The following is a 505,128-nucleotide window of genomic DNA, read 5'->3' on the forward strand; positions in this document are numbered from 1 at the left end:
AGCCCCGCTAGTAGTCTTATGACCGTTGTTCTAAATTCTTGTTCAGATATATTGTTTATATCTGTTTTGAGCATGTAGAGACTGATTTCTTCCTGGCCTTTCTTTTGGGGAGAATTCCTCTGTCTTGTCGTTTTGTCTGTTTCTGTCTTTTGCGTGTTTTAAAAGCTTGTTATGTGTGCTGCACCTGAGAATACTGCTATATTGAAAAGGGGTCATACATGGTCCAGGTACCTGGTACTTCAGGATGTGTTTCTGGGGTATGCCGTGTGCAGTCTGCTGTTGCATTTTGGCTGCTCTTTCCCACCGCTCAGTCCTCTGCCGAGCTCCTCCTTGCCTGCAGTGGGGAGTGTTTGGGCCTTTCACTAGGTGTGCTTTGGTTTGTTTGTTAAGATAAGGCTTGCACCTGCCATGCTGTCTCCCTCCGACCGTGGAGATCCTTTTGCCAGTCTGCAGATTGATTTCCTGGGTGTTCCAAAGGATCTGACCTCACTACAGCTGTGTTTCTGTATTTATATTTAAAGTGCATTTCTCGCCACTGCCGTATTGTTGGATCTTGCTTTCTTGTTGAGTCTGACAATATCTGAGTTTCATTTGGAGTATTTAAACCATATATACTTAATGTAATTATCAGTGTAGGTGGGTTTAAATCCACCAGCTTTCTATTTATTTTTTATTCCTCTTATTTTCCATCCACCCCCACTTTCCCTGCCTTCTTTTTGATTATTTTTAGTATTCCATTTTATCCAATAAAATGTTTCATTAGACATTCCATTTTATTTAAGCTTTTAGTGGTTGTCCTACAATTTATAGTGTACCTCTTTAATTTTCCACAGGCTATGTTTAAATAATATGTCATGTAAGATATAGTGTAGAAACTGTATGGTAATTATTCTTTCCTTTTCTCTCTCCCTTCCTTTGTGCTATTGTTGGCATATGTTTTACTTCTACATATGTTATAAACCCTACAATACATTGTTACTAATTGTGCACTAAATAGAAACAAATTTTTTAATTAGAAAATAAAATTCCTTATGTTTATCCAAGAATTCGCATTTTTGAAGTTTTTTAATTCCTTTGTGTAGATCAGATTTTCCATCCCTTACCATGTTCTTTCTGCCTGAACAACTTCCTTTAAACCTCTTCTGTTAGGTCAGGATTGTTAGTGATAAACTGTCTCAATTTTTGCCTGAAAATGCGTTACCTTCCCCTTTCATCTTGGAGGATATTTTCATTAGCAATAGAATTCAGATTGACAATATTTTTTCTTCTTTCAGCAAATTTCCTTTTGGCTTCTCTGAGAAGTCAATGGTCATCTTCTATTTGCTTTTCCTTTCTTAAGTTTATAATGTATTTTTTTTAACCTTCTGGCTAATTTTGAGACTTTCCTCCTCATCCTTGATTTTCAGCAAATTTATTATGCTTTGTTTGTTTGTGTGTGTTTAGCCTGCCATGGGTTGGCTATGCTTCTCAGATCATGCTTGGAAAATTTTCCACCTTTATTTCTTCAGTGATTTTTTTTTCTGTTACTTTCTCTATCTGCAATTCTAAAAAATTGCATGTAAAACTGATATTGTCTTACAGGTAATTGCTCTTTTTCAGTTTTTGTTCAGCCTTTTTCTTTGTGTTTCAGTTTGGATAGTTTCTACTGCTGTGTTCAAGTTTATATATATATATATATATATATATACACACACACACACACACACACACACACACATATACACATATATATATACACATATATATAAAATATATATATTTGATTCTGCAGTGTCTAATCTACTAAACTTATTCAATAAAATTTTCATATTGTATATTCTTTTCAGCTCTAGAGGTTTCATGTATTTCTTCATTTATGGTTTTAATTTCTTTCCTCATTGTGTTCATGTGAAGTCCTTAAACATATTTGTAATAGTTATTTTAAAGTTCTTGTCTGTCAATTCCAGTACCTCTGTCAGTTCTGGGACTGCTTCCATTGACTTCTATTTTGGTTACAGATTAGGTTTTCCTGCTTTGAATATCTATTTGAGTATTTTCGACAAGATTTGGACATTGTTACTATTACACTAAAGTGGATCTGTTTTCTGCTGCTGGAGGGTTTGTTTTTCCTTCCAGGCAGCTAAATTAACTATGGATCCCCCTAATGATTTGGATGCTTATTTTTAAGCTTTCCTAAGATAAGCTTTGTTAAAGTAAGATTATGGGTCTATCGTAGTTCTTGCTCTAAGTGCTGGCTTAGCCTTACTATTAAGGTATGGCTCTGGGGTCTTTGTGGAATATCTCAAGTATTCATCAAGCCCTTTCTACCCTATTTGGTTGAATATTGAATCCTGTGGAAGTTGTAGGAATTGTTCAGCTTAAATGTCTCTGGTAGCTGTCTTTGCCATCGTCATTGAGTTCCACTCCACATATATGTAGGTGAGCATCTAGTTATTCACTCTGTGACATCCCTAAAGAAATGTCTACAGCTCTGTGTATAGCTCCTTTCTCAATAGTACTATAACCAGAAAATATCAGCTGCCTCAGCCTCCCCAAATTTTTAGCTTAGTTTCCCCAGTTCACTGAGAGTACTGTGCTTTGCTTGGGTACTACTTTCCTGTACCTTGGTCTGGAAAATGCCTCTAGGAAGAAAGCCTGGGAAATAGTATGGCTTTTAATTCCTTTCTCTTAGGGATTATATCCCTATGCTGCCCTTTGTCCAATGTCTGAAAATATTTTTCTCATATATTTTTCCAATTTTCTAATGGTTTTAAGTAGGAAGGCATGTCTAGTACATTATGATTGGAAATAGAATTACCCTGTATTATTTTTAAAAATAGCTTTATTGAGGTTTAAATCACCAATTCATCCATTTAAATTATAGGATTCAATGGTTTTCCAATATATTCATTTTAATATGGGCAACTATTACTGCAGTCAATTTTAGAACATGCTTGTCACCTCAAAAAGAAACCCTGTACCTTTTTGATATTAACCCTTTCCCCTTCATCTTCCCACCGGCACTAAGCAACTACTAATCTCCTTTATATATCTATAGTTTTGCTCATGAACTTCCCAATGGAATATTATATGTGGCCTTTTCTGATTGGCTTTTGTTTTTTTTACTTAGCATAATTTTTTTTTTTCAGCGTTTATTTTTATTTTTGGGACAGAGAGAGACAGAGCATGAACGGGGGAGGGGCAGAGAGAGAGGGAGACACAGAATCAGAAACAGGCTCCAGGCTCTGAGCCATCAGCCCAGAGCCCAACGCGGGGCTCGAACTCACGGACCGTGAGATCGTGACCTGAGCTGAGGTCGGACGCTTAACTGACTGCGCCACCCAGGCACCCCTAGCATAATGTTTTTAAAGTTTATCCGTGTTATGCATATATTAGTATTTCATTACTTGTTATGGTCAGATAATATTCCGTTGTACGGACATACCACATTTTGTTTATCCATTCATGGATAACTTTTTGAGATATTAATTAGATTTTTCTCCCCATGTTTTTCTTGTTGTCTCCATTCCAACAGTTATCAGGCTTTTTGGATTATTTCCTCAGAGGAGTCCTTTGATAGGATAGAAAATAAAGGTTCCACCTTTAAAAATTCTGGTTTTTGCTTTTAAAAACTCACTAAATAGAATGGGGGTGAGAAAGGGGACTTTGGACTACAGGAGGAATTTGAAAGCTATCTGTTCATTACCTCAACGTGCCCTGGAATGATAATGTGTTCCAGGAGAGGAATGTTTGCTGGTGATGTTAGACCACATGTGCAATATTGTGATTTATAAGAAGTATGTATTTGGTCAAGATGGTCATGTGAATGACCAACATATATTTCTCATATATATTTATTTGGTCTTTGTCCATGGTTCCTGGCCCACAGCAACCAAAACCCTTGGGATTCCCTGAGTGATAAGAGCAATGAGAACGTCTTTTGTTTTATTATGTCATCAGTTCCTGAAAATGCTTTAGACCCTTAGAGGCGAAATGCTGTCTTTTTATTCCTAATAAATCCCTTTCTATCACAATTGGGTTTATGTTAGTGAAGTTACTTTTAGAAAGCACCTAAGGACGGGGCCTGGTTGCCAGGGGAACCAACAATAAATAGAGGGTTGGAACTCTGAGTCTCACCTACCCCTTTCTGAGGAGGGGGAAGGAGTGGAGTTGAATCAGTTACCAATGGCCAGTAATTTAATCAGTCATGCCTTCATGTAATGAAGCCTCCGTATAAACCCAAATGAAAGGTTTTGGAGAACTTCTGGGCTGGTGAACCAGAATGTTTCCATGTGTTAACATGCTGGGCCCAAACTCCACTGAGACAGACAGAAACTGCTTTGTTTGGGACCTTGCCCTGTGTATTTCTTCATCTGGCTGTTGAATCATATTCTTTCATATTATTTAATATCCTTTGTAATAAATTGGTAATCTAATGAGTAGATGGGTATTCTGAGTTCCATGAGCTGCTCTAGCTAATTAATTGAACCCAAGAAGGGTGTCATGGGAACCTTTGATTTATAACCAGTTGGTTAGAAGCACGGGTGATATTCTGGACTTGGGATTGGCATCTGAAGTGTGTATGTGTAGGGAGGGGCAGTCTTGTGGGGCCGAGTCCTTAACTTGTGGGATCTGATGCCATCTTCCAGGTAGATAGTGTCAGAATCGAGTTGAATTGTAGGACACCTGGCTGGTATCTGAGAATTCTTTGGATGTATAGGGAAAAAAGCTCTCCCACATCTCAGAATTAGTGACCCAGAATCATTAACAGGCGTGGGATTTCCAGCCTCCTCAAGGGTTTCAGTTTCCCATACCTGGCTCAAAAGCCTCATAAAGTGACCAAAATAAACCATTTGTTTCAGTGGTGACCTGTGTGGGAAGACGACAGAAGAACAGAGGGGTGTCCCGATGCTGTGCACTGTATGAAACCCTGGAAAGCTGGTAGACGCCTGAGGCACAGTCCCAAGAATGATTGTGGTTGAATTTCCTACTAAGTCCTAATGTAATGGACATTACATTCAGTGTACAGAAAATGGGATATGTTGATTCCTGCCCACTGATTTTGAAGCCTGAGATTAGGGTATTTTCTACCTATTTGAATTCATTGAAATCAAGAGTACCGTGCAGATATTGTACAAGTAAAATATGATTCAAAGTGACAGGACATCCTACTTAGAAAAATATTTTATATTCTGCCTTTATACGCTCTACCTTAGTCTGTGAGTTTTCAAAGTACAGAGTTTGTGGGTGACTCGTTTGCAGTTAAGTAAGGGAGGCTTATTCATCATGACATTCTTTACCTTTTCTCCCAAAACAACTTATACCAGAGCTTAAGTTTTGGTGAAACAGAATGCTTTTAATTTTATACTTCAGACTGAACTGATTATCTCACAACCACAAAAAAGTAAACAAGTTAGGTGAAACATTGAACGCAAATTTTAAAAAAAGCAAATAGGCTTCCCCCATTATTTATATCCAAGGATTGTGACTCCGTCGATACATAAATAACAAATTGGCCAGAGCCACAAGAAATGAGCATTTGGGGGCGTTGGCACGTTCTACGGTCTCGGGGAAGGACATGAGAACACAGGATGTGGTCCAAACCTCACTCGTAGCTGGACTCAGAAGAGATCGGACTATAAGCTCTCACTGGTTTTGATTTTAGTAGCGTCATAAGAACGGATGAGTTCTTCCTGAGTAATCACACCTTGTTCTAGCTGAGAAAATGCGTACCCACCTGAAAGAGTAAAGCACAGAGGAATCTGTTAGGAGAACTAACAGGGAACATTCTGTTGACAGAAAGCAAGACTCCTACCAGACTGGGCCTCATCGGCCACATCAGCCAGGCCCGTGACGGAGGCGGGAAAAGTGGTGAGGTGATGAGGGATGGTAATGGAGCGGCTTGCAAATTTGGCTGTATTAACATACCCACTCCTGGGGCCACAACTGAAAGAAGGAAAGTGATTTATGTCCACGTGGCACTGGATTAACTGAAATTGCTCCCGCGTGGAAGGAAAGACAGATGGTCCCAGCCTTCCCTGCACAGTGTAAGCGCCTGGGAGCTGGTGAAATCCCAGGATCCGGCACCGACACCGGACCAGTGCTTCTCAAGTGTGCACCAGAATTCCCGTGGTGACCACTGGCCCCACGTCCAGAGCGTCTGGTTTCACGAGTCTGCCGAGGGGCTCAAGAACTGATCCTTCTGACAACTGCCCAGCCTAAGTGTCTGCCTCGGGCCTAAGTGCCAGGCATGGAGCATCACCGTTTGGGCCGATTTAACCACAAGCTGTGGGTGGACACTGTTACCAGTAGCTTCCAACCCCTGGGGGTTTCCTTCCTCCTCTTTCCTTCCCGCTCGAACTCCATCACAACCTCAAGGTGGAGTTTGCCCTCTTTTTTTTCTGTTTTCCCCTGTTTTTATTCTTGACTTGAGACTTCCAGAGAGCAGGAGGATCTGAAAAGAATGCTTCAGATTTGGCCTGAAAGTATATTTCTGCTTGCTTCTGACAAGACTCGTATACAGAGAGGACCTTTTGTGAGCTGAAGTGGCCGCATTACCCCATTCAAAGCTCCGGGTGGTGTTTGAGAATTTTCTTTTGTACGCTAGTGATGTGTTGTGATTTTTTTGACTCCTTCTAAACATTTAAACCTAATTTTCCTAAAAAAGGTCCCCCAAACTATATAAAGATCTGGCCTCAGAGAAGCAGGATCTGCTGCTACACCAGAGTCAAATGGTGTCTTTTTGGAACCTGGGCCTGGTTTTCCTTTCAGCAGTGTTCCCAGGGAGGAGTGAGGGCTGAAGAGGGACAGCAGGGACCATGACCCTCCACCTGCCCAGCCCGCACCCCTCAGCTTGACAGAGATGCGCCATCAGGTCAGCAGCTCAGTCTGACGAACCTTTACCTTCTGTTGGCATCCAAATGGGGAGCTCAGAGGAAGCCTCCAGCTCTTGGCGTCTCCCACTTTTGTCCGTCCTGACAGACGGAAAGTAACAACGGGGCCCTGGGGAAAGCCCTGGATGGACCCCACTCCTGAGCTTCCCCTGGCTGGCTTCCCAGTGCACCTGCTTCCTAGATGCTCAGCCACAGCCAGAGTCCAAGCATAGAGGAAGGGATGTAGAGGTGAAGGATGAGGGAATTTTCAAGTCATTTTTTTCTTCACCTGGTAAAACGTTTAGCAGATTTCAGAGTCGACTGTGTCATTTCTCATTATTTTGGCATAATTGTCTTGTTTAATGCACTTCATTAGAAATTGAGGAGTCTGATCAAATCTTAAAGCCAGAATTTTCTGGCTCAAGAAAGAGTTGTTAATTGCAATTAACAAAGAACTTCCCCTTCTATTTCTTATTTGAGGAACTCAGAGCACTTTACAAATTCAAGCTAATATTAATAAATAATATTTTGGTGTACAGCAGAAAAATATACAGGACCCCCAAACCCACAAACTGCCTGAGGGACTTCAAGCAATAAAAGATAATGTTGCAGAAAAAACACCTTAGAAGCTCTTATAATCCTGTAAGATTTCTAACCTTTCAATAACATTCTCTGTTTTAATATTTTTAAAAAGTGGGTCATGAAAATACAGTGTTTTTAAAAGTAACTGAAATATATTTTTCTGTTTCTCATATACATTCAGTCAGTGATATTTTCAGGACATTCATATTGGTTTTGTAGTGGTTTTAGGACAGTGTGATTACTGTGTAAAACACTTACCCATCTATTTGAGTCCAGATACACGTGTCCGTTAACACTCCATACTACCTATCATGACCCCAGTAGCATGAAATGCCAAAAAGGTAGAGACAGTGCAGCTCAGGGACGGTAACTAATATGCCTAGAGTCCCACAGCAAGTCACGAGGCAGAACTGGGATGTAGCTGCCCATCTGTCTGGTTTCTGTGTCTCTTCTCTGGAGCTCAACAATGTGGCACTTTGGAGTGAGACAGACTGAGGCTCCAATCTGGCTTCTACCCATTTCTAGAGATAGAATCTAAGGCAAGGGACAAATTTGCCGAACCATTTCCTTCTCTGCAAAGTGAGGATTCATCCACTTAACCTGCCATTCAACAAGGATTTAATAACTGTCTCCACATGGTGGCTCCAAATATTCAGTGCAGTGAAGCCCGAGTATTTAACAGTGGCCCAAATCACAGTTTTATGTGCTCCATAAATATGGGTTCCATTTTGGCCATATTTATAGTTGACGTCAGACAGATGGAAGAAGGAATGGCTATTTGTTAATTCTGCTTGGAGACTCTTCATTAGTCAATTAGTCCATTCATTCAATGAGATTTGTATAGTGTGTCTACTATGTACATGCATTCTTGGAATGAGTTAGTAAAGCAGAAATCCTTCTTGTTATGGAGCTTACCTTCTAGCAATAGAGATACATAAATAAGTACATAATAAGCACATAACATAAAGTTAATCATATGGTACCCAAGAATGTACTAAAGAGCTGTGGACATCAGCAAAAGTACTTGGACAAAAACTTGAAGGAAGTGAGAGAATGAGTGACACAGATAACATGAGGGATTTGCTTTCTAGGCATAAGTGTTGGCCAGTTCAAAGGCCCTGAGGCGAGAGCATTCCTGATACATTGTGAGAAGAGCACAGAGGATGGAGTGGAATGAAGGAGGAAGAAGATTAGATGACACTAGGAAAGTAACGGGGTCCAGACCGAGTAGGTCTTTTTTGACGTTGAATCTGATAGCCATTGCGGGATTTCAAGCAGAAAACTGATGTGCTTGTGCTGACGTAATTTTACATGCGTCACTTCGGCTACCGTGTAAGAGTCACGGGTAGAAGCAGGAGATGGGTTAAGAGGTTGTTGAGGTAGTGCCGGTGGGTGATGGTGGTCCAGACCCGGGTGCCAACGGGGGTGTGCGTGGCAAGCGGTCGGTCTCTGAGCGCAGTGTGACGGCAGAGCCATCCGCTACGTTAGAGGAATTAAGAACGACTGAAAGGATCGTGGCCCGAGCAGTTGGAAGCACGCGGTTGTCTTCAAGCGAAGGCGGCAGATGGGGCCGGCTGGGAGGGAGAGGAGGCCAGGGGCGGTTTTGGACATCACTGGTGGCCTTGACTGGAGGCGTGTCAGTGGCGTGGTAGGAGTGAAGGCTTACTGGAGCGGGTTCAAGGGAGACTGGGAGGAGGGGATTTGGAGACCCCGGGGACAAACGATTTGATCCGGAGCCATTGCTGCAAAGGAGTGCGACGGAATGAGGCGCACTCTAATGGGTGACGTGGGGCCCAGAGGAGGTTCTGCTTTGTGAGACCACCTTTTGGAGGCTGGTGAGAACGATCTAACAGAGGAGCGTGGGAAAGTGGTGACGGAGAAGGTAAATGAAGGAGCAGCTGGAGCGAGGCGCTTGGGCGTGCAGGAGCAGACGGAGTCAGAGGCAGGCGCACAGGAGGGAGAGCCAGTCTGTGCAAACAAGCGGGAAGGCAGAGCACCTGGCAGGTGAGGCGGTGGCGGGAACCCCCGCAGGTTCATTTCTGGTGCGTTTTTCTCAGGGATGGAGAAGTCAAGGCCATCAGTTGGGAAAGGGGACGGGAGGGATGTCACCCACATTTTTAAGACATCTGCCATCCGTTGTTTTCTTGTCCTCGTTCATTTTTTTCTTTTTCTTTTTTTTACCTTTGGTTCCCTTTCAGCTGCTGTTTCCTAAGTGTCTCTAGGGTGAGGGGAAGGCAAAGTGGTGGGCACAGGACAGGAAGAGGAAGTAAGGCGTGTGTGTGCAAAAGAGAAATAGCAGTCAATCCAGAGACACACAAATCTGTGATATAAAAAACAGACAATAAGGGGCACATGGGTGGCTCGGTCTGATAAGCGTCCAGCTCTTGTTTTCGGCTCAGGTCATGATCTCTCGGTTCGTGGGATCGAGTCCCACATCAGGCTCTGTGCTGATAGTGCAGAGTCTGCTTGGGATTCTCTCTCTCCCTCTCTCTCTGCCCCTACGCTGCTGATGTTCTGTTTCTCTATGTCTCTCTCTCTCTCTCTCTCTCTCTCTCTCTCTCTCTCAAAATAAACAAGCTTAAAAAAATAGACAATAGAATTTTAAAATCCTACAACTTTCAACAAATACGTTGGTCGGAAAGGAGGGACAGTTAGTCTCCACAAACACCACATGTTCCTTTATTGGTATCGCCTTTTTGTTTGACTTGTTCTCAGGATCGTACTCAGCACTCACATTACCAGACATGAGTCACATGGGACCTACACATTTCATCTAGGCACTTCTTGGACACATTTCTTTTTGAAGGAAGGGAAAATGAAATAACTTTTAAAGGTTTTCATGCCCAATGTGGGCTATGTTAACATCACACCCCCAATAAGGGTATGTAAGTTTTCTAAGGGTATAAATTATTTGGAGCCAAGTACTACTTTTCCATTTAAAATGGTAGGCTGGAGGGGCGCCTGGGTGGCGCAGTCGGTTAAGCGTCCGACTTCAGCCAGGTCACGATCTCGCGGTCCATGAGTTCGAGCCCCGCGTCGGGCTCTGGGCTGATGGCTCAGAGCCTGGAGCCTGTTTCCGATTCTGTGTCTCCCTCTCTCTCTGCCCCTCCCCCGTTCATGCTCTGTCTCTCTCTGTCCCAAAAATAAATAAACGTTGAAAAAAAAAATTCTTAAAATGGTAGGCTGGAAATCTGTCAGAAGATCTTGAAAACGTGAGGATGTTAGATTTAAGGATGTTATCATTGAGTGGGAGACCGGGAATTACTCTTTCAGACCACACTTGTTTTAGGCCAAGAACATTAATTTCATGAATCCAATGGAGCCCTCCTTCTGTATGAGAACTACCTTACCTTTTAAAAAATATGTAATACTACAGGTAGTTTCCTTTTTTAAAAAAATTGTAGTAAAATATATGTAACGTAACACTTACCGTCTTCATGAGGTTTAAGTGTACAATCCAGGGGCAGTAAGTACATTCACAGTGCTGTGGAACCATCACCAGCATCTGTCTACGGACCTCTTTCCACCTTCCCAAACTGAAACTGCATACCCATTAAACACTGAGTCCCCATTCTCCCATCCCCGGGCCCCTGTTAACCCCCAGTCTCCTTTCTGTCTCTATGGGTTTGAGGACTCTAAGCACCTCATAGCAGTGGGGCCATACGGTACTTGTCTTTTTGGGTCTGGCTCCTTTTACTTGGCATAATCTCATCGAGAAGCACCTAATGTTGAATTACTCCTCCTCCTCGTGCGTAGGTGGAGTCTCAGCTTTGCGGCCTGCTTTACGGCACCGATACTCACGTGGGGCGCTTCGATCAACAGATTCATCCTGGAAGACCACCTTGTGCAGCTGGCTGGACAGAGGCAGTCGGAGGTGTTCTGTCTTCACGCTGTGAGTAAACCAATCATAACCTGGCTTTAGTTCATCGGAGAGTGAAACAGGACAAAACAAAACAAGTGACGAGGTAAAAGAAAAGAGCCTTCCTCACGTTTCAGAGGGTGTTCATATAGTTCAACTGAAGCTGAAAATTGATACTATCCAGACACTCAACTAGGTGCTTCTTCTAAAATAGGGTTGTGCTTGTGAACGTTTCTTTCTTACATGGCTCTCCTAACTGTCCTTCACCGGTAGTTGAACTGAACGACCAATGTCTGGTCAGTCTTCTGGCCTCCCAGAGCACCTGAGAGATTTTATAATGTGTATTTTAAAAATCTTTGTCTCAACTTCCTGTTCTAATGGCAAAGCCATAACTTACGCTGGGTCAAGACTCTGAACCATGTCTGTCGGGAAGGGTCAACTCTAGCAAAAGAGCTACCTTCTCCAGTTCCCAAGGCTTATTGTGACACTACACCGGAAGCCCAAGTTCAGTACTTTCTAAATTCCACAGAGTGGGTAAGCATAGCGGCATAATTAGAGAAGTCCATGGTTTTTTCTTTTTTTTTTTTTTTTTCCTCTAGAAGCTGAAAGATGGGGTTAAAAAAATACCCAGGCGGCCTAACCTAATCTGCTTTCTCACTCCTAAGATGTCACTAGGCCATACTGGGGCCTTCTGCTGTTTTGGGATTTACCATGTATCCTGACATTTGCAGGGACTTGAGGGGCTCACACCCTGGGTGATAAACTGTAGCTGCTTTCGAAAGCCATAAGGACACTCTGATACCGTGTCCTCCTGCGGGAAGAGGGTCTTCCCTAGAGCCAGCTTCCCCTTTGTGGCTCAGAGGAAGGTTTCGAGGGATGCCTGAAGAAGCAGCTCCTGGAGCGGTGCGGCTCAAAGGTTATTGCACGACAGGGGTGGCCTTTGGAATAGTTGGCTACTGGCTTCCCCCTCTGAATTCCCCTCTAGAAAGAAGGCTACGCACTGATAATGTCCTGAACCAGATTTTTTTTTAACTTAAAAAAAAAAATAGGATTTTACTTTTGCTCATATATTTAGGAGCTGAAGAGCATTTGGCTCTGGGCTTTCCAGAATCCATTTACTCATTTGCATTCCCTCCTCTCCGTCTCTCTCCTCTCTCTCCTCCCCTCCCTTTTCCTTTCCCTCTCTGTCTATGCTAAATTTGACACAAATAAAACATTGACATGGTTAAAAATTGGAAGAGAAAATATGAAAAGTAGAGAATAAACATTGTTTTCCTTTCCCCATCTTCCTGGTTCCTCACTGGTAATCTGTTCTTTACTGGTAATCGCTCGAAGTGCTTTCTTAGCTAATTTTGCAGAGGTGCTTTCTAAGAAAAAGTGCTCATATATTATTATCCCTGCCCTTTGCACTAAAGGTTGAATATTGTACACGGCGTCTGACATTTGACTTTTTCGGCTAATACATCCTGGAATCGTTTGCATCTCAGTACCCAGGGAGCTCCCTAACTCCTTTTCACAGCTAGAGAGTATGTTAGCATGACAATGTGCCACAGGTATGGTTGTTCCTAAGTGTTTGCTGTTCCAAATACTGTGGTGGTCCCTACCACTGGGACCTATGTGAGTATTCTGAGGATGGGAGGGAATGGTATGTTCCCAGAAATGGAATTACCAAGTCAAAGGCCATATGCAATTATATTTCTGATAGATATTGCCAAAGTAACTGCCATAATTCTTTACTTTCCCATACTTTCACTAACCAAGGGTGGCCAACGATGATGGATGAAAAATATCCTTCCTGTGTACTTAGGATTTTCATTTCTTATTATGAGTAAAGTTGAGAATATTTTAATGAGATTAAGAATCTTTAGTGTTTCCTTTTATTTCCTTTTCTGTGAACTGTACTTTGCTTATTTTTCTATTGCTTGGGGGTAGTTGACCTTACTGATTTCTAGAAACAATTTATCTATTGGGGAGGTTAGCCCTATGTTATGTGAGCTTTCTTTTTGCACATTTATATCGTGTTTATCGTTTTGGTTTGGTTTCTTACTGAGATTGATTTTGCATGTGATAAAATACACAGATCTTAAAAGTACAGTGTAATGAATTTTAACAAAGGTATTTGCCTAGGTATCAATCTCCCAGATCTATTTTTTATATCAGTACTATACTGTTTTGATTGCTATAGCAATATATATATTAGCTTTAGAAGAGAATGTAATATAGTGTAATAGCTTTGTAATACAGTTTGAAATCAAAAAGTGTGATGCCTCCAGCTTTGTTCTTTCCCAAGATTGCTTTGGTTATGTGGGGTTTCATGCAAAGTTTAGGATTTTTTTCTATTTATTTTTTTCTATTTATTTTTTATTTTTTTCTATTACAACATCATTAGAATTTTGATAGGGAGTGCATTCAGTCTATAGATGACATTGGGTAGTATGCACATTTTAATGTTAACTCTTCTGATCCATGAATGCAGGATATCTTTCCATTTATTTGTGCCCTCTTTAATTTCTTTCATCAGTGTGTTACAGCTTTTGTTATTTAGGTCTTTCACTTCCTTGGTTAAATTTTTCCTATGTATTTTATTGTTTTTGATGCAGTTGTAAATGGGATTGTCTTCTTTATTTTCAGATAGTTTACTGTTAGTGCATAGAAATGCAGCTGATTTTTGCATGTTGGTTTTATATCCTGCAACTTTCCTGAATTTGTTTATTCTAACAGTATTTTGGTGGATTCTTAAGGATTTTCTGTCTGCAAGCTCATATCATCAGCAAATAGAGATAATTTTACCTCTTCCTTTCCAATTTGCATGCTTTTTTTTTTTTCTTGCCTAATTGCTCTGTCTAGGACTTTCAGTGCAGTATTGAATAGGAGTGGTGAGAGTAGGCACCTTTGCCTTTTTTTGTGATTTTAGAGGAAAAGTTTTCAACCTTTTACGACGGAGTGTGATGTTAAGTGTGGGTTTGTCATATATGGCTTTTATTCTGTTGAGGTGTGTTTCTTCTATACCCAGTCTGTTGAGAGCTTTTATCGTGAGAAAATGTTGAATTTTGTCAAGTACTTTCTCTGCATCTATTGAAACAACCATGATTTTTGTCTTTTATTCTATTACTGTGGTATGTCACACTTATTGATTTGTGGATGTTGAACCATTTTTGCATTCCCAGAATAAATCCCACTTGGTCATGATACGTGGTCATTTTAACGTACTATTGAATTTAGGTTAGCTAGTATGTATTGAAAATTTTTGCATTTGTATTCAACAGGGATATTGGCCTGTAGTTCTCTTGTAGTATCCTTACCTGGCTTTGGTATCAGGGTAATGCTGGCCTGGTAAAAGGAGTTTGGAAGTGCTCCTTCCGCTTCTATTTTTTTGGAAGAGTTTGAAAGGGATTGGTAATTGTTCTGTAGATTTCACCAATGAAGCCATCTAGTCCTGGACTTTTATTTGTGGGAGGTGTGTCATTACTGATTGAATTGCCTTGTTTGGGTCTATTCACATTTTCTCCATTTTTTAAAAGTGAGATATAATTGACTTATAACGTTTCATTTCAAGTGTACAACATAATGATATGTATAATCACCACAAGTCTAGTTAGCATCCATCACCATGCATAGGTACAATTGTTTTTTCTAGTGATGAGGACTTTTAAGCTCTCTCTTAGTATTTTTAAATATACAAGATAGTAATATTAACTGTAGTCACCATGCTTTACATTACATCCCCATGACTTACTTATTTTATAACTGGAAGTTTTCACCAATTGCACTCTTCATCAATTTCACCTTACCCCATCACCACCTCTGGCAACCACCAATCTGTTCTCTATATCTGTGAGTTTGGTGTTTTGTTTTGTTTAGATTCTACATATAAGTAGAATTTTTGTCTTTCTCTATCTGACTTATTTCATTTAACATAATGCCCTCGGGGTCCATCCGTGTTGTCACTAACAGCAGAATTTCCTTGTTTATTATAATGGAATAGTTTTCCATTATATATATATACACACACATACTACATTTTCTTTATTCATCCACTGATGGGCATTTAGGTTGTTTCACTATATTGGCTATTGTAAATAATGCCATAGTGAACATGGAGGGGGGTGTGCAGACATTTCTTTAGCATAGTGATTTTGTTTCCAGAAGTGGAATTTCTGAATCATATGGTATATCTAATTTTAATTTTAACTGTTTTCCATAGTGGCTATACTAATTTTCATTCCCAACAACACTGCATAAGGGTTTCCTTTTTTCCACATTCTGCCAACACTTGTTATTTCTTGCCTTTTTGATAATAGCTGTTCTAATAGCTGTGAGGTGATATATCATTGTAGTTTTGATTTGCATTTCCCTGATGATTACTGATGTTGAGTACCTTTCCATGTCACCTGTATGTCTTTGGGAAAATGTTCATATCTTCTGATAGTTTTTAATTGGATCGATCGGGGTTTTGCTATTGAGTTGTAAGAGTTCTTTATATATTTTGGATATTACTCCTTTATCAGATATGATTTGCAAATATTTTCTCCCATTCTGTAGATTGCCTTTTCATTTTGTTGATGGTTTCCTTTGCTGTACGGAAGCTTTCTCGTTTGATATAGTCCTACTTGTTTATTTTTGTTATTGTTGCCTTTGTTTTTGGGGTCAAATAAAAAAAATCACTAACACCAATCAAGGAGCATACGTTCTGTGTTTTATTCTAAGAGTTTCAGGGTTTTAGGTCTTACATTCAATCTTTAATCCATTTTGAGTTAGTTTTTGTGTATGGTGCAGATAGTGGTCCAGTTTCATTCTTTTGCATGTTATTGTCGTTTTTCCAACACGTTTATTGAAGATAAACTTTGTATATTTTTGGTGCCTATGTTGTAAACTAACTGACCACATACGTACGGGGTATTTCTAGATACAAATTTCTAGATTCAACTTTTTGGATTGTTTGTTCTAATTCTGTAAAAAATGCCATTGGAATTTTGCTAAGGATTGCTTGAATCTGTAGTTTGCTTTAAGTAGTGTGCACATTTTAACAATATTTTTCTAATCCATAACCACAGAATATTTTTCCATTTGCTGGTGTCATCTTCAGTTTCTTTCATCGGTGTCTTAGAGTTTTCAGTTTGTGGTTTCTGTGTCTCCCTCTCTCTCTGCCACTCCCCTGCTCGTGCTCTGTCTCTCTTTCTGTCTCTCAAAAGTAAATAAACACTGAAAAAATTAAAAAAAAAAAAAAAAGAAACACAACTGGTTTTTGTATATTGATTTTTGTATCCTGTGATACAGATTACTGCATTTGCTTATTCCAGCAGGTTTTTTGATGGAGTATTTAAGGTTTTCTGTATATAATATCATGTCATCTGCATATAGTGACAATTTTACTTCTTCCTTTCCAATTTGAATGAACTCCCTCCCCCACTTTTGTTTTGCTTAATTGCTTTGGTTAGGACGTACAATATTATATTGAATAAAAGTGGCAAGAGTGGACTTCCTTATCCTGTTCCTGATCTTGGAGGAAATGGTTTCAGTTTTTCACTGTTGATTATGATGTTAGCTGTGAGCTTGTTATATGTTGAGACCTTGTCATATGTTGTCATAGCTGTGGCCTTTATTATATTAAGGTACATCCCTCCATACCCAGTTTGTTGAGAGTTTTTATCATGAAAGGATGTTGAATTTCATCAAGTGCTTTTTCTATATCTATTAAGGTAATCATGATTTTTATCCTTCATTTTGTTAATGTGGTGTATCTCACTGATTAATTTGTGGATGTTGAACCATTATTGCACCCTTGAAATAAATCCCACTTGATCATGGCATATGATCCTTTTAAGTTATTGTTGAATTTGGTTTGCTAATATTTTGTTGAGGATTTTGTATGTATGTTCATCAGGGATCTTGGCCTATAATTTTTGTTTCTTGTACTGTCCTTCTGTGGTTTGGTATCAGGGTAAGTGCTGATCTTGTAAAATGAGTTTAGAAGTGTTCTCTTTTCTTCTATTTTTTGGATGAGTTTGATAAGGATTAGTATTAATTCTTCTTTAAATGTTGGGTAGAATTTACCAGTGAAACCTGGTCGTGGACTTTTGTTTATTGGGAGGTCTTTGATTACTGATTCAATTTTCTTACTGGTAATTGGTTTGCTCATATTTTCTATTTCTTCATGATTCATCTTGGTAGACTGTGTTTGTTTCTAAGAATTTATCCATTTCTTTCAGGTTGTCCAATTGTTGGTGTATAATTGTTCATAGTAGTGTTTTATGGTCCTCTGTATATCTGTGGGATCAATTGTAATGTCTGTCTTTTCTTTTTTTTTTTAATTTATTTTTTTTTTCAATATGACCTTAACTTTAAAAAGCCTCAGGGTACAAATACAATAAAGTCATTCATTAAAATATTTAAAACTGATGGCAACATAATAACAGTTGTATTCCATACTGTTTTTTCGTCTTGGCAGGACAACTAATAAGACAGGGTTTGGGTTTTTTTTTTTCTTTCTCAAATTTTTATTTAAATTCCAGTTAGTTAACATACAGTGTAATGTTAGTTTCAGGTGTAGGATTTCTGATTTATTTGAGTTTTCTCTCTTTTTCTTATCATGAATCTAACCAAAAGTTTTTCTATTTTTTGAAAAACACAGTAGTTAATTGATCTTTTCTATTGTGTTTTTGCTCTATTTCATTTATATCTGCTCTGCTCTTTGTTATTTCCTTCCTTCTGCTAACTTTAGGCTTACTTCTTCTTTTTCTAGTTCCTTAAAGGGTATCATTAGATTGTTTATTTGAGATGTCTTTTGTATCTTAATGTTGGCATTTATTGCAATGAACTTCCCTCTATAGAGCTGCCTTTGCTGCATCGTATAAGTTTTGGTATGTTGTCTTCCCATTTGCATTTGTTTCCAGACATATTTTGATTTCTTTTTTGACCCTTGGTTGTTCAATAGTATATTGTTTAATCTCTACAAACTGTGAGTTTTCCAGTTTTCTTCTTGTAATTGGTTTCCAGTTTCATAGCATTGTGGCTGGAAAAGGTGCTTGATATGATTTTAGTCTTCTTAAATATCTTAAGACTTGTTTGGGGGCTGAACATATGATCTGTCTTGGACATTGTTCCATGTGCCTTTGAGAAGAATGTATATACTTTTGCTCTGAGATGGAATGTTCTATGTGTATCTGTCACGTCCATCATCTAACAAGACATTTAAGGTCAATGTTTCCTTGTTGATTTTCCGTCTAGGAGATCTATCCATTAATGAAAGTGGGGTATTAGAGTCCCCTGCTATTATTGTATTGCTGTCTATTTCTTCTTTTGGGTTTGTTAATATTTGCTTTATATATTTAGTATTCTTATGCTGGGTGCATAAATATTTACACATATTATATCCTTTTGTTGGATTAACCCTTTTTTCATTGTGTAATGCCTTTCTTTGTCTCTTGTTTTTATTTTAAAGTCTATTTTGTCTGATATAAGTATAGCTACCCTAGATTTCTTTTGGTTTCCATTTGCATAGAATATCATTTTCTATCCCTTTGCCTTCAGTCTCTGTGTGTCTTTACATCTGAAGTGAGTCACCTGTAGACAACATATAGATGAGTCTTGTTTTTTTTAATCCATTAAGCCACTCTATTTCTTTTAATTGGATAATTTAGTCCATTTACATTTAAAGTAATTACTCATAAGTATAGGCATACCTCAGTGGTACTGCAGGTTTGGTTCTAGACTACCATAGTAAAGCTAATATTGCAATAAACCAAGTCAGATGGATTTTTTTGTTTTCCCTGTGCATATAAGAGTCATGGTTATACTATACTGTAGTCTAAGTGTGTCATTGCATTATGCCTTAAAAAATGTACATACCTTAATTAAAAAATAACTTACTGCTGATGACTGCTTACCATCACCTGAACTTTCATCAAGTCATAATCACTGTTGACAGATCACCATAAAAATAATAGTAATGAAAATGTTTGCAGTACTGTGCAAATTACCAAAATGTGACATAGAGACATGAAGTAAGCAAATGCTGTCAGAAAAGTGATGCCGATAGACTTGTGGAAACAGGATTGCCACAAAACTTCAATTTGTAAAGAGAAAAGGTGGGGAAGAAAAGCAGTATCTGTGAAGTGCAATAAAGCAAAGCACAATAAAACAAGATATGCCTGTTTGTAGTTACTGCTTATTTTTGGCTCTTTGTTGTTTTTTGGCTGTTTTGGTTGTGTACTTCTTACCATTTTGTTTGTTGTTTGGAAGGACCGTTGTCCTTCATTTCTTGCTCTCTTTTTTGTGATTTGATGGTTTTTCTGTAGTGGTATGCTTAGATGCTTTTTTCTTTATTATTTTCTTTGTGTATTTACAGTAGTTCTTTGCTCTGTGGTTACCATGAGGCTTACCTAAAATGATTTGTATTTGTAACAGTCTGTTTTAACTTGGTAGCAGTTGAAGTTCAAACGCATTCTAAAAGTCTGAATTTTTACTCTCCCCCCCCCTTTGTTTTGTATGTCAATTTTTTCTTGTGTATTTATTAACAAATGATTGTAATTATAGTTGCTTTTTACTACTTTTGTGTTTTAACCTTCATATTGATTTATCTATCACCTTTTCAACATTAGATTATTTTGAATTTTACTATATATTTACATTTACCAATGAGATTTATACTTTTCATGGTTTTCTGTCGATTAGTGCCCTATTGTTTCAGCCTTAAAGAAGTCCCCCTAACATGTCTTGTAAGGCCAGGCCCGTGGTGATAAACTCCTTTCTCTTTTGTTTGCTTTGAAAACTCTTTGTCTCTCCTTCAGTTCCAGCTTTGTCAGATGCAGTATTCTCGGTTGGTAGCTGTTTTCCCTTCAGCACTTTGAATATAGCATGGTACCCTCTCTCGGACAATAAGTGTTGTGTCGAAAAATCGGTTGATAGCATTACCTTGTGTGTGACAAGCTTCTTTCCTTTTGTTGCTTTCAAGATTCTTTGTCTTTGATTTTTGACGGTTTCATTATAATGTATCTTGGTGAAATCTTCGGGTCATACCTGATGGGGATCTTTCCGCATCATGCACCTGGATGTGTAGACATACACTTTAAAGTCTCTTGGGTAAATACCTAGAAATGGGACTGTTGGGACATGGGATAAGCTTTTCTTTAAATTCATGAGAAATGCCCAGCTTTCCAGACTGTCTTTTTCAACATGTGTACTTGCTCTTTGTCCTTGCCAACGCTTGGGACCATCACTCCTGAGTACTCACCAGGTGCCAAATATGTGGGTCTTGATCAATCACCCCATTCATTTATTTTATATTTGCCCACTTACAATTTTGATTCTCCCTAAATAAAATCAAAAATGTGTTTGGGCCTCTTTATTCAGGTTACATCACCAGTTGCTTTTGACCCTTTCCATCTTGGTTAACAAAGTACTCCAAATATAGCAGCCATTCAGTATAGTTAAAGACTTATTCTTTGCCTTATACTTCCTGTATAAATATTTCAGATGCAGAGAAAGCCCACTTAAAACTCCAGGACACACCAGGCTTCATGGAAGTGCCTTGAATAGAAGAAAAGGAGCATGGCACTTTTACTCAGAAGAACACCCAGGTTATGTCAGACAATTGGAACAGATCTCTCCCTGGAGATAGTTTAGATACAGAGATAAAAAATATTAGTACACTTTGATTCCTAGCATTTGGTCTGTTCTTCTCTCAAGGCCGTCGGGTCAGGACCAGTGGGAAGAAGCAGCAACTGTGGAAGCGAACACTGTAATTTGGTGTCTTCTTCCCAGGCGGTGGGAGGAGGGGAACATTTCTAGAAGCAGCCCTGGTCTTTTTCTCTGGCGGTGCCCTCCCCTGACCTCCTGTATCCCCAGCTTCGTCTAGTGGGAAGGACTCAGAGAGAGGAGCTGCTTCCCCTGCACGTCTAAACCTTTCTGCAAGAATCTGCAGGGGAAAGTGGCAGAGATTAGCAGATTCCTTGGCCCAACACAGGTATCTGGGTGTCTGTCCACCAACCACTAGAAGTTAAAATAAAGTCAGCATGCATAAGCTTGATGCACCATCTGTTAGAATAATAGCAAGGGAGGTTGTGAAAAGGACACACCTTGCTTTGAAAATATGTGTGGTGAAATGGAAATGTGATTTTCCAAAACGAGGCATTAAAAAAAAAAAAAAAAACCTTTTGGTGACCAGACATGAGAAGAGAAAGCCATAAGGAGGTATCTCAAATTGGTTGTGTGTGTGTGTGTGTGTGTGTGTGTGTGTGTGTGTGTGTGTGATGGGACTGTGTGTGATGGGACTGTGTGTAGGGCACTGGAAGCCACTAAAAGGGTCTTGTCTTTGTCTGAGTGAGAGAGTGAGAGGAGAGGTCATAGGAAAGCAGAGAGCAGGGAGTGATATGGTCTGATTTACCCTGCCAAAGCCTCCTCCCTCTGACTGCTATATGGAAGGCCAGAAGCAGAGATACCTGGTAAGAGGCTTCTGCAATGATCCAGGAGAAAGATGATGGAGGCTGGACCTGGTCAAGATGGTGCAGTTGTGAGTAGTGATCAAATTCTCAGCGGTTTTTTTTTGTTTGTTTTTTTGTTTTGAAGTAGGAACAGTAAGATTTTCTGACACGATGGGGGTGGGATAGGAGAAAGAGGATGTGAGAATGACTTCAAGATTTCTGGCCTGAGAAACTGGAAGAATGAAGTTGCCATCCGCTGGAAGGAGGGTCTTACGGGAAGCTGGTGTGGCTGGGGGTGTGAAGTTCAAGAAGCCTGTTGACCTGCACTTAATAAACTTGCGGAATCATGACAAGTATGGAAGTGCCTGGGAGGGGAAAGGTAGAAAAAGAACAAGGAGACCAGGTTTTTAACAAAAGTCAGGATGAAGGGAAGAGCCTCACCTCTTTTCAAACGCTGTTGGAAGATGAAGTTCTTGAACTCTGCCTCTTTCCATCTTACGAACTTCTTCTAGGAACGTTCCGTTGCAGGTATTTCTAATCCTGTATCGTATGGGAAAGATAAAAAGAACACATGAGCTTTACACGGTGTAAGCAACAATTTCTCCCTCTTGGGTAGCTGGACATCCCTTGCCTACAGGCTGTACGATGAGATGCGATGCATTGTGCCCAGCCTCTGAGCGAAACCAGAGTCTTGCTTTCCCAGCAGCTACGAGGCGTTACCAGAGGGGGTGCTGCAGCCGCCCCGAACACTGCCGACTCTCCGTGCAAGTCTGTAGATCTGGGTGTGTGTCTAAGTTGCAGGGGCCGTGACTCTGGACGAGTCAATCTGCATGCATTTTAGCCAGACAGTTGAAGGTTCAGAGGACTGAGACGAGATTCCGTATGACTTTTTCTACCATGGTCACTAGTTGGGAATCTTGATTCTCAAGTTTTCAGCTGTGTGCTGCCTCCAACCCTCACTTCCATCAGAGACACCTAGGACTACCTGTGCCGTTCACAGCAGTCGTAATGGCAGAGTGGATGTGTCCTGTCAGTGCTTGACCACAGGTGTGCATTTCTGACTTGAAACCGACAAGACAGTGCTCCCCCTTTCTGTGGCAACTTGTTTTCATTAGGGTCTCTATCTGTGTTCATGCACTCATCATTCATCCACTCCAGTATTAAGTTTCTTTGAGCCACAATTAGATACCAAAGCCAAAATAGACATTGTTTCTACTTTCTCTTTTTTAAATTTTTTTAACATTTGGTTCTGAGACAGAGAGAGACAGAGCATGAGCGGGGGAGGGGCAGCAGAGAGAGAGGGAGACACAGAATCCGAAGCAGGCTCCAGGCTCTGAGCTGTCAGCACAGAGCCCGACGCGGGGCTCGAAGTCACAAACCGTGAGATCATGACCTGAGCCGAAGTCAGACGCTTAACCGAGTAAGCCACTCAGGAGCCCCGGTTTCTGCTTTTGCAACGCTTCCAACGTATATAGAGAGACAGTCAACAGACAAGTACACGAATGAGCCATGTCAGAGGGAAACAGGTATGATGGAAGGGGCCCCACGTGGCACCATTCCAGTGTGAGGCAGAGGTAGAAGCTTCCAAGGGTGTTAGCAAAGCCTTCTCTGGAGAAGTGGAATTTGAGCTGGGGTGAAGGAGGAGAAGCCGGTTAGTGAAGGAGGGTGTGGGAGAGCATTCTGGACAGAGGAGACCCACTCTGGGAAACCCCTGTGGTGGGAGGGGCACAGTAAGCATGACCTGAGAGAGGCGGGGGAGATGGGCCTGGAGCAGGCCATCTGTGGCCTTGGGAGGGGTCTGGCAGGCGCTAAGAAGTGACACAGAGGACAGCTCACGGACTCCTGGGTAGTCCTAGCCGCTCACATCCCCAGACAAGTACAATTAAAAAGTGCAAGAGTTTAGGCTGGTAGTAAGACTTGGTGGTTTATAAATTTTAGGCTGGCTGAGGCAGAAAATCACGGGAAGAAGGAAGATTGGGTGATTGGGAGAAATTATTAGAGACATCAGTGGTCAAGTTTTGGAACAAAAACCATCAAAGAATGTGATGCCACACACTTCAAAATTGTATTATAAAAGAATTAACAAGCCGGGGTGCCTGGGTGGCTCAGTTGGGTAAGCCTCTGACTTCAGCTCAGGTCATGATCTCGAAGTTCCTGAGTTCCAGCCCTGGGTCTAGGTCTGTGCTGCGGCTCAGAACCTGAAGCCTGCTTTGGATTTTGTCACTCTCTCTTCTGCCCCTTCCCCGCTCACGCTCTGTCTCTCTCAAAAATAAGCATAAAAAAAAAAAAATAAAGAATTAACAAGCCTAAACACTAATGTATACTTGAAGAAAAACACATGTGTCTAACTGATATGCTTCAATTTTAGGAATTTTCTAAGCTGTTCCCTAAACAAAGGAAGCTGCCTTTCTCTCTAGTCAGCAGCTGTTCTGATATTTTAACTTAAAACCTGTGACTGTGACGTCACTGTGTTGGCACTGCATTGAATCTCTTGAAATCCTTTTGGATTAAAGTAAAATTATGAACATGTAACAAGCGAACACTTTACCATGTTCTTCGTATGTTGACTGCAAGGTTTATCTGTCTCCGGTGTATCAGGAAGTTGCTGATGGGAAGTAACTTAACAACAAACGAACAACGAAGGAAATGTAGCTAATAAGATATGGTTTGAATGTTGGAAAAGAAAAGCCATACTTTATTTGACAGGTTCAGAAGTCCGTGATTATTCATTATAAAAAAGCTTTACTTACTGTATGTCTATCTAACGACATATTTGGACATCACAATGTAAGGAAAGGTGAAGAGTGATGGAGGAGAACATTTTGTAAAGCAGTTGAAATAGAGGCACAGGCTATATTTGCTGTTTACTCGAAAGTGAACAGTTTTTGTTTTATGGGAAAGAAAGTTCAAGGTAGAGTATAAACATCTTCTAACTCCTGGGAATGGATTATAAATAGTAAAATATGGTATTTGTCACTTATGATTTTTCTGTAGAATAAACAATAGAACTAAATTATCAAGGAAGTACGCATGAGAGATAAATAAAAAGATCCGTACATAAATACCAGCATGTGGCAGGTAATTTTCTAAACACTTTATATGTATTAGCTGTTCTAATCATAATTCCGTGAGATAAAGTGCTGTCATTTGAAATGTAGATTGGTAAGTTAACATTAGATTGAATTTGAAATCTCACGCATTGTATTTTATTTTTTTTAATTTTTTTTTCAACGTTTTTTATTTATTTTTGGGACAGAGACAGAGCATGAACGGGGGAGGGGCAGAGAGAGAGGGAGACACAGAATCGGAAACAGGCTCCAGGCTCCGAGCCGTCAGCCCAGAGCCTGACGCGGGGCTCAAACTCCCTGACCGCGAGATCGTGACCTGGCTGAAGTCGGACGCTTAACCGACTGCGCCACCCAGGCGCCCCGAAATCTCACACATTTTATATAAAATATATATTAAAAATGACACCTAAAGCACATCAGTTTTCGTTACAGCGTATATTTGGAACTTTCCAAACTCGAAACCATGCTGGCTCTAAAGCAGATAGAGAAACGCTCAGTGTGGCTGTCCAGAAAAGCCCTCCCCAGATAATCAGGGCACCCTTCAAGCCACCACATTTTCTCCTCGCTGCACAGCAGGAAGCCACGCGGCGGGGAGGGGAGGGCAGCAGGGATGCAGTTCACCTGTTAGCTCTGGGATCCTGTCGACGAGGTCCTTTGTAAAGCTCCTGAGGGAGAGCCTTGGGATGGTGGTTCTGGTAGTGGGTCCTAAGGGGCAAGGTCTGAAGTCTTATCTGAAGCAGAAGCAACCACCTCTGGCTCCCTGGTTTCCTCACACCCCCAGTTTCTGCACGTGTACCTGCCTCCTCAGGTCCTCCCCCTCTTACCACCCTCTCCAGCAACTTCTCTTCATTCCTTACCTTCCTAGATTTCAGGCCGGGAAACAACAATTTCAAGCACTTGTGTACCCAGTAAAGTATTTCTCAGGAGCTGAAATACTGCTCATTTCCAGTGACACTGTTTCCCTTTTTCCCCCCACGGAAATGAGTTTCATTTCATCCGTGTTATCAAATAAATAGCCACTTGTGGCCTGAATTAAAAAAAAATACTGCTACTTAACATTTTTTTGAGAAAATGTGCCTTTAGATGCAAATAGATGTGCAGTTGAGTATTTGGAACATAATTTGCTATCGGGACCATCTACGTGCATTTACATGGATTCTTCTGAAAGTCACGGTGAAGACGCATGGGCCACTCCTTTTTCCTGGGAATCTTTGTCTAGTAAATTCCATAGTTATGGAAAGGATCCTAAATATTTCCTTGATAATGTGTAACTGTAGGATGGCTAAAATGTAATACTTAACAGCTCTGAAAATTATTTGGAAAGTGATCCATGGCATCGAGTGTAGGTCTTAACTTGGATCTTTTACAGCCTGTGGCTTCTGTCACTTGATTCCCCAGTGATGTCATCATCTAGCCATAGATCCTAGATTTCCAAAGAGAGAGAAGGGTGCGCTGGATGCTGAGGGGTCCTGTTAGAATCATCCTCTCAGTATGTTAGCATCTTCGTCTGTAACTGAGTATGGCCAAGGTGGTCTGCAAGTTCCCAGCTGCATTTTAAAGGCAAGTAAGAGTAATCCTGAATTTTTCGTTGTCTTTTTAGTTACTTGAGGCCCCCCCCTTTTTTCTTTGAGTAAAGATAAGTTAGCATACCACATTTTTTGTTTTTGTTTTGTTCTGTAATATGGTAAATAGAGGTGGGAAAATCTGCAATTCAAAGGGACTGTGAAATGTTTGAAATTTGTACTTTAGTGTAAGTGTTATGTAACTCAAAGAAAGTATTTTAGTAGTATATACAGTCTTCTAAAATCCAAATCACATGTATATTTGAATTATTTCACGTTTGTACTTAATTTTCATGTAAGTATCTCCCTAGGATTATACCAAGATTTTTTTAAAGATTTTTTTAAATGTTTATTTATTTATTTTTGAGAGAGCGAGCGAGCAAGGGGAGGGGCAGCAGAGAAAGGGAGCAAGAGAATCCCAAGCAGGCTCCACACTGTCGGTGCAGAACCCAGTGCAGGGCTCGATCTCACCGACCATGAGATCCTGACTGGAGCTGAAATCAAGAGTCAGATGCTTAACCAAGTGAGCCACCCAGGCGCCCCATTTGTACCAAGATTTTGAAATCATTCTGGATCATAGAATATTTTATAAGCAGGAAATATAAGTAGAGTAGTAAAGGAGATAGATACGTTGAGGTTAAAAACAAAACAGAGCCAAAAGAACTGCTCCTAAAAGTCCGGTGGCTTTAGTGGCAGCATTTTACAGCAACCTTGACAGATGAACTTCGCTGTGCTGTGAGTATATAGCAGTTCATTTAAAAATGCCATCTCAGGGGTGCTGGGTGGCTCAGTCAGTTGAGCAACCGACTCTTGATTTCAGCTCAGGTTTGTGGGGTGGAGCCCCACTTAGGGCTCCACGCTGAGTGTGGAACCTGCTTAGGATTCCCTCTCTCTTCCCCTCCCCTGCTCACGCGCACGTACACACTCTCTCTCTCAAAAAAATAAACGTTAAAAAAAATACAAATGCCATCTCAGATAAACAATTTGGAAGAATTAATTGAGAAACTAATTCAAGAAAACCAAATTTTTGCTTTTTAAGAAATACATACTATCCATATTATACATGTGCCCAGTGAGGTGTTTTAAGCAAAGTTTGATACAACGTGAAAGTGCAGGTGGTTAAGAGGATAAGAATGGAGTGTTTACAGATCCAAATCTACCCCTTATTGCCTAATAGGAGAGGACCATCCAGGAAGTTTTCAGATGCCGCAGGGCAAAAGATGACTACTTCATTCTGACATTTTTTTACCCGTAAGAGTTTGACTTCTGAAATGGAGAAAAGAATGGTGAGCTAAAAAAGAGCAGAAATAACGCAGCTGATGTGCTGAAGAGCTCATACTGAGATATGTGTAATGCCACGTGCTGGAATTTAACACCTTTAAAAAAGTTTAACACACTTTCAGAAAGATTCAAAAACTCAAGCTCCAAGTTCCGCAGTGACACCAGCACGGAAGACACGCTTGTGCACTGTCAGCGTGTGGCACATTCTTCATCTACGTGACAGCAGTTAATGCCCAGTCGGTTACTTTGTTCCTCAGTAATTATTTCCGAGGTTAAACTGAAAAACTTGTGGATGGGATGTGGATGAGGATGTAGTGAGGAATAATTAGGAGAAATATATTGCACGTTAAAATGTAGTAGTTTAAAATTTCCCTAGATCGAGTACTTTATAGAAAGGCTTTTTTTTTCTTTCCAGAAAGAATCTCATCCAACTTAATAGAAATATTTATACTCAGAGATGGAATAAAGCAATGTGAAGAAAATTGCATTCTGTAAGCAAAAGAAAGTATGGAATGAAACAGGACCAGTACATATTGCACTGGGGAAATCGATACTGTGGTATAGATATGAAATGCTCATTTTAAAGAATGTTTTCATGTTTATTTATTTATTTTGAGAGACCGCAAGGCAGAGAGAGTGTCCCAAGCAGGCTCTGCACTGGTAGCACAGTGCAGATGTGGGGCTCGATCTCACCAACTGTGAGATCATGACCTGAGTCAGAATCAGGAGTCGGATGCTTAACTGACTGAGCCACTCAGGCGCCCCTGAAATGGTTATTTTAGGTTGGGAGTCTTCAACGTATCCTAGTTCGGTTGAGGTTTCTGTCTCCCTACTGGCCACAACTCTGCCAGCAGGAACACTTTGGTACTAAGTAAATAAATGCCTTTGGGGCAGCACATCCTGGAGCACTCAGATTGGAGGTGCCCCCAAGATGGGAAATGGTATGTTTCCAGGGTTTTTTTTTTTTTGTTATAATTAGTTTTTAAAGTCTGAGATCTGTTAATACAAAGGTGGGTGTGTAACTATTAATTACACTAGAATGGTTTCCTCCCCAAATGGCAAAACCTACTGAATGGAAGATAAGATGTACTTGTGGGACTGTGGAGAAGACATTCTGTGCCAGGGCAGAACGTTTATGTTTCAAACTGTGATGAGATCGGAGCCATGGAGATATTCTAGGATTTGTGAGCCCGGAGACACTGGTTTTATCTCACCCCTGCACAACTTTACTCACGTTCCAAAGAGTGGGAACCCGTGATCCTTCTCCTTCTCTTCCCCAGGAGAATTGGCTTCCATTAAGGAGCAAAGCCTCTCTCCTTTCTCAGGAGACAAGAGACGAAAACTGCCCTTCTGCAGAGACTCCCAGGTTCATAGTCTGGGGCTTCCTCCCCTGTGACATACCTTTCGTGCTAGGAGGGCTGTGCATCCAGGTCTCCTGGCATGACCCCAGCAGGGGGGCACCAGAGCGGCTGTGGCCGTGAGTAAGCACTACTGGCTGTCTCTGCCCTGAAGCCTCCTGCTCTCAGGATCGAATGAATAAACATGCATATGACAAACGTATTAAGTACTTTCTCTCCACCTCCCATCGCTAACTTTGGTTGATGAGTTAATAGTGATACAAAGGGTTCTTCAAACAGTTTCTTAAAAGACAGTTCTTGCTGAAGGTGGAATGAATGAAAAGACCCCCTCCCCCACACTTGCGCAAGCGCGCGCGGGCGCGCGCGCGCACACACACACACACACAACACACGGAAAGAGAAAAGGAACCTAATATGTTTGGGGGGGGGGGATTTGAGAAAGATTCACCCCTCTGCTTTGGGGTCTATAAATAATTACATTTGCCCTGATATATAGAGGAATTAAGGAAGAATTGGACATTAAAAAGCAAAATTAGTATTATCACTTCTAGAATATTTCTTTCTCTAACTTCTTAGTTTGAAATTTATGATGTTTATTTACTTTTTAATGTTTATTTTTGAGAGAGACAGAGAGACTGTGAGCAGGGGAGGGGCAGACAGAGAGGGAGACCCAGAATGTGAAGCAGGCTCCAGGCTCTGAGCTGTCAGCACAGAGCCCGATATGGGTCTCAACACCACGGACCGGACCGTGAGATCAGGACCTGAGCCAAAGTCAGGTGCTCAACTGACTGAGCCACTCAGGCTCCCCTATGATGTTGTAAAGCCCTGTTGTTCATGATACACATTATGTACGATGATCGTGTACAAGTTATTTCCGATTTTTAAAGCTTGTAATTTCATGGGTTCTTTATCTGTAACATTAGGGATTTCAGGGATTTCTAACACCTTAGTTAAAAGCTTTTTTTTTCCTGTTGGATTCGGTAAGAAAAAAAAGGGGGAGGGGAGTTTCTGTCCTCTAATACCTAAATATTCTGGGGGAACTATATTTAATAGATTCTTATTTCCCATGTTTTTAAAAAGTGAAGAATGTCTTTCTAATTTGAACATCTTCCTCCTGTTTCTTATTTTGTTATTAGTTTTTAATATGTGATCCTCTGGTATCAGGTTTTGGTTCCTCTAAAATGGATAGAAGTCCCACTTCTAAAGAGTAAGTGGATGACCTTTCAGGAAGGATCATGAACTAGGTAGTTCACTACCAAATTTACCTCTCATGTATTTTGATAACATCTTCCCCCCCCCCCCCCCCCAAATTGGTTGCTGGGAAATCTACGGTGGTGAAAGGCAGAAGACATTTACTTCTAAAAGTCCCATGACTGTTAATATTCATAAAGTGGCAAATTTTCAAATTCAACTTAATTTGAAGACCACATAATTGGAAAAGAAGAATTAACCATGACAGTATATTTTTTTGGTTACTACCTTAATTTTCAACTTACGATGTCCATAGTAGATTTAGAATCAGGCACACAATAGGGACTATGAAGAAACCCAGCCAGAAGTGTGGACAAAGCAGGACCACACTGACCTGCAAATAGATAGAAATAAAGAGTATTTACATAGGAATCTTTTAGTTTGTCAGTATTGAGTACCACGTGTAACTCTCAGTCTCCCCTCTCCTCCACAAAAACCTCGAGATGCAGGTGTGGATGCAGTCATAGGAGTCTAGAACTACTCAATCAGTGTAAGTACGTAAAACCTAAATATAGTATCAGCTAACTTAATTCGATACTATATTCTCTAAACAGTCAACCAAGTAAATATTTTGATCAAATAAGTTTTATCTCAGGAATGCAAGCGTGGTTCAACCTTAGCACGTGGTTCAACCTAGCAATACAACTTTACTTAACTTCTAGACATTGTATGTAAGACAATTGTGCCATTCTAGTCCCCTGCGAAAAATCACTCTTCTCTCTGCCTGATCAGAGAGAATCAGGACTGTACTGGGACTGTACTTACAGGACTGGGTAAGGCTCTGTATCGTATATATTTTTAATTTTCTGTATATGCTGATGTTTCAACATCCAAACAAAAAACCTTTCTGTGTGGAGACTGCCCCTCCCAGAGCTAGTCAGTTCTTACAGATAGTAAGATCTCAGCGGGGAGGATGCCTTTGATCTGCAAACTAATCCACAGCCTCTCTCCTCTATCTGGCCCATATACCCCAGGAGGCATTATTCCTTTGCCATAATCATTCCAGAACCAGGTAACAGGCAACTAGAAACCACCCCTATAGTCCAAAGCCTGCAAAAAATCATTTAAACTAGCCATTCCTGGGCTGTTCACCCTGCTCTGCCTTGCCTTTCCCATGGAAGCCCCAATAAAGGCAAGGCCTAAGCACTCCTCAGCTCCTGTGTTCCTCCTCCTTTCCACCCTGGTCTCTTTCCCATGTGGCATGCTGTGATTTATCTTTAGGACCTGTGGGAATAATACATGTTATTAAAATGGCTATAGTAAGTCCTTACCAGTAAGTAATCACTTTAAATGTAAACGGATTAAATTCTCCAATCAAAAGACATAGAGTGACTGGATAAATAAAAAAGATCCAACAATATGCCGCTGATAGGAGACTCACGTCAGCTTTCAGGCCACATAGGCAAAAGTAAGGGGATTGAAAAAAATATTACAAGTAAATGGTAACCAAAAGAGAGCAGGAGTGGCTATATTAATATTAGATAAAATAAACATTCAGGCCAAATCAGTCATAAGAGACAAAGAAGGTCACTATATAGTATTATGGAGGTCAATTTATTAAGAGGATATGAGAATTATAAGTTTGTTTGCACCTGACATTGGAGCACCTAAATATTTAAACCATAAACAAAACTGAAGGGGGAAATTCACAGCAATATAATAATAAGGAATTCAATTCCCCACTTTCAACAATGGAAAGATCATTTGGACAGAAAATCGATAAGGAAACAGCTGTCCTCAATAACACAATAGACAAAATGGACCTTATAGACATATTCAGAACATTCCATCCAACAGCACCAGAATACACGTTCTTTTCCAGTGCACATGGAACATTCTCCAGGATAGATTACATGTTGGGCCACAAAGCAAGCCTTAACAAATTTAAGAAGATTGAGATAATATCAAGTATTTTTTTCCCTGATCATAATTATATTTAATTAGAAATCAGTACTAGGAGGAAAACTGGATAAAATCAAATAATGTGGAAATTAAACAACACACTACTGAATAATCCAACGGGTCAAAGAAATCAAAAGGGAAACCACTCATGCATCTCTGGAATAAATTCTACTTGATTGTAATGAATGATTTTTTTAATGTATAGTTGCATTTGGTTTGCTAATATTTTGTTGAAGATTTTTGCATCTATGTTTATCAGAGATATTGGCCTGTAGTTATCTTTTTTGTAGTGTCTATCTGATTTTGGCATCAGGGTAATGCTGGCCTTATAGAATGAATTTGGAAGTCTTCCTTCCTTTTTTAGAAGTGTGAGAAGAATACATATTAACTGTTATTTAAATGTTTGGTAGAATTCACTTGTGAAGCTATCTATTCCTGGACTTTTGTTTGTTCGGAGTGTTTTGATTATCAGTTCAGTTTCATTACTTAGTAATTCATCTGTTCAAATTTTCTTTTCCTTTCTTATTCAGTTTTGGAAGATTGTATGTTTCTAGGAATTTATCAGTTTCTTCTAGGTTGTCTGATTCATTGGCCTATAATTTTTATAGTCTCTTATAATCCTTTGTATTCCTGTGGTGTCAGTTGTTATTTCTCATTCTATATTTCTGATTTTATTGACTTGAGTCCTCTCTCTCTCATTTTCTAGATGAATCTGGCTAAAGGTTTATGAATTTTGTTCATCTTTTCAAAGAAACAAACTCCTGATTTCATTGATCTTTTCTATTTTTGGTCTTTATTTCTTTTATTTTTGCTCTAGTCTTTATTACAAACATTACTTTGAATTTTTTATTGGGCATATTGCTTATTTCAGTTTCATTTAGATCTTTTTCTGTAACTTTGTCCTGTTCTTTTATTTGGTACATATTCTTCGGTCTCTTCATTTTGTCTAACTTCCTGTGTTTGTTTCCATGTATTATTAGGGAGGTCAGCTGTGTCTCCTGGTCTTGGAAGTAGTGATCTTGTAGAAGAGAGGCCCTGTGGGGCCCTGCAGCACAGCGTTCCCTGGTCACCAGAACTAGGTGTTCCAGAAGTATCTCCCGTGTGGGCTGCCTGCACCCTACTGTTATGGCTGGGCCACATTTGCCTTTAGCCCCATCAGCTACAGTGACCTCCTTTGCCTGCTGTGGACACACTGGGCAGGGTTTGGTCTCTGCATTGCTGAGGGCCTGTCGATCAGTGTGGTACACCAGATTAACAAGACAAAGGATAAAAAACTAGACAGTCATCTCAGTAGATGCAGAAAAGCACTTGACAAAATCCAACATCCATTTGCAATAAAAACTCTCAACCAAGTGAGTTTAGAGGGAACACAGCTCAACATAATTAAGGCCATATAAGAAAAATCCACAGCTAACATGATATGCAGTGGTGAAAAACTGAGAGCTTTTCCTCTAAGATCAGTAACATGACAAGGATGTTCATTTTTACCACTTTTATTCAATGTAGTACTGGGAGCCCTAGCTGCAGCAGTCAGACAATAAAAAGAAATAAAAGGCATCCAAATTGGTAAGGATGAAGTAAAACCGTCACTGTTTGCAGATGGCATGATAGTATATATAGAAAATTCTAGACTCCGCCAAACAACTATTAGAACTCATGAATGAGTTCACTAAGGTCACAGGATATAAAATCAATGCACAGAGATCTGTTGTATTTCTATACACTAAGAATGAAGTAGCAGAAAGAAATTAAGAAAACCATCCCACTTAAAATTTTATTCAAAAAGAATAAAATACCTAGGAATAAACTTAACCAAAGAAGTGAAACATCTGTACTCTAAAAACTGTAAAACATTGATGAAAGAAATTTTAAATGACACAAATGGAAAGATATTCCATCCTCATGGATTAGAAGAATTAATATTGTTAAAATGTCCATATTACACAAAGCAATCTATAGATTCCATTCAATCTCTATCGAAATACCAATAGGACTTTTTACAGAACTAGAACACGTAATACTAAATTTGAGTGGAACTACAAAAGACACCAAATAGCCGAAGCAATCTTGAGAAAAGAACAAAACTAGAGGTATCACGATCCTAGATTTTGATCACTACAAGCTATAGTAATCAAAACAGTATGGCACAAAATAGACATACAGATCAATGGAAAAGAATAGAGAGTTCAGAAATAAACTCCTGCTTATATGGTCAATTAATCTATGACAAAGGAAGCAAGACCATAAAATGGGGGAAAGACACTCTTTTCAATAAATGATGTTGAGAAACCTGGACAGCTATATACAGAAGAATGAAACTGAACCACTTTCTTATATCATACACAAAAATAAAGTGGATTAAAGTGAGACCTGAAACCATAAAGCTCCTGGAAGAAAACATAGGTGTAATCTTTTTGACATCAGCGCTAGGAACGTTTTTCTAGATATGTTTCCTCAGACAAGGGGGGAAAAAAGCAAAAGTCAACTATTTGGACTACACCCAAATGAAAAGCTTTTGCACAGCAAAGGAAACTGTCAACAAAACAAAAGACATCCTACTGAACAGGAGATAATTTGCAAATCATATATCCAATCAGAACCTAACATCCAAAATATACAAAGAACTTACAGAACTCAGCAACAACAAAACTAAATTGGACCTGAATAGACATTTTTCCAAGGAAGATTTATAGATGGTCAATAGAGGTTTCCTGAGGGAGGGGCCAGGATGCTGGAGCAGCGTGGAAGTTCTCTGCTTCTCTCGTCCCTGAAATCCAACTAGATGAGCACCAAACCATTTTGCACTCCTAGAAAATGGATCTGAGGATGAACACAACAATCTGCATAACTTGAGCCACAGAACTTGGCAGGTACACAGTGCGGAGAGGTAAACTGGGGGAGAGAGGCCATGGAGGGTAGAGAGCTGTTTTTGCAGAGAGAGGACAGTGAAAGGGGGCAGAGTACAGGAAAAGCACTCCCGCTGAAAGTAGCTGGAGGGAAAGAGTGGAAACAGCCACAAGTAACTGGACAAGAAAGGGAGAAAGGAGAAACGAGAGGGTTTCAATACCATTAGGGCTCTATAAACAGGGGAGAGCAGTCAGAAATTCCACAGCTCAATACCTGGCAGTGCTCTGGTGGGAAGGGCGAATCCCCAGGAGCAGGCAGTGAGGTCCGAGGTCTGGGGGCCACGTGGGGAGAAGCAGTTCCCCTGCTAGGAGGGCATTTGGTAGAGGACCTCCCCACAGGCAAAGGTCCCAGCGGACCCCAGGGAACGGCCACGTTTGCTGGCATTGAAACAAAGATGCCAGGATGAGGCCAAACGTGGTGTCGGTTGTGCGTTGTGATTTACCATAACCCCTTAACCTCTTCTGTGCAATTGCACGAATTTCTGCTGGGGCGAGCCAGCACCCAGCCATTGCTCAATGAGACCCTCCCCCAGAGGGTTGGAGCAGGTCCAAGCCACAGGGCCCTCAGAAGTGGGGGGGGGGGGGGGTGTGTGGAAACAGCCCCGTCTGAAATAAAATTCTGGACGGAGGTGCTGCGTGGCAGGATAGCTTAAATGCAGACAGTGTAGAAGCAGGGAGTGGACAGAAAAGAGACATAGGAGGGTTGCTTGACTGCTGGTCAGTGAGAGTGCGGTGTTCCTGTGCCAGACTGGGAAGCTGGGTAATGCCATTTTCCCCTCTCCCACACACATGCATCCGTCCATCCCCGTAAGCTAAGCAGAGCCACCTAGTGGAGAATCGAGCCGTTACACCAAGCCCCATCCAACTGCACCAACCAAGCCCTAGAGGACCACAAGTCTCTCCGCCTCCTAAGTGTGCAGATACACGGTGCTTTATGGTTTGGCTTCCAGGGCAAACTGGACGTAATTTCGTTTCGATTGCATTCTGTTCGCTGGTCCATCTATTTGGGTTTTTTTTTCCTTTTCTTCTCTTAATCTTGAATACAGAATAAGAAAAAATTTATTTTTAATTTCCGTTTTTATAAATTTTTAAAAATTTTTTACTATATTTTTTTATTCTACTTCCTGCAGACCAATAGACACATGAAAGGCTACCTCACATCACTAGTCGTCAGTAATCATCAGGGAAATGCAAATCAAAACCATAGTGAGACATCACCTTGTATCTCAGAATGGCCAGAAATAAATAACAAATGTTGGTGAGGATGTGGAGGAAAAGGAACCCTTGTGCATTGTTGAGAATGTAAATTGATGGAGCCACTATGGAGAACAGCATGGAGGTCCCTCGAATTTAAAAAGCAATAATGTATGATCCAGTAATTCCAGTACTGGGTATTTACCCAAAGAAAAAGAAAACACTACTTCACAAACATATGTGCACCCCTCTATTTATTGCAGCATTATGTACAGTAGCCAAGACATGGATGCAACTTAAGTGTCTATCAGTAGATGAATGGATAAAGAAATGGTGTGTGTGTGTGTGTGTGTGTGTGTGTATTATTTTCATAGTAAAAAATGATATCTTGGTATTTATGACATCACAGGTAGACCTAGAGGGTATTATGCTGAGTGAAACACATCAGACAGAGAAAGACAAATACCCTATGATTTGATTTACATATGGAATCTAAAAACGAATAAACAAACAGAAACAGACCCATAAATACAGAGAACAATCTGGTGGTTGTCAGAGGGTTGGGGATGAGAGGATTGGTGAAATGGGTAAAGAGGAGTGGGAGGTACAGGCTTCCAGTTATTGAATGAATAAGTCTTGGGATTAAAGGTAAAGTGTGGTGAATGAATATAATCAAGGATGTTGTAATAGCGTCGTATGGTGACGGAGGGCAGTTACACTTGAAGTGAGATAGCATAATATATAGAGTTGTTGAATCGCTATCTTGTACACTTGAAATTAAATAACACTGTATGTTAATTATACTTTAAAAAGAAGGTACAACAACGAAACAAGTTCAGAAACAACAAAAGAGGAAACAGGAAAGTATGTCTGGACAAACAAAAATGAAAACACAACATATCAACACTTATGGGCTGTGGCAAAAGCAGTTTTAAGAAGGAAGTTTATAGTAATAAATGTTTACGTCAAGAGAAAAAGATCTCAAATGAGCTAACTTAACAACTTGGGAGCTAGAGAAACAAGAACAACCAAGCCCACAGCTCGCCAAAAGGAAGGAGATAATAAGGAATAGAGCAGAAATAAATAAAACAGGATTCTAGGACAATGGCAGAATAGGAAGCAATGGGGAGCTGTCTGCCCCCCGCCCCCGACAGTAATTGCACTCATGGGATGTGTCTGTTATAATTGTTTTTGAGCTCTGGAATCTGTTGAAGGCTTGCATATTCTAGGGGGTAACTTGCAAAATCAAACCATGTTTAGTTTTGGTCAATTTCAGCTCTTTGCCCAGTAGCAGCTCCCCATCATGTACTCCCAGCCAAGTGGCCCATGTTTCTGAAGCACATCGTGTACAGGTTAGGGGAATTTGGCCGAGGGAGAAGGACCCTGTTCTCACATGTTGGAGGTGTTTGCTCTGATCACAGAGGTGCAAAGAGGCATAGTGGTTTCCACAGTGGCTGCACCAGTTTACATTCCCACCAACGGTGCTCAGCAGTTCCCTTTTCGCCACATCCTCACCAACGCTGGTCATTTGCTGTATTTTTGATAGTAGCCATTCTGACTGTTACGAGGCGATATCTCCTTGTGGTTTTGATTTGTGTTTCACTGATGATTAGTAACGTTGAGTACCTTTTCATGTGTCTGTGGGCCAACTGTATGTGAGACTCTTGACTTTTGTATGTGTAACAGAAGTAATCAAACTAGGTAACTTCAGCACAAATGGAGTTACTTGCAGGAGTTCTGTTCCACAGTTCCAGTATTCTGCCTGATCCCGATACTTTTTCGGTAGGGAGGTTTGTTTTTACCGGTTTGGTAAATAGATTTCCTGCATGCTATGCCAAACTCAGAGTGGAAACCCTTTTCTGTGACGTGTGCGTGACGAAAATCAGTAGATCTGTATGTAAACACTTTGCCTTTGCAGTCTTGGCAGTTTTGCCAAGGGTAAAGAGAGGATTTATGAATAGAAATAAAAATCAAAGGAAAGGAAGAAATTAAATACGTCTTTGCTACAAGCGTCAAGGAGTTTTCACTCTCTAGATTTGAGTGTATTTTAAGAACTGAAACAATACATATCCTTAACACCCTGGACCCAGAAGCAGGTAGCTCAAGCCCAGAGTAACTGGCTTATTATTGTTTGGCTCTCTCAGTGGACAACAGCTTTCTTCTGGACGTATGCATGAAAGGTGTATTGGGGAAATGATTTTTAAAGGAACTGAGGAACAAGTAAGAAAAAAACATTTCATTTAATATCTAAACAACAAACTGCATATTCCTTCACCTTAACACTCAACTTATGCTTAAAACATTCGGAAAAGTACAAGACTTAAAATGATAAATTTTAGTTTGTTTTTGTGTATGATGTAAGAAAGTGGTCCAGTTGCATTCTTTTATATCTAGCTGCCCAGTTTTCTCAACATCATTTGTTGAAGAGAATGTCTTTTTCCTATTGCATATTCTTGAAGATTAATTGGTCGTATAATAATGGGTTTATTTCTGGGTTCTCTATTCTGTTCCTTTGATCTATGTGTCTGTTTTTGTGTCAGCACCACACTGTTTTGTTTACTACAGATTTGTAATATATCTTGAAATATGGGATTGCGCTACCTCTAGTTTCGTTCTTTTTTCTCAAGATTGCTTCGGCTATTTGGTATCTTTTGTAGTCCCACTCAAATTTAAGGATTATTTGTTCTAGTTCTGTGAAAATGCTGTTGGTATTTTGATAGGGATTGCACTAAACGTGTAGATTGCTTTGGGTAGTATAGACATTTTAACGATATTTATTCTCCCAATCGATGAGCATGGAATACCTTCCCATTTGTTTGTCATCTTCAGTTTCTTTCATCAACGTTTTATAGTTTTCAGAGTACAGATCTGTCACCTCCTTGGTTAAGTTTATTCCTAGGTATCTTCTTGGTTTTGGTGTGGTTGTAAATGGATTGTTTTCTTAATTTCTCTTTTTCCTACTTCATTATTAACGTATAGAAATGCAGTGGATTTCTGTATATTGATTTTGTGTCCTGCGACCTTACTGAATTCATTATAAGGTCCAGTAGTTTGTTTGTTTGTTTGTTTGTTTTTTTGGTGGTGTCTTCAGTGTTTTCTACATACGGTATTATGTCATCTGCAAATAGTGACAGTTTTCCTTCTTCCTAACCAATTTGGGTGCCTTTTATCTCTTTTTCTTGTCTGATTGCTGTGGCTAGGACTTCTAGTACTATGTTGAAAAGAAGTGGTGAGAGTAGATATCCTTTTCTTGTTCCTGATCTTAGGGTAAAAGTTCTCAGGTTTTCATTAAAATTCTCAATTTTAATACAGAATTTATGACAATATAAGTATTCTCTTTTAAAATGGGAAAAAAACAGCCTGTCACCATTCCCTTACTACAGTGCTTATTCCACCACATTCATGAATTAAGTCTCATTTAAATATTTTATTATTTTAACAGCTTTATCAAGGCATAGTTTGACTTAAAATACACTGAACATATTTAAAGTGAACAATTTGATATGTTTGGCATACATTATATCCATGAGCTCATTAACACAAGCAAGAATATAACTAGCACCCCCAGAAGTCTCTTTATCCTTCAGTGTAAGCACTCCTTCCTGGCCTCGTGTGCCATTTACCACCCACCACCCATGTCTCCAGTTTACTATTGATCTGCTTTCTGTCACTATAAATTTGTTGGAAATTTCTATAAACAGATCCATACAGTTTGTAAACTTCTTGGCCTGGTTTATTTCTCTCAACATAATTATTTTGAGAGCCATCCAAGTTGTATATGTCAACAGTTTATTCATTTTTATTGCTGATTAATAATTCAGTTGTATGGTGATTTGTCTTTTTATTCACCAGTCAATGCACTTTTGCGCTGTTCCCAGTTTGGGCTGTTGCAAACAAGGCAGCCTTGAACATTTACATTCAAGTCTTTTTGTGGACGTATGCTTTCATTTCTTTTGGGTAAATATCAGGGAGTGGAATGACAGGTTCTTATGGTATATGTATGTTATACTTTTTTTTCCCCTTTTTTTTAACTTAAAGTTTGGTTAATTAACATACAGTGCCATATTGGTTCCAGGAGTAGAATTCAGTGATTTGTCACTTACATACAACACCCAGCACTCATCACAACAAGTGCCCTCCTTAATACTCTTCACCCATGTAGCCCCATCTCCCCTCCACCTCCCTCCATCAACCCATGATTTGTTCTATATCGTTAAGAGTCTCTTGTGGTTTGTTTCCCTCTCTTCTCTTATCCCCTTCTTCCCATATGCTCATCTATATGAAATCATATGGTATTTGTCTTTCTCTGATTGACCTAATTCACTTAGGATAATACATTCTGGCTCCATCAACATCATGGCAAATGGCAAGATTTCATTCTTTTTGATGGCTGAGTAATATTCCATTGTGTACATATACCACATCTTCTTTATCCATTAATTGGTTGATGGACGTTTGGGGTCTCTCCATAGTTTGGCTATTGTTGATAATGCTGCTAAAACATTGGGCATTATAGCATGTTAAATACACGCTATAACACGTACGTTAAGACCTTTATGAAACTGCCAAACTGCTTTCCAAAGCATTTTACATTTTTTTATTAAAAAAAATTTTTTTAAACATTTATTTATTTTTGAAAGGCAGAGAGAGACACAGAACACCAGCGGGGGAGGGGCAGAGAGAGAAGGAGACACGGAATCTGAAGCAGGCTCCAGGTTCTGAGCTGTCAGCACAGAGCCGGAGAAAGCGTTTTACGTTCTTATGCGCAGCATATGAGGGTGGCAGTTGCTTTGCATCCTCAGGGACACTTGGTGTTGACATTTTTATAGTTGCAGCCATTCTCATAGTTGTGTGCTGCTGTCTCAGTTTAATCTGTATTTATCTCATAACTAATGATGTTAAGCATCTTTTCTTTTCCTTTGTTATTCATATGTATTCTTTGGTGAAGTATCTATTTGAATATTTTGACCATTGTATAATTTGGTCATTTGATCTTTATTATTTCCTTTCTTCTCAGTTTGGGTTTCATTTGTCCTTTTTCTAGTTTCTTAACATGGAAGCTAGAGCTGATATTTGAGAACCTTCTTTTTTACAGACATGATTATGGTGCTAAAAATTTCCCTCTAAGTAATGCATCAGCTACATCCTATAAATTTTGATATGTCATGTTTTCATTTTCAGAGTTCATAATGCTCAGTTTCCTCTTTGACATATAAATGAAGTGTGTCTGTTGCCCTTAACTCCTGGATTCACTCTTAAACAGCGAATGTGCGGGGTGAGACTTTCAGAGACCCAGCAGAAAAGAGATGGCAGGTTGAAAAACCAAGCAAAGACGTGGCACCCACCCAGTGCTGGGGAGACAGAGATTGTAGTTTAAGCCTTGCCAAATGGGAATGCCCTTGGTAAACATTCGGGGTCTTCCTGAGATCCCAGAAAAGCCATGGCCTAGATGTAAATGCCTCAAATTAGAAGAAAGTACTACCTACACCATGGAAATAATAACTACCATGGCCTCAAGGGAAAACAAAACTTCAAACAACCCTTGACCGTATCAAAGTGTTTCCCTGATACTGTGCTTCTCACTTCTCTATGGCTGCCTCTTCTTGAGGGTTTTGTCCCTCAAGTCCAGGCATTTCAGCAGCCTAGGACTCTGAATTCTACCTCCCAGTAGAATCACTCCCAGTAAGATCACTGGGAGTGATCCAGTGATCTTCCCAGTAAGATCACTGCATTAACTTTGGGCTTTTTTTCTTGCACTACAAGCTAAGAAATGCTCATAGGGAAGGAGCCAGGGTAAAGAAGGAAAGGATGGAAAAGGCTTCCCTTTTTTTCAAGAATCATTCCCTCGAGTATTATCTCTGTTCATTTCTAGCCAGTGTCTTCAAACAATTCTTATATCTTGTTTAGTTTTCAGAGTTGTTTTTGTCAGGTTCATCCAATCCTGGCCACTTGGTCATGGCTAAAACAAGAAGTCTCTTAAAATTCTTATTTCCTGGGAAGTGGGCTGCCATGATCCAGGGGTACAAGGGTCATCTCCCATTTCCACAGAGAAAGACAGGAGTGTGAAGGATGACTGTGTGGTAGACAGACCACTGGGATTGAACCGGACAACTCTGGACCTGTGTTTCTCCATTTGGCAAGTGAATAACTTTGGACCAAGGCTACCTCTAGTCCTAACATCATAATTCTGTGGTCCATTTTGTAAGCATCATAGGCCTATTCCCCATAATAGGTATAGACAAAGTAGAATTTATAAATATGTAAACAATTGTAAAAGTCTAAAAATTATATCACCTCTGAGGTTTAACATAAGTGAAATAAAAGTTTCTAATATTTAGAAGCTGGAGCTTCTGGAGGTCCAAGGAATGTCCATTCTGGTTAAACATTTCAAATAAAAATAGTTTCTTAGTTGCCATACATACCTTATAAAAAGTACCTAATAATTTAAGCATATAGCACATTAACATGAAAAATATAACTACGATATTAGCTATTTTAGATGATTGTGATTATACCTTTTATCAGTTAGTTACAAAAAAATAACAATTTTGGAAACCATAGCTAAGTAATTTTGAAGTTTGAAGTAATGCGATTTCGATGAAACAATATTATAACTAAAACTTCAACCAGAATTTAGTTGAGTCACCAGCTATTTCTAATTGTATTGATTTCATCTTTTCTTTCCAAATTACTTTGAAAGTAGATAGCAGACTGTTGTTATTTAAAAAAAAAATTGTTTTAATGTTTATTTATTTTTGAGACAGAGACAGAGCATGAATGGGGGAGGGGCAGAGAGAGAGGGAGACACAGAAATGGAAACAGGATCCAGCCTCCGAGCTGTCAGCACAGAGCCCGACGCGGGGCTCGAACTCACGGACCGTGAGATCATGACCTGAGCTGAAGTCGGACGCTTAACCGACCGAGCCACCCAGGCGCCCCACAGACTGTTATTATTAACAAACATAAGTTTTCATGAGGAATGTAAAGCATACTCACCACTGACAGTTAATAGAACTGACCTGTCCTGTCATTTCAGGAGCAACAGGAATGGTGGGCCATAAGAAAGAGTAAATTGCAAAAAACACCAGCCATATAATTATGCTTCCCCAAATTGCCAGATGATTAAACTGCAGAAAGAAAAATATTGCAGAAACCCTTCAGCCTTTTCCATTTAAAGGGAAGAAATTATTTAACTCTATCAACTGTCCGGGCCGTATGTTCTCATGTGAAGAAAATGACAGTCTTTTGATTTCTTGACACTTGAGCTTTCCTTTCTAACATCCTTCTCAGATAAAGTTTGAACAGAAATCATTGAGAGGGGTAAAAATTCGACCTTATCATATCTGTCCTGCATGAATAATTCTGGGAAAATGGCAGAAGTTGTGATTCTTTGACTGAAACTGGAGGGTTTTCTGTGCATATAAAGTCCCTATGTCAGTCAGATCAAGGTAATCTTGGGTGAAGGATCACTGTCTGTGCCTGGGGCTAGAAACTGCCAAATTCTTAATGGTAAATGATAAGAAGGCAGGTCCTTCTGTTGATCTGATCTGTTGCCTTGTATGATTTGTGTTAGCAGAGGAATTGTAATGACAACGAGTAGGAGACCTGTGCTCTAAACCTGGTCGTACTGGGTACCTCAGAGTTATCATCTATGCATACATCAGTGATTCGCTAGATGAGATAATTTCTTTTTTTTCAATATATGAAATTTATTGTCATATTGGTTTCCATACGACACCCAGTGCTCATCCCAAAAGATGCCCTCTTCAATACCCATCACCCACCCTCCCCTCCCTCCCACCCCCCATCAACCCTCAGTTTGTTAGATGAGATAATTTCTTAAGGGTTCAAGTGCTGTCATCCTAGTAGGTACTGCTCATTGCTTAATCCTATCTGAACAAAAAAATATGGAGGGAAAAACCCCAATCTGCTGTTTATTAGAGTATTTATTGTTACTTGTTTATGAGTCACTTTCAAAGGCAGTTTTTTACACTCTTTGGAAATCATCTCTTACTCAAAGGATTTCTCTCTTGTGGTCACGTAGGAGATGATGGAGAAGAGAATCCGCTCAAGAGTGTGAGCTTTAAACTCTTCTAACACTTGAGTGCATTTCCGTGTAACCATTCCCTTAGAGTTGGCATAAACATGAGCTGCAATGTGAGGCATTCTGTGTGGCTTGGATCCCAGGTGGGTTTCTGTCGGGACCATCCCCTGGGGGACAGCAGTAAGCCACCATTGCTGCTCTAAGATATATTCTGTTATCTCTGCCCTGGCTCCTTCTCTGTACCTAAATAGTGGCTTGCAGAATCTTCTTCCCCAGTGAAGAAGCACAAGCTCCCTCCTGGACTCTCCACACAGGGCAGAGCAGCCTGTGACCAAACGGGAGAACTAGTCCCTTTTCTTTGCTGCCCTAATCCCCAGGCTCCTTCCTGGCCAACATGTGAGCTGGAGGGCAGGAGCCTGGGAGCTTGTGGGCCAGAAGAGACCTCTGTGTTTTGTTAAGTCTGCTTTGGCCTTGAAACGATGCCGTATTCATAAATGAGATTCACCGTATGTGGACAGTGTAAGGTCATCGTGGATCTAAGAAACATTCATACTGCAGGGAATTTAATAACAATTAAAAGGAGGAATAGAAAATAATTGCTTGTTTATGTTACATTAATGCAGTATAGTACCACATTTACAAGTGGTGTGCCTTATGAATTGCTAATAAAATAATTTTTGTTCGGCACACTTCAGTCCCACCTTTATGTTGATGTTCAGTTGGGGACAGTAGCAGTGAGAACTGTGTTGATTACACTGGCGCAGAAACTCATGATATGCTACATGATCTTAGCTTTCCAAAAGTGACAGGCCGGTTAAAATTCATTTTCTGTCATAAACTTTTGAGTGCAGCTTGGAAAACAACTTATTTATAGGTGTATATGTACCTACATATAGATTCACTTAAATTACTGATCAGTTTATAAAAACATTCTACGTGTCAGAAGTTCCACTTTTAATAATATCCTAGGGAAATTATTACTCGTGTCTGTAAATACACAAGTACATCTGTGTTCATAACAGTACTGATTATATATCATTTACAGTAACGAAGTTAAAAAACAATTATTCTAAAAATATAAATAATAAGTCTCCAAGTGATAAAATATTATACAGTCATTAAATGAGGTATAAATGTTAAAGATATGGAAAAATGTTAAAGATCTAGTGTCTAGTGAAAAAAAGCAAATCATAAACTGTTAGGTACATTAGAATTCTATTTTTATGAAAAATAAACAAATAAAACAAAGACTGAAAAAATAGAAACCAAAATGTCCATGTCATTGACATTGAAACGTATAAGCAATTTTTATTTCTTTCCTTTTCTGTATTCGCTAAATTTTCTATTATAGTTCTGTACTTGGATAATAATAATTAAGGATCTCAATATCATGATAAATTGAATCTATTTAAGATATAAGGCAGGGAAATGAATTTTTAAAAACATTAGATGGCTAACATGCCATCATCAGCTTAAATCATCATTTCAATATGCAAAACAAAAGAAGGTAAGATATGAAGAACAGAGCAAGATGCTTATTTTCTAAAGTTTAAAAAGTAAATCAACATGCAAACAACTCTACTGGATTGAGGAACTACCCTGAAGAATACTCACTTTATTCCAAGATAGTGTCTCTAAACCAGCTTTCAGACAAACAGTAACAACTACATACTGTGCAAAGAGATGGAAAGGGGAAATAGATTGGGAAAATGTATTAAAATTTCCATTAGGGTCCACATCACCCCACTCCCTCCCTGACTCCCCCGACCCCCCTTCTCCATGTCCAGTGAACTCTGGTGCCATAGTTGCTAATTGCTTTACTAGCTTTTAATTAAGGAGAGAATGTATGGCCTCTCAATAAGTGCTTCATATTTAGAAGCCCTTCAACATATGACAAAAGCCATGCTTCTATCATGAGCTCATATTTACATTCTTTATAAATGGAATGGAAGATTTCTTTCTGATTAGAAATCCAAGTGCCATCGATAAAAAGCACAGTTGAACGAGGGAGATTGAAATCGGCTTATTCTTGGCCTTTTGCATTTGGACATATACATACTTTAGAAATAGCTCATCAGGCATCTGGCGCTTTTGATTGGGATTACAGTAAATCTATAAATCAATTTGAGGACAGCTGACTTCCTTTATAGTATTGAGTATTCCAATTAATGAGCATGGTATATTTCTCCATTTAGACGTTCTTAATGTTTCCAATCAAGTCTTAATAATTTTCCTCAGAAGTCATGGATGTTATTTGTTAGATTTATTCATGTTTTTCCTATTTTTGATACAATGGTAAAATAGTATATAAATTTTTTATTTTCCAAATATTTATTGTTGGTATATTGAAATAGAATTTATTTTTTAAATATTGGCCAATATCCAGCAAGCTGCCAGCCTCTCTTAGTAACTGTAATATTTTATCTGTAGAATTTTTTTGTTTTCTGTGTGCACACTTGTGTCATCTATGGTTGAAAACCAGCTTTTCCCCTTTCAACGTCTTGTGCTCCTCCCCTTATCTTACTCCTCCATGATGGCGAAGAAAGGTGGGAAAACCAAGCAACTTTCTTACTTTTCATCTATTCTTAATCTCAAAAAAAAAAAAAAAAAAGCTTTCAGTGTTCCATTAAGTATGATTTTGTCACAATGTGGGTTCCTGTGCAGCAATAGACGTGTGATACACTCGGTGTTTAAATTCCTGCTTTTGAAGCAGACTTGATGTCCACTCTTCTCGCTCTAGACTCAGCATTGCAGCTAGCCTGCATCGTCCCATCTAAGCTTCTCCAAAACCTTAAAGGTGGCAAGGCACTGGCCCCTACCTACCACTCCAAGTTCGTCTTTGCCATTATCCTGAGCCTCCCTTGCCCGCCACACAGTTTGCACTGTGCTTTAGTCCCACTGGCCTTCTTTCATTCCCTGAGAGCATCAAGGCAGACTCTACTTCCCTGGAGGTTTACTCCATTCCTCCAGCTGCTCTGTTTTGGCTTAGTGCTTCCTCCAACTCACTGGCACTGGGAACAGCATGTCAGGAAAGCTGGATCAGTGATGTCACCATGCTGACCCTGCCAACTCTCCCATTTCTCCCCTGACATCTCATTTTGAGGTTTTTAGCATTGGTGCAGTCCCCTCTACTTCTTTGGTTGCTGTGCTGAGTTGATTTTGCCGTAGTTTGTTGTTGCTGGTTTTACTGTATATATTCATTTTTTATCTTAGGAGGTTGAGATTCCTTTATATCAATTTACTCGGGCATCTTAACAAGGAATATCTTTTATGTTTGTATGCATGCATGTCTATATGTGAGGAGGTCTGAAAAGAAGGAAATTTACTATATGCGTATGTCCAAATAAATAAGAAAATACTACCTAACCTCATTTGATGTTTAGGAAGATATAACACAGAGTTAAAAGCCACGCCCATTATCATGAAGTAATAACGACAACCAGCTAAAGTGAAAAGAGGCAATATGCCAATAAATTGCTTCTTACGTAGAAGAAAACATGAGGAAAAACATGGTTTGTGGTTTTGTTGTTCCAACATGTGTCGTTAAATGAAAAAAAAAAAACCAAACATGCAGAGGAATATGTTTCCACTTGCAGACCAAAAGAATAACATACAACATTGTGAATAAGACACAAAACTCAGAAGCCATAAAGAAAAATATCAATACATTTAACTACATAAAACCAACATGCAGAATACATGCATGACAAAAATGGCATGAAAAATAATACGCAAAACTGGAAATACATTTATGTAACAAATATGGGGGAAAAATTAACATCCTTAACACACAAATATCTACTACTAATAATAAAAAGACCAACAACCCTGTAGGACAATTGGTAAAGTAATTCAACAAACTTTTATACACACACATACAAAAGAAATGAAAGGGTTTTTTTTACTTCATGCAAATATGCTATCCTCAAAGCAAAAACTGCAATAGAATACCATTTTACCTACTAGATCAAAAAGTGTGGTAAGACTACCGCCAGTGGGGGCGGTAAATATGTGGGGTCACCTAGGGAAGTGACAATGAGTCTGGATTGTGTATAGACCTAACTGTGACTCATGTTCTCATGACTGTGTACAACCTTTTTGGGGGATAATTTAGTAATAATTTCCAAGATTCACAGTACTCTCTGATCCAGCCAGTTACACTTCTAGAAATTTATCCTACAGATCTACCTACCCATGGGCATAAAGAATAGACTGCAACACTGTTCATAATGGCAAAGGACCCAGAACAATCTTTCCACTAATAGGAGACTAGTTAAATACCATCACGCAGGTACGCTGTGTAGTGAAGAAACAAGATATAAAAGAGCATCTCCCTACTTGTACAAAAGAAGAGAGGATAATATACATTAGGTACATGTATTTCACATTCCTACAAATTACATATGTGTGTGTATATATACACACACACAACACACATGCATATGCAACCACTGTTCCTCCTTGGAAAAAGTATGGGAGCATGAGGGAGATTTAAAACCTATGGAATTCTTACAATGCTTGAAATTTTCAATTAAAAACTTTCTAGAAAAAGCGATTGAATCATATGGGTAATCTTACCGTATAAATGAAATTTCCAAGAAACAAATAGTCTGTAGTGTAACCCCCTTGTAAGACCATATCTGAAAAATGAAAAAGTCATTTATTTATTTTTATAGAGTTTTAAACATAGATTTGAATTTATTTTTACCAAAGGTACCCATATTGGCCACCAAAAATGTTTCTCAATTATTGGTCATATTTCTAAAGTGACAACGATGCTCGCTTCGCCTGTCGTTGGGACACTTTTCCATTTCTCACTCCAAAGATATATTAAGCAACAAATGAATCAATAAATTGTAAGGAGCACATGAATGTGATTATTAAACCTAGTTTCACATGCAAATAAGCCAAATGGGAAACCGAAAGTCCAATCCAATGAGTGACGCTGGAAAACAAGACTGGGGTCTTAAGGATTTTGAAATAACACCTTTGACACTATTCCTCTTCCAGGATTACTAAAATAATAAGCCTAACAGGTAACTTAAATTTACAATGGAATTTCATAGTCTCTTCAATTATTGCTAGGTCTGCTATAACTTATGAATTTCATTCTGTATAAAGAGTCAAAACTATCTCAAGATTAGGATGATTTTTTTCACTTATTTTCACTTTTTATTTTTTTTAATATTTATTTTTAAGAAAGAGAGAGAGACAGAGCATGAGTGGGGGAGGGGCAGAGAGGAGAAGACACAGAATCAGAAGCAGGCTCCAGGCTCTGAGCTGTCAGCACAGAGCCCGACGCGGGGCTCGAACCCAGGAACCGCGAGATCATCATTACCTGAGCCGAAGTCGGACGCTTAACTGACTGAGTCGCTCAGGTGCCCCTTATTTTCCCTTTTTAAAATTCTCGAATATATACTGGTGCTTCTGGTCCGGTTGATATGGAAATATTGGGGTGCAAATCCCTGATCTTAATACCAATTCAGAAGCTCACTCATTCCATTTTCTCCTGATTAAGAACTCACTAAAAATACACAAGGCTCATACCCTTTCTTAAAATTATCTGCAGTGGAATATTAGGGCATCTCATTGACAGAACCTATAGGTAAATATGAGGGGTCACCTAGGGAAGTGACAATGAGTCTGGATTGTGTATAGACCTAACTTGGTGAGTTTTATTGGGAATGGGGTGACAGTATAGATGAGAACAATCTTTTAACTGCCTAGAAACAGGGAGAAAACTGCAAAAAAAGGGGAAAAAAGGCCATATTGACTTATGTTATCCAACTGCATATTCACAAAGGGAAAAGAGAAAGGGAAGCTTTGTTGGGTCACCAGGGAAACTTCCACTATGCACATGGTGATGTGAAACAGAGATTCTTTTCCTTCTGGATACTGTACAAAATCAATGATGCAAATAGAGAAAACCTCCACAGAATCTTTGTCGGGGTAACTAGGAGACAAAAACAAAATCCACAATCTCAGAAAGCTAATTAGGGTTTCAAAGCAGCTAAGGTGAGCACAGAAGCTGTGCTCGGTAAGTGATAGTAAAAGCTCCAGGGTAGAGCAAATTCCAAGCTGGCTGAGGGCAGCAGACCTCAGAAAATATCGGCAAAAATACTCTCCTTGAAAGAAACTTCTTCCAGTAGCTGGGAAAGAAAAATCTGGTTTCTTGAGGAATAATACAAAAGTAGCAGGCACAGCATCAATGAAAAGAGACTGTAGGGAAAAAGGCAGGATATTCTATTCTACGTGATTTATATGGTTATTATCTACTATACTATACTGTACATCTGTGTAATGTATAAAATATGTTTGAAAATGGTTTGAAAGCAAATAAATAGAAGATCAGCAAAACTTATTAGATGATGTATACTCACCAAGGAATTTTGGAAAAGAAAAAACTATTTTACCCAGCTAACAAAGAAATGATTGGAGAAGCCAGAGCAAAAAAGGCTCCTTGTGAGCATTTGATATGTTAATTGTAGAATTAAAATGAAGAAAGCAAAACCAAAAACAAACATAGTGTTAGAATAATCAATATGATTGTAGTTATTCAGCGCCCAGACAATGTGGAAATGATGATAATTCATACAATATCTGAGGGCATATGTGAATGAGATGGGAAGTAGAGTAAGTTTGCAGATTGTCTCAACTATAATTAGGAGTCAAATAAGAACATTCAAAGCTAACAATCAAGTAATGGAATTATAAGTTCATATAAAGTGTAAAGGAGATAATGGGATGCTAGAGGAAAGGGAAGGGAAATGGAAGGATGGGAAACAAAATTTTTTCATACTTGGAAACAAATGGATTTGTCCAAAGAAAGAGAGCAATGTCTATTAAACTTACAATAAAAATAAGCATAAGAACAAAAATCCAAACCTTCCTGAATACCAGAAGACAATACACAAGGAACTCACAAAGAAATCAACCGCATAATTAAAGATTAGAAAAAATATATTAAAACAGGAAATGTGAAGTCTAATGAGATATTGCAAAGAAAACCTATTTTTTTGAAAAAAAAAAACTACTCTCTGATTATATCTCAAGAACAAAACAGTTCTATACTGTATACAAGCAACAGGCCTTAAAAAAAAAGTAATTCATAAAGTTTGAAAAGCAAATTACAGGAAAGGAAAATACAAATTAAAAGCATAAAACATGGTATTAATATTAATTAAGAAATTGAGGGTGAAGAGAATTAAACAAGCACTTTATAATGCCAAATGGTACAAACTGCAATGAATGTGAAACAACTTGGAGTAGTGGAAGAACAAATAACATTTCTAAACCATAAACTATGAGAAATTAAAAGGGAAACAAATATTTTAGTAGGAGAAGACTTTCACTCACCTTTCTCAGTACATGACAGACCAGTGACAAGAAAATTAGCAAGACCAGGACTCTACCTGCCACCCATAAAGAAGTAACAGTACTTCTCCTCTTGCTATAGTCAATTAGATAACTGGATGGGGGGCACCTGGGTGGCTCATTCGGTTAAGCGTCCAACTCTTGATTTCGGCTCAGGTCATGGTCTCATAGTCATGAGATGGAGCCCTGCTTTGGGCTCTGCACTAAGCATAGAGCCTGCTTGGGATTCTCTCTCTGTCTCTCTCTGTCTCTTTCTCTCTGTCTCTGTCTCTGACTCTCTTTCTCCCTCTGCCCCCTCCCCTGATTATGTATGCGCTCTCTTTCCAAAGAAAGAAAGAAAGAAAGAACGAGAATTGGACGAAACATATGAAATAATTTCTTCATACATTGGGTAAAAAGCAGCACCGGACTGTGATCCCCGAGAGAAGGGTAAAGAGACCCACTACCCTTGCTTCTTACCTGGAGGCAATTTCTGGTCTGTGCAGGGAGGAAGAGCCCAAAGATGGGTCAACACTTTGGCTAAGTTATGAGACAGAGATTGGACCTTAAAGAGGTGGCTGGAATTTGTAGAAATGAACACTGGAAATGAGGGAACTATGCAGAGAATGAGCTCCAGAAATTCTTTGGCTGAATGCCAATCTGTATATGTGTACTGAGAAATTTCACAAGGCCACCAACGAGCAGTTACTGTGGGAAACCAAGTTACCACAGAACTGCGAGTCAAAACTTGCCAGATCTAATATAGAGCTAGAAATTACTCTTATTTCCATGGGTCAAAGTAAAGAGACCTTATTCAATATATGAAGCATTCAGTAGACACCCAAGAAGAGATAACCCTTGTATAGGAACTAAATTACTTAAGTAAAAGATACTCTAGACTCACTTGAAGAAGAAGAAAAACAAATCTTAGAATGATCAAACTATTCATAGGGAATGTAACTTCCTGTAAAACCAAAGTCCAAGTATTTAAATGTATACAACAGAAAACATTCAACAGCATAAAATTCACAATGTCCAGCACCCATTATAAAATTGCAGTCTATGAAGAAGCAAAACTTTGAACCATAGCCAGGAGAAAATCGGCCATAGAATCAATAGAAAAAAAACAGATACTGCAGTGAATTAGCAGAAAAATCTTTAAGATAGCTATTACAATTACACTCAGTCATGTGAAAGAAAGCAATGAGAGAAAGATGTAAAGAAGAACTAATTAATATTTCTAAAGATGAAGAGTATTAACACATGAAGGGAAAATGTCACTGAATTATTATTAACCTCAGAGAGGCGGCTAAATAAAAGACCCAGTGAACTTGGGCACGGCAAAAGAAACCAAAAATGAACCAAAGAGAGAACAAAGATGGTATAAATGAACAGAGATGTGGGAAATATCAAGAGTTCCAATAGATGTGTGGTTGAAGTCCCAGAAAAAAAGGAAAGAGTGAGAGAAAAATATGTATAAAAAGAAATGATCAAATTTTTCCCTATTTGATGGAATCTATAAATCAACAGACCCCAAGAGCAATCTCAAGAAGGATAAATGCAAATAAAACAACACCAAAACATGTCAGTATCAAATTGCTGACAATCAGCAATGAAGAGAAAAATCTATAGACTACACAAAAATAGAAAACATAATACATGAAGAGAAACAAATAGGAAAAATATCAGACTTTCCAATGAAATAGTGCAAATCAGAAGACAGCAAACATTTTTCAAGTGTTGAAGAAAATAAACTTCCAATCTAGAATTCTGTACACAGAAAATTTTTTTCAAAATTGAAGGCAAAAGTATTTTGAGAAATAAAATTTGAAAGAATATCCATTTCCTTTAAATTTAAAAAGAATTTAAATTATCTTTAGATGCTTATGTTAGAAAAGGAGGTTACAAAATCAATGACCTAATCTTCCAACTTCAACAAGTTGGAAAGGAGCAAATTAAATCTCAGTTAAATAGAAGGGAAAGGAATAATAAAAGTAGAAATTAATACAATAGGAAAAAGACAAACAGTATATAAAATCAGTGAGACCAAAGTTGGTCTTTTGAAACTATCTATAAAGTTATCTAGGTGCACTGATCACCACAAAAAAAGAGAATTCAAAATTACCAATGTCAGTAATGAAAGAGAGAATTATCAGTAGTTATCAGTATGGGTATCACACATAATAAGGGAATACTATAAACAAATGTATGTCGATAAAGGTGACAACTTGGATGAAAATTTAAAATTCCTTGAAAGATACAAATTAACAAAATAGATTCAATAAAAAAAAACCCTGACCATCCTTATATTTAATAATAAGATTAACTTCATAATTAAAAACTTTCCCGGGGCTTCATCAGTAAATTCTCTCAAATATTTATGGAAGAAATAATGCTAATCTTAAACTTTTTCAGAAAATAGAGACAAGGGAAACACTGCCCAAATCAAGAAGCAAGAACTACGCTGATTCAAAATCCAGACCAAGAATACTATGGGTTAAGTCAGACAAATATCTCTCATAAACTTAAGTACAAAATCCTTAGCAAATATAAACAAATCAAATCTGAAAATAATCACCTTAAGAGATGCATTTAAAAATAATTTGATCGAATCCAAAATCTGTTCACAATAAACAGCTTCAGCAAACTAGAAATTAAAAGAAACTTCCTAAACATGCTAATGGACATCTATGGAAAAGCTAATATCATAATTAATGGTAAAAGGAATTTTTCTTCTTAATATTAGGGAAAAAAACAAACATGTCCACACCTACCACTTCTGTTTAAAATTGTTTTGAAGGTCATGGAGTGTGCATTAGTGCAAGAAGAAAGGAAAGGAAAAGAAGAAATAAACCTCTCTTTATTCACAATGTGGTATGTATAGAAAATACTAAAAAGGCAAAAAGCAGTTACTAGGAAAATTAGTGAATTTAGCAAGATCACAGGGTGCAAGTTATTATAAGAAATAAAATGTATTTCTATATGGTAACAATGAAAAGTTGGAAAATAAGACATAAAAATACCACTTACAGTAGCATCCAAAACTTGCATAGTGATGGATAAGTTTAACAAAAGATGTGCAAAGACTGTACATTAAAAACTACAACAAATTCCTAGGAGAAATTAAAGACAACTTAAATCATTGGAGAGATATACTATGTTCATGAACTTGAAAACTTGATAATGTTAAGATGTCACTTCTCCTGAAGGTAATCTGTAGACTAAATTGCAATCCAAATCTCAGTATTTTTAATTAGAATTTCAACTGATTTTAACAATTTTTATTGAGATTCAAAGGACTTAGAATAGCCAGAAATTTTTCAGAGAAGTTATATTACCTGGGTCAGGATTTAAATATGAAGTATAATTATCAAGACAATATGGTCTAAGAATAGATTTATGTCAGTGAAACATAGAGATTCCAGATACAGATCCATTCATGCAGCTTCAAAGATGCCAACATAATTCCATGGGAAAAGCACAATCTTTTCAACAAAAGGTGCTGGAACAACTGGCCATCAATAGGCAAAAGATAAATCTCAACTCTTACATCAATCCATAGACAAAAATTAAGATCAGAAAACTGAAAAACAAACTTCTAAAAGAAAACAGTATTAAGTCTTTGTAATCTTGCGGTGGGCAAAGGTTTCTTAGGATAAAAACAAAAAAAAAACACAGACCATAAAAGTGTTTGATAAATTGGACCTAAATTTAAAACTTCTGACTTTAACAATATTAAGAAAATTAATCAAGCCATAGATTAAGGTATAAAATTCCAGTGTATACATGACAAAGGACTCTTACCCAGAAAGAACACTAGCAACTCTGTGGGACAACTACAACAATTCAATTAAAAAATGGGTAAAGTACTTGGAAAAAAAAAACTCCCTCAGAGGAGGTATACAAATGGCAAAGAATCACATGAGGAGATGCTCTATATCATTAGTCATCAGAAAAATGCAAAATAACATCACAAAGAGCTAGTGTATAATATTTTAGTGATGTTGTAAACAGTGAGACATGATAAAATGGGGTGAACTTATGCACATTGGATTTCTAATTTAAGATTATTTGATAGGAAACAGTCAAACATGTAGAATCTGTATGTACATCATCCATGTAGTCCCTGATCTACATGTATCCAAATTGCAAATGGCCTCCCTATAGGATTCGCTTCTATGGCAACAGGACCTTTCCAGGACTTTTCTGTGAGGCTCTCGCGCTCAGGTCTTGATACTTGCAGCCCTCACCACTCCTGCCTTCCTGCCGTAAGAGCCTATAAACCGCAGCTGCTGGAGATACCCACCTGCACCTTGCACCTGACCACCTCGACCCCTGTGAACTCTGAGAGGGTGGAAATAGTGGTATCTGAGCAAGTCAGTGACGCCATTGTAAGTAAGTTAAGGGGAAAATGCATCCCAAATTCTAAATAATTTTTAATGACCTTTTGGAATATAAGATTTTCATCAGCTATAAATCACCAGAAATACAGTTAATACCATAGAATGCAAAGCATATTAAAGCATTAAAAACAGTGCCAACGTTTTTACATATATATAAAATCATTCCTTGCCTATGTCTTTATTTCTTTACGCTTGTACTAGAGCAGTAATTCCCAAACTTGTCCGTACTTTGGAATCTTCTGGTGAGCTTCACAAACCACTGATGCCTGTGGCCGAACCACAGAGATTGTGATTCAGGTCGTTTGGGGTGGTTTAGGCTTCTGGAATTTTTAAAAAGAATCTCTCACTGATTCTGATGTACAGACAAGTTTGGGAACTGCTGCATCTACTAGAAAGTGGTAGGGATGATGATCCTCTCTCTCTACTTACTTTCAAAGTCCTGCATTAATAGATTTCATGTGATACAAGTTAAAACATAGCACTATGTAGATAATGTAAGTTTGGTCAGTTACCTTTAGTATGACACATTTAGGCTGAAGTTACAAAGTAGGAACCTGGAAACACTGGTTGTCGTTTCACGGAACTCCCCAATGGTGAGTGAGAGTTTGTGATTACGTGGTTTGCTTGCCTGTTATGTACAGAACGCCTTTAAATTTGAACATGTATTACACCTATTTGTGTGGTGTTGTGGGCAGTTAAGTAATTCAGTCCCATTAATTTGTAAGGAAATTTGCAAAGATTGTTTTATCTTGGTTACTCCTCTGTCCCACCCAGTAAGCACAAATAATCATAATTGTTTATTTCTTGTAGAGAATGTAAGGGTGGTGTGTGTGTGTGTGTGTGTGTGTGTGTGTGTGCACGCGCGTGCACATGCTGGGGGACATTTTACATGTTATGAGATTGAAAATTTTAGTGAATCTTAGACAAAAATGCTTAAAAATGAATGTTTTAAAAAGAATTACCGTATTTTTAAAAATTGTTTTAAAAGCAAATTTTACTTTTATTTACTTAAAATATTTATTTACTTAAAATATTTTAAATAAATAAATTATTTAAATAAATAAAATATTTAAAATAAATAAATATTTATTTACTTAAAATATTTTATTTTACTTTTGAGAGAGAGAGAGACAGAGACAGAGTGTGAGCAGGGGAGGAGCAGAGAGAGTGAGAGACACAGAATCCGAAGCAGGTTCCAGGCTCTGAGCTGTCAGCCCAGAGCCCAGTGTGGGGCTCGAACTCACAAACCCTGAGATAATGACCCAAGCCGAAGTCGGATGCTTAACCGACTGAGCCACCCAGACGCCCCAAGAATTACTGTATTTAATACTTGACATTTAACAACAGAAATTCCGTAAGATACAAATTTAATAAAACCATAGTATTTCTTGTTCTGGATTTGCATTCATTATTACCACAGTGGTTCAAATTCCTATCTCTCTTTTGCGGATGAGCTAAGATCCCCCAAATATATTCTATTTATTGTATACAATAAGTCTTTACCAGATTTATTGACACATAATTTACATACCATACATCCACACATTTAAAGTGTGCAGCTCAATGGCTTTTAGTATATTAACAGAACCAGGCAACTATCAGCATCATCAGCTTGAGAACACTTTCCTTCCCTCACAGAAGAAACCCCAGACCTCTTGGCTATTACTGCCCCATCCATCCCCCAGCCTTAGGCAAACACTAATCTGTTTTCAGTCTTTATATAATTTGCCTGTTCTGAACATTTCATATAAATAGGCTCATATAATATGTGGTCTTGTGACTAGCTTCTTTCACTTAGTATAATGTTTTCAAGATTCATCACTGTTGTAGCATGATCAATACTTCATTCCTTTTTGTTAATAAACACTATTCCATTCATTGTATGTATATAGCACATACCCATTATATATCCATTCATTGATTAATGAACATTTGGGTTATTATGAATAAAGCTGCTATGTGTACAAATTTTTCTGTGGCATAGACTTTCATTTCTCTTGGGCATATACCTAACAGCGTAATTGCTGAATAATACGGTAACTCAATGCTTAACCATTACAGGAAATGCCAGACCGTTTCCCAAAGGGGCTACACCATGTTACATTCCTGCCAGCGGTGTGTGAGGGTTCCAGTCTCTACATCTTTGCCAACAGTCATTGCTGTCTGTCATTTTGATTATAGCCACCCTAATGGACATGAAGTATTACTCATTGTGGTTTTAATTTGCATTTGTTTAATGATTAATGATGTTGACCATCTTTTCATGTATTAGTTATTTGAATATCCTCTGGGGGGAAAGGTCTATTCAAATCTTTGGCATGTTTTAAAAATTGGGTCTTTTTGTCTTTTTACTGTTGAGTTGTAAGTGTTCCTCATACATCCCAGATAGAAATCCTTGTTATAAATATAATGTGTAAATGCTTTGTTCTATTCTGTGGGTTGTATTTATACTTTTTTATTGAAGTATAATTGACATACAATGTTAAATTAGTTTCAGGTGTACAACATACTGATTAGACAATTCTGTTCATTACTCAGTGCTCACCACAATAAGTGTTAGTCACCATTTGTCACCATAAAAAGTTATTACAGTATTATTGACTCCATTCTCTATGCTGTATTTTTCATCTCCATTTATCTATTTCACCCATTCCCCACCTACCTGCCATCTGGTCACCAACAGTTTATTCTCTGTATTTGTCTAGCATTTTGTTCAATTTTTTTATTCAGTTTGTTTTGTTCATTCGTTTTGTTTTTTAGATTCCACACGTAAGTGAAATCATATGGTATTTGTCTTTCTCTGACTTAACTTCACTTAGCATAATAACCTCTAGGTCTGCCCATGATGTCACAAATGGCAAAAAAAACACAAAAACAAAACTTGTTCTTTTTTATGGCTGAGTAGTATTCCATTGTATGTATATGTATGTGTATGTGTGTGTGTACACACATACCACATCTTGTTTATCCATTTATTCATCTATAGATGGACACTTGGGTTGCTTCTGTATCTTGGCTATTGTAAATAATGCTGCAGTAATCCTAGGGGTGTGTATATCTTTTTGAAATTCTGTTTTTGTTTTCTTTGTGTTAATATCCATTAGTGGGATAGCTGGATCATATGGTGTTTATATGTTTCATTTTTGAGGAGCCTCCATACTGTTTTCCACAGTGGCTGCCCCAGTTTACATTCCCATCGACAGTGCATGAGGGCTCCCTTTTCACCACATCCTCATCAACACTTATTTCTTATCTTTTTGGGATTAGCTATTCTGATTGGTGTGAGGTGATATCTCACTGTAGTTTTGATTTGCATTTCCCTGATGATCAGTCATGTTGAGCATCTTTTTATGTGTCAGTTGGCCATCTGTATGTCTTCTTTGGGAAGACATTCAGGTCCTCTACCCATTTTTAATCAGATGCCTTTTTTTTTTATGTTGAGTTCTTTTTGTATTTTGGATATTAACTCCTTATCAAATATATCATTTGCAAATATCTTCTCCCATTTACTAAGTTGCCTCTTGTTTTGTTGATGGTTGCTTTTGCTGTGCAAAATCTTTTAATTTTGGTGTAGTCCCACTAATTTATTTTTTCTTTTGTTTCCCTTGCCTGATGAGACATGTGGATAAGTGTGTTGCTAAGCCTAATGTCCAAGGATTACTGTTATATATTCTTTTAAATTTTATAATTTCAAGTCTCACATTTAGATTTTTAATCCATTTTGAATTTATTTTTGTGTATGGTGTAAGAAAGAGGTCTAGTTTCATTCTTTTGAATGTAGCTGTCCAGTTTTCCCAACACCAATTATTGAACAGACTGTCTTTCCCCATTGTGTCTTCTTGCCTCCTTTGTTGTAGATTGACTGTATAGGCTTGGGTTTGTTTCTGGAGTCTCTATTCTGTTGATCCATGTGTCAGTTTTTATGCCAGTGCCATATTGTTTTGATTACTGTAGCTGTGTGGTATATCTTGAGTCTGGAATTGTAATACATACCTCCAGATTTGTTCTTTTTCAAAATTGCTGTGGCTCTTCAGGATTTTTTGTGGTTCCATACAAGTTATAGGACTATTTGTTCTAGTTGTGTGAAAAATGCTACTGGTATTTTGATAGGGATCACACTGAATCTTTAAATTGTTTTGGGTCTTATGGACATTTTAACAATATTAATTTTTCCGATCCACAAGCATGATGTATCTTTCCATTTGTTTGTGTCAATTCAGTTTCTTTCACCAGTGTCTTATAGTTTTTGGAGTATAAAGTCTTTTACATCTTGATTAAATTTATTTCTAGGTATTTTATTCTTTTTTGTGTAATTTTAAATGGTTTTTTTTCTTAAATTTCTATTTCATTAGCAGGATATAGAAATGCAATAGACTTCCACAGGGCACCTAGGTGGCTGAGTTGGTTAAGTGACCAACTCTAGACTTTGGCTCGGCTCATGATCTCATGGTCATGAGATCAAGCCCTGCATTGGGCTCCACACTGGGCATGGAGCCTGCTTAAGATTTTCTCTCCCTCTCCCTCTTCCCTTCTTCTTCCTCTCCCCCCCCCCCAAAAAAGAAAAAGTAAAAAGAAATGCAACAGATTTCTTTATATTAATTTTGTATCCTGCCACTTTATTGAATTCATTTATTCATTTGGGAGGTGTTGCGAGCTAAACAGTATTACATCTTTCAATCCACAAATGTTTGATGACTTTATGTTCATTTAAGTCTTCTTTAATTTCTTTCAACAATGTTTTATAATTTTCAAGGTATAAATTTTGAACTTTTGTTAAATTTATTTCTAAGTATTTTCTTCATTTTTATGCAGTGGTAAATAGAATTGTTTTCTTAGTGTCACTTTCTGTTTTCTTATTTCTGTTGTATAGAAATAAAATTGATTCTTTGTGTGTTAATCTTGTACCCTAAACCTTAATTTATCTTTAATAGTATTTTAATTTTATCATTATATAATATATATTATATATATATCATTATATATATATATATATATATATATATATACACACATACATACAGGGTTTTAGCAATATATATCATATGTATATATTATATATATATATATATATATATATATATATATATATATATATATATAAAATCATGTCATATACAAATACAGATCATTTTACTCTTTCCTTTCTACACTGGATGATTTTTATTGCATTTTCTTGACCAACTATACTGCCTAGTATTACCAGAACAATGATGAATAGAAGTACTGTAAATGATATTTTTGTCTCTTTTTTTAAGTATATTTATTTATTTTTCAGAGAGAGAGAGAGAGAGCATGCGTGCAAGAGGGAGAGGGAGAATGAGCGGGGGAGGGGCAGAGAGAGTGGGAGAGAAAGAATATGAAGCATGCTCTGTGTTCTCAGCGTGGAGCCTGATGCTGGGCTCAATCTCACAAACTGAGATTGTGACCTGAGCTGAAATCAAGAGTCAGATGCTTAACCCACCAAGCCACCCAGGTGCCCCTCATTCTTGATTTTAGGGGAAAGCATTCAGTCTTTCACCATTAAACATGTTAACTGTGGGAGTTTTGTAGATGTCTTTTATCAGATTCATAAAGATCAATTCTATTCCTACGTTAGTGAATGTTTTTATCATGAAGATGTATTGACTTATGTCAAATGCTTTTTCTGAATTTATTGAGACAATCATGTAATTTTTGTCCTTTATTTTTATGATGAATGACATTATTTTTGTGTGTTAAACCAACCTTGCATTCCTGAGATAAATCCCATTTGGTGTTTTTGTGTGTAACCTTATATATATTTCTAGATTTAGTATGTTGATATTTTGATAAAGATTTTGCATCTATACTATTTTATGAAATTTATTTTAAAATCATTTATGAAAAGACAGAAGATTGAATAATGCATTTACACTGTCTTATATGATTACATAATTTCCTTTATCAATGCTCTTTGTGAACTGGGTTTACTTATTTTTAATCTGAAGAACCTCCTTTAGTATTTCTTGAAAAGCATGTATTACAGTAACAAATCCTGTCATTTTTCTGTTTATATGAGAATGTCTCTGTTTTGCCTTCATGTTTGAAAAACTATTTTGTTGGGCATAAGATTCTTGGTTGACAGGTTTTTTTCTTTCAGCACTGCCTTCTGACTTCCATTTTTGTGTGTGTGTGATGAGAAGTCATCTGTAAGTCTTAACTGGAGCTCCCTTGTCCATGAGCCACTTTTATTTCTCTGCTTTCAATATTTTCCTGTTGTTTTTGGCTTCCAACATTTTTGCTACATGTGTCTGGGTATGGATCTCTTTGCATTTATCTCACTTAAAGTTCACTGAGCCCCCATGGATGTACAAATTAATGTTGTTCAGCTAATTTGAAGCTCTTTAGCTATCATTTCCTTGAATAGTTTTACTACTTCATTCCTTTTCTCCTCTGGTTCTTATACCCCATTTGCCTATATTGGTGTGTTTAAAGGCTTCTCATATTTCTGAGTCTGTGTTAATTTTCCTTCATTCTGTTTTTGTCTCTGGTTTTCAAATTGCATACTTTCCATTAATGTAGCATAAAGTTTCATAATTCTTTCTTCTTCCAGTTCACATTTACTGTTGAGCCCCTCTAATGAATTTTTCATTTTGGTTATTAAAACTTTTCAGCTCCAGAAGTTTCATTTGGTTCTTTTTTATAATTTCTGTCTCTTTTTTGATAATCTGTTTGATGTGCCTTCATACCCTCATACCTGTAAGGATTTCTTATGGTTCTTTCAACATGTTTGTATTGGCTAATTTGAACTCTTTGTAACTCTGACATGTAGGCCCTCTCACAGGAAGTTTCTGTTGCCTACTTGTTACTGGGTATATGGGTCATGCTGCCCTGTCTCTTTGCATGTCTTGTACTTTTTGGTGTTGCTGAAAACTAGACATCTTACATAATACACTGCAGCTACTCTGGATACTAGTTTCCCTCCCCTGTCTTCAACGCTTATATTTGTTTTGATGTTTATTTGTTCTGTGATTTGGCTGGCTATTTTAGTTGAAGTCTATTTCCCCTGTAATATGAAACCTTGGTATTGCTCTTTGGAAGGTGCAGCCCTGAGCAGGCACACAGTCACCTTGGTTTTATCTGGTCTGTATTGACACTCCTTTTCCCTGATTTTTCCATTAAGCTACCTGACTCACTTGGTATTACACCAGTTGTTAGGCTCCACTAATTACCCACGGGATATTCTATTGTTTTTGACAGTGTGCTAGGGCATTAATTGTACAGCAGTCTGATCTGATTAAATTCAGGCTGGGATAATTTTGAGACAGGTCTTTGAGGTTTGTTCTCACCTCAGGAGGGCTATTTTTATCTGTTTCTGTCCCTGGTTCTTTCTGAACCAGGCCTATGGTTTAGCTTGTTGGTCTCATTTAAGAAGAATTGTTATCTTTGAGAACATCCCTAGACTTGAACTCTTCCCCCAGTATGTTTCAAACAGTCACTTCCTTTGGAAAGAGTTTTGGGGCTGTCTTTTCTTATGTACCACCTGTTACCGTAGGTAAAACCTTATTGCCACTACCTTTGGTGGTAGTGAGGTTGTTGTCACTGGTCTTCTTGGCTTGCCTTCCCAGCAATCTCTTGGAGATTCTCTTCCCTACAAGCAAGCTGTGGTGAGAGTGATCATGGATCCGGTATTCTTAGCCTATTGTGCCTGTTGTAGAGACTTTCTCCTGTGGACATAGGTTGATTGGAAAAGGAGAGCTCTAACCTCTTGGCCACACTCATCAGGAATTTGGCCTCTTCAACTCAAAGTTAGGGGCAGGGGATAAGAAATGCCGGTGGCCTGGCTCTCCTGTGAGATATTGTAACATTGAGTGATCATTGAGAATACTAGTATTCCTACCCTCTTGGCCACACTTGGCTGTAGTGGAGCTTCCATCAAGCTAGGTTGTGATTAAGATAGGGAAGGAGTAGGTCATGGCTACAATGCCATAGACTCTCAATGTTCTTACTGAGTAGTAGGTTTGCTTGAATAAATGTTTCTTCATTTGTCTTTAGGACACTATCCAGAGAAGGTGCAGAGTCATGTTTTTATAATTTTGACCAGTTTTGCTTATCTGGGTGGGAGGCAGGTCCAAGGAGCTCCTCACAACTCCATCCTAAAAGGAACTTTTTGTAAACTTGTGATTTTGCTATATTTGTTACCATTTGAAACTTTTGTCCATTGTTTTTACAGTGAAGGCCTTTAGCTATATTAATGGCAGATCCTTTCTTTTAAATACCAACCAATAACACATACAACTCAAACTCAGTGTTTAAAAAATATGTCCAAGATAAATATTTCTAGTAACACCCAATGAAAATTAAATCTGGTTAAAGAAAAATAATTATATTTCACACCTTAATTTATGGCTGTGAACCCATTACACAACAATAGCACACTTCATAAATATATCTCCTACATTTAGATGTATTGGACCCACGTTAGTCTGTAGGAAAACTTCATACATAATGTTATTTGGAAAATCGTATATCAGGAAAAGGAGACTTGGTCTAATAATAAAGTGTATTAAACTTGTGGTATAGTCCAAATTGTAGCATGAAGTTTGGGAAGTGAAATAAGAAAATAGACATAAATTTCAAACTTACTAATGGAAGGCACCTATGATTAATTAGAATGATTATGCTTTCTATCAGACCTGCCAACTCAAATATTTATTAAAAATGAACAATAAAAGCACTAATTCTCAATTTACTTATGTCAGACACAAAGAAAATGCTTTCTAAAGATCAACTGTTAAGTGTCAGCTGGACTGTAATTTTATACATATTTTTAAATTCCCTTTTTGTTGCCTTCGGGTCTTTCTTTGGAGACAAACACACACGCGTGCGTGCACACACATACACACACAGAAATACTGGCCCCAGTGAGAAAAACATGCTCTTTGTTGAATATATGAAACAATGAAGCCATTACCATGCTCCAGCATTTTCATGGGCAGCCAGAAGAGAATGAAGGAATGGACCAAAGCATTTGTGCATTGAAACCAAAATACCTAAAAGAAAACAAAGCAAGAAAGTTATGATAGTATGTTGGTCTAAATCTAAAAATACGTGACATTAGGAAATATACTTGCAGTTTGAAACACGGTTATAAAGCCAAAATGTTTTCCTAGATATGGAAAAATTCCATTTCTTCTCCTAAAAGAAATGACTATGAAATTAAAGGGTATTATTTGAAAACTCATTAAATATAAATGTGTAGGATTCAAATATAGAATATTTGTTATAAAAACTATAAAAACCTAAATTATCCAATGAAAAAGAACCAGAAGTAGTAATTTGTAAAAGAAATAAAAATATTTTTCAATCCTTAAATTGCAGTGTTTTAAATATAATTTCTTTCATGTAATACAATCTGCACCTTTACATCGACACCCAGATTTTGGTCAAAGTAAATTTTAATAAACCATATACAATTTTCTTAAAGGAAATATTAATAATATAAAATCTCTAGGGTCAAACAAGAGTACATTGGTTAGGAGATGGTAGAACAACAGCAAAAACAAATCTTTGTTCTTTTGGTTCTAAATGTATCAGTTATTTTTATGTTTGCCAGGAAGACTTACAGATAAAGGACTAGAGGAGAAAAATATGTGGAAAAAAACATATCTGTCCTGTGACCTAAATTTCCTGAAGTAAAGCTGTTTTTAGGAAAGAATGTAAGAAACTGGTTTAAAAACACAACTAGTGCCAAACTGGAAAACCTCAAGATTCATGGAACATTGGGCAGAATACATAGAAGTTTCTGTCTCTGTGGAGAAAAATTATCCTTGGACTTAGCACAACTCCTGTCCTTCCTAATATTAAAATGCAGATCCAGAAGGGCTAAATTGTTTCCAGTTAACGTGCTAGTATTCCAGAACAAAACTCAAGAATAGTCATGGTGATACAAAATAAAAAACTTTTGTGCACAGCAAAGGAAGCCATCAGGAAAACAAAAAGGCATCTTACTAAATGGGAGAAGATATTTGCAAATGATTCATCCAATAAGGAGTAAATTTCCAAAATATATTTGTAAAAAAACTTGTACAACACACACACACACACACACACACACAATCTGATTTAAAAATGGGAAGAGAATTTAAATAGACATTTTTCCAAAGAAGACTTACAAATGGCCAACTGACACATGAAAAGATGGTCAACATCACTAATCATCAGAAAAAGGCAAATCAAAACCACAATGAGAGACCACCTTACACCTATCAGAATGGGTAGAATGAAAAAGACAAGAGATAACAAGTGTTGGTGAAGAGATGGAGAAAAAAGAACCCTCGTGCACTATTGGTAGCAATGCAAACTGGTGCAGCCACAGTAGAAAACAGTATGGAGTTTTCTCAAAAAATTACATATAGTAATGCCATATGATCTAGTAATATCACTACTGGGTATTTACCTAAGAAAACCAAAAACACTAATTCATACAGATACATGCACCACTATATTTACCGCAGCATTATTTGCAATAGCCAAGATATGGAAGCAACCCAAGTGTCCATCCGTACATGAAGGGATAAAGAAGATGTGATATGTATATACAATGGAATACTGTTCAGCCGTAAAAAAGTAGGAGATCCCACCATTTGCAACAATATGGATGGGCCTAGAGGGTTCTATGATAAGTGAAATAAATCAGGCAGAGGATGACAAATACCATATGATTTCACTTATATGTGTAATCTAAAAAATAAATGAACAAACAAAAACCATAAGAAATCAATACAGAGAATACACTGGAAGTAGCCAGAGGAATGGGAGAGTGGAGGCATGGGAAAAATGGGTGAGGGGGGTGAGGCTTCCAGTGTGGAATGAGTAAGTCATGGGGATAAAAGGTAAAGCACAGGGAATATAGTTAATGGTATTATAATAGTGTTGTATGGTGACTGATGGTAGCTACACTTGTATAGAATAGATGTAGGTAGAATAATGTATAGGCTTCTTGAATCACTGTTTTACACCTGAAACTAATGTAGCATTGTGTGTCAACTATACTTTAATCAATCAATGTAAAGGGAAAAAATATATTCATGGTTATACAAAAATATCTATCATGTAGGACAAATCCAATTCAGAATTATCAGGCATTAAAAAAAAGGCAGAAAAACACTACCCAAAATGAGGAAGTAAAAATTAATTAAATCCAACTTACAACCAACACACATATTAAAATTTGTAGATAAGAATGTTGAAAGAGTATAACTCTATTCTTTTCCTTTTTTGAAACAGTATTTATTCTTTATGTTCAAAAGCTTAGTAGGGAAATAGAAATTATAAAAAATTTCCAGATAGAAATTTAATAGATTAAAAACTATAAATTTTGAGATAATAAACTTACTAGACGGCAGTAATGCAGATTCAGCATTGCAGAAGAATTAATGGCATAGATATTGCAGAAGTAATTGAAGACAAAATGATAACAAAACACCCAAACAAAAAAAATTTAACAGAGAGGAGGATGTATAAAACAAAGGTATAGGTTCAATGAAGTTTGGGACAACTTCAAGTGATCTAACATATGTATAATTGGAAGCAACAGAAGGAGAGAAGATAGGCCAGAAAAAATATTTGAAAATACAATGGCTGAAAATTTTCCAAATTTGATGTAAACTATAAACCAAGAAACTTTTTTTGTAAAGGACAAGATGGAAAAAAAGTATTTTATTCTTTGGGGGCCACAAGATCTCCATTACAACTACTCAATTCTGCTGTTGTACCTCTACGATAATCATAATCAATTTGCGAATGAATGGTCATGGCTGTTTCCCAATAAAATTTTTTGAAATCAGGCAACGGACTAGATTTGGCCTATAGCCCATAGTTTGCTGATCTTTTTTTTTTTTTTTTAACATTTACTTATTGTTGAGACAGAAAGCATGAGCGGGGGAGGGGCAGAGAGAGAGGGAGACACAGAATCTGAAGCAGGTTCCAGGCTCTGAGCTGTCAGCACGGAGCCCGACACAGGGCTCGAACTCACGAACCGTGAGATCATGACCTGAGCTGAGTCAGACACCTAACCGACTGAGCCCCGAGGGGCCCCCTCATCTTCTTAGTATAAACCTACAGATCCAAATCCTCAGTGCACCCCAAGCACAGGAACCATGAAGAAACAAGTCACCACAATCCAACTGCTCAAATCTGGGGGGGGGGGAATCTTCAAAGCATCCAGATGAAAAAAGACACATGAAAGGTATAAAGTGAGCATGACAGTAATTCCACATCAAAACAATGCAAGTAAGACAATGGAAATTACTGAAAGAAATAAACTGTCAAACCTAGAATTTTATGCCAACCGAAAATAACTTTCAAAAATGAAGGTCAAATGAAGACTTTTTGAGTTCCATAAAAACTAAGAGTTCACTGCCAGCAGATTTGCACTACAAGGAATGTTAAAGGAAGCTCTGTAGGCAGAAGGAAATCAGAACACATATTAATGTGAATCCACACAAAGGGTAGAAGATTACTGGAAATAACAAAAGTATGGGTAAAGATCTAAGTGTTTCTCTTACTATTTAAGTCATTTTGAAAAATAATTGTTCAAACACAAGTATTAATATGGTGTGGGGTTGTTAACATATGTAAAAGTAACATGAATGACAACATTAGTCCAAAGGTCAGAAGGAGAGAAATGGAGGTGTACTATTAAGGTTTTTATACTGTATGTGAATTAGTATATCACTTGAAGTCATACTACACTAAGTTAACAATACATGGTATAAACCCTAAAGCAAATTCTTTAAAGAAAAGAATTATAGCTAAGAAGCCAACAAGGAGATGAAATGGAATTCACAAAAATTAATCCAAAAGAAGTCAGAACAAGAGAAAACAAGGAAACAAATTATAATTAGGAAAAATCAAAAATGTGTAGAAAGATGGTTAAATTTGAAACAGAACACATCAATAAACATACGAAAATGTAAATACTTTAAACACGCAGTATAGAGACGTAATATCAGACTGGATAACAAAGACTACAAACTGCCCACTAGCCCACTAGAAGACTCAAATAAATGAATGAATGAATGAATGAATAAAAATAAGAGGATGGAAAAGATATATCATAAAAACACTAAAAAAAAGCTGGAGTTGTCATATTACTATCAGACAAAATAGACAAGATCAAAGAAGAAAATAATACAGGTAATTTCATAATGAAAAAGGGATCAATCAAGACAATATAAATAAATCCTAAACATTTATACACCTAATAACAGAACTGCAAAATACATGAAGCAAACCTGATAGAACTTCAGAGGGATATAGATGAATCCATACTTTGGGTTGGAGATTTTAGTTCCTCTCCAACTGAGTAATTAGACAGAAAATTAATGTAGAAGAATGTAGAAGTTTGAACACTACGAAGTTGACCTCATTTAACATTCTGTCCAAGTAAAGATGAAATATTTATCAGATAGACCATATTCTGAGCCATGAAGTAAGACTCAATACAGGGGAAAGTGGGTGTTGGGCACTGAGGAGGGCACCTGTTGGGATGAGCACTGAGTGTTGTATGGAAACCAATTTGACAATAAATTATATTATAAATTATATAATTATATTCTAAAATTATAATATATATAATACATATTATAAATTATATATTATAATTATATTATAAATTATATTTAATATATGGGTGCCTGGGTGGCTCAGTGGGTTAAGTGTATGACTTCCCCGCTCATGCTCTGTCTCTGTCTCCCAAAATTGAATAAAAGTTAAAAAAAATTTTTAATTGTATTTAATATAAAAGACCCATGTTTCTTCCAGGCATCTATATATTTTTTTAATTGAAGCACAATTAACATAGTGTTATATTAGTTTCAAGTGTACAATATAATGACTAATAATTCTAAAACACTATTCAGTGCTCATTAGGATAAGTGTACTCTTGATTCTCTATTTTACCCATTCTCTTACCCATCTCTCATCTGGAAACCACCAGTTAGTTCATTCTCTGTATTTAAGAGTCTACTTTTTGACTCTTTTTTCCTTTGTTCACTTGTTTCTTAGATTCCACACATGAATAAAATCATATGGGATTTGTCTTTCTCTGACTGACTTATTTCACTTAGCATTATACCCTGTAGGTTCATCCATGTTCTTGCAAATGGCAAGATTTCATTCTTTTTATAGTTGAGTAATAGTCCATTGCTTATATATACCACATCTTCTTTACCCATTTGTCTACTGATGGACACTTGGGTTGCTTCCATATCTTGGCTATTGCAGATAATGCTGCAATAAATATATGGGTGCATAGGGATTAATATGCAAAACATATAAAGAACAAGTAAGTTTTTTTATGAGCGTAAGTCAACTCAATACCAAGAAAACAAATAATGTGATTTAAAAATGGGCAGAGGATGGGCATGCAAGCTGGTGCAGCCACTCTGGAAAACTCAAAAAACTAAAAATAGAACTACCCTACGACCCAGCAATTGCTGGGATACAGGTGTGCTGTTTCGAAGGGACACATGCACCCCCATTTTATAGAGTACTATCGACAATAGCCAAAGTATGGAAAGAGCCCAAATGTCCATCGATGGATGAATGGATAAAGATGTGGCATATGTATACCATGGAGTATTACTCGGCAAGCAAAAAGAATGAAAGCTTGCCATTTGCAACTACATGGATGGAACTGGAGGGTATTATGCTAAGTGAAGTTAGAGAAGGACAAAAATGATATGACTTCACTCATATGAGGACTTTAAGAGACAAAACAGATAAACATAAGGGACGGGAAGCAAAAATAATATAAAAACAGGGAGGGGGACAAAACAGAAGAGACTCTTAAATAAGGAGAACAAACAGAGGGTTACTGGAGGGGTTGAGGGAGGGGGGGTGGGCTAAATGGGTAAGTAATCTCCTGAAATCATTCTTGCACTACATGCTAACTAATTTGGATGTAAATTAAAAAAAAAAAAAAATGGGCAGAGGGCCTGAATAGACATTTTCCCAAAGAAGACATACAGATGGCTGACACATGAAAAGATGTTCAACATCACCAATCATCACGGAAATGCAAGTCAAAACCACAATGAGATATCAATTTATACCTGTCAAATGGCTGAATGAAAAAAACTCATGAAATAACAAGTGTTGGCGAGAATGCAGAGAAAAAGGAACCTTCATGTACTGTATAAATGCAAATTAGTACACCCATCGTGGAAAACAGTATGACAGTTACTCAAAATACTAAAAATATGATTGTCATGTGGTCTAATAATGGCACTTACTGTGGTATTTACCCAAATGGTACTTACCCAAAGAAAGCAAAAATACTAATTTGAAAAGATACTTGCAGGTGTCTATATATTTTTAAAGCTTCACTAATGACTGGGATGCAGTTAGGTTTACTCCAGATCTCAACTCCGTGGTCCCAGGAGGAAAGCATTCCAGAAGAATCGCTTGTCTCCTCTAAAAATAGGCCTGAGTCCCTCATTTGTATTTTCCAGGATTGCCCCAATGCACAGCATGCCTCCTGAAGCTGCTCTGGGCACAGTTTGTGGGACCACACATGGTGCCTTGCTTCTTTTTCTTTATTTTCCCTCTGCCACATATTATTTAAATCTCAGTTCCCTAGATAAACTAAACCACAAGGTAAATGATTGCACAAGGCTGCATTCCTTGGTTTTTAAATTATTTTTTTTAAGCATCAGAAAAGGAAAAGAGGTACCTTTGGAGTTGAGATGAAAACCTGCATTAAATCTTCTGTTTACCTTTGTGTTGAAAATTTTCCCTGCCTGAGAAATCCTGTAGAGTTGTGGGCACCTAAGCAGGCTCTTCTCACTGCAACACTGTTCAAAGATTCCCAGAGTAAGAGGTGGTAATGAAGTGAAAATCTACATGGAAAACAAGGATTTATTAAAAAGAACTTTTAGTCTGTAACTGAGTTAATAATATTGTAACAATGTCAACTTTCCTGACTTTGATAATGTATTACTACTATTAAGATATCATTATGGGGGAAGCTGGTTGAAGGATACACAGAACTATTTTTGCATCTTCTGGTAAGTCTTAAACTATTTAAAAATAAAAATTACTGGGGTGCCTGGGTGGCTCAGTCGGTTGAGCGTCTGACTTCTGCTTAGGTCATGATCTCGTGGTTCCTGGGTTCAAGCCCCCCACAGGGCTCGGTGCTGACAGCTCAGGGCCTGGAGCCTGCTTCGGATTCTGTCTCCTGCTCTCTTTGCCCCTCCCCCACTTGCACTCTTTCTCTGGCTCTCAAAAGTGAATAAATAATAAACAATTTTAAAAATAAATAAAAATAAAAATTATTTACAAAGAAGATATTAATAAGTCCCACAGATTCAAACACATTACCAAATCACAACTTAATTTTCTGATCCAACCCTTTGGTTTAGGAGGTTATAACTGTGTAAATGTTGCTTTATGAGCATAAAATGAATACGTTTTTTCTTCTGTTTAATGAGGATAAGACAAAGTGACTACCTAGATATTTTAATAATAGGCATAATACTGCCCAATATATCTACCAATAATGACATCCGTATCCCTCATAAGAACCAGTTGTTTAAAATTTTTTTTAATGTTTATTTTTGAGAGAGAGTGAGAGAGCATGAGCAGGGGAGGGGCAGAGAGAGAGGGAGACACAGAACCCGAGGCAGGCTCCAGGCTCCGAGCCATCAGTACAGAGCCCGACACGGGGCTTGAATCCACAAACTGTGAGATCATGACCTGAGCTGAAGTCGGACACTTAACTGACTGAGCCACCTAGGGGCCCCAACAACCAGTTGTTTTCTAAGCTAGTTCACTTGACAGGACTGGCACATAGTAATTACTCAGTAAATACTTTTGTGAATGTTAGATTAAACAAAAAATATATAAAAAAATTCTTTATCTTGATAATAATCAGAAACAAAGAGATGTTTCCCAGTCACTTACTCTTCAAATATTTTGTTAACAATCATTATGCCAGCAACCGTATTAAATGAAAAGTACATGACCCTTTAAAAAGTTCTGGACCTTGTCAGGGAGGGAACGCTGTAACAGCAGATACAATAACATGAGAAAAATGGGGAAGTAGGGGAAAAGTTTAAGAAGGAGAAAGGGGAGAAAAGGAGAGGAGAATAGGAAGACGGAAGTGCATGAGCTATGTCCATTGAGAACTGAGAAGTGCTTTCAAAAAGACTCCTTGGATAAAGGACTCTTGAAGCTCACCAGAATTTACATGTTTCTGCTCCATTTGGTTTCAGTGCCTTTGCCAGTTTAACCAGGGATTCTTCACAAAGAGCAACAAGGCTCACTGAGCAAGTGCTTTTCACACCTCTGGGCCTCTTATGTTTGCTGTTGTCTCATTGGCCAAATCAACTCACATGACCAAACCCAGAGTCGGTGTGGGTGGGTACACCAAAGTTGTGGATACACCAACTGGGGGACATTTACTGTAACAATCTAACACAACATGCGACTCATGTAGATTTTCTAGAATTTTGTACAAAATATTGACAGCAACTAAATAAAGCATTACTTCTTTTTCAGTTCTTTTGTTTTGTTTTGTTTTGTTTTGTTTTTGACTCATTGCACTGGCTAGGACCTACATATGATGTTGAATCGAAGTGGTAAGAATGTCCATTCTTCTTGACCTTAGGGGAACAGGTTTTGCCATTAGGTATGATGTTAGCTGTAGGTTTTTCAGAGAAGCACTTTTCTTAGTGCTTCGCAGAATGAGTGATAAATTCTCTCAAGTGTCTTTACTGCATTTGCTGAGATGGTTATATGGTTCTTCCTTTTATATCTTTTTTTGTTTGTTTGTTTTAGAGACAGCATGTGCCTGTGCAGAGGTGAGGGGCATAGTGGGGGAGAGAGAGAATCTTAAGCTGGCCCTGCGCTCAGCACAGAGGTCATAACCTGAGCAGAAATCAAGAGTCTGCCACTCAACTGACTGAGCCACCCAGGTGCCCCTTCCTTTTAAATCTTATAAAAAGGTGTATTACGCTGAATATTAAATAGTAAACCAAACTGCATTTCTGAGATAAATCCTAATTTGTCAAAAAGTTTTTTATATTGCTGGATTTGATTTGCTAGAATTTTTTGCATCTGCAATCTTGAGGGATATGCGATTGGAATATTCTATTCTATTTTGTCTGGTTTGATATCTGGGTAATACTGCGTCATAAATCAGTTGGGGTATTTCCTCCTCTCTTTTCTGGAAAAATTTGTCTATATTTGTTTTGTTAATACTTCTGAAGGTTTTTAACTAAGAACTTAAAATTTTTTAATAGATATGGGGCTGTTACGGTTATCTATATCTTCTTGGGTGATATTTAGTAGTTTGTGTCTTTCAAGGAATTTGTCAATTTTATTCAAAATGTAAAATAGGTCATAAATATTCTTCATATTTGCTGATAGTCATTTGTTATCTGTAAGACCTATAGACCCCTCTACCATTCATTCCTAATATTGGTTAATTTCTATCTTCTTTTTATAGTGTGCTTGATCAGTCTGAATAGAGATTTATCAACCTCATTTGTCTTGTTTTAAGAACCAGTTTTTACTGCTTGTTTTTTGTTTTTTTGTTTGTTTGTTTGTTTGTTTGTTTGTTTTGCTTTACACTTATTTTAATCATGCTTTTTTTTTTATGTTTATTTTGCTTTGTTTATTCTGGACTTCTCTGAATCTTCCTTTTCTAGTTTCTTCAGGTTGGAGCTTGATGTTAGACCCTAAATTACTGGTATAAACATTTAAAAAATGTAAGTGTTCTCTAAACACTGCTTTAGCTACATCTCACGTAATTTGAAAATTTTTGTTTTATTTTTTCTGTTCAAAATATCTCCTAAATATTCCTGTGATTTCTTCTGTGACCATGATGTATTTAGAAGTGTGTTCGTTAATTATCAAATATGTGGGTATTTTCCTAGGGAATTACTGTTATTCCTTTATTGTTTATTGTTACTGCTATGTGGTTTAAATCCACTGAGATCAAAAGAACATCTTCTATGTGATTTTAATCCTTTTCAATTTACTAAGACTTGCCTTATCACCCAGCATGTAGTCTATTGATGAATGTTTTATATGCAACTTGAAAAGATTGTGTATTTTGCTGTTGTTGAGTAGAATTTTCTATAAATGTCAAAGGGAAGTTCTTTTACTGAGGTATAGTTGACTCCTGATGCTACATTAGTTATACAACATAGCAGTCAACAACTCTGTACATTATTCTGTGCTCACTTCAAGTGTAACCACCCCTTATCACCACACAGCACTATTATCATATCATTGACTGTATTCACTCTGCTGTACCTTTCATCCCGTGACTTATTTATTCGTAACTGGAAGCCTGTATCTTCCACCCACCTTTATGCATTTTGCCCATCCCCCGGCCCTCTGACAACTACCGGATTATGCTTTGTATTCATGGATCTCTTTTGGCTTTGTTGCTGTTGTTGTTAGTTTGTTCACTTGTTTTGTTTTTAGGTTCCACATGTAAGTGAAGTCATGTGGTATTTGTCTTTCTCTGACTTATTTCACTGAGTATAATACCGGCTAGGTCCATCCTTGTTGTCAACAAATGGCAAGATCACAGTCTTTTTTTTTTTTTTTTTTTTTTTTATGACTGAGTAATATCCTTTTGTGTGTATATACATCATCTTTATCCGTTCATCTTGGGTTGCTTCCACGTCTGGGTATTGTAAATAATGCCGCAACAAACATAGGGGTCCACATATCTTTCAGAATTAGTGTTTTCATTTCTTTGGGTAAATAACTAGTAGTAAAATTACTAGATCCTGTGATATTTTTATTTTTAATTTCTTGGGGACACTCTATACTTTTTTCCACAATGCTTGCACCCATTTAAATTCCTACTAATGGGGATTTCCCTATTGGTTCCCTTTTCTCCACATCCTTGCCAACACTTGTTATTCCCTGTCTTTTTGTTATTAGCCATTCTGATATGTGTGAGGTGATATCTCATTGTGGTTTTGATCTGCGTTTTCCTGATAATCACTAATGTTAAACATCTTTTAATGTTGTCTGTTGGCCATCCGTGTGTCTTCTTTGGAAAAATGTCTACTCAGGTCCTCTGCCCATTTTTTAATCAGATTTTTTTTATGTTGAGTTGTATAAATTCTTTACATATTCTGTATATTAATTCCTTATTGCAATGTCTTGCAAATATCTTCTAGGTTACCTTTTTGTTTTGTTAATGGTTTCCTTTGCTCTACATTTTATTTTGGTAGAGTCACAATAGCTTATTTTTCTTTTGTTCCCCTTGCCTGGAGAGATATATCCTTAAATATGTTGCTAAGGATGATGTCCAAGAAATTACTGCCTATGCTTTCTTTTAGGAACTTTATGGTTTCAGTTCTCACTTTTAGATCTTTAATCCACTTTGAGTTTTTGTGTATGGTGTTAAGAAAGTGGTCTAGTTTCATTCTTTTGCATGTAGCTGTCTTGAAAAGACTGTCTTTCTTCATTCTTGCCTCCTTTGTCGTAGATTAATTGGCCGTTTAAATGTGGATTTATTTCTGGGCTTTCTATCCTGTCCCATTGACCTACGTATCTGTTCACATGCCATACTGTCTTGATTACTATAGCTTTTTAGTATATCTTGAAATCTGGAATTTTTATGCCTCCAGCTTTGCTGTTCTTTCTCAATATTGCTTTGGCTGTTCAAGGTCTCTTGTAGGTCCACACAAATTTTAGGATTGTTTGTTCTAGTTCTGTGAAAAATGCTATTGGTATTGATGGGGACTGCCTTGAATCCATAGATTGCTTTGGGTAGTCTGACATTCTAATGATATGAATTTTTCCAATCTATGAGCATGGTATATCTTTCCATTTCTTCGTGTCATCTTCAGTTTCTTTCATCAGTGACTCAGTTTTCAGAGTATGGTTCTTTCATCTCATTAGCTAACTTTATTCTTAGATATTTTATTCCTTTTGGTACAGTGTAAATGGGATTATTTCCTTAATTTCTCTTTCTGCTACTTTATTATTTGTGTATAAAAACATATTTCTGTAGATTAATTTTGTATCCTACAACTCTACTGAATTCATTCATTCTAAAATTTTTTTTGGTGGCTTCTTTAGAGTTTTTATGTATAGTGTTGTCATCTGTAAATAGTAACAGCTTTTCTTTCCATTTTCAATTTCTTATGCCTTTTGTTTCTTTTTCTTATATGATTATGTGGCTAGGACTTCCAGTACTATGTTGAATAAAAGTGGTTAGAGTGAACATCATCGTCATGTTGCTCGTCTTAGAGGAAAAGGTGTTTTTCACCATTGAATATGACATATCAGGTGTGGGTGTGTCATACGTGGCCTTTGTTATGTTGATGTATGTTCCCTCTAAACACACTTGAGAATTTTTATCATGAATGATGTTGAATTTTCTTAAAATTTTTTTCTGTATCTATTGAGATGGTCATATAATTTTATCCTTCGTTTCGTTAATATGATGTATAACATTGATTGATTTGAAAATATTGAAACATCCTTGCATCCCTGGAATTAATCCCACTCAATCATGCTGAATAACTGTTTTAATGTATTGTTGAACATGGTTTGCTAATGTTTTATTAAATATTTTCATCTATGTTTATCAGGTGTATTGGTTTGTAGAGTTCTTTTTATGCAGTGTCTTTGTTTTTGGTATCCAGGTAATGCTGGCTCATAGAATGCATTTGGGAGCTTTCCTTCCTCTTGTTGGGATGGTTGGAGGAGAAAATTGTTTGGTAGAGTCTTTAAATGTTTGGTAGAGTGAATCCATCTAGTCCTAGACTTACTCGTTAGGAATTTTTGATTACTGATTCATTTTTGTTACTAGTACTGTGTTCAGAATTTCTATTTGTTCTTAATTCAGTTTTGAGAAGTTATATATTTCTAGGAATTTATCCATTTCTTGTAGGTGGCCCAATTTGTTGGCATATAATTTCTCATAGTAGTCTCTTATAATCCTTTATATTTCTGTGGTGTTTATTACTTCTAATTTCTGATTTTATTCATTGGAGTCCTCTTTTTTCTTGATGATTCTGGCTAAAGGTTTATCAAATTTGTTTATTTTTTCAAAGAACTAACTCTTGGTTTCCATGATCTTTTTTATGTATATGTATGTATGTATATATATTTATTCTCTGTTTCACTGATTTTTTTTTCTGTTCTTTATTATTTCTTTCCTTCTACTGACTTTGGACTTTGTTATTTTTCTGGGTCCATGACATGTAAGCTTAGATTGTTCATTAGAGATTTTTCTTATTTCTTGAGGTAGGTGTGTATGGTTAGAAATTTCCCTCTTTAGAACTTCTTTGCTGCATCCCAAAGATTTTGGACTATTGTGTTTTCATTTTCATTTGCTCCGTGTATTTTTTAAAAATGTTTTAATGTTTATTCACTTTTGAGAGAGACAGAGCACAAGCAGGGGAGGGGCAGAGAGAGAGGGAGACACAGAATATGAAGCAGACTCCAGACTCCGAGCTGTCAGCACAGAGCCCAGTTGGGGCTCGAAATCACAAACTGCGAGATCATGACCTGAGCCAAAGTTGGATGCTTAAAGAACTGAGCCACCCCGGGCATCCCATGCCTCCATGTATTTTTTAATTTTCCATTTGATTTCTTTCTTGACCTATTGGTTATTTAGTAGCATGTTGTTTAAAATCTATGGTTTGTGCTTTTTCCAAAGAGTTTTTTTCTTATAATTGATTTCTAGTGTCATACTATTATGGTTGGAAAAGATATTTGATATGATTTTAATCTTACTAAAATATTGAGACTTGTTTTGTGGTTTAATATATGATCTACCTAGGAAAATGTTCCATGTGCACTTGAAAAGAATGTGTATTCTGTTGTTTTTGGATGGAATGTTCTGTATGTATCTGTTGAGTCTATCTAGTCAAATGTGTCATTAAAGACCCTGTTTCTTATTGATTTTCTGCCTGTATGATCTATCTATCGATCGATCGATAGTGTCTATCGATCGATCGATCTATCTATTGATAGATAAATGTGGTGTTAAAGTACCTACTATTATTGTGTTGCTGTTAGTTTCTCACTTTATGTATGTTAATATTTGCTTTATGTATTTAGGTGCTCCAATGTTGGGTGCACAGATATTTATAATTGTTATATCTTCTTCTTGGATTGATTCCTTTATCATTATGCAATGCCTCTCTCTGTCTATTGTTACAGTCTTTATTTTAAAGTTTATTTAATCTGGGGCACCTGGGTGGCTCAGTCGGTTGAGCATCTGACTTCGGCTCAGGTCATGATCTCACGGTTCGTGGGTTCGGGCCCCACGTCAGGCTCTGTGCTGACAGCTCAGAGCCTGGAGCCTGCTTCAGATTCTGTGACTCCCTCTCTCTCTGCCCCTCCCCTGCTCACGCTCTGTCACTCTCTCTCTTTCAAAAATAAATAAACATTTAAAAAAAAGACTTTGAAGTTCATTTAATCTAATATAAGTATTATGGCTTTTTTCCTCCCATACCATTTGCATGGTATGTTTTTCCATCTCTTCACTTTCAGTCTGTATGTGTTTAAGTCTGAACTTTCTTACAGGCAGCATATAGATGGGTCTTTTGTTTTGTTTTTATCAATTCCATTGTCTGTCTGTTTATTTATTTATTTTGACTATGAAATTTATTGTCAAATTGGTTTCCATATAAAACCTAGTACTCATCCCAATAGGTGCCCCCCTCAATGCCCATCACCCACTTTCCCCTCCCTCCTACCCCCCATCAACCCTCAGTGTATTCTCAGTTTTTAAGAGTCTCTTATGCTTTGGCTCCCTCCCTCTCTTTTTTTTCCCCCATCCCCTTCCCCATGGTCTTCTGTTAAGTTTCTCAGGATCCACATAAGAGTGAAAACATATGGTATCTTTCTCTGTATGACTTATTTCACTTAGCATAACAATCTCCAGTTCCATCCACGTTGCTACAAAAGGCCATATTTCATTCTTTCTCATTGCCGCGTAGTATTCCATTGTGTTGTATCTAAACCACAATTTCTTTATCCATTCATCAGTTGATGGACATTTAGGCTCTTTCCATAATCTGACTATTGTTGAAAGTGCTGCTATAAACATTGGGGTACAAGTGCTCCTATACATCAGCACTCCTGTATCCCTTGGGTAAATTCCTAGCAGTGCTATTTCTGGGTCATAGGGTAAACTTATTTTTAAAGAATTTTTTTTCAATGTTTATTTATTTTTGGGACAGAGAGAGACAGAGCATGAACGGGGGAGGGGTAGAGAGAGAGGGAGACACAGAATCGGAAACAGGCTCCAGGCTCTGAGCCATCAGCCCAGACGCGGGGCTCGAACTCACGGACCGCGAGATCGTGACCTGGCTGAAGTCGGACGCTTAACCGACTGCGCCACCCAGGCTCCCCAAACCTATTTTTAATTTTTTGAGGAACCTCCACACTGTCTTCCAGAGTGGCTGCACCAGTTTGCATTCCCACCAACCGTGCAAGAGGGTTCCCGTTTCTCCACATCCTCGCCAGCATCTATAGTCTCCTGATTTGTTCATTTCAGCCACTCTGACTGGTGTGAGGTGATATCTCACTGTGGTTTTGATTTGTATTTCCCTGATGAGGAGTGATGTTGAGCATCTTTTCATGTGCCTGTTGGCCATCTGGATGTCTTCTTTAAAGAAGTGTCCATTCATGTCTTCTGCCCATTTCTTCACTGGATTATTTGTTTTTCAGGTGAGGAGTTTGGTGAGTTCTTTAGATTTTGGATACTAGCCCTTTGTCTGATATGTCATTTGCAAATATCTTTTCCCATTCTATCTGTTGCCTTTTAGTTTTGTTGATTGTTTCCTTTGCAGTGCAGAAGCTTTTTATCTTCATGTGGTCCCAGTAGTTCATTTTTGCTTTTAATTCCCTTGCCTTTGGAGATGTGTCGAGTAAGAAATTGCTGCGGCTGAGGTCAGAGAGGTTTTTTTTCCTGCTTTCTCCTCTAGGGATTTGATGGTTTCCTGTCTCACATTCAGGTCCTTCATCCATTTTGAGTTTATTTTTGTGAATGGTGTAAGAAAGTGGTCTAGTTTCATCCTTCTGCATGTCACTGTCCAGTTCTCCCAGCACCATTTGTTAGAGTCTTTTTTCCATTGGATATTTGTTCCTGCTCTGTCAAAGATTAGTTGGCCATACTTTTGTGGGTCCAGTTCTGGAATCTCTATTCCATTGGTCTATGTGTCTGTTGTTGTGCCAATACCGTGCTGTCTTGATGATTACAGCTTTGTAGTAGAGGCTAAAGTCTGGGATTGTGATGCCTCCTGCTTTGGTCTTCTTCTTCTTCAATATTACTTTGGCTATTCGGGGTCTTTTGTGGTTCCATACAAATTTTAGGATTGCTTGTTTCAGCTTCGAGAAGAATGCTGGTGCAATATTGATTGGGATTGCATTGAATGTGTAGATTGCTTTGGGTATTATTGACATTTTAACAATATTTATTCTTCCAATCCATGAGCATGGAATGTTTTTCCATTTCTTTGTATCTTCTTCAATTTCCCTCATAAGCTTTGTATAGTTTTCAGCATACAGATCTTTTAAATCTTTGGTTAGGTTTATTCCTAGGTATTTCATGATTCTTGGTGCAATTGTGAATGGGATCAGTTTCTTTATTTGTCTTTCTGTTGCTTCATTATTAGTGTATAAGAATGCAACTGATTTATGTATATTGATTTTGTATCCTGCAACTTTGCTGAATTCATGTATCAATTCTAGCAGACTTTTGGTGGAGTCTATTGGATTTTCCATGTATAATATCATGTCATCTGCAAAAAGTGAAAGCTTGACTTCCTCTTTGCCAATTTTGATGCCTTTGATTTCCTTTTGTTGTCTGATTGCTGATGCTAGAACTTCCAACACTATGTTAAACAACAGCGGTGAGAGTGGACATCCCTGTCGTGTTCCTGATCTCAGGGGGAAAGCCCTCAGATTTTCCCCATTGAGGATGATATCAGCTGTGGGCTTTTCATAAATGGCTTTTATGATGTTTAAGTATGTTCCTTCTATCCCGACTTTCTCGAGGGCTTTTATTAAGAAAGGATGCTGCATTTTGTCAAATGCTTTTTCTGCATCAATAGACAGGATCATATGGTTCTTTTCATTTCTTTTATTAACGTGATGTATCACATGGATAGATTTGCGAATGTTGAACCAGCCCTGCAGCCTGGGAATGAATCCCACTTGATCATGGTGAATAATTCTTTTTATATGCTGTTGAATTCGATTTGCTAGTATCTTTGAGAATTTTTGCATCCATATTCATCAGGGATACTGGCCTGTAGTTCTCTTTTTTTGCTGGGTGTGTGTCTGGTTTGGGAATCAAAGTAATGCTGGCTTCATAGAATGAGTCTGGAAGTTTTCCTTCCCTTTCTATTTTTTGGAATAGCTTGAGAAGGATAGGTATTATCTCTGCTTTAAATGTCTGGTAGAATTCCCCAAGGAAGCCATCTGGTCCTGGACTCCTATTTCTTGGGAGATTTTTGACAACTGATTGAATTTCTTTGCTGGTTATGGGTCTGTTCAAGTTTTCTATTTCCTCCTGTTTGAGTTTTGGAAGTGTGTGGGTGTTTAGGAATTTGTCCATTTCTTCCAGGTTGTCCAATTTGTTGGCATATAATTTTTCATAGTATTCCCTGATAATTGCTTGTATTTCGGAGGGATTGGTTGTAATAATTCCATTTTCATTCATGATTTTATCTATTTGGGTCATCTCCCTTTTCTTTTTGAGAAGCCTGGCTAGAGGTTTATCAATTTTGTTTATTTTTTCAAAAAACCAACTCTTGGTTTCATTGATCTTCTCTACAGTTTTTTTAGATTCTATATTGTTTATTTCTGCTCTGATCTTTATTATTTCTCTTCTTCTGCTGGGTTTGGGGTGTCTTTGCTGTTCTGCTTCTATTTCCTTTAGATGTGCTGTTAGATTTTGTATTTGGGATTTCTCTTGTTTCTTGAGATAGGCCTGGATTGCAATGTATTTTCCTCTCTGGACTGCTTTCACTGCATCCCAAAGCATTTGGATTGTTGTATTTTCATTTTCATTTGTTTCCATATATTTTTTAATTTCTTCTCTAATTGCGTGGTTGACCCATTCATACTTTAGTAGGGTATTCTTTAACCTCCATGCTTTTGAAGGTTTTCCAAGACTTTTTCCTGTGGTTGATTTCAAGTTTCATAGCATTGTGGTCTGAAAGTATGCATGGTATGATCTCAATTCTTGTATACTTATGAAGGGCTGTTTTGTGACCCAGTATGTGATCTATCTTGGAGAATGTTCTGTGTGTACTCGAAGAAAGTGTATTCTGTTGCTTTGGGATGCAGAGTTCTAAATATATCTGTCAAGTCCATCTGATCCAGTGTATCATTTAGGGCCCTTGTTTCTTTATTGGTCCTGTGTCTAGATGATCTATCCATTGTTGTAAGTGGAGTATTAAAATCCCCTGCAGTTACCATATTCTTATCAACAAGGTTGCTTATGTTTGTGATTAATTGTTTTATATATTTGGGGGCTCCCGTATTCGGCGCATAGATATTTATAATTGTTAGCTCTTCCTGATGGATAGACCCTGTAATTATTATATAATGCCCTTCTTCATCTCTTGTTACAGCCTTTAATTTAAAGTCTAGTTTGTCTGATACAAGTATGGCTACTCCAGCTTTCTTTTGACTTCCAATAGCATGATAGATAGTTCTCCATCCCCTCACTTTCAATCTGAAGGTGTCCTCAGTTCTAAAATGAGTCCCTTGTGGACAGCAGATAGATGGGTCTTATTTTTTTTATCCATTCTGATATCCTATGTCTTTTGGTTGGAGCATTTAGTCTGTTTACATTCGGTGTTGTTATTGAAAGATATGGGTTTAGAGTCATTGTGATGTCTATAGGTTTCATGCTTGTAGTGATGTCTCTGGTACTTTGTGGTCCTTGCAACATTTACTCACAGAATCCCCTTAGGATCTCTTGTAGGGCTGTTTAGTGGTGATGAATTCCTTCAGTTTTTGTTTGGGAAGACCTTTATCTCTCCTTCTATTCTGAATGACAGACTTGCTGGATAAAGGATTCTCAGCTGCATATTTTTTCTGTTGATTTCCTGCCATTGAAGATTTCCTGCCATTCTTTTCTGGCCTGCCAAGTTTCAGTAGATAGGTCTGTCACTAGTCTTATCAGTCTCTCTTTGTATGTTAGAGCATGTTTATCCCTAGCTGCTTTCAGAATTTTCTCCTTTTCCTTGTATTTTTCCAGTTTCGCTATGTCATGCAGAAGATCGATTCAAGTTACGTCTGAAGGGAGTTCTCTGTGCCTCTTGGATTTCAATGCCTTTTTCCTTCCCCAGATCAGGGAAATTCTCAGCTATGGTTTGTTCAAGTACACTTTCAGCCCCTTTCTCTCTCTCTTACTCTTCTGGAATTCCTATTATACAGATATTATTCCATTTGATTGCATCATTTAGGTCTCTAATCCTCCCCTCATACTCATGGATTTTTTTTATCTCTCTTTTTCTCAGCTTCCTCTTTTTGCATAATTTTATCTTCTAATTCACCTATTCTCTCCTCTGCCCGCCTCCATTTTATTTTGCACCTCATTTATAGCATGTTTTAGCTCCTCATGACTATTTCTTAGTCCCTTGATCTCTGTAGCAATAGACTCTCTGGTGTCCTCTATGCTTTTTTCAAGTCCAGCAATTAATTTTACAACTATTATTCTAAATTCCTGTTATGTTATATTGCTTAAATAGTTTTTGATCAATTTGTTAGCTGTCGCTACTTCCTGGAGTTTCTTTTGAGGAGAATTCTTCCCTTTCGTCATTTTGGATGGTCCCTGGGGTGGCGTGGAAGTGCAGGGCTCTTCCCCTGTACTGTTTGGAGTAACTTGCGTTGGTGGGCGGGGCCACAGTCACACCTGATGTCTGCCCCCAGCCCACCACTGGGGCCACAGTCAGACTGGTGTGTGCCTTCTCTTCCCCTCACCCAGGGGCAGGACTCACTGTGGAGTGGTGTGGCCCCTGCCTGGGCTGCTTGCACGCTGCCAGGCTTGTGGTGCCGCTTCGATGGGATCTGGCCAAGGGCATATTAGCCAGGGTGGATCCTCAAGGTGCACAGGGGCGGGAGGGGCAGGCTCAGCTCGCTTTGCCGTGGGTGGTCCCCTGTGGGAGGGGCCCTGCAGCACCGGGAGGGAGGGAGGCAGGCCCGTGGGAGGGATGGATCCACAGAAGCACAGCATTGGGAGTTCGCTCAGCGCAAGCAAGTTCGGTGTCGGGAACTGATTCCCTTTGGGATTCCGGCTGGGGGATGGTCGAGGGAGATGGCGCTTCCCAGCGCCTTTGTTCCCCACCGAGCTGAGCTCTGTCATCCGGGGCTCAACAACTCTCCCTCCCGGTGTCCTCTCACCCTCCCCACTCTCCCAGAGCAGAGCTGTTCACTTTGACCATTCTGGATGTTAAGTCCCGCTGGCTGTCAGAACACGCTCCGTCCGGCCCCTCCGCTTTTGCCAGCCAGACTCGGGGGCTCTGCCTTGCCGGGTGGTCTGGCCGCCCCTCCCCCACCCCGGCTCCCTCCCGCCAGTCCGTGGAGCGCACACCGCCTCTCCACCTTTCCTACCCTCTTCCGTGGGCCTCTGGTCTACGCTTGGCTCCGGAGAGTCCGTTCTGCTAGTCTTCCGGCGGTTTTCTGGGTTATCCAGGCAGATGTGGGTGGAATCTAAGCAATCAGGACGAGGTGAGCCCAGTGGCCTCCTATGCCGCCAACTTCCCTTGAATCTCCCCGTGTCTGTTTTTAGATTTTACTTAAATCCAGGGGTGCCCTGGTGGCTCAGTCGGTTAAGTGTTCAACTTTGGCTCAGGTCATGATCTCACGTTCGTGGGTTCAAGCCCCACACTGGGTTCTGTGCTGACAGCACAGAGCCTGGAGCCTGCTTTGGATTCTGTGTCTCCCTCTCTTTTTGCTCCTCCCTTATTCATGCTCTGTCTCTCTCTCTCAAAAATAAATAAAAGTTAAAAAAAATTAAATTTTGTTTAAGTCCAAGTTAGTGAACATTATTATAATGGTTTCAGGGTAGAATTTAGTGATTCATCACTTACATCTAACACCCAGTGCTCATCCCAACAAGTGCCCTCCTTAATGCCCCTCACTCATTTAGCCCATCTCCTCACCCAACAGCACTCCAGCGGCCCTCAGGTTGTTCTCTGTATTTAAGAGTCTCATGGTTTGTCTCCCTCTCTGTTTTTAATCTTATTTTTCCTTCCGTTTCCCTATGTTCGTCTGTTTTGTTCCTTAAATTCCACATAGGAGTGAAATCATGTGGTATTTATCTTTTCTTATGGGGCACTTAGACCATTTACATTTAAAGTAATTATTGATAGGTATGTACATATTGCCATTTTGCTCACTGTTTTCTGATTTTTTTTTTTGTAGTTCTCTGTTCCTTTCTACTTCCCTTGTTCTGTTTTCTTGTGATTGATGACTTTGTTTAGCATTATATTTGATTTTTTTTTCTCTTTATTTTGTGTGTATGTATTATAGGTTTTTGGTTTGTGGTTACCATGAGGTTTGTATATAACTTCCCTAAGTATATAGGAATCTGTATTAAATGATGGTTACTTACACTTGAACACATTGTAAAGGAATTTCGTTTTTTCTTCCCCCTCCACATTTGATGTGTATGTTATATTTTGCATCTTTTTGTGAGTCCTCTTTTTAGATATAATTAGTTTTATTTCTTTGGTCTTTAACCTCAATACAAGATTTACAAGCGATTGTTCTACTACCTTTACTGAGTGTTTGCTTTTACCTGTGAAATATTTTCTTTTATAATCTTCTTCTAATTATGGCGTTTTCTTTTCCACTCGATTGTAGGTTTTTTCCTTTCAGCGCTTTGAGTTTCTCATGTCACTTTGTGTTACATGCAATTTCTCCTGAAAAATCAGCTGTTAGACTTATGGAATTTCCCTTGTACAAACTAGTTGCTCTCCTCTTACTGCTTTTAAAACTCTGTGTCTTCGGGCACATGGGTGGTTCAGACGGTTAAGTATCTGACTTTGGCTCAGGTCATGATCTCACGGTTTGTGAGTTTGAGCCCCACGTCCGGCTGTGTGCTGACAGCTCAGAGCCTAGATTCTGCCTCAGATTCTGTGTCTCCCTCTCCGCCTCTCCCCTGCTTGCACTCTGTCTCTCTTTCTCAAAAATAAACACACATTAAAAAATTAAAAAAAAGCTCTATGTCTTTAATCTTCGACATTTTAATTATTAGTGTCATGTCGTAGACCTCCCTGGTTTCACTGGAACTCTGTCTGCTTCCTGAACCTAGATGTCTAGTTCCTTTCCCAAGTCAGGGGATTTTTTGCCTCTTATTTCTTCCCATAAGTTTTCTGCCCTTTTCTCTCTTCTCCTTCTGGGACCCCTATAATGTGAATGCTTTTTCACTTGATATTGTCCAAGAGATCCCTGAACCTATCCTCATTTTTAGAAACTCTTTTGTCTTTTTGCTGTTCGGGGTGCTTTCCATTACCCTGCCTTCCAGGTCACTGGTCTGTTATTCTGTCCCTCCAATCTGTTGTTGATTCCCTCTGGTGTATTTTTCAGTTATTGTATTCTTTCAGTTACTGTATTATGAAGAACCTGATTGGTTCTTTTTTATGTTTTCTATCTCTTGATGTTCTCACGGAGTTCAACCGCTCTTCTCTCCAATCTGGTGGGCATGTATTTGAGCATAACTTTGAACCTTTTTTTTTAAATTCTGAGAGAGAGAGACGGACTGTGAGTGGGGAGGAGCAGGGAGAGAGAGAGAGTTCCAAGCAGACTCTGCGCTGTCAGCACAGAGCTCATTGTGGGGCTTGAACTCCCAAACCATGAGATCATGACCTGAGCTGAAATCAAGAGTCAGATGCTTAACTGAGCCACCCAGGTGCCTCTACTTTGAATCCTTTATTGGTTATCTCCCTTTCGTTTAGTTCTTTCTCTGAGGTTTTTGTCTTGTTATTTCATTTGGAGCGTATTCCTCTGCTTCTGTATTTTACTTGACTTTCTGTGTGTGTCTTTGTCAATTAGGTAGAATAGCTATTTCTCCTAAACCTGAAGGGATGGTCTTGTGTCTGGCTGTCCCCCGTGTAGATTGTGTGTGCCTGGTGACTTTGGCTGGCAGGAGCCGTGGCTGGCGCGGGATGGAGTCCCGCATGACTCCACACTGGGGCTGCCCTGATCAAATAGATGAAGCTGAAATGGGATCGGGCTGGAGTGATCCTGGGCTCTTGGCACAGAGGGTGTCCTGGCAGGACGGCTGAAGCTGAGGTGAGTGCAAGGCAGGACCTGAGGCTTTCTGCACTGAGGGTACCATGGCAAGACAGCGAAAGCTGACGTGGGCTTGGGCTGGGGCAGTCCCAGGACTCTTCACGCGGACGGAGGGGCCCCTGGCAGGATGACTGAGGCTGTAGTGTGTGCAGGCCTGGGGCCCAGGGCTCTCCACACAGAAGGAACCCTGGCGGGACAGCTGCAGGTGAGGTGAGTGCAATCTGGGTGTCTCAAAGCGCTCACTGGAAGGGGTGCCCCGTAGGGTGGCTGGCGCTGAGGTGGGCGTGGGCAAGAGGATCCCAGGGCTCTCTGCAGAGTGGACACCGTGGCAGGGCCGCTGGAGCTGAGGCACGATGCAGGCCAGAGGGGCCTACGGACACTGCGCAGGGGGTGCCCGCGAAGTCCTGTGGGCCTCGTGTGTCTCATGGTGCTTGGTGCCTCTGTCACCTTGGTGGGGTGACTGGTGCCAGTGTAGACTGATGTCCCAGGGCTCATGGAGGCGGTCGGCTGGCTTGGGCACCAGACCCTGCTCATTCAGGAGAGGTTAAGCCACTGAAGGCAAGAGTCCATTTACTTAACTTGCCATTTAATTCTATCAAGATCTGCTTCATTTCTCCTTAGTTTCTAATAAGCTGTGTTATTAGATTGTTACATAGTTCGGATTCTTAGGATTTCTAATTATTGGGATAATTACAGTGTAATTATAAATGTGGTTCAGTTGAAATCTACCATGGTCCTGTTTCCTTCTGTTTGGTGCAGTCTTCCGTTTTTTACCTTATATCCTGACTTCTTTTGAAGTAACTGAATATTAAGATTTTATTATATCTCCATTATTGGTTCATTAGCCATAACTTTTGGGGGTTTTAGTTCTTTAAAATTTACAGTATGCATATGCAGTGTATCACAAAATTCAAATAATACACTCCCAAATCCCTCCTCACATTCTTTGTGCTATCTTTATCATATGTTTTAATTCTAAATTAATGACAGTTCCCAGAATACATTATTAATTTTGTTTTAAACAGTTATCTGGCATCATGATTGAAAATGAGGGGAAGAGGGAAAGTGTCTTATAAATTCCCACATAATTAACATTTCTGTTCCTCTTTGGACAGATCCAGACTTCATCCTGATGTACTGTTCCTTTTGTTTGAAGAGCTTTCTTTCACATTTCAGGTATTACAGGTCTTCTGGTGATGAGTTTTCTATTTTCTTGGTTCATTTTCAAAAGACATTTTTACCGCATATAGAATTTGGGGTTAATGGATTTGTTTTCTTTCTTTCAGATCTTTAAAGGTATTCCATTGTCTTCTGCCCTGCATGGTTTTCAACGAGAAATCTGCTTTTATTCGCACGTTTGTGTTCTGTACACAGTATTGGTTTATGTGGTTGATTTAAAGATTATTGTCTTGGCCACTGATTTTCAGCAATTTGGTTATAAAGAACATTTGTGTGTTTTTCTTTAGGTTTCTTCTTCTTGGAATTTGTTGAGGTTCTTAGATTTGTGAGCTTTCATCAGATTTGACATTTTCGATCATTGTTACTTCAAATATTGCTTTCTTTTTTGGTGACAGCCTCCCACTTTATAGTGGTTCTTTCCCTAGCTGCGGGTAGACTTTTCTCATGCAGACACAGAGCAGAAGCAATAGTTCACAGGGGCCAGCTACGGATCTCCGGAGTCACGCTGTCTCTCTCTCTCAGTATAGTTCCCTCTGACATTCTAGCTGCCTTGGTCCTGCAACTCCAACCTCTGTGTCTTCAACTCGCGTAGACACCTGGGCTTTCTTTTGGGTCCATCTTCCTGCATTGTGGCCTGGAAGAGGCCTTCTCTCAAGCATCACAGTCATGAGCAGCCTGTTGTTTAATGTTTGAAATCATTATTTTATATATTTTGTCTGATAGGTTATTTCTGGCAGGAGGTTTCCTATAGCAGTTAGTCATGCGCGGAAGAAGCAGAAATAACATATGACCTCCAGAAATAGTATGACAACCGATTTAAATTTAGCTCTCTCTTATTGCCAGTAACTATGTAAAATGTCTAGGCCTCCTCTTTTTTCCCATCTGCAAAATATATTCATGATAAGATTTAGTAAGTCAATGGCTATTAATAAGTCATCATATATTGTCCTAAAATGTCTATAATTTTAAGTTTCCCACCGTAGCCCTCATTTTAGTGTTTATAAAAAAAAAAGGTTCTGTGCTTTTGTTCATTAAAGAAAAAAATAAGACTCTATTGACTAATATCTGTGGCCATGCATTCATATGAATGTTCTTCTTTTTTTTTAATAATTTTAAAAAATGTTTGGTTTTTTTGTTTGAATGTTTGTTTTGAGAGAAGGAGAGCGAGAATCCCAAGCAAGCTCCTTGCTGTCCGCACAGAGCCCAATGTGGGGCTTGATCTCATGACTGTGAGATTATGACCTGAGACAAAATCAGGAGTCAGACACTTGACCAACTGAGCCCACCAGACACCCCCATAGTGAATTTTCTGACAGAGAGGAGAGACTGTGCCACTCCCTACCGCAGTATGTAACAACACTTCAAAAACAATAAAGAAACACATCGAGTGTTGTCGTCTGTGACCAACAGCCTGGTAGAGCGACTATGTGTATGACCTCAGGTTCATCGGTGTAGTGCACTAGCCAGAAGCGCCTGGAGTTGACTTGTAACTGTTCCTAGCACTAGACATCTTAGTATTATTGGATACTTAATGACTTCTGGCCCGGGACTTGTGTCTGTGCTGTTTCAGAGTTTAAGCTCCTAGAAGACAGAATTTTAGGGATTAAGGCACACAGCATCCAGATGGTAACATGACTATGACAGTGCAGTACAAAAGAAATGTCATGATACGCTCACCGGGAGCGTATTTTTTACGCTAGGTTTCCCTAACTGCTAATCCTTAAAGTGGAATTAATAATACAAGAAAAATAAACCAAAAATTTTAAGATGAACTTAACCATATTGTTTATTCCCAGTGTTTGAATTTAAAATGAGTTAAGTAATGGTATGGGATTGTTTAGTTGTAGAAAATTCCATTTATTTATTACATTTATTCTTAACGTAGGACTCGATATCAAATTCATCATTTCATACAAACACAGGATGATATATTTACAAAAGGACAAATTTTCTTCCAGGTTTAAAAGGCCATGGAGTTACACTATGAACACACACCCACATATACAAAGATAGATAAATATTAATTATATGTATTAAATGGAATTGGTTGAGGTAGAGTTCAATAATAATTACTTGCCTTAAAAGCCTGAAAACATTGTGCAAGCATTCAGTAAGGAGATTTTGGATGTATTATCAAAATACATTGGTACAAATTTAATGCAGTTGCTATAGAATGATCTGCTATGATTGAAACCATGTGTGGAGAGCTTGGGCTTCTGCGGGATGTGTCGCAGCAACAAAGGCTCTAAAGATGTATTTGTGCTGCCCGCTATGTATACAGATGATTGACTTAGATACACTTCCCAGACGTAAACAGTAAAGGAATGTCACTGAAGTTTCGCATGCTATCAGATAGAGACAGGGAATGCTTACCACATTGTACAAGCCGATGCACCAGCGTTCAAATATAATCTGCCCAGAAAATCCATTAACAAAGGCGAACCAAAGCTGAAAGAGAAGAAAGTTCATGAAGTTTTGTATCAATACTGACCTAAATGTTTCCATTCACTGAAGTACTTAAAATACTATGCTTTATCATTCTTATTTTCCCATGTCATCAAATGGAATTTTGCCAGAATGTAAATAAAATCAAGCTTGAGTGTTTGAGCTTAACAGAAAGGCAGTTCATTTATTTTAGAATTTTTATTTCATTCTTTATTTTTTGACAGAAAGAATAACAATTTCAATGAAATGCTTAGATCTGATTGTCCAATAATGCATTGTTTCAGTGAAAAGATCTCTGCCCCTCTGTGTTTACTGCAGCATTATTTACAATGGCAAAAATGTGGAAGCAGCCCAACTATTCGCCAGTAGATGAATGGATAAAGGAGAGGTGGTATATATACAATGGAATATCACCCAACCATGAAATAGTGTGAGATCCCACCATTTGCAATAACATGGATGGACCTGGATTGTATAATGCTAAGTGAAATAAGTCAGAGAAAGACAAATACTATATGATTTCACCCCTGTGTGGAATTTAAGAAACAAAAGCAACCAACCAACCAACAAAAAAACCCAGACCCTCAAATATAGACAACAGACTGGGACTTGCCAGAGGGAAGGTGAATGAGAGGATGGGTGAAATAGGTGAAGGCGATTAAGACTATACTTCTCGTGATGAGCACTGAGTAACGGACGGAATTGTTGAGCCACAATGTTGTACATCTCAAACTAATATAACAATGTATAGTATTTATACTCGAATAGAAAAATTTAAGGCAAAGGACTGGGAATAACTAAGACAATTTAAAAAATATATAGTGAAAAGACTCACTCTACCTGATGTTAAGGCTCATGGTATTGCTACAGAATTCGAGACAGTGTGATGTTGGCAGAGGAACAGACACAGAAATCAAGGAGTTAGAGTAGAGAACCCAGAAACACATAGTATGTATCTACATGAGTATGTCCAACTTACTTTAATTGTGGTAAGAACCATAACCAATTTTAAGTGTACAGTGCAGTAACGTTAAGTATATTCACATTGTTGTGCAACCAATCTCCAGAACTTTTTCATCTTGCAAAACTGAAACTCTACCCCTGAACAATTCCCCATATCCCTCAACCCTCAGCCACTGGTCACCAACACTCTCCTTTGTCTCTCTGAATTTGACTATTTTAGATACCCCATGTAAGTGGAATCATACATTGTTTGGCTCTTTGTGTGTGACTCATAATTAGCCAATGTCCTCAAGGTTCATCCGTATTATAGTATGTGTCAGAATTTACTTTCCTTTTAAGGCTGAATAATATTCCATCGTATTTATATATCACATTTTGGTTATCTCTTCATCTGTCACTGGATGTTTGGGTTGCTTCTGCTTGGGTATTGTAAATAATGGTGCATTAAACATGGTGTGTAAATATCTCTTCCAAGATTCTTGCTTTCAGGGGCACCTGGGTGTCTCAGTCGGTTAAGTGTCCGACTTCGACTCAGGTCATGATCTCGTGGTTTGTGAGTTCAAGCCCCGCTTCGGGTTCTGTGCTGACGGCTCAGAGCCTGGAGCCTGCTTCGGATTCTGTGCCTCCTCCTCTCTCTGCCCCTCCCCTGCTCTCTTCTCTCTCTCTCAATAATAAATAAATGTTAAAAAAATTTAAAAAAAAAGATTCTTGCTTTCAGTATTTTAGATACATACTCAGAAGTGGAATGGCTGAATCATGTAATTCTATTTTTAATGTTTTGAGGAATCACCATACTATTTTCCATACTGGTTGCACCAATTTTTATTCATACCTGCAGTTCACAAGGGTTCACTTTCTCCACATCCTCACCGACATTTGTTATTCTCTACGGGTTTTGTTTTATTTTTTAATAGTAGCCATCCTAATTGATGTAATACGTGATTATGGTTTGGATTTACATTTCTCCAATGATTAGTGGTGTTGAACATTTTTCTCACATATTGTTGGCCATTTATATTCTATCTCTGTAGAAATGTCTGTTCAGGTTCTTTACCCAACTTTATATCAGATTGATTTTTTGTTGTTGAGTTGTAGGAGCTCACTATTCTAGACATTAGCTTATGAGATATGTAATTTGCAAGCATTTTTCTCATATCCTGTAGGTATTTTTACTGTGTTGATTGTCACAATCAACACAGAGGTTTTAACATTTGATGTAGAGCCACTTGTCTGTATTTGCTTCTGTTGCATGTGCTTTCATGTCATGTTCAAGAAAATTATTGTCAAACACAATGTATGAAGATTTTCCATTTTATTTTCTTGTAAGAGCTTTATAGTTTTAGGTATTATTTTTAGGTCCTTAATCAATTTTCAGTTAACTTTTGTAAATGGTTTAAGGTGTTTGATTATTTATTTAATTTGCATATGGATATCCAGCTTTCCCACTAGCATTTGCTAAAGGGGGACTATCCTTTCTCCATTATGTAACCTTGGTGTTTTCAAAGATCATTTGACCATATACACTAGGATTTATTTCTGGGTTCTTTATTTTATTCCATTGGTCTATATACCTGTATGCCAGTAAAACACATTTTAAATACTATAACTTTGTATATGTTCTGAAATTAGGGAGTATGAGACTTCTCAGTTATTTCTCAAGATTGTTTTGGCTATTCAAGATGCTTTAAGACTCTGTATGAATTTTAGGATGCATTTTTCTATTTCTCCGAAACATGGGATTTTTGTAGGGATTGCATACAAGTCTGCAGATCATTTGGGGTAATATTGTCATCTTAACAATATAAACTTTTACAATCCATAACCATGGGATGTCTTTTCCATTTATTTGTATCTTCAAATTATTTCAGCAATATTTTGTAGTTTTTGGTGTACAAGTGTTTTTCCGCCTTGGTTTTCTTAATTTCCCTTTTTGATAGCTTGTTATTAGTGTATATAAATACAACAGTTTTGTATGTTGGTTTGTATCCTGTTGCATTATTGAATTTATTAGTACTGATCATTACTTTCTGACATTTTTAGGATTTTCCACATATAAGATCTTGTCCTCTGTAAACAGAGATACCTATTCCTTTCTGATTTGGATGTTTTTCTTTCTTCCTTCCTTTCTTCTTCTTTTTTTTTTTCTCTTTTGCCCAAGTGCTCTTACTGGGACTTCCAGTACTGTGTTGAATAGAAGTGGTGAGAGCAGGCATCCTTGCCTTTTCCTGATCTCAGAGGAAAGACTTTTAGTCTTTCGCCACTGAGCACGATACCAGCTATGGGATTTTCATATATGGCCTTTATTATGTTGAGGAATTTTTTTTTTCTTTCTAGCCTGTTGAATGCTTTTATCATGTAAGAGTGTTGAATTTCATCAAATGCATTTTCTGCATCGAGATGATGTGTTTTTTTTTCCTTTGTTGACTGATTTTCATATATTGAACCATCTTTGCATTCCAGGATATGGTTTCTATTCCTTTTTTAATATGCTGCTGAATTCAAGTTTGCTAGTATTTTGCCAAGGATTTTTGCACCTGTATTAATCAGGGATATAGGTCAGTAGCTTTCTTGTAGTGTTTTCTAGTGTCTTGTAATGTAGCTTTGGTTTTATAGTAATGCCAGACTCATAAAATGAGTTTGTAAGTGTTTCTTTCTCTATTATTTTTTGGAAGAGTTTGAGGTAGATTTTACTTCTTTGAACGATTGGTATAATTTGCCAGGGAGGTATTTGATTACTGATCTGATCTCCTTACTAGTTATACTCTGTTGATATTTCCTATTTCTTTATTACTTGCCCAACTGATTTTTTACAAAGGTAGAAAACCAATTTAATGGAAGGATAACCTTTTCATCAAATAGCACTGAAGTAATTGAATTTCATGGGCAAAACAAATAGAAAATCTAAACCCTCCACTCTGCACAAAAATTCACTGAAAATGGATCATGACATTAAGTGTAAAACACAAGACTTTTAGAAAACTACACAGAGGAATGTCTTTGGAATCTAGATCTAGGCAAAGAGTTTTTTGACACAGAACCAAAGCATGATCCATAAAAGGAAAAATTGTAAATTGGACCACTTCAAAATTAAAAACTCTTATACTCTGAAAGACTCTATTAATATGACAAAACATCATGATACAGACTGGAAGAAAATATTTGCAAACTACATATCTGCCAAAGGACTAATGTCTAAAATATGTGAAGAACTCTCAAAAATTAACAGTAAAAAATTAATTTAGTTTTTAGACAATTTAGACAAAAAGATGTATTGATAGCAAATAAGTATATGAGAAGATATTCAACATCATTAGCCACTGCAGAAATGCAATTTAAAACCACAATGAGGTGGCTGTGTGGGTGGCTCAGTTGGTTGAGTGTCCAACTCTTGATATCAGCTCAGGTCATGATCCCAGAGTCATGGGATCAAGTCCCAGAGTTGAACCTGCTTAAGATTCTTTCTCTCTCTCCCTCTGCTCCTCTCCCCTACTCACACTCTTTCTCTAACATAAAATAAAAATAATTAATTTAATTAAATGAAACCACAATGAGATACCACTAACCATCTATCAGAATGGCTAAAATACTAAATAGTGATAATATCAAATGCTGGGAAAGATCCAGAGAAACAAAATAACAGATACTTTGCTGCTAGGAATCGAAAATGGTAAAGTCACTCTGGAAAATAGTTGGGAGTTTCTTTAAAAAAAAAAAACAAAAAATTAAATATACACCTACCATATGATCCAGCAATTGTACTCTTGGACATTTGTCCTAAATAAGTGAAAACTTACGTTTGCCCAAAATCTTTATACAAATGCTCTTCAATAAGTGGGTGATAAATGTTATGGTCTGGAACAAATGATTGATAGAGGGAACAACGTGGATCATTCTGAAGGGAATTATACTGACTAAAAAAAAAAATCCAATCTCAAAAGGTTATATACTACACAATTCTGCTTTTATAACATTCTTTCTTTTTAAGCTTATTTATTTTGAGAGAGAAAGCATGTGGAGGGGGAGAAAGAAATTCAGGCAGGCTCTGCACTGTCAGTGCAGGGTCCAACATTGGGCTTAATCTTGCAAACTGTGAGATCATGACCTGAGCCAAAATCAAGATCTTGTCTGATGCTTAACCAACTGAGCCACCCAGGCACCCCTACTTTTAGAACATTCTTGAAAGAACAAGAAGGATAGGGATAGGGAACAGATTAGTCACTGTCAGAAGCTACGGCTGGATGTGGATATAAAGGGGTAGCATGAGTGGGATCCTTGTGATGGAACAGGTCTGTATCATTGGGGCCAAGGTGGGGTGGTCTGTCTCGATTTCTGTGATGGTTATATCAATCTACACATGGATAAAAGTACATAGAATCACACAAGTGTGGGTAAAGCTTGTGAAGTATGAATCTCAGTCAGTTATATCCTGGTTTTGATAATGTCCTGGAGTTATTCAAGGTGTTATCTTTGGGGAAAATTGGGTGACTGTTTCATGGGACCTTCTAAAAAATATTTTTGGAACTTCCTGTGAATCCATAATTATTTCAAAGTAAAATACTAAACAATATTTTTCCATAGCCAAATTTAAGGCTTATACAAATGCTTTCTTAAGTCAGGATGGTGGTTAGAAGACTCAAATTTACCAAATAACTTTGAGCAAAAACCTAAAGCAGAATTGTGTAATGGTAATTTAAATGATACAAATATGGGGAAAAAACCAAAACACTAAACTGCCATACATGATGTCAAAGAAAGACCTAACTTTTTCATGAAAGAAAGCATATCTTTTCTTACCTCAATAACATATAACACGACATTTTTGTAGAAACAATATAATATGCATTTTGTCACTCGAAAATAATTCCAAGCTCCATGAACCAACAGAAGCTTCTCCAAGTAGCTAAACTAAAAGAAGGAAACAACAGTCAGGGCAAGTTCAAATGAAACAACAAAGTATTTGTTAGACCCACTGTTGTAGAATACATACAAAAGACTGGAGACAGATGGGGCAGAAATAGGAAAATGTCCATTTACAGTTCTTGGGCTAACACTCATTCTTGGAAAAGTATAAAATGGCACACACCATGGCATAACATCTTCTCTACAGTCAAAGCTGCTCTTGGGTCAAAGCAAGATGGAGGAAAACAAAATGTGGCTTAAAGTATTATCATTGCTGTGAAATAGCCTGTTAATGGGGGCCTGAGCATGAATCAGTTCAGTCTCCTGCATTAGTGACTTATTAGTATATATTTTTGAGAGAGAGAGAGCGTGCATGTGAGCAGGGGAGGGGCAGAGAGAGAGAGAGGGAGACAGACAATCCAAAGCAGGCTTGGCACTATAGGGGCAAAGCCCAACGTGGGGCTCAAACCCACAAACCGTGAGACGATGACCTGAGTTGACGTCAGGTGCTCAACTGCCTGAGCCACCCAGGCACCCCTACCAATAATTACATTAAATGTAAACAGTCGAAAACACTTGGAAAAAGACATAAGGTGACAAAATGGATAAAACAAATAAGACCTATCTATATGCCGCCTACAAGAGACTCACTTCAGACCTAAAGACACATACAGACTGAAAGTGAATATATGGAAAAAAAAATATGCCATGCAAATGGAAGTCAAAAAAATAAAAAGTCTGGGGGAGGGGATACAATACTTCTATCAGACAAAATAGACTTGAAATCAAATACTGGAGCAAGAGACAGAGTGGGCACTATATAATAATAAAGGGATCAATACAACTAGAGGATATAATTGTTGTAATGATCTATGCACCCAACATAAGAGCATCTAAATAAAGCAAATATTAATAGACACAAAGGGAAACCTTGACAGCAATAAAATAATAGTAGGGGACTCTAATTCCCCACTCACATCAGTGAATAGATCACTCAGGCAGAAAATCAACACATTAGACCAGATGGACTTAAATATATACAGAAAATACCATCCAAAAACAACACAGTAACAATACACATTCATTTTAAGTGCACATGGAACATTCTCCAGGACACATCATGTGTTAGGCCACAAAACAAGTCTAAATAAATTTAAGAAGATTAAAATCATACTAAGCATTTTTCTGACTACGACTGATATGAAAAAGCTAGACATGAATTACAAGGGAAAAACAAAAAACTAGAAAAAGCACAAACACATGGAGCCTAAACAACATGGTACCAAACAGCCAGTAGACCAATGAAGAAATCAAATAGGAAAATGAAAATACATGGAGAGGAATGAAAATGAAAACACAATGGCCTCAAATCCTTGAAACTCAGTGAAAGCAGTTATAAGAGGAAAATGTGTAGCAATATAGGCCTACCTCAAGAAACAGAACCTAACCTTACAACTAAAAGGGAAAACGAACAAAATCCAAACATAGCAGAAGGAAATAATAAATACCAGAGCAGAAATAAGTGAAAAACAAGAAAAAACATAGAAAAGATCAATGAAATCATAACCTTGTTCTTTAAAAAGATAAACTGATCAACCTTTGGCCAGTCTTTTTTCCATCAAGGAAAAAAGAGGGCTCAAATGAACAGAATCAGAAATTAAAGAGGAGAAATAACATATCACAGAAATAGAAAGGATTATAAGAGACTATTATAAAAAATTATAAGCCAAGAAGTTGGACAACCTAGGAGAAATAAATTCCTAAAAATATTCTTTCTTCTTTTGGAAGATTGTGTAACAAAATTGAATTGGCAATCAAAAACTCCTAACAAAAGTCCCAGAGCAGATGGCTTCAGAGGTGAACTCTACCCATTCTCTTCAAACTATTCCAAAAAACTGAAAGGAAGGAAAGCTTCCAAATACATTCTCTGAGGGCAGCACTACCCCGATATGAAAACCAGACAAAGACACTACAAAAAAAAAAAAAAAAAAACCACAAAAAAAACCCCACTATAGGTCAATATCTCTGATGAACAAAGATCACAGAAATCCTCAACAAAATATGAGCAAACTGCATTCAACAATACATTAAATATAGTAGGATCATTCACCATAATCAAGTGGAATTTATTCCAAGGATGCAAAAATAGTTTAGTATTCACAAATCAACACACACCACATTAATTAAATGAAGGGAAAAAATCATGATCATCTTAATAGATGAAGAGAAAGCATTAAATATAATACAACATCCATTCATGATAAGAACACTCAAAGTAAGTTTAGAGCGAACACATGCCAACATAATACAGGCCATGTATGTACAGGCCATGTATGACAAACCCACAACTATCATCGTACAGAATGCTGTAAAGCTGAGAGTTTTTCCTTCTAAGATCAGGAACAAGACAACAATGTCCACTGTCACCACTTTTCTTCAACATAGTACCGCGAGTCCTAGCCATAGCAGTCAGACAAGAAATAGAAATAAAAGGCATCCAAATTGATAAGGAAGAAGCAAAACTGATAGTATTTGCAGATGGCATGATACTCTACATAGAAAATTCTAAAGACTCCACCAAAAAACTATTAGAACTGATAAATTAATTTAGCAAGTTGCAGGATACCAAATTAATATACAGAAATCTGTTGTGTTTCTATATACTATTAGCAAAGTGGCAGAAAGAGAAATTAAGAAAAATTGTTTGAGAATTAAATTTAAAAATTATAAAATACATAGGAATAAACTTAACCAAAAAGGCAAAAGTCCTGTGCTCTGAAAACTATAGAACACTGATAAAGTAAACTAAAAAAGACACAAAGAAATGGAAAGCTATTCCATGCTAATATTCCGTTAATTTAGAAAAATTAATATTGTTAAAATGTCCATAGTACCAAAAGTAATCTACAGATTCAATACAATCCCTGTCAAAATACTAAATATTTTTTACAGAAATAGAATAATCCTAAAGTTAGTATGGAACCACAGAAGATCCCAAGTAGCTGAAGCAGTCTTGAGAAAGGAGACCAGTATATCTTTCAAGATATATTCCAAAGCTGTGGTAATGGAAACAGTATGGTACTGGCACAAAACAGACACAGGTCAGTGGAGCAGAATAGAGAGCTGAGAAATACCCCCATGCTTACGTGGTGAATTAATCTACAGCAGAGGAGGCAAGAATATGCATTGGGGAAAAAAAAGTCTCTTCAAAAAAATGCGTTGGAAAAACTGGACAGCTACATGCAAAAGAATGAAACTGGACCACTTTCTTACATGATGTGGAAAAATAAACTCAAAATAAAACGCCCTAAATGTGAGGCCTGAAACTCAGGGCACTAGTGATGAGCACTGCCTGTTGTATTTGATGAATCACTAAATTCTACACCTTGACTAATATTACACTGTGTGTTAACTAACTGGAATTTAAATTTAAAAACTTGAAAAAAGGAAAAAAAGAAAAGAAATGCAGTAATCTCCTGGACATTGACCTTAGCAACACTTTTCTAGACATATCTCCCCAGGCAAGGAAAACAAAAGCAAAAATAAACCATTGGGACTGTATCAAAACAAAAATCTTTTACACAGCAAAGGAAACCGTCAACAAAATGAAAAGGCCTACTGAGTGGGAGAAGACATTCGAAAATGGTGTCTTTGAAAAGAAGTTAATATTCAAAATATATAATGAAGTTACTCAACACCAAAAAAGCTGCAAAACATCCAATTAAAAATGGGCAAAAGTGGGTGGGGGATGGGTTAAATAGGTGATGGGATTCAGGAGGGCACTTGTTATGATGTACACTGGGTACTGAATGGAAGTGTTGGATCACTATATTTACACCTGAAACTAATATTACACTGTATGTTAACTAACTGGAATTTAAGTACTTTTTTAAAAAATGAGAGGACAATAGACACTTTTGCAAAGAAGATATATGATGGCAGGCAAACACATGAAAAGATTCTCAACATCACTAATCATCAGAGTAGTGGAAATCTGAACCGCAATGAGATATCACCTTACACCTGTCAGAATGGCTAGAATCAAAAAGACAAGAAATCCCGAGTGTTGGTGAGAATGTGGAGAATGGGGAACCCTCTAGCACTGCTGGTGGGAATGCAAACTGGTGCAGTCACTATGGAAAACGGTATGGAGGCTCCTCAAAATATTAAAAATAGAAATACCATACAATCCAGTAATTTCACTACTGTGTATTTACCCAAAGAAAAGAAAACCACTAATTTGAAGATACATGCACCTCTGTGTTTACTGAAGCATTACTGACAATAGCCAAGATAGGGAAGCAACCTCAGTGTCCATCAATAGATGAATGGATAAGGAAGATGTGGTGTGTGTGTGTGTGTGTGTGTGTGTGTAATGGGAATATCAGACATAAGAAAGAATAAACTCTTGCCATTTGTGACAATATGAATGGACTTGGCAGGTGTTGTGTGAAGTGAAATAAGCCCAATAGAAAAAGATAAATACCATAAGATTTCACTTACAATGTGGAATCTAAAAAGAACAAGCCAAAAAAGGAGAAATATTTCCCTGGATCCCCAGGATAGCTGAAACTGGCCAGCCTAGCGTTGTGCACAGTGTTTAACAGTTCAAGGCTTATGTCACATAACTGCTGAGATCATCGGAAGCATGTATCCCGACGGCATTTAGAACAGTTTAGGACAGGATCAGGAGAGTTTGGTGTGGTCATTTCCCTGTTTACAGACACAGGTGCTTTGATCATAGTTTACTGACACTTCTCGTAACCCAGATACTCTAGCACACAGGAGCCTTAGTTTTCCCTGTTGTAAAACTAGAACACTTAATCAGAATGGATGTGATTCAGACACTGGGGTAATACACTCCTCATCTATGCTGTAGAATCTAGGAATCCGTTTTGTTACCACCCCAGTTTCAGGCACCTGCTTACCTGTGGGCAGGGTACTAAATCATCTAGCCTCTCAAAGACAGCCACCACAAGAATAGCCCCAGCGGGGATGTTCTACTCAAAGTATGGGATTATTCCTAGGGAGCTGTTCAAGAATTACATGTGGCTCCCGAATTCACCAAGAGTGAATGAAAAGTCTTCTTTGGTGAAAATATTGTATCCATTCAAAGCTGATCTTACATTGATTAAAATATTCTTCAAAAGTCAAAATATTAATATGTAGAAGCAGGGAGTGTTCTTATTAAACAGCTTGGATATTACAAATACGCAGGGGCTGTACATCACAGGCCACACACTCTTCTTAAATGCATTCCAGTAAATGGTACCGCTACTGTGGAAGGCAGTTTGGCAGTTTCTTACAAAACTAAACGTACTTTTATACTTTTACTATATGATCTAGCAGTTGCACTCCTTGGTGGAAATCCAAAGGAGTTGAAAATTTATGTAGCAGCTTTATTAATAACTGCCCAAAGTTGGAAATAGCCAAGATGTTTTTCAGTAGCTGAATGGATGAACAAAGTATTGTACATCCAGAAAGTAGAATATTATTCATCGCTAAATAGAAATGAGCTATCAAGTCATAAAAGACATGAAGGGTACTTAAGTGCATATTACTCAGTGAAAGAAGCCAGTTGGAGAAGGCTACATGCTGTATGAATAGGACATTCTGGAAAAGGCAAAACTATGGAGATAGTAAATAGATCAGTGGTTGCCAAAGTAAGTTAGTGTACAGGGAACGATGAATAGGCAGAGTGCAGAGGACTCTTAAGGAAGTGAAATTACTCTGTATGGTACTGTGATGATAGGTACTTGTCATTATACCTTTCTCCAAACCTACAGAATGCACGACACCAAGAGTGAACCCTAATGTAAACTGTGGACTCTGCACGATGATGTGTCAATGTAGGTTCATAAGTTATAACAAATGTACCATTCTGGCAGAGGACATTGATGGCGGGGGGAAGGCTGGTGGGGGTAGGAGCAGGGGATATATGGGAACTCTATATCTTCTGCTCAATTTTGCTGTGAAGCTACACTAAAATATACAGTCTATTTTTTTCAGATCTGCCAAGGGGCGGTGCCTACTTTTAAAAAGCAGAAATTGGGAGATTATAAGTCTTCAAGAAATATTCATCAAGAGATGCCACAAAGTAAAGCACACATTACAGATTGAAGAGACTGGGGATTTAGAGATTATATTAGCAGAGCTACAGACCCTAAATGGTATCAGTTGGACCAAATCCATAACTGCTCAAGAAAAACCTTTTTGCTGCAAACTGTATAAGGACAAAACTTAACCCCAAATGTTCTGGTAGTCGCATATTGAAGAGCAGCTTAAAGAGTAGGGTAGACCTCATGCACTCGACGTGCCCACACCACTGACCTGTGCAATGGCAAAATCTGAGTTGTTGGTGGCCTGCATGCCCTCATTCCCACTGATTCCCACACCCACGTGGGCCATCTGGATCATCCCAACGTCATTGGCACCATCCCCGATGGCAAGAGTGATGGCCCCTACGTGCTTCTTAACCACGTCGACTATTTCTGCCTTCTGGAGGGGAGATAACCTGAAAAAGAAGACAGAAATCACCACTTTTTATTGTTTTATGTTGGTTCGTTTTACTTCACCTTGTCGTAAAAGCCTTTAACATGGAGTCAACGGCAATCTACACCTAACCACCTTTAAATGACAGCTACGGATAAATTTTCCAATACACTGATCAAGCTTTTAACAGATATAAAAACGTTCCACCCACCAATCTAAAATAAATGAATAAACAAACAAAAAGCAGAATCAGACCTATAAACACAGAACAACCTGATGGCTGGTGGAGGCTGTGGGGTGAAGGGATGGGCAATATGGGTGAAAGGGGGTGGAAGGTACACACTTTCGGATGGAACAGAAGTCACGAGAATAAAAGGCACAGCACAGGGAACAGAGCCAGTGATACTGTAGTAATGTTGTGTGATGACAGATGGTAGCTCGCTTGTGGTGAGCACAGCGTAACAGAGAGATTTCCAGTCACGTTGTACACCTGAAACTAATGTATCATTGTGTATCAGCTATACTCAAAAATTCCTTCCCCCGCCCACCCAAAATAAGAAGTAAAGCAAAGAAAGCACACAGTAACTTCTTTAACGTCCCCAAAGAAATACACAGTATCAGTTGTCTAGTTTACATGGAGACAAACTCTTTAATTTGCCATTCTCCCCATCGCTCCCTGTTTCTAACACTGGCCTGCTATCTTAATTTACATCATCTCGCTACATGAGAGCAAGAAGTGAAGATCTGTTTCTAAACCTGTATAAAGGCATTTCCCCCAAAGGATAAATATGTGGAGTAGCCTAGGAAAATCAAACTACCCTCAAGTGAACTTTACAAGGAGACAGAGAAACATGAAGATCTCAGTCAGGAGTCTGTGGAGACAATAACAATCCAAAGGTAAGTGACTGAAAATAACAAATGTTTGCTTCTTTCCCGTGGATGTGTCCAGTGCAGATGAGGATACCGTTGATCCTTTCTTTTCACCCAGACAAGCTACGAAAGCAAATTTCGTATTCCTCAAATATTTCAGACTAGCAGACCCTGTCTACACAAAATACTTAACAGACATTCCAAGGAAAGAGAAGCAAATTTTTTTCTCTCTTATTTATCACTTATGTACTCATTCACTAAATAAATTGGCTACATACCTCTATCCAAAATGATCAGGGACACACAAAGGTTTTATTTTCTAGTAAGTGAGTGTCCATCCCCTTCCCACAAAACAGCTCCTAAAAACTAATTTAAATCTCAACCTTTCAAATTTCAGGTGAGATTATTAAAAACTGAGGAGATGAAGTTCCCTTGACTAGAACACACTCCAAATTTTAAGACAGAAGCACAGACGGAAAACCTTTGGTTTCATAATGAGGAAAATGTGAGTTAACATTAATACACTGTAGATACAGTGTGAAAAGTTGCTGAAGTAGAGGATGTTCCGGAAACCATTTGTAAGTTTAGTTTCCATCTAGAGACACTGTTTTTGTTTTTTGTTTTTTTTTTTTTTACTGCAATAACTACAATGATAATAACTTCACCATTTTGTCTGGCAAGTACTTTTATATTTAAACTATGATATTTGTGAAGAAAAAAAAGAAAACGTACCTCATATTAATACCAAATTTGACTCTTCATACTGTCAAATCTTAATTCTATCGTTTGAGCCAGTGAAGCTCTCCAAATATGAAAAGAGAACTACAGGGACCCAACTAAGCCTTCTCCTCCCCTTGCTAAACATCCTTGAATCCTTCAGTCCTTTTGTGAGGTGGTTCAGGGCCTTTTGCCAAAGCTCCACATCAATTCTGATCAGTTGTTGGCAAGATGTAGAGAAAGGGGAACACTCATACACTGTTGGTGGGAATGCAAACTGGTACAGCTACTCTGGAAGACAGTATGGCGGTTCCTTAGAAAGTTACACATAGCAATTGCACTATTAGGTATTTACCGAAAGGATACAAAAATATTGAGTTGAAGGGGCACGTGCACCATGATTTATAGCAGCATTATCAACAACAGCCAAATTATGAAAAGAGCCCAAATGTCCATAGAGGTGGCACACTATATATATATATATACACACACACACACACATATACACACACATACGTGCTATGGAATATTAGCCATCAAAAAGAATAAAATCTCACCATTTGCAATAATGTGGACACAGCTAGAGTATATTACACTAAGCAAAATAAGTCAGAGAAAGACAACATATTATTTCACTCATATGTGGAATTTAAGAAACAAAACAGATGAACATAAGGAAAGGGAGAAAAAACAGAGGGAAGCAAACCATAAGAGACTCTTAACTATAGAGAACAAACTGAAGGTTGCTGGAAAGGAGGTGGGTGGGGGATGGGCTAAATGGGTGATGGGTATTAGGAGGGCACTTGTTGTGATGAGCACTGGGTGTTATATGTAAGTGGTGAATCACTAAATTCTACTCCCCAAACCAGTATTAGACTATATGTTAACTAACTAGAATTTAAATTAAAACTACAAAAAAAAAAAAGAGAGAGAAAAGAATAGAACTGGATTATCACTATTCTGATTTTGGATCTCCCTCCCATACATGAAAATAAATCCTGAAATAATAATAGTCTTTTAATACTTATGTGTTAAATGAGCTTAAATTAATAAAACACTTTAGGTCATGTTTCCGGGTATGAGTATTAAGCCAAATTACCCTAATCTTGAAATTTTAGGGTTATACCCAATTGATGATCTTTACATTCATGTCTGGCAAAGTTTATCTTGTCATTTCATTTGTTGAAAAAACATAGATACCCCACAGCCATCTATTCACAAAAACTGAAGGGTGAAAAGTCTACTCAGGATAGGAAAAAAAGTCAATATGCTGTTTCAGGACACAAAAGTAATAAGAAAACACAGCCCTAAAACACAGTTTGAGAAATTCAAAACCGACATTAAACAGCTAATTTCTGTTCTTTTCATCTGAATGAAAGATGAAAGTATAAAAACCTTCCAAAACATAGTATTTCACGTGTCAACGCTCATTGTGATTTTTAATCTATAACATGGAACCGAATAAATTCAACAATGTAGAAAGAGCACATAATAGATTCCAACCTATAAAACAAACACTCTAGTCACATTTGACTTGATTTAAAAATTGTAGTATTTTTATCATCTGTTTTCATGGAATTACAAAGATAACTAAGCCAATTGACTGGAATAATGTCATGGTTTTTCCATGGTTTCCATGGTTTTTCCATGGTTAATGTCATGGTTTTTCCATGGCACTACTGACTTCTTTATCAATACAATCAGTGTTAGAAATAAAAAATAAAATGGTTTCCATTCAAAATTCGTAAAATAGGTTCAACATATTATATGGCGTAGATACTTTCTTGTATATAAAAACAAGTTTTCTTGCTATATTTGTGGTTGGAATTCTCTGCGTAAGCTACTTACAGGCAATCTCATATGCATTAATTATTATTTATTCAACAAATACTGATGTCCCTACATAGGAGCCAGGCACAGTTCTTGATACAGAAAATAGTGCAGAGAATAAAATACATAAGCATTCCTGCCTTCATGAAGTTTACGTTCCAGTGGAGAGGAGACAGACAATAAACCAAGTAAGTAAAACATAAATTATGGCATATGGTGATAAGAACTTTCTTTTAAGTTTCTTTTTCAGTCAGTGCAGAGCCCGATGCAAGGCTTGATCCCATGAACCATGGGATCATAACCTGAACTGAAATCAAGAGCTGGACACCCAACTGACTGAGCCACCCAGGCGCCCCGATAAACTGAATTTTCTAGATTAATTAGATTTTTCTCTCCTGATTATGTTTACCTGAGTGCCACTGATTAAGCAATTGTAACAAATACCATATGACACCCTCCAAGTATCTAAGCTTTTTTATTTCTAAATGACATTCAGTAAGCAAATTATTGGTCAAAACTTTAAGAAAACTTTCTATACCTGTTAATGGCATATAAGGGTATTAGACAGTTTCCTTCAGAAAGTACACAAGTATAAAACTGGAAAATGTGATTAAGAACAAACATTTCAGCCCATCAGAAAATGCCCAAAGGTGGAAAAGAACTAGAGACATGTTTATTCATGAAAGTCAGAGAAGTTCAGCAAGTCTGTGACCTTCGTACTTAGAGGTGTTCCTGTTCCCCTGACCTGGGAGTGAGGGAAAATCTGCAGATTTACTACCCAAGACATGGCGGACGTGGTTTGGAGCAGATAATGAACACCCACATCGTTACCAATTGGGGTGGCTCTCTCGGTTCAGGCAGGGCAGCAAACCAGCTAGAAATGTAACAGGGAGACTGTGCAGCAAAAGAATCACGGGAGGGCTGAGGTCCTCAACTTGCCCGTATTCTGAACTGACCACTAAAGTAAGGATATGCAGGAAAGAGCCCAGAGAGGCTTTCACGTTGTGCCTCTGAAAGCATTCCTCCAGCCAGCATATGGCCCTAGCATCAAGGGTAGGAGCGTCAGACTGTGACTTGTCTAGGCACAAACTTGGCCAAATAATTGCACGATGACTAAACTCTGCAGGCACAGGAGAAACTCCTGGGAAGGCAGGCTTAAGGAGAAAAAAAAAAGGCTGAGGAAAGACACCAGTAACTGCAAGTGAACAGGGAAACATACTTGACAGTCTGAGTCCAGGCAAGTTACTAAAACACTGGGCCAACAAAACGCAGAAGAATAAATTAGAATCCAGATTAACTACACTGTATTTCTGCACAATAGCCACTTTCACTCTAAGTAAAACAAAATCACTAGATGTGCCAAGAAACTTAAGGGTATTTGTTTTCATTCACAGTGAACAAAGCAGCCTGACTGAGAATAGACCTGATATAAGAGTTAGCAAAGACTTCAAAGCAGCATTATAAATACGCTCACAGAATTAAAATATGTTCAAAGAAAGAAAATTATGATAATTATGAGTCAACAAACAGGATATCCCAACAGAAGAATGGAAACTATTAAAAAAAAAATTAGAAACTCTGGGATGAAGTGAACAATACACTTCATAACTTAAGATCAGATCTGAGTGGAAGAAATTAGTGAATCTGAAGTTACATCAATAGAAAATATGCAATCCAAAAAGAAAAGAGTTGAAATTGAAAATGCAGTGGCAGTGCAGCGGGTCTGTAATCAACATCAAGCATTCAATCATACATGTGATTGGAGTCCCGAAGCAAAGGAAACAAAAGTAGCAAAAACAAAAACAAAAAACAAACAAAAAAAAAACCCCCTGAGAAAATAATGGTTGAAAACTTTCCAATCTGGTAATAACAAAACAAAACATTAATTTAGGGATCCATTGAATCCGAAGTAGAATAAATACAATAAAAACCAGATTTAGAGCCAACATAGCTAAATGAATGAAACCCAGTAACAAAGAGAAAATCTAGAAAGTAGGAAAATGACGCATCACATACAGGCTAACAACAGCATGAATTTCTCACCAGAAACAAGGGAGCCAGAAGACAAGAGAGTGACAAAGTACCAAAGAAAAAAAATCAACCAAGTATTTTCTTTGATAATAGCTTTAAGTTAGAAATCAATAACAGGGAATATACCCAAATGTGTGAGAATTCAATACTTTTAAATAGCCCATGAGTCAAAAAGGAAATCAAGAGAAATTAGAAAATACCGTACTTTGAACTGAATGATAATGAAAACACAACATATCAGAATTTGTGAAATGTAATTAAATCAGTGCTTAAAGATTTATATCTTGAAATGCTTATAGTAGAAAATAAAAAATTTTTAAATCAGTGACAAAAGTTTTTACCTTAAGGGAATGAGAAAAAAATGAGTTCAGTCCAAAGTAAGGTAAAAGTAGAAAATAATCCAGATGAGTATATATTATATTGTCTATCAGAATATGATATCATTATATATTATAATACACATATATTACATCATATTAATGTTATATATACATAACATTACATATACATTATAAATATATATCAGAATATAAATAAAAAACTGGACAGACCGTGGAGTTGGCCTTTTGAAAATATCAGCAAAACTGGTAAAGCCCTAACTAGACTGATCAAGGAAAAAAAGAGTAAATTATCCATATGAGGAAGGGAAGGAACACCACCACACGTCACACAAAAGTAACAAGTAAAGGAATATTGTGAAAAACTTCATGCCAACAAGTTTGACAGCTAGGACAAATGGACAAATCCCTTGAAAGACACAAATCACAAACTTGAAGAAGTAGTAGGAAATATTTGCTTCCTAAATTGAATTACTCATCAGAGCCTTCCTACAAAGTCCAGGTCCAGGTGGCATCATCGACAGTGAAGTCTGTCAAACATTTTGGGAAGAAATCATACCAAACACTACAGAGAGTATAGAAAACAGGACAAAGAAACACCTCCCAAATCAGTTTATCAGGTTAGAATGATCTGATAACAAAGCCACTCAAAAACTTGAGATAAAACCACAGACAGATGTCTTTCATGAGTACAGACTAGAAATTCTTCATGAAATTTTAGTAGAATATACAGAAAAACTCAGTCATAAAAGTTTGAAGCCATGAAGAAAGTGAGAGACACACTCCCCTCTCCTTCTCCATCACCACTCCCCTCTGCAAAGTACACTTTCAGCCAGGTCCATACCAAATTGTTTCCATCATTCAGGATGTACCTCAGTCAACAGACTTCAGTTTTGTGTTCATTTATGTTTACTGTTCCTCCAATGGGGACCCTTAAAGGGATGGTGGGACTAAGGGGGAAAACTAAACCTGGATAATTGAGAGTTGGTGTCGCGGTGGGCTGACAAGTGACCCCTGCAGGAGCTGGACAGGGAGGAGAGTGAGGTCAAGTTGGACATTCCCCTGCTCCTCCCTGCCACATCCGCTCCAGGTGGCTGTGTCTGTCTCCTGCCGCTCACTGCTCCTCTAGAGGCAACCGGCTCTGAAGGACTCTTTCCTTCCAGGCACAGTGACTCCTCCCCTCCTCCAATCCCTTTGGACGTAGGGGTAGAACACCTCTTCCCACTGTTACCAGCACATATACGATCCCTTTGTTTTCATCTCAGGCTGCCGGCAGCAAGCATCTTTCAGAGCCAAGCACGATGTCCCATTTGCTGAGATTTATGGGAGAAAGCAGATGTGAAAACTTCCCCTGGATGCTGTCCTATGAAGATGCGAGGTCTCTCAACCCCTAACTTGCTGACAAAAGGGGATCTCGCCTGGGGATAAAGCCTGCACCAGACAGATCAAAAGGGGGACAACACTGGAACCCTACAACAAACCACGAGTAAAGCCAGATTTAGGACCAACCACCACTAGGTCACTGCAAGCCAACTGCTGGAATGTCCATCCTTTGTGGCCAAATTAGCCCACGTTTTCTCTCCTCTTCAATGATGTCCTTTCATGGCTTCCTCCAGCATGAGTAGGAGGTTCAGGTGGAGAGAACGCAAACACTCCTTAAAATATTGTTAGAATGCAAAACGAAAATGGTTCCATAAAGTCTAAATAGTGAAAAGAAAAATAATTCTGGCGAACTGTTGATAAATTTGCTTGCTTCCCTTGAAGTTGGCTTTGCCAACAGAATTTTCAACTATGTGAGCTAATAAATTCCCTTTTAGCCCAAAGGCGAATTTGACTTAGCTTTCTGTCATTTCGGTTCTAACTAATGGAAGGCTATGTCACAAAGAATCCTGAAGGCTAAACTACAGTCGTGACAAGTGAGAGTGCAATAAAGAACAGAACCTGCCGAATTCTTGTAGCTGATGCTGAATGAATGTGAACAAAGAAGGACACCGGGGGGAGACATTTGAAGCATATAGGGAACCTGACGACTGAGAAAACCGTCTAAATCAATACTTACAAGTCCAAGGCATCAAAATGTCTTCATAATTGGCCCAGTTAATATTTTTATTCAGGAGAAAGGAACAATTACTCTGTACTTAGTTTATTTTCTTAGCTCCATCCATCTTTGTTGTACATGATTTCCCTTTTTAAATTGATATTTAGACTTCCAGTAACACCGATAACTTCATTTCTCTCTAGGTGTCAGAATTTTTTCAGATATGCCCCTCACTATAAATAGAGGACCTTTGGGGCACCTGGGAGGCTTAACAGGTTAGACGTTCGACACCAGCTCAGGTCATGATCTTAAGGTTGGTGAGTTCAAGCCCCACGTCAGGCTCTGTGCTGACAGCTGGGAGCCTGGAGCCTGCTTCGGATTCTGTGTCTCCTTCTCTCTCTGTCCTTCCCCTGCTCATGCTCTCTCTCTCTCTAATAAGCATTAATTTTTTTTAATAGAAATAATTTATTTATTTATTAAATTAATTAAATAGAGGACCTTTGTTCTTACTGAAGACACCTTTCATCTGGTCAATACATCAATAATTTATCACTGAAAAATTATAATCTGTTTTCTACTACATCTTAAGCTTGACAATTAGAATTAAACTCAGATATCTCTCTCCAATTTGAACATATATTTTATCAATAAGGAACTTTTCCTCTACAAAATCTCCTATTTCCATGTCTACATTTTCTTTACATGTTTATGTTAAATATAGCAGGGAAGGGAAAAGAACAGTGAATATATCCTTACCTACAACATAATACTGCTCTGCATGAGAGGGCCAAGTTGACAAAGCTCCTCTTAACTTCAGGATGGAAGGCATACTTCAGTGTTTCACCATCAATGATGAGGGCCAGGTCATTTTCTTCACCTAACAGGACTCCAAGATCTTGACAGTTCTGATTAACTGCTTGTTGTGTTGCCTAAAACAGAGTGGGGCGGGGAGGGACCACTTATTTTTCTCATTTTATATATAAATGTATAAATATAAATAAAAGACTTTCTGAATCAATATGGTAGACGGAGGCATACTTTTTACCTCATTCTTCCCTTCAAATATCTCACTGAAATGAAAAAGTAAGTAACATGAAAAAGAAGAGTGACATCATAGATGACCAGTGAAATGCCAATAGAAACCACGGTGAGATACTACTTTATACCTATTAGCATAACTAGAATCAAAAAGCCAGACAGTAAATGTTGATCAGGATTTAGAGAAACCCAAAACTCTCAAACACTGCTGGCTGGAATGTAAAATGATGTAGCCACTTTGGAAAATAGTCTGACAGTACTACAGATGGGTAAGCGTGAGTTCACCAGATGACCCAGCAACACCACTCGTAGGCTTCTACACCCAAGACAAGTGAAAACCTGCGTCTACACAAAACTTGTACGTGAATGTTTATAGCAGCACCATTCACAATTGCCTAGAAGTGAAAACAACCTGATGAATGGATAAACAAAATATTGTATGAATATCCATACAATGGAATATTCTTTAGCCATCAAAAAGTTATGAGGTCTTAATGCATTCTACAACATGGACGAACCTTAAAAATACAGTAACTGAAAGAAGCCAGTCACAAAAGACTATGTTATTATGACTCAATTCACATGAAAGTCAAGAATAAGCAAACCCATAGAGTTTGAAGCATATAGGGACCCTAGTCTATCAAAGTAGATTAGTGGTTGTTTAGGGTGGGGGAAGGAAGATGAGAGAAATGGTAACTAAAGAGTAGGGAGATTCTTTTAGAGGTGATCCAAGTGTTCTAAAAGTTGACTGTGGTGACGGTTGCATGTATGTGTGGAAATACTAAAACAGACTGAATTGTACACATTAAACATAATTTCTGTGTGTGATGTGGATCATATCTCAATAAAGCTGCTTTTTAAAAGGTATAGAAGAGTGAATTCATATCAGCTGCAAAATACAAATGGGTGCTAGCATACCAGAAAGTTCAGAGAATTTTTGAGAAAAATGTCAAAGGTGGGAACAAAATAATGGGAGTGAACTCTACAAAACTGAGTCTCCGGTTTCTAAGGGGGAAGTATAGAAGTTTTAGAGACTCGTTCAATTTAAGATATGTGGGAGTCACCTCCCTTAGCTTATTTTCCTCAGATCATCCTTCCTTTCCTTCATAATTCACATAAACTATTGAAAGCTCAAAATTTTAGAGAAATGACTCCCCATGCCAGTAGCAGAGTAGAAAATTCAGATAGTGGAGTATTTTAAGGAAAATACGTAACAAAACTATAAGTCATGCAGATTAATGCTAAAGAAAATTCCTTCATCAAATACAAGTGAAATAAAAATAGTATCAGTTACCAGTTTCTGTTGCAAGATTAGTGAACTAATAAGTGTGCCAAAACATTTCTTGACTGTTGCCAACTCTTTTATTTCTTTGACTATGTGAAATGAGTGCCATAAAATACTAAATCATATTTAAAAGATTATTTTTTAACTATTTTGCTTAAACTACACTTTTCAGTTATATTCAGTCATCTGTAGAAATCAGAGTTTTTTTTAATGATCTGTACTTTTCTTAAACATGTTAATGAATGAAATTTTAACAAGATGTGGCACCTGGGGAAAAATTTTAAAACATAACAGGTATCAAGCTCCAAAAGCTTTAATGAAACAATCCTCCTTCCTATTTTCCTCAGAAGGCCTTCATTACTCATTACTCAAATGAAATTACTGTGTTTCCTGAAATAAAAGGTAATTTAATAATCCTTGAATTACCAAGGCCTTTATAGAAACCTGCAGGTCTAAAAACACATGAAATTCAGACACTTAAAATTTGATTTCATACTGTGTAAGAGCTATAATATATACTATACGTGTATCATATTAAACATTTCCACTTCTACTTTTTCCACATAGCGGACTACATATCCCATCAGTGATCTCAAATGACTGCAGTTATTTTGTTGACCCCAAAATAATCTGGCAAAATTGAAGTTTTCCTCTACGTTAATAACTCTTCTCATACTTCATTTCATCACTGAACACAAAACTTGGTGCTTTTCTGATTACTATATTGCTTTCAATTTTACAGTTACTTGGAACACGTAAATGCTTGGAGCTAAAGCTTAACAGTCTTAACATCTTATTTTTTTTTCTTCCACTCCTAAATTATTTGTTTTTCTTTACCAGTCCTCCTGCTGCCAATGTTAACAGGAGTGAAGATAATTCCTCCAACGTGGTTCACTTTAGAACATGACTACCTGAGCAATTTGCCAACGTTAATGATGTAAAATTCTGCACAGCACAACCTGCAGCACATTATACGGGAAAGTTGCATTATCTGCTTCATTATGTAAAGCAAGTATATCAGTAATGATTATTTAGGAATAATGAGTTCTGTTTTTTTATAATATTAAATATTTTCTTTTTTGATGTCTTGAAATGAATGGTGAGCTGGCTTGCTAAATGGAAAATGACACTCCTTCCCAATTTTTGTTATAATCGGAGGCTCCATTTTTCTTTTGCAACATTATTTTTTCAATAAATGTGTGAATATGAAGCATTGAGATTGCTTTAAAATCTCTACTAACATGGTAAATTTTTTTGTAATGTATTACAAATTGGTTTCCATACAACACCCAGTGCTCATCCCAACAGGTGCCCTCCTCAATGCCCATCACCCACTTTCCCCTCTCCCCCACCCCCGCACCCACCCTCAGTTTGTTCTCTGTATTCAAGAACCTCTTGTGGTTGGCCTCCCTCCCTCTCTGTTTGAAACTATTTTTTCCCCTTCCCTTCCCCCATGGTCTTCTGTTAAGTTTCTCAAGATCCACATGAGTGAAAACATATGGTATCTGTCTTTCTTTGACTGACTTATTTCACTTGGCATAATACCCTCCAGTTCCATCCATGTTGCTGCAAATGGCCAGATTTCATTCTTTCTTATGGCCAAGTAGTATTCCATTGTATGTGTAAACCACATCTTCTTTATCCATTCAGGAATAATGAGTTTTGAAAATGACATAACTCTAAAGTTTACAAGAACTTAAAACATAAGAGAAAATCTTAAAGAAACAAAGTGCCAAGATCACCATGGAAATCACAGTATGGAAGTGAAATAGAGCTTTCACTCACAAGACTACCTTCTGGAAAATTCTAATTATGCAACCAAGACCCACAAAGTCACAAACTTTGTAAACACAAATTTGAACACGTCTCAGCTGCCTTTGCTGTATATAATTTGGAGAAATAAAAAGTATAACTCAGCCTTCATCTAATATTTAACAGTAGAAGAGTTAACAAAACATAACATTTTATTCTATATTTATTATACTCTTAAGAGACTTATTAAAGACTAGGGGTGCCTGGGTGGCTCAGTCAGTTGAGCATCTGACTTCGGCTCACGTCGTCATCTCGCGGTCTGTGAGTTCGAGCCCCGCATCAGGCTCTGTGCTAACTGATCTGAGCCTGGACCCTGCTTCAGATTCTGTGTCTCCCTCTCTCTCTGCCCCTCCCCTGCTCACACTCTGTCTATCTCTCAAAAATAAATAAAACATTAAAAAAATTTTTTTTATTTTAATAAAATAGTACAAACGCTATACACACCCTCAAAGTATATGCAAACTAAATTGAGAAATAAAGGAAAATATTAGAAAAGATACCACCATTATTATATGCCATGAAGAGTTAACCATAATGAGAAAGCTGAAGTGATATATCAGATAACATAGCCTTAAAGAGAAAATATTACCAAAAATACAGACATTTCATAATGATTAAAAAGTTAATTTTTCAGGAAGAAATAACAATTATATTTCCTAACAATAGAGCCGCAAAATATATGAAGCAAAAATGGGTAGAATAAAAGGGAGAAATATAAAATTCAAAATTACAGTAGGATTTTAATAATTCTTTCAGAAATTGATAGAATGGCTAGAAATACAATGAGGACAGTTTATTACAACAGTGACTCAGTCACCGTGACTCAACTGATATTTGCACATAGCATTTTACCGAAACCATATACTAGAACATAAAACAAGTCTTAATGGATTCAAAATGATTAATACCAATTAAAACATATGTCCTTTGTCCAGAATTAAATTGAATTAAAAACAAGTAACAATAAGACCTCTAGAAACATGCCAAATATATGTAAATTAACACACTTCTAAATAAGCCATGGGTCAAAGAAGAAATTAGTGAAAATTGGATATTTTGAAATAACCTTATTGAAAATATAACACTAATATTTATGGAATACAGCTAAAGCAATGCATAGAAGAAAAATTATGGTTTTAGTGCTTAAGTTAGAAAATATGTTGAAAATAATCACCTGAATTTTCGCCTCGTGGGAGGCAGGATTTTAAGATTCCCACCCACCAATGTGCATGCTCCATACAATCCCTTCCCATTGACCTCATCTGGTAGACTCTTTCAAAAGAGGTATTAAAGGTCAGAGACAAAAGGACAGAGATATTCCAAGCTGCAGCACATGTTCTTTTGTTGGCCTGGAAGTAGACTGCCATGTTGCAGAGAGAGCCACAAGGCAGGGACCTACGAGTGACCTGTAGTTCCCGAGAGCAGTCCCTGGCTGACAGCTAGCAAGAAGACAGGACCTCATACAGACACAATGAAGTAGATTCTGCCAACCAACTAAGGGAGCTTCAAAGTGGCTTTTTCCCCAGTTGAGACTCCAGACGGGGACACAGCCAGATGACATCCTGATTTCAGCCCAGTAAGACACTGAGCTGAACCAAAACATGTCAAATTCCTAACCTGTGAAATCCGTAAGATGAAAAAAATTTATGTTGCTTTAAGCTGCTAAATTGGTGGTCATTTGCTATGCAGCAATTGGAAAGTAACACACTGTTCTAAAATATAGTGTATTAACAGAAAATTTGAGATACAGTTAAGGCCAACAGATCAGGAGACAATTGCCGTTGAAAAGACAATTTGTTATACTCACAGATCCCAAGATACGGAAGCAAATAACACAATGGAGATGGGGGGGTGGGGGGACACATGGGACAGCACTGAGTTCAGTCAGAAGACAAAGGGAACAGAAGGAAAGTGTGGGCAAGAACCTTTATTGTACTTTCCACAAAAAGGAACAGGTGAGACAGGGTAAGCCGATCTAGGATTTTGCGAGTTTGAATAATTTCAGTCGGCTCTGGGGCTTAGGGCAAGTGGATAGTGGCCCAGAAGGTGAGACCCTGATAAAGTAGGTGGTAGGGGCACGGGCTCTGGATTGGTTGGTTTGCATAAGAAACGCACATTCACTGGGCAGGTGGTTTACTAGCTCTGGGAGTTGCTTAACCCTGGAGGGGAGGGACCTTCCCAGTACCTCCCCAGCAAAGCCCCCAGTAATAGCAAAACATCAGAATAAAGATCATGAAAGACAGGGTTAACATATATACACCTCAAAAACACCGAAGAACAAATTAAACACAAAGCAGTAGATGGAAATAAGTAATAAAGACAGGAGTAACAATCAATGACATTGAAAACAGACAAAATATGGAGCAAATAACAAAGTCAAAAATCTGGTTCTTTGAAAAGATCAACAAAATGGGTAAACCCATTACTATACTGATCCAGAAAAAGAGAGAATATAAATTATCACTATCAAGAATTCAGAATTGGGGCGCCTGGGTGGCTCAGTTAAGCACCTGACTCTTGATTTTGGTTATGATCTCACAGTTCAAAAGATCGAGCCCCGCATCAGGCTTTACACTGACAGTGCAGAGCTTGCTTGGGATTCTTTCTCTCCCCCTTTTTCTTTCTCTCTCTGCCCCTCATCTGCTCATGCTCTCTCTTCCTCTCTCTCCCTTTCTCTCTCTCTCAAATTAAACTTTAAAAAATTAAACTTTTGGTATTTTAGGAGCAAATAATTGGAAAATTAAGCTGTACATACAATTCCAGTTCCAATATAGCCACATACATAAAGTACCTAGTGACAAATTTAACAAAATATAGTCAAGATTTTTAGTTTAGTGGTACTTGTCTATTTTTGCTTTTATTGCCTGTGCTTTTGTTATCGTATCCAAGAAATCAGTGCCAAGTTCAATGTCAAGCAGGTTCCCCCCTATGATTTCTTCTAGGATTTTACAGTTTTGGGTCTCTGTTTAAGTATTTAATCCATTTTGACTTGACTTTTGTGTATGCTGTAATGTAAGAGTCTGCTATGGTCTGAATGTTTGTGTCCCCCAAAATTCATATGTTCAAATCCTAATGCCCAGTGATATTAGGAGGTGGAGCCTTTGAGAAGTAATTATGTCATGAAGATTAATGCTCTTATGGAAGAGACTCCAGAAATCCCTAGCCCCTTTCACCACCTGTGGACACAGCTTAGAAGGCACCAGCTATGAACCAGGAAGACAACCAGCACCACAACATGACCATGATTGTGCCTTGGTTGTGGATTTCCCAGTCTCCAAAACTGTGAGAAATAAATTTCTGTTGTTTATAGGCTAGCCAGTCTGTGGTATTTTGTTATAGCAGCCACAATGGACTAAGACAGGATCTGATTTTTTTATTTTGAATGTGGATATCCAGCTTTTCCAACACCATTTTTTGAAGGCACTATCCTCTCCCCAGTGTGCATTCTTGGCATCCCTGTAATCCATATACATGGGTTATTTCTGGACCCTATTCTTTCCCATTGGTCTCTGTCTTTATGTCAGTACCATACTGTTTTCATAATTGTAACTTTGTAATATATTTTGAAATCAGGAAGTATGAGGCTTCTGGCTTTGTTCTTCATTCTTAGGATTGCTTTGGCTATTTGGGGTGTTTTGTGATCCTTATGAATTACAGGCTGTTTTTGCTATGTCTATGGAAAAAAAATTGGAACTTCTTGTGTGTGCAGCTGCAACAAACATTAAGTATGGCCAGATTAGCATAAAACTTTACATTAAAGGCCTTTAGCTCAATTTCTAATACCAGATTCATCATGTCCAGCTTTCAACAAAAAATTACAAGACATGCTAAAAGGCAAGAAAAAGCACCATATCTGAAGAGCTAAAGCAAGCATCAGAACCAGATTCAAAGATAACATAGATTTTGGAAGTATCAGTGAATTAAAAAAAACTATGATTGAGGCTCCTGGGTGGTTCAATCGGTTAAGTGTCTGACTCTTGATTTTGGCTCAGGTCATGATCTCACCGTTCGTGATAGCACAGGGCCTGCTTGGGATCCTCTCTCTCATGATCTCTTTGCCCCACCCTCACTCACAGTCTTTCTAATTAAATAAATGAACATCTTTTAAAAATAAAATAAACTATGATTAACATGTTAGGGACTGTAATGGAAAAATAGACAATATATGGGGAAGATAAGCAGAGTGATGGAAACACTTAAAGAATAAAAATGAAATGCTAGAAATAAAAAACACTGTAACAGAAGATTGCCCTTATTGAGCCCAACAATAGACTGGACACAGTCTAAAAATTAATGAGCTTGAATTATGTCAACAGAAATTTCCCAAACTGAAATACAAACAGTAAAAAGAATTAGAAAAAAAATCCCAAATGGAATATTCAAGAACTGTGGGACAATTTAAAAGATCTAACAACATACAGTCAACTGGAATTCCAGAAGGAGAAGAGTAAGAGAACAAAACAAAGAGAGTTTTAAGTACTAATGACTAAAAATGTTCCCAAACTAACGGCAAACACATAACCATAGACCCAGGAAGCTTAGAAAACACCAAGCATGATACAAAAAAAAAAATCATACCTAGGCATATCACACTCAAACCACAAAATCAAAGGCAAAGAAGAAATGTTGAAAGAAGCCAGAAGGGAAGAATAAAGTAAGAAATAGCAGGCTTCTCATCAGAAACTACACAGTTGAGAAGGAAGTACTGAAAGAACAAGAAATACCAACCTAGAATTCTATATCCAGTGTAATTGTCCTTCAAATGTGAAAGAGAAATACTTTCTCACACAAAACCAGGAAATTCATCACCAGCTGATCTGCCCAGTAGAAATATTTTTAAAGTTTTTTCATGGAGAATAATAATGATATGTGTCAGAAACTCAGAACTACATTTTAAAAAAAGAATGAAATGTAATAGATGAAATCTATTTAAAATTCTTTAAAGTGAGTATGAAAATTATACAGTAAAAAAAAATTAACAGAAAATAAATGGCTGTAGCCATTTAATTTTTAAGGGCAAGGATGTTCAGTATTGGATTCCAAAATCCTTTCATTCTTGCAATGTAAATGCCAGGTATCTACTCAAAATTCTGGTAAAGACTGCTATATGCACATATTTTTTTTTTTTTTCATTTTTAAAATCAAGTATCTGAGTGCTGGGTTTGGTATGATGCTGGGAACAGGGTGATGAAGGACTAGCCTAAGAATGAGGCAAGAAGTGGGAACCAGAGGGGCGCCTGTGTGGCTCAGTCGGTTGAGCGTCTGACTTCGGCTCAGGTCATGGTCTCATGGTTTGTGAGTTTGAGCCCCGCGTTGGGCTCTGTGCTGACAGCTTGGAGCTTGGAGCCTCCTTCAGATTCTGTGTCTCTCTGCCCCTCCCTTTGTGCTCTGTCTCTCCCCGTCTCTCAAAAATAAAAAAATGTAAAGAAAAATCTTTAAAAAAAAAAAAAAAGAAAGAAAGAAGTCAGAACCAGAGGTAATGTTCCAGTGGACTTGAGTGGGAGTTCAAGACAACTTACGTAGATTTTAAGGTGTTGGGGAACACTCAAGTAACAAATTGGGTATACTCGTATTAAATAGAATTTTTGAAGTCACTTACCTCGAGTGAGTTTGAATTCAATCGAATACAAGGCATTTTAGTTGATAACAGTTTACAGGAATATGCTACAAAGTGACAAAGAAAGAGGTCACATATTGCCTTCCATGAGTTCATGTTTTTAATGAAAAATCTACTTATATTCTCTATTCACCATACTGTCTTATGACTAGTTCAAAGTCTAGAGGCTTATCACAAACACTGAGCAAGGGATTGTGGAGGGAAAAAATTGAAACATCGCTTCATTTTTATCTTAATCAGCAATTTAAGTAGAAATGGTTGGGAAACGGCATGTAACTAATGGCCAAATCTGTACCTTTAAATGCCTGTGGATTTTTATTATCTCTCTGTGACATGAGATTCAGTTCATACTGTGTATCAATTCCACATCCTGAGGAATCCAAGTTCTGTTGTATCAAGCCACTATGTCAACATATTGTTCCTACTGTACTAATAAAATCCTAGGTGTGGTTAAAAGAAATAAACCCACCCAATGCTCAAAGCATTCAACGTGATGATCAAAGTATACACCTCAGGGGGCACCTGGGTGTCTCAGTTGGTTAAACACCCGAATTCCGCTCAGGTCATGATCTCACAGTTCTCGTGGTTCGAGCCCTGCATCGGGCTGTGTGCTGGCAGCTTAAAGCCTGGAGTCTACTTTGGACTCTGTGTCTCCCTTCTCTCTGCCCCTCCACTGCTCCATGTTTTCTCTCTCTCTCTGTCTCTGTCTCAAAAATAAACATTGAAAACGTTTAAAGATAAATTTATACAATACCACTTTAAAAAATTTTTTTAAGTTTATTTTTGAGAGAAAGAGAGCATAAGTGGGGGAGGGGCAGAGAGAGAGAGAGCATCCCAAGCAGGTTCCATGCTGCCAGTGCAGGGCCTGACGTGGGGCTCGGGCCCATGAACCGTGAGGTCATGACCGGAGTCAAAATCAAGAATCAGATGCCTAACTGACTGAACCACCCAGGCCCCCCAGGAGATAATCATTCTTAAATGATCTTCCTCATCAGTTATTGGTTCATCTGATGCTTCCTGTGTAAATCGTGGGTTTTTTCCCTAAAGAATGCAATGATCTTTAATTTCTATTTTGAAGCCTGTGGATATTCGCTTTGCATTGCTACAGCAGTATTCAAAACCAGAGTTTCTAAACTCTTCTAAGAATTCTAAAGATTCCCTGATACATTTTTTAAATGTTCACTTATATTTCAGAGAAAAATAGGGGGAGCAGGAAAGGGGCAGAGAGAGAGGACCGATGATCCGAAGCAGGCTCTGCACTGACAGCAGAGAGCCCAATGTGGGGCTTGATCCCAGGAACCATGAGATCATGACCTGAGCTGAAGTCAGACACTTAAATGACTGATTTAAGGCGCCCCAAGATTTCCTGATAAATTTTATTGCAATGTTCATGTTTCCACTTTTACTTTGTAATAAGTTACTGACAAAGTTAACTGCCTAATGCTGTCAGTTTCTGTACCAGCATGCGGGTTGGAGAATTAATATTTGTGCCAGACACAGACAAGCCAGCCTCCACCTGTGGGTTCCAGTGCTGCCCCCAAGAAGAAACTTCTTCTGTCCTGAAGCTGTTGCTGCTGCTGGCTCTATATAAACAAAGGCTAAAAAGTCTCCGTATAGAGAGGTTCCTCAAAAAGTTAAAAATAGAACTACCCTACAACCCAACAATGACACTACTAGATATTTACACAAAGGATACAAAAATACCAATTCAAAGAGACACATGGACCCCAATGTTTACAGCAGCATTATCAACAATAGCCAAATGGAAAAAGGCCAAAAGTCCATCAAATGGATGGATGAACAGACAAACAAGAGGTGAGATACACACACACACACACACACACACACGTATGTATACACACACATATAATGAAATATTACTCAGCCATCAAAAAGAGTGAAATCTTGCCATTTACAATGACATCGATGGAGCTAGAGTGTATCATGCTAAACAAAACAAGTCAGAGACAACTACCATATGATCTCACTCACAGTGGAATTTAAGAAACAAAACATGAAGTAGGGGAAGGAGGGAAAAAGAGAGAGGGGGGCAAACCATAAGAGGCTCTTAATGAGAGAGAACAAACTGAAGGTTGCCAGAGGGGAGGTGGGAGGGGATGGGCTTACCGGGTGATGGGTATTAAGGAGGACACTTGGAATGAGCACTGGGTGTTATATATTAAGTGATGAGCCACTAAATTCTACTCCTGAAACCAATACAACACTATATTTTAACTAACTAGAATTTAAATAAAAACTTGAAGCAAAAAGTGTCTGAAATAAAAAATAAATAAAATTAAAAGTCTCCATATATTATGAAAATTTAAATCAGTATGCAGGCACTGATGGCTTACTCGTACCCAGCATCATATTGGGTGCAAAGGAAGATTTACGACAGGTATGTATTATAAGCCTCTTAAAACCTAAGGAATCAAAGCTAACACAAAAGAGGAAAAAAAACAACATACTGGTAAGCCAAATATAATAGTATAAATGCTGCTGAGGTTGAGAAGTAGCAGATTGTGTTGAACTGTGTTATCAGAAAGGTTTCAGGGGCGCCTGGGTGGCTCAGTCGGTTAAGCATCCGACTTCGCCTCAGGTCATGATCTCACAGTTCATGGGTTTGAGCCCCATGTCGGGCTCTGTGCTGACAGCTCAGAACCTGGAGCCTGCTTTGGATTCTGTGTCTGCCTGTCTCCCCGCCCCTTCCCCGCTCACACTCTGTCTCTCTCTCTCTCTCTCAAAAATAAATAAACATTAAAGAAAGAAAAAGAAAGGAAGGAAGGAAGGAAGGAAGGAAGGAAGGAAGGAAGGAAGGAAGGAAGGAAGGAAGGAAGGGAAAGAAGGAAAGAAAGAAAGAAAGAAAAAGGAAGGAAGGAAGGAAGCTTTCAGAAGTTAATAGAACTAGTAGTCTTAGAAAACAGACAACAAAGGAGTCCTCAAACCCGATCCTGACATACTGATTCCTGAACGTATGTCAGTAAGTAAACCTCCTGCCAAGTCCTTGATCCAATTTTGTTTGTAACCAGTAACAAGACTGTTTAGTCTTTTAAGTGCACAGCATTAGCCAACTTGAGCTCCGTGAGAGATGGCAGTAATTAGAACTGCCACAACATTCACAAAGGCAGCGGCCAACATTTTTAAAGCCCTCACTCTACCCAGTATTTCAGAAAGAACCGTACATGTGCATCTCATTTAATGGTCACAATCACCAGAGGTATCATGGTTATCTCCATTTTATTAATGAGGAAATTGAGGATTAGAAAAGCCTACAAAAGCACAAGCTTGTAAATGTAAAGGCAGAAGATTCAGGCTCAAAACGTGGTCCTTGTAACTCCGAAGTCTGTGATTTTAAACCGCTATGCTCTAGATTATCTTTGAAAGATACAAAGATGTCAGCTCTCAGACACAGCTCAGTCTTCTTTTTGAATCCATTCCCCCCATTCAGACTCATGAAAGTAAGGTGAGAGCTCTCTAACCAAAGGCTATTGCATTTCTTGGAAAAGAAAATGGCCCGGAAAGCCTCTAAGAAAACAAATTATATCAGCATGCTCTTCGGTTTATATCAAAGCTCATTGACTCCATTTTTAGCTGGTCTCTGCAGGCATAGCCTCTAAGGGAGGACAATAAAATTCACTTTGGGACCCAGTACTCAAAAGGTGTCAGGGGACTGTAGGCTGCATTCAGGCAACAGACGTGTTTTGCTTTGCCCTTACAGAATTTTATACATTTGAGCCCACATCTACGTATCAAGATATTTCGCATCAAAATACAGAATTCTGAATCATCTTTTAAAAACAAAAAACCTGTGCCAACATCGTACTCTCATTTCCAAAAGGTAAGACTACACTGTCCCTGGGGGGCCAGTGTTCCCCCTGTGGGCTTCCTCCTCCGACAGGTGTGTACTGCCCCTCACTCTTGTCCTGCCTGACTCTTACAGATGTTTGCAAGCCCTGCTTTAAGAAATTAGAGAGTTTGTTTCCTTTCTTCCTTCAAGTCCACCAGCGTTACTGTACATTTTTTTTTTGAATGGATGCAATTTAATATGGCGGTTTTCTAAGAATCCATTATTCTGAGCAAAGAATCCTTCAAGTGAATTACAGACTTCTCCTAACAAAAATAAGTTTCATTCAGTAAGTATAAAAATTACGCTACTAATAACAATGGCTGTGTCTCATCTAGGTAGGGTTTCAGTCCTGAGCTGAGGAGACAGTTGAAGGCTTAGGAGAAACAAACAGTCCTCAGGTTGCGGGTTTGTAAAGAATGATAGGGTGCACTTTAGGAAGATAGGAAGAGAGCAGTCATTCTCCTTTGTGGTGCTGGGTTAGCTGAGCCCCTTCACAGGATATACACTGAGTATCATGGTTATCAAGAAACATAGCAAGTCACACTAAAGCCAAAATATGGGAGAGCTGGCCAAAGGAGAGCATATGCATAGTGTGTCCTCAGATATTTGCCAGGTGGATAAATGAGTGACTACATCGTCCTCTGAGTCCTTAATAATTACATGAATATCCAGCATTCGTGAAGGACTTGTGAATGCTGCACCTCAAGCTAAGGTCTTCACAGAGACTACCTCAAGGCATCCTCACAAGAGCCCTATGAGGTTAAAAATATTATCATTATCCCCATTTTACAGACAAGAAGAAGTTGATGTTTAGAGATGTTAAAATCGATCCTTCAAAAATAACCAACCCTTCATTGACTCTGTGTTCTCTTCCAGCTACACCCTATTTCTCTGCTCCCCTTCACAGCAAAACTCTTTGAAAGACTCCTCTGTGCCCACTGCACCCTCATCAGTGAGGGCTGACAGATCAGCCTACCAGATGTACCCCGAATTTGGTCTCTCGCTCCCCTTCCCATCACATCCTAGTGCAAGTCGCCACCGTCTCTTGTCTAGACGTCCGCAAAGGCTCGCTACCTGATCTCCTGACTTGACTCGGCCCAGCCTCCACACAGTAGCCAACAGATATTGTTGAAACGCAAATGAGACCATATTACTCTCCTGCTTGAAAGGGTACACATTTCTTACAGCAGATTCTCATCTCCTGTCTTCTCTGCTTTGCTGTCTGTACTCCAACCACACTGGCCTCTCGACTGTTCCTCGAGCACACACACGCCCATACCAGGGCCACGGCGCTCACCATACTCCTGGCCTGGAACACTCATCCCAGGGACCTTCCCGAAGCTTGCTCCTTCTTTCCATCTGGGTCTCTGCTTCGAAAGTCACCTCCTTAACAGGCGTTCTATTTAATTACCTTCTCTACCTCTTGCTATGCCTTTCTTTGTTTTCATTCTTAGCACTGATTGTAATATAATACACAGTGATTTGCTTATTAATTTTATCTTCTCTACTTGTATATAAGTTTCATGAAGAAAGAGAGTATTACTCAAGTTTTCATTCCCAGCTCCTAGAGTGTCCTCATATCTAGTAAGTGTCCAATATTCATTAAATGAACGAATGCAGAGTAAACAAATGAGTGGAGACAACAAGTAAAGGGTGTCTCGTGCACACAGACTCATTTTATCATATATGTTCATCTAAACAGAGCTGGATGCCATGATGATTATGAAAAAAACATAATAATTTCAATTCCTTGTCACCACTGAAATTTGAATATGCACAGCTAACAGTTAATTTTTCAACTCCTATTCTGCACACCTCAACCCTAAGACACAATCATACAGTAAAGTTAAGGGGGAAAGGGGCCAAAAAAAGTGACATTGGAGCTTGGGGAAAAAACAGCTGAATATTCTAATAATCAAAATATTTATGAATAAACATATATAATACAAAGATAGGTATACACATTATAGAGAAAATATGCCATAACTTCAGGTTTCCAAGGAAAGGAACAAGAAACTACATACTACTCATGTCAGCATTCTGCAGTCTCTATTTCAACAATGTGAAGGAGACACAACAGTTTGCTTTGCTTGGTTTGTTTAAATTTTTTGCCATGCGATGGCAAGGTTCCATTGCACTCCATTTTCCCCAAAGACATATAAAACAATTACTTGAAGGCAGCTCATTCATTCTTGATACTAGGATATATTTAGAATACCTGTTCAACCAGATTTTTAAAAACTTTGTATCTATTACCTATGTTAATTGCAGTTTCTTGTTTATCTCCTGTCAGGACCCATATTTTTATGTTTGCGTTCAGTAAAGTTGTTATCGTTTCTGGAACACGTGCTTGAAGGTGATCTTCAATGGCTGTGGCACCAAGCAGCAGAAATTCCTAGACGTTTTTTTCAAAGAGATATTTTTTATTATTAGTTAAGATAAAAAAAATTTTAAGACGGAATAAATTGGGCAAATTTTGACAAAAGATACGCATTCTACTTATTATGTCCCATACCTGTACACACACACATACTTTTTTCTTGTCTCTTCCATTGGTCTGTTTGTCCCTAGTTTGTTACAGTATGAGACAGTGTAGCATGATAGTTAAAAGCATAGACTCATGGATCCATGTCTTAACTCTACAAATTACTACAAGTTATGATCTACAAACGATCATAAGCACATTACTTAAATTTCCATGCCTTCATTTCTTCATCTATAACTGGCAAAGTAGGGGGAAAATGACTCAGAATTATTGTGAGAGTTAACATTTAGAAAGTGAGTAGAATAGTATCTAACATATTATAATTAGGAAATTAGGATTTGAAAAGACATTTCTCCAGAGAAGATACACAAATAATCAAAAAACACATGAAAAGATGTTCAACATCATTAAAGAAGTGTAAATTAAAATCACAGTGAGATAACCGCTTCGTACCCAGTAGGGTGGCCATACCAAGTTATAGATAGTAACAAGTGTTGGCAAGGATGTGAAAAAATTGGAACCCTCATACACGGTGGTAGGAATGGAGAATGGTGCAGCCACTTTGGAAAACTAGTCTGGCAGCTTCTCAAATGGTTACATGGAGTTGCCATATGACCCAGCTATTTCATTCTCAGGTATATTCAGGAAATAAAGAATGCCCACATGAAAACTTCCATGAGTGCATACAGAAGCATTATTCACAACAGCCAAGTGGAAACAATCCAGATGTCCTTGGACAGAAGAATGGATAAACAATTGTATACCTACACAATGGAATACTATTTGTCACTGAAAATGAATGAGATACTGGTACGTGCTACAATATGGATAAATCCTAAAAACATTAAGCTAAATGAGAGAAGCAAGTCACTAATATTTATGATTCCATTTATATGAAATATCCAGAGGAGGTGAATCTATACAGACTAAAGGAAATTAATGCCTGCATGGGGCTGGGCAAGAGAGTAGGAGGGTACCAGAGAGTGAATACTAACAGATATGGGGATTGAGAAGGATGTTGAAAATATTGTGTTCATTATGGTGATGGTTGCACAATTCTATTGAATGTAGATATTATGCAGCTGAATATACTAAAAACTGTAGATTGTATGCTTTAAATGGAGGAATTGTATGGTACGTGAATTATATCTCAATAAAGATATATTAAAAAAAAGGAATTATTCAAAGGAATTTGAGGCCAGAGAACTTCAGAATCAAGTCTAATTCAATCAGCCAATATGTCAGATTCATATTTTACCAATTGAGTGATACTGGCAACACGAAAATTAATTACTTCAGCAGTTACTAAGTTATGATGTACTTACTGACTATTGATACAAATGTGGAGATTGTCTCTCTTACTCTTACCCAACAGGAAACAAATTTAAATCTTATGAGTGTCCTAAGGAAAAATATTCAAGAAGAAAAGAAGTGCTACTGGCCACAAGAGCTAGGAATATCAGAAAATCCCTCGCTATAACTGAAAACAAGCAGAGTCATAGCAATGTGCATGGAATTATCTATAAGAACCAATTTCACAGAACTAGTTGACCCTGACACATCTTTGGTGTTATGTTCCAGTAGTTACCAAAAAGTCCATAGAGAGTAGCCATATAACTAATTAACATAACATCAGCTGGAACTGTGGAAATTAACACAAGTCACCAGGCAGAATATTAGACACTCTTGTAGCTAAAAAAAAAAAAAAAAAAGATGTAAAAGATCCGTATGCTGAAAACTATAGAAAACTTATGAAGGAAACTGAAGAAGACACAAAGGAATGGAAAAACTCTCCATGCTCATGGATTGAAAGAATAAATATTGTTAAAATGTCAAAGCAATCTACACATTCAATGCAATCCCAATTAAAACTGCACCGGCACTCTTCTCAAAGCTAGAACAATCCTAAAATTTTAATGGAACTACAAAAGACCCTGAATAGCCAAAGTAGTATCGAAGAAGAAAACCAAAGTGGGAGGCATCATAATCCCAGACTTTAGCCTCTACTACAAAGCTGTAATCCTCAAGACAGTATGGTAGTGGCACAGAAACAGACACATAGACCAATGGAATAGAGAACCCAGAATTGGACCCACAAATGTATGGCCAACTAATCTTTGACAAAGCAGGAAAGAGTAGCCAATGGAAAAAAGACAATCTCTTTAGCAAATGGTGCTGGGAGAACTGGAGAGCAACATGCAGAAAAATGAAACTAGACCACTTTCTTACACCATACACAAAAATAAACTCAAAATGGATGAAGGACCTGAATGTCAGACAGGAAACCATCAATACCCTAGGGGAGAAAGCAGGATAAAACCTCTTTGACCTCAGCTGCAGCAATTTCTTACTCGACACATCTCCAAAGGCAAGGGAAATAAAAGCAAAAATGAACTACTGGGACCTCATCAGTATAAAAAAGCTTCTGCACTGCAAAGGGAACAATCAACAAAACTAAAAGGCGACCGATGGAATGGGAAAAGATATTTGCAAATGACATATCGGACAAAGGGCTAGTATCCAAAATCTGTAAAGAACTCACCAAACTCCACACCCAAAAAACAAATAATCCAATGAAGAAACGGGCAGAAAACATGAATAGACACTTTTCCAAAGAAGACATCCAGACGGCACATGAAAAGATGCTCAACGTCATTCCTCATCAGGGAAATACAAATCGAAACCACACTGAGATACCACCTCACACCAGAGTGGCTAAAATGAACAAATCAAGAGACTATAGATGCTGGAGAGGATGTGGAGAAACAGGAACCCTCTTGCACTGTTGGTGGGAATGCAAACTGGTGCAGCCACTCGGGAAGACAGTGTGGAGGTTCCTCAAAAAATTAAAAACAGAACTACCCTAAGCCCCAGAAATAGCACTGCTAGGAATTTACCCAAGGGATACAGGAGTACTGATGCATAGGGGCACGTGTACCCCAATGTTTATAGCAGCGCTTTCAACAATAGCCAAATTATGGAAAGAGCCTAAATGTCTATCAACTGACAAATGGATAAAGAAGATGTGGTTTATGTACACAATGGAATACTACTTGGCAATGAGAAAGAATGAAATATGGCCTTTTGTAGCAATGTGGATGGACTGGAGAGTGTTATGCTAAGTGAAATGAGTCAGGCAGAGAAAGACAGATACCGTATGTTTCACTCATATGTGGATCTTGAGAAACTTAACAGAAGACCATGGGGGAGGAGAAGGGGGAAAAAAGAGAGAAAGAGGCAAACCATAAGAGACTCTTAAATACTGAGAACAAACTGAGGGTTGATGGGGGTTGGGGGGGAGGGGAAAGTGGGTGATGGGCATTGAGGAGGGTACCTGTTGGGATGTGCACTGGGTGTTGTATGGAAACCAATTTGACAAGAAGTTATATTAAAAATAATCAAAATGGGGGCTCCCTGGTGGCTCAGTTGGTTGAGTGACCGACTTCGGCTCAGGTCACGATCTCACAGTTTGTGAATTAAAGCCCCGCGTCGGGCTCTGTGCTGACAGCTTGGAGTCTGGAGTCTGCCTCGGATTCTATGTCTCCCCCTCTCTCTACCCCTCCTCTGCTCACGCTCTGTGTCTCTCGGTCTCTCAATAATAAATAGACATTAAAAAAAATTTTTTTTAAATAAAAAAATAAAAATAATCAAAATAAATAAATAAAATTAAAAAATAAACACTGTCTGTTTGCCAGGCACTGTGTACATGCTGGAGACCAGCATTGAGCTGATGATTCACCTAATAACATGAAGAAACCAGTCAGCTTGAGGCCACCGCACTCCCTGACCTTGCCACCCATCTCACATAACCTGGGAAAGGCAAACTTACCTGTTCTTTTTCTTATCCTATGAATTCCTTACTCTTTTCCCACTTATGACTTCCAGACTAAAACTAAAACTAAAATATAAAATACATCGGTTTGATTGAAAAATAATTGCATAGTAATACTTGTACAGTCTCTCAAGTGCCAGAGGCCAGTTGCAACTGCCCAGATTTCTTCCCGGTGTGTGGGAGCAACAGACGACTTGCCTGGAACATAAGGAAGAGGAGGGTTACATAAATCAGTTAGTCTCCTTGCTGTGCTGCGTCAACAGATGCAGAGTAATCACCCGTGAGGGTTACTGCAGCACATTCACGTTGTTGGTGTGAAGCTAGGTTAGGTTCCTAATCTTTCAACACACAACTTAAAAACAAAAACAAAAACATAGACCCAATGATGTCAAGAAAACCCCCGAGTCTAAATCTGCTTTGGCTGTGCTCCTGCAGGAATAAAATGCAGAGTTCATGGAACCAAATGACAAAAGAACCCAAGTCAAGAAACTAAGATAAGAATGGACCCAGGAGCCACAAGATCCCTGAGGCCACAACAAGCAAATTCACAATGACCCTCGAGTGACACTCAACAGTCCAGGGTGCAAGAGATCCCCTGGAACAGTAACCACCAGAGAAGAGCACAATAAAATTATACTCATCCATGTAATGAAATACCATGGACTGATCTAAGAAAATAACAGAAGAATATTCAGTAATATGGAAAAAATACCCCAATTTATTGCAAAGTGAAAATTTTCATGATTCAAGCAGTATTTTCATGGGGAAAATTCGATGGAGATTTTTTTTTGGCGGCAGGGCGGGGGAGGGTAGATTTTTACTTTTAATTTTTATAGGAAAAAATTTGTATATGTGTATTAAATACCTACAATGGAACACCATGCATATATGAAGAAAGAGACTGGAAGATTATACACTAGAACTTAGTCATTAGCCCAACATTACAGATGATGGTTATTTACTATTTCAGCTTATTTTTCTGTGAAAAACATGTATTTCTTTTGGAATGGGAAAGGTTATTAAAAAAAAAAAAGGGATAACAAGATTGGAGTAATTAGGATATGATTTGGAAAAGAAAGAAATATTTTTAATATTTTACAAGATATATCTTATGAATTTGCAGTACAAAATGTATACTTCTGAAGAAAAAAACACACAATTTAACTGAGTTTCTAAAATTACATCAAGACATGAAAACATCGATGAGTGCATGTTTTCAAAACTTTAACTTGGCCTGTAGCATACACAGGGGGTATGTTACCTTTTCGATATGATCGTAACATTCTTCCAAACTCTGCCTTCTGTCCTGTATAACTGTACTTGCTTTTTTATACTCCATCAACCACTGTTGATATTGTTTCTCCGTTAAATCTGTATAGGCAATACAGAGAGTTCTCAGTCCTGCAAGAAAGAATGGAATACAACCTGATCAAGCCGTCAGTCAGTGATCAGGGAGAAGTAGAGAATTTGAAAACAAATCCAAAAGTGTTAGAGGTCACGGGAATGTGAAGTCCTTCACATGGCCCTATCTGATCTGTCCCTGGCTACCTTACTGATTGATCTTATCTCCTCTCCTCTTCATTGCTTTCTTACTGGTCCTCTTCCTGCTGGTCCTCTTACCTCCCAAAACTTGCACTTCCTCTGCCCTTGTCCTGGAATCTTTCCCCCTGGAAAGCCACATGGTTCTCCTTCCCTTTCTTCAGTTTCTGCCTAACTCAGCCTGCAGAGAGAGCAACCATCACACTCTGTTCCCCTATCCTGCTTAAATTTTCTCCATGGCACTTATCACCCCCCTGACATTATCTATTATTGGCCAATTCCCTCAGGGCATGAGCTGTCTATGTTTTGTTCAATTCGGTCCTGGGAGCTCACAACAGCGCACGACACTTAATAAATACTCAATATCTGTTTATTGAAGGAAGGAAAAAATGAACGAGGCTTTAGTTTTTCAATTTCCAAGTAAGTCAAACAATTGTTAAAATAACAGAATATGAATTTAAATCCCATTTTGTAAAGACTTACTGGGAAACAAATTAGAAATCATATTTTACTCTAATATTTTAGGCTAACCCCTGAAAAGCATTCAAATAGTTGGGGATCCCCTAGAAATGAACTCATTACAGATAAGCTAAAGAACTTGTTATATTGTTTTGAGCTCCATTACAATACAGTTCCTATATGCTTCTACCTGTTGTAACCTGCCTACAGCTCACATCTATTTTAAGATGGCAGTAAAAGGCCCAAAGTGCAACCTTGCAAAATACCAACACTTCTAGGCAAAACACATGGCTGTGGGAAGGAGAAGCTTATAAACTAAAATGATAAAGGGGGATACAGCTTCCAGGTATTATTAGCTTTACTCTTACATGATACGATACTTTGCTTTTTCAAAACTTCTATAAACTTTTTAGTTAGTGTTGTTCTTATTCAAAACTCACTCATGAAATTTTCTTTTTAATTAAAAAAAGTTTTAAGTGTTTGTTTATTTTTGAGAGAGCGAGAAAGAGACAAAGCGTGAGCAGCAGGGAGGGGCAGAGAGAGAGGGAGCCACAGAACTCGAAGCAGGCCCTGGGCCTGAAGCTGTCAGCACAGAGCCTGAGGAGCTCGAACTCACAAGCTGTGAGATCGCGACCTAAACCAAAGTCAGACACTCAGCCAACTGAGCCACCCAGGCGCCCCCTGAAATTTTATTTCTTAAGAGATGGGTGATAAGTCAAAATCAGAAGGATAATAAGAGAATGGCAGGAAAACATTGACTGTGTCTGCTTTCTGAGTTATATGCACAAAATAGGTAACTTTTTCTCTACTATGGGCCAAGTTCCTAGTACAACAAATAGAAGCAGATAATAGATGTCTTTGTAGACAATGCTTTTGGAATAAAGGAAGAACATCACAGTAGAAAAATACTTTTTAGTGTTTGCTCATAAGCATAAAACACATGGAGAGAAGAAGAAGGAAAAATAAGGTCTCAACAGAGTTTATTTGAAGAACCATTTACTTTTAAGCAAACAGAAGGCATTACAAAGTCACATATATGAATGAGCTCCCCTTGCCAGCCAAGCATCAATGACATACATTCATTTTATAATTTCAATATTTAAGAAGAGCATTTCAAAAGGAAACATCATTCTAAACAATTTTCACTTACCTTCTTTGGCAAAATATTCCAGATGGGTTAATGTCTCCTTCACAAAGAGAGAGTCATCTGAAAGTCTCTCATAAATCACTGTATCCTATTAAAAAAAAAAAAAGTTCCTGTGACTAACATCTTATCTAAGCCTGACAGTCCAAATTCTAAATACTGCATTACAATTTTATTGTCATATACAATAGATGTGAGGAACTCAAGCAGTCCCAGGGAAGACACAATTCCAAAGAGGATACATTACATACAGAGGAACAGAGGTAACAGACTTTTCACTGAGACAATGCAAGTGATAAGCCAGTAAAGCACGATCTTTAAAGAACTGAAAGAAAAAAATTGTCAACCTGGAATCCTATATTCCGCAAAAATTTATTTCAAAATGAAGGTGAGAGAAAATAAAGATGAAATAAAAATATTTTTCAGACATAAACAGGCTGAAAAAACTTATTGCCAACAGATGCATGCTATAAGGTATGGTAAAGGGAATCTGTCAGAGAGGAGATTATAGCAAATAGAAACATGAGTCTGAAGAGCACTGAAAATGATAATGACATGAGTGTGTGTCACACACAGTATTTTTCTTATTTATTTTAACAAGGATAATTGCTTGAGCAAAATTAATAACAATACACTGTGAAGTTTATAACATTTATAAAATTAAAATGTCTGACAAGAGCACAAAGATTGGGTGGAAACAGATGGAAGTACAGAATTGTAAGGTATATAATCACTCCAAGACAGAATGTAATAAAGATGCCCACTCTAAGACCTAAAACAACTAATCAAATTTTAAAAAGGAGAGATATAGGAATAAAAAATTACTGAAGTAATTCTTGTCATAAATGAAAAAAGAACTGGAACAAATAGAAAATAAATGGCAAAATGATGTGTTTAAACCTAGCTGTATCAGTAAGCACATGTAAATGGTTTAATATCCAGTTAAAAGGCAGAGAATTCCAGGATGGATTAAAGATAAAAAACAAAACAAAACAAAACAAAAAACAACCAACTACATGCTTCCTAGAAGAATCGTACTTTAAGTATGAAGACACAAATGGGCTAAAAAGAAAGAAAAAAATATACCATAGCAACACTAATCAAAAGAAGCCTGCGATGGCTATGTTATAACCAGACAATAGAGAATTCAGAGTGAAGAAAATTGCCAGGGATAAGGAAAATCATTTTGCACTGACAAAAGGGTCAATTTCATCAAGAGGAATTGGCAATCCTGAATGTTTATACACCTAATGACATAGCTTCAAAATGAAGCTTAAACTAATAGAAGCAAATGCAATGAAGGAAAAGCTAAAAGAACTTGAAGATGAAAAATCACCATTCAGACACAATGATATTTGGGGATTTTAATATCCCCCTTTCAATCACTGATAGAACAAGTAGACAGAGTCATCAAGGATATAAAAGATTTGGATGACAGTATCAACCAACTTAACTAATAGTTATAAACTACTTTATCCCACAACAACAGAATACTCAGACTTTTTATGTGCATACAAAACATTTAACATTTGATAGGTCATAATATGAACCATAAAACAAGTTCCAATAAAATAAAGGATTCAAGTTATATAAAGTATGTTCTCTACTAAAACAGAATTATGTTATAAATCAATTAAAAGAATAGCTCTAGCAAATGTGCAAATATTTAAAAACACATACTTAAAAAGAACCCATGAGTCAAAGAAGACATCAAAACAAAACTTAGAATATTTTGAATGAATGAAAATGAAAATGCAGCACATCAAAATTTGTGACATTCTGCTAAAGCAATAATTAGGAAATGTATAGGACTAAACATTTGTATTAAAAAAGAAAGAAAGTTCTCAAATCAAGTTCTGCCTTAAGAAACTATAAAAAGACTGAGGTGTTTGGGTGGCTCAGTCAGTTGAGCATCCAGCTCTTGATGTTGGCTCAGGTCATGACCCCAGGGTGGTGGAATTGAGCCCCACATTGGGCTCTGCACTAAGCGTGGAGCCTGCTTAAGATTTTCTCTCTCTCTCTCTCTCTCTCTCTCCTTCCCTCTACATCTTTCCCTTGCTCACACTCTCTCTCTGTCTTTAAAATAAAAAATAAAGAAACTAGAAAAAGAGGAGCAAATGAAGCCACAAGTAGGCAAAATAATAGGAATAATAAAGAGTAGAAGTTAATGAAATAGGAAACAGAGAAACATTGAAGAAAAATCAAATCTGGAAGCACTTTCTTCAGGAATATCAAAACCAGTAACTAGCTAGCCCACCATATGATTTCACTCATATGTGGAATTTAAGAGACGAAACAGATGAACATATGGGAAGGAAGGGGGAAAGAGAAGAGCAGGAAACAAACCACAAGAGACTCTTAACAACAGAGAACAAAGTGAGGGTTGATGGAGGGAGGTGGGTGGGGGATGGGCTAAATGGAGGAGGGGCATTATGGAGGGCACCTGTTGGGATGAGCACTGGGTGTTGTATGTAAGTGATGAGTCACTAAATTCTACTCCTAAAACCAATACTACATTCTATGTTAACTAACTAGAATTTAAACAAAATCTTGGAAGAAAACAAGTAAATAAAAATGAAATAATTATGAGTTAAAGAAGCTACACAATAAGTCATATATCCTATATGACTTTATATAAAATGTAATAAATGCAAACAAATCTGTAGTTGACAGAAAGCAGACTGGTATCAAAACATATCAAATTATACACTTTAAATAATGTGCAGTTTATTTTACCTCAATAAAGCTGTTTTTCTTTCTCTCTTTTTTTAATTTTTTAATGTTTTATTTATTTTTGAGACAGAGAGAGAGACAGAGCATGAGCAGGGGAGGGGCAGAGAGAGAGGGAGACACAGAATCGGAAGCAGCTCCAGGCTCCGAGCTGTCCGCACAGAGCCCGACGCAGGGCTCGAACTCACGGACCGTGAGATCATGACCTGAGCTGAAGTCAGACACTCAACCGACTGAGTCACCCAGGCGCCCTGTAAGCTGTTTTTCTTTTAAGTACATATGGCTGTGAACAAATATATACATGCTTAAAAAAAAAGGATTTACAGAGGCAAAGCCATTTCCTGAGATTCACCAAATCCAAGCACTTTGGGCTTGAAATGGGGATCAAAATTCCTGCTCTAAACTCCTAGCATCAACAATCTACTCATTAGTTCTCAACAGACCAATTGAGTGACAACAAATTTTTCACTGACATTAAAGCTTAATAAACATTCTGGTGTGGATCACCGTAAATTTCAATGACTTGAGTCTTGGGGAAGCTTTGGGGCTACCTCTAGAAAGGACTTTTCAGCCTTGGCTGATGCTGGCAACAACCAATAGTAACAGCAGATTCAAAGTAACATTGAAAAATAATTGCAAAGTTGTAAAAGGCTTCCTGCAAGTTGTTGAAACAGAGGGAAGGCGTTAATATGAATGATGAATCATGATACTTACAGCCCCTTTGCAGTACAGCCGGAGCTTTCCTGTAGGAGTTCGGACAATTACAGACATCCTTTTTCTATTACTAAGACAATATGAAATGCATTATTGGTTTCCATGTTCCTCAGTACATGGTGCTAACACACACACACACACACACACACACACACACACACACACACAAAATCCAAGTTAAAAGAATTCTCAGAGTCCTCAGCTGACCATTAGTGAAAAGGCCAACATGTTTCTTGCCAGCCTCCATTTCTTTTTTCTTTACCTGTTTCTTTAAACTGAGATTCTAATCTAAATCTCCACCTTCTACTACTACTGTTTCTCAGTTACTATCCTTTTCTTCCATGGAAATTTATTAGCACAAATATATATACATATATATATATATATACATATATATTTTACATGTTAATTACATAGCATGATATGTATAACATATATTGTGTTTTATATTATTACTATTATGTATTATGTAATACATATATAATGTAACATACACTTATCATGCATTACACATATAAGACATAAATTATATATACATATAGCATATATAATATAATCACTTACGAACTGATGAGGAAAGAGGAAAGCTTCCCTGGTTGTGTATTTTTCAGGCCTCACAACATCTCTGTCAAGTAGATCCTCCTGTCCCCACTCTGCTGCACAGAGATGTTCAACTGCTGGCTTGAGAGATGCCAGTTATTTTTCTGTATAGTTCTGTCTCAAAGTCCTCTGGATTTTTTTCCTTTTTGTTTTTTTATGATTATAGACAGAACTTAAACTCATTGCTTTCATTCCTGAGTTAGCAGCCCAAATAGGCTTGAAGATCTCCCCTCTCCTCCTTATCCCACACCCTGCCAAAGTAAACTGGCCAAAATCTTTTTTTTTTCCTTTTTCCTCATCTTGTCATTCCCTAACCTTAACCTTGGATGGCTCTCCATGGCTTACAACAACTTTTCAAGAGACTCAAACAAACTACCTGCAAATCAGCACCTTCTCAGATATTCATCATATCCTACAATGCTGTGTGTTGCACAGTCCAAGGGGGGAGGGTCCCAGTGAGTAGCCCCACACCTGAACACTTGAGCTAGGAAGCATCTCAATAGGGACAGAGGCCAGCAATTGCTTTAACTGCCTAGCTGTCAGAATGCCACTAAAGGCAATTGAGTCATTCCAGTGTCACCCAGCTAGGAGCTCGTACTTTAAGGGCAGGAAACGAGTGCTCTAGTAGTAGTGACAGTCAGATATGAAGTAAAAGGAGAGCTAGAATCAATACTGAGATACATTTTCTTGTAATACGGTTTTTAGAAGAAGCTGTCCTCAAGAGACAAGTTGGTAACAACAACTTTTCTGAGGTTTCAAAGCTTTTCTTAAAGTATGTCATTGGCCAGTAAGTCTTACTCATATGTGGATCTTGAGAAACTTAACAGAAGTCCATGGGGGAAAGGAAGGGGGAGAAATAGTTACAAACAGAGAGGGAGGGAGGCAAACCACGAGAGACTCTTAAATACAGAGAACAAACTGAGGGGGGAGGGGGGGAAGGGGAAAATGGGGGATGGGCATTGAGGAGGGCACCTGTTGGAATGAGTACTGGGTGTTGTATGGAAGCCAATTTGACAATAAATTATATTTTTAAAAAGATTTTTAAAATCACCTGGCTTTGGGAAGAACGAATTATTCCTTTCCTAATTTTCTAGAATTTCTCTTTCTAATTTTTCAAATTCCACATTAGAAATGCTCAGATGGTCTAAGAGACTGAGACTCTGTGAGTCTTTAAAACAGTGCAATGAAAATAAAATCATCACCAATGTCCTCACAATAGGCTATGGGGACCAGGCCACAGTAGCTGGACCAGAAGGCCCTCTGAAATCCAAGAGAAGAGAAGACAATGTGGATGCACATTGCCTCCTTTGGGGGTAAAAAAAGGAGTTACTTCACTATCTATGTTTAAAGAAATCATTTTGGGTTTATTTGTAAAAATAATGTCCAATATGCATCTATTCATCAAGTGTTTATTGAACACTTACTGAATACCACATTCCACAGAAGGTGACTCATGCGTTCCTGGGATCCCGAGTCTAGCTGGCGACACAGTCAATAAGTAATAACCCGGATGTGAAATCTCAAGTGTGACTCTGACGAGAGCTGAGAAGGAGAGGTGTGAGAACCCCTCTCAGCTACAAAAGGGGATTTGGCCTAATGAGGCCTAAAGAAGTGAGCACCAGGCTCAGATTTATGGCTCGATGGAAGCTGACCAGCATGATTCTGCATTAAAGCTTTGATTTACATTTCCAAATCCTAACTGAAGAGTCACGGAAAGAGCCCTGGAGAATACATGAACAAAATGAAAAGGTAGCTTACCTAGAAAACTCCAGGATGTTAAGAATTTCAAATGTGAAGTTTTCTCCCATCTATAGGAAGGTAAGACAACATATTCTTACCTGAGGAAAAAAGTACTCATCTTGCAAAACCGCTCACTCTCCCAGTCGGAAACAAGTTTTACCGGACAACTACACATCTTTTTCAAAACAGAAATTTCCTTACAAACTTAATGAAATGATGGCGCCCTCTTCTGGCAAGAACATTGTTTGCAAACTGGGGAATAGTTAGAAAAATGCTTCTCAGAGTGCAGATTTAAGGCTGAAACACCTCTTTTCAGTATAAAGTCAGCACCAAAAGAAACAGTTTATAAACACTCTCATGTTGTAAGGGGACGTGGAGACCATCAACAGACAGAAATGGAAAAACAAGTAAGTCCCGTCATAAAGTCACGCAGTTCAAATGAAATCCTTAATCCTTAGATAATTTGAAGACATAAGCATGGAAAGAGACGGAATGCTATAAAATTTTATATCAGTAAAATCTGAATTCTTTTCTAAATTTTTCCAATTACAGCTTCTTGACTTCCTGTAGCCATGATCAGTTCACCAAGAAGGCAGTGCAGAATTTCAAATAATTAGAGAGTGGTCCATGTGGCATGTACTCTGGGTATAAGGATGAATCATTCAGTCCATTCTGCCAAGGGCTGAATGTCTAGTAAATATCCCTAACCACTGATTACTAGAAAAAAAATTAGTGAGTTGAGCATCATGCTTGCATTGCATCAGTCCTTCCCCATGATATTAAAGGCTTGTGGTAAGTGGTCATCGAGACAAAATATATATATATAGTACATAAATATATATGTTATATATATATTTATAAATAATATATATATTATATATATGAATCAAATAAAATGAACAAATCAACATAATAACAACTCACAAAAAAATAGTTGAAAACATTTCAATTTTTCATAGAAAAAAAGTCGTGTATTTCTTGAAGATCTGATGATTCTGACTCTTTGGAATAGTTCACTTTCTCTGTGCTTTCTCACTAATTCCGGTTACTTTCCATACATTAACTCATTTAGTCCTCACAAGAACCCTGTGACACGCACGATAGGGAAACTGGGGTAGACACAGAAGGAACACACTTGAGACAAATGGCTGGGAAGGTGTGGGTCCAGGTGGGCATCCCAGGCACTGTGATCCCAGAGCTCCCAGACTCAACCACTCTACTGCGTCTCTCTGGAAGGGGCACGTGAATCATGAGAATGTAAGATGCTACTCACAGCATTTATGGTGACAGAGGATGGCGTTCTTGTGGTAAAAACAAAGCCAAGTTTCTTCATTCCTTTCACTAAAGCTGCTTCATCTACCAACAAAAAGTCTGTATTAATGGAGACTGAATGAAGATATTAACACTGAATTTAATTTGATACAGATTTCTATTCTCCAGCGCTAAAATACCATGACATTTTTTTAACTTGGCTTTTTTTTTTGGCTCCAAATGCACTTATCTAACTACCAGATAGCGTTCATGAAAGAGGAAATCTGCTTAAATAGACCCCTTTCAGTGAGGCTGAGATCTATTTACCGGCCTAAATTCCTTTCTTAGTACTCATTGCGGTTTTTGTTCGACAAGCCACTGATAGAATCCCCACAAAATGCCGCAGTGCCTTAACCTTACTCCTGCCTTGTTACTGATTATGACTAAATGTTCCACCGAGCCCTAGCTCAAAGAGCCATCTCCACCAACGTCCTTAGGGCAGTCTTTGGGGGTGTGGGGAGCAGGATCCCCAGCGCTGCAGCGTGGCTCAAAACCGCACAGTACCATCAATAGCCCCGATCCATAAGAACGCCTGAGAAGGAGCGACGCAGGAGCAGTCGGGATCAGTGACGGCACCACATCTTCTCGGGGTTCCTCACCTACCGGGTGCTCCAGGAGCACATGACAGACACCTACCTGGGGAGGAAGCCTGGTAGGTTGTATTACCTCCGTCTCTCTCGGGAACAACAGTGTGACACACACATAACAGGGTGAGAAACTCCTTTATGTAATCTCTCGTGGGCTACAAAAAAGGCACAGAGCCAGTGAGTCTCTTCCAACACCAGTGGCACAAGCGTTAGATACAGTCTGCAAGTAGCAACAACTGCGGTTTTCACCTCAGGGACAGAGAGCCAAGCGCTGACTGCAAACCGCATCAGGCACTCGGAATGTGTTTGCACAGTGGCTACCAAGGCAGACAGTGCAGGGCCGGGGAGACCTCAGGGAACAAGATGACCCTACCCTCTTGGAGCTTCTCTCCTCCCCAGGGAAACAGGTTTTCTCAAAGCTGGAGGAAATAAGTAGGGGTCGTCATAGAGCAAGGAGGGGCATGTTTTAGGTAGGTGATCTGGGGGGAAAAATTGGAGGACATAATATCTAAACTAAGACCTAAATGGAAAAGTTAGTCAGCTGTGTGACTATGACATGTGACCGAGGCACAGGCTAGACAAAGGGGATGGACAGCACTTTCAGAGGCTCCGAGGCAGGAGACAGATTCATAGGTTTGCGAGCTTCAAGTTTGTGTGACTCCAGCATCTTGAGCAAGGGGAATAATGACACAGAATCAGGTGGGAGAGAAAGCCACGGTGACGAGCTAGGATTTTATCTTAAGTGGCGTGCCAGTCCTCTGAAGGTTTTGAAGCAAAGGAAGAACACATAAAGATTTATGTTTTTAAGATCACTTTTAGTTTTGATGGGTGGGGCGCCTGGGTGGCTCAGTCAGTCAAGTGTCCAACTCTTGATTTCCTCTCAGGTCATGATCTCACGATTTGTGAGTTCAAGCCCCACATGGGGCTCCATGCTGACAGTGCAGAGCCTGCTTGTGATTCTCTCTTTCCCTCTCTCTCTGACTCTGCTTGTGCTCTCTCTCTCTCCCTCTTTCAAAAATAAATACACTTAAAAATAAAAATAAATAAAAATAAAAGACCACTTTTATTTTTGAGAAGACCAAGATTTCAAATCAAGTAGATCAGTATTGAAATCGGTAAGTGAAGTTATTGGTAAAATACAATAGAACCAAAGCGCTTAAAAGCATTCAGAGATTTTCTTACACAGATTGCTACACAGTAAAATGTTCATGAGTGATGTTTGGATTCATTCACACCAGTTAGTTTGGCACTCCCCTCATAACATCAGTATGGAATCCACTGTTCACTATATTAACATCAAAAAAATTTCAAGACCCTCTCTTTCCTGGCTCAGAAAATTATACCTTTTAATAAACCATATATATGTTTTACAGTTATGTAGCATTACTGTGTGACATGGAGTGAAAACAGCAGACTTACGTGGCCATTCTCAAAGTTCTGCAATAATGTTGGGTCATTAAATCCACCGGATTCTGTGATGGCAGACGGTGATGCACTGAGGAAGAACAGAGAAGACTTACTGTAATTAAAAGTTCCTGACAGAGCCAGTCAGGGATCAAATGGACCTAAAGTGAACACGCAGCCCCATCTTCTGATTTCAGGAAGTTACACTATGAAGTCTACACAACTACAGCTGACGCTTGAACAACATGGACTGTGCGGGTCCACTGACACACAGATTTTTCTTGTACAATATGGTAAATGTATTTTGTCTTCCTTGTAATTTTCTTAGTAACACTTCCTTTTCTCTAGCTTTACCGTAAGAGTACAATCTATAATACATGTACAAAATCTGTGGTAATCGATCGTTTACATTATCGGTGAGGCTTCTGGTCCAACAATAGTCTCTGAGTAGTTAATTGGGGAGTTAAAAGCTATACACGGATTTTCCACTGCCTGGAGGGGGTCAGCACCCCTAACCCCTGTGTTGTTCAAGGGTGAGCTGTATAGTAAATATTTAAGGTTCTGTCAAATTATACACCCTCTCAGCCCTCAAGTTGCAAAATGGCATTAGAAAATGCCTAAACCTGTGTTGAAAACCATGTAATTATACAGAGTTTAAGACAGAGTAACCATAAAAGCAATAAATCAAAGTCTGGATTCTGGCTTCTTTGAATATCACATGGGAAAGATCCATCCAGGGGAGATTTCTGGGAACTGCCTTTGGAGATCTGGACAAGGGATAGCTGTGTTACCATATATCAGAACTCCAGTACTGATAAAAAGCCCATTACAGGGGAAAAGGAACATGGGCAAAGTAGAAAAGAATGTTGTCTAGTTACCTTAGGTTGTCCAAAACGGTATCACTTCTGTTTGACAGATTTCTGAGGGAAAACGAGGGAGGTTATAAGGCTATAAATATAAAAAACTTCAGGAATTCTTAAAAAAACACTTTAAAAAAGCTGATATAAACCATATTTTTTAACAACTGCCAGTTTTCATTTAAGTTTCAGTCTCATTCAGATATAGCTATGTTATTAGAAATTCATTTAAGTTTTGAAGTAAATAAAGACTTATTAATTTGTTCAAAAAATGAGAATTTTCAACAGAGTATGGCAAAAAAAAAAAAAAAAGCCACTTACCCATAAATTATACCTGCAATGGTACACTTCTTCAATGTCATAATATTGCAAGTGAGTGTTCCTGTTTTATCAGAAAATAAATATTTTACCTAAATAAAGAAAAAACAAACATGATAAACAACATAAATATAAAAATTAAGAGCAAAGACAAATTTAAGTTCTTTTCTTTAACGCCTCAAAATATTTGAACTTTTAGTAAAAAGAAGTTCAGCCTACAAAAATTCTGCCTTTAATATTTATACTTCTTTCAGAGCTTCTCTTTGTTTTATACTGCAGGTGAAATTTTATGTTAATATGCAAAGTAAATTTCAGGCCATCCAACGTAAGAAAATCAAAACTCCAAGTTCTTTTTCTTGCCACAAGAAATCTCATCAAAGGTCTCTAGAAAACATTAAGTGTATATAAAGATAGAAAGATATAGACACACACACACACACACACCCCAAAACCAGATAAAGACATTATAGAAAAAATGTACAGGCCAATATCCCTGATGAGCATAGATGCAAAAATACTCAACAAAATATTAGCAAATCAAATTCAACAGTACATTGAAAAGATTACACAACATCATCAAGTGGAATTTATTCCAGTGATACAAGAATAGTTTAAAAAATCAATCAATGTGATATACCACACCAATAAAATAAAGGATAAAAGTAATACAACCATCTCAGGAGATGCAGAAAAAGCATTTGACAAAATTCAACATCCATTTATGATAAAAACTCTCAATGAAGTAGGGGTTAAAGGGAACAAACTTCAACATAATAAAGGTCAATATGACAAGCCTGAAGTTAACACCAATGGTCAACAGTGAGAAGCTGGAAGCTTTTCCTCTGAGATCAGAAACAAGAAAGGGTGCCCACTCTCACCACTTGATTCGACATAGCATTGGAAATCCTGGCCAGAACAATTAGGCAAGTAAAATAAAAGGCACCTAAATTAAAAAGTTAGAAGTAAAACTGTCACTATTTGCAGAAGACCACACCAAAAACTCCTTAGAATGAATGGATTCAGTAAAGCTGCAGGTTACAAATTCAACATACAGAAACCTGTTGAATTTCTATACGTTAATAATGACTGTTAGAAACATTAACAATTCCATTTACAATTGCATCAAAAAGAATAAAATACCTAGGAATAAATCTAATCAAGGAGGCAAAAAACCCGTGATCAAAGAAACTGAAGAAAACACAAATAGAAAGATATTCCACAAATTAACATTGTTAAAATGTCCATACTACCCAAACCAACTACAGATTCAATGTAATCCCTATCAAGATTCCAGTGGCATTTTTCACATATTTAGAACAATAATCCTAAAATGTGTATGCAACCACAACCCCAAATAACCAAGGCAATCTTGAGAAAGAACAAAGGAGGTATCATGCTTCCTGATTTCAAACTCTATTACAAAGTTATAGAAATCCAAACAGTATGGGATTTGCATAAAAACAGACACGTAGGTCAATGGAACGGAAAAAAGAGCTCAGAAATAACCAATGAACATATGGTTAATTAATTTACAACACAGGAGACAAAAATGTGCAATAGAGAAAGGACAGTCTCTTCAATAAATGGTGTTCAATAAATAAATGACAATCTCACCAATAAACTTGACAACCACATGCAACAGAATGAAGCTGGACCACTTTCTTATACCATGTACAAAATTAACTCAAAATGGACTAAATACTTGAACACAAGACCTAAAACTATAAAACTCCTAGAAGAAAACATAGGTAGTATGCTCTTTGACATCAGTCTTGGTGATGATTTTTTGGATTTGACACTAAGAACCAAGGCAGCAAAAGCAAAAATAAGTGGGACTACATTAAATTAAAAAGCTTCTGCACAGCAAAAGAAATCATCAGCAAAATGAAAAGGTAACACAATGAATAGGAGAAAATATTTGCAAATAATATATTTGATGAAGGGGGTTAATGTCTAAAATATATAAAGAACTCATGCAACTCAACAGCAAAATAATAATCCAATTTTAAAAATGAGGAGAGGATCTCAATAGATGTTTTTCCAAAGAAGACATACAAATGGCCAACAGACCCATAAAAAGATGTTCAGCACCACTAATCATCAGGGAAATGCAAATCAAAACCATAATGAGATATCACTTCACACCCGTTAGAACAGTTATTACCAAAAGACAATAAGTGTTGGCAAGGACGTAGAGAAAAGGGGACTCTTGTGCACTGTAGGTGGGAGTGGAAATTGGGGCAACCACTATGGAAAACAGCATGGAAGCTCATCAAAAAATTAAAAACAGAACTACCATATGATCCGGCAATTTCACTTCTGGGTTATTTATTTGAAGAAAATGAAAACACTAAGTCAAAAAGATAGATATACCCCTATGCTCATGGCAGCATTATCTACAATAGCCAAGATAAAACCACCTGTCAATGAATGAATGGACCAAAGAAAATGTAGTGTATATGTAATACAGTAATACATAATTATACACACACACACACAAAATTGAGCCATAAAAAGAAGGAAATCTGGCTGTTTGCACGTGAAAGGACTCTGAGGGCATTATGTTGTGTGAAATAAGTCAGACAAAGAAAGACAAATGCCACAGGATTCACTTACTTGTGCAATCTGAACAAGAAAAATAACTAAACTCGCTACAGAGAACAGACTGGTGGTTGTCAGAGGCAAGGAGTGAGCAAAATGAGCAGTGAGCAAAATGGGTGAAGGGGGTCAAAAGGTACAAACTTCCAGCTAGAAAGTAAATGAATCCTCAGGATGTCATGGAAAACACGGTGATTGTAGTTAATACTACCATATACTGCATGTTCAGAAGCTGCCAGGAAGATACATCTTAAAAGTTCTCATCACCAGAACTCTGTAACTATGTATAGTGACAGACGTTAACTAGACTTCTTATGATGATCGTTTTGCAATATATACAAATACCAAACCATTATGTTGCACACCTGAAACTAATATAATCATAGATGCCAATTATACTCAATAAAGAAAGGAAAAGAGGCAATGTTAAGCCATTTCTTTACTATCATGGTAAAGTGATTTTGGATAAAACTTACCGTTTTGACCATTTTTAAGTGTTCTTATTGAACACATTGACATAGTGGTGCAACCGTCACCACCATCCACCTCCAGAACGTCTTTCTCATCCCAAACCGAAACCTCCTACCAATTCAGCAATACAATGACTCCCCATTCTGTCCTCCCTGCAGCCCCTAGCAACCACTATGCTACTTTCTGTCTCTATAAATCTGACTATTCCAAGTACTTCATATAAGCTGAGTCATGTTCTATTTGTGTCCTTTTGTGTCTGGCATATTTCACTTAGCATAATCTTCAAGATTTATCCATGCTGTAGCCTGTTTCCAGATTTCATTCATTTTCAGGACTGCATAATATTCCACTGTATGTGCAGACCACATTTTGTTTAATTATTTATTGGACGTTTGAGTTGTTTCCACCATTTGCCTATTGTGAATAGTGCTGCTTAGAACATGTGTGTGTATAATAGCTGTTTGAGTCCCTACTTTCAATTCTTCTGTGAAAATCCCCAGATGTGGAACTGCTGGAACATATGGTAATTCTAGATTTCGTTTTTTGAGGTTTCTCCATAGTGTTTTCCACAGTGACTGCACCATCTTACATTTCCACATGAACACGTGTTCTCTGGTTTGAAAGTTTTACAGTCGGTGTCCTGGTGGCTGCCAAGTGCTATTTCATTATGGTTTTGATCTGCAGTTCCTTAAAGATCAGGGATGGTGAGCATCATTTCAGGTGCTTATTGTTTGTTTATATACATTCTTTGGAAAAATGTCTATTAAAGTCCTCTGCTATTGAGTTGTACTAGTTTTTATATATTCTGAATATTAAACTTATTGTCTTGTTTTATTTCTGCTCTTATCTTTATGTATTACCTACATAAACAATGTAATTAATTTTTTTTTAATTTTTTTAATGTTTATTTACTTGTGAGAGACAGAGTGTGAGCGGGGGAGGGGTGGGGAGGGGCAGGGAGAGAGGGAGACACAGAATCTGAAGCTGGCTCCAGGCTCTGAGCTGTCAGCACAGAGCCCGATGCAGGGCTTGAACTCACAAACGGTGAGATCATGAACTGAGCCGAAGTCAGATGCTTAACCGACTGAGCCACCTAGGCGTCCCAGTATAATTAATTTTCAAAGCTTGAGTTCCAAAGCCAGTTTTATTATATTGAATTACTACTCTAAAGTAGCTAGAGTCGACTGACAAGGCAAGAGGGATAAACTGATTTTTTTCCCAACTGTCAACAGAAAACGTATGTTCTAAAGGATTAGCAAATGATCATTTTCACGAGCAGAAAAGTTGCTAGAGAGCTGATTATTCCATCCTCCTTCATTTTTAGTTTTCCAAGGTAAAAAGGCTATTAATGGTGTTCTCAGGTCAGGCATTTCCAAGAGCCAGAAATATTCTAAAATAAATATTTACTGAGAACTCACTATTCAAATGATACTATACAATGTGACCATAAATTAGAAATCATATAAACTAAATACTGGTTAATTAAATCCCTTCTTCACACTGGGTACTGTGCTGAGTGTATTACAAGTACATTATCTTATTCAGTCCTCCAAACAACCTTCTGAAGTAGTTGCTATCGACATGCCCGAATTACAGATGAGGAATCCAGGCCAGCAAAGTTACCTAAGAAGCCCATGGTGACGCTGCTGGTAAATAGTGAGACCAAGGTTCACTCCCGGGAAGTTTAACTCCGAAAGTCTGCTTTTTATCATAATTTACATATTGCTTCCAATTAATTGAAAGATGGGAACTTATAATATTATTAAAAAAAACATTAATAGCAAAAATAATTACAAAAAAGTACCAATCGGAAGTCCCATCCTTCCAGGTACCATACGACTGTGGGAGTTAGCTGGGTTTTTCCAGCTGTCCTGAGGTATAACTGACAAATAATTGTGGGAGTTTTTAAACACAATTTATACTTGTAAAGCTGCCACTGTCACTTAGAAGGCAACCAACTGTCCATTGGTAACCTGGCATCATTCCTGCCCCTTTCTGTTGTACTGTAGGGGCTCATGACCTGAGGGTACATTTGTCCCTATCTCCCAGGATTCCAGTTTAGATTCTACCACTGAAAGGAACTTGCAGTAAAGAATTACAAGCTGCATCGTTGCCCTATTGGCAGCTATGGGCAGATGCATGGGTTAGATGGGTATGAAATTTTGCAGCAGGCTCCAGATGCTTCCCTGTGGGTCCTCTGCCGTAGGGAAGCAGGAGCATGGCCACCAGTGGCAGATGCCCAGGTTCCTGTGACTCCCTGAAAGCTAACTGAAAACCTGAGAGCTAACTGACGCTTTCACTACCTGCCTCTCCAGCTCTTCTACTCTTTCATAAGCACATTAATAACCTGTATTAGGTCCGTTCGACTTGCAACCCATGATGCATTATCAGTATTTTTAGCTAATTATACTTTTGAAGCTCCACATGGGTATCATGTCAACTATAGCTTATGGCTGAATTCGCACTTTAACTTTGCACACGCTCTCCCTAGATCCACCTTCTTCAAAGTTCTTGTCACATACCCAGGCCCTGAAGGGGTCCTCACCTGCCCAAGCTCTTCGTTAAGATTGGACGTTCTGGCCATGGCATAGACGTTATTTCCTTCATAATGCATATCTTCATCCTGCAAGAAATGAGCAAAACAGCCAAGCCACGCAGTCAGAACTAGGCTCAAAACGTCTGCAGGTCAACTGGGCTGCCATTGGTCTTCTGACATGGCTGACATGAGAAAGAATTCAAAATGGAGTCTAGAATACTAAGAGAGTCTTGGGTGCTAGTTTCTCACACGCTTTGGCAGAGCTGATTCAGGACAGGCAATGCTACATAGAAACAAATGTCAGTGTGTCGTTGATTTGGTATTGGAAGACTTGGCTTCCAAATCCCGGCTCCGCCTCAGACGCTCCCACAGAGTGTCTGAGATCCTGAGTATGCTTTGCAGCAACTACATCTATAAAATGGGAGTGATAACACGGATCTCACAGCGCCACTGTGAATTTTAAATGAGAATACACTTAAAAGCACTCTGTCTCATTTTGTGGTTGTTAAAAATAACACTACCCTTCAAGTGATGGTAATTCATTGATACAGGGAAACATTTTAGTAGGACATCTAGCAAAAAAATTTATTTCCACAAAAAAATCTTTTTAAATATAACTAAAAATTGCAAATGCACATTCAAAGAAGAAAATTTGCTCAGTCACATGATACTAAGTATCAATTTAAGTGAATGCATGGTTTTCACCTAAGAAATCTTTTCCTTAGTTTGAAGTCATTCTGGAATGGCTGTTTCTGTCACTCTTGCCAAGATACGTAAATCTATTGTAAGTCTACTGGACTCTACTGTTCTAGAATATCTTAAATTTTAATGGGCCATCTCTTTGCAGTTGCTACTAAGTCACTACTCTTGAATCTTTCTTATCAGCTAGGAAAAAACATATTAAGAAACAGTGTCCTCAAGAGTGACACAGAGAGGCCCAGGCACTGCTGAGTCAGGCTGACCCTGATGTTTGGCTCTCCTGTCAGGAATGCAACTCACCCGTGCACCACGGTAGGAACTGAGGCACTCTGATTCTTAAAACCAAAGCCACAGGTCAAAAGAGAACTTGTTTTTAAACTTTCTGATTTTCATACTCACCCAGTTTATAAACAGGGCCTGAATATATTTCACAATTTCCAGAGTGACCAGCAGGCTAACGGGGATGAGATTGTGATACAAGATGATGAACACCAATATGTCAAACCCTAAGCTGTGGGAGCTGTAATCTGTGGAAGAAGATCAGAGGAATCATGTCACAGCTTCAGGCAATACCTCTATTCTTCTTTGCATTATTACGTTTTAAAATTGTGAAAATTTCTCCATGAAAATTACTATTAAGGGTAAAATTAAATGGACACATAAAGTAGTTTTATTATTTTTTAATATAGTTTATTGTCAAATTGGCTTCCATACAACACCCAGTGCTCATCCCAACAAATGCCCTCCTCAATGCCCATCACCCACTTCCCCCCCCCCCATCAACCCTTAGATTGTTCTCTGTATTTAAGAGTCTCTTATGGTTTGCCTCTTTCTCTCTCCGTAACTTTTTTTCCCCCTTCTCCTCCCCCGTGGTCTTCTGTTAAGTTTCTCAAGATCCACATATGAGTGAAAACATATGGTATCTGTCTTTCTCTGCCTGACTTATTTCACTTAGCATAATACCCTCTAGTTCCATCCACGTTGCTGCAAATGGCCGGATTTCATTCTTTCTCATTGCCAAGTAGTAGTCCATTGTATATATAAACCACACCTTCTTTATCCATTTGTCTGTTGATGGACATTTCGGCTCCTTCCATAATTTGGCTATTGTTGAAAGCGCTGCTATAAACATTGGGGTACACGTGCCCCTCTGCAGCAGCACTCCTGTGTCCCTTGGGTCAATTCCTAGCAGGGCTATTGCTAGGAGGGATAGTTCTATTTTTAATTTTATGAGGAACCTCCACACTGTTTTCCAGAGCGGCTGCACCAGTGTGCATTCCCACCGACAGTACAAAAGGGTTCCCGTTCCTCCACATCCTCGCCAGTATCTATGATTTCCTGAATTGTTCATTTTAGCCACTCTGACCGGTGTGAGGTGGTATCTCAAAGTGTGGCTTTGATTTGTATTTCCCTGATGATGGGTGACACAGCATCTTTTCATGTGTCTGTTTGCCATCTGGAGTTAAGTCTCAGTTAAGCACCAACACTGTAATAGGGCTTGTGCCAAGCGTCAACATACAAGATCTAGCAAGAGACAGACCCTGCTCCCAGGGAGCTTTGGATGCAGCTTGAGAAAGGAAGATGCGTCAGGAATTACGACACAATGAAATCCATGATAGCGCTGAACACGAAGAGTTGCAACAACACAAAATGGAGGGCCCAGAAAGAGGGTGCACAGAAGAAGGTGAGCCCAGTTTTGAGGAAGGGGGTTTGTTAAATGGAGATGAAAGGAAGAGCATGAAGAGGACATTTTATTTAGGTGGAAGTACGTGGCTTGAAGACAAAGAGATAATTAATGATTTTTTAAACTTAAGAAATGAAGGAAAGTAAAGCCAAAAGGAAAAGAAAAAAATAAATATCATACTTCGTAAAACCTAGTGATGTACTCCTTTTTAAAGAGGCACATGTATTTGAGAGAGTAATTTTCCAATAAAAGTTCAATCTAATTTCACAGAAATTTACTGAAAAATATACAGAAGGTATTCAGGAGATATATACAGACTGCTTTCTATAGGTCTTTATGAAAACTTACATCTCAATCTTATGTATTAAATTTATATGTTGAGTTACAACTGAAAAGAACTAAACCAACTGATTTGTCAGATTAATTAAGCACAAATATGTATACTGAGAGACAAAATTAAATAATTTTAAGTTAAAATTTTATATTCATTTTTCCTAAAAGGGAACACACCTGTAACTCAGAACGATCGTAGTTAAATCTAGATTTCTAAATTCCATCAACCTAAAGGTCAAGTTTAATTCACTATCATATCAATTCAAATTCTTATCACCTTGAGTTTACTAGCTTTCCCTTATTTGCCATGATTACACTTTTATACTTACTATGCTACCTTATGGTCATAAATCAGTCTTTTAGGAATACTAGAGGCAGATATTATTAGGACCGTTTTTTTGGACAGAGAAGTTGAGAAAAGATCTCTAGTGCTTTGTTAAATGTATTAATTACTGAAAATGCAGTTATAGTTTAATTACCCAATACCTTTCTCTTCTTTTAGACTAGAATATCTTGGGCAGAGTGATATAGTCCAGAGCCAATAACAGATTTTTATTCCAAATAAGCCAGTAACTTCCTCTGTGCTTTTTTTCATAAAACAAGGGGCTGGGCTAGAAAACAATAGAGTTCTGCTTCTAAATATAAAAATTATTTCTTTTACTTAAAAAATTAATTACTGAGTTCCTATTATGAAAAGGCACTGTTCTTGGAGTTAAAGATACAATGATTCCTGTCCTCAAAAATTCACAATCTAGCTGGAAGGATGGGGCAAACAATGATTATAAAACATGGAAATGGAATGATATCTATTAAGGACATCATTATAGAAGCCAAAGAGGCCTCCTAACTAAGAGAGGGAGATAAGATATAGGAAATCCTGCTGGAGAAGGTAATGCCTCATCTTGGACTGAAATGAGAAGAGACAGGTATCCCGTCACGAAGAGACCAGAGGTGCATTGAGGCAGAAGGAACTGTAGACAAAAGGCCTAGAGATGCTGAAGCAACTGGTGGATGGAAGGATCACAAAAGAGAACAAAAGTCAGTCTTCTGTGAATACAGACTAAGTATCAGATGATGGAGATAAGACCAGATATAAAAGTCCTGATGTGCCATGCTAATAGCCAGAGGATAAATAATTTTGGTTTTACAAGACATACAGTCCCAGTTCCAACTACTCAACTCTGCTGTTGTAGCATTGAAAGTAATCACATGTAAGGGCATCTGGGTGGCTCAGTCAGTGAAGCATCTGACTTCGGCCCAGATCATGATCTCACGGTTCGTGGGCTCGAGCCCCCCGTCAGGCTCTCTGCTGACAGCTCACAGCCTGGAACCTGCTTTGGATTCTGTGTCTCCCTCTCTCTCTGCCCTTCCCCGACTCATGACCTGTCTCTCAAAAATAAACATACATTATGGGCGCCTGGGTGGCTTAGTCAGGTAAGCATCCGACTTTCGCTCAGGTCATGATCTCACAGTTTGTAGGTTCGAGCCCCACATTGGGCTCTGTGCTGACAGCTCAGAGCCTGGAGCCTGCTTTGGAATCTGTGTTTCCTTCTCTCTCTGCCCCTCCCCTGCTCATGCTGTGTTTCTCTCTCTCAAAAATAAATGTTAAAAAATAAACAAAATAAATAAATAAGCATTAAAAATTTTTTAAAAAAAGAAAGCAATCACATGTAATACATAAACAAATAAATATGGCTGTGTTCTGATAAAACTTTATTTACAAAAACTAACAATGGGCCATCAGGCAGTGGCCCACCAAGCCATTGTAAACAACAGGATACAGTGAAGCTACTGCATGCATTCATAACTACTTTTTACATACATCTTTCTGGAAACTGTATAAAGAATGAATCTGAGTGGAACTTGACTGAGGGCTGGGCAAACAGTTGGAGAACTGTGGCGGTAGTTCAGGGACGAAAACGAGAGTGTGCACAGACAAAATATTGAAAAGGTGGAATCAATAAGACTTTGGAACTGATTGGAGGATGAAGGCCATGGGGATAGAAGTGGGGAAAAGAGGAGGAAGCGAGGAGGGGTGAGAGTGACATTCATGTTTCCAGCTTGGATAATGGTTGGATAGCAATACCTACAATTTACATGGAGAATACTGAAAAAAGACACTCATTTGGGGAAAACAACTTGAATTTAGTTTTGTACATGATGTAAGAAGTCTCCAAGATATCTGGAAAGCAATCTCCAGGCATCATTGAGTTAATAATTCATAGAGGTATCTGGGCTGGAGGCAAGCAGGTAGAAGAGAAATCAACTAATGGATGACAACTGAAATTATTAAAGCAAGTGAGCTCTCTTAGGATTTTCTTGGATAAAACAATCCCTAAGAAGCTGGTGAAGGCTGGTTTTTTCCTACAGGAAAAAACATGCACACATAAATATAGGACTAAAAGTTTCACAAAATTTTCAGGATTTATGGACCCAAGTTGAGGCATTCCTGGTGAACACAGGATCCTGCAAAACACCAGCATGTAAGAGATGGATCAAGGTTTTCATGAATCAAGTAAGGAACAGATGATTTGTTTGCTTGTTTGTTTTTAATCAGAAGAGGGTAGGACGCTTGGGTGGTTCAGTCTGTTAATCCTCCGACTCTTGGTTTCGGTTCAGGTCATGATCTCACGGTTCATGAGTTCAAGTCCTGCATCGGGCTCTGTGCTGACAGTGCAGAGCCTGCTTGAGATTCTCTCTCTCCCTCTCTCTCTCTGTCCCTTCCCCACTTGCTCTCTCTGTCTCTCAAAATAAATAAATAAACTTTAATAAAAAATAAAATAAAACTCAGAAGAGGGTGGCAGAAATCCAATTCAATTCCACTTAAATGGCCACTGGGTTTGGCAATTAGGAATTGCCTTGAGCCACAATTCCAGTAGACTGGTTGAAATGGCTAGCAGATGGGAAGGGACCAGAAGGTAAGAAAATAGAAACAGTGAGGGTTGTGTCTCCTTCAAGAAGTCTGACGAAGAAGGCAATAAAAGGTCATTTGTGGGGTATGCAGAATTTGACATTTTATCAACACCAAAATGTCAGTGACTTCTGTAAGAATTTATGTCTGTGTCAAAATAATATAATATTCACAGTCTTGGGCTAGGATAAATTAAACAAGCACATTTAAGTTGAGATTACTTTTTTGAAATCACTGAAAATCTAAAAGCTTGAGCTAAAAACCATACAAGTAACATTTAGAAACCAAGATTGCATAGGAATGAATCCATAGTTTTCTGATACAATCTACAAAGTCTGTATCTTAGCTTCTTTATTTTTAAGATGCTCCCAGACAGATCTGCTCAAGGGAAGTTAGAACAATTTAAAATCCTCAGTTGATAGATGAGAAAAGTAGAAAGATACATGACGGTTAATTGTGAAAACATGGAAAGACATAAGCAAAAAAAAAAAAAAAAAAAAAAAGACTGAACTTTTAATGGCCAAGTATCAGTTTACATCTTTTACCAACCTTCTGGTCCCCTTCAGGGACCCTTGTCTTCATTTGGGGGGCATCATTCCTTGTATACAGAGCACTGTACTAACCCCATAAGGTAGGTATTATCCCCATTTTCAAATGAGGGAAGCATTGCTCAGAGAAGTAAAAAGCCTTGTCCAAGTTCTCCTGGTGACTAAGTGACAAAGCCAAGGACAGAGGCCCTGTGTGTCTGCCTCACTGTCTCATTCCTCTGCCTTGACCCGTCTTCTCTCCTTTATTCTGGAATGCCAAGATTATGTGGCACTGGCAGAACAATCTTAAGAAGGAAACACTCTGTTTCTAAAACTCACTAATCCTCAGTGTCTCAAAAAACCAAAACAAACAACAAAAACTGTTCTAACTGTTCTACCAGTTAGAACAAGGGCCTTCCCTTTCAAATAAAAACATGGAAACAAGTGTTTAAAGTCACTTCAAAGCGTTACCACTCTTCAAATGGTAGCTTCTCGACACCCTCGGACACTTACCCTTCGTCCCGATGTACCAAATGTCTCCTCCATGCCCTTCCTTCCAGAGTATGGCTCCCACACAGCTCACCAAGGACATGGCCAGAAGCAGCAGGAACAACACCAGGATCTGCACGTTGGTCACCTTCTCAACAGTCGATCTCTTGAGAGGCAATTTGATGGAATTCTGCACCATAGCGAATGCATACACACCAAAGAGAATGAAAAACAATCAAAGGAATTATAATGCATGAATATTTTTATGGTAAGAGGAGGTCAAAAATCCCAACAGTTGAAAAGGAGAATATGGTTTTTGCCAAGTAAGTACCAACACTGAAAGCACCATGTTGTTGAATGATGTGGCTTTCCCACTTCAGTCCTTGAAGCATCTTCTACTTATTCACAGAGAACATATTCACACAGTGGACCTACCACCCCACAGTTCTAGGGTTTTTTAAAAAAGCAAATGTGGGAAATCACACAGTCTAGGTGATCTTCTGTACAGATAAAAGAAAAAAAAAAGACTGTACTAATTTATTGGCTTTACTATTTATAGTTATTGAATTATTTCTGGTTTGAAAACCATGGAAAGATACCTTTTATCTGAGTCTGTTGGGGAAATATTCAAGATTTTACCAGTACAGGGACACCTGGGTGGCTCAGTCGGTTAAGGGTCCAACTTCAGCTCAGGTCGTGCATGATCTTGCACTTTTCACGGGTTTGAGCCCCGCATCGGGTTCTGTGCTGACAGCTCAGAGCCTGGAGGCTGCTTCAGATTCTGTGTCTCCCTCTTTCTCTGTCCCTCCCCACTCGTGCTCTGTCTCTCTCTCTCTCAAAAATAAACATTAAAAAAAATTTTTTTAAAGATTTTACCAGTACAATAATTATTCTAACACATGCTTATTTTAGGGACACCAAAGCTCTGGGTTAGGGATACAGGAGAGCTTCAAGTAATAACTTTCTATTAGCATTTCAAATTTACCCATAAATTTCTGATAATTGTCTGCATAGGTCTATTAAAATATTGACAAATAAATGTATATTTAACTTAACATCTTATATATAACATGTATAATTAGCAAGCATATAAACAGATATAGGTATTTAACTTTGCAACCATACTTTGCCAGATTAAATTTACCATTTCTACACATTTTTTTAAGTAGGTTTCACACCCAGTGCAGAGCCCAACATAGGGCTTGAACTCACAACCCCAAGATCAAGACCTGAGCTCAGATCACTAGTCAGACTCTTAAATGACTGAGCCACACTGGTGCCCCTACATTTTTTTAAGTGTGGAAGCATAAATCCTCAAAGTCTATTAGTTATGAAAATATGAGTTAGTAAGCTAAATTACTCAGCTTTTTTACAAAGCACAGGAATAAAAATTGAAATCCTAGTTTTAACTGCATTAAGCATATTATTAGAGAATGTCCGTGCATATATGTGTACATACTATAATTTATATAATATATACATCTATGTATAATATCTCCAAAGCAATCATGTCATTCCTTCTCTTTTTTTAACTGGTATAAGTAATGTCTTCAAATGCTATACAATATAGAATAGTTTTCAGCTAAGCGTGTTGTGCTTAAAACCTTTCAGTAAGGAAATATTTACATTTACTAGTTCTTTCTTTCCTGAAGTTATGAAAAGGCCCACTTTGAGATTTTTGTTATTCTGAAATGACCCAATCAGCATGTATAATAAGCAATGATTTACACCCACAAAATAATGTGGAATAGTAGGATGCACCTTCTCATGAGCTGCTGCACAGACTAGCCACACAGGGGAGATAATGGGACAGGCTCCTTAAATCAACAGTAGGCATTTAAATTTGAGATTGAATGTTGTATCACCAGCTATACAATTAAGTAATAACAGCACGATCATTTGAAGACAACTGAAGTCAGAAGGGTGTAGCGTTTGAGAGTTGTGCGTTTTACAGTTGAATCACAGGTCACGATTATGTGGGTCTATGTTGCCCTTGGTTCACTGTCCAGATACAAACTTCTATTTGTGGGTAGACCGTGTCTATATCGCCATCTTCGTCCGGGATTTTTAGTATACAGAGTGTAAGGAAAACTTACACATTAACGCACTACTGCAGGGTGCAATCCCAGGGCAGGAAGAATGAGAGGAAAAAGAAAAGTGAGACAAGAAATCAGGAAGCAAAGAGAGAGTGGAATGTTACTGACCAGACATAGCTTTGCAAGAAAATGTACCTAGGGCCCCAGTCACAAGGGCCCCAACTTTCCTCGGACTAGTCTGTCACCATTCCATGCCTTCTTTCTCTGCCATTTACCCTACAGTCACACTGAACAGCGCTCCCCAAATGGCCCCTGGACACATGCAAGTCTTGGTCTAGCGCTCTCCCACCTACCGCGCCTTCATTCTGAACCTCCCCACACCCTTGAAACTTTCATCTGCTCTACTCAGCTTTCAGGTCTCGGTTTATTTACATCATTCTTCCCCACAACAGCCTAAATGTCAGGTTGGATGGAGCTCCTATATAAACACACAGCGTCCTACACTTAACCTGCCTTAGTGACCTCTGGCTATTACGTTACCTTGATTGTCTTCCTTCACAGACCGCAGGTAAGTCGCGGGCAGGAAACAGGCCTTGTGCCCTACTATACCCCACGGTCTTAGCACAGTGTCTGGCATTACCCAGGTGCCAAAGAGATGCTTGTGCAAGCAACAGTCAAAGCCAAATGTTATATTTTAGCAGATGGAATAACGGGCGGACTTACTGTCAAAGTATTAAGGATAAGAAATGTGCAAAACATTCCTAGTCCAAAACAGGTGTTTTGAAGGATGTCCTGAAGGGACAAACTGAAGGGTTCTCGAAAGACAGTGATTGGGAAGAATGGTATGTAAGAGTAATAACTTACACAGAACTTCCAATGTCATTTTGGCCAAAATAATCTTACCACTAATGGGAGCCATGTAGACTAAAATGAAATATGGACCTCCCTTCAAACTTCAGGTTAGTAAACAGAAATGAGCCTCCTAAATTCAAGACCCATGTGATGCTAACCCCCCTCACCTCATAAAAAAGGGAAAAATCTAGAGGCAATACAGTCATCACAAATTATTTTACCTGCATGAATTTGGTTTCAGATCCAGTGTAAACAACTATGCCAAGGATCCACCGGGTATTTTTAAGTTGTGTACCTCTTAGCAAGACCTGATCAGGCCCTACTGCAACAGGGCTAAAAATAAAGAGCATGTACACATTACCAAAAAGTTTTTTCTTTTCTTTTCACAAAGTGAAGCAAGCCTAGGCTTTCATCTTATACATATTTCTTTTTTGTCGAGTTCAACTTTGGGGGGAAACAGCAACAAAAACAAATGTGTCTTCATACAAGGAGCATGGGGAAAAAAATGGTTTTATCATCCATTTCTCACTAACCTAAAGGTAAGTTGATTAAAAGTTCTAGAGAAATAATACCTCTCATACCTAGGGTGACTATGAAACTTAATGTCAAGGAAGACTGGGCAGAGGAATAAATACTTGTGTATTACCAATTTGGTTTTCTATAGAAAAGATTACATGGGGTCATTCAGAGCACACAAAGCAACCTTGGTTTGCCATATTTTCCTGTCCTCCTCCCCTCTGGCACTGGGCTGACTCACTCACTATATAAAAAAATGCTTCCCGGGCGCCTGGGTGACTCAGTCAGTTGAGCATCAGGCTTAGGCTCAGGACATGATCTCACGGTTCCTGAGTTTGAGCCCCGCGTTGGATTCTGTGCTGACAGCTCAGAGCCTGGAGCCTGCTTCGGATTCTGTGTCTCCCTCTCTCTGTCCCTCCCCGACTTGTGTTTGTTCATTCTCTCTCTCTCTCTCAAAAATAAACATGAAAAACAATGCTTCCATAAAAGTCTTAAGTGGGAGCTAAGCAGAAGTGGAGCAGAAATTAGGGAAAATCCTTCATCATTATCAAACTGAATTCCTAGTGGCTTCTCTTCTTGGATGACTTTCGAAACTTTGTTCTTCCCGCTAACTTAGCCCAAGGGATGTGCCAAGTACTTCTACGCAAAGGGAACTTAGACCTGACTTCTCTAGCCCATTTACAGGTATACCAATTTAAAAATGCCATATAGGGGTGCCTGGGTGGCTCAGTCGGTTGAGCAACCGACTTCAGCTCAGGTCATGATCTCACGGTTTGTGAGTTCGAGCCCTGCGTCAGGCTCTGTGCTGATGGCTCAGAGCCTGGAGCCTGCTTTGGATTCTGTCTCTCTCTCTCTCTCTGTCCCTCTCCCACTCATGCTCTGTCTGTCTCTGTGTCAGAAATAAATAAACGTTAAAAAAATTTTTTTAAACGCCATACATTTTCCTCCCATATTTAAGAACCTTTTGAACAGTATATTGATGCCTCCAGTATTTCAAAATCAAGTAAAAAAATGAAAAAACTATTAAACTGAGAGAACAAAAATGGCCATATTTTATGTTCCATTTAAAAAAAATGTTCAATAAGAGAAAAACGATACCTTTTACCATTTAGATACAAGGTTCCAATGAAGGTATTGAAATGACGATTAGGTCCTTCACATTCTATCTTTCCAGAGAGGCTTGACAATTGTTCTGTTTGCATTTCAGCTGTTTCTAACAAAGCCTGTAAAATAAAGTCAAAGTAAAATTAATATAAAACTTTAATGGCAAAGTTCAGTGTCCTAGTAGTTAATAAAATTATGAAAATGAGGGTCCAAAATGTATTGCACTTACCAGACAACAAATAAGGTACCTCAAACTTTAACATAAAGTTTGTTAGAAAATTTTGCCATACGAGTATTTTGCAAATATTTTTAATAAGGTTCAAAGAGGTAGTAGGAAAGTCAAATTTTCATCATCTCTACATGAAAATAACATTTTTGAAAGTGTAGTGACTTTAACCAAACATCATGGCATGTTTGATACATTTATAGCTGTAGCTGATGAGGCTGATATCTGGACCACACTTAGAGTAGCAAGGATCTAGAATAATGGCTCCAAACTTTTACATACATCAGATGCACCCGCAAGTCTTGTTGAAACACAGATTGCTGAGATTCACCCCCAGGGGTTTTTGTTTGTTTGTTTGTTTGTTTTTATTCAGTAGGTTGAAGTGGAGTGCTAGGATTTGCATTTCCCAAAGGATGCTGATGATGCTGGTCTAGAGAGCATGCCCGGAGAAACACCGATCTAGAGAATGTCTCATTGCAATAAGCAGACCTCAACTTTACAGACAGGAAAAGAAGATCATCTTCAGGAGAACAAGAATCAAATTGCCATCTGTCTTTTTTTAACAGCAATACGAGACACAGGAAGACAGCGAATTTTTATTTTTAATTATCTAAATAAAAGACCTTTAAATTCAGAATGTTATATCTTTCCAAATATCAAACAAATGTGAAAGTTTAACGCAAATATTCTCAGGCACGCAAATGTCTTAGAAGTTTTGACACTCAGAAACCTACATCGAAACAGTTTGGGATGCACTTCTGTTAAAAAAAAAAGATGCCTTAACAAAAATATGAGAACAAGTTACCAACTGGGAGAAGGCTTTGATGACACGTATAACTGACAAAGAATTGGTATAAAAACTATGAGAGAACCCAAGTGGCTCAGTCAGTGGAGCATCCAACTTCAGCTCAGGTCATGATCTCACAGTTCCTGAGTTCAAGCCCCACATCGGACTCGCTGTCAGTGCAGAGGCTGCTTCAGATCTTCTCTCTCTCTCTCTCTGCTCCTCCCCTGCTCATGCTCTCTCTCAAAAATAAATAAAACATTTTAAAAAGTTTAAATACGTAAAGAAGTCCTATAAACCAATAAAAAGTACAAATATCCCAATAGAAAGATGAATAAACAACATGAACAAATATTTCTCAGAAAAAGAAAATATGTATTACCAATAAGCTCAAAAGCAGAGGCTCAAGAATGATAGATTAATGAATTTAAAAAGAAAAAGTAGGGGTGCCTGGATGGCTCAGTCAGTTAAGTGTCTGACTTCGGCTCATGTCATGATCTCACGGTTCGTGGGTTCAAGCCCCGCATCAGGCTCTGTGCTGACAGCTCAGAGCCTGGAGCCTGCTTCGGATTCTGTGTCTCCCCCTCTCTCTGCCCTTCCCCCATTCATACTCAGTCTCTTTCTCTCAAAAATAAACAAACATTAAAAGACATTAAAAAGAAAAAAATTGTATCAATTGAGGCTGAGAAAATTAGTAAAAAGTTTAATATGCATTCTAGATAAATAAAATTCTTAGCAAAACTTTGCAAGGTTGGTGGTTATTTACCAGAATGAAATGCAACTACCCACACTTAACTATAAAATGTTAAAGCATTTCCATGTTAGTCAGGAACAAGAAGAGACTGGGTTCTAGCAGAGTTTCTGGGTATTGCCATAAGATGGGGGGTGGGACGGTAAGAAATTAGGTATGATTATTGGAAAGTAAACAACAAAAATAACCTAATTTCTAAAGAAAGAATTTATCACCCACAAAATCCTATCTGCTTGACCTAAAAATTGTAGAAATGTGTAGGAATACTTAGTAAGGTGTTTGGATTTAAGATCAATAAACAAAAATAACTGTAGGTATATCATAACTAAGCCCTTACCCATAGAGGGCAACTGTCTAGTAAAGCCTCTATAGGCGACTCTATCAAGGTTTTTGTGTGAACATAGGTTTCTACCTCTCTGGAATAGTGCAATTACTGGGTCATATAATAGTTGTGTGTTCAATTTTATACAAAACTACCAAAATGTTTTCCCAAGTGGCTATGCCATTTTATATTCCCACCTGCAATGTATGAATAATCCAGATTCTCCACATCCTCACCTGCGTTTGGTGTTGGAACTATTTTAAATTTTGACCATTCTGACAGGTGTGTGGTGATACTTCGACTCTGATTTTAATTTGCATTTCCCTAATGGTTAATGATGTAGGAAATGTCTCCATGTGCTTTATTTTCCATTTTTATATCCTGTTCTATGAAATGTCTCTGTCTCTTTTGCCCATTTTCTAAGTGAATTGGTTTGGAGGTTTTGTTTGCTTGTTTTTGTGTGTTTATTTTGTTTTTTTATGTAGAGTTTTGAGAGTACTTTATATATTCCAGATTCCAGTCCTTTGTCAGACATGTGGTTTGCAAATATTTTCTCCTAGTTTTCAGCTTGTCTCTTCATCTTCAAAAGCAAGAGCTGTTCATTTTGATGAGGTCCAATTTATCAATTTTTCCTTTTATGGATCACATTTTTTGCATTGATTCTGAGAAATCTTGGCCTACTACAGATCCTAAAGATTTTTTTTTCCAATTCTTTCCCCTAAAAGTTGTATCGTTTTACATTTTACATTTAAGTCATGATAAATAATTAATTTTTGTATAAAGTGTGATTTAGGTCAAGGGTTTATTTGAGGTTATTGTTTTGTTTTGTTTTGCCTGTGAATGTACAAGTGCTCCAGAACCATTTGTTGAAAATGTTACCTTTTCTCCAAAGAATTGCTTTTGCACCTTTGACAAAATCGTTTGGGCATATTTGTATGGATCTATTTCTGGGTTTTCTATTCTGTTGCACTGAGCTATGTGTCTACCCCTTTACCAAAACCACACACTCTTGATTACTGTCGTAGAATGTCTTGAAATCTTATTCCTTCCATTTTATGCTGCTTTCTCGAAATTGTTTTAGTTATTATAGTTCATTTGCCTTTCTGTAAATATTTCAGGATAACCTCATCCATATCTACAAAAGATCTTGCTGGGATTTTCCTATGAGTTCCATTAAACTCGTATGTCAATTTGGGGAGAATTAGTATCCCTTACTGTGTTGAGCCGTCCAATCCATGAACACTGTTTATCTCTCCATTTATCTAGATCTTCTTTAATTTCTTTCATCAACATTGTAATGAAATTTTCAGCATACAGATCCTGTCTATATTGTTAGATTTATACCTAATTCACATTTTGAGTGCTTATAAATGGTACTGCATTTTTAAATTTCAGGGTCCACAGGTTTATTGCCACTATACAGAAATGAAAGTGTTTTGTGTTTATCTGGTATCCTGCATCCTTGCCAAAAACACGTTGTTTCATTTTATTTTAGATTCCTTGGAAATCTAGGTAGACAACTTTTTTATGTAGACAACTATGTCAAAATCAAATACAGTCTATTACTTCCCTTCCAATATGTATGCCTCTTTACTGCACTTTCTACTGCTTCCAGTGCTACGTGAGTAAGAGTAATGTCAGCAGATATCCTTGCCTTGTTCCCATCTAGGGTGGGGGGTGGGGAGAATGCATTTAGTCTTTTACCACTTACATTTCATTACATATATTTTAATAGTAGCTCTAAGTTTTTGTAGATGTTCTGTACCAAGTTGAGAATGTTCCCCTCTATTCCTACAGTTCTCTAATTTTTCTCATTGACATTCAATTTTGTCAGATGCTTTTCCTGCATTTATTGATATTACCATGTGATTTTTCTTCTTTAGCCTAAAATGGTGGATTACATGGATGGATTTCCAATTATTAAATGCACCTTGAATATATGGAATAAACCTTTATATTTCTTTTCCTATATTTCTGAATTCTATTTACTAGTACTTTTAAAGAATTTTGGTGTCTGTACCCTTGAGGGATATTGAAACATTTTTTTTTTCCCACTGTCTTTGTCTGGTTTGGGTATCAGGGTAATAATAACAGCTTCACAAAATGAATTGGGAAGTGTTTCCTCCTTTTCTGTTTTCTGGAGGAGACTATATATAACTGATGTTCATTTTTCATTGCATGTTTGTTAGGATAGTCCACTGAAACCACCAGGGCCTTGAGATTTCTTTTGGGGGCATTTTTAAATTACGAATTCAATTTCCTTAGAAGTTATCAGGCTATTCAATTTATCTTTTTAAGTGTTTGTAGGTTTTTCTGTTATGTTTGCCACAATTTCTAGCTTTATTCTCCCATGGGTGGAGAACACGTTCTCCGTGGCTTCAATTTTTTTCATTTTTATGAGGCTTGTTTGATGACACAGGTATTCTGTATCTTGGTGTACGTTCTTTGAGCACCAAAAAGAGTATGTCTTTCTTTTGTTGGGTATTGCTGAATGCTGTATAAATATCAAATAGATCCCGTCGGTTGATAGCATTTAGTTCTGTATCTTTGAGAATTCTCTGTCTGGTTGTTCTGTCAATTAATGAGACAGGGTTGCTGAAGTCTCCTACTAAAAATGTGGACGTGCATATTTATCCTTTAAGTTCTAGCAATTTTAGCTTCACATATTTGCAGCTCTGTATTTTGATGCATACACATTAACACTGCTATGTCTTATTGGTGGATCGACTCTCTTGTCATTACATAATAAAAAATGTTCCCTTCTATCTCTGGCAGTTTCATTTGCTCTGATGTCTACTTGATATGCTATTAATAAAGCCACTCCTGACTTATTTTATCTTTACATGACATATCTTTTTCTATCTTTTACTTTTAACCTGCCTATTCCATTATAATTAAAGTGAGTTTTGTATAGAACACTTATATCATCCAGCATATGCATGGATCATGTTTTTAATCCATTAGATAATATTCTAATCCAATATTTCAGGGCATTTAATATAATTATTGATTTTGTTTGTTTTTTTTTCTGATTTTGCTTTATTGTTTTTTCTTTCTCCTGCTTTCCTTTGGGTTACTTGAACATTTTTTTAGAATTTCATTTTGATTTGATTGTTTTTTAGTATATTCCTCAGTGCATAACTATTGTAGTGGTTATTCCAGGCATTACATTATTTATGTATAACTTCTCACAGTTTGTGTCATCTTACAAGTTTAAACAAAATATAGAAGCCTTGCTTCCTTTTATGTCTCTTTACCCTCCTCTGTTACACACCTTATATATTTTCTTTCATACATTTACAACCACATCAGATAACTTTATAATTTTTGTTTCAACCATCAAACATAATTTAGAAAGCTGAAGAGAAAAGAAGCGTATTGTATTTGGCCTTATTTTTGCTTATCATGTTCTTTATTCCTTGTTTCTTATGTTCCTTTTTTATGGTTTCCTTCCTTCCTTTAGCCATTCTTTACAGTATGTCTTGTGGCAACAAACTCTGTTCTTTTTTTCCTTCAATTGGGAATGTTTTAATTCTCTCTTCATTCTTGAAAAATATTTTTGCTCCATACATGATTCTGGACTGACAGTTCTTCCCTATCAGCATTTTTTAAATGTTATGCCACTTCCTTCTGACCTCCATGGGTCTTTTTTAAATTTTTTTAATGTTTATTTTAGAGAAAGAGAGAGAGAGAGAGAGACAGAGCATGAGTGGGGGAGGGGCAGAAAGAGAGAGGGAGACACAGAATTGGAAGCAGGCTCCAGGCTCTGAGCTGTCAGCATAGAGCCCGACGCGGGACTCAAACTCATGGACCGTGAGATCATGACCTGAGCCAAAGTCGGATGCCTAACCGACTGAGCCACCCAGGCTCCCCTGACCTCCATGGGTCTTAATAAGAGATCTGCTTTTATACAAATGGTCTTTCCCCTATAGGGAGTATCTTTTTTCTCTCAACTACTTTAAAATATTGTTTTCAGAAGTTTGATTATAATGTGTCTTTGTATGGATTTCTTTGGGCTTATCCTTTTTGGTTCACTCAGCTTCTTAAATTTATAGTTTACGTTTTTTTGGCAAATTTGTGAAGTTTTAGCCACTGTTTCTTCGGATGGTTTTTCAGTTCCACCCTCTTTTCCCCTTCCAGTAGCTCATGTCATGAATGTTAGCTCTTTGGTTATATTCCCACAGGTCTCTGAGGCTCTGTTCATTTTTTTTCTCAGCCTATTATCTCTGTTATTCAAGCTGGGCAATTTCTATTGCTTTATCTTTCAGTTCATGGATTCTTTCCTCTGTCCCTTCTATTCTGCTGTTGAGTTCATCACTTGAGAGTTCTTAATGCCTTAAGTACTTTTCGTACTTTTCAGTTCTAAAATTTCCATTGGGTCATCTATTTCTTTGCTGAGATTTTGTTTCTTCGCTGAGACTTTTTATATGTTCCTATTTGTTTCAACAATGTTTGTAGTTGCTCATTGGAGTTTTTTTTTTCCCAACAGATCCTTTAAAATCGCTTTCAGATAATTCTAACATCTCGTTATCTTGGTGTTGGCATTAGCTGTCGTCTTTTCAATGAGTTTGAGATCCTCCTGGTTTTTGGCATAATAAGTGACTTTTTATTGGAATCTGGACATTTGGGGTATTATAAGATCTGGATATCATTTAAGCTTTCTGTGTTAGGTGGCTTCCTTTGACACCACTCTGACAGAGGAAGGTGTTGCCTCATTACTGCAAGATGGGGGTAGAAGGACAAGTTGCACACTTGGCCTCTGTTGACAGCCAAATGGAGAGGCCCCTTGTTACAGCTGGACAGGAGTGGAAGTTCTGGCTGCCCTGTGGGCCTCCATCATTGAAGAGATTGGAACACCTTATTACTGATGTCCATGTCGTCTCCACTGACACTGTGGAAAGAGGAGAGGGCCTTACTGCCACCCTTATTACAAAATCAAAGTCTTAGCTTCCTACTTGGTTTCTCTGACATCATCTTTGTGGTGGAGTTGGGTGCCTCATTTCAGCATGGTAACGGTGGAAGTCAAGGCTCTACATTCAACCTTTGCTGGCAGAGGTGGGAATGGGACCATATTTTCACTCCGTGTCTGGCTGGGGTAGAGTGGCCATTGTCAAAGTTTCTGTCTTACTCTCTGCCCTTTTCCCAGTCCTTTGACTAGAGAAAGGAGGCTTTTGTTGGACCATCCTTTTTTTGGGTCTGTGTCCATTGGTTTTTCTGGGTTTTTGGTTTCTTCAGTCCCAAACCTGGTATATACAAGGCAAAAGGAAAACCCAGGGAACTCACCACCATGTTGTTCCATGGGTTCTAAGGTCCCACAATCTACCTTCTTCTGTCACTCTTTCAATGTTTTTCAATGACACTTTCAATGCCTCCTTATAATTGTTTTCTACATAATGTCCAAACTTTTTAGTTGTACTTAGCAGGAAAATAGAAGAAAACATGTCTACTTCATTTCTCCTGAAACAGAAGTCTATAATTGCATTTTTAAAATTCAAGAAGGTACCACCAAACTATCACAACAATTAGTACTGGGGATAAAGATGGGATTTAGAAGATAGAGAAGGTTTAACAGACTGCCTAGGTTTCTGTACTGTTTGTATTATTTTTACAAAGATGATGTATTACTTTAATAAATCCTAAATACATATTTTTCACTTTCAATCACACTAAAGTTTGCAAAAAAGATTAGCAGACATGTAAATATTCAAATGTAAAATCGGGGGCTTCCTTTCTGAAGCCAAGTGATAAAGCAAAGACTCAATTATTTCATTTATTTTTATTTTTTATTTTTTGAGAGGAAGAGAGAGAGCACATGAACAGGGGAGAGGGATACAGAATCTTAAGCAGGCTCCACACTCCTCACAGATCCCGACACGGGGCTCAATCCTACAACCCTGGGATCATGACCTGGGCCAAAACCAAGAGTTGGACACTCAACTGACTGAGCCACTCAGGCACCCAAGACTTAATGATCTTAAAGATCAATGTCTTTTTTCCATTAATAGGAAGTTAATTGGAAAACTATCTCCTTCCATTCATAATCACAAGTTACTCTGAAATTCAAATGATAGTTTAAAAAGCAGTGTTATATAAGATCACTCAGAGCTCGTTTAGATTAATAATTATGATATTTATCATGAAGATAGTTATATTACCAAAGCACTAACAAAAATATCCTCAAAACAGCATGCTCAAAGGTATGTTATCCTTTATGACCTGAATTTTATAGGACACTTTTTTCTTACCTAGTTCCTACTTGTTTTTTTTTAAAGTACCCTGTAAATAACTGCTGAGGACTCATTATATCTACACCAGAGTAGTGAGATACTTTTCTTCATGAAAAATAAATAATTGGCACCTGACAAAACTTGACATTGTGAGCTTAAGCATAAAATCAGGATTTAAAAAGGTGTCTTTACCTGCCGTATTTTTAGGTTTGTCTCCCCATCCAGATTAGATGTTGCAACATAACATGTTGCCTCAGGTTCACTAAGGAAAATAAAGCAAATAACATTGAATGAATATCTGTCAAAAAAACTAATTTCCCAATAATATGAACAATGAAATGGGACCTACATCAACAGCTCTGTTTCTTCAAAACCGAAAAGACCACAGTTACTTTTCTGGGAGATATTAAGTCTGATACCACCAGCCTAAAATTCACCCTGTAGTAGAGAACTTTCTACCCTTCAAAAGCTGTGTGATTACTCTTTAATCTCAGAAAGAGACATGGCTGACGGTGAACAGGGTATGTTACATAGGCCAGAATAGACCAGCATCACAACGAGGTCAAACTTAAAATTCTGTTCTTTTCTAAAATGTGTCCGTGGTAGTTCCCAAGAGCTCAGGCTCTATGGCCTTTATAATGAGGGTAAATCTTTAGGATAACTCTGGACAGAGCTGAAGTCCTCCAACACTACACTTGGGCTTCTCCATTTCTATCTGACCTCACCAGTGAAGAAATTAACACTGAATTAACAAACATTTGTCTTGCCAGATTTTACTCCATGTCAAATGCAACTCACTCATGAAAATTAATTATTTGGGGAGGCGGGGAGTGCCACAAAGAATAACAAAAATTGTCATTAAAGTCTTGATTTCAGTCTTATCTCTTTTGACTGTATCTCATTCACAGCAGTATCAAGTTTAAAATAAAACAATCTATGAATTTTGCCAGCCAAGACCATATACCCCAAAATAAAAACAGATCTTCATTAAGGATGTCAGTGATATAACAAAGTAAGAACTTCCAAAAACTTTCTCCTCTATAAAACAATGAGATAACTGACAAAAATTATCAGAATCAAGTTTTTCACAACTCTGAAAATTAACTAAAGATTTAAATCAATCCAGGGAGATTTTATTCAAGAAAAAAAAACAGCCAAATCTTGTTGTTTTTAAAGAGAGCTTTGTAATATTTTAACTTCCTCCTGCTTTGGGCTCAGTAGCAGCTTTAAAAAATAACAGTCCACATTTCTAGTACTGAGGGAGCATTAAAGAGAATGACCTCTTTCAAAGCCTTATTCCCAAAAAGTTATTATTTCACCTGTCTGATGGTCTCTGGAAGGTCCCACCTGAAGGGCTTGTTTTTATCTGACTTAACCCAGAGCTTACTCAGTGCTCAAATCTAGGTAAACAGTGGTGGGTGTGGGAGAAACATCTGTTGAGAACATTTACAGGAAAGTATTTTAATGTTGCAGCTATCTGAGGTGATGTATAAGTTAGGGAAAACAACAGACTAACCAAAAAGCCTGAAAGAAAAACTTTCTTTTTACATTTTTATTTATTTTTGAGAGAGAGAGAGAGAGAGGGAGGGAGAAAGAGCATGAGCATGGAAGGGACAGAGAGAGAGGGAGACAAAGAATCAAAAGCAGCCTCCAGGCTCTGAGCTGTCAGCACAGAGCCCGACGTGAGGCTCAAACTCATGCCCAGGTGCCCCCTAAAAGAAAAACTTCTAATGAAAAGCAACAAAAAGAAATCCTGGGGAGGAGAGAGAATTTGATGGTCAGAGATGCCACATTATATTACTTAAAATGTTCAATTTTCAACAAAAAAACATGAAACATGAAAACCATGAGCAGCAAATAAGTATGAACCATATACAGATTAAAAATCAATAGGAAGTCTTTCTGAACAAATCCAGACATTGAATTTACCAGACAGGTGTAAATCAGCTATACTAAATATGTTCAAATAGCTGAAGGAAACTATGTCAAAAGAAATAACATATTAGAACGTGTCCCCTCAAATAGGGAATAACAATAAAGAATAGAAATTAGAAAAAAGAAAGCAAATAGAAATTCTGGGGTTGAAAAGTATGATAACTGAAACGAAAAATCCACTGCTCAGATTTGAGCAGACTCGAACTGGAAGATAGGTCAATTGAGATAACTCAGGCTAAGAAATAAAAATTTAAAAGAATAAAGAGAAAAAAAAAAAAAACAGAGCCTCAGAGACCTGTGGGACACAAACATAGCAACATACATATAATGGGAGTCACAAAAGAATTCAGAAAGGGGCAGAAAAAATATTTAAAGAAATGATACCCCAAACTTCCTAAATTTGATGAAAAGCATTAATCTACACACCCAAGAAGCTCAACAAAATAAGCCTCCAAGTAAAATATTCTCAAAGAAACCACACCTAGACAAATCCTAATCAAACTTGAAAATTAAAGCCAAAGAGAAAACCTTGAGAGCAACAAGAGAAAAGCTACTCACCACTTTGAAGAGATGATAAAAAAGACTATCAAATCTTTCTCAGCAGAAACCTTGGAAGATAGAAGGTACTAGGATGACATATTCAAAGCACTGGAAAAAAATTATCAACCAAGAATGCCATATCCAACAAAACTACCTTTCAAAAAATGAAGAACTAATACATTCCCAGATAAATAAAAACAAAGACATTGTTGACAGCAGGCTTACCCTATAATAAATACTGAAGGGGTTTCTTCAGACTAAAATGAAAGGCAGTATCTCAATCCACATGGAGAAAAAAAGACTACCATTAAAAGTACCATGTAGGTAAATATAAAAGACATATACGGCATATATATATATATACATTATATATATACACAGTATATATATAATATATATATATATATGACCATATATATACTATGTAAGTAAATATAAAAGATATCTATCTATCTATATAGATAGATAGATAAATTTTTTGGTTGTAACTTTTTCCTCCTTATTTAAAAGTCAACTGATTTCCTAATAAGAAAAAAAAAAAATTGTTGTGGTTACCCTTTAGAAGCAGGATCAGCCAGCCAGCCACCCACCCAAAATTTGGTTTGAGTGTCAAAACTGATGATGCCACAAACACACCAAAAGGGTGGGAAGATTTATTACATACATAATGAGGTTTTCTGGGGAGAAGAGGGCAGACCTTTGAAGCTGATCCAGAAATGCCTTAAGAGAGGAGGTAAAGGAGACAGGCTTAGGGGTGGGGCTTTTTTGGTGGTTAGGGAGGAAGCCCTCACTCAAGCAGAGGCTTACATGATTTGAAACTCCTGCAGGTGCCAAAGGAGGCAGCACGCAGGCTTTTCTGTCAGCCAGTCTAGACATGGGGCAGAAGGGGAAGAGGAAAGGAGGCTTAAAAGCTGTCAGCAAAGATCCAAAAATGGAGTCAGACTCCTTATTATTAAAAAAAATATATACATTCCTGTGATAAACCCCATTTGATCATTACATATTACCATCTTTTATACTGTCAGGTTTTAAGATTTTATATTAAAATTAGCAGCAAAATGGACTTGTCAGTTTCCTTTCTCATTCTGTATTTGGTAATTTTTTTGTGTCAAGTTTATGCCAGTTTCAGAAAATTAGAGCATATTCTTGGTATTTCTTTGAGGAGTTTATTAGAAAATTGGTATTTTCTCTACACTGAATGTTTGATAGAATTTGACAGTTACAGTGTCTGGTCTTGATAGTCTCTTTGTGGGAAGTTTATGTGTTTTTTTGGTTTCATTTTGTTTTGGTTTTTTACTACTTATATAATATCCTTAATGATTATAGGACCATTCAGGCTCTATATCGCTTCTAGAATAAGTTTTGGTATATTATATTTTCCTATGGGTTTATGCATTTCACTTAAATGCTAAAACAAGATCATAAAACTTTCATAAGATCCTCTCTTTAATCTCTGGTGCGTTTATAATTATATCAAATTTTCAATTTTTAAACAAATACACGTATTTGTGCCTTTCCTTTTCTTCCTTGATTAATCTTACCAAACTTTCATTTATTAGTCTCTTTCTAAGAAGCAAGCTTTGCCCATTTTCATCTTCTCCACTGTTTTTCTTTCATTAATTTCTACTCTTTTTTTTTTTTTAAATTTGAGAGAGGTGGGGAGGGACAGAGGGGGAGAGAGAAAGATGATCTTAAGCAGGCTCTATGTTCACTGCGGAGCCCAATGCAGGGCTCGATCCCATGATCCTGGGATCATGACCTGAGTCAAAATCAAGAGTTGGACACTCAATCAACTGAGCCACCCAGGCACCCCATTAATTTCTACTCTTATCTCTATTATTTCCTTATGTTTGATTTCTTTGAGTTTATTCTTTTGTACTGTAGCTATTTTCTTAGACTGGATTCTTAGCTCTTTTTTTTTTTTTGCATTTATTTCTTTTGTAATGAAAATGTCTATAAATTTAGTTATAACACAGGAGATTTGATGCATTCTCATAAGTACTAAAATCTAAGTATTTTCCAATTTCCATTATCATTGCCTCCTTGACCCATGATTTACAGGTACGTTTTATTTCTAACACATAAGGTTCCTAGTTATCTTATTATTGAATTCTGACTTAATAGCGTTGTGGTCAGAGCAGGTGGCCTGTGGGATACCAGCCTCTTAAAATCTGTTGATTCTGTCTTATGACAGAATATATTGACATATATTCCTAACTGTGCTTGAAGATTATGTATACATCACTTTTTGGTATAATACACCAAAAAGTTCTGTTCTATACATGCCATTATTTCAAGGTTGTTATTGTGCTTTTCAAGTATTCTACCTCCATATGGACTTTCTTCTCCATTTGATCAGTTCCTGAAAGCAAATATTAAAACATCACAGTATGATGTGGGGTTTGTAAGTTTCTTGTAGATGTATAAGTTTCCTCTTTTCTCCATGAATTAAAACTTTTATTGTGCAATGGCTCTTTTCTTTTTCTTCAATGAGACTTTACCTCAACGCTTTTTGCCTCAAAACCTATTTCATCTAATAGTGATACCGTCTCTTCTGGACTTCTTTTACTATTTTCGGTGTGTATTTTTTCATCCTTTGATTTTAATCTTTGTGAGCACTTGTGTTTTGTGAATTTCTTATAAACATATAGCTGGATAATTTTATAACCTTCTCTTTTTAACTTCTTAAATCCATTTGCTTTAATTATAATTGATGATATATTTTTCTTTATTCTACTACCTGACTATGTGCATTCTGTTTCTCCCTCTTTTTGCCTCTTTTTTCTATTCTTTTAGTTACCTTTGAGGGCTTTTTCCTTCTGTTCAAATAATCTTTCCCCTTGATATGGCTGGAAGTTATATCCTCTATGTCTAATCTTTTAGATATTAAAGTTTTACACAAATAATCCAGAATTTAAGGTTTCTAGCCAATTGATATTTTCATCCTCATTCTGAACAATACAAACACAATTCCGATTATCACACTCTCAATGACTCTGATGCTTCCTATTATTTACTTCTAGCTTCAGATCCAGGAAACCCAGTGAATCCAAGGGATGGACTTCCAACAATTCTGAAAACCTGTCAGCCATTATCTTTTGGACCGTTGCCTTTTCTTTTCTCTGTTTTATCTCCTTCTAATTAATTAGAGGTTTTTTTCTTTATTTTCCATGATGACATTAAATTCTCTTCTTAAAATCTCTTCACCCCACAGGCCAGGTGAATTCAGAGATCATATCTGCATGAGTCAGCTTGAATTCTCACAGGGAACGTCTCCCCTCCCCTCTGTGCCAAAGTCAAGGCAAGCACATTTCTCTATTGCCCCTACAGCATGGCGGGTTTTACTTTTCATTCTACCTAAACTAAGATTGTAATTCTCAACTTTATGCAAGAATCCCCTACCCAGTTCTCCACATAGGGGTGTCCCCCGGGCTTTATCCCTCTTGTACTCACTAAGCTCAACAAAATGGAAGCTTATGGTCTTCATGGTTTGGCAGAAACCCTTGGGGGAAAAGCCTATATTGGCACACGATTACCTTCCAAGATACTTAGGAAGATTCTTCCAAGATTCTCAGTTCATTCTTGGCTTCAATCTGGTTTTCTTACTTTCATGCCCAATCAAATAAGCACTGGGGGGTGTGTGTGTGCGTGCGTGTGTGTGTGTGCGCAGGTGCGTGCATGTGCGTGCACATATGTGTGTATCTGAATTGTTTAGCAGGGGTAGGGTGAATACTTAGAAAATATAATCTATAAAATTGCCAGAAAAAAGTCCAAGAATATTTTTGTCCCCCCCCCCCCTTACTTCTCTCCTACTCCAAAAAAATACTGTTTTCTATATAAGTAGTACTTTTTTGAGAGAAAGGAAGAGGTAAAGAAAGTCACACAAACAAATAATGTAGAGGTTATAAAAACAAAACACTTTATGGTACATCTCTGGCTCCTATGTCAACCCCATAACCCTAACCAAACCCAAAAGAGAAACACATCAGCAACAGTTAAGTTCCTCTGTCCAGTGGGTTAATGCAACCATGACAAAAGAACAAAGTGCATCTGGTAGGAAAAAGAGCTAATGTTGGAATTACTGCTTTTCAAGAAGCTTGGACAATAGCTCTAGAACAAATCTGCTTCTCTTCCCAAGAAATCTCTCTATGCTGCAGAGTGACATGTGTCTAGATGGCTAGGAAATTTTTTTTTTTTTTTACCTTGAGATGATTATGACTTATCTAGGAAACCAGTTTACCCAACATGTCAAGTGCAGCTGTGTTCATGACTATAGCCACTCTTACCCACAGATGCCCTAGACTACGTTCTCCTTACAGAGAACAAGAAGGAGGAAACCCAGGAGGGACAACACAGAAGCATGAGGGAGGTGGTCAGACGCCACCTGATGGGAAGGAAATACCCATTGCAGGGAGTCTCCTCTAAAACAGCCAGTGAATAAAGCAATGTAGTTCTACAAAGAGACCAGAGACTGTGTTTTTAAATTTGGGTCTCATATGAACCCACTTAATGGTACCAAAAAAATCACTTACTCTCTGTGCGAGTCACTTTGTTTATAGAATGGGAACATCTCAGAATTGCCATAAGATTAAAATAAGACCGGTGTAAATTTTTCGAATTTTTGCTGAACGTCTGTAGAAATTATAGAAGGGATGGAATTAATCTAACAATTAGGAAAGAAGAAAATATGCCCAGGGAAATTAAAGAAAAAGATAATAGAAGTATAGAATAGCAGTCAGCAAACTATGGCCCACAGGCCTAATCCAAGCCCTGCCTCTTTTTATAAATAAAGTTTTATTGGAACACGGCCGCACCTATTTGTTTACATGTTGCCTATGGCTATTTCTGATGCCACAACAGAGACTGCATGGCCCCCAAAGCTGAGAATATTTACTATGAGTCCTTTCACAGTAAAACTTTGCAGGTGCTAGTCGGATTATCCTATAAAGAGATGGATGGAGTAAGGGGTGAGTAGGGTAGGCCTTTGTTTTCCTTAAAATTTCTCATTCAGAATAAAAGTTCCTTAAATGCACACCAACGTGACTAACCTGGAAGAAATCAGAACCATGTCTGCAGGAAGGAACTGTCCATTTGAGGCCTTCACAATGTCACCCACCTTGACCTTTTAAACCGGGAAAGAAACAACCGAAGCATAAATTCTAAAAGCACAGATAGAGGCAAAACATGTCAAATATTCTTAAGAAAAATTCTGATACGAAAATCCTGAAGCCATGCTAAGAAACTTCGGCTACATTAGAACAATTTTATTTTTTCAGGGATTCATTCCTCTAAAGTAGTTGCTCTTAACCAGAGTCTCTTTTGCCCTCCCCCTCCACCAGGGACCTTTGGCGATGTCTGGAGACATTTTTGGTTGTCACGATGTTGGGGTTTTAGGGGGTCGTGCTATTGGCATCAAGTGCCCGGAGGCCAGGGATACTGCTAAACATTTGACAATGCACAGGACAGCCCCTACAACAAATAATTTTCTGGCCCAAATGTAAGCTCTGCCAAGGCTGAGAAATCCAAACAGACCTACTGGTACTAGTATTTTTCCCATGATACGCTGTTCATACACCATCACGCTGTTAACTGCTTGCCTAATGATGTGTTTTTCTCTGCTGGTCTGTGAACTTTATGTGGAACAGGGAATGAATGAGTGAATGAATGAATGAACAAATAAATAAATATTTGTTGGCTGAATGTATAAATGAATTCCAACTTGTAAGTAAGAGAGAGATGTAAATACTAGGAACAATACAGAGGGAAAACAATATGAGTTCTTGATGCTTTCTTCTTGTGTACTTTTTCTTTGACAAACCCCTTGAGCATTTATTTCCACGGTGCTAAGTATTGAGGACATTAGTCTTAAAAGTGGCAGGCCCTTCCTGGGCAGCTAGAAATGCAGAGGGGCAGAGGGCAAAATTTTCTCATAAACCAATTTCTAGAACTATGTTGGAAAAAATAATAGTAATTTCTTCTGAAGAGGAAGAGAAAAGGAGACTATTTTCGTTTTTATGGCATGATCACACAGATCATGTCTACCTTCATTAATTGGGCAAAGGTTAATTAAATACTTCCATATCAAAGTGAAGAGAGAACCTTAAAAGTCGCATGTGTCTACAAATGCAGAGAACACGTGCAACAGCAGGGGAGAAAAACAGATTGACAAATAAACATTCACAACTTACATATTACATAAAAATTCACAATGCAGTGAACAATAAATTTGTAACTTACATAAACGACTAATTTACAATAAGATCTAACAATGGCTAGACTGAGACAAGTTGAAACTTTGTAATTAGATTTCTGCCCCCCCCCCCCCCGCCCCGGAACAACAGTGACCCCGAAAATTATGCACTCATGGAACTGACAGCAGGCAGTCATTCCCCTAAGGGTGGTCATGTCTTACAAGCTCTCTTTCTGTTTTGCCCACGGTACCTCCAAATCAACTCTCTTTTCCTTTTGTAAGCCCGATATTTAGAGTGCTCCATTTGATTGTACAGGTATAAAAGGAGTCAGAGAGATAACAATTCCTGGGCCTTGGCTCTAGCTATTTGACTTGCTTTTCCAGTGGAAGGCACTGGGGGTAAATTAAAAGTCAATCATGCAGTCGCCTCTGCTCTGAGAGAAGCACCCCGCCCACCCGCTGGAGCCTCACTCCTCTCCTCTTGTCCTTCTCCCCTGACATTCTGCCATCAGGAATGGAGTGGCTCTGTCAGTGGCTTTGTTCTCTTCGTCTCAATGAGAGGAGCAAAATGCAATCATGACTGTTTTATCTCTCTTAGGGAAAGAAATACTGATACTTAGAAATCAAAACATTCTTATAATTAGCCTTCAAAGGAATTTTACACTGGTCAGCAATTAATTCCTATTATTTTTATTTATTTTGGGAGAGAGAGAGAGATAGCACACACAGGTGCAAGCCAGGGAGGGGCAGAGAGAGAGAGAGAGAGAGGGAGAGACAGAATCTCAAGCAGGCACCTCACTGTCAGCACAGAGCCTGACCTGGGGCTGGATCTCACGAACCATGAGATCGTGACCTGAGCGAAATCAAGAGTCGGATGCTTAACCAACTGAGCCACCCAGGCGCCTCAGCAATTAATTATTGATGAGGACAGAGTCGGTATCTAGCCCGACTATAAATAAAAGTATGCCTTTTATTTATATCCCAAGGAAAATATATTCACGGAAACATCCCCTGAGGTAGTCTCCATACAAAGGCTGCCTTCTACCCTGAGCAACAGTCTGTGAAGCATCATCTTTAGATATTCCAGGAAATGACACAGAAGTAACCCAGAGGCACATTAGGAAGCACGTAGACTTGCAACCACTTAGACTTCAATTCAAATCCTAGTTTCGCCACTTGTGGGCTGTGTGACCTTGAGCAAAATATACTTAATTCTCTTTGATCCTCTACTTCCTTCATCATGTTTCATAGATAAAAGTCTGTAACTTTAAATATGGTAGGCGCCAGGAATGCCTGTGTGGCTCAGTCAGTTAAGCGTCCGACTTCGGCTCAGGTCATGATCTCGCGGTTCGTGAGTTCGAGCCCCACGTTGAGCTCTGTGCTGACAGCTCGGAGCCTGGAGCCCGTTTCGGATTCTGTGTCTCCCTCTCTCTCTGCCCCTCCCTCACTGATGCTCTGTCTCTCTCTCCCTCAAAAATAAATAAAACATAAAAAATAATAATAATAATAAATAAATATATATGGTAGGCGCTTCTTACTAAGTTAAAAGTTCAAATACGTTCTTACCTCTTTCCACATAATCACTTGCCATTCATTCTCTCTGAACACTGAAAAACATATAGCTATATATTAACTGTAACAATTGTATTAGGTAAAGTCCAAAATAATAAAAGATACTTTTCCAAAAATCTAAATGTGTTTCTTTACAAGGTACTGTCTTTATTAATTTAACCTTGACATAAAGTAGAAAAATATGTAAACTGTGTTCACACACACTGCATCAAAATAGAGCAATAATATAATGTAACATAAGTATAGACAGATGACAGGTAGAAGCTACGTTAAGTTACTTCCACTCCTGAAAAGTTCGCTGCTACATGCTAAAATACTGGCTGATAGCCCAAAAAATAACCTATATTTCTAATCAATTATCAAAATAGCACATATCAAAACTAGGACTGGGAGAGACTATGTAACACCCAGATCTTTTTTTTTCTTCTAATGTTTATTTTTGAGAGGGAGAGAGAGAGGGAGACACAGAATCTGAAGCAGGCTCCAGGCTCTGAGCTGTCAGCACACAGCCCAACGCGGGGCTCAAACTCCTGAACCATGAGATCATGACCTGAGTGGAAGTCAGACATTTAACCGACTGAGCCACCCAGGTGCCCCTCCAGATCTTTTCTATTGACATAAGAATTGCTCATATCCCAAACATTCCAACTTCCCATCTCTTTTCTTTTCTTTTATCCTAATTAACATAATTGATGATTCTTACATATGGCAACAGCTTCCTTCTGGTTGTTGGTTTTTTGTGTCTCTATTCCTTTAAATAATAGAACGTTATGAAACACAGTATGTGTATCTATTTGGTCAATTTGGGTATTTTCTTACAGTGAGAAGAGATAAAAGCTCAGTCTAATATCTTACCTATTGTGTTCTTTGTGTTGACTAATCTGTCTGCCATATGTCGTTTCTGTTATAGAAAAAAATGCATTACATCGGAAGTTCAGAGTGAATAATTCACATTATAATACAAGTCACAGTAGGTTTAAGAAAGAACAGAGGCAGCAAACCTGTCAGTCTCTTCTTTGTTTTGCCCTTATCTGACTCTCCTAAATGAGAGGTCATCTAAGGGAGGGGCTAAGTGTGGCCTCGGGAGACGGCTTGCCTTGGTTAACATCCTAGCTCTGCCTTTTACTAATGCAGGCTTCACAGGTCACTAACCTGTCCGTGGCTCCATTTAAGTGAACACATGCAAACGCTCACACACACACGCACAGACGCACACGCACATTTTACAGGGCCTCCTACATAATGAATGCTACTGAAAATGTTAGCACATTATAGGTTGCTTTCAATGACTATATTTATAGTTAAACACACAAGTAGCAATCGTGGATTTCGCTCCAATTTAGCCCAAGGCTTTAAATCAAGTTTGAGAAATTCTTTCATATTATAAACCAATCAAAAGACCAGCAACCAAACAGATTTTCCTGATGTCCTATCTTAATAAGATATGAAGGAATTCGGCACAAGAATATGAATAACAAATAGTTAGCAATTTTGGAAAATAAGCATGAGGATTGTGAGTGAGGAGGAAGGGACCTCTACTGGAGTGGCCCAGCTGTCTTTATGAGGTAGGGTCAGAGCAAACAGAAAGCAATCTTAAATGTCTCTCTTCTTTTCCTTCACAGCTAAAACCTGCAGCTCTCGTGAAATTATAGCTCTGACAAGGTTAAAGGAGAAACGAAGTCACTGCACAATTCCTGACCTCTTAGGATCTTCACCTCTGGTTGCATCATATCCCCAAAGATACTATCATAGTTCTTATGACCACTATTAAGTCCTGCTGGTTTCTCAAACACACACACACACACACACACACACACACACACACACTTTAAAATTTGAAACCTTAGAGTTTAATTCACATTTCACATCAACTACAGGTTTAAAGAATTATACCAGTTGCAAAACACACAGCTAGGAAAAAGAGCAAGAAATATACCTCATGTACTCAAGGCAATAGTTTTGGGAACATTTCACTAACAGTAAACTTACATAATCTTCTACAATCTCTTTGATGCCTGAAATGGTAAGTATAATCATCAAAGGCAAGAGAGTTGTATATTTTCCCGTTGGAGACACATCTGGAATTTGCTGCGAAAACAGAGTTACACTATGAATTCTATGATACATTTTTCTTGTATTTTGCTTAACGCTAAAAGCCAGGCTACTCGTGGCATACCCAGGACATGAAAACAACACACGGTGTCAAATAAAAAGGGGAAAGAGACTCTTAGCACATCGAAACCATCCCTCGAGCATGGTGTGAAACATTACATTATGGGAAAGCCACCAGGGCGCCTACTTAACGCTTCAGTCATATGTCACCTTCCCAAGAGAATACTGTTATTATGTTTTGAATTCAGAGGCTTGGACTGTATTCTGAAGCTGACTGTATTTGAAGCTTTCAAAACTTAATTGTCTAAGATAGCATCCTTTCCAAACAGTTAAAGCCAGAAGGTCAGTTATCTTAACCGAATCTTGCTTCTTTTTGAGGCGGAAGAGAAATTTTTTGGAGGCCTGGGAGAATAACGTTGCTTGGGTACAAATTACCTGTGGAGAGGGCTCTGGGGCTATGCCCCACTGTTTAAAGATAGGAGAAATAAAGTGACAAGCAGACTGGCAGTTTTCTGATGGACTCAAGGGTAGATGAGGTTGTAAAGGAGATCCTTTAACAGATTTAGAACAGCTCTCAGGCCTGTATTTCTAGACTTGGGTCTAGAGAGTGGATACTCTCTATGCTGCCTTATTTCCTGCTTGTTATTTCTTTGTGCAGCCAAAGAGTATCTATTCTGAAGCGCTCAATAATTCTTGTGGTTACTTTAAAAGCAGTCAGACACAGAGGAAGAAAGGGAGAGGTTCTAGGATCACTGAGGCTATCAATGAAACCTGCCTTCCAAATAACTTGCCTCTGCCTGACTTCTCCATCTCTCTCCAGTGCACCCCAAGCCCGTCGTGTTGCTCCCAGGCCCCCCTCTCTCTTTTCCTCAGTTAAAGCCTCGCCGGAGCTGGTCACTTCACTGTAGCTCCTGACTGTCACTGCCTTCTCACTACAGTCCAAGCTTCTGAATGTAGCTCCCGAAGCTTCTCGTTACCTGGCCTCGGCCAACATCTTTAGCTTCTTCTCTACACTCCAGACAAAATTTTTACCATTTCCAGAACATTTCACATGCTAGAGAAAATTTTAACGCTTTAAATTTCCACAATGCAAAACATATAAGACCTTCTTGGAGAAAAGTCTACCTCTTTCCCTCCCCCACTGGGTCCCCGGTTCTCTCAAAAGGCGACCAGTGTTTCCGGTTGCTGTGCCTTTGCTCACACGGTCTTCTGTGCCCCAAAGGTCTTCTCTTCTTCTGCTGACCTCTACTTACTGTTGAGCTCCTCATTCTCTGGTCTTTGGCTCAAATGTCTTCTTTTTCAGTACCTTTTCCTGAACCACTCGCCCTCAAGCCCAGAGTAGGCCGTGTTCCCTAGCACTTTATAAATATTTCCTAAAGCACTTGTATGTTAAGACTACCCGCTCTCCAAAGGGAGAACTACGTCTGACAATTCATCCTTGAATTATTAATTTCACGCCCAGGTTTTGGTACACGCTCTGTGATCTCTATAAATTTTTGCTAGTGCCAATCTTCTGTTTAAGGTCAATTCAACAGATTCAGTAAATTCTTATCTCAAAGCTTGGCCGTTTTGAAGGCACTGTTTCTTTTCTTTTCTTTCTTTCTTTCTTTCCACGTTTTTATTTAGTTTTGAGAGACAGAGACAAAGCGTGAGTGGGGGAGGGGCAGAGAGAGAGGAAGACACAGAATCTGAAGCAGGCTCCAGGCTCCGAGCCGTCAGCACAGAGCCAAATGCAGGGCTCAAACTTACCAACTGTGAGATCATGATCTGAGCTGAAGTGGGACAGCTAACCTACTGAGCCACCCAGGTGTCCCTTGAAGGCACGGTTTCTATTCTCAAGGAATTTGCAGTTTGCCAGGAGAAATAAAACCAATTATAATGCATAGCACAGATTACTGCTACAGAAGATAAGGGAGGGAGAAATTAGCATGGGACATGGCATTTAGTGGAGTTTGGAGGGGGATGGCTTTGAGTTATGCCTTTAAGAGAATGGGTGGGGTATAGCCAGATGAGTGCCTTCTGGGTTGGAGACTAGAATGAACCAAGGTCTAAAGAGAGGAAGAAAACCGAAGAATTGTGAGGAGACTTGCCTCTCAGATTGCGTTGGGTTGCAAGGTTCATGACAAAAACAAGGTTGAAGAAACAGGAATAAACCAGATTATGGAAGGTCTTGAATTTAAGTGTTTTGAAAAGATGTCATTCCTAAAAGAAAACACAGAGGGAAAGCTTCCAGACGTTGGTCTTGGCAAAGATTTCTTGGATATGACGCCAAAAGCACAGGCAACAAAAGCAAAAACAGACAAGTGGGACTACACCAAACTAAAATTCTTCTGCACAGCAAGGGGAACCATCAAAAAAATGCAAAGGCAGACTACAAAATAGGAGAAAATATTTGAAAACCCTCCATCTGGTAAGGATATAGAAGGAACTCCAATTCAACAGGAAAATAATAATAATAATAATCCAATCACAATGGGCAAAAGACTTGAATAGACATTTCTCCAAAGACAACATACAAATGGCCAAGAGGTACATGAAAAGGTGCTCAATGTCACTAGTCACCAGGCAAATGAAATTCGCAACCACAATGAGGTATCACCTCACACATGTTAGGATGGCTATTAATTAAACACAGAAAATAACAAGTGTTGGTGAGGACGTGAAAAAATTGGAATCCTTGTATACTTCTGTTGGGAATATAAAATGGTGCTGCTGTTACAGAAAATAATACGGAACTTTTTCAAAGAAATTAAAATAGAACTACCATATGCTTCAGCCATCCCACTTCTGGGTATTTATCCAAAAGTTGAAACCAGGATCTTGGAGAGACAGCAGCACTCCCACATTCAGCTCAGAATTATTCACAATAGCCAAGATATGGGAACAACATCAATGTCTGTCGATGGATGAGTGGATAAAGAAAATGTGGCATCTATACAATGGAATATTATTCAGATTTTAAAAAGAAGGAAATTCTGAGACACCTGGGTGGCTCAGTTGGTTAAGCAGCCAACTTTGGCTCAGGTCATGATCTCGCGGTTTGTGAGTTCAAACCCCGCATCGGGCTCTGTGCTAACAGCTCGGAGCCTGGAGCCTGCTTCGGATTCTGTGTCTCCCTCTTTCTCTGCCCCTCCCCTGCTCACGCTCTGTGTCTTTCTGTCTCTCAAAAATAAATAAATGTTAAAAAAAATTATAAAAAGAAGGAAGTTCTGCCACATGTAACAACATGGATGAATCTTGAAGGCATTATAATGAAGTACGCTATAGAAAGACAAATACTGCATGAATCCACTTATGTGAGATATCTAATGTAGCCAGATTCATGGAGTCAGAGTAAAATGGTGGTGTCAAGGTCTAGAGAGAGGGAGAGATAAGGAGTTGTTTTTCAATGAGAATAAAGTCTAAGTTATGCAAGATTAAGAAGTCCTAGAAATCTGCTGTACAACAGATGTCTATGGTTAACACTGGTATATCATACACTTAAAATTGTTAAGGGGGTAGATCTCACATTAAGTGTTCTTACTGAAATATTAAAAAAAGAAGAGAAAAGAAAATTAGCTATTTCAAACTAGCATTTGGACTTTCTTTAAACTCTTTCTTTTAATACAATAAAATTATCCTCTCATGGAGGTGGCATACATTATAAAAGTTAGTCCAATAATATCTCATTAATGATCTAAATCAGGAAGAACTGTGGGCCAATTCATCTACTGGGCATCAACACGTTTTTCATCCCCCAAATGAGAATTTCGAAGTCTTACTGAGTAACTTAAATATTGTAAGAAGAGAGTTCTCTTCTTGCCGTGTTTCAATTTATTCTGTACGTTCAATTTTTATTTCAGCTAAATGAGCTTTTTACATTTTTCTTTTTTAAAAAAAGCATAATCCAGTAATGTGTTCAGGAATATTACCTGCAATATAGTAATGAACAGGAAGAAAGCATTAGCAGCTTTGCTAAACTGCAGATACAGATATCGAGGGAGGAATGACCATATGCTGTACTTGGCTGTGCTGTAGGCAGAAAGAAAATTACCACTGTCAGTTCACACTCTGAACTCTAAAAACACCAAAGGAAAACCCAGAAGTGGATAAAATATTATTATAAAACACTGACTCTTTTCTGAAGATTTTTTTGTCGTTTTTGAACACTCATTGTTACCTGAAAACAATGTCAGGACAAAGAAAGAATTTTCTCCATCTCAGGAACTAAGAACTACGAATACAATAGACAAGCAGGAGGTATGCCACATTTTCTAATGGCCTGTAATTCTTATAACAGAACTCCTAATCAGCATCTGTCTTATAGTTCAAGGATAACAAGAGCCAGCAATGTTTCTCCCTTCTCTCCCTCCCAGGAGCTTTATCATTAAAAGTTATCTTAAATCCATCTACCCCCAAATGCCTAGGCCACGTCACGGACAAAGAAAACCATCACGGGTGTGTTTCTTTTTTTCTAATGAATCTACTACATTTAAACATCAGAAAGGGGCGCCTGGGTAGCTCAGTCAGTTAAGCCTCTGACTCTTGATTTCAGCTCAGGTCACGATCTCACAGTTCCTAATATCAAGCCCGGCGTAATGCTCTGCACTGACAGTGTGGAGCCTGCTTGAAATTCTCTTTCCCTCGCTCTCTCTCTGCCTCTCCTCTGCTTGCATTCTCTCTCTCTCTCCCCCCGCCCTGCTTTCTCTCTCTCTCTCAAAATAAATAAATAAACTTTTAAAAATAACCGGAAAGACCAGGAGTTTGGGGAAGATGGCAGAACAGGAGAAACCTGAATTCACCTTGTCCCACAAACACACAGAGATAACAGCTCCATCACATAGAAGAGGCCACACCAAAAAGGGCAGGAGAGGCAGAGCTGCATTTGGGAACCAAATCCCCAGCACAACTAACCGCAAATGGGAGAGACAGCACAAGTTCCAAAAAGCAAAAGGATGTGACCCCACACAGGGCACCCCCAGCCCTGGGGACCCACACTGATGAGTCCCCATAAAATCTGGCTTGAAGGCCAGTGGGGCTTCAATCCAAAAACTTTAAAATTCATCAGGCTTAACTGTGGGAGAGCCAGAGAGCAAGGGAAAGCTGAGTCCCTGCCCTTAAAGGGCCCGCATACTCAACAATCCAGCCCAAGGCCCAATACAGAAGCAGCAGTTTGAAAAGCACATGGGGTATACATGAAGATTTACTGACTAATCTTAAAACATGTGCCTGGAGGGGCAGGAATCTGCATGAGACTTTTCCAGGAACAAGAGTGCTGGCAGAAGCCATTTCTCTTTCCTTCCCCCAGGCTAGACAGCCAGATGCTTGTGGGAGCCAGCAACACTCTTCACCCACCTTTCTAGCATCAGGTGCCCCAGCCCAGCGTTCCCCTGTGGACCCTCCCCATCCGGCCTGCCTGATTCTCCAACAGGCATCCCAGCAAAGCAGCTGCTGCCCAACAGACCCTGCGAGCAGCTCCCACAGGGACCGGCACCGCTCCAAAGGGACTCCTGCCCTGAAGAGAGGGAGACATAACCCCACATGACAACATGCCCCCAGTTTCTGCAGCCAGGCGTCTTGGCTGGCTCTGCAGAAAGCAAGCCCTGCCCTAGGGTGCACGTGCAGCTATGGCAGAAAGGCTAACTGCAGACAGGTTGGCTGACTGCCGGCCCTGCCCACCAACAAGCCCACAGTAGCCACAGACATGCCCCTCCACAGTGCAGGGAGCAAACCCCGTCCAGTGCACCAACAGAAGAAAAAATGGGTCATTGCAGCTGTCTGAACTAAGAATAACTGAGGCCCAGCTATAAGTGGAGGGTGCAAGACAGCCCACACGGGAGACACCCCTGGAGGATGTTGTTCTGGGGACCAACGGAGATTGCACTATAGGCACCACTCCTATTAAAGACTGCTACATTCAAGTCCAGGAGATATAGCCAACCTGCCTAATACATAGAAATAGACACAGAGTCACAAAATCAGGAGACAGAAGAATATGTCACAAATGGAAGAACAAGACAAAATCATAGGAAAAGACCAAAATGAAACAAAAATAATATGCTTGATAAAAAAATCAAAGTAACGGTCCTAAAGATACTCAGAGAACTTGAGAGAAGAGTGGATGAACTCAGTGAGAACTTCAAAAAGAGAGACAGAAAATGTGAAAAACCAGTGAAAGCTGAAGAATTCAGTAACAGAAATTAAAAATACAGCAGAGGAAACCACAAGCAGATTAGAGGATGCAGAAGAACAGATCAGTGATCAGGAAGATAGGGTAATGGAAATCAACCCAGCTGAACAGCAAAAAGAAAAACCAATAATAAACAATGGAAACAGGTTAAGGGAACTCTGTGACATCATCAATAACATTCAAATATAGAGATTTCAGAAAAAGAAGAGAAAAAGAAGGGGGCAAAAGACTTATTTGAAGAAATAATAGCTGAAAACTTCTCTAATCTGGGGAAGGAAACAGACACCCAGATACAGAATGCAGAGAGAGTCCCTAACCAGATGAACCCAAGGACGTCCATACCAAGACATATAATAATTAAAATGGCAAAAAAGTAATGATAAAGAGAATTTTTTAAAAAGCAAGAGACAAGCAGAGAGTTACATAAGAAGAAAACCCCATAAATCTATCATGTGATTTTTTTCAGCAGAAACTACAGGCCAAAGGGTAGCATGATAGATTCAAAGTGCCAAAAGAAAAAAAAAAAAAACCTACAACTAAGAATATTCTATCCGACAAGTTTACCATTCAGAATAGAAAAAGAGATAAGGAATTTCCCAGACAAACAAAAGTTGAAGGAGTCCCTCACTACTAAACCAACCTTACAAGAAATGTTTAAGGAAATTCTTTAAATGGAAAGAAAAGGTCATAATAAGAAGAAAATTATAAGAGGAAAAATTTTCACAGATAAAAGCAAACATATAGTAAAGGTGGTAGATAACTCACTTATACGTGAGTATGACAGCTAAAAGACAAAGGCAGTAAAATCAGTTATCTACAGAAAATTGGTTAAGAGATATACAAAATAAAATGATGTCAAATATGACATTATATACATAAAACATAAAGGGGTGTAAAAATGTACAAATATAAAAATATAAAATGTACAAATATAAAAATACAAAAAAAATGCTTTTATTTTGTTTTTAATTTTAATGTTCATTTATTTTTGAGAGGGAGACAAAGACAGAGACAAAGCTCAAGCAGGGGAGGGGCCGAGAGAGAGAGAGAGAGAGAGAGAGAGAGAGAGAGAGAGATACAGAATCTAAAGCAGGATCCAGGCTCTGAGCTGTCAGCACAGAGCCCAACGTGGGGCTCAAACCCACAAGCTGTGAGATCATGACCTTAATTGAAGTCAGATGCCTAACCAACTGAGCCACCCAGGCACCCCCAAATTTAGTGCTTTTAGAATGTGTTTGAACTTAAGTAACTATGAACATAGACTACAACATACATAAGATGTCATACATTTGATCCTGGTGGTGACCACAGATCAAAAGCCTACAACAGATAAACAACAAATAAAGAGAAGGAAATCCAAGTATAACACTAAGGAAAGCCATCAAACCACAAGGAAAGAGAGCAAGAAAAGAATAAAGGAACAGAGAACAACTACAACATGTCAATAAGAGAAACAACAACATGTCAATAAGTAAATATCAATAATTAAATGTGAATGTACTAAATGCTCAAATCAAAATACATAGGGTAGCTGAATAAATAAAAACAAGCAAGACTCATTTATAAGCTTCCCTACAAGAAACTCACTTCAGACCTAGAGGCACATACACACGGAAAATGTAAGGATGGAAAAACATATACTATGCAAATGGAAGCCAAAAAAAAAAAAAAAAAAGCTGGGGTGGCAATACTTAAATCAGAGTAAATAGACTTTAAAACAAAGACTATTGCAAGAGACAAATAAGGACACTGCATAATGATAAAGGGATTAATCCACCAAGAGAATGTAACAATTGTAAATATCTATGAACCCAACATAGGAGCACCTAAACACAAAAAGCAAACATTAGCAGTAATAAAGGAAGAAACTGACAGTAATACAGTAATAGAAGGGGACTTTAATACTCCACTTACATCAATTAATAGATTGTCCAGACAGAAAATCAACAAGGAAACAGTGTCTGTGAACCAGATCAGACTAGATGGACCTAACAGATATAAACAAAACATTCCATCCAAAACAACAGAATACACACTATTTTCAAGTACATGTAGAACATTCTCTAGACTAGATGACATATCAGGGCACAAAACAAGTCTCAATAAATTTAGGAACATTCAAATAATCTCAAGCATCTTTTCTGACCAAAATGGTATGAAACTAGAAATCAATTACAAAAAAAAAAAAAAAAAAGAGCTGGAAAAAACACAAACCCATAGAGGCTAAACAGTATGCCCCTAAACAACCAATGGATCAATGAGGATGACCTCAGTTTGGCTTGTCTGGCATTTTCCTCCTGCTCAGAGTGAGGTGATTTGTTGGGATGGAACACAGAGGTAAAGTGGACTTCTCATCACATCATGTCAGGGTCCCCATCATCAACACCATTTATTGCTGCTAATGAAAAACTCAAAAAATACATGGAGACAAATGAAAACACAATTTTCCAAAATCTTTGGGACACAGCAAAACCTGGTCTAAGCAGGACGTTTATAGTGATTCAGGCCCACCTCAAGAAATAAGAAAAAAATTCCAAACAACCTAACCTTACACCTAAAGGAGCTAGAAAAGGAAGAACAAATTAAGTCCAGAGCTAGCAGAAAGAAGGAAACATAAAGATTAGAGTGGAAATGAATAAAATGAGACTAAAACAATAAAGATAAATGAAATCAAGAGCTAGTTCTTTAAAAAGATAAAGTTGATAAAGTATAATCAGACTCATCAAGAAAAAGAGAAAATGACTCAAATAAAATCCGAAATGAAGGAGAAGAGGAGTGCCCGGGTGGCTCAGTCCATTAAGTGACCAATTTGGCTCAGGTCATGATCTCACAGCTCGTGGGTTCAAGACCCACATCGGGCTCTGTGCTAACAGCTCACAACCAAGAGCCTGCTTCAGATTCTGTGTCCCCCTCTCTCTCTGCCCCTCCACCATTTGCACTCTGTCCCTCTCTCTCTCAAAACATGAATAAACATTAAAAAATTTAAAAAGGAAAAAGAAAGGAGAAAAACCAACACCACAGAAATACAAACGATTATAAGAGAATATTATGAGAAATTATATGCCAAAAATTGGACAACCTAGAAGAAATTCCTAGAAACATACAATCTTCAAAACCTGAATCAGGAAGAAATAGAAGATCTGAGCACACAGATTGCCAATATTGAAATTGAATTAGTAACCAAAAAACTCCAAACAAACAGAGGTCCAGGACCAGATAGCTTTACAGATGAATTCTGCCAAACTTTTAAAAAAGAGTTAATACATATTCTTCTCAAACTATTCCAAAAAATAAAAGATGAAGGAAAAGTTCCCAATTCATTCTACAAAGCCAGCATTACCCTAATACCAAAACCAGACAAAAACACTACCAAAAAGAGAAAACAACAGGCCAATATCTCTGATATGAATAGACTCAAAAATCCTCAACAAAATATTACCAAACTAAAACCAACAATACATTAGAAGAACGATTTACCACAATCAAGTAAAATTTATTCCAGGGATGTAAGGGTGGTTCGATATGTACAAATCAAGATACATCACATCAACAAGAGAAAGGATAAAAACCATATTATCTCAATAGATGCAGAAAAAGCAACTGACAAAATATAACATCCATTTTTGATAAAAACTCTCAATAAAACAGGTTTAGAGGAAACATACCTCAACATATTAAAGGCCTTGTATGAAAAACCCACAGCTAAAATTGTACTCAATGGTGAAAAACTAAGAGCTTTTCTTCTAAGATCAGAAACAAGAAAAGGATGTCCACTCTCACTAGTTTTATTCAACAGATCACTGGAAGTCCTAGCCACAGCAATCAGACAAGAAAAAGGAATAAAAAGCATCCAAATTGGTAAGGAAGAAGTAAAACTGTCACTATTTGTAGGTGACACTATATTTGAAAAACCCTTAAAACTCCACCAAATGACTATGAGTAATGATAATTTAATAAAGTTGCAGGATACAAAATTACTATACAGAAATCTGTTGTGTTTCTATACACTAATAACAAAGCTGCAGGAAGAGAAATCAAGAAAAAAAATCTCATTTACAATTGCACCAAAAATAATAAAATATCTAAAAGTAAACTTAACCAAGGAGGTGAAAGACTTGTACTTTGAAAACTGTAAAATATTGATGAAAGAAATTGAAGATGACACAAATGGCAAGATATTTCATGATCATGGATTAGAAGAATCAATATTATTAAAATGTCCATACTACACAAAGCAATCTATGCATTTAGTGTAATTCCTATAAAAACACTAACATTTTCACAGAACTAGAACAAATAGTCCTCAAATTTGTATGAAATCACAAAAGACCCCAAATAGCTAAGGCAATCTTGAGAAGGAAGAACAAAACCAGACATATCACCCTCCCAGATTTCAGGATGTACTACAAAGCTATAGTAATCCAAACATTATGGTACTAAAGCTATAGTAATCCAAACATTATGGTACTGGCACAAAAACAGACACTCAGGCCAACAGAACAGAATAGGCAGCCCAGAGGTAAACACACACCTATTTGGTCACTTAATCTATGACACGGGAGGCAAGAATACAGAAAGGGTAAAAGACAATCCCTTCAATAAATGGTACTGGGAAACTGGAAAGCTACATGCAAAAGAATGAAACTGGACCAATTTCTTATATCATACACAAAAATAAAATCAAAATGGATTAAATACCTAAATGTAAGACTTGAAACCATAAAACTCCTAAAAGAAATGTCCATTTGGCATTGGACATAGAAATATTTTTCTAGATATGTCTTCTCTGGCAATGGAAACAAAAGCGAAATTAAACCATTGGGACTACACCAAAATTAAAAGCTTTTGCACAGTGAAGGAAACCATCAACAAAATGAATAGGCAACCTACTGAGTGGGAGAAGATATTTGCAAATGACATATCCAGTAAGGGGTTAACATCCTATGTATATAAACTTATTCAAATATAAACATATTCCCCTCAACCCCCCCCCAAATTAGTGTGATTAAAAATGGGCAGAGGACCTGAATAGGCATTTTTCCAAGGAAGACATATAGATGGCCAACAGACAGATGAAAAGATGCTCAACATCACTAATTATCACGGGAATGCAAATTAAAACCACAATAAAATATCACTTTACACCTGTCAGAATGACTAAAATGAAAAATCACAGTAACAAGGATGTGGAGGAAAAGGAACCCTCATGCACTGCTGGTGAGAATGCAGATTGGTACAGCCACTATGGAAAACAGTATGGAGATTTCATGAAAAATTAAAAATATATTTACCGTATGATCTAGTAATTCATTACTGGGTATCTACCCAAAGAAAACAAAAACACAAATTCACAGAGCTATATGAACCCCTATGTTTACTGCAGCATTATTTACAATAGGCAAGATATAGAAGGAACCCAAGTGTCCGTCCATAGATGAACGGGTAAAGAAGGTATGGTATATATCAAAATGGAAGGACCTAGAGGGTATAATGCTAAGTGAAATAAGTCAGCCAGAGAAAGACAAATACTATATTTTTTCAGTCATATGTGAATATAAGAAACCAACAAAGAGAAAAGAGGCAAACAAAAAACCAGAAACTTAAATACAGAAAAATAACTGGTGGTTGCCAGAAGGGAGACGAGTGGGGGGATGGGTGAAATAAAGGGGATTAAGAGCACACTTACCCTAACGAGCACTGAGTAATGTATACAATTGCTGAATCACTATATTATACACCTGAAAACTAATATAACACCGTATGTTAAGTATACTTCAATCAAAAAAAAAAAAAAAGCCTAATGCTAAATTCCCCAATGTAGGATAATGGTGGAGAACTCAGCAGCTCTGTGAGGTTCCACTGCAAAGCATTTACCTTGGGAATGCAAACTGGTGCAGCCACTCTGGAGAACAGTATGGAGGTTCCTCAAAAAGTTAAAAAGAGAACTACCCTATGACCCAGCAATTGTACTACCAGGTATTTATCCAAAGGATACAAAGAGTAGTGATTCAAAGAGGCACATGCACCACCATGGTTATAGCTGTCAACAATAGCCAAACTGAGGAAAGAGCCCAAATGTCCATCAACTGATGAATGGATAAAGAAGATGTGTGTGTGTGTGTGTGTGTGTGTGTGTGCGCGCGCGTGCATGTGCGCACATGTGTATTTAATGGAATGTTACTCAGCCATCAAAAAGAATGAAATCTTGCCATTTGCAAGATGTGGATGGAGCTAGAATGTATCATGCTAAGAGAAATAAGTCAGTCAGAGAAAGACATATGACTTCACTCACATATGGAATTTAAGAAACGAAACAGATGAACATAGGGGAAGTGTAGGAAAAAGAAAATAAGATGAAAACAAGAGGGAGGCAAACCACAAGAGACTCTTAACTGTAGAGAACAAACTGAGGGTTGCTGGAGAGGTGTTTGGGGAGGGGGATGGGCTAAATGGGTGATGGGCATTAAGGAGGGCACTTGTTGGGATGAACATGGGTGTTATACGTAAGTGATGAATCGCTAAATTCTACTCCTGAAACCAATACTACACTATATGTTAACCAACATGAATTTAAATAAAACCTTGGGGGGGAGAAAGGAAAGCACTTTTACCTCCTAGGTATTGCTAAAGGGCACTCTCGATTGGCAGTGGGCTGCATGGTACTGCTATGAACAGGAGGAACAAGTGAGAGCAGAGGCCAATTCAGAAACAGAAACCTTGAGGGTGAGATGAAGACACAGCCTATTCTTGGTAGTGAACTTGAGAATTCAAAGTTTCTCAGGGTTTGAGACAACTGTTACAGCCTGAAGTATCTACACCAAGTGTATTTTGCAGGTGAGGACTACATCCTCCTCCTTCCTCTCCTCCCAGCTACACACACTTCTCACCTGATGGAGTTTTTGCAGAAGTTGTTCCTAATGGGCTCATTGAGGTAAATGGTGCGGACTTTGGACACGTCTGATCCTTGAAGAGACTGTTGGCAGCCCATTTTTTCCTCCACCTCCTGACAGATTAAAGAGAAATCAACAGGTCCTACAAGAAGGCAAAGGAATGTTACCCAGAATTGCAACTGAAATCAGGCTCCAGGGAATGCATCAAGTGCATTGCATGTTGGACCTCTGTTGAGTCCCCAAGGAGGAGACTGTTTTCCTAGCCTCCAGTTCTTCACCTGTCCCATCCATTTCTCCAGGGACCAGACATCCAAGACCTCCCCTGTCACCCTGCATTGGCGAGGCGGTTCTGGTTCCCTCATGGCTACCACATCCCCATTCCCTCCCCAGCCCTGGAGGCTCTGGGTGGGCACTGACACTCAGCCGGGGCAGGAGACTGGGGAAGATGCAGTGAGATAGGGCCCAGCAGCTGGCCTCAGAAAAAGAATGGGCGAGGGGAGAAGGTGAATAGGGCTGGGGGAAGCGGAGGGGAGAGTGTCTTGGCTCAAGAGCAGTAGCTCCATGACCGGAGGGCAGCCCCCTGACCAAGATGGCCTTAACATTCCCCCCAGCTTGACTAAATTGGAAATAGATGCCTTCTTGTCTCTAGTCCTGAATTCCCTTTCCTTTTTACTAACGTGAAGCATTTACTTTGGAAAAGGTGATTGTATGTTGTTATTCTACTCCCTTTGAAATGTATAGAAATGTCCTGAAAAGCCCCTTGCCAGCTTTAAGATCCAAGGGGAAAGCTTTTCTCAAGGAACTGGGAGATCCCTGAAATGTAATCATCAAAGAAATTCTCCATTCCATGGTAGGGTAGGAACCTAACTTCAGGGGGTGCCTTGCTCAAAGTGTAAAATTCTCACGTCATGAAGATAAGAGAAAATGTAGTTATTCTTTGGGTAAAGCCAGTTAGCAGACACAGGTGGCCAACAATCCTCCTCCTTCCCCACCCCAGCTTTTTAAAACTCCCCCACCTTTGTTTCAGCTAAGGTGAGCTCAGTCTCTCTCCTCTATTGAAATAGCCTTGAATAGTCTTCCTGGCCCCATTAACTTTACCCAGGTAACGTATATTTTGATATCTCCTACCCCCAAAATAAGTGAGATTTTTGACCAAGGGGCCAAGGAAAGTCTCATTTGTTTCTGACAAGAAATAGAGGCTAGTGTGCCCTCAACAGTAAGAAGCATTTTTATGTCTGAGTCCATGTACCCAGTTTTCCTCAGACTTGCCCAAGGTCCTGTAGTGCAGGATTAATAGGGATATTCAAGTCCTTGAGTCACGAATTTTCTCACCATCACTGTATGTTTAGTAAGAGAGCTATTTCTCTTCAAGCGTTTCCCTAACAACGCATCCATGTGTGAGGGTAAAGAAGCAAAAGGTGAGTTACAGTTTACTAAGGGGCTGCTGATGAAAATAAATAAAGCTCTAAACACCTGACGAGACATGTGTGATCTTCAAGGCTATCAACAGGCTTCAAGGGGGAGCCTGTTGACCTGCTGCTACCTGACAGAAGGGTGCTGGTGACCAAGTGTCCCCAGTTGAAAGGCCTGAGCCTTTAACGTCCTGGCTCACACACTAGGTGCCTCTCACCACACCAACATGTCTCTTCAGCAAATAACTGGTCTCTTAGAGTGGCCCCATTAAATTGTATAATAGTAAAAAGTGAGCCAACATAGAATCTATGAAAACGTAATGCAGCCCTTTGCCCATAAAAATGACAAAGCCTAAGGAACAAAAGACAAAGGAAATTCTTGTTTGCACATCAAAGGAATTAAGTTACAAAACACACAGAAAATACATTTCCTGTAAAATAAATTAAATATGGCCATTATGAAACAAGAGGTCAAAAATAGAAATACTAAATTATTTTTTGAAGTGATAATGAAACTGCAGAAGAATTTTTAATGTGACCTGAAAGAGCTCAGAAAAGAAATGAAAGAGAAATATCTTAAGAAAAAGGAAAGCCACCTTAGAAGCAACTAAGATAACAGAGAGCTGAAAAGAGGCATGTCCTGCACAGACTATGAAAACTAAGCAAAATGAAATGAAAAAGAGCACAGATGATAAAGAACTGGAGAAAAATTATAGATGTGGGACAAAGGATCCAACGTATGCATATTTCTTGTCCTTAAGAAATTTAAAACATGAAACAAAAATACTGAAAGTCGTAGTAGAATAGATCCTTCTTTAATGAGAATAAAACAACTAAGAAAAATCTAACACAAATTCCAAGACACTTCCTGGTTAAGTTCATTGGACTTTAAGAATAATGAAAACAAATCATTATTAGACCAGCAAATTGTTTATGAAGTTTGGAAAGAGAGGGACTATTGGGGCCCCACGTAGAAGTCATCACTGAGGCAGGAGACCAGATGTCCTATCAAGAAATGAATGAAAAGCTGGTAAACAAGATGTAGAAAGCAGTGATTTACCTGGATACAAAAACAAGGCTTTAGGTAATCATAGGCCATCTTATTGTGACCGAACTTTCTGTTGACACAGCTTAAAATGGTGACTTTTTTTTTTTAAGGCTTTTTAAATTCACTACTCAAGCGAGTAGCTATTATCAAGCCAAATTTTCATCAAAAACAAAATTCAAGAGAATTAAGTAAAAAATTCAAAAAGCACCTTCCTCCTGAAGAAATGTGCCAATTAACACCAAAATTAACAGTGGGGAAACAGGGGTTATGTAAGGCAAGGCTCGGGTCATGCCCAAGACAGAGACTCTGAGAAAACGTCATAGTCACAGAAACTCATCTCAGGGTCAGGGTGAAGTTGAAAGAATGTTGTCCCATTATCCATTCAACCACTCCCACAGGCCCTTGGTATAATTCTGACAAAGGAGAGAGAGACAGAGAGAGATGGGAGGGAGGGAGCTTCCTAGCAGAATAACCCAAATTGGCATCATCAGAGTTGGCCAAGAGATCTCAAGTACTGTCAGTTTAAGATGGTTCAGAATTAGTAGTGCTGCAAGGTAAAAGCAGATAAAAACACATACAAAGAGAGGGAGGGAGAGAGAAATAGGGCAAAAGCAGTATGTTGGCAGATGATGGCTATGACTTTTTCACAGAGGCAAGAAAACCAAGACATCTCAAACAAAGTAAGTCAAGAATATTACACTTGGATTTATAGTGAAAATGCAGAAAAATAAAGACAAAGAGGAAATCTTAAAAGCGGCCAGAGAAAAATAAGAGGAAGGAATGTTTCCCCCAAATTTTATGAAACTGCATTATGACACCAAAACCAAAGTCATTACAAGAAAAAAATAGTTCAAATTCAAATCCATTATAAGCATTAATATAAAAATCCTTAGCAAAAAATCAAATCTACCAATATGCAAAACGATTACACATCATGACTTTTATGCATTGAATTGCATCTTCACACCAAAAAATGATCCGTTGATGTCCTAACCCCCAGTACCTCAGAATGTGACTTTATTTCGAAATAAGTTGTCTTAGTCTGCTCAGGCTGCTCTAACAAAATACCACAGACCAGGTAGCTCATAAACAAATTTATTTCTCACGGTTTGTTTGTTTTTTTAATTTTTTTTTAACGTTTATTTATTTTTGAGACAGAGAGAGACAGAGCGTGAACGGGGGAGGAGCAGAGAGAGAGGGAGACACAGAGTCTGAAACAGGCTCCAGGCTCTGAGCCATCAGCCCAGAGCCCGACGCGGGGCTCGAACTCACGGACTGTGAGATCGTGACCTGAGCTGAAGTCAGAGGCTTAACCGACTGAGCCACCCAGGCGCCCCTATTTCTCATGGTTTTGAAGGCTGGGAAGTCTGACCTCAAGGTGCCAGCATGCTGGTTTTGATGAGGGCCACCTTCCTGGTTCGTAGCTGGTGCATTCTCATTGTGTCCTCACATAGTGGCAGGGGCCAAGGACCTCTCTGGGCCCTCTTTTATAAGGTATCAATCCCATTTGTGAGGGCTCCTTCATGCTTAAGCACCTCCCAAAGGCTCTACCTGCTAACACCCTCACCATTGGTGCTTAGGATTTCAACACATGGATTGGGGGGAGGGGGCCACAAACATTCAGACCACAGCATAAGGTCCTTGCAGCGTTACCCAAATTGAGATAATGTCATAGGGTGGACCCTAACCCAGTATGACTAGTATCCTTATGAAAAGGGGAACTTCGGTCACAGAGACAGACACACATATAAAGAGAAGACAATGTGAAGAGACAGGAAAATGCCACGTGAACATGGAGGTACCAAGTGGAGTCATGCTGCTGCAAACCGGGGAACACCCGGAGCTACGAGAAGCTGGAAGAGGCAAAGGATGACCCTTCTCCTATGTATTTCAAGTGGAGTGTAGCCCTGCTGACCTTGATCTTACACTTCTATACTTGAGAATTCTGAGACCATAGATTCCCGTTGTTCTAACTAAGTCACCCAGTTTGTGGCACTTTCCCTATGACGAGCCTAGGAAACTGATAATGACCTAGTGGGGTTTATTCCAAGAAAGGAAGTTTGATTCATCATTTGAACATAAAATGATGTAATTTATCATCTCGGAAGACTAAAGGGAAAAAAAACAAACCCTACGGTAATCTCAACAGATACAGAAAAGGCATTTGACAAAGTTCAACATCAAATGATCAAAACTCTCAGCAAGCCAAGAAAATCGGGGAAGTTCTTCAACCTAATGAAGGATGTCTATGAAAAACATGCAGCAAATATCAGACTTAATTGTGGAAAACCAAATGCTTTCTTCCTAAGACTGGTAATGATGCAAGACTGTCCTTCCTCACCGCACACATACAGTATTATACTGGAGGCTTTATTCAGTGCAAAAAGGCAAGAAAAGTAAAATTCAAAGAGAAAGGAAAGAAAGAAATAGAAGTCTATTGACAAACTACATGTTGGCCTATGAAAAATACTCTCAAAGTATCTATTTTAAAAACTGTTCTAGTGTAACATGTAAAAAAAAAAAAAGGCTTGGAAATTAAGACTCCCATCTTCATAAAGAGAAAAATAAAAAACATATGACTAAACTGAAAACCAATGACTCTTCTTAGACCCATCAGAGAATTGAGGTCACAGGGCAAATTGCCGGCCCCAAATCTAAAGAGATAGGTGAATACAGAAAACCAGAATTTATCTCTGCAGCCAGCAACTGGCAGAAACATGTAGAGGGTCATTGATTAATTGCAGAAGGCTTAACCATGCCCCAGATTTGAGATACAGTCCTAGAAGGGGACCTTAAGGAATACCACTAGACTCTCAGGGTGAAGATCAAAGAAAAGTCCCCTCATGCTTCCAGTAAGGGAAGGGGAAAAGGGACCATTGTAAAATATGCTCAGCACACTGTGTTCTCCTCAACAAGGGCTGGTCCTCAAGGAAGTGTTTTACCAGAGCCTCATCAACATGGGAGAAGGGAAATACCTAACTTTAGCTCTTTCTAGTCTTCCTGTCTTACTTAAAAGAAAAACACCCTAAAAAGCACTTGTGAAGAACAAAACCGAATCAAAGGATTATCACAGCTGGAAGAAGTGGCTAAGAACCTATTTAAGAAGGAGTCTCTAGAGAAACCAAAATACACAGTGAATCTACAGCTGCATATGGAACAGTTTCCAGCGGTAGGGAGGGGGAGGCTAAAAACTAGCTTAGCAAACTCCTACACATAAAGTGAACGAAAAAAAACCCACATTGGAGTGGGTGGGAAAGGCTGACACGACCTTCCTATAAACCCCACTCTAGGTATGGCAACCCACAATCAGGAGGGAACTCAAAAAACCTGAGCTTCTCCCTGAGGCATGAAGGGTTTGAACCCTACATGTGACACCTCGACTTTTACCTGCACCTTAGAAAGGAGCCCCCAAAACATCTAGTAGGGCTTGCATCGCTGAGACTCACAAGTCTATGGTGAACTGAGAAAATTGTTCTTAAAAGGTCTCACATGTGCAAACACCCACCCCAGGGCCGAGCACAGAGGCGGCCAACTAAAAAGTGCCTAAGCTTTCTGTTAAAGAGATTTATTTTCTCATGTTAACGCACTGGCCTACGGGGCTGACATCTACATTAACACACATCTGGGGGGTCTGCTGAAATTCTCTCCAAATACGGAGGCCCGTGGGCACAATCTTTGCTCTCCCCCTTTGCCTCACTCCAGCCCTCTGCTATCTCCTAGAGTGGAGCCTGTACCCCCGCCTGGTGACTTCATTTTTACAGCTGGAGGGCTATGCTCATGGGTCCCACTGGACCGTAACCAATGGAGAAAGAGTTCACACCCAGGTTGCACCCCCAATGTCACAACAGAGAGACAACAGACTGAGGAGCCCAGGCTCTCTGTGAAGCAGGCCAACTTATCTTCACAGGTGTGATCTGAGTGGCAGGGTTCTAATCAAACACATATCTAAAGACTCAGTCATCCTCTCCAGAGACCTTGGAGGGTGGGTTCTGTGTTTGTACTCTGCCACCCTCAGAGCACCAATATTTCCCAGAGGGGAGCTTTCACACACAGCTGGTACCCCAGTTTGCACATCGGTGCCCCAGTTTTTGTGACTGCCACTCAGGGGATGCTGCTTGACTTCCTGGCTCCGGTGGCCAGTGGGGGTTGCATTCCTGGGTCTCATGGGATGGGACTGTAATGATCAGAGAGCTGGTTCTTGGCCAGCACCGCTCTCAGGGCGTGTCACAGGCAGCACACAGAAACACATGCCTGGTCGTTCTGTGGAAAAGGCCCATCTGCTGGTCCTGGATCTTCAGCCTGAGGGCAAGCTACTGGTTTGGCACACAAGGGGCCTGATGAAGTACTCTGCAGATACAGAAGCTGGTGGATGCTGTCTGTGTGCTCTCCCTCTGCCTCACTCCGGGTTGCCAGTATCTGCCAGAAAGGAGCTGGTACTCTCGCCTGGCACCTCAATTTTTGTGATTGCTTCCCAGGGGACACTCTAGGTTGCCTGGCTCTGGTGACCAGCAGGACTCATGCTTGTGGGTCCCATAAGGCTATAACCAACAGAGAAAGAGTTCTTAACCAACTACCATCCCCAGGGCAGGGCAGAGTGGCAACAGTCTGCGAAACAGGCCTGTTAGCTTTATAGCTGCAGCCTGGGGGACAGCCTTCTAATTAAGCACGTCTCAGGGCTAACTGGAATCCTCTCCAGAGACCTCAGACAGGGGCACTATCTTTGCAGCTGCTACCCAGGGGACACTTCTAGACTGCCTGAGTCTGGTGGCCAGGGGAGCTTACACTCATGGTCCTGAAGGACTACACATATTTGTATACATTAAAAACTGCCACCTGAGGGTCTATCTACCAAGCAGGAAATACACTAACTTTAAAAGATGTCTGCACACCCATGTTCACTGCAGCATTATTCACAATAGGCAATATATGGAAACAACCTAAGAGTCCATTGGTGAATGAATAATAAAGAAAATGTGGTGTATATATACACAATTAAACATTATTCAGCCATAACAAAGAGGAATGTCTTGCCATTGGCAATGACATGGATGGACTTGAGGGCAGTACGCTAACTGAATTAAGACAGAGAAAGACAAATACCGTATGATCTCACTTACATGTGGGAATCAAAAACAAAAACAAAAACAAAAACAAACAAGCTTGTTCAATAAGAAGATTGATGATGGCCAGAGGTGGCGATGGGAGATGGGCAAATTTTTAAAGAAGGTCAAAAGGTACAAACTTCTGGTTACAAAATAAGTAAATCCTGGGGATATAACAAGCAACATGGTGACTATAGTTAATAATACTGTATTGCATATTTGAAAGCTGCTAAGAGCAAATCTTGAAAGTTCTCATGACAAGACTGGGTGCCTGGGTCGCTCAGTTGGTTAAGCGTCTGACTCGGCTCAGGTCATGATCTCACGGTTCATGGGTTCGAGCCCCGCATCGGGCTCTATGCTGACAGCTCAGAGTCTGGAGCCTGCTTTGGATTCTGTGTCTCCCTCTCTCTCTGCCACTCCTCTGCTCATGCTCGGTCTGTCTCTGTCTCTCAACAATAAATAAATGTTAAAAAAAAAAAAAGTTAAAAAAAAAGTTCTCATGACAAGAGAAAAAAACTTTATGCATGAAGACAGATGCTAACTAGATTTGTGGGTGATCACTTCGCAACATATACAAATATTGAATCATTATGTTGTACACCTGAAACTAACATTATATGTCACCTATATCTCAATTTAAAAAAAAAAACCACTTAAACATAGAATTTCCGTAGGATCTGGGAATTCTACTTTTAGATATATACCCAAAAGAATTAAAAGTAGGGACTCAAAGGGTGCCTGGGTGGCTCAGTCGGTTGAGCATCCGACTTCAGCTCAAGTCATGATCTCACGGTTCGTGGATTCAAGCCCCGCGTCGGGCTCTGTGCTGACAGTTAAGAGCCTGGAGCCTGCTTCAGATTCTGTTTCCCCCCTCTCTCTCTGCCCCTCCCCTGCTCATGCTCTGTCTCTGTCTCTCAAAAGTGAATAAAGATTTTTAAAAAAAATTTTTTAAGTAGGGACTCAAACAGAAACTTGCACACCAGTGTTCACAGCAGTATTATTCACAATGGCCCAAAGGTGGAAACAATCCAAATGTCCGTCAACAAATGACCTGATAAACAAAATGTGGTATGCACATATAATGGAATATTACTCAGCCTTTAAAAAGAATGAAATTCTGATACATCCTACATGGATGAAACTTGTAAATATTATGCTAAGTGAAACAAGGCAAACACAAAAGGATAAATACTATGATTCCACTTATATGAGGTACCTAGAGTAGTCAAATTCATTGAGACAGCAAAAACTAGACTGGAGGTTACTGGGGACTGGGGGAAAGGGAAAAGGAGAATTATTGTTTAATGGGTATGGGGCTTCTGTCTGGGATGATGAAAAAGTTCTTGAAATACACAGTGGTGATAGTTGCATGATTTTGTGAATGTATTTAACGCTACTGAATTGTAAACTTAAAAGTTATTTGATGTAAGAGACTTTTAAAGATAGAAAATAAACTAAGGGTTGATAGAAGGAAGTGGGTGTGGGATGGGCTAGATGGGTGATGGGCATTAAGGAGGGCACATGTTACAATGAGCACTAGGTTTTGTATGTAAGTGATGAATCACTGAATTCTACTCCTGAAACCAATGCTGCACTGTATGTTAACTAACCAGAATTTAAGTAAAAATTTGAAAAGAAAAAACACAAACCAAAAAGTGGTTTGAATGGTAGATTTTCTGTGTCTTTAACCACAATAAAATAATAGGCGATAGATATTATAAAACTATTATAATTAAACAGTGACTAGGAACAGAATAAGCCAGGAAAAGTGATCATCTATACTGGAGAATAATGAGTGGCATTATTAAGTCTTCAGGAAAAGAAAGGCCATTCTGTAAATTATACTGGACTAATTGGTTAACAGTATGGGAGGAAATTATGTCTCTAATTTCCATCACTTACAAAAATACATTTCAGATAGGCTAAATTGTCTAAGTATGAAAAGCAAAATTTCAAATATTTAAAAGAAAGAATGAAATCTGTAGGAGATCAGGGTATGGGAAAGATTACTTCAAAAACGTTCAAAAGCACAGACCATAAAGGAAAATACTAATTAATCTGACTTCATGAAAACAAAGAATCTTTTGTGCATTAAAATAGTAAAATAGGCACCTGGGTGGCTTTGTTGGTTAAACGTCTGACTTTTGATTTCAGCTCAGGTCAAGATCTCCAGGTTCATGGGATTAAGCCCCACCTTGGGCTCAGAATAAATAAACATTTAAAAATAATAAAAAATATATATTTTTTAAAAAAGAAAAAATAATAAAACATTAAAAAATTTTAAAAACAAACCACATACCACTAGAGTATATTTTAATGCATATAACTGACACAGGTTTTCTACCCAGATGTTTTAAATGATTCCCACAAATCAATAAAAAAATATATAAAAACATAAGGAAAATGTATGAATTGGCAATTAATTTAGAGAAAGATAAAAGCAAAATAAATATATGAAGATCGCTCAAATTCAATCAGGCTAAAGCTAAAAACCAAAGAGCATGACAAGGGTGGGTGAGGGCATGGGGCATTAGCAACCCGGAGGGGACAGGTGGGAGTATAAATTAATAAAAGCATTTTAGAGAGTAAGTGAAGACTGCAGGTGTCCCACAATCCAGTAGAGTAGTCGCCCCACATCCATGGGCGATGGGTTCCAAGACCCCCAGGGGATGCTTGAAACCACAGAGAGTACCAAGTCTTACAACCATGATGTTATTTGCTATGCATACACACCCATAGAAGTTTAATTTGTAAGTGAGGCAGGGTAAGAGATTAACAGCAATCATGACAAAATAGACCAATTAGACCAACATACTGTAACACAAGTTATGTGGATGTGGTCTCCCTCTCTCTCTCTCTCTAAATATCTGAAAGTACTGTACTGACCTTCTTCTTGTGATGATGTGAGATGTTAAAATGCCCACATGATGAGACAAAGCAAGATGAATGATGTGGGCATCATGACCTAATGTCAGGCTACCAGTGACCTTCTGACCGTGCGTCAGAGGAGGGTCCTCTGCTTCTGGACTGTGGTCGACCACGGATGACTGAAACCATGGAAAGCAAAACCACAGTTAAGAGGGCACCACTGTATTCCCATTTCTAAATAGAACTTTTAAAAAATAACTCGTGTATACAAGAAGATGTGAACAAGGATGTGTATTTCAGCACCATTTGTAACAGTGAAAAAAATACGGAAAAATCTCAATGCTTATGGATAAAGAGTTAAGTAAAACCCATCTTAATCATATGATGAAATATTGTGGAGACATTTAAAAGAGTGCTACCAATAGATGATAGATGATTGATATACTAGGTAGAGCTCAAAAATCTAAGAGTGATGTGAAAATGATATACACATTACTCTACTAAATCATTTATGTAAACTTTTAAGAAATATAACTACAATATTGTGTCTTGCTTATGGATCTATACTTTGTAAATGTATATTTTTAAATGTATGTATGTAAATGTGTCTTTATTTTTCAAAATGTTTATTTATTTATTGAGAGAGAGAGAGAGAAAGAGAGATAATCCCAAGCAGGCTCTGCACTGTTGGTGCACACAGTCTGACATGGGGCTCAATCCTGTGAGCTCATGACCTGAGCTGAAATCGAGTTGGACGCTTAACCAAATGAGCCATCCAGGTGCCCCTGTAAATGTATCTTTAAATGACTAAAACCACACATAACATATTCAGAATAGTAATTACCTGCAGCAGGGGCCAAGGGAGAAGACAGGAGGACTGAGCCTAGAGGTAATGGTTAAAGGTGATTTTTGCTTTGTTTTATGTTCAATTATTTATTTCTAAAAAAAAAAAAAAAAAAAGAAATTAAATAAAAAATTAAAAACATAAAAAATAAAATGTTAGAGGTTGTGGTGACAGTCTGTGTGTTTGTTGAATTTTATACACATGCACAGACACACATCACACAGACTGACTGCAGTGGCATCCACCAAACAGTGACGGTCCAAATTACTGGGATATTTTTAAGCAGTAGGTAAATTACATAGGAATCTGTCATCTCACTTTATCTTTCTCTGGCCACTTAGGGTCGAGGACACTGATCCCAGCCTCTCACACCTGTCCTACAAAATTTCAAGGGCAAGAATCTGCGATGAAAGAGAAGGACGGACTCCCTGGGTGAGCCTGGGACATTTGAGAATGGACCCAAGTTCAGTTACTGGAATAGTTGTCCAGCTGCTGCTTAAACGGACAACACACTGAAACAAAGGACTTCCTAGTTACTCACCAGTCAGGCTACGGACTCCACTTTTGACTGGAAAACTGACCTTTTTAGGGTTAATATCCTGAATGTCTTCCCTCAGCCCAAACAGCTCTAATCGGGGACAGTGGCCGCTGGGCTTGGCCTGGAGTGAGCTGAAGCCTTCCCAGCTTGCCTCTGGGAGTTCTGACAGTTGAGGGCTCAGCACCGCCCTCCGCACTGCGCTTCTGAGATGGGGCTGCCCACATTCCCCGTCCTTCCACGCTCACCAAGTGTGCTTTCCTTGCCCTCTGAAGTACCTCCCAGGCTTCAACTCAGCCTAGAAGAAGGATAAGAGACACTTTCCAAGCTTCAGAGCTAATTCGCTTTTCCTCCGAATGGTGAAAAAAAAGTATGTAATGTGCCTTACTAACAGGTGAACATGAAGATAAGACCATACCTCACTGGAAACAATGTGAACCTAATGTAGATTTGATAACTGATGATTTCTGCCAGTAGCGTCATAGAGTAAGTCATCGGCTCTCAAACTTTAGAGTCTCAGGAACCCTTCAGACTCAAAAAATAGCAAAGAACCCAAGGAGTTTTCATATATGTGGCATATATCTACTGATATTTACCATATTAGAAATTGCACTGGTACAAACATTCCTGAAAACAATCCAGCACTGCTTACTGAAACTAAATACATAAGCCCAAACCTCTACCATCTACTCTAGGATCAATATACCAAACACACACACACACACACACACACACACACACACACACACACACACTACAGGGCAAATTCGTAAGAAGACACATACAAGACATACAAGTTCATAGAGGCAGGAACAGTTGGGAATAACCTAAGCGTGAGTAGAGGAAAAAAATAAGCTATGGTATGTGAATGCAATAAAGTAATATGCACCAGTCAGAAGCATGTTATATAAAGTAACATGAATAGGTCCTGAAAACCTAATAGTTTATCAGTTAGCCAAATGAGATTTATAGCACAATATCCTTTACATAAAATTGTAAAACTTATACAAAATAAGTATTATATGCTTTTCAAGGAAATATATTCAAAAGAGGGACGACTAGGGCGGGGGAGAGCATTAAATACATGAGGGAGTGAGGAGTATGGAAATGCCGGCAGGCAGGCAGAGAGAAATCGCTAAGGTAAAATGAAAGAACAAAGATGTAGCCTTTCTGGGCCAATGATTTCGTATTACTAATAAGGAATATGATCAATAAATGACTCCATTCTGAGCACCTGATATCCTTAAAAAACAAAGCACTTACTTTACATGAGCAGAAACACTGTTGAGACTTCAGTTAGATTAAATGTTTCTTTAAATGTGAAAACCAGGGGCAGCTGGGTGGCTCAGTTGGTTAAGTGTCCAATTCTTGATTTCGGTTCAGGTCATGATCTCCCAGTCATGAGATCAAGCCCTGAATCAGGCTCTGTAGTGAGCATGGAGCCTGCTTAAGATTCTCTCTCTTTCACTCTCTCTCTCTCAAAAACATACATACATACATACATAAAACTATTCATAGGGCATATATAGTAAGTATCCCACAGGAATTTGTGAGTGAGCTGACCTTAAAAGAAACAGTCCATTCTCCTGAATAAGGTTAAACACTATATAATATGAAAGGGCAGTTCAAAGAAATGCTGAAAAAAATAAAATTTCTCTGTTGAACAAATATACTATCACGTTTTTCTAAGTTAGGCTGTCCTGGTATTCAGCAGAGTAATTCTAAATTGCATTTCGGGCAAAGTTGTAAGTGCAAGTGAACTACTTTTTAATTAAATATGTGTGAATCTGAAATTCTACACAGATATTTTGTGACATTTTTACAGGATGCAAGATGCTTAAGTACACACAGAAAACTTACAAAACACATCACTTCCGTAACTTCTTTTGATTTTTCTCTGTATTATGCTTTTCCATTATGATATTCCCATAGGTATGTATCCTATATTACATATCTTATTACATACTGTTTGGGAGGCTCTGGAATTACCCGGTTTCCTAAGGAAGAAACCAGAGCAGGCCACAGGGGAGCTATAAGCTCTCGTTCATCACCACGTATTTTGAGCACCTCTTATATGTGATCCGTTGTTTTAGACACGATCATAGAGTGATCTACAGGACAGCTTCAGTGGAGAGCCCCATGACGGGTGCAAGGAAAGCTTTCCCAGGCCACTTCCAGCAACCCCATGCCACTCACCAGCAGACAACGTGGACTCTGCAAACCTTTTGTCCTTTTCCAAGCCAGCTCCCACCTCCAATCACATGACTAGATAATGCTCATGAGCATACGTAACACATACAAACATGAAATCGTGGCTGCTCAACTCATGATCCTCCAAGCTGTGATATTTCTAGGGCACTACCCACAAAAAGACCCAAAATCTTGAAATAAACACGTTAACGCATCCAACTTACATTTCACTATGGAAATATAACATATAGGTAAAAATGTATGGGCATACTCATTAAGCTGTTCAGATAATGAGAATTTCTAATTTGCAAAAAAAAAAAAACAACACCTCACACTTTATGTGAGTTGATATAAACAAAAGTGATTACTGAAATATGGGGCGCCTAGGTGGCTCAGTGGGTTGAGCATCTGACTCCTGATTTCGGCTCAGGTCATGATCTCAGGGTCATGGAATCAGGCCCCATGCCAGGGTTCCACATTGGGCATGGAGCCTACTTGAGATTCTCTCTCCCTCTGCCCTTCTCTGCTCCCCTGCCTCAAATCAATTTTTTTTTTAAAAAGTGATTGCTGAAATAGTCAAAATCAATGATTATAAGAACACTGAGGTTTTCTGCTATTCATAAGATTACATGACTAAAATAACAGAAGAAAGAGAATGAGCAAATCATAAGTATATCCTGAGTCCTCTGGGCTATGGGGTGGCCAAGTGCTGAGGGGCTTCTCCTTCATGCTGGACAGCTGTTATCACCTCCTAAAGTGGAACAGGCACCTCTCCCCACTCTACAAAAAACAGGTGATACCAGGTTACCTTGTAGTATAGACTTTGCTAAAGTCTTAGTACTAAATTAGAACAGAGCAGGGAGCAACTTGGAATTCAATATCAGACATCATTGCTCAAGTGTATGAGCAAATGGTCCCCAAGCCATAGCTTCACATAAGGCTAGCCTGGAAGTCTCTCTCCTTAGCCCTGACCTATAGCATCACTGATGAGAATACTTATCTCCTGGAGAGGAGGGTACTTGGGTCCTGTCTTTGATCCTCAAGTCATGGGCGCTGATCCCTTCTCTGGACCAGCCAGGAAAAGCAAAATGGGGAAAAAAAAAAAAAGCAAGAGACAGTCACTAGTTCAGCAGAAGTGACCTGCCCATGGCCAAGGTAACTACAGGAGCCAACTGTCTCTTCAACTTCTATTCAATTCTCCAAATACTGTCCGAGTTGTCTTCCCTGGATTCTGTGGAAATAAATGAAGACCAACCAAATGAGAACAGGCAAAGTCCATTTCTTCTGAGCTTGCTCTAGCAAGGCAGACACCCACCATCACTCGCACTTTGGCAGGGCTGAAAAGCAGGCAGAAAAGTGATAAATTTTCACAGTGGAGCAGAGGGATGGCTCTAGGTGTGCCCCAACTCAAGGCTGTTGACATGGGGATGTGTAGGCGGGCTTCCAAAAAGTAGGCATCCTATGCAATTGTTAGGCGTGCACATTTGGCTTTTCCCCAGTTGGTCCTAAAGCGGAAGCGGACACAAAAATTGCAGCTCTCAGTTATGAATCAAAGCCTGGTCATCTGGGAGCCAACTGATACAGTAGTTCCTGTTTGGCTTCCGGGGCTGTTACTGGTCTGCCTTCCTACAAGTATGACTTGTAGATATTGGGCTGGCTTCCTGGGCTAGTTGCTGCAGATAGTGGTCAGGTTTCTACTGTTAAATTAGGTCTGGCCATCATGTTTGCATATTCCGCCTCTCAAGTCAAAATTCTCTGGCTCCCCATGGCCTACGGGATCAAGAACAGAGTCTTTAACAGAATACATCCGACCCTTCACCAACTGGCCCCTTATCTGGTCTTCTGTCCTGTCCCTCCGTCCTTTTACGTGAGGATCAAGACACTGAACCGTCCTCAGCACATGGAGCCCCTTCACACCTGACTCCTCCACAGGTACAGACCACCTAATACTGCCCTCCCTTGGCAAACCCTCACTCGGATGTCCCCTCTTCTCTGCAGCCTTCCCTGATCTTCCCGCTGTTCGCTGTGGCCCTCTCCACTCTGCCCCTACCTCTACGTCAGCACTGCCAGCTGGTTATGATTTCTCAGTACACGTGTCTGATCACCAGGCCAGACACTGACTTCCCCCAGGGCTGAGACTGTCTCATGCTTTGTGTTTGGATCTAGCAAGAAGGAGTGCAGTATGAGTTTGCTCAGTTAATGAACAAATAAGCACATTGTATTGATAAGTATCTTGTATGGCTTATTGATAAGTATCTTATTGATAAGTATCTTGGATGGCTCACGAGAAGGCGAGAGCAAACAAAGGATGGATTCCTCTGTAAGGCCGTCTGCCACTGATGGACAGAACAAATATATGGCTCTTTCACACACACACGAAGTGGTTTATTTTTCGTCCTTCCCTTCCTGTGCCTCATCATTCCCAGGGGAATTACATACATGTGAATATATGGTTTTAATCTCTTCCTACCACCACATTTAAGTCATCAGAGTATCAGTTGATGAAGTGATGTCAGCCCTTCATGTGCCATGACAGCTTGCTTCTGAGTCACTATCCTTGTCTCAAATGTGGAAGGTTTGCTTCCCTGGATGAACCTGAAGGGGAACATCTCATGAGTTCGTTGCACTTGGAAACCAGCACTTTGAAACAGAGTTAGCTTCCATCCCCTAAGTCTGTATTTTTCAAGTGGAACATCACTTATAGCAAATCCTGTAACTGGACGAAGTGTAACGTAAGCCCAGGTGGCGGAAGGCAACCTCTTGAACACACTGAGGAAGAGATAAAGCGGCTCGACCCCATATGCTCCTCCACACCACACCCAGCTTCGAGCCCCTTATCAGCTCTCAATAGGATGCCATGACCACGTGATGGGTTACAGTGGAGAGAAACTGACTGCGAGGCAGGCCGCCCTCCTAGACTGTCCACCGGGAGACTTAATGCCCATTCTCATATTAGTTCGGTAGGACCACCCCAACAAAATGCCACAGACTACATGACTACATGATATAAATCTTATTTTCTCACAGTCCTGGAGGCTAGGAGTCCAAGGTGGTTTCTCCTGAGACCTCTCTCCTTGCCTTGCAGACGGCCACCTTCTTGCTGTGTTCTCACGTGGTCTTTCCTCTGTGGACACACATGCTGGTGGCTCTCTGTGGATTCTAATCTCTTTTGACAAAGGATACCAGTCACAGTGGAGTAAGGCCCACTCTAAAGGCCTCATTTTAACATAATTACTTCTTCAAAGGCCCTATTTCCAATTATAGACACATTCTGAGGTACTAGGGATTGGGACTTCATTATACAAATGGGGGGGGGGGGGAGAAGGACACAATTCAACCCATAACAATTGTCAAGGGGTCAGGTGTCTCTGATGCTTTAGTCAAGGAGCTTAGTACCAATCAAGGTGCTCATTTTCTGAATCAGGGGCATTTTAAGAGAATCCCCTGACACAAAGAATAGGGAGCTTCCACCTCCAGCCTCTGGGTCCCCAGGCATTGTCACCATCTCTTCTCCAAGGTACCTGGTGGAAAGCTGTAGGACATCCTAAGGACTGATCACATTGTCCTCCCTAAGATAAAGCTTGGCTTACTCATCTTTGGTGCCCTGGTTACCATCACAGCTCCTGGCATCTCAAAAAATTACTTACAAATGTACTTTCTTTGCCAACCATGAAAGTGAAGAAAACTGGGGAGGGTGGGAGAACCAGAAGAGGGTGCCACAAGGGAATCAGAGAGGGTGGGCCAGAAAACACTCTACCGTCCCTTCACTTTTGCAGTGACCTCCCTGTACAGAAGCGTTCACTTCCAAGTCACAGAAAGACGCAAGGCAATTTCCAATTTGAAACTGTGCATGGAAAACAACAAAAATGCTAGCTTTCTTAGGATGCTCTCACACTTATTTAAAACTCATGAGGCTCAAGGTTTAGTGTCTATGTGTTTGACCACAAAAAGGTAGGAATACAGCGTGCTCGCCTTACAGGGAAAACCAGCAGTATACTTGCACTGGACGAACCTAACTGTCAGTCTTAGGACACAAAGTGGTCCACATCAGCTCTTTAGAAGTGAAACTTGGAGAAAGATCTGACCAAGAGAAGATGAAACCACTTAAGGGCAATGGGGGTCACCTGGGTTGTGAGACCTGATGCGAATAATGAAGGAGAATGAAGACAGATGAATGGGCTGGTAAACTCTGAACTGAAATTCTACCTTTCTGGTGAGGACTGGCCATTGTTATGTAGGGAAATTTGCCTTCAGTTCACTTCCTAGTATTCTCTAGTCTGTACTTTTACTTTAAGCATGCTCTTTCCAGCCTCCCCTTTAAAGACTGCTATGGATTTAACTATGTCCTTCAAAAAGATATGTTGGTGGCCTATGGCTGGTATCTGAGAGCATGGCCTTATGTGGACATAGGGTCTTTGCAGATGTAATCAAGTTAAGATGATGTCATTAGGTGGATCCTAACCCAACAGAACTGGTATCCTTATAAGAGGGGAAATGCCATATAAAGTCAGAAACACAAAGAGAATGCCATGTGATGATAGACAGGAAGACTGAAGTGACATATCTACCAGCAAGGGAACACCAAGAAATGACAGCCACTGCCAGAAACCAGGAAGAGGCAGGATAGGATTCTATTCAGAATCTCAGATGGAGCCCAGGTCTATGGACACCTTGATCTCAGACTTGCATCCTCCAGAGCTGTGAGAACACATTTCTGTTGTTTGAAGCCATCTGGTTTGTTGTGCTCCAAGAAACTGACACAAAACTTCAGGACACAACAGCTCTAAGGAACGGATATGAGGACAAACGTCCTGGAAGTAATGTCTATACCGGCCAACCTTACTTCATCAACTCCCATGAACCATTCAACTTAATGAAATTTGGCTGCCACCACTCCACAGAAACTGCTTGCAAAGATCACCAATGTCCTACTTGTCAGAAGTTCTGATAGAACCTTCTTAGAACCCATGTCGCTTCTTGGCAGCATCCTCTTCCTCTGCCCATCTCCTAAATATCAATGGTCAGCATAACTCTGTCCTGGTTCCCTTTCTTTCTCATTTGAAGCCCTCCTACTGCTAGAGCCCATCCATTCTTCAACACCCAGGTGATCATCATAACCATGAGAGAAGCCCAAATTCAAATCACCCTAAATCTATTCCACCTTACATTTTCTATTAAGTCGAGAAATGGTTTCTACAATCTATCCTGCTGCCAGAAACGGAACATCCTTCAGCTTACTCTCTTACTCTCCACACATGTAACTTATAAACAATTTCCTCTTAAATACCTTCCCATTAGCCATTGCCAAAAGGCTACTGTAAGCCACTTGTTCCTCTCCTGCACTGTTGCAAGACCCTCCTACCTCTAGTTATGCTCTATACCACAATGCTTCTTTCTTTCCAAAATACAAATACGATGCCACTCTGCTTAAAACCACTACTGCCCTTGGGGCACCTGGGTGGCTCAGCCGGTTGAGCATCTGACTTTGGCCCAGGTCATGATCTTGCGGTTTGTGGGTTCGAGCCCCATGTCAGGTTCTGTGCTGACAGCCCGGAGCCTAGAGCCTGCTTCAGATTCTGTGTCTCCCTCTCTCTCTGTCCCTCCCCTGCTCGTGCTCTGTCTCTCTCTGTCTCTCAATAATAAATAAATGTTTAAAAAAAGTTAAAAAACAAACAAACAACACAACAAAAACACTACTGCCCTCAAAATGGAGTCCAAGCTCCTTAACAAGAGTGTTCTATGACCTGACCCCTGGTTACTTACCTAATCTTGCCTCTCACCCTCCATGTCCCAATTAGATTAAACATTGAACAACTTTCGGGTCCGTACACACTCAATTCACCTCCTTGCCTATAAACTGTGGCATGTGATACCTCACAGACCGTAATTCCCACAAGGACAAGAACCATGTCTAATTCAACATTCTATCTCCAATGCCACGCAGTGTGCCTGAAAACTGGCAGGTGTTCAACACTTGTTAAAAATGGGAACGTACTTGTACATGTTCCGCCTCAGAGCCTTCTCAGAAGCTGAAGTGGAAGGCCACGGGTCTGTTCAAACTCTACCTAGAAACATGGGAGAAATGCTGTTTCCTCTGCTCCCCAGACCCTGCCACCATGCCCCCGCTAAGGGCAAACCTTTACCACTGGCAGAAAGCAGACTTGTATCCTTCAAACAAGTAGTTCAGGAAGACATGTGGAACATTCCCGGTGGAATGGAGTTCCCACTGACCACAGTAGTGACCCTGAGAACAAACACACTGTTACAGTGGCTGTTCCTCACTCCATCACTGTCTCCTTATCCCCACCCCTCACTCACACTTTGTAAGGTGTTAGCCAATGGTTCAGCAGTTGAATCCGTAATACTTTGAAAAAAAAATCCACATTTGGAGCTCTGTTAAGACTTGCAGCTTAAAATAAATTCAGGGGCGCCTGGGTGGCTCAGTTGGTTGAACGTCCACCTTCAGCTCAGGTCATGATCTCACAGCTCATGGGTTTGAGCCCCGCGTTGGGCTCTGTGCTGATGGCTCAGAGCTTGGAGCCTGCTTCGGATTCTGCGTCTCCGTCTCTCTCTGTCCCTCCGCCACTCACACTCTGTCTGTCTCTCTCTCAAATATAAATAAACATGTTAAAAAAATTAAATTCAAATGTTCAGAAACTTTAAAAATGCACTCCTGGGTAACTTGAGTTAAATGAGAAAATAAATAAGAAATTATAAACTGTTTAGGATAATCATTAGCGAATGAAACGTCCTTGGTATCCAAATCTGTGGCTATAGCAATCTTTAGGTCTCCACAGTTCACCACTGTAAGTAGTGGGTAGAGAAATCTTTATTGATAGAGTAGGATCTGAGCTGGTTTTCCCAAAATAAATATATTATCAAAGCCCTTACCCCCAGAAATCCTCCTCACTGGTTTACTGGGGCCAGAGTAAGGACCTCCAACACTGAATCTAGGAAGAAGAATCTAGAGATTGTGTTGACATTTGATGGTCTGAAATTAAAATCATAATGACATCAGTAAAGACTCTATGATGCATAATGATGCACCTTTCCACTGACTACATGTAAGAACTACTCAATAGTGATTAACAGTATGTACTTGGAAATAACACATCCCTGAGTCCAAATCCCAGCCCAGCCACTGATTTTGCAGCTTTGGGCAAGTTTTCTTAATTTTTTTCTGAAACCCAATTTCCTCATCTATATGCTGAAGATAAGCTATTGCTATGAATTGTTACAAATATTAAGATTGAATATGTATAGCATTCAGCCCAGTTTCTGATACATATACATTGATTAAATAATATTTATTGTTATTACATCTCATTTCATCTCTCCAGAAAGGTTAAGTAAATTGCCTAAAAAGGGAGAGCTAGAATTAGAGCCAGGCTCCTGAATCAGTCTTGACTTCATGGGTTTTTTTATACGTTATGATTTCTAAACCCAGTACAACACAAATTTGCTCACAATGCTAAACATATACAGCCAAGTTTTTTTTCCTTTTGTTTCTTTTCACTTGGCTCGCCTTATAACCACACACAGATTATGAAGCTTATCCAATTCTCACAGTGCATGGAGAGCCAGAGCGAGCAATTAACTTCAACATTCTGGAGCCAACACTGACACTGATAGGCTAATGTTGACCTTGTGACCTTGATAGGCACATTATCGGTTTATATGCCTATCCCTGACAAACAACACCAAACTGATTTTGGTTTCCGGCAAAACCTGGATAGATAGGCTGGAGCCACCCTACTCAAGGTCACTAACTCATTCTCTGTATCATCAAACACAAAGTCAAGAATGACACAGAGGGAAAATAGGACAAAACCAGTATCAGTGAACTCCAGGTTGTATGGATTCAGAGATCAGTTCTCTGAATCAATGCTAAGTATTCGTTTCCTGTGGCTGCAGTAACAAATTACCACAAACCTCGTAGCTTAAAACAACAGAAATGTATTCTCCCACAGCTCTCGAGGCCAGAAATCCAAAATTAGTTTTAGTGAACCAAAAATCAAGGTGTCCACACGGCACCTTGCTCCCTCTGGAGGCTCTAAGGAAGAATCTGGTCCTTGTCCCTTCCAGCTTCTGATTGCCAACATTCCTTGGCTTGTGGCCATACCACTCCAATCTCTGCTTTTGTCTTCACATGGCCTTCTTCTCTTTTTCCTGTGTCCAATCTCCCTCTGCCTCCCTGTTAAAGGACACCTGTGACTGTATTTAGGACCCACACATCTGATCCAGGATAACCTCTGCCATCTCAAGAGCCTTTTTGTTTTTTAATCACAGCTGCGAACTCTTTTCTAAATGAGGTAACTAACATTCACAGGTTCCAGGCATTAGGATGTGGCTATCTTAGGGAGTGGGGTGCATTTTTCAGCCTACCACAATGGGCTTGTACTTCCTAAAACGCAGCATCTAAGTAATCCATCAGTCTTGCTTCTAAGATGTAAAATGGGCCCGCCTAATCACAAATATACATTCTTTCCCAAGATTTAACCGGAAATACCTGAAGACTCAACCATGATCCCGAAAAGAGTTGAACTTTTGCTCCTATGGTTCTTCATGCAACAGTGCTGGGTGTCTGGTGAGTTGCCCCTGTGCAACCATTTAATACTTGCCCGATGAGTCTTCTCATACATACACCATTGATTGCCTTCGTTTCCTCTAGCACGATAATTAGTGGAAATAATACATTATAGGGAATATACGGCCTTAAGAAGAAATGTTTTTGCAATGCATAGCTTAAAAAAAAAACAACAAAAAACAGAGCAAATCTCGTAAAGGACCTCTGGGAAAGTAAAGCTGTCCCCCGTACAGCCTTCCAGAAGCTGACCCTCCAAATAGGGAGATAAAGCGGGAACACAAGCACCGACAACACAAGCTGCCACGGAACGAACGCAGGGCTCGCTTTTCCCAGTGGCCGGTGATGCGGGAAGCCATCCTCTCTGCTTCTCGCTCTTCCCCCAGCCCCGGCCACAAACAACCCCGTGAGAGAAGTGCTGGCACTCGCCCCGCTCACAGATGAAGTGGGTGCCAGGAGGCCAGGTCGTCAGCCAGTCACCGGACTTGAAGTGACCCAGCCGGCGCTGCCGTGTCCCCAGAGCGCCCAGCCACTACCTCTCTCGCGCCCGCGTTTCTCTGCAGAGGGCTCGCAGGGGGCCCCGGTGCGCTAGTTGAGACGAAGTGCGGGACAGGGATGTCGCGGACGGCCGGGTCCGCAACCTGGCGTCACACCACACGACCGGCTCGGGGGACTGCGCCCAGCGCGCGCTCCAGCCGGACTCGGGGCCGCGCCCGCCACCGACGCACCCGCGGCTCGGCGGCCTTTGAGCCTCAGCTAGGAGACCGCGCGCGCACGCGCACACGCTCACGCTCACGCAAAGGCGCGCACGCGCACACCCGTCAAGGGCTAGACCCTGAACTGCCGGAGCTTTGGAGGTGGGCCTCCTGGGCCGCCGTTGTCCGCTCGGCCGGGCGACACCGACGGTCGCGCGTGTCTTAGCCCTGTGCTCACACATGTGAGCCGCGCTGTGGGTGTGCTGACGCTCCGTCCTCGGATCACCGCTTGCAGACCGCAGAAGAGGGCGGAAGCGTCAGGTTTCTGTCCCCTGCGCCTTTTTTTCTCACCCGCCCACCGCCGACCGGACCTTCGCGCCGCCGACTTCTCCAGAGCTTCGCCCGGTCTGAGGTTCGGGGTGCGTGCTGTCTCTGCAGCCCGCCGAGCCACGGGCCTGAGGACAGCTTGTGCTGCACCATGGGCACCTCTGGCCCTGGCTGCAACGCGGGGGATCCCAGCCTTCGGACTGGAAACCTGGCAAGAAACAATACGACGGAAAAAAGATCTCGAAACTTAAGCCGGCTCAGAAAAGGTGGTTGTTTGGTGGTCATACGGGTCTAATAGTCTTGGGGATAGTGGAGTATGAGAGTTCTTGGGGTGTCCGGTGTAGCTGGTAAGAATGTCAGGCCGCGAACTCTGTCTGGTGAGCAAGAAATATCGAGCCTCTTAATATTCTGGATCTCAGTTAATTTCTGACTCCTCGGAACCACAGCCAGTCACCGTTTCCTGCTCCCATCTAATGGGCTGGTTACAAAATAAAAATTACCCCAGTCCTTCTTGGGGTTACCAGGGATTAGACCAAATTCTGACCTGGTGGGGAAATTCATGGTTTAGTTGCCTACCAAAAGACACATTGCCAGTAGGTGGCAGGATTCACACCCAGAATTCCTGGACTCCAGAGGTTGTACTCTCAACCAGGATACTAGATCTCTTTCTGAGATGTTTAGCCTCAGCCCTGTTTGAAACCAGGTTGGATCACAGTGCTCTGAAGCATAAAGGACACTGGACCAGAAGTCAGAAGGTGACCTAAAACAAGACTCTATAGTTCTCTGATCTTCAGTTTCCTCTGGATGAAATGGGGTTAACGTCCAAGGTCCAGGAATTCTGGGGAGGGTAACTGTTCGTTTGAAGGCCACCCTCCAGCTCATCCTAATGATGGCTCCTGGCCGACAGATTTTCAAGCATAGGTGCAGCAGCTCCAAGGTGAAGTGGCCTCATTGATGCAAAGCTAGATTCTATACCACTCAACTGGTACACAAGGACAGGTGAGAAATGCTAATGGTGCAAAGGAGGCAAAGGAGGGAGCTACCCACTCCCTCCACTCCCTCTCCACCTCCCCTCAAACAGACATAGACAACGTAACTGTGCCACATGGGAAGAGAGGCTGACTCTTGAGACAATGAGTCTAGTCAAAATGCTACTGATCATTTCAGAGAGAGCCCTCACATCATATATGATTGAGTACCAGCTCCTCCTGGAACTAGCAGCAGCCCAGCTGAATTTACATTTCACTTTCCAAAACAAATGTAACCAGAAGAAGAAGAAGAAGAAGAAGAAAGAGCAGGACCTTACAGGCACTGCTTAGGCACATTCACTGACTTCCTTGAAGCTAGAGGCCAGTGACACACAAAAGTGTAGACGTGGGCAAGTTTTAAGTGAAATCTGTAGCTATTCTCTCCCTCTCTGTGGGGGCCTTAGTTGGCAAGTCAGAACAGATTCCTGAAGAGGGTTCTGGTTGTGTGAAAACTGATTTGCAGACAAAGGCTTGCACTCCCCTGAGGTAAGAGGGAGCTTTCTTAAATTTAAGATATGATCAAAATGGTTCCTATTGTAACAGACCCTTGGATGCAAATGAACAGCTTTGCTCAGTCACTCAAATGGCAGGCTCATTTACGCATAAAATCAGTCGCTGTGTTATTTGTGTATATGTTCATGTGAAATTTTACATTTCATTCCAAATAGGAAATAGAGATTTTAAATTGCTTCAGTTTGGACATTTTCACCTAAAATCCAAAGTATGCAGAAGGGAAATTCCATTTAAAGGCAATTTGAATGAATGGATGGATGGATGGATGGACGGACGAATGAATGCAGTTGCCCCAATCTTATAGAAACCCTGCCTCTTTTCACTTCTGGGCCCTTTTATAGGCTCCAGGGAATAGGAATTCACCTAGCCTATCCCCCAGAACTCTTGGGTAATGGAAATTTAGGCTGAGTTCTAGACAGATCATGTTGACCCATTCTGATCTTTCAACTCACTGGAGATAGGGATTTCACAGTCTACTCCATAAACCACCTCCGTGTTTAATAAACCTCATCTTTGGAATTGTTTTCCTGGTTCTAATCCAGTCCCTCCTCCAACAATTTAGCATTACGGAACCTTAGATCTAGAAAATAACCTTAAAGGTTGTTGTATTAGTTTTCCAACAAATTTAATGGATTAAAACACACAAATTTATTATTTTCCAGTTCTGTACATTAGAATTCCAACAGAAGTCAAAAACTCAACACAAGTCATAACAGTCAAAGTGATAGCAGGGATGCGTTCCTTTTTGAAGGCTATGTATGGAGGCAAGGTGCTCTTTTCTTGCCTCTTCTACCTTTTAGAAGGTATTCCTTGCTTTATAGCCCCCTTCCTTTTTCTTCAAAGCCAGGAATGTTGTGCCTCTCTGCCTGTTATTCACATCATCCTTTGACTGTGACATCAGCCAGGAAACATTGTCTGGTTTTAAGGACATGTGATTAGATTGTTCCCTCTATAATTCAGAATAATCTCCCCATTTTAAGGTCCTTACCTTCTTCACATGTATAAAATGCCTTCTGCCATGTAAGATAACACTCAAAGGTTCTATGAATTAGGACATAGACATTGTTGGGGGTCATTATTCTACTTACCACAGTCATCACTTCTAATTCTTTTCTATAAGAAGGAATTCCCTGATGGATGCTCCTCTAATATGAATACTTCCACAGATGGGTAGGTTATTACTTCACCAGGCTGCAAAGGGTAATAATGTTGACCAACCCTAAATGTCAGAATATTCTTATGTTCAGTCCTTGTAGTTCCCATGCATAGTTGTCTTAAGAAGCACAGGAGAAAACCTAAACCAGTATCCCCACTTATACAATCCACCATATGAAGTTCTTAAAATAACAGAAGACAGCCAGAAGTTTTCCCTTTTATTCATTAGTTGAACAAATTGAATACCTATTGTATGTGGGTGCTATTCTAGGCACCCACAGTGATTAATCAGCCAGCCAAAGTCTCCAATCACATAATGCATTTCTTCTTCTGGATGGATAATCCAATAGACAGCATCACCTTGAATACCGCCCAAGGATATCAAAATAATTTTTGAAAGAATTTGATATATATTAAAAAACATCATCTGTTTAGCCAACCTGATACTCTATATGGAAAACCCAAAAGATTCCACCAAAAAACTGCTAGAACTGATCCATGAGTTCAGCAAAGTCACAGGATATAAAATCAATGCACAGAAATAGGTTGCATTCCTATACACCAACAATGAAGCAACAGAGAATCAAGCAATTGACCCCATTTACAATTGCACCAAAAAACATAAAATACCTAGGAATAAACCTAACCAAAGAGGTGAAAAATCTATACACTGAAAACTATAGAAAGCTTATGAAAGAAATTCAAGAAGACACCACACAAAAAGGAAAATATTCCATGCTGATGGATTGGAAGAACAAATATTGTTAAAATGCCAATACTGCTCAAAGCAATCTACGTATCATTGCAATCCCTATCAAAATAGCACCAGCATTCTTCACAGAGCTAGAACAATCCTAAAATTTGCACAAAACTAGAAAAGACCCCAAATAGCCAAAGCAATCCTGAAAAAGAAAACCAAAGCAGGAGGCATCACAATCCCAGACTTCAAGCTGTGTTACAAAGTTGTAATCATCAAGACAGTATGGTACTGGCACAAAAACGGACAGGCAGATCAATGAAACAGAATAGAGAACCCAGAAATAGACCCACAAATGTATGGTCAACTAATCTTTGACAAAGAGTAGGAAAGAATACCCAATGGAATAAAAACAGTCTCTTCAGCAAATGGTGCTGGGAAAACTGGACAGTGACAGGCATAAAAATGAACCTGGACCACTTTCTTAACACCATACACAAAAATAAACTCAAAATGGTTGAAAGACCTAAATGTAAGACAGGAAGTTATCAAAATCCTAGGGGAGGAAGCTGGCAAAAACCTCTTTGACCTTGACCACAGCAACTAATTACTCAACACATCTCTGGAGGCAAAGGAAACAAAAGCGAAAATGAACTTTGGGACATCATCAAAATAAGAAGCTTCTGCACAGCAAAAGAAACAATCAGCAAAACTAAAAAGCAACCGACGGAATGGGAGAAGATATTTGCAAATGACATATCAGATAAAGGGTTGGTATCCAAAATCTATAAAGAATTTATCAAGCTCAACACCCCAAAAACAAATAATCCAATGAAGAAATGGGCAAAAGACATGAATAGACACTTTTCCAAAGAAGACGTCCAGATGGCTAACAGACACATGAAGAAATGCTCAACATTACTCATCATCAGGGAAATACAAATTAAAACCACAGTGAGATACCACCTCATTCCAGTCAGAATGGCTAAAATTAACAACTCCGGCAACAACAGATGTTGGCAAGGATGTGGAGAAAGAGGATCTCTTTTGCACTGCTGGTGGGAATGCAAACTGGTGTAGCCACTCTGGAAAACAGTATGGAGGTCCTTCAGAAAGTTAAAAATGGGACTACCCTATGACCCAGCGATTGCACCACTAGGTAGTTATCCAAGGGATACAGGTGCGCTGATTCATAGGGTCACATGCACCCCAATGTTGATAGCAGCACTATCAACAACAGCCAAAATATGGAAAGAGCCCAAATGTCCATCGACAGATGAATAGATAAAGAAGATGTGGCATATATATAATGAAGTATTACTCGGCAATCAAAAAGAATGAAATCTTACCATTTGCAACTATGTGGATGGAACTAGAGGATATTAATTAACATCCTCTAATATAAAATTAGTAATCATATAAAATAATGAGTAATTTTCCATTAGCAAAATTTGTTAGAGAAAGACAAATGTATGATGTCACTCATGTAGAATCTAAGATGCAAAACAGATGAACATAAGGGAAGGGAAGCAAAAAGAATATAAAAACAAGGAGGGGGGCAAAACATAAGAGACTCTTAAATACAGAGAACAAACTGAGGATTGCTGGAGGGGTTGTGCGTGGGGGGATGGGCTAAATGGGTAAGGGGCATTAAGGAAGACACTTGTTGAGATGAGCACTGGGTGTTATACATAGGGGCTGAATCACTGGAATCTGCCCCTGAAATCATTACTGTACTATATGCTAACTAACTTGGACGTAAATTAAAAAATAAATAAATAAATAAATTTTTTAAATAAATAATATTGTGTTCATTAAAAAAATGTTTTAATATGGCTAATTAAGTAACATGAAATGTGAAAAATGTAAACTCTCAGTGATCCTAACAGTAAGCGGCTAAAAACAACAACAAAAAACAATGTCCACAGCCATACAAAACAATTCGTTAGTAACCATTCCAGGTACTGAGATATCAAGTCCTTTGTCTGAAAGCAGACAACTAAAAAAAAAAAAAGAATCAAACATTTATCCTAGTTTTTGTGTACAAATGCAGCAGCCCTAGTTGATTAAAGAAAATGTTTTACACAAAATATGGAAAATATTAAACTTAATTAGAATGTCAGCTTTTTACAACATGTAATGAATGATCTCACTCAAGCACAGGTCATCAATGAAGGAAACCATTAGATGAAAGTGTGATGGGAACTTCATGGTGGAAAGATCGGCTGTCACCACCTGATCCATCAAGCCATAACTGTGATTAATCGTGCTTCCAAAGATGGCCCCAATGACATCGCCCATCCCTTTTCCTAATGTGACCTGTGACCACCCCATCAAGAGCTAGAGTCTCTTCCCAGTCATTTTGATTTAGACTGGTCTTATGGCTTGTTCTGACCAATGGAATGAGGTGGAAGTCATGCTATGTGTCTTCCAAGGCTGGGCCTTCAGAGACCTGCAACTTTTGGCTTTATCACTTCGAACACACCCTCTTCAAAGCCAGTTGTCTCATAAGACAACCCAGAGACCATTGTGCCATAAGGAAGCCCAAACTAGCTATGTGAAAAGAGAGGCTGCATGGATGAAAGCTGATGAGCCAGACATGAAACCTTGTTGCACATACGACCCCAGTGCAACCACAAGCTGAATGCTGTAGAATGAATGATCCCAGCCAATGTTGTATGGATGATCAGGAAAAACTGCCCAGCCAAGCCCTGCCCAAACCATTATATGTGGAATTGTAAGCAAATAAAAGGGTTATTGTTTTAAGCCAAAACAAAAAACAAAAAAACTGTCTAGCAATTATGGTGGGGCAGGTAAAACTGGTTAGACCTTTATACATGTATTTTATATTTTAGAATTGTTTACATGTTTAATAATGGAAGAACACCAAAAGCTTTACAGAGCCACAGTCCTCTGAAGGTCTCACTCTAGCCCTGAGGGAGAAATAGTTGTAAGTGAAGCAGAACAGTTTCAATTAGAGTAATCAAAGATGGCTTCCTGGAAAAAAGTAGAGCCTTCCAAGATGACCTTCCAAGATTTTAATAAGCAAAGACTAGGCAGGGGACATTCTGTAGATTCCTACTGACACCATGGAGCCAGATGAGAGGGAGAATTGGGGCAGATAAGCCTTTTAGTCTGGGCACATGGCTGAAGATAGGGTGTAATCAGGATGTTTTATTCTAGTGGTTAAATAGAAGTCTTCTTAAAGGCACAGAGAAGACTAGGAATTCAGTGGCAGTGGAATAGCACACCTCTGGCATCTCCTCATACTACCTGCAAAGATTCTGTAAAGCAAGAAAGAACCAGAAATCAGACATAGAGGATAAGCAAGGCACTTGGAGTTGGACTCCCCAGTCCAAAGATATTTTCTCACATAATCAGTGTCACATTGGAATGGGGAATTCTGACTCTGTAATGCCCAAAAGGAAGGTTAACTCGAGCCAACAGATGGTCTCTTCAGAAATAACATGAAGGTGGGACACTGGGGTGGCTCAGTCGGTTGAGCACACAACTCTTGATCTCTGCTCAGGTCATGATCTCAAGGTTCATGAGTTCAAGCCCCACATCGGGCTCAACACCAACAGTGCAGAGCCTGCTTGGGATTCTCTCTCTCTCTGTGCCTCTTTCTGCGCCTCTTTCCCCGGCTCTCATTCCCCAGCGCACGCGCTCTCTCTCTCTCTCTCTCTCTCTCAAAATAAATAAATAACTTAAAAAAAAGACGTTCATTGGACTGAGTTATCTGATGACACAACTTCTCCATTGTTGGGAAAGTGATGCATTTTGTAATTAACATTTGAGGTCTCTCCTTCAGTTTGGCATTCTTCTTAGAATGCTTTGTTGCCAAATGATTGTTTAAGTTTGTATATTTGTTTTAGGCATGTTTGCCTTTAAGATTCAGAAGGATTTGGACTTTTGTTTGGCTACAGATTAACGTCAGTCATAGGTCTGAAGACCTTCTGAATGATTGCTGGAAGTGTTTCTGGCATTGTTTTGTATCCTGTGATGATAATCTTGCTCTCAGTGTTTCCTGTTTTTAAATTTTGTTGGGTCTCTAAGGGGTATGCTCACTTGAAATTCCAAATCCCAATATAAGTGAGCAGGGTCTAAAATGAGAACAAAAAGGTAGTGTAGTGCTAGCATCTGACATAGCAATCATAGCAGTAAAACATTGGTGTCTTATTCTTTCTTGGTTCTCTGCAAAGTTCTGGAAAACTCTGATCACTCCCTTCTGTTACTACGTCTATCACGCCAGGGAACTTGGGCACAATGAGTAGCAAAGACCAGTGGTTCCCATTCCTGTGGGGAAAAGTGTAATCTTGCTGGGGCAACCACCTAGGACTCGGTTTCTTTCCTTATTTGTACAGAGGTTTGGCTGCTTAAAGATGTAACATGATTGAGACAATTCGAGTGAACCAAGCCCTGCTCACTTAATGTCTACAAATACCACGGAAAATATTCCAAATGTCAAAGTGTACTCTCATAGAGAAAGTTGTTTCTTGGAGGCAGCTCCAAAGCTGACAGGTCTCAGATATGACCTCTACAATGTCAGATCCTTACTGACATTGTAGCTTTACACAGTGGGTGGGAGCTGAGAAAACTTGTTTGCAAGCATATGTGAGATACTCCAAGGAGTTTCATAGAAAGAAGCAAAAACCTTCTTTGAGAAGAGCTGGAGATCATGCTAGTGAAAGTGAGGGCTGTAAAAAATGGTTTACTACTGTTAATTTTATCTGATCTGTCATTGTTCACTACTTCTCTTACCCAAAAAATGTCACGGCTGGTGGATTCATGGTTTCTTCATCATCATCATCATCATCATCATCATTATCACCACCATTTTAATTCATTGTTCATTTAGTATGAAACAGAAAAATCCAAAACTCCAAAGGATTTTCATATGGTCATATGAAAGGTCAGAGAACTAGAGTGAAGATCTACGAATTCCTTTTCTGAGAATACAGAATCATTATCCAGCTCCAGTGTTCATGAGGCCAAGCTTCATTAAACTATGCCATAAAGCTACAGTATTAAAAAGCTGGTAGCGGGGCACCTGGGTGGCTCAGTCGGTGAAGCATCTGACTTTGGCTCAGGTCATGATCTCGGGGTCTGTGGGTCCAAGCCCGGCATCGGGCTCTGTGCTGACAGCTCAAAGCCTGAAGCCTGCTTTGGATTCTGTGTCTCCCTCTCTCTCTGTCCCTCCCCCACTTGTGCTGTCTCTCTCACTCTCAAAAATAAATAAACATAAAAATTTTTTAAAAAGCTGGTAGAGAAATATATAATGTTCTGTGGAACATTACGCTCTATTTAGACCTCTCTTTCAAGTAGGGGGGAGGAGGTGGTGTATTGGGTATATTATTAAATGCATTGTGTTAAATAATTGGCCCTGTTCAGGGGAAATGGTTAAGGTATATTCTTATCTCCAACCATTCATAAAAATTAATTCCAGATGGATTAAATATGTAAATACATCCATTCACTAAATACATATGCATTAAGACATTACCATGTTCAAGGAGGTAGTAAGTCAGACAAGAATCTCAGTTCTCATGGAGGCTACATTCTAGTGCAGAGTGACAGACAGTAAGCACTTTAGTAGGGATATGTATTATGGAGAAAAACAAAGCAAGCAATGGGAATAGAGAATGGGAGTTTGCAATTTCAAATAGGATGCTTAGGGACGGCAACACTACAAAGATGACATCTGGGTAAAGACTTAAGTAAGGTGAAAAAGTTGCCATGCGGTAATGGAAGGGGGACGTTCCAGGCAGAGGTAGCATTTAATTGAAAGCCCTAAAATGGGAGTACACTTGTTTCAGAAATAGCAAGGAGTGGCTGATGTGACTGAGCACAGGAGAGAATAATGGGAAATGAAGCCAGAGCGGTAGCCAGAGATGGAAAGTTGATAGCCATTATAAGAACCTTGGCCTTTTCAAGTCAGATAGGAAGTAGGATGGACTGATTTTAATTTTAATGGAATCTATTTTTTGTTTTGAAAACAGAGTCAATGGAGGCAAAGTCAGGGGCAGGGAGACGTGTTAGGAGGCTATTGAAGTCCTCCAGCTGAAAAGAGAGCAATGGTTGGGACCGGGATGGTAGTAGTGAAGGCAGTGAGAAAGGGTTGTTTCTGAATATACGGAAGGCAGAGCCAAAAGGATTTGCTGATGGGTCGGATGTGCAGTCCGAAGAAAAAGAGGAGTCAAGGATGATAAGGCAGGTAAACTCAAAAATGGCCCCCAGGCACTACCTCCTGGTAACCGGGGCCTTTTGGAATCCCTCCTCTTGAGTGTGGGCTGGACCCAGTGTCTGCTTCTAACCCATAGAAGGCGACAAAGATGATGGGATGTCGCCTCCATGAGTAGGTTACATAATAATGTGGCTTCTGTCTTATTAGCCGACTCTCTCACCTTCTCAGCCTGCATGCTTTCATGAAACAAGTTGCCATGTTGGGGAGGCCATGTGGCAAGGGACTGAGGGCGGCCTCTGGCCAATAGCCAGCTGGGAATGGAGGCCCCGAGTCCAACAGCTATAAAGAGAAATACTGTCAGATTTTATTTCTTTAGGGAAAAAATGCATAAACAAAGTTTTAAAAAAATTCATCCAGAAATAGGAATTTATAACACATATAATCAACAAAGAAGTAATATCAGTAGGACATATTTGCAGTATTACATTTTAATATTTTAACTTCATAATATATCTAAAGTAATAAGAAAAATATTATAACCCAATAAATACAAACTCAATGAATATATGCAAATGCGTAACAATACAAGCAGGCAATTCACAGGGAGAAAATATGACCTATAAACACATTAAAAGATGCTTAGCCTCACTAATTTAAAAAAAATGCTAATTCAAACAAAAAATACCATTTTTTCCTGCTTACAACTCTATAAAGTAGGTACAGGCATACCTCCTTTTACTGCACTTTGTAGATATTACATCTATAAATTGAAGGTTTGTGGCAATCCTGCATCGAGTAAGTATGTCAGCATCATTTTTTTCCAGCAGCATTTGCATGTTTTGTCTCTATGTCACATTTTGGTAATTCTTGCAATATTTCAAACTTTTTCATTATATTTGTTATAATAATCTGTGACCAGTGATTACAACTTACTGAAAGATGATGGTTACCATTTTTTAGCAATAAGGTATTTTTAATTAAGGTATGTACATTATTTTTTTAGACATAATGCACCGTGAAACAAACAAACAAAAAAATCATTTGACTCATTGCAATATTATTCTGATTGCAAAATTAGCTTTATTGTAGTGGTCTGGAACTGAACCCACAATATCTCCCTCTGAGATATCCTGTACTAATATCATCCCCATTTTATAGATGAAGAAACTGAGGCACCAAGAGGCTAAGTAACTTGCTCAAGGTCACACAGTTAATCAGTTGCAGAACCAGAATTTGAAACCGTATGTCTGTCTCCAGAGCTAATAGTCCTAACCACCGTACTATCGTGGGGTGTAAGGCAAGCCCCCATCATCTCCCCTCACACACACACACATACACACACACACACACACATTCATATACGGGACCATCTTTTGTAATTTCTTTAAAGATGACTTTATTATTTATTTGAACCTAATTTTCCTTGGACATGTTACATGATTTATTCTTTTAGGTCACATCCAGAGAAGGTAAACCCAGAATCCTGTGGGGGAAAACACCAAACAGACTGACATACATATAATGGGAGACCCAGAAGAAGAAGAGAATTAGAATGAGGCATAAAAAATATTTAAAGATATAATAAAATTTTTCCAAAATTTTATTAAAGTTCATAGATCCAAGAATTTCACTGAACTCCGAACAAAATAAATTCAAACAAAACTACCTAGGTACATTGTAGTCAAACTGCTGGTAATCAAAGATAGAGAAAATGTGTTGAAAGAAGCAAAAGAAAGAAGATATCACAAACATAGATTTTTTTCTCATCAGAAACAACGTAGGACCAGAAGTCAAAGGCAGGGAATCTCTAAAGTGCTGAAAGGGAAATGTTATCAATCCAGAATGTTATATACAGAGAAAACATACTTCAGAAATAGAGGAGAAATAAAATATTTTCAGACAACTAAATGTAGTGGGGATCCTAGATAGTGTTAAAAGGCAAGAAAAAAAAGGCATAGATATCAAAAAGAAAAACTTTATTTACGTATGACATCATTGGTACACAGAATACAATTAAGAATCTTTTTTTTTATTTTTTAATTTTTAAAAAAATTTTTTTAACGTTTATTTATTTTGGGGAGAGAGACAGAGCATGAACGGGGGAGGGGCAGAGAGAGAGGGAGACACAGAATCGGAAGCAGGCTCCATGCTCTGAGCTGTCAGCACAGAGCCCGACGCGGGGCTTGAACTCACGGACCGCGAGATCGTGACCTGAGCCGAAGTCGGACGCCCAACCGACTGAGCCACCCAGGCGCCCCAAGAACCTTTTTAAAAAGCTACTAGAATAAGTGAGTTTAGCAAAATCAGAGAATGTAAGTTCAAAATACAAAACTCAACTATGTTTCTTTCTTTTAATGTTTATTTTTGAGAGACAGCATGAGTGAGGGAAGGGCGGAGAGAGAGGAAGACCCAGAATCTGAAGCAGGCTCCAGGGTCTGAGCTGTCAAAACAGAGCCCGACACGGGGCTCAAACTTGGAAATGGCGAGATCGTGACCTGAGCTGAAGCCGGACACTTAACCGACTGAGCCACCCAGGCTCCCTGGAATCAACTATATTTCTATATGCTAGTAATGAAGAGCTGGCAATAAAAATTGTACAAAAATAACATTTACAATAACTTCAAACAACCTGAAAAACTTAGGCATAAATTTAACAAAATATACAAAATACACTAAAAAAAAATACAGATCATTGCCAAAGTTAAAGAAAACCTAAACAAATGGAGATGTGTACAATATTGATAGCTTGGAAGATTCAATATTTAAGATGTCATTTCTCCCCAAATTGATCTATAGATTCGGTGCATTCCCAACCCAAATGCCAACATTCTTAGGGGTTTTTTTTGGGGGGGGGTTGTTTTTAAATTTTTATTTAAGTAACCTCTACATCCAGCTTAAGGCTTGAACTCACAACCCGGAGATCAAGTGTCAGATGCTCTTCTGACTGAGCCAGCCAGGAACATCACTCCCCAGCATTCTTTTACTTAGAAATTAACCAGCAGATTATAAAATTTATAGGAAGACACAGAGGAGCTAAAATAGTCAAAGAGTGTGGAATGTCATAAGAATAGCTATATAGAACAATGCAGTAGAATAGGAAACTTAGCAATAGACCCCCACATGCACATAACTCAACTGATGTTCACGCACCACAGAGCTCGGTGGAGAGGATAAGTCTTTTCAACACATGCTGCTGGAACAAGTGAGTATCCATATTCAAAACCAAACAAAAACAAATTAATCTGGATTCTTACCTTCCACCACACCAAAAAACAAGCCAAAAATGGATCATAGATTTAAACATAACAGCTAAAGAAGACAAAGAAAGAGGAGGGGGTGAGGGAAGGAAGATGAATTACAGGAGGAGGAGGAGGAAAGAAATCTGTGATCTTGCATTAGGCAAAGACTCTTAGGGAAGACACAAAAAGCATGAATGACAAAAGACAAACACTGATAATTTGGACTTCATCAAAACTAAAAACATTCTCCTTCAAAGATGCCATTAAGGGGGCACTCACTTTCGAATGTCCCCGCTCTGTAAAAAGAGTTTTCTTACTATTCTTCCTCTCTAATCTTATGCTCTAATAAACTTTTGCCTGCTGCTCAAAACAAAAACAAAAACAAAAACAAAAACAAAAAACCTGCCATTAAGAAAATGAAAAGGCAAGTTAAACACTTGGAGGGGAAAACATCTATAATGTGTATATATCTATATATAGTGTGTATGTATATCTATACATATATAGTATAGATAACTACATAGATAGATATGGATCACAAATGACTGATATTCATAATACATGGAGAACTCTTACAACTCAATAATAACAAGATAAACCAATGGGGGCAGTGGAGATTATATACAATTACATAGGTAATTATAGATAGATAGATAGATAGGACTAAAGAAGATGTATAAAGAGACAACAAGTACGGAAAAAGATCGTCAACATCATTAATCATCATGGAAACTCAAATCAAAACTACCCTGAGGTACCATTTCACATCCACACCACTGGCTAAAATCAAAGAGCCTGACAGCAGTGGGTTGGGGAGAACGTAGAGCAACTGGAACTCTCATACGAGGCTGGCTTCCCGGGCACCAGGCTCAGAAGAGCTCCACACCTGAAGAGCTCCATTCCGCTGTCACTGTCCTGAAGTTCTTGATAATAATTGTACCTTCGAGCGAGTGTTCTGTAAGTGAAGTCCAATGAAACAATGGAAAAATGCATGTGAGCAGAGGAGATACTCGTAATACACCTGTTTGTTCCTTGATGCTTCCTTCACACCTGGTGTTTGCAGTGTCCCATGAGCACAGACTTCTGATGGACACAATGCATGGGAGTTCAGCAAGACTCAAAGCAAATAAAAAAGAATCATGTTGTTCCTCAGAAAATTAAAAATAGGATTATCATATGATCCAACAATCCCATTTCTGAGCTTATACCCAGAATGAAATGAAAGCAGAGACTTTGCAGCCCCATGTTCATAGCAGCAGTGTTTGCGATAGCTAAAATATAGAAGAAACTCAAGCATCAGTGGATGAAGGGATAAACAAAATGTGGCATGTATATACAATGGAATATTATTCGGACAGTACAACATAGATGAACCTTGAAGACATTATGCTAAGTGAAATAGCCAGTTGCAAAAGGACTTTAAGATGCTGTAAAAAAAATACTGTATGATCCCACTCATTTGAAGTACATAATACAGGTAAATTCACAGAGACAGAGGGGTGCCTGGGTGGCTCAGTTGGTTAAGTGTCAGACTTTAGCTCAGGTCACGGTTTGTGAGTTCGAGCCCCACCTCAGGCTCTTTGTGGATGGCTCCTGGAGCCTGGAGCCTGCTTCCAATTCTGTGTCTCCCTCTCTCTCTGTCCCTCCCCTGCTCATGCTCTGTCTCCCTCTCTCTCAAAAATAAACGAACGTTAAAAAAAATTTCATAGAGACAGAAAGTAGAATGGAGGTTGCCAAGGGGGCTGGGGGGAGGGGAAATGGACAGTTCGTGTTTAATAAGGATAGAGTTTCAGTTTTGCAAGATGAAAAGAGTTCTGTGGCTGATGGTTGCACAATGGTTTAAGTGCACTTAGTGCCACTGAGTGTACACTTAAAAATGGTTGATGATTACATGTATTTTACCACAGTTTTTAAAAAAGTAATTATATCTATGACTGAGGAAGGGGGGCGGACAAGCACTGACAGCCATAGAATATAATAGAGTTGCCAGATAAAATGCAGTCTGTCCCGTGCAATATTTGGGATGTACTTGTACTAAAGAAATGATTTGCTGTTTGTCTGACACCTAGATTTAATTGTTCACCTCGTATTTTTATTTGCTACCTCCGGCAATCCTCCTCAAGGGGCCAGCCACACTTTGCATTTGAACCAGAACTTGCTTTGAATGAAGAAAGGTGGCGATCCAAGAAACACGAAACCCCAAAGAACTCTACCATTTCCTTTTTCGCTTGCGTTACCCACTGTGTTAGCCAACTATTTATGCTATGAATGAAGACGTAAGCCATAAAAGGAACAAAAAAGCTCAGGCAACCTCTAGTTCCTCTTCCTCTCAGCTCTTCCTTACTCATCAGGAAGCCCAAGGTAGAGTTACCACAAAGTGCACGTGTGGAGAAGAGAAACAGAAACAGCTGAGTTAATTTTGTGCAGTGTTTCAACTGTTTTCAGAAGAGCGAAATAAATATGTGAGCTATGAAATCCAAACTGTGTAATTTTAGGGAGTCCACATGCAAGCCAAAAGCTCTTGTATTGGCACCTAAAACTTGCTGTTTTGTATTCTTTTATGAGACAATCGGTCAGGTACACATGTAAGTGGAGCCAGAGGAGAGGCTCAGGACAAAACCGAGTTAATTATGCTTACAGGTCCTAGAGACGGGAGCCACACAAGGCCAAATGGGAAGGACACCAGGGTGGACAAGAGGCAGAAAACAGGAGCGAAGGGCGGGAGAGCAGGGGGCATGTGTGCTTGTAATGTTGGTGGGGGTGGGACCAGGAGCCATGTACCTAGGCCATGACCCTTATTGGTGTTTCCTTGGAGAAGTCAAGACAGGACAAGAGAACAATGTAGGATAGACTACGGAATAATTTCTGTGGGCTTTAGACTTGAGGGGTGATCCCTAGTTGCCTGGTACCTGGCACGATTAAGTCAGAGGAATATTGCCTGCTGGACGTGCATGGGCCAGATAGAGGAGACAGCTCTGGATCGGTCAGCTTGTATATATCAGAGGCATGCTCAGTCTGTGTTCCTTGCTATCTCTAAGAATTGCCTAGCCCAGTAGGGCATTCTCTGCCCAGTCGGAAAGGGTTTTTAAGATCAAAATATCATAATTTACAGGGGGAAACACACACACATGCACACACACACACACACAATACTGCTTTTTTAATATCATATTAAGGGAAGTTTGGGGTGATAATAGTGGGGATTTTTAGAGTAGGGCATAAGTTGCCCTAAACAGCATAGAAAAAATTACAAGAGTAGAGAGGAGGAACAGAAGTGGAATACCAGTCTCCAGAGGCTGGCCCATAACTGCATTTCCCATTTACACGGCATTAGCCAAGAAAGATCTGAAATTTTGGGTTTTTCAAACAATATCCTGGGAAAATTGTATAGTTTGTCAGAAAGATGTTCAGATCAAGGTGGCAGGTCTGGCAGTTATATTGTTGGAGGGTATGGAATGAAATTATTGAAGTATGTATAAAAACTAGTGGTTCTGTGTGTAACCAAAGGGAAATAGTGGTTTGGTGGTCATGGTCTGAGATGCAAAGTGGGAGATTGTGGTAGGAAGCCGGAGGTGGGGAGTCGGAGAAGGCAGTGGGGGCAGGGGTGTCGAAGTATTGACTAACAGGAAGCAGTTGCCTCCCAGGGAAAACAATAATCTCCATTAATTTTTAGAACGGCCCAGATACTAGTAACTTCTACCAGATTTCTCTTCAGGCACAGGAATATAGGGAGGCGCATTTGAGCAGAGAGCAGGGAATATACCAGGATCACGGGCTAAGCGGACAGTGAGCCCAGAAACGTAAGAGAATCCCTAATATCAAAAGAAGAAAAGCGGAAACGCCTTGCGTCCTCTTTGTGTCTTAGGAGAGGCGGTCTATGGGCATTGTTTGGGTGGAGATCTTAGCATCCAGGGTGAAGGATCTCTCCCACAGGGAGCGAAGTCATCTCCAGTGGTGAGTCTTGGGCAGATACCATGTCATTTGGGATGACATGTTCTCCAGCGGTGAGCTCCTGGGCCAGGGATGTGGGACTGGGGTGTTCTTCTCAAGTGGGTACTTACTGGAGTTGACGTGGGTCTCAGCGTTTGCCACATTTGGTTGGAACAAATGTTTACTGGAGTGTAACCAAGTGAAAGCACCCAGACGGGCTGTAGTTGCCAGAACGGCGTGCAGCTGGACTCTTAACAGGGTTTTCCGTTTTGTTTCTGTTTTTGTGGAAGTTTAGATTCAAATGGGTCCCAAATCACGTGACAGCTGCCTGGCCCAGGGGGCGGTCTACAGTTGATGGATCCTGGAAGAGTATAAATCGGCTAGCTAGGAGGGAGCATTCTCTTCCCAGCCAGAAACGCTTTTGAAATGTCCAAACGTTGCAATACAAAGAGACGTTGGCACTGCATAATATAAGGTTGAAATAGCAGTAAACTTTATGTTAATAATTAAGAGCATGAATAGCAAATAAAAACCACCGTGACAAGTCAAGAGAGAGATTGCAGAAGAAAAGAGCTTTGTATTTCCTGCTTTTTGAACAGTGAACCACACGTTTTTCATTTGTAGTGGGTCCAGCAAATTATGCAGCTGGCTCTGGCTTATACATTTCTGGGAGGAATGTAAACGGTATGACCATTCTGGAAAACAGTTTTGTGGTTTCTTGTAAAGGCAGCCACGCATTTACCGCGTGACCTGGGGAGGGAAGCCAATTGAGCTAACTCGGTCACATTTGCACCCTACTGAAGAAAGTGAAAGAGATCGTATGATTGGGAGCCCTACCAGAACCACATAGAATGGAGGAAGAGTAATTCCCCCAGAAGAATGGAGAAAGGAACGCTGAGCAAACCAAAATTAACGGAGGCAGAAAATGGATAAAGAGAGGAGGAAGGTGGTATGAGAAGTGAGGATATTCTATTACAGATGGCGAGGCTAGAATTTAAGTTTCCCGCCCACCTCGAATCTTTTCTTCTTTGATTCAAGCCTTCGTTAAGGCGTTATCTAGAAAAATGGCTTGTTTCTGCAAAGAATTGCTTTGTAAATTACACTTGAGGCAAATAAACGTGGATTAAACATATAATAACAATAATAATAATAATAATAATAATGATAAATATGAGGCCCTGAAGTGCTTTTATGATTTTATGTTCCTACCCGGAAGTTTGGTTTCAAACCAGGAAAGCCAGTTGACGGATACCCAGTGACCCAGCTGTGGGACCTATCTAGAAGCTTCCAGTACTGACCACTTGTTCACTACGGGGAGGACAAAGACAAACTGGGTGTGTAGGTGTGCCTTAGTAGACCCCAAGATGATGGAAGAAAGAGTGCCATTCTGCCCTTATTCCGTGGATGTAGCTGTTGTAACAGTCTGGCCCAAACTGAAGAGCCTCCGGTTGTAAATGTGGAGAACCAAGGTCTGTTTTGGACACCGCCACTGGCCTTTCGGTTGGCTGGGGCAAATGATTCACTTCTCTGTACTTCATTTTCTTCCGACACAAGCATGAGCTATACCTCCTCAACCCACTGGCAAGTTGGCTTGTTATATAAATGAGTTCGTAAGCATGAAATCTCTTGGCAAATGAAATTTCATGGAAAATTAAGGTTACATGGTAGTTGTTATTATTAGCACGAGAGAGAAGTGCTGGCACCCTCCCCTTCCCTTCCAGATTATTGGCAATGGGAGAAGATCGAAGAAGGAGCATGGCTGGATTTGGAGAATGACCTTTCAATGCATTGCCGTCCATGGAACAAGGACCAGAGAGCTTTGTGGCTCTGGCAGCTTCCTGAGAACCCAGGAAACGGCTATGAATCTGGAAGAGGCATTAGTTGTTAACACTCAGAGATGGGATACTTTTACAGTGATACAAGGCAGCTCCTTATCTCTTTCCTCACAGCATCACTAAAACAAAACCAAAACCAAAAATGAAAACCTTTAACTGATTCCCAGAAACACAGACTTTGCTTGCAGAAAAGCTGGAGGAGACGGAGGGGGTCAGTGAGCAAGAATAAAAATAGTATGGTACATTTGGAAAGGAAAAAAAGAGACCTCATTATCACACTGGCAGATACTAAGAATAAATGATGAACACAAGTACCTCAAGGCTAAGCCAAATGGATCACAAATTGGATATGAGTCAGCAATGCAAGTCCTTTAGCAGGGAAGCTCAGGCCTGAGTACAATGTTAATAATATTTTCTGCTGAGTTTTATGAAGCACTTACTATGTGCCATGGACTTTTAAGTGTATACATGCATTTAATCCCACAGGGTAGGTGTGACTGTTACTCAATTTCATCAACGAGGAGAATGATGGCCAGTAAGGTAAAGTACTTCCACAAGTCCTCCTAGCCATTATGTGGCAAATCTGGGACTTGAGCTGGCATCTGTCACCAAAATCCTGTTCCTAATCCCCATATTGTAAACTGACCCCCAGAGAGCTCCCTGCTCATGTAGACACAGGTTGCAGTTCTGGGCTTTGGCGAAGGGGCTCGGCCAACCTTATGAGGACTCAAAGGATAGCAGTGAAAGGAATAAGATGACTTAACTTGGAGAAGAGAAACCTAAGATATGATCCATGGCAATGTTAACCTGTCTGGTGGCAAACCAGTCTGGGTGGTTTGGGAGAGCAGAGGAGTCAGAGTAAACCAGAATCAAATTGCGATTGTTTCTAGAAGCGACGAACGCTAAACATCTGTGGCAGTCGTGAAGACGCAGCATTCAAGACAACCTGGTGTGGGCTGTGTAAGTGACTGACAGCCCCCAGGTGTCACACTTTTGGGTCTGCTCTGGCACTCAGGCGCAGGCTGCCCCCGGGCCGCCCCTAGCCGATGACCGAGCCTGAGGACGTATAAGAGCTGGGCCATTCTTGCCCAGTGGGGGACCACTCTGTCAGCCCTGACTCTCCATCTGAGAGTCTCAGAACCACCCAGTGGTCTGAAGCGTCTCCCACCCAAGCCTCCTTCTTCTCCCTTCCTTCCTTAGGGATCTTACCTGGAGCCTAGCCTGGAGGTTCTTCTCGCCTACTCCTGCTCTCTCCCCTTTAATCTTAACAGGTGTTTCCCCAGTAGATCCCTCGTATATAATCCTGCGTTGGTGTTCACTTCTCAGAGACCCAAACGGATACAATACTGAGTGTGTAGTGAAAGGGAAATGATAACTTTGTCTTTAAAAGCAGGCATCGCAATTAGTGACTGAGAAAAAGTACAGGCTCTTGGGACCCAAAGAGGATGTGCTTAGAAGACGGTCCAATCTTCTCCTAGGCCTGAGATTCTAAGAGTCTGTATTTGGGGTGTAAATATAACAGGCTGAATGTTCTCAGCTTATTTTATTTTTAAAAAAATTCACTGTATTATGAAAGTAAGAATGATGACCTTAAGGTATTATCTGAACGATAATGAGAAACGCCTGAAATGACATCTTCATTGCACCTGTCACCATCTGTGATCTGAAACCTGCACTGCTCTAACAGATGCTATTAAAATGATTGCAAAAGTGAACAGCGACCAATACTCATTAGAAACAGATGGCCGCAGATCTCAGGCTTGAGCCCTCACAAACCAGCCCCAGAGCTGTCCCGAATCCCTCGAGCAGTGCGACTCAGCTCAAACTTCCCCAGAGTCCTAAAGAGTCCAATAGTCCCTGGTGCAGCATTTATTTGCCCTGCACAGGTTAAAAGAGGCCTTTCCCTATACTGAGACATCAGCCTTACACGACCAATAGTTAGACATACTTCAGCAGTGAATATGTGGTCAAGCTTTGAATAATTCTTTGTAATTAATAAAGTAAGACATTTAAAAAAAGTTACAAGGCTACAATGTCTTGCTTCTAACCAACTGTGGTGTGTGACCTTGAATAAATTGTTTAAGCCATCCAGATCACATGCACGCACAAAATTCTGTGTATGTGGCCGGTCAACATTACAAACTCATTGAAGTTGTAATTCTCACCCCCTGTTAAGGGGTTATGGTTTTTCTTTGTTTCTCATGAGGACTGGACTATTTCAGAAAATGCCTTTTCATAGGGATAGAGTACACTTCCCTTAGGTGGATGTGGTAATTCTCCCTCTCTGTATATTGAGAGTCAAGAAACTTAAACCTCTGTTCTCACCTCGGCAAACTATTTAAAGAGCTTCATGATAATGTTACACTGAATAAGAAGGGGTTTGCTATTATCAGCTCCCAAGATACAAACAATTCTACTATCAGACGGAATAAACACTCTTGTAAGATTAAACCTGAAACCTTTTTCTTTGCAAGAAAAAAACCCCAACAATCTGAGTACAGTTAATGGTGAGACACATTCAGAATTAAGCTGTAAAAGGGCCACCCTCTTCTCTAAGGCTCTGGCAACCACTAGGTTCCTCTCCCAGTTGGCCGCGTGGCTCTAGCACAATCAAAATGACCAGCCTGTCTGCCCGCTCTTTGGCTGGAAGGCCCTTTGCCCCCTCCTGGTGGTTGGGGAGAGAAAAAAATGGAAGCAGTGAGAGATACAAAGGCAGAGCGCACACAACCAAAGCCACCATTTGTCAAACAGGGTGGCCTGATGCAGAAACTCGACCCAGTTGGGCCACTGTGGTAAGTAAACAGAGCAGCTGCGACAGGCCATTGAGGAAAGGGCAACTTGAAATTTGAGAAAGGCATCCTTGGGGCCCCTGGTTGGCTCCAGAGGTAGTGACCTCAGGGTCCTGGGTTCAAGCCCCACATTGGGGGTAGAGCTTACATTAAAAAGAAGAAGTACAAAAGAGAATGGCACGCTTTATAGAGTCTCAAGCACTACCATACCACCACTCGCGATAGATTTTTTAAAATATTTTTTCAATTTCATTCTTTGTGAACTTGCAGGAATATTATTAGACTTTTCTGCTTTTGGCTGTACTCAAATCATATTTCAGAAACATTCTGGGTAGTGTAGATTTTGGGGGGGCTGCCCTGGGGGCATTTCCCCTCTTGCCTCAAACCACAAAAATACGGTAGCTATTGTATCTATGGTAAATGGGTTCCAAGTTTAAAAAAAAAAAATCTGGGTCACCTGGGTGGCTCAGTCTGTTAAGCATCCAATTCTTGATTTTGGCTCAGATTATGATCTCACAGTTCATGAAATCGAACCCCACTTTGGGCTCTGTGCTGATAGTGCAGAGCCTGCTTGGGATTCCCTCTCACCTTCTCTCTTTCTCCCAAAATAACTAAATAAACATGAAAAAAATCTCACAAACAAGCTTTTAATGTATAAGGTATTTGTAAGCCAGGCCTACCTATATATGAAACTTATATTCATTTCCTTATTAAATATATACTTAGTGACCTACTAGGTACCAGGCATCACACCAGGTGCTGTGGACAAGTTCAAGGAGCTCACAGTTCTTTACAGAAGATGTAGTGTAAGTGAAGTGCATAATGGGGAGTGAGCAGGGCCATATCATTACTTTCATGGGCTCTTAGCAGCTTTGTGTTGCTGGGCCCCTTTGTCCATAAAAAGTATTAAAATTATGTTCTACTGTTATTAAAGAGAAATATAATACAGTTTGGATTACTTGCTCTTTTTTCTCTTGTAGATTTTAAAAGAAATTAAAACATTAAAAAAATTTTTTTAATGTTTATTTTTTAAGAGAGAGAGAGATGGGGCGCCTGGGTGGCTCAGTCGGTTGAGCATCGACTTCAGTTCAGATCATGATCTCGCTGTTCGTGAGTTCCAGCCTTGCATCGGGCTCTGTGCTGAGAGCTCAGAGCCTGGCGCCTGCTTCACATTCTGTGTCTCCCTCTCTCTCTGCCCCCCCTCCCCCACTTGTGCTCTGTCTCTCTGTCAAAAATAAATAAACATTTTAAAAAAATTTAAAAAAGAGAAAGAGAGAGAGAGACAGAATGCAAGCAGGGGAGGTGCAGAGAGAGACAGGGAGACACGGAATCCAAAGCAGGCTCCAGGCTCTGAGCTGTCAGCACAGAGACCGACACGGGGCTAGAAATCACGGACCGTGAGATCATGACCCGAGCCGAAGTTGGACGCTTAACCACCTGAGCCACCCAGACATCCCGGAAATTAAAACATTTTTGTGGGCCTTTAAAATTATCCTGGGTTGTAGACACTGTGCCTGCTGTGCTTAACAGAGACATCAGCCCTGGAGATGACAAGGTGAGGGTTTGCAGAGGTGACATTTGAGGTCAGAGTTAAAGGATACGCAGGAATTAACCAGAAAGGCAAGCGGGGAAAGGCCATCACAGGGAGGAAGAATAGCATGGACGAAACCCTAAAGTGTGAAGGGCAAGGTTAAGGGCCCCCGCAAGGTAGAAAATGAGGCTGGTAAAGGCAGGCAGAGGATAAAATATGAAGACTCTTATATGTTGTACCAAAAACAGGCAGGAAGTAATGGAGAACAGCTGAGCAGTGTCATGTCTAGACGTGTCTCGTACAAAGATTGCACCTGAGTGATTGCAAGGCTAGGAGACCACGCTAAGAGATGAAGGCAAGGACCCGAGAAATGGGAACGAAAACGATGAGGATTCCAAGAACACGGGTTGCTCAATCGGACGGAAGTAAAGATGCAGAAGTCCGGGTTCTTATTTATTCCCTTCTCAGCCCTTTAATTAGTGCCCGACGACCTACCCATCGGTCACACACCAAAGAAAACCAAGCAACCAACTTGGCTATGGGAAACAGGCATTTTTCCTGATCACTCTCCTGTTCATCTGATCAAACTAATTTCTCTTGACCTTTTGATTTATCTCCAGTCCCTCCTGTTCTGACACCCTATTGAAACCCAGTTCTCCATCTCTAAGGGGTATCGGTGCATTGGTCACAATTTTGTACTTGACCTCTGATTCTTTGCGTCCACAGCTATGACAACAAGGTACGCCTGCTGCCCATTCTGACCCCTCGGGCCCATCCTAGCCAAGCCAGTCCCACCTGACCGCCACACAGGGAAAAGGGATCAGACTTTTCTGCCTTAAATGAACCAGTGAATGGTTAGAGGTGATAGGGTAGGCAGTCAGTTAGCTAGGTGTGAGCAGGGAACAGGCATGTGTTTTCTGTTTAGAGAGGAGGAAACCAAGTTTCAGAGAGCTGGCAAACCCCGGGGGGAGGGGGGAATGCTCTCTTCCCTAGGATCACTACCCTTCAGTGACCTATAGCTTCCTTATGATACATTTACACTGCAGTTCTGACCCCTACCCCCTTGTGGGGGGATGGCTGCCATGACAGTTCTGACAAGCACCATACAGGGCCCAAAACCCCCACTCCTGTTGGTAGGAGGAGTCCCTTAGGAGACCTCAGAGGCCACACCGGCTATGACCCATAACCTATTCAAACATAAAAAGACGACCCCAAACCCTGATGTGTAGCCACCTCTGGACCTGCCTGCTCTCCCATCTCGAGAGTGTACTTTTGCTTTAGCTGCTATTTTTAAAAATTTTTTTTCATGTTTATTTATTTTTGAGAAACAGAGTTGGGGGGGGGGGAGGGAGACACAGAATCGGAAGCAGGCTCCAGGCTGTCAGCAGAGGGCTTGAACCCACGGGCCACGAGATCATGACCTGAGCCAAAGTCAGACGCTTAACCCACTGAGCCACCCAGGCGCCCCTTGCTGTAGCTGCTATTAAACAGCTGCTTAAGAGTTTGGCTCTGAGTTCTTTCTTGGCCAAACTCAAGAACCCAGGCCAGGGAATGGCATTGACTGAGCTCAGAAAAGAGGGTGAGGAACAGTTTGACGGAAAAGGATTACTACTTCAGCTCTAGATGTGTTGGCTCTGAGGTTCCAAAGAGGCAGCTTGGTAGACATTAACTAAAGCAGCCACAAATATGATCCTAGCGGGGCGCCTGGGTGGCTCAGTCAGTTCAAGCGTCCGGCTCTTGGTTTCGGCCCAGGTCATGATGTTTGTGAGTTCGAGCCCCGCATCAGGCTCTGTGCTGACCGTGCAGAGCCTGCTTAGGATTCTCTCTCTCCCCCTCTCCTCTGCCCCTCCCCTGCTCACACTGTCTCTGTCTCTCTCAAAAATAAACAAACTTAAAAAAAAAACGTGGTCCTAGAATTCAGGAGAATGTTCTGAGCTAGAGATAGAGGTGTGTGTGCGGAATTCACATAGTAGGCCTTAGGCTATCCTCAGAAAGGCCTTCGTGAAAGACGGACCCTTAGCTGGCGTCTAGGCACTTGATTTGGGGAGTGTTTCCACCATCCCCCTACTGAAAGAGGTGTCTCAATGTGCCTAAACCGCAAATAATGTGGTTCATGCTGAACACTTGCTTTCCTTCTGGGAGTCTGGGATTTTGGTACATGCCAGGCAGAGGTGCCTACATGACCGGCCCCCAATAAAAATCTCGGGCAGAGTCTGTAATGAGCTTCCTTAACAACAACACTTCTTCCATGTCCCATTTGGTGCTGGAGGAATGTGTGTCTTGTAGGACTGCACTGGGATAGGACTCTTGGAAGCTTGACTGGTTTCATCCAGACTTCGCCCCATGTCCCTTTGCCCTTTGTCTCCTTTCCTTATAATAAATCTTAGCTGTGAGCACAACTATATACTCAGTCCCATGAGTCCTAGCCAACCACTGACCTGGAGGTGGTCTTGGGATCTTCCAACAGAGAGTTATCAGGAACATCAGGTGCTTCAATGATGGGACTGAAAATATAATTAAACCGCTCCCAATCTACGTTCTTGCGCTGGACTGGCCACGTGACCTGACCCCAACTGATCAGAGTGGAATGGTCACTCTGCGTCACCCTTCGGACGAAAGTGAAGAAGCCTCCTTCCTACTGTAAAACACACTGTCTGAAATGCAGCAAAGGGACAATGGCAGCACTCAAAGGAAGATTAAAGAAAGCCCCCAAACCACACCGGAAGTAAAATCTATTTAGCTAAGCAATAGAAGCGTCCTTTTAACAAAATACTGGAAGAAAGAAAGAAAGAAAGAAAAAAGAGAAAGAAAAGGAAAGAAACGAAAAAAGAGAAAAGAAAGAGAAAAAAGAAAAGGAAGGAAACAAAGAAAGAAAGAGAAAAGGAAGGAAAGAAAGAAAGAAAGAAAGAAAGAAAGAAAGAAAGAAAGAAAGCAAAAAGAGAAAGAAAAGGAAAGAAATGAAAAAAGAGAAAAGAAAAGAAAGAGAAAAAAGAAAAGGAAGGAAAGAAAGAAAAAAGAGAAAAGGAAGGAAAGAAAAGAAAAGAAAATAAAAGAAAGAAAAAAGAAAAAAGAGAAAGAAAAGGAAAGAAAAGAAAAAAGAGAAAAGAAAAGAAAGAGAAAAAAGAAAAGGAAGGAAACAAAGAAAGAAAAAAGGAAGGAAAGAAAAGAAAGAAAGAAAGAAAGAAAGAAAGAAAGAAAGAAAGAAAGAAAGAAAAGAAAAAGAGAAAGAAAGAAAAAGAAAAGCCCTAAAGGTGTTGTAAGGGTCACGACTATTCCCTCTACTAAATCAAGAACAATACAAGACTTGTGGTGTTTGAGATGAGACCCCAAATGAAACTGTTAAGGAGCTAATTAAAGTTTTAAGGCACTTGTCCAAAAAGCCCCTAACCTATTGTACAGAGACCTGTTCAACATTATGGCAGTTCCTGAACCAAGGATTCACATCAAAGTGCTAAGATCAAAACTGTTCACTAGCATCCTCTCAAACCTTCCAGCCCCTGCCACTCACCCCCACCACCAGTACGGAAATTCTCACTGGGTTATCTTTCTGCAAGTGGCCCTAATTCAGGATTAGGCCAGCCAAATTGGCTGACCAGACAACTTAGTCTACATCCAGATAAGAGAGTCAACAAAGAGATGCTTACAAGTCTCATTATTTCTATCATTCATCCTTCTAAGCTTGCTCAGCAAGATGTGTGCACATTCTATACTAGTAATCAGTGTAATCAGTGACGCTTCTTTCCCCCTTTTTTGTTTGATCTTTATTCCACTTCACTCTATCAAGGTAGATAGGAGCCACATTTATCATTTATCCCATAAGCTGGATGGTAAGAAGTCACAATGAATCAAATCCAATCTAATGGATGGGCGCCTGGGTGGCTCAGTCGGTTAAGCCTCCGACTTCAGCTCAGGTCATGATCTCGTGGTCCATGAGTTCGAGCCCCGCGTCGGGCTCTGTGCTGACTGCTCAGAGCCTGGAGCCTGTTTCAGATTCTGTGTCTCCCTCTCTCTCTGACCCTCCCCCATTCATGCTCTGTCTCTGTCTCAAAAATAAATAAATGTTAAAAAAAAAAAAAAATTAAAAAAAAAATCCAATCTAATGGAAGAGTGGACACCATCCAGTTCACTATTATGAATCTGAACTCCTAAGAGTGGCTAAATTGTGTCACCTCACAGTACAGAAGCTGTAAATGAATTTGTATCGTTTCCCATCGGGGAGAATGTGAAAATGTTTTGCAATTGCACAGAAGACAGTTGGATTCTGGTTATAAATAGGGGCATTTTTGAGGTTAAATGTGTGAGAAGGAAGTGTACATATATACTAGGCAATCAAGAGGTTCCACTTTTCTAACAAGACATTAATACAATAGAGGAAAAATACACGTGAAAGCTTTATTTTGGAGAAGATATGTGACTACGCTACTAAAAAAAGGGGGGCGGTTAAGAAAAAGAAAAGTATAGAGGCCAACTCGGACTCTTCAGAGATTTAATGCTCAAAATAAATTTTAAAAAACTTGCTGAAAGTAACTGAAGATCCCTAATTATTCTAAGGGCAGATATGTTCAGGACCTAATACCTCCACAGTCACTGAAAACAACTCACAACCTGCCTGTAGACGTTGAGGAAAACAGTCACCACTGACACTTACAGTCATGTCCTGTGGAACATGGAACATTGGCGTTCTCGGTGACAGATGGCTTGCTGGGCAATCATCTTCTGTATTAACAGGTACCCCAGCTCTCTGACCTCCAACGTCGCACAGGATTGAGGAAGAGACCCCAGAGGAGCTTGCTGCCACTGCAAAGGGAAGAACTGCCCACGTATGTGGAGTACTATTTCCACACAACGTCTTCCTCCTCTGGCCAGACGTTATTCAGATGGAGAGGTGCAGGAAGACTGGAAATTCACTGGAAGTTCTTGTCCAGGAGTAGTATTTGTGAAAATGCCTCAGACTCAACTTACTAACTACGATCCTTCACACAGGGTCTTCAGGTCCCATCTCTTTTCTGGACCCATCCTCACAATACAGATCCCGCTTTATAACTTTCAGGAGCAGTCCTCCCGTTGTGTGCGGACCAAGCATTTCTGCTTTTCCAGAATGCAGTTGAGGGGGAAAAGCACAAGCTTTGGAGGCAAACGGTCCTGTGTGTGACTCTGAACTCTGCTACTCACTATGTGAAGTGGCAATAATACTTCAAGACCTTGGGAGGCTTAAATTATAAATTCACGTTAAAAACTGAAAGGAAAATAACCACAGGGCAAATAAAAGGTAGTCAAGTACAGGTCAATGCTACTTGAAACTATACACATCTGGGATACAAGAGGGAAAGCAGGTGGGAGGCTGACAGTTTTGAAATACAAGTTTGCAAGGCAGCCACACTATAAAGAATAAGCTCTGAGGACACAACATGGAGCACAATATTCAAATGAAGCGTTTCAAACTATTTGTTCCCTTCTATATTGGAACCATAAGGCATGCAATCATTGCTAAATAGAGGCTATAAATAGATAAAGAGCCTTTGTATTTGTCATCAGCTTTGTTTACTGGGAAATGAATGAAAATATTACAGAAAACACTCCTTTGTTCCCGACTAGGATACCAATTTACAAAATATATGAAGCCTGCTGCTTAGCGGGAATTTTCCATAAACTGTACAATGTAGTTCTGTTTCAAATGCCGATTTGGGGTCCCTTCAATGCTGGTCCTACCACGTCTTGCAAAGGACTAAGTCAAAGAATCAACGTGCTTGTATTTTTTCCTTTATCCCTACTTTTTTTCATTTCCCCCTTTCTTTGTTCTCCTCTTGATTCTCCTAACTGATCAAGCCAGGGAAGGTAGAACTTCCTGAAGAATATTCCACATGAGCAAAAAATGCTGGATTTAGTCTCTGGTCATACTGGGAACAAACGGTATCACTGAAACGAGGGAGAGGTGCATATTTAAGATAAATGTCTACATTGGCATAGCTTGTAACACCTCTCTCTCTTCTATTCGGGTGATTGTCCATCTGTGAATATATCACTCTCCCACTTCATACTGAACAAGAAACCAAATAATGTCCTTTTTTCCCAACATTTTTATTCTCTTCTCTCTCTTTCCAGTTTCACTGCCATCGCGCTAGGTTAGCTAGTAACTGAGGATGAGGATAACGGATGACAAAAATGACCACAGTGGTTCCTTTATTAAGGTTTTTTTGCTTCCCCCTTCTCTCTACTCCATTGTGTTATGAACACTACACCACACCAATTTTCCTGCAACATGAAAAATGATCTTACCATTCGCCACTAAATTCACCAAGAGACACCAAAAGTTTGTAAGGTGAAGTAAAATTCCTTAGTCTGGCATTTAAAGCATTCAAACCTCCCAGCCCCATGATTGACCTACATAAACCATTTACTCCAAACAAAGTCATGACTCTTACTAAAAGCTTTCCCTCCAGGTGTTAAATGCACTCCCTGAAAACTCCTGTGTATGCATCTTACCTGATGAATATAGTTACTTAATCAGAAGGAAAAACAATCTTGAGATACACGTAAATCTTCCCGAATCTGGTCCTGAGGAATTTGTTCTTGTGGTTTTCCCCAAGCAGTATCACCACAGGAAAACTGTGTCATATATTCATTTAATTCAGTAACTCATTAAATGTTCTCTTCCTGTGAAGATAGGTACTCTGTCCTCAGCTGAATCCTCAGCACCTGTAACACTGTCTGACACCTTGTAGGTGTGAAATTTTTCTTTTTTTGAAAAATAAATCACAGGGGACCAAGAGAAAAGAAGTTCACATACAGCTTTGTTTTAATATTTATTGGTAGAAATAGATCTTCAATGCATACTTCGTGTTCATATAAATTCCACATTCTCTTAAGGGTTTTTTGTTTTGTATTATTTGGAGTTTTTGGCCTCCAAGTAAACTTAACACATTATCTATGCATTTGATTCTTCATAGACATTTTTTTTTTTTTTAGATTTTAAAAGTAAATTTGAGAAACCATGCATATTTGTATACCTTACTTAATATAATCCAAAGAATTGTTTGCACATTCAAACAAGTCACAAAAAGGCCGAACTCAAGTTAAATAATCTATATGTACTAAAATGTCCATGTTCCATTTCTGAGTAAAGAAATACTTGTTCAGTATTACATATTGCTTGCTGTCTAGTAAGATTGTCAGAGACGCTTCAGTAAATTATCTCTATTTTTAAATATCTACTTCCTCCCAGAGATGATCCTGTAAATGTTACACATTGTGCCATATGCAGTAATAGCCCAAAAGCTTAAATAAGAACCAAACTGGTAGTTTTTAGACGGAATATTTTACCCTTAAAATTATATATCTATATATACATATATGGTATGCTGCATATTAAATTTAACATTTCAAGTAACTTAAATATATAGAGCAAACATTCAGCCAAACACTCTCTCATGAAAAGATATTGTCCTTACAATAAAAAGTTAACGAAAGGCTTATTTAGACACCATTGCCTGGACATGGCACTAAGCCTATGGAAGTTGAAAGTCCACATAAAGTCTGCTGTGCTATTAAGAAAAGGAAGATTGATTGTTAACCTACTGAATTGTGCAGATACAAAAGTGCTTAGCATGACGAAATTACCAAAATAAGAACATTTTAAAGATTATTTGGTTCTAGCAATATTGACTATTCTGTACTTGTCGATAATTTAACATTTGCCATTTTAAGTTTTATATAAATTTTCTTTTTAACAAGTTAAAAAAGCACACAAAAAATAGTGCAAACTATAATAATCTGTTCTTTTTCATCCTGGTTAGCTCATCACAAAGAATTCAACAAAAGGGCGCTTAAATACTCAGCTCTACTAAAATGTACTATTTGAACAGACCCAACGCTTCACCCATTGTTTGCTATGCTGGACCCTAGAACAGGCTGCCGACAGATGGGGCAAGTGCAATTCTCTGAGAGCCAGCGGTCAATACAATGAATGTGAAATTCGTGCATGCAAGGTAATTGCCTGAGCTTGTTTCCAGTCACATAGTCACTGATGCAAACACTACAGATTTTGCCTAGGTCACTATCGATACTGCTATGCTCATAGTTTCGGGTGGAAAGATTGTCAATCTGCTCTTTGGTTAAACCACGTATGTGATCCTCGTCATCACCTTCATTTAGTAAAAAGAAATGAGCAAGGCGAAGGATAGGTAGTGTTCCAGTTTCAACTAAGTTATTTGAATTTCGCGACTGCCGGCCACCTCTGCTATCACTGTTTCGGGCGGGAGGCTGGGGAGTCTCGTTTTCACCACGCATTTCAGAGCTGTCTTCTTGGGCCCGCCTGTTTTGAGAGGAACCTTCACTGTGCTGGCTGATGTCATTAACTGCACCTACGGTGCTCAGATCTGAGTGCCTCTCTGGTAAATGCTGACCATGTCTCGGAACCTCTGACTCAGATTCGGCCTCCATTAAAGAACTCAATTCTCCAAATCCAGTCATGATCTGCCTTAAAATGGACCGAAGAGCCACTGAGGACGGTTCCACAAGCTCATTCTCAGAAATCCTCCGAAGAGGAACTGTGATAGTGCTAACATAGGTTTGAACACCTGACCGCTCTAAACGAGAAATAGTTCGGCGAAAGCCCCCACTATTGCTTTCGATAGTGACTGTATTTTCCGCTAGCCCTACCCTAGATCGAGTTCTACTTGCAATACTATCCCGATCTCTGTTTTCTCCAGGACGAATCCTTCTCACTTGGAGGTCCAGTGTGATTGTCGGATGTCGTCGTGTAGCAGTTGAAGATCTGCTAGATTCTTCTCCTTCCTCTACTGTTATTCTTGACACAAGTCTTGAGTTAGAGAATGGAGCATAGGCAGTACCTCTACGTTCCCTATCCTGCTCTAAAAAGACACGCGTTATACCTCTCCTCCTAACAGACCTTCTGACGTTTTGCTGTAAAGGTCTACTTTCTCTCTGTGAGTTACGATAAACAGTGCCACTTTGTCTCTGAATTGGCGAGCGGCTTCGACTACTGAAAGCAGGCCGTAATCTTATTGGCTCTAATCTTTGGTTTGTATTCCTCACTGTAACATTAGTTCTAGCCCCATTTTCCCAAACATGTGCTGCTCCAAACCGTTGCCCCTCCCTCTGCCTGAGTTCACTACCACCCAAATGGTTTGCATGACTACCAAAATCAGCACGCGGAGCTCTCGTTCTAGGAATGCCAACTGCTCCCCCAATGCCATTTCTTAATCTTCCCAATGTTGAGAAAGATCCTTCTGCTGAATTCTGCCCCCTTGAACCGAGCCTAGTCCTTGGGATGTTGGAGCTACTACCACTGTGATTCATGGAGGTTTGGCTTCGCGTTCGCCTAGCCACAGGACTGGCTGACCTCTGTTGCCTATTTGTAGTACGATCCCTGCCAAAATCTGAAAGTGGAATGCCTGTCTGATCTTCGCCATGAATTTCAATTTCTCTATTCTCATGATTTATATGGATTTCCAGACTAAACCGAAACTCTCCACTGTTTGGGTTTGTTCGACTCACAGCTCTCCAAGTTTGGTTCCCATTTTGTCCACTTCGGGTCGCGTTTCCCGTGCGTCGAAACGTGTTCAACCATTCTAGCAGAGAATCTTCGTTTGAACTTTCTCTAGGGACTTCTGAGTCTGGAAAGCAAAGCAAATCAATTTAAGATCAGTTCCTAAAATCTTTAGACTTTTATTAAAGCTTACAAGATAAATTTTTTATTGAATTCAATAATATTTAAGAACATCTATGCATTTTAGTGAATGAAAATGGCAAAAAGTTGGAATTTCTAAAAGAAAAGTATATACTAGATGCATATTATAATACATTCTGATGTATTATAAAACTATAAATACTGTTTATGCAAAGCTCTGAAGAAATCCTCATTCTTACTTTCTCTATGCCCATTACTGGCAAAATATTGAGGCAAATGAGGAGGCGCCTGGATGGCTCAGTCAGTTACGTGCTTGCCTCTTGATTTCAGCTTAGGTCATGATCTCACCATTCGTGAGTTCAAGCCCTGTGTCAGGCTCTGTGCTGACAGCACGGAGCCTGCTTGGGATTCTATGTCTCCCTCTTTCTTGGCCCTTCCACCCGCCTGCATACTCAATCTCTCCCAAAGATAAATAAATATTTAAAAAAAACTAAAGCAGATGAGAAATACAGCCAATACTAAAACAGTACATTTAAATTGCTTTAGCCATATGGTAAAAATCAGTAAAATGTAGTGGCAAAACTTATATATAATTCATTGTGAATGGGGTTCTTCTGGTAAAGGGAAGTCAACATTTTACAGCTAGAGGTATTTTCATGACCTCAGGAATTTTATCCTATTTCTCAGGAACTGCCAAAAATGTACACTTTAAGAAATATGCCTTTCTGAATACATATTAGCACTACATTATGTCTTTATGTGAAGCTGGGAAACTTTAGGCATGCTACCTAAGTTCTCTATGACTGTACCCTTATTTGTAACTTGGAGATAATAAAAGTATAAATGTCATAGGATTATCATGAGAATAAAATACTGGATACAAAATGATTAGTACAATACCTGGCATATACGAAGCATTCAATAAATGTTAGCCATTATGAATATTTTCTGTTCATTTAGAATGTAAGCTCCAGGAAGATGAAGAGTTTCATCTTATCTTATTTACTGTTAAATCCCCACCTCTACAACAGTATGCGGTACAAATCAGACTCTCTCAATTAATGTTGAATGAATCAATTTAGAAAAAATGTGCCCCTGATAAACTTCCGTAACACTGCTACTACGGGAAGCTTAAGTTTTCCATTTTTAACCAGTGGATTATATAAAGGGAAAAAGTCAATGAAAATCATTCTAATGCACATGAACTATACAGACTTTAACCTTTAAGTTTATTCTACACAAAAATGGCCGTTAAATGAGATGGCTTTGATTTCGTTTCAATCTCTTATAAAAATTTCTTGTAAAAACCATTTTTAAATATTAAAGTTAAAGCTATTAATCAACTGCTGGTGTCAATAAAATAAACCACCTTTAGCCATATTTAAAAGATACAAGCTATTTTACATGCGGTAAGTACATTTTCCATTAAAACATAGTAAAAGGACCAGCATTACCAGCTATAGCAATATGGTATAACTTCCATATCTACATATACAGAAAAAAAAAGGAAATCCAATTTCCATTTTAATTTGGAAAGAGACAGGAGTAAAAGGCAGATAAAAAACATGCTAAAGGCAACTTCCATCTTCAGTTACTAGAACGTATGATGATGGTGTGCGTAAAACAGTTCACTAATAATCTAATGAAAACCGTCCTGCCCTACTCCTTTTACAAATGCACTGTAATGGTCACGTGAACAGCCTGGCCATTGGGTGCAGCCATGTGACTAAGTTCTCATCAGTGGAATAGCAGTGAAAGTGATAGATCTCACTTTCGGACTGGTGCCTGGACCTCTTTCTGGAACCTAGACCTGCCAGCTAGAACCTAGATGTGGTTGTGACTTAGCTGGATCATGTACACAATATCCTGGAGCAGCAGCGTCCATATGCAAATATGAAAATATGCAGCAGTGGAAATTTCTACGTCTGTCCTGCCCAATACAGAAGTCACTAACCATATGTGACTACCGAGCACTTCAATGTGGCTAACAGGAGTGAAAAGCTGAATTTTAAATGTTATTTAATTTTACTTAAGTTTAAATGGTCACATAGGACTAGTAGCTCCTGTACTGGATGGTACAGTGATAGAACTACTCTGCTGGCTGGGTTCCAAGAGGATTCATGGAGTAAAGCTTGCCTATCTCCCCTGGACTGTTAACAGGAAAAGAAACTTGTATCTCACTGAGCCGTTGCATTTTTGAGTTTTTAATCGTCTTTGCTCTAATACAATAATCTTAATATGTGAAATGACTTAAAAAAAAAAAAAGTGAAACTACCAATAATGAATACCTCTGGGGAAGGAAGTAGAATTGGTAAGAGGTACATAGAGTTGGCTTTACTTTTAATTCTACACACTTCTGTTTAGTTTGAAATTTTTTCACTTTACTTTTTATAAGAACTTTTTATGACTTAGTGTTTGTTCAGTAACACGACCAACACAAAAATAATAAAACTAACAATAAAGACATGTTTTCTCAATCTTTCTGTATTGCTCTGTAGAAAATTTTAGAAGCTAAGTTTAGTTACATTACTTTAAAAGAAGTAGTGTGTGCATTCTAAGATTAAAAAGAATTATGCTGGTAATTAACTTCATTGTATACTATTTCACATACATGAGCTCCCCAAGGGCAATCTGTGTGTGTAAAAGGTCTTTGTATTCACCCCGTCCTGTACTGCCTAACTAGGCTGCTTTGCACATGATGGGTAAATACTATCTGAATGAGTACCACAATAAAACTGGAAAACATTAAAAACAAAAGTACTGTCCAAGATCTAGTAAGTTCATGTCTGCCACTGCTCTAATTAAACCTGTTCCTAATGGAAAGGAGTCTGCAGTACCTCTGGTATCTGTCCCACTTCTCAGGTCAGGCTGAGATGCTCTTTGTTCCTTGACTCCATCTAATCGCTGCTGTAGTTCTTCTGATGTTATTTCTCCTAAAAACAATAAAAAATTGCTCAGTGAAACTAAATACCTTAAATGACTGTTTTATGAGAACTCGTGAAGGGTAAGACTAATAATCTTTAGCGATCTGCAAAAGACATTGTTATTTTCATGGTCTGTTACATTGAAAGACAGTTAAAAATATGTAATTGATGCAAGTATACATCATTTTGGTTGTGTTTTATTAAAATAAAAATAGGATTTAATTTGAATACTTTTTTAAAAATCCTCTCAGTTGATACACTTAGGAATCTAGAAGCCCTAATTCGTAGATTTTCATTAGAGTTAAGAGGAATTTAAAGGGAAGTATTTCTAGGAAAAACTCTGAATCTTTATCTGCTTGAATGTTACCTCAACAGGTCATTATATCAGTCATCAATATACAGCACGCAAATATGCAATATACAAATATATCCTGTACAAACATACAAGTTTCAATTAGTTCATTTCTGAAATAAATTTGTAAAAAACTTATGGAACACACTAGACTTTTGAAGCATTATTAATTCAGCTAAGTAAATAAATAAATTATGACACCTGAAATTATTTTTTTTTTTAATGTTCATTTATTTTTGAGAGAGAGACAGAGACCAAGCGGGGGAGGGGCAGAGAGAGAGTAGACACAGAATGTGAAGCAGGCTCCAGGCTCTGAGTTGTCAGCACAGAGCCCGACACGGGGCTCGAACTCACAGACCACGAGATTGTTACCTGAGCCAAAGTTGGACACTCAACCAACGGTGCCACCCAGGCGCCCCAGAACTTGGTTTTTAAAAATATCTAATTTACAACTATTACTTAAAAGAGAAACAGGGCCATATATGTAAAAAATTGACACTATTATGTACATTTGTGAGCTCCATGTCTAAGATTCACACTTATCAAAAAGAGAAGCCAGTGATTTTCTGTTTTGTCATATTACAAGGTTCTTAAATTCACAAAAATAGTGCCTTATATTTTGGGAGAGGGAAGAAGGGGGGAAAACACCCTCCTTATTTTGAAACTCCTTACTATAATAAAAAAAGGTGTCTCCTCTTTTACCCATATCTTACCAGGGGTGCCTAAAAGATTGTGGTCTCTCATTAGCCTGTAATCTTCATCATTGAGTTCATTAATAAACTGATAATAGGCTTCTTCTCTGTGGAGACGCTCTTGCTGCCATCTTCTCTCACTTTCACGATGATTATGGTCTTGAGATGAGGCTTCTTCACTACCATCGTCCGATCTCGATCTAGACGGATTCATACTGAGATTCCTGGCTTTCTGTTCAAACAAGATGTACAAGATCCAGGCTGTTAGTCATGGACTACACAGAGCTTCGTGTTTTTGACTTACAGTCTCTTTACTTTCAGTTTAAATTTCGTCCCCTGCTCATATATTTCATATGCCAAATCTTGCAGTGAAGAACTCACACATGAAACGAAAAGCAGCTTCTAGGAGACAGAACACAACTGGACCTACTTCTTTGCTTAAAGCTGCTACTTAAAGCAGACTGGATTTGGTTTTACCACGCATTTCTCATAGCTGAATACCAAAGTGCTTCTCTCATTTTTCTGCCTCCTTCACTCTCTGATAAAGTTGATCTAAAACCCTCACTGATAGTTCGAATATCTGGGTACTTCATGTTAGCATACAAAACATAAGCTGAATTATGCACTTTATGCATGATTTTAAATTGTTTTTTACTTAGTAAGCACAGAGCTATTGGGAGGCTATCGTTTACATTTATTTCCAGCAAAGGTATTCTCCCCCAAATAAAACTCACATTATGTAATATTACCCTCCATTGCACTTTGTTAGGTAAAAATAATTTGGCCTACTGTATCTACTGAACAGACTTGGCAGCTGGTCTGTTAAACCTAACAGGAAACACCACACGCTTGCTCTGAGGACTGTGAATGTCTATCAGAGCACCCTGTGTCTCCCCACAGCAAACCTCATCCTCAGGCCTGGTTAGTCCCAGAGGTTTCTGAGTGCCCGTGAAACTTCCTGACCTTGCCTAGGCAAACCCTATTTTTTTTTTATTATACTCAAGCGTCATTCCTTAGAGGCTTACTTTTGCACAGAAAATAAACCAATGAGGAAAATTGTTTCACAAATATCTTAGAATTTCTTTTTTTTAAATTTTTTTTTCAACTTTTTTTAATTTATTTTTGGGACAGAGAGAGACAGAGCATGAACAGGGGAGGGGCAGAGAGAGAGGGAGACACAGAATCGGAAACAGGCTCCAGGCTATGAGCCATCAGCCCAGAGCCTGACGCGGGGCTCGAACTCACGGACCGCAAGATCGTGACCTGGCTGAAGTCGGACGCTTAACCGATTGCGCCACCCAGGAGCCCCTATCTTAGAATTTCTTAAACGCATCTATTTAGTAAGTCAACGGCTCTCACCTGGGAAGGCACATCAAACTCATTTGAGGAAACTCTTAAAAATACAGATGCCCTAGATCTCATCTCGAATCCCAGATCAGAATTTTCCAAGGTAGGGCCCAGGTCTACCTTTAAAAGCTAATTTGGGCGTGCTGTGGAAGGAAATAAACTATTCCTTGACAATTTCTAGGTGTCAATAAAGGGTGTGTGTGATTGTAGCACATGACATAATGGAGGCTGGAGGATCAAATAACTAGGTGACCAGAGAAGCAACGGCTGCGCCTCTGACTCAGTGTTTAATAAGCAAACTACTTTAAATACAAAGTAAATTAGTCTACAAGTCTGAACTATTTGTAAGTATCCAGTTTCATGTACATTCTAACATTAAGTTCCAAATTTGGGGATTTTATTACAGTGACTATTATGTCCTTTCTTAAAGGAAAGATCGGATGACACTACCCAATCGAAAGCAAATTAACGTTACTAAAAACTCAAGGTTTCCGTTTTCAGAATAATCACGACAAGGCCATCATTAGCAAAGAGCACGTGTGCTAGGGAGCGCAGTAATAAAATTTTTGTACTAAACATTTAAAAAATTTGAAACCCATCATAAAAACCAAGCTACCCTGACAATCACTCAAAACTTTAAGAGCTTCTTCTCGCAGGTAATTTTCTTGCACGATTAACCACAACTAAACAAAGTGAATACCTTATTTTCCTTTCAACATGCTTTCAATACACGCAGTGGTGTCCATCCTTCCATTGTTTGTGCTTTTTTGGAGAGCTGCCCATCTGGAGCAATAAGAGAGAATTCAATCATTCAATAAATGGTCTCTTTGAAGGACGGGAATGGCTAACAAAGTCAAAGCTCTGCTGCAAAGTCAAAGCAAAACCTTCAGTGGATCCTGTTAGACGCTCGCCTAGAAAATCAGATCCCCCAAACAATTAGGTCATTAAAACCCCCCGCTAGGCCCTTTTCTCTCCCGCAACAGAAACTAGGCCTTCCCTCCCACACGGCCACAGCTCCTGGGATCACAACTCCCCTCTCCAAGGCCTTCCTTCCCACCCTGCTCCCATTCAGATGTTACCAGGGTCAGGTGTCTTCAGTTTACTTCTGAGCCTTCACTTTCTTGCCACCCCCGCCCTCCGTCCCGCTACTGGTTCCTTTCCTGGCGGTTGCGACGCAAGCTCGCGCCGGGGTACTGTTCGCAGTACAGTAAACAAACTGGGCTCAGGGGCCCAACCAACCTCTTCCCTACCGAGCCTCAAGGAACGCTTCCCTTAGCGACCTGGATTCCCACAGGGAGGCAGGTGACAGACGGTGCATCTGAGCCAATCACCAGTTAGGGGAGGGCATTGAGAGAGCAGTTAACCAATCGGAGGAGAGACGGGGGCCAAGGAGGGCTTGCTTTCCTGAGCGTCTCCCGGAAGTAGTGGCCGACCCGGAGCCTTTCCCCGAGCTCACCTTGCCAGAAGCTGGGCAGTCCTCCTGCCCTGAGGAAAGTTCGCGGCGGGCGGCGCTCCTCTCGGGTCCTGGAAGGTTGTGACCGACGGGCGTGGGCGAGAGGGGCTTGTCTCCGGAGGCCGCTGCGCCCTCTAATCGTCTACTGAAGGGAGAAGTCGGAAGCCCGTGCAGCAGCTTGGGGTCGTCCAGATGACGGGGAGGCTCTAGAGGAGGGACACAGGCCCTGGCCCTTCTTTCCCCGCTGCCAGGTCCCTCCTCGGACAAGCGCAGACGCTGCCCCGCCGGCTGGACGCTCGCTGGTGCGACTGAAAATTGTGTCCGGCGGGATCTAGGATGCTAGCGTTCCGCGCGTTCCGCCCCGTCAGGGCTCGCGGCCGGGTCTGGTTGTCCCAGGGCCTCCTTCTAGAGTCCAAGTACTGGGCCGCTCAGCGCTCCTGCAGCCTTAAAGTCCCAGGGACACATCCTGATTTCCACCCTTGGGAAGTAGTAGCACCCACTCTGCGCCTTGTTGTGGCTCGTTTACGGAGTCTGGCTACAGATTGCAACCCAGCAGTCTGTTCTTGTCCCTTCACTGCCCCGGTAGCACGTAACTAATCAGCCAGGCTCTTCTCTTTATTGCTCACTGGCACCTGGAAACTACCAACCCCGATCATTCTAAAGTGCTTTTATCTGTGTTTCTTCACTTTCCTGCCAGGAATGCACTTGGAAACTCCTGCATTCATGTCTCTAGCTTTAATGCTGAGATGTGACACTTACCCAAACTCACTTCACCGTTAATTAAGTAAGCCCTTGACTGGGACTCTGCCCAGCCTGGTGTAGGCTCCTTTCCTGACCTCCCTACCATCCAGAAGGCTTAACCATTGCACAGTGCTCACACTGCTATTATTCTTCATTCGTTTGTTCATTAATTCATTCATTCCTGCCTTAACTTTTTTGAAAGTTTATTTATTTAAAAAATATTTTTTTTAATGTTTATTTTTGAGACAGAGACAGAGCATGAACGGGGAGGGGCAGAGAGAGAGGGAGATACAGAATCGGAAGCAGGCTTCAGGCTCTGAGCCGGCAGCCCAGAGCCCACACGGGGCTCGAACTCACGGACTGCAAGATGGTGACCTGAGCTGAAGTCGGACGCTTAACCGACTGAGGCACCCAGGCACCCCGAAAGTTTATTTATTTTGAGAGAGCACACGCGTGCACAAGGGAGGGGCTGAGAGGGAGAGAGAGAATCCCAAGCAGGCTCTGCGCTGTCAGCGCAGATCCTGCCTCCGGACTCGATCTTGAGAACAGTGAGATCATGACCTGAGCCAAAATCAAGGGTTAGATGCTCAACAGACTGACCCACCCAGGTGCCCCTTGCCTTAACTTTTGGGGAGCTAGCCTATCCCTACCATTAGGCTTAGTGCCTGTGAAGAAGATGTATAGTCTTAAGCATGGGTGAGTTATTGCTTTAGTAGGGGTAAATGGGCCAAGTAAAAAAAAAAATCATATTGTTACAGATACTAAAATGGAAATACATAAACAGCAACGTCTACCAGGCCCTTTGGGATATGTCTGCTGCATACCTCTATAGACTGATCTCTTCTTGGCATCCCAGAACTACTTGAAGTTCCTCAACAATCATCTGGGAACTCCTAAGCAACACCCAAACCCACTTTTACCTAATTTCCTTTCCCAAGACCCAGATCATATCTCATCCTCAAGGTACTTTTTCTGAGACCTCTGAAGTAACACCCTCACTCCAGCATCCAGCCCAGTATTCACACATAAAACTAGACAGATGTCCCTTTGGGGACTCCCGTAGCTCCCTCTGTATAACTCTACCTTAGCTTGTATTCATTTACTTAACAAATACTGGGTGCCATTGTGTATTAGGTGCTAGTGATAACAGCAGGGAATAAGACAAACAAGGTCCTTGCCCTCCTTGTCAGTGAAAAAGCCACTGAGCAAATACGATGATTTTCTGTTAAATTATAGGTCTCCTGCATCTAAGAGTCTAAAATCCTTAAATTTGAACAAATGGTTTCATTCACTTTTATATCCCAGAATTTAGTGTAGCCCCTGACACGCTGTCCTTCGCTTACTGCATGGATGAGCAGAGAAAAATGCGAACTTTCTGCAAACAGGATTAATGCATGTTAGTACAATGACCTCAGAAATTGTGAGTTCAAGTTGGAGAAAGCCACATGTAAGATATCCACAATTTAAGCAGAAGTCATTTTAAGTATCTATATGAGTTTTAAAGAGTACTAATCCATCAAGTGCAAATACCTTCAAATGTTAAACTGAAAACACACACATACGTGTGTGTGCATGTGTGTGTGTGTATATATATATATATACACGTGTGTGTGTGTGTGTGTGTGTGTGTGTATAACCTAAGAGTCAAAAAATGTAAAATCCTATCAAGTGATTTAGCTGGTGGAAAGCTGCAGATTTCTGTGACCAAATGGGTAGTATATGTAACTTGAATCCAATACCTCACTTCAGTTTTTGTAGCCCAAGACAAAGTAACTCTAAAGGGAGACGCAATATGGTAATTGGGACAGAGAGATAAATCATTCTGCACACCTGCGTTCCAAGCCTCATACCCTGCCCAAATCTGTTTACTGGAATCTCTGTTAACTGGAATGGTACCTAGCCTCTTAGTGTGTATGCATCTTTTAAGTTCAGGACTTTTTACAATTAAGAATAAAAAGGTATTAAGAGAATTTAAACCATGACATTAAAAAGATCCTCTGTATATTTGGTGTCTTGAGTACTTACAATGGCAACCTTAATTAAAATTTAAAATGCAAAACTGAGTAGTTGAGTTAGACATCTAAGTTTCAGCTGAAATCTTGCTGACTTTGTGGACAGCATTGGAACAGCTACGAGAAATCCAGATTCGTCATAATCATTTTTATGATTAACTTTAAAAATTATTACTTAAGGATTCAGGAAGGCATTAAATGCAACACTTGAAGTACTTATGGAAGGAGCATCTCTTACAGAACCAACCAATAGAGGAAAGCTGCCACCTTCAAGGTTGCTTCTGGAAGTCCTGAGTCAAGAAGGTACTGCAGCAGTTGCTACAGTACAGTGATCTGGAAGCCAACAGCCGAAAGCCTCTGTCACCACCACCATCGGTTATCTCTTAACATCAGCAAAGCCAGTAACTGGGTGCTGAATCACTACTGCAGAAGATCCTCCCCTCTCTACAACCCCTTCACCATCAAGAGAAACAGCCCAAGGGGGGTAGAAATACGGCCTCGGCTTTGGCTCAGTTTTCCACATCTTGGTGAATACATTTTAACTGGCAGAATGTAATTTGCATTAGAACTGTAGTCACAGAAATGTCTGGGTAATGTCACTTTTAGCGCTCCAGCCTGTATGCAAGATGGTACACTAGCAGAAGGAAAGAATGGAGATTGAGGAAGGAAATCCAAAGCATCCAAAACTAGTCTCAACCTATCCAGTTAGGCCGGAGACTGTCTTGGGTCATGCCCCCTAGGAATAGAGTCTGAGACAAGAATTCCTGTTCAGGTGATGTATTAGGGAAGTACTCTCTGGAGAAGGGAAGTGAAGGAAGCAGGATTGGCCAGGAGGATAAAGAAATAAGAATGAACCTCAGCTGATCCCAAAAATTCACCAGCAGGTGTTATCCAAGAAGGCCAGCCTTTTTGTACCTCCATGCCATTGGATGAGGTCTGCAGGGGCAGGAGAACCATTCTCTGGGGAAGGTGGCATCGTGAATTGTCATCCAACAGAGCAGCTGAAATATAGATGCACTAGCCTATGAAGTGGATTTGGGCAGAGCCCAAAGAGAATTCACTGTAGTCGGCCCTTTGCAATGCTTAGATCACTAACTTTTCACATTAAGTTACTCCATCCAAGCACGATTTTCCCAGACTTCTTATTTGTCACAATTTCTGGGAAACGTTATAAGAGGAGAGTAATAGGACAAACTAGTCTCCACTGCTGCAGCTGGTCTCAACGCCATAACTGATACTCCTTATCTCCACGTCTACCACCCTTTCTAGATTCCCCTCCACCCCAGCTATCACTTCTGCTAGTATAGGTGGTTTGACTGATAGACTGACCCAGGCACTGTACCCTAGGAGGTTTAATACCCTGGTTATTATGCTGTGGTTGCTGCACTTACCTGTTTATAGTTACAACCAGACATGGGAATACCAAGAAACGCCCCAGTGGACCACCTGAGGCCAAGCGCACCCTTCTCTGTCTCCATTATGTAGCGGCAGCCCCAAGTCCTGCTGATTTGTCAGTCTTATGGCATTAGGAACCCAAAGTGACCAGAGAAGAAACATTGCTCTAAGTTTAGTGGGGCTCTTACAGTGTCCTCTGAAGGAAGCATCCCACGTCTGAGTATCAGGCTCTCTAGGCTAGCAGGGCCTCAAGTCGCAGAGACAGGAAACACAAAGTCTCCAAATGGATCACTGGGAGCCACGGTGAGCAGGCCACTCCTAGTTTTATCCCTTGGTCTCTGGACCCATCCATTCTACCTACTAGGGACCCTTGACCCATGTTATGGCCATTGATTGAAGAAGTGTATTGCATCCTGAAGAATACTGATCCAACCTCATGAGGTGTCGTTTCCAACCTGGAGCCTCAGCTATGCCTGCAACAGGCCATTGCTCCAGTCCATCAAGCTGACAGCTTCCAGCGGTGTGGTGTGTGGTACGTGTTACAACCAGGGGAGCCTCTGGTCAAGTGCCCGCCACCACACCATCTTGCTGTAAAGTGCGCCCCTTGGTCAGCGGCAGCATTTTGTGACGTCCTGTGTCAGAATATCAGACCTCAATCTGAGGCAGTGTTCTGTCAGATTCCACGTCAGAGTCCTTGGATAGTGTGCTGGATGAAGTGCTGTGGGCACGGAAAGCAGACCCACCCTTAGAACACATGTCAAACCTAGTCAGGATGAAATGTCACTGTTTCCATGTTGGGAGGGCTCAGTGCAATCAACTTGCCACCCAGCGGCTGTGTGGCCTTCTTAGAAGCTCAGTACTGGTCTCTGCTGCTGACAGGTCAGACGTTTAGTGGTGGACTAACTATGTTGGCTTTGGAGAGAGAGTCCAAGTTGTTTGACCCATTCATCCCTCCATCTCTGCCACCATGGCTTCTCCATCCACCGGCCTGCTGTGTCAGAACTCGGGTGACCCCTGATGTAGGCTGACCAACATCTGCTGGCCTACTCATCCTGCTTGAGTTAGCACCTCTTCTGCAGTGGACACTAATGGGCATTATTTGCCATAAAAATCCTCACACTCTGTGCTCTCCCGTAGATCCAGCCATCTGTCTCCTCTCCAGCCTTCCCCAATCTTTTTTCTTCCAACCCCTGACCAATAAGCTAAGCTAACCTCTGTCACTGTAGAGTACCCCCTTACCCTGGCCACCTCTGTCTCCGAAGTCGATGACTGAATGCATCGCCTGAAACTCTGCCAACTGGGAAGATTTCGTTCTACCACTCTCTTTCAGAGCCGCCTCTGAGTGGGGCTAAATCACAGCAGCAGATATTTTCAGCTTGTATCCGGACCCAGGTGACCCATCCACGAACCAAGCTTGGGTTTTTCCTTCTGTGTCAAATGGTCACAGGGGTCCCCTCGAGGCCATGACTATGTGTGGAGGGAGAAGCATTGGTTCAACAGTGGTAGGTGACATGGGGATCTCAGCTACCTGTTATGCAGCTCACTACCTAATCCCAGATGCGTGAAATGGCTTACAGCCCACTGCCACTGCAACCCCCTGATCTGCTGACACAGTAAATCCGGCAGAACCCAACTTACGATCACTTGGTGTCTCATTTTAGATGCTTCGTTTCTACGAGGGCCCAGTAGCATGACAGGAGCTGTTTTTCAAATGCTGAATAATTCTGGGCTGCAGATGGCATGGCCTTGCTCCAGAACCCTGGGGTCTGTGCTATGACTCGCCTATTGGGGCTTTCCAGAAGCACTAAATGGCATTTTTCTCTACAACAGATACCTCTAGTACCATGGGATCTGCTGGCTCAAATGGCCCCAGTAGCAAGGCTGCTTGTGCCATGGGATGTACTTACCTGGGCCTTCCTAAAAGGTAGCAACCTTCCAAGTCACTTGATAAATATATCCCCAAGTGCAGTGAATGTGCAAACCTACCGAGGCCTCTGAGCATTCTGCTGTTTTCTTCGCGGTAGAGATGCACAGTCCAATAACTTGCCCTGTGCTTCAGAGATGCTCCAGCATGCCTAGATCACTGGACCCCCAAAACCTTCACTGATGGGGCAGGCCCCTGACCCTTTGTAAGCCTTATCGCTCAACTTCTGGAGCAAATGTATATTACCAAGACACTCAGAGTCCTTGCCGCTTCTTGCTTCTAAGTTCCAAATAACACAGTATGGATGCATACTGCTTCTGATCCTTCTTCCCAGTGAATAACAGGAAAGAACACCCCTGCAGATTGATAACTGCATACATGTACCAAGGACGTATTAATATACCCTAGTAAAGATACAAAATCTGGCAAATCAGCTGCAATGGGGCCAACAATTGGTTAAGTTTGTGGTGTTCCACTGTCGTATGTCCTCATCTATCAAGTTTCTGCAAAGGTCAGACTGGCAAGTTAAATAAAGCTATGACAAGGAACACCATGCCTTCATTTTCAAAATCCTTGTGGGTGGTATGAATCTCTCCCATCCCCCCTGGCCTGCAATACAGCTTTTTAATTTACTATCTTGGTAAAAGAGAGGTGGTTTTAGGGACTGCTCCTTGGAGTTTCTTACTATAGTAGCTCAAGGAACCAATGTGAGGATTCTGCCAACAGCTAAGCATTCCAATTCTGATGATACATTTGGGAAGCAGAGAAACAACTGAGGCCATGGACTCAGCAGACCCAGTCTGAGATGGGCATGAGTCAGAGCTCCGGTTATTACCTGACTCCCTGTTGGCTCTTCCTTGTACGAATGCAACTTCTCTTTTAACTGGTTGGTTTTGAGTCTAAGAAATGACTCCAGTCTGGAGATTGCACAAGAGAACATGACTTTCTATTGTGGTGCCTGACCTCAACCTTCTGCTAGCCCATTATTAAGTAAGGGTTGTGTTCTATTTACATACATTTAGCACTATTCTTTCTCACTGCTCATCTCTCTTGCTCCTACAAGCGCTCTGTGGAATCCTCTCCGTGGATCCCTGAAGGTCAGGCCCCTGAAAGTCCAACTTGGCCACCCATCATAGTAATTAAATGGTTCTAATGGTTAAGTGCTTCTATGGCTCAGTGCCGTCACCTGGCCTCTGCTGTTCTGGAATTCTTTAATCCCCTTTGCTACCAGGAAGCCCAGCAATACTGTCTCTTATTATCAGCTTCAGCCTACAGAGAACAGTCTCTTAGTGATGCTGGTACCCCTTTCACCTGTGAATTTCTTATTGCCTTTGTTTTCTCTGGGAACTCTTGAGAAAAATAGTCAGCTGGTGGGCTTTCTGATCTTCTGTAATAGAGCCATCCTATCATGCTATTATGGATTGAATGTTTGTGTCCCCCCCCCCCCCCCCCGCCAATTCATATGTTGAAATCAAACCCACAGTGTGGGGTATTAGGAGGTGGAGCCTTTGGAAGATGATTAGGTAATGGGGGTGGAACCCTCATGAACGGGATTAGTTCCCTTTTAAGAGAAGGCTAGAGAGCTAGTTTGCTGTCTTTCTGCCACGTGAGGATACAAGAAGTTGAATTCTGCAACCCATAAGAGGGTCCACAGGACGCCTAGATGGCTCAGTCGGTTAAGCGTCTGGCTCTTGATTTCAGCTCAGGTCATGATCTCATGGGTCGTGAGTTTGAGCCCCACAACGGGATCTGCACTGACAGCACAGAGCCTGCTTGGGATTCTGTCTCCCTCTCTCTCTGCCCCTCCCCTGCTTGCTGTTTATCTCTTTCTAAAAATAAATAAACTTAAAAAAAAAAAGAAGGTCCTCACTAGATCCCAACCATGCTGGCACCCTGATTTCAGACTTCCAGCCTCCAAAACTGTGGGAAATAAATATCTGGTTTTTTAAAATGTTTATTTTGTGAGAGAGAGAGTGTGTATGCCCAAGTGGGGGAGGGGCAGAGAGAGGAGAAAGAATCTGAAGCAGGCTCTGTCCTGTCGGCACAGAGCCAGATGCGGGGCTCGAACCCACGAACCATGAGACTGTGGCTTGAGCAGAAATCAAGAGCCATATGCTTAACCAACTAAACCACCCAGGGGGTTTCATGGGGAAATGCTCCTATACTGGCAAATTCTCCTTTCTCTTGCTTTCTGGTCTACCCGCCTTGCTCCAGCACAATTGTGGTCCTCTCTGACACTTTCTCCCTGTTTTTGCTGGTGAAAAGTTATTTAGGTCCAATTGTTCTTTGGCTTATAACCCCTCTCTACTTACAGCATGACCAGCACGTCCCTAACTGAGTTATGGTGAAACACGACCCCCAAGTTTTTGGTCTGGTATCCAAAAGTAGGCAGTGGAAAATCCTTGCCTTCATCTGAGATTCCTGAGTGGCAAGGCAAGGAAGGTGCTATCTTCTAGCAAGGGGCAAAGACCACTTCTGCAGGCCCATTAATTCAGGGGAGGGTGGGGGTTCACGTGCCGCACCTATGGGGCAAGGAGATCCTTGTGCTTCAGGGTCCCACTCCCTCCCTCTCAGCGCCCTGCCTTAGGGCAGAACAGATCTGCCTTGACCAAGCATTCAGCCTTCCCTGCAGTGCTGCTGCATGTTAGACCTCCACCTGCCCCCACTCAGCTCAGTCTGTTGTCGGCTGCAGGTGATGATGGGCTCTTAAAATGCTGTCAGGAAGGCCCTCTGACTCTCACGCTTCACTTTTAAGTCACGACGAAGTGACTTGAGCCTGCCATCTTCTTTCCTTGGTACATCAGCGGTGCCCAGCGGTGGCCATCCAATTGCACAGCCCTTAGAATAACCACTTCCTCCATATCCCTCAACTGCCAGGCAACCAGCCGGTGCGTTCTCTTCCGCCTGTGGCACACACCAACTCTCCACAGGTGAAGGGCTTAGCAGCCACACCGCTTCCCATGCCAGGGCTGTCAAGACTCCACTGAGGGCTTTGTGGCCTGTCGCCCAGCAAATGATCCAGCTCCAAAAGTTCATCCTTGCTTCCTGGGATTCCTCCAGGGATCAACTATCTTTGGTCGGACTCCCTAGACACAGAGCCTGAGTCAGTGATTTACTGACGGAGGATTCTTCAGGAAAAATCTTTCAGTAGTGAGGGAAGAAGGGGAGGGGGGAAAGCTGAGCAAAGGTTGGATAACGTCTAACGTAGCGTGGTTCTTTTATTTGGGAAAGAAAATCAATCCGATCTCCCTCTGCGTGGCTAACTCTTTTAGGACTCATTAGCTCTGGCATCTCTACTTCTGGAGAAGATTCAGTGGCCTTGACTTTGGTTAGGTCTTCTTTCTGTGTGATCTTCTAGTAACTCCTAGTAACCAGGGTCTTTCACTTACCACATGATATAATTGTCTTCCTATTTGAGGAAGAGAAAGAGAAGTGTTTTCCAAAACACCTATGTTACTCCTCTCTCTGAGGGTCTTAATATGCCTTAGGGTGAGGGGAGAGGTAGGTAAGGATAGGTATAGGTATATAGTTTACATAACTCCTGTTATACATACAGATAATTCAGATATATTTATAGCTCTACCCTGAATCCCTTAATATCCACTAGCCCAGTGGTTCTCAATTCTGGCTACAATTAAAATCCTCTAAGGAGCTATTAAAATTTTTGGCACGTGGGCCTGCCTGCCAAAATATTCAGATTTACTTGGTCTAGAATTGGACCTGGGTGTCAGTGATTTTTTTTTTAAAGCTCTCAGATTATTCTAATGTACAATTAGGATTGAGAAGCACTGAACTAGATTGTGAGGTGCATGGGGCAGGCGTATGGTCCTATTCCTCTAGATATTTCCGGGGTCTACCTCGGTATCTGCGGAAGGCATCCAATGATATCGAATAAATGATGGGGCGCCTGGGTGGCTCAGTCAGTTAAACATCCGACTCTTGATTTCAGCTCAGGTTATAATCTCACAGTTTGTGAGCTCAAGCCCTGCATCAGGCCCTGAGCTGGCCATGTGGAGCCTGCTTGAGATTCTCTCTCCCTCTCTCTCTGCCCCTGCCTGCTCGCTCTCGCTCTCTTTCTCTCTCTCAAAGTAAATAAATAAACTTAAAAAAAGATTTAAATAATATCGAATGAATGAATGAAAAAAAGTAGAGAGAGAAGTGCATTCTCTTCCCTGTTTACGACATACACGGACATTTAACAATATTAAATCACATTTGTAAATAAGCTTGACCTGGGGCACCTGGGTGGCTCAGTTGGTTAAGCATCTGACTCTTGATTTCGGTTCAGGTCATGACTCCCAGTTGGTGGGTTTGAGCCTCGTGTAGGGCTCTGCCCTAACCATGTGGAGCCTGCCTTGGATACTTTCTTTCCCTCTGTCTGCCCCTCCCCTGCTCGTGCTCTCTCTCTCTCTCTCTCTCTCTCTCTCTCTCTCTCTCTCTCTCTGTGTCTCTCAAAATAAATAAACTTAAAAAAAAAAAAAAGTTGACCGAAGCAAACTTTCTGTTCTGATGGTCACAGATATTCCCGGAAGAGGTTAAAAGTCACCACATTCTGCCCAGACTCAAAAAAAGACAGTTTTGGCAAATGAGTGGAAGATGAAAGCATATCTATTTTTCTGGAAGAGGCAAGGGAACAGGGATGGACGAGTTCATAAGAAGGTCAACGTCAGTGGGGAAGGAAATAAACATTTATGAGTACCCACCATGTTCCAGACACTATACCAGCTGTTTCCATGGCAGCCAAAAGGGCACAGTGGACCATAGGAGCTCAGTAAATAGTGTCGGAGGACTGAGTGCTGATGGAGCAGAGAGAGGGTGCGTGAGAGGAGGAATCACTCCGCGTAAGAAATAGTCCACGTATGCCCCACTGAGAACTGTCTTTTTAAAATATGAAGGACATCATATCTGGAAAGAACGACAATGAACGGGGCTGGGAACGAGAACAGGAGACGAGAACTTAAATCTGGAAGTGCCGGAAATTCATTTCAATAATCACTGTTTATGATTCAGAATGCATATTCCAGAGAAATCATGCAGGGTAATTCCCAGCCTAGCCCCCAAATACACATTTAATCTGCAGTGGATGTAAATTATTAATTGTCCAAATATGGGTTTTAAATTTTGTTTAATGTTTATTTATTTTTGAGACACAGAGAGAGCATGAGCAGGGGAGGGGCAGAGAGAGGGAGACACAGAATCCGAAGCAGGCTCCAGGCTCCGAGCTGCCAGCACAGAGCCCCATGAGGGCTCGAACTCACGGACCGCGAGATCATGCCCTGAAGCCAAAGTCAGACGCTCAACCAAATGAGCCACCCGGGCGCCCTTAAGTGTGGGTTTTACTTCCTGTGATCAGCTGCACGTACTATAAAGTACTGCAGGGATGGGAGCGGGGAGATGACGAGGATTTTCTGACAGTCACTTAGAAATGAAGTTTCTGGGGTGCCTGGGGGGCTCAGTTGTTCTGACACTGGCTCAGGTCATGATCTCACAGTTTGAGAGTTCGAGCCCCACTTCAGGCTCGCTACTGTTGGTGAGGAGCCCACTTCAGATTTTCTGTTCCTCCCTCTCTCTGTCCCTCTCCCCGCTCCCTCTCTCGCTCTCAGAAATACATAAAACATTTAAAAAAAATTTTTTTAAAAGAAACGAAGTTTCTAATCTACAAATTATGTTTGAAAATTTGTAAATTGCTGATCAGAACTTAAAACGCATTTCATAAAAAAAAAAAAAAAGTATCCATGGTGGTTTCGTTTCTGTCTAGCCCACAAAGCTTAACTTGGTTGAAATTAACTTTTTTAAAAGTTTAATTTGATCCTCCTACTGTCCTTGCCCTTTGAGTTTGTTCTTTTTTCAGTTCCTTCTCTTATTATCTGTGTGAACTTGGGCAAATTACTTAATCTCTATATGCCTCTGTGTCCTAATCTGTAAAATGACAACCATAGGACCTACCTAATTCTGGGGATTAAGTGAGTTAATACCTGGCACATAGAAAATATTCAATAAATAATAGCTATTTCCTTTTTTACTTTTTAAAGTTTATTTAATTATTTTTGAGAGAGTGTGCATGCGCGTGCACACACACGTGGAGGGGAAGGGCAGAGAGAGAGAGAGAGAGAGAGAGAGAGAGAAAAGAGAGAATTCCAAGCAGGCTCCAGGTACAATGTTAGTGTGGAGCCGTCAGATGCAGGGCTGGAACTCTAGAACTGTGAGATCATGACCTGAGCCAAAATCAAGAGTTGGATGCTTAACCCAACTGAGCCACCCATGGGCCCCATTAATAGCTATTTCTGTTGTGTTATTGTCTGTCTCTGGTTGGCTATCCTCCCCCTACCCCCGCAGAAAGGCAAAGCCTTAGACAAGGATTCATTTTAAAATACTTTATTTAGGAAGTGTTCCCTGGAAAAACCAATAAGGGAATAGGGGAGTGGAACTGGGAAGGAAAGGAGCTTAAGTAAGGGATGCAAGGTCAACTTTGACCTAAATTCATAGAGGGCACAGGACACAGTGCAGGTCCCCCCAGTTGTCCCCGTCAGAGGCTATGAGAGCTAGAGTATTCATACTCGTACCTATAGTTATTAACTGAAGATGGGGGCGGCTTATTTCCGGGTACTTCAGCTTTGCCTGTGAAAGCAAGGTGGGTTCCAGTAGCCTAAAGGTAGCCCCATCTGCAGCCCCGAGTCAGTGCTCTGAAAGGATATGGTTACCGGCTTGACTTGGCATGTTACAACATCATCATCATCACCTCCCATAAGACACGCAATCGTATATAGTATAAAAGGCATTGTGTCATGTTCTAGGGATAAAAAACAGTCCTTGTCCTTTCACGCCCTTGAATTCTTCTGAAGACACAGGATAAATTCACAAAGGTAAGAGATGTATATATGCTAAATGCCAAGTAAGTGTAGGCAAGGTACTTGCTATGAGTGTATTGGCTCATAGGAAGGAAAGATGCCAGGAGTACCTGAGTTGGATCTCACAGAGTGGGTAGGGTTTAGACAAGTACAGAAAAGAAGGCGGGGGGCGGGGGGTATTGCTGGGGAAAAGAGTGGAATGATGAATGTTTTAGGGAGAATCAATAAACTGTTCTAATGTGGTAGTTCTCAACCCTAAATGCTCATTAGAATCACCAGGGAGCTTTAAAAGTCCCAATGCCCAGCGGTAGCCCAGATCAATTACGTCGGAATTGCTGGGGTGATTCCTCAGGTATTTCCAATGGCCACCCAGAGCTGAGAACCACTGTTTTAAATTGGCTAGGAAGCAGCTTCAGAGGAACTGACTAGGAACTACACTAGAGATACGGAAGAGCGCAGATTGTAGAAATTTTAGCTATTTGGAGCCAATGATTTTAATCTCATTCTAACATTTCTATTGCAAGCTGCCTTCCAGCATTTTCCCAAGTGAGGCAAAAGTAAATACAGAGTCTGGAATATTAGATGAAGGAGTTTGAACTTTATGCTGTAGGCAATGAAAGGTCACACAGGGTCCTTGAAGATTTTTGAGCACGAGAATGATGTAAGTAAAACAACATTTTAAAATTTAAACAGGATGTAGAGTTTGGGGGCAAGCAGGACAATACCTGATGGAACTTGACCTTGGCTGGTAGGGGGAAGGGCTACCAACAGAGAGAAAAAGTTCCAGAGGTTCTGAGCGTGAAGTTGCACGGAAACAAATAGCCTTGGGTGTCAAGTATCAAGTGGTGGCAGAGGTGACCTAACCACGTTTGTGTGTGAGAAAGGGAGCTATGCAGTTCACAGGAGATCCATGTTTGTACAGGAACCAGCCAGAAAAAACTTGGCTCTTCTGGTGATTGGGCCTGAGTAACAGTCCAGCTAGCTAAAGGGTGAAGCATATTGGAAGAAGACAGAAGAGTAATTTAAGCCTTGAAAAACTGAACATAAAATGAAACTGTGCTCCTATAGATTACTTGCTATACTGTTGCGTAGCAAAATGTATTGTGAACTGAAAAAACAGAAAGTAATATGCTTATTCCAAGAGAAAAGGGGTCCAAAAGAAGAAAAAAAGGACAAGGGTATAATACTGCTTGCCAATGTAAAGAGGTAAATTTTCCTTAATACTTAATAGAACACAAGAGCGGAATTCATCATCAACAAATGGGAGAGATTTTCAGTTTGGGATGCCCTTACCAGTAACCGTGATAGGAATCTATTAGCCAAGAAAAGAAGAAATCATTTTTAACCTGGTATTCATATTATTTCTTCAGCTGTCTCTGTTTTAGCTACTATACCTGCATATTAAAGAAGCAAGGAATGAGGGTGTTTACTTTTTAACTTATCCTGCAAAAAATTAAGTTAAAGATTTTCACGCTAGTGCTATGCTATAAAAGGGGGAAATCCTGTTCTCATTTTCCTCCTTCCCCAGCTTAAATGTCATGGTCTCTCATTTTAACTACGCTATTGCCAATAATTCCAACCTCTGTCGCCTCATCTTTTCATTAAACCCAGCTGGCGAGGCTCTAACCCTGGATGAATCTAACATCTGTCTTTGCCAGGCCTCCACCTGGGCTGTTGAGTGCTGGTGATGAAAATCTCACAACAGGGCAGATGGATATTGATATAAATGCATGGCTGTGCCTGCAAGTGGACCTGCGACATGGGCTAGAAGTCCCGCGATGATATCCTGCCAGCTCTCTCTCTCATTCTGCCCAAAGCTTGTTTTAAACCCGTAGCCTTTTCAGACATGAATGGATACCACTGCTTTCTCCTTCCACACCTGTCCCCTCACTCACAGAGGCCAACTTTTCTTGTACCTTCTCTAGAAAACCAAAGCCATTTGAAAAGGAACAGCTTCAACTTTTACCAAATCCACAGAGTCACATGGATCCATGAAATATCTGCAGGACATGGCCACAATATTTTGCTCTCCCCATTACTGAGAAGTGAGTCTACTTGTGGACTCTTCGAATCTGGGCCGGTCTTGTATCTAGCTTTAGCCTAAACTTGTTCCTCTCAAAGTCTTTCTCATCTCAGTAACTGGCATCATCTTCAGGAGTTGTCTTGATTCCTTGCGTTTCCTTACCTCCCATCCAACAGAGCAGCAAGTGCCCTGCCTCCCTGTCTGTCCGTTCTTCAATCTTGTCTCCTGGAATCCATTGTTAACATACTAGCCAGGATATTCCTTTTAAAGGATAGATCACAGCTGGCCACTCCCTTCCTTACAACTTTCCAATGGCTTTCTCTTGCCCTAAGAATAAAATCCAAGCCTCTTTTCTATGGTCTTACAAGGACCTGTATGATCTGGTCCCTTCCTACCTCTTTGCCTTCATCTCACACAACGCCCCCTGCCCTTACTCCTGACAATTCTATCACACACGACTTCCTTCCCAGCTTAAAGCCCTTGCACTTGCTGCACACCATCTATCCACCTGGACCACCCTGATCTCTCACCTTAGCAGGATTTTCTCCTCATCATTCAGGTCTCCTTAAGCATCATCTCAGAGAATCCTTGGCCATCCACCTAATCCGAAGGACTCTCCTCTGGGCTCACTTTCCATCGCATTGCTTTGTTTTATATCCTTCCTGGTACTTAGAACTTTCTCCCTTCTGTGAGCTGCCCACTCGCTTCTTCTTCATCACTCTGAATGAAGGAGCTCTCATATTCTTATATGACACTGCCCCTAAGCGTAACACTTCATTGGTCTAGGATGGGCCCCCCAGCTGAGCTGGACCAGAGCCTTTCCTGTGATTTTTAGAACCGGAGTTGAGAAACACAGTCAATTCTTCTCTCATGACAGGTGTCTGATACAAAATTCAGCAACTGTTAGTGGTCAAGTTTCCAGTCATGTGGAAATGAGTCTATAAGAACAAATGACATTCACATGATGAAGGGGAGAAAGAACGTTATTTTTGAAAGTGCTTTTTGGTTCTGGTTGTTTCCAAGGTTTAAATTATATTTTGGATGTGTTTAGAGTTAATTGAGAAATTTCGCATTAATATTTTCTTTGAAAAAAGTTAAAAGGCTAGAGTGTTGATTGATCTAACTTGTTCTTTCTTGTGTCTAACACTACTCAAATGTAGATATTTAAGATGCGCTTTTGATGATACAGGTGATGAACATTCCACCTGCAGAATGGAAGGTTGGATATTTTCTGTTTAAAGCACACTTTAATATTGAGTGAGAAAACAATGAAAAGTTGTAGAGACAAGAAGTGATCAATTCGGAAAAGACACACTTGGGTGTTTCCATTAATACATCATGATATATCATATATAGCACTAAATTCTTTTGCACACTACAAAAAAAATACATGTTCAGAGGCAAGGCTGGGGCAAGATGTTAAATGTTTTCAAATGACTGCCCCCCCCCCCACACACACCTTAAGGTCCATTTGAACCTTTAGAGAAATCAATCCAATAAAACACATTGTAATTAAATACCATTATGCAAATTATGTTCTGGGCACTTTAGGAGATACAGTGATGAATAAGTCAGAGACTCAGTCATTAAGGTGTTCATTAAAGGACAGATTTTTTCTTTAAATTTCCCTTCACCTCTTTTATTTTATTTTATTTTTTTAATGTTTTTATTTATTTTTGAGACAGAGAGAGACAGATCACGAGCAGGGGAGGGGCAGAGAGAGGGAGACATAGAATCTGAAGCGGGCTCCAGGCTCTGAGCTGTCAGCACAGAGCCCGAGGCGGGGCTCGAACTCACAGACTGAGATCATGACCTGAGCTGAAGTCGGACACTTAACCGACTGAGCCACCCAGTCGCCCCAAAAGGACAGATTTTTTTTAAGTACATAAATGACTAAAATACAAAGTAGCTGGGATGTTTCTACACAAGTTACACATAAAGTATAATGGTGCCAATGGTAGGAGGAGTTCATGGTTTAAAAAAAAAAAAGGTCATTTTCAGGTGTAAGGACCAGGAAAAGGTTCATGACTAAGTTAGGCATTTAAGCTGTACCTTGGAGGATGGGTAGGGCTGCAAAGGTCAGGGATGGTATGAGGAAGCATCCAGCCTTTGAGAACAGGCCAGACAAAGGCATATTTGGCACAAGTATGAAGGACAATGTGCAGCTAATGACGGCCTGAACTCCTAGGATTGGCAGTAAAACAACAGAATGTCTGTCTACTGGCATTGCTATTCACTGCAATTGGGAGGTACAGGGCACAGTATGATAATTTTCAGAAATTTTAAGTTGGAGATGCAGCAGAATATCCCCTCAGGCTGAGCAGGAGGCAGTTGAAATGTGGGGCTGGTGTTTGGGAGGCATGTTAAGACTGGAGATGCTAAATTTAGGATGTAAATAAAACCACATTTATGAAAAGCATGAGCATTATTTGCACATTGTTTGGAACATGGACCAATGAAGGTCATAGACTCTGCTACATTATGATCTCCAGTGACAGTCTAGGGTCGTGTGGCATCAGTATAACCTGAAATTGAAAATCAAATGGAAACGACAGCTCCATGCTCTTGATATGTTCAATTCATTTAAATAACAAATATGAACCCTCATCCTTTGATCCACAGGAAATCCATTCTAAAAACAGTGTATTCTTCAAGTTTTTGGAATCCTAACATGTGCCAGGTTCTTCCTAGCTCGTTGCTTTGGCCCCTTCCTGTCTTTCCTAATTGAGTCTCAGGCTGCTGCCCTTTCCATTGTCTCCAAGCATGGACACAAGTAAGGCCAGGCTGATAGCCTGGTGATGACAGAAGGGAAATACCACACAGAAAAGAAAAACCTAAAATTGGATATTAGATATTACTGCTCCTAACACATTAGCCAAGCTCTCCCCAAAAGGCACTGATGTCTATCTCTTCCTTAGCTCCCCATCCTGATGCTGTGTTCAGGGGTCTGCTTACCTCAAACCACCACATTCTTCCAACCTGGAGTTTGGACCCCCAACTTTCACCCTAGCTTTGCAGAGAGAAGCAGGCCTTTCTCTGCCCTGGTCCAAACCTGGCTTCCTTTCCTATCCCAGCATTACTGATAGTAAGAATACTGTCAGTTAGCTTGACTATAGTAATCATTTCACTAGTCATGTACACACACACACACACACACACACACACACACACACACATCCTATTGTACCTCTTAAAACTGTACAATATTTATTTAGAAAAATTCGGTCTCTTAACATTGAATTCTTTAACTCTGCAAAAGAACAGTCCTGCTAGAGAATCACCCACTGTATATCACTGAATAGAACATGTAACATCCTCTAAGTTAGGGCCTTTTAGAGTTCCATTTCACAAAGAGAGAAACTGATGGTTCAAGGGCACACCAGTAATAAACAGCTGAGCAGGATTCAAACCTAGGCTCACCTAACCCGTCAGTGTACTTAAACATTAAATAATATTTAATGCGCTAGGTGAAAACAACTTCAATTTAACCAGTGGTGAAGTCGCAATTTTATCCAAAGAAATTTATATAAGAGAAGAGCCCCTCTGAGGATTTTTCAAATGGTATCATTGCCATCATCTATCTGTACATGGATTTTTTTTAAACTTAAAAAAATGTTTTAATTAATTAATTAATTTATTTATTGAGAGACAGAGAGAGACAGAGCATGAGCAGAGGAAGGGCAGATATAGAGGGAGACACAGAATCCAAAGGAGCCTTCATGCTCTGAGTTGTCAGCATAGAGCCCAATGTGGGGCTCAAATCCACAGACGTGAGATCATGACCTGAGCTGAAGCCAGATGCTCAACTTGACTGAGACACCCAGGTGTCCTTGTACATGGATATTTTTAACATAAATATGGTTACTCATTAATTCAACAAATGTTTACTGTGCACCATACTCAAAGCATATTACTAGGTATTGTGGAAGATGCAAATATGATTTCCTATAGGCATTTATAATCTAGCAAAAGAAAAGTAAAACATAATTTGATGACTACCACAAGAAAGGCAAGAAAAAAAAAAGGGTTATGGGGGTTTGAAAGTGGGAGAGATTATATGTCCTTTGGGGAGTGGGGAGCTTTAGTGGAAATAGTAGCAATTGGAAAATGTAAAATAAATACAAACCTACAATTAATAAAAAATTAAAGACACATATCTAAATAAGACGGATTAGACAAAATGAGAGATTATTATCAAGATACTGGGACCCCTTCAGCTGGCACCTTTCCTACCTTAAAATTATCAACAAATTAGTTTCAATGAATCTAGATCCGTTGTTGTAATCATGGCTCAAATGTGTTGTCTTTATAGACAGAGGTGCAGAAGGCCACACTCAAAAGAATGTCCCCTCTCAATGGATAGGAAGCATTTAGATAGTCATCTTTCTCAATAGTAAAACTATTCAGGAGTAGCATGGCCACGGGTCATTGATTCATTTTTACTGATGTTTGTAATGTGGGTCAATATGTTGATATCGTTGTGCAGCCCTTATCAGATTGTGAACGACAAGAATACACCAAGTCTGTGAGCTGTTTACAAATATATAGACTTTTTTCGATAATGTTAATGCCCTTTAACATCTGGAGTTCGGAAGCGGCGCAAACTGTGATTCCAATTGCAAACCAGCCTCCCTCGCACATAAATTTCTCTGGTTAAGTTTACGGTCCAAATCACACTCTAGCGATATTGCTGTAAAAAAAGACAAGAAAAGAAAAGAAAAAGGAAAAGGAAAAAAAAAAATCCCTCTAAGCGATTGAAACTAATCTCTCCTTGGACTACTAATCCCATCATGCAACGCTCCCGTATTACCACTGTGTGGGGTGGAGTCGTCGAAGGGGCGGCAACAACGGTGGCCTGTGCATTCTGGGCAATGTAGTCTGGGGCTCTGGCCGCCGTCAGGACAATCCACGTGGTGCTTCTGGCGGCAGCTTCGGGCAGTGGCTACCCTGCTTCCTCCACCGGATCCTCGAGGTGCGGGCCCCGGCGGGGCCGGACTGGCGCCGCGGAGCAGGCTGCAGGGAGGCCCGGAGGCAGCCCCAGACTTCGCGACGTTTTTGCGACAGCTGTGGCCGTGTTCCGCGAGTTCCCTCCCTCCTCCTCTCTCTGAGGAGGTACCGGCTGTTGTGCGGCGCTGCCTTTCTGTTTGAGTGTATGGGTGAGAGAGTGAGTGAGTGAGTGTGAGCGTGTGTGAGAGAGAGGGTGAGGCGTGAGTGCGAGTGTAAGAGGAGGAGAGCCCGCCGCGGCCGCCCCGCCGCTCCCCGCAGCGGGAGCAGAACGCGCGGCAGGAGAGAGCAGGAGAGCCGGCGCCCCGGGAGCCCGCGGGGACAAGGGCAGAGACGCCGCTCCCCACCCCCAGCCGTCGTCCCTCTGCTCTCCTTCGCCCGGGGGAACCTCCCCGTCCCCCCACCCCCTCGGCCGGCCTCTGCCCCGCTGTCCCCCTGGATGTCCCCCGCGCTCTTGCGGGGCCTCCTCCTGCTCTTGCCGCATCAGTCGGGCTGGTGCTGCGGCCGCCGGGCGTAGAGCGGGCGGGTTCCCGGGGGCTGCGGCTGCCGGTGCTTCCCCGGTCCCCACCCCTGTCCCCCGGCCCCCCGACCCAGCTCCCCGGCCCCGGAGGCTGTGACAATGGACTATGACTTTAAAGTGAAGCTGAGCAGCGAGCGGGAGCGGGTCGAGGACCTGTTTGAATACGAGGGCTGCAAAGTTGGCCGAGGCACTTATGGTCACGTCTACAAAGCCAAGAGGAAAGATGGGTGAGTGTTTGTGTCTGTGCCGGTGTCCGCGCTGGGCGGCGCTCCCGCAGGCCGAGGCAGGTAGCCCGGAGGGAGAGTGGGGCGCCGGCGCGCCGGTCTCCCACTTCCTTGACACCCGAATCTGGCCCTGCCAGCCAGGTTTGGGGAGGAAGTGGTGTACTAGGGATCCAAGCCCACACGAAATCCTGCCTGTGTATTCTACTTCGGTGGCTAATAGCGAAAAAGAGCTGCTACTCCATGGGCTGTATACTTTTCAAGGGTTTCGGTTCTAGATTGAAAAAAAAAATCGTAGTAAAACGTCAGTTTAAATGGTTTTCGGGGGGAGGGGTCCATTTATGCTGGTAACCTTCGGGGGGATTTCCTCGCCCGCCTCTGGAGTGACATCCATCAGTCTGGAAGGGAAGCTGTGATCCTTTCCTCCACCAGTTTGTGATTGATTTATTACCAAATTTGGATTTTATTTGGGAGAAAGAAAGCAGCAAGTAAATGTGATGCTGAAGAGTTCTTCATAGGGATCGTCTGTAACCTCAATGTAGCAATTGTTATTTAGATACCATTAACCTGTGAGTTTTACATAGAACAATGGGGGTTTGGTGCAGGGTGGGTGGTGGGGAAAAAGGCAAGGGACTAATAGGGGCTATCGTGTTCAGGCCTGTTCCCCCAAAATTTAGCTGTTGGCAATAAGCTGTAAATCGTCTCTTTGCTTTAAATATTTTCCCCTGCAAATAACTTAATTAAGTCTATGGCTGGTAATGCTCCCAATTTAGTTTCTTAAACAGGCAAGTGAAGTGTTCATTTTTCCTTTGTCAGTAGATGAATGTCGTGTAATATTGACAAAAGAGAAGGCAATTCTTAGTTGAGGGGAAAATATATTTTATTAACTCCTTGTTTTCCTCTTGTACAAACGTTATGTTGATGTTGTCTATTGCCTTTGACACTATAGAAAATTGCGGGAGAAATCATGTCAGAGTTTATTATATAATCTTTAGATACCAGTATAAACAAAGTAGCTTTACTCGAATATCAATGTCAATTTGATAGCTGCTGTTTTCACATTTAAAAGAATTGCTTTCCTCCCCCGCCCCCACCCCGAATTAGGTAAGAGGGTTTGTTCAGAACTATATTAGCACTAAAAAAAAGAAACCGTTCATAAAGCTGAAGTAAGTTGGGGGAGCCATATTTATAAATACTTTAATATTCTGGATATTGGAAAAGGAAGTGTATATTAAACATTTTTCTTAGATTGACTGAGGTGTCTTTCTCAAATAACTTAAAAGGGACTCTTAAAGGAAGATGGTGATTCTAATTAACTTGGTATGTGCATTTCAGTGCTTATATGAGCAGTTAAAGCAGTACAGATATCTGCAAAAGATAGGGATTTGAAAACTTGATACTCTGGTGTGCTGCATGTATTTAAAAGTACTTCTTAGTGGAATGGATAATCTGGGGACATTTGAGAAATCTGCATCTGGAGATACCTACCTACTGTTGACTCTGCTTATATTTTTCATCGAAGTATTGTTTAATAATGTACTTTAAAAATTATCTTTCTCATATAATATTTTTCAAAAGCCTTAAACCATTTCTCTTTCCACCAATATTATGTAATTTGGGGCATATTCAGAAAATTACCAATGCCATGAGATTACACATAGTAGTACATTTGACCAGTCTGTCATCTGCTTTGTAAAATTCTGGTGACTCTAAATTATTTTTAATCTCTCTGAGAGAAGCCAGTTCTATTTCCATAAATTACTGATTTAAGCTAATAAAATATATAAATTTATTAACTTTGGTTTTATATTTTATTTAAAAACTATGGTATTGTTTAGTGGCAGGAGGTACTTTTAACCACCTTTTATATCTCATAGTTAGGTTTTAATTTAGACTAAATAATTTTAGAAGAATTAATACAATTTAAAAATAGCTAAATGTACAGCATGTAAACATTTCTTAGTCATTTGTGATAGCTGAAAATTACAATTGCATTTTGGAAAAAAAAACTTTATAATTTTTGGGCTTGTTTTCCAGCAGCCTTTAATGATTTTGTTTATAGGATGAACTTCAAAAAAATTTAAAAAGGATCAAATGTCAAGAGAGTTTTAAAATTACTTAAGACAGTTTTTGTTTTCCAGAGGGAATATTTTTGGTTTGGCTTCTCACAGCCTCATCACTCGAGTGAAATATAGCATTGTATTTATGAGGTTCTTTTGATCTTATGTCAGTGAAATGTAATTTAATGCATTTTAGTCCTGGTAAAATAAAATTTGTGGCTGTTTAATCTTTTGTAAAAAGATGATGACGAAATAATTTGTTTCTAGTATTGATTTACTTTCAAATTAAATTATACATTCTGTAACTGAAATTTCAGAGTACTCTAGGAACGCAGACAATAACACCTTCAAAGAGAATCCTGAGATGTACGGTGAAGTGGGTTTTGTTTAGACCTATTTGTCTATTAGAACAAACGCACATAAATGTATCTTTTCAGTCTTCCAGCAAGCATCACAGAATATGAGCACGTAGTAAAAGAATTCAGACTGGAGGTATTAGCTTCTTAAATTATTAAGTTTTAGGAAATAAAACAGCTCATAAGGTCATTTCTTTGACTCAAAGAATTATTAATACTATCCTGCTAGTATACCACACTTAAAATAAACTCAGCATTTTAAGGAATGTGGGGAAGGAGGAAATACTTTATTTGAAGCATGATTATATATATGGAAAAAGGACCTTTTGTAATTGTGTTAATTTCAGATTCTAATAGAGTTAGAGCATAAATGCACAATAAATCTTGGAAATAATTTGTTCTCACTGTCACCATAAATGAGATAGTGTCCTTTGTGTCTGAACACCAAAAGGGTACTCAGTAGGAAGCAGGGAGATTCATTTTCTTTCTGAGTCAGTTGCATTTCCTCTTTGTACAATTTAGGCAACCAAACTCATTTTGTTCGAAAGAATGGAAAAGTGTGAGAAGACAAGACAATTTGTGTTTTTAAATTCTAAACTCTCATTACAGGGACTGGACATTTCTAGCATTTAAAAATCAATTTGAGGTAAGAGTTTGATCTCCAAAAAAGAAAAGCAAAAGCAGTTTTCTTGAACAGGGTTCTTAATTTGCTGTACTCTGTGTTCAAAAGAACAGATTATATATAATTGGGATTATATGTGTGTGTTTGTGAGAGACAGAAATATACAGAAAACTTTTGTTGGGGCACTTTTGTAGGCAACCCAAAAATTAGGAGGCAGTAATAATAATAGCTAAATTAATGAGTATTACTAGGTCCTGGGCAAAGCCCTTTTACATTCATCATCTGTTTAATCCTCACAAAGTACCATATCAAGTCAGTTCTGTTTTTCAGTTTTACAGGTGAGGAAACTGTTGGAAAGGTTAAGCTGTTAGAAAGGTTAGATAAAATTGTCTATGCTTATATGACTGATTAAATGTCAGAGCTGCAATTAGGGGATTACAAAAGGTCCTCTTATTCTAGAGCACATGCTCTTAACCATTATGCCTCATAAAGCTAATATATTAAGGTAAATATAAACCTAGACGTGGAGATTTGGTGTTTTCGTGGGTCATTTGGAAAACGTGAATGTCTTACCTATCAGAGGAGTAGTCTTTTCAACTAACTCAATTAATTGGTACACTTTTTCAATACATTTCTGAACAGCCTTGGTTTTTTCGAGTGCAACAAGTGTTTATGTAGATACGTCGGTGTATCTATACATACACACATATATACACATATATGTATGTGTGTGGAGGGGGAACCAAAGGTCTTCTGGTAGAAGAAACTCTTATGTTGGGGAGACAAATACTGAGTTTGAGTTCAGACTCCGCATCTGATTACCAGTATGACCTTGGGCAAGTCACTTGCCCTTTGTAAACCTCGATTTCTTTATTTGTAAGATTAGAGGGCTTGAGTTGATAATTTTTAAGGTCTTTTCTAGTGTTATGATTTGGGGAAATAAATTATGAATGTAAAGTGTAATACTTTTGCAAGATTAGGTAAACAGCCACTAAAACAAATTTTACTTTAGGCAGTGATACACGTCTTTGTTTCTTAGTCTCATGCTTTAATGTAGGTTCTCACCAACTGCCTGAAAGAAGTTAGGTTAACTTCCAAAGACATACCAGCTATTTTACCTGTCTTTATTGCTGTAGCATTCCATTATCTTTATCTCTTAAGACGTTGGGATTTAGGGACTGTGCTTGTTCCCACTCCAGTGAACCATTCATTTGGTGGCTAGCACAAAGGACCCTTCTGATTCAGTCTGCATTGGGGCTTTAATTCAGTTTTATTTCCTTAATTATGATCAGAACGTGGTGGAACCCTTTATTTCCCCTGAAGGAATCGGATAGTTTTTCTTCTGAATATTGCTGAACCCTGCATATATGTTCAATCTGACTTAAATATTTCTTTAGACGTCAGAAATGCCAAATACAACATACATACCCATTACTGAGGATTTTGCATGCCCAGGGAAAGAGTATTCCTTATAACTTTTTAAAAATGTGATGGAAAGGGACACTGTTGAATTTGTCTACCTTAGATATTCAGTGCCTTCAGATCTACTGGTAAGGCCACTTTGAGGTTTCATGCTTAAATCCCATTTTCTTAGTAGCAAGACTGGCAAATTAATTCATTTGGGAGCTGTTCATTTGATTTTTACTTTTTCTGTTTCTTTCAACATTTGAAGAAATCCATACAGTCATTCGTTAACCAATATTTATTGGACTCTTGCATGTGCCAGGCACCGTCTGAAGTACTGGTAATACAAAGATGGATAAAATATTCCATTACTTGAGGAGGTATCTACTGGGGAAACAAATGTAAATAAACTGTAGCGATTTAATAAGCGCTATAATAATTAATACAGGGTGCTAATGGAACACAGATGGAAAGTGCCAACCCTGTTTAGGGTTTTCAAGGAAAGCCTCTCAAAGATGGCAGCATTTTGTTTGACTCTTAAAAGAAGGGGAAGATCTCATCAGATAGGGTATTTTCAGAGGACTAGGGTAAGGAGAGGTGCTTTTTTACTGTGCTCTTGCAGACCCCAGCAGATCGTGTGGGTTTGAATTTTTTTTCTTCTCCTGCCTTCCCTCCCCACACCTTTTGGCCGTTGAGCTCCTGCTGTATGTGTCCTGCTATGTGCGTGCACTACAGATGATCCATTGTACCCACTGGACATGATGAGGTTTCTGTTATTTCACAATGAGCACCTTAATTCTCTGTGCGGCAGTTTCCCATCACAAGAATGTTGCTGAATCAGAGTACAAGCAGCCTCTGAAATTCAATGGCTGACTTACGAATTTCTCCCTCATATGTAAAGCTGCCATGGCAGAACTCCATTTTGACTACAGCTCTTGATAGCAGATGATTCTACTTCGGCCTCACCTCCATGAGAACTAGGGAGCCAGAGTTTTCTGTCCTGCAAGATGGTGGTGGCAACAAATTCCCAGAGGGAGAATTTCTCTTGTTGGAATCTGATGTGGGAAGAGATGGGAGGTGGGGAGATGGCTTCCAGCCTACTGGATTTCAGCTAGGAAAATAGAAATAATGACAGATTATTATAAATTATTGTAGGCCATTTTGCAAACTTACCTACTTTTCAACAATTATTTCTCTTGGCAAATGTGTTCAGAATTATGATTTACCAACATTTGAAACGTGATCCATATGTAATTTGGGAACTGTATATGCCAGATCAGTGTTGATAAATACATATTATCCCCTGTGGCTGCTGTCATCTTTCCTGTAGTGCCTTTTATTGTTGAATCTGATCCTCACTATCTCTTTATTCTTTTTCTATTCTTTTTCTGTTCTTAGCTGCTGCTAGAGAATGAAAATCCTACTGTCCTTTCCTTCTTCAGAACAGTTTGTAAATCCTTTCCTTCACACCAGTTTAGGTAGGCTTTGGTCCTCTCTTTGTTCCTTAGAAACTACTAAGAGCTTTTTTGTCTTTAGGTATTTCTTGTTACCTAAAGTGACTTGATGTTGTGACTAAAAAGTGACTTTCAGCTGTTATTTTGATCATAATCTTTGAAGACCCTTTAGTGTCATGAGTCTCAAGAGTCTTTATTATGGTCGTTGTTAGAGTCCCAAAACCAGTCCCTGCTGTAGTAAGCTGCCTGTACTGACGGAGTCATGTCATGTCCTTCAGATGCGTTATGGCAGAAAATACGCTGAGAACCCCCTTTCTAAAATTGAGATGTATTACATACCATGACATTCACCCTTTCAAAGTGTGCAGTCCACTGCTTTTTAGTACGTTCCCAAGGCTGTACAATCATTACCCCTATCTAATTCCAGCACATTTATTACCCCAAAAAGAAACTCCGTATCAGTTTGCCATCACTCCACAACCCCCATCTCCCCAACTCCTGGCAACCACTAATCTACTTCCTTTCTCTGTGGATTTGCCTGTTCTGGACATTTCATATAAATGGAATTACACAGTGTGTGGCCTTGTTTGTCTTTTATTTAGCCTAATGCTTTTAAGATTCATCTTCATTGTGCATGTATCAGTATCATTCCTTTTTATGGTTGAACAGTATTGCATTCTATGGATATACCACATTTTGTTTATCCATTCATCAGTCGGTGGACCTTTGTGTTATTTCTACTTTTTGGTTATAATGACTAATGCTGCTTATAACATTGATGTTTGAGTTGTCATGTGGGATTTTTGTTTTCAGTTCTCTTGGGCATACAGCCAGGTATGGTAACACTAGGTTTTGCTTTTTGAGAAACTGCCACACTTTTTCAAAGCAGTTGAGAACCACTTTTGAGTGGCTTTACCTTGACTTCGGTGCAGGACCAAGACCTTTGTTCTTCGTTTGTGAGACCTGACAGTGAGACCCAGGAGTGTTCACTCTCTAGTCCATTGCAGGATTCTGAAGTGCAAATGGATAAAATTGGCTCCTCTATCAAATCAGACCACCATTCTGAACTTTATCTCAGGCAGCACCTTGTGCTGGAAATTTTTCCCCCCAGCTGAAGTAGGTTCTAACATTTAGCTTCAGAAATTCTAACTACTTTATCTTAACATACAACTCCAGTAATTCCCTCTTCACTAATCACCCCGCAAAACATATTTAGTCCTTCACAGATGTATTGTGTAACTGCTTCAGAGTATATGTGGTTAATGTTTATATGTCCTTTGGGTCTTTCTGGTGGATGTTTATGGCTTAGATATTATAGATTTCCTCTAGGGCAGTAATTGTGTTCCCCTCAGTTCCTGGCACATTGCCAAATGTTGACAGGTACTTAATACTTTTTTATTTTTGGTGTACATGAAATTCATATTTGAAAGTGTCCCTTTTCAATTTGCTGAAATTAAAAACTCGAGCATATTATAGGAGACTAGAAAAGCAGCATCTTGTGAAAATACCCAGAGAAGCAAAGTTTGATCGGCTGGCTGTATTGCTACCAGGAACAAAATTGAACAAAACCAAAAGTCAAAGACAGGGCAAACTTTGTTGATCAGGTGAGCCAAATACAAGTCCCAGGTATTTGAAAAATTGAACCACTACAAAGAATAAAGCTTTTTTTCTGAAATATACCTTGTAAATAAATCAATTCAAATGGGAGAGATCAAACCTCTATTTGTAAATTTAAGAAAAATATAATTAGTCTCTGAACCAGACTGACATTTTTGTTTAAATCGTGATGTTCCGTGATTGATATTTGGAGTTTATTTTTGTTATGTGAATAAATTATTTAGGCTCCTACGACTCAAGGTAACTCAGTTACTTATCTCTTGAGACAGCTCTCTAAAATTTATGGTTTTATTATATGAGCTCATGAGTTCCAACGAATAATCATCCTAAGGACAGGAATTCTTTACATCATGATGCAAGGACCACTGTACATGTTTCTAGACACCCGAATTTAGAGGTTGTCGAGAGAACTAAAGAGATTTAAAAAACCTAAAACTTGTCCATCAGTGGTGTCATGACTTAATGTTAACCAAGTCCTATTTCTGGGGAAAGCAGACATGAGTATTGAAAAATTATTTTTATAAGGTTTCTGTTTTAAGGAGAGCCAATTGTGAAAATTTGAGTTCGTGTAGAATAAATTTATTTGGAGTTTTGTTTTTTTTTTTCACTTTATGAAAGAATCTCTTTAAGTACATAAGCTCTCTTGGTGTATTTACCACATGACTTAGTTTGCAAAAAATTCAGTTTATACACACTTTCCAAGAAAATGTTGTGTAAAGTAAAACATTACTTGTAATGCGTTTTCTAATGTTGACCCAACATTGAAGATCCTTTTAAATGTAAAGTCAAATCATTTAAATATTTGATGTTTCATTATAGTTTCTCTTTAGCTGTAGTGTTTTGTTTTTGGTAAATTTATGTTTTTAATTTATTTGGTAGCTATTTGCAGAATGTCTCTAATATGTCAGGTTCTGTGCCTGATATTGGCAATTCAGCAGTGAACAGGACAGGGTCCAAGTCTTCAGGGAACTTACAGACTTTTCAGGGATGCAGGCAAGTAAAAAGGTAATTATAGCATAGTGGGGGTAGGGCTGCACTAGGGAAGATGCATAGGTTGCCGTGGGGGTATCTGATCTGCTCTTGGGGGTTCAAGGATGGTATTTCAGTTGTGACTTGAAAGATAATTAGAAGTTACACGAGTGAATGGGCAGTAAATAAGAGTGAGTGAAGGTTGGGGAGTTACAGTGCAGGCTAGAGGAGTAGCATCTGGTTCCAGAATTTCTTTATAAAGGAAGGAGTTCTATCTGGTGGAAAAGGGAGTATGATGTGTAGTAAGCAAATTTTAACTTAAGTTATTTATTTGAAGTGATTTTGAGAGCTTTTATGTTATGTTGTAGGAGGGAAGGCTAAAGCTGTCTCCAGGACCCTTTGGAGCCACCGTCAAGTAGCATTTATAGAGATACGAAGAAAAGATAGTATGGTGAGGGAATTGGAAGGGTTTCAATACCAGATTGCAGAGAGTGGTAACGGGTAGGGTGAGAGGTACAAAAAATTAAGTTGGAGAAGTAAGTGGAGTCTTGGAAATCATGTCGTGGACTTCTTACTTGATTCTGAAGACAATGGGGACCATTTGTAGGATTTAAACAGGTAGCAAGTTCAGATTAATCATTTAAAAAGAGTGCTTGACAACATACTCAGAATAGCTGGTAGCTACGGGGAACTGGGGTTGGGAAAATGTAATAGTAATCCAGGTGAGAGGTGCTAGAGGCTTGAATTAGGGAATGACAGAGGGAATGACGAACAATTGATAGGACCTGTTGATTTATTGAATGTGAGAGAGGAAGGAGTCAGAAGAACCAAGGGTAAGGTCTAGGTTTCTGGCATAAGCAGCAAGATACTGCCATTTACATAGATAGCCAAAACAGAAAGAGGAGCAGGTTTGATGGGGAACATGATGAACTGAGTTTTGGTGTATTGAAATGCATGTACCTGTTAAACATCTAAGAAGAAATGTCCGTTAGGCAGATAACATGAGTGTAGTGCTCAAGATAGAGATCTGGATAGGGAAAAACTTGGGAGTTAACCAGGTACTTGAAGTAATAGCTTCGAGTCATCTTGAAATTGCCTAGACAAAGTGTAGAGTAAGAAGAGGTCCTAGGACAGAATGTAGAGAAACAGATGTCCATCCAGGAGGCCAACAAGTTGAGTCCCGAGGAGGAGGAGAAAACTCAGGGTCATTCCCACTGTGCACCAGCAATTGTGCAGTGCACAACTTATTGGCTGTACATGGCAACTTGGAGAACAGCCAAGGCCTTGTAAGGTAAAATCATACCAACCAAGGAAAGAGTGTTTTCAGAAGGAGTGGTAGGCATACCCTATGCCACACAGAGGGCAAGGGAGATAATGAAGTATTTGGGTTAAGTATTTTATTTGTTTATTTTTAATTATTTTATTTTATTTTTTTTTAATTTTTTCTTTCAACGTTTATTTATTTTTGGGACAGAGAGAGACAGAGCATGAATGGGGGAGGGGCAGAGAGAGAGGGAGACACAGAATCGGAAACAGGCTCCAGGCTCTGAGCCATCAGCCCAGAGCCCGACGCGGGGCTCGAACTCCCGGACCGCGAGATCGTGACCTGGCTGAAGTCGGACGCTTAACCGACTGCGCCACCCAGGCACCCCTATTTTTAATTATTTTAATGTTTGTTTATTTTGACAGAGAGAGAGAGAGAGAGAGAGAGAGCAAGCAGGGGAGGAGGACAGAGAGAGTGGGAGACAGTATCCCAAGCAGGCTCCATCCACACCATCAATGTGGAGCTCAAAGCGGAGCCTGACACAGAGCTTGAACCCACGAACCATGAGACTGTGACCTGAGCCAAAATCAAGAGTTGGACACTTAACCGACTGAGCCACCCAGGCATCCCTTGGTTAAGTATTTTAAACAGAAGAAAAATTCAGCAAAAGATTTTTGGACACTAGAGCTGAAATTATAAGTCGCTTTGTAGGTTTTATCCAGAATATTTTGTGGTACTTTTATGGGTAGCCTTATTATTCAGGGCCAAGCAATGAAGTTTACTTCCACCTTTGTTTCCACATTGGCTTATTATTGAAGCTAAAATTGTATATGCTGACTTGCTCTTTATTTGTACATTCATTCATTCCATGGTATTTGAGATAGTTCTTTTTTTTTAAAAAATAAAATTGCTTTTTTGTCTGATTATAAAAGAATTATAATTATTTACAATTATAGGTTTATTGTAGAAAATTCATAGTCTAGAAATGTATACAGAAACTAGAAATTTTAGAAATTTTATTTATTTTTAATGTTTATTCACTTTTGAGAGACAGAGACAGAGCACGAGCAGGGGAGAGGCAGAGAGAGAGGGGGACACAGAACCTGAAGCAGGCTCCGGGCTCTGAGCTATCAGCACAGATCCCGATGCGGGACTCGAACTCACAAACCGTGAAATCGTGACCTGAGCTGAAGTCGGACGCTCAACCGACTGAGCCACCCAGGCACCCCAAGAAATGTATACGGAAACCAAAAGCCTTAACTCTGCTACTGGAGACAAGTACTATTTTCTTTATCATCTTTCCAAATAATGCTATGAATGTAGGTAGAGATTAACGAAATCTATGATCTTAACATTTTTTTCATTCAAGAATATTATGCATCTCTTCCTGTCAGTAAATATAGTTCTAAACCATCAGCTTTAATTATTGCAGTCATTACATTATATGTATGTATGTAAATATGTATCTATCTAGTGAACCAGTTCTCTAGTGATCGAAAAAATGTAAATAGTCTCCAAATTTTAGCCATTACAATTAACAAAGGACCTCCTAGAAAATATGTCTGCAGTTTTCCAGTTGTAGTTAGTCCTTGAAATGGAATTTCAGGGTCAAAGGTTATGTACTTTCAACAAGCAAATTCTTCTTATAAAATAAGATTGGGTTATAAAATTCATGTATCTCATGATAAAAAATTTAAACAGTACATAAGGATACCTAGGGCAATCTGAGTCTCCCTCTTTAGAATAGCCACTGTCAGCATCTTCTTGTGTCTATGCATATAGAAGCATATCTATGTATGGATAGACTTCAAAATTTATTGTAATACTTTGTTCATTTTGAGCAGACAATACTACACGTACATGAAAAAATGTAAATGTACTGAGGAAATGTAGACTTGTGTGTTTTCACTCTGTCTCCTCCAGCCACCCAGGTCCTTCTCCCCAGAGCTGTCCGCTGATAGCTTTCTTGTGTCACGCTTTACAGTTTGTGGAAACAAACGTCTTTTGACTTTATTGATGGTATTGTTTTTTGTGTGCAGCTCTTATTTTTAGGAAGTTACCTTTATCACTTATTTCTTTAATGGCTCCCTGGCTATGTGTCAGAATTAGTTAGAAAGGTCCATATGTCAGTATCTTTAAACACAAAGTGTATGGTATCATGTGTATGAGTCCGTGCCTTGCTTTTCTTCAGTTCATATGTTTTGGTGATCAGTACCTGCACGTAGATCGCAATTCAGTTCATCAGCTTATCATTCTGTTTTATGGATAGAACGTAGTATACTGGTTCCATTGAGGGGACTTTAGGTTCTTTCACTTAATATGTGCTTCTAAAAAGCACCGCAACAAATGTCCTTTACTGTCTTTGCACACAACATTCTTTCAGGTGGAGGCAGAACTCCCCAGGTCCCCAGGCTCCCCACAGGGATATTTGCTGTGGCTGATGCCACTGGTGCAGAGTAAAGTTTTCATGAAGTAAGAGAAGTTCCCTTGCTGTATCTACAGGGATTTTTATCCTTCCTGGTTTCTCTCAGTTCTAGAAACTGGTCATTATGCCTAAGCACAAGTTACTGATAACAACCCTGGTACCTTACCGCTCTTACCTTAAGGCTCTTCTGTGGACAATCTTAATGTCCTCTAAACAGGTTACACCAATTTTGCTCCCATCAAAACTCCACAAACAAAACTTACCTGAAGGAAGAAGTGGGAATAGATATAGTAATGGGATGTTTGAACCATAGGGGTTAAATACATCGTAAAGTTAGAATGGTTTAGGTTATTCTTTTGGAACTTTTTGCTTTGAGTTCTCTTTGCCCACATAGTGTTATGCATTTTAGATTACTTGCTGGGCTAGAAATATTTAAGAGCCATGTGGATGTTTAAAGTTGCAGTCATTATTATGTTTACATCTTATTTCATGTTCACTTCATCGTGTTTCTTGTTTCCCACTCAAAACTGCTGGTACACCGTGTTCCTATTACAAATAACTAATGCTCTGGATATATTCTACCTCCAACCATTTGTTTAACACTGACTCTTTTACTTTTTGCTTAGATGATCCCTTCTTTTTCCTGTTGCTTGGCTTTGGTCTTCCTTTCATTCTCTACCCAGCACTGATCTTCACCTCAAATTTTCCTTTCTCCCACTTTTTGGTTTGCTTTTTCTGTTTTGTAGTTTTTTTATTTTTTAGCCTTGTGCTTTTGTCACCTGTTTCAGTGACCTGTGGGCTTGTCTCCATGGACTCATTCTGCCGATAGAATTGCTTGACTGTGTGTGTTCAGCAGAGGTAATCATTCATGGTAGATAAGCAGGCAGGTGATTATCCATAAGATAATTCTGAGGCATTTTAACTTCAAAGAGACTTTTTAAAGTTCTAAGTACTATTAAAAATAATTCTCTATTCATAGACATAATTTCTGCTGGACAGAAGTTGGAAGGTATTTACTCTGTATAGGGAGTTAGGAAGCAGAAGGAGTATGCAAACATGTTATCTTCTTATCTTAAAATCTATTTTAGTACAAATGAGTCCAGCTCTACTTGAAAATTTAAACCAGATATCCTGGAGTTGAAAGTAACTATTATCCTTTTTTTAGCCAGACTAGCTGACCTCTGCAGATCCCCTTCAGGCTTGTGACATGAGCTAGATTCTGAAGTATGTAAGTGAAAAAAACATACGGAAATCTATCAAAGTAGCACATACTTCTCATACTTCATTTGTGTCTCTTCTGGTTTTTTGTTTGTTGTTTGTTTGTTTTTTGGATTGGACCATTCAGTTCTAAAAGGTGATTCAGCCTGATGTTCTTTAAGTACTTGAAGTTTTCAGTGCTATCAAAAACAAACCAAGTGTAACGCCTGCAAACCCTGGTATTTTGACGTTGATCGCGCGGTGTCTTTGCTCTGTTTCTACCGCACTTTGTAGCGGGACCTGCTGAGTGGAGGTACGCTTGCTGGTTCTCCAATCAGAATGCGGTACAATTACATTTTGCCTTCGTGAAATTCTGTCCTATAATTATCCCAGAAACGTTTTGGAATGTAAGATAACATTTGCCACTAGTTATTTATTTTAAAAGTGTTAAAAGTACTTTTGATTTCATTGCAGTGTACTAAGTAGGGAAATTAAATCCCAGTTGTCTTCATCAGAAAATATTAGTAATACCTTCCAAGAAGTTATAATTGTATAGTTTATAAAAGTTTTTTTGTAGCTTTATTGAGATAAAGATTTCCATAGCATACAATTTACCTTTTTAAAACATACAGTTCCTTGTTTTTTTAGTATATTCACAGGGTTGTGCAGTTATCACCACAATCTAATTTTGGAATGTTTTTTTTCCCTCTTAAAGAAACCCTGTACCCATTAGCAGTCATTCCCCTTTCCCTTCAACCTCCTAGCCCTAGGCAACCACAAATCTGTTTTCTGCATCTGGATTTGCCTACGGTGGACATTTCATTTAAATGAAATCATACAGTATGTGGTCTTTTGTGATTGGCTTCTTTCACTTAACATAATGTCTTCAAGGCTCATCAGTGATTTAGCATGTATCACATTTTGTTTAGTCATTTATCAATTGATGGATATTTGAGTTACCAGTTTTTGTAATCATGCTGCTGTGACATTGGTGTGTACAACTATCCAAGTTCCTGCTTTCAATTCCTTGGGTATATACCTAGGAGTAGAATTGCCAGATCATATGGTAACTCTGCTTAATTTTTATGTAACCATCAAACTATTTCCACGGTCGCTGCAACATTTTACGTTCCCACCAGCAACGCACTAGGGTTCCAATTTCTCCACATCCTTGCCAACGCATGTTTTCCTTTTTTTTTTTTTTTAATATAGCCATCCTTATGGGTATTAAGTGGTATCTCATTGTGGTTTTGATTTGCATTTCCCTGATGACAATTATGTTGAGTATCTTGTCATGTACTTTTTGACCATTTGTACATCTTGGGAAAACATAATCAAATCCTTTGCTCATTTTAAATTTGGCTTATCTTTTTATTATTGAGTTGTAGGTTTTTTTTTTTTTTTTCTTCATATTCTGGATACTAGACCCCAATCAGATAACACAATTTGCAAATCTTTTTCCCACTCTGGGTTGTCTTTTTACTTTCTTGTTGGTGGTGTTTATAGCACAGAAGCTTTTAATTTTGATACAATCCAATGTATTTATTTTTTCTTTTGCCACTTGTACTTTGGTGTTGTATCTAAAAACTGCTGTCTGACCCAAGGTCACAAAGAACTTACTCCTATGTTTTTTCCTAAGAGTTTTATAATTTTAACTCTTAGATTAGGTCTGTGATCAGTTTTGAATATCATGGGAGTTGGGGTCCAACTTCGTTCTTTTGCTGCTTGTGGGTATCCAGCTGTCCCAGCATCTTTGAATTGTCTGGGCACCTTTGTTAAAAATTGGTTGGTCCTAAATGTAGGATTTGTTTCTTATCCCTTCCATTCAGTTTGACTGATCTATGTTTGTTCGTAAGCCAGTAGTACCACATGACATTGATTACTGTCCGTTTCAAAATTGGGAAGTGTGAGAACTCCAATTTTGTTCTTCTTTTTCAAGATTTTATTTTTCATTTTTTAAATTGTGGTAAAATACACTGAATATAAAATTTACTATTGTAGCCATTTTTAAGTATACCGTTCACTGATATTAAGTAAATTCTTATTGTTGTTCAGCCATCACCCACCATGTATCTCCAGAACTCTCTACATCTTGTGAAATAGAAACTCTGTATCTGGTCAGTAATACTGTATCTGGTCCCCCTACTCCTCTCATCCAGCCTGTGGGAAACCCCATTCTACTTTTTGTGTCTGCTGCTTTAAGTATTTCACGTAAGTAGAATCACACAATATTTATCTTTTTGTAACTGGCTTATTTCACTTAGCAGAGTGTCCTGAAAATTTGTCTATGTTTCAGCATATATCAGAACTTTCTTCCTTTTTAAGGCTAAGTAACATTTCATTGTTTACACCACAATTTGCTTATCCATTCATCCATTGATGGACACTTGGGTAGCTTCCACATTTTAGCCACTGTGAATAATGCTATTGTGAACATGGGTGTGCAAATATCTCAGGACCCAGCTTTCAGTTCTCTTTGATGTATCCCCAGAAGTGGGATTGCTGGATCATATGGGAATTCTGTTCTTAATTTTTTTGAGGAATTGCCATCCTGTTTTCCACAGTGGCTGTATCATTTTGCATTTCCGCCAACAGTGCGTAGGGGTTCCAGTTTCTCCACATCCTTGCCAGTGTTTATTATTTTCTGGTTTTTGTTTGTTTTTATAGTAGCCATCCTGATGGGTATTAGCTGGGATCTCACAGTTTTATTTGCATTTCCCTGATGATTAGTGATGTTGAGCATCTTTTCATGTGTTTATTGGCCATTGGTAAGGTCTCTGGAGAAATGTCTATTCAGGTCTTTTGCTCATTTTTGAATTGGTGGTTTATTTTTTGTTGTTGAATTTTAGGAGTTCTCTCTATATTCTGGATATTAATTACTTATAACATACATGATTTGCAAGTATTTTCTCCCATTCTGCAGGTTACCTTTTTACTCTGCATATTGTCTTTTGATACACAAATTAAAAAAAAATTATAAAGTCCAGTTTGTCTGTTTTGTTTTGTTTTGTTTTCTGTGCCTTTGATGTTCTATCCAAGAAATCATTGCTAAATCCAATGTTTTGAAGCCTTCACCCTGGTTTGTTTTTGTTTGTTTGTTGTGTGTGTGTTTTTTTTTTTTTTTTTTTTTTTTTTTACTAAGACTTGTCTAGTTTTGGGTCTTACATTGAGGTCATGGATCTATTTTGGGTTAAGTTTTGTATATGGTATTAGGTAATGGTACAGCTTCATTCTTTTGCATGTGGATATCCACTTTTCAAATACTTGTTGAAAAGATGTCTTTTCCTCCATTGACCGGCCCAAGCACCTTTATCAAGAATCATTTGACCATATATGCAAGCGTTTATTTCTAGACTCTATTCTTTTGGTCTGTATGATATATGTCTGTCCTTTTGTCATTACCAGAGTGTTTTGATTACTGTAGCTTTGTAGTAAGTGAAATCAGGGGTGTGAGTTCTCTCTAGCCTTATTCTTGTTTTTCAAGATTGTTTAGAATAATCTGTGGTTCATAAAGATTAAACTCTGATTGCATTTGCTACTATCTTTTACTTTTCTAATAGATTGGGATACCTTAGACATATGGCTCTAGGTTACAAAGTTTTCTGGGTAACTGGTTCACTTTTTCTTCATCAAACGTTTATTTTAATCACTGATGAAAATCATCCTAAAATGTAGTATACAATTTATATGTATGCATGTATTGGTTTCTGTACTAAACAGTTGTGTTTTCAGAGTTCATCTGCCCATATTGTTTTACTTTACTCTTCCCTCGTCAGTTGTCAGTTAAAGATGCAACTTAATGCTTTTTAAATTATGGGAGTAATGGAGTATCAGTTGTAGAACTTACAGTGCAAATAAATTCTAAGAAGAAAATAAAATTCACCTTACTTTGGCCACCCAGACATTTTTCTAGTCATGTTTTTTAAAAGTCGGATCATATTGTGCCTATTGTTTTTAAACCTGCTTCATTCCCTCAACAATAAATTATGTATATTCCATGTTACTTACCATCTTTCTGTTAAGTTTTTAATGTGTATTTATTGTATTGTGTGGTGGTGTCTTATATATATTTATTTTTACATTCAAGTATCTTTTGCAGTTAAAATTTTATTGCTACATCTTTGTAGACATCCATGATTTTATCTGTAGGAAACATTTCTAGAAGTGGCTTTATTGAATCAGGTTTTTGATATATAAGGCCAGATTTTCTCCAAGAAAGTTGAACTTACTTGTAATCTCATTCATAATGAACAGGAGTAATGTTTGCCACTTTCTTGATCATTATCTCTATTATATAATTTTAAAAATAATTTTCTTTTAATCTTTGCAAATTTGGTAGGAAACCTATGGAATCATGGTTTTACTTCTTTTTGTTTCATTCATATTTAAATTTATAGTTTCTTATTTATTCCTTATTTAATTTCTTTTGTGAATTGCCCATATTTTGCCTGTTTTCCTATCATTTTCTTCTTTAAATTTTTTTTTAAGTGCCTTGTTTATTGGGATATCAACTCTTTTTTTCATATTGTAAGTATTTCTAATTTTTCATTTGTCAATTTTTACACTTAGGAAATATTAATGTGTAATAAAATCTCGTTGTCTTACTGCCTCTGACTTTATTATATACATTTTTTCTTACATTTTCTTTTTTTTTAATTTTTTTTTTTTAACATTTATTCATTTTTGAGACAGAGAGAGACAGAGCATGAATGGGGGAGGGTCAGAGAGAGGGAGACACAGAATCTGAAACAGGCTCCAGGCCCTGAGCTGTCAGCACAGAGCCCGACGCGAGGCTTGAACTCACGGACCGTGAGATCATGACCTGAGCCGAAGTCGGCCGCCCAACCGACTGAGCCACCCAGGTGCCCCTCTTACATTTTCTTCTAGCGTTTTTATGGGTTAAAAAAGTTTTTGCAGTTAAATTTTATTTGATCAAATGTATTTGTCAGAGCAATGTTATACAGGATTCTAACTGTAGTTTTTGTAGTCCTTTTAGTACTGTTGAATAATTCTTTCACGGTATATTTGAAATGCCACCTTTATCACTACCCTGAGTTTGCATATACACTTGTGTTTCTTTCTGGACTTTCTCCGCCAGCCCATCGATCTGTCTATTCTTGTGTTATTCCCCTATTGTTTTAAGTCATAGACTATAATAACTGGTGAGGTACCCTTTCATAACTTTTCTTTAAAAAAAATTTAGTTTTTTTGTCCATTTATTCTAAGTAAACTTTAAAAGCAACAATTCAAGTTCTAAAAAATATTTTTTGACGTGGATTTAAGTTGTGTTTAATGTGTTAATTACTGTTTATATTCAGCAGCATGGTTATGTTTTTATTTGTTCAAATTTTATCTTATGAATCTTGATAAAGCCTTGCAGTTACATTCCTATAGATCCTACATATTGTTTATTACTAGGTACTTTATTTGTTTTAGTAGTCTTATGTGTAGTTTTGTGTGTCATTTGATCTCATGCAATTATTTGTGACATACTTATACTAACAATGATTTGTTAACTATTTGTTATGGAATTTTAAAAACATACCCAAAGTAAAGATAGTTCAGTGAATCCCCATTAACCTACCATGGTGGCCAAATAGCCATAAACTTTCTGTTCCTGTGTAGTTAAAAATTTTTAATGGATTTGTGACTCTTTCCTATTATGTTTTTAGTTTTATTATTAATCTCTTTCTAGTTCTTCAATGTTAGAAAATCTAAAGTAACCAGCATTGGCTGGGGGTGGAATATTTTTGCTTTACTTTTGATTTTAAATGGTAATGTTTCTAGTTTTTTTCTGTTAGGTAAGACCTCTTAGTAATTTTTATTTTCATAACATTATTAGATATGAGACTGACATCTTACATGCAATATACTACTAGCTTTATGAGCTTGGGCAATTCATTTAATCTGAGCACTTTAGATTTCTCATCTGTAAAATGAATTCATCTCACAGAGGTCTTTTGTATAACATGGTAAGATAAAGCATGTAAACAAAGTTTTCAAGCTCTTGTAAGGCCATCTAAGTTTTGTGTACTTTAATGTATTTATTAATCTTGCTTTGTTCAGTTATTCGTGATTCCCTGTTTCTCCAGTGCCCAATTAATGCTAATTCACGTCTGTCAAGAAGAATTTGAGATGTTTATTAGTAGATGATTTTCCTAAGTATGTTTTGTTTTCAGATAATAACCTATAGTGCTTCTGCTATAATGTCATGGTTGTGTTCCTGAGAAATGTTTTATTATGAAAAAACCCTTAAAGAAACAGCTCTTTCATTGGGAGAGGGGATTACAGGGTTTCTGCTGACTTGCTATGTATGATATATGTATTTTTATAAGCGTAACCTGGAAGTACTGTATCTATTGACAAGTTAACAGAAACAAATCATATGTTTACTCCTTTACCATTTAGTCTACTCAGAAGATTCTTAGACATCCCTATCACCTTTGTCCTTGACCATGCATTCTTTTGTTTATTACTGGCAGTGGTAAACAAAAGAAAAAACAATGCTTGGGTAAACAGAACAATTCTATCCCAGAAGAACCCCAGACACTCAAACAGTGCATCTGTCTATGTGTGCATCTATCTATTGTTTGGATGCAACTATTATTTTTCCTACTTACTCTATGCTGATTCCATTTTGCATTGTAATAACAGTGCCTTCACATACTGATTCTTTTCCCCTAATTGGTGAGGTTATAATTACATTATGTTATAAAAAAACTCATGCTATAAGAGACTTGCCTGTATTTGCTAGTATAGAGTAAATAATAAGTACTGTAAATACTTGTTGATTGCAAATGGCCAGATGACCCTTTTCATATATTGAAACACACTGTTGTTGCTCTGGCTCAGTGCAGGTGTTCAAGCTTGGCTCAGTAAACTATGCATTTTGAATAGGATCTGGTTGTATAAATATGTTTGTTCTTGTTATAAGCATTTGAATGGGTTCCAGAAAGTTGTAGGGGGAGAGTATCTCTAGAAAACACATATTGCGGGGGTGGGAGTTGGGCAAAGGAGGCAGGTATTCACTGTTATCACTTAGACCACGTATTAAAAACAAAGTAGAAAATGTAATTCTACTATTGTACAAAATTGTAGTACCTTTTTACTTTTGACAAGTGTTGTCATTTTGTAGGAAGATAATTAGAACAGGTTTGGAGAAAGGCAAGTAAAATTATTGGGAGAAGGATGTTATAATATATAAACTAAAAGGGTTTGGGTCTTTCAGGTTGGAAATTAAAGGGGTGGATTTGAAGTTTAGAAAACTGTGACTATACAAGTAAGTTGAATATGAATTTCTTTTTTTTTTGTTTATTTATCTTGAGAGGGGGTGGGAAGGGAGAGAGACTGAGAATCCCAAGCAGGCTTCATGCTGTCAGCGCAGAGTCCGATGCAGGGCTTGATCCCAGGACCCTGGGATCATGACCTGAGCTAAAATTAAAAGTTGGACACTTAACCAACTGAGCCACCCAGGCAATCCTGAATATAAACTTGTTTCTAAATCTTAGGCTTATGAGCTGTTTTTGTTTCCCAATCTTGAAGTAGGACAGTTGGATAGAAGCTCTATAGTAGTTTATTTTGTTGCTGAAAACATAATTTCTAGAAAAGTTTAGGTATATTCATGAATGATAGATTCACAATTAGTTACTAAATGGAACTTGAGGTTTTATCCTCTGTCTTCTGATGGTTAAATCAAGGGGTATAAGCATACCTTCCCATATGGGTACTATTTTAAATCTAGAAGACTAACAGAACTTCTTTGGGACCCAAGATGTGGAACTATGACTATGTCTGAAACTAAAGATGCACTTTGGCACTTTAACATGAGCAATTTTTTATTTTTATTTTTTAATTTTTTTTCAACGTTTATTTATTTTTTTGGGACAGAGAGAGACAGAGCATGAACGGGGGAGGGGCAGAGAGAGAGGGAGACACAGAATCGGAAACAGGCTCCAGGCTCTGAGCCATCAGCCCAGAGCCTGACGCGGGGCTCGAACTCCCGGACCGCGAGATCGTGACCTGGCTGAAGTCGGACACTTTAACCGACTGCGCCACCCAGGCGCCCCGAGCAATTTTTTAACAGACCAAGTTGTCTAAGCATGAGACAATTTTCCCTCCCTCCCTTTCTTTTGTTTTGTTTCCTTCCTTCCTACCTTCCTACCTTCCTACCTTTCTACCTTCCTTCCTGTCCAGAGAGCATGCAGAGAGCATGCGAGCTTGGGAGAGGGACGGAGGGAGAGAGAGAACCTCAAGCAGCCTCCATGCCCGGTGTCGAACCCAACACAGGGCTCAGTCTCACAACTGTGAGTTCATGACCTGAGCCGAAATCAAGGTTGGATGCTTAAGAACTGTGCCTCCCAGTTGCCCCAGAGAATTCTTTCTTTATACACATGGTCTCGGCATATCCGAAATGACAAATTGATGGAGTTGTGAAGGAAACTCAAGTATTGGGTGGATGTTTGGACTAGATGACTTGTATCATCCTACCAGCTCTGAGATTTTATATGAGGATCCGTTATGAGAGAACTTTGGACCAATGGGCTAGATCTAGAAAAAGTATAGTAAGTTATGATGAAACCTGGAGATGGTTGGTTTGCCTTTCAAAGTTGATGAGCAACATACTTACATTTTTTGAACAGTTCTTTAAAATTTTTTAAGCTAATGAAATGGGCACAAAAAGAAGTATAAACAGTATACATAATACATAGAAGAGCATGAACTGGAAAGTAACAATGCTCCATTCCTCCAATCACCCTATTTCCTTCTCTGCCTAGTGGTGAGGGAAAGGGAGGGTCGAGAATTATTCTGAGGTTTCTGGCTTGAATAACAGAGTTGGTGACGGTGCCATTAATGGAGAGATGGAAAAACAGGAAGCTGTGTGGGACAGTCTTATTGAATTGTCTTACAGTGTTTGTCTTATTTAATTATTTAGGTCTCAAATTCTGTTTGCCTTCTAGTGGCATCTTCAAAGATGTCAAATCATTTCAAAAGGAATAGGAGTAGACATGAAGAGGTTTTTACTGGACAAATTTGGGGCAATTTGAACATCAAAAAGAATAATAGATTATAATATGTCAAATAAAGAATCCATGAATCCCTATTGACAGTAAAAAAGTTCGGAAGAGGGAGTTCTTTATAGAAGAATGCCATTTGATAAATGTAGAAGGAATGATAGAATCAGAAAAAAGCATTTTGAGACTCCCAGTATAATAATTGATTCAGGCAAGGGTCATCTATGGATACTAAAGTCGTATGGTGAAAGTTTGTTGGGATATAGAATATTCCTTTCATCTCCAAGTATCACCTCATGAATAATTTTCTAATTGCAGAGAAGAAGATACACCTTTACATATGGAGAGTTCTGGCAGTCACCAGCTTAACAAAATGATCAATCTTAGCATCACAGACAGTGGGAGAGCCCATCATTATCTGATGTGATGCAATTAGAAAATTTTAACAGTGCTATTAATGTGGTATACTCTGAATGTTATGTGAGCAAAGAGAAGGGTCATATAACCTGTAGTACAGAAAGACTATGATAAGGATTAAAGACTCTATGATAAATATTAAAAGCGCAGTTGGAATGTGAATGCTGAATACAATATATGCACTCTATATAAAACTTCTCTCCCAGGTCCCTATGAGATTTCTTGAAGGTTACTTTAAATCTACCCCTTTTTTGCTTTCCTTTAACTGATTTGTTAGCATTCATATGAGTTGATATCTCATTGTATTGAGATATATGAACTAGGATATATTTATATTCATTCAAAATAATTGGTATTATTTAGGTTTTAAAAGAAAATAATTGGTTTCTTTTTTTCTTTGTGAGAATTTTTTATTTTTTAATATTTCATTTATTTTTTTCTTTAAGTTTTTATTTCAATTCCAGTTAGTTAGCTTACAGTGTTGTTTTTGTTTCAGGTGTACAATATAGTGCTTCACCACATCCATACATCACCCGGGGCTCATCACTACAAGTGTACTCCTTAATCTGTCACCCATTTAGCCCATCCCTCTACCCACCTCCCCTCCAGTAACCCTCAGTTTGTTCTCTGTAGTTAAGAGTGTTTCCTGGTTTGCCTGTTTCTTGGTTTGCCTCTCTGTCTCTGTCTCTGTCTCTGTCTCTGTCTCATATCAAATGTAATATGTGTTTGTTGAAATTCTGGAAAATAAAAAAATCATATATAAAATGTTTAACTGAACACATATATAGAAAGACAAACATAGGGGCACCTGGGTAGCTCAGTCAGTTAGCATCTGACTCTTGATTTCAGCTCGGGTCACGGTCTCTCAGTTGGTAGGTTCGGGCCCTGTGTTGGGCTCTGCACTGACAGTGTGGAGTCTGCTTTGGATTCTCTCTCTTCCTCTCTCTCTCTGCTCCTCCTCCTGCTCGCTCTCCCACACCCCTCAAAATAAATAAACATTTAAAAAAAGACAAACATAAATTCAGACTGGAAGTGAACAGGCCAAGGTATTCTTTCTGAGTGGTAGATAAATGATTTATTAACATTTCAAAATGTCTGGAGTGAAGCTGTATTATTTCCTATTTAGTCATGAGGATATAAAGTAATGTATTTAGCAGACTTAGTTTAGAACATTTAAGTTGTCATATAGTCTAATCTTAAGCTTTATAAGAGTATTCCTTGGACAAGATTTTATGTTTATTTTAATGCAAATTATAAATCACTGATTTTTTGGCAGAAATATTATTAGACAACTAAGTACACCATTGTCAGTTTTTGGTTTTGTTTTGTTTTTTAGGGGTATATCAGTGGCTTAATAAAGACGTTTATTTCTCTTTTTTTACTGAGCTGGTCAAGAGTTGAGCGAAGATAGAGTGGATTTTCCTGGAGTTTTCTAGAGACCCAGGTGCCTTCTTTCTTGTTACATCATTCTCTACTCTTGGGCCTTGGAACTCTAAGTATGATTCCCGGAAACAGCAGCAACATATGGGAGCTTGTTAAAAATGCAGAATCTCAGGCCCAGCCCAGACCTACTGAGTCAGAATCTCCATTTTAACAAGATTCCTAGGTGATTCGTGTACATACTAAGAACTGCTCTGTGGTTTATCTATATGCTCAGTGCTTGCTTCAACAGCACGTGTGCTGTCTTTATCTATATGCTCAAAGATGGCTTATTACCCTGTCTTACTCCGTCCTTGAGAAGGAGGAAAGAGGAAGTGGAGGGCATGCAGATTTGTTTTAAGGGCATGAACTGGAAGCTGCCCATATTACTTTTGCTCATATGTCAGTGGCCACGAGGTTGTCACGTAGCCACACCTATTAGTAGGTACGAGGGAAGCAGGAAAATCTAGTATATTTAGTTAGGTAGATATGTGCTCAGCTATGCTTGGTGGGGCTCTGATAATAAAAGAATGAAAATTATGGATATGGGAAGAAACTAACAGTGATACGTTGGCTGGATATGGAATTCTAGGTTGGAAATTAAGAAAAACACACACACCAGAATTTTGAATATATTGTTATCTTCTAACTTCAGTGTTGTTGAATGCCATTCAGTGTTGTCCAATGCCATTCAGACTCTTGATCCCGTATATAACTTCTTTTTATTTTTGAAAGCTTTTAAGATCTTCTTTTTAAACTTCTGTTTCTTTAACTTTTATGATTATATACATTTCTGGGTCTTTTATGCCGAGAGTATAGAGATGTGGGAAGGGAGCTTTCAGTTAGCAAATACATCTTTCAGTTGTATAAAATGTTAACTATTTGATCATTTCTCTTTACATTTACTTTGTTCTCTTTTTTTGGATTTTGATTTTTCAACTTTATCGTTCAGCCTTTCCAGTTAATTTTTTATTCTGCTTTCATATTTATTTCTGTCATCTGAATATTTTTATTTTGTTTTATTTTTTTATTTTTATTCAAAAAATTTTTTAAATGTTTATTTTTGAGAGAGAGAGAGCGTGTATGCAAGTGTGTGGGGAGAGGCAGAGAGAGAGGGAGACACAGAATCCAAAGCAGGCTCCAGGCTCCACGCTGCAAGCTGTCAGCACAGAGCCCAACGTGGGGCTCAAACTCATGAACCGTGAGATCATGACCTGAGCCAAAGTCAGAAGCTCAGCAGACTGAGCCACCCAGGCTCATCTGAATATTTTTGTCTGGTTTGTCTTTTTGTCAGATGAGCCACCCTGTCATCTGAATATTTTTATATAAACTTGTTTATGTTTTATGGATACAATAGCTAAATGTCTTTGTGATAGTATAGATGTTTTAATTTCTCTTCTCGTTGGTGCTTTGTCTTTGTTTCTTCCGAGCTATTTTGGTCTCTCCTTATTAGAGGCTTTCCTTAAGTATGGTGATTCTCAGCAGCCAATTCATACTTAAGCATAAAGCAGTAAAACGTTTGCCTGTAGAAGCAGATGCTTGCTTATGAAAAGATCAGGTAGGGAATAGGCCATTTTTTTACGGACCCCCTTGATTTCGGTATCAGTACAACTTTTCTCATGGGCTTCCCCAAAAGATGACCAAAATATCTTATTAATAAAGCAAAGCCTAGTTTACTGCTATAGTAAGGGAGTCTTCTGTCTTTACGGGATTTTAGTAGTGTCTCAGAAACAGGAAGGGTATTTATGAGGATGTTGGGGTCTGCTTTAATATAGATCTTTCACTGCAAAAGCCTGAATGGGATAAGGCAAAGATAATGGCCCTAAGTAAGAGTTTCTGATCAAGTCTTTGATAAGCGTAGTTGGGTGACTTGTCCTGGGAAGGGGATTTATTTTTTGGGTAAGTGTATCTTGGGGACCTGAAACAAGGTTATTTATAACTTATTTTCCTGGGTAAGAGTTCCTGGATTAGTAAAGCTGTATTAAGTCAAATAGTAAAGCCATGTTAATGTAGACAGTGTGTGGTTTTAGGTGGCTTTGGTTCTCAGATCCCCTTCCCATTAATGTCTGGAAATATGATCAGTCCAGATCTTTATCACTCTATGAGGTGTTATGATGAAATAAACGGGATGGGGGTGTGAAAGGGGAAGATAGTCACTTTAGTCTTTGTAAGAATCAGAGTTTCCTCTCCTCCTGTCACATGGTCATTTTGGGGTCATTTGACTGGACAGTGGCTATGCAGCAACATTTAATACTCTGGAGGTCACGCCTAGGCACTGCAACACAAATTCTAAGAAAAGGATTATATCTGAGTCTGCAGTCTGCAGGGGCCAGGAGTGCCAAAATTAAGGCAAGAAATTAAGCCAAAATTAAACCACTTCATCCAAAAGAGCCCACTAAATCAGGTGTGTGGTTATTGACAAAATTATCAAATTTATGATTATTTCCTTTGCTTTTCCAGTCTCTGTAATAACAGTAAAGATCCCAGAGAGGACTGAAGGGACTAAAATGTTGTAAGCATGCCATTTATCCCAAGACAAACCAGTATTATATCTAAAGTAGCTTTTTTCAAAACTACTACCTACCTTGTTTTACAAGCCTCTGGGACAAAGAGTTCTTTGGTCTTGTTTGCATTGTTTCATTCTTTTGCTCTGAACCTTAGTACATAGAATTCCCCATTACTTCATACGCATCTTCTAAAGCTGGAAGTGAAAAAGCTTGATGTGAGCGAAGTAATTCGGAATCCCTTTGAATGATTAGAGAATTAGATTCTCAAATGGTTTCCAAGAGGGGAAGCTGATGGGCCAAAATGGGCTTTGGGTGAGATCCCTGAAGAGAGGCATCAGTTTACCAAGGTCACAAATCCTTGACATTGGTGACTGGTTGGTAAGTGGTAACCCATAGACTTTTATGCTATAGATTCAGTATTAGTCTTTAGGAAACACCTGATGATCTGTGTTACCCCCATCAGAGTTGTTTTAGAGTACTGTAACATTTTGATGTCACTTAACAAGAGTGATCTATTACCAGGTAATGAAATTTGTAGTGTCAATATCATCAGGTAGCTCTAAAGTGGAGGAATTTGTAGGAATGCAAGCTGGTGCAGCCACTCTGGAAAACAGTATGGAGGTGCCTCAAAAAAACTAAAAATAGAACTACCCTATGACCCAGCAATTGCACTACTAGGTATCTATCCAAGGGATACAGGTGTGCTGTTTTGAAGGGACACATGCACCCCAATGTTTATAGCAGCACTATTGACAATAGCCAAAGTATGGAAAGAGCCCAGATGTCCATTGATGAATGAATGGATAAAGAAGATGTGGTTTATGTATACAATGGAATACTACTTGGCAATGAGAAAGAATGAAATCCTGCCATTGGCAGCAATGTGGATGGAACTGGAAGGTATTAGGCTAAGTGAAATTAGTCAGAGAAAGACGAATATCATGTGACTTCACTCATATGAGGACTTTTAAGAGACGAAACAGATGAACATAAGTGAAAGGAAACAAAAATAATATAAAAACAGGGAGGGGGACAAAGCATAAGAGACTCATAAATATGGAGAACAAACAGAGGGTTACTGGAGGGAGTGGGGGGAGGGGGAGGGGCTAAATGGGTAAGGGGCACTAAGGAATCTACTCCTGAAATCATTGTTGCACTCTATGCTAACTAATTTGGATGTAAATTAAAATAAAATTAATAAAAAAAATAAAGTAGAGGAACTTGGGGTTGAATTTAAGCAGACTGTCTTCACTGTGAGGTCTTCTTTTTCCAAGATCTGTTTCTGGGAAAGTTAAGTTACAGAAGCTAGCTCCCATGAAAGATCCCTGAATGTGGTTTTGGTGGAGATAGGAACCTCCTATCCTGTGTACAGTAGGATAGATGGCCTGCTGTGGGACCGGCCATTTAAAAGGTTACTTAACAGTTGAGTCTAGGTACTCTTGCCCAGAACACCAGTTGATTCATTACAAGAAACTGGTACCAAGGGAAGCTGTGTGGGTACCAAAGGAAACTGTGTATAGTTGATGCTATAGACTGAATGTTTGTGTCCTCCCTAAATTTATATGTTAAAACCTAGTCCCAAATGCCTTCGCATTTAGAAGTGGGTCCTTTGAAAGATGCTTAGGTTATGGGGGCAAGACCTCACGAATGGGATTAGTGCCCTTCTGAAAGAGACCCTAGAGAGCTCAGTCATCTCTTCTGCCATGTGAGGATACAGCTGGAAGATAGCTGTTTATGGGAGGCAGGCCCCCAGCAGACACTGAATCTTCCAGCACCTTGATCTTGGGCTTCCCAGCTTCCAGTACTGTGAGAAATAAATCTCTGTTGTTTATAAGCCACCTAGACTATGGTATTTTTGTTATAGCAACTGGAATTGACTAAGGTGGTCTGTTTGATTGTATGCCTTAGTCAAATCATGAGTCAGTTTTAGCCAGGTTTTGGGCTCATAAGAGGGAGTAACTATGGAAAAGCCAATTTTAAGAATAGGGTCCTTATGAGTAACATAGTTAAAAGTAACCTTACCAGCAAAAGAAGAAAAAAGATAACTAGGAAAATAAAGAGCAGAGTAATAGAGATTAGAGCATGACAGTCACTAGTCTTATTCTGTGGATCTTGGTGTAAAGGTCTTTAGTTGAAGCTCTCTCCTTCCAAAGACCTTTTGCTGCTAGAAGACTCATAAGAATCCTCAGTTCAAGTTCTCTGGGTGCAACAGTCTTGCAGCAATTCAACACTGACATAGGCCTTAAAAAAATTTTTTTTAATGTTTATTTATTTTTGAGAGACAGAGATAGAGCATGAGTGGGGGAGGAGCAGAGAGAGAGGGGACACAGAATCCAAAGCAGGTTCCAGGCTCTGAGCTGTCAGCACAGAGCCTGACGTGGGGCTTGAACCCACGAACTGTGAGATCACGACCTGAGCCGAAGTCAGACACTTAACCGACTGTCACATCCAGGCGCCCCGCTGCTTGTACCTATTAATGTTAAGACTGGGTATATCGCATGAATCCCTGGCAGACAGTATTTGGCTATGTCTGCTTGCAGTAGTGTAGGTCTAGTATCAGAGTTGACATTCTTAAATGTATGGGCTGGTGTGTAATAACTCATAATTGGGGAGTGGTCAAGCTCCAGAAGGAATTGATTTCATTGTCGTTAAAACCAGTGGCAGTATCTTAGGCTGTGGAAGTTTGAGAGACTCTAAGACTTTTGCTAATACTAGTTTCAGAACCTTTCTTGAAGATTGGACAGTGACATTTCTGAGTAAGTGGAAGGGCTTTAAAAACTCTTTAATAATAGTATCAGCAAATGGGTACCTCTCATCAGAGAGAAAATGGGAATTTCTCAGGTTGGGAACACATAGTTGAGTAAGGTTTTTGCTACTCTTTGAGATACAGATTTCCAACAAGGAAGGGCTTCTGTCTACCCCAAGAATAAGCAAACGATGATCACAACGTATTCAAAACCCTTGTATGAAAACCATTTGGGGGTGTTCAAAGAGACCTTGAGGTTTAGACTCTTGTCCATGCTTCACGTGTACTGCTGTTGTTTTTAATGTTTACTTATTTCTTTATTTTGGGAGAGAGGGAGGGAGAGAAAGTGCACAGGAGCAGGGGAGGGGCAGAGAGATGGAGAGAATCTCAAGCAGGCTCCATGCTGTCAGCACAGAGCCCAATGCAGGGCTCATTCCCACAAACTATGAGATCGTGACCTGAGCCAGGATCTAGAGTGGGACACTTAACTGACTGAGACACCAAGGTGTCCCCACATTTACTGTTTTAAGCAGGGATTATACTGGTGAGACATAAACTGTAACATGCTCAGCAATTTTACTAAAGTTTTCCCACTTTCCTAAACTATTAGAGAACTGAGTTCTCTAACCAATTTGTCCTTAACATAGTATATAATTTTATGTAAAATTTTTCCCAGGTTTCTTTTGTGGACCTCTGATGCCACAGAGAAACTGTCCTGAGAACACCAGAAGCTAACTTGGGTACTTACTCAGATTTCTCCCTAACACCCTTCTTTTTCCAACTCTGGAGATAATTGCTGGCATCGTGCAAATGGACTTTTCGTATCATGAGGGCTAAAATCTTGGTAAGAGATACCTATCTACCATAACAATCAGCCAGGGCACATTCTTTAATCTTTTTTTTTTTACCTCTGTTTTAAATGCGCTTCTATCTTTATAATAGTTATCTTTTTAGGAAACGTTAATGCTGAAGTCAAGAGCTCTCCCGATTTCCGAGGCATTCCACAATTATGGACTACCTCAAAAGCAGATGTGCTCTGAACTTACATGTATTAACCCTGTTAATGCCAATTAACCTGTTCACTACCTAGCAAACTCTGGTGAATTCATGGGGAATTCTGCCAGTTAGGTGTATCTTGCCTGTAGCAAAGGAGTCACATTCTAGGGGTGAGTTTGAGATCTGTTGCAGCATATTCTGCCTATTATTTACTTGTTTTATTCTTTTTAAAAATTTTTTTTTCAACGTTTATTTATTTTTGGGACAGAGAGAGACCGAGCATGAACGGGGGAGGGGCAGAGAGAGAGGGAGACACAGAATCGGAAACAGGCTCCAGGCTCTGAGCCATCAGCCCAGAGCCTGACGCGGGGCTCGAACTCCCGGACCGCGAGATCGTGACCTGGCTGAAGTCGGACACTTAACCAACTGCGCCACCCAGGCACCCCCTACTTGTTTTATTCTTAAGATTGACCCATCAACAGTGAAGATTAAGTCCGAATTTTCTAGGGGAGTTTCTGTAAGTCTATTTAGGGCATGGTTTGCCAGTAGAGAGTAGTTTCTCCTTTTTTTAGGGAGGAGAAAAGTAGCAGAGATCAGCAAACTTTTCTTGTAAAGGGTCAGATAGTAAATGTTTTGGGCTTTGTGGGCCATATGACAGTCTCTGTTGTGTATTCTTTTTTCTTTTCTTTTCTTTAATAATAATTTAACAGTATAAAAATCATTCTTAGCCGATAGGCCGTGCTGTGGGCTGAATTTGGCTGGTGGGCCATAGTTTACTGACCCCTTGAGTATTACCATGAATGGAAATATGTGAAGGGTAAAGCAATAGGATTCTATAGGAGCTAAGCCTCCTTGCTGAGACATGTTCTGTCTTTGCAGTGAGCAACAAAGATTGTACAGTATGAAGGACCTTGGGGTTAGAAGAAGATCCTTAAATTAAGTGGACAAAAGCCTTTACTGTGGCTATTTTTAGACACACTGGGTAATCTTTTACCACGGGGTCAAGAGAAACTTTAGTAACCTCTTGATCTCTGATGATTCTCATCAAGTGAAGTCAGAACACTAAGGGCTGGTTCAGATCTCTCATGGATGAATAGATAGAAAATTTTATGATAACTAACTCAGAGTAGGAAGTGACTGAAGTGCTCTTTTTTATCTAACAAAAGATCTGTACGTGTTTAGGTTTCCAGGGAAGAGCTTTGGTTATTGAGGAGGTCTTGGTTAAATTGTCAAATAATCATACTGTTACGGAAAAGTGGGAACCCATTGCCTGCAGTGGTCAGTGAGATCTAGGAATCTTTGTAATTGTCTCTTAGTTTCTTGGAAAGTTTTGAACAATTTATAATCTGTCAAGAATAAGGGATTTATCTCCTTTGGGTAAATGATGTGCTAGTTAGTGTACTTTAATAAAGTCATAACTTCTCTTTGGAAATCGATGTCCTTTCTGAGATACAACAGAAAAAATACAATCAGCCTTGGGGCTTACCTCATCTTTCAAACATGACAAAAGATCATCCACATATTAGACTAGGGTAGAAATCCAGGGAAATTTACGATCCTTGAGGTACAGGTTGAGGACTTACTGCAAAATTGGAGGGTGCCCCAGTATATACCTAGGGCGTAAATGTCCAGATGTACTGTTGATTTTCCCAAGACGAACAAGTATTGACTGTTTTGATCTAAAGAAACACTACAAAAAGACACAGATCTGTAAGTGGCAGGGGGCAGTGAAGATAAAATACTCTGTTGGTTTGGTTCTGTTTATAAATGAGGTAGGTGGGGGAGGTGAATATTCTGTTTCATATTTTTTAATCACGAAGATGGGAATATTACAAGGACTAGTGTGAAGTACAGTGAGTCCTTTCCCTATAAGGTACTCAGTTGTTTTTAGCCCTTCTTTTAGCTGCTGCTTTAGGGAGTACTGTCCAAATGTGGGTACGTATTTGGATGGGTCAGTTTAGTCTTGATGGGTTCAGCCCCAATAAGTCTGCCGATGTCAGTAAAATTTTTGTTTTTTGCAAGAGGCATACTTCCTAGAGATGTTCAAGTTGGGTTTGATTTAAAAAAAGGGACGCCAGTAAATCCAAGTCCAAATTAGCTATGACCTGATGGAAAAGGAAGACCGCAAGGATTTTGAGGAAAGAACTATTAGGAGAGCACTTCATATGGTAATTCCTTTTGCACAGTAGGTCTTTCCCTATGATATCACTCGGAGTGATATAAAAAGGAGGAAAAAAATACTCCTTTGTCAGAGGTCTGCCAATGAGTTGAGAGTAGTGGTACGTGAGAATGTCTGAGGGTTACTGCAGATGCCATCAGCAGAGTAGTTTGTCAGCTCCAAGGCAGAAGTTCTGTAACGGGTAGGGTTTAAGGTTTTTATAGCATCAGTATTAACACAGAGTTTGCAAGGTTGCCCTTTACTATTTAGAGAAATTTCTCCTCTTGAGTTTAAGGATAAAATAGCATATTCTCCATCACCTCACCTTACTTACTGACTTTTATTTTTTTTCCTTCCCTTTCTTAGCAGTGACAGAATTATTGTTTTTCCATTTCCTGTCTAATTATAGTATCTGCAAGTGTCTACCAGGAGGCTCACTTTATTAACTTAGAAGTTCTACCCTCTTGGTATTCCTTAATGGTTGTGCTAGATATTAAAACATGCATTTTGACTCATCAATGTATAATATTAATTGGCTCATTTACTCTTTTTCCAAACAAAGAATATTAGAATGTTTCAAATCCATTTACTCTTCCCAACCCTGACTTAATTTGACCATGTTGTTGTATCTTTTAATTCTGTGTGTTTAATACAAGATACTGTCATTATTGTATACAGTCAATATTCATTTAGAAGTACTATTATCTTTACCATTTCTCAATCTTTCCTGCATTATTGTACTTCCTTTTTGGATCATTTTCTTACTACCTGAAGAATACCCTTTTTACTTATGCTACTGTGGTTGATAATGCTTCTTGAATCTGTAATTTGTTTCAGAAAATTCTCAGCCATTGTCTCCTTAAATAGTATTTGTGCCCCCTCCCCCTTATTTCTCTCCCCTCTCCTGATGGGATTTAGTTATGTTAGCCCTTCTCATCTGTATTATCCATGTCTCTTATCCTCTCCTTCGTGGTTTTCATTTTATCATTCCGGTCTTTATTTTGAATATTTTCCTATGATACCTCTTCCAATTCATTAATAATCCCTTCTGCTGTGCTTACTGTGCCTTTATATCCATCCATTGTGTTATTAAATGCATTTATTTATTCAGTTTTATGATTTGTTTTCTCCTCAGAAATCTGTTGTGTCCTATTCTTGGGCTTTGAGACTCTCAGAATTCTCTGTCTTTTGTTATCTTAAACATTGTTTGCATGGTTAGAGACTTCAGAGACCATCCGGAGCCTTATGAGTCTGTTTCTATGGTTTGCAGTTTCTGCTAGTTGTCTCCTCATATGCCTGGTTACTTATTTTTTTACGAGTGTAGACATCGTACTTGAAATTGTTCTTTAGAAGAAACTTATACGTAGGAGATGGTGTCTTTCAACAATGTCCACTTTCATTAGTACCTGAAGGTACTAGCAATCTAGGACTACATTAATCTGTTTTCAGTCTTTGATATTGGAAGCTGAGTTGCAGTCCCCATGAGTCAGTAAACTTCTTGTTCATACTCACATTACTTTTAGAATACTGCTCTTTACGGTCTTAACCAATGTGCATGGGCATTTCCTTGTGTCCTTTCCTTCTTTCTCCTTGGCTTCAGCGATCCTTGGACTGAACATAAGTTCTGTCTCCTTAGCCCTGCAATGTTACCCAAAGCATCACTCAGCTCATCAGTAGCCTCGTTGTAGGACTAGCTTGTTAATTATTTACTTTTTATACCATGTAAGTAAGTTAATTTTATTTTATTACGGTTTTTCTTAGAGTCACATGGCATTTATATTCTGTCTTTTTTTGTTTAAATAATTGGAATCCTTTTTTTTTTTCTTTTCAAATGAAAGGTTATGTAGAAAAGTAAAAGGCAATGGGAATGCAAGCTGGTGCAGCCACTCTGGAAAACAGTATAGAGGTTCCTCAAAAAACTAAAAATAGAACTACCCTACGACCCAGCAATTGCACTACTAGGCATTTATCCAAGGGATACAGGTGTGCTGTTTCGAAGGGACACATGCACCCCCATGTTTATAGCAGCACTATCAACAGTAGCCAAAGTATGGAAAGAGCCCGAATGTCCATTGATGGATGAATGAATAAAGAAGATGTGGTGTGTGTATGTCAGAGAAAGACAAAAATCATATGACTTCACTCATATGAGGACTTTAAGAGACAAAACAGATGAACATAAGGGAGGGGAAACAAAAATAATATAAAAACAGGGAGGGAGACAAAACAGAAGAGACTCGTAAATATAGAGAACAAACTGAAGGTTACTGGAGGGGTTGTGGGTGGGGGGATGGGCTAACTGGGTAAGGGGCATTAAGGAATCTACTCCTGAAATCATTGTTTCACTATATGCTAACTAATTTGGATGTAAATTTTAAAAAATAAAAAATAAAAAAAAAGAAAAGTAAAAGGCAATAAAAAGGTCTGGTTAGGTTGAAGCAGAGCCAACGCCTTGATTTTTCCATATTTTTCTCCCTTTACCTCTTACTGCTCCTGATCGATCTCTTTAAAATTTTAAGACCCTATGAAAGTTTGGAAAACTTAACCTTACAAGGAAATTTCACATCAAAAGCTTTTAAACATATTTGAGGCATATAGGGAGATATAATAAAAAACATAGTGAACTCCTTTGTCTACTTAAGGAACAAAACATTACAAAATTAAAGTTCCTTGTGTACTCTTCTGTGGGACGGAGAATAAATCTCGCCTACCAAAGATAATCCTGTCCTTATCCCTGGAACATTTGGATATGTTAAGTTACATGGCAAAGGGAAATTAAAGTTTGAATTAAAGATTGAATTAAAGTTTCTAATCAGCTGACTGTAAAATAGGAAGATTATTCTGGATAATTTGGGTGGGCCCAGTGTAAACACGATAGTACTTGAAAGTGGAAGAGGGAGGTACAAGTGTTAGGGTGTGACAAACAGAAGCAAGATCAGAGTGATGAGGTAATGAGAAGGACTTCACCTACATTTCTTGTCTGGAAGATAGAAGAGGTTTATGAGCAAAGAAGTGTGGTGGTTGCGTCTATAAACTGGAAAAGGCAAGGAAACGGATTCTCCCTTACAGCCTCCAGGAAAGAATACAGTCCTACTAGCACCTTGATTTTTAGCTCACCAAGACCCATGTTGGACTTTCAGCCTATACATGTGTATGGTAATAAATTTGTATTGTTTTAAGCCAAGTTTATGGTAGTTTGTTATAGCAGCAGTAAGAGACTAATACACTCTCTCTGATCAAATTTATATCTCTCACCCTAGAGGTAACCAGCACACTGGTGTTACAATTCCTATGAATGCCTTTATTTTTTTTTTTAAAGTATATTTATTTTTGAGAGAGAAAGAGCGCAAGCATGGGGGGTGGGGTGGGTGGGGGCAGAGAGAGGGAGACACAGAATCCCAAGCAAGCTCTAGGCACAGCTGGGGCTGCAGGGCTCAAACTCACTAACCATGAGATAATGACTTGAGCCAAAGTCAGATGCTTAACCAACTGAACCACCCAGGTGCCCCTCCCCTGAATGCCTTTATACTTTTATACTGTATATATGGCTTTTTAATACTGTATGTATGTTAAACATATGCTGTGCATATGTTTAAACTTCATATAAATGGTATTGATGGTACTTTTCATTCTGCAACTTTCTTGTAAACCTTGTTTTTGAGATACACATGTTGAAACATGTAGGTATACCTTATTCTGTTACTGTAAATTCCATGATAACTTGTGAAAATTATATAGGTATTCTCTTAAGGTACATTTGGATTGTATGATAAGTAGTTTTGATTTGTTGTTTTTTTTTAAGGGAACCAACATTTTAAAATGAGAATTCACATTAAAAAATTTATTTCTGGCTTATCCTTAAAAAAATTAGGCTATTCATAAACAATTTTCTGGAGTTGTACTATCTATTATAATAGCCACTAGCCGCATGTGTCTTTTTAAATTTAATTATAATGAGATAAAATTTAGAGTTCCCTCTCGGTCGTTTCACCTTATTTCAAATGCTCAATACTCACTCAAGGCTGATGGCTACTGCCTTGGACAGAGCATAGGACATTTCCATCTCACAGACAGTGTTTGGCTATTGTTGGAGCCATAGATCCCTCTTGAGGGTGCATTTGCCGTTCAGTTCACCAAAGCTCTCATATCACGTGCACTTTTTTGGCCCTTTCTCTGATAGAAGGTACTTGTTCAGGAACAAGTTTGCTGAGGTTTGAATCCTAGCCAGCTGTTTGACTTTCCCAACTTGCAGACCTTTTGGTATATCAGTTTTCTTATCTGTGAAATGGGGCTAAGTAGCTGTTGTTGGCATCACACACGCTAACATATAAGAAATACTTAGAAGAATGCCTGGTGCGCTGTAAGTGTGTATTAAGTATCGGTTGTCCTTATTGTTGTGTAAATTATCTGACTGATCTGTCTGGATACTTGAGTATGCTTTCTTGCCCTTAGTAGCAAGTTCAGCAACAGTGAAACTTTCTATACGCTGAATGCCCTTCCAGTGACCACCCTATCTTTCATCTTTCTTAGAGACATATTTCTTAAGAGTTGTTTATTCCTATTACCTTTAGTTCATCACTTTCCATTTACTCTTCAGTGCACTCCAGTCTGGCTTCTGCCTCCATCATTCCATTTAATTCTGCTTGGCTAACGTCACCATTCTCTCTGTTGCTAAGACTATGGATACTTACAGAGTGAGTATCACGTAGTGAGTAAGAATTCAGGTTCTGGGTTCTGCCTAGTTTGCTAGATACATAGCTGTCAATGAGTTAACTTGCTTTCTCTAAGCCTTAATGTGTTCAGCTATAAAAAAAAAAAAAAAGATGGGGAAATTTTTTCATAGGGTGTTGTGAGAAATGAATGAATCATTACCTTTACAGTGCTTATAACAGTCCTAGGAACATTGTAGTCATTTAGTGAATGCCTTCTATTATTATCATGATCATTGTATATTTTAACAGGTTTCCTTTTCTATAATATTTTCTTCTCTAAGCTTTTGATTTATCATACTTTACTTGTTTTTATTTTGTATATATGGCTTCTCTTTCTCATTCTACTGTGGGAATTTCTTGTCTTTTCTCCAAATGTAAAAGTTCCTCATAACTAGATCCTTCAAGCCTGGATTTCAGGCCTTCTCCCCCCCTGCCCCCCACTCTCTTCCTATGTAATGGCATCGGCTTGCCAGCTTCAAATATCATTTAAATACTGAGGACTGTCTGATTTGCATCTCCAGGCCAGACATCTGTTCTGAGCTCAACACCCATTTATACACTCATCGACTCACTTTCATTTGGATGTATGAAAAGTTTCTCAAACTGAACATGTACAGATTTGAATTGTTTCTCTGTATTCTCCTTTACAGTTGGCAACGTTATCCACCTAATTACTTATGTCAGTAATTTGGAAATTATCTTGAGTATATTTCTCTTTGAGCCTCTAGTCAGTCACCAAGACCTGCTCATACTTATGCTCCAAATATAGTTCCAGTCTGTCCTCTTCTCACGATCCAATCAGTTGCATCTTCTCTGCTCTTAATCTAGACCAAGCCACTGTTACCTCTTGGCTAGAAAACAGACATAGGATTTTTTTAAAATTATGTATACCATTTTTAAGTATATAGTTCAATAGTATTAACATTCACTTGTGCACCATCACCACCATTCATCCCCAGAACTCTTTTCATCCTGCAAAGCTAATACTCTGCGCCTATTGCAACTCCCCATCCCCCTCTGCCAGCCCCCGGCAACCACCATTCTACTTTCTGTCTCTCTGAATTGGACTGTTTTGGGTACCTAATAGAAGTGGAATCACAGTCGTTGTGAGCCATACGTAGTTTTTTAACTTCATTCTCAGTAGCATACCCTGTTAAATATCTTCACTTCTTTTTCTTTACCATTTCTTTCTGTTCTCTTTCTCTTCTGTCTCTCTGCGTTCTTCTGCTCCACTGCTTCTCTTTGCCCTTTCTTCTGTTCCACAAATATATATTCAAAAATATGGATTAAGGGGCACCTGGGTGGCTCAGTCCATTAAGTATCTGACTTTGGCTCAGGTCATGATCTCAGCAGCTCATGAGTTTGAGCCCCGTGTGAGGCTCTGGGCTGACAGCTCAGAGCCTGGAGCCTGCTTCGAATTCTGTGTCTCCCTCTCTCTCTGCCCCTCCCCTGCTCTCTCTCTCTCAAAAATAAATAAACATTAAAAACAATTTTTTAAATATGGATTACATTCTCCAATCAAAAAGTATAGGATGACTGAATGGAAAAGAAAACAAGATGCAAATATATTTTGCCTACAAGAGACTCTCTTTAGCTTCAAGGATACACATAGGCTCAAAGGGAAGAGTGGGAAAAAGATACTCCATGCAAGTGGAAACCAAAAGAGAGTAGGGAGAGCTGTACTTATGTCAAAATAGATTTTAACTCAAAAGCTGTAACACAAGGTAAAGAAGGCCATTGTATGATGATAAAGGGATTATATCTTTATGGGATATGACAGTTGTAAATCTATATGACCCCAACATTGGAGCACCCAAATATATTAAGCATATGCTAACAGATATGAAGGGAGAAATAGTATAATATAGTAGGAACTTCAGTACTCCACTTTCAATAATGAATAGATCATCCAGGCAGAAATCAATGAGGAAACATTGGATTTGAACCAATGTTTTATATATATAATATATATATTGTATATATAATATATACTTAAAATATGTATCTACATATAATATATATATACCATTACATCTAACAACAGCAGAATATACATCCTTCTCAAGTACATGTGTATCATTTGCCGGGATAGACCATATGTTAGGTCACCAAACAAGTCTTTGCAAATTTAAGAAGGTTGAAATCATACCCATTATCTATTCAGACCACAGTGGTATGAAACTAGAAATCAGTAACAGGAAGGAAACCTGGAAAATTCACAAATATGTGGAAATTAGACTACACACTCCTGAACAACCAGTGGATCAAAGAAGAGATCAGAAGGGAACTGAAGAAGTAGTTTGAAACAAACAAAGATGAAGTCACAGCATATACCAAAATTTATGGGATGCAGCAAAAGCAGAGGAAAATTTACAGTGACAAATGCCTATATGGAGAAACCTGAAAGATCTGAAATAACCTCACTTTATAAATCAAAGAACTAGAAGAAGAACAAACTAAACCCAAAGTTAGTAGAAAGAAGGAAATACCAAAGACAATAGACAATATCAATGAAACTAAGAGCTGTTTTTTTTGACAGATGGAACAAACTATTCGCTAGACTAGAAGGAGAAGGATCAAGTAAATAACATCAGAAATGAAAGGGGACATTACAACTATACCAAAGAAATATAAAGGATCATAAGAGATTACTGTGAATGATTATATGCTAACAATTTAGGTAGCCTAGAAGAAATGGGTAAATTCCTAGAAACATACAGCCTACTAAGACTGAATCATGAATAGAAAAATCTAGTCCTAAAGTAAGGAGATTGAATCCCAACAAAGAAAAGCCTAGTACCAGATAGTTTCCTGGTGATTTCTAAACATATGAGGAAGGATCCTTCTCAAACTCTTCACAAAAATTGAAGAAGAAGAAACACTCTTAAACTCATTTTGCAAGGCCAGCATTACCCTGATATCAAAGCCAGACGAGGACGCTACAAGAAAATAGGCAGTATCCTTCCTGAATATAGACGCAAAAGATCTTGACAAAATATTAGGCAACTGGTTTTAGTACCACATTAAAAGGATCATATGCTGTAATCAAGTAAGATTTATCTCCGGGATGCAAGGATCTTTCAACATAAACAAATCAAGAAATGTGATATATCACATTAATGGAATGAAAAATAAAAATCCTATGATCATCTGAATAGATAAAGAAAAAGCACTTACCAAAATACAACCTCCTTTCATTATTGAAACCTCTGGACAAAGTGGATATAGAGGGAATGTGCCTCAAAATAATAAGGCCATGTAAAATAAGACCATGGCTCACATCATACTCTGCAATGAAAAGCTAAACACTTCTCTTCTAAGATCAGGGTGCCTACTCTTACCACTCCCGTTCAACATTGTCCTAGTAGAACAGTTAGGCAAGAAAAGATAAAAGGAAGAAGTAAATTTGTTTGTTTGCAGATGATATGATCTTATATATGGAATATTCTAAAGACTTCACCAAAAAACTGTTAGAATTGGATTCAATAAAATTGCAGGATACAAATCAACTTACAGAAATTCGCATTTCTATGCACTAACAACAAAGCATCTAAAAAGAAATTAAACAATCTTATTTAAAATAGCATCATAAACTTTAAAATACTGAGGGGTAATTTAACCAAAGAGGTGAATATTTGAACAATGAAAGAAATTGAAGACAAATAAATGGAAAGATATCATGTTGGTTAAATGGAAGAATCAATATTGTTAAAATGTCATACTACCCAAGCAGACTATGGTTTCAGTGCAATCCCTGTCAAAATTCTGATGGTGTTTTTCACATAAATAGAAAAAACAATCCTGAAATTTGTATGGAACCAAAAAAGACCCCAAATTGCCAAAGCAATCCTGAAAAAGAACAAAAATGGAGGCATCACCCTTCCTGATTTCAGTCTATCATACAAACTTATAGTAAAACAGTATGGTACTGGTATGAAAATAGACACACAGACCAATGGGACAGAATTGAGAACCCCGAGATAAACTCTTGCCTATACTAATATGTGGCTGATATCTGACTAATAATACTAATATGTCATCTAATATGTGACTAAGGGGTGAAGAGCCAGTTAGATCTGTGCTTTTGTAATTCCGAAGGCGAATGCTATGAACAAGGGATGGCAATAAGGTTGGAGAGCAGGGATTTGATAACTGACTAGATAGGTGAAATGAAGAGGAAAAATAAAATAATTTCCTGATTGTGAGTAAATGGTAAACCACAGAGTTTGACAAGTTGTGAAGGTCTGAGGACCACTGCTGAAGGTGAGACTGGGGTTAGGCCAGTGTTTAAGAATTTCTAAGCACGGAAGCAGATCCCTCTGGACTTTATGTCCTTTCATTTCACCTGCTTTCTTTCATGGTCCAGAGTTTGCAGGAGAGGGGAAAGATCTCTGAGAGATTTTGTGGGTGTAAGTTTTCTTTTCTTTCTTTCCTTCCTTCCTTCCTTCCTTTCTTTCTTTCTTTCTTGCTTTCTTTCTTTCTTTCTTTCTTTCTTTCTTTCTTTCTTTCTTTCTTTCTTGCTTGCTTGCTTTCTTTCTTTCTTTTAAATTGTTTAATGTTCATTTATTTTTTGAGAGAGAGACAGAGTGGAGTGGAGGAGGGGAAGAGAGGGAGACACAGAATCCCAAGCAAGCTCCAGGCTCTGAGCTGTCAGCACAGAGCCCAACATGGGGCTTGAACTCACAAACCATGAGATCATGACCTGAGCCTAAGTCGGATGCCCAACCTACCAAGCCACCCAGGCACCCCTGCAGGTGTGAAGTTTCTAATTGGTCTTAGGTGTCCATCACTTTTAACTTCTTCCTCACCAGATATTCTTTAATTTATTTAACTTTTTTCCTTATCTCACATTTTATTTTGGAAGTATCTTAGCCTTCTTACGTGTAACTTTCATTATCGATCCGTTCTGAGAAATATAATGTGGAAATACAAGCCAAAGAACATTTCCAAATTTTTGTAAAATCCTCAGTTTAAATACTTTTGCTGTTAATTCATCTTAAAGAAGGAAATCAAACATTAAATCCAAGTTAACTCTGAAGCTGTGGCTAATATGTTTTGGAAAATTGGGTTACTAGGATGAAGTAGCTTATGTGTTTGTAGTTCTTTATAGGTCGTTTCATATCTAGATCAGTGCTTCAAACTCAAAATAGATTTATAATTAGTTGGCCTTCATGCAGGTATTCTTACTCTTTGATGTCAAATTTATAAAGTATATGTATATGTTTTCATCTTGAAGTACTTTATAATAGTGGGAATGAAGACAGAAGTTACCCAGAGTCACCAAGCTAGTCTTGCAAGTGCAGTGATGTGTAGTGCGAGAGAATTTGTCATTGCAGGAGTATGTGCTGGACCTGCTGTGCAGTCATAAAAATATGTTCACTTTTCATTATAATCCTATAACTGTCTTCTCACAATTGATCTTTTCTCCAGGTGTCTATTCAACAACAGTTTTACAGGCCTTTAGTTACAAAAGTTGTATCAGCCTGATACATGTTACATGATACAGATTATTTCACAAAATGATGTGATCTATTGTTTTGTATGACAGGTGTCATTTAGAAGTATTTAACTCTTTAAAGGTATAAAACATTGATTTACTAGTAGTAGCAAGGCTTTTCCAACATGTAGGAGGTGTTAAGAGTTTGTTAGAATCTAAATTTGTACCTCTTTTGTGAACTGTTTGAAAATTGGTTTTCCCCACTACCTTTACGTTTTGGGATTAGTCTAGTTCTGATAATCATAAGATGTTCCCCCCCTTTTGTATAGTCTTTTGTGCCTTGTCTCTTGGCTTCAAATCACTCAAAGTATATACTTTGTTAAATCATAGCTTTTATACACAATTTAAATTTTTTTTTACCTCTTTGCTATTTTTTAGTTTTATATAACTAAAAGATCATAGATCTGTGAATGCTACAAATAAAACTTGAAACTTCGGGTAGTCTTTTGTTTTAAGGCCTCTTAGTTCTCTTTTTGTTCATAGAATATAATAGTAGCAGCTTTAACTTTTTTAAAGTTTATTTTTGAGAGAGAGACAGAGAGAGTGAGCAGGGGAGGGACAGAAAGAGAGGGAGAGAGAGAATCCCAAGCAGACTCTGCACTGTCAGCACAGAGCTGATATGGGGCTGGAACTCACAAACTGGGAGATCATGACCTGAGCTGAAACTGAGAGTCAGATGCTTAACCGAAAGAGCCACCCAGGTGCCCTGATAATAGCAGCTTTAAATGAAAAGTTTCTGAGAGCTTGTACTCCATGCATTGCCGGATAAGTTGTTAGGAGGGAGTTTGAATCTGTGTGTGTTAGTGATAAGCAAAGAATAGTCTATTTATTAGCTCATCTAGGTAGAGGAGGTGTATTCATTTACACATGACCCATTTATTGCTGTAGTGAACTTGCCTAGGAGTATTTTACCGGAAGCAATTTGTAATACAGTTGGTAGTCACACTTCCTGAACAGAGCCAATGTAGCATATGGTTGGAGATGCTTTCCGCAATCAAACTGCTGGGTTTGAGGTCCCGGTTTGCTGTTCTCTAGCATTGTGACTATGGATTCCCTGTTTCCTTTTATGTAAAATGGGATAACAATAATGTGTTGTTGTGATGCCATTATTAAACAATGCTTGCACATAAAGGACAGTCTGTGTCATCAGTTATGTCACCTACATAACTGATACTTGTTTTTTTATAACTGAGTTAAAATAGTACTGTGGGCAGTCAGTAACTTAATTATTACTAAAATTATCTTCTTCCTCTGTGTGTGTGTGTGTGTGTGTGTGTGTGTGTGTGTATACATATAGGTGTGTATATATGCACGCATATACACACATATAGTTAGCTATATTTATCTGTTTGTGTATATCTACTGTATATATGCAGATATATAAATGTACATATATGTATATATGTATTTATGTGCACATATTTGCATATGTATTTTAAAATGTGCTTATGTATGTGTACATAAATATTTCTGTAGAGAAACATGGAGCCATGCTGGCTATATATAACTATATACATGTAAATTACATATTTTATGTACACAATTTCAGAGCATGTGTGGCATGAACTTTAACATGTATTTATCTTAAGTGGTTAATACAGTACTTGGCTGTGGAAAGTGCTTGGTACATATTGTAATATTCTTCTAGGAATCCTATTCCTTGTCTGCCTGCCAAGAAGTCAACATTTATTGAATATTCACCTGTGGAGAAATGGGCTTTCTGACATTTCGGAAAGTTGGAGGCAAAGGTATATAGTTCCCACTCCTGGGAAATAACTTTGCTTCCTCCCTTCAGATAATAGTGAGTTTGCTTTAAGAACTAGGAGAACACAGCCCTTGTAAATCCACTAATAGAGTAATTTTTTACGGAATGGTATGAAAGTGTCAAATGTAAAAGGTTAGTTAATGTTAATATTGCTAGAAGACTTCAGCTTCTCCAATCTGGCACGGCCCTGCCTTTCAAGGAGAGACTCACTGGGAGCTGATGCCCCTCCTTTACCCCCATCCACTCTGAAATATGCTGCATGTTTCATTATTCTGTGCGGCCCTCTGCTTTCTGGTTAGATGTTACATCTTCACCTAATTACAGTGAGACCCTATCCAGTTCTACCGTATGTGTAATTGGTGCTGGGGCAGTGAGTGAGTGGAAGGAAACAGGGAAGAAGAGAGAAGTTTCTTCTTGCCAGTTTTTAACTTGTTTGAAGCACTGTATTTGGAACTGTTCTTAGGCAAGGTAAGTTTATCACTCCTTAATTCCGCTCCTGTTTATTTATGTATTGAAAATAGCAAATTTTAGTTTTGGAACTTGTTACTCAACTTTTAGATTATTGACGGTAGCTTCCTAATTACCCTTCTTGCCTCCAATGTTGATATTTCTGTTGTGTGCTAATGTGTGATCTTTCTGTAAGTTTAGTCTAGTCAGACCTTGTTAATTTTATTGTGTTTAACACTGTCAAATATCTATGTAATTCTGTTGAAATTTTCTTAATTTTATTTATCTTTGGCATATACCAAATTTAATTCTTTTCCCACTGTAATTTTTTCCCCAGAATTCTAGGAAACCCTATTTTTGTACTTGAGTAGGGATAGTTCCATTTAACTGGTTGTTTCTTGTTTTTCTGTACATAGAATTGAATTGAAAATACTGTTAAGTACATGGTATACTATCATTGTCACTCTGTGCAAGGTCCTATATTTTATTTTTCATTCTCCCATCTCTATCCCATCTCTTCTCCTGCTATAATCAACTCCTGTTCTTTTCTTTTCTTTTCTTTTCTTTTCTTTTCTTTTCTTTTCTTTTCTTTTCTTTTTTCTTTTCTTTTCTTTTCTCTTCTTTTCTTTTCTTTTTTTTCACTTCATTTCATTTCATTCATTTATTTATTTAGAGAGAGAGCTTGAGCAGGGGAGGGGCAGAGGGAGGAGAGAGAATCTTAAGCAGTCTCCACGCCCAGCACAGCACCAGGCTCCAGGCTCCATCCCACAATTCTGGGATCATCACCTGAGCTGGAATCAAGAGTCAACTGACTGAGCCACCTAGGTGCCCTCTCATTCTGATTTCTTGAGTATAGATCCTTTCAGCCCCTATTTTAATCTAAATATCTTTATTATATACTTGTACCCATGAAAATATTGCTTGGGTATGGTTTAGTCTCATTCCTCTTAAAAATGTTATGTTTTTGCTTAGCTATATGTAGACCCAGTTCATTGCTTTTGACCAGATATTCTCAATACTGTATATGTACACACCATGTGTTACTTATGTATACATGGTATGGTGATGTATACATAGTATGCCCCTATTTGCTTCCACAACAGTGTCCTCCTTTGACACTATATGAAACCTTTCCTATGGTATATAATCAATCAGGAAAGGAACTGCTGGCGTAGGAAGTATACATACTTAATACCACTACTCCAGATTGCTTTCTAAAATGTACCAGTTTATACTGTTAATGGTACATGAGGTTACCATTCCTTTACGTTTTTCACCAGTTTAAAGGAGAACCTTTAAATAATGTTAAATGTTAATCTTTAAAGATACTGGAAACAAAAATAGAAGGGAAGAGTGAGAGGGTAGAAGTCTATTGACTTCTTTACGTAGAAAAACTTTTGTGGCCAGATTTTTATTTATAAATTCAGGTTTTACGCTGTGTTGCTAATGACAGAATAAACCCTCTGCATGTGAGAGACAGAGCTGTAATGTAATGACTTCAGATCCCATCCAGTTCATTTGTTCAACAATGAGCATTCATAACAATCTTTTCAATTACAGAGTGTTGTCGACGAGGTAGAATGTACATTAAGGGAGAAGAAGACATTTTTAGGGTGTCTTAATAACATCAATCTTGAATAATTAAAATAATACTTGGAGTATAATATGAATATTTTAGAAACATTTGAGTATATTCGTATGCCTGATGTAATAGTACTTTTAAGAAAACAGTATTTGGGGCCAAGTGGAAATAAATTAGTGGATATGTGAAATAGCAAGAAAGACCAACCATTTGGGAGAAAAATACTATGCATTGATTTCTGGTTTTAGCGTTTCTTAGTTCTTGGACCATGAATGTTAAGGAGAAGAAAAATGATTATAGACAACGAATATTAAGATACGGTTCTTGAAGTCAAGATGCAGTGACTATAAATAACTTTATAGAGTTAATGTTCAGAAAAATGGCACTTTGAGAAGTTGATTTAAAAAGATTGGTAAGTAGTTTACTTTGATGGAAAACCCCCACATGTAATGATACTTGATCATGTTACTGTAATCTTATAACTGAACAGACAGGAAGGGACCAAGAGTTACTTTCTGACTTCCAAGCTCAGCAGTTTGTTAAATTCTGCATAGCTGTTTCTCCAAACAAGGTGAAGATGAGTTTCAAGTGTGAGAACTAACAAGTTTAGCGTGAATTGCTTGAGATCATGTAGATGGGAGATACTCACTTCTAGGTTTACAAGAAGGTTTATAATTTCTTGGAGCTTGGCATCTGGAGCTGCCAAGAAACTTGAAAGTAATTCCTGATAGGGCATTCTTTTTCACTGCTGTATCTTGGAGACTATACCTGTGCCAAGCACAGGAACCTCCCCCAAAGTGCCAAGAAATCCCCTCAAATCTAGAATTAGTAATTTTAGTAATTTTTAAAATAAACTTGGGTTGTTGACAAAAAAGTTAATTTCTAGATTTCATTTGTCAGACGATCAAAAGAGCCGAATGTGTTAATATGACAAGGGATTTTAAGCAAGATATAGTGTGGCTAATTAGAATGTGCTCTCAGAGTGTACCCAATTTAAATGAAAGGAAGTGTTGTTTCAGTTTGCTTTAGTGCACTATAACTTCATGTGAGATTATTGGGCATAAGGCCATCAAGAATGCACTGGTAGTCAAAGTTTATTAGTCTGCCGTAGCAAATGACAGTGAACATCTGGGAACTGTGAGGTATCTCAGCAAGAGGGAGTGGGCAAGGGCTTCGGAGGGTTTGGGCTTGGGCTGCATGGTCTTCAGGAAAGACTGGGGGAGTAGATCAGCTCTGGATTGGATACTCTCATGAAATGGGGTCTGTTTGGTAATTGGGTATCTCAGCATTCTCTTCAAGAGTAGGAGTGAAGCAAAGCTGGGACTCACTGGTAAGAGAACAGTAATCACTCATAAAAGGGCCATTTTAGTCATTCTGCAGCTGTGGTGTTGCCTTAGGCAAACTTTATTTCCTGTGTGCCTTTGTACTGGCATTGCCTCTAATCTGTTAGGTATATCACAATCTGATTATCAGCGGAGTTTATTTTCACTGTTCTCAGCCCCTCATTTTGGCCAAATTCAGCCATTCAGGACATTGTTCTGTAAAATCCAGATCTTCACTCTTGCCAGAATTCCATTGATCAGGAGGCTGTTCAGGGAACCTCAGTTGTTGGACTGAAGTGAGTTCTTTATGTATACTTTTTGTTGTTGTAAGGTTAGTTATTGAATCATCCAAAGCAAAAATGGCTGTGCACATGTAGGACTCTGGAGTCATTTGAGCACTGCAGTATGGTACATGCTGAGATTAACAGGTTTTGTAATCTGTTTCTAAGCAAAGAGCCAAGTCCCAAGTGTGGTTTTGGTGTAGACAGAAACTTTGCTAGGTTTGACATCACAGGGGCTCCCTGTCCTGTTTACTATTTTGAGTTTACTATTTCAGGGGTTGCTTAGTAGTTGAGTGTGATTGCCCAGGAACTAGAGTGAGCGGAGTTGCTCCCAAAAGAAAGTGGCTAAAATCTCAATAATTAGCTTGTTTGCATTAGTTTAGTGAAATCATGAGCAAATTGTAGCCAGGTATTGGATTCATACAAGGAGTGATTAGGGATACAAAGAGCAATATTAAGGGTATTGTTATTAGACATAGCAGGTGTCTGTTAATAATTCAGAAATTTAAACCAGCATAGAGGATAGAAAAGAGCTGTGGAATGAGAGCATGCAGATTTAAGCCTGACAGTCTTTGGTTCTTGCCATTTAAATCTTGTTCCATGGGTCCTGGGTGGAAGCTGTCTCATTCTCTAGGATCATCTTCTGGAGGATTCTTAGGCATCCTCAATTTGAGGTCTCTGGCTGGGACGGTCTTCCAGTAATTTGAGGATGTGTTGTTATGTCACGGTAATTGAGAGCTGTGCATCCAAGGAGTTCTGCTGTTGTAGTTGTCAACAGAGTATGGCAAGGTCATTTCCATGGGGGTTCAAGTGCAGTCTTTCCCTAATGATGCTTCAAAAATAGCCAGTCACCTAATCTGAGAGCGTATAGAGCTGATTAAGTATCTAGCCAGGGAAGATAAGGTTGAACAGCTCTGGAAAATTAGGTTAACCAGAATTTTTAGAATGGGAGAAAGCAGCTCCTCTATTGATGTGTATATAATACACAAAGATGTAAGGCTTTAGTCAGTGGTTACCCAAGGAGTTAGAACATATTGTGAACAGTGAGGACTTGAACCAATCTGCAAGGCTTCTTGATTTCTACCATCAAGTGTGTTATGTTTGTTCTTAATTGACTAGGATACTGAAACCTAGAAACAAAAATATTGAAACAGTCATTGTACCAGTTTTTCTCTAAGAACATGAGTCTGCCTCTTCTGAGCTCAATGTACATAAATCACCAAACATATGTACATATGTGTATATATATATATGTATATGTACATATATGTATATATACACACACATACACATGTATATGCACATTAATACATTTTATTTGCATTTAATGTATAACGGCTGAACTCCTTTAATTTGTCAAATAAATCAATTTGGAGAGAACAGAGTTTTTAAAATAAGAAATCCAAAGATACGTTAAGTGTAAAAGACATCTGCTTTATTATTTTGATTTTGGGACCTAAATTCACAAAAGACAAAATCAGATGATAATAATATGTGAACTTTAGTCGTGGTATCCAAAGGTAAAAGGTAGTTCCTAAGCCATATTTGAGAATACTAATTGCAGTAAGAACAATAATTATTAGGACCTTTAATCTTTTTAAATAGATTTTATTAAAAATGATTTAAAATATGTCTAAGGCCCAAGGATGTATCTTTAAGAGCATTCTGTCCCAAACTGGAAATACTAAGATTATTAAAAATACCAAATACTTAAGCAAGTTAGGGGGCTGAATTCACATCTCTGTAGCATTCGGCCAGGGCAGCTCATTGTCATGCACAATCGCTGAGATTCGTGCTGTGGTCTAGCATCCTCCCAGACCTTTTCCCTCGGTAGCCATCATACTGCAGCACAACAGTGACGGTTGCTTATGATCTGCTTACAGATTATTGCATAATAAAGATAATTACATCTTCAGTTTAACACATTACACTTCATGTAATTCACAATTTTTACTACGTAACTAACAGTGATTGGTTCAGCTGTTTCTTTCTTTCTTTTTTGCTTCTCCCGGAAAGCATGACTTTTTCCATGAAGGAAGTACTGTTCCGATTTACATTCTGGCTCAAGCTCCTTGATCTGGCTGACTACTCTGTAATGTTTTTCTGTGATTGCAGCTGACAGTGTAATTCTCCAGAACAGGCTCTTACACCCCAAACAACTTCTATTGACACTGTAATCAATACCTCATGATTTTACGTAGTGCAGTTAGGTCAGAGCTTCTGGCTTCTAAAACTGCTGTTGAGAAGTCCACAGGTATCCTGATTCCTGATTCTTTTTTTGAAATTTATTTTTATTGAGATATAATTCACATACAGCATTGTGTAAGTTTAAGTTGTACCACTTGTTGACTTGATAAATTTGTATATTGTAATATGACTTCCACTGTAGTGTAGCTAACACTTTTTTTCCCCCTAGTGGGAATAGTTAAGATACAGTCTCTTAGCAACTTTGAAGTTTATAATATAGTATTGTTATCTATAATCACTATCCTGCTCATTAAACATCTCCCTGTGCCCCTCGCCCCAGGTAGTCACCATTCTACTTTCTGTTTTTATGAGATCAGGGATTCCACATATAAGTGATATCATACGGTATTTTCTTTATGGGATTTATCTCACTTAGCTTAATGTCCTCAGGTTCATCCATGTTGTCACAAATGGCAGGATTTTCTTCTTTCTCGTGGCCAATATTGATCCTTTCTAAATGGCCCATTACCTGTCTCCGCCGGAAGCTTATAAAATCCGCTCATCTCCACTTTTCTGAAAGATGTAGGTATTGTGTCTTGATGTGGGTCTGTTTTCAGCTATTTGTGGTGGGAACTCATTGCACCGTGTCAGTTTTAGAAATCCTGTCATTCAGTTTGGGAAGTTGCCTTGAATTACTTCTTTTCTCTGTTCTTTCTTTCTTAACTGCTAATTACTTGTATATTGGATTTCATGGACTGGTTGTCTAATTTTTCTGTTTTTCTTTCACATTTCTTATTTTATTCTATTTTCTAGGAATGTCTCTTCAGCTTTATCTTCCACTCAGCCAGTTCTACTTCCAGAGTTATCTCTTACTGTCAGTTCTCTGATCTTGGAGGATCTTGCTGTATGCATCTAATTGGTCCTCAGTTGCCTTCACTGTCAGTGTCTGATCTAGTTTTTCTTGGGTCTTGTTAGTCAGTTAGTGTTTGTCCACTTACTTTCTAGTTTCCAAAGCTTTATGCTGCCTCCTCTCCATTTCTCATCCATGTGAGTTAATATTTTTAAAAAACTTCTTTGCCATTGTTTTAGTAGGGTTTTAGGAAGGAAGTGAAATTTCATATGTGTGTGCATTACTCTTTTGTACCAAAACACTGCTCATTTTTTTTACCCGCTCCTTTATGGCCATTTTCTATTACTGGCTTACTCTTTCGTCATGGTTCCATTCTCTTCTTTCGGCTTCCTCGTGTAACACACTTTCCCTCAGCTTTCTTTATTATTTTTAATGTAATATTTTCTTGTCATACTTACGTTTTTTTGCTCTCCCTGAAGTGAAGCACATATACTCTGTGTACCCCTGTTTGGACACAGATGACACAGCTGACCCCCTCCCATCTTCCCTCTGCCTGTTTCTAAAATCTCATCCATCCTCAGGACTGTGAGCATGTTTCATGATGTTAAACTGCTCCCGCTACTCTCTGCTATTCTCTGAGCATGTCACACCTTCCCCATGCTTCTGTATTTTTGTACGTACCGTTCCCACTTTCTGGAACGTCTGCTCTTGCTACTGATTTCTCTCCACAGCCCCTCCCTCCTTTCCTCACAAACTTCTGAAATCTTGAAAATCTCTGCTTAGGTAGCCTCTTTCTGAAGCTTTCTTTCATCTTGCTTCAACCCTTCAAGTTGTAGTTGGTCCCTTCTATTTATAGCACTTAAAACACTATATTGCAATTATTTATTTATGCAGTCTGACTACTTTAACCGGATCATGACTGAAACTAGGGAACAAATCCTTTTCCTCTCCAATGTGCCTTTTTACTAAAAAGTGACTGTGTGGATGGATATATAAATAAATGTGCTCTGTAAACCACAAAGCGCTGTTATATTATGATGGTAATTCAATGATTTTCAAGAGGAGGTTGCCTTTTTGATTATCAAACATCTAAAGTTTTTCTATTCTCCCATTTCACCTTTCTTTCTCATCACTCACCTTTATAAAATATAACACATATAATTACTTGGGATGGGGGAGAGAACTGTTTGCAGATTAGAATTTTTCAGTTCATTGAGAAGACATTTGCATATGGCAGCTTGGCCATTTACACACAAGAGAAATTCAGGGTTGTTGTTAAGGAGGTGAATGGGTAAGTCTTGGGTTTAATTTATTTTCTTTCCCACCACTCTCTTTCTCCTTAGAGTGCCCAGATCTAGGATGCTATCCTCAAATAGTACCTATAACAATCCCTTGTACTCACTCCTGGGTTAACCATCTGGTTAAACCAGTACCGTGTATGTGAAAGTGTCTGGCAGACGTATTCTAGTCCTGACGTCATTTTATTTTTGCATCCCCCTCTTCAACTTCATGTTTTTAATTCTTTCACACATCATTCAGACATAGTGAACATTGAGTGTAGGTACACTTAATGTATTTTTAAAATAATGAGTGCCCATGGGGCTTTACTAGAAAGTATGTTATAAAGCCGATTGTCATAAGACAAATCTTTTTTTCAGAAAAATAATGTTGGAATTGGGATTTTTTTTCCCCCACAGCTAAGGATTTGGTGTAAATATATTGCAATCATGGAGATAAAGCTATGTATGTTTTAATAATTTGAGATAAAGTATTAAATGAACTTAAATGAATAGATTTTATTCAACCAAACCTCCTTTTATCCTTTCAAATCTTGAACTCTACCACCTTTGCCCGTACTTTTATTTTTTAGGTTTATTTATTTTGAGAGGGAGTGGGGGGGGGGGGAGAGAGAGAGGGAGAGAGAATCCTAGGTAGTCTCCGTGCCGGGAGCATGGAGCCAGATGCGGGGCTTGAACTCAGGAACCGTGAGATCATGATCTAAGCCGAAGTCCAGAGTCGGGACACTTAACTGACTGAGCCGCCTAGGTGCCCTCCTCTTACTTCTAGTATATGACCTAATTTCCAACATCAGGAAGATTCAAAGCCATCAGGTGAGAACTCTCCCTGAAAGTATTTCTCCTTCTAGCCTTGTTTAATTTCTCCTCAGCATTTCCGTCTTTGCTCTCTTAATTTTTACCTGCCTGTGCCTCTTCCATCAGCAGCTCCTTCGCTCTGGATTCTTCCTGGCAGTGCTTAACCTATTCAGTTCTCTTCCGTCTTAAAATAATAGTAACTCTGTAACCTTGCGCATCATTCCAGCTGCTGGTGTACTTTCTCCCTCTCAGATGTCTCCGTTTATTATCTTAGTTTGCTTGTGCCCCGTTCATCGCCAGCTGCTGCAATGCGGACTCTGCCGTTACATCACTTCAACTGTTTTCGCCCGGTCTGCTCTCTGGTGACTTCATCATTGCTAAATTCAGTGAACGCTTCTTCACCTCACTAGTCTCCGCAGCTCTCGATACTATTTATTATTCTACCCTTTTTGAAACTCTTTTTTTTTTTTTTTTTTTTTGACCTCTCTGGCATCACTTTACTCCCATGGCTTTGATTACCGTGTGTGTCCTGATGATAGTAAACGCGTGTCTTCAGCTTTCTCTCGAGCTTTAGACTTGTTTATTCAGCTTGCCATCCTCACTCTGGTATCTCGGATGTGCCGCAGACTCAACCTACACAAAACAGAGCTGTCTTCTTTCCTCGGTCCTTTTCCTCCCGTTTCTTATGTCAGTCGGTAATGTTGCTGGTAACCTGCTGCCTCGGCAGAAATCATTATCTTTGACTCCTCCTCCTTCCTTCTGACCAGTATCCTGTCACCAAGTGCTACTGGTCCTGCCTCGCGCACTCCGGTCCGCGTCCTCTGTATAGAAACCACCGTTGTGCAGCCACCGCCACCGTCTCTCAGCTGAATTACTTTAACGCTGTTTACTTTTCAGTGGCTTCTCTGCCTCCTGTTCTCATTTGCTCTCCCAAAGCATTCAAAAGGCAGCCAAAGATATGTTTTCCCAGTAAAATATAATTGATATTCTCTTATTAAAGAGATCTTTAATGGAGGGCTTCCTGTTATTCTTGGAGTAAAAAGACTTTTATGTTCTGGTTCCTGATTAATGTCCTTAGCCTCATCCCCCGTTGTTTACGATGTCTGTTCTCGTCAAATGCTTTTGTCTCGCCTCATGCGTCTTCACACTGTGTTTCCGTCTTAACTCAAGCCACATACACGTACACACACACACATACCCCCACATCAGCACTTCTCAAACTCTAATCTGGGAACCGCTAGTTACCCCCAGAATCCTTTCAGAGAATCTGCAAGGTCAACACGATTTTCATAGTAGTGCTGTGATGTCACAGTTGACCCTTGAGTACGTGGGGGTTGGGGGCGCCGACAGCCTACCACAGTCACCACGGTCTAAAATCCACATATAACTTTTAGTTCCCTAAGAACTTGACTACTTAAGCCATACAGATCACATAAACAGCAAAGTAAACACATGTTTGTTATGTTACATATGTTATTTACTGTGTTCTTAACAATAAAGAAAGCTTGAAAAAAGAAAATGTTACTAAAACTAGAAGAGAAAATATATTTACAGTACTGTATTGTACTGAAAAAAATCTGCATATAAGTGGACCCGTGCACCTCAAACCCATACTGTTCAAGGGCCAATGGTATTTCCTTTCTCACTGTCTCGTGCGCGTACAGTGGGTTTTTTCCCCAAAGGTGTCATAACGTGACATCATCGCTCTGCTGGCTAACGGATAGGTGCTTTGTATTCTGTTTTTAAAAGTTCCCATTTTTAAAATCGAATAGGGTAAGTACTGATAGATATGACGAACAAAACCTTGCAGGTCCTCAGTAATATCCAAGAGAGTAAAGGGGTCCTGAGTCAAAACAGTGTGAAAATTGCCACTTAGGCCCCAGTTGAATGGTGTTTCTTCTGAGAAGTCCTTGCTTAGGTCCTCCACCAGAGTAACCGTTCAGTAACCTCTGCGGTTTGCGCTTGCCCTATCATAGCACTTATATTGTACTGCGGTATGTTAGTTACTTATCTGTCTAGGCCAGCAGACACAGAAAGCTCCATAGAAGAAGGAACTCTGCTGTAACCCCCATACCGAGCACAGTTCTGAATACATAGTAAGTGCTTAGTAAACACGTGTTGAGTGAATCTCTTCAAAGGTACTTGGGAGATATGAGGACTATAACATGTTTGAAATTATAACCATCTTGTACTTTGCTGATGCATACATTTCTTAATTTTTTTTTGACCCACCGATATCTGAATGGTTTTAGGAAGCAAGGTTGTGTGTGTGTGTGTGTGTGTGTGTGTGTGTGTTGAGGGTACAGTACACACGCACACATGCGTGTATAAAAGGAAATCTATACGTATCATTGCTGAAAGTCTGGAGCTCCATTTCTGAATCTTTGTCTTCCCCAAACCATGGAGGCTTGGACAAGTCTTTTTATTACTTTGAATGTGACTTTCCTCATCAAATAATGGGATTGAACTAGATTATCTAAAAACTTCTTCCTATATGATACTATTTAACACATGTGAAAAGTGGTCTGTGTATCAAATATGTGGCTTATATTTATTTATATTTTATATTACTAAAAATGCACATAAATTTAGTTTTATCTGTATATTAAAATAACTTTGTTTTTGCAGGAAAGATGATAAGGACTATGCTTTAAAACAAATAGAAGGAACTGGGATCTCTATGTCGGCATGTAGAGAAATAGCAGTAAGTGAAGCTCTTTTTATAATCATTATTATCATTTGACTCATGAATGTCAACTATGTGGTCTCTGAATTGTATTTGTCACATATACACATTAATTGAAAGTTGGTAAATATTTTTCATATTGGCCATTTGTAGAAAAATATATTTCTTTCCTAAGAGAAGTAAAAGTGGCATGTAGTTCTAGCAAAAATGTCTGCATAAATTCATTTATTTGGGAGTAAGTCTGTCTTAGTTGTTTATATAAATATATATTTTTCTGATAAATGTCACTAAATATTTTTTTTTTAATTTTTTTTTTCAACGTTTATTTATTTTTGGGACAGAAAGAGACAGAGCATGAACGGGGGAGGGGCAGAGAGAGAGAGAGGGAGACACAGAATCAGAAACAGGCTCCAGGCTCTGCCATCAGCCCAGAACCTGACGCGGGGCTCGAACTCACGGACCGCGAGATCGTGACCTGGTTGAAGTCGGACGCTTAACCGACTGCGCCACCCAGGCGCCCCAAATGTCACTAAATATTAAGGGTCCAGTTATTATTTCATTGGGTGCAATAAAAGTAAGTTTGTAGGAACCTATGTGTTCATTAAAACTAGTATTTCTATTTTAATGAGATTGATGTCATTACATGAACTTAAAATGAGATTGTGTTACTTGATTTTCATTGTATCTGTTCATTTGAATATGTTAAAAATATGCGCTGTTTTCTTTTGGAAACTTAGCTTTCCATATGGCATTAGAATTTCATTTTAATCCCAAAGGAAAATATTCATCTTAATGCACTATTAAATAATTATTCACAGATTTAAACTGAGTTTTACTTTCATGAGATTTTACTTCAGTTTTTACTATTGTGGCACTGTGGGTCCAAATTTATCTTTTCTGGCTATAATGAGAATATTATAGAATATATATTATAATCTTGTTGCTTTTAGCCCTTGTATCTATCCACAGATAATAGGCTATTGTGAGCTAGATATATTAACTTAGATAATTTTACTCATTTAATAGATTTATACCACTGGGTTTTCATTCATTTGTTGTATGTCATGTTGACAGGAACTAGAGTAGGTAAAAGTAAAGAAACGGAGCAGTCAGGGTCCCTGGCCTTGAGTATTTACATGCTGATGAGGAGAGACACTCATATCTCTTATAATAATGGTATACCAAGCACAGTGATAGAACTGTATGAATGGGAAAAGGATCTACATCTAACTGAGAAAATCAAGGAAGGTTCCAGGAAGACATGTAAGAATTACCTCCACGAGGGAAGAGTAGAGGTGAGGTGGAGGGTATGCCATGCTGGAAATTACCTTTCATGTAATTGATCGATTTTTAATGCTCTCGAATCTAGAGGAAGGATATCTGTACATTAACTATCCGTTCTTCCAGCATCTACAGTTCTGTATCTTCTAGTTAGTTTTAAAGAATTAAAATCCATTGAACTGTGGTCAGTGATGTTAGATGTCATGATAGAGATTATCTTTGGAGGGGTCAGGGAGTGACGGAAAGTGGAGACAAGGGAACTTTCAGGATTCTAGTAATGTGTTGTTTCTTGTTCTTGTTCCGGGTCTGGTTATGTGGGTTTACTATGTGAGAACTCACCAAGCTGTGCACTTAACGGGTTTGTGTGCTCTTTCTCTGTGTTTATTAAACTTCAGCAAAATGTTTTGAAAACAACTCATTTTAGGAACATACATTCTTCATGTGTATGTTGATAACTGTAAATGAAGTTAAGCACGGAAAGAAATATGAACACTTATTTTTAATGTATATGATTATGGTTCTTCAACCTAAAGTGAGCACAAATTTTTATTTTTGATGAAATTTACTATTTTTTCCTTTTCGTGACCATTGTTTTCTGTGCCTGACTGAAGAAATCTTTACCCACGGGTTGTGAAGATATTTTCCTGTGTTTCCTTCTAAAAGCTGTATAGTTTTGGTTGTACGCTTTAGTTTGGGTTCCGTTTGATTCATTTTTGTTTGTATACATGTGATGTAGGGTTTGAGCTTCTCCCCTCCCCTTGTAAAAACTTAAATGACTATGTAAGTGTGAACTGTTCTGGGCTATGTTCCATTCTTACTGATCTCTTTGTCCGCCCTTATGCCATTATGAGGTCACTCTAGCTTTACAGCAAGATTTGAAGTAAGATTGTATAAGGCCACCAGCTTTAGTCCTCTGTTTCAGGATTGTTTGGGCTATTTTAGGTCCTTTTCAGTATCATACGAATGTTTGAATCAGCTCATTTTTATTTCTAAAATATGCATGCTGGGATTATGGTTTGGATCAATTCGGGGAAAACTAATATCTTAATAATATTGCATTCGGTCCATGAAACTCAAAAGATAAACTTTCTATTTTTTAATATTTTCTTTACTTTTTCTCAATAGTGTTTTGTAGTTTTTAGTTGTAGAGAAAACGCACACCTTCTGTTAAATTCATTCTTAAGGACTTCATGTTTTCTGGTACTCTTGTAAATGGATTGCTTTAAAAATTTTTACTTCCCATTTGTTTGCTTCTATACTTCGAATTTTTTTAATATTGTTATTTTCGTATCCATTTTATATCTAAATTCACTGGTAGGTTTTGGTGATATATGCAGAGAAATGATTATGTCATCTATGATTTGGAATAGTTTTACCTCTTTTCATCTTTGTATTTTTTTTCTTATTGCACTGACTTGGCTTCCATATAATGTTGAAGAGTAATGAGGACGGACATCTTTGACTTGTTCCCAGTCTTGGGGAAAGTGTTTTCAGTGTTTCACTATTAGATAAAATGCCAGCTGTAGGTTTTTATAGATGCTGTCAGTCAGACTTAGGAAGCTCTTTCTAGTTTTTTCATAAGTGGTATTGAATTTTATCAGATGCTTTTTTCCTACGTGTACTGAAATGACCCTATAGTTCTCTTTTATTCTGTTTCATTGGTAGACCACATTGATTTTTAATGTTTGTCCAATTTTGCATTCTTGAAATAATCCCTGCTTGGTTGTTTATTGCTAGATTTGATTTACTAGTGTGTTGTTAAGGAGTTTTAACTGTATGAGTTTGAAGGACGTTGTTCTATAATTATCTTTTCTGTAATGTCTTTGTCTTTGGTATCAAGACTATGCTGCCCTCATGAAACACGTTATGCAGCATTTCTTCATCCCCTGTATTCTCAGTTTCTGTAAGATTGGTAGCTTTTCTTCTATAAATATTTGATAGAATTCACAAACTAATATTATATCCTTAATAGCATCTAGTATTTGATATCTTGTATTTTTTATGTAGTTTGTCTATTTCACGCAAGTTGTTGATTTATCAGCACCAAGTTGTTCATATTATTCCCGTATCTTTTCATATCTGTAGCTTCTGTAGTGATGTCCTGTTTCATTGGAGGTTGGTAATTTGTATTTTCTCTCTATATTATCGATCTCTACTCTTTATTATTTTTTTTCCTTCTACTTTTGGCTTGCATTTCTTTTTTATCTTCTTAAGGTGGAACCTTAGGTCATTGATTTTTAAATGGTTCTTTTCAATAAGCAATTAAAACTATAAATTTCCCTTTAAGTTGTATTCTACTTGCATTCCATAAGTTTTGTTACATTGTATTTTCATTATCATTTAGTACAGAATGTTTTCAATTTTCTTTGTGATTCTTTTCTTTTATTCATGGATTATTTAGAAATATATTGTTTAACTTTTTAAACATGTGTGGAACAGAATAGAAAACCCAGAAATGAACCCACAAGTGTGTCAGTTAATCTTTGACAAAGGAGAAATGAATTTATAATGGGAAAAAAGACAATCTCTTCAACACATGGTATTGGGGAAACTGGACAGCTATATGCAAAAGAATGAAACTGGACTACTTTCTTAAACAGTACACAAAAATAAACTCAAAATGGATTAAAGGCCTCAATGTAAGACATGAAACCATAAAAATCCTTGAAGAGAGCACAGGCAGTCAATTCTCTCACATCATCTATAGCAACACTTTTCTAGATATGCCTCCTGAGGTAAGGGATACAAAAGCAAAAATAAACTGTTGAGACTACATCAAAATAAAAAGGTTCTGCACAGCGAAGGAAACAGTCAACAAAACTAGAAAGCAACCCACTTAATGGGAAAAGATATTTGCAAATCACATATCTAATAAAGGGTTAGTGTCTAAAATATATAAAGAACTGATAAAACTGAACACTCAAAACAAATAACCCAGTTAAAAAATAGGCAGATGACATGAATAGGCATTTCTCCAAAGAAGACATCCAGATGGCCAATAGACAAAAAAGATGCTCAACATCACTCATTATCAGGGAAATGCAAACCAATACTACAATGAGCTATCACCTTATACCTGCCGGAATGGCTAAAATCAAAAACAGAAGAAACAATACGTGTTGGCGAGGCTGTGGAAAAAAAGGAATCTTCTTGCACCATTGGTGGGAATGCAAACTGGTGTAGCAACTGTGGAAAACCGTATGGAGGTTCCTGAGAAAGTTAAAAATAGAACTACCCTAGGGTCCCCTGGGTGGCTCAGGCGGTTAAGCATCTGACTTCAGCTCAGATCATGATCTAACAGTTTGTGGGTTCAAGCCCCACATCAGGCTCTGTGCTGACAGCTCAGCAGCTGGCCGCTGCTTCAGATTCTGTCTCCCTCTCTCTCTGCCCCTCCCTCCCTCTCAAAAATAAACATTAAAAAAAGTTTGTTTCTTTTAATAAAAAAAAATAGAACTACCCTAGGATCCAGTAATCACACTAACTGGGTATTTACCCCTAAAATGCAGAAACACTTGTTCAAAGGTATACATGCACCCGTGTGTTTATTCCAGTATCATTTACAATAGCCAAATTATGGAAGCAGCCCATAGCTATCGTCAGACCTATGGCATAAATTCAGAATTTATTATTTTTGCCATGTTGTAAAATTTTAATATTATAAATCAATGTCATTTTGAGAATATTGGAGATTTTCTTATCTTCTCACAGCTATACATGGTATTTATTAACAAGATACAGTTTCAAATATTATTAATTTTTTATTTATTTGTACTTTAAGAGTTCAAATTAAGGGTGATATTAGATGGCACAATTAGAATGAATTAAGTTTGTAATGAATGACATATTAAGACGTTTATATTTTTAGCAGTGATCTTAGTATTCAGGAAATTACAAGAATTTGTTCCCAGTAGAATTAGAAGAATTTAGGTGATTTTTGTGATGGAAACCACTGCTTAAGCTTATTCAAACCTTTTCTTTAATTTTTTTAACTTAAAATCTTCAAAAAGGCAAAAAAAAAACCAACCTTAGAAAATGTTAAGAAATATGTAACTACATGCTGTGGGCTCTGTACGGGGTGATGAAATGCTGAAGTTCTTTTCATCAGCTTTGAAAACTGGAATGTTCCCAGTGCCAGAGTACCAATGTCAAAGCACTGCCTGTAGCACTTAAAGCCCTAGCCAAATAAACCTGTGCTTTACTTGGCTTGACCACTTACTAGCTTGTAGGGCCCAAGGCAAGTTAATTGTGTTTTTGTTTCCTCATCTGTAAAATGGTAATAGTGTCTCATAGGGTTTATTGTGAGGAGCTTAGCATACTTCTTTGGACACAATAAACTCCAGGTAAATGTTAGCTGCTGTCGGTAATGGGTTACCACTACTGCAGCCGCAGCCTAGGATTGTCTGCTTACTTGCATTTGTCTCCCACTGGAGAACCTCAGCAAGTCTTAGCACATTTTATGTCCAGGACCTAGTGTATCTCCCACAGTGGCTGGCATGTAGGAGGTATTTGGTTAATGTTAGCCCTGCTAAATGTAGCACAGCTCCCTGGTTTTTTGGAAGTACTTCAATAGAAATATTTACTTAGATGTAATCCCCCACTGAGACTCGGTTCCATCTCTAATCCCACAGTGACCCATCCCCTGATAAATCTCCCTTTAAAAAACACCCCGCATAGAGTGTCTTACTTACTCACTAATAGTAGTTATTTACTGAGTTAGTTTACCAAGGCTGCCATAGCAAAATACTATGGACTGGGTGGCTTAAGCAACAGAAACTGACTCTCTCCTGGTGGAACTTGTAAGTCCAAAATTGGAGAGTCTGCAGAGTTGGGTTTCCTCTGTGGCTTCTCCTGGTTTTGCAGACGACTATTCTCTTGTGACCTCTTGGAAGGTCCTGTCTGTACCAGCTGCCCTGGTGTCTCTCTGTGTGTCCTACCTAATCTCTTCTTATAAGGTCACCATTCAGATTGGATTAGGGCCACCCTAATGACCTTATTTTAACTTAATTGCCTCTGTAAAGGTCTTATGTTCAGATACAGTCACATTCTGAGGTACTGGCAGTTAAGGCTTCAACATATGAATGTGAGGGAGAACACAGTTCAGTCCATAACACTTACTGTTACTTACTTACTATGATAATGATAGCACTGACTGTTAATATATTTTTAAATTATTACCCTCGAAGATTTGTTGTCTGACTCATCAGGTAGATGTTTTAAAAATAGAAGTGGATTTTTTTTTAAGTTTATTTATTTATTCTGAAAGCTAGGGGAGAGGCAGAGAGAGTGAGGAGAAGAGAGAGAAAATCCCAAGCAGGCTCTGAACTCGTGCGGAGCCCATTGAGGGGCTCTAACCCACAAACTGCGAGATCATGACCCGAGCCGTAATCAAGAGTCGGATGCTAAACCGAGTGAGCCACCCAGGCGCCCCAAGAAGTACATTCTTAAAAGAAGTAGACTGGTTTTATGATGAAAGCAGTGATCTTAGTCCACAGGTCAGAAGCCAAAGGGTGTTTTGTATGATGCCTGTACATTTGTATATATTTTTAAATTCACAAATTCATTAATCATCAAATACCTAATGAGTGCCTACCAGGTGCCCAGGCAGTGTGCTAGAACCTAGCAGTGAAATGGTGAGCAAGGCACTGTGCCTGTCACTGTGCATTTCATACCCTAGTATATATTTAGACATCTGTGCTTATGAAGTATAATGAGAAATAGCACCCCCCCCCCCCCGAGTGTTAGGTCTTGGAAGGTATTGGTATTAGACCTTAGAGTGTTGGCTTTGTGTTTTAAAAGTCAATTAATTAGTTTTAAAAGCATTTAAAGCCTGATCGTAACCACTACCCAGGACTATGACCATGAGCAAATTATTTAATACCCTCAAACCACTATTTTCTCATTTATAAAATAGAAGTAATATAAATATTTCATACAGTAATTTATGATTAAGCGAGATAAGGCATGTCCTCTGCTTATTTAGCACCATGTTTGGGCCTCTAGAGAACTTAATAAAGTATGTTGCTGGTTGTTTCCCCCACTTCCCCAGTACCGGAGCTAAGCCTCATCTTGGAAGTAAAATTGAGGGGTTATCTAAGAATAGCTTTATATGTAGGTTTCTAATGGAGTTTGTCGTAATTCCTACCCTGCCACTTTCCAGAAATGATTTGAAATAGTGCCTGAGAAGTGTGTTCCAATCGTGAGGTAATAGAGAAAACGCTTGACCCAGAACTAAGGTGAACTGAGCACTAGGGTGGGCTCTCCAGCCAGCTGGATTATCCTGGGTGACTCCGAAGTCTAGACTTCCCCTATCAGATTCTTTGCCTTGTTTACTAATTAGGAAATGGTTAATCTTAAATACTGCCCCTTTAGGTTTCTGAGGATTTGTGTGTACTCTCTAAAGTCTCATAGCTTTGAAATTATATTCTAAAAGCAGAAATAGATAACTTGAATTTAATCTTGCTTCTGAATAAAATAATTATCACTTTCCGGAGAATAATCGTTAATGTAAGTGATTTAACATACAGTCCATTCATAGTCTTTCCTTTGCTGAATTCATTTTAGAGTCCCTAATATATTGTTAACATTGTATTTATATTCTTGTTTTGGTAGCAGTGTTCTTATAAAAGGTACTGAAGTGGTAAGTTCCAAGACCTTGACTTTCTCACATGGCTGTCATGTATTTGGAACACATTTCGAAGCCACTGTGTAAGTCAGTTGTAACTGATAAATACGTAGTATGAGGCTTCATGAGAAATTTTTTCTTGTCATTGTTGGAGCTGTTGTTGACAAGGTAGGAATACTTTTTAATCTTTTAATCCTAATGGATTATTAGGGCCACATTGGTTATGAAATGAGAATAAAATAAGGAGATAAAAGATTTTAGATAAAAGAATGTCCTTCTAGGAAATGAGAAAGGTTAAACCCATAAAAATGTGTTCTACTTAGATGCTTCTGTCTGCATAAGTTCTTTATTATTTTATTAAAGGCTAAAATATTTTAATCAATTTTACTATATATTTGAAATGCCTGAGAAAATAGGTACCATATCTCACAGAATTACAGATCTTAATTCTCATCTGCTATTTGATATTGATAAATGTTGTATTTTCTAATGTCGTGATTAGTTTTTTTTAAAGAATTGCAAACTACACATTTAAGTTCAATTGTTTTATGATGTCAAAACATAGACAACTAGCAAAATGGGAGAAAACATTTGTAAATCATTTATCTGATAAGGGATTAATATCTACGCTAAAGGATCACAACAACAAGAAGAAAAAAAACAATTCAAAATTGGGCAAAAGACTTTGGATAGACATTTCTTCAAAGGAGGTATACAAATGACCAATGAGCACCTTAAAGAAGATGCCTAACCCATTGTTAGGGAAAAGGCAAATCTAAACCACAGTGAGATACTACTTCATATCTGTTACAATGTGGCTGTTATTAAAGAGCGGGGAGAAAAAGGAAAATAGGTGTTGATGAAGATGTGGAGAAATTGGAACCCTCATGCGTTGCTGATGGGAATATAAAATGGTACAGCTGCTGTGAAAACCGGTTTGGTGTTGCCTCCAAAAGTGAACCACAGAAGTCTCATACGATCCACCAATTCCACTCCTGTGTATATTTCCAAAGAATCGAAAGCAGAGACTCAGGTAGCTGCATACCAGTGTTCACAGCAGCATTGTTTACAGCAGCCAAAACACGGAAACAACTCAAGTACATCAGCAGATGAATGGATACACAAAAGATGGTACATACATACCGTGGAATGTATTCAGCCCTAAGCAAGGAAGGAAATTATGACGCTGCTAGTGCTACAGTGTGGCTTAACCTTCAAAACATTATGCTAAGTGAAATAAGCCAGACACCAAAGGACAGATACTGTATGACTCTAATACTTTAAAAGAGGTACCTAGAGTAGGCAAATCCATAGAGACGATGTAGAGTAGAGGTTAGCAGTGGCTGAGAGAAGAGAAGGGAAATGGGGAGTTATTGTTAAATGGGTACAGAGTTTCTCTTTAGGATCATAAATAGTTCTAAAATGGGTAGTGGTGATGGTTGCAAACATTTTGAGGAGACTTAATGCTATTGAATTGTACACTTAAAATTGTTAAAATGGTCATTTTAATGTTATGTATTTTATCACAAAAAATAAAAATGAAATAAGAAAACCAACTAAACAATAACAACAAAACAGATTTACTCAATTATATCTTTTCCAAACAGTTTTTCCTCATCTGTATGGACACTTTTAAAATAGTCTGGGTAGTTATGAGATTTTTAGGATTGATTACCATTGGGTTTTTATTGCCTGTGAATTACAAATGGTGTGGTTTATTTAACATGATTTTCATAGCAAAAATTTTTAATGGATCTTCCTTATTTTGCAGTTACTTCGAGAGCTTAAGCATCCAAATGTCATCTCTCTTCAAAAGGTGTTTCTGTCTCATGCTGATAGGAAAGTATGGCTTCTGTTTGACTACGCTGAACATGACCTCTGGGTAAGGTGAATTGTGGTAGGCATCAAGTCATTGGTTTTAGTCAGGGATTAAAGGTGACTAAAAACAATTTTAGGAGTTTATCTTACTGTGAGATTTACATTTTTTTAAGTAAAAGTGACCTCACAGAATATGGTTGATGAATTACCAAGACTAGGGTATTTTGCTTTGTATTATTACTTTTTGGTCTTATCAATTTCATCTTTGTAACGTGCTACAGAAAACAGTAGAATCTGAACAGTATAAACAACTATTCGGTGTGGTATCTTAGCTACAGATTTTTGATAAAATTTTTAAGGTAACTGTAATAGCCATTTTGTTCTAGGATTTAAAAGCAGCATGTTTCCTTTTACTCTGTAAAGGAATATAAGATGAGAAAGTGGTATCCGTGTGTAGGGAGACAAATACGTTAAAGCTAGTCATTCTGTTATTTGTTATACAACATCAGGCAAGTCTCTTAATGGCTCTGAGTGGGGGGGGGGGCTCTGAAGTTGTAGGCGCCCCCCCCCCCCATCTGTAAAATGTGATACTTTTCCTGCTTTTCTACAGGATTTTTTGGAAGAGGAATTTTGTATTTGGAAAGGTTCATAAGCTAAGTGTAGTATACAAATCTAACATACTATTAATCATTTCCTGGATATTATTCACACTTAATACCATATTCTAATGTATTCCTTATTTCCATATTCTAATGTATTCCTTATTTCCATAAACAGAAATTCAGTATTGTACTTACTTGAATTGGGCATGGTCTCGTTTAGGAAGAATTCTTTGTGGAAGACAGCTTCCAGTCAAATCCTTGAAGATTCTCAAAGTCAAGTGATTACAGTCTCTTAGATGAGTTTTATTAGGTTAGCTAATATAATGACAAAAATGATGTTACATTGATAAAAATTATTATAAACTGAGAATTTATTTAAAAAAATTTTTTTTTACTTTTATTTATTTTTTTTATTATATGAAATTTATTGTCAAATTAGTTTCCATACAACACCCGGTGCTCATCCCAAATGATGCCCTCTTCAATGCCCATCACCTACCTTCCCCTCCCTCCCACCCCCCATCAACCCTCAGTTTGTTCTCAGTTTTTAAGAGTCTCTTATGCTTTGGCTCAGAATTTAAATTTATCTTGGCTAAAGAGCTGAAATACAAAGAGCTAACTCAGTATTTGCGTTTACTCAGTAGATTGTTTTTAAAACCGGTATTTACGAAAGTCTTGGGCAACTATCAGATTTACGCTATTAATCATAACGGTTAAGTTTTTTGAAACTCTGAAGTGCAATCTTGGGGATAAGAGTTTATGATATATAAAATGAAAATCTGTAGCAAGATAGCCAAAACAATTTTGAAATATACTCACAAAACTTATATGCTGATCAGTCAGTCTTGTGTAAAGAACATGTTAACACAAACTACAGTTGAGAAAATAAAACAAGTAAGCGAAAACCCAGTATTACATTGAGTTAATTCATTAACAAGTGCTTCACTTCTGTGAACTCTATTTTTTCAGATATTTAGTAAGTAATTTAATAGGATCTTTACATATTTCACTGTGTTTTGTATACTGGCCTATATGTATATTTCTATACTGGCTGTGCATCTCTTGAGATAAATAAAAGGAAACAAACATACATACAGATCTTCCTTGACCTACGATGGAGTTAGATCCTGATAAATGCATCGCAGATTGGAAACATACCAAGTCAGAAGTACATTTCATACACCTAGCCTGATTGCTGAACATCATAGCGTAGCCTAGTCTACCTTAACTGTGCTGAGAACACTTAACATCCCCCTCCAGTTGGGCAAAATCTCCTAACACAGAGCCTGCTTTGTAATGAAGTGCTCGGTACCTCACATCATCTGTTGAACACCGTCCTGAGCTTGAAAACCAGAGTGGTTGTGTGAGTGTGGAATGGTTGTCGCGCGTTGGCCGTTGCCCCTCGCTGAGGTACAGCAGCTGCCGCCGCCTGGCAGCCTGAGCGAGCCCTGGCCTGCGTGCTGCTAGCCTGGGAAAAGATCACATTTCAGAATTCGCAGTGTGGTTTCTGCTGAATGCTCATCGCTTTTGCTCCGGCACCACGTCAAAAAATCATAAGTGGAACCACTGTAAGTCAGGACCATCTGTACTGGTATGCAAGGGATTATACTATTCTGGCTCGGTTTCAGGTATCTTCAAAATAATTTACAGTTTTCATTCAGCTGCACTTTGTAAATGTAAAAACAAAATTTTGAAGTAAAACTAACACAAGTAAACAGTAAATAGTTTGGAAGGAAGTTCACCTCCTGAAAATAGTAAAATAGTTTTCAACTCTTGCTAATTTCCAGAATTAACCTCACTTACATAATCTTAACCCTAACGGATTTCAGAACTGGAAACTTCTATGGGTTTTTTTTATATACTTTCAGATTTATAAGAAGTATTTTTCACTGTGTAGATTTCTGTTTTCCATGAGTAAATGCAATTTGATTCAAATTATTTGTGTAAGTTATCTGTAAAGAATTGTTTTGAACTGAAAGTAGACATCACATTTTCTATACTATGAAACTATTGTCCACAGTCAGTGCTGGTTGTAAATATTTTTGTTGTTGTTCACTTCTGTTCTTTTAAAATAAATCTGATCAAATCAAATTGGGATTCTGTTAATAAAAATTTATTAACTTAGTGTGGCCGATATTGAATTGGGCGCTCATTCTCAAGCCTAACATGAAATCAAATTATATGATCCAAATTTATGAGAAATTGTGTAGGCTGGTTTATAAACATAATTTGTAATAAATCATGATTTGTAATAGTTGAACATAGGAGATCGTATTGTATTCAGTATAATTTCTAGCTAGTATGTGATATTTAATTTTACGTGTCGATATAATAATTATACTTTCGCAGATTATGCTGCATGCAGTGTTCCCAGATGTGTATACATGGGCATCATTGGCCTTAAGTCAAATAAGTACTTTTAATGTTCATTTTAATAAAAATAAAATAATTCCGTTTACTAAAACCTCCTTTATCCATTTCATTTTCTTATTTTAATTGGAGTGTTGAATTAACTGGGGTAAGGCAGCAGAGGATAACAAAAACAGTTGCAGTAAAAAGAGTCATTTAAAAAAATCACTTAGGTGTTGGTGAAATTTCATGCTAAGCACACCGCATATTTTTTATATAGCCCTGGAATAAAAACAAAGGTAAGCGATTTCCCCAGTGTAGTTTTTTGTAGTTATGACATATTGGTAAAAAAGTAATTTGTTAAACCCTAATGAAAATGTTAACTGAAGGGGTGTTTAACTGGCTTAGCCAGTAGAGTGAGCAACTCTTGATCTTGGAGTTGTAAGCTCGAACCTCACGTTGGGGATAGAGATTACTTAAAAATGTTAACTGGAGGAGTGCATATGGCATCATTTATTGTACCTCCCCTACATATTCTTTTCTTCTCACTCTGTCAAGTTTTAATTTTTATAAATAATGATGTATTTTAATCTATTTTTATTAAGCTCTGAAAACCACTAGCTCTTAAGGTGAACAGACGTCATTGTCACACCATTTCTTAGGATATGTGACAGAACATTCTAGATTATTGAGTTTTAGCTCTATTTTGCTTGACTGTTTTAAAATACTTTGGGCAGATAACAGAAGAAAATTAAAATAGTGTTATGCTGCTGATAAAGTATAGATTAATCATACTACATGCAGGCTGACACTTTTACTTTCCTACCAGGTAGTCTTTGCTATATATTTTTTTCTTTGGAAAGTAAAACTTCTTCACTCATGAGTTACTAGTTATTCCTTATCCTTGTTCTACTTTCTATGTCATAAGAAAATAGGAGGTGAAAATGTTGACCTGTAATATAAAATATGTCTGTCCTGTTTTAGTTGTGTTTACTAATGTCAAGAATATGGTTGATATTCACCCATAAATACTGCTCAAGAGTCTGTTCTTCTGCACATGAGGTACCAGGCATATGCCTAGTGTTACACACAGCAGAGTTGATTTCAGCTGATTTGTAGGTGTTCTTGCAGTTTAAGAGTGCTTTAATTAAAACGAAGAAACCTGTCAAGAGAGTTTGAAACATGGGATCTTGTTTCTACTGAGGTACATTTGTTTATAAAGCAATTTTCCTGTTTATAAAATGGTATTGTGTTTTACTGGATGTCCACTAATACTGTTCCTAGAAAGTTTTTAATGAATAGTACAAGGCTATTTTTTTCTCATTTGAATCTTAGCTATTTCTAAATATTTCCAGTGTGAACTGGTCATTTACATGTGATTTCTTTATGCTTCTGTGTATTTTATTGAAATAATTTCCCTGTGTGCTTCCTTTATAACCCATGTATTATAAACAGGCAACACATTTATGCTATGTCAGCCAACCCATAAGTATCTCTTGAAATTTGTTCTGTTTATTTTCTTTTCATTTAATTAGTACAGATAAAACAGATTCTGTTCTTGAAAATTTCTACCAGGTAAACAGGGGTCAAGTATATTCTGAAAGTATTTTTTAATTATACTTTTAAAATAAAATCACATTGCTCTCAACTTCTCTGTTGTAATCATTTGTTTTCTGAGACACGATCATTTGCTCAGGAAATGAAATTTTAGCTTCAGTTAGTAGGAAATTTTAAGTTTATGTTATCCAGCAGAATATGAAATTATATTTTGGATATCTTTGGGAATCCCTGAGTGTTTCTTTTTCTGTTAGGAAAATATTATACATCAAGTGATCTTTCCCTCTTTTCTTTTTTAAGCTTCTGGTGATATTTTTCTTTCTTTCAGCATATAATCAAGTTTCACAGAGCTTCTAAAGCAAACAAGAAGCCAGTTCAGTTACCTCGGGGAATGGTGAAGTCACTATTGTATCAGATCCTAGATGGGATTCACTACCTGCATGCTAACTGGGTGTTGCACAGGGATTTGGTAAGTTGGTATGTAGTTAGGTTTAAGCAGAAGGATGCATTTATAGTTGGTTGATTTTCTAGTCGTCTCTACATATCAGTGCTGCATAGACTTGCAAACCTTGTAGAAGGGTGAGAGTGCTGTAGTCTCCTTACAGTCTAGCCTCGTGCTGTTTGTATGATGCATCCTGCTTCTCTGACGTATACTGGCTGGGGTTCCCTGAAGAGGTGAAAGAGGGCACATTTGTTTTCCTAAGCTTTTGTTTACTTTTCACTTTATAAATGAAGTCTAATTGATTATTAGATGCTAAGCAAACTCTAGAAATCGATATATTTGTGAATAACTTGGAAATGAAACTTCGGAGCCTACTGAAACTAAGTTACATATTCGGAGAGGAGATCTTAATTCAATCTGCTGGGTTGTTGTTTTTTTATGTTTATTTTTTTGAGAGGTAGAGATCAACCTGCTTATTTTTAAGCCCCACTATATTAGTAGCAGTCTTTTGACCAGTAACATTTATTAATCATCATTATTGAGTACATTATTGAGAAGCCTTGCCACGTTAATGCACATTAAATTCTTAAGAATTCCACATGGCAGAATAATTTATGCCTTTTTATAAAATGCATCTAGCATGAAATTTTTCGTTAAATGGTGTGTTGTTCATTCATCTTCCTGGATGTAAATGATTTAAATCTCAAATTCCCCATATTGCATAATTACCTTGTGCTTTGTTGTTCTTTTCTTTGTAAAGGTGGTAACTATAGTAAAGTCTGTGACAATGCCTTCATTCCAGACAGTTACAAACACAGTGCTGGAAGTGATGACTTGGTCTCTGATCACATGTGTCACATAGTCACTAATAGTGACTTCGTCACTAGTCACTTAGTCACTCAGTGACGTAGTCAATAGTGACTTAGCTTTTAGCCCTGTAGACGTTGAGATGGAGCTGATCTGCCCCTTGCACCTAGTCTTTCTGAGCTGCTCTGTGTTTAATGCCTTCAGATCAGATGTTGCCGTGTCATAATTTCTTGTGCTTGCATCTATTTTCAACAAATCTCCTCGCAATGTGCTTAAGGCTACTTATTTTATCTCCAGGTCACATACCTAGAAAGCATTTAGACTAGGACCGGTAACATCAGAAATTTGGTCGAAGGAACTTGTTTCCGTATGCAAATTTTATTTTTAATATTATTAGGGTATTTTATTTACAGTGGAATTACAGAAGTGAGACAAGTCTGTCGGTTCCTTATGAAGCTGAAAGTAAATTTCAACTTTTAGGGGAGTCAACTATTGATACTTTTAAGCTACCGACTTTTTTTATGATCTCCGAAAGAATAAAATATGGCAAAAGGGCATTTTTCCCTAATTATGCTGAGATGACACTACATTTTCTTTTGGTTGTGAGTTATTTTTCATCGTGAAAATATGTCTGTTTGTTAGATGAATACAAATTGAAAACAAATCAGCATTTCAGTTGTTATGTTAATATATAATATATTTGAACCACTTACAGTAAAACCAACTACAGCAGTGAAAATAGTTACAGTTTAATTTTTTTTAATTTCTCTTTTGGGAAAGCTCTTTCTATTGGTGTGGCATAGACAAGTTCTCTTTGACCTAGAGATAGTGTGGGATGCTTCATTTTGGAGGTCTCCCCGTCTTTTAGTGGTGTGCCAAGAGGTGGGGGCCAGTGGGAGCAGTGCACCCTAGATGCCAGCATCAAAGGGATGCGCCGTCTGAAGGTGACTTAAAAATAATAAACAGACTTTTATAAGAGAATAAACAGGGGGACACCTGGGTGGCTCAGGCGGCTGAGCGTTGGGCTTTGACTCAGGTCATGATCTCATGGTTCTTGACTTCAGGCCCTTCATCAGGCTCTCTGCTGTCCACGCAGAGCCCACTCTGCATCCCCTGTCCCCCTTTCTCTCTGCCCCTCCCCTGCTCACGCTCTCTCTCTCTCTCTCTCAAAAATGAACATTCATTTAAAAAACAAAAAAACATGAAAAGAGGTTACTTTCGATTGTCACCATATGCTGGCAATTGGGAACAGTGTCAGTGATAAAATATTCTCGTTCTCTGAGAAAACCATTCCCACTCCTCTTACCCCTCTCATCTGCCACTGCTGTCTGTTTAGTTGTTTATTTACCCCAAATATTTTCCGACCTGTAATGTATTGTCTGAGTACTGCTACCTCCTTTGACTCCCCCACTTAGAGTGAAAGCTCTTGAATCATTTGTGTGTGACTGTTCACACCTAAGTCTCTTGTGCATTGTAGACACACAAGGGCCCACGGAACCATTGGGTCATTAAAGTGGTAACATCTGCCCCCAGTCTGGATCTTACCGGTTCAGGTGCTTACTTCTTGAATCAGTCCTCAGTTTCTGTAAGAAAGATTCGTTATCATAGTTTTTGTTAAAATGTGTCCACCTTCCTACTAACTAAAAAGTAAATTTTGGAGTGTTGATGGTATGTAATGCTCAACTATAATTACGTTAGATATTCATATTTGTAGCAAAAAAGTACTTACTCTGAAGGATGTTCTTCAGAAGCTGATAACTTGACTTTAACTCTCTCAAATATTGTTATTTGCAGATGAAATACTTATCCTATTAGAACAAATATAATTAATGGCTAATTATATTCCTTGCTTCTTTGCAGTCAGGTTTAGATGAAATGTGGCAATACTGACCTAAACAGACCTATGTAAGATTTCTAATGTTACGAATTGCTGACGTGCCACGAGAAACATCAGACTAAGATGGATAATTGGCACAGACTCCCTAAAAATATCATTTTAATAATGCCCTAGAATGTTATTGAAAGTTTGCTTAATAAAATTGTCTTCATCATTAATAGAAATAATGATCTGAGATGGTAGAATAATGAAGTTCTTTGTTTGATATGTGCAGTTGAGCTTTAACAGTTAATAATCCTATTTAATAAATACAGATTAATTTCATCACTATTAATCATCACATAGTAGCAGATCAGTTACTGGGGTCTGTCGTCCTTGGTGAGAAATAGAGATTTAATAATTCTGAAACTCTGGTTGGACTGAAGTCGGTAATAATTGCATATGTGTGTGGATGTTTTATGAAGAATGGGCCTGAGTGGCACCTGGGTGGCTCAGTCGGTTAAGCCTCTGACTGGGTTTTGGCTCAGGTCATGATCTCACGGTTTGCGAGTTCGAGCCCCACATCAGGCTCTGCGCTGACAACGCGGAGCCTGCTTGGGAGCCTCTCTCTCTGAGCCTCCACTGTTCACACACACACGCGCTCTCAAAATAAATAAATAAACTTTAAAAGAAAAAGAAGAATGGGCCTGAAAGGAAACACATGAAATATTTATTTTTGTGCAATAATTTGTGAGTCCAAGTCAAACTTTTTTGGTTTTAGAACATTAAAATATGTATGTATAAGTTGGTTTGCTTTACACTTAATCTATTTGCCTTAACTAGAGATAAATAAAAACAAAGATATATGCATTAGCTTTGTTCTTCCCTTTGACTACACTCTTTCCCTTCTTTTATTCTCCTCTCCTTGGGAAATGAAAATAGTCTGACCAACAGGCTATAGTCCTGGTTCTGGCCCTAACGTTTGTATTAGGATCCTCCAGAGAAACAGAATGTGCATGTGTGGAGAGGCAGAGATTTATTTTAAGGAGTTCCCTCGGGGAAATTGTAGAGGCTTGGTGAGTCCAAAATCTCTAGGGTAGGCCAGAAGGCTGGAGACTAAGGGGAAGAGTTGCAGAAAAGTCCAAAGGCAGTCTGCTGGCGGAATTCTCTCTTACTCAGGATAGGTTAGTCTCTGCTCTATCATGGCATTGGCCTCTGACTGAATGGGTAGGGCCCACCCGTGACATGAAGGGTGAGCTGCTTTTCTCAAAGTCTACCAATTTAAATCTTAATCCCATCCAAAAACACCTTCACAGAAACATCCAGAGAAAGGTTTGACCAAATGTCTGGGCACCATGGCCCAGCCAATTTGACACCTAAAATAACCATCCCGTACAAATGAGTAAACAGAGGCACAGAGTTGAAGGAACATGGGACCAGTTAATTCCAATTTTTACTCCCCAATTATCTGCTTATATAAAAAAGGAGTACTGGGTTAAAGAATATTAAGATTTTTTTGCCCGATGCTATAAGGAGGAACTAAATGTGAAATCTTAACGAAAGCTTTGAATAAAGATAAACTTAAGTGAGTCAGAATAAGGAAAAGTTTGAAGTCTGTTAGCCTGTTGGATTGAGTTTGGTGGTTTTTCGGAGCATGAATAAAAAGACATTAAACACCAAATCCTATCTGATACTTTCTGTGTAGAAGCAAAAGTGTGATTTGGCAGTGGTGTCTGAAGTCTTTCCTCTTAAAAGGTTGTCCTTCTTGACTGAATTAAAGCACATTGGCAAGGCCATGAGAAGTTGTCCCTACTAGTGCCTCTGCTGTGACCATTTCAGGTCACCCAGCCACCCAGCCAACTCCCTCTCTTGTCTGTCCTCTTTTGTAGAAAAGATTAGTTTTTATATAACTTTCTAAATTTAAGATTGGTTTTCTTGCGCAGTTGTGAAATAAATGTCTAAGTCAGGTTTCTTTTTTAACTAGGAGACATTCTGTGATTGGGTTAAAATTTGAAAATCTCTGTTAAGTGTATGCACCCTAGTATTTGTAAATTGAAGTGAAAGCTGGCTTTAATCTTCTTTCCTTCCATCTCACTCCATTTACCTGTTTCCAGCCAACTCAGAGATTTCCCTGTGTACTTGAACCCCCTCTTCCCGTCATCTCTAGTCATCTGTCTCATTTAAAATTCTATTCCTCCTTTAAAGCGCTGCTCCTGCTACGCCACCAATAAAGCCCTCCCTGATCACCCTAGCTAGGAGTGAGAATGTTTACATCTAAAGTCCCATAGCAGCTATTTTGAATTACCCAAGGGGCACTTAAACTAGTTTTGGTAGTATGTTCTCTATTTGATTATAAGTTCCTGAGGGCAAAGACTGGGTTCCTCTGTGTTTGTATCCCTCCCAGTGCCTAGCAAGATACAGTCGGTATATACAGTATTGCTTATGTTTGTTGAATGAATGAACTAGCTCATTTGTAGCAGAAACAAGGTGCCTTCCAAGATGGTTCTCCATAGGTTATTTCTGCTACCACCTAATGTTTCTCCCTGTCTACAGATGTGTGCACGCTCCTTTTTACAGCCTACTGAAGTGAAAGAGGGCAAAAAAAAAAACAACCCCTTTGTTCATAATTTTTAATTCTTTTCAGCAGCCTTCCTCTTTCTACCTAGAATTCAGATCTTATCAGTCAGTCCAAAGACCATTCAGCTAATGATACCGATCTGTTGATTTCTTTTATCACACTCTTTTTCTACCCAGTATTTTTGTTTCACCCAGTGAAACCTATATCCTGACCATTTACCTATTTATTCGTGTTCTCTTTATGTCATTTATTTTTTCCAGTGTTTTTCTTAAGGTTAGGACATCTCCATCGTAGTTCATTTACATCCCTTACTTTTTTTCAAAAACATCTTCAAGTCCCAAGTGTGTGAATTATTCTTTAGTTGTAGATAAGGCAGCAGTACCTACCTTGTGAACACACAGCAGTTCTGAACTTACAACTCTCATTTCACTTTTATACTACATTTAAGTGACCAGTTCATTACTGGTCACAATGTAAATACTTTAATTTCTAGCTAATAGTTATTCACTTTTAATTTTGTAGTACACTTAGTGTTGGCTGAATTTTATGCTTTTGTTGAAAATAGTCATCCACCCATATCAGCCAGACCATAGAAATGGTTTACACTTAATTCAACTCTAAATGTTAAGGACTTGGGCTTTCAACATATTTCCTAGGGAACTTAGGAAAGTAGAGTGCTAGTTAATAAAACTGGCCAGTTGACCATTAGTTTTTGTTGAGTATAAATCAAGTTCTCATGGTCATTTATGTGTTCCACTTTTTATTTTATTTTTTTTTAATTTAATTTTATTTTTTTAACGTTTATTTATTTTTGAGACAGAGAGAGACAGAGCATGAACGGGGGAGGGGCAGAGAGAGAGGGAGACACAGAACTGGAAGCAGGCTCCAGGCTCTGAGCCATCAGCCCAGAGCCCGACGCGGGGCTCGAACTCACGGACCGTGAGATCGTGACCTGAGCTGAAGTCGGACGCCCAACTGACTGAGCCACCCAGGCGCCCCAATGTGTTCCACTTTTTAAAAAGCTGATATTCAAAATCTCATTTTAATTATTACCCTAATGGTTTTAGCATAATGGTAATTAACTTGGAACTACCAGGCACATAGGGGTATTTTTACCTTGTTGCCCTAAGTGGAGTAGAATATTAAGTGAGGGATACTGTAACTTTTCATCATAGTTTTTTTTTTTCTTTTTTCATTCAAGCTGAATTACAAGGCTGTATATGAAATTTGGAGTGCTTTGTTGGAGTATTGCAACAAGCTGCTGTAATCACTCTTGCCCGAAAGCATTTCAAAATAGTTTTTTAGGCCACAGTAAATTTCTTAGAAAATAAATCTCTACAGAGATTTCTCTTAGGAGTATCCCAAAGGGGATGTGCTACTGTGAGAGAAGTACATGACGTGAGATAGCCCAGTGGGCCACAGTATATACATATGTAAAAGAGGTTCAAGCCATTTCAAAGCTTTCATCTGAAGTAAAAGAAAAAAAATCTGATAGTGCTGTTGCCCTGCAGTTAATTTTAATTATACTGGGTGGCTTGGAATCACTTGGTGGGGCTTCAGCTGTCCTTGGTGAAGGATGAGTTGGTTTCCTAGCAACCATTAAATAAGATCAAAATCTTTTGAGTGAGCCACTGACTCAAACTCAATTTCATAGGTCCTGCTTTATCTTGGCATCTTACGTATTGATGGTAGCATGATGGATTATTGGGGTATTCTGGATCTGATTCTCTTTGAGTGAAAGATTGCCTGGTTTATTAATTTTGCTTACTGAACACTATATATTTGCTCATGGTGATATGGTTTGTTTTGAAGTGCATTTTTTATTGTCTGCTGAATTCTGTCACCAATAAGTGGAAAAACCGAGAAGCAAAGTAGTTAAATGATGTGATTCTGGCTACTTGGAGAACCGTAACAAAGCTGGATCACTAAATTCAGGGATTTTTCTTCTAGGTTGGTGATTTTTAAATTGCAGGTTGTAAGCCATAAATGAGTCAGGAAAGCACACAACACAACTAGCCTTTTTATTTTTATTTTTTTAATGGAGTAGAATAGAAAAACTATCAGAGTATATCATACGTATTAAGGGCAGTTATTGTTTCATGAAATTTTTGTTTTACTTTTATATGTTTGTATGTTCATTTAATATTAAATCGTTTTCTTGCTGTGGGTATTTGATATGGTTAGGAAAAGAGAAAACTTTAGAAAATACTCCCAAATTATAGGTACTTTGATGTTGTGTGCACACTCCTTGACAGTGATGATAAAATTATTTTGAATAGCAACCGCCCATTAGGGAAAAAAAAAATTCAAACTAGGGTTTTTATATGGGCACGAGAATTTCAGGCAGGTTTCCCTTTCTTCCTTTAATATCTTTTAAATTGTCTGAATTGCTTGCAGTTAACATATATTGTTAAAATCAGAAAAAAAAGTGTTTCATTTCGACTAGAAACTGAGGAAAATGTCTGTTTAGTCTCTTATTGAAGTTCACACGTAACATTCAGTGTAGTTTAGGGTATTTTTATGTTGGTAAAGGATGATGCTATTAAAGAAAAAAAGTAAAAATGTGCATACACTTTCTTTCTGCCCAAAAAGAAGGGCCAATAAATTCTTCGGGGGGGGGGGGGAATAACAAGCAGAAAGGATCCTGAGATTACTCATATGTTGGAACAGGAGAGCAACAAAATAATTGAACAGTTGGAAGAAAAGAGCCTACATTTGCAGCCTCTGCTCTGTTTTTTGCCCCTTCTCTGTGCTTTAGCTTCCATAAAATGAGTATGGGGACCGTGTAAGCATGTTTCTTTAAAACAGATTTTGGGAAGAAAAATGCTCTGGGAAATGTCAGGTTTAATCACGCTTGTTACTTGAGATTTCTTTCATTTACTGGGAGCTCCAGTGATTTACTCTGATTTTCTTATTTGTTTGATTGTATAGCATTAAGATTGTATCCATAAAATTTAGGCTTGAGGATAAAGCGTGGGCTTTATTGATAACAGCTGATTGAGGCAAACTTAAATGAGATTTCCATTGATTTTAATTATTATTGTGAATGTCGTGCTTATTCTAAAGCATGTTTACTTAAATGACCAATTGGAAATTTTCCTTGAAAATATTTGATTGTTTGTAAACAATGTTTGATTTCTTGACAAATGCCGCATTTGCTTAATTTTGATATTAATGTTGAGCATACACAATGGACTGCATTCTATCATATGTAAATAATGAAAAAGTAGCCTGCTTGATTTTACTAAATGGCAGCTGCAAATGTCATACATTTTATAAAGACACGTTACAAGTTGGCAATAAAAATGCTGCTATTTGGTTTACATGTTGCTTGTTAGGCTACTTTTACATTCTGAATGAGTCTTTTCAGATACTTTATCAACACACTGCTAGAATATTTTTAGTCAAATTTCTCACCAATCAAGAAGGGTTATTCTAAATAATCTCGTCAAGGTTTTTGGTGTTTTTTTTTTTTAAGAGTTTAAGACGATATTTTTGAGTGATCCTGAAAATTCAGTAGAAGTAGAGGATTATCAGAGTTTTGAGTCTGATATATCTTTTCTGTTTTTCTCTTCTTTTGACATAATTGATGGGATAACATCATTATATCATTTACATAACTGCTTGCATATTTTTTAAAAATGTTTTGTTTACTTCGAAGGAGAGAAAGAGGGTGTGCTTAAGTGGGGGCGGGGCAGAGGGAGGGAGAAGGAGAGAGAATCCCAAGCAGGCTCCATGGGGTCAGCACAGAGCCTGACACGGGGCTCAATCTTATGGCAAGATCATGACCTAAGCCAAAATCAAGAGTCAGATGCTTAATGGACTGAGCCAACAGGTGCCCCAACTGCTTCCATTTTTTATAAACAAAATTTACTATCATCCAGAGCAGTGTGTTTCCAAAAACAGGACAGATTTGGGAAGGTTTTGTTTAAAGGACTTTTGAATCATATTAAAGACAAGAATTTACCAGGTCCCTGATACAAGTTATTACTACTGGATATAGTGTTAATATATCCTTTTTCTCTTTTGGCCTTTAGACTTTTACATTAGGAAAAGAGAAATACATACTGTCTATAGTCAAAATACCAAGAAATGCTTTTTCTAAAAATAAGTTTCAGAATTTTTTGTATTATATTCTGAAAAACATATAAAAATTAATATTCCAGTCTAGCTTTCTAATAGTAGAGTCAGGCCTTTTAGAGTATTAGAGTATTATATTGTCTTCTAGACTAATGAAGATTTGTCAAAGTAATTTAATCTTTAAAGATAGAGTATATTAGATAAGGTTTTGTCTTATCTCAGCTAAAATTGTTACCTAAACCTGTTTAGATCACAGGCTCCCTTGGCCATATATATCTTTCCGTCTTTTTCAGTTTGATAACTGTATGTCTTTACTGGATACAAGCAAATGAGAAATGGTTATATAAGAGGGTAAAAGTAAGTCTTCCTACAGAAATAAGCACATGCAGCTAGCCATATTTCAAAGTCAGTTCAACATAAAAGTTCAGGACTTTGAGTAAATTTTTATAAATGTTCTAATCAACACATAGGATTTTTTTTTTTAGATTGAGTAAAACTAAAAGTTTCCTCAGGTACAATTAGATATTAAATTAGTAATAGTTATTGAATTAACTGTTGAAGAAATATTTCTTTATTAAAGTTTCCTGCCCCTAGTACAGTTAGGATTTTACTTGTTTTTCAGAGTGTCCCTTTGTTGTAATAACCTATGTCCATTTTTATTATTTATGTATAATTTGCCTTCAGATATATATCATGCCATAGATATAATACTTTTAAGTAGGTGTATAATCTAAGGATCCCTAACTCCCTTTGCCACAATAGATGTGTGAGTTTCTAAGATTAGTTTCAATTCTCTGAATTCATGGCCTTTTCAAACTACAGATGGGCTTGTAATTTAGGTCAGTACAATTCAAGATGCCTATTTAACGAAAATGTAAATGATGGGAGATAGACTGCTAATTTTTTTAATCATTAGTTTAAAAATCTGTGTATGTAAACACCATATACCATTTGAAATGAAGAGCATTTTTTTGTGTTCCCTAATTTCATAAACTAATAGACTATAAAGTTGGAAGGCATCTTAGAAGTGACCATTCCCATTCCTTACCCGGTGTAGTGATTCTTGGTAATGCATGCGGCAGTAACCATGCTGTCACCATTCAGCATTTCCAGCAGTGACTAGTGTTCTGTCTTAGTACAGTACACTTGTTACATAGCTGTAGGCCTCACAAGGTAGAGTCAAAAAATCAGAATGTATGACCCTGACCTCTCTTCTTCTGATTGGTCTTCTCTTTTATTTTTTTTTTCCTTTTGATTAACACCGGCTGGCAAAATCAGGTAGTCTGGGCCTTCATGGTAAGGAGGAAGAGGAGAATCTAAAAATAAAAAAGTAGGTAAAAGGTAGGAAGAAGTAAAGAATAACAACAGAAAAAATTAAGAAGAAAAATAAAGGGTTGCATTCACCCTCGTGGGACTGAGCCCTGCGTCGGGCTCCATGCTGAGTGTGGAGCCCTATTTAAGATTCTTTCTCTTCCCCTGCCCCTCTCCCCAACTCGTGCAGGTGTACACGCTCTCTCTCTCTCTCTCTCTCTCTCTCTCTCTCTCTCTCTCAAATAAATAAATAAATAAATAAATAAATCATTCCTTTTGATCTAGCAATCCTAGTTTTAACACTCTCTTATGCATATTACTAAAAAATGATGAAAAGGCCATCACAGCATTATTGATAATGACAAATTGAAAAAATGTACCTGTGTAACAACTGGAAAATGTGCAAATTGTAACATGCAGAAAAATTGACCTATTGCGTAGCCATTTAAAATTATGTTCATGGGTGGGGGAGCCTGGGGGTCTCAGTCGATCGTCTGACTTCGGCTCAGGTCATGATCTCATGGCTCGTGAGTTTGAGACCCTTGTGCTAACAGCTCGGAGCCTGGAGCCTGCTTTGGATTCTCTGTGTCCCTCTCTCTCTCTCTCTCTCTCTCTCTCTGCCCCTCCCTCGCTCCTGCTCCTCTGTCTCTCTCCCTCTCTCCCTCAAAAGTAAATAAACATTAAAGAAAAATCTTTTTTAGATTATGTTTATGGGGGAAGGGAAACAAAAATGAGATAAAAACAGAAAGGGAGGCAAACCATAAGAGGCTCTTAAATACAGAGAACGAACCGAGGGCTCTGCTAAGGGGAGGGGCTAAATGGGTGATGGGCATTAGGGAGGGTACTTGGGATGAGCACTCAGTGTTGTATGTAAGTGATGGATCACTGAATTCTGCTCCTGAAATCATTATTACATTATATTTGAACTAACTTGGATTTAAGTGTAAAAAAGTAATAAAATTATGGTAAGTGTAAGTAATGTTGTTATAACGTTAAGAGAGAAAGCAGATCTCAACATAGTGGAAGTAAAATACTGAGCGAAAAATACGTCAACAAAAGAAAATATACGAAAATATTATGGTTAAATCTGGATGGTAGGAGCGCCTGGGGGCTCCGTCGGTTAAGCGGCGACTTCAGCTCAGGTCATGATCTCGCGGTCCGTGGGTTCCAGCCCCGCATTGACCTCTGTGCTGACAGCCTGGAGCCTGCTTCGGATTCTGTCTCTCTCTGTCTGCCCCTCCCCAACTCTCTTGCTCTCTCTCTCTCTCTCTCTCAAAAATAAATATAAAAAAAAAAATTTAAAAAAAAATGATATTTATTCTAGTTTTAGCTGGAGATAAATTCCTAACCAAGTAAATTCCTGACTATCACTAAAGATGTGATAGATATACTGAAATGTAAAAACGAGAGTAAAAATACTCTTATAGAAAACAATAGTATAAATGCTCTTATAAAATATAAAACGTAAAGTTTGTAGCAAGAAGAAAGTAATATATTAGAAAAATGGCAAAAATAATCGAATCTACCTTTACTAACTAGAATAGAGAGAATTGATGTGAATATTTAAGTTTAGTAACCTAAGCCTCCTTAGGTAAATCTAGAGAGAGTAAATCATAACATGCGTATCAATGAAAGATCCTCAAATTAAAATATTTAAGTTATGTACCAAGCTAATAAAAATTATAAAATCTTACATGGATACACATTGCTTTTGGTTTTGAGGATTGCTTTTATCATACTTAATGGTATTGTTTTGTATAAAAGAATGCTGAATTTATAAAATTGATACTTGAACCTTTCAAGGGCAAAATCTGTTAATGTGTATCCAAAAAAACCTTAAGAATGTTTATAACATTTATGCAAATAATTTGACTTTCTAGGAATTTATCATAGGTACATACAGAAATGTTTGTTATGGCATTATTTTTCTTTTATTAAGAAACTAGGAACAACCTCAACATTTTAATAGGAGATAATTGGTATAAGTTACAGGGAATCCATATGATTCATGAAGATTATATCAGGAAAGTAATTTTCAGACTAAAAAATCTTCATGATATACTAGTGAGGAAGGAGGGTACAAACAATATATTTAGTATAATGCCATTTTTTATTTTTATATGGAGGAAAAAATAAAAAGGCATGCTGATAATGTTTATAGTGGCCCTCTGTTAGTTTAGAGATTATATACAGTTGCTTTGTTTTCAGTCCTCTATTATCAAGCACATTGTACTTTTATTTCCCAAGTTATATCCATTGAGCATGTATCCACCTTTGAAACTTAAAAAACAAAACAAACTTTTGTGGGGCACCTGGGTGGCTCAGTTGGTTAAGCATCCAACTCTTGATTTCAGCTCACGGTTCATGAGATCGAGCTTAGTGTCGGGCTCTGGGCTGACAGCAGAGCCTGCTTGGGATGCTGTCTCCCCCTCTGTCTCTGTCTGTCTGTCTGTTTCTCTCAAAATAAGTAAACATTAAAGAAAAACTTCTGGTTTTAGAACAATAAAGCTCTTGATATTACTTGGTCTGATAATTCTACATTTGAGATTCCATCCCAAGGAAATTACCTGGTGTGTGTGTCAGGGTGTTTGGGGTTTGAGGGGAGGCAAGTATAATTTATACAAACATTGTCAATGGGAGCATCATCAGGGTTGATTCCAGAAGTGGGGGTTTGGGGCAAATACAACCAGCTGTCTATTAATAGAAAAATACAATGTAGTTAGTAAGTGTAATGTACAAACATCCAGATTTGTCCAGAAAATAATACTTGGGAAGACAACACAAAACAGTATTACTCACTGATTACTGTTATACTATCAAATATATAAATTAATATTGTTTAGAATAATATTTGCAATTACAGTGATTTTCAGATTTAAATATAAACTATGTATACTTTTTTTTGGTAAATTTAGTTAAATTCTTTTTTTTAATTTTGTTTTTTATCTTTTAAAATGTGCATCCAAATTAGCATGTAGTGCAACAATGATTTCAGGAGTAGATTCCTTAATGCCCCTTACCCATTTAGCCCATCCCCTCTCCCACAACCCCTCCCTCCAGTAACCCTCAGTTTGTTCTCCATATTTATGAGTCTCTTCTGTTTTGTCCACCTCCCTGTTTTTATATGATTTTTGTTTCCCTTCCCTTATGTTCATCTGTTTTGTCTCTTAAAGTTCTCATATGAGTGAAGTCATATGATTTTCGTCTTTCTCTGACTAATTTCACTTAGCATAATACCCTCCAGTTCCATCCATGTAGTTGCAAATGGCAAGATTTCATTCTTTTTGATTGTTGAGTAATACTCCAGTGTGTGTGTGTGTATCTCCACACACACACACACACACACACACACACACACACACACACCACATCTTCTTTATCCATTCATCCATCGATGGACATTTGGGCTCTTTCCATACTTTGGCTATTGTTGATAGTGCTGCTATAAACATGGGGGTGCATGTGTCCCTTCGAAACAGCACACCTGTATCCCGTGGATAAATGCCTAGTAGTGCAATTGCTGGGCCATAGGGTAGTTCTATTTTTAGTTTTTTGAGGAACCTCCATACTGTTTTCCAGAGTGGCTGCACCAGCTTGCATTCCCAAAATTTAGTTAAATTCTTAATAATGAAACTGGAACTATTTTGAAAACTAAAAGATTTTTGGTATCCTGTCTCTGCCCCTTAATACCTCTCCCTTAAGATGTATTTGATCTCCTTAATGTTACTCAGTTTTCTAGTCTTCGAGTAATAGGTACTTTTTTTCTTATTGGGCACTTTATTAGATTCTTTGCTTAAACTATTACAACATACCTTAAAACTTTACAAAAATACAATTAAATAAATCCAACTTGGAAAATACATTTCCATCTATAAGAAAATATACACATGTGTATTAATATGTGCACCCACACATTCTTTATTAGGAATAAATGAGATCTAGCTTTGCTTTAAAATTAAAGTTTATTTCTGTTGCCATGTTTCTGTTCTGTGCCCCCATGTTTCATTGTTAATGACATGAATATTGTTTCTGGTAGTCTGTGACAGTAAGAAAATGACTGTTGTGTCAGTGAAAATAGGACATTATATTCCAGATTGATCTTGTTGCACTTAAACTGGTATTTTATGCCTCAATTGCCTAAAATGGACAGGTTAAGAATTTTGTAAGTTAAAAATTCAAAATTTATAGTTTTAAAAGATAGCAATTTTAAACTAATGTGAATCATGTTTATTATTAGAAATACTTGTGATGATCATATTCACAACTTGGTGAAAGACCATTTTATTTACTTTTGTATCACCTAGATGAAAACAAAAAGTAGAGTAGTAGTCTGGACTGGAGGGATGTAGGAGAGGCTTATTGAGAAGAATTGTCATCTATTATTAGCATGATTACCGCCATGTAGTTAATGCTTGTTTCAAAGTATCTTGATTAGCATCGACTCTGACAAAGAACCTAATTCCTATTCTCCCTAAAAGAGGACTTGTTAGGTAAGTAAAAGATTCGTCAGTGCACCCATGTGTTTCGATGCCCTAGTGCATGCTGTCTCCATCCCCCGAGAGGGTGCAGACCCAGCCTTGCACTGGTTTAGTAGAGGACATTAGTAAATTCTGGAGGCACCGTCTCCCGTTGCTTATCTTCCAGACCAGCTCCTGAGCTTTCACACGTCAGCTGTCATCACCTGTCATCACCTGTCATCACCTGTGCAAAGCCTTTCCTTGCCTGAATTTACCCTACCCATTAGTCTAAACTGTCTGCCCCTGGCTTGCTGCTCTGTTGATCTCTAGGCCTCACTGCCTCTTAGTTCCTCAAATACAGGGATAAATGTAGAGTATTTGAACTGTTGACTGTAGAGGATGAAGTTACTGGTTATAAAGTAACATCTGTTTTCTCATCAGGAAGCAGAATTTGTTAAAAAATTCTATACGGTTTTTTTTTTCGAATTTATACAAAAAGCAAGAATTAACTTTACTAGAGTAGTTGATAATTTCTTCTTTAGCTTAAAGATGTTCAGCAGCAATACTGGGGTAAAATTAAATATTAGAGGTAAAAAATTAATCATAGCTTGGAAGAAAAAGTGAAACTATTATAAATGGTCTTCCAGACTTTATTCACTGGATTTCCAAATTTCTAACTCCACTCCTTACAAGGTTTCTTATAAAACAGTTTTTTAAATTACCGAATATATGTCTATTTAAGACTTTGCTGCTCATGTTTGAATCTCATATATGTACATCAGAGTTAAAGTTTTTAGTATGCATTGTACATATTGATTAACAACAAAGCTGAAAGTTATTTTCTAGAATGTGTGCCCCCAGAAAGTGTACAATGTTTTGTGAAAGTTAAATTCTGAATAAATCTTAGAGAACAGCACTGGCAGTGGTTTCTTATGGGTAGCTGTATTTTGTTTTTTGTGTGTTTTTTTTTAATAGATCCATCAAGAATCAAACTTTCCTGTTGACTGCAAGTCTCCATTTTGCCTTGACACATTAGTGCGCATATGAAGACCCCATTTTCACCCCTAAAATAAGGTCTTGGCAGTTATCGGGACAGATAGGCTATCATTCTCCACTTCTGCCCCTCTGTCAGATATATCTGATATTGGCAGTTTCCTGATCAGCCCAATTCTTGTCTTTCTCAAGATAGAGAGAGCTCCCTGCAGTCTTTAACCTTTTTTTTTTTTTTTTTTTTTTAAATCAGGATTGACCCCTGAAATGAAACCAATTTGGCATCTCTGCTGTGTGCCAAAGTCATCAGTGAACTATTTCACAGCATGACAAATTCTGGAGAACAGAATGCCTCTACATGAATAGTTTTCTTGTAATACAAACATCTTGCTTTAGGAAATAATTGAGTTTTGGGGGAAGCATACCAACAGAAAACAAGAAAAGCCATAAGCCTGTCCTATAAAACAAGGACATGTTCTTTTAATTACAAACAGGTTTTTGTTTTGTTTTGTTTTGTTTTTTTCTGGGAGAAACAAAACAGCAATAGAAGGATATTATAGTTTCAAACAAGAAGTATACTTCAGGTATCTCATTGATTTATTTCGTTGTTCAATAGGCAATAAAAGGTGCTCTGTAATGTCTGTGCATAGCATAGCTATATTTGAAGATGTTGCTATGATGTAATAATACTTCTAACACGTTGGACCTCTGATCTCCATAGCAAAAATATAGTTTAATAGAGTACGTGCCTCATTAAAATGTAAAATTCTATACATGCTTTCAAAGTGATTATGTTGGATAGCATATAAAAGATAATGGACTGTTTATCACAGTTCTGGTTATTACTAATTTGATTCATGTATCGTCACTAACTACTTGGAAGTTTTGGCTCTAGAGCTAAAAATCCTTACCAGATTCTCCTAGTAGACAAAGAAGAAAGAAAAAAGAAATTAACTTTTTTGGGGAATATTATGTGAGCGTACTACAAACAAAAATTATCAAGTCTTTGAAGCCTTCCTTAATACTGATTAAGCAACAAAACAGAAATAATAACAAAAGTACTTTTGATCTTTGGGGCCTTTCTGCCTGTTTTCTCTTGAGAGTTCCATTAGATTATATTAATAAAAGAAATTTAGTGTTAGATTTACCTCTACTGAATCAAAACATCATACCCTGGGGCATATAGAAGGCTACCGTGGAAAATAACATGAGGAGGGACCCGTTGTGTATAGTGTTACTGAAACAACACAACACCATTCTCTTTTGCTTGTGACTATATAGCATGGCCCAAACTGAATTTTAAATTTACTTACAGAGGTAATGTTGGTAATGGCTTTTATCCCCAAGACCTGCTTCAGATCATAAATAGGCAGTGAGTTGCCTAGAAAAGCAATTTGTAACTATTAACTAGAGCTGTGGCCCCAAGCCCCAGTATTAGACCAGACCTTGACAGAGAAGCTGTGTATTCCCCACCCCATGCTGAAACCCAAGTGTGGAACTCGAGCAGTCTGATGAGTCTAGAACAGAATGAGGAGCAAGAGAGGGTGTTTGTCCCCCTTTACCTTGTAGCATGCTGACTGATGCCACTCACCCTAGGGCTTCTCAGCTATGGGCCCAGCTGCTGAATGAGTAAGAAAAAAAAAAAAAAAGATTTTCCACTACATCTAAAATAAAAGGAGGAGAGAGATGTCCATGTGCTCTGCTCTTGCCAGATATGGAGATTGCATTTTAGGATTGAGCATTGAAGTGTGGTAAAAGTCCATCACAGCAAACCAGTTAAGCAACCTGCATCTCTGGAGAAGGGGGTGGGACTTAGGGTATGGCTGAGGAGCAGGAGCCGTGGGTGAAGGAAGGGTCTTTAACGTTTAGTTTAGACGTGACTTTATGGTCTGAATTGTTTACAATCAGAATGTATTCGTGTACTATTTATGTCATTAAGGGGGTGTGGGGAGAGAATCAGATTTTGCCAGATAACAAAGGAAAGGTCTTTGGGGACAGAAGTAATGGGATAGCAGTGACTTAGTTTTGAAAGGTCTAGTCACAGGACACTGAAAACAGTGTGGCAGGAACAGTGTGGGTGGTGGCAGGTGGGACGGGAAAGATTGGTGGGAATGAGCTTGCAGGTGCCTTGCATCCCCTCATAAGGACTTTGGGTCTTATTCACAGGTGGTGAGAGGCTAAAGTAGAAATAATATTTTAGTAATAAGGCATGGCAAAAGAATTCAAAGACTTTTGAAAGGTTCACCTACACCACTGTCACCAACTCTTTCGGTTCTTCTAGTTCTTACTCATTGTACTTTTTTAAAAACCTACTTGTAATCACAGTCTATATATCATTTTGTGTTGTGCTGTTTTCACCCAATCTTGTAAGAATTTTCCGTGTTGCTGTGGAAGATTTTAGGCAAGGGAGTCACATGATCAGCTTCCTCTCTTAGAAAGGTGACCCTGGCCACATTGCAGAAGATGGATTTGATGGGAAAAGAATCCTACTGGGGCTAAAGAGTAGGGAATGGGTTCAAGAGATGTTTAGGGAGTTCTGCCCCAGTGGACCATAAGAGAGTTCTAGCACAGGCATGGAAGTTCCCTCCTAAGCCCACATTGGTAGTTGAGAGCAAGCCTCTTCCCTCTGCCAAGTAGAAATGCTGCCTGATTCCTCTTGGAAAGCCCTCCTGGGCCTTCAACACTTTACACTAGTCTCAGAGATCTGACTTCATTTTGAAGTAGGCTGAGCTCTGAAAGTCTCTGCAGAGTGTAACCCAGGGGTGATTGATGAACATCGTGCACAAAAGCAATTTTATTTGTGCTTGGCAGTAGTTACAGGTAGCTCCTGGGGAGTATTGTTAGTGCTGTACTTCCTTTTGGTACCTTGCAGGTTATCCCAGGGGGTCAGGTGTGTGTGTGTGTGTGTGTGTGTGTGTGTGTTAATGATAGAGGTTCCAAAACCTTTTTCTTGAAGGAAACATTATCATTATCATTGTTATTGTTATTATAGTATGCATTAATTGAAAAACTTGATTCACAAAGTTACTTTCAAAATGATATATTAGGAAGGGAGCATTAGGCTTAAGACATGGGGTAGATTCTACTGTTGCCCCAATCTTGTAGATTATACTTACAGGGCAAGTCCTTTAATCTCTCTGGTGCCTAGTTTCCGCACCTTGAAATATGTAGGGAGTTGCAATTTCTGAAATGTATATGCTACCATTTCAGCAGTTCTTTTCTTTTTACTGGGGAAAAATTTTTGATCTGTAGTAGTTGATAGAATAATATATTCTATGTTCCATTTTGTCAGTAATAGCATGGAGGCTGTTACCAAATATGGTTAGGCAAGCCTGTGAATTGGTTACTACTGTAAACAGCTTTCATAAAAATCTTTAGTTTTAAGGTTCCTTTGATCTGTTTGAAGGGCGTTCTGATCTAGTTTCACTTCTGTTTAGCAGACTGGTAGAATTAAAGACCAAGTAGACAGGCTAGCAGGGTGAGAAAGTTTTGGGGGTTGCTCTCCCCCCGTGACCCCCTTCCCTTCCCTTCCTTCTTCCCCTCTTCTTACTTCTTGCCGAGGAGGGGGCGAACCTCACATGTCAGTATAGTAGATATCACTCACTCTAACAGATTGTAGATGACAGTTAATTTAGAGACTATAACACTGTCTGAAATTTTACTTCTGTAAAATCTCCCTTTAAATTTTAGCTTCTCTTTTTATTTAAACATAAAAACCTCGAAGCCATTGAGGTCATAGAAAATTCCTCTTAACTTTGCTAATTCATGTAGGAAAGACTTTAGTAAATTGATTTCTCTAGAATTTATTTGTTTAAACATAGGTACATACTTTGCCATTTCAAAAGAAAAGAACAGAGATATCAGGTGGCTCCTTCCCTCCTTCCTTTTACTTAGATTGAAGTCATCTTTGAAGATAACATTTTCCCTTAAAGTTGCAGGGCATTTTATATATAAGTTGGCAGGAAGCACAATATTTAAACTTCCTGTCAGATGCTCCACAGTAGTGAAAACAGACTGATAAAAGGGCCAAGAAAAGCCTTCGCTCTACATGCAGAAGAGCACTGCCATATTTGGGCCTTCATGAAGTTTGCATATTGCTTTGCATATATACACAAAGTTTCCTTGGTGACTTCCTGTGTTCGATTTAAATTTTTGAGTAAATGAGGTTTTTTAAAGGTGGATTTATGTTATATTGGCATATTGTCTATTTAAAAGAAACCACTACTGTCTACTGAAAAAAAACACTATTTTGTTTCCACAGAAACCTGCTAATATTTTAGTTATGGGTGAAGGTCCTGAGCGAGGAAGAGTAAAAATTGGTATGTTTTATCTTTGATAAGTCACAGCGTAGCACTCTTTTAAAACTTTTGCAGGCAGCTGTATCACTTCTAATTTTTGCTGTAATAATATGCATATATTCATGTAGTTCCATCTGATCAAAGCCATTTCTAAAGAGTTTACATTAAAAGTGAAAAATGTTTCACACTCTTAAAAGGTGTCAGACAATCCTTAGAGATTGAAGTGTTCTAATTATAAAATAAACCATGGAAGTTTCTTAGAAACCTTTGCGTTCATTAAAAATAGCCTATAGAGGTGAGTGGCTTCTATCCCTGTTAGAAGCCAGCCTCACCTTTAGTCACAAGGGCATACAGCGTACTAGTAATTATACCATCAGTTCTGTTCACCTGAGCCAGATTAGATCAGAACATATGCCTCTGTTGACCTTGTCTAGATCAGAAATTACCAACTAGGAAAACCGTTAAGGCTGGATAGGTACAGAACCTTAAGTTCAAACTAGCCTGTCTGACTATAGAAGGCCTTTGCCTGATGGGGGAAAAAAAGTAACAAGTATTCTATACCTTGGCGTGTTTTCTAATAGCTCTGTTTTCTTATATATGAAAGCAAAACTTTACCCATTTCTGGTTTGGTACCTATAAAGATAGAACTAAAATTTATTTATTCTAACTGGTTATTTTTTTCATTGTCTTTTCCAAGTTGTGTTTGTTGCATTTATTTAGTTTGTCTTGTGTGTGGGTAGAAGAAATGTTGTAACTAAATTACATTTAAAGGCAGCAGGATTGTGGGAGTATACAAAAAAGTAAATAGTGATTTCTGATTGAAGATTTAATATAGATCCGAATTATCATCTGATTTGTACCACTTTGCCAACAAAGAAAAACCTAGGTGTTGCTAATCCCTCTTCCCTGTCCTCCCCTATAAAGTCCCCAGATCTCACTTTACGCTTTTAATTAGACTCTTAGAATGTTCTTTTATCGTACAAACCTTGCAAATTTTTTAGTATCACAACATTTGATGCACCTCAAAGTGCTCCTAGTCATTGACTCCCTTTAAGAGCTAGGCCCTGTCAGTACTTACCATAGAGTCACCAAATGCTATTAAGTCCTTACTTGTGTTTTAAAAAGCCCAATTTGGTTGCATCAAGTTCAAATGTAAGTTCAAAGCATGCAAAATAGAAAAGATTCAGCCAACTAGTAGTTATAGGCATGGTTTTACTATAAGATTTGGGGAGATCTTATATAACAAATTAAAATCTAGTTTGGAATTATACTTCTATATAATGTGTATGATGTTAGCAAGTTTGGGGGGATACCAGTGACTTAAAGCATTTTCCTTTAAGAAGAAATATTAGTTCTTCTATAAACCAGTATTTAGTAATGTGAGTCATGTTTTTAATTCTTTGCCAAATTTCTGTGTTGTTTTTTTTTAACCTCCATAATTGAGTAGGTTAGACAAGGGCCTACTTCATTAAAAATGTATATTAGGAGAGCAAAACCAAACAAACGGTGGATAAGTCTTGACATTTTTGATAGGTGGTATAAATATTGGTTGTTCATTCAACATGTATTTGACAAAAGCTACGTGTACTGACAGTAGATTCTAAAAGACACAGATGAAAAAAGACAGTTTTTGCCTTTAAGATTACAGTGTAGTAGGACAAACAGCCATGCCTGAATAACTACAGTACTTACTAAACTGTGTCAAATGCCACAGCTCCCGTTCTGAGCTAGGAGTTTATGACATTTGTCAAATCATTTAATTTCTTCTTTTGAAAATTTCTTCTTTTTTCCTCTTAAAAAAGGGAGGCGATTGAACTAGATGGCCTTTAAAAAGTCTTTTCCAGCTTAAAAAAGTTACTATGAATCTTTAAAGTTAAGCTAATAAAATTCAGCCAAAATAAATGGGGGGAAATAGTGGTGTTAACATACTGTATCGTCAACTTCTGATGATCCCAGTGAACAAGGCTTATTGATGCAAATAATGGAAGGCCTTACTGTAACTGATCTGGTGTCTCAATGCTTATTACCAGTACAAAGAATGGACGTGCAGCTTAACAACCCTGTCCCCAGCATTGGTGCGACAGGTGGAAAGAAATCTGCCCAGGGGAGTAGGGTCACCCTTGACCTCTGATAGCAGAGCCTCTCTGTAACCCAGGTGAAGAGCAAATGACAAGAGTTTGCCAAGATTGAAGATCTCAAACTTGGTTTATATTTAGGCTGTTGAAAGGGATGAAACGTTTTTGGTGCCCCCCCCCCCCATCCACTCCCCCTGCCCTGCAAATTTAGCACTTTTTTCCTATCTTATGAAATAACAATGGTAAAATTAGAGTAGTCAATTAAATTTGTAAAAATCTATTGACTCAACATTATTATTATCTTTTTTTACAGCTGATATGGGCTTTGCCCGATTATTTAATTCACCTTTGAAGCCTTTAGCAGATTTGGATCCAGTAGTCGTAACATTCTGGTACCGAGCCCCAGAATTACTTCTTGGAGCGAGACATTATACCAAAGCTATTGGTGAGTAGAACTAATTAAAATTCCATGACATTTAAAAAGTGGCTTTGTTGTTGTAAAATATACATATTTCTATATAGTAAATCAAATACAGAAAATTATAAAAGTAAGAACAAAAACGGTCCTAAAATTCTTTTACCTAGAAATACCATTATTAGCATTAGGAGGGTATTATTTCAAGCATCTCTCTCTGACAGATAAATAGATATTTTAAAACTTTTAAAACATATGGGATCATACTATGCATTCTAAGTAAACGTGTATTTTAAATTTAATTTTACTTGAAAAGAGAAGTAAGCACAGTAAAATTTCTAAACCCTTAAGCTTCAGACAAATGTTTCTTTCAGCAAAAGAAATATTAACTTCTAAAAGATCCCCTTAGAGTTAAGGGGAAAAAATTATGGAAAAAGTAGGAGTTGGAAACATCTTAATTCACTTTTCAATTTTTGACTGTGTTGGTTACCTCCCTACAATGAACGACTGGGAAATGAGTACTCTTGTACTTCCTCCACACCGACCTCTCAGTTTATAAGCTATCTTAGAAATGTCATTGTCATCGTTATTATTACTAGCTTGTTGATGTTTATGACATTAATTTTGTTTGCCAGCTGTAATTCCCACCATTTATTCTCAGGTTGTGTATTATAATGAATTCAGTGCTCAACTACCACAGTCCTTTGACCACCTCTTTTCCATTACCGAGTCTTTATTCCGCCTCATTTTATTTGGCTGAATTTTATCATCGAGTACTTTTCTTATGTGCTTTGCTTTTCTTTTCTCCTTTATTGTGTGTTTTTATTGCTTATTTAACCTGCTCTGCGTTCTCCAGAATGACATCGAGCCTGCTTTTTTTCTGTCCCTTGGTTAACTCCATCCTGAAGTCATCTATGCTTTGCTGTATTCTGGATTGATTTTAATCCTGGCTTTTCTTTTTTTTTAATTCCTCTGTGTTGGATATGTTTCATTCTTGGCTTTATTATTTTGCTATAGCATATTCTCAAGTAACTTGCTTTGGAAGGGAGGTAAATTTTCTAGTTCTTGTGTTTCTGAAAAATGCCTGTGTCATACTGTATCATGCAGTTTGGCCAGCTTTAAAATTCTAAGTACAAAATAATTTTCCTTCAAAATTTGATGATGCTCCCCCATTGTCTTGTATAATTAGTGTCGCTAATGAAGTCTCATGCCAGTCTTATTCATTGGTGGATTACTTCAGTGGTTTTTCTTTCTGAAAACAGATAAGAATTCTTATCGTTGTATTGCACAGTAATGTGCTGGCTCCTTGGTGAGCACGTTCATCCTGAAGTTCATAGTGGAAAGTCTGTAGAAAACTCTTACACTAGTCTTTTGATTTCATCCTGTCTACTTTCTTTTTTTTTTTTTTTTAACTTTTTTTTAATGTTTATTTATTTTTGAGACAGGAGCGACAGAGCATGAGCAGGGGAGGGGCAGAGAGAGCGAGGGAGACGCAGAATCGGAAGCAGGCTCCCGGCTCCGAGCTGTCAGCACAGAGCCTGACACGGAGCTCGAACTCACAAGCCGTGAGATCATGACCTGGGCTGAAATCAGATGCTCAACCGACTGAGCCACCCAGGCACCCCTCCTTCTGTCTGCCTTCTGTGTTTCTCTTTCCTAAACTGAGTATGGGCAGATATTGGACTCCTGGGGGTAATCCTTTATACCACTTTTCTTCTGTTTTTCTGCTTTTGTCTTTTTTTTTCCTAGAACCCCTTCTTATTCTCTGTTAATTTTTTGTCTTATGGAAAGAAGCTTCTTGAATATCTGTGAGGACAGTGCTGTATTCCTGGAATAATTACCTGTGTTTTCTTTATAGGCTCCCTTTTTATTAATTTGTCTTGGTGTCTTCCTTCCACACGTCGTGTTCTTGATCCTTGCCTGTCTCTTCATATGTAAGAGTCACGTTAACAGAAAGGTGCTTGCAAACTTTGTGTACACAGATCATAGGGCTCGTTGATTGGCAGACGTTAGGGTAATCTAGCAGAGAACTTTAACAGGGGGATCCCCAAGTGTCAGCATGCACGAGTCTTTGCCCTGAGTCCATTCAGATTCTTTAAGGGAAGAGTCTTTCCACTTTGGGCCCAAGTTTTGTATAGCCCCAGGGCAGCAGAGGGGACTAGGGGAAGGAGAATGAACTGTTTATAGAATACAGACTTTGTAACTGGTGCTGTAAGGACAGACTCTTCACGAAGTTGTACAGGACAGGCCTGCTTCCCACTCGGCAATAATACTGTGGCCTACGGTCTTCTCTGAGCTGTTCCATCTGCCTTCCAGCTTCCAGAAGTGTTCTTACATATCTCTGCCAAATCAGGTCTTCATATAGCCAGTCTCTTTTTTTTTTTTTTTTTTTTTTTCATTCAGATCTTGGTCAAAACGCTACCTCTTCAGGGAGAGCTGTGATCATACAGTCACCCTGCCTTCCCCATCCAACTTCTAGCTTACTGCCGTGGTAACATTGAACAGTATCTAAAATCCACTAAAGTAGATAGATGTTGCCCAGCTGGTCACCCTGGTAGGCCAGTGCCTACAGGGTACACAGTGAGAACTCGGTACTCTCTGTTGAATAAATGAGCGAATCCTGTCCCCAGTGATTTCCTCCTGTTCAGAAAGGACGTTGCTGCCATTTCAGTGTATATAAATGAGGGAAAAGAAGAAATACTTGTGATTATTCCCCTGTCTTAATCTGAGCCCAACATGTCTTTCTTCAGAAAAAAATTTTTTTTTTTTTTTTTAATTTAAAAGGTTATTTATTTATTTTGAGAGAGAGCGAGACAGAGCCCATGAGCTACGGAGGGGCAGAAAGACAATCCCAAGCAGGCTAGACGCTCTCAGCGCGGAGCCCAGCGCAGGGCTCAGACTCACGAACCGTGAGATCATCACCTGAGGCAAAATCAAGACTCAAAAGGACACTTAACTGACTGAGCCACCCAGGTGCCTTCAGAAAATCTTTATGTTCACTAATCTTTGTACCTGCTTTGACATCAATTTCATTTTATAGAAAAATAAAGGTAGATAAAGTTAAGTGAGGGAGATATGGGACTTCTCTGTGCTTTGTGGCTGTTATACAAATCTGAAATTACTCCAAAATAGAATACTTTTTGAAAAGTCAGTTACAAAGAAGGAAAAGTAAAAGTTATTGAAGCTAGTCCTGTTTTGGGGGTACATATTATTACCTAGGCACATGTTTAGTTATCTTTTTTATACGTGTGTTCTAAGTGCTTAGCATATAAACTAATATGATGCATAGCTATTTTTTCCATCTAGAAATGAATATGTAAGAGCAGGGTTATTTTTGATAAGACATATTAACAGACTATACAAAGAAGTTATTGCCTAATCTTAGCTGTTATCAACTGAAAACTTGAGACTCTGAATGGATTGAAATTAAGTAAAAAATACACCATCACAGAAGCTTGTGTCTCTGACTTAAACTGTTTATTATCTTTTTCTCCAGAAACATTTTATTGTGAACACTGCAGTTTGTATAACCTGTTACTATTCACGAGGACAATCTCTAGTCTGGCAGTTTTGATGCAGGGCTGCTTGTCACAAAGCTAAACTACCAGCCAGTTGTCCAAATCGCTTTATAATTTGGAAAGGAGAAGGCCTTTCTTCATATTTTTCCCCTTTTACTCCCTCTCATCATCAAAATTCATTGGATAACTGTTAGAGAAACAAGAGAAGCCAAAACGTACGCAACTTAATCTGACTTGTAGCCTTAGCTCCGTCACTCGGTGGGGCGGGAGGGCGGTGTATACGCGCTCATGCTCGCCCTTAGCAAAGATTTAGTTCTTTAGCCTCATTTTTTGAAAGTGAGAATTTAGCCTAGATCATCTCCTAGATTCCCGTTTAAATCCAAAAGTTCTGTGACGTTGGATAAAACAATTGCTTCTGAGGGAGGGAAGTTGCAGAGGGGACTGACTGGAGCGTAGATGATTGAAACCAAGGTCAGTGCCAGACCCTTTGTGGTGGTGGTCCCCACCCCATGAATACCTGACTTGGCCAGGATCAATCTTGGAAAGCCCTTTTCTTTTATGCAGACATTGACTCAAAAGTGTTACAATATAGATATCTTTCAAATTACTTTTTTGAAAGCGAGAAATCATACATAAACCATTTTTAACACAAATTTTTAAAAATAGAATAAGGGAATAAAAAAGGAAACTTCTTCCTTGATTCCAGTCTCCCCACCACTTTCGCATTCCTCCTATTACCTGTGTAAGTAGCCTAAGGGTCCATTAAAGTATTCAACAAATTCCACACACCACACACAGCGAAAGCTACTTATCAAAGAACTTGCCTGGTGTTTTTACTTCCCTGTCAGATCATTGTGGTTTGAGCAGCTGATAGAAGAACCTTTGTAGTTGATGCACAGATTACTTGTTCAGTAGTTCGTTTCAGGGGCATCCTTTAGAAGGGTGAAATCTGCTAGTGTAGTTAGTGGATTATGTTACACTGAAGGATATTAAGAAGCAGCAAAAGAGCATAGAGAGAAATGCTGTCCCCACCCGCTGTCGCCAACAGATTTTACCCACTTCTGTAGAACTGCAAGCCGAATCATTAAACCAGAGCGAGTAAATAATGGGTCAGTAAACATTGTACTCCCAGTGACAAAGTTTAATTCAGTTTTAAGTATTTTGGGGTTTTGTTTGGTTGACTTTGTAGACCAGGCTGAAAGAGGAGTTTCAGTTTTTAATCATCACTAACGCAGTCTTAAAATTTTACTCAAGTATGGTACACTCAGATGTTTGTTCTCAAATAACTGAATGCCCCCTGATTATGTGGCATTCTGTTAAGCGGGAAATGCATTATAAGATAAAGAGAAATGAGAATTTACTCTTTAATTAAGGTAGACACTTGCTATTAATACATCTATTGATTAATACATTATTTAACAAGTCCCCATTCCCTTGGGTCTACATGGCATGCTAATTCCTATCTACTTTGGCTGGTTAGTTCAGTAGCTATACACAAGTATTACAAATTCTGAGAAGGAGATGAGATACATAGGTTTTTTTTACCTTGGAAAGTCTTCTAGAAGGACATAGGCAGGGAGGTGAGAACAGGGAGGGACTTTTTCATGAACTTGGCACAATCCAAAAAAAAAAAAAAAATCAGGCAAGATAGGAAGGAGAGACTTATTTACACAGATTTAGAAATTTATCTGAGATAATAGCCTGCTTGTAGCTAACTTAACTTTCTGATTAATGTCTGGATCAGGATTTTGAAGAAAGGAAGGATGATGAGATTGCTAAAAGGTAAGAGATAATAGAAAAGATACAAAGGGGTATTAGGGCTTATAAGGTTAGGCAGGGCTTAATAAACTATTTCGTCCTACTTTCTGACTTTTTATTTTGGAAGCAATGTAGCTTTAAGGATAGCTACACGACTTACTTGCCTTCATCTTCCTTTACCTAGTTTGTTTTCTTCTTTAGAATTTTTCATAGCTAACCAGAATGAGTTGTCCGGTCTTTTGGGTGCTGTGAGTAGAGTTTTACACATGCAGACTGACCCATCAGCCCCTTTTTGTGATGCTACTTAGTTTGTCTCCCTTCCCTTTGATTGAGATTATCATAGGTCAAGCTATTTATTTGGCACACATGTAAAGAGAATAATCACAAAATCATTTTTTCCGTGTACTTTCTGACACTAAAAATAATATAGTTTGGCTTGTGTTTCTTGGTACTTTTCCATATGGTGGTATTGACTGACTTGGTTCTCTGATATGGGAGAAAACTGATACGCAAACACAGCGTCATTTTTAAAAATCGCTTGTCATCAGTGTGTTGTGTAATCTCTAATAAATAGGCGATTAACTTGTTACTCTGAAATGTACATGTGATAGTTTTACATTCAAGATCTATATTCCAGTTTTAGAGTTTAGGAATTCTCAGCGAATTTGTAAATTAACATTTTTTCTCATTTTCTATTTATGTGACAGTTATTAACATACCTGATTAATTGCCTTTAATAAAACAGTGATTTTTATTTTTCCCTCTATCATTATTTCTATTTACCATGGTTATAAGATCAGTCAAAAACCACTGACTGAGTGTCTGCTATATACACACTGTTGTACTTACTAGTATGGAGAAGTCAACCTTGTTGGCTTAGGGCTTTCTCAAGAGTGGAAACTAAATAGTTTCAGTTTTAAATTCTAAACTGGCATGTAGCTCTTTCTTCTACTAATAACAGTTCTGTTGAGTAAAAGTTCAGTCTGAATGAAAGTTAGCCTATATCTTAAAGTGAATCAAAGGAATTTGTTGGGTTAAGGAGGCATACATTTGCCTGGCTTTTATAAGTAATTCCAGTGAGTTTATACCCTTTGTGCCTCTTGAAGTAGAATTCTGCTCCCTGTTTTCTTGTCTTTATTAAATTGGAAAATCTAATGCTACTGTAGCATAAAGAAATACTTTGAACAAAAAAAGCTGTTCAAGTAGAAATGTGATTTCATTAGAATATTTGAGGTCAGGCACTGTCTTTTTCTTATTGGAATATGACCTTGCTTGCATGAGAGAATAATCATTAGACTTTACAAATTAGCAAGTACATAAACTAGGTGAAGAAAAAATATTTTTACCTCAAAAAATTGTGCTGACTTTTTTTGGGCAAGTATGCCCAATTTCAAAGGCTATTTGGGTTTTCTTGTTTTTGTTTTATTTTTTGTTTAATTTTGTTTGTTTGTGGTTCCTGTGCTCCATATGTAGCTTTGTATGTATTTCATAGATAAGGTAATGTTTGAAGCATTTAAAAATTGCCAAAAATGTAGGTAATAAATTTGATTTGAATTTGGGATGAAGCCACTGGGTGGAATGGAGGTATAATAGTGAATGAAAAATTGGGGTGGATTGGGTGGGAATATATTTACAAACAGTATTCCATGATATTTTAAATTATAATTGCTTTAGGAATTAATATGACTTATTAGGAAAACAAGAAACAACCACTCCCCACCACGATAAAAATGCATTTTCTTTTGGAAAGAACCACTTTATTTTCCTCCTTTCTTTTTCTTTTTTCCTTTCCTTTTTTTTTTCTTTTCTTTTTTTTTTTTTTTTCTTTTTGTTTTAAAGATATTTGGGCTATAGGGTGTATATTTGCAGAACTACTAACGTCAGAACCAATATTTCACTGTCGACAAGAGGACATCAAAACTAGTAATCCTTATCACCATGACCAGCTGGACAGAATATTCAATGTAATGGGATTTCCTGCAGGTACACATTATGTTTTTGTTTTTGTTTTTAAATCACTGTTGTTTAAACTTAGATATCTTCATTGGAAAGGTGTGTATCTTAAGCTGATGAAAGCCACTCTTACTCAGTTCTTTATATTTGTGACTTGCATTAATCAAAGATCCTTAGAAATAGCAAAATTTAGAGTTCACCTATTAGCGTAAAGATATTTGTGGGTCTTCTGAATTCGAGGAGTACATTTTTGTTTCATTTTATTTTGTTTTGTTTTGTTGTTTAATATTTGAAATGATAACATGTTTGCGATGTCTGTATTAAAAGGTGCCTTTAGTTCTTACCAGGGGAAACTATAAATAAAATTCAGTAGTATGTATTTTGGTCCGGCAGTGCGTATAATAATGCCATTACTTGGGATTTGAGTGTAAATTTTGAACATATTTACATTTAGGGCACTGTACAGAATCACATTATGTTGAATAATACGAAACATAGAATATTTTTGCTCTATCACCCTGGCTGGTAAGAACATTCTTTTAAGTGTTCTATTAGAACAGCAACCTTGCGTGCACTGATTAGTGGCAGGGAGAAAGTTGTTAAGGTGTCTCATCACAGGCGTTAGACCTCACCAGCTGTGTCTCCATCCCTTGTTATACCACAGAATGGTAGTTCATCAGTCACCAAAAACTGCCCAGAAGTCTAGAATAATGGATATTTGCTTAAAACACATACATAACATTGGCTAGTGAGGTACTTATTAGAAATGGTTTCTCATTAGGAAGTTTTCTCAGGTCAGGGTAACTCAAGATACCGAATGCAGAAATACCTGGGAGTTATAATTTCTCATTCCCTTGTTGGAGTGTTAACACAAATACTACCTTTCTGCAGAATTGGTCAACAGTTCTGTGAAGACTGCTTTTTTGTGATGGGAATTGTATTTATTCACTAAATATTTGAGTACCTGCCATGTGGAGGCACTGAGTTATGCATACAGTCTTGTTGATATAACAGGCATGACTCTTGCCTTCTTGGAGTTTATACTGTGGTACTCTAAGTAGAATGTTTAAATAATAGCTATGGATGGAGTAGGTGGAGGAGAATGGTCTTTTCTTCCCACTTGTGGATGTGTCCACCATCTCTAAGGCCCGAGGCAAAGGAATATGGCTTACAAGGAGGTGAAAGTGGGGGTGGCTTCTGTAGGAGATGATTCTTAATGTGTAGTTCAATAGTTACAGTAGGCTCAGCTTATAAGAAATTTGAAAAGTAGGCAGCAGGGTTTAGATTTAATGTGCAAGAGAATCCACGATAAATTCTTGAAAACTAGTGATGTGGTTTATGTTCCATTTTAGAAAGATTAGCGTGTGGTGGTGGGTAAAAGTCAGTTAAAGAGAGGGAACCGAAGCCTTGCAAGCCAGCTCTTTGCCTGTATCACGGTACTCCAGGTGTAAGTGATTAAAAAAAAAAAAGGATGGGAAGTAAAGGACAAAAATGGAATTGTTTATAGGAAGTGTGTAATTGAGGGAAAAGTAAAAGATTATCAAGATTTCTAGCTTGAGAAATTGACAAAATAGAGAAATCAGAGCAAGGAAATAAGGAGAAGATTCCATGCAGGAGTTGTGTATTTAGTTGACTTTACAATATGTGATATTTATGGAGGATAGGTAGTAGCTGTTTGTGTAAGTGGAAGGAAACCTCTGAAGGCCATTTAAAAACTAACGGTAGCTATTAAGCTACCTGTTGTACTACGGCACCTGGTAGTCTCTCAGTAAAAGTCCATTGGTAGTGATGGAAAAAACAAGCTGTCTAGCATGCGTTGTTCGAGCAACTCTAAGGCCAGCAGAACTAACTGAAACATTTTCCACCTAATGTACCTAGTAGCTGGGGTTGTTTTTGTTACTGTTATTGAAACTAGCCAAGCCACCAGCTGACTTTTTTGCATACTAGTTACGTCCTACCCTGTTCTATTTCAGACAGTTGTTGTCGCTTACACTGATTGCTGACGTAAAGCAGTGTATTTAATAAAGTGAAAGTAAGGAGGGTCATATTTTTTTTTTAAAGTGCATCTTATAGCTATGGAGGGAAAAGATACTACCTTTGTCATTGAAGAGATTGGTTGCTGATTTAACCAAGGTATTGAGTGGAAAAGGGGAAAAAGTAGTTTTACAAACAGAAATAGAATGATTTAATAATAGAAATATTTACTAATAGCTTATTCCCCTCTACTTATAGAAATTGAGGCAAAAAAGGAATTGAGGTAACTGATAGTAAATTCTATGGAAAGTAGGCACTAAAAAGATAAACTCAAAAAGATAGAGATCTAATGCTATGCAAGGGATGAGAATTGTATTTACAGGTCAAGATAAGATGTTTCTATAGCTAGTCAGTTATTTGAGATCTGTGCTTTCATGGAAGGTCAAAGTGTATGGCGTGTAATAAAAATTGAGGTAACTCTTGTTAAAATTCTCGAGAACAGGAACCTAGACAACATAAAATGTTATCAATGTATTCCACAGATAAAGATTGGGAAGATATAAAAAAGATGCCCGAACATTCAACATTAATGAAAGATTTCAGAAGAAATACGTAAGTTGGAAAGAAAGTAGACCCTTTTTTGATTTCTGCTTTCCCACAATACTTAGGTATAAGATTGAGTACTCGACAGAATACGGAACACAAGGTTATGCTAACAAACTTATTTACTTAATAAATATTTTACATTATGGCATTCTTTATTGCTCAAGATGTTTACGTGATATAAAGAAGATAAACAGCTAATTTTAGTAGCTAATTTGGGTAGAAAAAAACCCTTTCTGTACCTATTACTTTCTGGAAGCGGCATCAGTGAAAGTATCATAGCTGAAGCAGTAAGAGACTGAAATACCCAGCCTTGCTAGCACTGACTTGCCTCCCCACCTGGGTTGTGTAGTCATTTTACGTAGGCTTTAGCAGAGAAGAAGGAATATTTCATTTATCTACAATGCAAGATCAGAGAATTGGGAGAGAGGACAGTTTATAGGCCTGTGACAAATGTAAAAAAACTTTTCTTTATATTAAAAGACTGAATTAAACATTTGACCTGTAGTTATTGAGATAAGAGTCATATAAAAAATGCTATTCAGTATATATTATTTATGAAATTATTTTGTGTTTAATCAGTGGTATCCATTCGTAAGTGACTAGTGTGCATGAATGAAATATGAAATTGATCTAATGCTATGCCGATAACGCCATTTTTTATACATATTCTGTACCGGTTGTTATTAAAATGTTTGGAAAAGCCTCAGCCGATGTAAAATTAACCTCAAAATCTAATAGGTATTTCATAGTATTTCTCTTTCAGGTATACCAACTGCAGCCTTATCAAGTACATGGAAAAACATAAAGTTAAACCAGATAGTAAAGCATTCCACTTGGTAAGCTTTAGAGAACAATAATTTTTTTTCCCCTTGATTAGCCCAACCAGAGGTTTTTTGGGGTCACTTTATATGGTTACTTAGCACTCTTAGAGTACTTTATTTTTATTTATTTATTTATTTAGAGTACTTTAATGGTAAATGCAGACATCTGGTTGGTGCATCTTAGTAAAGGCATGAAAATATTTGTTTTTGCAAACCCATAACATGGTTTAACAGACTGATGTTCAGTTATATTAGATTTTCTAAAGGTTGTCTTTGTATCAAGGCTGTCGAGAACATTTTTAGAGTTACATTTATTGGTTTTCATCAGTTATTTAAAAGTTCCAAATATTTCGAAGAATCTAAAAGAAAAACCATCCCACTGCTCAGAAATAATTTTTACAGGTTATTTTGTATTTCAGATCTTTGAAAGATTGTTTGTAAAATTTTTAACTCCCAAGATACTCTTACAGACTTGGGTATTAGAAGTCCTTCAGTGATGGTGTGCACTGTTTGCATTTTCTGGAAGAATATGAGAGTTGTGTGATTTATTACTGTATAATGGAAAAATAATTTGACCTAGAAACTGAAAGAATCCATGCGCTATCATAATTTATGAGATTATATTCAACTATTGCCGATTTAAATTTGTTTACAATTTAATTTCCACTTTTACATCATTACAATTAAAAATGATTTTCAGCTTTATGTTTTTAAGAAAGTTATATAACATACTTGGAAATTTGGGGGAGCAGGCTGTATTATATTTGGCTTAAAATTTTAATCCTTTATTCTCGGTATTTTTAAATGAGTTCATTAAGTGGGATTTTTTTTTTTTTTTTTTTTTTTGCCTTGAAAAGATTATATTTTCCTTTATTACAGTACCAGGCCACTTGCAAACATGTCTTCTATTTCTGCTTTTTCTTCTCTGTCTACTGCTTCTGCTCCTACACCTTCTACTTATTTTTATATCATGTCCTATATCCTATATTTCATATCTTATTAGCAACTTAAAAAGCAGTACTTAACCTATCTTATTAGCACACAATATATTATTATCCAAATAATGGTTTCTTATAACGTACTTGAAATAGGACCCAAATAGGAAGGTAAGTTAGATCCTTCAACATACAGATTATTTATTCTAGCAAAATAATGGTAATAGTGGTAGACTGAAAGTCACAGTTTGCCCTTCCTTCCCCCCAGTTTGCTGCTCTTTGACATGGTCTGAAGTGGCTCTCATAACCATCACCACTGACATCCCAGAGAGAGACTTCCCTTGCAGCTTATTTGCTCATTTTTGCTGGGGTGACCTACCTTGTGTGGGCCCATCTGAAAACTCGGACGTAACTCCATTAAAACTGTTGACTATTTTAAATGGCAAATCCATGCTTTTCCTTTCAACTCTAAAATTGAAGCTGCACTTCCACTGAAATCTCATCAAAATTAAATTTAAATCTCGCCATCCCGGCATTTCTTCTGTATTTCTGAATATTTTATGTCCTTCTGTCCTCTGTGCCCTCTCCCATCAAGTCTCAGCACGTCTGTTGGTTTTCAAGAGTGGTCCTGGTCCACCGCACCAGAGTCATTTGGGAACTTGGTGGAAAGGCAGCTCTTCGGACCCCTGCCCAGACATCCCAGTCAGAGCTCTGGGAGCGGGGCCAGCGGTCTGCTTTCGGAAGTGCGCGAGCGGTGATTCCGATGTACTCTGACGTCTGAAAACCACCGCATTAGATCAAAGAGGAGAAGCTGAGAGACCACTATTTAGATAAGCTCTTAAATCACATGTTAAAGTCAAACATTCTAAAATAAATAAATAATAAAATACGTTAGTTCGTAAAGTCTTTCGGTCAACTATGTTTTAACCAAAAAATACTGAATTTTCACGTGAGTGCGACATTTCTATAGGTAGCAAGGTAACAATAACAATAATAATAGCAGCTAACACTTACTGTCTTTGTGCCAGGTACCATTATGTTTGCTTTCCATACATTAACTCATTTAATCCTGAAAACAAACCTTTGGTAGTAGACACGATTGTTAATCTCCCTTTGACAGATGGGATTACAAAGAGAGTAAGCACCTTGTCCAGAGTCATTCGGCTCATAAATGTCAAGTCAGGACTTGACCCAAGCAGTAACCTTGGAGTCTCCCATTCATAACCCCTCTGTACTTTACAAGTTCTGTATCAAGCATCATACTTATTTAGACTAGGATAGCACTGGCCAGGAGAGCTTTCTCTGATGATCTGTGCTATCCCATAGGGTAACTTCTACCCACATGTGTCTCTTGAGCTCTAGCAGTGTACCTGATACGACTGAGAAATTGTTTTGTTTTGTTTTGTTTTTTTAGTTTAATTTGGTTTTAGTTAATTTGGATTTAAATCTAAATAGCCACACATGGCTAGTTTATTATTTGTGTTATAATAATGTTTCCCCTTAATAGAAAAAGAATAGAAAAGACAAGAATTTAGTTCTGTCCTAAATTGGGCAAAGCAGTTCAGATAATGTGGATCATTGGTTTGGAGTAAGGCGTACGTTTAGTTACTTCTGAAAGGAGAACCAAGTAAGATCATGATTATTAGAATGACTAAATGTGAATTACTACATTAAATAGAAAATAAGTTTTCCTGTTGTTACTTTGGGGGAATAAATACCTTCAAATGGTGGCATTTTCATCAAAAAACATACACTTCGCACATGTGTCCGAGGAGATGACTACGGGAAGTAACGCGGTAACGTTTTTATGACTTACGGTTTCAGCTTCAGAAGTTGCTTACCATGGACCCAATTAAGCGAATTACCTCAGAACAGGCTATGCAGGATCCCTACTTCTTAGAAGATCCGCTTCCTACATCAGAGTAAGTGACCCATGTATTAATTCACCAGCACGATGGAATTTTTTGGAGCGTGCTTTATTTTAGCTACCAACTCCAAGTTGCCACTCCTGTGACAAGAGGACGTGAGGAAATCCCCACAATAAGCCAGAAATGAGCTCTGATGACCGAGGTGTCATTTAGGCATCTCTGGCCGTGTCCCGCTTTGCGAGACGTTGCCGGCTCTGGTTTCAGGTGCACTCCCGTTACGTGGTGGCGGGTCGCGTGTGGGTGCTGCCACCCCCTCAGACTCCCCGAGGCCGCTCACCGCTTGCACTCACACTCTGTGTTCCCAACTGCAGATCTCGTTCCCTAAGAGCAGTGACGTTGCAGCTGGCCTCTACATTTCGGGTATAGTCATAAAGAGTAAGCCTGGGCCAGAAGGAAGTTGAGTCATATTCGATGATCAATTATTTTTATAGAGTTCTGAAAAGCCCTCCCACGGCCTGCTGTAATGTCACAGGTTAGAAGAGTCATCTCTTCACAGCTGCAGGAAGGGTGCTGGTTTTACAAATACGGAGGCAAAGCCCACCTTAAAAGATTAAAATGAAGGATCTGAAATATCGATTAGCATACTGGAAATCATTTCTCCTTTTTTTTTTTGTGATCAGCGTTTTTGCCGGTTGTCAGATCCCTTACCCCAAACGAGAATTTTTGACAGAAGAAGAACCTGATGACAAAGGAGACAAAGTAAGTATTAAAGTACATTTCCTGCCTCTCGTTGTGGCCAGTGCGACCGTGAAGATAATTTTGCTTGTATTTGGTTCTCCTTCTGAGTTGAACTTTATTTTTCTGTTTAACCAATTGAGAAGAACCAGCAGCAGCAGCAGGGCAATAACCATACTAATGGAACTGGTCACCCAGGGAATCAAGACAGCAGTCACACACAGGGACCCCCGTTGAAAAAAGTGAGAGTTGTCCCTCCGACCACTACCTCAGGTGGACTAATCATGACCTCAGACTATCAGGTATTTCTAGTGTGTTTTGTTTTGGCTTGCCATATTCATACTTGTATGTGGGTTCGTGACCTTTGGGAAATGCAGTATAATTAAGAAAAATGCTGACTTTTACGTACCTGGGGAAATGACACTGACACGAGTGTCACTGGCATGGAGAAACACTGACCGATACAGTAGAGGGAGCTGGCTTTTGAACCAGACAGGCCTAGAATGATCGAACTTAAACTACGCCATTTATCAACTCTGTGACCTTGGACAGACAATGTGACATTTCCCGGCTTTAGTTTTTCGTCTGTAAAATGAGAGTAGCCAAGTCTAACCGGTAGCTGTTGTAAGAGTAGCCGTGATAAATCCTAGCGCCTTAACTTGTAGCAGCAGCTCAGTCAGTGCTGTCTGTTGTTTTGAGACAGCCGTATACCGATAACGATTAAGCACACAGGCTTTCAAATCCCAGCCCAGCCACTGACTTTGGGTAACCTTGAGTAAGTCATTCAGATGTTCCCAGTTTTCTCATTTCCAGAAATGGACAGTGGCAAGTGTCAAGTTGTAACAACGATTTAACGAGAGAACGTACTGAGGCACAGTGGCTGGCCTGCCTTGAGTCCTTAACGGATGTTACCACTCTTACTGTCTTCATCATCATTCCTGCCATCAGAAGTCTTAGTAGCATTCGTAGCACCCAAGTTTATTTATTTATTTTGAGAGAGAGAACGTGAGCTGGGGAGAGGCAGAGAGAGAGAGAGGGAAAGAGAGAGAGAGTCCCAGGCAGGCTCCGAGCGTTCGGCACAGAGCCCGACTCAGGGCTTGAACTCAGGAACCTGAGCCGAGATCAAGAGTCAGACGCTTCACCACTGAGCCTCACAGGCGCCCCCTTAGTAAGCGCTTCTTAAGTGGTGGTGGTGATGCTGGTGGTGACTGTAATGATAAGAGCTTGTTGGGTACTTACTCTGCTAGCTTTTATACTAAGCATGAAACCTACATTATTTCATCATTATCTCAGAAAACCGATGCTCAGAGAGGTTCCATAGCTTTCACGTGTTCCCCTGCCGAGCCGGGGGCAGACCCAGGACACAGACTCGGATCCGACTGCCAAGGCTGCCTGCTCGTGGATCCTGTCGAGTGACATTGTCAGTTCCTTTGCCGAAAGACCTGCTTTGAAAATCGTATTCCACCTCCTTGCTCATTCTGATCATATTGCCAACCCAGCTGGGTTTCAGTGTGGAGAGGACACTGAAAGCTTGACCAGTTAGAGTTACTTACCTACCAAAAGAGAAAAGGAGATCTTACTGAACTGGTGAGCTTCCCAGAGCTGCCACTCCGGTTCAGGAATAAGATCTTCGCTCTTCGCTTTGGTTGAGGAGGGGGCCAGTCCACCAACCGTGGAAATTCTTGAGACTCTGCTGGGGTAGCAGCTCTTTTCCAGGAACAAAGCAGGGACGTCAAGGGCAGACATCTCTGAGGGCTGATGTTTGTTCAGACATCTCTCTCTCCCTATCTGGATGGAAAGAGTGCATCCTTCTTGGCCCAAGAGTGTGTTTGCACACTAAGATATCCTTAGAATGAAGCGGAGCAGTGCTTGGACCTTTGCTACTGAAACCAAGAAAATGCTGCTGCACTTCTTTGTTTCTTGGTGTTCTCATTGTGGTTGGTTTTTGTAGTGACTTCGATTTCACGTGTCCCCTCTTTTAAAATTCTATTTTGCTAGGGTTGGCAGAATTTCGGATTGTATGATTTATTAACTACGCTTTGAAAGAGGAAAGTAGTAAATTACGGTTAATCAGTTATCACATTTGTCTTGGGAGCTAATAATACGACAGGGAGAGGTGCAGGAATGGGAATAAGAATATAACAGGTCAGAATCAGAGGTCTCTAAACTCTATCACTGTTCTTTCCCTTTGTGCTCTTTTTAGAACTGAGAATACCATTCTTGTTATGTTTCTATAATTACGAACTTTTGTATATACCTTGTAGCAGAAGATAAGATTCATTAAAGGGCATAAAAATATTAAATGCCAAAGAGAATTATTCCATGGTACCTTTTCTTGCCTGTTCATTTTTTTTTCTATTTTTCAGTCATGAGCATGTTGAGAGGTTTCTACCGAAGAAACTAGCATGTAAATTAGCTTTGAATTTCTTAGTGTGTCCATCACTAAGTTCATTTATAAACAACTCGAGCAAATTAATTATTACTTATCAAGTAGGTACAAAACGGCTTAAAGAGGGAGGTTACTGCTCTAGAGAAACAACGAACTGCACAGCATTGTAATGAGACTCAGCCTGATATTGTTTGCTGGCAATACTCTGACCTCCACGAAGAAGAGCTGATATTAAAAGGTTGGGGGTTTTCATCATGTTCCGTCTAGAGCTAGTGTATGGCACAAGACTTTGGAATTCTTACTGCCTTGAAATCAGTGACATTTTAAACACACATAAGCCTTGCTGGCTCGGGATGGAGCCGACTCTTAGAGACGTCTGACTCACATGTCTCCCTCGTTCTCCATTTTCCAGCGTTCCAATCCACATGCTGCCTATCCCAACCCTGGACCAAGCACATCACAGCCACAGAGCAGCATGGGATACTCAGCTACCTCCCAGCAGCCTCCACAGTACTCACACCAGACACACCGGTACTGAGCTGCGCTGGAATGTTGTCCGTGCACCGTTGCTAGCGCTGTGGACTGACGGTGCAGCTCCCTGCGGGAACCCGGCATGGGCCACGGGAGTGTACTGTGCGCTCACATCCTCAGACTGTCCAGTAGCCAAGTTCCACCACTTTTCACAGACCGGGGTAGTGGCTTCCAAGTTGTACCTGTTCCGGAGTTAGACTTGAAAGAAAGTGCTAGCACAGTTTGTGTTGTGGATTTGCTACTTCCATAGTTTACTTGACATGGTTCAGACTGACCAATGCATTGTTTTCAGTGACAGTCTGTAGCAGTTGAAGCTGTGAAATGTGCTAGGGCGAGCATTTGTCGTTGTATGTGGTGAGTTCTTTCAGTGTAACAGCGTTCTCTGACCAATAGTACACACACACACAAGTTTAACTGGTACTTGAAACATACGGCGTATGTTACTCAACAAAATCACCAAGACGCAAAGTGAGATTATTTTGGTACACCTTTCATTTTAGTGTCTTATCAGTGGGTTGATTCATTTTTCTACATTAATCAGTGTTTTTTGACCAAGACTATTGCTTGGGTTTTTTTTGAAAGTACAGAAGCCACATAGTTTTTCCAGAAAGGTTTCAAAACTCCCAAAGATTAATTTCCAACTTATAAGTTCGTTTTTATTTTCAATCTATGACTTGACTGGTATTAAAGCTGCTATTTGATAGTAATTAAATATGTTGTCATTGATATAAACCTGTTTGGTTCAGCAAACAAACTGAAATGATTGTCATAGACAGTGTTTTATTTTTCCTGTTGGTGTTGCTGATTAGTGAGCATGCTTTAAGATGAAAAAAGCATGAATGATAACTTCCTCTGAAAGGTGCGGCATCCGATTCAGATATCCTGTCCCGATTTTAAAGCTGGTTGGTGTAGTGCTATTAAAATTTTGTTCAGTTAATTTTCCTTTTTAAAACTCGTTCGCACGTTGTTTAGGGTGCCCTTACTTCAGCAAAGGAGAAGGAGTAGGAGAGCCTTAGGATTTTTGAGGAAAAAAAAAAAACCTATAACATACAATGTACTGTATCAAACTATTTTACATGAATGACACAAGTATTCTGAATTAAAAAAAAAATTGAACATTGTTAAAAACAAGGTGTTATGTAATAAATTTATTTTTCTTAAATCAAAATATGGAGTCAGCTGTATTTTTATATACACAAAGGTGTTTTATTTTAAAATGTGCCTTAACAAGTGGCCTCTAAATAAATCTCTGTGATTGTTTTCATTAATAATGTCTATATATTCTACCTCTGTAGTGGAGTAATGACTTAGGATGTATATACGGGTTCTTTCCTCTGCTGCACTTCGTACTATGATAGATGTGGAGTAGACACCTTTCTAATCGGAAGAATTATGATGAGCTTTCCATTTCTAGAATAAGGCGTAATTCTGTCTTATGCTGAGAACAATTTGTTTTATCCCAAATAGTTCTTTTTCCTCCCTCCTTTCGCACAAAACCCATAAGATTTAAAAAGCTGACTTAATTTTTTTCCTAAAAATTCAACTCATTCGGATAAAAACATTCGAAGAACTAAGGAATTCCCAATCCTGCTAGGCCGGATCAGAGCAGTGAGGATAATTTAGGAGCTAGACCTGTGTAGCCACATGACGTCTTGCCGCCTCGGCTCATCCGCACAGCTCGGGGATCTGAGCACGGAGCTCCCTCCCCAGGGCCCTCAGGAGCTGCCCTCTGACCACAGACTGAGTCAGGCTGACTTCTGTCACAGTACCCTAACCCGCCTTCCTATTTCCCTTCACTCGAATTGCCTTCTGTTTTTCCTCCCTGCCTTTGATGCAGTGGCTTCCAACCTCAGTGGGCGTGAAAATGATCTGCAGTTTGTTTTCTCTGGGTCTAGTCCCAGAGGTTGGTTCAAGGGCGCAGGGAGGACACGGAATCTTCATTTTTAACCAGCTCCTCAGTTGGTTCGGATGCGGTTGTCTGAGGAACACAGGAGAACACCTCCAAGCTGGTCTAAAGATTTGAGCAAACGGCAGTTCAGAGACTTGGAGAGAGGGCCGCTGTGTCAACAACCCGCCTCCTGCATGAATTTCAAAAAATAGAACCCTGGGGCACCAGGGCTGCTCAATCTGTTAGGCGTCTCTTGATTTTCGGCTCAGGTCATGATCCCAGGGTTGTGGGATACGGCTTCCCACACCGGTTCCACACGGAGCGTGGAGACTGCTTAGGATTCTCTCTCCCTCTCTCTCTCTCTCTCTCTCTCTTCCTGTCTCTCCCCCCCCTTCTCTCTCTGTCTTTCAAATAAAAAATAAAATTTTTTTCAAAAAAGTAAAACCCATTATGGCAAGTTCCACTGGAAATGTTGGAAACGCCTAGGGCTCCGTTCTCAGATTTTTAAATTTTTTTTTTTTCAACGTTTATTTATTTTTGGGACAGAGAGAGACAGAGCATGAGCGGGGGAGGGGCAGAGAGAGAGGGAGGGAGACACAGAATCGGAAACAGGCTCCAGGCTCTGAGCCATCAGCCCAGAGCCCGACGCGGGGCTCGAACTCAGGGACCGCGAGATCGTGACCTGGCTGAAGTCGGACGCTTAACCGACTGCGCCACCCAGGCGCCCTCAGTTCTCAGATTTTTAAATTTAGCAACCCCTGTTCTCTGAGGGATCCTGTCCAAACTTGAGGAGTTAAACATATTGACATATGTTTATGACATATTAACATATGTCATATAACATATATGTGGCATATGACATATAAACATATTAACATATGACATATGTTAACCATCAACTTGACATATCCAGCCTATTTCATATACGGGTCTAGCTGCGTATATTTAATTGCATCTGTGACGAGAAACGTGCACAGACATACACCCCGTCGTCCTCTAGCCCGTTCCTGGCTTTATTTCTCTGTGTTGCACGTATATTTGACTGTTGTCTGTCTCTTCCCTGTACAACAGAAACCTCCCGGGAGGAGCCTGTACCGTCTCAGCCTCTCCTCTTTCCCTTGGCCCTGGGTGAACACATCATCCAGTCTCAGGACTCGGGTAGGCCGACGGTTCCCGGATTTCCCGTCCAGACCTACCTGCCGCATCTGACTCATTACTGCAGATTGTCTCTAGACCAAAGATGCCCGAAGCGGACTCCGGCCTCCGCCTTCCACCCTGCTCCTTTTACAGACTTAACCGTCTCCGTGGCCACGAACCCCTCCCTCCCAGCCGTCCAGGCCGCACCGACACTGTGGCGTCATCCTTGCTCACACGCACTATTCCCGTTCTGCATGCAAACCCCGGGCGCTTTCCCTTTATATCCCCGGGTGAACCGCCCTCCCCGCCTTTGCGGCCCCACTCTGCGCCAAACGACAGCCACCCACCTCTTCCCTAGACTCTTACATAAGCGTCCTGCCTGTTTCCGCCCTGTCTCCTCAGCCTCCAGCAGCCCAAGGGACCCTTTTAACACAGCCCGTGCCACTCCTCTGCTCTCGTCCCCGCAGTGCTCCTGGCTCAGCGAGAGCCACACAAGTCCCTGCACGCCGTGGCCTCCCATTTCATACACCTGTCTTCTGTCACCCTTCTGTCCTGCGCCGTTCCTCCAGCTTGCCAAGCATGTCTTGTCTCACGGCTCTCACACCCTATTCCGGCTGCATCTGTCTCCCGCTCTCCCCAGCTTGGCTCGCTCCCTCACTTCGTCAGGTCTGCTCAAATCTCATCTTAGAGAGGCTCTTCCTTTCCACTGTGAAATAGCAGCCTGCCCCCCGCCTCCCCACCCCAGCCTCCTTCTCTGTCCCCTTTAGCCGGGCTTCATTTGCCCCCATAGCACTGACCGCTACCAACTCCGGCTTGCTTGGTCTTCCTCCCCACCCCGCCAGAAGATAAACTCCAGGCAGGCAGTCGTTTTTCGTTGAGATGTCGTTGACCTGTCACCGGTCCTGCTTACGGGGTGAGAGGTGTTGATTGGATACACTTAGGTATTCAGCATGATTGCCACAGTGTTAGCTAACACCTCTAGGCGGTCTTTTCATCTTTTCATCTACGGCAACTGCCTTCATATGACAGTGCTCGTAAATATTTACTGAGTGAATGAATGAGTGAACAAACGACTCCACGTTGGGACGTCAAATAGGATCTCAACTCCAGCATATCCAAAAGAGAACTTTCAATCTTCTCTCCCTCGCCAACCTCTGGCTTCCTAACTGGCCCCTGGCTCCCACTCGCACCATTCTGTGGCCTGCCTTCCACACGGCACCGATCCTTCCTCTCCAGAACACTGATCACTACTTGACACTGGTATACATCTAGGGTTTTCTTTTTTGTTTGTGTACTTGTTTATTTATTGTCTGTCTCCCCCATGGAGTAAGGATTCTGTAGTCCTTTTAAAGAATAAACTAGAATGGTCATCGTACATGCTTGTAAGCCTTCAGTGGCTTCCTGAGTCAGTCACACTTAGGAGGTTATGTGTTTTTTCAGGAGGATGTTTGTAGACATCAATAAACTTTTTCTAAAATTTACGGAGAAGCGAAAGCACTAGAATGAAGGAGTACATAGAAGATGCATTATGTGATTTTAAGCCTTAGCTAGACCTAGGGGCGCCTGGGTGGCTCAGTCGGTGAAGCATCGCACTTCTGCTCAGGTCATGGTCCCACAGTTAGTGAGTTCGAGCCTCGCATCGGCCTCTGCACTGACAGCACAGGCCTTGCTTCGGACCCTCTGTCTCCCTCTCTCTGCCCCTCCCCCGCTCACACTCTTTCTCCCAGAAATAAAAGAATAATTAAAAAAAAAAAAGACATCTAAACCCACAATAATCAAGACATTGTGATATTGGAGAAAGAATAGTCTTATAAATCAGTAGAACATGATGAGTCCAGAAAGGTACTGACACATAGAAGGGCAATCGATTTTCCAAAGAAGGGTGAAAGCATTTTAGCAGAGAAAGGATCGTCTCTTCAGCAAATGATGACGGAGCAATTTGATATCCTTAGGCAAAACCAAGCGAACAGAGCCTTAATTCAGACCTTGTACTCCATACAGAAATGAACTCAAAATGGATCATAGACCTAAATCTAAATATGAAACCTGTAGAATAAAACGTAGGAAAAACCTGTGTGACCTCGTGTTAAGCAAACATTTCTTAGACATAATACCAAACACACGATGTAGAGAAGAAGAGATTGACTAAGTTAGACTCTATCACGATCAAGAACTTCTGCCCTTTGACAGACTGTTATGAGAACGGAAGACAAACACTGACTGGGAGAAGATATTTGCAAGTCCCGCGAGAACTTGTCTCTGGAAACAAAGAACCCTTAAAACTCAGTAATTAAAAAAAAAACAGCAATTTTTTTATGGGCAAAAGATGTGAATAAACATTTCGCCAAAGAAGATAAACAGATGGCAGATAAGCTCATGGAGAGATTCTCAACATCACTGCCCATTAGGGAACTGCAAATTAAAAGCACAATGAGATCCTACTACACACCTATTAAAAAGGCTAAAATTAAAAAATAACGGAGTACCACATACGTGAAGATGCGGGGCAACTGGAACTCTCACGTCACTAGTGGGAATGCCAAGTGACACCGTCGTTTTAGAAAAGGTGAACAGTTTCTTTTTAAAGTTCAACACACCCTTGTCCTACCACTTAGCCGTCCCGAGTGAAGCGAGAGCATGTTCCCACAAAAACCTGCACACAAATCTTTGCAGGGGCTTTATCTGTAATTGCTAAAAGGTGGAAACCTATCCGTACATTGACCAAAACACATGCCGTAAAATGGTGAATTTCCCATGCAGTGAAATGGAAAGTGCGTTACTGATACACATAACGTGAATGATTCTCAGCTCGTGATGCTAAATGAAAGAAGTCCATACTGTGCGATCTCATTTCTATGGCATTCTGGAAAAAGCAAAATTATAAGAACAGAAAACAGACCACTAGTTGCCAGGGGCGGGAGGGAGAAGAGGGATCCGCTAAATAAGAACATGTTGGTATGTTTTTGGGTGATGAAACTTCTATACCCTGATCTTTGTCATGGCTACACAACCGTAAGCGTCAAAACTCACAGAATTGGGGCACCTGGGTGGCTCAGTCAGTTAAGCGTCTGACTCTTGATTTTGGTTCGGGCCATGATCTCACAGTTCGTGGGTTCAAGCCCCACGTCAGGCTCTGCGCTGCTAGCGTGGAGCTTGCTGGGGATTCTCTGTTCCCCTTCTCCCTGCCCTTCCCCTGCTCGTGCACTCTTGCTCTCTCTCCCTCAAAAATAAGTAAACATTTGTTTAAAAACTGGCAGAATCATTCAGGTGAATTTTAGTGGCTTTACATAAACTCTACCATAGTAGAAGACAAGAGGGGAAGAAAAGGACCAACAATATCCAGTGTTGGCAAGGACGGGAAGTGGCTGGAACTGTCATACGTTATTAGTAGCAATATCCAATAGAACAGCCACCCTGGAAAACAATTTGACAATTGCTTATAAAGTTATACATATTTCCCAGGGGATCCGGCAGTTGCACTCTTGTGTATTTACCTGAGAGAAATGAAAACATGTCCACACAATGTTCAAAGCGCCTTTATTATAGCACCGAAATGGATGTCTACCAACAGATGAATAGATAAACGAACTAGTATATGCATGAAGTGGGGTATGTTACTCAGCAGTAAAAATGGAGGTTCCGTAGACTCTTAATTGTAATGATAGTATAGGTATACATTTTGCAAAACTCCTGAAACTGTATACTTTCAATTGGCAATTTGTATGTATGTAAATGATGTCTGAAAGTCAGTCTGCTTAAGATGCAGTAATCCATAAAGCGCTGAGCACACGCCTCGCCTATAAGCATTCATTAAATGTTAGCTATTATTAGCATTCTCTCTATTTGGAGATATGATTTTTCTGAAGACTTAAAATATGACCTACTTCTAGCAGGTAAGTTGAACTTTGGGGGTCACGTCACGACCAGATGTCTCCTCGCCCTTCACAATGAATGTAGAGCAATTATATGAACATAAGCAGAATTCTTGACGTCAATAATTCCAGGGCTGAAATAGTTAAAGGTAACTCCGATTTCAATAACCCATCATGAGGTTTTTTTTCTTTCTTAAATTCAGGGAAGGTGAGGGGCTCCTGCTCTTTACTGAACAACTAATTCTCCTCATCTCACTTAGGGACAGCTGTGAATTTTCTCATAACCTGAATGTGTTTTGAGGGAGCAATGGAACTGAATCCGCATTTACTGAGCAGTTGGTATCTCAGAGAGGCTGTTAGGGCCTGTGGCCAAACATTACTGAAACAAACCACAATCCCTATCCTCAAATACTCATGGAATTTAATTTAGTTGAGGAGGCAGGATACACGTATGGGAAATAAAGCAATGGAAGCCATTATTGGATCAAGCACTAAACGGAAGGTTAAGAACCATAACTGTTTCTCTTTTGAGAAGAGAAAGTAGTACAGTGGGAAGGATTTCGGGGGTTGGGTGGGGAGACTATCGGCGAAAAGCATCAGAAAGAACGTGAGTTTGGGACCTCGGGCTTTGGTCGAGTCGTTCTCTTCCAAGCTCTGTAAATATTAAGAATTGTAGTAACAGGGCGCCTGGGTGGTTCAGTCAGTTGAGCATCCGACTTCGGCTCAGGTCACGATCTCACGGTTCGTGAGTTCAAGCCCCACATCGGGCTCTCCGCTGTCTGCGCAAAGCCCGCTTCGTATCCTCTGTCCCCCTCTCTCTGCCCCTCCCCTGCTTGTCTCTCTCAAAAATAAATAAAACGTTAAAAAAAAAAAACTTACAGAAAACAATTGTAGTGGTAACTATGATACTCTCAGTGAATCACTGAAATGCGGAAAGGTGCTGTGGAGAGCAAGCTCCTTCACTGTTCAGAGTTGCCTAATTAACTTTGTTATCTCAGCTTGACCCTAAAGTAACACTGCCTGCCTACCATTTGGAGAATTAAGTACAAATGTACTTGTCTCAGTGTACAAATGAGACAAAATGAAGTTTGGAGAGATCATGCCCTGCAAAGTCAGTCGGCTGTGTGGTAAAGTCAGATTACTGCAGCATCCAGGCCCCAGAGAAAGGAATAAGTCTAAGGTGGTCACCCACGGTGACGTGGCCTCTCTGTTCAGAGCACTAAACGTGTCCTGGGCAGCAATGGCCACAGATGAAATTGGTAAGCTCGTGGAAGGCCAGTGAGGACCGTTTTGTGTACAAATAAAGTCATTTCTTAGGTGTGTTTTTCCATTTAAGTTACAAAGTACAAAGAGAATTTGCATTTTACCGGCTATTGATAATGTCTGTTGAAAGCATACTCAACAGTGCTAATGGATGTAAAAACTGATGCTGGCTTAATAGACCCTAAAATCCGCTTGATAGGCGGTAATTGCTTTCCCAGTTGAGTTTCTTCATTGGTGGAATATATGCTATACATAGGCAAAAATAGATAACGAACAATTTTCTCTGATTTAATCAAGGACTTTTCCTAATACCAAACTATGCTGGACTCCTCTCGTGGTCCCCTTCTCCGTCCAGTACCATAACTGTTTTACTGTGAGTTTGTAGTGTAGACTGAAGTCACGGAAGTGTGGTGTCATTTCTGTTGTTCTCCGTCAGGACCGCGTCGCTTTTTGGGGTCTTTTGTGGTTCCATGCATATTTTAGGATCGTCTTTTCTATTTTTGCGAAAAGTGCCATTGGAATTTTGATAAGGATTGCATTAAATCTGTAGATTGCTTGGGTACTTTGGGTATTTTGTCAATATTAATTCTTCCATTTAACCAACATGGACTATCTTGCCATTTATTTGTGTTATCTTCGATTTCTTTCATCAGTGTTATAGTTTCCAGTGTATAGGTCTTTTCCTCGGTTAAATTTATTCCTGGGTATTTTATTCCTTTTGATGCAATTATAAATGAGAGTGTTTTTAAAATTTCTTAACCTGGTATTTTTTTTTTTAATTGGATGCTGATATTGTGAATTTTCCTTTGTTGGTTACTAGATCTTATTATATTTGTTTAGTGTTGGATTTGTTCTGGCATACTATTAAATTAACTGGATCTTTTTGATGCTTGCTTTTAAGCTTGTATATCAGGTCCAGAACTGTGCCTGGGGCTAACTAAGTAGTGATACTAAAGAAATGTCCTGAGAAATCTGCCGGATGCCTCAGCAACCACTCTGATTGGTAGGAAGATAGACTCTTCTCAGCCCTGCGTAAGTTCCTGGAAGTGGTTTTCTCTGACCTCAGGTAATGTTCTCTCATGCATGCACAGACCAGTACTCAGCAAAAGATTTGACGGGACTCCTCTGCAGATCTCCCAAGCTCCCTCTCTCTGTGCAGTACCCTGCTCCAATACATGGCCCTGAAATTCTGGCCACCTTAGCTTCTACGTGTATTTTATTTTATTATTTTATTTTATTTTATTTTATTTTATTTTATTTTATTTTATTTTAGAGAGAGAGGGCTAGCACGAGAGAGTGGGGGGGGGGGGCAGAGGGAAAGAGAGAGAGAGAGAGTGGGAAAGAGAACCCCAAGCAGGCTCCATTGCTCAGCACAGAACCTGACATGGGGCTCGACCCACAACCCTGGGACCAAGACCTGAGCCGAAATCAAGAGTCAAATGCTCAACACACACCAACGCCAATAGACCATATTTGGAGTTCCCTTTCTTGTGTTGGAAACTGCTTTCAAGCAGTAAGCTCACGCAAGAGTAAAACTCACTTTGTGCTGCCTGTTCTCTGATGTCTGAAAAACACATTTTTAAATATATTTGGTCCAATTTTCAAATTGTTTAAGGAGGAGGGGTCTCTAACGGTTCTTCGGTTCGAGCCCTACGTTAGGCTCTGTGCTGACAGCACGGAGGCTGCTTGGGATTCTCTCCCTCTCTCTCTCTGCCCCTCCCCTGCTCTCTCTTGCTGTCTCAAAATAAATAAAATTAATGGGCATCGAGGAGGGCCCTTGTTGGGATGAGCACTGGGTATGGTAGGTAAGCCAATTTGACAGTAAATTATATTAAGATAAATAAGTAAATAAATAAATAAATAAACTTAAATTTTAAAAATTTGTTTAAGGAGGAAGGGTAAATCTGGTCCTATTGTTCCATCATGGCTGGAAGCAGAAGTCACAGCTGGAGACAGTTTGGTAGATGGAGAAAACATTGAGCAGATTCACAAGATTTATTAGAATTGTGATGTAAGTGAGTTCGATATTGATAAGACAGTCAATACATTTTCCTAAAACTTGTGTACATGTCCAAACATCTGGTTTGGCAATCTGGTATATAATGTGATCCTCTGGTTTCCCAATGAGAAGATGAAAAAAAGAAAAGGATAGATAGATAGATAGATAGATAGATAGATAGATAGATAGATAGATGATAGAGACAGATAAATATATGATAGATAGATAGATAGATAGATAGATAGATAGATAGATAGATAGAGACAGATAGAAAGATAGATGATAGATAGGCAGGCAGACAGACAATAGACAGACAGACATAGATATCCTTTAAGAGATGGAGATGGAATTAACTACATATACTTATAAAGTTCAATTTAGTTACAAATATTTAAAACTACACATTACATAAACTAACATTATTTTAGAATATTGCCTCTTCTCACTAGAAGGAAATTATCCATTCTCTCATATGCATCTTTGACTTGATGAGCAATTTTGTCATTGCTATAATTTCTTTTTAAGTTATCTAAACATCATTTTTATGTCACTTGAAATTGTATGAGATACCGCATTTTTTTTCTTTTTTATGTATATCACTCTCGCTGGAAATTTTACCCGGGCCACAAGTACTCATTCGCATCACAGGAAATGGCTTGTCTGGCACTTGTTTTTGTTTATTTGTTTGTTTGTTTTCATTCAGCAGTCACCACATGCAAAATACTTTGTGGCTTTTGTAAGTGATTTTTATAAGACTTATTTACAGTATATCCAATAATTCTAACTGGGTGTGTCAGACCCCCAAAGATAATCACTAAATACTCAACTTGGTCAATTGCTTTGTCTCTGTTTTTAAAAATCCATTCCATCAGGTGACCTCTCTAATCATCCCAAACTAGCATTTTAAGATCATTTTAATATTTTTTTTAACGTTTATTTATTTTTGAGACAGAGAGAGACAGAGCATGAATGGGGAAGGGACAGAGAGAGAGGGAGACACAGAATCGGAAGCAGGCTCCAGGCTCTGAGCCATCAGCCCAGAGCCCGACGTGGGGCTCGAACTCACGGACCGCGAGATCGTGACCTGAGCTGAAGTCGGACGCTTAACCAACTGAGCCACCCAGGCGCCCGAGATCATTTTAAACTAGAGTTGCAAGATAAAAAATACAGGTGTCCACTTAAATTTGAATTTCAGATAAACAGTAAATTTTAGTATAAATTGCCCCAAATATTGTATGAAACCTACATGCATTACAAAAAAAAAGGTATTTGTCTGAAATTCCAATTTAACTGGTCATACAGAATGTCCACCTGAAATAAAAATACAGACTTTTATTGGCTAAATCTGGCAATTCTATTTTATTTTCTTTATCAATTTTTTTAAATTGAGTATAGTTAACACACAATGTTACATTAGTTTCAGTTGTTAGACGTAGTGATTTGACAATGGTACACCTTATGCCGTACTTAGGACAAGTGTAGGTACCAGGCATCCCATACAACAGTACTACAATGTCATAGACTACGTTCCCTGTGTTGTGCATTTCATCTTCCTGACTTATTCATTCCATAACTGGAAGCCTGTACCTCCCACTCCCCTTCACCCATTTTGCCCATCCCCCCACCCCTGGCAAACATCAGTCTGTATTTATAGGTCTGTTTCTGCTTTTTTGTTTGTTCATTTGTTTTGTTTTTTAGATTCTACATGTGAGTTAAATCATATGTGATATTTCTCTTTCTCTAACTAACTTCACTTAGCATAATACCCTCTAGGTCCATCCATGTTATTGCAAATGGTAGGATCTCATTCTTTTTTATGGCCAAATGACATCCCATTATACACACACACACACACACACACACACACACAGAGACACACACACACACACACCACATCTTTATCCATTCATCTGTTGATGATACAACCCTGTTTTGGATCCAGGTCCTCCTTGGAAAATCTTTATAAGATGTTGCTTATCAGATGATTCCTTCTCTTTTGAGTGATAATATTGAAAAACCATCTCACTTTATATTTGGGCATAAACAATAATTTTCACCATCATTTTCTTCCTAAGTACTAATATCATAAGCACTCTAGATAATATTTCCAAGCATTTTCCCTTGGTGGGGGGTAGAAATTAATTCAGAGAACCAAATATTAGAAGACTGTGTTCACCCATTTTCTGAATATTCCACCAGAACCCACATGACTAATTAAAGTACTATAATATTCATGAACATAGGTTTGGGCTAGGTGAGTGCGTTCATTTTTCTTTTCACGTTTTCAGGTTTTTTTTCTCTGAGATTTCGGAATACCAGGATTTTTCAGAGGTAAATGTTATCTTTAACATCACTATCCTGACCCCCCACCCCGAGATTGCAGGTATCCCCTAAGCCACACACACTTGTGAGGCAATTTAGATGGCAAATGGTTGTATCTGTGAAGAAATCTAGGATTAAAGAATTCCTTCGGTCAAAATGACTTTAAAAAAAAAGTGTTAAGGAGTGAACAAAACTAATCGTATTTTCTTCATTTGTTCTTAGCATAGTAACAATAATGCTTTCATTTCCCCCTGCTGTATCATTTAGAAAGAGTAATTCAATTTACCTCACTACTGTGGAATCCTGGTGGGGTGTCACATCTTTAATAACTTAACTTGTTCTGTCACTTTATTAAGTTAGGGGGGAAAAATAACATTTGCTACTTTGGATCCTGTTTTAGAATCCATGAAAAAGTGTTAAGTTCCTTCGTGCCTCCTGAATATCCTCAGTTAATACCAAATTGTACCCAGCTTGAAGCATTTCCTGTGATTCAGAAAAGCATTTTTGTTCTGTCCCCAAGGATACAAATTGGAAACAAAGTGATTAAACAAAACAAAACAAAACAAAAAAACTTGGAAGTAACACAATAAAACATCCCTAGGAGGCATGAGAATCTTACATTAAGCCGTTGGTAAGTTTCGAATCCTGCCCAGATGTGCTGAAAATATCCTTCACGCACAGTGAAAATCTCCACTGCCCTCTTTAAATCAGTGATTTTCCCTTTCTGTCTTTCCTCTTCCCTTTTGACACAGATGACTTTGCTGTTCTGGGGGAAATCAGAGCGCTCCCTGCCTCTGAGGCTGATGCACTGAGGAGGTCAAGGCTGCTTGCTCCAGCAACTTCTTCACACCCGGGCTTAGAAGGAATTTCTCCCAGCACATTCCTATCCCTAAAGAACACCCTTGCTTCCCATTCCAGAACAATGCTTTCTCTGCCAGCCAGCCCGTTGATACTAACCAGAGCTTGACCAGCCCCTGCAACCCAGTTCCTCACCCGCCTTTTTACATTTCACATGTGCTAAGTCGAGCATCCTTAAAGAGAGATTTAAAAAAAATTTTTTTTAATGTGTATTTATTTTTGATTGAGAGAGAGAGTCAAGAGTGAGAGCAGGAGAGGCAGAGAGAGTTGTCAGCGCAGAGCCCGAAGCGGGGCTGGAACCCACAAACCTTGAGATCATGACCTGAGCCAAAGTCAGATGCTTAACCGACTAAACCACCCAGGCACCCCAAAGAGAGATTTTTTTAAAACATTATTGATGCAACAAATGGCATTTCCTTCAGGCTTTTCTTTTTCCATTTTTTTTTAATGTTTATTGATTATTTTTGAGAGAGACAGAGAGAGTAAGAGCAGGGGAGGGGCAGAGAGAGACGGAGACACAGAATCCGAAGCAGGCTCCAGGCTCTGAGCTGTCAGCCCAGAGCCCGACGTGGGGCTCGAACCCACAAACCGTGAGATCATGACCTGAGCCGAAGTCGGAGGCTTAACCGACTGAGCCACCCAGGCGCCCCAAAGAGAGATTTTTTTTTAAACATTATTAATTCAACAAATGGCATTTCCTTCAGGCTTTTGTTTTTCCATTCGTTTTTTATTTAAAAAAAATTTTTTTTTAACGTTTATTTTATTTTTGAGATAGAGAGAGACAGAGCATGAATGGGGGAGGGGCAGAGAGAGAGGGAGACACAGAATCGGAAACAGGCTCCAGGCTCCGAGCCATCAGCCCAGAGCCTGACGCGGGGCTTGAACTCACGGACCGTGAGATCATGACCTGAGCTGAAGTTGGACGCTTAACCGACTGAGCCACCCAGGCGCCCCTGTTTTTCCATTCTTAAAGGCAAGTACCCTCGGAACCAAAGTGCTTACAGTATTCTCTCTCATCCAGTAATTACCAAGCCAACTTCAAAAGATGCCCAGCAGTCTCGGTCTTCCTTTACAGCTTGATTTCTTTCACTGCATTTTCTACTGAATGATGATGTGTGGTTTCTGAAAACGGACCGTTCACTCCTTGCCCGAGGAAATGGCATGTTCTGGAGAAGAAGTGTGGAAGACAGAGACCCAGACTGATTTCCGACCTAAGCTGGGCTCTTGGGGCAGCACTGGGGCACAAATCAGTCTGCTTCCCTGTGGCTCAGGGTCAGCGGGGGGACCAGATCCAAACAGGCAGGCTCGGGGCTGGCACCTTTCCAGAGTTCCAGGAGCCATCTGCGGGGGTGAGCGGAGTCTTCTAGGGGGTCTGGGATGGGACTCACGTGAGCTCACGACACCCCCTTTCTACTGACATTACCCGCCCACCCTCTATGAGCTTCATAGGAGCAGGAACCGGCCTTACCTACGTCCCCACTGGCACGGCGGCCGGCAGAGCGGTCCCTTGATGGTTAAGAGTAGGTTAAACTGCTTCATCCGGGAAGACGATGTTTAGGACTACAGTTTCCAGTCGGCTTTTCCTCAACTCCCAGCCAAGAGCAGAACGGGAGGGGGGATGGCAGGAGGAGACAGTGGCGTGGCACTGAAACTTCAACAAAGTCAAAGGTCTTAACTTTAACGGTTATTTTAAGCGGGTCTGGACTGCTTTTTCTTTTCCTGGGCGGAGCTGCTTAGCCATTTCAATTTTTGATATCTGCTAAAAGCATTGAATGTTTTTAAGCACAGTCAAGTACTTGCCCTACCGTGGCCCGGAAAGAAAGAAGTAAGAACGTGATTTCCCTGACTCCTGCCCCCTCACAGAGCTCTGGACCACACAGGGGCCCTTTGATCTGCCGACCTCAGAACATGTTGGGTTTCTTGGGTTACAAAAAAGAGCATTTTGCTCCCTCTGCATCCACGATCTTCTTCCTTCCTTCAATCCCGTGATACCAGGGCGTTTGAACGGAAGTGGAAATGAAACATGCGACCAACTCTGTGCTTGACATAAGGACCTTGAAGTGACCCAGAGGCCAGTGTCACCATCCTTCCCATTTTTCCTGCCTACCTTTCTGTCGCTTACCGGGTGCCAGGCCACCCCGTCCCCAGTCCTGCTCCTATCACGGGAGTAACAGTATCAAGGGTAGGAAACATGTCCCCCTGTGTCCCGACCACCAGCTCACTTGCCTGTATCCTCACTAACTCGGGTCTCCGTAAGTGAGCTCGGCGCCTAGCACTCTATAAGCACGCAATACATTCCGTGAAGACAAGGGGTGAGTCCTTAAATTTCCTGAGTGCTTTCTATATGTCAGCCCCCACCTCACCATCTGTCTTAATCCTCCCCACAATCTCAGGGCACAGACATTATTATTATTACTCCCGTTCGCCACACCACGAGGCTGGTGCTTAAGAGGTTTGCATCTTGCCCAAGATGCACAGCTCTCAGGCAGAGCCGGGATTCAATTTCAGCCTCTCTTCCCCTACAGCTTTTGTCTTTACCTCCACAGTGGATCAGTGAGCCCACGATGCCCCCATTGAGTCCCGGAGGGAGGCAGGAAGGGGAGCAGCGATTGGGACGAAGCCGATGCTCAGGGTGGCAGAGGGGAGACCGCCAGAAGTTGGGGCTGGATGTGGACCTACCAGCCTAGAGGCCTGTTCCCCTCTGGACTTTCCGGTTACGTAGAAAATAAATATCCTTGGGGCGCCTGGGTGGCTCAGTCGGGTAAGCATCTGCCTTTGGCCCAGGTCATGATTTCATGGTTCGTGAGTTGAAGCCCCGCATCCGGCTCTGTGCTGACAGCACGGAGCTCATGTCAGATCCTCTGTCCCCTTCTCTCTCTGCCCCTACCCAGCTCTCTCTCTGTCTCTCAAAAATAAATAAACTTCAAAAAAAAAAAAAAAAAAGGAAAGAAATGTCCTTACTCTTTAAGCCATTGTGAGTTGATTTTTTTTGCTCTTTGCGATGAAAAATACTCATCGATACACTGGACGAGCTACGTCTGGGATTCTTCACCCACTACTGCTCTTTCTCCTTACTAATTATTTACTGATATGCTTCTTTTCTATGGGAACATGTTCTTTAATGAAAATTGTAATCGCTATTTATCGTGTACCAGTTGGAGATCAAGCTACATCCACCAATTAGCTTTCTGAAGATTAAAAATGTGTTCACATGCCTTTGTGTGTTTTTTTTTTTTTTGTCAGTTTTCTTTTTCCATCATTTAACGTCTGTGTTTATTTCATGCCCCTAAGAGTTTATGCCAGCGTCTGGCTCTTCATGGAGAAAGAGGTAACATTGATTTCTTGGTGGTGCATTGCAAGCATAACCCTCTGATCACAAAGCCCTTTATCACCCATTCCCAAGCTAATTGATTTCTTTGAGAGCTGAACAATCCCAGCCTTGTGGGAAGAGAGTCTCCCACATTCGGAGAGCAGTGGCTGGTTTAGAAACGCTCTGTCTTTGTCCCAGACGAACTCTCTTCCGCATCCTTGATTATGTCTAAATGATGCTCTTATTCTTAGAGCCCACTTTCTCAGTCCAGCAGGAAGCGCTGATTTGTTTAGCAGCTTCAGGGACGGCAGGAAGCAGCGGTCCACAGGCCAATCACACAGCCAGGTGAGCCGCCACCGAGCTCTGGCTTAGGAGAAAGCGGCTTTAAAGGCTGAAAGGGTTTGGTGTCATGCCAACCTGTTTACTAAAGCATCTGCACAGCCTGCCTGGGAAATTGGACGGGCAGGCGATGCCGAATGCTTCCAAATGGGGACACTTGAGGTAGCTGTAATTGTCCCAGCCAGGGGGGACAATCATGAGGGGACAGTGCCCATGGTGTGCGTGACCTCGGTGGATGCAGGCCTTCGCAGCAACCACAGCACTCAGGGGTGGACCAAGGATTAATGAGAATGACTGTGTATGTCTGTTGGGTAGGTGGGTGGAGAAAGGTGGTCTGATAATATTCTAAGCCCGCTAAACCGGCTTCTTACTCAGAGAAGTATCATTAGAATTCCTTTCCCCAAAGTCAGAATTTTTATAATTCAGGCATCCCATTGGTAAACACGGGGGCTTCAAGAAACAAGCCCACCTCGGGGGCTGGGAAGCCTTGGAGCAGAGAGTCTCAGCTTCTGAGATGCCTTCAAAGGAGTCCTACACATCCGGGACCGAATCCCACTCAGCCCCCCGAGAGTGACAGGATGGCACCCTGAGCTCCCTCCTTCACTAAGTGCCCCTTCTGGCTTGTTCCACTTGCATTTCCCAACCCCCTCCCCCCCACCACTGTGACGGGCACAATCATATCGCATTGTACGTGTGCAGGCAGGATAAAGTCATTAATTTGTTCAACGGTGAACGTTTAAAATATGTCAATATTTTTGTAACTGCTTTGGCATCTCTTTATTTGTTAATATATCGAGTGATTTGAAAAAAAAAGGATGTGTATGTGGGGGGGTGGGGGTGGGGGGGTTGGTCCTGGACTTTTTCAACCTCAGAGAGCTTCTGCCCAGCCTGGATATCAAGGGTCCTCGGGTGGAAGGGGGCCTTGCTTCTCCAAGTGTGGCCCCTGGGCCAGGACATCTGCATCACCTGGCACTTGTGCAACACACAGAACCTGCCTTTCAGCAAGGTCGCCAGGTGATTTCTAAGCACTCTGAAAGTTCCAGAAGCACAGCCGTAGGCAAGACAAGGAGAAGGTGAGTCAACAACCATAGGAGGTTTGGGAAGATTACCTGGACGTGGATGGTGGTGACGGTTGCTCAAGGAAAATGTCCTTAATGTCCCTGGACTGCATATTTAGAAATGGTTGATCGTAAATCTTACTTATTCTACCACAAAAAAATGAAACAGTCTGGAGATCAATCAGTGGGACCCCCTGGCTGATTGCACGCAGGGGTGGGGGCCGAGAAAGGGAGGCCTAGACAGCGCTCCCCCAGAGGCTGCGGAACATTCCCACAGCCACCTGCATCAGGTCTCCTGCCCCCCGGAAATGCTAGCGCCCCTGGGCCAAGTGACGGAAGGGCGGCGCTGCCCTGGTCAGCGTGGCCTGTGCGGGCTGGGGCCCACCCGTGGCCCCTCGCAGAGTCAGACGCCCCCTGCCCCGCGAGCCCTCGAGAAGGCGCGGCCCTCCACTGTGCAGAGAAAACGGGGCGGGTCTGTGTGCAGAGCTGCGCGCAGGGGCAGGAGGCTGGCTCCACGCGTGGCCCCAGGGCCTCCGTGACCCGGGCCCACGCCCCCAGACGATACCGGCCCTCAGCCACACACGCCTGCGCCTGTCCTGCTCCCAGGCTCGGGCCTCCCCAGGGAAGGGGCAGGGGCACGAAGTGAAGGGCAGGGTCCACCAGACCGGGCATGAGATCAGGGAAGGAACGTGGTCCTTCCTCAGGGAGCAAGGCCACCGGGCAAGGCCAAACCCAGGGCCTGGGCCCCTCTACCCGCGCTGACCCCCATCGGCCCGTATCCAGGAGATGCAATGATGAATAAAGAAAGCTTAATTCCATATGGAGTTGGGAAGCAACAAAGGGACGGCTCTCACGCACTACCACTTGCAGCAGCTTACCATACAAGCGGGGGCAGAAAGGATTTTCTTCTTGCCTGGCAACAACCCAGCCAATGAGAAGCCTCCACAACCCAGCCAATGAGAAGCCTCCAAAACTCAGCCAATGAAAAGCTGCCACAAGGCAGCCAATGAGAAGCCGTCACAACCAGAACTCTAGCTCTCCTCCAATGAACTTTCGTTTGGAACAACGCCGCCTAATGCCCTCCTTTCCTCTACGAGAGGACATTCTCCTCCTTTGTTCTCGGTCGTGCCCGTGGTGTGCCATGGTTTGCACGTCCTGAATTGCAGTTTCTCTGCTATTCCTGAATAATCTCATTTTTGCTGGTTACATAACTGGCCGTTTTATTTTTATGGTTGACAGTGGTGAGGCAGCTCCAAGACAGATGTGTGACGTTCAGACGAGAGGCGGCCTTGGAAGTGGGTTCCCAGGCTCCTGCGTCGGGCGGCAGTGAGGACCTCGCTAAGCAGGAGGCCAGGGCTCCAGGTGACCCATTTCCTCTTTTGTGTCAGTAACTCTCATTCCACAGCGTCCTCCGAAGCTGTCCTTGAACACCGTCCCGGGAACGGGGAGGCGTGCGGTGGGTGGAATTGCTGAGCCCCTGAGCCGCAGGGGCCAGGGGACCAGCGTCAAAGCCTCTACTCTGATTCTTACGGGCCAGAACACGGTTGCCGAACCCAGGCTTCCAGAACGGTGAGACAAATACCGCCTCTGTGTTTGGACAGTGCTCTACGATGCTGTGCCGTCTGAAGGTGACAAGAATTGGGTAAATATTACTCGAGGATGTTTCCAGCTGCTCAGGCATATTTCAGGCACATCAAGAATCTTTCAGATCGTCTTCTCTGTGGGCGAATTGGGTCATGGGGAGAACCCTTTCGTGTCACCCTCAGGGTCACGGGCAAGATCCAGTGCTTCAAGGCAAAGAATGCTGTCGTGGCCCAGGCTCTCAACCCTCGCGTGTCTTGCGTCTTCAGCCTTCTCCCACCCACCGTTTCCTGGGTGCTCTGCGTTCTCATGAAACCATTTATTGGCTTGGTTTCCTGAGGAAATAAAAGATCACAGCATAACGCACTTTCCGGCAGGTCTGGTTGGTTCCGTGGAGCCTGACGGGACAAAGGGATTGCTTCGGGCCAGGCCGGGCAGCTGCTGAGTCCGGCCAAACCAGCGACCACAGCGTCCCTCAACACACCAGACCCCCTCAGGGCTCTGTCCTTTCACACACACAGTCTGTGTGCCCAGCCTGCTCACCCCTCAACCCTCCCTCTTGGCCTTGCGAGCTCCCGGTCAAGCTTTGAAACACTTCCGGTGTCTTCTGTTTGCAATCCTCCCAGGCCAGCGTCCTGTTGCCGACGGCACCCCTCGTGGATTGTAATTGTTCATAGGCTTTGCCTGTCTGCCGGACCGTGAGCCATCTGTGGGTAGTCAAACCTGCTTCTTGGGGGCGGGGAGGGCGTGGCGGTTAGGTCTGGAGTGGACAGGGTATCATTCTCCTATTCTTCTGCTCCCATGACGCGCAAACCCTGAGGCTCTTAGCCAGGCAACTTCAAGGGCGGGCAGCAAGGACGCCGCGATGGCCACTGAAGGGCGAGGCTGGCCTGTCTGAATCACCTGAGGCTCCCGGCTCAGTTCAGTAGGCCGGGGCGGCCTGGAGCAGCGCTGGGAGGGGCCCAGGAGAGAAGGGGCCTGTGGGAAGGACTCAGAGGACAGGCGGTACACAGAAGAGGTCACGAGTGAATATTTCCCTTAGGAGCTGGCACCTCGTAGGGAGGGAGCTGCCTTTGGGAAACCGCCCATTGAAAGGCCCTTGGGTGGAAGGTGAGGCGGAGGCCACGGAGGGAGGGCAGGGTGTGGAGAGGCGGGAGGGAAGGCAGGCTAGGGAAGCAACTCGGGGGGAAGCTGTAATCAGCCCCTGTGATGGGGGAGCGCAAAGCCAGTTAAGGACTAAGATGCTTAAGTTTGCAATAGCACTGATGTCAGCTAAGCCTCTTCTCTGGCTTCCTGCCACCCCAGTGGGGGTGTGTGTGTGTGTGTGTGTGTGTGTGTGTCCAGGAAGGCGGGAGAAGAGTTTCCCTCCTGGGCCTGGAAGCAGGAGCTTAGAGGCCAGAGGCACCCTGGCACCCTGTCCCTCTGTACCCTCAAGGGCTTCCCAGAAGCTGGAAGTCTAAAGCAGGGGTTCTCACCCCCAGCTGTACATGATAATCACCCACAAAGCAGGTTTGAAAACGCAATGCCTGGCGTTCACTCTCCTCCTCAGAGTCTGGCCTCAGCTGTGTGATGGGGAGCCCGAGGCATGGGTGCATTCGAAAATGCTCCCCAAGTTGTTCAAATGGGCACAAGGGTTGAGGACCACTGATCTGAGGGAGTGACTCAAGAAGGAAGTGGGGGTGGGGGTGGGGGCGGGGGGTGGGGGCGCCTGGATGGCTCAGTTGGTTAATCATCCAACTCGTGGTGTTGGCTCAGGTCATGATCTCACGGTTCGTGAATTTGAGCCCCATGTCTGGCCCTGCGCTGACAGGCTTGGGACTCTGTCCCTTTTCCTCTCCCTCTGCCCCTTACCTGCTCGCTCTCTCAAAATAAATAAGCTTTAAAAAAAACAAAGGAAGGGAGGGGTTCCGTGAGGCCTCCAAATGGGGAGTGGGAAGCAGGGTGGGGGGCTCAGGGAGGCAGAGAGCCGGCCATCCCTGAGGAAGGAATTTCTGGGGACGTGCAGGGACCAGGGGACCCAGCACTCAAAAGGCTATCAGTGATAGCCTTTGTGTCTCCAGCTCCAGGCCTGTGTCTGCAGGCCGCTAAGGGAGGTTAATGCTGACTCATTGAAACTGTGCAGCATCACATAAAGTAGCTGTGAGCTCCCCTGTTGCAGATAAGGACAGAGGAGCGTGGAGAGACGGCACCCGGCACCCAGGTTGGTTAACTGCAGGGCAGGGATTTCAGCCCAGAGTTCTACCTGCCCTGGGCGCCCGCTGCCCGCCCTGCAGAGCCGACACAAGGGAGCTGGGCCAGATCCTACTTTTCCGCTGTTGCCCAAAGCTCTGGTCTTGGTGTTATCTTTTCTGCGGCCTTAAAACGATCGCTATGTTCAGTCTGTATTCTAGCTCATGGAAATGAGAATAGAATCTTGGTTGCATAAGGCTATAAATCTTGTGCTGTTCACTCCTAATTGTGCTGGGGAGGGGGGGGCGGGGGGCATAGACATTCCAATACGTAAAATTCACAAGTAATCACCGAATGTAGGAATTGCCAGGGACTCTATTGGCAGACCTCTCCAGACCCTGGAGTTCACAAACACTAAACAAAACGGGGCCAAGAGGGCGCCAAAGAAAAGAAGTGAATGGTTTGAATCAAATTCCCAGTCCCCAACCCAAAGATTTGGATTCCAGGCTGCACTCAGGAATCTATATTTTAAATTCCCCTCATGATTCTGATGCTCTAAGACTTGGGAACCAGTGGTGGGCATGGCCCCGTGAACTGGGGAATCAAGCTTTGCATCCCATAAGCCGGTGGCCTAGACTACACAGAGAAGAGGAAAGAGCCCCCACTGGGAGCCAGGACTCTGAATTCCAGTTTGCTTGTACTGGGTGGACAGGCTAACAGTCACCAGCGTCCAGACCCTCCCTTCGGTTTTCTTATCTGTGAAATACAAAAATTGGACAAAATAATCCCCAAACCTTTCCTGTGATGGATTTATCTGATTCTGTGAGAGTCGAATTTCTTATTCAGGAAAGGTAAGAATATTTTTAAAGGAATGGGGATCAATTCTCCAAAGGGGGGTTGCCATAATTTTAGTATCTCTTCCTAAATCTGCTTAGGAAATTTGGCAAGTCCTTCCAGCCAGCTCTCTGATCTTCCTTCCTTCCCATCACAGGGACCCTTAATGCCAGTGACCCGTGGGCCTTCCTTCCACTTCTTGCCCGACTCTCAGAAATCTCCCCTCTGGCTCTTGCTTTCTTTCCCGCAAACCCCAGAATGGCAGTTTTCAATCCTGGCTGTGTATTAGGATCACCTGGGAAGCTCTTCCGTATTATTGGCACTCAGGCCTTACCCCCAGACAACTGAATCAGAATTTGGGGGGGTGTGGCTTAGGCATCTGCATTTGTAAAGCTCCCCGGTGGATTGCAATGCATGAGAAAGTTGGAGCAGCTCCCCAGAGCTGGTGGGAAAGCAGGGGTGATAGGTCTCAAGGTACCTCTTTATTCAAGTAAGAGAGCGAAAGTGTAGGGTTGAATTTACAGTATTCCTAGTCTTCTCTGCCTAGACCTACGTGCCAGTATTTTAGATACACCACATCGGTATCCACAGGAGCAAGCATCAAATACACTATGGAAGTGAATTGAAAATACCAGGCCACCTAGCACCACCCTACACCCACCGGTGGACCTGAGTCAGGTCTCCCAGTTCCAGTTTTCCCATTTGCAAAGCGAGCCCAGCATTTCCCTCTGACCTTACAGGGTTGAGAGGTGAATCCTATGATGTAATGCATGTGAATTGGCCTTGTAAACTATGAAGCACTCCACAAATTGAATGGGTTTAAGCACCTTGCATGTGGAAGGAGTTCACTTGTTCAACAAAAATATGTCGGTTCTTTCCCAGTTAATGCATGGATTCCATGCAATATTAATACCAATCAAGATGCCAGCAGGCTTCTTTACAGAAATCAACAAACTGACTCTCAAATTTGCACGGAAATGCCAAGGACCCTGAAGAGTCCAAACAGTTTTGAAAAAGAAGTACAGACTTGGAGGACTCACACTCCCTGGTTATGAAGCCACAGCAATCAAGAGAGCATATGAGGGGCGCCTGGGTGGCTCAAGTCGGTTGAACGTCCGACTTTAGCTCAGGTCATGAACTCGCAGTTTGTGAGTTCGAGCCCCGCATCAGGCTCTGTGCTGATGGTTCTGAGCCTGGAGCCTGCTTCGGATTCCGTGTCTCCCTCTCTCTCGGCCCCTTCCCTGCTCATGCTCTGTCTCTGTCTCTCAAAAATAAATAAATGTTAAAATAAAAAAAAAGAAGATAGGGTATGAGTGTAAAGATAGGCGAGTAGTTCAATGAATGAAATCCCAAAATAGATCCACATATATATGGCCATGTGACTTGCTACAAACCGATAAGACAATTTGATGGAGAAAGGATAATCTTTCAACAAATGATACTGGAACACCTAGATAGCCATAGTTGAGATATATCTATGTGCATGTATATACATATGTCTCCTAGGAAAGAAGAAATAAATTATAAAATTATGGCATCTCCATACAGTGGAATACTATTCGAAAGAAAAAAGGCATGAACTAGAGACATATACATTCGCGTGGATGCCTCACTAAAATATCATACTAAGTGAAAGAAGCCAGACACAAAGGCTGCACATTATTTGATTTCACTTCTGTGAAATTTCGCAAAAAAAGAAAAAGAAAAAGAACTATAGTGATAGAAAGCAGATCAGATAGAAACCTGCCAAGAGTCAGGGGGTGGGAGGCGGGGATTGAATATAGAGGGGCTTAAGGGAACTTTGGGGAGATGGACATGTTCTATTTCAAGATTACACAACTGTATACATCGGTCAAAACTGAGAGTTAAAAATGGTGAGCTTCATTGCATGTAGGTTCTGTTTCAAAAGCTGACAAAATTATTGGAGTCTTCGGCTTGCCAGGCACTGTGCTGGGCACACCAAGGTGAATCGGACACGGCCCCTACCTGCAAAGCACTTGCAAATAAGTGCGACACGTCACTGAAAGTGCTGTGATAGGGACTGCACGCGGAACTTCCTCTTCTGCGAGGTTGATTCTCACCAGGGGAGGGGGAGCAGGCTAGATGCTATCAGAGCCAAGTCTTGAAAGATAGGTAGCTATTTGCCAAGTAATAAAGGAGAGAAAAACAGTTCTAAGCAGCAAGAGCCAAAGAACAGAACCTCGCAAGCTGGAAATAGCTAGACACATTCCAGGAAACGCAAGTGGCCGGTCAAAACAGAAGTTTCCAGGAAGAGCATGTCCAGAGATGAAGATGTTGAAGGGGCTCATACCACATGCTCGGGCGCTCAAGTTTCATCCTATAAACAAAGAGAAACTACTGAATAGTTTTGAGCTGTAATAAACCGGTTCAGTTTGGTGTTTTATAAATATTAGTCTGGAAGACAGATTGAAGGGTGGTAGCAGCTAGATCGAAGGCTAAGAAGCCAATTAAGAGACGATTGCAGTCACTCAGATAAGATAAACCGTGAGTTTTGTTCTGTGGGGTAACGTTGAGGCAAGGGTCATGAGACATATTAAGGCAGCATAGCTGGATGTGTTGGAGGGTGCCGCGTAAAAGAATGATGGAGAGTCAGACAGGACTCCTTGGATCCCAGCTTGGGTGACTGGGTGACTGCTGGTGACATTTTTCAAGATGGCAGATGCAAGGAAGAGCAAGCATGGGAGGGAAAGCTGAGTTCAGGTTGGTGCATGGTTAGCTTTTGTACAGCCCATTCTAGTAGAGTGTCTACAAGGAAACTGAACACCCAAGAGGAAAATTCAGAAGAGATCTAGACGGGATGTACGGTTCAAAGTAACGCACACACAGATGGCAGCTGAAGCCAAGGAGTGAACGAGGGTGATCACACAGAAGGGCAAGGAGGGCTTGTAGTTATGGAAGGGAGGAGCAGAGAGCAGGAAGCCTTGATGGAAACTAAGAAATAACGGTCAAAGAGGTGGAGGTGGGCCAGGAGAATGTAGTGCAGAGAAGCAAAGGAACAAGCGATCTTTTAGAGAAAGGGATGGTCCACACCATCAAATGCCACCTCTAAGTCAGTCATGATGAAGACAGGAGAGTCCGTTAGAATCGCCAAACAGGAGATCGTTGTGGTGGTGGGACAGGGCCCCGACTGTGGAAGGCCAAGCAATGAATGGGAAGGACGCGGAGACAGTGAGCAGGCAGTTAGGGTCTGAAATGGAAGACGGAGGAAAGAACGGGTTGCTAGGGAGAGCTGGGGGATCCAAGTATTTGTTTTTAAAAATATTGAAGAGGTTCGTCAAATTTAACAGGCTGTTGAGGAAAAGCCAGTGGAGTAGAAGTTGACACCATAGCAAGTTCTTTCTGGCTCTCCCGAGGCATAGTTCGGGGCTCCTCCAGCTAGTGCCCACTCTACCCTCTCACACTTTCCATCAAAGCAATAATCACGTCACAGTAGAATTCGCTTGCTGCGATATTGTGATTTATAAGAAATGCATATTTGGTCATTCAGATGACCAAGGTGTATTTCTCATATGTATTTGGTCTTTGTCCGCAGTTCCTGGCTCGCAGCTCGCAAGACTCTTGGTCTCTTTCTATTCTGTGTCTTTACGCCTGACTCTTCTGAGCCTCAGGGTCTCAGGAATCGATCGAATGCCTGGATTTTGAAGCCAGGTAAACCCTGGACTCAAATTCCAGGTCTGCCACTTGCCAGCTACTAGCTGCTGTCCTTGGGCAAGTTACTTAACCTCTTGAAGCCTAAGTCTCATTATTTACGCCACGGGGGTGCTGAGGGCAGTGGCGGCGTGAAGGTGGGAGGATAAGTAATAATGTTCGGAAATTCCAACGAGACCATGGCTACCAAAACCATTGCTGGTTTTTGAAAACATAGACTCAGAAATTCTCTTACAACCTAGATCTACTCGAACCCTGATGAACAGATTCACACCCCTTTAGGAACCGGGATGCCAAATTATTAGCTCACGATAAGAATGCCAAGCAGGGGGCGCCTGGGGACTCAGTCGGTGGAGCATCCGACTTCGGCTCAGGTCATGATCTCGCGCTCCGTGAGTTCAAGCCCCGCATCAGGCTCTGTGCTCACAGCTCAGAGCCTGGAGCCTGCTTCGGATTCTGTGTCTCCCTCTCTCTCTGGCCCTCCCCCCGTTCATGCTCTTTCTCTGTCTCAAAAATAAATAAATGTTTAAAAAAAAAAAAAAGAATGCCAAGCAGACCAGGCACCATGATACCGCGCCCCCCCCCCCCCCGCCTCCTCCCTGGGGACAGTGCCAGGGACACACTGAGAAATTCTCATTACCCACCTCACATTTTTTAGATTCTGTTATGACTATTATGCCCGTTTCTGCCATGTCATTTTGGCTTCTTTTCACAGCATGTCACATTTCCAAGTTAATTCACACTGAGCTATGACAGCGAAAGTCTCCTTATTTTAAACCTGCAGTCAAAGAGGGTGACCCTCGCCCGAACTTTGAGTCCAAGATCTCGGGCTCTGTCTTACTTCGAGAACTGCACAGCCCCCACCCGACACCCTCCCTCCCACCCCGCTCCAGTCCATTGACGACACTGTTTATCCTCAAAGGAAAGAAAAGCGGGTTTTTATTTATGGGCCAGATGATGTACCATATAGAGTTGCAAAGCATTCCCCACTGGAAGTCTCAGCAGCCGAGAGCCAAGTGCATTAGTCAAAGGCACTATTGATACGAGGGAACAGAACCAGTGTCCTCAGCTGCCCTGAGAATGTCTTTCCTGAGGTATTTGTCTGGGAGTAGGTCTGACATTTCTGACATTTGCAAGGGAGCCTGTGGGACTGTCGTCTTAAGCAAGGAAGCAGCTGGTCGCCTTCTCCCACCAGCAGCCCTGAAACGTTGTGAAATTCTGTTGTTTTCCACAGCGAGTGCAGGGGCCCTGAGAGATGTGACAGTGGGTCATTACGGAACGCTTAAATCACACCTGGTTCCGGGACCCAAGCGCGGGCCAAGCATGCTCTTTTCCGTCCTCCCCTCTGTCTTTCTGTCTCTCTCTCTCTCCCATCCTTCCTTGAACTTTCCTTGCGTGTGTGTACCTACACAGAACTTTAATAAAACCTATAATGAAGGGTAAATATGTTTAGGATAAGACGTACTTCTGTTGTAACTCCTTTTAAATTAAATAAAAATTCCGAAAGGTCAGGAATGTATCACAGGAGTATCAGGAAAGAGCAAACCTCAAACATCTTATTTGAGAAAAGAAACTTCAGCTCTGGTTTTAGGGTTACAGTCCCCACAGAGGTAACTTTCACGTGTTAGCCTCAGATTCCAGTGATGGTGGCTGTGTTCAGCTGGGTTGTTCCTTTTCTCCTAAGTAAGGAGATACAGAGTGCCTTGTATCTGGGGGGTCGTGTTTCCCCAAATTCATAATGTGCTTTCTTGCCCAGTTCTGGCTTGGGATGACTGAGCTGCTCTCATGGGTAACGGGATTGAGGGATCTTCTAAAACACAGGGGTTACCATCACAAGTCTCAGCAGGGGCAGTGATGAAACTTCTAAGGCATTAAACACAATAACCCAAAGAAATACCCTAACGAAGGCGTGGCTTTCCATCGTCAGTTAAAATGATTTCTTCCTTAAGGATACCTCTCGGGGGTTTTGTTGTTGGCATTTGACCTAATTTCCTTCAGTTGCTGGGATATGGAGGGGGTGCTTGTTAGCTCAGTTGAGGCAGGTAGGTCAGGGAATTTCTTAACTCTCTCCTCTGAGTCCATGTAGTGATGCTTCCAACATCCCGTCCTCACAATCCTGCCTCCTCCATAGCCTCCATATCCCCTCCTGGCTCCGTGACGCCTGGACCTCCCTAAACCTTGTATCTCTTTCCTCTCCCTTACCCCCAACTCCTATCTCTCTACCGTAACCCACTTTTCAATCCCCCTGCGTAGAAACATGCTTACCTTCTCCATCTTCACAGAGGTGAAGGGTTTCACAACCGGCTGGGCGTGAGGGCAGGTGGTTGATCGGTAGCATTTGCCGATGTCTGCAGTGTAAACACATCAACCGTGGGAGTGTGTCAAGCCAGTTGAACAAGAAGCGTGCATAATCTCTGAAAATTTAAAGCAGCTCTCCCAGAGGTAGGAGGTTTCTGGGGCATCACTGCAGCCTTCCCCTTAGCTCTGGCCTTAACTTGAACTATCTTTCTCTTCTATTTGTTGTAGAACTTCTCAAGGAGCAGTCCACAATCATTGCTTGTGTCTCCCAGTGCCGTAGTGTCTCTTGGGCCTTTACCATATGGGTTTTACCTCTTCAAGATCCTTAGGAATTTTGTGGTTGTTGTTGTTGTGACTACGAAAGCTATCCGTGTGGAATCCAAAAGCAAAAAAAAAAAAAAAAAAGAATCCATCAAGAAAAATGAGTAAAAGTATAAAAGAGATACCATAAATGAGTTTTTTTAAATGTTTATTTATTTTTGAGGGGGAGAGACAGACAGAGCATGAGCAGGGGAGGGGCAGAGAGCGAGGGAGACAGAATCCGAAACAGGCTCCAGGCTCTGAGCCATCAGCACAGAGCCCAACGTGAGGCTCGAACCCACCAGTGAGATCATGACCTGAACCGAAGTCAGACGCCCAACCGACTGAGCCACCCAGGCGCCCCGCCCCTACCATCAATGAGCTTTGAGTTGGAAACTGACACTCTTGTTCCTTGTTTTCTTTGGCCTTTGCACCACTGGTCGCTAGTGACCTCCCCCTCTACCAGGAACTCTTTTTTCTTCTTTTCCTTTTTTTTTTTTCTGGCATTTTTCAAGTTGAATTATGGTTGACACAATGCTACATTCGTTTCAGGCATACGACGTAGTGATACTACAACTCTATGCATGATTTTGTGCTCACCACAAGTGTAGCTGCTGTCTGTCGCCATGCAGCACAACGACGATATCATAGACTATATTCCTTATGATGTGTCTTTCATCCCTGTGACTTACTCACCCCATAACCGGAAGCCCGTCCCTCCTGCTCCCCTTTGCCCATTTTGCCGATCCCCCCACCCCCTCCTCTCTGGCAACCATCAGTCAGTTTGTTCTCTGTATCTGCAGGTCGGTTTCTGGGTTTTGTTTTGCATTTGTTTTCTTTGGTATTTCTCTTTCTATGTCTGATTTCTTTCACGTAGCATAATACCCTCTAGGACTATCCATGTTGTTGTAAATAGCAAGATCTCATCCTTTTTTAGGGCTACGTAATATTCCATCGTATATACGTACCACCTCTCCTTCACGCATCTACGAGTGGACACTTGGGCTGCTTCCATATCTTGGTTATTGTAATTAATGCTGCAATAAACATGGGGGTACATGTATCTTTTTGAATTAGGAGGTCTCCTTTCATTGGCTGCAGCTTCCTGTCCTTCTCTGATATGCCTTCCTCATCTCTCACCTCCTCTTCCCCTGTCCCCACAATGTCCACATCCCCAGAGCTCTCCTCCACCCTCTCCTCTTCCCTTCATCGTCTCCATCAACCTTGATGTTGGTGACTCAAGGCAGATCTTTCTGCCTGAGACCTCTCTTCTGTGCTCCGGTTCAGTATCCCAGTGGCCTGAAGTTTCTTTCCTCCGAAAAATGTGAATAGTCCGGAATAGACTCCACCAGCTTGACGTCCATATCTTCTCTGCTGTCTTCATCTTTCCTGTTTCTGTTAAAGGGGCTACCATCCCTGCAGTCACGGAGGCTACAAATACCCATAGACCGAGTTCCTCTACACTCTTCACACATACGTCCTGCTTATTGAATCTCCCGGCTACCTCTTATTCCATTTCACCTCCACAGTTGAGACCATCATTACCTATCGTCATACCTTCTGGCCTCCGGAATTGATAAGAGTTCCTCTTCCACTGAAAATAAATCCAGGGATGCCAGCGTGGCTCAGTTAGTTGGGCATCTGACTCTTGATTTCGGCTCAGGTCATGATCTCACGGTTCATGGGATGGAATCCCACGTTGGGCTCCCTGCTGACGGCACAGAGCCTGCCTGGGATTTTCTCTTTCTCTCTTTCTGCCCTCCCCCCCATCCCCTACCCCTCTCAAAATAAATAAAATTTAAAAAAAAAAAAAAAGAAAGAAAGAAAAGAAACCCAGCTGTGAGATTTATATTTATAAAAAACAGTTCTGACCAATCTCACCTTCCAGCTCAAATACCTTTGATTATAACTGAGGCTTCACCTTAGCCTAGCATCAAAGTCCTAAATGACATGACCCCTGATTTTCTCCCAACATTATCTACCTCTCCAGCATTCACCTGCCCCTGGACTTTGTCCATGTTGTTCCCTGTCTGGAATTCCTCATCCCCTGTTTCTACATACTTAAATCCATCCATCTTCAAAGCCAGGGTCAAATGCCACCCCTGCCCTGAACTTCTTCTCGGAGCTCCCCAGCTGCCAATAATTGCACCTCCATTCTCCGAACTCGGAGCATTTTTGTGTCACATCACTTCCTGCTTCGCATTAAGAGTAATTTGTGGAAGAAAGGAGGAAAACTACCATTTATGAGATCAGTCGTTGCATTAGGACTTTTTGTTAGCTCCTTAAATGTTTACACAACCCTGGGTGGTGCATACTATCACCTCTTGTTACAGAAAAGGAGACAATGGCTCAGAGTGGCACCGTGAAATTGAAATCGGATGACGGCCTGCCTGACTCCACTTGTGTGCTGTCACCACCCAATCACGTGTCCGGCTTAGCTCTCCTCTCATGGTGACCTCCTTGAGACTGAGGACCATGATTTCTCCCATGTTTACACACCTCAAGACTCCCCGAGCAGGGCTGGGCACCCGGCCGGTGCGCATCGGACCGCGAGGGACCGAGTGCAGGCTGGATTGACAGATAGGTTTGCCCACTGCTCATTTCCCTGCGGGTTGCAGCTGTGCATTCCAGAGCTCCACACGCTATAAATATCTCACCGCCATTCACGTTTAGATGTTTCTTCCTGCTCTCTGTGTCCTACTTCTGTGCCTCTCTTTGGTTGGCAAGCTGTGAAGGAGGCAGAGATTGAATCCGCGGTTCTCTTTTGTCCAGAGCCTGAGCACAACAATCAACAAACGATTTCTGGTGAGGGGGAAAAAAAGTTGCTTTCCCGAATGATTCTGTGCTGCTTTTCGATCGATTCTCCTTGCATTTGCTCCCCTTCGTTGTAACACATAGAAATGGCATGTAGAGTCCACTGTGACATCACCTCTGTTGGGACGATTATTTACTCTCCAGACCCCTAGCCTATTGGGACCTCGTCTACTCCTCCCGCCCCACCCCTCGCCCCGCCCCCTGCTGGTTGCTCAGAGCCCTCATTCACAAGTGCAGGGGCAGAGGTCCCCCAAGCCACACCCACGGGCCTGCCTTACCTGTTCCTGGTTTCTTCTAGATCTACGCAACTAATCTTCTAAACCAACTGAGACTAGACAACCACTCGTGGAATCATTAGATTGTTCCTTCCTCCTTCCATGAAGCGGTGGCTTCATGAAGTAGTTGAACTAAAAAGTAACTGTAATGGTGGGAACTCGGATACCATGGCCTCCTGTTGAAAAAGATATTTTAGGGCAAAGGGACTTCTCTGAGGAAGCTCCCAGGCACCAGCTACCTGTACGGCTGGCCCCTCCCACACACCCCCTCCCGGAGCTTGCCTCCAAATCCCCAAGTTTGATTTGCACCTAGGAAGGGATGAGGAGCCAAACTCTCATTGCCCGTCTGATATGCAATCTGACGCACAGACCGGCCGGTATGACGAACATAGACGTGGCTCGCCCGAGAGCAAGGGTGATATATGGCCCTTGTGCGGCTGGCCACTCCCCGGGCTGAGGAAGTGTTTGTCAAAGCTGGCCAAAGGGCCTCAAAGACCAGCGAGGACAGTGTTTCTGCTCTTGACTCCTCCTCTATCAGTGATGTCTCTGACAGAATGCAGCACTGACCTGTCCCGTGTGCCACGCTTTCTGATGCTCTCTGAGACAGACAAAGGGGCCCCAGAGGGATGGCCAAGCTCCTGGTGGGGTCAGAGAGGGAGGGGCACCACCCTGGCCCTGTCCTGCAGACGGGAGGACGAGCAGGACCCTGCACGCGCTCTCGCTGCCTCAGGAACGCCAAAGAGCCTCTGGCTCCCTTGGTGCGTTGTTTTGATGTAAGAAAACCCGTTTTTATTCTCCAAATTTGTGCATAAATCCCACGGAGGCCTCGGATTTGAGGTGGGTGGATTTCATGGGCATCCAGGCACTGAACAGCTGTTGTGGGATTTCTGACTTCTGAATGCACATTCATTCCTATGAAGAGCTCCAGGGACATCTAAGCCCTTGGATGCTCCCTCCTCCACTTGTCCTCTCTCTCCGTCCCCAGCACGTAGGTTATTGTAGCTATTACTGCAACTGTTTGGGACTTGTTCAATAAAAAGTCCCTTTTAATCCAGCGTTACTAAAACGGGTTCTAGTTTATTCGCATATATGTATTTGAATCTCAGTGTGTGGTGGGATGAAATGTAATGCTAAGAAGTAAAGTGGTTCTACTGTGACTATAATATTATTAGCCTCTTTTTGGATATTGGGGAAATTTTATTTGTGGCAAGGTGATATACTGAAAAAGAGAGCATATGTCCCTGATATAAGAGTTAGGAATTGGCCAGATAAATTTCAGGCATTATAGGTAGATAAGTAGATAGATAGATGGATAGACAGATAGATAGATAGATGATAGATGGAAGAAATGTATTATATATATTTATATATGTGATATATATATTTAAAATTATAGAGAGATGTTAATCTCAGGTACTGAATGATGGGAGTTCAAAATTCCTTTTTCGTTAAGGAGAAGAAGAATAAAGGTCAGTCTGTGAGACAGAGGAGGATGGGCTGACTTCTCAATGGAGGTGGGGCCTGATCTCCTGCACAATTAGTCAGAACAGCCATTTGTCATGTGCTGACTCCTGGCCCTGACATTGTGGATTCACCTATAGGGCTCACCGGTTCAAGAGGGACGTACAGATGTTCAGGACTGTTCCCAGCATTGACAGAGGCAGGCCATGGCTATGGCTGTGCTCCCAAGGCAAGGCCATGACAGTGCCCTAAGGAATTCTTCCTGAAACACTCTGGGAATGCAGACTTTGGAAAGGCCTGGTACTCATGCACTTGACCTTTTAGCTGCCGTACAAGCAGGAAGTAATCCCCAGCAGCAACGGCATCCTTGAACATGAACAGCAATCCCGATGTTGCCAGCAGTGTTAAGAAATGAAGAACTCTGAAACTTAACCTTTTAAACTCCTTAACATTTTGAAGAGTTCTTTTGTTTCCCAGAATCATCATTATGAAAAAGCAAAAATGTGATCTTCGCTTCAGAGAAAATGATCTAACCCCAATGCCAGTCTCAGGCCCAGCTGCCATCAAATGGCTTACTTGCTGAGAATACAGAGCCCTACTTCCCACTCTGAATTCTCACATAGTACGTTTGGAGTCGGCCTTGGAACCTGCACTTAAGTCAGCTGGTGGAAAGCCAGACTTGGGGGACACTGGCCTGGTTTAACTCCCCATAAATTTAGAAATCCCTTTCACAGTATCCCTAAGCCAGAGTATTTACGACATTGTTTCTCTTACTGAGCTGGAATCTGCCACAGAAGTGTTTTTACCCATCTGCCCTGGTTCACCCCTTGGCACAATAAATCAAAGACCTCTGAACTCAGGGGTTGGGAGGATAGCCCAGGGCAAGGGAGCCGGAGGCTTGTGAATAGGAGTGTACTTGCGTGTGTATGGGTGCGGATGTGTGTGTGTGTATACACGAATGCACGCTTGCAAGTGTTTGGGGTACAGTTTAGAGCAGGTATGAGGCAGGAGTGAAGCTAACATTTAAGATCAACTGGGGGCTTGACACACCCAGGTCCAACAGCCATCAAGATCCGAGAAGCAGAGACTGGGGCAGGATGGGAAGGACAGGCGTGCGAAAACAGAGTGAACACAGGACCACCTTATCCAAGAGCCTCCAACTGCAATGTTACCGGCCTGACCTCCAGAAGTGGGGGACTAGACGGTGGGGGCAGAAAGCCGGCATGAGGTACCAGCTGAAGTTAAGGACACGGGTATGGGGAAAGCCCAGAATACCCAAGAGACTGGAGCAAAAAGAAGTCCGCCATTCCTCCCGGTAAGGGGAAGAAAAGGAGCTGCTGGGTCACACCATCAGAGCGGGTACGGCCCCCTTAGTACAGAGTTAAAACTATGTCTAGGTCTCATGAATGCACGGGGCAAGGGCTCTCATCCGCACAGTCTCCTTCATTCTGAGGACGGACAGGGACTGCACCGAAGGATGGGTCTCGTTTGAGGCTTCGGCTGTGCTGCCAGGATGGAGAAAGACCTAGATCCTTACGTCTCCCAATAATTCTCATTTTTTGTGGATTTTTTGCCACCCTGGTTGAGTGCCTTTAATTAACAAAGTACCATATCCCAGAAGTGGTCTAATCAGTATGGAATAGACGTGGAACGAATGCCTTCTTCATTCCGGACATCAGACTGCTGTTATTGCAATCTGAACAAGCGCCCACATTGCTTGTTCAACTTTTAGTAAGATTGGTTTACATTGACCTTGAAGACATCCAAACCCTCTCGAACCTTTCCAGAACTGAATAGAAGTCAAGACTTTGTATTTTTTCTTTTTCGATTTTACCTGTTAGTGTGGACACACTCTTCTAGATTTGGGAGGTTATTCTGAATCCTGCCCCATAGCCAATGTTTTCGCTCTCCTCCGCAAGTTGACGTCATTGGAAAATTTGATCAACGTGACCTTGATGTCTCCATGTAAGTTTTTAAAAAGAGTTTGGACGACACAGAATTGATATACCTCTTTGTGGTGCGGTAGAAGAGACCTCCTTCCACCTTAATCTTGAATAATTAATGTTCATCAACCAGCTACAAAGTCACCTGCTTGTCCCATCACATACAGCACTTTGTAAATGACTGAATTATAGCATTTATCAAAGTGTATCATAATTACTTCTTTGCATAGCTGTCTCACTCACCAGGCTGTTTCTCCAAGACAAGGACCATGTTTTATTCATTTTTGTGATTTCAATGCAGAGCACAGTAAGTGTGCAGTGTACGTGGTGTGGACTCCTCTGGCCAATATCTCCCCCAACTTGTCTGCAGAGGTAAGTATCAAGAATACTCATAAGTCATCTTGCCAAAATGAAGGTACTCTTTTATCTTGCAACTCAATCTATCAAGAAATGTAGAGAGATACGAGGTTAATTGGACACAAGTTAACAACCCAGAATTATTCATTCTTCTCCATAATGTGCATGGCAAACATAAGCTGAATAACATGCCATCAGTTTGTTAACCTAACCTAGACATTTGTCAGTACTCAAGGTCATGTTCATTGGGCCGAGTTTCTGGTTTCCACCTTGTTCTGTGTCTCCCACCCCCAAGTTGAGTATCCGTGGTCCTTTCGTCTCTTACCATTCCCCATATTTGCTCAAAGATTCCTAATTATCTCCATGCCTCCAACGAGCCTCGCTCTACTTCCCTGGGACATCCTCCCTTGGACCCATCTGATCTCCTGGAAAGCCTTCAGCGCCAGCTGCTGGTTTCCTCTCCTTTCTTGAACCACACGCTTCAAGTTAACCAGGACTTGACATGGGTCTCTCCGGCCAGATCTGGGAGAGACAGTGGAAATGTTACTTGGGGGGGCCCATGACCTCTTATGCATGGCCTGGGTCAGGGCAAGGAGATGACGCAGAGCGTCATGTGGGCACTTTTAAGGGCCCCCCCGCCCCCCCCCCCGCCAAGGACTCTCGAATAACCTTGTAGGGAAGAGTCTTCCACAAAATCCTGGAGACTGGATTTCCTGCCAGCTGGAAGGAGGGGTGGGAGGAGGCTTGAAGTGATGGAGAGAAGTTGAAGAAGGGGGTCTGTCTTCTCTCATGAATATCTCGGAGCTAATTGATCTCATTACATACGTCTTTCTTCCCTCTCAGGTTTTCGATCATTTTCACCGACAGAGAAGACAGAGAAAACTAGGATGGGGTATTTCTGTCTTCGCCGAGCTCTCTGTTACCACCAGGCCAGCTGCCAAGCACAGCTTCAAAGCTTCCGGGCTTGCCGCTTCCTGAATGTCGTTCCACAATTTGCATCGCAGTGTCCTGTGTGTCCACCCTCAGTGATGTGCTTCAGTCTTCCATACGTGCATTCAGCAGAGAGTTAATCCAGCTGTGCCCCTGACACGGGGTGCACTGCGGGCACAGCCCCGAACAAAACGAGAAGAAAGCCATCAACCCTGCCCCTCATGGGGCTTGCAGTCGACCGGCCGGCAGACAAGAAACAAGACAAGCAAAACAATTTGCAGCTTGGAGAGCGATACCAGCTGTGGAGGAGAATGGAGCACAGAAGCGGATCGCGTGCTGGGGCCTGAGGGACCAGGAGTTGAGGTCTGTAATAGTGCAGTCTGGGAAGGTCTCACGGAGACCTCAACGGTGGGGAGGGGGTGGGGCAGGGGAGTGGGGCAGGTGCCCGGGGAGGGAACCTCCTAGTTGCTTGTTCAATGAGGCCAGACTGACAGGAGCAGAGGATTGGAAGCTATCCTGTTAAAATTGGAACTCCACAGAGAACCTGCTGGTTTCTCCTTCTCTGTGTCAGAATAGACTGTTCTGGACTCCGATGCAGGCATGGAACTAAGTGGCCAGGGGTTGTGGTCTCATACGCGGTGGCCTCAGATGGCTGTGCTTTCTGAGTTCTTGATGTCGGACCATCCACTGGCATTTTGTTAATTTATTACATTACTCCCGAGTGCCTGTTCTACCTCCGCGAATAAAACATTCCCGACCCCAACTTCACGGGCTCGGGGATACCAAGAATACAAGCAATGGTTCTGCTGGAGGACATAAGAGGTAAACGGGCCCACTGAGAGATCCAGGTGGCTTCCGGTGGGAAAGGATGTCCAAATCCTGTCTTGAAGAATGGACAGGAAGGAGTGGGCCAGGCAAAGAGGTGGGGCAGAGCTTTCCAGACATAGCACGCCCAGGGCACCAGGGCACGTACTCAAGACAGTCTCGGGGTGGTTCCAGATGTTTGGAGGCGGGTGAGGATGATGTGGGGGTTGCTGGGCGTTTGTGGAAAGAAGGATGGCAGAGACACGAGGGCGGTGAGGGCGGCACAGGCCTGGTCCTGTCTGGTCTCATCAAGGGCTGCACCGGAAGTCACTGAACAGTGTGACTAGGGCAGTGACACGGTCCAATGTGCTCTCTGGTGACACGAGGAGAAGAGAGCACAACAGGGAGCAGCAAGACCCACGGGAAGGAGTGGTGGCCTGAAGTCCAATGGCGTCACAGAGCACAGCGACAAACGGACAGACTCCAAGATGAGGCGCCCCACTGGCAGGTCGTGGGCCTTTGGGAAGTGACTGGGTCATGTGGGTAGAGCCCTCACGAAGGGGTTAGCGATCTCCCCAAAGGGACCTCAAAGAGCCCCACCACCCCCCTCCCCCCAGCAGCACCGGAGCCACCTGAGAACACGAGAAAGGCCCGCACCGGAAGGGCAACCTGAGCCGACCGGCACCCCAGTCTCCGAGGACAGCCTCGACATCCGCGCGAAAGAATTTTCCGTGGTTTACAAGCCGCCCAGGCCACGGTGCCTTTCTCTAGCACACGGGAGATGCGCCCGAGCCGAGCAAGTTGCTCTGACCCAGGGCCTGGTTTCACCTGAGAGCGAGTGATTTTCAAACGCTGGCTTCAAACCCACATTTCCAGCTCGGATTTTTGTGCTTCCCATCCCTTACTCGGTTGTGTTTGGCACAGTTGAGTTCGCTGAAAAAGTGTCCTCTGGGTAAAGGAGCTGCTGTCTGGGTCCCCGACAGACCGTCCTAGGTGCAGCTTCCCGTGGGCCCGTCCCAGGGAGTCCACGCCTCTGTGCGCAAGACTCCCGGGCGACGTCCACGTCTTAGTCTGTGCGAACAGCGCCCCCAGGAGCTCGGGGGCGGTGTAACCCGCGCAGCCCTGCGCCCCCAGTTCCCCTCGGCTGGCTCCTGGCCCTGCCATTGTTTCCGGCGGGACTGGGGAGGGCAGAGCAGATGGGGAGGGGCTCTGGGGGCTGTGGGCACGGGGTCCTGCCAGGCTCGCTGCTCTGCGAAAACGCAGCAACGCCAAACACGGGCTACAAAAGTCCCAAGTGCCCTGCGGGAGGCCCGTGCCAGGCTCCCCTCCCACGGCCTTCAGTGCGTGACTGTGACCTTGCGCACACACCCCCTCCCCCCTCGCTGGCCTGTGGCTCGCTGGCGACGTTGCTGGGACGCGTCCAGGTTGCCATGGGAACGCGCGGGGGCGCTACCGGTCAAGACCCAGACCCCTCAGAGCTGCTGCAAAACCAACACCACGTACAAGGCCAGGTGCCCAGCAGCACCGTCTCGGCCCACAGCTAACCGGGAAAGGGGTCTGGAAGGGATGTCGGACCTTGCCTGTCGTTGGGGAAAGCCCCCCTTAGTCCCCGGCCTTAGTGGCTCTGTGCACACACCAGAGAATCACTCCCCGGGGCTAGGAGGAGGGGGCGAGGGGGAGTGCAGAGAGAGGTGGGCTCTGGGATCAGGAAGACTGGGTTCAAGTCCAGGCTCTGGCACCGGCTAGCCACCCCACTGTCAAACGGGCACCGTACATCTCCCGGGGTTATCATTGGGGTCAGATGGGAGAACACGGTCAAGTGCGGAGCCTGGCGCACGCCCAGTACCCCTTACGTGCCAGCTGGTGAGGGCGGAAGGTAAACCACTTTTCTAGCCATAGCGTGGGGCCCTGTGCGGATTCCGGGTGTCTTTGTGGGCATTCGGGGTCCCGGTGCTTGGTAAACACCCGGGATTCTGCTTCTTCCAAAGGGATTCTGCTTCCCTGAATGGCTCATGCCTTGACATTCCGTCTAATTACTGCCTTTTCCGTTTGTAGGCGATGATCCCACAGTTCACAAGAGCTGGGCCTGGTAAACACCTTTCATCTTTGCAGTTAGGGTTTTTTATGTGTACTCCTTCCCCGCCCCCAGCCCCACCCCGCACCAAAATAGGAGATTAAAAAAACACAGCAACGCCTCTATTAATACATAATTATGCTAGAAAAATTAAATAATACAATGCAGATAAACCACAACCAGAAATATAATTAAAATAATCCAGATCTTTCCACCCAGAGACAACCACTGTAACATTGGTTCTAGACTCTTTCCCATGTAAATACATATGTCCTTTTAAAGCAAATTTGACTCATGTTATACATAAGGCTCTTTCTTTTTTTAATATGAAATTTATTGTTAAATTGGTTTCCATACAACACCCAGTGCTCATCCCAACAAGGTGCCCTCCTCCATGCCCATCACTCACCCTCGCCGCCCTCCCACCCCCCATCAACCCTCAGTTTATTCTCAGTTTTTAAGAGTCTCTTATGGCTTGGCTCCCTCCCTCTCTAACCTTTTTTTTTTTTTTTTTCCCTTCCCCTCCCCCATGGTCTTCTGTTAAGTTTCTCAGGATCCACATAAGAGTGAAAACATATGGTGTCTGTCTTTCTCTGTATGACTTATTTCACTTAGCATAATACATAAGGCTCCTTTAAACTGCTTTTCCAACACATACATGCTGAACATCCTTCCAAATAAATATAGAAGTATAATCCACAGCATTTTATTTTTTTATTTTTTATTAACTTTTTTTTTTTAATGTTTATTTAGTTTTGAGAGAGAGAGACAGAGCATGAGCAGGGAAGGGGAAGAGAGAGGGAGACACAGAATCCGAAGCAGGCTGCAGGCTCTGAGCCATCAGCACAGAGCCCGATGCGGGGCTTGAACTCACAGACCGTGAGATCATGACCTGAGCTGAATTTGGACGCTCAACCAACTGAGCCACCCAGGCACCCCTCCACAGCATCATTTTAAATGGTTGCATGGATATATTATAATGTATTTTACCAATTATTTAAGAGGTTTGGATTCTTTTTGCTGCTATAAAAAACACTGCAGTGAGTAATCCTGTGCATGTATCTTTGTGGTCTTACATACTTGTTTCTTAAGAAAAACATTCCTGGAGGTGGAATGATATGGAGAGTATATATCTTATGAGGGCTTTTGCTACATATTATTGGACCACTCCTTAGATGTTCCTTTTACGATCCCTCCCATTGAGAACACGAGTCATTTTTCTCATACCCATACCAACACTGGCTTTTAATTTCTCAATGAAAAAAGTATTATTCTTTTACTTTTTTCCCAGCCCATTCTATGAAAAACGCATTCTTGTAATGTTTTCTTCCCTTTGTTGGATTACTAATGAGAATGATAACTTTGGACACTTACTGGCCACTTATCTGTGTTTCTTATTTTATTAAATGCCTCTTCATTGCCACTCTTAGCCATTTTCCCGTTAGGGCGTCTCTCAGCCTTTGTTGATTTGTACTGGCTTTCTCCAATAAGCTCTTACACAAACCTCTGCCCAGGAAATACTCTCCTCAGTGGGGTGAGAAATTACTGCATGATTGCTCTGGCAGAGGTGCTGTTGAGGCCAAGTTCCCCCAAAGAGGCCCCGAAAGGAGAGCGGTCACCCCCTGAATGGCGGGGGTGGGGGGGTGGGTTGGGAGCTCCTGGTGTGGGTTGTTGAAACTGGCACTAACCACAGACGGAGCCTGCACATTTGGCCTCAGCGGGACTGTGTTATTTCATGTAGCAAAGTGCCTACCAGATGCATCCATATTGTAGCTTGTGTCAGAATTTCCTTCCCTTTTAAGGCCGGAAACTGTCCCATTGTGTAGATGGACCCCATTTTGTCTGTCTAGTCATCTGTTACTGGAACCGACTGCATTTCGAAGAATAGTGTGCACAGGATTCGCTGAGAATGGGGTTAAATGCAGACTTCAATCAGCACTGCTGGGACGAGGCTGGAGATTCGGCAGCAAGCTTCTGGGCCACCTGCCCTCACCAGCCAGTTCAGCTCTTCGCTCACCGTGCCCTGTCCCACTTGCAGTGATAAGCACCAGCACCAAGGGCTTCTCTTACGGGCCGCTTTTAAAAAATACAGACTACCCATTCTCTCCTTTCTAGCTAGTTCCAACCGCCAACTCCCCACCCCCAGCCTCTGCCATCTGACAGGTCTGAGCGGCCCTGCCTGGGTCTGAGTGCCTCTCGGCCACGGCCAGGCCTCCTCAGCTGGCCTAACTCCCAACTCCCCGCAGGCCTCTCCCCTGCTCCAACCCCCAGCTCTGTTTTCATCTGTTATGTATACTTGGCTTCTTTCATTTGGAGCAAAGATCCCGAGGCCAAAAGCCTGTATCCTGTATTCATTCATTCAGCAAATATTTATTGTGACTTTGAGCAAAGCGCCGTTCCTTCTAGATACAGGGGCTACAGCAGAGACCACAAGAGACCCAAATCTCTGCCCATATTAGCTTTCACGCTGATGGGGACATAGATAATACACAAGGGAAACAAGCAAAATTTTAGCTAGAGATAGATACATAGTGAGCATGAAAAATAAAGCAGGGAGGAGAGAGGGGAATTTGGGGGCAATGACACTTTAGGGAGGGAGTCCAGATCAGCCTTCACTTGGCGATGAAGTCGGGTAGAGATGTGGGGGTGTCAGGGAGCCAGCGGTGCGGGCATCTAAGGAGTTCATTACAGGTAGGGAGAATAGCAAACAGCAATTGCAGAGGGCCTGGGGCAGGAGCATTGAAGGCACATCAGGAGGCCATTGTGATGGGGACAGAGCAAGTGAGGCAGACGAGGCAAGAGGGCGAAGCCAGAAAGGCAGCAGGGTTAGATCACGCAGTGCCCTGTGGCCCAGTGCCGTCCAAAAGAGATCTGGGAGCCACACATGCATCTCTAAATTTTCTAGTAGCCGTACGAAACAAGTAAAAACAAATACGTGAAACTGATTTTAATATATTTTATTGAACCCAATATATCTGAAATATTATTACTATTATTAATGTGACATTTTTTTAAATGTTCATTTATTTTGAGACAGTGTGGGTGGGGGAGGGGCAGAGAGAGAGAGAGGGAGACACAGAGTCCGAAGCAGGCTCCAGGCTCTGAGCCGTCAGCATAGAGCCCAACGTGAGGCTCGAACTTACAAGCTGTGAGATCGTGATCTGAGCCGAAGTTGGACGCTTACCCGACTGAGCCACCCAGGTGCCCCTGAAACATCGTTATTTCAACATGTGGTCAATATAAATACTGATGAGATATTTTACTATCTTTTGGTATTGCCTTTGAAACCCAGTGGATATTGTATAATTACGGTACATCTCAATATTGGCTAGCCACATTTCGAGTGCTCAGTAGCCGTATGTAGCTAATGCCTAGCACCGAGGGCAGCAGAGTCTGGGCCATGTGAGCAACTTGACTTTTCCCCTGAGAATGGTTTACAATGTAGGTTTTAGGGGCTCCTGGGTGGCTCGGTCGGTTAAGCGTCCGACTTCAGGTCAGGTCCTGATCTCACGGTTCGGGAGTTTGAGCCCCACGTTGGGCTCTGTGCTGACAAGATCAGAGCCGGGAACCTGCTTTGGATTCTCTCTCTCCCTCTCTCTCTGCCCTTACCCCATTCGTGCTCTGTCTCTGTCTCTCTCAAAAATAAATACACGTTAAAAAAAAAGGTTAATGTAGGTTTTATTATCATTCAGGTATGGCAAGGCCAATGGATCAAGGAGACAAGGGGTCGTTGGAAAATTAGTTGGCTACACTTACAGTTCCCAAAAGAAAGGGTACGCCACTCCACACGGGGCCGTGCGGGGAGCCCCAGGGGCAGTCAGGAGGCAGAGGGAGAGGGGAAAGCATGAGCTGAAGACTTTTTGACAGTTTCTATGGGAAGGAACAGGCGCGGTAGGACAGGTTCAGGATGGGTAGTCTGAATAATTCCAATGGGCTCTAGAGCGTAAGGCTGCCCCATTTGTCAGTACCTGGCCGTACCCGGGGTGATCAGAACAGGTGTTTAGTGGCCCTGAGTGCAAGAGTCCCATAGAGGAGGCGCCTGGGGGTGTGGGCTCTGGGCTGGTTGACATGCATATGAAAGTGCGCTCCTCGGTCCCTTGTTTGCCATCTTTATGAATTAGCCAGTCCTGGGAGGGGCAGTCTCTTGGAGTCCGAAAGCCCCCAAGATGTCAAAGCATCAGAAATACAAGGTGAACATAGAGAGGAGCAGGAGCACTGTGGGAGTGGAGCCAGGCAGGGGTGTGATCGGGCTGCTGTGTGTGCAGGACTGGGCTCAGTTCGGGAGCGATGGAAAGGGGGAAGGGGGTTCGAGGGGCAGCTAGGAGGGTATAGCGACACTCCAGAGGAAAGGGGGTGGGGGCTTGGGTGAGGATAGAGGCTCTGCGTGCGGTGGGGGAGGGGTGGAGGAGGAGGGGAGAGGGGAGAGGGGAAGAAGCTGCATTTTAGACAAGACAAGACAGACAGATCGCTAAGATGACTCCGCCCAGAAGCCCCTAAGCAACTAAATGAAAATAGACACTAACCAGGGGCCTTTTGAGGAAGGCTAGGACAACACATTTGTTGAAATGCTTAAATTCAATAAAATTCCGCGAGCGTTTAGACAGTGAAGTAATACCAAAACAGACGCAGAGTTATTCTCAGCTGGCTCTCAGCTGGTGAGTGCGCCAGGCCTGGTCGGGTCATTCCGTTTCCCGGGTCAGAGCCTGGGGTCCCCAGAACAGGACAGAACCCAGAGATGGCACACCATCAGGACGAGCGGAGCGCTTTTTCCTCCCATACGTCTTCATTTGTCCAGGAAATCCCAGGGCTTTGCTGAAGGAAAGACTGTTGTTGAAAGAGCCATCTGTCATCCTGCCATCGGGAGGCAACTTCGTCTATTCGGGAGGCAAGGGGCTGCCTCGGGGTCTGAGGGGCGCGAGCCCGTGGGCCTTGCTCCGTCCAACAGTCCGCCCCACGCCCGCGGCTCACGCCACAATTACTTGTTCCCATTTTCTTCATAATCCAAACACAATGCGTTCACTGGGGGCTCGCATCGCTCATGGGTCGTCACTAAGCCCAGCCCAGCTGCAGGAAGCCCGGCCAGTGGGGACAGCTCCCCTTCACATTAAAGAACAGAGGTGGGTTAAGCCCTACCTAGAGCTCACCAAGATATAAAGTAAGATAAAAGTATTGAGTCAGACAAAAAGCACTGCTTTCCTAGAAAGCAGGCAACACAGGATGGGGACTCTTTTCTTGCCTGTAAAAAAAGGAGACTGATCTGTTAGCACCTAGGCCGGAAATCCCAGATGTCGGGGAAGTGTGCTTAAAGCTGCTGCCTGGGGAGGAGTTATATCTTATTCCGAAGTTGTTCCCACACTCAGCACACATCTGGGACTCACTTCTCCTTGGCAGTGTCCTTCAGAGTCCATTGAAGCCACATTGGAAACCCCATCTCATTTTTTAGAACAAAAATAATGGTATTACTCATCGTCTCGAGACTGGACTCTGAATTATTTTTTTTTGTCACTTCCTAAGCTCATAAAAAAAAAAAAAAAAAGGCCCATGTTCTGAAAGCAATTATATTCAAAGACTACCAAAAACTTAAATTCCTTGTTTCACCGCTGATCATCGCAGGGTATGTTGTTCCAATTGAATATGTACCTGATCTGAAAAATTATTTACTGAAAGATTATCCTGAATTTACATGCAGAGAAATTTACAAATCGGATGTGTACAGGTTGAGTAATCTGTGGAACTCAACACCCTACTGCAACCAGCACCCCCACTGACTCACAGAGCGTTAACCATGGCCTGGCGTCCACCCCCCTCTTTCTAGGGTAAGCAGCCCCAGACCACGGCCAAGGTCAGGGGAGGCAAACGAGGCCCCTAGGAGGCGCTCACTAAAGCCTCCTTACTTCTTGCCCTGAGCACCTTCCTTCCCTCACCCTAGTCCCCACCTTGATCCTGACTTCTAACAGCACTGGTCAGTTCTGCCTTCTTTTGTGCTTTGCAGAAGTGGAATTATCCGAAATGCTGTTTTGTGTCTGACACCTTTCGCTCAACATTACGTTGGTGAGATTCACCCGTATTTTTGCATGGAGCTGTAGTTTGATCGCTCTCATTGCTGTCAGGCAGTGATTCTCACACGTGGGCGGACACCATCGTCACCTGGGGGTTTGCTAAAACACAGACTGCTGGGCCCTGTGCCAGAGTCTTGGAGTCAGTAGGTCTTGGGTGGGACCTCAGAGATTGCTTCTCTAACAAGGTGCCCGGTGATCCTGAGGCTGCTCTTTCCAGACCGTACTTGGAGAACGACTGCTGAATACTCCGAGGTGGGAATAGCTCCCCATTCCTTCGTCCATTCTAATGTTGATAAGCAGGTAGGTTTCCAGTCTTGGACTACAAATGGTGGTTCCCCAGACAGTTTCGTACATGTCTCTTGGTGAACTATGTATGCGCCCCTGTTCGATGTGTCCCTGGGGGTGGAATCACTTAGAGTAGGCATGTGATCGGTTTTAGAGAGACCGTTTTCCAAAGTGGTTGTGTCAGCTTACATTCCCACCAGCAGATTATGAGGATTCCTGCTGCACACCCTTGCTGACACTTGATATTGCCCACCATTTTTCTCTCAGACGTTCTGGGAAATGGGTACCAGAATCTCACTGTGGCTTTAATTTGCTTTTCCCTGTTAATGGATAAGACTGAGCGCCCTTTCATACGTTGATTGGCCATTTGGCTGGCTTCCCTTATGAAGTGTCTATTCAAGTCTTTAACCCGTATTTCTGTTGGTTGTCTGTCTTTTTCTTATTGATCAGAGGGACTTCTTTATGAGTCCTTTGTGTGCGTTGCAAATTCTTCCTCTCTGTGTGCTACCACTCTTCCGTGTCTTTTTTTTTTTTTTAATGTTTATTTATTTGTTTTGAGAGAGACAGAGACTGGGTGAACAGGAGAAGGGCAGAGAGAGAGAGGGAGCGAGACAATCCCAAGCAGGTTCCACACCGTCAGCACAGAGCCCAACACAGGGCTCGAACTCAAGACATTGTGAGATCATGACTCTTCCGTGTCTTTTAATGAACAGAAGTTCTTAGTTGTAATGTAGTCCAGTCTACTTTTTTCTTTATGCTTAGCATGTTTGTTTCCTGCTTAAGAAATCTTTACCAACTCCAAGATTCCAGATAAATATTTTGAAATAGGTATCCAACACTCGCTTGGAAGTGTAAGTTTGAGTGCAGTCACGCCCAACCTTTGGATCCAGAGCTGTCAACCATGGCATGCGTACTTTCATCAGCCGTGGCAAACATCACACGTTGTCCCCAAGCCTTCCCCTTTCTGCTCCGTCCACATCTTCTCTGCTTCCATCCTGCCCTTCTCCTCCTTACCCTCTCCCCACTGGTTCTTCCATGTGGCCTCGCGTAGCTCCTGCAAACAACAACACATCCCCTCTAACCGATAGCCTCTCTCCTCTAAGGTCCCCTGAGCTCATAATGGGGCTCCTGTGACCTGCTCCACAGAGCCCGCTGGACAATAGCATCATCCCAAGAAGACTGATTGGCCTGTGTTCTTGGGTCAGACGTGGCCATGGGGTGTCCTTCTTAGACAAGAGTCCTTCCTTTCAGGGAAACATCTCTGTGTCTGCTAAGGAGTGCTCATTCGTTACTTTTTCCATGTGGATGTCTGAAATCTCAAACGCCATGGCAGGATTTTAGAATGGACATCAATCTGGGGCGCCTGGGTGGCTCAGTCGGTTAAGCCTCCCCTCCGACTTCGACGCAGGTCATGATCTCGCAGTCTGTGAGTTCGAGCCCCGCGTCGGGCTCTGTGCTGACAGCTCGGAGTCTGGAGCCTGCTTCGGATTCTGTGTCTCCCTCTCTCTCTGCCCCTCGCCTGCTCATGCTCTGTCCCTCTCCATCTCTCAATAATAAATAAACACTAAAAAAATTAAAAAAAAAAAAAGAACGGACATCAATCTCTTAAAGTTGGATTAGGGTTGAATTCCATTCTGCAGATCTCATGTGTCACACTGTAACCATGCCTTCCCAGTCCACCAGGCAGGGCAGCATGGATCCTGGGCAGAGCCCAACCCCAGGGGTGAGCAGGACCCACACAGGCAGCGGGGTTCGGCATGTTTGTGTTTGGAGGGCACAACAGGGGGCCAAGAAGAGTTCACAGAGAGACGTGGAGGCTTGTAAGGAAGCAATGAGAAGCATAATCATGGAAAGGACGTGGCACCAGGAATGAACAAGCCAGGTACCAGCATGGGCGGCTTGAAAAATTCCCTTAAAATGTGCTCCGTGAACCTAGGACACCTTTTACTATCATCATGTGGTCTTCACCCACAAGGGTTTCGGTCCATTTCCAACACAAAAAGCATCACTCTCGTATGGTTAAATAGAGCTCATTAAAACACCCCTCCCTATTCCTTGACAAAGTGGTAGATGAGGAAGTAGCCCAAACTAGGCACCCTGAATATATGTCCAATATAGATCATTCTAGATTTCCATTCATGGGAAACCAGAGGTAAGCAACAAAATATTCCAATTTATTTAAGTTTTACTTTGTAAAGCATTAGATAAATCTTACTCCCTCAGCAGATCTGCCTCTATTTTCCAAGTCAAATGTAACATGTTTTTTGTATTTCCCAAGCACACACCAATGGATGGGGTGCTGTTGGCAACAGGGGGGAGACCAGTGAGGTGTTTTAAGTGCTGCTCACGGTGTTCGATAGATAAGCCAACTAGTCTGTCTCCACTCCTTTTCAAGGATCATATTCTTCACTCTTTAGCTCTCTCTACTTATCTTTTTATTTCCTTCCTTCTTTTCTGGTGGTTTCTTTTTCAGCTGTGCTATGGGAAGGTGTGGACTTCTACCTTCTTTGCCCTCATCCCTCTACCCTGGTTAATTTCCCATCAGCTCTCTGTGAAATCATCATCCTCACACTCCAGTCTAAAAGGAGAGAGAGCACTTTAAGACAGAGCCTTATTCCTGCCACCTGTCTGCTTTTGATCATTTATTGTTTGGGAGTATAGACATTTCCCCCCCATTCACCAGTCATTAAAGTTATATTTAAAACTCGAACGTTAGCAGGGAGCCTGGGTGGCTCAGTCAGTCAAGTGTCATCTCTTGATCTCAGCTCGAGTCACGATCTCACCATTCTGTGGGTTTGAGCCCCGCATTGGGCTCTGTGCTGGCAGTGTGGATGCAATGCTTGGGATTCTCTCTCTCCCTCTCTCTCTGTCCCTCCCCTGTGCTCACACACACACACACACACACACACTCTCTCTCTCTCTCTCTCAAAATAAATAAACTTAAAAAAAATCAAAAGTTACAAATTACGTTGTAGAATAATATTTGATGATGTGGAAAGCTGTTTATGATATATTGTTGGTGAAAAAGAGGTTAAAGTCAATATGTAGAAGATGAACCTAACTGCACCTCATTTCTGCAAATGAACCTAAACTTGCACCTCTAGTCACGAAAAAAAAATCCCAATGTGAGAACTAAATGTTAGTGGGATCGGTTCTGAGTGTAAGAGAATTATTGTTGGATTTCATTTCCCAATTTTTGCTTTTCTGTATTTGCTATGAAATCCACATATAAGTTTTGAAAGCAGACATAAATGATGGCTCTAAATTTTCTTCATTTAAAATTTCAGTGAATAGAGAGACAGGGCCCTACCAGGGGCCCCCAAGGAGGCAGACAGGGAAGTAAATGCTCGTTGGAGAGAGAGCCCGTGCTGCCTACCGTGTGAGCTCCGCGAGGAGGCCTTGACCTCTTCGCAGGATAGCTAGCTGGACTTTGACCTGACTTAGACTGTAGTCAGCCCCAAAGAGGCCCTTTGCTAGGACACACATTTAAAGACTAGATGCTTAGTGATATACCAAATGTTTAACTTTCTCAACAACCGGGAAGCTTGTTCCTCAGTGTATCAGTCTGCATCAGCCTGCAGGAGCCTGTGTAACAAAGACCACAGACTGGGTGGTTTAAACAACAGAAATGTGTTTCTCCCGGTTCTGGAGGCTGGAAGTCCAGATCAGGGTGGTTTGATTTCACCAGAGGCCTCTCTCCTTGGCTTGCAGATGGCCATCTTCTTGCTGGGTCCTCACATGGCCTTTCTTCCGCGCATCAAGATCCTGGTGTTTCGTGTGTCAAAATTTTTTTGTTATAAGGACTTCGGTCAGATGGGATTAGGGGCCACCCTCATTTTAACTTAATCTCCTCGTTAAAGGCCCTATCTCCAAATAGAGTCACATTCTGAGGTTCTTGGGGTAGGGCTCAAACATACGAATTTGAGAGGGACACAGTTCAGCGCAAAGCAGCAGCTGTCCTGTTTTCTGAGGGGAGAATGAGCTCAGGTGAGCTCCGGAGGCAAAGGGCAGCCTTAGGTAAGGCATCATGTTTTTCTGAACATCGTATGCGTTTTCCCCTCTGTCCACCAGAGGGCAAACTTTTAAAGTGCTTATTTAAAAATGTTTACCTTGGTTTTTAACTCTTTAGAAGCCTAAATAGTTTATTTTATTTATTTAAAAAAATTTTTTTAATGTTTATTTATTTTTGAGAGAGAGACAGGGTGTGAGCGAGGGAGGGGCAGAGAGAGAATCCAAAGCAGGCACCCCTAAGTAGTTTCTCTTTTAAATAAAAGATCATTGGGGCACCTGGGTGGCTCAGTCAGTTAAGCGGCCGACTTCGGCTCAGGTCATGATCTCGCGGTCCGTGAGTTCGAGCCCCGTGTCCGGCTCTGTGCTGACAGCTCAGAGCCTGGAGCCTGTTTCAGATTCTGTGTCTCCCTCTCTCTGAGCCTCCCCCGTTCATGCTCTGTCTCTCCCTGTCTCAAAAATAAATAAACGTTAAAAAAATTAAAAAATAAATAAATAAAAGATCATTAGGGGCACCTCGGTGGCTCAGTCATTTAAGCATCTGATGTCACAGTTTGTGAGTTCGAGCCCCGCATCGGGCTCTATGCTGCCAGCTCAGAGGCTGGAGCCTGCTTGGGATTCTGTGCCTCCCTCTCCGCCCCTGCCCCGCGTACGCTCTGTCTCCTCTCAAAAATAAACATTAAAAAAATTAAAAATAAAATAAAATAAAATATCGTTAGAAACAGACAACACTTGTGTTGCTCATCAATGTCAGTTATTCTCAGTTTAAACCTCTCTTTGAAAGTTCAGGGTCACGGACTAAGATAATTTTTCATTAGTGGGTGTGAATGTCTTGACAATTTCAAAATCAGTTGTTCAAAAAAGCGTTTCTTTGTGCATATTACATTTTACTGTAACTTTTATCATTTCGGTTTCATTATCTCAATTCCTAAGCACCTTATGAGATAATTAAAGAGTTATCATGCTAGAACGGAAAGAAAATGAATTTTCAAGTCAAGGTACTTGAATTCATTTGTCTGTTTGTGTCTTCAGTTATTCATCCAGCCAACAGATATTTGTCATCGTCTGCAAGGCAGTGGGATTCAAGTCCTAATTCTGCCACTTGGTGGCTATCAGACTGTGGGCAACTGTGGGCAAGTCAGATCCCCCATATTTCTGCTTCGTGGTTTGTAAAAGGACACGACGCTGACCTAAGATGACTGAGGGCTCAGTGCAGTCAGTGGGGGGGGGGGGGGGGGGGATGTGAAGGGGGAGGGATGTTTGGAAAACCTCAGAATGCAAAACCTCTGTCAGTTGTCACATACTTGCCAAGTTTAGTCTCCACTTTGTAGAGCAGTTTCTTAAAGTGCCAGGGTCAGGGAACACCTGTTTCTGGATCTCTGGGGTGTGGCTATTGCAAGGTGGGGGAACTTTCCCAAAACTTCCTGAGAATCTCTGGGGGGTTAGTGCCCAGGAAAACATGCCTGTTCATGTTTGCCCCCTGAATGCATGGAGATCTGCAGCTTAATCTAGGCAGAGTTTCTCCACGTGGGCGCTACGGTCACGTTCTGCCTGATAATTCTTAGTTGTGGGGTCTCTCCTGGGCACTGCAGGGTAGAGCAGCATCCCTGGTCTCTACCCTACGGGCCACCGCACATCTTCCTCCTCTCCTGGTGTGACAAATGTCTCCAGACAACACCAAGTGGCCCCCGGAGGTCAAATTTGCCCCTGGTTGAGGACCACTGAGCCGGAAAAATGGAATTGGTCGCGCTGCTCTGAGGCAGAGACGTAATCCCCGTCTAGTGCCCATCAGGGTGCAGCTCTGAGAGCCCGGCCCCTGCCGCTCTGTCCACGCCCCCATTCCTAACCTTCCCGTGGTCAGAGCCACCCTTCACTGAAGGACCCCCATGTGGCAGGAATGCTTTCCAGAAACGAACTCAAGGAACACTTGAGTGGACTTCATTATAAATTCTGGCTTAAAGGCGAGAAGCCCGAGGTTCAGAAACCCATGCCCAAGGTCACAACTGAGCCCAGATCTGCCTCTGAGCTCATCGCTTTCAGTATCCCTGCACCCACTGGCCATTAATTATGCCCTGCCTTGTCGCTCTCCTTGTGCCACTCACAGTCCAACGGCAGGCCCTGCAGGGACAGGATCCGGGTCCTGGGGAAGCCGGGGAAGCTTTCAGTGGCGAGGAGCACAGCACCGTGGGTGGTGTCCTTGTTGTTTCGTGGGCAAAATGGAGGGAGCACCGTGGTCGGGTCCCCTCCCTCAGGAGAGAAAAAACAAAACCTCAAGGCAACCTGACTATCCGCGTAGGTGACAACGTCCCTCACGACCCTGTACCACGGGACCACTCACTCAGACTACGCGTTTGTGAGTTACCATATGTGGGAGACACGGAAGTAGAAAATGTATAAAAACCTACTGGGGCTCCTGGGTGGCTCAGTCGGTTGAGCCTCTGACTTCGGCTCAGGTCATGATCCCACGGTCTGTGAGTTCGAGCCCCGCGTGGGGCTCTGTGCTGACAGCTCGGGGCCCGGAGCCTGCTTCAGATTCTGTGTCTCCCTCTCTCTCTGCCCCTCCCCTGCTCACGCTCTGTCTCTCTCTGTCTCAAAACTAAATAGAAACATTAAAAAAACAAAACAAAACCTACGCCACGTGGCGCTCGGGGCTCAGTTCTTGGGGTACAAACCCAGCGGAGTGAGCCCGTGCCAGCACGAATAAACTTGCTTCCTGGAGAGAAAAGCCTCGGTGTCACGATTCCGTGCGAGGATCCTGCCACAGCATTGCACAGCTTATGCCAGCAGTCGCATGTTTTCGTATTTGGGGAACAGAAAGCCGGGGTAACGGGCGCGTCCGGAGAGTGAAGCGGAGCCCCCGCGGGGACTGACTGCACGGATCCGCTCCCCTGGCTGGAGCTGAGAATCCCCGGGAAGCTCCGAAGCCAGCTCGGCGCACCAGTGCCGCAGACGCTAACGAGGGGAGGGAAAGGGCCCCGGGCCTCAGGGCTTCCATACGTGCAATGGGCACAGCACCACGCCCGCTGCGGCCGGTCAACCGCGAGGCAGCTCTAAGAGAAGCGCATTTGTGAAGCCACAGCCCGGGGCGTGGCATGTCCTGAGGTGTCCACGTGGTTTCTCTCCCACCTCTGTCTTCCGTCCTCCCGCTCTGGTGCTTTCCTGCCGCCTCGGAGGGCTTTCCGACCTTACTCGTACCCCGGCTGGAGACGAGTGTGGACGTCCCCGTGCGTCATGCTCCCCGCTGCTAGGGTGGGCGGGGACAGAGAGTGTCACGGGGACAGGCGCTCACTCCAGTTTGGGTCCCTCGGGCTCCGGGCCGAGCCAGACCCGGGCTGATCGCTGGCAGGCCGCCAGTCTGGAGGGCAGGCCCTCGGGGAGCTCAGCAGCCCTTCCCGAGGGGCCGAGAGACCAGAAGAGCTGCCCGAGGCCAGGCGGAGGGTCCCCCTGGAGCCCAGGCCAGGGCGGTGCCCGCCGGGGGGCCCCCTCGCTGCGGGCCACGCAGTCAGAGAAGGCTCCAGAAACTCCCACCGCTGCTCTCCACTTGCCAGCATCTTCTTTCCTTCGCCTTAGCCTCAAGAGCCTTTTTTGTTTTGCACTGTTTGAAGATATGCTATCGATTTGCACACAGGCTGTTGCTTATTTTACCTTTCTAAGTATTTAAGGCTTCTGGTCTGTGGTCTATAACTTTATCCGTGTTTGACTACCTTAATTTCCTTCCTGCCCTGTTTTGAATTTCTCCCTTCTATTTAAAAAAATATATTTTTTGATGTTTATTTATTTTTCGAGAGAGACAGAGACAGAGCAGGAGTGGGGGAAGGGCAGAGAGAGAGAGAGAGAGAATCCGAAGCAGGCTTCGGCTGTCATGACAGCTCAGAGCCGGAGGCCCGGCTGGAACTCAAGAACCAGGAGATCACCACCTCTGCTGAAGTCCGAGGCTTAACCAACTGAGCCACCCAGGCGCCCCATAAATCATTTTAATTTAAGTGAACATCCTTTTATTAGCCGTGCTTTAGTTTTTCATCTATCTTCATACTCTTCATAACACAAATTGTTTTATCTTTTTAAATTTCCTTCTTATATCCTGTCCTTCTTCGTTTCTTTTTGGTTCTTCTGTTCCTTTGGATGTCTTAGGTTTAGGTAGCATCTGATTTCTTTTTAACTCTAGTTTATAAATGGCGGGCAGAATGCGCATGTGTGGAGTGAGGAGGCCAAGAGGGGGCCCAGGCCGTCAGCAGAGGCCCCGGGCCAGCGCCATCTCCAGCCCTGGAGACGTCTGCTTCTCTGGCTCATCGTGACACAGCTTCCAGCCCCTCCTATGTTCCCTGAACCAGGCAGGGTCCATCCATGTCCCCCAGAGGCCCCCAGGCTGCAGATGGATGTGGGCAGGTGACAAACAAGCTTCCAAGAGTAATAAAAACCAGAAAGAAAATGTAACAGGAAATGAAGGTAGAGGCTGAAGAGTGACAGTGTGAGGACAGGTGACTGGGGAACTTAGCAGAGAAAGTGGCAGTCCCCTGCTCCAGGTTTCTTTCTTTCTTTCAAGTTTATTTATCTATTTTGAGAGAGACAGAGCATAAGCGGGGGAGGGGCAGAGAGCGGGAGAGAGAGAGCATCCCAAGCAGGCTCCACGCTGTCAGCGCACAGCCCGACATAGGGCTCGAACTCACCAACTGTGAGAGCCAAGAGTCAGACATTAACCGACCGAGCCACCCAGGTGCCCTAGATTTTTTTTTTATTTCCGAAGATGCGGTCAGGTCTCCTCTTCCCGCAGGTGGTTTTGTCTGCGCGCTGGGAGCCAGAGAAGGCCTGAGGCAGGAGGCCCCGACGACGGGTCAAGGAGCTTTCAATTCTGTGATTGTGCGATTCATTCTTAGTAACCGTTTGCCTCTGTGGGTTCTTTTTCTGTTGTGTCTTTTGGATACGCGGGACTCCTGGGAATAAAAGTTGTTGGAAAATTCCATTCGGAAAGAACTGCAGGAATGGTGTTAAGGTACCATTTACATGGTAACCGTGTCCCCGGTAGGAGGCACCGAAAGATGGAAATCACATACAAACAAGCAGAAGAATTGGTTTCCGCCCCCTGTAATGATGGGGCCTGGGGCCAGCCAGGGAGATGACGCACTCCCAGCAGGGGGAGGGGGGTGCTGGGGGCAGCTGGGGGGACACGTTCTTGCCTCTCCTCTCACGGGGAGGCCGGGCAAAGCTGGCCTGCAAGAATAGGGAGGGACGGGGCAAGGTTACTGTAGGGGGTTCAGGGTTGAGAAGAATTGAGCTCTAGAAGGGTCACGATTATTCAGCAAACTCCATGCAATAGTCAACGTCGCCGGGCATCCTGGGACGCGTCTACCCGTGGACAGCTTGTCTGGGGACACCTGAGCTGGGCAGCTTCGGGAGCTGGCTGCCGGCTGCAGGCTCGCCTTGTCTCCTTCTCTGGCAAGGAGGTCCGGCAGGGCTGGCCGGACCAGTGCCATCTGGTGAAGCTGGAGGGAGAGGTAGGCGTCTTCCACCCTCGGCTGCCGGTGCATGGGGCCTGCAGGTAAATACCAAGTGAGCTCCCGTGAGCCGCGCCCAGCAAGTCTGTCTGCAACAGGTGATAGGGCTGCGGTGGGCTTGTCAGAGAGGCTCTGGGAGGGGGTGACAAGATAAAGAGGGGCAGGGGTTGGGATCATCCAATGAATAGCTGTGACGGCAGCTCCCAGCGGATTGCGTGGGCAGACCTAGCCCCGTCCGGGGCTCAGGACTAATGAACCCGCCTGGGGGGAGGCTCTACCCGGGATTGGGGCGCAGCGACTCTGGTTGGACTTGAGTGGGAAGCCTGGTGCTCTGCCTCCTCCCTCCCCCCCAGCAGGGCCATGAGAGGGACCTCCAGGGGTGGGGCCTCTCCCAGGCTTCCCTTTACAAAGACAAGAGAATTCGGGTCGGGACTGAAACGACACTCCTTTCGCTTCACCGTCCACGTAGGCAAAGACCAGGCCTCTCTAGAAGGCTGGGGGCTCACGGGAAAAGATTCTTCCAGCATCTTCTGACATGCTTCACCTCCTCCGAAAGAGCATCACGCTTGCCACATGGCATCGTAATTGTCTCTTTTGCAGTTGGGTCCCCTCACCCGCACATAGCTCGAGGGAATTCGACTGTAGGTGCTCAAAAGAACGTGTGACATAAAAAGCAACATCCTGTGTGTGATCTTGCCCGCCGTCCCCCACCATGCGCAGGTGCCCCGGAGTGTGGCTCTGCAAACGTTCGTACCCAGGTCCGATCCTCTCTTGCCGGGAGCATCTCACACGCTGGCGTTTAGAGCTAGGATTCATATTTTTCATACAACGTGACCTCAAAACACAAGTCAAGCCAAATGCTTCGTCTGGTGCTCAGCCACAGAAAACAGCCATCTGTTCTGGGGCTGCGGGGAAACCGGCTTTGTTGTATTTCTTGAGAGGCTGTGTTTCAGATGCCAGCCAACGTGCCTCCTCCCTGGGGGATGTTCCCCTCCCCCCCTCCCCAAGAATAATTTTGATTATACTTGATTTTCTTCTTGATGCCGAAATCTACCTAAGCCCTGCCAGAAATGCAACTCCGTTCTAGCTTTCTTCCCGGCTAAGCTGCGAGCCCCCCGAGGGGTGGCCCATATCGAATTCGCCCCACACGGTAGGCACAGTCCTGGGCATGAACAGAGAAGCCGGAGGGGAGCCGAGGGCGGGCGCCTGGATGGTCTTGCTCATTTACCCAAGGCGGGGGGCGGACTGAGATTACAGATGATGATCTGGTCATCCTCCAGATCTGCACGAAGGCGATGAACTCCTGCCTGTGCTCTGCTCACCTGCTGTGCACCCCACCTTTGTGAGGAGGCACGGCCTGACACACTGTAAGTGCTTCGAGCTTCCAGGATTCCACGCTCGCGTGTCTCGTTTGCTCACTGGACACGCGGCCTCAGGCTCCTTCGCTGGGTCCTCTTTCTTTTCCTAACCTGGAAACACTCGGGAGCCCCAGTCTCAGTCTTTGTCTCTGTCCTCTCTTCCCCACCTGCACGTGCATCTCAACGTGGTCCTGCCCAACCCCGCAGGTGTCCGTATCGTCGTGCCCCACGCTGTCCCGTATGGTAGCCACCAGCCGCGCACGGCCACGGAGAGTGTGAAATGGGACGAGTCCACACTGGGACGTACTGTCCGTGTCGATCCACACCGGATTTTGAAGGCTTAGTATGGGAAAAACCAAAAAAAGTAGAGTAGCTCATTAATACTTTTGTATTGATTAGATGCTGACATGGCAAAAGGTTGGCTCCGCTGGATGAAGTTGAGTGCGTGAAAAGGAGTGTCACCTGTTTCCTCATGCCTTGTTTTTAGCGTGACGGCTGGAAAGTTTTGAGGTCTCTAAGTGACGCACACATTTTCTTCTGTTGGACCCTTCTGATCTCCACGCTGACGACTCCTAAATTTCCATCTCAAGTCTCTTTTCTTGGAGGTTTAGAATGGCGTATCAGTTAAGCTTCTCCAGAGACACAGATCCAATGGGATGTAGGCGCACACATATATGAGTGTGTGTGTGTGTGTGTGTGTGTGTGTGTGTGTGTAGAGAGAGAGATTTAAGGAATTGGTTCACATGGTCGTGGGGCTGGCAAGTCTCAAATCTGCAAGATAGGCCAGCTGGCTGGAAACCCAGGGTAGGGTTGATGTTGCAGTCTTGAATCTGAAGGCAATCTGCTGGCAGAATTCCTCCTTCCTCGAAGGTCCTCAGTCTTTGAAGGCCTTCAACTGATTGGATAGAGGGTAATCTGTTTCACCCAAAGTCTACTGATTTAAGCGTTAATCTCATCTAAAAAAAAATACACCTCCACAGTGACACCTGGACTGGTATTTAACCAAGTAGCAGCACCATGCCCAGCCAGGTCAGCGCATCAAATTACCCGCCCGTAAAATAAGTGCTTTGGCCACCTTGGCATCTCCACAGAGTGGTCTGATGGCCATCTTAGACTTCCCGTGCCCCAAGCAGACCTCTCTGCTCCCCCCCCCCGCCCCCCGCCGCCTTCCTTCCACCCAGTTGTTCAGCCCAAATCCTAGGAGTCCTCGGCAACACCTTTCTTCCCTCACCTCTCCTCTCCTGTCCATCAGCCAAGTCCTGCCGGCTCGGCCGTTAGATCAGACCCTGATTCTGACACCGCCCCGCTGGTCCAAGCCACCATCACCTGTCACCTGCATGTGACAGTTGTCCAAACCATCTCCCTGCCTCCCCTGCCACCCCCCTACACACGAATCCCACAGCAGCGACACTCTCCTGTTTAAAACACCAGCTTACCAAGGAACCCCCAGTCTCAAAACTCTAATGGCTTTCTATCACATTCAGAATCAAATCAGAAATCTTTACTGAAGCCCACTTGGCAAAGAGCCGCCCCTGCCAGTCTCTCTGAGCCCATAATCCACTGCTCACCTTGGCCAAACTGGTCTTCTCACAGTTTCTCAGATGCGTCAAAGGCATTCCCGTCTCCGGACCTCTGTGCTCTTGGCCCTCCTGACCTTGTCTTCTGCTCTGTCCTTCCTCTCCTTCCCTGCTAAGGCAGCCTGCCAGGCCCGCCCGCTGCTAAGAACCACCCCCCCTTGAGCCGACACGTGGCTTTTTTGCACCTCATGGGGTGCTGACTTGGCTGTGCGAGCCCTTCTGACCTTACTTGCCATGGGCTGAAGGGACTTCAATGCCAGGCCACGCTAACATCTCCCGGGCTCGGTCTGTCATCGGTAATGACAACGACAAGAGTTTCCATTTCATAGGTTTGTTTGGGGGAATTAAAGTGGCAGTCTTCATAAACCGCTGGTCCATAGAAAATATTCTCCAAATGCCGGCTAAAACACTGCTGATTTTCTTGGTGAAACTTACAGGTCAGGAACTGAGAGCCGTGCAACAGGACGGGGCAGCCTATAATCCAGGTTTCTGTCTGTTTGTACCAACCCACCCCTCAGTAAGAGCCCCAGGGGTGGAATTATTTGGGGGGAGGGTGTAGGGCACAAAATTCAGTTTTTAAAATGAATCGGGGCATCCGGGTGGCTCACTGGGTTGGACTTCCGACTTCGGCTCAGTCATGATCTCATTGTTCAGTTCAGGAGTTCGAGCCCCGCGTAGGGCTCTTTGCTGACAGCTCAGAGCCCGGAGCCTGCTTCGGATTCTGTGTCTCCCTCTCTCTCTGCCCCTCCTCTGCTCACTCTCTCTCTCTCTCTCAAACATAAAAAAAATTAAAAAAATTCTTTTAAATGAATCAGATCTCACATTAAGTTGATTTATTTACTTGAGAGAGAGAGAGAGAGAGAGAGAGAGAGAGGCAGAGAACAAGTGAGCAGGGAAGGGCCAGAGAGAGAGAGAGAGAGAGAGAGAATCCCCAGCAGGCTCCCGCACTGTCCCCGCAGACCGAGATGAGGAGCTCGAACTCACGAACAGGCAGATCACAACCTCAACTGAAGTCAGATGCTGAACCGACGGAGCGACCCCGGTGCCCCCAGATCTCACATTAAAGACAAAGTTGGCAATGGCCGCTGAGAGAAGGTTCCATATTTTCCCTTTTACTCCGAGTCGGCTTTATTGGGTCTGAATCACCACTACCTTTCAGCCTTCCTTTCTTCCAACCCAGCGCGTTTGGCCTGAAGGTCCCAGCAAGGGAGGTACTGATTCTAAGGTGAAATTTGTCATCCCAGCAAACGGGCTCCTCACTGAAGCTCGGACATAGAATGGAAAGTGCAGCCCCCCCATCTGTAAAAAGACAGAAGGAGGCAACACGCTGCTTTCAACGACTTTCGGTCTCTGGATGCAGGGGAACTGTAACCACAAACTGCTGATGGCATTTGCAGACGTCACCTCAGAGTCTTCGAGAAACGCAAAATGGGACGAGCTCCAGGGGACCGGAGACAGATCACGTGGTCGGAATTTTCAAAAGGTGGAAACAACGAGAATAGACCGAACTCCAGACGGAACATGCCTCAGTCCTGCGCTGCTGATCCAGAAGGGGCTTTCGAACTGTGTGTCGCCTCAGGGTCATTATACTAGACACGCTTATCGCGTCCTGGAAACGGGCAGATGTTCGCATTCACACGCTAACTGCTACCAGTTAACAGCTTCCTGGGCAACAGGGGTTGATCTGTTAATAATCTCTTCCATTTATTGGCCCCCTCTGCGCCAGGACAAATGCTAAGTGCTTTCTTTGCATTTTCTTGTTTAATCCGTCCTGCCGCCCTTCGAGGTTTGCATTCGGAGGAAATTGAAACTCAGAGAGGTGAGCTGGCGTGTCTGCAGCCACCCAGGGAGAGTGAGGACAGCTGAGGCTTGGGCACAAATGGACCTAATTTCAAAGCAATGGCCCTTAACCATTTCTCTGTCCTGCTTAGAGAAACCCCGGCCACATTTCGAGGAGCAAGAACCAGCGAAGGAGACGGAAAAAGGCAGTCATGGGAGCAGGGGGATGAGGCTTCTGCGAAATGCCTCGCTCCCCTCCCAGCTAGGGCGAACTTTCCACGTTGGAAAGAACAACGTTCATGCGGGATGAACGCGCTCTCCACGAAAATGCTGGGAGCTGCTTTAAGCCAAGGGTTCGAAGTCATGGCGGGGGAAGTGAAGGTGACTGGATGAATGGGACTCCAGACACTCGCCCTGTTTATGTCGTGGTAAATATCTTCCGTCTGTACTGCCAACACTCATCCTCTGAAACCAACGTGGGATTGATATTCTGTTCACAAAAACAATTCTCCAATTTTCCCGTGTTCTACTCTAGATCACTTCGTCCTTTTCTAGTCACAGGCCCTGGCAGGCAGCAAATGGGACCCTCAGACCCTCACACTATGCACCTTCTGAGAGTTTCACGAAGGGGCTATTCCTGAAGATTCGGACAAGATTGAAGGAGACCGACAGGTCATGGTCTCAAGACTCCTTCGCTCACCTGCCCTACAAGGGCCAAGAGCAGGGGGCAGGTTCCAGAGCCTGGAGGGTGTGTCTTCCGCAGAAGGAGCAGCAGAGGGGAGGGCGGGGGGAGACCCGGAGGGGTACGTGCTCTCACCGCACTTTCTTCCCAACCCTTGACCCCTGTCAGCGCATCCTAATGGAAGTCACTGAACAAGAGACGCTGTTACTGTTCCCGGCACACAAATCAAGGTAGAGAAAGATGGAAAATGGATTTGGGTGGGGTTCACAGAAGACACCTACCACACTCCCTTACTTCCCCAGAGAAAAACTGGAATGAAAATAGTTAAAATAAGCAAAAAGAAAAAAAAAAAAAGGCCAAGTGATGCAATGAAGTAATAAATTGTTTTAAAAAATCACAACAAAAAGTGCCCACTGAGAGGTCGCAGAGAGGTCCTTGAACAGAAAATAACCCCGAGGCTGTGTGATTTGGCCTGGCACATGCCTTACATGCATTTGAATTTGTTGCCAATATTTAACACTTTTTTAATGTTTTTATTTTATTTTATTTTATCTTATTTTATCTTATTTTTGTGAGAGACCGAGCACAAGCGGGGAAGGGGCAGAGAGAGGGGGACACACAGAGTCTGAAGCAGGTTCCAGGCTCTGAGCTGAGCTGTCAGCACAGAGTCTGACACGGGGCTCGAACTTATGGACCGTGAGATCATCCACCAGAGCTGAAGTTGGACGCTTAACCCACTGAGCCCCCCAGGCGCCCCTATTGCCAATATTTAAATATTGGGGGATTTTACACAGACATCTGGATTTCCTGTTTTTCTTTTCTTTTTTTAAATGGAATAACTATTGACATACGATGTTGTGTTAGTTACGGGCGTACAACACAGTGATTCAGTGTTTATGCACATTGCAAAATGGTTACCCCACTGGGCCTAGTCACCATCCGTCACCGTACAAAGTTGTTACAGGATTATTGACTGTATTCCCTAGGCTGCACATTATATCCCTCTGTCTTATTGTATAACTGGAAGATTCTACCTTTTAACCGCTGTCACCTCTTTTGTCCACCCCCCTCCCCCCACACCACTCCCCTCTGGCAACCATTCGTGTCCTCTCTGTATCTATGAGTCTGTTTTGTTTTGGTTATTCCTTTGTTTTGGTTTTTAGATTCCACAAGTAAGTGAAATCATAAGATATTTCTCCTTGTCTGATTTAGTTCACTTAGCATAATAGCCTCTAGGTACATCCATGTTGTGGCAAATGGCAAGCTTTCCTTCTTTTCTATGGCTGAGTAATATCCCATTGGTACACCTGTTCTTTATTCATCTATCAATGGAAATTTAGGCTACTTTCATATCTCGTCTATGATAAATAATGAACATAGTTCATTAGTTTTTGTTCTCTCCAGGGAAATAGCTAGAAGTAGAATTACTGGGTCATACGATAGTTCTATCTTTAATTGTTTGAGGAGCCTCCATACTGTTTTCCGCAGTGGCTGCACCGATGTTCATTCCCACCAACAGCACACAAGGGTTCCCCTTTTCTCCACATCCTTGCCAACACTTGCGTCTTGTCTTTTTGAGGCTAGCCCTTCTGACAGGTGTGAGGTGACAGCTCGTTGTGGTTGCGATTGGCATGATTGGCTGATGAGCGGCGATGTTGAGCACCTTTCCATGTGCTTGTGGGTCATCTGGATGTCTTCGCTGGGAAAGTGTCTGTGCAGTTCCTCTGCCCCCTTGTCAAGCAGGTTGGTTGTTTTTTGATATTGAGTTGTATGAGTTGTTTATATATTTTGGATATTAGCCCTTTATCAAATACGTCATCTGTGAATATCTTCTTTCATGCAGTCGGTTGCCTTTTCATCTTGTTGATGGTTTCCTTTGCTGTGCAGAAATCTCTTTAGGTTGTTATCATCCCATTTGTTTATTTTTGCTTTTGCTGTTCTTTTTTGAGAAGACAGAAAAAAAAACAAAACAAAACCGCTAAGACCGATGTCAAAGAGCTTACTGCCTATGTTTTCTTCTAGGAATTTTATGGTTTCAGGTCTCTTACATTGAAGTCTTTAATCCTTCTGAGTTTATTTTTGTGTATGGTGTAAGAAAGCAGTCCAGTTTCACTCATTTGCACGTAGCTGTCCCGTTCTCCCAGCACCATTTATTGAAGAGGCTGTCTTTCCTCGTTTTCTATTCTTGCCTCCTTTGTTATAGATTGACTGACCATATAATAATGGATTTATTTCTGGGCTGTCTGTTCTGTTCTGTTGATCTACGTGTCTGCTTCTGGGCCAAAACCATACTGTTTTGGTTATTACGGCTTTGTAGCGTTTAGCCCCTTCTGCCTGGGACACAAACATATCTGCCTTCATCAGCAACCCTCAGGAAGTACCTTAGATATCACTTCACTCCCTTTAGGGAGCTGTGTCTCAGAAGCTCTTACGGCATCCCCAAGCTAGTGATGATCTTGTTCCGTTATTGCCTCTAGACTAAATCTAAAAGGACAGGGATTGGGCCTCTCTTGGCTATTGTATCCACAGGACCTCTTCATGAGAACCACTCAATACTATTTGACAAATCCATGGCCACACCTTACCCGCTAATAGGTTTAGAGAAATGAGAGGCAGGTCCTGTCAGAAGCTCCAGTTTTGTCTCCAAGATAACCAGTACGAAAGAAGCAGCTCCTGGGAGAAAGTGAGCGAGTGTGAGAGAGGCCAGCCCACTTCCCGGCAAGGGCCGGCCCGGCAAGCTCTTGCAACTCCGCCTCTCGCGAGAAAACATTTGGTTTGTAGGTTGTTCTCACTTGGCTTTGAAAAACCAAGAACACGTTCAATTTAATGACCACTCGGCATTAGTCAGCATGGGTTCACAGAAGTCCTCACTCTACGTATTTATTAAGAAATCCATCGACCCTTATTTTTCTAGACAGGGCAATGTCAGACACTTCCTGTCTCCAAGAAGTCATTGCTAATATTGAATTCCAATAGTATGTGAAACTGTGGCTGGCGGCCAATAAAAGATGCTTTAAAGCCCAGCCCTCCCCTGATAGCCCGGCAATTTGTGAGCAACCTAACAGGCAGTGGAATTCATAGCATTCTGACATCCAAGCTGCTCTCTTTTGGCGGCGAGAGCCAAGCCGGGAATGATAACCCCGAAGGAGCCAGTTTGGGAATCAAAGTTGCACGCGTTCACTCACTGCGTTCACGACGAAATGTAATTTTTCCAGAAGACTTGAAAGTGTACCCTGACGTGACAAAGGAAAACACTAGAATACCATTTGCTTTCTTCACCTGGAAGGCAGATGCCCTTTCCAGACCTGACTCCAGCAAGGCAGGTGGAGGCTGGCGCCAGTCAGCTCGGGCCCCTGCCTGGTGCCGGACCTCAGGGCCTCCAGAGACGGGAAAGCCCATCTGCTTGCCCAGCATGGCCTCGCCGTAACGTGCGCAGCACGTACCTTGTATTTCCTCTCTGTGGGGATTTGATGTAATGTCTGTCGAACGCAACCAGAATCTCAAAAGCATGGAGCCTTAGGGAGAGAAAGGGCCTCAAGCTGTAAATAGCGGCAGAATGAAACACCGTGTTTTTCGTTGACAGGTGTTCCCTGGGGAAGGTACCCCTCCCCGCCACCCACATCCCAGGAGAACCTACAATCACCGGAGGTTTCCAGCGCGCCTGACAGGACGACGTGACGGTCCACAAAGAGGTTATAGAAATGACGGCTCTGTTATTACAGTGAGATTAAATGGGACTCATTGTCAGGGAACAGGAACAGTCATACTCATGTTTCTTTCCATGGAAAATGGCCTGGGCTGCTGGATTGGGCATGGTCTCTAGAATTAAGTCCATCATGCAGTTAACAGCTGGTTTCACAGAATCACAGGCTGCTACAGCTGCAACAGCACCTCGATGCCACATATCCAAGGTTCCACGAAATGCCTTTCACAGATGACGCATCCTAAATGCAGAAGGTCGGAGTGACTTCCTGGAGTCTGTCCTGGGAGCTAGAAGCAAAGAGGGGACTACCTTTCCTCACCCAACCTGTTACTTTTATACTGTGCCGTCACCCTGAGGACACAGCCCTGCTTACTTGGGGTTTAGGCAACGAGCTCTGGGTTTAACTGTCTGCTTTAGTCTGTTTGGGCCACTATAATAAAACTACTATAGACTGGAAGGTTTCGCCAACAAGCATTTATTTCCCTGGAGGATGGAGGCTCGGAGGCCCAAGATCAAGGCTTCCGTAGATTTGGTGTCTGGTGAGAGTCCACTTCCGGGTTCAGAGACGGCCACTTTCTCAGGGTCCTCACGTGGTGGAAGGAGCAAGGGAGCTCTCTGGGCTCTCTTCGCGAGGGCCTGAATCCTATCAGCGAGGGCTCTACCCTTATGACCTCCCAAAGGCCCCACCTCCTAATGCATCACCCAAGGGGTTCAGATTCAGCATAAGAATTTTGTGGGGACACAGCATCCGGGCTATAGGGTAGGTACTGGAAGTTTCTAGGCCCACACAGGCGCTCAGTGGGAGACAATTAGGCCTCTCAATGCCCGGCCGCTGTCTCCTCCCCACTTCCTGCCCACCTTTTTTTTTTGCCTCCTAATCAAAGACAGAAAAGCACAGGGCAGGAAGGTTCCCAAGATCTCAGACCACTGTGACGGGGTCTGTAAGTCACCGGGCAGACGGCAGTTTTGTCCTGCATCCAGTCCCTCTTGCCTGCTTCTTTCAGACAGTGTCATCTGTGCTGACCGGAAGTTTAGCCATTTCCTGTTTTCAAAGGAAATACCTGTGGGGGCACCTGGGTGGCTCAGATCGTTAAACTGGGGTCTTAAGGACTCTTGATTCCGGCTCAGGTCTCAATCTCATGGTTCATGGGATCGAGCCCCGCATAGGGCTCTGTGCTGACAGCACAGAGCCTGCTTGGGATTCCCTCTCTCCCTGCCCCTCCTCTCTCTCTGCCCCTACTCCACTCTTTCTCTCTCTTTCAAAATAGTTATTTTAAAAATTGTAAGTAAACAAATAAATATCTGCAAAGGCGACAATGTCAAGGGGCCTAAGAGGTTTTGGGGGGGCAAAAGGTATCAGACTCCTCAAGATGGAAAGCCAACCCGGGCAGGAAGAATGGCGCCTGTGGGTTTGTATTCTTAGGGGAACAAACTGCACGACAGCTCGTGTCCAGCCTCCAGCTCGTGTTTATTTCTCCGGCCAGTCAGTGAAGGGACTCCCAAGTCATTATGGACCATCTCTGATGAGTGCGGTGATATGCTTTTCTTGTGGCCCCAATTTTCTACCTAATGTTTCAGGGGGCTGAGGAGCCATGGGTCCCTTGGCCTCCTGGCAGATCTGGGAGGGATGCAGGGCAGGGAAAAGGTGATTTGATCCCCAGCCTTCATGTGTCTGGAGATGAGACCCCAGCGTGCGGGCCAATCCCGTCCTTCATGGATTAGGCTGACAGTCATTAAAACGGGCTTTGGACAAATGGGGTGGGGGTGGGCTAAACAGGGAGACAGGCCAATAGGATCCATCAGTTCTCCTTCCCCTGCACCTCGATGTGCAATACAGATGCTAGATCTCAGAGTATTGAGAGAGACAAGGGCACGTTCGTTCTCTCATCCCATGTGCTCACCAGGCGGGAGCGAGCCAGGAACCTGCTCCAACAAGAAGCCGCAAGGCTTGGCTCTCGAAAGTGTTGAGTTCTGCCTCATCCTTAGCTTCCCTAAGAATATTTGCTTTTTGAAAAAAAAAAATTTAAGAATAACAATTACTTCAAGGCTTACCTAAAAATGGGTAACCTGATTTGCCCGCCAAACAACCAAGCCTGCTCGTCCCTGGTAAAAAAGGTCAGCATCGTCCTTATTGCAGTGTGTGAGTGAGTCTGCCTCTGGGAATGCGCCAAAGTAAATAATTGTAAATTCTGAAAAATCTACACTCAAGATTATGTTTATTATAGCACTACTTAGTAGCATGAAACAAGAGTAAACACCTTAATATTTAATGATAGGGTGGTAATCGTTAAGTAAACTGTGTAAATTCCCAGGAAGGAATATTATTCAGCCATTATAAGTGATAAGAAAAGGCTAAGTTCGCCAAAAAAAAAAAAAAAAAGGATATAAAATTAAATAGTATTTGTGTATCTCTATAGAGGTATGGAAAAGAACCTGCCATAAAATTTCCTAAAGCATTAACAGTGATTGCAGAAGGCGGGGGGGGGGGCGGGGGGCAAGATCATGGATGATGTCTTTCCTTTCTTTCCCAAGTTTTCAGTTACGTAATTATATTTTTGTAATGGAAATATATAAATATAACTTTCCAAAAAAAAAAAATATTGCCCTGGCCCAACTCAAGACATTCCGCTCTTCGGACCTAACAGACAGCTACCTGACTTGAAAGAAATGTCCGTGTACAGGACGTGGTAGTTTAGTGACTCAGCATGAGTCACCCATGAGTCAACTGAGTGTGAACCGTGTCAGGTAGTTGCTATGACAGCTCGTTAGGTGGTGTTGATAAAAGTGTGGTTTCTAGAACTCCTGCTGTTCTCTGTGCCGGTCGGTCGGGTAAATCAGAGTTTCCGGTCCAGAACTGCACGTGAAGGCCACCAGAAGGTGACTAGGGGTGAGGGGTCGGGGCAATGAGGAGTCTGAGAGTCATGTGACGGGGCGGCTGAGGTCTCGAGATGGGCAAGTGGCGCTGGGGAAAGAGACGTAGCAACCCTCCTGTCGGTTGTCCTCAAATATCTGAGAAACTGGAACCTTGTTTTTCTCTTACCATCTAATCCAAGGAGGTTGGTGTCTTTATCCAAGAGCCACCAAGGAAAAGGTGACCCTCGTTCTGATTCTCTATGTGCCGCGCACTGGTTCACACCCAGAGGTAGTCCTCGGTGGGGGGGGGGGGGGGGTGTCTCTCTCCCTTATCCCTGGCTTGATTTGCCGATCAAAGAATTCTTCCTTCCCTGGTGCTTCAATTCAGACATTAGCTAGAAAATCCCTCGTCAGTGGTTCTTGAGGTTGAGTCGCCGCTCTTCCTACTTTGTTACCGGACAAACCCACGCCGTGCTGGCATTTGTCATCCATTTATGCCACCAATACTTTCATGAGCACTCACCTCGAGCCAGCTCTGAGCTAGATGCGGGGAGGGAGGCAGCACGGAACCCAAAACACGATGACGCTTTGCCCTCACTCAGTAAGCTTATGTTCTAGTGAGGGAGGGACAGTTAACATTTAAAAGGTATTTGCATGTATTAACTTAATACTCATCCCAACCCTGTTGGATAAATACTATTATCATCTCCATTTTAAATGTTCGTTCATTTATTTATTTATGAGAGAGAGAAGAGAGAGAGAAAGCATGCACGTGCACAAGTGGACAGGGAAGGGGCAGAGAGAGGGAGACAGAGAATCCCAAGCAGGCTCCACACTGTCTGCACAGAGCCCGACTCGGGGCTCAGACTCACGAACTGTGAGATCGTGACCTGAGCCCAAATCAAGAGTCAGACACTTAACCGACTGAGCCACCCAGGGGCCCCTGTTATTCCCATTTTAGAGAGGAGGAACTGGAGGCACAAACGTGCTGAGCAGCTCATCCAAGGAGTCAGAGCTGGCCATCCTCACTCTTCCCCACCCCCCACCCCGGGCCAGAGTTGCCCGTCTGTGGTCCATACTTCTCCGACTCGGCTGCAGCGTTCTTTGGCAACCCTCCGTCTGGAAATTCTCACTCGGCTGAACCGAGGTGGGAGGCGTGTGAAGGACTGGGGTGTGGGAAGAGTGACGTCGAAGCTGGGGACTAATTGAAGAAATGGTTACCTCTAAGTGACTCTGTGTGCAGTGTCGTCCTCCGGACCCTCAGGCTTCGTTGGGGCCCGCTCATGATAGTATCGGTTATGTTTTTTAAGAGCACCCCAAAAATAAAAGATTTCAAGTAAAACATGTCCTTCCCTGGAACACACTTTGGGGAATGTTGTCCTAACCGTCTGGGATAACTGATAAATACAGGCTACAGGTCAGCACTGTGACGAAAGTGCCTTCGGACCAGGACAACATGGGGCAGCCGTCCACACCGGGACAACACGGGGCAGCCGTCCACACCGGGACAACACGGGGCAGCCGTCTACAAAGGCTGAGTTGTCACTGGACAGTGTCATTTTCATGATAACCGTTATAGTTATTAGTTCAATTACTAACTTGTTAAGGGCATGAATCGAATAGGAAATTCTAGATGACCCTGTTAAAATAACGTCGCCCGCAAGCATTTTTCTGTTTTCCCGATACACAGCTGAAGATTTTGAAAAGATCCTTAATGAGGAAGACAAATTTTCCCTGGCCTCTGGTGTCAAATCAAGAGAGAAAGTATCCTATTTAGAGCACTCGTATAGAGCTATTTTTCTCTTCAGGATTACATACATTCCTTTGTGTTTAAAATTAGTTTTATTTATTATATCATTAACCTAATATTTCCTGAGTGCCTACCATATGTCAGGCATTTTTTCTGGGCATTTATCAGTGATAAATGAAGCAGACAAAACCTCTCACGGAGTTAAAATTTTTTTTTTTTAACGTTTATTTATTTTTGAGACACAGAGAGACAGGGAATGAACGGGGGAGGGTCAGAGAGAGAGACACACACACAGAATCCGAAACAGGCTCCAGGCTCTGAGCTGTCAGCACAGAGCCCGACGCGGGGCTCGAACTCACGGACCGCGAGATCATGACCTGAGCCGAAGTCGGACGCTTAACCGACTGAGCCACCCAGGCGCCCCTCTCACGGAGTTTATATTTTTGGGAGGGAAAGATAGTCAATAAAAAGAATACAAACAGGTGTATAAGATAATGTCACCTGGTGATAACCACTATGGGGGAAAATAATACGAACTAAGAGGAGACAAAATGAAGGGCAAAGGTAGTCTTAGATGGGTCACAAGGCAAAGCATCTCTGAGGAAATGACACAGCTGTAGCTTTAGGGACAACAGTGTCAGCTTCAGACCTGGCTGGGCACGAAGGCCACCTCCCCACAAGCAGCGTGACTTGGGGCAAGTTACACAGCGCCTCTGTCTCCTAGTCACTAAAATGGAGATAATAATCGTGTCCACATCAGAGTGGTGTTTATTCATCATTCAGTTTCTAAAAATTTCAAATGCTCCTCCTTTCCTTGTCTGCCTATTTGTCTCATAAATGTGTGGTGACCATATTTGCCGGACAAACAGCAAAAAGTGGGCAGGTGCTTTTGCAGATGATTTTGTCTGGTGTGTACATTTTACTCTTACAAAGAGATAAAAGTCAATTAACACTTTGATGCACATGTAATTCAATATGTATATATATATATATATATGTGCACACACACACACGCACACACACACACATATGGTAAAACTTGGTTTGTGAGCATAATTCATTCCGGAAACATGCTTGTAATCCAAAGCACTTGCATATCAAAGTGATTCTCCCCATGGAAAATAATGGAAACTCAGATGATTCATTCTACAACCCCAAAAAATTCATATAAAAACGATTACAATATTGTAATATAATACAAAATAATAAAGAAAATACAAACTATAAAGAAAAATAAACAAATTAACCTGCACTGCCCTTTGAAAACCTTCGTGGCTGGTGTGAGGGAGGCGAGAGAGGAGGGTTATTGTGTAGGACAACGTTCACTATCACTAACGAGGCAAATCACGCTATCTGTTGGCTCACTGGAATCCTTTTCTTTTCATGCAACTTTAACAAGGAACCTATCCAATGACTTGCTTTTGCCTCCTTTTGAGGATTTCTTGGAAATGTGACATTGCATTAATGATCATGCACAATCCTACAGCGAGAGAGAGAGAGAGAGAATCATTGGCTGAGCTGTGATCATGTGACATTCAATATATGTACTACTCGTAGTGCAAGACGTCGCTTGTTTATCAAGTTGAAGTTTATTAGAAATGTTTGCTCGTCTTGCAGGACACTCGCAGAACAAGTTACTTGCAGTCCAAGGCTTTATACGTATATATAAACTTTTAATGTTGAAGTAATTACAAACTTACATAAAGTTTCAGGACTAGGACAGAGCCCCACACACCCCTCACCCAGATTTCCCTTAGCAATAATTATATTCACTCTCATGGGAGGGGCTGTGCAGCAGTAACCTTCTACAGTTGGGCCTGGGTGCTGGTTCACTGAATGTTTGCTCTTTAGGTGTTAAACTGTACACAGAAGCTTTGTCTATTTTTCAGTAAGTTGTATTTTACCATTTCTACAGGACTGAAAGAGACAGAACGAGGGAGCAAGAATGAACGCTCCTGGTGAATTTTTCTCCATTCTTTGGTGAAATTTCACTCAAATGACATTAAAGAAATTCTTTGAAGTATGAACTCACAAGGAGAAAAAAGTGGGAGAGGAGATGACAGAATATTTCAACAAGTATTTGGAAGATGAATGAGTAGAAAATGAGTAGAAACTAATTTGGCAGAGTGGGAAAATACGAAACCTCCCTGTAAACCTTCTTCCCTACAAAGGCCAGTGAGGGATTTAGGACATGCCAATAAGAAGCCAAAATCCCATAAAGATAGTTAACTGTAAGGGGACAGGGAGATGAGCTGGAAGGGGAAAGAGGCAAGAGCAAGACTTTTCAAATTATACATCTTTTTACAGTGCTTGGATTTTGATACGTGGAAATGGTTATCTGTTCACAAGAGGAACAAGGTGGAGGGGAGGAGGAGGGGCCGGAAGGGAGAAGGACCCAGGATAGACCCTGTTGTAGGACCCAGGATAGACCTCTGTTGTAGGATCCAGGAAAGGGTACACTGTAGGAGGAGACTCTCCAGGTCTCTAGAAGGCACGGTGGGTGGGGCTGAGAGAGAGCAGGGGTTGCTGGAAAGGTCAGATAAAGAGAGCTGGGCCCTCGCTGCCCTCCTCCCTCACCCTCTGCAGAGCCTGAGGCCTCAGGGACACAGGCACCCCCTGAACTGGGGGGAGATGACATTAAAAGCAGAGACACGATGTGTCAGCTGACTGAATGATGAGGCCTCTTCCGGCCTCTTTCCCCCCCTCAGCTCTCAGGCCTCTGGGAAGCCAGGCTCATACCCCCATCTTACCCCAGCCCCCGGACCCCCAGCCTCATATCAGAGGGTTTCTCCGTGGGAAGGAGATGGACAGAACATCTGAGTTCAGTAGAACAGCTGATTTGAATGAGGGCAGCCTCTGTGTCCCCCCACCCCCCGCTCTCCCCCAAGGTTCTAAGTGCTCTACAAGGCCTGACTGGTTACCTGTGCGTGGACACTCTCCTCATTCCCAGTTTCCAGAAGGGAAGCCGACATAGGGAGACATTTTATGAGATTCTCCTGCATTTAGGGGCAACGCCCATCACACCAGACATGCATTTGCCACCCCTGCAACTGCCCTGAGCCTTTAAACTGGTGTTTGCGATTTCCCTCTTTCTTGCGTTCTTGGTTTTGGGGGTCCACTGATATTTTTAAATGCCTAAGCTATGTATTAGAGCAGTTTTAGATTCACAGCAAGATTGAGCAGAAGGTGCGGGGATATCCCCCCACCCCACGCCCCTGCCCCGACATGTGCACAGCCTCCCCCGTTGTCCGAACCCCCTTCCAGAGCAGGACATTTGTTACAACCGGTGAGCCCCCATCAACACAGCATCGTTACTCAAGATCCATCATTCACCTCTGGGTTCACTCTTGGTGTTGTACATCCTGTGGGTGTGGACACGTATCCACCATTATGGCGCCACACGGAGGGGTCTCGACTGCCCTAAAAATCCTCTGTGCTCTGCCCGTTCATCCCTCCCTCCCTGTAGCCCCTGGCCACCACTGATCCTTCCACTTCTTCATCGTTTCTCCTTTTCCAGAATGTCATACAGTTGGAATCATAATTAGTATTTTAAAAATAATTTCTATTGTCTAGCAGGGCTTGGAAGAATAAGGACATTAAAAAGTTCGTGTTTGGGGCGCCTGGGTGGCTCAGCTGGTTAAGCGTCCGACTTCGGCTCAGGTCACGATCTCACGGTTTGTTGAGTTCGAGCCCCGCGTCCGGCTCTGTGCCGACAGCTCGGAGCCTGGAGCCTGCTTTGGATTCTGTGTCTCCCTCTCTCTCTGCCCCTCCCCTGCTCACACTCTGTCTCTCAAAATAAATAAACATTAAAAAAAAAAAAGTTCGTGTTTAATAGGTCCCATTAGAATGGGAGATAAGAAAATTCCTGTGTTTCTATTAATTTTTCTTTTCAAATGGAAGACAGTTGCCACGGGGGGAAAAGATGTCTTCTATAAGTTGAGTCCAAAACCTGTGAGTGAGGGTTTGATATGAATACACTCGGGACCCTCTGGAGATTTCAGTTCTGGGGGTGCTTCCGGGAATGTGCGGGGGAGTCATGGCTTCCAATGCAAGCCGCGAGGCAACAGTACCATGTTCTGGTCTATTCTCACCCAAAACCCTGTTATGGGTCGGATTATGTTCTCCCGAAAGAGATACGTGGCGTCCTAACCCTTCGTACTTCAGAAAGTGACCTTATTTGGATGTCCGGCCTTTAGAGATAAAATCCAGACGAAGGAGGCTGTGGGGTGGGCTCAGATCCAATACGACTGGGATCCTCGTGAAAAGGGGAAATTTGGACACAGCCACACAGAGAAGGGAGATCGCGTGAAGGTTGCAGAAGATGGCCATCTGTAAGCCAAAGAGCGTCTGAGGCCACCTGAAGTTGGAAGGGAGGCGGGAACAGAATCTTCCCTGCAGGTTCCAGAGCCAGCAGGTCCCTGCCAACAGCATGGTTTGAGCCTTCTCGCCTCCAGAACAGTGAGACAATGAACTTCTGTCGTCCCAAGCCTCCTGGTTGGTGGCACTTTGTTATAGCAGCCCCAGGACTTAGAGCTGGAGTTAGAATTCCACGCGGTGAGTTTTCTAGATAGAGACTTGTTGGTTCCTGGTTTGAAGGCCAGATCCAAGAGTTTTCTGTTTTTGCTTTGTTTAAACGGCATTGGCTTTTAAAATATAAACATTGAACTGGACACCCCCCCCCCCAATCTGGAGAATTCCTGATCCCTTTGGCTAAAGCAGGGGTTTTTCCTCCTTTAGAAAAAAAGAGGGGGGGGGGGTGGGAAATGACAGGTAGTTAAATTTCAAGGTCTATCTCCTCCCGGGCTTTGAAGATGAGGAAAAGCAGCTTAATTGGCTCTGGGCTGTCTCGGGGGTGATTTGATACTCTTTTTTAAAAATAGAGAGCAAAGAAAATTGTCTCGTGTTGAAATGCAACTCCCTCAGTCTCAGTTTTAAAGGCTCCTTTGCAGGCATCCCTCCCGGCTTCCGGCTAACCCTGCTGGCTCGCTCGTCTGCTCTCCAGGGCCAGCTGGAGAGAGCTTCCCCCAGCTTCCCGGCTGCTCTCCCTCTGCCAGGGAGAGCATGCCCCCATCATTTTTAGGATGTCCCCCTTTCAAGATCTGCCCACATCCTGAGGAAGTTTGGGAGAGGAAAATGCACCGCTTTGTCTCAGCCACGCTGTCACTAACCCCCAGTGGAGGAGGGGGTGTTCTGTCTTCATGTTGGCTCAGAGGGAGTCTGTTGTCTCTCCCTAGCCCACACCCCGACCCCGACAGCAGGGCAACTCCGTGTCTCTGGGCCTTCCTTCGAATGTTCGGTGCTGACACGAAAAGGGCCACGGCCCTCACGGTAGTTCAGGGCTGCTAGAGCGTGTTACGCATCGATAGCTCCCAATTGCCGTGGCTTCTCAGCCCAGGGCATTTAGTCCAAGTCATTTCCAGTGGATGCAGCGGAGCATAACCCTGGAATTCGAAGAGGAGGGGACATTTTGAAACCTCATTAACTGTTGGCGTCTTTTCTGTGAACATTCTAGGCCATAAAATTCCTGCATTGGGGTATTTTTTATGATTTTTTACTATTTTTATATGACATTTATTGTCAAATTTGTTTCCACACCACTCCCAGGGCTCATCCCAACAGGTGCCCTCCTCAATGCCCATCACCCACCTTCCCCTCCCTCCCCCTCACCATCAACCCTCAGTTTGTTCTCAGTTTTTTAAGAGTCTCTTATGGCTTGGCTCCCTCCCTCTCTAACTTTTCTTTTTTCTTCCCTTCCCCTCCCCCCATGGCCTTCTGTTAAGTTTCTCAGGATCCACGTGAGAGTGAAAACATATGGTATAGGTCTTTCTCTGTATGACTTATTTCACTTAGCATAACAGGGATGGCATTGGGGTATTTTTAAATGCCAAGGTCTTCTGTGCCCTAATGAATTTCAGGCCACCCTTCCTGCGTGCACAGGTGAATTGTACTCTGACGAAACATAGGAGCCGTTATATGGACAGATTTATTGATAACAAGAAAGATCTCCTTTTCCTCTTGGTTTAGTTTAAGACTGTCCCTGAAGCTTCTGGTAATAGTGTCTGTCGTGGTTTAAGCTCTTGGCCAAGGTGGTGAGATAGAGGGACTGTGGGAAAATTTTAAATTCTTCCCTGGGTCTTTCACCGAGGTGCTAATAGCTCGAAACGTGGAATCCTTTATAAAGGTGTTAGAGGGAAGGAGATATATAAGCAAAGAATCAGAGTAACGGTACCGTTATCCCAAATTACAGACCTCTTCGGAATTTGGTGTGATGTGAAATTATAGTCTGTCTTCAACTTCCTTTTTGCAGCTGTGAGTTGTTTACTATTGAACCATACAACCTTAAATTAGAGAGAAGATGGGAGGGGGAATCCCTGTTTGGGGCACAGTCTATGCTTATCTTTGCAGATATCTTGGAGCATGCACAGCATATTTCTATTAGTTGCCATACGGGTTCATTTTAACACCCACGTCCTGGTTGCTTCTGTAGTCCTGAAAGTGGTGTATTCGTAAATAAGGAGAAATCTAGAAAATCTGGAAGAATTTCAAAGCTGAACTAAACTGCAGTGATCTGGTTTTAACCTTTAAAAAAAACCAACTTCATTGTTAATTTCCCTTCCGACATCTCTTGGGATCTGGCAAAGGCAAACTGCAAAAAGGTCAGCCAGATTGCAGTTGGGCAGAAAATCTTGTTTAGATTATATTATCACAACCAACTAGCAGTATTTGGAAATCAGACGTAAATGACGCCAAGGAATGAGGGAGGGGGGAAGGACTTGTAACTCTCACGGCGCCCGCCCCAGACCCTGGGCGCTACTGGGCGGGGGCGGAAGCAGCTCGCAGGGTCTGGGCCCGCTTGCACCACCCGATGGCCGGTGGTCTGTGGGGGAAAGCATCCAAATGTGAAGGCTTCAGTTCCCTCAGCTATAAGAAGAGGGAGTTGAAAGAGATGATCTCCAGGATTCCTTCCGGTCCAAAACAAGTTCTGATTCTAGGCCATTTTCGATTCATTGGCTGACGTTGGGTGCTTACGGGAAGCCTTCAAGGAAGAAATGAAGTCTGAGCTGTGCCATGACAATTTGGTTCAAGAGTTCCAGGGGTATTGTGGGCTAGGAAGTGGTGGAACCGATACCTTACAGATAAGTGAGAACGCAACACCCTTAGATGGCTGGATTGACATCCTGTTTCTTCCATTTCCTTAGCTTTACAAACACCTAGAAATAATGTAGAACGCCCAGCACGGTATCAGGAACTTTGTAGGTGAACACCAGACGGAAGCTATTGATGACGCTGGAAGTTGGCCGCCCGTTGAAGCAGGAAGGGTGTGTGTACAGAAGAATGTGTGAGTGGGAGAGCTATTGAAAACGTCTGAAGTCTTGAGTCACAAACTATAAATTGTTGTGAGTGGCAGTTGTGACCGTCTATTGATCTACAAAAAGAATCTGAGAGTCCCTGCTTGAGGAGTGGGACCAGGTGGGCAGAAGCAGGACAGGGCACCAAACTGGGAGACACTTGGCATGCCACAGTTTTCTCCTGACATGATGTGGCTCCGGGAACTAACTCTAGAAGTTTCCGTGAGGTTGACAGTAATGAAAAGAATGTGAACAACCACGCAAGGAAGGCAGGGCCAATGCACAGCAGAAAAGTCCCGGCAGTGGAAGCTTGGGAGGCAGTCCTGGTCAAAGTGAAAGGTTGGGGGACCGAGGGGAGCAAATGTAAATCAATAAGAGGGTCCCCAACAGGCTGGGACGGCTCCTGCTCATATGGGACACAATACATATGTGTTCATTGACAGGCTAACTGGCTAGATGGATGGCATCCTTGAAGCTAAAGAGAGAGAGGGCAGAGGATCACAAGAGGCAGAGTGTATGTCTGAAAAAGCTCCATTGTTTCCTTCTGCCCTGGTTACTATTATTATTATTTTATTTATTTATTTATTTTTTTTGGGTCCTCATCTCCCTACTTGTCCAAGGACAGTCTCAGATATCTCCAAACCTGGTTAAAGCCCCAACGGTCCCGGACAAAGGCCTTACACAAGGCTTTAACACATGATAATCATCGTGCCCTTTTCAATTTCCCTTTCTCTGGTCATCTTCACTGCTGTTTCTCTAGAGAGGCTCCCCTACTCTGACTCTCCTCACAACAGTCAGTCCTAGGGAGACTTGTGCCAACAGATTCACTCCAGCATAAGCCGTTAGATCGTGTGGTGTCCACGCTCAAAACTTTCCCAGGGACCGGCACTGTGTATGAGTTAGAACCCCAGCCACTTGGCTGGGCTGTGTTTCGTCCCCGCACAACTGCCCGCGCCCCGGCTTTCTTCCAGGAACGCTCCACCCCTGCCCGTGTACCTACGCATTTCCCTTGCCTGCAAAGTCCTGGGTCCACCCAGCCTCCAGCCTTGAGGTGCTGATCTGTGTGTCCCTGCTCATCCCTACTCACCCTTCCCCTTTTCCTTTCTGGACTTCATTGGTCCACTCTCTTCCTTGGGCGATTTTTCCGCCGATTCCAACTAGATAATACACCGCTTGAAGGTAAGGACTGCATTTTACCTTCCCTTCTCCACAGTACCTAGCATCGTCTGCTTAATAGAAAACTATATTGGCATGCATGAGATAGCTAAAGCACGCGTGAATTTACGAAGCCGTTTCAAATACATTTTAGTAGTTAACGTGAAGGCAAGCTACCTTTCCAAAGGCCATGTAAAAATAGCCTTTTAAAATCAGAATTCCTGTCTGAGTAATAAGTTGAATCAAATTTTCGGATTAAAAAAAAAAAAAAGATGGGATACGGGTTTTACATTTCTTCTGCTAGTTGTTTCCAGGCAACCTTGAACTTGTCAAATAAAAAAGTCTAAGCAGAAGACTGAGATGTATGACCTTACTTTGAGAAACCTGCTCTGGTCAGGCTAAGCGCACTATTCAGCATTACAAGCAGACATTCTTTAGAGACCAACGTCTTTTCTCACGTTCGGTCTTCTTGGGTGATTTCAGGAAGAAAACGTGGTGTAGTGGGAGAACATAGTATTTGGGCTTACTTACTCTGAATCCTTTGAAGCCAGGCTTTATTGCTGTGAGCTTGGGGAAAAAATCATCTAAAGTCTCTGAGCTTTGATGTCTTTGTCTCTGAAATGTGTCTAACCGCCCAACCTGCCTCCCTCCTCATGACATCACGTGTACCACGTGACTGAGCGGTAACCTGAAGCTGCCTTTTGCGATCATCATCATTGTCGTCGCCATCCGTTAAGCTCCCCTCATCGGCTGTCCCTGCCAGGGCCTGCACACATGTGGCTGTGGCCAGTTCCCAAGGTGCGGCCCCCTACCCCACTGCTCCCCACCCCAGGGCCACCTTCGCGCGGCCGGAATTAGAACTGGCTCGGCTCTGCCTTCTTGACTTCCGCGTCCTTAACCCTTGGCCAGCGAGGGCTGACTCCAACTCGCACCCACTTTGGCCCTTGGCCGCTGGCTTCTGGGCTTTTCCAGCCACTGGGCCCAATCTGGGGTGACGCAGTTCCAGCCTGATTTGGGGGGTCAATCAAAGAGAGGCCTTTGCCACTTGTTCTGAACTTGGTTGGAGTTCTGATCACCCCTCAGTCCTGCATTTGGCATCTTGCCTTTCCTTATTCACGCGGGGAAGGAGCAATTATTGTCCCTGTGAAAATGGCAAGGCCTCCGTTCCCCTTCTCTGTTCTCAGGCAGCACCAGATAGGGAGAGAGGAAATAAAAAAAGCCACGGGGAACCGCTGAGGCTGTTAACTTCTCCAAACCTCTTTGGTCTTCAGAGACTCATGCTGAAGATCCCCGGGAGAGAATTTCTAAATGAAAAGAGGGAACTGGATTTATTCAAAAGCTACTTCCTCCTTGCAGGATGGAAGGAGCCTTCTGTCTCAACACGAAATATGCCATTTCAGAAGAAAGCTCTTTTTTTTTTCTTCTATTATGGCAAAATACAATGTTCCTTTGTCAGGAATGGGTAAACCTCAGAAGACGTAGCTCTTCCCTCCACAGAAGTGAGGACTGACTTCTATATTTTCTAGTTTAAGACGGATTCAAATCCCTCATACATGATTTAAGAGCAGCAGTGGAGAACGATTCTTTTGAGGAGAGATTTTTCCAATGGCATTCTGCGCCCTCACGTCCGGCGCCCAAGGCTGGACTGGACCTCACCTACTGGTTATGGCTGGGACATCGTTATTCTGGAATGGCAAGCTACCATGAAACATCATAATTCTTCATCCTGACCCCAGGAAGCTAATGAGACAGGCCCAATTATGAAGCCATATGGCAAAGAGATATTTGGGTAAACAAATTTGTATTTCAATAAAATTTAACAGCCCCGTAAGATATAATAATTGAAATGTAAATGACAGTAGGTGCACTGGCTTAAAGCTGACTTCGTAACTTACCAGATGGCACATTGTAGGTGATTTGTGTTCCATGAGCGGAGGTTTTTAGGCAGGTGATATTTTCAGTATTCTCCCTGTCCATTTTGTCTCTTTGGGTAATATTTCTAGTTCGTTGTCCCACCCCCTGCGATCAGCTTTATTTTATGGAATTGCTTAGGGCAGGCATTGAGTAGTACAGTATATTGAGGGGTTTTCTTGGTTTTGTTTTCTTTGTTTTGATTTTCTCCTTTGCCCTTGGGGGATGAGTGGGGAAGAGGGCAGGAACATGAGAAGAACAGGAGGTGAGGTTACCAGCGAATTCCCTCTTGCCTGGACTCCCTTTCCCCCCATCAGTCTAAGCCTCCATCAACTACATGAACATCATCTCCTCTCCGTCTCCTTCAGACGCACACGCAGTAGCCTGCAGCCTCCCTTCGGGCAGTCTTTTTCTGAAAGTAGCACTAACCAGCAGGGAGATGTTAGAAGATCTAGATTCTAATTAAGGTCGCCTCTGATTGCACTAGACAAGTCCCTGCTGCTTGGAAACAGGCTGAAAAAACCTCAGATTAAGAGGGTTGTGGAGGATGGCACAGATCAGGGGCAGGGGCTCGCGTGAGCCCTCTTTCTGCGAACATTATCTAAAATGGGGGCTGTAGAGGGCATACGATAAAAATGTCAATAGTCAACAATGCCACCCCTTGCTAAACCATGAATTTAAGATATAGCACAGGGCAAATGGTGACATCCATTGTGGCACGCAGCTCTATCTGGTAAACACTTCGTATAGAACGATTGTGGGCCGTGAAGATGGGGGGAGGGTGTTGGACAATGTGTAGGCTTTCCCTTAAACCAGCAGTGTAAAAAGGTTCTGCCTTTTGAGAGCATAAAATAAAAATGAGAGCACTGCTCCTCCATCGGAAGAGCGGGAGCTAGGGTTTACCTTCCCATAGCTGGGGGCAGGCAGAGTCTGGTGACGGTCTGGAACGCCCTCACCCCTTCCCCTCAGCGGCCACACTGCTGGCCAGAGTTAGGGTCATGAAACTTGGCATCGTGAATGTGCACTTTGTGTCTGAAATCGTTCTGGTTAATATGGAGAGACAGGCCAGACTGGTGATCAGAGTAGGTCATCCGATAAGTGTTGGATTAAATTAAACAAATATGTGAATGAATGGTTGTTTAAATGAATGAATGCCTGGTCCCTGCCCTGTTGGGGCTTAACATCTAAAGGAGGCGTCCAGACCAACATACAAGAAGCACGAAGCTCACAGTGTAATCCTCTTGGACCTGCTCCCTAACCGGAGTTAACCAGTGGGGAGAGGGGGTGTGTCTGCTTTTCCATCGGGGTTACCAGGAAGGGCTGGGCAAACAGGGTGGCTTCCTTTTTATTAGTGGAAACCTAGAAGCCAAGCAAGGTTAAATGGCTCCTCTTGGGCCACTGTTGTCCACGGGTAAACACCAGGTGAATATAACTGTTTGTCTACGAGGATAAATATGTCTGTATCGGAATTTATTTTTCAGCAACTTTAAATTTGGAAATATATAACTTCCCAGTATACAGAAAAGCTGCAAGGATAAGAAATGTACACAGGACACCCATACCTCCCTGCTTCACCTACTTTGTTATTGTTCCATTTGCTTTATTATCTGTACACAGTAATATATGTTTATATTACATTATATCATGTATCATATGAGTGAAAAACTATTTTTCTGAAGTATTTGAGAGTCAGGTACATACAGTTGATCCTTAAACAACATGAGTTTGAAATGTGTGTGTTCATTTGCAGGAGGATTTTTTTCGATAAATACAGTACAGCACTGTAAATGTATTTTCTCTTCCTAATGATTTCCTTAGTAACATTTAGTTTTCTCTAGCTTACTTCATTATAACATTACAGTATATAATAAGTATAACATACAAAACATGTTAATCAACTGTTTATGTTATCAGTAAGGCTTTCAGTCAATAGTAAGCTATATTAGTAGTTAAATTGGGGGGGGGAGCCAAAAGTTATATGTGACTTTTCAGTTCCTTGGGAGTCAGCACCCCAACCCCTGTGTTGTTCTAAGGTCAACTGTATATTTGGCCTCTTAACGTCTAAATACTTCAGTGTGTATTTCCTATGAATGAGGCTAGGATCCCTACCCCGATCAGCATCTTTCACAGAACCTCTCCTCCATGTGGCTAATTGGGCTTCCTCATAGCATGGCAGGCTCAGGGAAGTTGGACTACTTTCATGGCTTTAAGAGGGAGCATTCTAAGCAGCAAAGGCAGAAGTTACAGATCTCCTGAGGACCAGCTCAGAAGTCACATGGCTTCACTGTCACTCATTCTATTGGTGCAGACAGGCCACAGGGTTGGTTGGATTCAAGGGCAGGGGAACCCAAACCCACCTGCGGTGGGAAAGAATTGTTGGCCATCTTGAATCCAGCACAACACCCACCATTTTCTTTTTCTTTTTTAAAAAATTTTATTTATTTATTTGTTTATTTTTAAATTTACATCCAAGTTAGTTAGCACATAGTGCAATAATGATTTCAAGAGTAGATTCCAGGGATTCATCCCCTAGGTATAACACCCAGTGCTCATCCCAACAAGTGTCTTGTTGGTTGGAAGACCAACAAGTGTCTTCCTTAATTCCCCTTACCCATTTAGCCCACCCCCCCCCACAACCCCTCCAGCAACCCTATTTGGTTGCTGTATGTTTTGTCCCCCTCCTTGTTTTTATATTCCTTTTTGCTTCCCTTCCCTTATGTTCATCTGTTTTGTATCTTAAATTCCACATATGAGTGAAGTCACACGATATTTGTCTTTCTCTGACTAATTTCACTTAGTATAGTACCCTCTAGTTCCATCCACATTGTTGCAAATGGCAAGATTTCATTCTTTTTGATTGCCAAGTAAAGCTCCATTGTATGTATGTGTGTGTATATATATATATATATGTATATGTATGTATGTGTATATATATGTATTTATATATATGTATGTGTGTGTATATATGTATATGTATATGTGTGTGTGTGTATATATATATATATACACACACATATCTCACATCTTCTTTATCCATTCATCTGCCAATGGACATTTGAATGCCCACCATTTTCTATCTTGTGGTCTAGGCATTTATGTATGATTCTCTGTCTCCTGCTACACTCTAAACAGCTAGAGCCTTGGTGGCACGATTCCTATCTGTCTTATCTTAGCAACTTCTCCCATGGTACTCAGCTCACTGCCTTGTACATAGTAAGTGCTTAATATTTATGGAATAAATATTGATTGTAAACAGACTCCTCGATGGTTCAATCTCCTCACATTATTTCTGAGGACCCCGAAACCCTATGAAAGGCCCTTGATAGTCTCAAGGTCACAAAGCCCCATTGTGTTAATCTCCATGACAGTCCTGTGAATCAATGTTCCAGTAGGGAGGTGTGACTGGGGACTAAGGAGGGCTGCTACGGGTTGGTAGGAACTTGGTAGGGAAGAGACTGTTGGCTTTCTCACTTGGTGCCTGTGTTTTGAGTAAAAATCCTGCTTTGAATGGTTAATTGGCTTACCTGGGTCATAATGTATCTGTAAAATAAACTGGAAATATCTTTTTTTCTATATCTACTGGCAGAGTAAGGATACTAGGTTTAAAATACCATGGGAAAGACAGGGAGGAGAGATGGGTAGATGGTTCCAGAAGTAGCAGTGTTGATGGTTGAAAGGATGTCCTGTCCACTTTGTCCCTCCTTGGTCTCGGTAACTGTGCTTAAGAATCCCTAACATGAGCACGGTCAGTGAACATGCCAGCAGTTAGCAAGTACTCGGGGTCCCTCAGTGGCTCTGCTCAGAGCCGAACAGGAGGGCTCAGCATTTTCCCTTCAGCACTAGCTTGGCCCTGTCCTCATGCGTGCCCATGCCACAGCAGAACTAATGCCCACGGCATCTGTCTCACAGGCCGATTTGCTCAACTTCAACTTTGGTCCTCCAGATTTTTGTTTTGACATTTAAAAAATGGCCTCGTCAGTCGATACGCCCTGATTTTTGTGACGGTTCTGAATGAATTCTAACGAGTTAGTGAATCTTTCTGGATCTGTATAGAGATGTAGGAAGATAAATTGCATCCGTCTTCCAGGAGAGTTACGAATTCAGCAGAATGTCAGGCTGGGAAGGTGGGAAGGGAAGCATCTCTGACAGCAGGGCTGTGGAGCAGGCAGCACACGCTGGAAGACTGTGGGCTGTCGGACGAGGCAGACTGGACACAGGGGAAAGATAGAAATGGTCTGCACGTTCCAGATTCCTGGGAAACCACTTGCACCTATTAAGGAGGACTCTCCATCATTTTGGCCATGAAAGCAACATCTCACTTACCCGGCACTCGTTTAGATGGCCAGCTCCAATATCTGCGATGCCGCCATAACCTAGGAAGGAAGCTAAAACATCTCTGAGGCGTTAAAAGAGATGTCTCGGAATTTGTGACACAACTCCATGAAGTTTTAGACAGGATCTCAACAAACTTGGTTATCTGCTGTCCAACTCACAGCTAGTAAGAAGCAACTTTGGGAAGAAGGCAAGAGGCTTCTAGAGGCAGACATGAAAAGCAGAAGGAAATCACAACCTGATGGGGGAGGAGCCCTAAAAACAAGTGAAAATCCTCAACAAGTACAGCATCCTGGGACCAGCCTGGGAGGAGGCAGATAACTCTGTATTCTGAATTACCTGAGTTCCACGTTACAACCTGATGGAAAAATGAAGATAGATGGGGCCTGGTGGCATCCACAAGGGGTTAAAACATCCTCATTATATTGTCATTTATACCTACAGCTTAGAAATCTATCCCTCCAAAATGATTCGACATTTTTTAAGTTCTTACACTTAAAGGAATAGATTTTAGTTATCTGGAAAATGCATGAAGTAACTGTATTAGTCTGCTTGGGTGGCTGTCACAAATACCACAGGCTGGGGGTTTAGTTAGGCCACAGAGATTATTTTCCCACAGCCCAGGAGGCTGGCGGTCCAAGATCAAGAGGTCAGCAGGGTTGGTTTCTCCTGAGGCCTCTCTCCTTAGCTTGTAGAAGGTCCCATTCTCCCAATGTCCTCACTTGGGCTCCTCGCCGTTCACCGGCATGTCTGGTGTCTCCTCCTCTTGTTATAAGGACACCAGTCATATCGGGTGAGGGTCCCGCCCTTATGACCTCATTTAACTTAATTACATATTTCAAGGCCCCATCTCCAAATATGGTCACTTCCTGAGGTACTGGGGGTTAAGATTTCGATGTATGAATTCGGGGGGACACTGTGCAGTCTGTAAGACCAATACAACTTTATTTCTTTATTTGTGTTTTATTTTGTGTCAACACAACTAATTCAGCCTTGGGGGGTGGGGCGGGTGCAGAAATTAGCAGAGCTACTAAGTAATCTTCTTTTCTAGTTATTCTGAAGCCACTGACAAGAGGGTTGAGGACACAACTGTTTGTATGTAGTTCTTTCGATGTTTTACCGTCTCTCTCTCTCTCTCTCTCTCTCTCTCACACACACACACACACACACACACACACACCCCTAGGAGAGCAAGTCTTATTTATTCATTTTTCTTACAAATCTTTGAAAACCTCTCCCTTCTCCTGCCACTGCTTTCTTTCAGACGCTTATCATTTTTTTCCCGAATTCCATTATCCGCCCTAGTCCCCCTTCCCATCGTCCCCCCCGGCCAGGTGAGGAAGGCGATTTCCCGAAACACAGATCTCATCACACCACTTTCTGCTTACATCCCTTCAGTAGTTCCCCTATTTGCTTCCAGGATTAAGTTCAAACTCTTCAGTGGCTTTACGAGGAGGCTGACCAAACTGATGCTATCAAGTGCTGGTGAAGATGTGGAGGAACTGGAACTTTCCTACGTTGCCAGGAGCAAAGCAAAGTGATACAGCCACTTCGGGAAACAGTTTGGAAGTTTCATGTAAACTAAACATCCACTTATCATATGACCCAGAAATCCCACTCCTGCAGAATTACCCCTAGAAAAATGAAAATCTACCTTCACACGAAAGCCAATATGCAAATGTTTACAGTGCCTTCATTGATGATTGCCAGAACCTGAAACAACCCAAAAGTCCCTCAACTAAGGAATGAATAACAAGCTGTGGGACATCTATAAACCAGAATACTCCTTAGCGATAAAAATAAAACACACACATTCCTGATACAAGTAACAACATACATGACTTTCATATCCACTGTGCTCAGGAGTCAGATTCAAAAAGCTAAAGACTTGATGAACCCATTTCTTCACACTCTTGCAAAGGAACAAGGCACAGAAAGATCATTGATTGCCAAGAGCTGAGCTGGGGGAGGGGCTGGTCATAAAGGGCACAGGACTTTGGTGGCTTGTGGAGCTGTGTCCGTATCTGACTGTGGTGGTGGTTACACACTTGTATATATTGGTTCAAGTTCCCAGAACTGTATACTAAAAAGAATGACTTTTACCACATGTAAACAGTTCCTTAATTTTAAAAAATGAGAAAACGGGGGCGCCTGGGTGGTTCAGTCAGTTAAGTGTTTGACTTTTGATCTCGGCTCAGGTCATGATCCACGGTTCGTGAAATTGATCCCCAAGTCGGGCTCTGCACTGACAGTGGGAAGCTTGCCTGGGATTCTCTCACCTTCTCTGTCTCTGCTTCTCAATCTCTCTCTCTCAACATAAATAAATAAGCTTTAAAAAATCCTTAAAAAATGAGGAAACAAAAATACTGACCATATGTCCTGATTATCCTGGTACAGCTCAGATTTATGCCTATTGTCCCCGGGTAATTTAGTCCACCTTCCACCTTTTACTCTAAAAACAAATGTCCCCAAATTGTACAATCATCGTCTTAGCCCAGGATAAACCCAGAAAGCAGCCCCTGAAATCAGGATTTGTGGAGAGACACTTTGTTTTGGAAAGTGATGCCAGGGAGTAGGACTGGAAACTGGGAAATGGTGAAGCAGGGAAAGGGGCAAGGCTAATACTCGGGGGGCCGCCCTTTGTGTAGTGGGGGCTTGTCTCCACGGGTTCTTACCCTGTGTGGTTTGGAAAAGAGGAGCGCTTCTACCCTGCTCTCCTCCTGGGTCGGTCAGGCACGGCCCACGGAGTGCTGGGTTCCAGGTTGCGCGTCCTCGGGGCCACGTGGGTCAGTGTTGGCATCCTATTCATCATCTGAGAAGCCCCCAGGAGGCGAGGGGAAGGTACAGGCAGAAGCCGAGATGTGGTTCTGTCGGGCTACGCCCGAGGAAAGCCAATCGCTGCAGCAGCGGCTGACGTAAAGCATGGGCGGAGATGGCTTGAGGTGGGACACGAGAGGTGTCCGATTCAGGCATCCTACTTAGAAGGCCCTCTGGTGCTGGGTCCTGATTTCTTTTCTGACCTTACCTCCAGCTCGTCCTTCACGTGCTCGTGACCCAACCACCTGACCCTGGACATTTTGTGCTCTCCCTTGCCTCTCAGTCCCTAAGTTGTTCTTCTTTAGGGCTGCCACCGAAGGTTATATAGGTTGTACGTACAACCTATATAACTGCCCAAGGGCTACTGGAACAGGGGACATATCGGGACTGTCATCCAACCCGACCTCCACTGTATCCTCAGTGGAGAGGTGCCCACAGAGCTGTATCTCCCCAGTGACGGTACCTTTTCCCAACTTGCACAAAGGCACCCTGTAGCCTGGAAGCAAGCCTGCTCCTCTTGGAATGTGTCCTCTGGTTTCCATAGTCTCATGTCTCCTGTCCCTCTCTGCTTGCCTACTGTTCATCCTCCAAGCTCACCCTAGGAAACATCAGCCTTTCCTAATCCTCCTCCAACCCAGCCCTAAGATATTAAATACCCCTTGTTATGGGTTGAATTGTTCCTCCCCAAACTCGTATGTTAAGACCCTAAATGTGTACTACCTCAGAAGGTGACTCTATTTGAAGATACGTCCCTTAACTAAGTGATTGAATTAAAATGGCGCCCCTGAGAGTGGGCTCTAATCCAATGTGACTGGTGTCCTTATAACAAGAGGAAGAGACACCAGACATGCAGGTGCACGGCAAGGAGCCCACGTGAGGACACTGGGAGAATGGGACCTTCTACAAGCTAAGGAGAGAGGCCTCAGGAGAAACCAACCCTGCTGACCTCTTGATCTTGGACCGCCAGCCTCCTGGGCTGTGAAAAAAATAGATTTCTGTTGTCTAAGCCCCCAGCCTGTGCTGTTTGCTTATGGCCACCTGCGCTAATAGACCCCTGTTCTGTGCCCTCATAATACCTTGAGCATATGTCTTTTAGCTAGTATTCCAGAGTCTGAGAATCACTGGTGTCCCTGCTTCCTCCCCCAGCTGGATCATCGGCTCCTGGAGGGCTGTGTGATCTTGTTAGCATTCACTCCCTATCACCCAGTGCAGCGCCCGACGTCAATATTTGTAGAATGAATGACTAGGCAGAAAAACCCTTATCTCATTTGGCATCCTGAGAAACTGTAGCTGCTGGTGCCATTAGAGGCTCAAATGAGAGAAGCAAATTTTATGAAAAATATATCCAGAAACGCCGCTTCATTCCATAAAATGTTTCCAATATAGATAATACAGTGTCACCAGCGGGAAATTATGGCTTCCCATTAGCTATGGGGTTGGCTTCTATCTGCGTTCCAAATTTAACTCCTATCACTCTTTACCTTGATCACTGTGCTGGAGCAAAGATCAACATTTTGCTGCTTGCTCTATCTGCCTCTTTCTGCAGCCACCCCGGCCACCACCCACCACACACGTCCCGCACATGCTGGGTGGGATCCTGCGGCTGTCCATGCTGCTCTTCTGGAAGGTTCCCCCACTTGTCCCTGACAGCCCTCCTTCCCCTCCTAGGTACACCATGCCTCTCGTCTGCTCCAGGGATTCTCCCATTTCTACTTCAGACTAGATCAAACACTTCTTCTGCATTCTGTCTTATACCTGGGAGTACAACTTACCATATCATTTACCACAGTACATCACAGGTACCCATTTCACGGTTGTCTTCCTGATATACCAGAAATTCCTTGAAAGCAAGGACCTTATCCCTTTCATTAAACACACACACACACACACACACACACGACTTTATCCTTGGTGCCTGGCAAAATGCCTGATATATAAGTTACTCAACACATGATAGTTGTTATGATCATTTCTAATAAAATAGTAGTAAATCTACGAGTAGACTAGTAGACAGTTAGGTATCATATAACGTCAGTATGAATTATTTATAAACTAAATATTTTTTCTTTTCAGGTTCATTTCTTTTCCTTCTGCTAATTTCTTTTGAACATAAGTTGTTTTCTAACTGCTGGTCTCCAAGATTGGTGAGAAAAAAATAGAAGAAAAGACAATGAAAGTTAAAGAGGGTGAGGGGAAACAGACACACACACACACACACACACACACACACCACAAGTATAATTGAGGACAAGGATTTTACATACTTAAATACCCTAACTGCAGCATGGATTCCCTTAGTGCCCTAAAGTGAAGTGTACATAGTCCTTAGTCTCTGAAACTAGAGATGCAAAACATATCTCTTTCAACAAGGGGCTGAACAGATTAATTAATGCTTACAAAGCTCTTTAAAAATGAAAATGTGCACACAAATCCTTATTAGTATTAGTTATGCTCTATATAATAAGCCTTAGATGTGAAATTTATGTAATAAATCAGGTAACATGGCTCAAAAGTAGAAAAAGCATGTACAAAATACACACTGGGCATCCACATTAATCATATAATCAACAACTCCTAAACCCTCGTTCCTGACTGAGCTATCAATAATATAATACGAACTTGAATCCTTTGTGTGCTTTCCAATGTGATTATTGGCACAGTGTTACGTTTTGTGATGTAGATTTTAGCACACTTCTAGAAGATTTCCCTTTTTTATATTAGATACATTAGAAAGACCTCATTCTGATGTGTTTTTTTTTTCTGGTGTTGGAAAAAATTGACAGCACTAAGAAAATTCATATATTTTCTTTTATAAGACTTGAAATGCTGGGTTTTGCCATAATGCATGCATCTATTGTCGAGGAGACAACTGGGCCATTATAATGATAACAATTTCTTCTGTCACTTTTCTTCAGTTTGGGTGAAAGTCCTTAAGCTCTTTCTAAGAAAGAGCTACTTTTCACTTCTCTGAAACAGGGAGATCCTTATAGGTGATAACACTCCTACTTTATGGTAATTGCATATTTAATGTCTGCCTTCTCCCCTGGATGGGAGCTTCACAAAGCCAGGAGCTATGCCTGCCTTCTCATGTGATATTTGGCACACAGCAGGTGTTCAGTATACATTCAGTATACATCTGAAGTGGAGGGGCTAGGTGTGGAGAAAGGGAGCATGAATATTAATGATATTGATACTATCTATGAGAGAGAGAAAGTCAGATGTAGGAAGGGAGAGACTGGTAGAGAACACACATTTTAGAAAACTATAGAAAAAGATTTTGAGATTGAACAGAAGGTCCCAATTTGCTAAGGTGATAAATGTGAGTTCGAACTACTCAGTTATGTACATATGGTTTTGCTAATATTTAAACCTTATGATCTGAGGAAAAAAGAGAATAGCATGATTATTTTTGCACGTAAGTTGTATCTCGGTAAGGTATGTGGGCTGACTCTTGACGTTATCATCGGCTATCATTTATGGAGCCCTTACTCTTTGTCTGGTTGGACTCAGCATTTCACATTGTTTATCTCCAATTCTCACTACTGTGCGTCAGAGACATCCTTAGAGACATTTTACGGAATAAGGAAACTGAAGCCCAAATTCCAAACAGCTGTTAAGAGGCCGAGTGTGGATTTAAATTCATTTTACTCTAATGATCCTTTTCCTACATTGTGCTATGTTGGGGGAAAGACTGCTTTTTGGACTTAAGCATGTGACTTGAACATGTTGTTTAACTTTAATGAGCGTCCATTTCCTCATCTGGAAGATGGAGGTCTGAAAATAATTAATCTTCAGGCCTATTTTCCACTAAAATTCTACAAATAGAGGGAGGTAAGGCACTCCCTGCTGTGTTTGGAGCTGTCCATGGTCCTGACAAGACAGACCCAATAATGCCATAATCACTTTAGGAAGAAGTCCAAGAGTCCAGAAACGCCTACATTAATAAAGATCTTGGTCTTATTCTCTGGGTCTCTTAAGTAATTAAGCATGCCTACTCTTACTGCTGAGTGTATGGATTATTCCAGGGCCCAAGCCACTGCAAATTAAAGATACAGGCAAATATGCACGCCCTTCCCCTCTCCAACACACACACACACACACACACACACACACACACCCCTGAAATAGTCTATGTGTTCCAGCCAAATGAGCTGTCCATCTTGCCTCCATTTTTTATTCTTTTGCCTTGAATTACAGATTCTTTTTCTGGGCAACAGATGTTCTTGAGCCTGAATTTCCAAGCTTAGCCACCCTACGAACCAAGTGAGGTTAATTGAATGAATTATCTCAGAAGCCAAATAAGTTCTTTGGTTTTAGTCTACTTTTATTCCTTTTTCCATTTACCCACAGGGATATATATTTCACATGTGTCTGTGTCAAGGGACGCATATTTATTGTATAAGCAATAATTTCAACACAAGATGTAGTGGATACAGGGATGTGAAAACTTAAGATGAGTGCCCGCTGTACGTTTTCTCTGTTGATCATGGGCTAGTCACTGAATTTTGTACCATCATCTCTTACCATTTACAACTTAACCCTAATGTTATGACGTAACTTGTAAAATAGCATTAATAATAAACCTCTGGTATTTTGAAGTCTTTTTTACTCTGTGATGGCCTTTGCAAGATTTTTTTTTAAACAGCAATATTTAAATGCATAAGGAGTTCTCTCCATGTTGAAATGGTGTGTCCCACTGAGAGTTAATTATAAGCTGGAGCTGCTTTAATAAGGATATATTGGACCACAGTAAAAGTAAAATCCTAAAAACAACAAGTGATAAAATTATAGCTAGACACTACTTTTAGTGGTTGCTTGAGTCCCTTTTTGAATTCTGTGTTCATTCACAGATCTGTGTATATAAATATGGTTTTACATTTTCAAATACACATACATGTATTTTCTTACATGCATGCATAAGTAAATATATACGGCTAAATCTAAGCTGTTTACATTTAAGGCCAGAGAGGATTCATTTTTTTGCCCTCCAAATTATCTTCCTGAGTGATCTTCAAGGAGAAGAAGGTCTTCAAAGGGAACGTTTTTAAGGTCCTTGAAGAAATGCTGAACAAGTGAATTCCTATGTCAAGCCAAGGAAAAGAGTCAGAGAGCCATAGCCTATATGGTGCTCATCCCAGCCTCAAAGAGTAAGACCAGTCTTAGGGAGAGAAACATTTCCCCCAACTCATGCATAAAAAGAGGCTTTAGGGCTGGGAGGTCTGAAGGGGACTTAAGACCTTTGGGCTCCTAGAGAGTTTGCAGCTCTGGGGGTGTTGGAAGCAGCTCCCTGGGCAGGGGCAGCATCACCCCGGGATGTTTGGCAGAAACAACTACCAGGAAATGGTGGACGTCCAGCACTATGGGTGGCTGTGCACAGGCCTCGCCAGGCAGCAACAACAGCAGCTCAGGCAGACTGAATAAATCCCTCAGCAGGCAACAAGGACCCAGGGAATGCCCAAAGTCAGCTGTGTTTGGGGGAATCGGTAGCAACCTTCAAATCAGATACAACATGCCTTTGCCACATTATTATTTATACTTAGTTAAAATTTAATTTTTAAGTAAATTATAATGCATGGATATGTGCTTCCTTAGAAAACGTTCAACAATTAGAGAAAAGCTGAAATCCCATTTGCTATCACCCCCCAAACCTGGTTCCCTCTTCCTTTTTTTGAAGACCAGTTTAGTTCTGCCATATTAAGGAATCGTTTTCCAAAAGAAAAAAGAAAAAAAATTATAGACTGGAAGTCAGTGAGAATACTGGTTTTCATATTGCCTTAAAAATGTTTTTAATGTTTATTTATTTTTAAGAGAGAGAGAGACAGAGACAGAGTAAGAGCAGGGGAGACACAGACAGAGGGAGGCACAGAATCCAGAGCAGGCTCCAGGCTCTGATCTGCCAGCACAGAGCCCGACGCGGGGCTTGAACTCACAGACCATGAGATCATGGCCTGAGCCGAAGTTGGCTGCTTAACCAACTGAGCCACCCAGGTGCCCCTTAATATTGCCTTTTTAAAAAATAAAATAAAATAAAATAAAAAATAAAAGAAGCACATGAAACACCAAGAATACAGGCAGTACAAATAGGGGAAAAAAAAAAAGGAAAGAAAGAAAGAAAAAACAAATAAACAGAGCTTCTGATGAGATGTTGGAAATATTTACCTCTATCAGCCCAGTCTCATAAGTACAACATTTCCCAACGGAAGGGAAATGGAGTTAAAGGTCTGGGTCCACGTGGCTGATTGATGGACCACTCTGATGTGTTGACATAAAGAAAGAAAGAAAAATCACATTCCCCAGGTTGTAGCTACATAAGGCAAGCCTCTGCTGGCAACGTCTAATCATCTTCCCCAAGGCTGTTGTGTCTTTCATATTGATGATTCAAGGTAGTAAGAGATAGGAGGCTGGGCAGCCTTTCACGGGGTGGCCGATTAACATTTTATCAGTAAAATTCCCTGATTTGGACACGTTTCACAGAGCAGATGTGATTCTTAAGGCACAGAATAAATAGTCAAGGTCTCCATGTGCTAGTTAATTTCTTAGTCACATATTTTAATGGGGCCCTGTGATTATCATTATTTAATTTGATGAGGCAGGTGCTCTGATTGCTGTGAAATAGTCATCTGGTAAATGGTACTTTCATGGCCTGATGGCATTGCTGCAGCTACCCTCTGGCTTACTGTCCAGGGGCAGAATCCCTAGACATTTTGTTCTTTGTAACAGGTCACATGGTGCACGGACAGCTTGGCAGTTCTCTGAGGTGTCAGGCAGGTGAGACAGGAATCCCTTCACATCTAGGGAAGACAAGCCAAAGATAAGTGAGCTGGAGACTAGTGACCAGTAAGTCCGTGGTTATATCATGTCCCCTGCCTTCACATCCAGCCTCTTAGGAGCAACTTCCAGAACACTTGGGCAACCAAATCCTTGTGCTTCCCTTTCTGCAAGAAAGTACTCTGTGAGCCTCTAAAGAAGAGGTCACCCTCGCTTTCTCTCCCAGTCACCGATGCTCAAGCAACTTGGCTTATGACAAATGTGAGCAAAGTATCTCATACAAGTTGTTTGGCAGCCACCGTATTTTTGGATGTATACACTTTTCCTTTCTTTAAATGTTTATTTATTTGTTATGAGAGAAAGAGAATGGGAGCGAGTAAGCGGGAGAGAGGCAGGGGTAGGGGGAGAATCCCAAGCAGGCTCCGGCTGTCAGTGCAGAGCCTGATGCAGGGCTTGATCTCACAAACTTCGAGATCATGACCTGAGCCGAGATCAAGAGCCCGACACTTAACCAATTGAGCCACCCAGGCACACTTGACTTGACTCTTTTTACGTGTGTAGTTCAGGAGTCTTACGTATATTTACATTGTTCTGCACGCCAATCTCTAGAACTTACTCATCTTAAAAAGCTCAAACTCCACATCCATTAAACACTAGTTCCCCCCTCCCCACCTACCCCCCCCAACTGCCCCTGGCAACCACCCTTCTCCTTTCTGTCTCTGTGAATCTGACTACGCCAGGTACATCACACAAGTGGAGTCACACAATATTTGTGTTTTTGTATAACTGGCTTATTTCATGTGGCTTAATGTCTTCCGTGTTCAACCATATTGTAGACTGTGGGCTGAATAATATTTCATTGTATGTATATGCCTCATTTTGTTTATCCGCTCACCTTTCAACCGATATTTGGGTTGCTTCCTCCTTTGGCCTATGTTGAAGGTTGCTGCCAGGAACTTGGGTGTGTGAATCACTCTCCTCTCTATCTCTGTCTCTCTGTGTTTCATAATCCAACCTTTGGATCTCACCCTGACTCAACGTTCTGCTGCCAGGAAAGGAGATGTGAGAAATCATTAACGCCTCGGTGCAAATGTGCGCAATGTGTTATTCCTAAATGAGACTGTCGGCGTTTTAAAAAGAGGACCCAAGGGAAAGGAACATAAGGAAGGGAATGAATACCAAGTTGCGGAGTCCCTGGGTGGGCGCTGTGTGGGCCTATGGCATCCTAGAGCTTCTCAGAGCTGATGGGAATTCCGTACCAATGGAAGCGGGACTCTGCTCCCATTAGCCCAGAACACCCTTGTCTTACGTGTCAGTTCCGATCCGAGTCTATCTTAACCATCAAACGTTAAGCATACACTCGTCTCGACCTGTAATCATTTCGTGTTAGGCTAGGAGAGAAAATCCTTATAACGTGCTGGAGAAAGCTCACTCTGCTCACAGAGCAGGTCTGGTTCCGCTCAGACCCCAGATCACACCTCCCCACTGAGCCTTTTTTCCTCACACCAGCATCCCCGGGGCCACAGCTCCTGCGCGGTTGTAATCCTCCCCAGCGAGGGTTTGCTAATCTCTATTATCTTTGCCTTATGACACCTGTCAACTCATGCTCCTCTCGGAGTTCACCACCATGAACGCACTGTTGCCGGAAACACACGTCCGCCCACAACTGAAGACATGCAACCTAGGGAATATTTGTCTTCCTACAGACTTTACCCGCTGTAGTCTCAGAAAATGTTAATAGGCTGCAAGAATTCGTGGTTGCTGAACGGAATCTCTGTCCTCTTTTCTTCGATTGTAATGTCACAAGCGGAGCCTGTCACAGCAGATCAGTCGCCGTGACAACGTGGTGCCTTTCTGCACCACTTCTCACACCCTTCTGCTCTCACCAGCTGGACGCAGCCTGGGGGGGGGGGTGGGCTTGCGGGAGACAACGGGGAAAGACCCAGTCATGTCTGGAAGGTGCAGAGTTTGGAACCGCAGGGAAGGTTGATTTCCGAGTGTTGGGGTGGCCGACCGGGACTTAGGTGAGAGGGGGCGGCGGGCTAGTAAGTCGGGGCGGAGGGGGTGGGAGAGAGTGATGGGTGCCAGAGTAGTGCACCCAAATCCAGGAACTATGCCAAAGTGAGAGTGCAGGAACCAGAGGCCCAAGGGGGACGTGGAGAAGTGAATTTAATCCTGGAAATAGCTTTCCACGGACCTGCCCTTATTTTATTATTTATTTATTTATTTATGAAGTTTAGTTACTTATTTTGAGAGAGAGAGAGAGAGAGAGAGAATCCCGAGTAGGCTCCATGCTGCCAGTGCAGAACCTGTCCAGGGTCTCAAACCCACGAACCATGAGATCGTGGCCTGAGCCGAAATCAAGAGTCCAAAGCTTAAGTGACTGAGCCACGCAGGCGGCCAACATGGGGCTTGAGCTCACAACCCGAAGATTAAGAGTCGCGTGCTCTACTGACTGAGCCCGCTAAGCACTCCTCACTGATTGCTTTTAAAAGCTTAGGTATATGTTCTGAGGAAATTTCCTTTCGTTAGAACTTCCCATTGCCAGTTAAAACCCTCATGGTATTTTAAAAATATCTTCCGGGGCGCCTGCATGGCTCAGTCGGTTAAGCCTCGGACTCCGGCTCAGGTCCTAATCACACAGTCCGTGAGTTCGAGCCTGGCGTCGGGCTCTGTGCTGACCGCTCAGCGCCTGGAGCCTGCTTCGGATCCTGGGTCTCCCTCTCTCCCTCTGCCTCCCTGCCCCGCCCCCATTCATGTTCTGTCTCTCTGTGTCAAAAATAAATCAATATTAAATCAGAGTCTGTGAAGGTGGGCCTTGGGCACTGGATACAAAACAGCAACTTCCCGCGTGATTGTAACGAAGCCATAATTAACCACTGCTTTGGCCTCTCCCCATGTACATCCACCCTCCATACCACTTCCAGACAAACCTTTCAAAGTCTGATGTTTTAGAACCCTCAGGGGCTCTCCATTGACTTCTCAAGTTGATGGGTTTCCTCGGCCTGTCTTCCAACACGCTTCGTGTCATGGGGCTCCGCGCCTGTGGCCTGCCTACCTTCTCCTTCCGGCTCATTGCCTGCCTGACTGCGGCAGCGTAGAAGCCCTGGGTGGGCCAGGCGCAGGTGTGGGAAGGAAATCCCATCCGGCAGGCAGAAAGGGGTGTCTGAGGGGCACGTGAGCAAACACGAGGGAAGCCCAGTACAGGGAATGGAGGCGTCCCATGACACGGGGTGGCAATATTCAGAGGTTCACACAGACAGCAAGATCACAGACCAGAGAAGGCTCTCAGCTACAGGTCGGTGGTCCTAGAGTCCTGGAAGCCATGCTGCTCAAGCCTAGCTGGGCAATGAGAATGAGGTAGAATGTCCATCTCAGCCCCAGGCCAGCTCTATCCCAACCGTCCACCGTAAGTATCCAGAAATCTTCCAACCATGCTGCCTCTCCCAAGGCAACAGCATCTGCCCAGGGTACCAGCCTTGGCCCCATAATCGGCAAGGTGGTCGCGGTCCTGGGCTGCCAGACCCCGGAGGGCCAGAGCTCAGAAGGTCAGGCAGGCAGACCAGGCCACCTGTCGGGTTGTGTGCTCCTGTCTCATTTCCTGGGCTTCGCCTGCCTCCTGCTTTCCTGAATCTCCGCTGCCTCACCAGCTGGAACCCCTGGGCTGGGCTGGGCTGGGCTGGCTCTGCATCCGTCCCTCCGGTACGCTCCGTGCTCTGCCCCTCTGAAATCTCATCTTAGTGATGAGCTCTGCCAGAGCCCCTCGGGGCTCCTGTACCTGCTTGGAAACGGGTCGAATGTGCCAAGCCCTCTCCGCCCTGCCTGAGCTGGGTTTATCAGTGCAATCCCTCCCCAAAGCTATCGCTTCTGCTCCCACTTCCTACATTTGGTCCGTTCCAGGCCTTCTTCCTTGGTCCAGACCCCAAATGAGCTCTCCCCGCACCGGCATGCCCCCTGCGTCTAACTCCCCATCAGAGGCTAACACTTGGAGGGAACCATTTAAAATAGCCCTACAAATAAATAGTTGTTGATGTTTGTGTTGGTGCTAAGTGGAGAAAAACAAAAGGTAGTTTGTATCTGTATGTGTTCACCCCACCTATGTAACAAGCGTGCAGACAAGGTCTGCAAGGGTATTCAGCAATATGTTAAGAGCAGTTGTCTCTGGGAGGTGGAATTATGGAAGTCTTCCAATTTTCTCCTTTTTGTTTATCTCTGTCATATAATTATTCTGCAGTAAAAAAATTGGTTTTTTTAAGAAGGAAAATTATATACATGTGTGTGTATTTACAAATAAAAAAGATATATGTGTATATATATATGTACACACATATATCTTTTTTATTTGTAAATACACACACATACACACACACATTTACAAGTACAAAACATAAGGTAGCTACAGGGATCCTCGTTCTCAGAAACAAGACAGAGGTTGAACTGAGAGCACCCGGCCAAAAGCGTAGTTCAATTAAGAACTAGAGATTGCAGCCAAGCCCCAAAGTGTTGGGCCCAAGCTCCCGAGGGCAGGTACTTAAGACTTAAGTGGGTGCTTAAGACTGTAACTATTAACAGCTTGCTCGGGTTTGAATTCCAGCTCACCACCTGAGAGCTGTGCAACTCTAGGCAAATTGCTTAACCTCTCTGTGCCTTGTTTTTCTGAATACTTTGGCGCTTCAGTGGATCATAGCGTGTAACAGGTACTTCAAAAGGTGCCTGCCATATAGCAAGTATGCAACTGATGTTCACTGTTCTGGGAAGGAAGGCGGGAGGGTCTGGGTGGAAAACCTACCTGGAGCTTCTAACCCTCTTTGGGCTCCTCCTGTTTATATTCCTGAAATCCCACCCGTTCTTGAAACTCCATCTCAAATGCCACATCCTTCGCTCAAGCCTCCCCTTTCTGGGCCTCCAACCGGGAGGGGCCTCGCTTTCCTCCGCATCCACCCGTCACTGTGTACCGTGCCCCCAGCCCCGAACGCACCCTTCCTTCTCAGCCAGTAATTTGTACACTCGTTCTGTCCCCTCTTTGCAACCGTACGCGGAGAACCCGTGTCGTGCCTTCCACGCTGTAGCACACATTAACTATCTGAGTTGAATCGCACGTTTTGAAGACGATCAATTTGTCCTACGAAAATGCTAACTGAAAAGTGCTGAGATTTACCGGTCGGATGGAACCGTATTTGTTGCTTGACCGATATAAGGAAGAGTAGTTGTGTATTTAAACTTAGGCACTTTGGTCCCACGGAAGATTGGATGTGTCAAAGGGTACCGGCCAGGAACCTCTTTGTTATTTGCAAAACAGGTTACAAATAAGATTGCAGGTTGGCGGAGTAAAGCGGGATCTGGCCACGAAGTTGCCAGTGTCTGTGATGGCATCCAAATGCCGAACGGGGACGGGGACGGCGTCTCAGTCCCCGCCAGTGCGAACGCGAGGAACCGTGCGAGGCTGGGTTGTTGGCCTGCAGTCAGCAACTTTCTGTTTGGGGAAGAAAAATGCTACACTTGCTAGAGTTTTGTTTCATATTTACCTCCCACACGTCTTGGCAAATAAACTATACATCGTTTGTTGTTCTCCATCCAGATCACACTTCCTTTTCAAATGTGTTTGTGTTACATTTGCCAGGGAGCCAGGGGATCTTAACTGGAGTACTTACCGCATCAAAAACTGTCAGTGGAAAGAGGGTGGCGTATTGAGCACCTATTTGCACACGGGCTGTACTTTAGCTGCGTGCCCTGAAGCGATATATCCGAGAATGAGAGCTCAGGGCCATACACCGGACACATTTCGTCTGGGTTAAACAGGACTCCACGCCGCCTCCCGCCCAAAGCCCGCTGAAAATTGATCAGCGGGCGCTGTCGTTACCTTGGACATAGAGTAGGTGCTCAATAAATGCCTGTCGACGGACTGCCTTGCGCCATTTATTTAATGTCAATTTTTGAAAGGCAATGAGTAGAGCATACGGAAATAGCGTCTGCGTGTAAGCAACCTACAGTTTTCACGGGACAAAGAATTTCCGAATTGGGCCAGAGAGGTGGGAAAATGTAAAGTAGGTGAAGAGAATTAGAAGGCGGTGGTGGGCAGTGTGGGGCTTTGGGACACTGTGTCCCTCGATGTCCTGTGTTGAAAGGCTGAGACCTACCTCTCTAAGATGTTTTTGAGCAGCAGGATGTTGGGGTGATGGTGAGGTCGGGGTTGGGCGGGGGGATGTATCTGCCCTGGCTTTGACACTGGGGTCTTTGTTTATCCAGAAGCTTTCCTGCTTTTCTCCATGGCTTTTGGGATTTCCTTTGCATGTGTGGGAGGGAGTTAAGCAGAGATGGGTAGATGGATGTCTCCTGCCTTTAAAGCTGGGACTTAAAGGGGAACAAAATGGGCAAAGTTATTGGGAACAGAAGTGCATTATTTGTTGATTCCGAAAGGCTTCATCTTTCATTCATAATTTTAAAAATACAACAGGGATCATTTTAAAAGAGAAAACGACTTCATTTTGAATCATCTGAAGAGAAATATTACTATTACTGTGGCCTGTGGGGGCAGGGTGGGGTGAGTAATACATTAATGCTGTCTCATCTCAAATCTAAAGACCCGATTCTAGGGAAAGGCAGAGACACGTGGTGGGGAGATGGGACGATTTTAAATGGGCATAACTACCCAGCCCAGAGCCGAGAGCCCTGAGGGCGCCCAGAGCCCTCGCTGGCTGCACCGTGTGTGGGGAATGAACTTGCAGCGCGCCTGCTAACCTGCAGCCGTGGGTTTTACGGCCCCTGCCTGAAGGGTCTTTATCTTTCACAAAACTGGAATTACAGAAAGATTGTGGGGCACTGTTAGTTTCCCTCGCCTGGCTGAACTTGACCCTTTCTCCTGGCGTCCACTGGGAATCGAATGGGAAACTGCTTTTAGCAGGGCTTCACTGCAATAATCTATAAGTCATTAACTGTGGCTATATTTAAACCTACAAGAATCAATCTCTGAGATCCTAGCAGATGTTACTGACATAAAGACCAGCGCCTCAAAAAATCCTTTAGAAACAATGATTTTAGGTCTGGGGCTGGGGATTCGCACTTCCCCATCTTCCAATCATCTTCGATTTGCTACCTGGGGCTGGGACGCACGCCTCCGTCACATTCTATTCCAGAGCACCTGGCACTGGAGGGTCTCACACGTGGGACTGCGATAGATATTCCATGTGTCCTGGGGAAGACGCAAGGTTAGAGGCCACTGCATAAATAGAAGCTGAAGCCAATGTTCTCCAGGGAGACTATAGCGATGATGCTGTTACGTGTTGAATTGTGCCTCGCCATTCATTTGTCGAAGTGTCAAACCCCAGGACCTCAAAATGTACCTATGTTGGGAGATAAGGTCTTTAAAGAGATGATTAAGTCAAAATGAAGCTGTCAGGGTGGGCCCTAATCCTATATGACTGGTGCCCTCACAAGAAGAGGATGAGACACCAGCGGGTGTGTGCCCAGGAGGGACACCAGTGAGGACACAGCCAGAGCGGCCATCGCCATCTATGAGCCAAGGAGACAGGCTTCAGGAGAAGCCAACCCTGTCTGCACCTTGACCTTGGACCCCCAGCCTCCTGACCTATGGGAAATAAATTTCCATTGTTTAAGCCCCCCAGCCGGTGCTACTTTGTTACGGCAGCTCCAGCAAACTAATACGGAGGCGAAATCACTTCTGGGCATGCTCCTAGCTAAGTATCAAACAGACGGAATTTTTTATGTTACTTATTTGGGGGGGGAGCGTATTAGGGAGCGTTTCAGTTTTGGTCTTGTTAGAAATAGATGGTACACTCCAAGGGTGTCACCGAAGAGTGTGAGGAAGGTGACTGACTGGTGTGGGCAAGACTGAGGGAGCGCAGGAGGGATGGGGTGACCCGGGGACTGGCAGCAGTGGGGTGCCATTGGCACGCTTGACCTGAGGGCCAAGGGGATCGAAGGGTTGCTGGAGCCCCCGGCGGCTGTAGCTGTAGAAAGGAGGCAGCTGGCCGCAGAGTGGCAGGGGTGGTGGAAAGGGAAAGATAAACACTCAGCCCTCTCTCTCCTCCTGCCCTCTTCACCTGTGCCAGTGCCTCCTGTTGCCCGACCTGCGTGATGGTGCAGCCCTGCACGGTCAGGCTCCGGGCTATGGCACAGGGCAGGGAAGGGCAGAGAACACACGAGGGTGGGCACGGAGAACGTTAGCTCCTCTCTCAGAAGATCCACTCCTGTCACGTTCAGAATGGCGCCCTCTTGCCCTGGGTTTCTTTGCTTTTCCCTTCTCCTCTCGCTTTTGGCCATTTTCTTAGTTGTAGTTTCGTCATTTTTACAAGTGGGAGCCGTAAATATTTTCCTCATGGGATTGTCATGAACGAAACAACTTATGGACCTGTTGAAAGCCCCTGGCACGGAGGAGATCTTCTAGGAACCTCATTTGTTCTTGTTCTCCCCTAACTACTCCTCCCCCGCCTGTATCTTCCCCATGCTCTTCTTCAAGCCTTCGTAGGTCCACACCAGACTCTCTTGGGGTGGCTTTGTCAGCAGGTCAGTGTGCTCTACAAAAATGGGACAGGAACAGGAAAGAAATAGGTAAGAAGGCAGTTTTGCGTATTGGCCAGCATAGAGATAAAATAAAGGTCCGTTAAAGAAATGGAAGAGGTTAAAGAGGAGGAGAAGGCTAATGTAGGGACACGAGAAAGTGCAGAAGATCGATCACAAAAGAAGAAATAGGTGCTCTCTGGCTCCTTTTCCTTCCAAGGTCTGAAACCTCACTCCTATGGAGGAAGGGAGGGAAGGAGGGAGGGAAGAAGGAGTGAGTGCATGGCTCGGTGGGTGGGTAGATGGGTGGATGGATGGGTGGACAGATAGCTGGCTGGCTGGCTGGCTGGCTGGGTGAATGGATGGATGGATGGATGGATGGTTGGATGGATGGGTAGATAGATGGAGGCTTGGGTTCCTGCATACCTGTACATAACTGCTCTGTTCCAATAACAACATTATGATTTGAGAGGCACAGAAAGAAGTGCTAAGGATCCTAAGCCAGGGTTGGGGAGGAAATTTTTACAGGAGCATATGGGTACTGTCTTGCCAGGTAATCTAGTTGTCAAGAGTGGATGGGAGGGTGAGAGAAAGGAGTGGTAGTATTAAAAATAGATACAAGAGTACAAGGTGAATTTTAGCTCTTGGTTTTATTTTTGGAACGAGAGCCATAAATAGTCACAATCTTACCCATTCTTCATCCTTCTGGGCTTTTCACAGGGAACTCTTATCTAAGCACAGAAGATGCATAGTCAGATCTGAGCCTCAAATACATTTTATACCAAGAATTAGGAAAACTTTTAAAAAGTGTTATTGACAGGCCAGCAAGAGTGCTTCTCACTCAAAGAAGGGGGCACTTTCTGTCCCTGGAGGATGGGGGTCCCAAGAATGGGCATTTCTTGGTATCACCAAGAGTTCAGTGCATCTCAGTTCTCAATAAAAACATCGAAATGTGACTACTACTAATAGAACGTAAGCTAAGATCTCATTAGTTTTAACGTGTCTAAGGTAATGTCATAACACAAGTTGTTTCTTCCTAAGAATCTGCCATTGTTAGTCTGTGTTATATTGTTCAGAGCAAACAAGTATAGTGAGTCTGTTTGGTGGAGGACGCTACCATGGGGACTAACAGATGCTTGGTGACATGAGCTGATGACTGAGGTCTCCTATCTGTCAAGAGGAAGACCAGACTCTGGACCGGAGCCGTCCCACCACACAGGGGTTGTCCACTGAAGCTATACTTGCTCTGCCTGTTCTTCTGCTTGTTTCCACGTCTCAAGGGCAACCCTGGCTACGCACCAATCCCACCCACTTTAAACTAAGTAGCTTGTCTTCCGCTAATAAGTGTAAATAACTGAAGGACGTTTTCTGAGATTGAACTGGGCACATCCTAGGCGTTTGAGTTAAAGAGGCAACCCACCCCTGATTTCAGATAGCACCCGAAAGGAGTAGTGACTGTCGGGGCGGGGGTGAGAGAGATTGTGTGGGAGGTAGCAAGCGTGGCCTTGCTCAGCCACATTGCCCTTTGCCCCCTGCCTATCACGCCTGTGAAAAATGGGATCAAGGGAGTGGGAGTCAGAGGAATGTCAGGACTTCGTTAAGATTTCTGCTACTGGAGGCTTTCTGCTAGTTTTCTCTCATTCCTCTACATTTTAATAGAGAAGTTGGCGTTTCCCCGCTACTCTAGGTTTCTACAAGATTATTTCTGGGTACAGTACAGCTTGACTTACGTGGTTTTCATTGTACTTTTTGATATTTTCAATATTCCTTCTCTTTCTCTAATTTGCAGAACGCTTAGGTTTTCTTTCAAATTGTTTTTGCTTTCAATGCTAGTACTTTTCTTTCTTTTTTTAAGTAGGCTTCACGTCCAGTGCAGAGACCAACATGGGGGCTTGAACTCAGGACACTGAGATCAGGACTGGAGCTAAGATCAAGAGTTGGATGCTTAACCGACTGCGCCACCCAGGAGCCCAATTCCAGTACTTTTCAATTTTGTGTTTACTTTTGATTTGCTAGTCTCCATACTGACTTCTGGCTTCATACATTTTTTTCATTTTAATTGCAATAATTTCACCTTTTCCATCCTTGTCTTTAATCTTTTATCCTTTCCACTTTTGCATTTTAATTTTTTACTTTTCTAGATTTTATTAAATCTTTTTTTTAATGTTTTGTTTTTGAGACAGGGAGGGACAGAGCACAAGTAGGGGAGGGGCAGAGAGAGAGGGAGACACAGAATCCGAAGCAGGCTCCAGGCTCCGAGCTGTTGGCACATAGCCTGACACGGGGCTCGAACCCACAGACCGCGAGATCATGACCTGGGCCCAAGTCGGATGCTTAACCGACTGAGCCACCCAGGCGCCCCTACTTTTCTAGATTTTAAATCTAAATTCTATTTACCCGATCACCGTCTTATTATTTAAACAGTTTTGACTTTCAGTCCTGGATGTGGCTTAATGAATTCACTTAAAATAGTGAATTGATGTTTTAAAATACCATTATTTAATCTCAACTTATTAGATTTATTCTTATCTTAAACCACTACCTTCCCGTTTAGTCTTGCCTTTCTCTTATATTTTACATACTTTCATTTTCATTTCATTTTAGGGATCACACATAGTTTAGAATTTTATTTTGGGGATCACAAAGATCAGACAAGAAACAAATGTATGTAACTTAAGCTGGATATAAGGTGATGGGAGAGTAGATAGCACAGGCACCTGGAGATAGCACATCCTGCCTAGAAGACCCATATGAAGACAAACCACATGGGAGAAAATATCTAGGATAAAAAAAAAATAGGAGCTAATAATGGTGCTAACTTTTGAGTGGGATTATAGTTTGTTGTTTTTTTTCTTTTTGTTTGTCTCTAGTTTCAAAATCTTACAAACGTCAATCACAATGCGTTGGTAATTATGGGAGGAGAGTAAACACAAAAGCGAAAGACAACATAAGGAAAATACTATTCCAGCCAGACAAACACATCTGCCCGCTGTATGTGGCCCGCAGGCTCCAGCGTGTGACCTTGACTTATTTTCCTAACGGCAGGAAAGAAGCTTACGCTGCAAAGAGGAGGGGAAGCTGGAGCCACCCTCCTGCCCTCCTACTCGGGCTCCGTGCCTCTCAAGGAGAGTTCTCTCCGAAGCTTTAGTTGTTGGGTCTTGATGTTCCATCAGCAAAATTTCTTGCCAGTAAAACATAAGGAGCACTTTGCACATTCCAAGTGCTCCTGTTTCTTCTGAGCCACTGAATACTTTTTATTTAACAGCTACCGGAGTCATTTCATTCTTTGGGTTGAATAGAATAGAATGGTTGCTAGTCATGATTTTAGCATGATCTCTCAAGTGTCCAACTCACATATGTTTGTTCTTTGATTTCCTCACTACTTTTTAATCCCGTTTTGCTGAATACATACTGGGAGACACCTTAAGTCAGCTTTGAAATAACATAGGGTATACATAAAGTAATTGACTAAATGCGTGGGAACTGCCTCAGTTTACCTCCTCAGTCTCATTTCCGTAAAACTCTTTCCACACTGCTTGTCTACACACACACACACATACATACACGCACACACACACACACCCCATATGCATCAGTTTCCCGGAGATATGCAGAATTAACGGAGATACTTACCTGAATTCACCATGCATCCTTCGTGCTTTGCATTTGGTCTCACCTCTGCCTGGAGTTGGCCCTTTGTTTATCTTACTGATTCCTACTCATTCTTTCGGAGTTTGAATCTTCTGTTCGCATAGCCTTCTTCAGTTTCCCTTTACTGCCTTTCCACTTAGATGCTTCTCCCAGTGCTCATAGAACCCTCTAGAATAGTGTGTTGGCCTATTTGCTTCTCTTGATCTTCTCCCCTAAACTGGGAATTCTCTGGTGGCTGGGACTTAATCATTTTTTCAACACTTCCATTAAGTGCAAGGAAAATGTTCCAGACACGTGTCCACACTGAAATGAGTGACAAAACATAAAACTGAAACCAGAACACTTCTAGGGGCATGGGCCTTTGTTTGGGTGGATTACTACATTCCATATAGATTTGATCTAGTCATTTAACCATGCATCGATGTCAACGAATGACATTACCTTAAAATTGCTTGGATCTCCCTGGAGAGCAAGGTTTCACTCTGTTAATATCTGTCATGACAGATCACTTGGTTTGCTACACTGACCTTTCATTCAGTCGTGTAGAGAGATAGTTCAGGTTTTCAGATTCTGCGTGATTAAACCTCCGCACAAATAGTGTTTATGCATTTTTATCTTTTCACTTGTATAGCACCCAATACATTTCCTTAGCATTCACCATACAACTCCGGATGTTTTCCCTCAAACCTGCTGTTTCTCTGGTCTACCTGTCTGTAAATACCTCCTCCCGCTCCTCCTGCAGAAGCTTGAAACCTGGAAAGAGTGTCTGACATTTTTAATCCCCTCCTCTTCCAGCCCGTGGCCAAACCCCACAGATCGTACCCTACGACACACCCCACATCTGCTCTTTCCTTTCTGTTCTCCTTGCTACTTTCTCGGTTTGGGCCTTCATTGCCTGTCACTCACTGTGAGAACTTAATGACTCGTCTCTCCGCCGTAATCCACTACACCTGGATGAGAGGAATCTTCACGAGGCCTGCCTGCTCTCCCTTGCACTCTTGTCCACAGCACTGGGCCCAACCTCCAGGCTTACACGTGTTCAATGGACAGGCTCCTCAGAGGCTCCTCACAGTCTATGTCTGAATTCCTTACAAGACACGAGTGATCCTACATAGTTACGTTCTGATCTCTTCTCGTAGCTTCTCTGCAACCCGCTCCAGCATTTCCCAGTTCTCTAGCCTGTCCTATGTCATGTCACACCCCGGGGTGTCCTTGCCCAGCTATCTCTGCTTGTCATAGTGACATCTGCCTTTCAAGGTTCAACTTGGTTGGAACCTCTTCCATGCCTCCACTTGGATGCATATATTTTCCCTCTCAATGATATTCCGGTGGAATTTATCTTATAATTTACTTCTCTCCTAGAACCTACTACATTTTTTTCCTTGACTTACATCTTTTTTTTTTTTTTTTTCATTTGAAAACATGCCTGAGTTTCCCTTTCCAGGATGGGGGGATTCTCCCGGAGAGCAGGAAAAAACATTATAGAGTAAAACCTCGAATTGCGAGTAACTTGTTTTGCGAGTGTTCTGCAAGACGAGCAAACATTTCTAATAAATTTTAACTTGACAAAGGAGTGTGACGTTCTGCAATATGAGTAGTACGAGATGCCGAAGGTCATGTGACCACCACTGAGCCAATGGTTCTCTCTCTGTGGGTGATCGCCTCCCATGCTTGGATGCTCGGTCTCAGGCGTCGGTATTTGGCAGAAATCAGTGATTTTTCAGAACGTTGGAAGGTGCCCACAATTGGTACTAGTGTATTTATTGTCCCTTCAAAGCACCTATGGACAGTCCTTAGCTTTTCCAGACAAGAGAAAGCTTAGGGATGCTTAGCTCCATTTCTAGGTCAGGCTGCCTGCAGATGTAGACCCTTTCTTCTGTGCCTTATTGCCAATTACATTATATACAGTGAATGACAAGAGTTTATGAATACTGTACCGCAGTCAACATCCATGCGAGCATATACAACGGCCCCATGCAGAAAAAGATTCCAGTGAGCCAACAGATAGCAGTGACTCCAGTAGTGATAGTCAAAGTCATCCTACACAATAACCCTCCTCTCTCTGTCTCCCTCACACCAGCCATGAAGGTTTTCAAGGTAAGTGCAGGTTAATTTCTTTGTTCTTTATATTTTGTATTTTCCTTATTATTTTGTATTATATTCCAGTGTTGTAATCATTTTTACATGAATATTTTTGGGTTGTGGAACCAATCATCTGAGTTTCCATTATTTCTTATGGGGACATTTGCCTGGATAGATAAGTGCTTTGGATGACAAACATGTTTCCGGAATGAATTATCCTGGAAAACCAAAGTTTCACTGTACTGGGCTTAGCATCCTCTGGAGCACCTTGCAAGCTGTGTCCCCTTTTCGAAGCGCTTACCAAATACAATTAGTCCTGTGTACGTAGCAAACTGAGAAAACCTGATGATCTCATATGCATAGTGAGGGCCAGAGGATTCTCTCTCTCTCTCAAAAATAAATAAACATTAAAAAAATTTTAAAAATAAAAAAACACCTAAATCTGTGAAGATCTCTAAATTTGATAAGAAAAGCCATTGCATAAATAACCCACATATAAATGGGTTTGGAATGGCTAACTAGCAAAACTCCCAGGCTCCGATGGTCAAGAGGAATGACTGATAATGAAGGCAGGTTCTTCAGGTAGCATTAGTCTGGGAGTTATTTCCTTCCTGTCAAAGCCCGGGGGGCTTATATAACTCCACCTTACTGCAGCACAGAGATAAAAGGCGTCCTGGGCAATTGCAGCAGGCAATTTTGCAGACTATGCATGGCAAGTGTGTTGTACGTTTATTTCAGGAGCAAATTAGGAACAGTAATAGCCCAAGCAATAAAATGAAGACTCTGGATTTTTAATAACTGAATTCGGAGCAATTGCCCTTCAATTTTTCTAACAGTATGAAGGCAAGGTACCCGTGGATTTAAAAGCAGCAGAGGTCCCGGACAGGGGCGAGCACACTGGAGGAAGGTCTCTGTGGGACCCGCACAGGGTCGTTGCCCTCAACATCAGGCTCCAAGATTTGTTTTAAAAAAAAAAACAAAACCTCTTATTGCAGGAAATAGGTGCACCCTATACCTTCTTTACTGCTTGTGTAAATATGCAGCATGAACTTCAGTTCACTTCGTAAGCTTTGGTGTCGTCGTTCCCACGTAACCCTTCTGCCTTGTTTGTAAAATACTGACTTCCAACAGATTTCCTTCAGGTAGTGGAGGAAGGGGATCTAATCGATCAACAAGTGCAGTCTGGAGAGGGAGAGGGTTGAAGATGAGGAATAATTAATGTTCTCTGAATACCGGCAATCGTACAACCCCATTTTTTATGTTCATTTTACACGAGGGAAATGGACAGGCTCTCCGAGACCGCAAGTTACCTTCCTCAGTACACAGTGGATGCGGAGTGGAAACCCTCTGTGGTTTCACTCAAGAGCTCATGCCCTTTGTATCCCGTTCCCCGGCCTCCTGAAGTTTGGGGTCCAGGGTAAGCAGACAAATGAATGGCGTCTACTTATGGCCTGTGCTTATGTTCCTGTAACCCACTCCACAGCCGGATCACTTCAGATCCGGTATGCTTCCTCCCCTCTCCCCCCAGCAAGGTCAGGACTGTGTGTCTGTTGGATGAGGGTCAGGGGAAGCGGACAAGTGTCACGTGGGCCCGGGGCGGTGTGGAGGCAGGCAGCATATGCAGGCCCTCGCGCTTGCCAGGCCAGCAGTCACGGGGTCACCTTCGTTCTTCCTGACGCTGTTGTCATCGGCTTCCTGACCTTCGTGGGGGACAGAAGCCTGGGGAAATTTCTGAGCCTGATGCCTCTCAGAGCTCTCTGTTAGTGCTATTTGGATTGCTTGCATGTTAGTTTTTCCGATGATATCATGAAAATCCATTCAACAAAGATTAGCTACATGCCTGCATGTGTTTGGGTCTGGGGATTCGAGAAGAGGAAGGGAGAGTGTCTGCCCTCTAGGAATTCCCTGGCTGGTGCGGGACTGTGAGACAGGGTAGGACAGGCGTGTGAAAAAGTGCAAGGGGAGTGCTTGGCGGGTGTGAGTACCCGCACAAAGGCTCCCGGGGCGGGGGGGGGGGGGGGGGCATGTGAACTGCGTTGTGCAAAGTGAGATTCCCAGGGGAAGAAAGGCAGGAAAGGTCTTCAGACAGAAAAGGTCCGGGCACACAGGAAGAATGCTAGGGATGCTTTGGGGAAACTAGTTGGAGCTGGTAATTAGTAAGGGTTTTATTTGACTCCCCCTGGAGATGGTAGGCGCCTCTGAAGGGTTCTGAGCAGAGGAGAGACACAATTCGATCTGTATTTGAAAAATCACCCACGAGATAATGCAAAGACAGACCGAAGGGAAATGAAGCCATGGGAAACGTGTTAGAAAAACTACCCCAGCGCAGAAGGGGACCGCAGTGGCCTCAAGTTGAGTGGTGGCAATGGGGAAAGAGTAGGGGGACAGACTTGAGAGAATTCCCTGCCGTGGTGTCAGAAGGGCATGTACATAGCGTTCCGCTGTCTCACTGAGTGACTTTCAGGGCTGCCCTGGCCCACTGGAAAAGCAGCTTTCCGTGAAAATATCACGTCAGTAACTCTGGTAAATAACATACGTTCTTGGGGCACCCGGGTGGCTCAGTCACTGGAGCGTCCGACTTCGGCTCAGGTGACGGTTCGTGAGTTCGAGCCCTGCATCGGGCTCCCTGCTGTCAGCACAGAGCCCGCTTCGGATCCTCTGTCCCCCTCTCTCCCTGTTCCCCCCACTTGCTCTCGTTCTCTCTTTCTCAAAAATAAATAAACATTAAAAATAAAACCATACTGTCTTATCTGTAAAGTGGGCGTCACACCATGTATCCAACAGACACCGCGAACGTTAACTATACCACGGCCGCCGTATGGCAAGTAGTGAATTCACAATTCATGTTATATTCACCTTCTCGTATTTTTCCTCTCTTAAAAATAAGGTTAATATCAATAGACTGCCCTGCTCTCATGAGATAACTGGCCTCACATTTCCAGTTAAGATAAAGTTCCTCATTCTTTCGGGGAAGGTTTTATTCTTGTGAGATGTGGGCATGTGGACGCGAGGATTTATTTCACTCTAGCGTCAAGATAAACATAGATGCTCTCCTCCAAAAGAAAGCTAGACTAAGCGCAGCGTGTTTATAAAGATTTATGTACGGAGCTAAATTAATTCTTGAGAACTGAGGATTTGTAGTCATCATTCTACCTCATTCTGAGAACACATACAAATGGGCATGTCAAAAATGATGACAATTATTATGCCTTTGTAATTCGATTTCTTACATATTCTAATTATATTCTTTTAATTAGTAACCACTCTCGTTCTGGAGCTTCCCCAAAGTGAGACTGAACTCAGTTCCTAATGCAAAAACAGTTTGTAATTTTTATGTCACAGGACACGTTATTAAGTGAAAAGAATGACAATTGTGTTTTTCACCGAAGACTTAGTCATGGTGAGAGAGAACTTCAGCTAATCACTGAGCATGTATCTAATTTATAAAGCATCTAATTTGTAAAAGTCACAGTGTCATCACTATCTGAATCATCCGATTAAAGTAAAAGATGATGCGAACACTACATTTGAACTTTGGGCATTTACCCAAGAGCTTGGCCAGGCAGGAGTAAAGAGGAACAAAGATGACACATTTCAAGAGGTTTAAAAAAATATCGTCTGGAAGATCTCATTAAGAATACGCTCGAGATCTTGTTCAGTTGTCATCACCCTGGACAGCATGTGTTCAGCTGGCTGGTGGGTCCAGAACCAGCCGCATTTGATGAACGTCATTTCACAAAATACGAATGATGGCTCGCTAGCCTTGCCTCACCAGAATTCTCCTTGGCCGGATGCCACACCACCAACCTCCCTGGCTCCCAAATTTGATTTTACCCGCTCAGCATGATCCCAGTTCATGGGGATAAGGACATTCTATGTCAGACTGGCCAGGTATTTACAGAAAACAAAAGGGAAGTGATGCAGCTTGAGTAGTCAGACATACCTTGTCTCCACGAGCCCATTTTAAAGGCTCTGCTTGTCTCTTATGTGCTAGAACAAGCCAGACATTTTTGCTCTTGGAGGTACATGCGGAGGTATTTAAAGTGTCTTAGTGTCTGCGAATTGCCTCCAGGGGTTGGCTGAAAAAAAAAGCCATGTGCACAGAGAAAAGAGAAAGAGAGAGAGAGAGAGACTGACGAAGAATGAAGAAGCAAATATGGTGCTGTGTAGACATTTGGTGAATCTGGGTAAAAGGTTCATTGTGCCATTTTTTTCCGTTTTTCTTTACATTTGAAAAATGTTTACTATAAAAATTGGAGCACCCCCCACATCAAAAAAAAAAGTATATGCGATAAACTTTTTAAGATTTAGCAATAGTTGAAGGGCGATAGCATTTGTCTGTGAATGCATTGAAGGCCCATAAATAAAACAAAGGTGGCTTCTCCAAACATTTTTATTTCCTCTTTATTATGTTCACCTCATTACGGACCAGCGTTATAACAGCATCCTTGACCGTTAACTATGGTTCCCTTGTTTTAGTGATTAACAGACTTTATTTTTTAGTATAGTTTTCGATTTACAGCATAGCTGAGCAGATAGTACATAGTATATACTCACCCCACCCCACCCCTCCACCCCTCACACAGTTTGTCCTATTATGAACACCTCACACAGTTTCTCCTGTTATTAACATCTTGTGCAAGTATAATTAATGGACTAATATTAACACATTGTTTATTAACTAAAGTCCATAGTTCACCTTAAGTTTCACTTCTGGGTTTTGCATTCTGTGGATTTTGACAAATACATAATGACAGGTACTTACCGTTATGTATCATACAGAATAGTTTCCTTGCCCTAAAAATGCTCTGTGCTCTGCCGACTCACCCCTCCCGCCCCCAGCCCCTGGCAACCACTGATCTTTTTAGTTTTCATAGTTGTGCCTTTTCCAGAATCTCCTTGTTGGAATCGTACAGAACGTAGCCTTTTTAGATACGCTTCTTTTGCTTAGTAATATACATGTAAGGTTCCCCATGTCTTTTCATGGCCCGATTACTCATTCTTTTTATCACCGAATCACATCCTCCTGTCTGGATGACCGGTTTGTTCATCCACTCACCTACTGAAGGACTTGGTTGCTTCCAGTGTTTGGTGATGATGAAGACCGATGCGGGGCTCGAACTCACGAACTAGGAGATCGTGACCTGAGCCGGAATCAGGAGTGAGACGCTTAACTGAATGAGCCACCCAGGTGCCCATTGCGCATTTCTATTTATTTATTTATTTGTTTGTTTATTTATTTATAATATAACTTATTGTCAAATTGGCTTCCACACAACACCCTGTGCTCACCCTTGCTCATTTTTAAACTGGGTTGTTTGTTTTCTTGAGATTTGAATGACTTTTTTTTTTTTTTTAAAGTGGGTCATCTCATGAATAGGGGGTGGGTCCAATCATGTGTTCACTTATTCCACAACCATGCCAGAAACTGCATTTCCCTTCTCCTTTACTAACAGAATCCTGACATCGTGGCAGACAAGGTCCCTGGCCTGAAATATTTAGTCTTTCAGACTCCTTTGAGGGGTGGTCATTGTGACACAGGTCTGGCCCACAAGAAACAAAAACAAACAGAGAGTGCTGGTTGGGGCTTCCCAGAAGGACTGTTAGAAAGGAAGACTCAGTCGGCACGCGCCACTTCGATCTTTTGTCCTTACCTGTACCCCTACCATTTCCCAGAACGTGATACAGTGCCCAGAAAGGGAGAGATCATCTTGTGAGGAGGAAGACAAAGTCACTTGACGAGTAGAGCCAATGGATAGACGGAATCTGAAGTATAATGACACCATGGAGGTGTTGCAGAAGCCAGGACCATCCCTAGACGTCCTGGTTTGTGATGAGAAGCACCCCCATTTGGTAAGCATTTTAGTCAAGTTTCTGTTACAGGCAACCAATGCATTCCCTGCTATGGCGACATTTTTCAAGCACCGTTCAGGGTGACACGCTGTCTCCCTGACAAGACTATTCTAAGCAATGTTTATTTAAAGGCCTGGTTCGCAGAAGTACTACATTTGAAAAAATTTCTGTATGTTATGGGCACGATTATATTTACGACATGTTCAGCACTGTGCTGGGCATCACGGGGAGAGGAAACGAGAGAATGAAATAATGAGGTTACCCTCATGGAACTTACCATCTGATTAGAGATAAGAGCGACCTACATGAAATAATCCTGAGCGCATCGGGACGGTAAGATGAAGGGCTCATAGTGGGTATAAACTAAGTATAGCAGCAGCTCCCATAAGGTGAGGTCACTGAAGAAGAGAGGAAAGGGGAATGTGATTGTCAACTCTGAAAACACACTTTGGGTATCCTATAGCTTCACATTTTTGAGTATTAAATCAATGACCTAAATATGGACAGGAAAGCTAGTGCCTGGGTAAGTGAAGACAAAATGAAGAAAAGTAATTTTAATTTGTATACCAATTCAGCTTTGAATTCAGAGGAAATTTATCACACTAGTACCAATATTTCAAATACAGAGGACTGTAAATAATTCACTAAAATTCTATTTACCTTATTAATTGCCAGTATATTTCATGTTGACACGAAGTGGAGACTGAGTGTATGTTATCTCAAAATAGAGCTTTCCCAACCCTTCCTTTGGTAGGTTAATGGATTTCACCCGAAGAGGGGCCCATGCTTTTTCTTACCCGTTTCTGGTGGTGCAAATTTTGCTAATACTGTTAGCAACTGCTATTCATTTTTCCTAGCTTGCGATTGCTGTTACTAGCTGGAACAAAGGTGGGTAGTTATCACACGTCTGTACAGACAAGAGCAAGGCAATCTGAATTAGTTTTTCTTGGGCCTCTTTCCTGGGATTTGAAATTTTTTTTCTCAAGTTTTTCAATTTCAGTGACAGAAGAATAAAGGCTTGCAACTAAAATACAGATGACGTCTCTATCTAAAGTTTTTAAACCCCTTTTCTTCAGGACTTGGGGGCACGAGGACATACTTGGCTTTTCTTTTTTCTTCTCTTCCTTTCCTCTTCCATTCTTGAGTTTACGCCTGAGTCATCAAGTCAAGTCATCAAGTTTACGCCTGGCTGTGCTTCATTGCCACGGGGGCTTAGTTTCAGGGTTATCAGATCTTCAATGGGTACTGTGGATTGTCTCACATGTGGGCTGGAGGGCGACTGGAGATAGGGTGAATCAAAAGGGAAGCATCTGTAGAAGGTTAGGAGAATAGGCAGAATGTTAACGGATTGGAGAAGGGCATGGAACCAATAGATGACAATGGCTATAATCCTCTCAAGGTTGCCTGAACTTAACCCTGTAGGACGTCTGACTACCTACAGGTAGATGGGACT

At 40.7% G+C, this 505,128-nt stretch overlaps 3 protein-coding genes and 2 long non-coding RNA genes across 21 annotated transcripts; 1 reads left to right on the plus strand and 4 right to left on the minus strand.

Annotated features, from left to right (window-relative positions):
• Positions 1-5,264: 5,264 nt before the first annotated feature.
• Positions 5,265-219,185, minus strand: LOC106985516 (phospholipid-transporting ATPase IB-like). 9 transcript variants are annotated; one of them, XM_053209405.1, is made up of 38 exons: positions 207,173-207,746; positions 206,347-206,507; positions 195,896-196,040; positions 186,751-186,850; positions 182,717-182,815; positions 181,583-181,628; positions 180,722-180,762; positions 178,014-178,087; positions 170,683-170,752; positions 162,175-162,299; positions 160,782-160,893; positions 157,697-157,862; positions 152,128-152,255; positions 151,039-151,116; positions 145,428-145,516; positions 145,128-145,169; positions 144,265-144,340; positions 142,895-143,000; positions 142,221-142,303; positions 140,966-141,015; positions 138,608-138,677; positions 135,170-135,254; positions 133,283-133,422; positions 127,961-128,099; positions 121,840-121,904; positions 112,862-113,034; positions 104,120-104,303; positions 97,685-97,795; positions 91,856-91,930; positions 71,776-71,898; positions 64,968-65,046; positions 48,858-48,919; positions 45,894-45,950; positions 43,255-43,362; positions 30,479-30,567; positions 22,155-22,253; positions 11,235-11,323; positions 5,265-5,716 (listed from the first exon to the last, which is right to left on the minus strand). In XM_053209405.1, exons 3-38 carry the CDS (start codon positions 195,994-195,996, stop codon positions 5,616-5,618), a joined length of 3,435 nt encoding a protein of 1,144 aa, XP_053065380.1. In that variant the 5' UTR covers positions 195,997-196,040; positions 206,347-206,507; positions 207,173-207,746; the 3' UTR covers positions 5,265-5,615. The 9 variants fall into 9 exon arrangements, with proteins under 9 accessions (XP_053065380.1, XP_026920377.1, XP_026920374.1 ...); XM_027064576.2 differs by lacking the exons at positions 206,347-206,507; positions 207,173-207,746 and adding an exon at positions 218,920-219,024; XM_027064573.2 differs by lacking the exons at positions 206,347-206,507; positions 207,173-207,746 and adding an exon at positions 207,754-208,360 and having other exon boundaries at positions 5,266-5,716.
• Positions 219,186-245,827: 26,642 nt separating this feature from the next.
• On the minus strand, positions 245,828-259,133 carry RNF6 (ring finger protein 6). Of its 5 annotated transcripts, XM_053209834.1 has the most exons (6): positions 258,448-258,601; positions 258,069-258,151; positions 256,043-256,253; positions 254,891-254,986; positions 251,921-252,039; positions 245,828-249,139 (listed from the first exon to the last, which is right to left on the minus strand). In XM_053209834.1, the coding sequence occupies exons 3-6, from the start codon at positions 256,233-256,235 to the stop codon at positions 249,044-249,046; spliced, it is 504 nt and encodes a 167-aa protein (XP_053065809.1). In that variant the 5' UTR covers positions 256,236-256,253; positions 258,069-258,151; positions 258,448-258,601; the 3' UTR covers positions 245,828-249,043. The 5 variants fall into 5 exon arrangements, with proteins under 5 accessions (XP_053065809.1, XP_026920381.1, XP_014939240.2 ...); XM_027064580.2 differs by lacking the exons at positions 245,828-249,139; positions 258,448-258,601 and adding an exon at positions 258,825-259,133 and having other exon boundaries at positions 249,195-252,039; XM_015083754.3 differs by lacking the exons at positions 245,828-249,139; positions 258,448-258,601 and adding an exon at positions 258,608-258,672 and having other exon boundaries at positions 249,195-252,039.
• A 20,250-nt stretch (positions 259,134-279,383) lies between these two features.
• CDK8 (cyclin dependent kinase 8) lies at positions 279,384-404,120 on the plus strand. 5 transcript variants are annotated; one of them, XM_053209919.1, is made up of 13 exons: positions 279,384-279,515; positions 335,496-335,571; positions 345,228-345,338; positions 350,111-350,251; positions 370,525-370,582; positions 372,950-373,081; positions 380,167-380,310; positions 382,797-382,866; positions 383,624-383,696; positions 386,441-386,538; positions 387,165-387,243; positions 387,363-387,521; positions 403,373-404,120. In XM_053209919.1, exons 1-13 carry the CDS (start codon positions 279,388-279,390, stop codon positions 403,430-403,432), a joined length of 1,329 nt encoding a protein of 442 aa, XP_053065894.1. In that variant the 5' UTR covers positions 279,384-279,387; the 3' UTR covers positions 403,433-404,120. The 5 variants fall into 5 exon arrangements, with proteins under 5 accessions (XP_053065894.1, XP_053065934.1, XP_014939238.1 ...); XM_053209959.1 differs by lacking the exon at positions 403,373-404,120 and adding an exon at positions 399,201-399,446; XM_015083752.3 differs by lacking the exon at positions 403,373-404,120 and adding an exon at positions 390,021-391,307.
• Positions 283,660-351,208, minus strand: LOC113600862 (uncharacterized). Its single transcript, XR_008293466.1, has 4 exons — positions 350,954-351,208; positions 346,072-346,143; positions 306,309-306,425; positions 283,660-285,062 (listed from the first exon to the last, which is right to left on the minus strand). It is a non-coding gene; the product is annotated as an uncharacterized LOC113600862 (long non-coding RNA).
• A 3,920-nt stretch (positions 404,121-408,040) lies between the features above and the next one.
• LOC128313239 (uncharacterized) lies at positions 408,041-409,983 on the minus strand. The gene is made up of 3 exons (XR_008293697.1): positions 409,064-409,983; positions 408,237-408,287; positions 408,041-408,157 (listed from the first exon to the last, which is right to left on the minus strand). It is a non-coding gene; the product is annotated as an uncharacterized LOC128313239 (long non-coding RNA).
• Positions 409,984-505,128: the final 95,145 nt, after the last annotated feature.

The sequence above is a fragment of the Acinonyx jubatus genome, chromosome A1 (assembly GCF_027475565.1).
Source record: "Acinonyx jubatus isolate Ajub_Pintada_27869175 chromosome A1, VMU_Ajub_asm_v1.0, whole genome shotgun sequence".
NCBI lineage: Eukaryota > Metazoa > Chordata > Mammalia > Carnivora > Felidae > Acinonyx > Acinonyx jubatus.

What these genes read in the sequence shown, in the direction of transcription:
- CDK8 (XM_015083752.3), top strand. Translation starts at nt 279,388, where the DNA reads ATGGACTATGACTTTAAAGTGAAGCTGAGCAGCGAGCGGGAGCGGGTC. An exon ending in ACGCTGAACATGACCTCTGG is followed by an intron (nt 345,339 to 350,110) that starts GTAAGGTGAATT and finishes TCTTTCTTTCAG; the next exon opens with CATATAATCAAGTTTCACAG. An exon ending in GCGAGGAAGAGTAAAAATTG is followed by an intron (nt 370,583 to 372,949) that starts GTATGTTTTATC and finishes CTTTTTTTACAG; the next exon opens with CTGATATGGGCTTTGCCCGA.
- LOC106985516 (XM_027064576.2), bottom strand. Translation starts at nt 195,996, where the DNA reads ATGGGCTGCCAACAGTCTCTTCAAGGATCAGACGTGTCCAAAGTCCGC. An exon ending in CCTCTGTCACCATAAATGCT is followed by an intron (nt 141,016 to 142,220) that starts GTGAGTAGCATC and finishes ACCTTCCTATAG; the next exon opens with ATGGGAGAAAACTTCACATT. An exon ending in AGAAACTGCAATTAACATAG is followed by an intron (nt 121,905 to 127,960) that starts GTAATAGATACA and finishes GTCACTTTGTAG; the next exon opens with CATATTCCTGTAAACTGTTA.
- RNF6 (XM_027064580.2), bottom strand. Translation starts at nt 256,235, where the DNA reads ATGAATCCGTCTAGATCGAGATCGGACGATGGTAGTGAAGAAGCCTCA. An exon ending in CAATCTTTTAGGCACCCCTG is followed by an intron (nt 254,987 to 256,042) that starts GTAAGATATGGG and finishes TATTGTTTTTAG; the next exon opens with GAGAAATAACATCAGAAGAA. An exon ending in AAGTGGGACAGATACCAGAG is followed by an intron (nt 252,040 to 254,890) that starts GTACTGCAGACT and finishes TTTGCTTTCCAG; the next exon opens with ACTCAGAAGTCCCTAGAGAA.